This window comes from Plasmodium berghei, assembly GCF_900002375.2.
Source record: "Plasmodium berghei ANKA genome assembly, chromosome: 14".
Taxonomy (NCBI): domain Eukaryota; phylum Apicomplexa; class Aconoidasida; order Haemosporida; family Plasmodiidae; genus Plasmodium; species Plasmodium berghei.
In genome coordinates, this window is record NC_036172.2 from 1,782,159 (window position 1) to 2,358,874 (window position 576,716).

At 22.1% G+C, this 576,716-nt stretch overlaps 164 protein-coding genes and 1 non-coding gene across 166 annotated transcripts in view; 91 read left to right on the plus strand and 74 right to left on the minus strand.

Moving 5' to 3' along the window:
- Positions 1-6,650: 6,650 nt before the first annotated feature.
- Positions 6,651-11,924, plus strand: PBANKA_1446500 (asparagine-rich protein, putative; the record flags this gene model as incomplete). The annotated part of the gene is made up of 1 exon (XM_034567831.1): positions 6,651-11,924. The coding sequence occupies one exon, from the start codon at positions 6,651-6,653 to the stop codon at positions 11,922-11,924; it is 5,274 nt and encodes a 1,757-aa protein (XP_034424289.1).
- A 1,805-nt stretch (positions 11,925-13,729) lies between these two features.
- Positions 13,730-16,822, plus strand: PBANKA_1446600 (WD repeat-containing protein, putative; the record flags this gene model as incomplete). Its single annotated transcript, XM_034567832.1, has 1 exon — positions 13,730-16,822. One exon carries the CDS (start codon positions 13,730-13,732, stop codon positions 16,820-16,822), a length of 3,093 nt encoding a protein of 1,030 aa, XP_034424290.1.
- Positions 16,823-16,891: 69 nt separating this feature from the next.
- PBANKA_1446700 (phenylalanine--tRNA ligase, putative) lies at positions 16,892-18,794 on the minus strand (the record flags this gene model as incomplete). The annotated part of the gene is made up of 2 exons (XM_034567833.1): positions 16,892-16,981; positions 17,058-18,794. 2 exons carry the CDS (start codon positions 18,792-18,794, stop codon positions 16,892-16,894), a joined length of 1,827 nt encoding a protein of 608 aa, XP_034424291.1.
- A 967-nt stretch (positions 18,795-19,761) lies between these two features.
- PBANKA_1446800 (60 kDa chaperonin, putative) lies at positions 19,762-22,397 on the minus strand (the record flags this gene model as incomplete). The annotated part of the gene is made up of 2 exons (XM_034567834.1): positions 19,762-20,868; positions 21,381-22,397. 2 exons carry the CDS (start codon positions 22,395-22,397, stop codon positions 19,762-19,764), a joined length of 2,124 nt encoding a protein of 707 aa, XP_034424292.1.
- Positions 22,398-23,892: 1,495 nt separating this feature from the next.
- On the plus strand, positions 23,893-25,625 carry PBANKA_1446900 (dihydrolipoyl dehydrogenase, mitochondrial, putative; the record flags this gene model as incomplete). Its single annotated transcript, XM_034567835.1, has 2 exons — positions 23,893-23,966; positions 24,149-25,625. The coding sequence occupies 2 exons, from the start codon at positions 23,893-23,895 to the stop codon at positions 25,623-25,625; spliced, it is 1,551 nt and encodes a 516-aa protein (XP_034424293.1).
- Positions 25,626-26,806: 1,181 nt separating this feature from the next.
- Positions 26,807-27,756, plus strand: PBANKA_1447000 (cytochrome b5, putative; the record flags this gene model as incomplete). The annotated part of the gene is made up of 3 exons (XM_034567836.1): positions 26,807-26,960; positions 27,176-27,387; positions 27,667-27,756. 3 exons carry the CDS (start codon positions 26,807-26,809, stop codon positions 27,754-27,756), a joined length of 456 nt encoding a protein of 151 aa, XP_034424294.1.
- A 372-nt stretch (positions 27,757-28,128) lies between these two features.
- PBANKA_1447100 (CWC16 domain-containing protein, putative) lies at positions 28,129-29,022 on the minus strand (the record flags this gene model as incomplete). Its single annotated transcript, XM_034567837.1, has 1 exon — positions 28,129-29,022. The coding sequence occupies one exon, from the start codon at positions 29,020-29,022 to the stop codon at positions 28,129-28,131; it is 894 nt and encodes a 297-aa protein (XP_034424295.1).
- Positions 29,023-30,232: 1,210 nt separating this feature from the next.
- On the minus strand, positions 30,233-32,901 carry PBANKA_1447200 (CG2-related protein, putative; the record flags this gene model as incomplete). The annotated part of the gene is made up of 2 exons (XM_034567838.1): positions 30,233-32,436; positions 32,625-32,901. 2 exons carry the CDS (start codon positions 32,899-32,901, stop codon positions 30,233-30,235), a joined length of 2,481 nt encoding a protein of 826 aa, XP_034424296.1.
- Positions 32,902-33,954: 1,053 nt separating this feature from the next.
- PBANKA_1447300 (conserved Plasmodium protein, unknown function) lies at positions 33,955-34,920 on the plus strand (the record flags this gene model as incomplete). The annotated part of the gene is made up of 1 exon (XM_034567839.1): positions 33,955-34,920. One exon carries the CDS (start codon positions 33,955-33,957, stop codon positions 34,918-34,920), a length of 966 nt encoding a protein of 321 aa, XP_034424297.1.
- A 679-nt stretch (positions 34,921-35,599) lies between these two features.
- PBANKA_1447400 (conserved Plasmodium protein, unknown function) lies at positions 35,600-39,956 on the plus strand (the record flags this gene model as incomplete). Its single annotated transcript, XM_034567842.1, has 17 exons — positions 35,600-35,851; positions 36,011-36,109; positions 36,255-36,361; positions 36,470-36,525; positions 36,650-36,697; positions 36,778-36,833; positions 36,979-37,032; positions 37,126-37,218; positions 37,354-37,408; positions 37,506-37,577; positions 37,677-37,761; positions 37,837-37,924; positions 38,040-38,121; positions 38,232-38,315; positions 38,454-38,558; positions 38,700-38,764; positions 38,850-39,956. The coding sequence occupies 17 exons, from the start codon at positions 35,600-35,602 to the stop codon at positions 39,954-39,956; spliced, it is 2,508 nt and encodes an 835-aa protein (XP_034424298.1).
- Positions 39,957-40,064: 108 nt separating this feature from the next.
- Positions 40,065-40,919, minus strand: PBANKA_1447500 (conserved Plasmodium protein, unknown function; the record flags this gene model as incomplete). Its single annotated transcript, XM_034567843.1, has 3 exons — positions 40,065-40,103; positions 40,339-40,428; positions 40,632-40,919. The coding sequence occupies 3 exons, from the start codon at positions 40,917-40,919 to the stop codon at positions 40,065-40,067; spliced, it is 417 nt and encodes a 138-aa protein (XP_034424299.1).
- A 284-nt stretch (positions 40,920-41,203) lies between these two features.
- Positions 41,204-44,089, minus strand: PBANKA_1447600 (nucleotidyltransferase, putative; the record flags this gene model as incomplete). The annotated part of the gene is made up of 9 exons (XM_034567844.1): positions 41,204-41,250; positions 41,589-41,658; positions 41,893-42,081; positions 42,199-42,274; positions 42,405-42,453; positions 42,546-42,592; positions 42,693-42,782; positions 42,914-43,231; positions 43,506-44,089. 9 exons carry the CDS (start codon positions 44,087-44,089, stop codon positions 41,204-41,206), a joined length of 1,470 nt encoding a protein of 489 aa, XP_034424300.1.
- A 1,257-nt stretch (positions 44,090-45,346) lies between these two features.
- On the minus strand, positions 45,347-47,680 carry PBANKA_1447700 (elongation factor G, putative; the record flags this gene model as incomplete). Its single annotated transcript, XM_034567845.1, has 1 exon — positions 45,347-47,680. One exon carries the CDS (start codon positions 47,678-47,680, stop codon positions 45,347-45,349), a length of 2,334 nt encoding a protein of 777 aa, XP_034424301.1.
- An 849-nt stretch (positions 47,681-48,529) lies between these two features.
- Positions 48,530-48,813, plus strand: PBANKA_1447750 (dolichyl-diphosphooligosaccharide--protein glycosyltransferase subunit OST4, putative; the record flags this gene model as incomplete). Its single annotated transcript, XM_034567846.1, has 2 exons — positions 48,530-48,566; positions 48,755-48,813. 2 exons carry the CDS (start codon positions 48,530-48,532, stop codon positions 48,811-48,813), a joined length of 96 nt encoding a protein of 31 aa, XP_034424302.1.
- A 390-nt stretch (positions 48,814-49,203) lies between these two features.
- PBANKA_1447800 (conserved protein, unknown function) lies at positions 49,204-49,680 on the plus strand (the record flags this gene model as incomplete). The annotated part of the gene is made up of 1 exon (XM_034567847.1): positions 49,204-49,680. One exon carries the CDS (start codon positions 49,204-49,206, stop codon positions 49,678-49,680), a length of 477 nt encoding a protein of 158 aa, XP_034424303.1.
- Positions 49,681-51,004: 1,324 nt separating this feature from the next.
- Positions 51,005-56,256, minus strand: PBANKA_1447900 (conserved Plasmodium protein, unknown function; the record flags this gene model as incomplete). Its single annotated transcript, XM_034567848.1, has 2 exons — positions 51,005-51,531; positions 52,107-56,256. 2 exons carry the CDS (start codon positions 56,254-56,256, stop codon positions 51,005-51,007), a joined length of 4,677 nt encoding a protein of 1,558 aa, XP_034424304.1.
- Positions 56,257-61,919: 5,663 nt separating this feature from the next.
- On the plus strand, positions 61,920-65,528 carry PBANKA_1448000 (pentatricopeptide repeat domain-containing protein, putative; the record flags this gene model as incomplete). The annotated part of the gene is made up of 1 exon (XM_034567849.1): positions 61,920-65,528. One exon carries the CDS (start codon positions 61,920-61,922, stop codon positions 65,526-65,528), a length of 3,609 nt encoding a protein of 1,202 aa, XP_034424305.1.
- Positions 65,529-65,918: 390 nt separating this feature from the next.
- Positions 65,919-67,964, minus strand: PBANKA_1448100 (conserved Plasmodium protein, unknown function; the record flags this gene model as incomplete). Its single annotated transcript, XM_034567850.1, has 4 exons — positions 65,919-66,093; positions 66,188-66,249; positions 66,436-66,821; positions 67,001-67,964. The coding sequence occupies 4 exons, from the start codon at positions 67,962-67,964 to the stop codon at positions 65,919-65,921; spliced, it is 1,587 nt and encodes a 528-aa protein (XP_034424306.1).
- Positions 67,965-70,330: 2,366 nt separating this feature from the next.
- On the plus strand, positions 70,331-84,938 carry PBANKA_1448200 (asparagine/aspartate rich protein, putative; the record flags this gene model as incomplete). Its single annotated transcript, XM_034567851.1, has 3 exons — positions 70,331-84,538; positions 84,644-84,800; positions 84,901-84,938. The coding sequence occupies 3 exons, from the start codon at positions 70,331-70,333 to the stop codon at positions 84,936-84,938; spliced, it is 14,403 nt and encodes a 4,800-aa protein (XP_034424307.1).
- Positions 84,939-85,519: 581 nt separating this feature from the next.
- On the plus strand, positions 85,520-87,097 carry PBANKA_1448300 (homocysteine S-methyltransferase, putative; the record flags this gene model as incomplete). The annotated part of the gene is made up of 1 exon (XM_034567853.1): positions 85,520-87,097. One exon carries the CDS (start codon positions 85,520-85,522, stop codon positions 87,095-87,097), a length of 1,578 nt encoding a protein of 525 aa, XP_034424308.1.
- Positions 87,098-87,407: 310 nt separating this feature from the next.
- Positions 87,408-88,256, minus strand: PBANKA_1448400 (conserved protein, unknown function; the record flags this gene model as incomplete). The annotated part of the gene is made up of 3 exons (XM_034567854.1): positions 87,408-87,914; positions 88,013-88,065; positions 88,181-88,256. 3 exons carry the CDS (start codon positions 88,254-88,256, stop codon positions 87,408-87,410), a joined length of 636 nt encoding a protein of 211 aa, XP_034424309.1.
- A 2,125-nt stretch (positions 88,257-90,381) lies between these two features.
- PBANKA_1448500 (sentrin-specific protease 1, putative) lies at positions 90,382-93,392 on the plus strand (the record flags this gene model as incomplete). Its single annotated transcript, XM_034567855.1, has 3 exons — positions 90,382-93,048; positions 93,134-93,262; positions 93,357-93,392. 3 exons carry the CDS (start codon positions 90,382-90,384, stop codon positions 93,390-93,392), a joined length of 2,832 nt encoding a protein of 943 aa, XP_034424310.1.
- Positions 93,393-94,077: 685 nt separating this feature from the next.
- PBANKA_1448600 (conserved Plasmodium protein, unknown function) lies at positions 94,078-95,538 on the minus strand (the record flags this gene model as incomplete). Its single annotated transcript, XM_034567856.1, has 2 exons — positions 94,078-94,224; positions 94,387-95,538. The coding sequence occupies 2 exons, from the start codon at positions 95,536-95,538 to the stop codon at positions 94,078-94,080; spliced, it is 1,299 nt and encodes a 432-aa protein (XP_034424311.1).
- A 1,144-nt stretch (positions 95,539-96,682) lies between these two features.
- Positions 96,683-106,126, plus strand: PBANKA_1448700 (bromodomain protein, putative; the record flags this gene model as incomplete). Its single annotated transcript, XM_034567857.1, has 1 exon — positions 96,683-106,126. One exon carries the CDS (start codon positions 96,683-96,685, stop codon positions 106,124-106,126), a length of 9,444 nt encoding a protein of 3,147 aa, XP_034424312.1.
- A 981-nt stretch (positions 106,127-107,107) lies between these two features.
- PBANKA_1448800 (helicase, putative) lies at positions 107,108-112,291 on the plus strand (the record flags this gene model as incomplete). The annotated part of the gene is made up of 1 exon (XM_034567858.1): positions 107,108-112,291. One exon carries the CDS (start codon positions 107,108-107,110, stop codon positions 112,289-112,291), a length of 5,184 nt encoding a protein of 1,727 aa, XP_034424313.1.
- Positions 112,292-112,391: 100 nt separating this feature from the next.
- PBANKA_1448900 (DNA polymerase epsilon subunit B, putative) lies at positions 112,392-114,425 on the minus strand (the record flags this gene model as incomplete). Its single annotated transcript, XM_034567859.1, has 2 exons — positions 112,392-113,298; positions 113,461-114,425. The coding sequence occupies 2 exons, from the start codon at positions 114,423-114,425 to the stop codon at positions 112,392-112,394; spliced, it is 1,872 nt and encodes a 623-aa protein (XP_034424314.1).
- Positions 114,426-115,666: 1,241 nt separating this feature from the next.
- PBANKA_1449000 (microgamete surface protein MiGS, putative) lies at positions 115,667-117,978 on the minus strand (the record flags this gene model as incomplete). Its single annotated transcript, XM_034567860.1, has 6 exons — positions 115,667-115,771; positions 115,873-116,018; positions 116,173-116,282; positions 116,370-116,417; positions 116,509-116,677; positions 116,823-117,978. 6 exons carry the CDS (start codon positions 117,976-117,978, stop codon positions 115,667-115,669), a joined length of 1,734 nt encoding a protein of 577 aa, XP_034424315.1.
- Positions 117,979-118,935: 957 nt separating this feature from the next.
- Positions 118,936-119,994, minus strand: PBANKA_1449100 (conserved Plasmodium protein, unknown function; the record flags this gene model as incomplete). The annotated part of the gene is made up of 1 exon (XM_034567861.1): positions 118,936-119,994. One exon carries the CDS (start codon positions 119,992-119,994, stop codon positions 118,936-118,938), a length of 1,059 nt encoding a protein of 352 aa, XP_034424316.1.
- Positions 119,995-121,079: 1,085 nt separating this feature from the next.
- PBANKA_1449200 (protein TOC75, putative) lies at positions 121,080-124,001 on the minus strand (the record flags this gene model as incomplete). The annotated part of the gene is made up of 1 exon (XM_034567862.1): positions 121,080-124,001. The coding sequence occupies one exon, from the start codon at positions 123,999-124,001 to the stop codon at positions 121,080-121,082; it is 2,922 nt and encodes a 973-aa protein (XP_034424317.1).
- Positions 124,002-125,653: 1,652 nt separating this feature from the next.
- On the minus strand, positions 125,654-127,439 carry PBANKA_1449300 (CPW-WPC family protein; the record flags this gene model as incomplete). Its single annotated transcript, XM_034567864.1, has 2 exons — positions 125,654-127,104; positions 127,247-127,439. The coding sequence occupies 2 exons, from the start codon at positions 127,437-127,439 to the stop codon at positions 125,654-125,656; spliced, it is 1,644 nt and encodes a 547-aa protein (XP_034424318.1).
- Positions 127,440-130,030: 2,591 nt separating this feature from the next.
- PBANKA_1449400 (splicing factor 3B subunit 3, putative) lies at positions 130,031-134,363 on the plus strand (the record flags this gene model as incomplete). The annotated part of the gene is made up of 5 exons (XM_034567865.1): positions 130,031-133,207; positions 133,443-133,535; positions 133,694-133,840; positions 133,978-134,079; positions 134,226-134,363. The coding sequence occupies 5 exons, from the start codon at positions 130,031-130,033 to the stop codon at positions 134,361-134,363; spliced, it is 3,657 nt and encodes a 1,218-aa protein (XP_034424319.1).
- A 1,231-nt stretch (positions 134,364-135,594) lies between these two features.
- On the plus strand, positions 135,595-136,341 carry PBANKA_1449500 (conserved Plasmodium protein, unknown function; the record flags this gene model as incomplete). Its single annotated transcript, XM_034567866.1, has 3 exons — positions 135,595-135,631; positions 135,826-136,154; positions 136,264-136,341. 3 exons carry the CDS (start codon positions 135,595-135,597, stop codon positions 136,339-136,341), a joined length of 444 nt encoding a protein of 147 aa, XP_034424320.1.
- Positions 136,342-137,170: 829 nt separating this feature from the next.
- Positions 137,171-138,712, plus strand: PBANKA_1449600 (PIH1 domain-containing protein, putative; the record flags this gene model as incomplete). The annotated part of the gene is made up of 3 exons (XM_034567867.1): positions 137,171-137,633; positions 137,822-138,374; positions 138,469-138,712. The coding sequence occupies 3 exons, from the start codon at positions 137,171-137,173 to the stop codon at positions 138,710-138,712; spliced, it is 1,260 nt and encodes a 419-aa protein (XP_034424321.1).
- Positions 138,713-139,145: 433 nt separating this feature from the next.
- PBANKA_1449700 (conserved protein, unknown function) lies at positions 139,146-139,464 on the minus strand (the record flags this gene model as incomplete). The annotated part of the gene is made up of 2 exons (XM_034567868.1): positions 139,146-139,240; positions 139,353-139,464. The coding sequence occupies 2 exons, from the start codon at positions 139,462-139,464 to the stop codon at positions 139,146-139,148; spliced, it is 207 nt and encodes a 68-aa protein (XP_034424322.1).
- A 1,793-nt stretch (positions 139,465-141,257) lies between these two features.
- Positions 141,258-144,353, minus strand: PBANKA_1449800 (inorganic pyrophosphatase, putative; the record flags this gene model as incomplete). The annotated part of the gene is made up of 2 exons (XM_034567869.1): positions 141,258-141,296; positions 141,426-144,353. 2 exons carry the CDS (start codon positions 144,351-144,353, stop codon positions 141,258-141,260), a joined length of 2,967 nt encoding a protein of 988 aa, XP_034424323.1.
- A 2,903-nt stretch (positions 144,354-147,256) lies between these two features.
- Positions 147,257-151,432, plus strand: PBANKA_1449900 (CCR4-NOT transcription complex subunit 4, putative; the record flags this gene model as incomplete). The annotated part of the gene is made up of 1 exon (XM_034567870.1): positions 147,257-151,432. The coding sequence occupies one exon, from the start codon at positions 147,257-147,259 to the stop codon at positions 151,430-151,432; it is 4,176 nt and encodes a 1,391-aa protein (XP_034424324.1).
- A 680-nt stretch (positions 151,433-152,112) lies between these two features.
- PBANKA_1450000 (tetQ family GTPase, putative) lies at positions 152,113-155,079 on the minus strand (the record flags this gene model as incomplete). Its single annotated transcript, XM_034567871.1, has 1 exon — positions 152,113-155,079. One exon carries the CDS (start codon positions 155,077-155,079, stop codon positions 152,113-152,115), a length of 2,967 nt encoding a protein of 988 aa, XP_034424325.1.
- A 1,268-nt stretch (positions 155,080-156,347) lies between these two features.
- On the plus strand, positions 156,348-158,330 carry PBANKA_1450100 (mRNA methyltransferase, putative; the record flags this gene model as incomplete). The annotated part of the gene is made up of 1 exon (XM_034567872.1): positions 156,348-158,330. One exon carries the CDS (start codon positions 156,348-156,350, stop codon positions 158,328-158,330), a length of 1,983 nt encoding a protein of 660 aa, XP_034424326.1.
- A 1,262-nt stretch (positions 158,331-159,592) lies between these two features.
- On the plus strand, positions 159,593-161,230 carry PBANKA_1450200 (serine hydroxymethyltransferase, putative; the record flags this gene model as incomplete). The annotated part of the gene is made up of 3 exons (XM_034567873.1): positions 159,593-159,595; positions 159,784-159,885; positions 160,007-161,230. 3 exons carry the CDS (start codon positions 159,593-159,595, stop codon positions 161,228-161,230), a joined length of 1,329 nt encoding a protein of 442 aa, XP_034424327.1.
- A 1,604-nt stretch (positions 161,231-162,834) lies between these two features.
- Positions 162,835-164,436, plus strand: PBANKA_1450300 (ATP synthase subunit beta, mitochondrial; the record flags this gene model as incomplete). The annotated part of the gene is made up of 1 exon (XM_034567875.1): positions 162,835-164,436. One exon carries the CDS (start codon positions 162,835-162,837, stop codon positions 164,434-164,436), a length of 1,602 nt encoding a protein of 533 aa, XP_034424328.1.
- Positions 164,437-165,037: 601 nt separating this feature from the next.
- Positions 165,038-172,693, minus strand: PBANKA_1450400 (conserved Plasmodium protein, unknown function; the record flags this gene model as incomplete). Its single annotated transcript, XM_034567876.1, has 14 exons — positions 165,038-165,211; positions 165,346-165,427; positions 165,573-165,732; positions 165,844-166,561; positions 166,699-168,637; positions 168,771-169,017; positions 169,171-169,543; positions 169,794-169,928; positions 170,026-170,115; positions 170,298-170,440; positions 170,606-170,756; positions 170,887-170,994; positions 171,155-171,409; positions 171,650-172,693. 14 exons carry the CDS (start codon positions 172,691-172,693, stop codon positions 165,038-165,040), a joined length of 5,619 nt encoding a protein of 1,872 aa, XP_034424329.1.
- A 975-nt stretch (positions 172,694-173,668) lies between these two features.
- On the minus strand, positions 173,669-176,970 carry PBANKA_1450500 (pre-mRNA-splicing factor SYF1, putative; the record flags this gene model as incomplete). Its single annotated transcript, XM_034567877.1, has 5 exons — positions 173,669-173,801; positions 173,939-174,027; positions 174,206-174,331; positions 174,426-174,500; positions 174,646-176,970. 5 exons carry the CDS (start codon positions 176,968-176,970, stop codon positions 173,669-173,671), a joined length of 2,748 nt encoding a protein of 915 aa, XP_034424330.1.
- A 1,287-nt stretch (positions 176,971-178,257) lies between these two features.
- PBANKA_1450600 (vesicle transport v-SNARE protein VTI1, putative) lies at positions 178,258-179,133 on the plus strand (the record flags this gene model as incomplete). Its single annotated transcript, XM_034567878.1, has 1 exon — positions 178,258-179,133. The coding sequence occupies one exon, from the start codon at positions 178,258-178,260 to the stop codon at positions 179,131-179,133; it is 876 nt and encodes a 291-aa protein (XP_034424331.1).
- A 1,845-nt stretch (positions 179,134-180,978) lies between these two features.
- PBANKA_1450700 (clustered-asparagine-rich protein, putative) lies at positions 180,979-182,172 on the minus strand (the record flags this gene model as incomplete). Its single annotated transcript, XM_034567879.1, has 1 exon — positions 180,979-182,172. One exon carries the CDS (start codon positions 182,170-182,172, stop codon positions 180,979-180,981), a length of 1,194 nt encoding a protein of 397 aa, XP_034424332.1.
- Positions 182,173-184,555: 2,383 nt separating this feature from the next.
- On the minus strand, positions 184,556-187,141 carry PBANKA_1450800 (conserved Plasmodium protein, unknown function; the record flags this gene model as incomplete). The annotated part of the gene is made up of 1 exon (XM_034567880.1): positions 184,556-187,141. One exon carries the CDS (start codon positions 187,139-187,141, stop codon positions 184,556-184,558), a length of 2,586 nt encoding a protein of 861 aa, XP_034424333.1.
- A 1,547-nt stretch (positions 187,142-188,688) lies between these two features.
- Positions 188,689-189,951, plus strand: PBANKA_1450900 (conserved protein, unknown function; the record flags this gene model as incomplete). The annotated part of the gene is made up of 1 exon (XM_034567881.1): positions 188,689-189,951. One exon carries the CDS (start codon positions 188,689-188,691, stop codon positions 189,949-189,951), a length of 1,263 nt encoding a protein of 420 aa, XP_034424334.1.
- A 590-nt stretch (positions 189,952-190,541) lies between these two features.
- PBANKA_1451000 (conserved Plasmodium protein, unknown function) lies at positions 190,542-192,593 on the plus strand (the record flags this gene model as incomplete). Its single annotated transcript, XM_034567882.1, has 3 exons — positions 190,542-190,617; positions 190,849-192,244; positions 192,362-192,593. 3 exons carry the CDS (start codon positions 190,542-190,544, stop codon positions 192,591-192,593), a joined length of 1,704 nt encoding a protein of 567 aa, XP_034424335.1.
- A 603-nt stretch (positions 192,594-193,196) lies between these two features.
- PBANKA_1451100 (conserved Plasmodium protein, unknown function) lies at positions 193,197-194,000 on the minus strand (the record flags this gene model as incomplete). Its single annotated transcript, XM_034567883.1, has 1 exon — positions 193,197-194,000. One exon carries the CDS (start codon positions 193,998-194,000, stop codon positions 193,197-193,199), a length of 804 nt encoding a protein of 267 aa, XP_034424336.1.
- A 1,424-nt stretch (positions 194,001-195,424) lies between these two features.
- PBANKA_1451200 (p25-alpha family protein, putative) lies at positions 195,425-196,124 on the minus strand (the record flags this gene model as incomplete). The annotated part of the gene is made up of 2 exons (XM_034567884.1): positions 195,425-195,801; positions 196,043-196,124. 2 exons carry the CDS (start codon positions 196,122-196,124, stop codon positions 195,425-195,427), a joined length of 459 nt encoding a protein of 152 aa, XP_034424337.1.
- An 873-nt stretch (positions 196,125-196,997) lies between these two features.
- PBANKA_1451250 (conserved Plasmodium protein, unknown function) lies at positions 196,998-197,310 on the plus strand (the record flags this gene model as incomplete). The annotated part of the gene is made up of 2 exons (XM_034567886.1): positions 196,998-197,048; positions 197,185-197,310. The coding sequence occupies 2 exons, from the start codon at positions 196,998-197,000 to the stop codon at positions 197,308-197,310; spliced, it is 177 nt and encodes a 58-aa protein (XP_034424338.1).
- A 449-nt stretch (positions 197,311-197,759) lies between these two features.
- PBANKA_1451300 (S-adenosyl-methyltransferase, putative) lies at positions 197,760-199,208 on the minus strand (the record flags this gene model as incomplete). The annotated part of the gene is made up of 1 exon (XM_034567887.1): positions 197,760-199,208. One exon carries the CDS (start codon positions 199,206-199,208, stop codon positions 197,760-197,762), a length of 1,449 nt encoding a protein of 482 aa, XP_034424339.1.
- Positions 199,209-199,925: 717 nt separating this feature from the next.
- On the plus strand, positions 199,926-201,738 carry PBANKA_1451400 (protein-S-isoprenylcysteine O-methyltransferase, putative; the record flags this gene model as incomplete). The annotated part of the gene is made up of 3 exons (XM_034567888.1): positions 199,926-201,279; positions 201,370-201,526; positions 201,714-201,738. 3 exons carry the CDS (start codon positions 199,926-199,928, stop codon positions 201,736-201,738), a joined length of 1,536 nt encoding a protein of 511 aa, XP_034424340.1.
- A 366-nt stretch (positions 201,739-202,104) lies between these two features.
- Positions 202,105-203,436, minus strand: PBANKA_1451500 (conserved Plasmodium protein, unknown function; the record flags this gene model as incomplete). The annotated part of the gene is made up of 3 exons (XM_034567889.1): positions 202,105-202,302; positions 202,424-202,503; positions 202,605-203,436. 3 exons carry the CDS (start codon positions 203,434-203,436, stop codon positions 202,105-202,107), a joined length of 1,110 nt encoding a protein of 369 aa, XP_034424341.1.
- Positions 203,437-205,327: 1,891 nt separating this feature from the next.
- Positions 205,328-207,343, plus strand: PBANKA_1451600 (SUMO-activating enzyme subunit 2, putative; the record flags this gene model as incomplete). The annotated part of the gene is made up of 2 exons (XM_034567890.1): positions 205,328-207,093; positions 207,205-207,343. The coding sequence occupies 2 exons, from the start codon at positions 205,328-205,330 to the stop codon at positions 207,341-207,343; spliced, it is 1,905 nt and encodes a 634-aa protein (XP_034424342.1).
- A 333-nt stretch (positions 207,344-207,676) lies between these two features.
- PBANKA_1451700 (conserved Plasmodium protein, unknown function) lies at positions 207,677-213,349 on the minus strand (the record flags this gene model as incomplete). The annotated part of the gene is made up of 1 exon (XM_034567891.1): positions 207,677-213,349. The coding sequence occupies one exon, from the start codon at positions 213,347-213,349 to the stop codon at positions 207,677-207,679; it is 5,673 nt and encodes a 1,890-aa protein (XP_034424343.1).
- A 1,354-nt stretch (positions 213,350-214,703) lies between these two features.
- On the plus strand, positions 214,704-219,374 carry PBANKA_1451800 (conserved Plasmodium protein, unknown function; the record flags this gene model as incomplete). The annotated part of the gene is made up of 1 exon (XM_034567892.1): positions 214,704-219,374. One exon carries the CDS (start codon positions 214,704-214,706, stop codon positions 219,372-219,374), a length of 4,671 nt encoding a protein of 1,556 aa, XP_034424344.1.
- A 196-nt stretch (positions 219,375-219,570) lies between these two features.
- PBANKA_1451900 (conserved Plasmodium protein, unknown function) lies at positions 219,571-220,769 on the minus strand (the record flags this gene model as incomplete). The annotated part of the gene is made up of 3 exons (XM_034567893.1): positions 219,571-219,661; positions 219,768-220,003; positions 220,164-220,769. The coding sequence occupies 3 exons, from the start codon at positions 220,767-220,769 to the stop codon at positions 219,571-219,573; spliced, it is 933 nt and encodes a 310-aa protein (XP_034424345.1).
- Positions 220,770-221,777: 1,008 nt separating this feature from the next.
- PBANKA_1452000 (hydrolase, putative) lies at positions 221,778-223,295 on the plus strand (the record flags this gene model as incomplete). The annotated part of the gene is made up of 3 exons (XM_034567894.1): positions 221,778-221,808; positions 222,026-222,405; positions 222,498-223,295. The coding sequence occupies 3 exons, from the start codon at positions 221,778-221,780 to the stop codon at positions 223,293-223,295; spliced, it is 1,209 nt and encodes a 402-aa protein (XP_034424346.1).
- Positions 223,296-224,529: 1,234 nt separating this feature from the next.
- On the minus strand, positions 224,530-229,089 carry PBANKA_1452100 (conserved Plasmodium protein, unknown function; the record flags this gene model as incomplete). The annotated part of the gene is made up of 1 exon (XM_034567895.1): positions 224,530-229,089. The coding sequence occupies one exon, from the start codon at positions 229,087-229,089 to the stop codon at positions 224,530-224,532; it is 4,560 nt and encodes a 1,519-aa protein (XP_034424347.1).
- Positions 229,090-231,790: 2,701 nt separating this feature from the next.
- PBANKA_1452200 (periodic tryptophan protein 1, putative) lies at positions 231,791-233,697 on the plus strand (the record flags this gene model as incomplete). Its single annotated transcript, XM_034567897.1, has 3 exons — positions 231,791-231,951; positions 232,167-233,391; positions 233,578-233,697. 3 exons carry the CDS (start codon positions 231,791-231,793, stop codon positions 233,695-233,697), a joined length of 1,506 nt encoding a protein of 501 aa, XP_034424348.1.
- Positions 233,698-235,198: 1,501 nt separating this feature from the next.
- Positions 235,199-236,151, plus strand: PBANKA_1452300 (conserved protein, unknown function; the record flags this gene model as incomplete). The annotated part of the gene is made up of 2 exons (XM_034567898.1): positions 235,199-235,244; positions 235,565-236,151. The coding sequence occupies 2 exons, from the start codon at positions 235,199-235,201 to the stop codon at positions 236,149-236,151; spliced, it is 633 nt and encodes a 210-aa protein (XP_034424349.1).
- A 1,066-nt stretch (positions 236,152-237,217) lies between these two features.
- On the plus strand, positions 237,218-237,680 carry PBANKA_1452400 (ubiquitin-like modifier HUB1, putative; the record flags this gene model as incomplete). Its single annotated transcript, XM_034567899.1, has 2 exons — positions 237,218-237,323; positions 237,565-237,680. The coding sequence occupies 2 exons, from the start codon at positions 237,218-237,220 to the stop codon at positions 237,678-237,680; spliced, it is 222 nt and encodes a 73-aa protein (XP_034424350.1).
- Positions 237,681-239,585: 1,905 nt separating this feature from the next.
- On the plus strand, positions 239,586-241,754 carry PBANKA_1452500 (conserved Plasmodium protein, unknown function; the record flags this gene model as incomplete). Its single annotated transcript, XM_034567900.1, has 1 exon — positions 239,586-241,754. One exon carries the CDS (start codon positions 239,586-239,588, stop codon positions 241,752-241,754), a length of 2,169 nt encoding a protein of 722 aa, XP_034424351.1.
- Positions 241,755-242,321: 567 nt separating this feature from the next.
- Positions 242,322-243,002, minus strand: PBANKA_1452600 (calcyclin binding protein, putative; the record flags this gene model as incomplete). The annotated part of the gene is made up of 1 exon (XM_034567901.1): positions 242,322-243,002. The coding sequence occupies one exon, from the start codon at positions 243,000-243,002 to the stop codon at positions 242,322-242,324; it is 681 nt and encodes a 226-aa protein (XP_034424352.1).
- Positions 243,003-244,231: 1,229 nt separating this feature from the next.
- PBANKA_1452700 (conserved Plasmodium protein, unknown function) lies at positions 244,232-245,530 on the minus strand (the record flags this gene model as incomplete). The annotated part of the gene is made up of 2 exons (XM_034567902.1): positions 244,232-245,193; positions 245,431-245,530. 2 exons carry the CDS (start codon positions 245,528-245,530, stop codon positions 244,232-244,234), a joined length of 1,062 nt encoding a protein of 353 aa, XP_034424353.1.
- A 1,154-nt stretch (positions 245,531-246,684) lies between these two features.
- On the plus strand, positions 246,685-249,390 carry PBANKA_1452800 (pre-mRNA-splicing factor CWC22, putative; the record flags this gene model as incomplete). Its single annotated transcript, XM_034567903.1, has 1 exon — positions 246,685-249,390. One exon carries the CDS (start codon positions 246,685-246,687, stop codon positions 249,388-249,390), a length of 2,706 nt encoding a protein of 901 aa, XP_034424354.1.
- Positions 249,391-249,735: 345 nt separating this feature from the next.
- PBANKA_1452900 (conserved protein, unknown function) lies at positions 249,736-250,986 on the minus strand (the record flags this gene model as incomplete). Its single annotated transcript, XM_034567904.1, has 5 exons — positions 249,736-249,786; positions 249,915-250,033; positions 250,193-250,363; positions 250,499-250,645; positions 250,716-250,986. 5 exons carry the CDS (start codon positions 250,984-250,986, stop codon positions 249,736-249,738), a joined length of 759 nt encoding a protein of 252 aa, XP_034424355.1.
- Positions 250,987-252,142: 1,156 nt separating this feature from the next.
- On the plus strand, positions 252,143-255,787 carry PBANKA_1453000 (conserved Plasmodium protein, unknown function; the record flags this gene model as incomplete). Its single annotated transcript, XM_034567905.1, has 3 exons — positions 252,143-255,400; positions 255,491-255,561; positions 255,679-255,787. 3 exons carry the CDS (start codon positions 252,143-252,145, stop codon positions 255,785-255,787), a joined length of 3,438 nt encoding a protein of 1,145 aa, XP_034424356.1.
- A 462-nt stretch (positions 255,788-256,249) lies between these two features.
- On the minus strand, positions 256,250-257,770 carry PBANKA_1453100 (sphingomyelin phosphodiesterase, putative; the record flags this gene model as incomplete). Its single annotated transcript, XM_034567906.1, has 1 exon — positions 256,250-257,770. One exon carries the CDS (start codon positions 257,768-257,770, stop codon positions 256,250-256,252), a length of 1,521 nt encoding a protein of 506 aa, XP_034424357.1.
- A 2,482-nt stretch (positions 257,771-260,252) lies between these two features.
- Positions 260,253-262,361, plus strand: PBANKA_1453200.1 (BTB/POZ domain-containing protein, putative; the record flags this gene model as incomplete). Of its 2 annotated transcripts, XM_034567908.1 has the most annotated exons (6): positions 260,253-260,271; positions 260,374-260,472; positions 260,646-260,675; positions 260,798-260,836; positions 260,982-261,569; positions 261,958-262,361. In XM_034567908.1, the coding sequence occupies 6 exons, from the start codon at positions 260,253-260,255 to the stop codon at positions 262,359-262,361; spliced, it is 1,179 nt and encodes a 392-aa protein (XP_034424359.1). The 2 variants fall into 2 exon arrangements, with proteins under 2 accessions (XP_034424359.1, XP_034424358.1); XM_034567909.1 differs by lacking the exon at positions 260,646-260,675.
- A 1,952-nt stretch (positions 262,362-264,313) lies between these two features.
- PBANKA_1453300 (acyl-CoA synthetase, putative) lies at positions 264,314-266,578 on the plus strand (the record flags this gene model as incomplete). The annotated part of the gene is made up of 1 exon (XM_034567910.1): positions 264,314-266,578. The coding sequence occupies one exon, from the start codon at positions 264,314-264,316 to the stop codon at positions 266,576-266,578; it is 2,265 nt and encodes a 754-aa protein (XP_034424360.1).
- Positions 266,579-268,065: 1,487 nt separating this feature from the next.
- On the minus strand, positions 268,066-269,577 carry PBANKA_1453400 (protein kinase 2; the record flags this gene model as incomplete). The annotated part of the gene is made up of 1 exon (XM_034567911.1): positions 268,066-269,577. One exon carries the CDS (start codon positions 269,575-269,577, stop codon positions 268,066-268,068), a length of 1,512 nt encoding a protein of 503 aa, XP_034424361.1.
- A 3,209-nt stretch (positions 269,578-272,786) lies between these two features.
- On the minus strand, positions 272,787-275,132 carry PBANKA_1453500 (HD superfamily phosphohydrolase protein, putative; the record flags this gene model as incomplete). Its single annotated transcript, XM_034567912.1, has 1 exon — positions 272,787-275,132. The coding sequence occupies one exon, from the start codon at positions 275,130-275,132 to the stop codon at positions 272,787-272,789; it is 2,346 nt and encodes a 781-aa protein (XP_034424362.1).
- Positions 275,133-277,076: 1,944 nt separating this feature from the next.
- PBANKA_1453600 (mitochondrial ribosomal protein L23 precursor, putative) lies at positions 277,077-278,052 on the plus strand (the record flags this gene model as incomplete). The annotated part of the gene is made up of 2 exons (XM_034567913.1): positions 277,077-277,715; positions 277,879-278,052. 2 exons carry the CDS (start codon positions 277,077-277,079, stop codon positions 278,050-278,052), a joined length of 813 nt encoding a protein of 270 aa, XP_034424363.1.
- A 5,043-nt stretch (positions 278,053-283,095) lies between these two features.
- Positions 283,096-287,553, plus strand: PBANKA_1453700 (AP2 domain transcription factor, putative; the record flags this gene model as incomplete). Its single annotated transcript, XM_034567914.1, has 1 exon — positions 283,096-287,553. One exon carries the CDS (start codon positions 283,096-283,098, stop codon positions 287,551-287,553), a length of 4,458 nt encoding a protein of 1,485 aa, XP_034424364.1.
- A 1,834-nt stretch (positions 287,554-289,387) lies between these two features.
- On the plus strand, positions 289,388-290,017 carry PBANKA_1453800 (conserved Plasmodium protein, unknown function; the record flags this gene model as incomplete). The annotated part of the gene is made up of 1 exon (XM_034567915.1): positions 289,388-290,017. The coding sequence occupies one exon, from the start codon at positions 289,388-289,390 to the stop codon at positions 290,015-290,017; it is 630 nt and encodes a 209-aa protein (XP_034424365.1).
- An 897-nt stretch (positions 290,018-290,914) lies between these two features.
- Positions 290,915-291,472, minus strand: PBANKA_1453900 (conserved protein, unknown function; the record flags this gene model as incomplete). The annotated part of the gene is made up of 1 exon (XM_034567916.1): positions 290,915-291,472. One exon carries the CDS (start codon positions 291,470-291,472, stop codon positions 290,915-290,917), a length of 558 nt encoding a protein of 185 aa, XP_034424366.1.
- Positions 291,473-292,581: 1,109 nt separating this feature from the next.
- Positions 292,582-295,347, plus strand: PBANKA_1454000 (DNA gyrase subunit B, putative; the record flags this gene model as incomplete). Its single annotated transcript, XM_034567917.1, has 1 exon — positions 292,582-295,347. The coding sequence occupies one exon, from the start codon at positions 292,582-292,584 to the stop codon at positions 295,345-295,347; it is 2,766 nt and encodes a 921-aa protein (XP_034424367.1).
- Positions 295,348-297,989: 2,642 nt separating this feature from the next.
- PBANKA_1454100 (ATP-dependent zinc metalloprotease FTSH 1, putative) lies at positions 297,990-300,578 on the plus strand (the record flags this gene model as incomplete). Its single annotated transcript, XM_034567919.1, has 1 exon — positions 297,990-300,578. The coding sequence occupies one exon, from the start codon at positions 297,990-297,992 to the stop codon at positions 300,576-300,578; it is 2,589 nt and encodes an 862-aa protein (XP_034424368.1).
- A 2,448-nt stretch (positions 300,579-303,026) lies between these two features.
- On the plus strand, positions 303,027-320,222 carry PBANKA_1454200 (conserved Plasmodium protein, unknown function; the record flags this gene model as incomplete). The annotated part of the gene is made up of 1 exon (XM_034567920.1): positions 303,027-320,222. One exon carries the CDS (start codon positions 303,027-303,029, stop codon positions 320,220-320,222), a length of 17,196 nt encoding a protein of 5,731 aa, XP_034424369.1.
- A 1,068-nt stretch (positions 320,223-321,290) lies between these two features.
- On the minus strand, positions 321,291-324,188 carry PBANKA_1454300 (vacuolar protein sorting-associated protein 16, putative; the record flags this gene model as incomplete). The annotated part of the gene is made up of 1 exon (XM_034567921.1): positions 321,291-324,188. The coding sequence occupies one exon, from the start codon at positions 324,186-324,188 to the stop codon at positions 321,291-321,293; it is 2,898 nt and encodes a 965-aa protein (XP_034424370.1).
- A 1,265-nt stretch (positions 324,189-325,453) lies between these two features.
- On the plus strand, positions 325,454-326,995 carry PBANKA_1454400 (3-hydroxyisobutyryl-coenzyme A hydrolase, putative; the record flags this gene model as incomplete). The annotated part of the gene is made up of 1 exon (XM_034567922.1): positions 325,454-326,995. The coding sequence occupies one exon, from the start codon at positions 325,454-325,456 to the stop codon at positions 326,993-326,995; it is 1,542 nt and encodes a 513-aa protein (XP_034424371.1).
- Positions 326,996-327,322: 327 nt separating this feature from the next.
- PBANKA_1454500 (polyadenylation factor subunit 2, putative) lies at positions 327,323-328,942 on the minus strand (the record flags this gene model as incomplete). Its single annotated transcript, XM_034567923.1, has 2 exons — positions 327,323-328,683; positions 328,858-328,942. 2 exons carry the CDS (start codon positions 328,940-328,942, stop codon positions 327,323-327,325), a joined length of 1,446 nt encoding a protein of 481 aa, XP_034424372.1.
- Positions 328,943-330,097: 1,155 nt separating this feature from the next.
- Positions 330,098-337,241, minus strand: PBANKA_1454600 (conserved Plasmodium protein, unknown function; the record flags this gene model as incomplete). Its single annotated transcript, XM_034567924.1, has 3 exons — positions 330,098-336,722; positions 336,940-337,042; positions 337,187-337,241. The coding sequence occupies 3 exons, from the start codon at positions 337,239-337,241 to the stop codon at positions 330,098-330,100; spliced, it is 6,783 nt and encodes a 2,260-aa protein (XP_034424373.1).
- A 1,348-nt stretch (positions 337,242-338,589) lies between these two features.
- Positions 338,590-340,251, minus strand: PBANKA_1454700 (ribosome-binding factor A, putative; the record flags this gene model as incomplete). The annotated part of the gene is made up of 1 exon (XM_034567925.1): positions 338,590-340,251. The coding sequence occupies one exon, from the start codon at positions 340,249-340,251 to the stop codon at positions 338,590-338,592; it is 1,662 nt and encodes a 553-aa protein (XP_034424374.1).
- A 1,684-nt stretch (positions 340,252-341,935) lies between these two features.
- Positions 341,936-347,500, minus strand: PBANKA_1454800 (RNA-binding protein, putative; the record flags this gene model as incomplete). The annotated part of the gene is made up of 1 exon (XM_034567926.1): positions 341,936-347,500. The coding sequence occupies one exon, from the start codon at positions 347,498-347,500 to the stop codon at positions 341,936-341,938; it is 5,565 nt and encodes a 1,854-aa protein (XP_034424375.1).
- Positions 347,501-352,308: 4,808 nt separating this feature from the next.
- Positions 352,309-353,709, minus strand: PBANKA_1454900 (conserved Plasmodium protein, unknown function; the record flags this gene model as incomplete). The annotated part of the gene is made up of 1 exon (XM_034567927.1): positions 352,309-353,709. The coding sequence occupies one exon, from the start codon at positions 353,707-353,709 to the stop codon at positions 352,309-352,311; it is 1,401 nt and encodes a 466-aa protein (XP_034424376.1).
- A 999-nt stretch (positions 353,710-354,708) lies between these two features.
- On the plus strand, positions 354,709-356,196 carry PBANKA_1455000 (mitochondrial carrier protein, putative; the record flags this gene model as incomplete). The annotated part of the gene is made up of 7 exons (XM_034567928.1): positions 354,709-354,721; positions 354,844-355,059; positions 355,202-355,280; positions 355,364-355,563; positions 355,669-355,731; positions 355,850-355,911; positions 356,041-356,196. The coding sequence occupies 7 exons, from the start codon at positions 354,709-354,711 to the stop codon at positions 356,194-356,196; spliced, it is 789 nt and encodes a 262-aa protein (XP_034424377.1).
- A 1,936-nt stretch (positions 356,197-358,132) lies between these two features.
- PBANKA_1455100 (replication factor C subunit 4, putative) lies at positions 358,133-359,375 on the plus strand (the record flags this gene model as incomplete). The annotated part of the gene is made up of 2 exons (XM_034567930.1): positions 358,133-358,297; positions 358,530-359,375. 2 exons carry the CDS (start codon positions 358,133-358,135, stop codon positions 359,373-359,375), a joined length of 1,011 nt encoding a protein of 336 aa, XP_034424378.1.
- A 575-nt stretch (positions 359,376-359,950) lies between these two features.
- PBANKA_1455200 (ATP-dependent RNA helicase DBP9, putative) lies at positions 359,951-362,530 on the minus strand (the record flags this gene model as incomplete). Its single annotated transcript, XM_034567931.1, has 1 exon — positions 359,951-362,530. The coding sequence occupies one exon, from the start codon at positions 362,528-362,530 to the stop codon at positions 359,951-359,953; it is 2,580 nt and encodes an 859-aa protein (XP_034424379.1).
- A 1,658-nt stretch (positions 362,531-364,188) lies between these two features.
- Positions 364,189-365,415, plus strand: PBANKA_1455300 (tetratricopeptide repeat protein, putative; the record flags this gene model as incomplete). Its single annotated transcript, XM_034567932.1, has 1 exon — positions 364,189-365,415. One exon carries the CDS (start codon positions 364,189-364,191, stop codon positions 365,413-365,415), a length of 1,227 nt encoding a protein of 408 aa, XP_034424380.1.
- A 722-nt stretch (positions 365,416-366,137) lies between these two features.
- Positions 366,138-367,688, minus strand: PBANKA_1455400 (sulfhydryl oxidase, putative; the record flags this gene model as incomplete). The annotated part of the gene is made up of 1 exon (XM_034567933.1): positions 366,138-367,688. The coding sequence occupies one exon, from the start codon at positions 367,686-367,688 to the stop codon at positions 366,138-366,140; it is 1,551 nt and encodes a 516-aa protein (XP_034424381.1).
- A 1,539-nt stretch (positions 367,689-369,227) lies between these two features.
- PBANKA_1455500 (conserved Plasmodium protein, unknown function) lies at positions 369,228-369,452 on the plus strand (the record flags this gene model as incomplete). The annotated part of the gene is made up of 1 exon (XM_034567934.1): positions 369,228-369,452. The coding sequence occupies one exon, from the start codon at positions 369,228-369,230 to the stop codon at positions 369,450-369,452; it is 225 nt and encodes a 74-aa protein (XP_034424382.1).
- Positions 369,453-369,697: 245 nt separating this feature from the next.
- On the plus strand, positions 369,698-371,656 carry PBANKA_1455600 (queuine tRNA-ribosyltransferase, putative; the record flags this gene model as incomplete). The annotated part of the gene is made up of 1 exon (XM_034567935.1): positions 369,698-371,656. One exon carries the CDS (start codon positions 369,698-369,700, stop codon positions 371,654-371,656), a length of 1,959 nt encoding a protein of 652 aa, XP_034424383.1.
- A 408-nt stretch (positions 371,657-372,064) lies between these two features.
- PBANKA_1455700 (conserved Plasmodium protein, unknown function) lies at positions 372,065-373,376 on the minus strand (the record flags this gene model as incomplete). The annotated part of the gene is made up of 7 exons (XM_034567936.1): positions 372,065-372,177; positions 372,322-372,370; positions 372,478-372,571; positions 372,687-372,748; positions 372,892-372,917; positions 373,042-373,097; positions 373,222-373,376. 7 exons carry the CDS (start codon positions 373,374-373,376, stop codon positions 372,065-372,067), a joined length of 555 nt encoding a protein of 184 aa, XP_034424384.1.
- An 879-nt stretch (positions 373,377-374,255) lies between these two features.
- Positions 374,256-376,013, plus strand: PBANKA_1455800 (GAS8-like protein, putative; the record flags this gene model as incomplete). The annotated part of the gene is made up of 4 exons (XM_034567937.1): positions 374,256-374,417; positions 374,528-374,866; positions 375,011-375,372; positions 375,527-376,013. The coding sequence occupies 4 exons, from the start codon at positions 374,256-374,258 to the stop codon at positions 376,011-376,013; spliced, it is 1,350 nt and encodes a 449-aa protein (XP_034424385.1).
- An 835-nt stretch (positions 376,014-376,848) lies between these two features.
- Positions 376,849-378,003, plus strand: PBANKA_1455900 (conserved protein, unknown function; the record flags this gene model as incomplete). Its single annotated transcript, XM_034567938.1, has 1 exon — positions 376,849-378,003. One exon carries the CDS (start codon positions 376,849-376,851, stop codon positions 378,001-378,003), a length of 1,155 nt encoding a protein of 384 aa, XP_034424386.1.
- Positions 378,004-378,534: 531 nt separating this feature from the next.
- On the plus strand, positions 378,535-380,298 carry PBANKA_1456000 (protein farnesyltransferase subunit alpha, putative; the record flags this gene model as incomplete). Its single annotated transcript, XM_034567939.1, has 2 exons — positions 378,535-379,992; positions 380,227-380,298. 2 exons carry the CDS (start codon positions 378,535-378,537, stop codon positions 380,296-380,298), a joined length of 1,530 nt encoding a protein of 509 aa, XP_034424387.1.
- A 1,095-nt stretch (positions 380,299-381,393) lies between these two features.
- PBANKA_1456100 (40S ribosomal protein S17, putative) lies at positions 381,394-382,179 on the plus strand (the record flags this gene model as incomplete). Its single annotated transcript, XM_034567941.1, has 2 exons — positions 381,394-381,396; positions 381,769-382,179. 2 exons carry the CDS (start codon positions 381,394-381,396, stop codon positions 382,177-382,179), a joined length of 414 nt encoding a protein of 137 aa, XP_034424388.1.
- Positions 382,180-383,191: 1,012 nt separating this feature from the next.
- On the minus strand, positions 383,192-385,177 carry PBANKA_1456200 (rab specific GDP dissociation inhibitor, putative; the record flags this gene model as incomplete). Its single annotated transcript, XM_034567942.1, has 4 exons — positions 383,192-384,384; positions 384,570-384,662; positions 384,878-384,938; positions 385,160-385,177. 4 exons carry the CDS (start codon positions 385,175-385,177, stop codon positions 383,192-383,194), a joined length of 1,365 nt encoding a protein of 454 aa, XP_034424389.1.
- A 1,353-nt stretch (positions 385,178-386,530) lies between these two features.
- On the minus strand, positions 386,531-387,240 carry PBANKA_1456300 (mitochondrial import inner membrane translocase subunit TIM13, putative; the record flags this gene model as incomplete). Its single annotated transcript, XM_034567943.1, has 3 exons — positions 386,531-386,588; positions 386,771-386,943; positions 387,190-387,240. 3 exons carry the CDS (start codon positions 387,238-387,240, stop codon positions 386,531-386,533), a joined length of 282 nt encoding a protein of 93 aa, XP_034424390.1.
- A 1,663-nt stretch (positions 387,241-388,903) lies between these two features.
- Positions 388,904-389,881, plus strand: PBANKA_1456400 (SNARE protein, putative; the record flags this gene model as incomplete). Its single annotated transcript, XM_034567944.1, has 1 exon — positions 388,904-389,881. One exon carries the CDS (start codon positions 388,904-388,906, stop codon positions 389,879-389,881), a length of 978 nt encoding a protein of 325 aa, XP_034424391.1.
- A 761-nt stretch (positions 389,882-390,642) lies between these two features.
- Positions 390,643-391,410, minus strand: PBANKA_1456500 (zinc finger protein, putative; the record flags this gene model as incomplete). The annotated part of the gene is made up of 1 exon (XM_034567945.1): positions 390,643-391,410. The coding sequence occupies one exon, from the start codon at positions 391,408-391,410 to the stop codon at positions 390,643-390,645; it is 768 nt and encodes a 255-aa protein (XP_034424392.1).
- A 918-nt stretch (positions 391,411-392,328) lies between these two features.
- PBANKA_1456600 (dolichyl-diphosphooligosaccharide--protein glycosyltransferase subunit OST5, putative) lies at positions 392,329-392,580 on the plus strand (the record flags this gene model as incomplete). The annotated part of the gene is made up of 1 exon (XM_034567946.1): positions 392,329-392,580. The coding sequence occupies one exon, from the start codon at positions 392,329-392,331 to the stop codon at positions 392,578-392,580; it is 252 nt and encodes an 83-aa protein (XP_034424393.1).
- A 750-nt stretch (positions 392,581-393,330) lies between these two features.
- Positions 393,331-393,743, minus strand: PBANKA_1456700 (conserved Plasmodium protein, unknown function; the record flags this gene model as incomplete). Its single annotated transcript, XM_034567947.1, has 2 exons — positions 393,331-393,396; positions 393,576-393,743. The coding sequence occupies 2 exons, from the start codon at positions 393,741-393,743 to the stop codon at positions 393,331-393,333; spliced, it is 234 nt and encodes a 77-aa protein (XP_034424394.1).
- A 1,772-nt stretch (positions 393,744-395,515) lies between these two features.
- Positions 395,516-397,257, minus strand: PBANKA_1456800 (vacuolar-sorting protein SNF7, putative; the record flags this gene model as incomplete). The annotated part of the gene is made up of 8 exons (XM_034567948.1): positions 395,516-395,560; positions 395,674-395,732; positions 395,832-395,867; positions 395,950-396,007; positions 396,195-396,303; positions 396,479-396,705; positions 396,985-397,071; positions 397,192-397,257. The coding sequence occupies 8 exons, from the start codon at positions 397,255-397,257 to the stop codon at positions 395,516-395,518; spliced, it is 687 nt and encodes a 228-aa protein (XP_034424395.1).
- A 2,925-nt stretch (positions 397,258-400,182) lies between these two features.
- PBANKA_1456900 (translation initiation factor SUI1, putative) lies at positions 400,183-401,147 on the plus strand (the record flags this gene model as incomplete). The annotated part of the gene is made up of 3 exons (XM_034567949.1): positions 400,183-400,282; positions 400,718-400,818; positions 401,001-401,147. 3 exons carry the CDS (start codon positions 400,183-400,185, stop codon positions 401,145-401,147), a joined length of 348 nt encoding a protein of 115 aa, XP_034424396.1.
- A 1,322-nt stretch (positions 401,148-402,469) lies between these two features.
- Positions 402,470-403,708, plus strand: PBANKA_1457000 (ubiquitin-conjugating enzyme E2, putative; the record flags this gene model as incomplete). The annotated part of the gene is made up of 1 exon (XM_034567950.1): positions 402,470-403,708. The coding sequence occupies one exon, from the start codon at positions 402,470-402,472 to the stop codon at positions 403,706-403,708; it is 1,239 nt and encodes a 412-aa protein (XP_034424397.1).
- A 645-nt stretch (positions 403,709-404,353) lies between these two features.
- On the minus strand, positions 404,354-405,882 carry PBANKA_1457100 (WD repeat-containing protein 82, putative; the record flags this gene model as incomplete). The annotated part of the gene is made up of 4 exons (XM_034567953.1): positions 404,354-404,391; positions 404,519-404,569; positions 404,697-404,768; positions 404,919-405,882. The coding sequence occupies 4 exons, from the start codon at positions 405,880-405,882 to the stop codon at positions 404,354-404,356; spliced, it is 1,125 nt and encodes a 374-aa protein (XP_034424398.1).
- A 1,195-nt stretch (positions 405,883-407,077) lies between these two features.
- On the minus strand, positions 407,078-413,097 carry PBANKA_1457200 (double C2-like domain-containing protein, putative; the record flags this gene model as incomplete). Its single annotated transcript, XM_034567954.1, has 6 exons — positions 407,078-407,328; positions 407,481-407,549; positions 407,699-409,061; positions 409,181-411,403; positions 411,548-412,483; positions 412,717-413,097. 6 exons carry the CDS (start codon positions 413,095-413,097, stop codon positions 407,078-407,080), a joined length of 5,223 nt encoding a protein of 1,740 aa, XP_034424399.1.
- Positions 413,098-414,588: 1,491 nt separating this feature from the next.
- PBANKA_1457300 (glucose inhibited division protein a homologue, putative) lies at positions 414,589-417,767 on the minus strand (the record flags this gene model as incomplete). The annotated part of the gene is made up of 3 exons (XM_034567955.1): positions 414,589-414,763; positions 414,978-417,461; positions 417,613-417,767. The coding sequence occupies 3 exons, from the start codon at positions 417,765-417,767 to the stop codon at positions 414,589-414,591; spliced, it is 2,814 nt and encodes a 937-aa protein (XP_034424400.1).
- A 1,228-nt stretch (positions 417,768-418,995) lies between these two features.
- Positions 418,996-423,160, plus strand: PBANKA_1457400 (N-alpha-acetyltransferase 15, NatA auxiliary subunit, putative; the record flags this gene model as incomplete). Its single annotated transcript, XM_034567956.1, has 5 exons — positions 418,996-422,170; positions 422,299-422,409; positions 422,537-422,722; positions 422,844-423,013; positions 423,116-423,160. 5 exons carry the CDS (start codon positions 418,996-418,998, stop codon positions 423,158-423,160), a joined length of 3,687 nt encoding a protein of 1,228 aa, XP_034424401.1.
- Positions 423,161-423,627: 467 nt separating this feature from the next.
- On the minus strand, positions 423,628-426,417 carry PBANKA_1457500 (RNA polymerase II transcription factor B subunit 2, putative; the record flags this gene model as incomplete). The annotated part of the gene is made up of 1 exon (XM_034567957.1): positions 423,628-426,417. The coding sequence occupies one exon, from the start codon at positions 426,415-426,417 to the stop codon at positions 423,628-423,630; it is 2,790 nt and encodes a 929-aa protein (XP_034424402.1).
- A 1,672-nt stretch (positions 426,418-428,089) lies between these two features.
- On the plus strand, positions 428,090-428,389 carry PBANKA_1457550. The gene has a single exon (XR_002688194.1). It is a non-coding gene; the product is annotated as an ACEA small nucleolar RNA U3 (small nucleolar RNA).
- Positions 428,390-429,953: 1,564 nt separating this feature from the next.
- Positions 429,954-433,596, plus strand: PBANKA_1457600 (RNA-binding protein, putative; the record flags this gene model as incomplete). The annotated part of the gene is made up of 2 exons (XM_034567958.1): positions 429,954-433,376; positions 433,549-433,596. The coding sequence occupies 2 exons, from the start codon at positions 429,954-429,956 to the stop codon at positions 433,594-433,596; spliced, it is 3,471 nt and encodes a 1,156-aa protein (XP_034424403.1).
- Positions 433,597-433,955: 359 nt separating this feature from the next.
- Positions 433,956-436,280, minus strand: PBANKA_1457700 (conserved Plasmodium protein, unknown function; the record flags this gene model as incomplete). Its single annotated transcript, XM_034567959.1, has 1 exon — positions 433,956-436,280. The coding sequence occupies one exon, from the start codon at positions 436,278-436,280 to the stop codon at positions 433,956-433,958; it is 2,325 nt and encodes a 774-aa protein (XP_034424404.1).
- A 1,787-nt stretch (positions 436,281-438,067) lies between these two features.
- PBANKA_1457800 (ADP-ribosylation factor GTPase-activating protein, putative) lies at positions 438,068-438,958 on the minus strand (the record flags this gene model as incomplete). The annotated part of the gene is made up of 1 exon (XM_034567960.1): positions 438,068-438,958. The coding sequence occupies one exon, from the start codon at positions 438,956-438,958 to the stop codon at positions 438,068-438,070; it is 891 nt and encodes a 296-aa protein (XP_034424405.1).
- A 2,015-nt stretch (positions 438,959-440,973) lies between these two features.
- PBANKA_1457900 (conserved protein, unknown function) lies at positions 440,974-441,985 on the plus strand (the record flags this gene model as incomplete). The annotated part of the gene is made up of 3 exons (XM_034567961.1): positions 440,974-441,041; positions 441,284-441,764; positions 441,938-441,985. 3 exons carry the CDS (start codon positions 440,974-440,976, stop codon positions 441,983-441,985), a joined length of 597 nt encoding a protein of 198 aa, XP_034424406.1.
- A 287-nt stretch (positions 441,986-442,272) lies between these two features.
- On the minus strand, positions 442,273-444,405 carry PBANKA_1458000 (translation machinery-associated protein 46, putative; the record flags this gene model as incomplete). The annotated part of the gene is made up of 9 exons (XM_034567962.1): positions 442,273-442,296; positions 442,482-442,534; positions 442,636-442,766; positions 442,870-443,042; positions 443,155-443,231; positions 443,407-443,476; positions 443,589-443,827; positions 444,018-444,142; positions 444,296-444,405. 9 exons carry the CDS (start codon positions 444,403-444,405, stop codon positions 442,273-442,275), a joined length of 1,002 nt encoding a protein of 333 aa, XP_034424407.1.
- Positions 444,406-445,835: 1,430 nt separating this feature from the next.
- On the plus strand, positions 445,836-448,965 carry PBANKA_1458100 (conserved Plasmodium protein, unknown function; the record flags this gene model as incomplete). Its single annotated transcript, XM_034567964.1, has 6 exons — positions 445,836-447,961; positions 448,081-448,133; positions 448,254-448,327; positions 448,504-448,537; positions 448,646-448,703; positions 448,896-448,965. 6 exons carry the CDS (start codon positions 445,836-445,838, stop codon positions 448,963-448,965), a joined length of 2,415 nt encoding a protein of 804 aa, XP_034424408.1.
- Positions 448,957-450,204, minus strand: PBANKA_1458200 (5-formyltetrahydrofolate cyclo-ligase, putative; the record flags this gene model as incomplete). The annotated part of the gene is made up of 1 exon (XM_034567965.1): positions 448,957-450,204. The coding sequence occupies one exon, from the start codon at positions 450,202-450,204 to the stop codon at positions 448,957-448,959; it is 1,248 nt and encodes a 415-aa protein (XP_034424409.1).
- Positions 450,205-452,049: 1,845 nt separating this feature from the next.
- Positions 452,050-455,398, plus strand: PBANKA_1458300 (kinesin-13, putative; the record flags this gene model as incomplete). Its single annotated transcript, XM_034567966.1, has 2 exons — positions 452,050-452,100; positions 452,372-455,398. The coding sequence occupies 2 exons, from the start codon at positions 452,050-452,052 to the stop codon at positions 455,396-455,398; spliced, it is 3,078 nt and encodes a 1,025-aa protein (XP_034424410.1).
- Positions 455,399-456,009: 611 nt separating this feature from the next.
- PBANKA_1458400 (conserved Plasmodium protein, unknown function) lies at positions 456,010-459,852 on the minus strand (the record flags this gene model as incomplete). Its single annotated transcript, XM_034567967.1, has 1 exon — positions 456,010-459,852. The coding sequence occupies one exon, from the start codon at positions 459,850-459,852 to the stop codon at positions 456,010-456,012; it is 3,843 nt and encodes a 1,280-aa protein (XP_034424411.1).
- Positions 459,853-460,396: 544 nt separating this feature from the next.
- On the plus strand, positions 460,397-461,157 carry PBANKA_1458500 (NEDD8-conjugating enzyme UBC12, putative; the record flags this gene model as incomplete). Its single annotated transcript, XM_034567968.1, has 4 exons — positions 460,397-460,451; positions 460,564-460,748; positions 460,833-460,949; positions 461,050-461,157. The coding sequence occupies 4 exons, from the start codon at positions 460,397-460,399 to the stop codon at positions 461,155-461,157; spliced, it is 465 nt and encodes a 154-aa protein (XP_034424412.1).
- A 733-nt stretch (positions 461,158-461,890) lies between these two features.
- On the plus strand, positions 461,891-462,898 carry PBANKA_1458600 (50S ribosomal protein L3, mitochondrial, putative; the record flags this gene model as incomplete). The annotated part of the gene is made up of 1 exon (XM_034567969.1): positions 461,891-462,898. The coding sequence occupies one exon, from the start codon at positions 461,891-461,893 to the stop codon at positions 462,896-462,898; it is 1,008 nt and encodes a 335-aa protein (XP_034424413.1).
- Positions 462,899-463,896: 998 nt separating this feature from the next.
- Positions 463,897-466,891, plus strand: PBANKA_1458700 (conserved Plasmodium protein, unknown function; the record flags this gene model as incomplete). The annotated part of the gene is made up of 11 exons (XM_034567970.1): positions 463,897-463,945; positions 464,218-464,264; positions 464,518-464,598; positions 464,696-464,794; positions 464,902-464,950; positions 465,062-465,120; positions 465,282-465,315; positions 465,414-465,490; positions 465,598-465,651; positions 465,758-465,826; positions 466,004-466,891. 11 exons carry the CDS (start codon positions 463,897-463,899, stop codon positions 466,889-466,891), a joined length of 1,506 nt encoding a protein of 501 aa, XP_034424414.1.
- A 472-nt stretch (positions 466,892-467,363) lies between these two features.
- Positions 467,364-471,608, minus strand: PBANKA_1458800 (kinesin, putative; the record flags this gene model as incomplete). The annotated part of the gene is made up of 1 exon (XM_034567971.1): positions 467,364-471,608. The coding sequence occupies one exon, from the start codon at positions 471,606-471,608 to the stop codon at positions 467,364-467,366; it is 4,245 nt and encodes a 1,414-aa protein (XP_034424415.1).
- A 2,702-nt stretch (positions 471,609-474,310) lies between these two features.
- On the plus strand, positions 474,311-475,854 carry PBANKA_1458900 (epsin-like protein, putative; the record flags this gene model as incomplete). The annotated part of the gene is made up of 3 exons (XM_034567972.1): positions 474,311-474,369; positions 474,536-474,725; positions 474,865-475,854. The coding sequence occupies 3 exons, from the start codon at positions 474,311-474,313 to the stop codon at positions 475,852-475,854; spliced, it is 1,239 nt and encodes a 412-aa protein (XP_034424416.1).
- Positions 475,855-476,647: 793 nt separating this feature from the next.
- On the plus strand, positions 476,648-477,544 carry PBANKA_1459000 (ankyrin-repeat protein, putative; the record flags this gene model as incomplete). The annotated part of the gene is made up of 1 exon (XM_034567973.1): positions 476,648-477,544. One exon carries the CDS (start codon positions 476,648-476,650, stop codon positions 477,542-477,544), a length of 897 nt encoding a protein of 298 aa, XP_034424417.1.
- Positions 477,545-478,163: 619 nt separating this feature from the next.
- PBANKA_1459100 (conserved Plasmodium protein, unknown function) lies at positions 478,164-480,160 on the plus strand (the record flags this gene model as incomplete). The annotated part of the gene is made up of 3 exons (XM_034567975.1): positions 478,164-479,569; positions 479,667-479,753; positions 480,118-480,160. 3 exons carry the CDS (start codon positions 478,164-478,166, stop codon positions 480,158-480,160), a joined length of 1,536 nt encoding a protein of 511 aa, XP_034424418.1.
- A 1,000-nt stretch (positions 480,161-481,160) lies between these two features.
- Positions 481,161-483,275, plus strand: PBANKA_1459200 (delta-aminolevulinic acid synthetase; the record flags this gene model as incomplete). Its single annotated transcript, XM_034567976.1, has 2 exons — positions 481,161-482,938; positions 483,131-483,275. 2 exons carry the CDS (start codon positions 481,161-481,163, stop codon positions 483,273-483,275), a joined length of 1,923 nt encoding a protein of 640 aa, XP_034424419.1.
- A 1,946-nt stretch (positions 483,276-485,221) lies between these two features.
- PBANKA_1459300 (actin I) lies at positions 485,222-486,352 on the plus strand (the record flags this gene model as incomplete). The annotated part of the gene is made up of 1 exon (XM_034567977.1): positions 485,222-486,352. One exon carries the CDS (start codon positions 485,222-485,224, stop codon positions 486,350-486,352), a length of 1,131 nt encoding a protein of 376 aa, XP_034424420.1.
- Positions 486,353-489,018: 2,666 nt separating this feature from the next.
- PBANKA_1459400 (clathrin adaptor domain-containing protein, putative) lies at positions 489,019-492,889 on the plus strand (the record flags this gene model as incomplete). Its single annotated transcript, XM_034567978.1, has 11 exons — positions 489,019-489,237; positions 489,530-489,857; positions 489,986-490,079; positions 490,227-490,305; positions 490,420-490,504; positions 490,627-490,899; positions 490,992-491,659; positions 491,817-491,996; positions 492,163-492,224; positions 492,357-492,555; positions 492,683-492,889. The coding sequence occupies 11 exons, from the start codon at positions 489,019-489,021 to the stop codon at positions 492,887-492,889; spliced, it is 2,394 nt and encodes a 797-aa protein (XP_034424421.1).
- A 2,370-nt stretch (positions 492,890-495,259) lies between these two features.
- Positions 495,260-495,874, plus strand: PBANKA_1459500 (myosin A tail domain interacting protein MTIP, putative; the record flags this gene model as incomplete). The annotated part of the gene is made up of 1 exon (XM_034567979.1): positions 495,260-495,874. The coding sequence occupies one exon, from the start codon at positions 495,260-495,262 to the stop codon at positions 495,872-495,874; it is 615 nt and encodes a 204-aa protein (XP_034424422.1).
- Positions 495,875-496,662: 788 nt separating this feature from the next.
- Positions 496,663-498,249, minus strand: PBANKA_1459600 (methyltransferase, putative; the record flags this gene model as incomplete). The annotated part of the gene is made up of 1 exon (XM_034567980.1): positions 496,663-498,249. The coding sequence occupies one exon, from the start codon at positions 498,247-498,249 to the stop codon at positions 496,663-496,665; it is 1,587 nt and encodes a 528-aa protein (XP_034424423.1).
- A 1,380-nt stretch (positions 498,250-499,629) lies between these two features.
- On the plus strand, positions 499,630-500,985 carry PBANKA_1459700 (pre-mRNA-splicing factor CWC26, putative; the record flags this gene model as incomplete). The annotated part of the gene is made up of 1 exon (XM_034567981.1): positions 499,630-500,985. One exon carries the CDS (start codon positions 499,630-499,632, stop codon positions 500,983-500,985), a length of 1,356 nt encoding a protein of 451 aa, XP_034424424.1.
- Positions 500,986-502,101: 1,116 nt separating this feature from the next.
- Positions 502,102-503,220, plus strand: PBANKA_1459800 (conserved Plasmodium protein, unknown function; the record flags this gene model as incomplete). The annotated part of the gene is made up of 1 exon (XM_034567982.1): positions 502,102-503,220. The coding sequence occupies one exon, from the start codon at positions 502,102-502,104 to the stop codon at positions 503,218-503,220; it is 1,119 nt and encodes a 372-aa protein (XP_034424425.1).
- A 1,296-nt stretch (positions 503,221-504,516) lies between these two features.
- On the plus strand, positions 504,517-505,711 carry PBANKA_1459900 (signal recognition particle receptor subunit beta, putative; the record flags this gene model as incomplete). Its single annotated transcript, XM_034567983.1, has 4 exons — positions 504,517-504,980; positions 505,108-505,239; positions 505,336-505,453; positions 505,640-505,711. The coding sequence occupies 4 exons, from the start codon at positions 504,517-504,519 to the stop codon at positions 505,709-505,711; spliced, it is 786 nt and encodes a 261-aa protein (XP_034424426.1).
- A 938-nt stretch (positions 505,712-506,649) lies between these two features.
- On the minus strand, positions 506,650-508,956 carry PBANKA_1460000 (rac-beta serine/threonine protein kinase, putative; the record flags this gene model as incomplete). Its single annotated transcript, XM_034567984.1, has 2 exons — positions 506,650-507,850; positions 508,004-508,956. The coding sequence occupies 2 exons, from the start codon at positions 508,954-508,956 to the stop codon at positions 506,650-506,652; spliced, it is 2,154 nt and encodes a 717-aa protein (XP_034424427.1).
- Positions 508,957-510,789: 1,833 nt separating this feature from the next.
- PBANKA_1460100 (conserved protein, unknown function) lies at positions 510,790-511,673 on the plus strand (the record flags this gene model as incomplete). The annotated part of the gene is made up of 2 exons (XM_034567986.1): positions 510,790-511,230; positions 511,392-511,673. The coding sequence occupies 2 exons, from the start codon at positions 510,790-510,792 to the stop codon at positions 511,671-511,673; spliced, it is 723 nt and encodes a 240-aa protein (XP_034424428.1).
- A 417-nt stretch (positions 511,674-512,090) lies between these two features.
- On the minus strand, positions 512,091-512,582 carry PBANKA_1460200 (conserved protein, unknown function; the record flags this gene model as incomplete). Its single annotated transcript, XM_034567987.1, has 1 exon — positions 512,091-512,582. One exon carries the CDS (start codon positions 512,580-512,582, stop codon positions 512,091-512,093), a length of 492 nt encoding a protein of 163 aa, XP_034424429.1.
- A 686-nt stretch (positions 512,583-513,268) lies between these two features.
- PBANKA_1460300 (GPI mannosyltransferase 2, putative) lies at positions 513,269-515,075 on the plus strand (the record flags this gene model as incomplete). Its single annotated transcript, XM_034567988.1, has 2 exons — positions 513,269-514,762; positions 514,920-515,075. 2 exons carry the CDS (start codon positions 513,269-513,271, stop codon positions 515,073-515,075), a joined length of 1,650 nt encoding a protein of 549 aa, XP_034424430.1.
- A 535-nt stretch (positions 515,076-515,610) lies between these two features.
- On the minus strand, positions 515,611-516,531 carry PBANKA_1460400 (FK506-binding protein, putative; the record flags this gene model as incomplete). The annotated part of the gene is made up of 1 exon (XM_034567989.1): positions 515,611-516,531. One exon carries the CDS (start codon positions 516,529-516,531, stop codon positions 515,611-515,613), a length of 921 nt encoding a protein of 306 aa, XP_034424431.1.
- A 3,284-nt stretch (positions 516,532-519,815) lies between these two features.
- Positions 519,816-521,948, plus strand: PBANKA_1460500 (serine/threonine protein kinase, putative; the record flags this gene model as incomplete). Its single annotated transcript, XM_034567990.1, has 1 exon — positions 519,816-521,948. The coding sequence occupies one exon, from the start codon at positions 519,816-519,818 to the stop codon at positions 521,946-521,948; it is 2,133 nt and encodes a 710-aa protein (XP_034424432.1).
- A 613-nt stretch (positions 521,949-522,561) lies between these two features.
- On the minus strand, positions 522,562-523,995 carry PBANKA_1460600 (conserved Plasmodium protein, unknown function; the record flags this gene model as incomplete). Its single annotated transcript, XM_034567991.1, has 1 exon — positions 522,562-523,995. The coding sequence occupies one exon, from the start codon at positions 523,993-523,995 to the stop codon at positions 522,562-522,564; it is 1,434 nt and encodes a 477-aa protein (XP_034424433.1).
- A 962-nt stretch (positions 523,996-524,957) lies between these two features.
- PBANKA_1460700 (dipeptidyl aminopeptidase 2) lies at positions 524,958-527,498 on the plus strand (the record flags this gene model as incomplete). Its single annotated transcript, XM_034567992.1, has 8 exons — positions 524,958-525,038; positions 525,160-525,268; positions 525,365-525,536; positions 525,657-525,712; positions 525,889-525,942; positions 526,050-526,239; positions 526,411-526,520; positions 526,603-527,498. 8 exons carry the CDS (start codon positions 524,958-524,960, stop codon positions 527,496-527,498), a joined length of 1,668 nt encoding a protein of 555 aa, XP_034424434.1.
- Positions 527,499-528,522: 1,024 nt separating this feature from the next.
- PBANKA_1460800 (U3 small nucleolar RNA-associated protein 11, putative) lies at positions 528,523-529,167 on the plus strand (the record flags this gene model as incomplete). The annotated part of the gene is made up of 1 exon (XM_034567993.1): positions 528,523-529,167. The coding sequence occupies one exon, from the start codon at positions 528,523-528,525 to the stop codon at positions 529,165-529,167; it is 645 nt and encodes a 214-aa protein (XP_034424435.1).
- A 417-nt stretch (positions 529,168-529,584) lies between these two features.
- Positions 529,585-530,163, plus strand: PBANKA_1460900 (tRNA-splicing endonuclease, putative; the record flags this gene model as incomplete). Its single annotated transcript, XM_034567994.1, has 1 exon — positions 529,585-530,163. One exon carries the CDS (start codon positions 529,585-529,587, stop codon positions 530,161-530,163), a length of 579 nt encoding a protein of 192 aa, XP_034424436.1.
- A 518-nt stretch (positions 530,164-530,681) lies between these two features.
- On the plus strand, positions 530,682-531,836 carry PBANKA_1461000 (methyltransferase, putative; the record flags this gene model as incomplete). Its single annotated transcript, XM_034567995.1, has 1 exon — positions 530,682-531,836. The coding sequence occupies one exon, from the start codon at positions 530,682-530,684 to the stop codon at positions 531,834-531,836; it is 1,155 nt and encodes a 384-aa protein (XP_034424437.1).
- Positions 531,837-532,936: 1,100 nt separating this feature from the next.
- On the plus strand, positions 532,937-534,094 carry PBANKA_1461100 (pre-mRNA-splicing factor RBM22, putative; the record flags this gene model as incomplete). The annotated part of the gene is made up of 1 exon (XM_034567997.1): positions 532,937-534,094. One exon carries the CDS (start codon positions 532,937-532,939, stop codon positions 534,092-534,094), a length of 1,158 nt encoding a protein of 385 aa, XP_034424438.1.
- A 757-nt stretch (positions 534,095-534,851) lies between these two features.
- PBANKA_1461200 (conserved protein, unknown function) lies at positions 534,852-535,265 on the minus strand (the record flags this gene model as incomplete). The annotated part of the gene is made up of 1 exon (XM_034567998.1): positions 534,852-535,265. One exon carries the CDS (start codon positions 535,263-535,265, stop codon positions 534,852-534,854), a length of 414 nt encoding a protein of 137 aa, XP_034424439.1.
- Positions 535,266-536,867: 1,602 nt separating this feature from the next.
- Positions 536,868-537,731, plus strand: PBANKA_1461300 (conserved Plasmodium protein, unknown function; the record flags this gene model as incomplete). Its single annotated transcript, XM_034567999.1, has 1 exon — positions 536,868-537,731. One exon carries the CDS (start codon positions 536,868-536,870, stop codon positions 537,729-537,731), a length of 864 nt encoding a protein of 287 aa, XP_034424440.1.
- A 1,166-nt stretch (positions 537,732-538,897) lies between these two features.
- On the minus strand, positions 538,898-539,752 carry PBANKA_1461400 (bax inhibitor 1, putative; the record flags this gene model as incomplete). The annotated part of the gene is made up of 1 exon (XM_034568000.1): positions 538,898-539,752. The coding sequence occupies one exon, from the start codon at positions 539,750-539,752 to the stop codon at positions 538,898-538,900; it is 855 nt and encodes a 284-aa protein (XP_034424441.1).
- Positions 539,753-542,953: 3,201 nt separating this feature from the next.
- On the plus strand, positions 542,954-545,366 carry PBANKA_1461500 (conserved Plasmodium protein, unknown function; the record flags this gene model as incomplete). Its single annotated transcript, XM_034568001.1, has 3 exons — positions 542,954-544,906; positions 545,120-545,235; positions 545,321-545,366. 3 exons carry the CDS (start codon positions 542,954-542,956, stop codon positions 545,364-545,366), a joined length of 2,115 nt encoding a protein of 704 aa, XP_034424442.1.
- A 3,233-nt stretch (positions 545,367-548,599) lies between these two features.
- On the plus strand, positions 548,600-553,267 carry PBANKA_1461600 (conserved Plasmodium protein, unknown function; the record flags this gene model as incomplete). Its single annotated transcript, XM_034568002.1, has 1 exon — positions 548,600-553,267. One exon carries the CDS (start codon positions 548,600-548,602, stop codon positions 553,265-553,267), a length of 4,668 nt encoding a protein of 1,555 aa, XP_034424443.1.
- Positions 553,268-554,568: 1,301 nt separating this feature from the next.
- PBANKA_1461700 (conserved Plasmodium protein, unknown function) lies at positions 554,569-554,856 on the plus strand (the record flags this gene model as incomplete). The annotated part of the gene is made up of 1 exon (XM_034568003.1): positions 554,569-554,856. One exon carries the CDS (start codon positions 554,569-554,571, stop codon positions 554,854-554,856), a length of 288 nt encoding a protein of 95 aa, XP_034424444.1.
- Positions 554,857-555,302: 446 nt separating this feature from the next.
- PBANKA_1461800 (26S protease regulatory subunit 8, putative) lies at positions 555,303-556,571 on the minus strand (the record flags this gene model as incomplete). Its single annotated transcript, XM_034568004.1, has 1 exon — positions 555,303-556,571. The coding sequence occupies one exon, from the start codon at positions 556,569-556,571 to the stop codon at positions 555,303-555,305; it is 1,269 nt and encodes a 422-aa protein (XP_034424445.1).
- Positions 556,572-558,057: 1,486 nt separating this feature from the next.
- PBANKA_1461900 (conserved Plasmodium protein, unknown function) lies at positions 558,058-560,127 on the minus strand (the record flags this gene model as incomplete). The annotated part of the gene is made up of 1 exon (XM_034568005.1): positions 558,058-560,127. The coding sequence occupies one exon, from the start codon at positions 560,125-560,127 to the stop codon at positions 558,058-558,060; it is 2,070 nt and encodes a 689-aa protein (XP_034424446.1).
- Positions 560,128-561,408: 1,281 nt separating this feature from the next.
- Positions 561,409-562,548, plus strand: PBANKA_1462000 (conserved protein, unknown function; the record flags this gene model as incomplete). The annotated part of the gene is made up of 3 exons (XM_034568006.1): positions 561,409-561,474; positions 561,560-562,387; positions 562,468-562,548. The coding sequence occupies 3 exons, from the start codon at positions 561,409-561,411 to the stop codon at positions 562,546-562,548; spliced, it is 975 nt and encodes a 324-aa protein (XP_034424447.1).
- A 599-nt stretch (positions 562,549-563,147) lies between these two features.
- Positions 563,148-563,603, plus strand: PBANKA_1462100 (conserved Plasmodium protein, unknown function; the record flags this gene model as incomplete). The annotated part of the gene is made up of 1 exon (XM_034568008.1): positions 563,148-563,603. The coding sequence occupies one exon, from the start codon at positions 563,148-563,150 to the stop codon at positions 563,601-563,603; it is 456 nt and encodes a 151-aa protein (XP_034424448.1).
- Positions 563,604-566,280: 2,677 nt separating this feature from the next.
- PBANKA_1462200 (protein phosphatase PPM4) lies at positions 566,281-568,661 on the plus strand (the record flags this gene model as incomplete). Its single annotated transcript, XM_034568009.1, has 2 exons — positions 566,281-568,518; positions 568,635-568,661. 2 exons carry the CDS (start codon positions 566,281-566,283, stop codon positions 568,659-568,661), a joined length of 2,265 nt encoding a protein of 754 aa, XP_034424449.1.
- A 1,065-nt stretch (positions 568,662-569,726) lies between these two features.
- On the minus strand, positions 569,727-570,149 carry PBANKA_1462300 (conserved Plasmodium protein, unknown function; the record flags this gene model as incomplete). The annotated part of the gene is made up of 1 exon (XM_034568010.1): positions 569,727-570,149. The coding sequence occupies one exon, from the start codon at positions 570,147-570,149 to the stop codon at positions 569,727-569,729; it is 423 nt and encodes a 140-aa protein (XP_034424450.1).
- A 349-nt stretch (positions 570,150-570,498) lies between these two features.
- PBANKA_1462400 (protein CutA, putative) lies at positions 570,499-571,919 on the minus strand (the record flags this gene model as incomplete). Its single annotated transcript, XM_034568011.1, has 5 exons — positions 570,499-570,558; positions 570,901-570,933; positions 571,022-571,120; positions 571,344-571,436; positions 571,611-571,919. The coding sequence occupies 5 exons, from the start codon at positions 571,917-571,919 to the stop codon at positions 570,499-570,501; spliced, it is 594 nt and encodes a 197-aa protein (XP_034424451.1).
- A 407-nt stretch (positions 571,920-572,326) lies between these two features.
- On the minus strand, positions 572,327-574,823 carry PBANKA_1462500 (leucine-rich repeat protein; the record flags this gene model as incomplete). Its single annotated transcript, XM_034568012.1, has 3 exons — positions 572,327-572,361; positions 572,533-574,357; positions 574,536-574,823. 3 exons carry the CDS (start codon positions 574,821-574,823, stop codon positions 572,327-572,329), a joined length of 2,148 nt encoding a protein of 715 aa, XP_034424452.1.
- Positions 574,824-576,099: 1,276 nt separating this feature from the next.
- The window catches only part of PBANKA_1462600 (conserved Plasmodium protein, unknown function), a gene marked incomplete at both ends in the record, with an annotated part of 2,214 nt that continues 1,597 nt past the window's right edge, over positions 576,100-576,716 (minus strand). Inside the window, one exon of the mRNA XM_034568013.1 lies at positions 576,100-576,716. This exon is cut by the window's right edge and continues 1,597 nt beyond it. Coding sequence (XP_034424453.1) covers positions 576,100-576,716 — 617 coding nt within the window.

Below are 576,716 nucleotides of genomic sequence, written 5' to 3' on the forward strand. Positions count from 1 at the left end.
AAGAAATGAAAAGAAATACATTACAACATTTTTCTTTGTATCCTTGAAAAGTATAAATTATCCAAATCGAACATATTATAAAAAATAGTAAAATAAGAAAATTTTCATAAATTTAAAAAACAATTATATAAAAAATTATAAACTATTTGCCATTTTTCTATAATCCATATTTCTTCTAACGATATATCAGATAAATATATATTCATTTGATAGTATAATACACATTTATATTAGTTCACACATTATTTTTTCTAATTTTACATAACATATGATTGTTATTAAAGGGTTTCTCGGTTTTTAAATTATTAAACAGCAATAATACGCACAAATATATAATATATTGTATTAACTTCATTTCGTTGATGATATTGTCCCAAGGGTTATATCACCATATATTAAAAATATATACGTATAAAACTAATAGCATAGTGTAATAGACCTTAAACTTTTATATTGTTAATGTTTGTTTTCACTTCTACACACATATTATATACATTTTTACATGTGGGACATTTAGTAAAATATAGATATAGCGTCAATAATTATAACCTTATATTATTAGATAAGAAATATATATTTGATATTATATTTTCCATTTGTGAAAAAATGTAAAAAAGATACAACTCCCTTTATTTCTTAATATTATTTATTCAAATATTTACTATATATAGGTATGTGTATATATATATATATAGGTTGATATTTTTTGATTTACGACATTAATATGGGTAAATTATTTTTAAGCTTAGGATTACATATAATATGAAGTTAATTTTACAACATATTAATAAAAAAAAATATATAAAACTATAATAGAAGAAACTTCAAAAAATAAATATGGGTACCAAAGGTGTGTTAAGTATCTTAAAAAATAAATCGATTTATTCTAAAAGTGGGGTTCGATATGTTTTCCAAAATATTTTCATATATTTTGGTTATAAATATGTACATATAAATTAATAAACATTCCACTATTTATGTTATTATAATAAAACATCATATATATGAAATATGTGGTTTATCCATATGCATATTATTTATATTATTATATTATGTCTTATTTTTACATGTAATTAAATTTATATTCATTAACTATTTTAATAATTAAAAAAAAACATATATAATGTTAACATCGATTTTATATTTGACCTGATATATGAAATATCCTTTTAAAATGTGGATTAATTTGAACAATATAAGCGTTTGGATATGTGTGCATATATATTTATGGGACCAACTGTATATACACATATGTGTATTATACTGTATAAAAGAAAATGATTATTTTTAATGAACTAAAAAACGAAAAAAACGATGAATAATAACAATAATTCTAATAATAAAATAAATAAACTATTTACTTATCTATTTATTTTATTTACTGCCTTTTAATTTTTCCATGTTTTATATGATTCACTAAACATAGATATATCGTGTTGCAAAACTTGTATGTGGTTGACATATCCATTATGTCCAATATATATTGATATATCTTTTTCGTTTTACATAAGTATTATTATATAGATTTTTAAAATAATATATACCATTTTTATCTTATAAAGCCTTTTATTTATTCATAAATTGTATATCTACATGTTTATTTTATAAAAAAAAATAAAAACCGAGAACTTAGTCAATTACACATACATTTTATTGATTTACTAAATTAAGTAATTAAAAAAATCTCAATCCTCCAAAGTATTATATCTATTTTTTTATTTTTACATAATAAATATATATACGTACATTTTTTAAATTTATTTTACCAAGGACATATTTTTTGTTATAAAAAATACATACACACATTATCATTTTATTAGTATTATTATTATATTTATTTTTTTTATTGTCTGCTTGTGTTTTTATTTTATGAAAACTTTCGTTTAATTTAATTATTTAAGATTATGAAGTAAGATATATATATATATATATATATATATATATATATATATATATATATACATACATGTGTATACACACAACTTTTGAATATTGCGTAATGAATAACTTTTAATTTTAATACCATTAATAATAAATGTGTTGTTTTTACTTTTTATATAGTGTGTCATTTACATTTTATAAATAAATAAATATATATATATATACATACTCATATTATTTTGTGATTTTTATTTTCTTTATTAACACGCTTGTTTTGAATGACAACAACGCATATTAAATGTATTATTAAATTGCTTAACGACGCATTCACACTGTTTTATATGTTTAAAATTAAATTTAAAACAACCCTATAACATTATATATTCTATTTTCATATATAATACTTTCCATAAATGTGTATATACTTATTTTCCCTTTCGTTTATATGTATATATATATATATATATATATATACATATATAATATATATGCATTTTATCCCTATCTTTTGAAATGAGCAAAACAAATTTATTATTTAGCATATATTGTTACAATAATTAATAGCAAAAATACGAAACATAAAAGATATAATAATGTAATTCACGACAGGGAAAATATAAGTTCAATAACAATTTTTTAAATATAAAGAAAAATAAAATTTTTTTACCCTTCTTTTTGAAAGTTTAAAATATTTTATATATTTTACTTTGTTTATGTTTCTGTGTATATGAAAATTTCATTATTTGCTACAATTATCATTATTATATCTATGTAGAAAAATAGAAAAAATAATAATAGCAGTGCAAAATATTATTATCATCACTACATATTTATAATACCCCTTTTCTATATGAGATTTTTGGAAATATATAATTCAGGGGGTATTATACTTTAAAATGATTATATGCACATATATTTTCCAATGAGCTTGTTTTAAATGCCATTTTATATAAATATAGATGCATATATAAATCTATTTACGTAATAATATATTTAAATATATACATACATATATTATTATCGATTCCACACATATGAGTAAGTGTACAAATAAATGAAAATTTTAAACTTTATATTTTTTTTAAATTAGCATTTTTGCTATTTTTATACATATATAATAAATAAAACTTTGAACCCTACAAAACAAATATTATAATATAAATCAAAATATATAATATGATAGGATAAAAATATAAAAATACAATCCGGATCAATATTATTATTTTTTTTTTTTTCAATTCTATACCTTCTATGTAAGTTTAATAAAACATTATTATGTTTTTAATTACTTTTTTTTAAGCTATGCAATAAATTCTCTTTATAGACGTTTTATATAAGCAAAAGGTGAAAATTAGAAGCCTTGTATTAATATAGAAAAAAAAGGATCAATTTTATAAATATAATTATACATATGCACATATTATATATAAAATACCCTATGCAGTGTAGAAAATGTGATATGCGTTTAAGTTTATATTTTTAAAAGGAGAGCATTTTTTATACTATAAAACATTTGGAACATTGCCACTATATAAATATATATTTATATTTTTTTAGAGCATATAAATTGAAACACGGGTGGAGTTATACATATTTATTATTATGATATAATTACAAATGCACATATATATACCACCTTGTAAAATTCATATATTTTTTCAAAGCCCCCCTTTTTTGTGGTGCGTGTATTATTTATTTGATATATGTAATAATATACTAAAAATATTATGTTTATTGTGTTCATATAATAATTGCTAGGTTCCATGTACCTACATATTATAATAGTGCTAAATGTTTTTCCACGCACATGTATATATTTGTGGGGGTTATTATTTTCACTTTATAATAAAAATAAATAAAATAAGCTTGGATATTTTGCATCCCATGAATATATACATAATATTTGAGCAAATAATGCTGCAATAATTATTAACTTAAATATATATACTCGAATACGTTATTTTTTTCACATCAGATTCTTCGAATTATGAAAATCAAAACACATGTATGATATGTAGTGTTCACTTTGTATACTTTCATATGTAAATACTATTTATATGTATATTACTTATATAATATTATGAATAAAAGTTATTTTATGGGTTTGTTTTATTAGTTTCATTGGTGGGAGTATTCATTTTTTCTTCACATTTTCGCTCTTTTTTTTTCATTCATATTGAAAGCTAGCATGATATATATATTATATATATATATAATATATATATTTATTATTACATAAGTATAATTTTTTTAATTTTGTTAAATATAAGTTTTAATTCGATTCTTAATTATTTATAATAAAAATTGAGAATTATATATTTTATGTATGCATGATTTATATATTTATAAGTAAATGTTTTTTTTTTTTTATTACATTTACCTTTTTTTAATAGTTTTTATAATCCTATGATTTAAAATTTTCAGTGATAACATAATGTAATTATATGTAATTTTTTATATCATATATCAATGTTAGAAAGGCAATGATAAATTCATTAATAACGAGTTTGTTATTTGATAATAAAATGTAAAATTTCAATTCTTAGATATAATTATATTTATATATATAAAATAGTTTTAATGAAGTTAAAGAGTGTGTAATTTTAAATCATGTAAATGCTATATATATTGATGTGAGATATACACTAATGATATAATAAATAAATATATATTAATTTACATAAATGCTAAATGTGAAATTCTGCAAATCTTTGTAATATGATTGTATATATTATATATATGAACATAGCTTATGAGAGGATACATATATCGATAATTTCATATCTATATTATTTATACGGAATTATGAAAACTTTATGCTTAGAATAATAAGTTTATTGTAATAACACGAGTAAGTAATTTTGTACAATACTCGTTTATTATATTTGCGACGCTATATTATTCTTACTTATATATGTTCTTCCTTTTTTTTTTTTTCATGTTATTTTCTTTTTTTTTGATCTTAATTCTATGAGAATTTTTTGAGATAATATAATTATATGTACAATTGCTAAATACATAGGTGAAGTTTTATTAAGTGTGTGTGTGTTTATATATAATGATATATTATACATATATCAATAAGAACCAATCAAGGACTAAGGATATATACTCCTCATACGTTATATAATACATAAAATAATATATATTATATATATAAGAGTGTATATATGTATATTTAACTAATGTTTGTTTGCATATGTTTTTATTTGATTTATGGAATACTGACTGGTAAAAGTATTGTTTTATATTTATTAATTTTTATTTTTGAATGATTTGTTTTTATATATGCATATTGTGTACACACATATTTGTATATTTTTCATGAGAATGCCATATGAATAATAGTATATAAAATTTTACATCAATTGTGAAATTTTATGAAGTTTAGTATATATAAGATATAAATACAATGTCGATTTTATAATTTGTTTTAATGTTATTATATAATCGTGTTTCTACATTATATTATTATACGTTTTAAAATACCAGTGGTTTTTATTACGTAAAAGAAACAAAATTCAAATACAAATTAGAGAAAGAAAAATAATAAAATACGTATAATAAATATATGCTAACATATATAATAAGTGTATAAATATATATTACATATATTTATATAGAGTGCTAATAAAAGAGAAATATATAAATACGAGAAAAACAAAACAATTGAACTTTTCATTTTTATATTTATTTGCTATATCTGTGAAGTATATTATAAAAAAAACGAAATTAGTATATTTTTAAAGTTCGTTCTTTGTCGAATAATTTGATATTTATTTTTATTTATGATCTATGAATTCTTACGATTTTATTACACGTGATTTAAAACAATTTTTTTAATTGTATATATTTATTAGAATAGAAAAAGTTGCATTTTTTTCTCACATATATATTATACATACAATATATATTATTTGTATTCTTTTTATTGTTAAAGACAAAATATAGAATTCAAAATTATACTTATAAAGGATACACTTGTATTTTCTTTTCATACATGTGATTATATACACATATATATATAAAAAACAGCATTGGTAAAAAAATTGTAAAATTTAAAATCCTGTTAATAAAAAAATATGTGTATATAACACTACTTATATATAAACATCCATATAATTATTAATTATAATAATTACCGTGCCTCGTAGTTATTTTATTTTATTTCTCGGTGATCTACGCATTTATTATATATTTAGCATACACTATTTATTTTTTAATATATAACCAAATATTTTGTTCATATATACTTGTTTTATATACAAATATTTTGTAATATGTAACTATTTTTTTTAATAGAGAATTTATATAAATATAAAAAAATAAATAATCGTATATATATATATATATATATATATATATATATATATCGTTACTATAAAATTATAAAAATCTATTATTTTTTATTGTTATTTAATGTATGTGGTTTAAATTAGAAATTTACATAAGTATATATATATATATATATATATATATATACATATATATATATTTTTATGTTTATATAATATCTATTGTCCTGCATATGCACCTTGTATATATATATATTAACGTGGCTTATACGCGTATATGTTACACAAGTAGTAGAACTATTATACTACAATATTATTTTTTTTTGTTCCATATAGGAATATTACTTTATTAATAGGTTGTGAATTTATTGTACTACTTTCTTTTATTTTCTATTTTACGTTTTTTTTATAGTTTGTTGACACATTTTGTGTTTTTCATTCCTATTTAACACTAATAAAAAAAAAAATAAAAAAATGGAAGGTGTCAATTCAGAAATTAATATGAAGATTGATGATCAAACAACAAAGAGAGGAACTATAATTGATCAAAATGAAAAGAGGGAGTGTAACAACGATAATTGCTTAGATAATAATAACCCAGAAGGTGGAAATGGTGGGGGTTATTTATTTAATTTGCTAGGCCGTTTAAATAATTATAAAAAACCCAAATCTAAATCTATATCAGAAGAAGCATGTATAAATGGTAATTGTGATGTTGATGAAAATGCTAATAATAGCTTAAAAGACGATGAATCGAAAAAAGAAAACCTAAATGCTGGCCAGCCAGAAAAAACAAATATAAAAAAAAATGATGCAACTAAAAAAGGTGAACTAACTCCCAAAGGTGGCACATCTAAAAAAGTTGAACCAGCCCCAAAAGGTACCACATCTAAAAAGGGTGAATCAGCCAAAAAAGGTAATACATCTAAAAAGGGTGAATCAACTCCAAAAGGTGATGCATCTAAAAAGGGTGATATAAATTCCAAAAATGATGTAAGTTGTTCAAAAGGGTTGTCTCCAAAAAATGCACCAAAAAATGGCGAATTAACAAAAAATGGTAATGTTAAAGAAATAAAGAAAAATGAACATAACATAACATGCAATGTCAATGGTGTACCAGCAGTAGCCTCAATGATTACTAATAAAAATATATCAAACGATTTAAAAAAAAGTGAAGATAAAGAAAAATTATATAAGTTGGAACAAAATAAAAGTGATGATATTGATGACAACAATAACAATAATAATAATAAAAAGAATGGAGGTAATAGCATTGATAATATTAATAATGATAATGTAATGAAAATTGGAGAATCAGAATGTAGAGAAAAAATAGAAGAACTAATAAAGGAAATACGAATGAACGATGGGCTTTATGATGAAAAAAATAATGAAATATTTTTGTTGTATACTGAATTATATAAATACTTAATTGATTTAACAGATTATATTAATATTGGAAGTAATAATCTTAAAAAGTATGTAAAGGAGGAAATTGAAAAATTAAAAGAAAACAACGAATTAATATTTCACTTTTTAAAAAATTTCAAAAAAAAAAAAAATAATATTTTACTAAATTTGAATGATTCGAGATTAAATGAAATTAAAATCTCATTTTTTGACAATTTTGAAAAAATATTAAAAGGAATGGAAGAAGAATCGTTAGAACAATATTATAATGATCTTGAGGAAAGTGTAATGAAAAATCGAAATGTAGGTGCGATATTTATAATCCTTTGTAGAAATCAAATAATATATGTTTTAGAAGATTTATATAAAAATGTGTATATACCAGCAGTTGATAATATTGAAGAAATAAATAAAGTAATAAAAAGACTCACCAATATGAATAATTTTACAAGAATTATAATAACTGTAAATGTTTCTAATAATACAAATAGGGATAGTAAAATAAATAACAATGTTGACAGAAACGCCAAAAATATAATTGGTAATGGAATCAATACTAACAGTAATGGTGTAAATAATAATATAATTCATGATGCTGTGGAAAATGAATTATCATTAGTTATTCAAAATGGTATAAACAATAATATGTCTATGGTTGGATGTAATAGTAGTAGTAGTCCGAGAAGTAACAGCAATAATAACTATTTGATGAGCATGAATAGAAATATTCAAAAAGTTTCAGAAAGTATAAATGGAATCGATCAAATGGATGATGATGAATTTGACGAGAGGCAAGAATTTGAAGATGACCATTCAAATTTAGAGAATAAAACACCATTTAGTTCCCTAAGAAATGGAAGTAATAAATTAAATAAATTAAATTTCAATAAAAAAACAAACTATTTCCGTAAAGAAAACAATGATGCACAAGTTTTATTATCAGCATGTACACCTAACGCTTCATCGTCTTTTGTTGAAAAAAAATTAAGGGAAAAAAATGTTAAAAAAAAAATAATGAGTAATGATAGTAATAGTTCTAAGAATAATCACATTCTCTTTAATGATAAAAGTACATCGAAAAGTATATCATATGATCGAAATCATTTGAATAGTAACACTACAGCAACCAATCTTCTTATTAGTAGCAATAGTAATGGCACAACACTTAATTGTAGCAATATGGGTAGTAATAATGGAACTAATAATAGTATAATAAATAACAGCAATTGCATGAATGGTAGTAATGCTAGTAGCAACAATAGCAATAATAAAACAAATAGTAATATGAGTACAAATGCCAGTACAAACTTGGGGAATAGCAATAATATTTGTAGTAATAGTATTTTAGGAGATATTGCTAATGGAGTTATTAATAACAACACAAATATGAATAATAACAATTGTAATAGTGTATCAGATAATGATTATTTTAGTGATATGATGGTATATATTTCGTGGGTTCCTAAAAGTGCTAGATGCCAATACCCATTAGAATTACCCAAAAATTCTGCTGAAAGAAATAAGCTAGCTGAATATATAGAAGCCAAAGAACAGATGCTTTATATTTTGAAATTAATGGGATATGAAGAAATTGATAATATATATTTCCATCCGCCAAAGGGGTCACATATAAAAATAAAGTTTAAAACATTAGCATGTATGAATAAATTTTTAAAAGCTTATAAAAATACTCCAGATAAATGGAAAGAAGATATGTTTAACTTTTTTAATATCCCGCTAAGAAGTAGCATATCAGTTCGTGACCTTAGAATAGAAAGAGCAGTGCCTAGATCTTCTACAGCTGATTTTAAAAAAATTAAAAAAATTAACAAAAATAATCATGATTTGTTTTTGTTTAAAGAAAATTATAATTTGTGCCAAGATAATTCTGTTGAAAAATTAGAAAAAATTAATTTTCAATATGATTCATATACCAAAAATATTATGGGAACAGTAGGCTCTACTGGTAATAGTCGTTGTGATAATAATAGCACATCTACATTGCATTCTTTTATGCAAGGTGGTAACATAAAGAATAATAACTCCGTAATAAACAATATGGGTAATACTAATATTAAAAAGTATAATGGTGGAAAAAAATATTTTCATAAAATTAAAGGATTTAACAATATAAATTCAGATTATGTAAACAATAGTATGATGTCTAATAATAGTACATTTGATGATATGGAGAATAATATTATATTTGCTCATAATAATAACAATGTTGATGATATTGATAATTCTGTTAATATTCCTTGCAATACCAATATGGTTAGCTGCTCAGGAGATGGTACAACTATTATGCAAACTTCTCGCTTATATCCTGTTAATAATAATAGGAATAATATCGGAGCAACTACTGTTATGATACCTAATGGAATTCTAGGAAATAGAAACAATAATAACCAAAATATTAGTAACACTATAAGTAGTAGAATAGGAATACATAATATGAAAGAAAATGGAAAATATTATTTTGAAAATAAAATGTATAACCATATGAACAGAGGTAATATATTTAATGCGAATAGCTTAATGCCTAATAATTTAAATAATGATAATTTTATTAATACTACTAATGATGATGATGGAAATAACGTACATAACAACAGTACTATTGTTAATGGAAATATATGTATAAATGGAAAAAATGAAAATGGAAAATTAAATTATAATATTAATCATAGTGCAACTATGCTTACATCTAGAAACCCATCAAGGAATATGTATATTTTAAAAAATAAAAATATGAATAGAAATGGTATTGGAACAGAAACAGACACAGCAGGAGCTTCACTTTTATCAGCATCGACGTTTGTAAATACAAATACTGGCCATTCAATTAATAAAGATATAATGAATAATAATCAAAGTTTTAATCTAAAAAAACAAACACATTATGCATCATATTCTAATAATACTAATGGCAATATTAATGGTTTAAATGATCATGTATTTTCATATACTACTAATAACAATAGTAACATATCAATAGCTCTAAATAATCGAATATTAAATGATAATTCTAGAAACACAAATAATTATTCTAATAGAGATTTACAAAATGAAGCAGGAAGTTTAACTCATTTTAATACTACTATTATGGATCAAAATTTTGAAAAAGAAAAAAATCAACTTCGAAAGTTTAAAAACTGCTATATAGCTAATAATACGTATACTGATAATACAATGAATAATGTGGATACAAATAATAATAACACTAATAATAATATGGATAATAATAAGGTTATTAATAATAGCAATATCCTTGAAAATAATAATACCAATTCGAGTGCTTCTATAATTAACGGACCCCTAAATAATAATAACAATGGAAGTAGAAGCAGTAGCAATAGCAATATGGATAGAATGATAAATAGTTGTATGCATAGATTAAGTAATGTAAAATCGCATAACAATAATAGTTTTTGTAGTTCCGCTTTCAGTTCAAACATATTAAACAAAAAATACATGCAAAATAATCATATAAATAATAATAATGAAGATATAAAAGAAGATTTTAAAAACTTAATTAATATAGATTTTATAAATGATATAGATATGGATTATGAAGAAAAAAACCATCATAATATAACTAATGAAATCCTTACTAGAAATTCTAATACCCATTTACATCCAAAACAAGGAAATGTAAAAAGATATATGTCACTGACCAATTGTTTGAGCGATGGTTTGTTAGAAAATAGAACCGGAAATTGCACAAGTAATGCTACTATGAAAGGGAGAGATTATAGTATGTATGAAAATTTATCATTTAATAATATTAAGGATTTTGGAAGCATAAAAAATTTTACCAGCATTATCAATGATGTAGAAGATAAACCAAATGATATCAATTTTAATGAAAATGATTTTTCATATCAAAGTTCTAATATTAATAATAATTTAACAAATGTATGTGACGAAGTAAACATTGATGATTCATGTGTAGTTATGCCTGATGGATACAATAATTATTTTTCGAACAATAAATCAAATTTATATGATAATAATAAAAATGCATTTTTTAATTATTATAATTCTATGATGCAATCTGCCAATGGTGGTAATATTCATATAAATCAAAATAATAATATTGGCAATACAATAAGTAATAATATTAATAATGTAATAAATAATAAAATAATTAGTAATAATATTAATAACAATAATATTGGAGATAATAATAATACTAATAACAATGGAGATAATAACAACCCTTTAAGTCTAGTTAATGAAACTACTATAAATGAAAACTTCAATTCTGTTGATTGTGTCGAGAATAATAATCATGGAAATACTAAAATTAATAACATGAACGAAGCTTATTATTAATAATATTACGAATAAAAATACAACATGTGTAATTAATCATGGTACTACTATTACAAGCTATAATAATAATGATAATTCCAATAACCATTTATTATATAGGGGTTATAAATTTTAAAAAAATATAAATATATATGGGATTGACAGTTTATTAATATTATTCTTTTGAAATATACAAAATAATTCGAAATTAAATTAAAAGAGGTGACAAATAAAACCCGATTATAGCATATGGGCCCTATTGATGAAATTACTGATAGCACCAGTTTTTTTTAAAATATATCTTTCACTTAATGTGAATAGAAAATTATCAAAATTTTAAAAAAATTATTATATAATTTTTTTAAAAATAAAAAAATAAATTACACTCCTAGTTTTCCTTTCTGTCTATAATTCACATACACCGTCTGTCCATTCGCAACCTTCGAAATGTGCAGTTATCCGCGTTATCCATATATTCGCATCTTTTGAGTTTATTAATAAAATTGCAGTATCCAAAATTAAAATTATAATAAGCCATCCTTTTTTCTTACCCAAAAAAAAAATTCAGAAAATATGATCACATAAATATGCATATTATGCATTTTTAATTTTTCGTTTACGATTTGAATGGCATATATATATATATATATATATATAGACTCATTAATTTATTGATATTTAATATGCGCATTTATTATTTAAGTTGTCATATATTAGTTGCCATTTTGGCTATCTGTTATTGTATTTAAGTATTAATTATTTTATCGTTTATATATTTTTTTTATCCTTGTTTTCTCAAGATAGTTTTCGACCACTTATTTTGAAATGAAAATAATTATATTATTTGAATGTTTTAATTTAATTAACATAAATATAATATTTACGTGTATATTATTCAATGTACGCAAATGTGTAGAAAGGATGCAACGGGCATAAAACATATATATTCTTTTTTTAATTTTAATTAATATTATTATATATATATATTATTTATGATAATCTCGTATATCTATGCAACTGATTTTTATTATGTGTTATATATATGTACGCTTGTCGATTTTTTTTTTTATACACAATTATGAACAACTATATGTTATTTTTATTAATTTTTAATCGAACGAATATGTGAAAATGTGTTTTATTTTTATTGTGTTAATATTTTTTTATGAAGTTTTTAAAGCAAAGTAATGAGAACCTTTTAAAAGGAATATATATATATTTCTAAAACGAATTAATTAAAATATTTGGAAATTAATTTTTTTGAAACTCCGAAAAACCCAGTAAAGGTAAAGATAGAAGTTTCACTTCAATGGGTTTGGAATTTTTTGAAATATAAATAACATACGAGTCTAAGATAATATAAGAAAAATTATATAATATATAGTACACTTGTTCACTTTTTGAGGTGATCATATGTATGAGTGGGTAATAGAATTGCTCAGATGTAGTTGATGTTATTTCTCTACAAAATGAATGGATTTCATCAATAATCTAAAAAAAATACAATTATTTTTTTTCCATTTTTTCACTTAATTTTCTGTAAATTTGGTACCTATATATAATAATATTACAAAGGAAATATCGGGGTAATTTTTTCTCTTTAAAAAATATATGTAAATTTTTTAAGAGAAAAAAAAATTACATTTTTATTGATATATAGTAATTATTTTATAATTTATTTTGGTTATTTATGTACTATATATAGGATGATGGCTAAATTCTAAGATATACGAATTTAATATTCCACTTTTTCTTAAGTTATATAAAGAAAAGAAATTTATAAAAAAACAAAAAAAAAGTGTTAACCAAGATATATAATTAGCAAAATGATCAATAGTAAATATGAAAATTTGAAAAAATATGATTTGAATTTACTTAAAAATGAAATATTTAAAAAAGAAAAAAATGATTTAAAGAACATTTTATTTTTCCCATCTTTATATTGGTATAATGGAAATTTTTCTCCACCTATTCCTTTAATAAAATATGACGAAAATAGTTATAGTTTTAATGTGAACGATTATATAATATGCTCAATCCATAAACATAGTGTAATTATAAGGAAAATATTCAAAAATGAAATAGTAAAAGTAAGTATGTTTAATGATGAAAAAGTTTTATCATGTTTGTTTTATATTAATATAAGTTATATATTAAAGTTGGTAAATGTTTGCACACGTTTTTTTTCAATATATTCTTTGTTAAATGAGAGAAAAAAACCAAAATGTGATGAAAAATGTGAATCTAAGGAGGAAGGTATAGAAAGGAAAATCAAAAACATGAAAATATTTAAAGAGGATGAAAATATGACATATCTATTATATTTATATAATGAGAAAAATGAAATACATTTATTTGATGTGGACAAAAAATACTCAATTTTAAAAATACGAGAAAATAAAAAAATTAATTGTTTTAATTTTAATTATATATATATAAATAAAAAAAATAGTTTATATAACAAAATGGTAAATGATGTATATGAAAACAACATTAAAACAATTGACATAGATTCTGTAGACGAAAAATTAGTTATGAAAAATAAATATTGTTTTGAATTAGCACAGGAAAAATGTACGCACTATTTAACACATAAAAATAGTGTCTGTAATTGTGATTATAATAATAATAACAATGGATTGAATTTTTTTAAAAAACTTTTTTATGTATTAATATATGGTGATAATGAAGGAAATATTTATTTTTTTTTACCTGAAAAAAAAATTAAACTAAAAAAAAAAATAAGAAAGGAAAATATGGATATTAATTTTCTTGAAACAAATGTAAAAGAATATTTCAATGTAAAAAATAAATATGACTTATTTAATTTGATTAAGAACAATTATTATATTTTTATTGGATATAAAGATTGTATTTATATACTTAATTTTTATATTTATGAAATATATTTTATTATTGATTTAATAAAAGAAGATAAAATATATTCATTTAGCTCAAAATTTAATGAAAAATTTGAAAATTACATATCCTTTTCTACAAAAAAATACGTTAAAATTTTTAATGTTAATAAGAAAGAGGAATTAGATAATGTAATCATAAACCCTGGTGATATCAAATCAGCCAAAAATGTTGATGTGCATGTAAAAAATAACAATATTCTTGATATAGACAATGTGGAAATTAATAAATTGGAATGTGATAACCCATTGAATATTCTCAAAACAGAAGAAAAAGACAAAAAAAAAAAAATAGGATCAAATATAAATAAAGAAGAGAAGGAATTAAAATATCATATTTGTATATCTTTTGATTCAAAAAATAATTTATATATATCAAATGATATAGGAATTATATATGCATATAATTTAAAAGAAAAAAAAGTTGTGAACTCACTGAACATTTTTTGTAAACGTATTTTTTATTTATTTCAATTTATATTAAATAGTAGAGAATATATATATATATATGATTCTGAAAAGTTTTACTTTTTATATGATACAGATGATAATAAAATAATCTATAAAAAATTTACTATAAGTGCTTGGATATATAATATTTTATGTTTTAATAATAATATATTTTTTTCTCTAGGGAATGAAAATATATATAATTTACAAACAACAAATTATGAAGATATATTTATAAAAAATATTTATTATGACAATATAAATATTTGCACATATCTAATTAATCACCCTTTCTTGCCTATTATATCATTTATTAACAAAAAATCACAATTTGGATTTTTCTTTTTTCATAATGATGAAAAAAAAAAAAAAAAAACATGTATTCCTTCTATAAATGAAAATAAAAATGTTTTATCTATATGTTGGTTTCAAAAGAAAAAACAGGTTTTATCATTACCAATGATAGTAGAGGATAATAAATTAACCAATAATTTGATTTTTGATAAAAATAAACAACTTGAAACTAATGAAGGATATATTAGCAGTTATTTACCACTTTATGATGATAATACTGTACATAAAATGTGCAACAATTCAATAACAGATTCTATAAAAATTTCAGAAGAAATAATACAAGGGTCAAAAAAGAAACGAAAAAAAAAAAACAATCCCGAAGTTAATAACTATGATAATTATGATAATCATATTGTTGTGTTAACTTATCAATCATTATATTTATATAATATACTAAATAAACAAATAAAACAATTAAATAACAATTTGTTAAATAATTTATTTGCTTTAAAAGAAAGAAAAAAGTATATTGCATCAACTATACTAAATAGTATGTGCTATGTTTTTATTTTGTGTGATAAAAAATTACTTGTATTTGATGAAAATTTTATTTTTACAAGTTATATAATAAAAATAAATGAAAAAATTAATAAAATGTATATAAGGAATAATATTATATTTATACATTCAAATAACAATGTCTATTTTTCATATGTACATGTAATAATTAATAAATGCTCCATAAAATCCAATAAAACGAGCAATACTCCAAATTTTACAAATTGTGATAATAATAAAGATATATTAGAAAATCGAGAATTATATTTTATCAAATTAAAATTAATAAATAGTTTTAAAATTATTCTTTTTGATTTTTATAATATAGGGGACTATATTTATGTTGCCATTTTTTCAAAGAAAAAGACGATTTTCGTATACAAAATATATATAAGGAATATTTATATGAATAACAACATACACGAAAACAATATTAATAATAGACATAGTGAAATAATATGCAAAGAAAATGACATTATATTAGAACAAAATTCTCAAATCGAAGGCGAATTAATTGCTCAATTTTTTAACTTTTATATTTTTGATCATATAAATAAAATTGGAAGTATTATATCCATGAAATTTTTTTATAATTCTATAAAAAAAAAAATATATCTTGTTTTTGGAGGCCTAGAGCAGTTTCTTTTTTTGTGGAATTTTTTGAAGTATCCTCTTGTTAGGAAACAACCAAAGGATTAGAAATAAAATCGAAAAATAAACAAACAAATATGTGAAAATATATAAATTGCTGTATATCGTCATCTAGAATTATCTAATACTTATGTCGTACATAGATGCAATTTTTTCCTTTATTTGATTGTGTAGTTTCTTTACATAATCTTTAAAAATTTTTTGGTCCTAAAAAAAAAGAGAGATATTGAACAAGAATAATTTCAAAAAATATATATATTTTTACATATATAGGTGTAAATACCTTTACATCGGAAGCTGGGGAATAAATAAATTTGTATGTGTAACTTGTTCTGTTGTATATTTCATTAAAAAATACATCAAGAAGAATAACCTTTTTTAAAAAATTGAAATTTTGTATATTTTTAAGATCCAAAACAGTTTTTGTAAATAGTTGATCATTCCATTCACAATTTGCATAAAATGACAGATCATATTCTTCATCTTTTATATTATATAAATTTATAAAATATAAAAATTCGTCATTTTGTTTTTTTTTATCTATCATTTTATTTGTTTTGAAAAGAATTTGTAATTTATTTTTTAATTCAAAACCTTCCCTTTGAGGGCAATTCAATAAAATATTATTTTCGCTATCTTTAAACAATGCACACGTTTTCTCATTCGTGTTTGAAATATTTTTTAATTTATCTATAACATTTTTTTCGACATTTTTAATATGAATTCCTTTTCCACTATGGCTAATGTAGCAATTATCACAACTGTTCATGTTGTTTATTAAATTGTTTTTTTTTCGGACATCATCATGCATATTTATTTGTTTTTTTTCAGTTGGGTTACTTATATAATTTTGATGGGTATTTGATGTGTATAAATATAGATCTCTAATTCTATTTATGCCATATTTAATCATGGCAATTCGATCTAACCCTAATCCCACAGCTAAATAATCATGCATATCATATTTTTTATTTTTTTTTAAAAGTATTTTTTCCTTTAAAATTCCACATCCCAATATTTCTACCCATTTATTATTATAAAAAATTTCTGCCTGCAATGACGTATCTGTAAAATCAAAAGAATCTACTTTAATCCTCCATGTACTGTTTTTACCAAAAATATATGATAACAATTCACATAAAAAATATATCATTTCCTTTTCCTTACTAATTGCCTCATTTTTTATTTTTATATAAATATCCATTTGATTAAAAAAGGAAAAGTGTAATTTGTCTATGTTATCTTTTCTAAATACGTTTGAAATAATTGCATAGTTATTTTCAAAACTGTTAAAATTATTTGTATTAGGATAAAATAACGAGTTTCCCAAAGCATTTGGTTTAATACTTTGCGTTTTGTTACATTCATTATTTTTACAAATATATGTTGCAATATTATTAAAACTATTATCACAAATTAACTTATTATATTGATCAGTTATTTTTTCTCTTTTCCTCATCCCACCTTTTCCTGTTTCATCATTAATACAATTATTTCCATTATTTATTTTGTTCTGATATTTGCCCCCATGTAGTTTTTTCAAGTTTATAATTTCACCATGATCATTGTTTTTATCTTCATTTAATGTTGAGTATTTTTGGTAATTATTTATTAACTGATGAATGTGTGGAAATAATGATGTAGCTTGAGGAATGTATAAATACGAATCAGAAAAGTAAAAGTTGTTTTTTAAGGATGTTGTTTCATTTGTATTTTTAATCAATATATCATTAAAGCATGTGTTACTATTATATAGGGGGCATTTGTTATAAACTGCATAAAAATTGTTCTTTGTTTTTAAAAACTGTAGTATTTGGTCTGTGACATTGTGTATAGGATGATTTTTTATGTTATAAACATATTTAAATCTGGCATAATTGACTATATCATCTTTAATATAATAATCTTTATTAAGTTTTGATATAATTATGTTATTAATAAATTGAGGTTTCTTTCTATATGCGATAATATATTTTTGAAAAAATGCTAGTATTACAATGGAAACATAAAATAAAAGCATTTCTAAATTGAGTGAAACAAAAAAAACTAAAACAAACCCATTATTATAATCTTAATTTTATAGTACAATTCTTTACAAAATATATATAAATTAGGATTAACTGAAGTATATTATATATTATGTTCATAAAAACCTTAACAGTCAGAATATTTTTACATTTTTTATGAAAAATAATATTTTTTTTTTTTTTACTCAATTTAACTTTACTTGTTCATAAATTTGAAGAGTTAATTTTTCATATTTTTATATTGTTACACAATTGCGCTATTACATACCATGCTATTAGAATTACCGTCCCGTTAGCTTATAACGGTAGTTTAATAATATCAATATGCGTGGAAAATAAGAAACAATGGACATGCACATAGTATATGTAAGCTCGTAAATATTTACAAGCACTATATGTATATTTCCATTTAAGGAAACTGAAAACGATGTAACTATTTTATACAATATTTTTTAAGATTATTTAAATAAAGCATTTATATTTTTATTTAATTTTTTAAAATATTTATCATTGTTCTTATTAATTAGAAAATATAAGCAAAAAATTGTTTAAAAATGTTAAAAAAAAAGACCATTGAAAATATACATATATTTTTCTCCTGAATATTTAAAAATTTATAAGATCATGGAACTTATAAAAAGGCTAAATTAATAAATAAATAAAAAAAATATATTATATAAAGCCAATAAATATACAGCCACAGAAATAAAAGGGACATATATGTATAACCCATAAAATTAATTATTTCAAAAAAAAAAAATGAATTTAATTCATTTATAATAAAGTTGTGTATGCTAAAAATAAAAGTAAATTATTATTGTAACAATTTTTTTAATTTTTTGCTTTGTTGCCAATTTGCATTATATATATACATTCATATATAAATATGTGTATATTTATATTTTTTCAAATATATACTTAACTATAATATATTTATTATATATGTCATTTCGTTGATATTTATTCATCGTAATTATATCCATCATCATCATCATCCATTTCGTCTTCATCTTCTTCATCATCTTCTTCACCGTCTTCGTCATCCTCATCCTCTTCATCATCATCTTCATCATCAAGGTCATCATCCTCATCATCCATGTCATCAAGTTTGGTTCTATAATCTCTTCTTCTATGTCTAGAAAGATAATTTCTAGAATCTATAGATGGATCTAACACTCCTTTATCTTTCTTTTCACTATCTACCATCATGCATTCAGTAGTTAATACCATACTAGCAATGCTGCAACTGTTTTTAATAACACTTAAAATAACATTAGTACTATCAATAATTCCATTATCTACCATATTAACAAATTTATTTGTATTGACATCATAACCAAATCCATATTTATCTTTTGAATTTAAAATAATTTTAACAACATTTTCTCCATTTACTCCAGCATTATCTGCAATTTGCTTTGTAATAACATCTAAACTGCTAACAACTATGTTAGCTCCCATTTTTTGTAGTTCTATTTCTGATTCTAAATTTCCTACTAAATCAAGATATTTTTTTTCTTCTTGATTTCCGACATTTTGAAACTGTTCTTCTATTTTTTTATGTATTTCATTTATAAAGTTCGATTTTATTATTTCTAAATAAGTAACACCACCACCTGGAACATAACCTATGTCGATAGCACTTTTTACAGCATTTGTTGCATCTTCATATTTAAATTTTCTTTCTTTTTGCTCCGTTTCTGTATTACCTCCAATTAATATTTTTGCTATACCTCCTGATAATGCTGCTATACGTTCATTTAATTTTTCTTTATCATATTTCGAAGTTGTTTCTTCAAATTCTTTTTTTAAAACATTAATTCTTTCATCTATTTTATCCTTATATTCTTCTTTGGTAATTAAACTCGTCCTATCTTTTTTTACTATTAAAGTGTTTGCATTTCCTAATAATGACAAATAGTTGTTGTCGAAGCTACTCATGTTATTATGCAAGTTGTTTAAGTCCAATCCGACATCTGCACTTATGTATTTACTGTTTGTAACAATACATAAATCTTTTAGGTAATCTTTTCTTCTATCACCAAATGAGGGCGCTCTTATCGGAACCTGCATAGAAAGAAATCAAGAAAAGAAATGAAAGGTGGTGAAAACTAGAAAGCACATATAGCGGTAACAGGAGCATATTGAAAATGCATGAACAAGTTGACGAAATTTTTATATCAATCCCTTGGTAATCGTTATTTCCAAAATCATTATTATCACTATAATAACTATTTCGATAATATGTCAATTTTATGTTATCTCATAAAAAATGGCTTGTGCGAAGAATATACCGAAGAAAATAATTATATCATTATAAATTATTCTACTTCTTATAATTCTTAGATTTTTTATATCCCTTGTTTATGAGCATGAAATATACATTTATTTGATGCTTTAATAAGAATAAATAAATATTAGGGAAGACACAAAAAATTGCAAAATTTTAGAGAAATTATTTAATAGAAAATTGTACTGCCTTATTTTTTATTTTTTTTATTTTTTTTATTTTAGAGAAATCCGCATATTGTTTATTAATCAAACATATAGAATTACTAAGACATCAAATATGTACTTACCACTTTGATGGCACCCTTTAGTTTGTTTATGATTAAAGTTTGTAAAACTTCGTTACTGAAATCGTCAGCAATAATACATAAAGGTTGTTTATTTTTTGCAAAAATTTCTAATATTGGTAAAATCGATTGTATATTATCAATGTTTTGATCGGTAATTAATGTTGAAACATTACTATATTCAATATAATCTTTATTTTCGTTATATAAAAGATACGGGTTAATTATACCTCTATCAAAATTATAGCCTTCAGTAAATTCTAATTTATCATTAATATCAGCATTATCATCTAATATAATAGCTGCATTTTTTCCTAATTTATCATATGCATTTGCAATAATTTGACCCATGTGTACATCATTATTACTTGCAATCGTTGCTATATTTAATATATCTTTATACGTTTTTATGGGTGTAGAAAGAGATTTTATTTTTTCCATAATCATTTTTGATGCCAATTGTATACCCCTTTGTATTGGTATAGGGTTGTGATTATTGTTTACTTGTTCAATACCTTTTTTTGTTATAGTTGCTGTCATTAAAGCAGTTGAACTAGTACCATCTCCTGCTTTATCATTTGATATGTTTGTACTTTCCTGCATTAATTTTACTCCATTATTTTTTTTTCTATCTTTTAATGAAATGTTTTTTGCTATAGTTACACCATCATTAATTATTAATGGGCTTCCATAATCCTTTTCTAATAAAACATTTCGTCCTCTCGGACCTAAAGTCAGTTTTACAACATCTGATACTGTTAATATACCTTTTAATAATTCATTACGACACTCATTTCCATATATAATATCTTTTCCTTTTATTTTATTTTCCGTCATTTTCATTTTAACATAATTTTCTTTCCTTCTACTTATAATTTTACTATTTATATAATTTAGTCTTTTATTTAAACATTTTACATTTTTTTTTGGGAAATTTCTTCGTTTCTTTATGCAATTACCATCTTTTAGGAGCAGCATAAAAACTATCAAAAAAATTAATATACCTTTTCCTGTTTTCATTTTTATTTAACTTATATTCAAAAAAAAAAGTGAAAGGAAAATCTCCTATTTTTTTTATTATAAGTTTTCACTTTCAATTTTTATCTTGCCCGCTTTCAAGTTACCACAGTAATTTTATACTATAACGATGTACCACATAAGTTTAAGAGGGAGCAAAAAAAAAAATATATATATATATGTATGTATGCATATATATATGGGAAAATATTACACAAATGCTAAAACATACACATTCATATATTCTACAATTTTATTGATGCATAAACAAGTAACTTATATAAATAAATATATTTTTTTGTGAGCAATTTTTAATATTCTTTCATAGGATCGATTTCTTTGAGAAATTATTATGAACTTAAATCAATATGCATTAATCTATGTACCATACATGTAATTATATATATGTATAATATATACATACATAACAAACTATCCTTTATATTTATAAATAACAAATTCAAATATTACTTGCTAAAAAAGGTACATATTTTCATTATTTCGTAGCAAGGTACATATATTATAAATATCTCTTTTTTTTTTTTTTTTTAAATTTAAATTATATATAAAATGATGAAAATTGAAAAATTATTCCATGTATTTTAAAGGCTATACATATGAACTATGTTTTATTACTTAAATTTTTTTTTCTACTTTCATATGAAAATAAGCTTATTTCTCAGTAGGATCGTTTAAATAATATTTTTGGAACGCCGTTAAATAGTACCCGTTTTTTATACTATATACATCACCATATTTTTTCGATGCAAGTTTAGAAAAATACATTTAATAGATAATGTGATATATATAAAATATAAAATATACCACTAGGGTGACAAACAAAAAAGTCTTACTTCATTATATTTATAGATACATAGTTATATATTGTGCTCTTTATCACAGTTTTTTTTTTTTCTGAGTTGAATTAATGCACATAAATTATATACCTTATATGGTCACTCTGTAAAATGTATATATAATATACATTTTCAAATTATTTTTGAATTTTATGTTTTTTTCTTTATTTCTCTTTTTTACTTTTCCTCTGAAATACTTCCTACAATTGAAACACAGATTGTGCTAAATATACATTTTATTTTTTTTTCACATAATTCACTATTTTTTCATTTTTAAATTATCGTATACATATAACTTAAATGGTGCTTATAAGAAATTGTATATATAAATCATAAACCCGTTAAATGCAAGAAATATAAGGCATATTTTTTAAAAACTTCAAACTAATAAATAAAATAACATTTAAAATTTTGCATCCAAAAATAAGGTGTAAAATAGGTATAATTACATACATGAGGATTTTAAATATATTGTTTATATTAATCTAAGGAATCCACATGTTGTATGCAAAATATATTTACACCTCATATTCACACATATATATGTATATCCTGTTCAACTCCTTTAGTATACCATAAAAAAATATACACATGTACATATTTCACTTTTCCATACTTTTATATTTTTCAAAATTTTTAGGATGAATGGGTTTTTTAGCAAAACAAATAAAGTTTTTTTTTACCCCCTGCGCAGGAATTTCTCAACTAATAAGGAGTAAATTAAAAAGATTAAATTATATTTTGTGGATACAGAAATGTGTCGATATAATTATATATACCGATTTATATATTCTCAATTTTATACCAGTTAAGGGGAATGCCAATTGTTTGTCTTTCGTCAAAATTATTATAGGAATTAAAATATTTATCACATTTTATTTTTTTCCATTTATACAGTTATGATGTAATAGTAATTGGAGGGGGGCCAGGGGGATATGTATGCAGTATTCGTTGCGGGCAAAACAAACTTAAAGTTCTAAATGTAAATGATGATAACAAACTAGGGGGAACATGCTTAAATAGAGGTTGTATTCCTTCAAAAGCATTGTTACATATTGCTCATAATTATTATGAATCTAAAAATAAATTTAAAGAATGTGGTATATTAATTGATAATGTGAAATTAGATATTGAGCAAGTACATAAACATAAAAATAAATGTATGGGGAGCTTAGCAGATGGTATATCATTTTTATATAAAAAAAATAACGTCAAACATATAATTGGCCGAGGTAGTATTATTGATAGTAATACAATTTTAGTTAAAACCGAAAATGAGGGTCAAAAAAAATACACAGCTGAACGCATTGTTATAGCAACAGGCTCTAAACCTATTGAAATTCCACTAAAAAAATTAAATGATGATAATATTAATGATGTTGAAACTGTGAAGGATATATTAGAATATGATCATAAACTTATTCAAACATCTGATGATATATTAAATTTCAAAGAAATTCCTAAAACAATGTCAATTATTGGGGGTGGAGTTATAGGGTTAGAAATAGGTTCTGTTTTTTCAAAGTTTGGATCAGATGTAACTGTATATGAATATAATAGTAGATTATGTGGTTTTCTCGATCCAGATGTAAGTAAAGTTTTACAAAAGGTTTTAGAAAAAGTTAAAATTAAATTTATGTTTAATACATCAATTGTTGGTGGTAATTTAAATACAACTAACAATGAAGCCATTTTATACGCACGAGATAACAAAACTAATAAAATCAAAAAAGTAAAATCTGATATTGTTTTAGTTTGTGTTGGAAGAAAAGCGAACCTAGAAAATATAAATTTAGAAAAATTAAATATAGAATTAAATAAAAATAAAAAAATACAAGTTGATGAATATTTTAATGTCAAATCACAACCAACTATTAAAGCTATTGGTGATGCCATTGATGGGTCTATGCTTGCACATAAAGCAGAAGAGGAAGGTTATATAGTAGCTGATATGATATTCAATGAATTAAAAAATAATAAAAAAAAAAAAAATCACATCAATTATGATTTAATACCCAGTGTAATATATACGCATCCTGAAGTTGCCTCAGTTGGATATAATGAACAAAAATGTAAAGAATTAAAATTAAATTATAAAACAGTTTCTTTTCCATTTGCTGCAAATAGTAGATCGAGAACTATCGATGATTATGATGGATTAATAAAATTAATCGTTGAAAAGGATACAAACGTAATCTTAGGTTCTCAAATTATTGGAAATAATGCAAGTGATTTAATACTTCCCCTTTCTATATATGCTTCTCATAAAGGTACATCAAAAAATTTGAGTAAAATTATTTATCCCCATCCCACTTTCTCGGAGGTAATTAAGGAAGTAGCTCTACAATCCTTTGACAAAGCTATACATATGTAAGCATCAGAATGGAAAAAGGTTTTATGTATAGATTATGTTGCGGATATGCAGATAACTGCTATAAATATCATATGGGAATAAATAAAATGACAAAAAAAATTAAAAAACAATGAAAAAGAATATTGTTTAGTTTTTTTTTCCGTTTTTTTTTTCAAGGGATAAAATGAATATATATTTATGACATATTCCTTTTTACGCACCTTTTTTTTATTGTGTTTTTGTTTTTTACGCAAAAATTGCATTTTTTCTCTATATAGTTATTAGCCTTACTCAAAATAAAATAAAAACATGTTACAATTTTATCCAAGTATTTTTATAATAAAACACATTTATGTCTTTTCGGCATTTACGAAAATTTACATATTTTAAAAGTGTGAAAAAAAAATATATAGTATATATGTACATACAGATGTATATATTACGCATAAACCCTGTATAATATTGTTTTAAAATAAATTTAAGCACTATTTATATTATTTATCCACAAAAAAAAAAGTTTATACATTTTAATGAGTAGGAAAATACTAAATTGTATTATATAGTAAAATAAAAAACTAATAAAATAATTAAATTACAAAACGATGTAGTGGTCATAATAAATATAGTGTGGCCTCTAGCCAAGTTAAAAAAAGTTACATTCTGTATTTGTATGCATCATACACATACTTATTTTTTCACAAAGTTAAAAAATATTGATACCTTTTTTCTTAAAGTATATAGTTATTTAGGTGAATTAAAATCAAGCTATGCACCTATTATGTTTTTGAATTGCGTAAAAGTGAAATGTGCCAGGCGAATAAACAATTAAAAACAAAAATCACTAACAAATAAAAAAATATAAAATAAAGGACAAAATATTAACGTTTAATAAAAATACTTTCTCGAACATTGTGGATTAGTTAACATTTTCCAATCTGTAAGCATATTATACTCATATGCTACACTTTTTTATTTTTTTTTACTAAATATAAAGCATTATTTAGTGTGATTTATATTGTTGGAATGCGTTTATAATTTGGTATTTTATGCCATTTTTATTTTTTCAAAGTAAAAGTTCATATCTTATTTTGTAGCTTTTTTATATGCAAAATATATGCACGTGATATAGAGCTTGCACACACTTTCGTGTATATATACTTAAATATATATATTATATATATATAAAGAAATAAAAGATAGATATGAGTTATAAAAAATTAAGAGTAATTGACGATAAATGCTTGGAGAAATTCAAAAAAGAATCAAAATGTTGTATTATAATAAAAGATTTGGTCTACGACGTAACTTCATTTTTCGATCACCCAGGGGGTTATGACGTTTTTAAGGATTATGCAGGTAATATAAACATGCAAAATATTACAAGAATTTTTTTTTTGTATTCCATTTTAATGCTATTATATTTATTATTATTGTATCAATATTAAACGGGTAGGTGCGCATTGACATTATATACACGCATTTACCAAAATTTGTAATATGCTGTCGATTTTAATATGTTTTTACTTATTCTTTATCACCTTACATTTATTTATTAACTTCCCCATAAACAGGAAAAGACACAACTGAGGCGTTTGCTCAAATTGGACATTCTATTAATGCTCAAAAATTAATGAAAACTTATTTAATTGGAATAAAAAAAAATTCCCCATTATATGAACAAAATATAAATACAAAAAGTGTCAATGGAAAGATAGAATATATTGATTATTTTTTGGAAGAAATAAAAGAAAAGGAACCACCCAAAATAGATATTCTTGAAATAGTAAGAATTAAACATAACATATATAAAAAATATGCTTTCTTATTTTATTTTAAAAAATTTATATAAAAGTTGAAAAAAAAAAACTAATAATAAAATAGCTAAAAACAAATAACTTGAAAAAAAAAAATAACCAAATATATACAACTATACTTAGATTTTACATGTACATTCATACGTTTAATACAAAAAAAAATAGCTAGTACACATATTAAAAGTTTAAATATACACAAAATTTTATCATATTTTTAATTTTGTTTTATTTTCCTTTATTCTATATAGAATAAAAAAGAAGAAAACACTAACTATATGCTCGTCGCTGGTATTATAGCTGGGTTTAGCATTGCCTATTATTTTATGTTTCTAAAATAATATAGGAAAAAAGGTTATTTTCTTTTATCCAAAAATATTATAATCCATAAAGTGCGTGTGCACTTCTTTAAATATGGACTAAAAAATAATCATTCATAAAATTTATTTCAAGTATTTATACATCATATAAAAATGTAGTACTTTCAATTAATCGGTGTATTGCAAAAATTTATAAATTGCGTAAAAGAGTATATTAAGCTTTTTGGGAAAAAACTTCCTTGAAATAAATATACGTAGATGGGATAATCCTGTGTAATTAAAAATGTTCATTCACCCCCATACACATATATATATATATATATATATATATTTCGTGTGAAAACAAAAATGTTAGTGGTCTATTTTATCATTTTTGTTTTTTTAGCTCGTCTTTTACTTACATTTCTTCAAATATTTTTTATCAAATATACTACTTTTTTTTTTTATTAAATTATTTTTTGCTAATTTCGTTTTTTCGTTTATCGTTTTCTTATACTTTTCTTTCATATGAAGAAACTTTTTAATTTTTAAATCTTCACATGGATCCTTTAAAATATTTATAAAAATATTTTTCTCAATATTTTCTTTTCGTTTTTGTATTTTTTCATTTTTAATGTCTCTAAGTTGTTTTCTTAGAGTCTGATTACAGTTAAAATCATTTTTAAGCATAACATTTCTTTTATAAGTTTCTTTTATAACATTATTTATGTCTTCATCTAATTGAGTATCATTAATTGGCTTTTCAATAGGTTTATTTCCTTTAGGTAATACTTCATTATTTTCACCATTTTCAAAATATTCTTCCGATTCGTTTTGTTTTTTTTTATTAAGAGCATTTATTTCCAATATCATAAACGGGTTTGTTTTTTTCTTTTTATTTTGTTCGAAATCTACATAGTTAATATTGTTTATACCGCCTTCTGTTAAAATATTTTCATACTCCTCATTTTTTTTTCTTCCGCCTTCAATAATATCATAAGAACATTTTTGTGGATTTGTCTCTATAACAATTTTATTTTGACATTTTTTACAAAAAATAGAAAAGGAATAAAAAGACGTACTTAAGTAATAACCTGCCTTTCTTCTTTCACTGTTAAATCTTTCTCCTTTATAAATATATATATTACAATTTTTACATATTATAGTATATGGTATTTCAAATTTTATAGTGTTATAATCTTTTTTGTTTATTTTCTTAAACTCTTTTTCTTTTTTTTTCTTCAAATCTTCATCTTCAACACTTCCATAGTAGAAGTTATCAGCTCTCGAAGCCTTTAGTGATAGCATGCCGTGGGTACAAAAGAAAAAATAAAAACGCAATAAGAGTAAGCCACATGTATAAAGGAAAAAAATAAAAGAAATAAAAAAAATTATAAATAAAAAGTAAAAAAATAACAATAATTTTATATGCAATATGCATATATTTTATTTGTTATATTAAAAATATTTTTATTTAAAATAAAAAAAAATAATTTTTTTTTGAAAAATGTTTCCCGCAAAAAATTAATAATGTGCATATATGATACAAAGATAAAAAATATTTGCAACACAATTAAATGCTTATAATCTATTTTTGTTATTTCGAATTAATTATAATCAGGACTTTTAAAAAAGGTTATTTGTTTTAATATTATATAAAATTATAAGCAATCAAATATTTTCTATGAAAAAAAAATCATAAACCCCCCAAATTACCAAATAACTTACGCCCATAATATATATATTAATTCGTTATGGGGGTATTAAATAAATGCTGACAATATATTTAATTTGTTATAACATATATAGGGTTATAGGTATAATATAAACTATGACAGGAAATAGACGCTTATCAATATTTGTTTTTTTAATCATTCTTTTTATTATTTTTATTTTTTAAAAATACCTGGAAAAATAAAGTTTTTGCTTTATATATATGTATAAATACATAGCACAGACTTTATGCAGTCTTTGCTACAAAAATGCAAATATAAAATTACTAAAAAATAAGAAAAGTGTGAAAACTTTGATAAAAATAAATTATCGTATAGAATATATTCATTCACCATATTTACACCAAAAAGACGAAAAAAAAATAATAATAAAGAAACACCAATGTTCAAATTGGTGATAATACTTATTCGTATTATATATGCATGTATAAAGATAGGAAGGACAGAACGGAAATGCAAAAAAATATATATATATATCATTAAAAAAGAAAAAGTGTAAAACGTCAATTTATTTTTAAAAGTACTAAATTAAAACAAAAATAAAAAAATAAAAAACGAGGGGGGGGGGGAAAGCAAATATGGATTTCCTTTGAAAATGTAATAATATGGTATGTGAATATTTTTCGAATAAGAATTTAAATAAAAATTACTAAAACAACAGAACAGAAAAATAAACGTGAACCAAATAAATCGAAAAAGGATAGAAAAAAAAGATTGAATAAGCGTAGTAATAGTTATGATAATTTTCGCCTTAGCGCTATTCCTATAAATGGTAATATATTTGCTTATTTATGAGCAAGTGATGAACGATTCTGATTAGATGCAGATTGATTAAATCTATGATTAGACATGATAATGTTAAGTATGTAGTCTCTATACAAATTATCAATTTCGAAATATTTATTAAAATATTTATATTTATAGTATTGAATTGTATAGTGCACTATATAATTACATCGCCATAACGACCTTGAAATTTTTCGGATATGTTTTATAAATTGTTTATTTTCTTTTCTATTATTATATACATAAATAACTATATGTAAAATTTTATTTTTTTTTGTTTTATTTGAAGGAAAATTTGATCTATTTAATTCATTTATAATTGTTGAATATGTTTGATTAACAAATTTAATTTCTTCTTCATCGTTAAATTTAAAATATATACTACCAAGCCGTTTTCTTCTTCTTCTCATCATCCCTTGAAAATTAAATAAATTTTGTTTTAAGAATGCCTCTAAAAATGTTAAAGCTGATAATAAATGTGGTAGACATAAATCTAATATACACAAAGTTTTTAAATTTTCATTTTTTACTAATAATAATAACCATAAAAATGGGCTACTTAAGCTATAATTAAATAACGAAAAATGTTCTAATTTTAAATTATATAATAACGATATTATATTTTTTCGACTTTTTTTTTCTTCCTTTTCAATTATGTTTTTAAATAAATATAATATTTCTATACTTACATTTTTTTTATATTTACTATTTTCAATTAACCACATATACCCTCCTCTTTTTAAATTTTTTATTTTCTTTTTTTCTGTGTGCAAATTTTGTTCATTGAAATTTCGATTAATATTATTATTTTTTTTTTTTTTTTTTTTTTCATCATAAATCATATTTTCGCTAGCTGTATCTTTTAAACATGTACTATTACTTGAAAAATTTTCATTACTTGGTATTGTATAAAAACTGTCAACATTGATAATACTTTTACAAGTGCTATAAACAGTGCTATCACTTTTAGTATATCTTAAAATGTCATGATAATTTTCTAAATTTTTATAATTAGTTTTACTAGAATCTTCATTGTTTTTATCATAATCATTAATATGTTTATCTTTACAAATATTCGAGCTTTTTGTCATGTATTTATTATTTGTGTCTGAGTCATAATTTATATAACTACCATCTGCATAATATACAGGATTATTTATATTATTCATATATATATTGTCTTTATATGCTGGTGTGAAAAATATTTTTTTTTTATTATTTTTTATGTTTTGTTCATAATAGCATATAGCATCTTGCTCATATCTTTTTTGAAAATTAGATAACATTTTATGAGTCTCTATTAAATTATCATCGATATCTTTTAACAATCCATACAATTCTTTATCATTGTGTATTGCATCATTTTTATTTCCACAATTTTTTTCAAAATCTTTGCATGCATAGCTATCTATCAATATATTTTTTTTTTCATCCTTTATATATTTTCTACCAATATTTTGTGTATTCTTCAAATTAGAAAATTCTGTAAATTTTTTTTCTCCTTTACCATATAAGAATACAGATATTGCCATATGATAAAAATAAAAAAAATAATCATAACATGATATATTTAAAGTGTTTAAAACTGGCATTTGTATGGATATAAACATCTCTATCATATCATAACTTTGAATACCTGTTAAATTTAGAACTTTTAAAGCATTTAAACTGGTTATATAATTATTTATATTTATTTTCTGTTTATAATTTTTTATTTTTTCAACACATTTTTTATTACAATTATATACAATACTTATGTGTTCATATAGAAGATGCTGTTTTATTTTATTAGTAACATTTGTTTGAAAATTTTCGTCAATTTTATTATTTATATCATTTTTATTTTCAATAATATTTTTTACTTCGTCATTTTGTCTACTGAGTTCTAAAATACGATTTTGTATATTTTCTAAATTATTTTTAGTCACAAGTTTTAGAGGAAAATTATTTATTAATATTTCTTTTGAAAGGAAATCAAATAATATACTGTAATTGTAATAAATAAACAAAGGACAATTCACATCGTTCAATCCATGAATACATAACTCTTCTAACGTATTTGCATGCGAATTTATTAACACACTTATATCATAAAAATTTGTGTTTCTTAAAAATTCCCCTTTAAAAATAATTTTTTTTAAAAAAGGTTTATCACATTCTATTAGTTGTTTTCTGTTTATTCCAAAGTTGGCATTTCCTTTTGCTATCATAATAAAATGGATAATAAAGTAGTGATAAAATATGAGTATAGGGGATAGACATATATAGAATAAAGTGTGTATGTACATAACAATGTTTAAACATATAAATGAATATTCTCACAAATTTGTTTGAATTTTTAATTCCTTGTTTTTTTTTTTTTTTTAATTTATATTATTCTATATTCCTTACCAAATAGTAGATTGGAATATACCTTTTTCTCATCATTTAATAGGGAAAGAAAAAAAATACTTAATTTGTCAGGATTTACAAACCTTACAAATTTAATGTAGTTGTTTAAGTTAATATAACTATTAAAAGTATACGCTTTATCATCTTTAAAATATTCATAAAAGCATTTGCTCACTAACTTTAGTTTTAGAGCTTCGTTAATTGTTAAATATTTTATAATGTTATAAAAAACGTCGTTTGAAAAATTAACGAGGCATATTTTATTTTCATTATTCATTATATCTCAAATGGGAGAAGAAAAAATAGGTGAAAAATAATTGGGGGGAATACAAAAAAAAAAATTAAAATACCAAAAAAAGAAAAATATGTAAAAAAATATATAAAGTAAAAATACGAAAAAAAATCATAAACGTGTAAAAATGTTAAGACAAATAAAAATATACGATCAAAATAAAAAAAAAAGCAAAAATGTTAACAAATAAAATAATTTCTAAAAAAATATGTGTGTTTTTTTTTTCCATTTTTTGTTTTTTTGTCACAAAAAAGGTGCAAATGTTGGTTATCCTTCATCTGTTTTATTTTCCCACTATTATATGTATATACGCAAATTATGTTTTTTTTTAATTTTACTACATACCATTTAAATACCCCGATATTTTACAGTATATATTTATCATGTTTTTGTTATTCATTTTTTTTCGCTTTTATTTTGTTAATTCTCAAATTTGATTTTTATTATTGTTTTCGAGAATTTATATATTTAAAATTTTCTTACATTTAATTGGACAATTTATAATTTTAAATATAGCCTATACTCATTATTATATGTATATGTATTATATATATAATATTTTTTTTTTTTGCTATTTCGAGTGTTATTACTTCTCAATTTAATCAGTTTGTCCTTTTGACGGAACGTTTTTTTTTTCTTTTTTTTATTTCCATATACTTCATGTATAAATTGTATAATGAAAAAAATGTAGCTTCAATATTACTACACATATAGTTATAGGGTATTATCTTTTTATGTTATGGGTAATTTTTAAAGAGCATTCCATATATGGATGTACATAATTTTTTAATTAAAAACGATAAGCATGCACGCAGGTATTTATATATAAGATTTCGATTTTTTTTTCCCCCAAATTTTATTTCTCATTTCTTTTCCTTTTGTGATATTTCAAAACATCATCCTAATTTTAAAAATAAAATAGATAGATAAATAAATAAACAAATAAATAGATAAACAAATAAATAGATAAACAAATAAATAGATAAACAAATAAATAGATAAACAAATAAATAGATAAACAAATAAATAGATAAACAAATGATAAAGCTGGAGAAAAATATTATGGTGACAATTTGTAGAGACTTAAATTTTGTTAAGAAAAAATCTTGTCCCCTTTTTATTTCTTCCTATTTTTTTCACACAGGAATAGGGGCAGGAAATAATATGAATGTTAATATAAAAAAAAATGAAACAAACCAACAATTAAAATTTAATGACAGCACAAATAATATTAACATACAAATTCCAACTTATAAAAAATACATAATTGATGAAACTTTTTGCTCATATATAACAAAAAGGAAAACGTTTTTAAATATAATGTCTTATGATATAAAAATACGCCAAAGAGATATGTTATATAAAAAAAGTGATGGGTGTAATAATGCATATTTATATTCCACAAAATTAAAAAAGCTAAAATATAGTGATAGAATAAATAACTATTTAAATGTAAATTTGTTTAATAATGGAAATAGTTATAATAAATCTATAAGTAACAATAATGAGAATTATTTGATTTCTAAAAAAAGCCTCTTTGATATATTGTATAAAAAATATAGTTTAGTTTATTTATTTCCAGACACTAAATATATTGAAGAAATGAATAAATATTTAGACGATTTTAATAAAAGAAAAGATAATTATAATATAAAAGATAACATTTTTAATGATGAAAAAAATATTATTTTTTTAAAAAATAAAAAAAAATCTATTCATATATTTTATTGCTATGTATCCCCTTATAAATTTGTCTTATCATCATATTTTAGTAAAAAAATTGCTAAAAATTTAAAGATTAATTATTTTAATGATCAAAATTTTTTTTATATAGATAGTAAATTAAATACGAATGATCAAAATATATTGCTATTTCAAAACCATATGAATAAACTACCATCTCTTTTATTAGTCGATAATTATTGCTATATAAGATATCATATAAAAGGATTATTTACGAATGAATCTTCTTATTACCTTTTTAATGCAATCATGAATATTTAATCACAAAAATTTGTTCAAAAAAAAATAATCACAATGAATATTCCATAAATGGCGTAATTAAGTATAATTTGTTTATATCATAGTTACACTTGTGTGTTTTTTAGCAGAGAAATATAAACAACAAAAAAAATAATATATTAAATAAACTTAGCAAATTAATAAGTTTAATTATTTATTTGCTTAATGCATTTTGTTTCATTTTTTTAATTTCAATATTTCTCTTATTTCACATTTTTATGTTTTTTCCCCAAATTAAGTTGCCCATGAGCAATCACTTATTTTTATTTTCCATTTATTTTTTTTATTTTTTTTGTTTTTTTCCCCGCTTTCTTTTTTCTTTTTTTTTAACCAAATTAGCTTATAAAAAAATATAAAATTTTCGTTGGAATATAAAACTTTAGTAATTTGATTTTTTTTAAATGAGAAAAAAAATATTCTCATATTTGTTCCTTAAACATAATAATATATTGTCACACATTGCGTGTTAAAAGGAGAGGAGTATATACACATTTAGTATATTTAGCACATTTAATTTTCATTTTATGAACAACTATAAATAATCCCACTATTCCTTTTTATGTTGGGGGTTGTTTTAGAAGAATATGCTTTGATTCATCATCATTATTATTAATAATATTTTATATTTTTGGTATTTTTCTCAAAAAAAAAAAGAAATAAAATGTGCTATCTTAGCAAAAGCTTGAGTAAGAGCATCAATTCAAGTGTTCTTCATTTTGAATTTGTAAAATGTAAAAATTTGTCTAATTACACAAAAAAAGGAAAATATTATTTAATAATTTCTTATGACCAGTTAATATTTTATGAAAAGGATTTTTATCAAATACAATTCAAAATATTTTTTTGTGATATTTTTAAAATATACCAATGTGATTCATCAAATTATATTCACATCACCTTAAAGACCCAATCGGTAATAAATCGAATATTTTTTCTGACTAAATTCATATGCATTATATTTATGTTTTTTTTTTCTTTAAACTGTTTATATATGTCATTTACTATTCTTATTTTCACAATAACACAAACATGTATATATTTTTTTTGTGGCTCATATTTATTTTCTTTATAGTCTATCAATGATATAGGGATAAAGGGTATAAATAAAAATATTTTGATAAAGCATTTATGTGTTGGTTATAGCACATATTATATGTTTCGTCTGAATAAGGTTAGAATAAATAAAAATTTACGGGATAAAAAATGTATAATATTGTCCATGTTCTAGATTATCCATATACATGCATAAACATGCATATGTATGTATATATATATATATTTCTTATTTTTTGGCCATTTATTTTGAATACCTTAAGAATATATATATGCCCATTATAATTGAAACTTATGAAGAAAGATGCAAAAGAACAAATAAATTTCAAGAAATAAAAAAGCCGGACATATCTATACAACCATTTATAGGGTTTGTAAAAATATATTTCATTAACCGTTTTTCTATATCATGTTAGAAATAATTGAAAATATTCACACACATATGTACATTATGTTTGTATTTATAATTCATTATTAGATATAAGAAGGTATTTTGTGATGATTACTTTTTTTTTATTCACAAGTCCTTTCAAAGTAATAAAATAAAAATGAACAGAATTTTATTTCGTTCAACCTTATATAATTATCATGTTAATATTATTCACATGCACATATGCATATATTCCGATTTATTTGTTCATTCTTTTTCTTAAATTAGACTTTACTTCTCCATCAAGTGAACGGGCGCTCTACATTGATTATCGAGGTAAGTTCATTATTGTTGTTATTGATACTTTTTTTTAATTGTTTTACCATTTTATTTATTATTTTTTCTTTTGCCATTAGGTATCGAAATATGCGTCCGAATCGACGACCAGAAAACCATGATTGACTTAGATCAGGTTATACAAAAATAAAAAAGAAAAAAAAGAAAAAAAAGAAAAAAAAGAAAAAAAAAAGTGCATAAAACTACTATGTATGATATGTATACCAATTTTCTCAAAAAAGACATTACATAAATTCCATTCAAATTTAAAAATACTTTAGGCCCCTGATAGTAGCTTTTATCAACTAACTCGCAGTTATATTAATATTCTAACGGTAATAATTTCTCTATATAATTACCATATGAGCATGCATGTATATAAGAATGTGGTTGAAAATTTATTTTCTCTTTTTTATTTTGCATTTCAGAGTTCCGAAAAGTCCCATCTTGTTTTGAAGAAAAACTTTTATTACAAAAAGATGAACTTATCTGATGACATAGCCAAATGGTCTGGATATGAGGTATAAATTAATTTGAAAAAAATAATAATTTATGCATTATATGGATAGATATAAGTGTGAACTTTTTTCTATTTAAGCAAATAAAATTACGCCAATTTTCCATCTTTATTTGTATCGTTATTTTTACGCTTTTAGATATTTTTGAAAACTGAAACACATACTATTATATCCATAATATTTAGACGATCATGTAATTATAAAAAAAAAATACCCCAAAATATTATGAACATGCTAACATATGAACGTGTTAATGTATTATTTCCATTTACAAATTAACATAATTTTAGTTATCCCGCCCCTCTTGGATAAAAGACAAGATATTTACATTACCTTTAAAATATCATATCAGAGCCAAAAAGGTAATTACTCATATTTTCACATTTTTTATTTATTTGTCATTTTTTTATTTATTTTTTATATCCTTAAAATTGGAAAAATACATTTATTTTTTATTACAGATTATAATGTACCCGATAAAACTTTATATGATGAGTTGTATATGGTTGCTAATTCGATGACATCAAATGATACTAATAATATTTAGTAAGAATTTATTGTCTAAATACATAAATTGTAACTCAATTTCTTAAATTATTTACATTTATATTTTTTTTGTAGTTATGTAAATTTGATTCAAGCCCAACTAAATTCCCTTATATACAATGCCGAGATTTATCATCACATTGAAACAAAAATAAAAATAAAGGTTGCAAAAAAAAAGACGTAATATACATCGATTTTGTATGTACGCATATTTATATATGTACATAAAAATATGAAAAAATATTTCTTATTTTTATTTTTATTTTTTTATCCATCAGCCAGTGTATTTCGATTATATAAAAATGTTTTTAAAGTATATGCTTGTAACTCTAAAGGAAGGAGATGTCTACATTAGTTCAGGTTTTAAAAAATTTAAACAAGAAAAAACATTAACTCACCTTAAATGTTAATATATTTTATCCACGGTTTAATAATATATATATTTTTATTTACTCATATATTTACTTTAGATATAATGGACTTTTTAGAGGAAGAAATAAAAATAGAAAGAGATTTTAGCTACCTCTTGAATTTAATACTAAGTCAAGTTCCAGGTTAAAATTTGAAAAAATATGGATAAGCATATAAGAAAATATGACTATATATACCCTTTTTATTTTAGTAGTTTAACTTTCTATTTAATATATTTATTAATTTTTTTTTTTCCTTATTTTGTTCCATTTTTATTGTAGGCATTAATTTAATTGATACACACATAAGTGAAAAAAAAAAAATAAACAGAATATTTCACCGTTTATCAGATTATATTATTTATTGTTTGGATACTGGATTTATATGTATGAATATGAATCATCAATATAATGTCTACATATATGTACACATATTTTTATGTGTATATGTATTGAATAGGAGTGTTTCCCTTTTAACTTATAATTTCCATTCGAATTTTTTTTTTTTTTTTACTTTTCATCTTTTAGCACACAAGTACAACATCACCGACTTTATAAATGGTGCATTAAAAATAAACTCGGAGCGAAGAGAAGTATAATAAAGAAATAAAAGAACTATTCATTATTTTAATATCATTTATTAATTATTTTTCTATTTATTTTTTCTGTATTTCACAGGATGTTAACTATATCTTAAATTTTTTTTTGCATTTAAGAGAAACAGATTATGGAAAGGAATATGAAAAGGAATGTTTAAAAATGTTGGAAATAGAAAAAGATGGAGATATGAAAATTAACAAATTATTAAGCAGTAGAAAATATACAGTAAATGATTTTTTTTTATTTTATTTACACCAATCTGGATATATTAATAAATATTATAAATATAAGAGTGATAATGATTATAAAAAAATAGTTTCTTATATATTAAAATATGGGGTTGATTTAAAAATAAAAAAAAGTATATGTAAAAATTTATTAATATTTTCAAATGATTATAAAAATAAATATAATCCTTTAGTTAATTCTATTGTAACTTTTTTATATCAACATTCAGATAGACAAGATTTTTGTTTATTTATTTTGAGTACACTAATAAATATTACAAATAATAATGATGAAATAAAAAATCAATTAATTAAGTTAAATATAAGCAAAGTTGCTAATTTTTTTATTTTGTCTAAAGATTATGAAATTGTACATAAAATTATTCTATTATATATAAATTTAAGTAAAGAAGAATATATGTGTGATGATATGATTAGTAATGGATTATTTATCAATTTTTTAGACATATTATTTGATTTATATTATATAAATTTAAAAATAAAAAAAGAAATATGTATAAACATATTATGTATAATTGGTCAAGTTCTTAATTTTAAAAAATATGGAGTTTTTTTATTAAATAATTATATAGGCTTAATAGAAGTTGCTATATATATATATCAAACAACAGATTTTTTTTTTTTTAATAAAATTAAAATTATATATTTTTTTAAACAAATTGCAAAATATAATTATATTATTAAAAGTCAAATTTGTAATTATATTATCCCATTAGTTATTAAAGAAATATATTTATTTTCAAATAAAGATTTTATTTATTCTGTCTTAAATTTATTAAATACTATTTCTGATTATAAAATAAACTGTTTCTTACTTACCCAAATGAACATTTTCGATTTTATCGATTTCATTAAATCATTGACTATATTAGATTTATATAAAAAGGCTATTGAGATTGAGCGAAAAATAAAAAAGAATCTCGATGTTATGTCGTAGAGTATTATTAATTGACTGATATCAGAGCAAAATGAGCAAAAGGAAAGAAATCTAATTCGGATTCCCAAAAATGTTTCTTAAAAAATTTTATCCCTTTACGTGGCCTTTTTACGCAAACTTTTTTATTGACACAATTATGGGCTGTGGCTAAAAAAAAATAACAAAAATGGATTTTGAAATTTGTGATCATTTAAATGTGATTATTTAAGAGAAAATCAAAGGAGGGTAAAAAGAAATATTATGATAGAATATATATAACAAAAAATAAAGGGTCTCAAAAATATGAAAAGGTTCCTTTTTTCAATTAGAATAAAAATTAAATACATAAATAATTAAAGGAATATTCATAATTATATACACACACACATATATATAGATATACTTTTTTTTCGATTCTTTTATTATGGATATAATTAAATGGATACGATTCCTTTCCATTTAACCATTGAATAAGTTTGAAAAAATGATTTATCTGTTTAAAAGGGAAAATACATATAAAATTATATTAAATGAATATATGAGTAAATTAAGTAAATGATTATGGTTATCTATAAAATGATATAGAAAAACTAATTTGCATTCACTTTTGTTTACATATTAATTTATATATACTACACCATTTATACACATACATATAATATGTATATTTTTTTTAATTCATAAAATTTAGCTTACATCTTTGACTCCACAAATATATTTGAAAAGATTCCACATAAAAAAAATGTAAATAGAAACGAAAGCAAAAGGAATAAAGAACAAATAAAATATTTCCAATTTGGTAAAATATTTTAGCGCGCTTATTTTTTCTTTGCCTTTGTTTTCTATGCCTTTTTTTTCGACGTTTTTTTTTTCAGTGATTTCTTTTTGTAAACTTTTGATTTTAGAAAAATTTAAAGCTTTCAAACTTGTGAAAATATATTTATATCTTTTAAAAAATGGATTAGTATAAACAAATTTAATCATTTTTAATAAGTAAAAGGATAATAAAAAATGAATAATATATAGTAAAAAAAAAAATAAATAATATGATAAGCAACTTAAATAACATCCAAACAAATGATAAAATTGTAAAAGAGTAAGAAAATGTGTATATATAAAATTGGCATATCATATATACATATTAAACTTGTTAAGAAAATAAAACAAATAAATTAGTCAATTATAAAACCACGAAATGAATAGAATAATGGTATATATAACAGATGGGGAAAAAAACAAAAAAAAATCAACAGCAAAAAATATTTATCTTAGGGCGTATAAAAATCTTGAAAAGCTTTTCGTCTTAACAAATGATCTGTATAAAAAAAAATAATAAAATTTTTGTTATGAAATATTAAAAACATTGTAATTGTAACTATAAAAAATTTAAAGCACGATCAACATATGTGTAGTACTATATAATATAGATACGTGACATTTTTTTTAAAAAGTACGTTTTAATAATAAAAATGTATAAGATGATATATCATAACATAAACACTAATATATTGATTAAGAAATATAATGAGAGATACAGTAATTAGATATATATATTTTTTTTTTCGACTTAATGATTTAACTATTACATTGTTTGTTTTATATTATTTTATTTTTGTTTTTCGTTCCGTATTTAGTTAAGCATTATATACATACCTTTAAGATCTATTTTTATATTAGATGTATCATCTTTAGTTTCTTCACATATTGTATTTAAACTACTTCCCTATAAAAAATTGAAAATAAAATGATATGAAAAATGTTTTAAATATTATAAAATAACTACATCATGCCATTTTATTTTTTTGCGATATATATGTAATACTTTCCAAAAATTGGTAAAAAAATGGGAAAATATCATATATTTTGTCATTGTTTGTTATTTTTTATTTTAATATACTCATATAGACTATTACACACATATATTTTTTTTTCTTCTTTTCTTTTCTTTTCAACTTACATTTTTTAGTTGGATATAAGCTGATTGTATTTTTTCAAACATTTTTTTCCATGTATTGATGCTATATGTATTAACAATTTTTTTTGTTATTGGGCAATATATATTTGCAGTCATATCTTTGTTTTCAATTATTTGGTTATTATATACATCAAGAGTTATTCCATTTTTGCAAACATCATTCGAATAAAACTGCATAAATATATAATGTGTGTATATATGTATATATATATATGATAAGGATGTGCGTTTTTATTATGAAAAAGAGGGTATATAAATAATCCCTTTTATTTTACATTATTATTATACCTCAAAAAATCCATATAATAGTTTTGAAATGTCGTCTGTGTTTTTTTGAAACTCTTGAAAATTATTTTTTATGTCCCTGAAGAAGTGTAAAAATAAGTAAAATATAATGATGCCAAATCCAAACGTTTTGTCTTTTCTCCTTTTTTTTTCTTTTTTTCTTTTTTTCTTTTTCTCTTTTTTTTTGTGTTTATTTGCTATATACTTACTCAATTTTTGTGTAAAATGGCATTTCTACTTCATCTTGTAGAAAAAAGTCTTAAAAAAATACAAATATAATATACGTTTAAAAATATATATTCATATATATATATAAGGAATAAGGAAGTGAAACAATTACGTTTTCTTACATTCACTATTAATTTCAAACGGTGTTATGCTAGCTCTTTCTATGGATCTGTTAATAAATCACAAAAATATAATAGTTATACATTTTTTATGTTTTAAAAGTATGTATAAAAAGCAATAATTAAGCAAAGACATATGTTCATGCTTACTTATATGAAGGTAGTAGCGGAGTTTCTAAATTTTGAAAGAAAAAATATGTTAATAAAAATAAAGCATAAGAACTGAACGTACCCTGGGATCTTTAAAAAAAATATATTAGATTATGGTATGTCATCATATATATATATATATATATATATATGAATATACAAGTAAAATATTTGCATACAAATCGAAAAAAGCAATATTTTTTATATATTATAAGCTCTACCTGTTGTTAATATTTTTTTGTTTTGCCCAATATTTTATTATTCTATTTATTATTGGAACCCTTTCATCAATGTTACATAAACATGAAACCAAATGTGTATTGACTATTGCTACCGTATTGTTAATACTAATATCACATATGTTAGTTTGGTCTTTGTATATTTTAGCTATTGGAACTGATGCTTTAATTATATTTACAGTTAAAGATGGGTATATTAAATTAATAGCACTTTTAATAACTTTCAAAATATATAAATATGAATTTTTATCTTCGCAATTTTCTACAACTATACAGCTATCTATATCTGAGTTTTTTATCCTTGAAATTAGGGAAAAAATTTTTAAAATGAGTAATAAAATAATAAAAAAAATGACCAATAAATAATAAAAAAAAATACTTATGCATATACGTTTTTTACAGCTAATTTGTTAATAAAAAAAACAAAAAATGTGCATATTTTTATGAACATGCAAGGTATTTTAGACAAATAGTATTTTTTACTTTTATATATTTTTTATTAGTATGATTCATAAAAACATACACATATATGTAACATGCATGTGCTCCTTTTTGTTAATTTAAAAATTGTTACCATATATTATTTTCACATGATCCAATGAAGTATATTTTCCCCTTCAAATTTGGAAATATTGCATTTTTTAGTAAAAAATATATTTCCTCTTTTTTTTTGTCAATAAAAGAATTCTCTGTTAATTTTTTGTGAATATTGGAAATTTCATTTTTTAAACTATCCATATTTAAAAAATCATTTGCTAAATATATTTTATTATTTTTGTTAATATGCGGTATAGTACAATTATTATATTGTGAAAAGTTTCTATAGGATGTGTAGTAGAATTTATGTACTCTTTTTCTACAGGACATTGCTGCATTTGTTTTCATATAATTTTTATCAGATTTAGTTTGGACTTTGTTAATATAATGTTTTCCTTGCACTTTTTTCATATTATCGTTTATATATGTATCATCAAATTTATATATGCCTTCTTTTTTACATATTCTATTTAATATACTATTGAATAATTTTTCATAGTCTTTTATTTTTAATAAGAGCCAGAATATATATTTTGATGGTTTTTGAACAAAGCCATTTTTTATGTAATATGGAATTTGCGGGGGCATATTAAATTTAATAATAGCATTAATCCCATGCATTTTTTTCAAAAGAACAATATTTTTATTTATTTCATCATTGTTTTATCTTTTTATATTAGTATATATGTTTTGAATAAAGTTAATATATTGTTAAGTCTGCATTATTAATATACTTTTTCTATGTCGTATGTTCTATAAAACACTGAATATTCAAAATGTTTTGATAATAGCTTAAATTGTGAAAATTTATATTTTTTTTTTATTTATTTATTTTGTTGGCTCTCTTCATAAGTATTTCTTTTTTTCAGAACTACTAAGGTAACATATCACTTTTTTATAAAAATTTATTTAAACGTTTGAAAAAATTATGTATATATAACCAGTTGATCAAATTATTTTGAAACGAGGAAAATAAGAAAGTACAATATAGTATAATTTATATATACAATAATATTTTCATTTTGCACAAAACGAAAAAAAATAGCGACAACGGAATAAAGGCAAAAAAAAATAATACTATAAAAACAATAGAATAATAATGAAAAAAAAAAATGGGAAATTATTATACCCTATTGCTTGCTAATTCATATAATTATTTATTCATATATATATTTAAAGGAGATACTAATTAAAATGTTTTCACTATAGCAATTTACTTAAATTGTTCCTTAAAATGCGCAAAATTTAGAGAAAATTATAACTCATTTCATGCCCGAAAGTATATCCATATACATACATATATAGATCAATTTGTTTATATTCTATTGTTATTTTTTTTTTGCTTTATTAAAATATATTTCTTTTAAAAAAATAAAAAAGTGGAAAATGAGTGATGGTAAATTGGTATATACTTAGATTGGGATGAATCATTAAATTAAATAAATAATAACAAAAATTTACATAAAAATTTAATAATATTATAATTAAAAAAAATATATTTTAAAATGTACAGTTTAAAGTGTAAAATTATAAAGTATAAAATTAATTAAAAACTATTAAAAAAATAATTGCATATATGCACAACTAGCTAAATGGCCATGTGGTGTGTAATTGGATGTTGTATTGGCTACTCCCACTATTATTAATAACAAGTATATTGTATGAAAATCGTCTTTGAAATTCATACCCATTAATAGGAGCATATATATGATGCGTTTGAAGTTTAGTGGATTACACACAACATTATAAGGAACAAAAATTCACAAAGAAATTTGGTTAATGAGTTAATATATATATATTCGCGCACACAGACAAATTACGGAAATATAATAGGATAAATTCCTGATAAAATTGATATTTTCATTATTTTCTTTTTTTTCATTTTTTACTCGCTTGCTTCAATATCTCGTCAAGATCGTTTTTGCTCACTTGATCATATCTTGAAAACTCCATGGTATATGTTCCCTGCCCTTGTGTAATTGCCCTGATTTCATTTATATAATTAAACATATGCTTTAACGGTATATCTGCATATACATATATTATATTCATGTTGTTTACTATGTTTGTCACTAGCCCCTTTCTTTTTGTTATACTAGTTAAAATGTTACTTTGATGCTCATAGTTTGAAATAATTTCTACAAGCATAATAGGCTCTAAAAGTACAGGACAAAAATTTTGATAATTTTCTTTTATTAAATTTATAGTAGCTTTTTTAAAGGCTAAATCATTACTATCAACTTCATGAATTTTTCCACTTATTAATCGCATTTTCATATTTATAATTTCTGACTGATTTAAGTAACCTTTTTCTATTTGTTCTTTAAATGCTTTTTCAATAGATTGTATAAAATTTTTAGGTAAATCATTTCCTATAACTTCATTTACAAATTGACAATGTGGTGTGTCGTTATAATTTTCTGATACTGTTTCAAAAATTGCATGTACATGTGCATATAAACCTGCACCACCTTTTTGTTTTTTATATGTATATGAACATTCATATGGTTTTGTTATTGTTTCTTTAAAATTTATTTTAGGATTTTTTAGATTTACATTAATATTAAATTCACGTTTTAATCTTTCTTTATATATTTCTAATTGTAATTCCCCTATACCTTCAAAAATCGTTTCTTTTGTTTGTTCATCCGTTTTTACATAAAACGTTGGATCTTCTTTTGTAAATTTATTTAAAGCTTTAGTCAATTTTGTCATGTCACCTTTTTTTAATATTTCAACTGCAACAGATATAACAGGTTTAGGGACATAAATATTTAATAAATGGAAATTTGTACTAATCCCATTAGTATATGTCGTACCAGTTGCCCCAGTAATTCCATTTATAGCAATTATATCACCTGCATGTGCTTCATTTATTTCTTGTGCAGTATTTGAATGCATTTTCATTATTTTTTTTACAACTTCTTTTTTATGTGTTATCATATTTGTTATCATATCTTTTTTTCGTATTTTCCCTTGATATATACGAAAGTAGCTCATTTGCCCATGCATCGAATCTTCTTGAATTTTGAATAAAAATCCAACCATAGGTTCAGAAGTATCACAAAGAAGTTGTACTTCTCGCTTATTTTTATTTGATTGAATAAAACTATCATTAAGTTCTCTGTTTTCAGCATCTGTATTCATGCTATTATCGACAATATTTGTCTCTGCAGTATTTTGACCATCGTAAACATACCCATAATTCTTAACCTCTCGAGGAGATGGTAAAAAATTACATACATTATCAAGAAGTAATTGTACCCCGACATTACTTTTTGCACTACCTAAACATATCGGTGCAATTTTATTTTGAATAGTGCACTTACGTATAGTTTTATGAATATCATTAATTTTAATGTCATTCACATCATTGTTTAAATATATTTCTGCAAATTCATCATCTGCATCTGCAAGCTTTTCAAAAATACGATTTCTAAGAAGCTCAACCAAATTTATAGGAAAAGACGAATCAATATTCAAAATATCGTGATCACTTGGAATTTCTTCTACATTTATACCACTTTTTCCTTTAAATAAATAACCTTTTTTATTAACAAGATCATAAACTCCTTTCAATTTTTGTTCTATTCCAATTGGTATTTGTAATAAAATTGTATTTAAATTTAATTTTTTTTCAATTGTTTCTAATGTTCTTTCAATATTGGCACCATCTCTATCTAATTTATTTATGAACAATATTCTGGGTATATGATATCTATCCATTTGTCTATTAACAGTTAAGGTTTGACTTTGCACCCCTGATACACCACATATAACCAAAACTGCTGCATCTAAAACTCGTAGCGACCTTTCTACTTCAATAGTAAAATCTACATGCCCAGGGGTATCAATTATGTTTATATCATATTTCTGATTATTTACATTCCATACACAATGTGTTGCTGCTGATTGAATAGTAATTCCTTTCTCTCTTTCTAAATCCATAGAATCCATAGTTGCTCCGATTCCATCAGTGCCTCTAACTTCATGTATACTTTTTATTTTACCTGTATAATATAATATCCTTTCTGTTAATGTTGTTTTACCTGCATCAATATGTGCACTTATTCCGATATTTCGTAAATTATCAATACATATTGAAGAAAAATTACATGAATTCTTCATAAATAATACTGTTCGAGAAGGAACTAATTTCTTTGTCCTATACAAATTTCTTTTCAGAAGAAAAACACAATGCCGAGTCATCATTTTTTATGATCATGTAATGTGAAAAAGCAGCTGCGGGATATACACATATATATGTAAACTTTTAAGATTGTTTGTCTTGTTTTTTCTATAAATCAAATGCAGAACAGCATTTTTGAAGCATAAATATGGAATATGCCAAATTGAAGGGGAAATTAAACTGGTAGGAAAGTTTACTGATTAGCAACATATATACATTATGTGTTATAGTGGAACGAAGTTTGATAATATAAATTATAGAAATAAAAAAATATTATTAATCCATATGTACAGTATCAAAAAATAAAATAAATAATCAAAAGTATATATATCGTTGAATAAATTATAAGAAACTAATAGTGTATAAGAACTTTATAGTTATCCCAAGTTTAATCGTTTCCATATAATCATCATGATGGTGTTTTAATTTTATTTTTTTTAATTATTATCATTTTATCATTTCATTTCGAAGAAATGATAAAGAATGAACATTATTTTTTTTTTCATCAAATATAGTATTAAAGAAAATACACAATATTTAAATATATACATTTATTTAATACTACATTTTTTATATAGCCAAAACAGGTACAGTGCGCGCACAACGAAGTGAGTTGTGAGTATCAGAAAAATAGCATATGAATATTTTTATTCATTTTTTATTCGTTTTTTTATTCGTTTTTTTATTCATTTTTTTATTCATTTTTTTATTCATTTTTTTATTCATTTTTTATTCGTTTTTTTATTCGTTTTTTTATTCATTTTTTTATTCATTTTTTATTCATTTTTTATTCATTTTTTTGATCTATTTAAAACCGCGTAAATTATTTAAAATTATCCAAATTGGCTTGTATCTTTGGGAAGTTCAAGAATATGGATTTTGAACTGTATTTAATCTCAAACATTTTAGGTAATTAATCTTAAATACCTTATGTAATTAGTCAATGTTTGATGCCTCTCTGCGATATAAATTTATTTTATTTGAAATAAAACAGCGAAAATAGAGAAACCAAATGAAATAATAAAATTTCAGAATAACAAATATTTATTTTACTATGCTATGAAATAAATATATTTTCTTCCTTTTTCATTTTTCAGGTATATTTATCTTAATTTTAATATTTATTTTTCATTACTTATTTTATGGATCTGATTAAACTTATGTTATTTTAGTTCCATTTTTTTAACTTTTTTGCAAAATTCATTTAGACTATTATATGATTTTCAGCTAAAATGAATAACACTCAAATATTAACTCAATACAAAGAACCATATATACATATATAGTAACTAAGTCTTTATTATTTTGTTAGTTACGATCATTGTATATTACTATAAGATCTTAATTATAACCCAGTAAAGTTTTTTTTTCCCGTTGTTATGGCTATATCACCTAGCTAATTTTATGATATTTTTTTATTTCATCTTTTTTCATATTTGAATAAGGAAATAGAAAAAAGCGGAATAACAATGCAGAGATAAAACATATATAATTTAAATAAACGAGGACATATTTTGGGTTTTTTTTTTTGTCTATGATAAAAAAAATGAAAGACAGCGAATTTGTTGGGGGAAAGCTAAAATTAAAAGGGATAAAAATAAAAAAAACTGGAAATAAAAAAAGTGATAAAAAAAAACACACACAAAATGAAGACAAATATGATATAAAAAAAAAAGTAGATTATGATCATTCAAATAGAGAAAATTATTATAATAGTAATGATGAAAATGATGGAAATAATGAAAATAATGAAAATAATGAAAATAATGAAAATGATAAAAATAAAAAAGAAAAACATAAACCTGAAATTAATTTCTCAAACGACGACGAAAATATACAAGAATTATTAAAATTAAATTTAACCGAATCGGAAAAAGCTTATCAATTAGTTTTAAAAAAAAGAGAAAAACAAAGAATGGAAAATTTTCTAAAAGAAAGTTACCGCCAAAGGTTGCAAAAGTTTAATAATAATTTAGCCTCGTTAAGTGAGCACTTTGATATCCCAAAGGTTGGTCCGGGCTAAAAGTCCATATTATTTATTACATAAATATGCATGAATTTAAATAACTATTTAAAATGATTAAATTTGTTTGTTTTATAAAATCAATTCTAATATAATTATTCAATTGCAATTACACATCATATACTAGGAATAATATCAATTATTTTGCATGTTAGACTTTTTAGTTATTTTATTTTTTTAAATTAAAACAGATAAAAAAAAATGTCTTTTTGTACATTTCCTATTTTATAAAAATAAAGAATTAATTTTAATATATTATATATATGTGTGTATACACACAATTTTTCTATATCTGAAATCAGTTTGCACCTTAGTATTATAGATTTGAAAAAAATTGAATAAATAGAAATTGTATTATGTATAATTAATTGAAGTGTAAAATAAAATAACAAAGGAAACAACATACTACAAAAAGAAAAAAAGGGAAGCAAAATGAAAACAACATAGTAACAACTCTCTTATTATTATTCTTAAAAACACTCTAAATAATAAAACATGCTCTAGATTTAGTTAAATATGCCTAAAGGTGGAACATAAATCATATGCATTACATATAGTGTAAATTTCATATATTTATGTAATTAATTTATCATATTTTAAATAACAGAAGAAATGCAAATAAAAGTGCCTACGTTTGTGTATTTCTTTATCATAAATTTTGTAACTTTTAAAAAAAGTTTATCTTAATTTATACTTTTCACACTTCAATAGTCTGTTTCCTTTGCTTTGTACATCTATAATTCAGTTGTATATGTAACTACTAATGGTGCTATTCTTTATAAGTATATTCATATTATAAATGATAAATAAACCTCAGCATGGTTAAATAAGTAAATAAATAAATAAGTAAATAAATAAATAAGTAAATAAGTAAATAAGTAAATAAATAAATAAGTAAATAAGTAAATAAGTAAGTAAATAAATAAATAAGTAAATAAGTAAATAAATAAATATATATATAAGTAAATAAATAAATAAATATATAAGTAAATAAATAAGTAAATAAGTAAATAAATAAATATATATATAAGTAAATAAATAAATAAATATATATATATATATATATAGTGTGCCTACATATTGAGACTTATTTTTTCATAAAATTTGTTATTTTTATATTTCCCAAAATTTGTTATTAAAAAAATTATGGTGGTAAAATAGCCACTTTAAATAACCTCATATTAAGTTCTTAAAATCTGATTCATTTTAGTTTTTTATTTTGTTTGCGTTTTCCATATAATTTTGGTTGCCTATAATACTAACCTACCTTTGAAAATATCTCAAAATAGTATTTCCATTTTTAATCAAATTTATAACATTCGTTTTAATCCTCTTCATTTTTACTATCATTATTATGATCATGAATATTATTTTGGTCAACATTTCTACATTCTTCTTGTAATTTATCTTTATTTTTTGAAGTTTTATCATCTATTTCACTTTCATAATAAATTTGTTTATTATTTTTTATGCTTGTATCAGAATTATAGATATTATTTCCATTTAAACTATATTTACCTTCATATTTGTTAATTGCTTCATAAGTGGGTGATTCATTTGTATTATCTTCACATATTATATTTACATTTAAATTATTGTATGAATATATTTTATCATTTTCAATAATATAATCGTTAGTGCCGTCTTTTTTTACATCTGAAAAATTATTATCATTAAAATAACCAATAGGGGATTGTGAATCATTTTTGTTGATTCTATTTTTTTTTTTTTTTACATAATTCCAATTTTTTTGAATCATATAATATCTATGTCGTTCTTCTATATCTTCTTCAGGGTATTTATTACAAATTTCTTCATTTTCTTTCAATACTTCCTTTATTTTATCTAAATCTGAAATTAATTCATAGAAATATAGGAAAGAAATAAAAAAATGCAGAATGTCCTACATATATGTTTATATATATATATATATATGTGTGTATTGTATATACAACTATTTATTATCACATTTAAATAAATCCATATATCAAATAAAATGTGACAAATAATATAACTATATATATTATAAAATAAAAGTTACAGTGTATTTATTTCTAAGTAATATATATTTTTTTTTGCCTATTGTTAATGTCTTATATCATATTTTTGTAATTGGATACTCGATATATTTTACAATTTTATTAACTCTCAAAAATCTAAACTATATGTATACAACTATATCTATTCGAATATAAACTATTTTAAACTATAATAGGAATTCTTTATTTTCTTTTTTTTTGGGTGCGTTAATATAATTTTATTATTTTAACTAGAATAACTTTCATACTCTGACATTTCACTTTCCATATAATCATCTAAAGAGTCAGAACTACATTCACTATTTTTCTCTTTCTCATTATTTCCGATTTCTTTATTTTCATTTTTTACTCCATATTGGCTATAAATAACAATCTTTTTATTATTACCATTTCTATTTTTTTCCATAGTTCTACGCATAGCTCTGGCTAGTTTATCTTTTTTTGGAAGGTTTGTTTTTCTCGCAAACTTATTCAGATATTTATAAGAACTTTGTAAAAGCAACATATGTTGCATTAGATTTATGTTAGAATATAATCCATATATATCTGGCCTTTGCGAACAACATATCAAACAATATGAATATCCACTTTTTAAATTTAAACATAATGATGAATGGTCTACTTTATTACTAATTGTACTCATTCTAATATTTGATCCAAATTCTAACGATATTTTTATTGCATATTCAAAACTGTCTAACGCATACATATAATGATATAATTCATTAACTCTCATAAATCGAACTTTTCCATAATCTAAACCTCGTTCTAATAATAAATCTGTTGTTTTTTTAGGATCCCTATGATGGTGCTCCCTTATTTCTTTTAGAATTAATTTCCTTCCAACATCTCCTAATGGTCTATTAAATCCTGGATGCCATATTTTATTTATATTATATAATATATTATTACATTGACTTAAATTATATATGTTATCTTCTCCATCCTCATCTTCTTCATCATCTTCTTCATCCTCATCATCATCTTCTTCATCTTCATCTTCATATTCTTCATCTTCATATTCTTCATCTTCTTTGTCTCTTTTTTTTATTTCATTATTTTTGTTATTTTCTTTCTTGACTTTATTTTTTACATCGTTCATACGTTCCTTTTTGATATTTTCTTTTATATTTACTTTTATATTTACTTTTTCATTTTCTTTTTCATTTTCCGATTCAGATAGTTTTTCTTTTTTTATGAACATTTTTTCTTTAGAACCCATTTTATTTTCTTCTACTTTTATATTAGTTTTTGATACTTCTGAAAATTGAGTATCATTTTTCTCAGCATTTTTATTACATTCATTTCCATTTTCCAAATTTTTATTTTGTTTCCGCCCTTTATTATTCGATTTTGCTTTAAATCCATATTTATTTTGCTCATTTTTTTTTTTTTTTTTTAAATGAACTTCTTTTAAAAAACCGACATAATCTTTAACACATTGAATACTATGATGTATAGTACAATCACAATCTACAGCTACTTCATAGGATGCTGTATATTTTATGTGTTTTTTACTAAGCTTATAATTATTGCATATATCACTAACTGAATATATACATAGTGGCGTTTTTTTAATTCTATATGATTCTAAATCTAAATTAAAAACAGTTCCTCCTTTTTTTATAGTACCTCCAAAAGATTTTGATTTTTTAATTTTTCCACCTTTTCGATTGTTATTTTTTGTATTTTTGTTTTGTGTTTTTGTGTTTCCAAGATTTTCAGTATCGTAATTTGCATCTATTTCATTATATAGGTTTGATATATTATGATTCTGATTAAAGCTCATATGCATTTCCTTTTTATGTAAATTATTTTCCTTATTCATTAAAAAGTTATTTATTTCTTCAAGTTGCCTATCATCATTTGTTTCTGTACTAATATAACTGTTATTAGCTTGCATAGATTTTCCTGAAATATCATAATCTCTCATTTTATTTGACCCCATAGAATATTTAAACATATTCTTCACATTAGAGGAATTATTTTCCATTACATTTGTCATTCCTTTGTTGCCTGCTACATTTGTCCATATTTTATTTCTATCTAAGTTTGTATTGTGCAATATATCATCATCATCACCATTTATTATATTTCCAATTTTGTTATTTATATTCATTATATCTTGTATTCCGAATGATTTCGAATTATTAACAAATCGATTATTATTCATTATTGGTGCAATTCCGTTGCAATCGTCATAAGGGTTATTATATATTTCATTTCTATATCCTGAAAAATCTTCAAAATTGTCATTTATCATACATTCTATATCCCTTTGATTTCTTTTTTTGTAATATTTATTTTTAATATTCATTTTTGGATCATAGGGAAGAATATTTCCAGCATTAGACTTATTTTGACAATATCCAGAATTCATCTCAGCATTATACATTATTTCATTATTATTTATGTTGCTTCTTTCTTTAAAACCAGCAGTTTTATTTATATTATTTTGTTTTGGTTCGTCGATATTTGGCATACTAATGGGTTTACTTAATTGCTCGTATATAAAATTTGGATATATGTCTGTATTTCTATCTATTATACAGTTTTGTTTATCAAAATTAGAATGTTCAAGTTTTACATTTTCACGATTTTGAGATATTGAATTCATTATTCCTCTACTATTTCCTTGGTATGGTGTTCTAGATGTATTTTTTTTATCGGGAATAGTAGATTTATATAATGTGTTCATTGCACTTTTAGCTAAACTTTTATCCCTCATTAAAAGCTCATAATTATTATTAACTGAAATAGGACCATATTTATGAATATATTGAGTAAGAAGTTCTTTATCTTCATTTGTTAATTCATTTAGGTTATATATAGATTTGCTTTCATCTTGCTCATAATTATTATGATCATTAATAGTTGATATTTTCAAATTATTAATGTAATTTTGATTGGATATAGATGTGTTACATCTAAATGTGCGTATATCAATTTCTTTTTTTATATTAGCCTGTGAACCTTCAATTGATCCTTGAGTTTTATTTATCTGCTCCTTCTTTCTCCTCTTTTCTTTCTTTTCTTTATCTCGAGTATTATTAGTAGAATCATTTCTGTTTGTTTTATTTGAACAAATTGCATCTATATTAGAACCCATTATATTATTTCTATTTTTTTTTTGAATTTTAGAAGTTTTGCAAGAATTATTAATACTATAGCAAGTACACTTTGGATATTTGGAACAACAACCAGGATTATCGATTGATGAATATTTTGTACAATCTTTATTTTTATTTAGTAAATTTAATTCCTTTATATTTTCGTTTTTTTTTATTTTCGAACAACTATTATAAATTTTATCCGATTTTTTCATTTCTGAATTATTTTTTTGTCTAGCAAATTTTTCTTCGTTATTTTTGTTTCTATTCTCAATTTTTTGTGAATACTTATTATCTAAATTATTTATAATATCATCTTTTTTCTTTATATCCTGTATTTTATTTAGATCCACATTTATACACCCGATTTCTTTTTCAACATGCTCATTTCCACTAGCATTGGTTATTTCCCCAACTTTTTCCATAACACCATTACAATTAGTTATTGTATCAGAATTAAACACATTTGTATTATTCAGATGTGAGTTTAATAATACGTGTTCATTACTAGATGCAATATTAATAGGAATGTCATTTTGTACATTATTTTTTAAAAGTTTTATATTTTGTCCATTTGAAAAAATTGAAATTTCTGGATTCATATATTTATTTTCATCGCTTATCTGAGATATAATATTATCTGGAGTATCATCAATAAATTGATTCTTTGAAATTTTATATCTAATCATATTATTTTTTAATATTTCAGATGCTACCATTTGTTTATTCAGTATTTCACTATCTACTATTTCTCCGTTTAAAATTTCACTATTAAGATTTATATCATATTTTATTTCTTCTTCAGTTTGTTCCTTTCCATATATTTGATTCAAATTTTTGGAATTTTCTAAACCTAGTTCATTTATACGAATATTATCACAGTTAATTATTCTAGATTTTTTTAAAACGTCATTTCCATTTATGCATGGATTCACAGATTCTTTATCAGATTCAATGATCCTACTTTCATACTCATTATTATTGTTAATAATATTTTCTGAAGGAACATTATTCATATTAGATAAACACTTATTTTCCATTTCTTTGTTAATATATCTATCTTTGCAAATTGAATTATCATATTTATTATTAGGCAAATTATTTTCGTTCATACATATTCCATTGCAATAATTTTGTGCATCATTCAAACCCATTGATATAAATGTGTTTGGTATAGATTTTTCAGAACCACTACTAGTAGTAGATGCAGATAAATTTGATTGCATTACACTTTCTGTATTCATATTAGAACCCATTTTAGTATTCATAGAGACACTACTATATGGTATAAGATTATCTAAATTATTTACATTTATATTTTCTTGATCAATCTCACTTTTTTTTAAATATTCAAGGTCGCTATGTTTTCCTATTTTACCTAAATGGCTAGTGTTAGAATTTAATACTTTTTCGTTAACAATATTCATATTTACAAATGTTTTAAAAATAATAAAGTGAAATAAATAAAAAATTAAGAAATGTATAAATCTGAATAAATGTAGAATGTATTGGGAAAATATAAAATGAATTGGACAACAAATTAAGAAATTTGAGAAACTGAATTTATGTTATAAAAAAATTAAAAGTGGATAAATATATTTATTTGGAAATGTAGATATATATGTGTGTGTAAATATAAATCAATATATGCATACAATATATACTACTCTAAAAAATTAAATAAATATCAATACACTGCTTTGCATATAATTCTTTAAAAAAATATATAATATTAAATAATAAAAGCTATATAAATGATATATGAATAGGAAACTAAAATTTATGAAAATTTAAAATAGTGTGTAGTGTAATAATAACAACCCTATACACATATATGTAATATAATATATATAGAGTAAGATGTATATATGCACAGAATGATACAATAATAACAGTTTTCCAATAAATGAGCACATAAACTAGTTAATTTATAAACTTGGAATATTATTATTCATATAAATTTACTTATTTCTAAACATAGATATATGAAATAAATGAAAATATATAAAAAAAAAAAATTAAAAAAATATGTATAATGATAAAAAAAATATAAATGAATAGACAAACATACAAGATGATAAAAAAAAAACTAAACGATTACTTGTACGTGCAACACTATTATTAATTTATACTACATATGTTTTAAAAATAAAATAGAACAATACAATATAATTATTTTTATACGTTAAATAAATAAATGTGTATATATTTAAATAAAAGCGTAGAAATATAGAGCGATCAAAATATGAGGAAATAATTAAATATATATTTTTAATTATGCATAAAATATTTTGAGAATATTATAAAACTTCATGTATTGTATGTTTAAAAAACAATTCGAGAACACTCTAATTGCAAATATGAAAAATCAACATATGCATATAAACTAAAGTATGTGTATATATATATATATATATGTATAGAATATTTAAATTACCTATATTATAAAACTAATTAAAATAAATTACAACTATTCATCACTTGCAGAAACAACACTATTTTTTTCGAAAATGTATAAAAATATGTTTATCGCTTTGTTATTCATGTATATATTGTATGTGTGTGCTTGTTATGTTTTTTTACACAATTTATTAAAATAAATAAACATGAAATTTTGTATGAACAATTTAATGGAAAAATATGATGCGCAATTTAGTTGACAAGGATATCGACCGATATACTTCTAGATAAATATAAAAATCAAAGATGTATATAAATAAAGCACATACAACATACAAACACGCAATTGTATGTCCTATATATATATATATATATGTATTTTTTTTTATATCTAAATATTTGCCTATACTATCCAATGAAATAGACAAGACTTAGAATTATTAAGAAAATATATGCAAAAAAAAATAACATAAAATGTATATAAAATGGATAAAAAACATAATAATTAGAGGAAATTGAACAATACAGACGTATATATATATGTGTGTATATGTATATGTATTCCTTTGTGATATAAAATAAACTTAATACATCGTTATGCACTTGTTTTATATGTCTTATGCTTTTATGGGGAAACAATAAATAAATGAATATGTATATAAATTAAATTTGCAATATTTTTAAAGATTTATAGGTATTAAATTAAAAATGTATAATATATTTAAAAAATAAATATTAAAAATATGCTAGCAGCATATGTATTTAAAAATATTAAAAATGAAGAAAAAAATTAAAAACAGTGATAACAATTAAAAACGGAGAAAAATATTAAAAATGGAGAAAAAATAGGACATGTGTTCAAAACTTAAAATGTGTGCAATTATAGAAACACTGTACTTATATATGAATATCTATTTATATAATGTGCATACTAAAGTTTGTGTAAATACGCGTCGATAAATTAGTTAGCTAAAATATTACTATGAAAATGGAATATTATAAAATAGAAAAACACATGTACTATTTACAATCAAAATTTTCCAAGTATGATAATTTTAAAACAAAAATTTAAAATAATTTAAAATAATTTAAAAAACGAAAGTAAAATATATATATAGACATATACATATATTATTATCTATGTTCTTATATATAGTTTAAAAAAATACTTACATTTCATAAGCATGTAAAATGTTTTTTTTGTTTTTTTGTTTTTTCTATATATTTTTATTAACAAAACTATGTAGTTATTTATTCATAAAATATATATGCGTTATTTATAATGACTAAATAAATACATACACATGTATGTATATATATTTTTTATTCTCATATATATCCATTCAAGGGTAAAAATTATTTCATAAGATTAGTTAAAATAATTATGTATAATGAAGATACAATTGTATTTAGAATGTAATGTGTATATATTTTTGCCTAATTACTTTTTACTTTTATAAATTTTATGGATCATATTTTTATGGGGAAATAAATTTTATATATCGATTTAAAAAAAAGTATACATTAAAAATACATTAATAATAAATTAAAATATTTCTTTATCTTTTATTTATTTTAATAATTTTTAATTTTATAATCCTAAGACATTAATTATAATATTCTACATTTGTAGGATAAAAACATTTTAATTTAAAAAATGAAAAATATTATCTAAGCATAAAAATCACAACAATTAAAATAATGTAAAGAAAAATTAATAAATAAAAGGTCTTTATATATGCATATTTTATATTTTAAATATTTATTTTACTTATAATATTATTTTTTTTTTAAATGCATTTTATTATCATATTTACTTTTAAATATAAAGAAAAAAAAAAGCATTCATGCAATAAATGCCGTCTATATGATTATATATAAATATATGTAGAATTTCTACATATAGCATTATATAGGTGTATATATATGCAGTAAATATATCTAAAAAAATAATACTAAAATTAAATTAGCATGAATTATTATAGCTAAAATTCTAATATATATGTCCTTTTTTTTCATTTCCTATGCTATTATTTACTGTACATATATAGAGCAGTGTGGTATCCTTTAAAGAGCGAGGGTGTGCATGCATATAACATCATAATCATAGAATTTATTGACTATATATATATCGTTTTTATAGCACCGTATTCTATTAATATTTTCATTTAAATTATAAGAATACAAAAAAAAACATGCAAAAAAAATAATATATATGCAATATAAATTAAATAGCATTTGTAATAAATAAAAAATATATATATTATTAAGTGCATTTGATAATCTTATTTTTTCATATAGAATGGATACCCTTGTATATGCTTTTAATTTGAGTACTTTTTTGGACTGTATATTCTTTTTCTCATATTATATTAATGATCATATTATTATTTGTATCTTTCATATATACATAGGTCCTTAAGTATAGATTATATAGGGTAACATATAAATCATTAAGATATGATGTGTATGCTGCATTAAATACTTGCATACTATACCCTTCTACAAATAAATTACTTTTTTTTTGTTTACATATAAAGTATTTTATTAAATGGCCAGTATTATAACTTTATTATGAATTTTTCAATTATATTTTTATTTTTTTATATAATATAATATAATATTTAATGCAAAATTGGCTAGAAAAAAAATGCATGATATAGAATAAACTATATGCTTTAAAAATATGATTTCATATTTAAAATTATATTTGTTGAGTTCTATAATTTATGCTTATTATTTTAGTATACCTTATTTGTATCCAAATCTATATATATGCAAATAATAAATTAATTTATATACAAAAAATATAAATATTTTAATTGTTTACTATCATGTAATTACGATATATCCAATATCTGCATATAGTAACTTATTTACAGTTCTGTAATTATTTTTTATATATATTAAACGAAATAAGAGCAAACATAAAAGATATATTCTAAATAGAATATGATATAAAATAGGAGTTATAGAAATAAGAGTATTTGATAAAAAAAATTAAAAAATAAGCGTACACACATATGCATGTGTGTATTTAAGGAAAATTCCGTTTCTTAATTTTTCATGCATATGTGATGATAACGATCCTTAATTAAAATTCAAGTATCATAAATTATTTACAACTTTTTAGAAGATGCGAAAGAGTACACCGAGTTATTAATCATGCTCAAATATTTAAGTAGAAAAAAACAAAAAAGTGAAATATTTAACATATTAACTGATTATCCCATTCGTTGTATTCTCGATTTCTTATATTCTTTTATTATTATATTTATTCCAAATTGTTAAATAATACCTTAATGCAATTATGTTTATCTTTGTGTATATAACAACTATTGTAGTGAAACGTATTATGTAAATAGAATATCCGATAAAAAGGAAACGGGGGAAATATGAATAAATAATAGTTGTTTTTGCATTTTATGGATAGAGTGTTCTAATTTTTTTATTTTTTGGGGTTTTTCATATTCTTTCAAAAGTATACAAATTATAATATACATTTAAACAAAAAAAAATGCAAAAAATGGCATAATGATGGCAACATCATGTAATAATGTGTTATTTACATAATCTTGTTTATATATTCCCCCAATTGTAGCATACATATTTTATTGAAAAGGTTTCACTTAAGTTTTAAAATAAAATGATACATTATATATAAAATAATATTATTAGAAAATTGTATTAAATTTTGTAAATATTCCCTTTAAAACATGCATATAATTGTATACATTATTTTGTGGGTATAATGGGGACGGTATAATCATGATTAACATCTAAGCTTTTTATCATTTTAATACAACGCTTTTCCGTACCCAATATATTATAAATATATATTTGTTTCCATTTAAAAAATAATTAATAATTTATATTTCAGTTAATACACATACATATATATATTTATTCATCTTTAAAAGAATTATCATAAAAAAATAAAACAAATATTTAAAAATATCGAATAAAATAGTGTGTGGCTAATAAAAAAAATATTATGAACATGGAATAAAAATAACAGTATAAATATTCAATTATGTAAAATATTTTATGAACAGTAAGAATTATTTTAAAAACTTATATGTACATACTATAAAATAGCTTCTATAAAAAACAGTATACCGTGAAATATAGGAGCGTGATACCAAAACAAAGAAAATAACAAATAAAATAGTATAAAAAAATAGTGTAAAAAAATAGTATAAAAAATAGTATAAAAAATAGTATAAAAAAATTGTGTAAATAAAATAATTGTAAGCAGTGTAACTGAAAATAAACGAACAAGTAGATATGGTGATAAAGAAATATATTACTTTTTATTAAAACAATATTTCAAAATATTATTTTTTTGAAATATTTTGAGGTAGCATTATATATTATCAATGCTTTGAGAAAAACTGTTATAAAGGAAAATGTGATAAAATGGAACAAAACACAATAAATAAATAAAAATAATATATTATGGCCTGTGAATTTGCTATAAACCTTTTATGAGCAAGTCATTAATTAAAAAACTAGAAAAAGCAAAATAAATAAAACAAATAAAATAAATAAAATAAAACTGGAATTATCCTACAAGTTAAATAAATACAAAACACATTACATATATGTACTTCAATTGTTGGCATTTTTAAAAGTTTTATCCTTTCAAGAATTCAAAAAAAAGCAAAACGAAATGTAGATATCGTAAGATATGAACTACCCAACAAGTTTGATACGTTTTAAAGATCTGAGACTGAATAATATAAAAGGCAAGTTTTTTTACAGTAATACAGTATATTGTAAAACCAATTCGTTTTTATATTACTGTGTTAATAATTTAAGCCAATTAAACAATGCAAAAAAAAATTACTCTAGTCTAGGACAGCTAGTTGATAGAAAAAAAAATGTTATAAATTTAAATGATGATGATAAAATTATCAAAAGCTACAAAAGGGTAAATATAAAGAAAATACTTAAGGGTAATAAAAAATCGGATAAGTTTGAAGATGAGGAAAATGTTAACAAAAAAAACAAATTAGGGGATACGAATATGGAATCCAATTTTGTTAATTTTAATGGGATGGAACTTCAATCAGAATATAATAGAAAAAAGAAGGTTGCTGAAAATAGAGAAGAAAAAATTATTATGAACAATATTGAACAAAAAGATAAAGAGATGAAAAAGAGTCCGGAGGATTATTCAGATAAAATCGATGATAGTGATATGGATGAAATTTATTTAAAAAATTTGCAAAAAAAAAATAAAAGAGATATAGATGATGAGAATATAAAAAATTCTGTTGATGAACTATTTTATTCGAAAGGGAAAAAAAAAAAATTAATGAAAAGACTTATTTTTAATAGTAATTGTGATTATATGGATTTGATTAATAAATATCAAGAATTTAAAGAAGTTGATGATGATAAATTTTATGCTTTGGATAGTAGTGTAAATAATTCTACAAGTTTAGTAAAAGACGAAAATAACGAATTCCCCAATGTTGGAAAATATGAAAATAAAATGAATGATAAATTTGGCTATTTGTATGAAGTAGAAAGGGAAAATATCGATGAAAACAAATATATAAATACAAATTTTAAGTATTTAAAAAATAATACAAACATATCAATTTTTTCTGAAGTAGGAAAAAAAGAAATATTAGATATTTGTAAAAGAAAGAAAAATATGCAAAATGAAATAAATAAAAATAGTCAAGAAAAAAATATTTTCAATAATGATATATTTTTTTGGTTGAAACGAAAAGTCCATAGATCTGTTGATTGGAATATTTCACCTGAGGGAGTGAATAAACAAAATGATATAATAGATGTAACGGAATTGAATTGCCCAGAGAAGAATAATATACCAGAGTCTGAAATAATAGAAGAAGGGGAAAATGAATCGGTTTATGGTAAATTAGACAAAAAAAAATTGATTTTAGAGAAAAATAATGAAAATATTCAAGTAAATGGAGAAAAAAAAACTAAAAGAGCTTATATAGAAAAAAAAATATCCCCATTTAACTTTTTAAAAAAGTTAAATATAAATGTGTTAGATGATGAAAATAAAGATATGAAAAAGGAATTAGAAAATGAAAATAATAAAAACGATGAAAAAATAAAAGAATCACGAGAAAAAAAAAAGGAATTATTTATACAAATGTATTTGAGCAATTTGGAATATAAAAAGAGCAAATCAAGTTTGAGTAATATTTTAGGCGAAGAAAAAGCACCCCTGAATAAGTCAGACAGAAACTCAGATTCAAGTTCAAGTTCATCCCCCAAAATCTTTAGTGAAAAAAATGGCGACTATAATTTGGAGTTTATTCCAAAGTCAACAAACGAGGAAAAGGATGATTCAAGTGTTATTGATGAACTAATTTATCAAGGCAATAATCGAGAAGACATAAATAATGAATCAAAGGATAAAACATATGAAGGTATAATAGATAACAGCAAAAATATTTTCAAAAAATTAAAAGAAAATTATGAATTATTTAAAAAGGAAAATATGTCACCATACATATTAGAGGGGTGTGAAAAATATATAAATTATTATTATGGTATAGAAAAGGAAGAAAAAATAAAAGAGATGAAACATTATTCTGAATTAAATTTTTATGATGTAATAAAAGATAAAAATTTTACTATAGAAAATTATAATATGCTTATAAAAAGTAAAATAATATTTAATAAAGAAGAAGAAGCATTTAATTATTTTAATTTGTTAAAAAAATATGATTTTAAAATAAATGTGGATACATATAATAGCTTAATGTATACATGTATTGTTCAGAAAAATGCTAAATTAAGTAGGTTAATTTATTTGCAAATGATAAAAGATATGTTTATACCTAATAAAAATACATTTTGTATTATGATTAAGTCACACATACTAGATAATGATATAAAAAGTGCTTTTCATTTATATAGAAAAATGGTTAAAGAAGATATCGAAGTAGATTTGCCAATTTATTCAACACTAATAGATGGGTTGATTAAACATAAATTATATAAAAGAGCTGAAAATTTTTATAATTATATTATAAATTATAAAAATGTTGTACCTGATGAAATATTATATACTATCATGATAAAAAATTGTTCATATAATGGAGAAGCTGAAAAGTGTTTAAACATTTATGAAACAATGTTGTCAAATAATTTAAGAATAACAGACATAACTTTAATAGAAATAATTAATTGTTTATCAAAAAGAGTTGATTATTTTCATAAAGTTTTCCATTTTTATAATATTTATTTAGCTAACGATATGAAACTAAATCATCGATTAATGTTATATATGATTATAGCTTGCTCAAATAATGGAAATATAAAAAGATTAAAAGAAATATTAAAGACTATGAATAAATATAAAATAAAAATTACTGATGAAATGTATTGCTATATTATAAGAACCTTTGCTAATAACTGTAAAAGTAGAAACATGCAGATAAGTGAAAAAAATAACAACATAAAGTATGCTTGGGGTATTATATATTATATGATAAATCTTAGAAAAAATAACATAAATGACAAAAATAATGTTTCAGAATCATCAATAGAGAATGATCATGCAAATTCTTCAATAATTAAAAAAAATAATAATATTGTGAATACTAAACTATTGAATAGTATTGTTTTGTTATATATTAATTGTGAATATTATGAATACTCTATAAATATGTTGAAATATTATTCATATTTTCAATGCATCCCAGATTATTATACATTTAATATGCTATTTAAAATGCTTTTTTATAAACAAAAAGATTATGGAAAGGTTATATGTCTATATAATTACATGGTAAATAATACTAATATAAAAATAGACGAATATACATTTGATTTAGTATTAAATTCCGCTATTAAAACAAAATCATCAAAAAATACTTTATTTATTTTACGACATATGTTTACTGCCAAAATTTATCCAACTCCCAAAACGATTAAAAAGCTATTTCATGTTGCTAGGCATATTACAGATATTCAACTTATTATTAATAGTATGATACGTCAACAAAAAAAAGACATATACGAAGAAAACGTTAAAGAAAACCAACTTATTCAATTAAACATAGATGAATATGAATTAAACTTATTTAAAGATGGTAAAACTTTCAAAACAAAATCAGAGATTGATAAAGTAAGGGATCAATTTTTTAAAAGAAAGGAAAGAATTGAAAAGGATAAAAAAATGTCTAAAAATAAAAAATCATCTAATTGGCTGCCTTATGGCCAATATTTGCAAACCAAGAAAAAGGGAGGAAATGCTTATTCCAAGAAAGTTGATAAACCCAAACCACTCCCATTTGATTGACATTATAAAAAACTATAATATAATTGTATGCATACAGTTTTATTACCACACCATAATATGGCTACTCCCATTTTGGCACGTTTTTCACAAATCGTATATTATGACATTCACTATTTATGATCTTATTTTTAGCGTTATTAAAATAAAATAGGTAAGCTAGTTTTAATCAAAAAATATTTAAAAATTATAAAATGTTAAGGATGGAACAAAAAAAATAAAAAGTCAGATATATAAAATGGTAATCATATTATACCCAAAGTGGTAATGAATGAAGACATTTATTTGATGGAGTTTTGTCGATTAATTCATTTAATAACGAACAGTTAAAATGGTTAATGCTTTTTATGTCTATTCATTTATTTATTCATTTATTTATTCATTTATTTTTTTTTAATTAAAGTTAGCGTAATTTAATAAATTATTATCAACTAAATTTATTATATATGAAATCACCATATTTGCTAAAGAAATAAATAAAATTATTTCTATAATTAATTTATCGCTACTATAAAATAAAATATAAAATTTTAAAAGGAATAATATAATGTCCATATAAAGAAGCTTCCTGTATTTAAATATTTGGGTAAAAAAATTCATATATATGTTGAACATAATAAATTATTATTATTTTTTTTCATATTTTAATTGATTAGTCTTACCAAATGAAAAAAATTAGTGTGAAGCTAATATGAGAATATAGGTTGTGTGCTGATAAAAATTTCTGAAAAAAAAAAAAAAAAAATTATGAACGTTCAGGTAATAAAAGTAGGTATAAAAAAGTGTATCAGCTAAATTGTCAGGCAATTGATTAAATAAATTATATATATATATATATATATATGTACGTGGTAGTTTGAAAAACAAATGCAAATATTCTAAATTTATAAACAAAAGAAATAAAGATTACACTTTTCATGATGTTGAGAATGTGATAAAAGGATAAAATGCTTGACATGTCAGCAACCATTTGGACATACTTTGGAGCTAAAGCTTTTTCATAGTCTGTTTTTTCTTTTCTTTTGAATATAAATTTTATATTATTTTTTTCAACAAGTGGAATATTCATACTTTTTGTTTTCATTTCATTTTTTTTTAATTTTTTTTTCGGAATATCTTCAAAGTCTGTGTCATAAATCAATTTTAAAATTTGGAGATCGTTACTCGTATTAGTATTTTCTTTATAAAAAAAAACCCAACTATTATAACATGTGTATTTGTTCAAAAATAAATTCGGCATACTTTCAGTGGGCACTACTGTATTACCCCTTATAAAGATTATGAATTTTAGATATTCTGGAAAAAAAAAGTAGTAAAATGAAATAGGTACAGAATAAGACAAATTTAACTAATTGTAACGCTTAAATCAACGATATTCTTTTATGCATATAGGAAAAAAATAAAATTTAAACATGTATAATCTCTAATATTATAATATTTTTTTTTGAATTGAACATGGATATAGATATTCTTACTTTTTATACATTTGTAAATTATTTTTTTAATATATAATATAAATTTTTTGATATATGATATAATTTTTTGGGATTTTTTGATAAATTTTTTATATGAACGATATAGGGGCTTTCTATATAGTTCTATTAATGTAAAAGATACATTCACAGCGAATTTAAGTATTAATATAAAATATACTAAATAATATATATATATAAATAAAGAAATAAAAAATAAAACTTTACTATGATTATATATCGAAAATAAAAATACTAAATCGCAAAAAGTGTTTAATTGATTAATAATTCCAGCTATAATTAAAAAAATATCAAATTTACGATGAGTAATTGTATAATTGTTATTTTCAAATTGAATATATTTTAGCAATTCTTTATTTAAGTTATGGTTAACATTTTTTAATTCGTCTAATATATAATATTTATCTTCATCATCATTTATATTTTCATTAATTGATGCCTCGTTTTGTTCACTGCCACATATAATAAAATGCTTTTCTTTTGAAAAAAGTTTATCATTTATAAATCTTTTTTTTTCATTGGCTTGATTATTATTGTTACTATTAAAATTGGATATATTTTGGTTGTTATGTTTTTTTTTATAACTAAGATATTTTGCGTATATTCTTTTCTTGACTTCTTTGATATTATATTTTCGAACTAAACTATATTTAATATCATTACTAATTATTAAGTCAATATAAAAAAAAATAAAAATATAAACATATATGATTAGTGATATATCAGTTGTGAATTCGGGTTTATAGGCTATTATGCGGAATACAATAATAGTTATATACACACAAAAAAAAAAAAATATATTAACCAAATATAAAATGGAAAATTGTATATAATGCTTTTTGTTTAAAATAAAAGGAGATGAGCAATTGCTCATCAAACTATCATTCAACCCTAATTCAATTATTTCAGCTTCTGTTAATATTTGCGAAAGTAATGAATTTTTCATTTTTTATACAACGAAAAATGAACAAGTGAAAAAAAAAACAAAAAAAATGTCATAATATATTCGGGAAAAATAAGAACATACATAAATATGTATTTTCTGTATATATAATATAATTTTAAGAAAGCAACATATCTATAAAAAAAACATAGAATTAGGATTAAAATCCAAACAAATATAAACATATGTTAACTTGCTTTTCCTCTCCATATTTTTTAATTTATTCTTAATAACTAGGAGAAATATAATAAACCCTATTAAAATTATTTAATTAAAATAGAAAAAAAAATAATTTATTTATAATTTTATTTTTCATATATATCTAATGTAATAATACCCTTTTATATATATGCATCCTAACTTTCATTTCCGTAAATATTTTCACAATTTTTTGGGAACTTTTGTGATATTAAAAAAATTGTTAATATATTTTTCAAAAAAAATAAAAGTACATGTTATTTAAATGAGCAATCACCGATTTAAAAATTAATATATAATTAGAAATTCGAAATATATATATAAATGTATCTATCAATAGAGTATATAATAAAAAAAATAAAAAAATATATATATATCCCAAATTCCTATATTGATAACACATATTATTCCCATTTTAATTAAAAAAATTAATTATTTTTTCTAAAACACCTTTTAATCCAATTCCCCCAAAAAATATAATAAAATGATGTATAAAACACAAAGTATACAATTGTGTAGCTCTCTACATGTTATATATAAGAACAACCTCGTCATTTGCTAAACAGTATAAGGAACATGTATATGTATTCTTTTCTTTTCTTAACTCCTTAAACGTTCTTAGTATTATATCACTTATTATAATTTGTATTTTAAAATATAATAAAGGGGTGTAAAAATGTAAAAAAACGAGAGTAAATGAAATAAAGGATAGTGGACAAATTGATTTTTAAGCTTAAAATGTTTTATATAAACATTTTTGAAACTGATCTTAAATAAAGCTTATGTAAAAAAGAAAAATTCTAATTTGTTTCTACATACATTTTATTGTGTTTTTTTGTCCATTTAATATATAGAGGATTGAAAAAAAATATAGTTTTACACAAAGTAGTGGGTATGAATATTTATATGAAATTAAGCTAAATTAAATGTATATTAAGAGAAGCTATAAATATGTATGCAAATAAATTATAACACATATATACACGTCTGTACTATATTTGGGATATGATATAAAGGCATTATTATATTATATTTTAGAAATTTTGTTATAAACATCATTTGTATTTTAAAAATAAACAAATGAAAAACATCAACTAAGTGCTACATCCTTTTCCTTACCCTTTTTTTTATTATTTTATAAATATTTGCGTGTGACATTATTTTTCTGTTTTTTTCCAAATTTTTTTTTAAACATATTCAACAGTATTCACTTAAAAAGAAATGACTACGCTAGGACAATAGTATATGACTTAATGTAAAAAAAAAATATAATTTTTTAAATTTGTGTGAATTATATCCATATAATTATCATATATAGAATCTTATATAGGGAGTATATATAATAAGAAAGAAAATTAATCTAATTTATATGTGTACATTTCTATAATTTTCTTCCCCATTGAATAGTAGGGAAATATGCATGTATTAATATATCATATATTTTTATTATATACATATATATTTTTAATATTAATAATAAATTGCAATATTTTTATTTTCATAGTATAAATATATTATTTTTTTATTTTTCAATCAAAATAAAACACAAGGTATATTATATATAGGAATATATTTGTTTCTTTTTTTTTTCTATATCTTAAATATTTATATAAATATATATGTGTAAATTTATATTATTTTTATTTTTTGACAATATATGGAACGTATATGAATATATGCATAAATAAACGCATATTATTTATGTACATTTATAAATATGTGGAAGTATCAAATTTTTTAAATTCATGTTAAGAATTTTTTATTTATTGTTTTTATTTTTATATAATTTAACTATGGTAAATTTTATTTACATTTGTTTATAAATCTATAAAAATAATATTGCATATATTAATGTATATGTACACTATCAGGAGCATATTTGAATAAAGATTTAATTTTGTTGTTACATTATTTTCCATATATATTTTTATTTATGCATGTTAAGATTACTATATTGTCATTTCCTTTGTGCTTTTAGTAAACACTTATCGAGCACATTTCCTTATCCGTATATTCTTCAATATATATTTTGTGTGCTTTTGTAGGTACTTGAAATAAATGAAGCAACCCACACTTCATTTATATGTCTCTTTTCCATAAAATAACCTAATATTATTTCAAAATATATGTCCATTAATATGTTATGTTTACTTTAGAAAAAAAAAAAAAAAATGAATGAATTAATGGAAAAAAAAAAAAATGAAGAAATTCTTCCGATAAGTGCTTATTTTTTAAAAGAATATGGGGATGGAAAAATAAATAAAAAGGATGTTATAAGAAGTTTGAAAAAACGTATATATAATAATAATGAAAATTGTGAAGAAATATATAAAAAATTAAAAGAAATTCATGGAAATAGTGGTGTATGTACTCGACAATGGAAAGAAGGTAGTTTTGCATTTAAATGTTATAATTGTGAAGGGGATCCAACATGTGCTATATGTGCAAAATGTTTTTTTTCATCAAATCATAAAAGTCATATATATAAATTAACACATACTAGTGGTGGTTGTTGTGATTGCGGTGATACGTCATGGAATATGAATGGAGCTTGTTATAATCATAGAGGAATAAATGAAGACAATTTAATTGACAAAAAAAATATTTTAAAAGAAAATGTTAAAAAACAAATAAAACAAGATATAGAAAATTTAGTAGGTATTTTATTTAAAGATATAATATTAAAAGATGGTTTTTTTTTATCACTAGTAAATGCAGATTATGTAGAATATTCTTTTGAATTTTTTAAAGATCAAGGAATAACAAGTTTTTTATTTCGTCAATTAATATGTGAAGTATTTACTGGAGCGAAAATCGACTTTTTAATAAATTTTCACTATTGTTTTCATACAGGAATTCAAAAAGCATTATATTCTTTATACTTATCTTTATTTGTAGATCCACAATTTAAACAAAGATTTGCATTTAAGTTATCTAAACATTATAATATTATTGTAAGGGTTGTTGATGATAAAATATATAATGATTATAGTTTGAATGGATTAAGTGTGCAACTTTTGACTGTTCCGGAAATAGGATATACTTTAGTTATTAATAATTTTTTAAATGATTTAATAAAAATAATTGAATCATTTTGTACATATAGTAATGTTTCAAAATGTGTTATGTTTAAAAATTTATTAAGATCAGAAATCGAAATTATAATGAGAATATGTTTAGATTTAAAATATTTATTATACCATCAAGAAGTTATTAAAATTATTCTTTTTAATAAATATATAATTAAAAAAATTTTAAATCTTTTAACTCTATTACATAGAATGAATTCACAACTTCGTTATACAAAAAGACATATTATATATGAAGATTTATCAAGTTCTTATGCAATAACTATTGAAAATTATTTACTTAAAGTTTTTGAGCCTCTATCTAATTTTTGTAAACGTGAACAAAATTCAAATTATAGAAATTTTTTTCTACTTTATCAACTTACGATTGAAGCAATTTCTTCACTTAATTTATTTCCATTTAGTAATGAAAAAACAATTCCAGAAGGATCACAAAATGTGGATGGATCGGTTTATTCAATTTCTACCAACATATCAACTTCTGGACGGGTAAAAGAAAAAAAAGACATTAAAAAAACTATAGAAAAAAGAAAAACAAAAAGATTAAAACAGTTACGATCTTTACATTCTCCATTAATCAGATTTTTTATGATGATATTAAATTTTGATGTTATTAGAAAATGTATTGATGATTTATATTGGTATAAATATGTATATTTGAGAAAAATAAAAAAACAAAAAGAAAAACCAGAAACATCTTCAATATCTAACACAAAAATAAAAATAATAAAACAATATATAAATGATTTTTATTCTATTGAAAAATATCCAGATGAAGTTATAAATAAAAGAAAATTATTACAAGAAAGATATGAAATTGATGGAAATAAAATTAAAATGAAGCTCTTTAATTATAAGCCTTTCTTAAATTCATATAATCCTATAGAGCATTCTAAAGTTGATAACTATTTGAAAGAACATAAATATTTAGAGGAAACATACTTCAAATGGATCATTAATATGGGGGCCCCTAAGGACTCTGTCACTGCTCCTACTACATCTCCCACTGATCCTACTACATCTGCCACTGCTCATACTACATCTACCACTGCTCCTACTACATCTGCCACTGCTCATACTACATCTACCACTGCTCCTACTACATCTGCCACTGCTCATACTACATCTACCACTGCTCCTACTACATCTGCCACTGCTCATACTACATCTACCACTGCTCCTACTACATCTGCCACTGCTCATACTACATCTACCACTGCTCCTACTACATCTGCCACTGCTCATACTACATCTACCACTGCTCCTACTACATCTGCCACTGCTCATACTACATCTACCACTGCTCCTACTACATCTGCCACTGCTCATACTACATCTACCACTGCTCATACTACATCTATCACTACTTCTATTTCTGGCACTAGGAGTGGGTCGGGAAAGGTACACTATAGGCGAAGTATACAAGAAAAAAAAATAAAGGGAAAGTGCAAAAATTTATTTATCGAAAAAAAAATTAATAATAAAGAAATTGAGTTCAATGAGTTTCTAGAGATAAAATATAAAAAGGAAAATAAAAATATATATTTACACCCATTATATATACAATTATATATGAAAGATTTACTCGATTTTTTAAATTTATTTAATTTGAAACTATTAAAAAATATATTATTTATAAATATAAATGTATTATCATTTATATATGAAATCAAATATGGATACTGGGTTAGGAATGGGCCACAAATGGTTTTTCAATCAAATGAGTATGAATCATCTATATTTTTAAAAAATGATTTAATAGGAATACAATTTGCTTTTATTATGATGAATATTTTGCCTTTATATGAAAATCAAAGAATAAAAGTTAACGAAAATTTAATGAAAATATTTAGGAAAATATATAACGAGCATATAGTCAATTTAGTTGGAAATTCACAAATACTAAAAAAATCAATAAACCCTTGCAAAAATACAATACCTAATGAAGGCAATAATAATAAACCGAAAACTATTTCAACAAACTTTTTATCATTAATTGGTGATATTAGTAACAAAATGAATGAAAAGGATGTAAAAAATTTTAGACAAAATAAAAATTCAGATATCTTAAAACCTGAAATAAATGAAAATTTGTTTGATAAAATAAAATATATACAAGACCCTAATGAAATAACTGAAAATAATAAACAAACTATTATATATGATAAAAATAAAGATGTAAATGAAAATGATGATTTTTTTAGCATTTTTTGTGGAAATGGAGTAACAGATACATCTCTAAATTGGGTTAAGTTCAGAAATAAATTTTTTTCTAATAATAATGAAAATTGTACAAAAACTAAAAATAAAATCGATTTTACACAAATATATCAGTTACTTATTAATTATTGCCGAGAAAAGGGAAATGCTAACAATTCAGAGGAAGGGAATACATCTGATCTACAATCAATGAACCCAAATAATGACAATAAATTTGAAACTGATAATGAAAATTTAAAAAATGAAGAAAAAATAATAAATAACGAAGAAATTCAAATTAATAAAATAAACTATAAAAAATTAGAATGGATTGAATATTTAAAATTATTCATGGAAACTGATATACGAAACCCATTTGTTTTTATATATCAATTAATATTTAAAAATTTTCGTATAAATTTAAATAAAACAAATTTAAATGATATATATATGGAAATCCAAATACATCATTTAAAAATAATATATAAAATATTTAGTGATATATATTTAAATAAATTGAATATTGATTCTCGTAAAATAACATATATATTTTATTTTCAATTTTTTTATGATATAATTATAAGAATATTTAACGAATTATATTATTTTGATTCTAGTAATATTCCAAGAAAAACATCTTATATAAAATATAAAAAAAGAGGAAAATATCATGTAAAAAAAATATTATTACAATTATTAGCTTCAAAAGATTTTCAACATTTTCAATTAGAACATATTTTTCCTAAACAATTTAGACATCATCCATCTTTTTATGAACTTATAAACAAATATGGTTATACTACACATATGGATCGAAGTAATGTAAATTTGATTAAACTAAATAAAAATGCATGGTATCTTTATGATGCTTTTTGGCCTGTTTCAGAATATAAAGATTTTCAATCTGCTAACGAAAAATCAATAAAGGAAGATAATGCTACATATATTGGTCCATCAAGAAGCCAAGATAAAGAATATCTTAATTTTTCTTTTAAAAAATTACAAAATTTATTATATTTTGCTTTCAAAAATAGTTGTTTAGCCCCGATGCTTCTAACTATTTGTGTAACTAACGAAGCTTTCCAAACACGACTTGATCAATTAAAAAATTCACCCCCTATTAAAGAAAATTCTAATAATCAATCAAATACATCAAACAATATGAACTCAGTTTTTGATAATAATACTCAAAGAGTTACACAAAATGATTCTATTATTTCGGCAGAAAATTCTATAGATGTAAATTCTGATCCGACTTCCCGAAATCAACAAAATCAAGATACTGGCCTCAATCGAACTCCTACTGATTTGTCACTACTTAGTGACATAGATGTTTTTAATTTGTTAACTCAAAGCATAAATAACAGTTTAGGTACTGACCAAGCTGGTCAAAATAGCCAAAACAGCCAAAATAGCCAAAACAGCCAAAACAGCCAAAATAACCAAAACAGCCAAAACAGCCAAAATAACCAAAACAGCCAAAACAGCCAAAATAACCAAAACAGCCAAAATAACCAAAATAGCCAAAACAGCCAAAATAACCAAAACAGCCAAAACAGCCAAAATAACCAAAACAGCCAAAACAGCCAAAATAACCAAAACAGCCAAAATAACCAAAATAGCCAAAACAGCCAAAATAACCAAAACAGCCAAAACAGCCAAAATAACCAAAACAGCCAAAACAGCCAAAATAACCAAAACAGCCAAAATAACCAAAATAGCCAAAACAGCCAAAATAACCTAAACCATGCTGAGAATAGCACTAACACATTGGTAACAACCACAAATGTAGAAACAAATCAAGAAAATGGAAATTCTAGAGGTATCGAAGGAAGTAGAGATGGTAACAGTGGGGACAGCAGTGAAAGTAGTTATCAAAATAGAAATGGGCAAGATATACATCAAACAATTAATAATAGTAATACATATATCATTGTAGATCAAAATAGTGATAATGAAACATTATTTGCTGAAATATTAGTAAATAGAAGCCCTAACAATTCTATAAATATGGAAATTGTTAATATTACGGATACACATTCAGGAAATCAAAATACAAGAAGAGGTTCTAGACATTTAACTGCTGGGGGGTTATCAGAATTAATTAGAAACTTAATAAATGAAAATAATATTATTAGTAATGTAATAGATGAAACAATATTGGGAAATAATGGATCTAATATGGATATGCTTGGGCGTGAAAATAATGGTGAAATAGAAATAAATCATAATATTCCTATTCTTTCAAATCGGAATAATAATATAAATAGGGGTGGAATAAGAAGAAATCCAGATGAGAATTTAATATTTGATGGTTATACATCTAGTGAAGAATTGAATGGTATCGATTCAGAAGGTTCTAATATTCTAAGAGTCAATTTAACTGATATAGATGATAATTTAGAAAATTTAAATATAATTTTAAATTCCAACGAAATAATTTCCAATGCTAATAATGCTAATTTAAGTAATACTATTGATATATTAATTAAAGTTATAAAAGTATTAAGTATTTTAATCGATTCTAGTCATCCATTTAAAGAGATAAATGGGTTCTATTATTCCAATTGCAAAGTAGAAAGTGATGATTCGGATTCTACATCTGATTCTATTGCGGAAAGTTCCGATGAAGATTATTATCAAACACCTTTACCAGAAATCGAAGAAAATATACTAAACAAAACTTCAAATTCTAATAAATATATTTTTAATAATGAAAAAAATGTTAATATAAACAAAGAACTCAAATACAAAAATGTAGATAACGATTGTGAGGATAATATTGAAGATGCTGCTGGAAAATGGGGAGGAAACAAAAAAGAAGAAGTTGGCACAAATGATAATGAAAATGAAAATTTTATATTTGACTACATATCTATAGTTGAAAAAAGAAAAAAGGGAAAGAACAAAAAAAAATTAGAAAATAATACACAAAACACATTAAAAAAAAAACAAAAACAACCATATTCAATGGGAGAAAAAACAGTTCAGTTTTTTATCAATAGTATTAATAACATAAATGGAAATGAAGATAAATGTTTTTTAAAAGTACGAAATACAATCGTTTCGCGATTAAAAGAAATATCTTCAGAAAGTTATAATTATAAAAATGTAAATAATAATAATGAATTTATTGAGTTAGCTAAAAAAAAACAACAGGATCTATTAGATAATATGAAAAAACAACAACTAAAATTTAGTCAGTTTTTAGATGATGAGTTTTTCTCGGATGAAGATAATGAATTAGAAACAACAAAAGAAATAACTAATGACAAAAATGAAGATGCAGAAAATGATATATATAAAGAAAATAATACTTTATGTGAATATGAAAAAGCAAAAGAAAAAAACTGTATATGTGTATTATGTAAAGAAGGAATGTCAAAGAATAATTTATTAGCATATATGTGTTTTGCTTCTCATACAAATATTTTAAAAAAAATAATAAAAAAAAATAAAATGTCATTTCCTTGTAAACATCCATCGATATACACTTGTGGTCATTTCATACATACAAATTGTTTGCATAACACAAAGATATTGAAATATAGAAAATTGTTTAGTGTTAAAAATGAACCTACCTTATATGAATTTACATGTCCATTATGTAGATGTATAGCCAACTGTTTTATTGTATATATACCAAAAAGATATACATCTAAAAATGATACATACAGAATCTATGATTGTAATGAAATCGATTTCTTTATTGATAATTCTAATAAAAATTTCTCAGATCTTTTGAAATCAGCATCATTTGCTTTAAAATTATGGAATCAAACAAAAAATGAAAAAAGACAAATAGAAGGAACTATCACACCAGATATACAAATGGTGGATAATACGGGTTATAATCATGATAATGATCTAAATAAAAATTCGATTAATTTGAGAGAAGAAAATAACTATCTAGAAGTAGAAACATATTTAGATATCAATGAAAAAGAAAAAAATAAATCGTTATGTCATCATAATATGCATAAAACATATGATGAATATGATAATAGTTATAGTGATAACTCTGAATCATTTTGTTTTGAAAATGAATCAACTTTTTTAAGTTCATCGTCGAATAAATCTATTGATAGTGATATAGCAGATGAATTTTATTTTAAATATAAAAGTCGCCATAAAATGGAAGAAGAAAAAAAAAAGAAAAAAAAACTTGAAAATTTTACAAAAAATAATGAATATGGAGAAGAAATAGAAACGAATAATAACAACACATCTAATAATAAAAGTGTTGGAAATGATGTTAATCAAACTAGTTGGAATAATTATGTTACTAATTCAGTCTTTAATGAAGAAAATAATAATGATATTTTTAATTTAAATTTTAAAAACTTAATTAATAAAAATTTGATTTTTGATCATTTATTATCCTATGAAAATTATGATAAAAATAAAAATAAAATATTAAGGGAAATATATTTAAATGAAAATAAAATATATGAACAATTATACAATACTAATGATGGTTGTGAAAGCATTTATTGTCATGAATGTAATGATAATTCTAATTCTGAATTTACAAAAAAAAACATTTATGGAAATAATGAAATTGAAAAGGATGAATATGATATTCAGAATTATAGAAACAATTTTAATCATATTGATAATTGTAGAAGAATTAACATTAACACATATAAAAATAGTGATAATGTAAAAGAATTTAAATATAAAGATGGACCAGGAACAGAATTATATCTTTACAAAAATACTTTTAATTATTCTAATAAAGACTTTACTTTTACATACCATAATTCTAACTTTTTTTATAAATATAAAAATGGATTTTTATCATACTACGTTAGCGTTCCGTTAAAATTTATGAAAAATGTTGAATTTGTGATGATACAAAATAAATCATTAAATAACGCTAATAATAAAAAGTGCAAACGATTTTTTTTCACAACATCTGTGAAGGAAATAGAAACAGAAAATAATGAATCTATAGAAGATCCAAAAGACCAAAACGATATAGAAAAAGTAGATGCAATACATCTAGAAAAAAACGATGATGAACATGAAACAAGCAATAATGAAAATGATGAAAAAAATAATAATGATGTAAATAAATCTGAATCAAACTTACTACAGCTAAGTTATAATATAGATAAAAACCTGATGGAATATATACAACATAATTTTAATATAAATAAAGTAAATTGTGATGAAGTTATTAAAAAATATAGAATAGCTCAAAATAAAAAAAATATATCACGAACTAATAATAATAGTAGTGCTATTTCTAACTCAATTAGTAACGGGAAAAAAAAAGGAATTAATGAAATAAATGAGTTTCAAAAAGAAAAAAGGCTTAAAACATATTATGAATCTGAATTTAGAGAAAATATTTTATCTGAATGTAAAATTTTTTCTTATTCAACTCATACAAAAATGGAAAATAAAGAAACTAATGAATATTCTATCAAAACAGAAAACGATATAAATTATAATTTAACAGAAAATAATAAGTATGATATACAAGATGATCATTCAGAAAATGTGGCAATACCTATTGTAAATACTAATGGAGAAATTATGAACAGTTCAGAATATTTTATTTCTGAAAAAAGCAAAAAAGTAGAAGAAGAGTCTAAACGAAATGGTCGAAGAAGAAGCATTCAAGAAATGGAGGAAATGGAAATAATAAAAAGTAATGATAATTTGTGTTTTTGTGAATATGATGAAAATTATGAAAATAAAGATTATGATACGATGGAATTTAAGTACAATTGTGATAAAAATTATTTAAAAACACATGCTATATCAATGAAAAATTGTTTTGCTGTAGATATATATGATGGTATAATTACTACTAATAAAAATTTTTATAAAACATATAAAAATACAATATATAAACAAAATTTTGATTCAATATTTGATATGAAAGCATTAAGACAATCTATTATATTATTAGGAGGAATAACTGAAATATCGTGGAGAATTTTTCATCAAAATAATACAACATTTTCAACTATATTACATCATTCAGAAAATTATAAAAAAATAATCGACTTTGAATATTCTACAAAAATTCAAGATAATGATGAAGATACTGATATAAAAGGAATAAGCGTAAATGATGTATTAAAAATTTATAAAAAACTTGATATATATCCTGAATTTTTATTTAATAATACTAATGTTGGATTTGTTAATAAAAGTGAATTAAGAAATGTAAATAAAGAAGATTTATTATTATTTAATAAAAAAGATAGAAAAAAATATAACAAAAAATTGGGAGGAAATATATTTAAAAATGAAACAAATAATGAATTAAGCTTTATGAAAAATTGTTTAAATCAATTAAAAAAGTGTAAAGACAATGAAAATGAGGAAAAATGCGAAGAAGGCAATAACCACAAAAAATTGATGAAAAAAAAAAGGGGAAAAAGCAGAGTAGATAACAAAAAAAATACAATTAAAACTGATGTGTTAAATATAAAATATTGGAGAAATATTAATACAGCTACAGAAATGAATAAAATATATTGGATTTTATACAACGAAATATTAATTAATATATTTTATAAAAATATTAATTATATATCATGTAATAATTTAATTGAAACTTTAGTGAGGAACTTATTTTTATACAAACATGAATTAAATATAGTTAAAGAAAATAAAATTTCTAACTTATTTAATTTACAATTATGGAAAAATATTCATAACATTTCTTTTTATTATGTATACCCATATAGATTTACCTTTAATAAATATAAAAAGTTTTTTAATAAAATTAAAAAAGCACATTTTTTAAACAAATTATCATTTTTACCATTATCTGCTGATGTTCTCAAATTATTTATGACCTTTTTCTTAAACCAGTTATTATACACACCTGCAGCCATTCAGCACTTTATTTCAATTTCTTTAATTATTATCAGTTTTCAAGTTATGAATGAAATTTTTATAAAAGAAATCTCAAAATCATATGTACAGTTCATATTTTCAAAATTTTCACCTGAACAAGTCAAAAAAAAATTTAATAATATTTTTGAAAAAATATATATAAATGTAGAAAATGAATCATATCCAATAAATAATGATGCATATTTACATGATAAAATTAAATTATTGGATCATTACAAACAATCTGAAGATATACATGAAGAAAATGATAAATCCTCAATTCCTAATTATATGGATACAAATGGCCAATGTAAAAGTATTGCACACGAACAATTTAGAAAGTTAATTTTTGACAATTTTATAAAGAATAAGAAAGAAATGGTTTCTTTTCGAAATGTAGAAAATTTTATCAGTAATGATGTGTCAAAATTTAGTAAAAATGAACAAAGTGCAAATTATAATACCTTTAATAATGACGCATCTTTATATTGTTCAAACGATAAAATAGATAGAAATGGAAATTTAAAGAATAAAGAAGTATCCCAAAAAAATGATGTAAATCAAAGTAGTAGTGGAAGTGGATATAGCGATGGTGATAATATGAATAGGAATGGTGCATATAAAAAATATACAAATTTAATTAACAAAATGGATATATTAACATTATTTAATAATTTGATGAACTTAGTCAACAATATCCGTGAATCAGAAATTGAAGAAATAAAAAATATAATTTTAAAAAATAAGCTAATTTGTGCTAATATAAAAAAAAAAGAATGTTATATTCACATGTGTGAAAATGATGTGTATCTAAATAAAAGTGAAACTATATATAATAATGAAGAAAACAATTATGATGGTTTTTGTTTGTATGAAGAAAAAAAAATACTATATGTTTTATACGAAACAGTGAAAAAAATAATAAACTTAAATAAGTTTAAAACAGATACACAGAAAATTATGCTTTTATTATGTGAAATAAATAGCGAATATATGAAATATGTATATTATAATGGATATATACCAATTAATATATTTCTTAGTACGAATTTTATAAGATATGATGAATTTTTTAATAATTATTATCCATATTTATTTAATAAAAAGACAAATTCAAAATGGGGAAGTTTCCATGTTTTATATAAAGAAAAATTGTTAAAAAAAAATAACAAACAAAATGATCAAACAAATTTAAAAAAAAACAAAAATGTTATGAAAAGAGATTTTAATTATGTAATTAATAATCGTAGCGATGGTGCCCAAGAACAAATTCCAAAAGATCAATCATATTTGGAAAAGGAATTAAAAAATGTTGTTAATAAAGATAATTCAAAAGTTTTGTATTATAAAAATGGAGAAGCAACAAATTCAATAACTGAGTTTCCTATATTACATAAAAAAGATGATAATAAAAAAAATGAAAAACTTTTTGAAAATTCTAAAAATTGTTTTTGCACTAATCATAATGAAATACATCAATTTAAATATAAATTATATAATATACATAACGAAGAAATTAATAATTTTTATTTGATGAATGATAAAGATGAAAATTATTTGTCATTATTATATAAGAATAATCTAGAATACAAACATACTAATATTTGTAATATATTAAAATGGAAATATGAGAAAATTCCTTTTATTAATCATTTATTTTATGTTTATAATATATACCCTATTTTATTTAAATTAAATCAAATCAAAAACATTCATAATAAAAAAGACAAAGATATAGATGTATGTTCAAATGAATTTTTATTATCACAAATAGATGATAAAATATATGAACAGTTAGATAATTATAATAACTTTTCTGATGAAAGTTTTGATAGTAATAAAACGATACGGATTCATGAAGAAGCAGATAATGAAAATGAAGAGGAAAATAATAATGTTTCTGAAAAAACGAAACCAAAAGATGAAAATGAAAATATTGACGAAAATTATACGACATCATCTCTTAATGTCTTAAATGAAATCCTTGATGTCAATGAACTCATAAAAGATTTGAAGAAAAAAAAAAAAAAAAAAAAAAAAATATACAAAAATAAATATGCTAATAATTTTTTTGTCAATTTTTTTAACAAGGCTATGGAAAAAGAAAAAAAGAAAAAAGATGGAATCGAATTAGAAAACAAAACAAGTTTGCAAGAAAGCTGCGCAAATGGAATTGTCGAAAGTAGTGAAAACAAAAATTATAATTACAATGGTGATGAAAATGACCATGTTATAATTACATCAAATTTATTTATTGATCCTTACGATTTAAAAAATGTAGATATTTCTGAACATTTAGACAAAATGGATGAATTAAACATAAATGAAAATAGAGAAGAAGAAAAAGAAGGAGGGGGTGATAAAATAAAAAAAGAAGAAATATCAGAAGAAAACAAACTAAATAAAAATAATGAAATTAAAGAAAATTATTATAATTGTAGTTTAGAAAATACAGCATGTTCAACCTCAACAGACAATAGTTATACTGATGAAAATTTTTTGGACTATAATAATAATGGTGATTCAAGTAGTGGTGCAGAAAAAATGAGATATAAAAAAAAAAATGCAATTAGCAAATTACTTTTTAGCCGATTTGATGATTATACAACAAATAGAAATGATAAACTTAGTAAAAATAAATGCAAAAACGATCATAATATTAACTTTTTAAAATTTAAAGATTCAAATAAAATACAAAGATATAATATGCTATTGCGACGAAATGGTCTTAGTAATACATTTTTTTATAATATTAGGAAACTATATAGTTATGTTTATAATTTATTCGATTTTATACCAATATTTGTTATACAAAATATTTTAATGTATTATCAAAAAAGATACAAAAATATAAACCATTATTATTATTATGATAATGAACAAAACGATGAAATTCATAATTTATTTAATTCATATAATGAAGAAAGTGAATATGAATATACACGTTATTCAAGCAATTATTTTAACACGGATAAATGGAAAAGACAGTATGCAAAATATACAAATTCGAAAAAAAATAATGAATATGAGCGTATATATAATAAAAAAGAGAGTGACTATGATGCAAGTTCTTGTTCCTTTGATAAGAAGTGGGATAAGGACAGTGTTTCACATAATGAATCTAAAATGGGAAGCAATTTTTCATATGATAGGAAAAGTAACGGTGCAAATAATGTTAATGAATATGCCGATCCCCTCGGGACAAATTTCAAAAACTCGTCGTTTGCCAACAAACAAGGTCTCTCAATTTTTAGTCCCAATTTTGTATCCGAAGAAAAATATAAATTCACAAAGAAAGAAAATGGTAGCGAAAGTAGGAACTCCTATTTTGTTAATAAAAAGGTGAAAACTAATCATAGTGATTGTGTGTCAGATGCATATATAAGATGCTCTAGTCAATTTTCTAAAAACAGAAAAGGAGAAACATTTCCCAAAATGAAATTTATAAACGAAGAAAATAATTATAATGATGTAAAAGGAATAAGAGGTAATATAAATCAGTTCTATAATAATATCAAAGATGAAAAAGACACATTAGGAATAAAAAAAATATTTTTCATATTTTATAAATATTTAAAAAAAAATAATTTTATTGATTGTAATTTTGGAGAAAAACCTAAAAAAACAAGAAGAAATAGATGCATAAAATTATATTCAAAATTTTTAAAAAAATATTTAAAATCAGCAAATATATACTTACAATTTGTAGCATATATATTATTTTCTATATATGAATATAACACATTAGCAACCAAATATTTAGATTATATACATTTATATAGTGATATGAGCAAATATAATATATTTTTACATATTCTAAATATAAATAATAATATCGATAAAATATATACATATCAAACAATGCAATTAATATTTCATCCATATTTTTATTGGATGTATCAACTTTATAAATATCTAAAAATAGATGCATCACCAATTGCTCTTCATGATTTTTATGAAAATCTTGAACAATTTATTTCATCAAATTCTATATTTCAGCCTAGTCAAAATTATTTTACCTTAATTAAAAAAAATTTTAAAAGAAAATGTGTTAGTTGTAATAAATCTCCAAAAAAAATACTTATATGTTTATATTGTGGATCAACTATATGCTTACATGAAAGTGATGAAGCTACTGGTCCATTATCTCAAACAATTAGCAAATGCATTTATCACACAACAATTTGTGGTGGGGATCAATGTCTGTATTTGTGTTTGAACACATCTTCGGTAAGTCCGTTTCAACTTAGATGCGTAATCCATTTAATTTATATTATGTATGTACGTGCATATATATATATATATATATATATTCGATTGCTTATTCGTTTGCAGATACTATTTACTAGTGAAAACCGATTTGAGTTCATGGATGGGCCTTATGTGGACAAAAATGGAGATATAGACCCTCATCTTAAAAGAGGAAAGAATTTATATTTATCCCAACATAAATTAAACAAACTATTTGATGTTATTGTTAATTCAACAGCTGGTAAGAATTTCAAAACACATAATTTTCATAAATATTCATACTACATATTTATATGTATCTAACTTGCGACATTTTTTCTTTAATTGTTTTTCCTTTTCAGATGTTGAAATATATAAGCATACTTTAAAGGCAGAGTAAACACCGCCATGTCAATGAAGGCCATATGTGCTACCATGCACTTGCACACACACATATCTTTAACTATTTATTGTATTTATGCGTTATTTATCGTTCATTTATATCATACATTTTCAATGAATAGTAAATATCGTTTTACGAACTGTTATTATATGAGTGAGATATTTTATCGATGTAGCAATTCTTTCATTTTTTTAATTCAATACACATTATGAATGTTAGAACTTTTTTTATTAAAATTATTTTTAACGAAAAAATGAAAATAATAACAATTTAGTAGTAACCTGATAATGCATTAAATAAATTATAAAAAATGTTAAAAATACGAAAAAATATGAACAAATGCGAAAAAATATGAACAAATGCGAAAAATATGAACAAATACGAAAAAATATGAACAAATAAATACACATTTTTCATAAGATATATTTTTATGCCAGTTATATTTGCCATGCTTTAATACAAGGCTCTCTATTTTAGGAAAGTATAAAATTGATGATTTTTAAAAATATTATTCTAATAATTTTTTTTTTCATATATTATTTTAATTTAGCTAATAGTATTAATTAATAAATTCAAAAATGAGCAAGCGGCTGTACATCCTCGATGGGGGAAAAATAAGTGAATTTGAAAGACTGGGGTTACCCCATTTTGATTTCTTATCATGTAAATATAATGATGAAGATAAAAAAAAAGCAATGAAGAGTTTGGAAAACATACATTTAAGTTATTTATTAAGCGGATCAAATATAATAACTACAAATACATACCAGGTTAATTTACATAGTTTGGAAAAAAATAATATAAGTATAGAAAAAGGAGAAGAAATTATAAATACATATATAGATATAGCATATGAAAGTTGTGAAAAATATAAACAAATAAAAAAAAGGAATATATGTTTATATTCTGATTTAGAAACGTATAAATCTCCATATGAATATGTCGAAAATTTTCAAAATATTAGACAAAATTTAAATGTTTGTAATTCTAACGATAAAATTAATGCACATGAATATTTTAATTATTTGGATTTACAAAATGATATATTTGGAAACAAAATTAAAATGACAAAATCGTCAGAAAACTTTATTGCATTTTCTAACGGTTCATATAATTCATCATTTCGAAATTTTACCGAGTATTCTGGAGTTTTTCAAAAAGGTAATATATCAAGAGATGTGGAAAAAAAAGAAAATGAAAACATGGGATTTGTCCAAAATAAAAAACAAAAGAATAAAATTAAAAAATTGTACAACAATAGATTAGGTAAAGAATTTGATATAAAATTAAATCTAATTCATTTAAAAAAAACCTTTAAAGAAGTTAGAAGTTCTATTGAAATGGTTCCTAAATGTAAGAAGTTATATGAAAAATGTGAAACGAATAAAATTGAAAATAACGATTTTAAATATGATTTTTTTCCAACACAAAAATTATTTAATTATGGGATCGAATATTATATAGATGTAACAGATGAAGAAATATTAGCTAATTGTAAATTTAAATTAGAAGCATTTTGCAGAAATAAAAATAAACTAAATTTTTTTTCATTATTAACATGTACAAACATAAGAGAAGTTTTCACTTTTTATAATACCATAAAATATTATGCAACAAGCTTTAATAATAACATAATTATCAATTTTTTTTGTAATAATCCGAAAAATATTGGGTCATCAAATTATTCTTTTTTTGATATAGTATCTTTATTATTATATTTAGATTCATATAACAAATATATTTATGCTATTGGATTAAATTGTGTTAATATTAATTATGTCTACAATTTGTTTTTACCATTTAAAAAATATACATCTACATATAATAATATAAATATTGAATTATATAAAAGTGAAAATCACCAAATTAATTCATTTATTAAAAATATATTAAATGATATCAAAAAAAATAGATATATTTATGATGTTAATTTCTTTTGCTCCCCAAATAAAACCCTAGAAAAAGTTTCATTTGATAATAATACTGTAAATTTCCAAACACATTCTAGGAACATAAAAATGCATGTTTATAATAATATCGAGAAATGGATTAATGTAGGAATAAATGGTTTTGGTGGATGTTGTTATTATACTCCCTATGACATTTCATTGATTAATTATAAATTGTCCAAAATAGCTACATCTTGTGCTCAATGAAAATTGTTTAGATTTCATTTATTTATCTCTTTTTTCCATTTTATTTATATCCATTTATTACAGTAAACGTAGAAAAAAGAAAAATACATTTAGGATCTTTTTTTTTTGGGTTAGAATCAGTTTTACAGATATCCATCTCAAAAAGAGATTTACAATGAAATCAAAACCATAACACTTGTCAAAGTATGACATAAAAATAATACCAAAGAATGTTTAAAAAATAAAAAAAAATTTAAACTAAATATGTTTGTATATTCTGTTAATTTTAAAATAGTATATATTTTTTTTTTTTTTTTGAAAATAGCTAATTTTATATATCTTCATATATTTCTTCTTCATCACTATCTGTTGCATCAGAATCTGAATAGATTGCCTCTTCTTTAGAACACGTCTGTTTTTTTTCTTGTATTTTTTTATAAAATTTTGCATATATGTCATTTTTTTCTATAGTTTGAAATTTGGATATATTTTTGTTATAAACATATTCAATACCTTTAGATATATTTTTTTTAGCTACTTGTTTTTTTATAGTAAAAATTGGTTTGTCAGTATTTATTTCTCCTTTATATTCCATAAGTATATTATCACAATCATAGACATGCCTATATTTATATTTGCAATACCATGCACATAAACATCGATTATAAATTTTTATACAAGTATTATTGCATGTACTACATTCAGGTATATTATAATTTAAACTTTCCTTCATTTTATTTATAATTCTATTTTCTATTCTCCTTAAACCAACACATAATAAGAATCTACCCCCGTTTCTCCAATCCAATGGATATCGTGGAACAAGACTTGACGGAATCTGTTAAATCGAAAATGATAACAAAATCAAATTATACACACACATACATACATGCTTGTGTATTAGTTTGAAAACAATTTTTAACATTTGTTCATTACTTTTGATGTAGGATAAACGGGATCATAAAGTGCTTTTCCATGTTTATGATTGCCTGAAATATGAAAAATATGAAAATGATAAAATTTTCTTCGAAAAGTAAAATAGATGATTTTATATAAATCAATAATTTTTTTTATATTTCTTTTTTTGTGCTTATTTATTTGAACCTCTATATCCAATAGGCCTTCTCCCTGGGGGCGCTTTTGGCAATTTCGCCTTTAAAATGTTTAATTTTTTAGGCATTTTTCAAAATGTGCAATTGTATTTATATATATTCGTATTTTACTACATATTTTTCAATTTTCAAGAGTATAATTTGTTTAATTTCCCACAACATTTAATATCATATTGAAATAATATGTACCTTGATAAGTTATACATATATATGCACATTATGCTGTTATGATTATTTATTTTTTTTGTAACTATCTTTTTACCATTTAGTTAAATATTTCTTATTAGAAAACGATGAATACTTTCATAATTGCTCATATAAAGAGCTTTCCTATTTTATTCTTTTATTTTTTTTTATCTATATTCAACATTCCTCTATATACTTTTGTGTATATATGTATATGCTATATTATTGATGTTCTAACTTGGATTACAATCTATGAATATATTTGTGAAATTGGCAAATATAAATATAATGTATAAATATTCACATGTTTAATAAGGATATGTATTTTTGTTTTTTACATTCATATATAATATATTTTTTTTTATAAATTTTTATTAATAATATATGCGTTGAAAAAAAATGCACTTTCATCACATATTTATATTTATACATAATAAAAAAAATGCATACAGTATTATGCAATTTAGATTAAAAAACGACAAAAAAATACGCAAAAAAATTAAGAATTGTACAAATTAATTAGTAAATTTTAGCAGATATTTCGTAAAGTGATATTTGCAAATGAGAAAAATGACATATTTTTATTTATTTATTTATAATTTTGATATTATTAATATATTTATTTATTTCCTTTTCTTTTTCCTTTTTTTTCGTTTATAATACTGCATTCTTTTTTATACATGTTTTTTCCCTAAAAAGTTATATAATAACGTGTTATATATTGAGTTATTTATTTTGTATTATATATATATATATATATATTAATCTTTAGTTATGCATATATATGTACCAATACGAATCCAATTATTCACCGAACATTAAATGGGTTTATGGTTTGAGGATAATATGCTTATGCATCGTTTTTTTGAAAACAAAAAAATAACTCACTAAATAAAAAGTAACATTTTGTGTCCTTTTTATTTATTTATTTATTTATTTATTTATTTATTTATTTATTTATTTATTTATTTATTTATTTATTTATTTATTTATTTATTTATTTGTCTTTATATATACTTATACAAGAACTGAAGCACTTTTATTTTATTTACAAATCTGTTGAAGTTATTATTTTGTTAAAAAAGTTCAACATATATATATATATATATATATATATATATATATATATATACATTCCTACTCAAATATAAAATATTTTGTGATTATTATATATGTGTGAAATATACTTATATCTATATAATCCTGTTAATAATAATATATGATATATTCATAAAAATTACAATTTTTAGAATATGAATATAATTCAAGCATTTCATACCAACATGTATATACAATATATGCATATTTTATACGTTATTTATTAGTATGTATATTTATATATATAATTTTTTAATATTATATTTTTAAATGTAGTTAATATATTTTATATCTATATCATAGTTCATATATAATTCATATGTCTTTAATTACCATATATACACATAATACTTGTTAATGTTTGTATATTTTCATGTTTAGACATATTCACATAATATATTTTGCATATTATATTTATAAATTTATTTCTTTTATTGGAAAAATATATGCATTCTTATAAAATATGAAAATGAATTTAAAAACTTGCCTTAATAAAAAGATGAACATTTATTTTTAATCCATCACTGTATATATGTTTTATTTTTTTTTTTTTTTTTTATTTCATCTTTATATGTGTAATTAACTATCACATATAATTAAAGCGTTAAATAATATATAGTTTTTTTCTTTTAAATTAATATTTGTTCTATTTATACGCTACATTTTTTATATCCTTTATATTATTATTTGCATATACACACATATATATACACATACATAAGGAATATAAAACAAACTTAAAATTGGGAGGTTTATGCCAAAATTAGAGAATCAAAGGAAAGTCAAATTGGTAAGTTAAAATAATTCTATAATTTAATTATAAAGGTTTTCGTAAATAAAAAAAAGTATAGAAATAAATAGGAATAGAAATGAGCAATTAAAAATTGCCATTAAAATTAATACAAAGAAATGATACACGATAAATCTTATAGACATCATCATAAATCAAATAAGCATGTAAGCAAACATTCAAATAGCGAAAATGGAAAAAAAATAGGAAATTATAATTCTGAAAAAAAAACAAGGGGAAAATATGAAAATAATATTAACATAAATAATCATGATAATAATAAAAATGAAAAAAATAGTGGACTTTTGTGGAATTGTATGAAAAGTTTATACTCATCTGTTTCTTCAGTAGTAAAAAATAAAATATTTACTAATGACATTATAGAAGAAAATAATACAAGACATTATAGAAATTTAGTTTCAGATAAATTTCGAATAATTGATAAAAAATCAAAAAAATATAAAGAAAAAGATTTAAATCGAAATAAATATTCAGGAAGTGTAATAAGTAACGATAAATATTCTTTAGACACTCACCATAAAAATGAATCAATTATTTCATCTAAAATTAAAGAAAATTATAAAAAAAAATATGATAAATATAATGAAAAAAATATAGATAAATATAAAGATCGTTATGAAGAAAATATTTCTCAAAAAAAAAAAAAAAAAAAAGATTTTACATATGATTTTTCAGAAAATGATATTAAAAACTTATTTATGTCAAGTAATGATTTAATAGAATATCCTTATTATCAATCTATTCAAAATGATTTAACAAAAATTGATGAAAATAATACTTTACCATTTCGAAATACTATAAATGATGTAATACATAAAGGTTTAGATGCAGTTGCAAAACATTCTGATTCTAAATCCACAATTACCAATAATAATATTTCCAAGGAACAAAATTTAAGTTCCTATGCGACTAAAAATGTATCTAAAAATTCGCAATTACATAATCTTGATTTACAAAATAAAAATATTTTAAATGAATTAATGGAAAACAAACAAAATGAAAATCATATTTCTAATATAAAAGAAGAAATATTAGATAATTCACCCATAAATAATAAATTTGAAAATAAAAATATTAATAATTTACATAATTATACTATTAATCTTAAAACGAATTTTTCTCATTTATTATTCGAGGAATTGCATAGGCATGAACAAAATGTAAAAATTAACAAAATAGAAAAGGAAATAGAAAATAAAACAAATATATCTTTTAATAAAATTAATTATTCTGAAAAAACAAGCATGATTTCAAGTATACAACATTCTGAGACAAATATTATGCATGAATTTTTGGAAAATTACGGAATGAAAAATAAGGACATAGAATATTCTAAAATTAACAATATTGGGGGAAAGGATGATAAATATAAAGAATCTGAAGAAAATTATGGCAAAAAAATTGGAGAAAAAAATAGCGAAAAAAATGGAGAAAATAACGACGAAAATGACGATGAAGATGAACAAATAAAGATTACCACATTTAGTAAAAAAGAAAAAACAATTAAAGAGGCCAACAAAATGGATGACAAAAAAAGTAATGCTAGTAATAAAAATTATAACCAGCCAAGCTTTTTAGATTCACTTTTTTATTCTAAACAAAATGAAGATGAAGACATAATAATATTACCTAATATAAAATCAAACAATTCTGTAATTGATGAAAAAATAAATCATCAAAAAGAGACACATATCGAAAGGATAATTGATAATAATAGCAAATTTAATAATGATACATGGAGTGAAAAAGATTATAATAAAAATAAATTTCCTTTACCCAATAAAATGAGTAAACCAAATAACAATTTTGGAGAACATCATATTAACAATTATATAAAAAATAACGAATATATAAAAAAAATGAGAAATCAATATAAAGCATTAATAAGAGTAATAGATACATATATAGACGATAATATAAATGGTGAAGGTTTAAACAATTCATTTATTAATAAAAATGATCAAAATACACTAAATAATAATAAAATCGAGGAAAATATAACAGATAATTCCTTTAGTAAATGTAATGAAGCCATAAAAATTGTTGATGATATTAATTTAGAAAATGAAGATAAATATGTAATATTAAAATATGATGAAGATTCACTTATTGAAGCATTGGAAAAATTGCGTATTGATAAACAAAAAGAAATTGAAAAAAAAAATAAAAAAGAAAATAAATATGAAAAAATAGATAAAAATTTATTTTTTAAATGTAAAAAAAAAAATTATTATGATGAAGCTATATCTATATTAAATAAAAAAAGTGATAATAATATTTTAATTGAAAAATTTAATGTTCCCCTTATGTATTCTCAAATCAAATGTCTAATTGATACATGTTGGTTAAATGATGAAATTATTAATTTTTATTTTAGTATGTTACAAGAATATAATGAAACGAGTATAAAAAATGGATTAACACATTTTCCAAAAATGTTTACATTTAGTACATTTTTTTTTCAGTCATTAAATTTCAATGATTCATACAATTATAGTAAAGTATCTAGATGGACTAAAAGAAAAAAAATTAATATTTTGGAATATGATTTAATACTTATACCTTTACATGTTGGTGGAAATCATTGGACATTAGGTGCTATTAGTATAAAGGATAAACACATTAAATTATATGATTCTTTAAATATGCCAAATAAAAAATTTTTTGAATATATGAGACGTTATATTGTTGATGAAGTTAAAGACAAAACACAAATAACTATAGACATATCCCCATGGAAATATGATTCTAACGGATTACCTGAGGTGCATTATTTATTGAAAAGCATTTATTAATCATTTTGAAAATTTTTAATATTCATTTTTTTTTTTTTCCATTTTATTTGAACAGGATGGAATGCCATGTCAGGAAAATGGATATGATTGTGGAGTCTTTACATGCATGTTTGCAAAATGTTTAACTTTTAACAGAGATTTTGATTTTAATCAAAAGGATATAAAAGAAATCCGACTGAAAATGGTATTTACACCAAAATGTTCACTACTTATATGTATGTGTATATTATATATGTATATATTCATTATATATTAATTTGGCCATTTTCTAATTATAGGTTTATGAAATATCTCAGGGGAATCTTGTGTTTTAGTTAACATAAATGAAAAAAACAAATAAATGCATTAATTTGTTTATATAATCCTTGCCTCGAATTGGATTTGATATATTTCCAATTGTTCCTACATTTCTTTGCCCCACCTTCCCCATAACATATATCATTTTATTCGTTTTGTTTTGATTTGATTTATATTTCATTATATATATACCCATTTTTTATGTCTAAATTCGTTTAATCATATAATGTTTTTTCATAAAAAGCATACTATTTTCGTTTTATTTTTATATACAAACTAATTTCGATACTTAGCATATACAATGCTTTAACTCATCTTATTTCTCTTTTTATTTATCAAATAAATATTATTGGCTAGTTACAATACTGTGCCCGCTTTTATTTATTAATTTTTTTTTTTTAACAAGCCATTTTTAGGGCTTAGTTTTCCATATTTAAATAATTAATATTTGGTATTGTGTTAATATAAAATACAAATTAAAATGATAATAATAAATAAGTTTAAAAAATAAATCCAAAATTGAAATTTATGATATTTGGATAATAATTAGTAAAAAAACAAAAGTATATATTTTCAAAATTTTGCATACATATATATATATGTGTGTAACTTTTCGATATATTACATAAAAATATAAACCATATATTTGGACATTATTATGTACAATAAATTAAATTATATATATTTTTAAACAACTATTGATCAAAAGATTAATTTGTTATTATATTGAAGGCAAGAAAAATGAGCTAACTCACTTCCATATTCATATAAAATATCTTCTTTTTTATTTCCAAGTATTTCATGCTCAAATATGCATTTTTTGAGAAGTTTAGTCCTAATGCTTAGCTCCTGGAAATAATAAAAAAATATAAATATTTCAAAAAAAATAATTAATATATTTTATACACCCCAATTCATGTACATATTTTTCATGAAAAAGGAATATAATAGACATAACAAATGAAAGGAATCATAAGTTTTTAATATTTTGATAATATATTATATACAAACCTTTACTTGTTGTATAACCGTTTCGGGAATATAAACAAAATCCTTTATTTGAAAAAGAATATTTTCAAGAGCAAATGGATTTTCAATTTTAAGAACAGCACTATCATTATCATAATGATATGGTAAAATAAAATAAAGTAACGGATAATGATTATGATTAATATCTTTTATAACATTATATGGTATATTTTGTATTGATGTATCTATACCTACAATATTAATAGGTATAGAATTATTTTTAAAAATTCTGGATAAGTCTATCATTAATGATTTAATATATTTATTTAAAAATAATTTACTATTATAAAATAAAACAATTGTTTTAATATTATTGTCTAATATACTTGTAATATTATCAGTTTTTATATCTTTATATAAATGTATATTTTGTTTTATTTGAATAACTTTACATATTTCTCGATGCTTTTTATTTTTTTCTTTTATATATGGTATATATAAACATATTAAAAAATGTGGAAAAAATAGCATAAAAGCAAAACATATATATGGTAAAATTGTTGATATATATTGATATCTATATTCACTTTTTGTTAATCGTCTTTTATCAATTAATAAAGAAGATGGATCAGAATTTTCTTCATATCTTTGTATATTATAATAATAAAGATTATTTATTTTTTTTTTTTCAAGAAAATTTTTTTTTTCATAACTACTTATTTTTTTATCTTTTAATATATCTTCTATATTTATAAATATTTCATTCTTTTCTTGATTTCTATTTAGTTTTATATTACTAATATTTTCTTCATAATAATAAATCTCATAATCGTTTATTATTTTTTCATTTTTTTCTATACCTTTTACAAATTCTTTTAATTCTTCGTAGTTATCTGGTTTGTATATGATTCTATCAAATTCTAAACTATTTTTTTTCTCAAAAATCCGAAAATTTTCAATAGTATTTACAATATCACTATTTGTAGTTACATTATTTGACGTTATATTTTTATTTGTTAAAATTTTTAATAAATTAATTTCATTTTTTCCATTGATTTGGAGTTTTAAATTATTTTTGTCTGTATTATTTGAACAAATATTATGACTACCCCAAAATCCATACCTTTTTTTATGTCTACATTTTATTGTATTTCGGATTATCAACAAATTATTTTTGAATTTTTGAAGGCCCATATTCCTACTATTATTTAGTCTATTTTTCAATATTTCTTGATTTTGTTATTTTTTTATTTTCTTTATATTACATTTTTACAATAAAAAATATTATACTTATCTATATGAAAGCTTGACATGTCTTATTTATTTTATACATGTATATATGGGCATACAAATTATATTTTGTTGGTGTTTTGGAGATTAGTGGAAAAATAATTTCTAATATAATTATTTTCAATAATATAGTTACACATATATAGTACAATATTGTGAATAAGGATACAAGTTTACATATACGGTATATACTTTATAAAAATTTGATTTTTTGTGTAAAATTTATATTTGAAACAAAGGACTTATTTCTATTGTTAATGCTTGAAATTTACACATTTTTTTAAATTTATATAAATACTAATTCGATTATAGTTCAAACTAATATTTTTTTGCAACCCCCAAATGTATATATATACTTTTTTTAAATGTAAGCAAAGTACCTATCTTTTAATCGTATTTTAAAATGAGAAAATATATTTCAAAAGGGATATAATATATTTCATACTTATATAAATATATTGAAAATTAAAAAAATTAAAAATATATGACTACACTTATTTATTATTATAGATAAAATATATATTAATATATTTATAATATCAACAAAAAAATACATAAAAAAAAAAAATAGCCACTTTATGTTACCATGCAAAATTTTGTGCATATTGTTCATAAAATGGCATATATATAGCAACATTATTTTAAGTGAAATATATATATGAACTATTACAAGCAAAACATATAATATTTTTTTAAAATAAAATAATTGGTGATTAATTTTTTACAAAATATACATTTTTACTACTATTTGTTTTATCCATTCCATAATAACTTTGCTTTGCTTTTATTTTTTTTTTTACTTTTTTTGTATAAACATTGTTTCTGTTTAAGTTATACCATCACTATATATTACAAATATAATATATATTCCACTTTTTCTTGTACTTATTTAAGTAAACAATAGTTTACTTTTTTTCAGTTAATATAATTCCCTATAATAAAATGCTGACAAAATAAATGAAAGTATTTTATTCTTCTTCGCAACATTGTGAATATAAAAAAAAATATTAAAAAACAAAAAAAGAGCGAAGAAAAAGAAGGGGATAAAATGGATTTAACTGATTCTTTTCTAAATATAGAAAATAATGATTTAAAAAGAAAAGATAATGCATATATATATTTGAATGAAAAGGGAGGAAATATAACCCTAAATAATATGAACAAGTCAGGTCAGGAATTGACTGAAAAAAAAAAAAAAAACAATACTTTGGGGTTAAATCAGGAAAATTTGTTACTAAAAATATTAAAAAATAATGAATTGATATGGAAAAAGAAAGAAGATAGAAGGAAATTTTTAAGCAAACAAAACTTAATTAACAGCAACGATCATAATAATAAAACAAAACATAATGATATAAATACGCACATGTGTAATGGCTATTTACCTGCATATGTTAAGGAAAACGAAAATGTATTTTATAAAACCTCTTATGAACTTTATAATATGATAAAATATCAAAATATAGACAAATGCTACAAAACAGATAATTTAATAAATTTTTATAATGATCAAAATATACTAAATTATAAAAAAATAAAGAGAAAAAATGAAAATAAAAATAAATATTATATAGACAAAAATAATGTACACTCTAACGATTTAGAATCGAATATTCTAAGTTTCGAGTCAAATAACTTTTCTTCAAATTATTTATTAGAAAGTTTTAATAATAAATTAGTAAATAATTACATTAACATTCATAATACAGATTATATTGAAATTCAAGATATATTTGATGAAAGCAAATTAAATAATGTTAAAAATAAAAATTTATGTTTTTATAAAAATGTAGATTTAAAAAAATTTATAAAAAATGAAAATAATTATATGAATGAATTTATGAATCCACCAAAAAAAAAAAATAACATTTATTCACAACACTTAAAAGAAAATCAAATTCATTCTAAAAATGAAATAAATAATAATCCACACACTGATGAAATAGGAAAAAATATAGACAATATAAGTATATATGAAGAAAATTCTCAAATCGACATAATAAATAATAACATATATCATAATGATGTCCATGATTATATTCCCAATAATTTAAATGATAATTTTATTGACGAAATAAAATCAGATCAAAATAAATTTGAGGAATATAAAAATAATATTAGTGATAATATATTAGATTTTGATTTAGATAAAGAATTTCATTTTAACGACGATAGTTTGGGTGGTAAATATAATAAAAACGAAAATGAAAAAGATAAAATTGAAACATTAGAATGTGAGCTTATATTTTCTGAAAAGGATAGCAGTAAATTTAGTGACAAAAATGACAGTTTGATGGATATTATAAATGACTACAACGAGGAAGAAATAGGGTATGGAAAAAAACAACAAATTGAAATCGCATTTGAAAATGTAAACGACGATGCAAATGAAGTTGTAAATGTAAATGATTTTATAGATATAGAATTCCTTGACAAAAAGGAAAAAATAACTGATCTTAAAAACAGTGATGAAATATCTGAACAAATTAGCGACTTTTTTTTTGATGGTGAAAAAAAAGAAAAATTAAAATTAGAAGATGAATATTGCAAAAATGATGATGATAAATATATATCAAACTATGAATTGAATAAAAGTAATATAAATGATAACATACTTATTATGAATGATGTTGAAGGGGGCAATATAAATGGCGATAAAGATGATGTAGAAAATGTAAATAATGTTTATTCGCAAATAAATGAAGAACACGAAATTATAAAAGATTTTGATTTAAACAAAGAAAAAACCGATTTTTACAATTCCGTTGTTTATTCATTTGGCAATAATTACAATAATAAAGATAATTATACGCATCTAAAGCAAAATAATAATGATCACAATATTTTTAAAAATATATATCAAGAATATTATCATAGTATAAATAATGATAACTTAAAAAGTGAAATTGAACTATTTGGAAATCATATAATAAATAACAGTTATATATTTATGCTCTTAAATTATAAGTACATAAAAAATTATAACTATAATAATTCAATTTATCCATTTAATAGTGATGATTACACAAATTATATTTTTAAAAATAGAAATTTGGATAAAAATATTTTACAAAATGAAAATATAATTCAAGAAATTTTTGGAACAAATGATGATAAATATCCACAAAAAAATAATAAATTAAAAAAAAAAATAAAAAATCGATCAAGTTTAAAGCATATGCAAAATATATATCACAATTCTTTATTTTCTGATCCACATCTTTTGAAAAATATGAAATCGTCTATCCTTAGAAATAAAAACACTAATATAATTCAAAATGAAAATCATATAATAAATCCTTGTGATATAAATAAAAATACTAATTTAGTTAATAAATTAAATGAAAATGTTGTAATTGATACAAATAGACATATAAATAATTCCAATATTATCAAAGATAGTCAAAATATAGATCATAATAATGGAAACAATATTTTAGATTCTGATAAAAATAAAATAATTTCTAATATGATAAAACATAAAGGTAATTATAATCATGAAGAAAATGATGATGAATGTTCTGAGCATTTTAATGAAAAATATTATCATACATATCATTATGTGAATAATAATAAATTATTAAAAAAAAAAAAAAAAAATGAAATGTTTTATATGGATTTTAATACATATCTAGATATTGATCATAATAATATGAATAGACAAAAAGAATCAAAAATATATTTAGGAAATTTTACTAAAATTATGAATGAATTTAAAATGGCTGATATTCAATATAATGAAAATTATATTTTTGATAAACTAAATGAGAAGCTATTACATGAAGTCGAAAAAAATGATTATATTTCATATATGTTAAGAAATATTTTTTTAAAAGAAAAAAAATATTCAGATATTCTTTTAAAATGTTTAATTTATAAACCTGATGAATATCAAAACGTAGGGACAATAAACTTTCATAATAATATTTTAAATGAAAAAGAAGAAACTTATCGAATTATTAATAAAAAAACTTCTAATTTATCTAATATTGATGAAGAAGGTGTTTTAACAACTTTAGAAAAAATGAAAAAAACAAATAAGATTATTAAATTTGATGATAGTTATTTTATTAACAACAAAAAAAATAGATTAGAATGTGCTGAAAATATTTTAAAAAAAACAAAAAATATAATATTTTTCTCACATTTAAAATTAGATAATTATTATAAAAAAAATAATCCTCATGAAATTGAAAATATGATTCTATCATATAATAATGTATATGTCAACAGTCAAATGACAAAGGATTATTATTATAGTTTTGAGTTATCCAATAAAAAAGGTGTAATAGCTTTTTCGAGATTTCATAAGCTCGATTTTAGAACAGGCATACATAAATATTATCATGAATATAAGAAATCTAAAATGATATTAAATGATGATTTTAACAAATTTCACGAATTAGAAAATTTAGAAGAAATTGATGGGGCTGACAAGGATGACGAAGCTGAAGATGCAGTGCCATGGGGGTGGAAAAATATAGAAAAAAACTATTTGGCACAAAAAGATGAAAATTTAATTATTTCGTCATATTGGAATTATATTATTCCTGAAGTTGCTAAAACACACTCCTATTTTAACCACCCAATAAACAAATTTTTTAAATTAGGAAATCGTCAAAATATTAAAAATAGCAAACATCTTAGTATATGTAGTATAGACAAATATGAAAATGCAAATAAATATTTTAATGGAAATAATAAAAACTATTATATTAGAAAAACTTTTAAAAATATTGTAAACATTTTGAATAATGAAAATTTTAATTTTGATTCCCACATTTTAGATGCATGGGCAATTGAAAAAGCATATGATCATTCCATATTTGACGAAGATGATGGAAATGAAAATATAAACATTGATAATAACATAAATGGCAAAACAGATAACCATGCTTTTTTTTTTTATAACAATTCATGCTTACTATTAAATGATGATAGCCCATTAATCATTTTAGAATATGTTGAAAAAGATCCATTTATTATATTAAAATTAGGAATGAATAGTAAAATAAATCACTATTTTACAACAAAAGATGATGAAAGTTTATATTCCCTTGAATATAAAAATAAATTAAAAAAATATATAGAACCATTTGGTGAAATTAATGTTATAAAAGATTATATTAATTATTTTGGTGTTCCTATTAAAATTAAAAAACAAAATCAAAAACTTACATTTATTGAAAATGAAATATTTAAAGCATTATTATTTACAATTCCTGTATATTCTATGCATAAAGAAAATGACGACTATTCCATATTTGACGAACCATCACAAGCAATAAATGAACATCTTGTTGATGTAAATCATTTTCAAAAAAATGACATGTTTAAAAATGTGGAAAATATAAATCATTCTGATAATGTTTTTATTGAAAATCAACAAAATATAAATTCATTTAATTCTGGAGAAAAAAGCATACATAATGAACATATACATACAAACTCGGAAATAAAAAATTATTCAAACATACAAAATGAAAGCACTGCTAAGCATAGCATAAATGAAAAGAATCATCATTCTAATATTCCAAATAGTAATGACAAAGATGATTCTAATATGTTTTATAATACCGATTTTTTACTTATAAGAAATATATCAAATAATGGAAAAAAATATTACATCAAGCCATTTTATGTCGATATAAAAATCTGTAAAAATATAAAAGAAAATAATGGAATCATAAATTGCATAGGAAATAATATAAACAATTCGAACAAACATAATGATCAATATGAAAACCAAATGAATAAATCTGATCAATATAAAACCAATAATTATAATAAAAATGATTTAAATCATTTTGAAGAAATAGAAAATATGGAGAAATATAATTCGAATAATATATATGTAGAAAATATAAACAATCAATACAGAGAAGGAAATGAAAATTATTTAAATATTAATTACACAAATTGTATATTTTATAATGTTGGTTTTCTAGATATGCATGTAAGTACATATAATCCATTTTATAAAAAATATATAGATGAAAAAAGAAATTATATAAGAAGTTGGCTAATCAAATTAATAACAAAACATCAAATAAAAGACAGTAAAAAAATAAAAGAAATATTAAAAACAAAATTAAATACATTTATAAATGATAAAGATATTAATGCAATTGTAAAATCAGTCGATATAAATTTTATTTTAAGTAAAGAATACAGAGATGATAGAAATAACAAAAATTCATATAAATCGAAAAATGTTTGTATATTAGAATGTATTTATCATTTTATACAATTATATAAATATGAAGGAATAAATTTTAAAAATATTTTAGAAAATCAAGAAAAATTAAATAAAATTATTTTTCTTTTAAATATAGAAAAAGAAAGAGCTAATAATAACATTATTAATATTAAAAAAAAAATGAAAATTATTTATGACAAATATTGTTATAAATCAGAAGCTAAGTCTATACAATTTTCTTTAAATAAAGAAGATATATATATTGATATGATAGACAATTATCATTATGTTGGTTCTCATTTTTATGATAAAAATCTTATTAATTATTTTCTATATATTAGATATCTTATATCTTGCTCCCCTTGGAATATATTAAAAGATTATTCAACCAACCTGTCTACTTCGAAATATAGTAACAACAACAATAATAATAATACAAAACAGGAAATAGGTCGAAAAAAAAAAACGATATATAATAAAAAATATGATTCTTTGAATAAAAAGAAAAAGAAAAACAAACTTAAAAATACACAGCAAAAATTAAAAATAAGAAAAAATAAATATCAATTTTATTATGATCAAAAAGACAATGATACTACTTCGAATGCAACTAGCAATGATAATGACCAAATTAATAATATTTATAGTGATGATAATTTTGAAAGGTATGATAAAAAAAATTTGAGAAAAAAAAAAAAAAAAAATTTGAATCAATATAGAAAAAGGGAATTGAAGAATAAACAAGATAGTGATATTTTTGAAATGATTGATGAAGAAAATAAGGAAGAAAAAATATATCATAAAAAAAAAAAAAATAATAAAGTAAATAAGGGAGAAAACAGTTTTAGTGAACTTAGTGATTTTAGCTTTAGTGAAGAAGATAATGATGAAAGTGCCGATGATGATAAACATAGCAATAGTTCAAATGATGAAAAAAGGAAAAAAAATAAAAATAAAAATGATGGCGATAATAAAAAAAAAAACAAAAAGAACTATTCCTATGCTTTTTACCTATTTAATCACATTATATGTAACGAAAAAATACAACAAAAAATTGGAAATAAAAAGAATTCTATAGACAATAGCAATTACAATGATGCATCAATTTGTAAAAATAACGCTTATTTAAAAAAACAAAAATATCAACAAAACTTGAAATATAAAGGAAGAAATTCTGTACAAAATATTTTTTTTCAAAAAAATGAAACAAAAAAAAAAGGATATACAAACTTTGCAAAAGATAATAAAGGATATACTTTTCATGGAAAAGGTAAATATAACTTCAGTTATTTTAATGCTAATAAACGTATGAGCAAAGGGAAAGATGAATTTAAAAATGAGACTCAAATTGAAAACACAAAAAAAAATTCATATAACGAATTATCTGGAATTGAAGAATATGATGAAGAAATAAATAAATACGATCAAGATATAAACAAAAAAGAAAATAAAAAAGAACATGGAAATTACTATTTAATAAATAACACATTTAATTTGGCTAGAAAAGATAAAGGAAAAAAAAAATATATGAAATATTTAGAAAATTATCAAAACCTAAAAAATAAACAAATTCGAGAAACACAAAATTATGTTGACGAATTTAATAATAAAGAAATTACACAAAACATAAATTTTATAAATATTTATAGAGTTATAGAATATTTAAGTGGAAAGGATATTATTAACATTCTTTTAAATGTTGGATTTAGTATGATAAATATTAAAAAAATGAATAGAAATGATCAAATAAATAAATTGAGGAAATATATCGAAAATGGAACTATAACAAATCAAAACAAAATTATATATATTACAATGATTAAAAAAATTATTTTAGAGCAGTTTAAAAATTTACATTTTCCAGTATATTTAAAATATAATAATAATGTTTTATATTTAAATGAGAAAAAAATAACAAGTTTTTTTAATAACGTTGATGAACTAAATAAATTAACTAATAATACTATTACACATTCTGGGGATATAAACATTAAACGAACAAAAAAAGTAGAAAAGAATAGAGTGAAATTAATTAAAGATTTTTTTAAAGAATCAATTAATGATGATTCTGCATGTTCATCAGATATGGGTACATCTTCGGGTTCAGATTCACAATTAGGAGGTGGTTTACATGATAACGAAATTGGAAAAAAAAAAAAAAAAAATGAATTTTTTGATGATGAATCAGAAGAAGAAGAAGAAGAAAAAAAAGAATTAGAAATTATAAGAGAAATGCAAGCAAAAAATAATAATATAGAAGATAATGAAAATAATTATAAATTAATTCATTGCCTAAAATGGACTAGAATATATATTAGAAAACGTGACAACTCTATGAGTATTTATGAATTTACTGAATCTGGAGAAAATTATGGAAATATAGATGCAGATTTACGAGCTGATAATTATGAAAACAACTACAAAGAATGTGAAATAAATCCTAACAAAAATTATAAATTTGAAATAATGAAAAAAAGAAAAGAAATTTTATTAAAAAATTCATTCAAAGGTGTTGAGAAATATATCACCAGTGAAAATAATTATATTGAGAATGTACAAACTTTATATATTTATGGAAAAAAAAATATTGAAACTTTTTTAAAATGGAAACATTTTAGAACCCTGATAAAAAAATATTTTACTCTTATGCAAAATAAAGAATCAGAACAGAGAAATTTAGATGCAGTAGAAATAAATCAATTGAATCCAAAAAAAAATGGAGATGATTCATATACATATAACGATCAAATAACTATTAACGATAATATATTATTTAACAATGGAATTGTTAAAAAAAGAAAATATAAAAAACATAAAAAAAAAAATTTAGAAACCCCTGAAAGTTTTAAAACTATTATTAATATATTCCCAACTGTAGGAGATGACATAAAACATTGGAATACTGATAAAAAATATTCTGAACAAAATAATCTAAAAACAGAGAAAAAAAAATTAAAAGATAAATTTACACATGGTAATGAATATGCTAAAAATAAAGATACAAAAAAAAAAAACATATATGATTTATCTGGGGATAATAATGGAAAAATAATTAATAAAAAATTTATGAATACAAATTATTCTATAAATATCAAAAAAAATAATAAACGATACAGACAAAACACAACATTAAAACGTAAGGATAAAAATATATATAATAATAATGCAAAAAGCAACTTATCAATAAGCAAAAACAGAAAAGGTGGAAAATTACAATCCAATCAAAAGTCATATAATAATGCTACAAATAACGAACACCAAAATAAAAAATGGGAAATCAATAGAGAAGAGTATGATAGACAAATAAAAGACGATGAATATAATATGATTGATTCTGGGAAAAAAAAAAGTAATATTAAATGCTCAGATGTAGAGGATGAAAATGATAGAAAAAAAAAAAAAAGAAAGAAAGACAAATATTATAATGAAGATAAAAAAGGCAAACATATTAGTAATGCTGATGAATATATGAATAAAGCTAATTCAACAACTGAAAAATATATTCGATGTTCTAGTATGGTATCAGAAAATAGTGTAAATTTAAATGCACGCATTGATAAAAATCCTGATGAATCAAGCCGAACAAAATTGAAAAAAGGAAATACGTATAATAATATAAAAGAAATAATCGAAAATTTTAATGAAAAACTATTAACAATTATGAAAGATATATCACAAGTATTAAATTATAAAGCATTTTTAAATCAAGTTAACGAAACATATGCACCTATGTATTATAGTGTTATAAAAAAACCAATGTATATAAATAAAATAATTTTCCGATGTAAAAAAAGAAAATATAATAATCTAAGCTTATTTATTGATGATGTATATTTAATAGTAACGAATTGTAAACTTTATAATACTCCCACTTCAGTTAGTGCATACTTGCGTGAAATTGTTGATAATATGTTTCTTGATATATTTAACAAAATAAAAGGAGATGATAACTTACAAAATTATAATTCCATTTTAATAGACCATTTTTACAAAAATAAACATTTCAACAATACATGGGAAAGTATAAATATGGAACAAAGTGATTTATTTAACAATTCAGAATTAAGTATTAGCAAAACAAATGACTTATCAATTAATAATATACAACAAGAAAATTTATCAAGCAATTTTATACCCTCAATTGATACGAGCAGAAATTACAATAATACTATGGATACAGATTTTAATTTAAATACCATGTTTGCAAATTTTAATAGCAGTAATTTTCACAATATGGAGTCTGATACAAGCATGAACAAATTGAAAGATGAACATGATAACACTAAGGAATAGGAACAATTAATAAAAAAAATAATAATCCATGCACACAATACGACATTGCTACATTAAAATTGCATAAGGATTTCGTTACAACTTATTGTTTACTTTTATATTCTTGGGGGTATGCGGTTTTTATTTTTTCTCTTTTAAAATGCGCATGTACATTGATTTTATAGTTTTGTTGTTTATATACGTGTGTATGTATAATTTATCCGAATATGTGTAGATTTCTATATAGATATCCATATTTATACCAGTTACACACACGCATTTATACATTTAGGTAGTTTTATTTTATAACAACTACCAATATTATATCATAATTATATTTTCCGTTTTTTTGTATATATTTTCGAATAATTTTCATTTTGTGAAATATATATAAACATTTTTAATATGAAAAAAAAATATATTATATTTATGAACGTTCATATATTTTATGGCATTTTATTGAACTTTTTTAAATATTTTATTAACATATTTTGAAAAAAATGGCTGTTCATAAAAAAAAAAACTCAAAAATAATAACAATAAACCACATTTTATAAAAAAGAAAAGTACCAATTTATTACATATAACTAGGATATACAAATTATTGAATGTTCTTACAAAGGAAATGTATAAATATAAATGCAATTAAGCATGTATCACATAATATATATTATTATATCACTATATTACTATTAGAGAAAAATTATGATTTGCTGAAATAAAATAAATACCAAAATAAACTTTGAAAATTAATCTACTAATTTTTTATTTTTTTTATTTTTTAAGTTTTATAACACACGCAGTTTTATTATGAGTTTTGTTGTGTATTTTTAAATGTGCAACTTGGTATCACTTTTGCATATATTTTTTAACACACTTTTTTCGTAATTTATTTATTTTATAAATATTAAGGATTATTTAAACGTGTGGTTTATTTTATTTTCAATTCCTTGGAAGTACCACATATTATATATATAAGTCACATTATTTCGCTAGCCTTGAATGCATTGCAACACAGTTAAAAGAACATATGAATGCTTGTATACGCATCAGAAAACCCAAAAAAATAAAAAATGGAAAGATGGATACTGTGAAATATTAATTAGCTATGGTGTAACGAAAATATATCTATTAAATTCAAATAGGATTTGCGTGGAAAGTTTTATTAGTAACATCACAAATTTTGAAAGCATAGAAGAAGAAATCGAACTATCTAATAATTTAGTACAATTTGTTGATATTTATAATTATGTTGAAAGTGAAATAACAAATGAAATTATAAATGATGATTCTCGGAAAAGAGGAAGTGAATTTTCCAAGGAACATGATAATACACATAGTAAAAAAATAAAAAAAAAACATGAGGCTATCAATTTTAATAAAAATTACCAGATAAAAAGAGAAGAGTTATTAAGACCAAAAGAAATATTAGTTCCATCTAAAAGAATAGATAAATATGCACATACTAATAGGAAATTTGAAGTACCTAGGAAAATAGAGCCAACTAATGACAAAAGTAAAGACTATGAACAAAATGAATTGGACAATATGGACAATGAAATAATAGAAAATATAGGAACACAATTTACTAATATAAATAAAGAAAGCTATATTTCTATGGATAAGAAAAACATGACAAATATAACATATACAACCACTCATTTATTTAATAAAAAAAATACCACCAAATGGTATGATGGGTATATAGTTGATAAAGAGAATGAAATAGAACTATATAATTTTTTAGAAGAAAAATTATTTGTAAAAAAAAAAGAAAATATTATTTATGATGAATACATGTCATTTGGAACCTATATTGTTTATAACGACTTTTTAAATAAACCATCCAGTGGTAGTAACAACATTTTAGAAACCTCTAATTTTATTAAAAAAAATAAATTTAATAAAAATCTTCACAATGTATTAAAATGTGGAATATCCAAAAATAGTAGTATAAATGTGAAAAAACTTGATGAAAAGGAATTCCAACAAAAAATTGAATATTATAAAAACAGTGAACATAATTTAGGGATAGAAAATAGAATTTTCTCAAATCCACGAAAAAGAAATTTTGTTTTTTCTAAAGAAAATAATAATTATGATAACATTATACATGAAGGAAGAAATCAAAATAATTTAGAAAATTTTTCTGAGAAATATAACGAACAAATAAAAGACAGCTCTATAAATAAAAAAAATGGATCTATACATATTACAAATAAAAATGAATGTGAACTACATTTTTATACAAATTATGATTGTGATAAAGATGAAAAGAAAAAAAATACCAAAATTGTTTTTTTTTCTGGAAATAGAGAAAATTGTAATAAATATGAAGAAATAGTTAATATTGGCCAAGTTGTTAGTAAAAATCATTTTTCTCATATTAATGTTTTTAACAACTCTATGAAAATAAAATTAAATGATGGGTTAATTAACTATGATAATAAAGATAGAAATATTGAAAATGATAATAAATTTGAACAGTTAGACAATATAAATCGATTATCATCTTCTTTAGAAAATACAAAACATTCTGATAATCCCAAAAAGGATTATAGCAATACTAATAATGAAAAATATAATGGTAATTATGAGAAAAATACTTATAATTTGCTGTCTAACAATTATAATGAAAATATATATTTAGAAAATGGAAACGACCAAAAAAATAACTCAATTTTAACTAAAAAGGATACATCTCTTCATGTGTTGGAAGCGAAGACAATTCTTGAAACAGACAAAAAGATAACCCACTTAATATCAGAACAAAATTTATATTGTGATATATACAAAATTAATAATATTTTTTCTTTTAGTAATAATAATAATAGTTTTTGTATAAATGACACTGAACATATTAATAGAAACAATTTATTTTTACCTGTTTATATAATTATTCCTAAAAAAAAAGAAGATATAAAAAATAAATTAAACGAATTACCATATTTTAAAATACCTAATTTTTTTGTTAATAAATCAGAATATATTTTGTGCTTTATGAATGCTACACTATTTCAGATATATTATGAGATAACAAATAAATTTATATATATTTACGATAATTTAATATATGCATTAAAAGACGATATGTATAAAAAATCCAACTTAAAATCTGTAAATGAAAACATAAATACAAAAAACAAAGACCTTACCCCCATTTCTAAAATGAATGGAATATCCACTTCTAGTATTACTACTAATAATACAACTAATTTGAATTTTAATGAAGAATATAAAAAAAAAAATTATAAAAATAATACCGAGGACAATTATATACTATTATTGGAAAATGTCGAACTTGTGTACAGTTTACAAGATGGAAATACCAACAAATATGGTAAAGGGACTTTTCTAAATACAAAAAATAAAAAAAACACAGGGATTAAATATTTTTTAAAAAAAAATACGGATAATGCAATATTGATAGAAAAAAATGGAATAACACATGTTAAAAATAATATAAAAAAATATATAAATATCAATCATATAATTATAATAAGAAAAAAATGTGATTATGGAGAAAATAATGTATACACTACTCATAAAGATGCCTTGCTTTTGTTTACTACTAAATGGAATGGGTTTAAAAATAATTATTTGGAAATATTCCCCTTAAATTTTGAAACCTTTGTATATATATGTGAACTATTTGAAAAGGAAAAAAATGTATTAATATCAAAAGAATTTCTTTATTTTTTAAAAAAATATAAATCCATAAATTTCCAGAAATGTCTATTTTTTATTAAAATGTCTGACCATTTAGATAATTTGAAACACCTCTTTTATTTTTACAAAAATATAGAAGAAGAAAATATATATTATAATAAAAAAAATATTCATAAAAATATAAACTATATGAATAATAATGAAAAGTTTATATATTACAATTTTGTTGGGAAACGAATGGGAGTAAAGGATTGCATAGCAAAGTCTTATAATAACTTAATACCGTTAAATAATGTGAATATTGAATATAAAAATGAATTAATACAAAATTTACAAAATAATAAAAAATTAAATAAAAAACAAAAGGAAATAATACAATCTGTAATAAACTGGTTTGAATATAAAAAGGAAAGAGTAAATGATATAGATAATCAAAATAAAAATAAACAAATTGAACAAACAAGCAGCTGTATATTAGTTAATGGGATATTCGGATCTGGGAAAAGTACACTAATATGTAACATAATTATGTGTTTAGATAAAATATTAGGATATGAAGAAAAACTAATAAAAGATGAAAAAAAACAAAAAAAAAAAGAATCAGAAAAAGGACATACATATGATTCAAATTCCGAGTTATATGAAAATACCATGCCAAAATATAAATCACTTTTGACCAAAATAAAAGAGGAGGAAAAATCTAAAAATAGTATAAATGAAAAACAAAAAAAAAAAATAATACTAATGTGCAATACTAATTTTGCTGTTGACAATATACTTTTAAAATTGAAACGTGATTTTGAATTTTATGATTTTTCAAGAATAGGTACCATATCTGAAATAAACCCTTTTTTAATAACAAACTTTATTAGTATAACCTCAAAGGAGGAAACAAATGCAGAAGAAATCAAAAATTATTTGGAAAAATTTGATACAAATACTGTAAAAAGCAACAATTTCAATGATAGTCAAAATGAAGGGAAAAATACAAATCATGCTAAAAATGTATTGAATAAAAATAACATAAAATGGAATAACGATGATAAAATATGTGATATCGAAAAAAGTATAGAAGAAAATGACAATGAGTTCAAACAATATGAAACTTCTAAAGAACCCGAAAGTGATAGAAGTAACCCAAGTATAAACAATTTGATCAAGCCAAATAAAATACATAAAATAACAGACATAAATAAATTAATTGAAGTATTAAAAAAAGAAAAAAAATATATGATTTTAAAAAATAAGTACAAAAATAAAAGAGTTATAGCAGGGACATGTAAAAGTTTATATATTTTTGAAAAATTAAATAAAATTAAAGATAGTATTAATTATTTAATTGCTGATGAATGTACCCAAATAGACGAATTGACACTTTTAAAATTTTTTATAAGATATCCGATAAAAAAAATTATTCTTATAGGGGATATTATGCAATTGGGTTTTGTTATGAAAAGTAAAAGCGATTTATGCCGTAGTTTATTTTCAAGACTTATAGAAAATGAGTTGTTCATTAAATATTTTTTTATAAAACAATTTAGGAATTGTAAAGAAAATAAAGAAATTGTTGGAAATTATGATACCCCAAATTTAATAAATGCACAAACTAATATTAGTGTAAATACCTTAGTTGATCAAATAACCAAACTCACAGAATTAGAATATTCAAATTATAAAAGTGAAATATATGAACAGATGTTTAATTTACACTATGAAAATTGCTATAATAATATTGGAAAATATAAACAAAATAATTTATATATTAATAAATTAATAATAATGAATAAACAATATCGATGTCATCCAGATATAAGCAACATATGCAGTCATCTTTTTTACAATAATTATATTAAGAATGCAAAATGCACAGAACAAAATACTATAATATATGATAAATATAATGCACATTTAAATTTTATACTTATAAGAAAGGAATATAAAGGAATACATCGTAACTCTTACTTTATTAATACATTAGAAGCCAATATTATTTTAAACATTTGTGATAATATGATTTCTAATAAAATAAATCCAGATCAAATAGGAATTATTTCTTTATTTAGATATCAATCTATTTATATTCAAAATAAAATGAAATTGTCAAAAAATTATGATATTTTAAAAAGGATAAAAGTTAGTACAGTAGATTCTTTTCAAGGCATAGAAAAAGAAATTATTTTATTTTCTTGTGTTTTATCTTTTTTCTCAGATGCTCAAAAAAAATATACAGCAAACAAAACAGAACAGGAAAAAAAAGAAACTAATGTACATCATAATAGTCAGTTTTTTTCAGAAAAAAATATATGCACACAAATTCATAAAACACAAGAATGTACAGAACAACTATTATCTGCTGGTGATTTATTTGATTATTTTTGTGAAAATAAAAATCGAATAAATGTTGCATTAAGTCGATCCAGAAATCAATTAATAATTGTTGCTCACCAAGCATTTGTTCAAAAAAATAAAATCTGGAGTTATATAAAATCAAAATCGAAAATACATTATTATGATTGATATAAAGAAATTAATAGATAATGATTATTCATGTCTGTACAACGATCTAGCTAAAATAGAACCAATGTTCTACATCTAAGCTCTATTTTATTTGTCTTAACTATACAGGAACGATGTATCGCTTCGCTTCATGTTGAAGGACGTTATATACAGTAAATGCTTTTTTTTTTGTAAATGACATATCTGAATTTGATATGATCGAATCACTAGTATTTTCTGAAGCATATGATATAAAACTATTACATGTATTATCAGATATACATATAAAAGTTGGTAAAGGGTATATAAATAGAAACGGAGAATATCGTTTTAGTATTCGACTATCATGAGGTATTGGGTATATATGACTTTGACCTATAATAGTTGATGTTAAAATATTTTGAAGATTTTGTTTGTTATCATCTGTTGCATTTATAGAAGCACTCCAAATTAAATCGTTTAATATATCGTGTCTGAAAAATATCATTTTTTTATTAAAATGTCGAATTCGGCATGGATTTGTTGCAAATATGATTCTGTCTTCACAAGGACAAAATGATTCTATATTTTCTTTAAACTTTTTAATATAATATGGAAGAATTGGTAATTTTGGTAAACTATTTTTACATGCACACGGATCATTTTTTCCGGGAATAAAAACTAAATAACAGTTTTGTAAAATTAATTTAAATTTTGATATTAGTAAATATGATAATTTTTCAAACCCTTTTATATATAAATTATTAAAATTTTTATTATAATCGAATTTTAAACTTATAAAATCACCCATTAATATAAACCCAACAGGTAATTCATTATCTGGATATGTAGTTACATAAAGAGAAAACATTTTTTCTAAAATCTCAAAAGTATAAGGATTATCCAAATATATATCATGCATTATTATCCAGTTTTGACTTTTGTCGTTATTTTTTACGATCAGTTCGTATTCTGTCATTCCAATTTGGTCTTTTTCGTTTTCAAAGCTGTAGAATAAATCCCCTTCGTTTTTTTCATCATGATAATTTCTGCAAAGATGTGAAAGGGTGGCATTCAGCATTGATATTACACATTGACATTACACATTGACATTACACATTGACATTACACATTGACATTACACATTGACATTACACATTGACATTACACATTGACAAACGAACGAGTGACGATAAAATGCAAAATATAACCTTGGGGGGTGCATTATTTCGGTAGCATAAAATGTTTTATTTGCTAATTTGATTCGACCTTGAACTAGTATAACATGACCAATACAATATATTCCATGGTTTATAACACATGATTTGTTAATAACTAATTTAACTTCGTTTCGAATACCTTGTATAACTAAATCTCCATCTCTATTTAATCCTAATATTCCAATAATATGCTGGTGATCCGTATTTGTTAGTTTTACAGCATCGACAGATGTGATAATAGTTTTGTCTTTGATATGTATTTCATTAATTGCATCGGACCAAAATAGAATTGATGGATGGCCTTTTGTTTTTTTACTTAATATGTGATATTTTAAATCATAAAATTCAACATCTGCATTTGCATTTATATATTCATTATAATTTTCTATAGATCCTTCTTTTTTTTTTTTAAAAAATCGCATACGTTTTTCATCATAATAAAAATGACTTAAATCTAAAAATGTATTATAAATTTTTATTCCATCCCGATATTTGTCTTTATATAATTTTATTGTTTCTTGGTATTTTTTTTCTTTATAATCTATTATAATATTTTCAATATCTTTAACTGTTAAATTATGATTACCTTCAAAATTTTCTTTATATGTTTTTACTAAATAATACATAAGTTCTGAATCAAATTTTGTTATTTCAACAATTTTATCATTATCTTTACCTTCCTCTATTAGTTTGTCTTCTTCTACATAACTATGTTCATAAATAATATTTAAGCAATCTAAATCTACATTAATATTATGATCATATAAATATGAGTATAAAGATATATGACTTATCGATCCATTAAAAGCCAAAAATACTTGATCAATTATACTTTTTCCCTCATTTTTTATTTTTATAATATGCTCTTCAATATTTGTTAAATATAAATTTATATTTTTTATATCATGGCTTTTTATTACATCCCCAATAATTTTATCTTTTATGAAACTATTCATTTTTCGATTTCCCAAATAGCACAAAAATAGTTTTAACACATAAAGATTATCATATATAAATACAGGGCCTATATATATATATATATCTATAACTATTCATATAATTTTTTTTCTCTATTTTCTTTCCTTTTTTTCATATATACAAGTATTACGATTCAAGTTTCGAATATTCTATATATATGCAAATAATATTGTTAGTATGTGATTTGTATATCGAAAAACACAATTTTTATCATATATCTTAACACGTTTGTCTTTGATATTAAATTTATTTTAAATTGCATTGTTCGTTTTGTGTGCACACTAAAAAGGGTAAGGAAATCGAAATAAATATACTTGCCCGCTTTTTCCTTTTACTGCATATGATTGGATCTCTTTAAATAAACGAAATATAAAATATATAAAAACTCTGTTTATAGCAAAAGCTTGGTAGTTTTAGGGATATATCTTAAATTATATATTATTTTTTCAGTAAAAAAATCCCTTTTCATAATTAAAAAAAAAATTATATTTAAAAATTAATATCCTTAAAAGGAGCATTATTTTGTGAATAATATATAATATACATTTTTTTCAATACATAAATTATTCCGTGTCATATACACATTTATATATCCGTATTTTAGAATGATTTAACATAAATGTTGAAAAAAAAAATTTTGAATGCTTTCTATGAACCTCAGTTTCTCTAATTTCATTTCAGTTTTGTAATTAATATATTGTTAGTGTAAATTAAAAAAAAAACTATGTATTTCATAAATTTATCCCCCAAAAAAATTTATAAATAAAAATGGATATATATAGTGTAATCATGTAAATTATTCAAATACGACATAAATTTATATTTTATGTACACTGGGCTTTATATAATATTTCATTAAATAAAGTTCAGATAAAAATATTAGAATATGCTAAGTAATACTAGTATAATTCGTATATCTTTAACTCCTTTCATTTTAATGATTTGATCTGAAAAATAATTAAGAGAATGCGTGTGTATATTTGAAAATATAACATTATATAACTGTTTTATTAAATTTGAAAAATTCGAGAATAAAATTTTAAAAACCCTAAATTGTTATTTATAAGTATTACCACTCTTATATTTTATATATCCATTACGATATTCTCCATGGGGTTTTATCTATGCACACATTTTCACACACTTAAATATTTTTTTTTTTTGAATTAAAAGTGTTGATTAAATAATTTTAAGTGTAAGGCTTTCAATTTTATTTAATTTATAAAAGGTAAAAAATACTTCCAATAATAGATCCTGAAACAGCAACACCAGAAACTGCTAAAATGGCTGTTTTATTTTTTTCATAAAAACCTTTATATTCATCCTTTCAAAAAAAAAAAAAATAGTAAAATAATAATAAATTACACAGATTTATAATGTATTCGAAATGGATTTTTGTATATATAATTTTATTTCTGTATTTACATATGGTACTACTACTACATCTGGTTCTTTATCTCCATCGAGAGATGCGACAACTTCACTTGGTTCTTTAACTACCTCTTGGACTTTATCAACATGATCTTGTGGTGAAAATGCGTTGTTAGTTTGGCATTTAGATTGGGAAATACCTGAAAATCAAGAATTATATAAGAAGAAATATTTACAAACTTATTAATTTCTATCCAAACATACACAATTTTAATATATTTTATAAATATCACCACCATTTTCACATGTATATATATATATATATATATATATATTTGTGTATGTATGTATAACCTAATTTCTTTTGTTCGTTGTCAAATATTATATATTTGCTTAAGAAAAATGGAATTCCAAGTTTTTCACTGTTTTCAGTATGTTTTACTAAAATTTTGTAATTGTTATCTCTGCAAAAAATATGAACAAAATGTGGGTAAAACGTCATATTTGTTTACTTACTTATTTATTTATTTATTTTGGCTAATCAATATTACCCGTCGTTTATTATATAATCGTGTGGGGGAACTACCACTTTGTTATCACTGAAAAATGGTGAGCAAATATAAATAAAAAAAAATCAAGTATATACATCATTAGTAATATATTCTATAATTTTTTTTTTTTTTTTATTACTTGAAAAAGAATTCTATGGCTGGGAAAGATCCTACTTGCTCATTCCCCATTTGGAATGTCCCAGAATTTTCAACATTTTTACATTTATCATTTAAGTCTTTACATATTTTATTAATTTTTTCTGTAAGTTTAGTTGATATTTCTCGGGGTAGCGATATAAAATAATCATCTAAAAAGAAAAAGTGATAATAAATATATCGTATCCATATATGGGAGGAATATAAAATAAAAAGGAAAACCGAATTTTCCAATATATTTCTATCATTTTCAACAAAGTCATAGATTTATATTCAAATAAGAAATATATAACTTACATGTATCGAGAATAAAATCTTTATTAACATCATATTCTGAATTATCATCAGTTACGTTTAAATTAATTTTGGTTACTTTTACTTTGTATAATTCATTTGTAGATTCAGAATAATTTGTCCAAATTAAATTATCTGAATCATCACCAATGGATAATAATGGATTTCTATATGATGTGTCTAAATCTTCATATTCTTCAGAACCTTTTATTTCTTTTGCAGGTAAAGCGGGTTCTAATGCTGCTTTATCATATCCACCAAATGAAATAAATCCACCCCCATCAATTAAGCATAAACCAAATATATTTTTTTTTGATCCCGAATTTGAAATAAAAGCATTTAAAATGGATGAATATTTCTTATCAGCTTTATAATCATTAGCTAATCCAATAATACCAGATGTATTTTCATTAATATTTAAATTTTCATTTTCTGTTATACATCCAAAATAATTATATGTAATTTTTTTTTCTTTACTAATTAAAAATGAATCATTAAAATAGAACCCTTTAATTTTATCATTATCAACTTTCTTATCAAATGGACATACAGATGCATTTTTATCTACCCCAGGATTGCTCATATTTAAAAAGTTCATTTTATTTACATAATCACAAAATTTACTTTTACAACTTTTTTTTCTCAAAGCATATCCTTTTAATAATTTAAAATATTCATCTAAAATTAAACATTTATTACTTCCTAGAATTTCAGTACATTCTTCATTTGTACAATCAACATATTTTAAATCTGTAGATTTTGATAAATCATATCCTAATACTTCAGTTTCTAAAGATGGCTTATTTTCATCATGGCAATAAAATGCAGTAGATGAATTTGAAATTGTTAAAACTAAATCGATAATTGATTTTTCTGAGCCTAATGCTAAAGGTATACTCCATCTAAAGTTTTTTTCATTTAATTTGAGGCTATAAAATTCATTATTATCATCTTCTTGTACATGTAGAAAAGAACTATTTAATATATTATTTTTATTATCGATACTTCTTAGCGTTTCATTTTTTTCATTTATACAACCAACACATTGATAATGATTCGTTTTCGAATTGCCGTGAAATTGTACTAAATAGCAATTTGTTTTGAATAAATTCAAAAGAAGGAAAACGCAATGGATAATTACTAAATATCTTTGAGACATTTTGTATATTGCTTGTTCAGAAAATTTATGTACGTATGTTGTATATATAAGTCTATGTATCTATAGCTAGCTGCATGTAAATGCGTGTGCTTATATATTGAGCACGAAAAACAACAACAACAACAACAAAAAAAAAAAAGTGAATTGCACTTTTGTTTTAGAAATTCTTTTTAATCATGATATAGTAAATCAATAAAATTGGAAAAGCATAGATGAAAAAATTATAGAATCCAAAAGATATGAAAAAAAATAAAAAAGTTGAAAAATGATTAAAAGAAATAAAAAGTATAATAATAAATATATAAATGAAAATATAAATGAAAATATAAATGAAAATAGACTTATTGAATTATATTTATATAAATATTTTATTTAAATATAAAAAAATATAATAAGCATAATAAATATTTTTTTTCGTCAATATTATAGATGTATTCCTTTTAATTCGCGATCAGAGTATTATTTAATTTTAAAATTAAATAAAAAAAAATTATAAATACCTTGTAATAATACTAGCTAAGAATATCATAAAAAAAAAGACACACTTTAACTAAAGAGAATAGATAAATAAATATTTAATGTGTGTACATATTTCAAATTATCATAATTATTTCGCGAATCATAATGCTAATACGATATAAGGATTTAGACTGTATGCAAAAAGTGTAAACATATTTAAGGCACTATTTTCCTAATTTTTTTTTTTAATATTCGCAATTAGCTAGTTAATATAGATACTTAAATGGCACATTTTAATCATAAAATAACAGAAATAATGCAATAAAATACGATAAAAAATGTTATTTATTAGAAATACATACACACATATAATATATTTACGATGATTTTTTTTCCAATATAAAAAAATATCGCTTAATGAAAATCAAACGTATTACTCATAATATCTCTATTATTAACAAACATGTTTTTTTCATTATTTTTTTTGAACGAAAAAAATTAATAACGACGTGAATTATAATAATTATTAACTCGATATTTATTAGAAAAACCACTCTCATTTTGTTTTCTTGATTTACTAGATTTATCTTTTAATGCCATATTTGCATTAATAAGATTTTTCGTAATTTCCTTTTTAGAGTACTCTGTGGGAATTCCTCCCCTTTCAATAACATCATCTACTATTTTAATTTTTTTTACGGGAGTAGTTAAATTATTATACGAACTTTTATTAAATATAATTTGCTCATATTGAAATGATAAAATATCATAAATAGTTATAGGTATATATATATTATTTTTAACTTCAATTATTTTTTTAATTATATTTTGAATTTCTTTTGAATATATATTAACAAGAGGTGATGTAAACATTGTTTGTATTGTTAGCATATTATTTAAAAATAAATAATAATATCTTAATTCATATTCACTATTATATTTTTCTATTGCTTTTGTTAATAAATTTTCTTTTTCTTGATTTATTTTCTCCGTTATTATTATGTCGTTATTCTTAAATTTGATTTTTTTGGAATCTAAAATATTTTTAATATCATTTTTATTCATATAATTGATTGAATTATTTGGGTAATTAGTTAGATTCGATATTTCTATTAAATTTTTATTTATTTTTTCCAAATTTTTACTTTCTTTACATTTATTATTCAAACATTTTGATATATTTCTATTTTTGTTATATTTGCTACTTTTGCCATTTTTGCTATTTTCATATATAAGACATAGCAAATCTGAACAAATTTCATGAAGAAAATCTATTCTCTTTTCATTATCACTGAAATATATTTTATTATTTATAATATAATTTCTATTTTTACAAAAGTTTGTAAATATTTCATTAAAATCCTTGTTTTCAATTATTTCACATTTATTATCTAACTCATTTATATCTCGGCTTATTTGGTTTAAAATGTCAAAATAGTAGAAGTCATCTATAAATAGCAAAATATCATATTTAACAATTTCATTTCTTTTTCTAGAAAATATTTTGTAATATATGGTAGTTAGTAGTTCGTGTACTATATCCAATGAAGTTATCATTTTGAATATATTTTTATCTGATTTATCTATGTTTTATTTTTTTAATCTTTATATATAACACCAATATTTCGGATTTATATGTACAGTTTTCCCTATTTTTGCATATAAATAAACGGTATGTATGTGTGTATATACAAATATGTATATTATATATATGTATATTTGTTTTACATACAATCTGGGAATATCAAACTAATTGGTATGTAATAAATAAGAAACTATATAAGAATCAATATTTTTCCAAATATTAACTATATTATTTTATTTTAGTTCTTAAGTCACTCCTTATTAAATATAGTCACATATATATATATATATACATGCATAATATATAAAATGGAGTAAAAAATATGATTCCTATATCAAAAGTTTATATATTTGATATAATCCCAGTTATTCCTTGTTAAGAATATTTAATAACAAATTTAATTATTTAAAAAAAATAATATTTCATCTAGGTTTTTTTTATTAGCGTTCCATACATTTGTTAACACAAAATAAGAGCAAAAAAATGAACAAAATAACAAAATATAGAAACATAAAAAAAAAATATTATAAATACATGTGATTTATTTATATATTAAATGAAAAAATTATATAAGTAGTTGTTTCATATTTTTTTATAATTCCGAAATTGTTTAATATATGGTTCATAAATAATATTCATACATAATGGAGTTATTGCTGTCATATTTTTTTTTATAAATATATATTAACATAAAGAAAATTCATTTTAATTTGGAAATTATTTTCTATATTTTGTTCTATGTTAATAGCAATAAAATAGCTAAATAAGTTTAATCATATATTATTACATCATTTTTTTTATATGCTTTTACAATTTTATATTTTTTTATAAAAAGGTGTATAAAGAAATCAATGTCACAAGACAGTGTGTTTAGTAAAAGTTCCAAAAGGTTAAAAAAAAATAAAAAATAAAAATTGATAAAAATGTAGGTACAAATATAGTATAAAAACAAAAGATCAAAAAATAAAACACATTGATTTACATTTTACAGTTAAGATTTCGTTGCTTTTTCTCAATTCCAATTTCGCTTTCTTTTGAAAAGAAGACATTTTAAAGATTATAACAAATATTTAAATTTGGATATATCTTGATTTAATTGCATTACTAAGGAAGGTAACATATTTTTAGAGTTAATTTTAAAATTCATAAAAATATTAATATTCGAGATGATAATGCCAAATCCATATGATGGAATTTGTTTTTTTTTTTGTTTTTTTTTTAAATAATTTAACTTGAGGAAATTTGAAGTAGCTATATTTTTGTTTTGATTATTGGGTATAGATATATTGCGATTTTTTTGTGGTTTGTTAAATAAATTATAATTAAGAAATAAATATAACCTCATATTCGTTAAATTTAAAAAATAATTATTAAATAGTATGGGGAATATTAATTTATAATTTAACGAACAGCCTATTTTATTTAAATGTTCATTTATAGCATCGTTTATATTTACATTATGTATGTTATATTTACTACTTTCGGATAAATCATTCTTATATATTTCTACTTTCTCAATATTTTCTTTAAAATTTTCCAAATTATTGTGTGCATTTTTTTCATTATTCATATTGAATAGCTTGTTAATTATAGCATAGGGAATATCGGTCACTTTTTTTTCAAACCATCTACTATTATTATTGGAAATATTTATTCCTTTATAATTCCATAAATTTTTTGTTAAGGAAAATTCTAAATTTATTAACAATTGTATATCATTTATATTTAGATTAATAAAATTCCAAGGAAAAGGTTTTTCCAACTTTACTTCATCACGTATATTATTTCGAATAATATGCTGTGTGTTCCCCCCTTCTTTTTCTATTTCTTCATCCTGATTGTTTAATTTTTTTCTTTTTAATATATTTTTGAGATTAAGAACATATTTAGATATTGGTATTTTATAATTTTTATTAAAATAAAATGTGTAATTCAAATGTATATTATTTATTTTATTAATGTCATAATATTTTTCTTTATTAATATCTTTAAAATAGGATAATAAATAAGAATAAAAACTTTTAGTATTAACGCGTTTGCTTGTACTATTCCCATTTTTGTCCAAAGATATATTTGAAAAACTTTTTATAGAAAAATTATTGTTTGTATTAAAGTGAAAAATCAAATCGATTTTATTTTTTAAATTAAAAAAAGTGTTTAAAAATTTTGTCTTTTCAAATATATTTGAAGAACACGCATTTAAAGAAAGTGAGCATTTAAATGTAGCCCCATAAATATTATATAATTTATTAAGTAAAACATTATTGGTTTTTCTTTTTATAAAATAATTATATTTAGAAATTAAAAAATTTTGAGTCATTTTACTAATTTTGGAATTGTTTCGGACTTTTGTATCTTCAGAAGGTAGCGAACTTTGGCTAGTTAATGTGCTACTGGATGTTTTCAAAAAGTATAAAAAGTTATGCAATATGTTTTTTTTAATTTTCACTTTTAATTCAAAAATTGTATTATGAATTTTTTTAATATAAAAAATGAAGAATTTATTTGTATGCAAATAATTGTAGATATCTTTTGTTTGTATAAAACCTTTTAAAATGTTTTGTTCTTTGTTGGAGTTATTTCTTTCACTATTTTCTTCATCTTTTTTTTTACATTGACTGTTAATAATATTTGTAAAATCATTTAAGCATGAATTATTAAGTTCTTTTTTGTAGACTTTATTTGTATTAAAACCATAAATTGAATATGATGGAAAATTATTTTTTAGTTTTTCTATTTCTATTGTATCATTAACAAAAATTATATCATAATTATGTTTATTATTTTTGTAATTTAAATTTTGAAAATATTTTATTCTGAACTTGTCAGAAAAATTTAAACTGTGTAAATACGAAAATGTCAAATTTATGCAAAATTCCAACATCGAATTAAAGCTTTTTGATATACTTGGAATAAACATCATGCTTTTATTTTCTACTAAGTCTATTTCTAATATATGCTTATTGATACTTTTGTCAAATGTTAGTCTAACATGTATATATTTGAATAAATTAGATTTTATTAACAAGTCATACATTTTTTCATCCCAAACAAAAATCGAGCTTTCTTTTATATTCATTTTTTTTTCAAACATTTTTTTTACCTGATCACAATATTTTTTTTTTTTTACACTTAGCTCGTATTGTAGTATATCCTTACTTAGGATATTTTCACGTTCAAAAATTATTTCTTTTACATTGTTTACGCTACTATTTTTTATGGTTTTTTCTTTTATATTTGGTAGATTTATGGATAATTCAACATTTGATATTTCCTTTTTTAATAACTCCTCTTTCCCCGTTTTTTCGCTGGTATATTCATCTTCTGTTTGCACACTTTTAGTTTCATTCTTTTTACCCACCTCTTTATAAACATTAACTTTTATACAGTTTTTATCAAGTATCACTTCGTTGACATATATTATTAGTGTTTTTTTATCATTTTCGTTTTTTATTTCATATTTCAAAACAGTGGAGAAAATATGATTAGTTTGAATATAATATTCATTTATAATTTTTATTATTTGATTAATGTCTTTGTGTCTAATAGTGATTAAATTGTTACGTTTCAATAAATTTGATAATTCATTTTGATCGATTATTGTACTATTATTTATTATAACATTATTAATTATTTCATTATTATCACCTGTAAAATTTGTTGCGGAATTTTTAAAGGAATGAAAATCCGAGTTTGTTTTGATAATTTTATCATTCACATTTTTTGTGTCTCGTATATAAACATGTTTAATCCTTTCCCATATTTCTTTTAATTTATTTGTATTTTCAAGGTAGAATAATTTATTTAGGTTTACTTTTTTATATTTACATTCTTGATTTTCATTATGATAATTTCCATATAATTTATTGCATATGTTATTATATCCTATTTTTTTGATTTTATTACATTTTATATTAGCTAAAATATATATAAGAATAATAAGTATTATATATTTATAAAAATGTGAAACATTTTTCATATTTTTCAATTGAAATGCATAAAACGTTCTACAAAATATACAGGATGTTGTAAATGCATGTATTATTATATCAGCATAAGTAAATGCTCATAAGTGTGTATGAATATATATATAAAATGTATTTTTTTTTATATACATATGCAAATATGTTGTGTAAAATGTGTTCCCCAATTTATTGCTACATAATAAAATCATAAAAAACAAAAAAACAAAAAAAATTACATGTCACCAAATTTAATTACATCATTTAAGTACTTCCTTGAATTATCGTCACATTTTCGTATAGCCTAATTATTTTTTTGTTTTCTTTAATTTTTTTTAATAAAAATTTATAGGAGATAAAATAATTTGTAATTCTCCCAAATTTGATAAAAAAATTGTTAATAAATTCCTCCATTAATGTTATATTGTCAAATTTTAATTAAGCATAAAATTGAATCCCTTATGAAGCACTTTTTTCTTTTCTCTTTTGTGATTAACATTTTTTTTGTCACAAAAAAAATACATATCCTGTTAATATAATTAAGAACAATTTTCAATTGCCCTAAATATCCCATAATTTTGTAAGCTCAATTATAAATATTTTTTTTTTATTCACTATGACGATAATTCACCTAGATACATATATGTATATAATATATTTATATATGCACATATAATGTTAATTTTCCATTTTAAGCAAAAGATTGGGATAATAAAGTCGCAACAAGGGAAAAGAAACCCTGCACAAGTATTATAACAAAATTTTGTTCATAACATTTTCAAAAAAAAAAAAAAACGAAAAATAGTAAATATGAAATAATTTGAGGAGACATTATCTAATATACACACCTTTATGTGCAATGATGAAACAACAGCTTAAAATGGAAATAAACGAATTTAATAGTCTAAAAAAATTGTAAAACGATATAAAAACTTAACACTATTTATTTATAAATTTGAACATGTGTATATGAATTTATATCCATTCTCTCAAAAATGAGAAAATAAATTTAGCATACCTCAATTTTTGGATAACGATAAAATAAAATTATATCTAGTTATATTGAATAGTAATATAAATTATAAAACTTAATTACATTATTTTTTAAAAGCCAATTATAAGAGAATATTTGATAAAATTTTTATCACATTTATTTTACAAAATCAAATTACATTTCAATATCCTTTTAAACGTCCAGTTGTATATATAAAATTAGCACATATCTAATACTTTTTCAAATATAAGAAAAATTTATTGGAAATTTACAGTTTATTTATTCCAACCAAATTATTTTCACAATATATAAATGAAAAAATTGAAGGCAATTCGTTTACAATTTCTTCAATTGATCTATATTTATTCACACAAAAGACATATCATATGTTATACTGCAACTTGATTTTCTATATTTCTCTGACTAGTATATAATTTTATTTCCTTAAATTATTTATATACGAATTGTGTACTAAGTTCTATTCTTCATTTATTTTAGTTCGCCATAAAGAATATGTTTATAATTTTGATCAAAATTTTTTTCTTTGCCTACGATTTTCATTTTCAAACTTCTTTGACATCCAATTTGAATATATCTTTGTTTATTTCATTTTTTTTATGTTTCCTTTATATATTCATTGATTGGAATAATAAATAATTTTTTTTTTTTCCTAATTCACAATTTTTGAACTTGTATAAAAGAATAATTAATTTTTCCAAAAGTATATTTGGTTCTTAATTGTTTAATTGTTTCATCAATAGTTTGCTTCAATTTTTCATCGTCTGTCGATTCTTTTAATAATATAAGATCTTTAATTTTTTCATCTGTAATAATAAAATTTTCACTATCAATATTATCAAAATCTTGTATAACAATATTATTTTTACTTTTTGATTTATATTTATCATTATTATTTTGAGTATATTCTATTCCTTTATCTGCATCTAAAATTAAACCTTCATATATAGATCCTGAAGGACCGAAAGGTCCATTATTAATTGATGGAATATTTATCATACTATTACTATTATTTCTTATTCCATGTATTTTTCGATTTTTTTCATATTCTAGTTGTTTATTATATTTATTGTTTGAATATTTCAAATTATCATATGGAAAATTGACTTTACAAACATATCCCCAAGCTTCTTTCATTTCTTTAGTATAATTTTTAAAAGAAGCAATGTTATTACATGGTCCTATATAATTTTTTGGAGCAATACAAATATGTTTTTCTTTTTTTTGATCAATTAAATCCCAATTATCAGGGCATGGGAAATTAAAATTTTGGTTACTATTTTTATTTTTTATGGTTTGAATAAATGGCCAATGAACAAGACAATTTTTAGAAAAATTCGATTTATCTTCTTTACTAAATGTAGATAAAGAAATTTGTTTAGCACATGGACCCTTATATTCTTTAGGAGCAACACAAATAGAATTATCTATTTGTGATACATTCCATCCAGTTGGACATAAAAAAGAATCAAAATTCTGTTCATTGTTTTGATAAATTGGCCATTCAATATTACATTTATTTTTTAATAATATTTTTTCATTTTTATTTAAATTATCTAAATATAAAATATTTTTGCATGGACCCGTATAAGATTCAGGCCCTATACAACTTTTCTTGTCTGGACTTTTTTTCCAATTTAATGGACATAATATATTATAATTTTGTTCATAACAAGGCCAATTAACATTACATATATCTCCCCATATTTTTTTTTCAGATTTAGAAAAATTAGTAAAACTTTTTTCTTTTACACATATATCTTTATAACTTTTAGGAGCATAACAAATATTTTTTTTTTTTAAAATCCAATTTTCTGGACATTCTTTTGTAAAATCTTCTATACATTTTCCTACACAAGGCCATGATACATTACATTTTAATGAAAACTCATATTTATTAATTGCTGTATTATTTTCAAACGACACTTTTTTTTTACATGGTCCAACATAGTCATTTGGACTTAAACAATTTTTTCCATCCCCAAAATTTATCCATCCCTCTGGGCATAATTCTGAATAATTAATATTACATATTTCTTCATCTGGATTTGGTAATTTGAGATTTATTGCTACTTTACCAAGTTCAATTGTTATCTTTTTCTTTAGCACTACAAATTACAATAAAAATAAATAAATATTTGAAGTGAAAAATTGTTTATACCATTTTGTGTAAGTATATAAATAGATAAAAAAGAAGATAAATACATGACAAAAATAAGTTGGCAATATAAATAGCTATTTTAATTTAACCTCCAAGGGGAACCTTTTTCAAAGTTTTTGAAATGGAATTTATTAAGGAATCAGAAAACGAAAAACTGTCATTAAAATTACCCTCAATATTATTTGCATTTAAAATATTAAAATTTTTATTTTTATCATTACTTAAAGAGTGTACAAAAAAAACATATTCCTTATCAAATATAAAGAAAGTCAATAAAAACATGAAATAAAACGATATATGTTGTAAAATCGACATTTCGACAATTATTTAAATATTTCACAAATAGAGACAACAAATTTACTTTTTTATACTTCTCTATATTATGGGTATTTATACAAATATATTTTTTTGATTTATTAATAAAAGAAATGAAAATTTTAACAAAACTTAAAATAAAAGTAAAAATATAGACACAACATATTAAGCATATATATATACATACATATACACACATACACGTGTTTAGAAAACCCGCATATATTGACCACCACTAAACGTTGCAAATACTGTTCGTAAATAAATCAAACGATAAGCAAAAAACATAAAAAAAAATGTGTATATACACTACGCTACAATTGTTTAATAGTACTTATTTAAACATACAAAGAAAATTGTATATTTATTTATGTACGTATTTTTTGTAATGTTTTATGTTGTTTACAAAAAAGTATTACATAAAACGAGAAATTCACAATAAATGCATTCCCCATATATAGACATATTTATAAAGTTAAAAGACAATTTACTGTATGCTTTATTATATGACTTTAAAATTATGACAAACAAATTTATATATATTCACTTTTTCACATTCCTTTAATTACTTAAATGCGAAATATTCATCTCTATATTTATATCAATTTTTTTTTAAATAAAATGTCTATTACTACTATATTATTATATATTTTTTTTTTGTTTAATTAATTTTACTGCTCATAATAAAATTATTAGACCATTTCACGAGAAATGTATGTTTATTCGCAAAATTTTGAGTTTATAGTTGAACAAAATGGAGGTGAAAAAAAAAAAGTATATAATCACCATTTCAATATTTTCAAATTAACAAATATATTTCTCTATTTATCATATTTTTTAATTTTTCAAATAATTTTTTAAAATACATGTGTGCATATATACCTAATATACAAATAGTATATTCATTTTTTTGAAACAATCTCATAGAGTGATAGCTATAGACTGGTAATCATCATTTCTTTATATTTATATCAAACCTTCAATAATGGTATTTTATTGTTTTATTTCATATAAAAGTAAAATCATTTTCTTTTTATCCTATTTCATATTTTTATAAGTTTATTTAGACTTTTTGGGGATAATATTATGAATTATTTTGGGCTATTATTAAAGTATACCTATTAAAATTTTTATCATGTTTTTTTTTTTTCACACCCTTATAAGGTTGCCATTTTGTGATTAAATATATTGCCCATAAATATAAATTAGGGCATTCTAAAATATTGTGAACAAAAAATAAGGCCTTAAGAAAAATTATATAAAAGAAATACAATATATATATAAACAATCTTTTTTTTTTGTAAAAAATTGTATTTACAAAATAAACATATAATATATAAAGAAAACAAATTCAGTATAATAAATTATATATATGTATACGCCCAAATTATGTAAATTCATTTTATTGATTCAGGGCCAAAGCATTATATATAAGTGTAACGGAAACGCATATATATATTAAAGATATTGTTAACATGAAAAGAAAGATATTAAAAAATTATGCCTACATTTTTATACCATCTGTTCAGCAATAAAAAAATAACAATGATAAATATTGGCCTATATTGAAATGTTATGTAAATAAATATTTATTTACATATATGCTAATTTATATAATATAATTTTTTTAATCTAAAAATAAGAAAAAAAGAGGGTACTTTTAACCTTTATTTTAAATAATAATATTTTCCCTCACAATTTTTTAACAAAAGCTATATAATATTATTTTACTTTCAAACTCCAAAAAAACTATTATATGTATGTTTGAAAAGGCAATCAAAAAAAAACGAGAAGAATATATCTACATAGCTTTCTAATAACACTATAATAACAATTTCGAACATATTTTATCATAATCACATCATAATATTTGTCATATATCAATTATTAAAAAAATTGAATTATATAGCATGCATTTTTATTTTCACTAAAAAACACAATATAAATGATAATCAATATAAACAGATTAAAGAAATAGAAATGCATATATTTTTTTAAATAAAACTAGAATAAACCCAAAAAAAAGAATTTACAAAAATAAGTATATTTGTAGCATAAAACAGAAATTCATAAGAAGCAAACAAATAAATATAAATTAAAAAACTTCTAATATATACAGCAAAAATAGAATGAAATGACCTTATATATGGATATATATTTATGAACAACTAGCCATTTATGCAAAGAATACCCATGAAAACAAAAAGTGAAATAAACCGCAGGCTTATATATAAATGATGATAAAAAAAAAGTAGTAATGTAATACTTTTTTTTCGAACTTCAATTGTATAGTTGTTAGAAATATTTTAATTTAATAACAGTTATAGGGGGTGGGCAAAAGCATAGGTATTCCTCTTGTGTAGTATGTCAATACTAAGCTAATAATTGTATATACGCATGTACCTTTACATATATATGTACACATTGACACAACGCGTAGGTTTCATTTTATAAAAAAACAATTAAAATTTGCCACCCTTCCCCATCTGCTAAAAACAGTGTAATTATATTAAAGATTGTATTTATATATTTTAAAAAATAAATATAAGTGAAAAAAAATGCCCATATTATATCATTTAACTTTGCAAAAACCCACAGCAATTACCCGAACTGTATATGGAAATTTTTCTGGACCCAAAGCACATGAAATAGTAGTTGCAAAAGGCCAAGTATTAGAGTTGTTAAGAGCTGATAAACAAGGTAAATTAAATGTTATAACTTCTAAGGATATATTTGGTATAATTAGAAGCTTAGAAATTTTCCGATTAATGGGAAGTAATAAAGATTACATAGCAATTGGTAGTGATTCAGGACGGTTAGTAATATTAAAATATGATGATGAAAAAAATGATTTTATTAGGGTGCATTGTGAAACATATGGTAAAAGTGGAATAAGAAGAATTATACCAGGGGAATATATTGCTATAGATCCTAAAGGAAGGGCCTTAATGTTATGTGCTATAGAAAAACAAAAATTTGTATATATATTAAATAGAGATAATAAAGAAAATTTAACTATTAGTAGTCCTTTAGAAGCTCATAAATCACATTCTATTTGTCATGCTGTAGTTGGATTAAATGTTGGTTTTGAAAATCCAATGTTTGTTTCAATAGAACAAAATTATGAAGCTTTAGATAAACAAGTTCTTAATACAAATGAACAAATAATGGAATATCCAAAAAAAGGATTATGCTTTTGGGAAATGGATCTTGGATTAAATCATGTAATTAAAAAACATACAATACCTATTGATATTACTGCACATTTATTAATACCTTTACCAGGAGGTCAACAAGGCCCTAGTGGGTTAATTGTTTGTTGTGAAAATTATTTAGTATATAAAAAAATAGATCATGATGATATATATTGTTCATATCCAAGACGATTAGAAGTTGGTGAAGAAAAAAATATATCCATTGTTTGTTGGACAATCCATAGAATCAAAACATTTTTTTTTATTTTAATACAATCTGAATATGGTGATCTATATAAAATAGAGGTTAATCATGAGGATGGTATAGTAAAAGAAATAATTTGTAAATATTTTGACACTGTCCCAATAGCTAACTCTATATGTGTATTAAAATCTGGAGCGTTATTTGTAGCAGCGGAATTTGGGAATCATTTTTTTTATCAATTTTCTGGTATTGGTAATGATTCTAATGAGTCTATGTGTACATCTAATCATCCATCAGGAAAAAATGCAATTATAGCATTTAAAACACAAAAATTAAAAAATTTATACTTAGTAGATCAAATATATTCTTTATCCCCAATCGTAGACATGAAAATATTAGATGCAAAAAATTCTAATATTCCACAAATATATGCTTTATGTGGTAGAGGCCCAAGATCATCATTACGAATATTGCAACATGGCTTAAGTATAGAAGAGTTAGCAAATAATGAACTTCCTGGAAAACCTAGATATATATGGACAATTAAAAAAGATAATTCAAGTGAATATGATGGATATATTATAGTAAGTTTTGAAGGAAATACACTAATATTAGAAATTGGTGAAACAGTAGAAGAAGTATATGATAGTCTTCTTTTAACAAATGTAACTACAATACATATTAATTTATTATATGATAATTCTTTTATCCAAGTATATGATACAGGAATACGGCACATCAATGGAAAAATAGTACAAGAATGGGTACCACCAAAAAATAAACAAATTAATGCAGCCACTTCAAACGGTTCGCAAATTGTAATATCTCTTAGTGGTGGGGAATTAATTTATTTTGAAATAGATGAATCACATACTTTAACTGAAATATTTAGAAAAAATATTAATGTTGAAATTTTATGTTTATCAATACAACAAATACAACAAAATAAATTAAGAGCTAGCTTTTTAGCAGTTGGCTGTCTCGATAATGTAGTACGTTTACTTTCAATAGAAAAGGATCAATATTTTAAGCAACTATCTACATATATTTTACCAAATAATTCATCACCTCAAGATATTTGTATATCTGAAATGAAAGAATTGGGAAGCCAAAAAGAGCACACTATTTTATATTTAAACATCGGATTAAATACAGGTGTACTTTTACGAAGTGTAATAGATCCTATATGTGGAACATTGAGTAATCATTATTCTAAATATTTAGGTGCTAAATCTGTTAAAATTTGTCATGTACAAGTTAATAAAAATCCAGCACTTTTAGTATTATCCGAAAAAACGTATCTATGTTATGTATATCAAGGGAAATATATTTATTCCCCATTAAATTATGATGTATTAGAATATGCATCATCTTTTTATTCTGAACAATGTTCAGATGGATATGTAGCTATATCTGGAAACAGTTTAAGAATTTTCCGATTTTATAGACTTGGTGAAGTTTTTAGTCAAAATATTTTACATTTAACATTTACCCCGAGAAAAATTGTCCCATTACCATTCCCTTCATTATTTTATGATAATGACACTTCTTTAGAAATTAAAAGAATCAAAAATATACAAATGTTGGCTGTTATAGAAGCAGACCATAATGCATATGATGAAAATACTCAACAAGAAATCCAAAAGGCATTACGTGATATTAAGCTTGAAGGAAAAGGAGAGGCAGAAGATGAACTAGAAAATGATGAAGAAGAATTGTTATATGATCGTATAGGAACTCCCAAAGCTGGTTTAGGCAAATGGGGATCCTGTATTAAAATTATTAACCCAATAAACTTGCAAGTTATAGATAAAATATCGTTAGAATTGGAAGAAGCAGCATTAAGTGTTTGTGCTTGTGAACTTGAAGCATTACATTGTTTAATAGTTGGAACCACTACTAATATGACATTAAAAAGTAGAAATGTCCCATCAGCATCTTTAAGAGTATATACATATGATATAAATTACAAACTTAATTTGTTACATATTACACCTATTGAAGATCAACCATATTGCTTTTGTCCATTTAATGGAAAAGTTATAGTATCTGTTGGAAATAAATTAAGAATATATGCACTAGGAAAAAAAAAATTATTAAAAAAATGTGAATATAAAGATATTCCAGAAGCAATTGTTTCAATAAAAGTTTCTGGAGACAGAATTTTTGCATCTGACATCAGGGAATCTGTTCTTATCTTTTTTTATGATTCTAATCAAAATGTTATACGACTTATATCTGATGACATTATACCTCGATGGATAACATGTTCAGAAATTTTGGATCATCATACTATTATTGCTGCGGACAAGTTCGATTCTGTTTTCATTTTGAGGGTAAGCTTTCTCGCCTTCTTTGTTCATATAATTTGTTCATTTAATTTGTTCATATAATTTGTTCATTTAATTTGTTCATATAATTTGTTCATTTAATTTGTTCATATAATTTGTTCATTTAATTTGTTCATATAATTTGTTCATTTAATTTGTTCATATAATTTGTTCATATAATTTGTTCATATAATTTGTTCATATAATTTGTTCATATAATTTGTTCATATAATTTGTTAAGGTCCCGGAGGAAGCGAAACAAGAGGAATATGGAATAGCTAACAAATGCTGGTATGGTGGAGAAGTAATCAATAGCTCAACAAAAAATAGAAAGGTAAGTACATGGATCTAAAGATAAAACATAATTTTCCTTACGAACCACTGTATATTATTATGGATGAATTCCATTGGAATATCACAATATAATGCATATCTATATCACTTCATCGCCAATTTTATTATATTCTTTTTATTTCTATTTTTGCTATCCAGATGGAACACATCATGAGTTTTCATATTGGAGAAATTGTCACGTCCTTACAAAAAGTCAAATTATCTCCCGTAAGCAGTGAATGTATAATATATTCCACCATAATGGGAACCATAGGAGCCTTTATTCCATATGATAACAAAGAAGAAGTAAGAAATGGCTAGCTAATAAAAATATTCACATATACATTAATGGATGTAAAAATGTGAACAGTGAAAAACATTCGTATGCCTTTTTAATACAATAATAATTATTGGGATTTTTTTTTTAACTTGTTTTTATTCAGTTGGAACTAACTCAACATTTAGAAATAATTTTAAGGACAGAAAAACATGCTCTTTGTGGAAGAGAGCACATATTTTTTCGTTCCTATTATCACCCAGTTCAGGTAAAAACCGACATAAAAAAAAAGAGATAAAATGAACATTGTTTGGAGTCATCTTTTTTATATGCATTAGCTTTACTCCCATTAAAATATTGTTACCTATTCATATATCCACATATATATATATTGTTTATACCTTTTTTATATAGCATGTTATTGATGGAGATTTATGCGAACAATTTTCGAGCTTGCCATTTGAAGTTCAAAGAAAGATTGGATCCGACTTAGAAAAAACACCAGACGAAATTTTAAGAAAATTAGAAGACATAAGAAATAAAATACTTTAACATATATATTTTGAATTATATTTGCCATTTTAATTAATTTATATTTTTTTTTTTTAAAATAATATTAAATTTTTCTAAAAATTTTGTTTACACTTTTTAAATTCTACTTTTTTTTTTCTTCTGTATTTCTTTTTCATTTTTTTTTCTACAAAATCATTATTTTTTAAAAATTCGAAAAGGCATGCCATAGGCATGTGTGCATTTATGTCTACGCGTTTGTACATGCATTTCTGCACGTATATAACCATATGCATATTTATGTAATGCCATAATTTTTTCCTCTACTCTATTACATTCCCATATAAATAAACAACACTAAAACTTTTTATCGTTTTTTACTTAAAATAAAATATTACAAAATGTTAGACATTTTCCGAAAATATTTCATGATATCAATCTCGCATATTTGTTAGTGTATTACTCAGGAGGAGTATTTATTTAGAAGTTATTTTAATCGACCTTTGCAGATAAAAATAGAAGACAACACATAATATCAAAAAATAATAACATCACTGTTTATATTTCCAATTTTGAAATTCAGCCAATTAAACAACTATGCACACACACACCTTTTTTATAAATCATAATGATCAGGTTAAAAACAATAATTAATTCCTTTATATTTATATCTGATATATATACATAAGCGAAATATAAATTACATTCGATTTTTTTTTTTTAATTTAACGTTTTAATACATAGTATGAGTATATATAATACTAATTAACATACAGTATTTGACAAAAACAAGTGATAAACCAACAAAACAAAATGAATGAAAAAAAAACCTTTATATATGTATTTCTTAATATATAATAATTTTAACAAAATTTGTAAAAGAAAATCTATAAAAAATAAAAATTATTAATATATACATTGTTTTTTTTTTTTATTTCGGTTTTATGCATATTTTTTCCAAAAAAAAAAATATTTATCACCTGCTACTGTAATAAACACTTAAATTTTATCAATATTTCTTTTTACATAACAGTAAAAAAAAGATAAACAAAAATTGATATACTTTTGTTTTAATATCATAAAAAAAAATATATAAATTTATTTTGATAAAACAAAACAAAATATTAATTATAATAAATATATACATTTTTTTAGCGTTAATTTTAAAGCTCAAATACATACTCTTATAATTCATAGAAAATATTTTTCCAATATATTTTTGTTGTTTTTACACCTTTTTCGTTTAAACATATTTTAAAACTTATAAAATATAATGGGTCGATCTTCAAATCGTCGTTCAGGTGGCTTAAGTAAGGATTAAATTACATTTTTACATATTTCATTAAATATTAATGTTTATATAATACCTGATTGTTGTTTGGATATATATATTAAGTTGCTTTAAATTAATTTTTTTAACCCATTTTAGTTCAAACTGTTTATTTCATAGTTTTCTTTTGAAATAAATAAATATATATATATATGTATGTGTGTTTTATTCCAGGTACTAGGTCATCCTTTTTGAAATCATCATCAAATGGATTGGGCAAAGGAAATAACACAAATGCTCAAAATTATTCAGGAGGAAATGTTATGCAGCCACAACAAAAATCAGGAGGGTTTATATCAAATATGATGGGAACAGTAGCTAGTGGAATGGCATCAGGTGTTGGCTTTGGAGTTGCTCAAAGAGCTGTTGACTCAATTTTAGGACCACGACATGTCGAAGTACTTCATCCCAATAATAATTCCCAGTTAAATCAAGCCGGAGCAATGAATATGGAAAGAAATAACGATCTTAAATGTAAAACATTTAGAGATGAACTCAATCAAGTAATGCCAAATAAGACGATAGTTTAGTCGGTTTTGCTTAAATTCGTGTACATTTTCTGCTTATTCATTTTGCTTACTTTACTTTGATTTCCTCTTTTTTTCTACTCAGTGTATGATGTCACATTCAGATATCAGCTTATGTCAGAATTATGCCAATTCCCTAAAGGCATGTCAACAATCCATGTAAACAAGAAATTGTATAACTATTAAAAGGACACACACACCCAAAAAAAAAAAATACAAATGATGAGAAAAAATGTAATTTCTTTGTAATGAAAAATAAATAAAAAGAGATAGAACTATATTTTTATCACTTTATAAAAAAAGTTGCAAATATGAAATATATATATTTTTTTTTCCTACACTATATGAGTACGTTATTTTAAGTTCATTTATTTTGTGTGCATTATTTAACATATGAATTTGCATACATATAATAACAATTACTTTTTTTACTAAAAAATGTTTATGGCCTATTATTTTTAAAATGTTTTAATAAGGTCATATTTATGTATATATATTATCATTTTTTTTAACTATTATAGATTAGCAAAATATTAAAAAATGTATAATTGTATACTTAAGAAAAAATAATGAATTAAAATATCATATTTCTTTATACATTATTATATATCACACATATATATAGTTTGAATATAGACGTACAAAAACTTTAATTTTTTTAAATAATAACACATTTTTGGTAATATATTAATCATATATTTTATATAAGAAAAATATAAAAATAAATAATCATGTGTAACTGTTTGGTTGATAATTCCATTCAAATTATTCTGATATTTTTTTGTGGATTTCACTAATTTCCAAGTTTACCAATTTTATACATTTAAAATTTTTTATAAGGTAGATAGGTAATTAAATAAGCTCACATTATTACTATTAATTTTGTTTATATACTCTTTTATAAATTGGGAATACAAACATAATATTGTTCTTTGTTTCTCCATTGTCGTATATACGTACATGCACGTGTATAGATTTAATAAATAGCTAACATGGAACAAATTTACCAGTATTATTTTCAACAACCAAATAAGAATTTCGAATTTAATTCAGAGAATCTAAATAATTTAATACAAAATAAAAAAACGATTAAAATAACTCCACAAAAAGGTTATGTGATAAAGACATATGATAAAAATGGAGAAAAAGTTTATTTTAATATATGTTCTTCTAATTTAATTTCAGAATTCCATTTTAAAAAAATTCCTGATTTAAACAATGAAGAGGGACTAAGAATACCTTTAAGTATAGGTGAAGAAAAAACAAAAGAAGATAAAAAAGGGAATAAATATAAGACTTATGATATTGTTCTTAACACAAAAATTGTTACACAAAGTAAAACTGATTCTCATTTAAAAAAAATAATAGCTGAATTAGTTCAGGCAGCTATCAAAAATAAATACAAAACAGAAACATATTCAAATTTATATTTTTTTCCTGATCATAAATATAAAGGTAAATTGAAAAAAAAAAAAATATATATATATATATATATATGTCATAAAATCTCTGACAGAAAAAAAATAAATAATTTGATCTCATATAGAGAATAATTTTATTAATATTATTATTTTTATATGCACATTTATTCATATCATAGTTGTTATTCAGAATTTATTATGATACATTTATTTTCGAGACAGGTAATTACCCCGAGGATCAGTTCATAAAAGATGACCAACAACATAAGTTTGAAATTGTAGAAGAAGGTGAAAAGAAAGAAAAAAATATAAACACTAATAATAATTATAATAACAAAAATGAAGATAAAGTAATTAATATAGAAAAAATATTAACTGTAAAAGAACCACAATGGGATATGTGGTTTGTTAATAAAAATGTATTTGAAGAAAAATATAAAAAAATGGATAAATTTTATATACCTTACATACGTATGTTTCCGATAGACAATGCAATTTATTGTTTCGATTTTAAACCTCCATTTTTAAACACTAATGAAAGAAAAAAAAATTATAATACAAATTTTCGATCTTTTTTAAATGATTATAATATTGATTTAGATGATGAATTTTTATCATATGAACAAGTTGATAACACTATTTGTATTATTCAAATTCAACTCCCTTTTTTTATTTTTGCCCATCGTAATATGAACAGTTTAATTAATATTTTTCCTATTAACCAATTTCTGAATATGTACATAAGTGATGAATGTTTGAAAATCCTTTTTAAAAAGTGAGATAAAGAAAAACCATATATAAATCAGAAGTAGACATGTATAACTTTTGTTTGCCCCAATAGCTATATATATCCATTTTTTCTTTTTCAGATCACCACTTTTCCCGACAGAATATAATCCACCATATAAAAGCTTCACTATTCGTTTTCCTTTTTATTATAAATCTTCAAAAGTAATATCACAATATTTGGAAAAATATACCTTGTTAAATGTTATAATACCAGTCACCAAAAATAGTTCATTCTCAATAATATTTAAAGAAATTGTCAGAAGCAAAAATGATGATGTCTTTTCAGATGAAGAAGAGGAATCTAGTTGTGATTCTATATTTTGATTTTTACAAAATATACGATAAAAATTATATTTATTAACTAAAAAATAAATGACTTTTAGCATCTTTTATTCCGTGTTATATGGAATTGTACTCATGTATATACATATTATGTATACATATCATATTTATCTTTTTCGATTTATATATTTTGTTATATCAAACTGACAAACAACTAGTTTATGTTTTGATCAAATATAATCCGTTTTTTCAATACCGGATCGTACTATATATATTTTTCTTCACAAAACAGTCCATATAAATACATAATTATGCACATTTTTTTTCATATTATTATGCAAAAAAATTATAGGTATGTAAATTAGTATGTAAGGTATAGATGGATGGATTGATGGATGGACGGATAGATAAATAAAAAAAAATGATGAGTATTTTTTCCTTTTTTATAGAAGTTGAACATATTATAATATTCCATTTATTTGCTAATTCGTTCATGTTCACTGTCATACATAGGATCACCTTCATCAATTGGCTTGGAGTCCATAGCACGGATTTCAGATGTCGTATTTCCTGTACATGTGTATTTATATGTATATATATATATGTATGTATATTTAAAGTGGCAAATAAAATAAGTTATGAATATTTTTATTCACATTTTAATATATCCACACTTTCTTACCCCAGTTATATTTTCCAGCTCCAGAACGTACACTTGAATCTCCATATGCTGGAGTTTTTCCTGCGCTATGCCTTTCTAGGCGAATATTTTTATCTTTATTTGTATGGACCATTTTTATTTTTTAACGGAAATTTTAGCTTATTTTTATTCTTGAATATGATTATTTTGAGGATGGGCTTATAAATATTTTTAAACAATATATAATACTAATTATTTATATATGTAAATGATTTGTAGTGTTATATGCGTATACAAATTTTGATTGAAAATTGTCTTTGAGGGGAAAAAAATTAAAAAAAAATATTTTTATTATAACTAAAAACGGAATAAAGATGAAGTGAAAAAATAATATATATAAACTTCTTTTTGAATAAAAAAATTTGAAAAAATAAAAAAAAGGTTTATTACAATTTTTGTTTTAAATTTTTAGTAGGTAATTGGATTTTTAATGATTTTTTTTTTTTTTTAAACGAACAAAAAATTAAATAAATATACAGCTAACGTTTAAACTCGATATTAATTTGATGTTTTTTTTTTTTTTTTTAATTGTATATATTTACATAAATATGTAATTATTTGCACTCGAGTCCGTTGCCACAACATTGGGGGAATTATATAATAGCATCATCTTTGATTGCTCGAAAATAAATAAATCGAAATTTATATAATGTTTTAAAAATATTCATAAGTGTAAAAAAAAAAGCATATAATAATTATACTATTGTCTAACCAATATATATTATAAATGTGTGTGTTTTATTTATATAGGAAAATAGCAGAGGAATACTATAAGCCACTTTTCAATTTCAAGCTTCGTTGCTTGGGCATGAAATAATGCATGTAAAAACTAAAAAAAAATTAATTAGTAAAAAATAAAACAAACAATATATATATAATAGTAAACAAATCTTATTCTTAATTTACAGAAAATTTACACATTAATAACATTTAATAAAAAAACAGATTAAATATTTTTCCATCTTTTTATTAGCTATTCATTGTTTCCAATCATCTCCTTCTTTAAAAATATTAAATATTAAAATTTAAATTATCCCATTTGGGCTATTTTTCATCTTATATTTTAAATATCAATTATATTTTTTTTAACCTCTTAAATTAAAAAATATATAATTCACACTAACAGTTTAACCAAATAAACAAATTTCCTTAAAATATTTATATTTCGTTTCCTATTATCTTTGCATTTATTTGATAATTATTATATGATCTTATGACAATATATATCCATATTACACACACGCACAAATATATATATATATATATGGATGTGTATGTATTAGACGGGTTATATAGTTCCCTCTTTTTTTCAAAATTATCACAAATATATATTTGTAGAATTGTTTACTGGAGTTTATTATGAAGTATTTTGCACACATAATTGCGCATTTAGTAAATTATTTTCTCCAACAATTTGTATATATTTTAAATTATTTAGGAAAAATGTTCAATTTCATTTATTTAAAAAATGTTGGCTTTATAGTAATAACTAAATCACTATTTGTAATGTAAAAAATGTGGCTTAAGTTTTGCTGCCTTATTTGCTCATATTAAGAATGTATTGTTGATAAAAATTTAATTAAATATGTGGTAAAGGCATATTTGCCTATAACTTATATTTGTTTTGTTTATCCATAAAAAGTAGCAAACACCAATCAGAAAATACCAAGTAGCAAATGACAAAACAAAGTAGCAAACGACAAAGTAGCAAAATAGAAAACGGCAATCGTGCCTAATACATGCACATATATATATGTCTGTATTTATTACACAAATACATTATTTAAATTTTTTCTTCCATTTTAATTGAAACATATTTAGGCATAATAAGAATACGTAAATAATCAATTTTTTGAAAAAAAAAAAAAAATTTTAATCCATAGCAAATTATTTGTTTGGGCTTGAAGCTATTAGAGGGGTTATCACCTGCAAAAAATATATAAATACATCAAGGGAATATGTAAATTCCTAAAATCAAAGGAACATAATAAATTTTCATGATAACAATATTATGTTTATTATATATACAAATTCAAAATGAATAAAATAATTTACCATGGTTATGGTTGAAATCAGTTTTATAAGAACATGTATAGAAGGACCAGCAGTATCTTTACATGGATCGCCAACCGTGTCTCCTATAACACTAGAAATATGAGCTGGACTATTTTTCCCACCATATATACCAGTTTCTATATATTTCTTTGCATTATCCCAAGCCCCACCAGCATTATTTAGAAATAAAGCCATAAGTATACCCGTAGAAGTTGAAAACATTATAAAAGAAGCCATGACTTGTGCTCCTAATAATTTATTGTTTTGTAAAACTCCTATAAATTTAAATAAAATACCTATTATTATAGGAGCTAAAATACCTAACATTCCAGGTTTAAATGTTTCGTTCAATGCTCTTTTGCTTATTATATATACACATTTATGATAATCTGGTTTTTCTTTGTATGATAAAATTCCTGGATGTTCATTAAATTGCCTTCTAACTTCTTTTAAAACTTCCTCTGCTGTATTTCCAACTGCATCTAAAGACCATCCAGCAAATAAAAAAACAATTGCAGAACCCAGAATACCTCCTATAAATACTTCTGGTAATGCAATGTCTACAGTTGCAAATGTTGTTCCTGATATATCAGACACTTCACTAAGAAATGCTGAAAATAATAAAAAACATGCAAGTGCAGCAGAACCGACACTATATCCCTTTGTATTAGCTTTCGTTACATTTCCAACTACATCTAACTTATCTGTTATTGTCCTTACATATTCAGGTTGTTTAGACATTTGTGCAATTCCTCCTGCATTGTCAGCTATTGGTCCAAAATTTGACATACTTAATATGAAAACAGATGTTGATAACATTCCCATTGTTGCAATAGATGTACCATATAAACCATTTATCACATCACTTCCTTTTTTTATATTACTTTGGATTCCTAAATAATAGGAACATAACAATGATATACATATAATTATAATCGGAAAAAATGTCGATTCAAGCCCAACATATAACCCAGCTATTATATTTGTGGCTGGTCCACTTAAAGATGCATGTGCTATTTTTTTAACTTTTGGATAAGATGAATCTGTATAATATCGTGTAGATATGACAAATAAATATGAACAAATCATTCCAATAATTCCACAAAGTGAAAAATAAATCCATGCATTTCCTTTTGTTATATTATAAGTTCCATCTTCAATATTTGTAACACTACCAATACTACTAAATAAAAATTTACATAATAAAGAAAATCCTAAAATAGAAAAACCACAAGTTATAAAGTATGCCTTTAACATAATTTTTAATGGATCTTCTAAATTTTCTGAAATTATTTCATTAAAATTCAAACTATTTTTTTCAAAATTTTTTTTACCACCCCCTAATAACAGATTATCCTTTGTTGTGTAAACTAAATATGAACCTATTGTTGATACAAATAAATCCATTGAATGTATAAATAAAGGAAATAAAACAAAATAACTACAAACAGAATCCGAGATTATATTATTTTCGCATAATGCACCCCCTAATATCATAGATGCAATAATTTCAGCAGATATCGATTCAAATAAATCAGCACATTGCCCTGCACAGTCACCAACATTATCACCTACTAAATCAGCTATAACTGCTGGATTTCTTGCATCATCTTCTGGAATATTTTTTTCAATTTTTCCTACTAAATCAGCACCTATATCTGCAGCTTTTGTATATATACCACCAGCTAATTGATATATCATTGCGACTAAGGATGCGCCAAAACCATAACCAACAATTATGGTTGGATATTTTGTAAAAGATATAGTTGGGTATAATATATTTACTATTAATAACAATGATGAAATACCAAATATTACTAAGGATATATTTACAATAGCACTTACGGTTCCACTTCTAAAACATGTTACTAAAGTTTTATTATATGAATATGTAGCTGCTTTTGATACTTTCATGTTAGCTCTTATTGAAACATAAATTCCGCTATAAGCCGCTAATGAACTACAAATAGCTCCTAATAAAAATGAGGCGCAAGTTATTAGACCATATGATAATGGAGATATAACAACATAACAAATATTTTGATTGGTATTTAAAATACATGTATCTAAAACAGGATTATTTTGGATATATCCAAATTCCTGTGGAAATTTCATATCATTTCCTCTAATTATATGTAATAATAAAATTAATATTGTAAAAAAAATAGATACCTTAAAAATATAATTATATTGAACAGTAAAAAATCCTTCTGCACCTTCTTTTATTGGTTTTGCTATGCTTTCAATAGAAATCATTTCACAATCATCACCAAGTTTATCAATCATTTTATTGCTATCATCTATATACTCATATTTGGATACATTTTTAGAATCATTATAATTTATATTATTATTTTCACGATTCATTTTTATATAACAATTTTCATATGTTTTATAATATTTTTCATTTTTATTATATGAAAAATTTCCAGGGTAACATTGTAAATACATTCCCTTTGATGGCATTTCAATTAACTTATTTCTTTTAGACATATTTTCAGTATCTTTAATAATTTCATAAGATTTATTTTCGGTATTCATTATTGTACTAAAAATATAAAGAGAAAATAATAAAAAATATAAACTGTAAAGAACTAAGGCAATCAAAAAATTTGTTTTAATATTATTTATTTTTTTGTAACATATATATAGTATTAATAAGAATACAAAAAATATAAATATGTTAATTAATATTCGTTGTCTTTTTGGCTTTTTAATATATAATTTACAAAATCTAAGAAATTTTAACTTTTTATATCCACTAAATTTTCCTGAAAATATTTTTTTTTTTTTTTTTTCATTTTTTTCACCATCTTCCATTGTATTTACATTTTGGTAACTATAATTTTTAAAAAATGTTTTATTGTTTTGGTTACTCATCAAGTTTATTGGTGTTTCGTGATACTTTGAATTACAATTAATTTCCATTTTATGAAAAAAAAAAACAGTTTTATATTCCCTCGATTTTTGTGATTCTCTATAATATTATGAGGGTGCACATGTATATGCATATATGAACTTCTAACAACTTTTAGTCTTTATTTCGTTTCTATGATTAAATTTAAAAAAAAAATAAAACAAGTTGTGAAATCGTAATACTGATTTTCCACTATTTTAAATATATCACTTGTATTTTTTTGTCTAATATAATTTTAGCATGTAATTTTTAATCTAAGAATAATAAATCTTATAACTATTTCTAATTATATATGGACAGAGATATTTAGTACATTTCCAAAAGTATAATTGCCAACGTTTTACTACAAATATGTTTGTTATTTTCCCTTTCACTGTTTAGTGCTATTGGAAATAAGAAAAGAGATAAATTAACAAACTATAGTAAATGTACTACATGAAAATACAAGCATATATCCTCATATATTATAATTGAAAGTTTGGGTAACAATCTTTCAAATAGAAAAATCGAGAACGGACTTATGCAAGCATGTGTGTGTATATATATTTTTATTATATTTTTTGTTTAATTTCGGCTTTCAACAAAGTACACTAAACCAGCTAAATTTTATTGTCTTGCGCATTTAGGGCAACAAAATTATTATGCATAAATATGTGAACATGAAATAAATATGAACTCGAAAAATAAAAATGAGTGAAAAGCTATAATGCGAAACGAGGCATGGAGCATATATTGTGTGCAGGATATATAAATAATAAGCCAATAATGTAACGAACTAAAACAATGCAAAATGATGGGTATAAACGTAAAATATGGAGAATGAACAATACTGCAACAGTTGCATAAATATTTTTAAAGGAATTAAAATATAAAAGAATAATAAAAGATTTTTCGTATAATTATCAAATATATATTTTTTATATGTTAATTTATATTGGAAAAAAAATTATGAAAATATGATTTCCTTAGGTGTTTATAAAAAAATTATGAGGAAAAATTGTTTAATTTTTATTATTATAAAATTTTTTATACGACCTTTTTATTTTAGAATAAACCCAGAATGATTAAATAATTCCAAATATGACATTATGCAAATATTCATTTATTGTCTATTTTTTTTATAAGGGAAAACATGCACATATACAGTAAATACAAGCAATATTGTTATACCCGAACAAGTATAAAAAGATTTAATACTTACTGCATATTCTTAAGTTTATTTCTTATACGACTACAATGATGGCTTATTTTTTTCACCAATTTAACCAAGTATATATATATATATATACATGTGCAGTAATATATTACATAAACAACCTTAGTTGCTTTTTTTTATCGACATATTTTTTTTTCACAGTTTTAAAAAGTTATGTTTTTATAATATGAAAAGTACAAAGTAAATTATATGTTTGGCATAATGCCACAAATTATAGAATAAAATTATAAATAAGGGATATATAATATATTTCCCATTTAAAAAAAAAAAATTCTCTTAATTTTGTTTATTTATTTATTTATTATATGTTCTGTCCAGGAAGGAAAAGTTTTATTTTCATATCAAATTGTAAACTATTTTGTTCCTACATTATTGAGATTATTTATATTCCTTTTCATGCTATATTAAATAAAAATAAGTAGGAAACATTTATATATGCATGCTTACACATATTGTATAGATAATTAAGCATAACATTAATTATCCATATATAGCAGTATATTATATTTTTTCTTAATTCCCTTTTTAGTTTTTTAAACAAAAAAATACAAAGTTCAGTGAAATTCCATTCTTTCTAAAATAAAAAAACATAAATATGAAAAAGGAGTGTACTCATAGCATTATTTTAATAAGTACATATATGCGTACTTTACATATAAGAACCAAATTTGAAGTTCATTACAATAAGTTAACTAATAATGGAAAAAAAACATATACAAATATTTATTTGTTTATTTATACAATCATTTGTGCCAAATTAATTCAATATAATTTTATATTTAATCAGTATTATTTATTTACATATTTAAAGAGAAACAATCTGAAAAAAATTATTGCCTTTTTAATGACATATAATGTACATATATTAATAATGCATTATATATATTAATATATACGTATATAATATATTTCCTTCAAATTGATGATAGAATTAAATTTAGCATCATTTATTATAAAAATTATATTTTTAAAATTGTTAATTTGAAGCTTCATGTTGAAATGTTCTTTTTTTTTTTTTTTTTTAATATGTTATTTATCAATTTATTCGTTACATGGTTCCCAAAAATGACTATTTCGTCATATACGTATAAGCAGATATAATCAGATAAATTCGAATACAATAATGATATGTATTAATCAATCTTATTATGCGCTTATATACTTTCCTCCCCTTTTGTATAGCTATTTATTTATTTATATTTATGGGGTGATCTTCAGTTTCCCTTTTTCCATTATTATTATATGTATATATAGTACTTTCCCTTAGGCGCCTATTTATTGGCAGTCAAAATGAGCAGGGAAATTACTAAACATACAATACTAATAAATAATATCACCATAAATGGGGATGTGATAAATTACAAAAATTGATGAATATGAATATAAGGAAAATTTTCCTTCTCTTAAGTATTCCCATTAATATTGTTTCGTATTGCTTGCCATTTTTGTATTAGCTGATTTTTTTTTTTTTTTTTTTTTTTGATTTTACAAGAATTTGGTGGAACCAAAACTTGTATTTATATCAATATGCGCACATATATAGTGAGTAAAAGATATCAAATGTTTAGTTGGGAATATATACCCTCATCATTTCGTCAGTTAATATAAAAAATCGAAAATAGTTAAATAAATTCGGCCCGTATATACATATATAGTGCCACTAAAAATATAAATACAAATCAGAACATTGTAAATAAAATGAGAAGAGGTGGAAGTGATAAAAGGTTTTTAAGACGAACTTTTAATAGATCCTACTATTATAAGAAAAGTGGGAAAGTAGAAGAATGGAATAGTAATACCAGTAAAAAAATAAAAAATTATAGTAATAATATTAATAATAAAGCGGAAGGAGATGAAATAGATTTTGATGAAGATGAAGTAGAAGAAGATGGAGAGCAAATAAATGCAACTGAAATAAATGAATATCCTTCTGATAGTATTAAAAATACAAAAAGAAATGACACATCAAGCAGTAATAATAAAATAACAAAAAAAAAAAATGTTCCAAACGAAAAAGACACACAAGCAAGTACAGTAGAAAATAATAATAATGTAATATGTCCTTTATGTGTTGAACTACTTGATGAAACGGATCGAAATTTTTTCCCATGTGATTGTGGCTATCAAATATGTTTATGGTGTTTGTATTATATACGAGATCATATGAGTAATAAATGCCCTGCATGTAGAAGAAGTTATGACGAAAAAAATTTTATATATAACAGAGAAACTCATGAAAAATTAATAAAAAAAACTAAAAACCAACATAAAAATAAAGGAGAAAATAATACTAATACTGCTAATAATAGTAACAACAATAATAATAACAATAATGGAACTGGAATATCAAGCTCATCAATATTCGCTAAAAGTGATCTATATAAAAATTCAAATATTTATAACATACATGAATATGATAACTTATTAGAAGTAATTAAAGATATAAGAGTAGTTCAAAGAAATTTAGTTTTTGTTATTGGAATTACAGAAAATTATGCAAAAAAAAATATATTAAAAAAAAATGAACATTTTGGAAAATATGGACAAATATTAAATATAATTATAAATAAATCACAAGCATTTAATCCACAATATAATGGCCCATCATTTAGTGCATATATAACATATAGTAATGAAAAGGAAGCTATTAATGCTATTTATTTTATAGATGGTATGATGTTAGATAATAAAATATTAAAAGCCTCATTTGGGACAACAAAATATTGTTCTTCTTTTTTAAAAAATTATTCATGTGTAAATGAAGATTGTTTTTATTTGCATGAACTTGGTAATGTAATCGATAGTTTTTCTAAAGAAGATATACATGGGCCTAAACATATATATCATGATTTATTATATCATTATTTTAAAAAATCACCAGATAGTAATAAAAAGGGTGATAATGTTGGTGTTGTAAATTTATTGAGTAATACAACAAAAATTGGAAAATTGCCTGAACAGCAAGAAGAAAATAAAAATATTAATGCACCGTTACAAAATTTGGCTAGCTCGACACCTATTAATTACATCACTGCTGTAAATACAGATATAATAGGAAAAAATGATACAGCTATTGAGGTAACAAAGAATAATAAGTTAATTACATCTTATACTGAAAATACAATATCCCCTGAATTAAAAGCTAAAAATTTAGAAAGCTCCAAAGAATTAATTAATAAAAATAATGAAGATTTAAAAAATAATTTGAAATTAAAACAAACAAATGAAAATAACAATGTTGAAGAAAAACAGCGAACAAAATGGAACTCAGAGGGAAAATTTTCAAATGTTATTAAAAATATGAAGGATAATTTTACACAAAATATTGAAGAAGATAAAATACCTGATTCTATATTAAAAATTAATAAAAAAAATAAAAAAATAAAAAGTGAAGATGTCTTGACTGTATATTTACAAAAAGGTGATCAGAAAAACAACACCATTGAAATTTACAATGATGATGATGATAGTAAAGTGGGGGGACAATGGAAAGAAAAAAATTATTTAAGTTCTCTTCAAAGTACTTCAAATTTTGGAGATAATAATAAAAATGAAGTTGGCATTAAAAGTGCTCAGAAAAATATTAGCGAAGACGATCCGTATTATCTTGATGATATATCAGAAAATTATCCTCTTATAATGGATGCCGCAAAAGAAAAAAAAAAAAAAAAAAAAAAAAAAAAAACAGATAAAAAAAAAAACACTGAAAAGGAACAAACAAATCAGGAAGAAGTTTCGATTAAAAAACTAGAGCAAGAAATAGATGCAAATGAAAGCGAATCTAAGAAAAATAAAAAAAAAGGCACAAGTACTACAGCCGAAGTTGGTACCAATGCAGATGATAATAAAATTATATTTAGCTCTATTCCTAATACAATTCCAAATGAAGCTATAGATAATCAAAATTGTGAATCTCCAAAAAAAACGACGGAAATAAAAAAGGATGATGAAAATATTGAAGGAAATGAAAAGGAACAAGAAGAAAAAAAAAAAAGTACAAAAAGTTCCTTCAAAATAGGAAATTTATTTAATGTTTTTTTTGACAAAAATAAAAAAGATGTATCCAAAAAAAAGAACGACAAAAAAAGTACCACAACAATTGAAAACCGAGATAAAAAAACTTCTATAAATACTGAAATAAATAAAAAAACATCTCTTATTGAATTAAATGAAAGTGATATTCAGAGTCATAAAAAAATGGAGGAACAAACTTTAAAAGATGATGTAAAAAAAGATAAAAATATTAATGAAATAGATAAAGTAACAAAGGAAATTGAAAATATGGACGGACAAATTGGAAAACAAGGTAAAAAAAAAGATACACAAAAAGAAGTAAATGAAAGTAAAGAAGATTTGTCAAAAAAAACGAAACAAAATAAAGATAATACCGAAATTATAGAAGAAATAGCAATCGAACTAGGTAATCAAAAAAATAAAGATTTATTCGAAAAAAGGGAAGATGAATTATATGGGGAAAAAGATGATGATACTTTTTATAATCAGGACAGTAAAAATGATAAAGATAAAAAAAAAAAAAATGTAAATAATAGAAAGAACAAAGATAATAATATAGGTGAACAAATAATGCATATTGAAGAAATTATAAAAATAATAAAAAAAAACCCCAAAATGGAATATAAACAAATAGTTGTAGAATATTTTAAAAATATATATAAAGGTAAGGGGGGAAATGAAAAGAACCAAAATATCAATATGGGTAAATTTTGCAACATTATTAATTATTATATTACTGAAAATAAATTACCTGATATATTAAAAGAAATCGACGAAGATATAAATCATAAAAGTGATAATGACAATTTGGTCGGCAGTGCAAATGCAAGCAGCAATGATTATGTTAGTGTATATCCTGAAAATGTGAACAGAAATAATTGTGTTACGATTTTACAATCTAATATAGAATCGCATAATAATGTAGATAAAGAAAATGTAAACAAAAATGAAGATGAAAAAAAAGAGAAAAAAAAAGAAATGGAAAGTGATAAAGTGATAAAAAAAAAAAAAACAAGTAAAAAAAACATTTTTCAAAAAGAAATAGAAGATGAAATTATTGATATTATAAAAGATATAATGATCCATAGATTACAAATGAAAAATAAAAATAGTACCATGAACAATAATAATAAAAATAAAAAAAAAAATAAAAATAAAATAAAAAATGATGAAAAAGGTATGATTGATCAAATGAATTTGTTCAATGAATTTTATGAAGATAATGCACTTTTTAATGATCTCAAAATTTTTGTAAAAGATTTATGTATTGCCAAAAATAAAACTATGCAAAATAATGATATGGGAGATGACATCATTTATTTAATACAAGGCGAAGAAAAATGGAAAAACAAAACAAAAGAAAAAGGATACAACGATTATTTATTATATGCAAATGATGATGACTTTTTTTTGAAACCTTACAAAGGAATAATGGAATATATTTTTAAAAAACAAACAAAAACAGGGAGTAATAATAATTATCCAAATATTCCGGAAGAAATTGCACATACAAATAATAATGAATACACTGCAGATGATCTGTTTAATATATATAAAGAATTAATTCTTTCGAAAAACACAAATTTGCGCACAGCTAACGATATAATATTTGATAAAATGTTTAATGAAGAAATTAATTTAGTACAACAATTATGCAAAGGGGATTATTATAGCCAAAATGTAGAAGATAAAATAGCTAGCTCTAATAAAAAAGGAAATAATAGTCATATATACAAACTAAATAATTATGAAAAACAACCGAAAAACTTGTCCTTAAATTATGCCCCTAATTTATGGGTGAATTATAATAAATCGTTTTATACTAATGAAATGAGCGAAAAGGTTAATTTAAGTGCATAATTCCTACAAAATATGCACACACATTGTATATGCATATATCTATGAGAAATTGTGTATATACACTATCCAAATTGTATATATATACATACATATATATCCATGGAAATTTGTGGGCAATGCAAATGTTCATGGATTTTTCAAAACTCATGAATGTTCATTGAAAATAAATTAAAAACACGCGAACCTAAGCGTATCATAGATAGAACAAAAAAAATTATGCACGGTTCATATAATTTTGTTTATTTTACCATGTTTTTATTATTTTTTCTTTCTTTTTTTTTTTTTTTTTTTTAATTTTTTCCTATTTTTGTTATATTTGCAATTTTAAATTTATTTTTCGAATTAAAAACACTAATAATTTTTTTTAAACATTTTTACGTCGTGCAACATTCGAAGTTATCGTGTTGGATATTATACCCTTAAGACAAAAAAAAAAAATTATATCATAAAAAGGTAAAACTAAAACATATCAAAAGTTGTAACAAAATGAACAATGGATTTAATATTTATTCGGGCATTATGCCAGATTCTCAAATCAGGAAAATGCTTTTGCAAAAAAAACAAAAATAATTTTTGAAAGAATTTGTGTGAAAGCACTTTTCCATTGTATTTCACGTTGAACTAAAAAAATCGCACACATATATATATGTGAAATTGATAATTTATATGAACAGAGAATTTTATATTTTTTTATAACCACAGAAAGTCATGAAAAAATCTGCGTGGCCACTCGAAATGGACCTTAAAACAGAGGCATAATTGCTGGTATGTTTGACAGGAATAAGAGCAATTATTTTCATAATTTTAAAATCATTGTGTTCTTTATTTTTCATGATTTGTATAATAGTTCCATTTTTATGTTGAACTAAATTCTTTACTATAGCCCCAATAAAAGATTCATGAGTTTGTATTTGAATCAATGTTATTGGCTCAGCTATACATATATTTGCTTTTCTAATTATTTGATAATATAAATCATTACATGCATATTTAGCAACTGCTAATGTGCAATCATCAGGTATTTCGAGTTTGATTATTTTAACTTCTGTACTAATAATACTACCATTTGTTCTATATCCATTACTTAAACAATTTTTTAAAGTAGTTATACAACTATTTAAAATATCATCATAAAATTTAGCATTTTTTTTATCTCTTTTTTTTAAATTTTCAATATATGTTTCAACATTTTTATCAATTAATACCGTACTTTGAAATAAATCATCATAATTAAAATTTAATAAATAATCATTCATTTGGTCTGATTCATCTTTTTCACCAAGTATGTTATCGGTATTATCTAAATTCCTATATATTGATAATTCAGATATATCTGAAAATTTGGACTCTGTTTTGGCAACTTCATTAATATTAGAGTCCAAAATAATACTATTATTTATGTTTGTTCGAATCTTAGAATTATTATAATACGTTGCAGAATTATTTTTTATAAAAGAATATTTTGGAGTTTTATTTTTATTCTTATCTTCACAATATGAATAATTAACATTGATACTTGTTTTATTTTTGTATAACAAAGGTTCTGGTAAATCATCACATTTTAAAATATTTTGAATATATTTTGAAACATCTACGAATTCTTTTTCCTTAATACTTAAACCAATTAATATGCTTGAAAATTTAGAATTTATTTTTATTTCTTTTTTAATAGTATCTTCATAATTTCCTAAAATATATTCTTTTTGTACTATTTCAACATCATCAGTTTTAATATCAATTTTGTAATCACTTTTTATTTTATCTAATGTTACTTCAATATTTAATATACCTATAGATCCAATTATTAATTTATTATTTTTATCTGTATATGAAATTATACTATTATCTTCTATGCATATATCATTTAGTATCTTTTTCAATTCTTTTTCTTTTCTATAATCTTTAGGTTCTATTGAACAAGTACAAACTATTATATTTTTACTGATTCTTTTTTTATAACTTTTTAAAAAGTACCATAATCCTTTATTTTTTATTTCGCTACCAAATATTCTGTATACTTCATTGAATTTGGCTAGTTCAGTATTCCCTGTCCATTTATTGTCACAATTGTTCATAACATTATCAGAAATATTTTTTATTACCTCAACTTTATCAAGTTCGTTAATATTTTTGTATTTCTTTTCCTTTTTCGTATAAGAATTATCATCTTTCTTTAGTTTTTCTTTATCCATTGAACTTATCGATTCATTCATTTCATACATAATGTCGCAAACTTGTATATTTCCAAACCCTCTTATCATACCGATATCATTAATATTTAATTCATTAGTCATTATATATCGGTCTGCTTTTATTTTATAAATACTTTTTACTAATTCGTATTTATGATTTCGGATGTTACAGAGCTTTGAATTTTTTAATAAATTTCCTTTAAGAACTTTACAAAATGTATTATACCCATTTTTTTCATTTACTAATTTGAATATAAATAAAATTGTTTTATAAATATTACTTATGTCATATTTTTTATTTAGTATATTATTATTATTTTTTATTTTATTAAATATGGTTTCATTAGAAATATTAAAGTTATTTTTACATTTTTCGTCATCATTCTTTATAGGATGAAGTGTTATGTTTTCATATTTTTTTTCTGACAAATATATATTTTTTTCACTTTTAACATTGTGTGTGATATAATCCAAGAGGATGTGAATTCCATAGGAATTAAGAGCACTTCCTGAAAATATGGGGAATATATATCTCATATTTATATATTTAATCAAACTGTTTTTAAGAATATCATATTTGATAGGAATGTTATTTAAATATTTATATTCAATTTGATTGTCTAAATCGCATAAAAATTCTACGAGCTCTTCTCGTTTTTTTATTATATAATCGATTATTTCATTATTTAAAATGTTCAAAATGTTGTCAGCATCTTGGCTTTTATCCGTTTCGGCTATATCTATACATGGCTCAATGAGAAAAAAATGATTATTTATATTTTCATGGTTACATGTTTTTAAAATATTTGCTAAAGATATATTTTTATAAGCTAATTTTTGGCCATATTTAATTTGGGGATAGTAATATAAATACATAGAGGGCAAGTCTAATATATATTTTAATTTTTTATTTTCATAAATTGGATATGTTATAAGTATGCTTTTTTTACTTAAACCATTTTTTAGACTATTAAAATTATAATCAATATCTATTTCGTTTATATCCATTTTATTTAAAAAAAAATATATTGGAATATTTTCTTTTATATAACGAAATATATTTAATGTTTGAATTTGCAACCCTTCTTTTGCATCAATAACAATAACACATTTGTCCGATACACACAAAGATAAAAAAGTTTCATTACTAAAATCGATATGGCCAGGGGTATCTATTAAATTTACATTTACATTATTCCATTTAAAACATGAATAAGCTGTTTTTATTGTTATCCCTCTTTCTCTTTCCTGTTTAAGAAAATCTAATTGTGTATTTTGATCATTTATATTCCCCTTTACTCTTATCTCGTTCGAATTATATAAAATATCTTCTGAAATTGTTGTTTTTCCTGCATCAATATGTGCAAGAATTCCTAAATTTACTACATCATGGCAAAAAAAACGTTTATTGTACTTTAAATACAAATTATGAACTGTTAATAAATTTTTTAACATAATATGAACATAAAAAAAGCTATTTTGTGCGCAATTTCTTAAGATAACACACATATAAATAGTATAATAAAAAATATATTTGTATGTATAAAGAGATATATATTTATGTTCTGTTCATATTTTTATGTTCCCTTTTTGGAAGTAAAAAAGACTGAAAAGCTAAAACACATGAGCTGTTAATACGAGTAAAAATATGCATTACAAAATTGTGGATTTTTATCATAATTTTTGTTATTTATTTTTTTTCACCTTCGTCTTTCTTCGTTTTTTTTTAATTGTTTTCTTGTATGTTTCCTATTCCTTGTTTTGTGCATTTTCTATATTATAGAAGTTTATATAGAAATACAACTCGTCCATATTAGCATGCATCATTCAATTGCTGTTATTCAAAGTGATTTATAAAAATATTTAACAATATTTTCCATTATTTCTTTTTTTTAAATTTATATATATGTAATTAACTATATTTATTTACTTCCAAATTATGTCATATATATCAATATTCTTAAAGTATAAATTATGTAAAAATTTAATTGAAAAAGTTCTACAATTTTTGCTCATCTTATATAAAGGTGCATTTCCTTGTATTCAGCAGTTACAAAAAAAAATATATATATAATATATGGATATAATTTAGCAAACTAAAAAATTGGTTAACTGTAATATATTCTGTATTATATTTTATTTATTCCATTTTGCATTATCTTATTTTTTATGTTCACACTTTGATTATTCGAATAATATTCCTATTTTGCAAGGAATATGATAATAGTAAATTTTCATTTTTGAAGAGAATAATTGCCTATCACATATGCCAATATATTTATATCAAAATTCATATGTAGATATTTTTTGTAAATGACATAATGAAACATACTGGAAAAGAAATAAAATTTTTTTTTATTAATAATTAACATATCTACATTATTAATAAAAAAATAAAATAAAGATTAATGATAGTAATAAATCGTTAACTTATGAACAACGTTTTGAGAGCACAATAAATGTATGGAGATATTTGAAATAAGTTCAATCGAACAAATAAAAAAGCAAACATACAACAGATAATATTTATTAAAAAAAGAATATATATATATATAGTAACTATTTTTTAAGTACCTCTTAATTTATGTATTAACCTATCAGGGGATATATTGATGATATACAAAATATGCTAATTTTGTATACCTTTCTATAATTCAAATTGAATGGTTCAAAAAACTAATAATCACAAAAATAACGATTCTAATGTTAATATTAATTAAACGATGAATAACAATCAAATAAATTCAAATAACAATAAAAATATGGGGACACAAAATTTTAATCAAAATTTTACAAATAATACTGTAAATAATAAACAACCCAATAATACATCGTATCAGTATGCAAATATAAATTACAAAAAAACAAATAGTCCCCCAATAATGAACTATAATAATAACCCCAATTTTGTAAATACAAATTATTCTAATTATAATAACATTGCACCCCCACCTAGTGGTATTCCACCAAATAACATTCCCATAAACAATAAGAATATTTATTACATTCCTCAAAATCCTACTAATATTCCAAGCCCCCCCAGCCCTCCAAACATACCCAGTTCACCAAATATGGACTATGGAAATAATACAAATTTAAAAAATCCTGTATCTGAAGGAATGAATATCGAAAATGATGATTTGTTAGGACAAGACTATGGTAAAACTACCCATTATAATTCCAATTATATGGGAAACAATACTAATATGTTCGGAACCCATGTTAATAATAAATATCCTGACCAAGTGCCCCCACCAAGTGTACCCCCTCCAAACACAGGGGATATATACCAATATAATAACACAAACAATGCACATAATATACACATGAAAAGTGGGGGTAATTTACCTAATGCCAACAACATAAGCGGAATGTTCAACATGCAAAACAATGGATCTATAATGGGATTTCATGGAGAATATTCTAACAATATAATTAATATGAACTCTGATCAAACTATGATAACAAATAATTCAAACAATTTTATAAGAGATATGAAAAGTTATGATTATCCATTTAATGATAATATAGCTCCACCTCCACTTCCTAATCCAAATCAAATACACCCAGATAACAAATTTTATAATAATAACGATAATAATATAAATATTAAGAATTTAGAAAATATGAATAGTATTAGAAATTCATCAAATACTAACTTAAAAAAAAATGAATATAAAAATAATAGTTGTAATATAAATGTAGATGGTCGAGAAAGACTGCAAAATGATTATAATCAAAATTTTGTAAACACAGGTGAAAGACCTCAAAATTTTATTAGAGATAGTGATGAAAATAAAAGATTTATTAAATATCCTAAATTAAAACAACTATTAGAATTAAAAAATGCAATAATAAAAAAAAGATCAACACCAGCTAGATATATAAAATGTGATTTACGAAATTTTGATTTATCTAGTTTAGATATGAAATTTGATGTTATATTAATTGATCCTCCTTGGAAAGAATATTATGATAGAAAAATACAAAATTTGGATTTGTTAAATAGTATACATATAGATAATTATGATATAAATGATGATATATATAATGATAAAGATAAGTATTGGTCTTTAGAGGATTTATCAAATTTAAAAATAGAGCAAATAGCAGAAGTTCCATCCTTTCTTTTTATATGGTGTGGCGTAACACATTTAGAAGATGCTAGAGTTTTATTAAATAAATGGGGATATCGTAGATGTGAAGATATATGCTGGTTAAAAACTAACATTAATGAAAAAAACAAAAAAATTAAATATCTAAATGAAATAAATAATGAAAACTCATATTTACAGAGAACCACTGAGCATTGTTTAGTAGGAATTAAAGGTGCAGTTAGACGGTCTTATGATGTACATTTAATACATGCAAATTTAGATACAGATGTTATTATTGCAGAAGAAACTGAAGAAAATATATATAATAATAATAAACCAGAAGAGTTATATAAAATTATCGAAAAATTCTGTTTAGGACGAAGGAAAATCGAACTTTTTGGAACAAATACAAATATAAGAAATGGATGGTTAACATTAGGAAAAAATATTAATGGTACATTATTTGAGCAAGAAGAATATACAAGTTGGTTTGAAGGTGACATTGCTTGGCCCGAAGCAACTTCATATATAGGAGGAAAGTATATGGGAACAACTCCAGAAATCGAAAATCTACGTCCAAAATCGCCGCCGAGAAATGTTAACCCTTGATATATTGGGGCCAGTGTTAAGTTCCATCTAACATATTTTTATATTTTTCATTTTATTAATTTTTTGTATCTCTTTTATTAAAAAATTAATACCCTAGAAACAGTGCACTTTTGTTTTTATTGTTTATGTAATTTTTTTGTAGAACCACATATAATATATACATATCGTATTATTAGGTAGTTCAATATACATTATATTCATCTTATCGATCCGATAAAATCATATCTTATTTTTTTTAATTATATATAATTTACAAATTATTCATATGTTAATGCCATTTATATATCTATACATATATATGTATACGTATATATATGTGCATACATACATGCATACACACATACATACTCGTGAATCATAAAATTATATGCACATCCAGTTTTATTCGACATGAATTTATATAAATCGTTAGGTATTTCTATAATTATATTTTTTTTTATATACTAGCATTGATAAGGACAAACACACAATGGACTTTATTAGGCATGTAAATAAATTATGTACACAATGTAATGCTTAGAAAAAAAAAAACTATTATCTACGATCCATATAAATATACCTAACTATTGTTTAACTTTTAATATAAATTCAAAAAGGGGACAGCTAATTTTTCTTATTAATTTTTTTAATATTAGCAAATATATATAATGCACGGTTCGTGTATTTTAATGCTCTCGATATTAGTACGATTTTTAGCAGATAATGCATAAAATACACCCTCTTTTTTTCTTCATTATATTTTTTTGTGATATGTAATAATTTTTTTATAAATGTTATTATAAAACTGAAAGTAAATTTAAAAAAAATAACATTTTTTTTTTATCAGCAAATTATGAAATAAAATGAAAAAAGTACAAAAACACAGAAAATAAATGTGTATAATTATATATATATGAATGCCTACATAGAATATGGTGGAAATTATGACATTGCTTATTTGATATTCATTGGTGCTTTTATATATTGATTTATTTATCGAGAAATATTAATTAAATAGATAAAAACCCAAATAATAAATTAAAAGTACATAAAAAAATATGCACATGTAATACACTTTCATATTTGAGAAAGCTCAAATATAAAATATTTATTTTTTAAGCCAATACTTTATAATAATATATAGTGAAAATTGTGCAAAAATACAAACATTTAAAAAATAAAACAAAAAAAAATAGAAAATATAATGGAAATCTAGTTTATTAACTATACACACATACACAAAGCCAAATATCAATAAATTATAATTTATCCCTTTAATCAAAATGGTAATATTTATAAGAAAAACGAAAAAAATAGAGAGCGAATATATTATGAACATACACTTTTATGCTATGCTTCCTTCAATCGTTTGTGAGCTTTAACTTTTATTTGGGAATATATAAAAAAAAATGCTAATATATATATAATGTGTGCATTTGAATAAAGGGACACACTTTTTACTCTTTTTTTATAGTTTAATAATGAACCCCTTGAAAAGTCTGATAAGGAATTATATTCTATTTTATTAGATGAAGAGAAACGACAAAAAGAGACAATAAATCTTATAGCATCAGAGGTAAGGATATATATTACTTTTTATTTTTATTCCCATAATATTGAAATATATTTATATACACCAAATTTTATTATTCTATCAATCTTTTTTATTCATATTTTTTGTTAATTTTATTCCATAGAATTTAATAAATACATCAATAAAAGAATGCTTAGGACATGTAGTAAGTAATAAATATTCAGAAGGATATCCTAAAAAGAGATATTATGGAGGAAATGACTATATAGATAAGATAGAAGAATTGTGTTGTAAAAGAGCTTTAGAAGCATTTAATTTGAATCCCGACGAATGGGGAGTAAATGTTCAATCTTTATCTGGGTCTGCTGCAAATGTACAAGCATTATATGCTTTAGTAGGAATAAAAGGAAAAATACTTGGAATGCATTTATGCTCTGGTGGGCATTTAACACATGGTTTTTTTGATGAAAAAAAAAAAGTTTCTATTACATCTGATATGTTTGAATCTAGATTATATAAAAGTAATAGTGAAGGTTATATAGATTTAGATGTAGTTAGAGAAATGGCATTGTCTTTTAAACCTAATGTTATAATATGTGGATATTCAAGTTATCCCAGAGATATAGATTATAAAAGATTCCGAGAAATAGCAGATGAAGTTAATGCATATTTATTAGCAGATATTGCACACATATCTAGTTTTGTTGCATGTGGAAATTTAAATAATCCATTTTTATATGCAGATGTAGTTACTACTACTACTCATAAAATATTAAGAGGCCCAAGAAGCGCTATTATATTTTTTAATAAAAAAAGAAATTATGGTATTGAGCAAAAAATTAATAGTTCTGTTTTTCCAAGTTTCCAAGGAGGACCCCATAATAATAAGATAGCTGCTGTTGCATGCCAACTAAAAGAAGTTAAAACCGAATCTTTTAAAAATTATACAAAACAAGTATTAGAAAATAGTAAAGCACTAGCTAAATATTTAATGAATAATAATATTGATTTAGTAACAAATGGAACAGATAATCATATTGTTTTAATAGATCTCAGAAAATATGGAATAACAGGTTCTAAATTACAAGAAGTATGTAATACAATTAATATATCAATTAATAAAAATACAATACCCAGTGATAATGATTGTGTATCCCCAAACGGAGTACGCTTAGGAACCCCTGCTATGACAACACGAGGTGCTAAAGAAAATGATATGGAATTCATAGCAAATACATTATTAAAAGCGATTAAAATAGCAGTTTCTATGCAAGAAAAATATGGAAAAAAATTAGTAGATTTCAAAAAAGGGTTAACTAATAATCCTGAACTTGATGCTCTAAAGAAAGAAGTTGTACAATGGGTAACACAATTCCCATTCCCTTAAAATTTTAATTTTATCTCATAAGTCTTTCAAAAATCTGAACAAACAGCAATTATATAAATACTACTTTCGCCACAATTTTCATCCACCTTATCCACTTACTTTATATTCAATGGTGTATACATACCTTTTTTGTTTTCTTTTTACCCTGCACAAATATATCATTGTTATTATTGCACCTATATTTTTTTTTTCACTTTTGTCATATTATATATTTTTTTTAATTATATATAAACATGACTAAGCATCCTGTTATACATAATCTATATTTTTTTTTCGCCCTGTGTGTGTAATGGGTAAATAATATTAAAGTGAGAATATCATGAAAAAACTGTACCATATTTCACGTGATATTTTATTACAAAAATATGAAAACGTTTATAAGGCTATTATTATATTTATTTTTTTTCGTACAAAGTTATTATAAAAAAATACACAAAAAATATGTGTATAGCATATATCTATACTATTTGTACCCATTTCCAGCATTTACCAAAAAGAAAGAAAGTAAAAGAGTTGCACATTTTTTAAACAAAGAACGAAAAAGAACTTTATTACAAAATTAATAAACTTTATAATCATATTTTTATTACTTTTCTGCTAGCGAAAATGTGTTTTTTTTTTTTTTTTTAATAAACTTTTCAACTAGCGATTTCCTATTAAGTGAAAGAAAAAAACATTTATAATTATTCTAACTGTTTTGTTTTTATTAAATTATTAGAGATTGTTTTATTAAAATAAAGTAAAAAAAAATAAGGAATTTTATCAATATGATTATATGCCAGTTTAATAAACGTCCCAACAAACAATTAACATTTTTTTTATCATGTGTGTATTCATAAAAGTATATATGCATACTAGGCTTCAATTTCTCCTATATGTTTATTACCTTTTTTTTTTATTATAATTTTTTTTGTATAGTCGCACATTATGATAAGGGAAATATATTATATATAATACTGAAAAAAAAAATAATAATAATTCGTCGTATGCTTATAGTTTAATGTTATGATTACACTTAATATGGTTATGAAATAAAATTTTTTTTCAAAATAAATGTAACTCAAGTTAGATATAAAAAGTATGGAAAAAAATAATCGCCGATAAAAAAAAAGAAAATAGCATTTATATATATGGATGTACATAGGTATGTATAATTTTTCCAAATTATAAAAATAAAAGAAAAAAATTGTTTTCATAAATTTATTGTAGGTACCTTAGTACATAGAGAAAGAAACATATATGGGAAAAATAAAAATGCAAATAATATATACATTACTTTAAAAAAAATAGCAAGTGTTTGTATACACAAACACCTATATAAGTGTATGATCCTTTGTATATATGATCATTTAAGCAACGGTATACCTTTTAAGTAAGAATAAAATAAAAGCTCGTAAATGTGCTTGAAAAAATTAACTTATTACACAATTAAAAATTTTACATATTTTCAAATTTGTCAATTAATTGATTACACTTAAGTTTAATAACTTTTCTTTACCATACCACTTTTTTCTTTTATAGATCTATGCCATATCACATCAACTAAAAGAAGGGGAATACTAATCACACATTATTTATTTTTTATTTTTTTTTTTTTTGTCCCAATGAATAAATTTCGATTTTTGAAGAGCTTGTGCTCCAAAAAATTTGCAAATAAAATAAATTCACAAAGCTTAAAAACAAATTGCCGTTTTTTAAGTACAACTGAAAATGCTAATTTAAAAAAAAATATTAATTCATCTAATATAAAGGGAAATGTAAAAGGAAGTGCAAATGTCGGTAAAATATCACAAGTTATCGGTGCTGTTGTAGATGTAGAATTTCAAAATACGCCACCAGCAATTTTAAATGCTTTAGAAGTAGAATTAGATAATAAAAAATTAATACTTGAAGTAGCTCAACATTTAGGTAATAAAGTTGTTAGAACTATTGCTATGGATGCTACTGATGGATTAATAAGAGGACAAGATGTTATTGATTGTGGTATTCCAATTAGTGTTCCAGTAGGCAAAGAAACATTAGGAAGAATTATGAATGTAATTGGAGAACCTATTGATGAATGTGGTGATATTAAAAGTAAAAAATTATTGCCTATACATAGAGATCCGCCATTATTTACTGATCAAAGTACAGAACCCGCTTTACTAATAACCGGAATAAAAGTTGTTGATCTAATTGCACCATATGCAAAAGGTGGAAAAATTGGTTTGTTTGGAGGTGCAGGCGTCGGAAAAACGGTGCTAATTATGGAATTAATTAATAACGTTGCTAAAAAACATGGGGGATATTCTGTTTTTGCAGGAGTAGGTGAAAGAACAAGAGAAGGTAACGATTTATATCATGAAATGTTAACAACTGGTGTTATAAAAAAAAAAAAAATAAAAGATAATGAATATGATTTTAGTGGTTCAAAAGCTGCTTTAGTATATGGTCAAATGAATGAACCCCCAGGGGCCCGTGCAAGAGTTGCATTAACTGGCTTAACTGTTGCGGAATATTTTAGAGATGAAGAAAATCAAGATGTTTTATTATTTGTAGATAATATTTATAGATTCACACAAGCAGGTTCTGAAGTATCTGCTTTATTAGGACGTATACCATCAGCTGTCGGATATCAACCAACTTTAGCTACTGATTTAGGTGCATTACAAGAAAGAATCACAACTACAAAAAATGGTTCTATTACATCTGTACAAGCAGTTTATGTACCTGCTGATGATTTAACAGATCCTGCACCAGCCACAACATTTTCACATCTAGATGCAACAACTGTCTTGTCACGATCTATAGCAGAGTTAGGAATATACCCAGCTGTCGATCCATTGGATTCAACATCCCGTATGTTAACACCTGATATTGTTGGAGTAGAGCAATATGAAATTGCAAGAAGTATTCAACAAATTTTACAAGATTATAAATCATTACAAGATATTATTGCAATTCTTGGTATTGATGAATTATCAGAACAAGATAAATTAACAGTTGCCCGAGCTCGAAAGGTTCAAAGGTTTTTATCACAACCCTTTGCTGTTGCTGAAGTTTTTACAGGTAAGCCAGGAAGATTTGTAGAACTTGATGATACGATAAAAGGTTTTTCTGAACTACTCAAAGGAAATTGTGATGATATTCCTGAAATGGCTTTCTACATGGTTGGAGGGTTAGATGAGGTTAAGTCAAAAGCAATTGAAATGGCTAAACAAATGTAAAACATTTTTAAGAAATATTCGAAAAATAGAAGAAATGTAGGAAACTGAAAAGGAGAATAAGACCTCACACCAAGAACACGGATATGTATATATATGCAAGTTCTTTTACTTTATTTTTTTGCTCAACATTCCTTAATGTCTTATTCATTTTGGAGTTTACAAAATAGTATATATTCCATATCAAAGAAATATATGCTTCATTTTAATCATATATTTTTTCTCGAGAAATAATATATTTTTTTTTTTTTTTTTTTTTTTCACATACATGTATTATATATATGTGTGCTTGTATTTTACTTAAATAATATTACCATTTGACAATTTTTATTGTTATTTTATTTTTTTAATAAAAAGATATAGAATATACTAATTACTGCCATAATAAAAAAATAAAAGTATTATTATCTAGTATATATTATTCATAGTTTTAATATTTTAAAAAAGTTAAAGAAAAATATATGCATACACAAATATGTATGAAAATATGAGTAATAAATATACTATTCTTTATACTTTATTTTTTTTAGATTCATATAACTAGAACTATTTTTCATTTTAATTTTTCTTGACTATTAATGGATACTTTATTTATATGCACATATCAATAGTTACATGTAGGCATGTAATAGCCATTTAGCAAATCCCTATTTTTTTTTATAGATTCCATTAAATGTATTTGAACATTTTTCTTAATATTTTTACACACATCATTATCTTCTACATTTAAAATTTTGTCTTCTAAATAATTTTTCAATAAATCTTTGTCATGTATATCCTAAGCATTGTGTTAAAAGGAAAGATAAAGTCATGAATTGGATAAATCGCTCTAAATAGTAAAAAGTTTATATGATATAATATTCATAAAAAAAAAAATATATAAGAACACTTAGAAGTGTAAATTATAAATACCTTGATCAAAAGTTGTATGGATTCTTTCATATGTGGTGTATTAATTATTTTTTCTTTTAATTTATTTTTATATTTTTGAAATCTGAATAAGTTATAAAATATAAAGTGAACATAATGTACACATATATTAGTTTAAAATATTTTTCATGGTGTATATATATTGTAATATTATTTCTGTCTATATATATATATATATTTTTTTTTTTAATTCAAATTGTTTAACATACTTGTAATAAAAAATAAATTGCTCCCTCTCTTCATTCATCATGCTAAGTATATCATAATTGAGAGAATTACAATTTTTTATTTTTTTAACAATAGTATAAAAATAATTTATAGACAAATTACAAAGACTACTCAAATTATAAAAGTTTAATTTTTCTCGTCCTAAAATAATACAAGTCGAAAAAACACAAAATGTGTATGTGTTAATTATGAGTATGATATTTTCCAATATGCTAGCTATTATGTCTTTTTTTTTTTTTTTTTTTTTTTTACCCAAATAAGTAAACGAATTTATCATGTTTAGCGAATTTGTTGTGATTCGACAATAATAACCTTGAGCATGTATATTTTTTGATATATCAAAATATTTTACATTAAATTTTTCATTTAATTCTAGTTGATTTTTTATGGTGATTTTTAAGGTATCAGTACAAAATGCATTATTATATATTTTTTTAAATTTTCCAGAATTATCATTTTTGTCATTAATATTTGGTTTGATATTTTCTTCTCCACTTTGGGGTGCTAACAAATCATTGTATTTACATAAGTCACCATTTGAAGCTTGAAAGTAATAAAAATAAAAATCACAAGGAAGCTTGTTAAAATAAACAAACGGTTTTTCAAAAACTTTTAATTTTTTATAATGATAAAAAATATCATCACATTTGTTTTCTATATTTTGTATTTTTTCTATTGATTTTTTATCCGTCTCAAATATTTTTTTTTCTTTCATTTCTTCACTCCCTTTTATTCTATTTATGTTCAATTTTTCACATTTCTCTATTTTTTTTTTTTTTTTTTTCAATTTAAGTACATTATAAGGTATTCTACATTTATCTAAAACTATTTTTAAAATCTGTTTGCTTGCCAATTTTCCTATTTCAACACTATTGTAGTATTCATGATTTAATTCCCTGTTTTTGTTAATCCGGTATTTGTTCGAAAATGCGCAAAGATCTCCCCCACTGAATATAAATTTGTCATTTGTCTGAAAGTTTGTAGAAAAAGAAAAAAACAAACGTAACATCAAAGTTTAATTCGAACAAATATGTACATATCTATATATATACACATATGTGTGTGTGTGAAATGCAAAATGGCGAAGAGTGATATCGGCTAAGTTACCTGAAAATTATGATTAAGACATATTTTTTTATTGTAAACTATCGATGATTTTCTAAGAATATAATTAACATGATTATTCATATCAAAATTATGTGAAGATAAAAGTATTTGACATGGTAATATAATCATATTTTTTAAAAAGTTATTTTTTGAATTAATAAATGATTGATCTGTTTTTTTATGTTTACAATAATGGACAATAATATTTTTTAGTTTATTATCTTTATTTTTTTTAATTGCAATAATTTTTCCATAAATTATTCGGATTTTTAAAAGATGAAATAAAAAAAATATTTTATTTAATGCATGTTTTATATTTTTTAATACACAATTTTTATGATAATAATTGTTACTAGGATTTGTATTATTTAAAAATAAATAATTATTTTTTAAATCTTCTTTATTTTTATAATATCCTCGTTCTTTGAAAATATAATCTTTTATATATTCTACTTCATTTTTATCATTGTCTTTTTCTTCATTCTCTTTTTTCATTCCTTTCATATGCTCTCTATAACATTTATTACAATTATATGGGCAAATAATAATTAACTTATATGTCTTTATTTTATTTTTTAAAAAAAAATTAATAATGCTTAAAATATCCAAATTATTACTATATATAACAATATAATTAACACAATTTTTTACTATTTTCATATATTCACTTTTTTCATCAAAATATTTTTCAATCATTGGATCACTAATACTAAATACACCATTAATTGATCGTTTATTTTTTTTATATTTTTTTTCTTTATTTATTTCACTATCTTCTTCCAATTTTTTTGTTTGTTTTCCATTATTTGATATATCTTTAACACAACTACTACTCTCCTCACTAGTATCGAAACAACTTGATGATAGGGTCGAATAGTTTGTGTAATAATGTGTAGAATAATCCTTTTCATTTTTATGTATATTGGAATTTTTTATTGTTATTTCAGAGTTATCCCCTTTATCAAAATTTTTTAATTTTTGAGTTTTACCAATTTCACTGTTTTCATTAATCTGAAATATTTTATTTTTTTGTTCTATGTTTTCATCATATATATCCGAGCTTTCAGAGGTTGCATATTTTTCTTTTTCTTTTTCCAATTCATTATCATTGCCTCTACAACTTTCATATCCTTTTTCATTTTGTTTTTTTCTATATTTTTTCACAGTTTTGTTTATTTCTATTTGTCCATCTTTACTTTTGTTTAAATGCTCACCTTTTTCACAATTTTCATATTTCTCATAATCCTTGGCTTTAACCAAAAAATCGAGTTTTCCATTTTCATCAACCAAGCGATGAGATTGTTCTAAAAAATTAAAGTTTTTTTTCTTCCCTATTTGATAACTATCTATATCAAAGGAATAAGTTGTTATATCCTCCTTGTCAAAACATAAAAATAAATAATCATAATGTATCCATTTTTTTTGAGATAATTCAAGTTTTTTATTTTCTCGATCTATGCTATAAACATTGTCATATATTATTTTTATTCGATCATTAACCATAATATTTTTTAATTTATTATAAATAGTTAATCTATCAAGACTTATATTTGTTATGTTATTATATTTATCAATTACATTTTTACATAAATATTTATTTTTATATCTAATTATTAAAATAATGTTGTTAAAAATATATTCATTATTTTTAAGAATTTTATATAATGTATATAAGCATACATCATTCACCCCCCAAAAAACTAAATTATTGTCTACATTTACACTTTTTTTTGAACACATTTGTTTTGTTATAATTAAGTATTTTTTTTTTTTTTTTTCTTCTCCATATATTTCCATACATTTTTTATTATCACAAATATTTTTTTTTTTAATTATATTTATTTTATTATCTTTTTTTCTCAATATCTTAAAATGTTTATATACGTCTCTAAATTGGTTGTCACTAATTTCAACATGGCATGAACATGCCTTTATTAATCTTCAATATAATTAAAAATAAGGCAAGAAAAATATTGAATTAAAAAAAAAATATATATATAAATATAATGAACCTTCAAATTAATGAAATTGTTAATACTATTTTTAATATACATTTTTTTTTTCTGTCTTACCGTAAAATGTTGTGAATAATATGTTTATCATAATATTTGAAAATTATAATTGATGAAAAAAAAGACATTAGGAAATGTTTTGTATTCTTGTTTTCATTTTGAACTATAATATTTTTAAAATCATAAACTTTATCCTTATAATAAAAATCCAGATTATTCAATATACGTCCTGATGTCACATTGATTATACTATTTCCAGATTTACTCACAAATATGTAATAGTTGTGTGCTTGGTAAAAATTTAGCTCTGTGAAAAATAAATAAATAATAATAAATAGTAAAAAATAATATGTCACACAAATCTGTAACAGTGTAAATCATAATGCGAAACGAAAAGTGTTTTCAACCTTTTAATGCACAATTATAACTACTCTCAAATTTTTGTTTTCATTTTTTTTACCCCAAATATGGGAATCGGATGAATAAATAGTTTTCTCTGTATCCAGTTTATTTTTACAATATTTTTTTAGAGATAAAATTGTATGAATTATTTCATTTTTTTTATCAAAATTACAATTCTTAAGAAAATTCTGAACATCCTCTATTTCACTTACTTTCATATAATCAGTTGAAGGTGCCAAAAACAAAGTATACTTATTTAATATGTATAACGACTCTAAAGTATTTGCTTTTTTTTTCTTTTTTATCATATTAAAATAATTCAAGATAAAAGGGATATACCCTCGTTCATTATTTGTAGCAATTATATAATCTACTTCTTCGAAACATATTTTTTCTATTTTTAGCAAAATCTCTTTTGAATTGCTGTAATACTGCGATTGTGAATAGTGTAAGCAATTGAATGAAATTAAAACGAATAAAATAAAACGGATAAACTAAAACAGATAAACTAAAACAGATAAACTAAAACAGATAAACTAATGGAGCGAAGGTGTGGTAAGAAAGTTCGAATATCTCGAACGTTTTGACCACTGCTACGAACGAAATAAAACTAGTTAACTATTTTTCCTTTCATAAAAAAAAATAATATAATCATAGATACTACTTATTTCTCGAATTTACCTTATCATTTAAAACAAACAAATTTAGGGAATATGCATTTTTATCATTATCACATAAATTAGATAGCCAGTCTATATGCTTATATTTGTATATAAAATAATTTTTGTTTATATTTATCAATTCGTCTAAATATGTCTAATAAAAAAATAAACATAAAATGCAAAATATATGAGAATAAATTTATATTTTAAGATTAAACAAAGGATTAATGAAAAATACAAATTTATATTACCTTGAAAGAAACACAATCAAATATTGTCGATTCAGTAACTAAAATTATTTCATACAAATCCAAAAATAAAAATAACAATATTATTTCATTCTAAGCCAAAATTATATAATAAAAAATAATAATTTTTTTAATATTTTTTTGAAATCAAATTTAGGGAAATTAATGTGAAGATCATAAAGTACAATCATAGAATGGACACATTTTATTGGAACAAAAAGTTGTCATATAGTAATAATAAAATTAAAAAAAAATTTGAGATAAACACATTTTACCGTTTTGAATACATCGGGATAAATATTTTGTAATAAAAGAAATATATCATAATAAGATAAATTTACAACTTTTTTGAATTCTTTTTCTGTTTTTTTAACGCTACTATCATAGTTTAACTTTATAATATTCATTTTTTTTGTATCTAAAAATATAATATACCAAAGAAAATATCAAAATTATAGATACCCATTTTAAGGGGCAAATACTAATGTCTTTATGCACTTATATAATTTGCCTATACAATTATAGAAATATAATAAATGCATAAATAATATAACAACTAATTTTTACTTTCTTCATTTCTTACTATTCTCAGGTAAGACATCCCCAATTATTCCCTCTTTTTTCTTTTTTATATTTTCATATATTTTTTTATATGTCTTATCATTGTTAAAATTGAAATATAGTATCTCTATCTTTTCAAAATTATCATAAAACGTTTTGCTCACTTTAGAAATCTATTACCCAACCAAATTAGGACAAGTGGAAAAAATGGGAAATACTATGATTCGGTTATTATGGCAAATGGATGAATAGATGCACATTATCACTCATTTATTTGTTTTGACTTTTTAACGATTCACATACATCAGAAAAACTTATATGGGCATACAAGTTTATTAGTTTGTTTAGCTGAAAAAAATTGATAGAGTTTCCTTCCCCATTGCTCTTTAAATTCTCGTAATCATACTGCATCTGTTTATTGAAAAAAGGAGAAGCAAATAATGTATGCACATACAATATATGTATATGTACATTTCAAATAAGAGTTTATTTTTTGTGAATCATGTATTAAAATAAATTTATTGGAAATATGTAGATATATGTTTGTACTATCTGAACGGGTTTGACTTACTTTGTTATATATATTTTTTATAGTATTACTTATATTTAAATTTTTATTTTTAAAATATTCGAAATATTGATCTACATCTTTGATTAAATGATCATTTAAATAATCATATATAATTTTATTGTCAATTTCATATTTTTTTTCTAAATCGTCAATAGATTCTATTTTTATGCTTTTTAATATATGTTGTTTGAACTCCACAAATAAATATTTTTTTTTCATTTTGTTTAAAACTTTATCTCCACCTTTATAAGGGACCTAAAAAGGAAAATCATATGACCCAGTGTCAATTCAAGGAATATATAGATATATATACATATGCAACATCTTATCGGTAAAAATATATACACACATATATTGAATCTGTTTCTATTTAGTATGCTTTTCTTAGAGTTGATAAATTAAAATTACAACTATAATAGCAGGTTTGTAGAATAAATAATTTTTATATTTCTCAAGTTTGTCTATATATACAAATTATAAAATATATTAACATACTAGTTGGCTGGATATCGAAGAATATAAATCTTTCTTAATTAGATAGTTGTATTTTTTCAAATTATATAAATTAACAAGAATATTAACATCTATATTTTTTTTTAACCAAACAAATCCGATAATTTTTTCTCTACTATTTAAGATACTAATTAATATATCATTTTCTGTTTTGTTTTCAATTATATCATATACTAAATAATTGTTAGATTTATGTTCAGGATAATAAATATATTTTTTGAAAAGTTCATGCAAATCATATATATCTGAGCTAGTGGTTGAACGAATATATATTTTATTAACAAACATATTTTTATTTATTATGAAAATTTTATTATATTTTAAATTTGAGTTTGATCTGGTTTTTAAATTATCATAGGTTAAACTATCCAAATCAATTAATATTCCCTTTTCTAATATATCCATTTTTTCAATATTATTTTCATTTTTCAAAAAAATTAAAATAAAAGCAATATCTTCAAATTCATTAAATAAATAAAAAAATAAATCATAATAATAATTTGTATTATCTGTTATTATCAAATTTATAATTAATGTATTATTAGTATTTAAATTAGACACAATATTGTATTTTTTTATATACAACGATAAAGAATAATATAAATCATCTAAATCTAATTTATTAGAAAAATAATTATTATTCTCAATTTTAGTATCTGCACAATAAGACTCATTTTCTACATCTTCAAAATTTGGTAACAAATCATAGTCTATTGAGATTATTCCAACAATATTATCCTTTGTTTCGTTTTCATTTTCATTTACAAAAATACTTATACATATTGACGAATATTGAATCATGCTAAATATATTAGAATAATTTAATTCATAAAAAGGGGTATTCAATTTTTCCTTATTTTCTACTAAATTTAAATTAGATTCTTTATTTTCATTATCTTGTCTTGTTTCTATCCTAGTATCAATGTCATTTAAGGAATATAATAAATGCTTACTTATTTCATCTCCCCATTTATCTTTTAATAGCATTAAATGTTTATGCTTATAAAATTTGAACGTATATTCCATTTTATTTATTTTAAATCGCTTTTTTTCTCTATATATTTCTACTTTATATATTACTTATTTATAATAAATATCTACAAATCATAAATTATGAACTATAACAAAATATGGATGCCCACATATGTAATCCTAATACAAGCAAGACATGAAAAAAGGCTTATATAAAATCGTATTTTTTGTATAAACCCTTTTATTTTCACCTTAATATTTATTTTTTATTTTTTTAATTCCTTAAAATTTCTCAATAAAATTCCATGCCACTAACCATAATTGTCCTATTCATGTATATCAAAAAGTTATATCAATTATTATTTTATTATGCATATATAAATTAATTTAAGCGGGGTATAGGCATGTATATATGTACATATTCAGGGAGAAAATAACAAATTTATAATTTTTTATCCTTAATTATTTTTCAATAAGACAGAACATTTATATTTTTTTCTCTTTTTTAATCATAATAAAAAATCGCAATATATTTTCATTACATAATAATTTATATTTTTATCCCTTTAAAGTGGACAAAATTAAAAAATACATTTTCTTATTAATTTATCATTTTAATAGGATTATCTATTCATGTGTTTTTCATAGCATTTTTTTTTGTATTAAATATATAATCAATGTACTTATATTTAAAGGAAAAAAAATTTTAAATATACCAAAAAACAATAATAAATAAATATAGTATATATACTAAATATAAACTTAATTTAAAAGAAATAAAAATAAAGAAAATAAAGAAAATAAATTCTTAAAAACAAAGGGTTACATGCCATATTCTTGATAATACAAGCATACATATATATAAGTTTTTTTTGTTACAAATTATGACACTCAAAAAGATGAAATAGGGGTAATACACCCACATATATAAATACCTTAAAACTGTCATCCAGATTATTTAAACAATGTACTATATTTTATTCAATTACTCTTTCATAATTTTCCAGATAATTGTATGAATTTTTTCAATTACTTTTTTTTTAATTTTTTATTTTCACCTGTTTCATTTTCAATAATTTCCATTAATTTTCTTTTCGTATCTTCTATTTTCCCTTCTTCTGTTTCCTCATGCTTATCCTTAAATGAAGCACTATTTGAATTTCTAAAAAAAAAAAATATAAAATAAATGTCATAATATATGCACTACTCCGGAATCCTATATTTGAAGCTTTATAGCAATAGCTAAAACAGTCATTCATTATTTTTATTTCATTTGTTTTATTTTTTATATAAACTTACGTAAACATACTCCGCACACTTCTTTTAATTCTTATCATATCTCTAAATGTGTGCTCATTTCCATACAATACCTCAAATTCTCTCCAATCCTATACCATAAAAAATAAATTAAATGTGTGTATAATATCTCTTAATTAAAAAAAAATTATTTAAAGTAAAAAAAAAAAAAACTGTACAGCTATTTCCCACATGTACATATGTTCATGTGTTATTATATAGACGGAATATAAAATACATTCAAAAAGTGTGGTATGTAAAAAGTTGAACCTGGAAAAATTGGGGGAATTTCAATGGATTTGTAAACTGAGCAGTGTATACATAAAGTGCTCTTACTCGATCATATTCATTTAACTTGTATTCCATATCAATATACAACAAACAAATTTCTCTAGCCTGTAATAAAATAAGTGTAAAGAAAAAAAAAAATAATTATTATAAATAACAAAAAACACTTCCTCATATATATAGTGTTTGACGATTAAAGTACTTGGTCATCTGTCAGAGTTTGAATAGCCTCTTCAAATGCCTCTCTAGCTTTGTGAATTCCATATGATTTGGATATCTAAAAACGAAAAAAACCCAAATCATGCACAAAATTTATGAAATATGTGCGTGCAAAATTAGGGGAATAGGTAGCTAAAATAAATAATAAAATAAACGAAATAAATATGAACAAGTCATAAAAAAACAAGTAAATATAGCCTTACCTTCGAAATATACACTTTGTAAAATTTAATTTTATCCTGCTCCTCCAAAAATGGAATAGCCTCTTTGTAAATACTTAATGATTTTTTCAAAAATCCATAATTTTCTTCAAACGAAATGTACATTAAAAAAATGTACTTTGAAAATTCTTTAGGGACATATGTTTTATTATCAATTCCATATATGGCTTGTTTAAATAATTCACGTACATACGAAATATTTTTATCTTTATACCTTTCAATATATTTATTAATATAATTAACATAAATTGGGTATAAATATGGATAATGGAAAATCGAAATAGCCTTTTCATATACTTTAAAGCATTCATTAAAATATTTTTGTTCGTATAAATAATTAGCAAATGACAAAACCATTTTAATAGTAATGCTTTTAGAATGATATAATAAATCAAACATGCATAAAGCTGTTTCAACAGTTCCATAATTTATTTCCATGTCTAATACTAAACATACTAATTTTATAGAATTTTTTAAATTAAATTTATTTTGTATATTTTGGAAACCATAAGTTGAATTATCCTTTTTAATTAAGTTTCTATCAGAGTTGTAACTAACTATTTGAAATCCCTTTTTATCAAAATTATTACTTTTATTAAAATCAATGGATAACCTAGCAATCTGTAATGCTTCATTGTAATTTTGTTCTAAAATTTCTAATTCGATCCATGAACAAAATATATTTGCCATTTCATTTAAACTTTTTATATTTTTATCTTCTATAGCTTTTTGAAAAACATTTACCGATTCTTTGTAATTCTTATTGTTATAGTAATAATAAGCATAAGTAATATATACGTCACTTAATTTCCCAATATAATCATTATCTTGAAAAAATTTTAAACATTGATTAAATAAATTTATTTTTTCATTTTCATTATCTATAACGTCTATTTTATTTAACCATGCATATACATTCTTTTTATTATTTTTAAGTTTTATATCTGCAATGTATATTTTTCTTTTGTCCAGCAAATAATTTATTTTATCCATATATAAATCAATAATAAAATCATCAGAAGTACTCATTTCGCTTTCATCTTCATCTGTTTCTTCTTCTTGATCAACCTTATTGGCTAGTTTGATGGAATTTCCATCCTGGCCTCTTATTTTGAGATCTATCAAAATTTTCAATGTTTCTATATAATTATCAAAAAGCACAGAGAAATCATTAATAGAATACGATTCATATATTCCCTCTTCATAAATATCCATAGCTTTATTCCATCTTCCTTCGTAGACAAAATTATTAGCCAATAAAATATATATCGAAGTAATATTTTCATAATTTTTAAAAATATCCAAATTTGTTCTTAAAATTTCCATGACATCATTATTTAACGTTTTCGATGAATTAATTAAATTAAATATTTCTTTATATAAATCATATTTAGTTTTATCTCCTAAATCGAAATTTATATCATCATTATTTAATATATAAAAAAACGTGCTTAAAGCTTGTTTATGCATTTTATATTTAATATAATGATTAAATAAAAATATGATTTGTTCAGGATATATTGTGACATATCTTTTTATATATTCATAGTTAATTAATTTACTATCTATTTTTGATACAAAATTTAATATATAGCTCCATATATCTTCATGTTGATTTAGACATACATTTTGTAAAGATTTGTTAAAAACTTCTCTTATTTTTTTTACATTTCTTTGAATATATAAAAATTGTATATACATAATATATATACTTTTAAAATTATATAAATATAAAAGACAATTTTCAAAAATATTATTTATTTTTTCATATTCTTTTTTATTATTATAATATATATCACTAATCATTTCAATACTATCCTTTATATAATAATACCATATTTTAAAGCTGTAAGGAAAATATTTTAAAATTGTTTCATAAATTTTTAGTAAATAATATTTATGCTCGTCATCTTTATAATTAGTATTGTTGTTATTGTTTTTTAAAGTATCAAATCCACTTTTTTCATTTATCAGTTCTTTAATACAATATTCTACAAGATTGTGTTCGGCTTCCAACAGAGGGTATTCATCTTTTCTTAAATGTATATCATAAAATTTTATATTATATAATTTTTTTACATTTTTTATATTCTTTTCTTTATATGTGTTTATATATAAAAATAAATATTGTGTTGAAATTTTATCCATGTTATTTTTTATATCAAAATCGATATTTTTCAAGTAGCTTTCATTTTCCTCATTTATCAATCCTGCAGTATCCTCACAATTATTTCCATATTTTTCTAAGTTTATATCATCATCATTAAACAACATATCACAATCATATACATTTCCTAATTCGTCCATTCTGAATTTATCAAATTTGATTATATTAACAAATTTTCATCAAAAATATCAAGTATGCATACATATATGTTTGTATCCCTTTTTTTTTATGTGTTTATCTATTTTGTGTTATTCATTTTGATTTTTGTATTGCAGATACATAATAAACTATTTTATATTTCTGTACAAATGTGCATATATCATATAGAGAGATGTACTTATTTTGAAAAATATAGTTCCTTTTTTGAGATGATTTATTTATATATTTTTTTCCTTTATGGCAAATGTATGAATAATTATGGATAAGTAAATTATTGAACAAATGGATAGATAAAATAACAAAATTTTTAAATACTTAATTTAGGTATTTTGTTTAATTTCACCACAAACAGTTTTCTAATTTTAATAAAATTCCTGATTGAGTATTATTGTCATTATACTATTTGAAATATAACAATACTAGCTATATTGTAGTACCTTTAATAATACTCTAAATTCAGTAATAATTTGTTACCTTTGTTTTTCCATTTTAACTCTTATTTTTAAGCATATAGTTCCGTTAAAAATGTTTTTTTTTTTTTTTTTGAGAATTTACAAAACGGCATGAATTGCTATGCATATAATATATACGCCAATTTACACTATAATGCTGTTTTCCTACTATATATAAAAAAAATTATATTCTTTTATTATAATTTCTTTGAATTTTATTTTGTCATTTTTATGGAATGGATTTATGTATGTATATGGATTTTATTTGTGGGAAAATAAAAATACAGTTTTTAATGTATTAAAAAAATTAATATATATGATTAATTTTCCATGATTTAATATTTTTGACAAAATTTGGAATAAAATGCACGCAAAATAAATTGTAAAAAATTATAATTTTAGTTTGTTCGTTTGATTATTTGCTCGTTATTATATTTTTATTTATTTTTTACCTTAAAATTTTCAATTAGTTATTTTATGAATAATATCGAAAGGGAGTTTTATACACAAACATATGGAACATTCACATTGTTTACAAATCAAACAAAATATATAAAAAAGGAAAAGTGAAACAAAAAAATAATTAGTATCCTTTCGAAATAATGTCAAATACCATATATACCTAATAATTTGATACTTATTTTATTTTGTTTTTCAAATTTGGAACTTCAGACATTATCGTCAGATTTTTCAAAACACATATAATATATAAGCTTAGACTATATCAAAAAAATATACACACAGAGTATATATATAAAGGTATTGCATTTATTTCTTTAATTATTGTAATTGTAAAAAAAATAGTTAAATATAAAAATGTCGGATTCATTATATAATGATTACAAAAACAATTGCTATGAATATATGAAAACAGTTAATTACACTGAGAAAATTATAAAAGATAATAATTCAGATCAAAATAAATTGCTAAATATTTATGAAAAAGCAGTAAATAGTGCTGAAAGCATGTTTAAACGCATGCAGCTCGAAGTAGAAACAAATACAATAATCGGTGATCAACAAACTGAATTAAATGAAATAGATACAAAAATAGCAGAATATAAATATAAATTAAAAAAATATAAAGATGAATTTTTAGAAAATAATTTAACAAAAAAAAATATGAATAATAATTTTGATGATGATAGGGAATATCTTCTTACTGACATAGACATAATAGAAAAAGGTGATGTATATATTAATCAATCAAAAATATTATTAGACAATTCTGAATATATTAGTAATGATGTTATGAGACTATTAAATAAACAAAAGGAGTCACTAAAAAAAAATATTTCAAATATTTCTTTTGCTACCGATAAATTAGATATTGCTAAAAATATTATGAAAAGCTTAAAAAATAAAGATATATTTAATAAATATAGATTATACATTATATATATATTTATCTTATTTACATTTTCTTTTATTACAATTGTAAAATATAATCGATATGTATCAAGCACAATGGATACAGTTACACAAAAAAATAATCTTATTCACGACATTAATAATGTTAATATACAAAATGAGGCATATAACCCTGTAAATAATTTACCAAACATAAACGAGACAAATATAATACTAAACAATTTAGAAGATAATAGTCAAAATGAACAAAATGATACAAATAAAATCGAAAAAAATAATGAAAACACAACAAGTGATAATAGTATCATTAACCAAGAATAACCATATAATTTCTCGAAATATATATACACAACTAAAAAATAAAAAATATTTAGCTAGCTGTGTAAATAAAAATTGAACAGCTAAACAAATACACAACTAGTCATATTAACTGTTCATACATAATAATTATAAAGATCTTTTATATTATTTATACAAAAAAATTAATAATAAACTTTATCAAATTTATAATTTGTATTATATGCATTTTTTAATAATTGACGCTATGATTAAAAGAAAGTATTTATATGTAAAAAAACATTTGCAAGCCATTTGCCTAAGTAGTTTATTTTTATTTTCCACCCCCAATATACACTAATGTGTGTGTGTGCGTATTTTATCATATAAATATAACCATTTTACTTATAATTTTTTATAATAATGGGAAACGAAATAAACACGATCAAAATAGCTTCCTTCAAATTATATATATATATATTACTCAGAACCATTGTGGTGTTTTCCCATATTTTATTATATATTTGCCAAATTAAAATATAATCCTATTCATTTTGTATATACTTTTTATTTTTTGTTTTTCACTATAATTTTACCCAATTACATGTATACCCAAATGATCGCCATGTGCGTATATTTATATAAGCATATGCCCATATTTCCGAACTTAGCCATTAAATTAACATTTTTAAGGATATTTACTTAATTAAAACATGTATGATATAAATCTGAAAAATGCGATACAGTTTACTCGTAGTTTTTATAATATGATATACATGACTGAAAACCGTCGTATTATATTTCACATTTGAAATTGATAGAATAATATACGGGTTTATTATTATAACTACGAGAGGTGGTATTACTAAAAAAATGTAGACCGAAAAAAACTTTTCCTCATTTTAAGTATTTATATAAATTTACAAAAATGTTTACATATATATATTAGTATGTGTGGTATTTACATACCTATAAAAAATCGAAATGATAAAAATGATCGATTTTTGTCTTTTTCAATGTTCTTAAATATTCCTCTTTTATTTATAAATGGGTGTATTATGTAAAGTTTATTTGAGTATTATTGTTTTGTTAAATCAAAAAAGTAAAGCATATTATGATAAGGTATATCTATCTTAAAAAATAGAGATAAATACATATTTATACAAGTAAATAGTAAAATGCATGTATATATATGAATAAACATATATAAGTATAAGCATATATATATACGTGGTAAATATTTTTATTTTACAGGTATTATATTTTATTTTATAAGGCACATAATTGTGATACAAATTTATATGAATCTTTTACTAAGTATATTTATATGTATAGAAACTTATTATATGAATATGTGGATTTATGTGTGTGTGTTCATGTATATTTATAAAAATTTATTATGAATGTTTAGTAAATCCTTTTACCAAAAATGTGGGCACATGTATAATTGTGTATATATATATATATATATATATGGATAAATATAATGTAATTATTTTAACATTTTGTAGAATAAAAAAACATAAAACATTTAATTTATAAATATTTTAACACTTTATTAAGTAAAAATAAATGTATTATGAAATATGCATTTTTATAAATGATTTTTTTTTTCTGAACAGGGCATGTGTTTTTCACCACTTTATGAACATTTTCCTTAACAATATTATTATAGTTATAAAACTTTTTTTTTTTAGCTAGTAAATGCATAAAATATGTTACATATTCATATAATAATGTGTTTAAAAACCTGCATAGATAAGGTAAAACATGTAATGATAGCGAGATTGCATAATATGTATATCCATATTCATATGCTAATTATTTTGTATTATAAAAAGTTGTACTAACATTGCTTGATAACAATACCATGTAGTTTAGACTTTTTTTTTAATCCTGTACTTCCTTTGCGTCCTCTCCTTTTTTGAGTTGAACTTTCAAATATTTGTTATTAACAAAATAGCCATTCATAAATTGAATTGCATGGTGTGCACTCATAACATTATCGTAACTAACAAAACCAAATCCTGAATTTCTCCCTGTACTATCTCTTTGAATTTTTGAAGAAATTATATTTCCAAAACAACAAAAATGTTGAAATAAATCTAAATCAGTCCATTCACTAGGAATATGAAAAATAAATAAGTTACTTCCACTGGGCCCATTCTGTTTTGTTTTTTCATTATTATTATGTTGAAAAAGTTTATTTGGATGTATTGGCTTATTCCATTGACTATGTTTTGTTAAATTGTTATAATAAAATGTGTTATTATTTTTATCTTTATATATTTCCCATAAGCTCAATCCTTCTGTATTGTCATTATATTCATCTAATGCACTATCATTACCTTGATGCATATTTACATTATTATTATTATTATGTTGTCTGAACATTGGGCTATTATTACCACTATTATTAATATTACTATTAGCACTTTTGGGGGTTATATTATCATCTCCTAACATATCGTTCATATTTTTGTTATTTTTATAGTTATTGTTAACCATAAAATTATTTTGATTTATCATAGGCATATTATTCATTTGCGTTGTATTCATATTGTTTATATTCATTATATTATTTGTATTTTTATTTCTTACATTTCTGTTCATAAAGCTATTTTGTGAATTGTTATTATAAAAATTAAAGTTATTCATATTGTTATTACCAAAATTTTCGTTGTTAAAATTGTTTTGGAAATTATTATTACTGTTAGACATATTTCCGTTCATATTATTTTTATTAATCATATTGTTATTAAGATTTGGGACGGCAAACTTAGCTTCAATGCTTCTTTCCTCAGAACTTGTGTCAATTAAATTTTTTATATTTTTCAAAACATTTAATGCTTCTTCATGAGTATTAAATGTGATCAAAGCTGTGTTATATATCTTTTTATTATTACCAAAATTATTATTTATCTGTTTTTTGTTTTTATTAAAATAGCATATATCTTTAATCTGACCCGCGTTTCCTAATGCTGATCTTAAATGGGAATCAGTAATATGTGGAGGGATGTTTTGAATATGAAGTTTCGTATTTAGAACCCCATCGATCGTTGCATTTAATATGTCACTACTCATTTTGCTATTATTATTGTTATTATTATTATTTCTATTATTATTAATTTTAATATCTTTGTGTAATAATATATATATTTGCTGCTCTTTGCGATATGTCAGTAATCAATAACCATGTTATGTATTCCTACGCAATGATATACATATATTCTTAGATATATTGCGCTTAAATAAATATAAATATTATATATATATGGGGGGTTTTGCTCACCCTTTTGCAATTAGTAACAATGGAAAGGTGTTATAGATGAAATAAAAATTTAAGTAAAAATCGTAAATATGTATTTTTGATGTATTATATAAATAAAATCAAATTATAAAAATATAAGAATGTATATTCACCATAATATATGAAATAAAATTCTGAATTTTCAGGAATAGAAAAGGAAAAAACAAAAAATATAAAAGGCGAAAAATATTAAAAAGATAATGAAAATGTAGAGAACTTAAAAGAAACAAGATAAATAATAAATCTGATTAAACATAAATAAATATATAAATTATATATATATATATATATATATATATAAATAAATAAATAAGAGAATTATAAATTAAGAACAATCAAAAAAAGTGAAATATCTAAAGAAAATAAATATATATAATTAATATAACATTATTTTTATTAAATATTATTATGTGTATATAAAATAAATATATAAAATTGTGTATTGTTAATATCTTTATAACAAATCATTTTTTAATATAATGTGATATGAAATAAATATAATTTTATATGCATAAAAAAATAGAAAAATACAGAGATAAAAGTATGACGAAAATAATAAATTCCTATATATAAAATAAGCATTAAAACTCGAAATAAAATTACAAAAGTGACGCAATCAAAGAAAAATAATGAAAATCGAATTGTAAAAAAAAACACATATAATAAGTTCCCTTCTTAAATACTTTCAATAAATTGTAGAAAACTATATTTATAGTACACATATCTATAAAACATTAATTTTTTTATAAAAAGGGAAAGAAATGTCAAAAAAAATGTAAATATAAATTTATATATTATAATATCTCTTTTTTACAAAAATATTAAACCTATTTTACATTTAAACCATGTTAATGGAAAAATTGTGAAGCGAAATGCATCAATGAATAAACTCGCCCTTTATCAAACCTTTCATTTTTCGAAAAATTAAATAATAATATGATAATAATAATAATAATAATAATAATAATAATAATAATAATAAAAGAATATATTTCATGTAAATAATAAAATATATATCTATATTTACAACGTTAAGGACCCAAACATATTTTTGAATATAATATATTACCTACAAAATTAAGACATTTTTTAAAAATTTAGATATACTTATTCAAAATTCCTTTAATAAAAAAATATAATAAACTATAAGCAATCAAATATGATTTTGACTCTCACATTTCCATTTTTTGAGCTACACAAGTTATAGCTTCCTCTTTTATTTGCACCTAAATATATTATATATCATACGTTCTTAAATAAAATCGAATATATGCTCATTTAAAACAAACATTGATTAGTTAATCTAACCCGTTTTCAAATTATCCGGGGTAGGGTAAATATTTACATATATGCAAAATTCTACACTATATGCTGACATACATGTAAATGCATATTTATATATTTAAAATAAAGTATAAATTAGGAATTTTTCTAAAATATTTATAATTTGAGCATTGATTCAATAAATATATCACTAGTTTTGGCATCCACACATATATATAATAATTATATATTCTAATTATCTAAGCACATTATAAATTGGGATGGTATAAATTTTTTTTTTTAATATATGTCTTTATCCTTTTTATTATATAATATGATAAGTAATATTTATTCTGTTTGGATTGAAAAATACTCTTAAAGATTTATTTGAAGCCCTCTATATTACACAAATCTGATTAATATTTATTTTTTTATTTATACAAGAAAAAAATGTCTTTTTAAATATTAGCTAAATCTTTATATATGTGTCCTATCCCTTTATGTGTATATGCGCCATTATAGTTTCATATTTTCTTATAAAATTCATGAATTAAGGAAAAATCCTATAACACCCCCCTTCAAATTTTTACAAGTTCCAATAATATGAAGAATTATTATAATTTGATATTACATATATTATAATCGAATTTATTTTTTCGTATTCTCTATTTTATTTTTAATGGTATAAATATGTATAGACAAGTTTAAAAAAAAATATATAATAATATAGAAACATAATGAAGTAGCATACCAAATGATAATGAAAAGAATTAAGCCCAAATAGTCAAAGTAAGGATATCGAAAAATTGGGTTATAAAAAATAGCTCGAAAAAAAAAAAAAATGGCTAGTTAAAAAAAAATAATAATACATATGCAAATAAACAAGTTATATAATTATATATAGTTAATTTGTTTAGACTTAAGAGAATTTTCAGTAGCCATAATAATTCCCTGGATGTTGTTTGTATTATAAAATGACATATCAGAAATATTATCATTAACCTTTTTAATAATATAGGAAATTTGATTATTAATTGCTTCCCTTAAATACCATACTACATAAAACTTTTTGGAAAAGGTAAATATTAAAGTGCTATCATTATTTATTAGACTTTTAATAAATACATAATTTCCAAGGTTATATGTAAATACATCAATATAATGTATTTGGAGAAGTATTTTTTTTTGTTTTGAACGATCAGATTTTTTAATTAATTTTTCAAAAACATTATCGTTACTGTTGTTATTTTCTATTACATTTTCACAAATTATTACATTTTGTTCGCATGTAATTACAGAATATAAACCGTCTTGTGATACAATTAAATCAACAATCTCATTTGAACAAAAAATAGAATTTTTGCAATTTTTTATTGTATTATATTTATTTAATTTACCATCAAAATATTTTATTTCACCATGTGTATTTGATAATGCTATTCTTCCATATTTATCCATACTGGCATGTTCAATACTTGGAGTATTTTTGCTATATTGTAATTGGTTTTGTATACAATTTTTGATTCGTGTATCAACATAGTATAAGCTACTTTTATTATAACCACAATAAATATTTTCTTCTTTTTTTAATAGTTCTATTATAGGTATATATTCAGTATCCCATTTTTGTATTATCTTTTCACTATTCACATCAATCATAAATAAATTATTTTCATTCTTTTCATTTAATACTATTATTTTAGTTCCTTCATTATCGTTAATATGTGCATTCTTTGGTATACATTTCTCATTTCTATATTCAAATAATTTTTGGGGGGAATTATATATTTTCTTTTCCTTTCCATATTCATCAAATTTGTAAATGCTTAAATCGTTAAACACATTATCATAATTCATTTCATTTTGTTCGGTCTGTATTTTGCCCATAATATGATCTCTTTTTTCTCTTCGTTCGGTCCATCTATTTTTATTATTCCATCGTCCTTTTGATGGAATATAATTTTGTCTAAAAACAAACGAATACTTATCATTTGTATTTACATATTTATATTTCATATCAGTATCTGAATCATTATCATCTATATTATCAGAATTTTCAAAATCATATAATATTGAGTAATGCTTTGTTTTATTATTATCGTTATATTCTTTATCATTATCACTGCCTCTACTTCCATTTTGCTCTTTTTCATCCATATCGCTATATTTTCCACATACTTGGGAATTTAAATGTATATCAGCATAATTTTGTTTTATGTGAATTATATCGTTTTTAAAATCGTGCCTATATATCAATATATTTCGAATATATTCTATTAATATTTTATTCGATTCTATAATAACTAGAACCTTTTCATTTAATTTATTTAATTCGTTTCCTTCATTATGATTATTATCACCATTGTTATCTTTGTTTATTTTGTCAGAATTTATGGATAGACATTTTTCGTGATTATTTTTTTGAGAATTTTCATTTTTTTTTATGTTTTTTTTTTTCCCATTTTTCTTTTTTTCATTTTCTTTTTTATCACAATTTGAAAGCTTGGATGTTTCCATTTGTTCAATTTGAAAATTATCATAAGCATTGTCTTCTAAAACTGTTTGTTCTTCCCCCTTTTTCATTCCACAAATATTTGTATTTCCTTTATCATCAATATTAGCACTATTAGAAGTATTTTCGCCACTTTCACTACCCTCTACATAATATTTTTTATAATTTTCCCCATCAGAATATAATGTTTTATATTCAACAAATTTGAGCATGTTACTAATAAAATATTTTTGTATATGGAGACCAATAGATTCACTTCCCAAATAAATATCATTAAAAGTGTTTAGGATATATATTAAAAATATTTTATTCCTTTTATATAATTCTTTAAGGTTTTTTATACTAAATTCTTCGTAGTATTTTTCACATTCCTTATCATATACTAATTCACTCTTTGTTTCATCAGAGACGTTAATGCATTTATTTTCTTCGTGGTTTGTTTCCAATGTCGATAAATCTATATTTATAACATCTTTTTCATTTCCTTGAATATTTGCACATTTTCCATTTTTTATTTTATTTGATCTAACGATCACCAATATATGCTCACATTTTGACGTATTAAAAATTAAAACCCCAAAATAATTTTTTTTGAATATTTTTTTTTCAAATTGAGTATATTTATACAAATTTATTTTCCGAGTTAAAATTATATTTCCATTTAAATAACTAAGCATTATATACTTATAAAAATAGTACATATTTTTCATTTCCGAAAAAACTAACCCATATTCCTCTACTAGTCCATTTTGCAAATATTTAAACTGGCACATTTCTATTTCATGGTATTTAAAATCATGAATATTGTTTTCATTAAATATGTATTTTTTTGAAGAATTATAAATTGATATTTCATTTTTGTTAATACTTAATTTTGCGTCCAAAGCCAGCGGTGTAGACTCCTTCTTTAGTATATACAAGTCAACTTCAATTTCGAGTTTTTTTTTAAACAGTCTATTGAAAATCATTTTGTATGTACGTTCATATAAATACGTATCACCTTAGATAAATAAGTATTTTGTATGTACGCTCATATATATAGCCACTTGTTTTTATCTATTTCGCTATAAGGAGACCAAACACTTTATAAAAAAAAAAATAACAATAAAAAATAATGACAATAAAATAAAATAGTAATAATAAAAAAAAAATAAAATAAAAAAAATGAACTAGCGTTATTCTAAAATATAGATTGGCTAGTTGATAGACATGAACAAAATTATAAGAGAAAGCTTTTATAATGAAATTAAGAAAAGATTAAAAAAAAATGTCACTTTTTTAAAGATTCCCAAAATATAATGAAAAAATAATGTTATTATTACAAAATTTAAAAAAATAATATTTCTTTATTATTTATAGAGCCCAATATACACATGTATAAATATATGCTTAATTCATATAATAATCAAATACAAAAACAAAAGTAAAACTGCATATACAAAATAGCATATATAATTAATTCCTTGTTTAGTGGAATTAATATAGCACACATTATTTTTTAAAAATAATATTTTGTCTACAAATTATAGCAAATATATAATTGTTTGAAAAAAAATAAAAAGTAAAATAATATAATACCAAAGAAATAATTTATGTATAGAATATGTATAAACTATTATTGTACCCCTTTATATGGTGTAAATTGTGGTATAATAATTGTTTTGTTTTTTTTATTATATTTAATATTTATTTAATGAATATTTTCAGTTTAACCATATTGGTCATTTTTATTTTTTAATTTTCATTAGTTATTGTTACACAATGTTGTTTTTGTGAACATTCAAATAAAACAAAATAAAATAACGGGAGAATAAAATTACTATAAATACACAACCCATAAACGCGGTATATATATATTATTAATTCGAACAATAATCTGATTTCAAATTGGTCTATATTATATGCATATATATTATGTCCCTTTTTTTCCATTTTTAAAGAAATAACAAATAAATGCATGCCAAAAAAAAAAAAAAAAATGAACACCTGGCAAAAATAAACGCTCAGGAAAATATGAATATAGGAAATATCAACATATAAAAATAGAGAATAAAAAACAATTGTTTTAAATTTAAATGGACAAGTATATATTAATTTATTTCTCCTTTTTTTCATCCTTACATTTTTTCAAAACAAACAGTACAAAAATGCACCAAGAAAATGTAAAAATATGATAAGCACACAAAGCATATTTAATAGCTATTATTTGTTATATATTTTTTTTAATTATATAAAAATATATTTTATTACAAAATAAATAAAAATAATGAAGAATGTTAAATTTTTTTTTATATAAATCGGCTTAAATTAGGATTGTAAAAATTGTTTTTGAGAAAGAAAGTAATCCCTTAAATAGCCTCAATATATTATGGAGGGAAAATCAATAGAAAAAAAAGAAACAGATAAAAAAAGTATACCAACTTGCATGGCACATAAATATGCATTATTATTTTTTAGCTCGATTTTTTAGTTAAATTTTCTCCGCCCCTTTTATTCATTTGGCCCCTTACAAAATATGGAAATAGAAGTCCTTGATATATACGACTTGGGAGACAACTTAAATGCAGGTAACATAAATGTGAATGAAGAAATAAATAAAATAACAATAGAGTATTTAAGCACATCACAAAGTTATATAGAAAAAAAAAAATTAAAAACTTGTGTAGAATTTTTAGAAGGAATAATAAGCAATTTTGCTTCAAAAGAGCCATTTGAATATATACTATTTATGACAATAAAAATTTATTGTAATTTAAGATTACATAATTATAGATATGTTTCTAATGATTTAAATCTACTTGAAAATTTAGATGGAGAAAATTATAAATTTCAAAAGTATCCATTAAAATATAAAAAAGAAAATGGATCGATGGTTCCATTTTTATTAAGGTTAATAAATTGTTATTATCCTTATACTCTTGGTTTATTTTTTACTTCATTTGATAGATTATATCTTTTATTATTACAATATGAAAAGCTTATGAACAAGATAAGGAATGAAAATGCATGTACAGATAATAAAGTATTACTGGATAAAGCCAATAATAATATATCTTCACCCTTATTTAAACATAATAGACAAATTGGTATAATTTTCCATTATATTACTATAATTAGCTATATATTATGTGACTTGTTATTAAAAAAAAATTATATAGAACAAGCTATAGAATTGTTAAAAGAGAAAATACTTAAATATTTTCCTAATCATATAAATACACTTTCATTGATTGGAAAATTGTTTCTTTTTATTGGAAGTTTTGACTTTGCAGAGTCATATTTTAATATGGTAAAAAATATAGTGAAATATAAACATCTTGAATTTGGAAATAAAGACACATATCCTATACCTTCACTCGTTAATAGCAATATGTATGGACATTCTCAAATGAATTTTAATTTTTTATATTTATATTTAGAGGAATATGAAATTGCTCTTAAAGAGCTGTTAAATATTAATGAATATTTTATAATTCCTATCAATAATAATGATAATAATAATAACAACAGAAGTAGAAATAATGTGGCAAGCGATTATGCTATTTATTATAATAACTTATCAATAACATCCATGTTTAATGGTGATTTAAAAAATTCGATTCAACACTTGGAAAATGTTGTAACTACAAACTATGTAAATGTATTTCCTTCCATCGTTCAAAATTTAAATGATATTTATAAATTTACAAAAACAAAAAGTGAGATAATTAACCATACTAATGATACAATTAAAAAAAACTTGGAGGAGGATCAAGAGATACTTGCTTTACTTCCATAACATTTTTTTAGGGAAATATATATATTAATTGTAAATAAAAATTTGAAAAAAATAATAAAAGTTTTTAAAATCGTAAAACTAATAATAATTTTCCTTAATATTTAAAAATTCTTAATTTTTTATGCATTACAAGCGAAAAATATTGTGGGATTTTTTTTATCGTTTCGGCCATAAAATATTGGAAAAAAAAAAATCATGATATTTATATAAATATAGAAATACAGAAAATATTAAAAAGCATATTCTTTATTTTTATATACAACTTTTGTACATTTGTGAAAATACAATGAAAATATATTAAAAGTATTGTACATGAAGTATACACAAAAACATTTGTATATTATGCATATTCCGCAAATAATAAAAAACACAAATTTGCAGTAAATTTTTTTTTATATAAATTTTATAATATGCATACATAATATTATATATATTTACCTTTAATTTTTGCAATTTTTTCATTTTTTTATTAATTCGTTCTTTTAAAAAAACAAACTTCGAATGTGCTTGCTGGTTAAAAAGCATACATCCTCTATGTTAAAAGCATAGAGAAAATTATTTTTTAAAAAGTTGAAAAAAAAAGGGGAAAAATGAGTTGGCTATCTGTGATTTTTTCTTATTTTATAATAGCATTTTTTATGATCCATTATGCTTTACCAAATGAAGGTAAGTATACACATATATGCAATATTTATAATGCTTTAGTAGTAATTGGTTTAAATGAGTTTGTGGAAATTCTTTGTACTTATTTCATTGGGATATATATACTTATGAATTTATTCTATGGAATTATATGACACTCATTTTGTATTAATGACTACTTGTTTAATAGTGGTTTTATTATATCTCAAAATAATTATATGTAACTTGTTTTTTTTCCCTTTTTTTGTCATTTAGGAATATTCAAATCCCGTATGATAAACCCATTTCAGCATAAGGCCAACAAAAAACGAATTATGAATCATATCGGAGCATTATATTACCTAATAAATGAAATTAAAGCAAACATAGAAGATTTAAGTAATGGGTATAATAATTTTATAAAAGCTGTAAATTCATCAAAAGAAAGAGAGGAACGATTACTCAATATGAATGATTTAAAAACTGGAGAATTTATAAATAAAATGGAAAACCTAAAAAAAATTTATAATAAATTTAAAGACACGAGTGCAGAGAATATAGAAAATAATAAAAATGAATTCTATCAAAGATTGAAAAGTAAAATGAAAGAATTATTTCCAAATTCAATAGCAGAATTAAGAGGAATAAGCAAGTATATAAAATATATAAATGTAAGCACAATGAATTTAAATAAAATGATAACAAGCATATTTTCAAAAACTATGCATTTATGTGATGTATATGAAGAAAATATTAATTACATATATGAGATTGGAAAAGAATATTATAAAAATAAATTAAATAAATTAAGTAACAGTCTTATACATGAATATAATGAATATAATAAAACACTAAATATATTTTCAAATGAAAAATATATAAACAATTTTTCTGATACTTTTTATCTTGAATTATTAAAAAAAAGATTAAATGATCCCAAAGATAAAATTGTAATGATGGATGTATCTTCAATTTTAGAACAACATACATTTTATGAGTTGTCTCATTTTTTTAATATTTTTTTAAAAAATTATAATAAAGGATTTATAATATATGTAATTAGTAGAATAAATGTTAATTATTATAATAATAAAATAATTTTAATTGAATCACAAAAATTATTAAAGCTTATAAAATTTATTAAAAAAAATTATAATCATTTAAAAATTGATTATATAGTTATACACATATTTAATATGTATATATCTGTATTTATAAATTCAAATGAAATATTATATCATGTCAATTATGATTTTTTTTATGATGGACAATTATTAAACGTATATAATACTTATAATTATGGTTACTTTTTTACAAATCAAAAAATTGACTATGAAGAATTTAATAAAAATGGCGATCATATATATGTATTTTATGTTGGAAACAGAATAGTAAATGATAATTTCTTTATACATAATAGACATGATATGATTGAATATAAAAAATTAAGTTCATATAACATTATTAAAAACAATAAATACAACACTGTTTATCCCTTTTTTAATATATATATATTAAAGCTTGAATCAGAATACAGCTTTTTAAATCAGTTTTATACCCAACAGCATAAATATCTTTACAAATTTTCTGTTCATAACACTAATGTTCTATTGACCTACAATTTGTTAAGCAACTTTACCATACCAAATGAGAAATTCACTCCGCATTTTAAGTAATGAAAATTGCATAGCCATGAAAATTATTGCAATTTATTCTCATTACATTTATGTGTGCTGCATATCCTGAACACATTTCTCAATTTTTTACATTTTTTTTATTGCTTTTTCAGAGAAGTGTATATTATCATAATTTTGTATCCCAGTAAAAATTTAGACAACATTTGCTGTGCATTTAGTGATTACATTTTTAACGATGGTATATATATACTAAGGAAAGAAGACGCAAATGTCCTTGAGATTTATACAAGCGATGACAAATTAACATTACTTGTTAATAATCAAACGAAAAATTATTCCATAAATCAGAAAAAAAAAAAAAAAAAAAAAAAATCTGGAAAATAGCTTGCTGAAAATAAAAGATTGTTTGAAGAACTATATAAATAATTATTATAGTGATTATTTTGATTATTTAAATATAATATTTTTTATATCTTCCGATTGAAATACCTTATTTTTTATTGTCAATATATATTCCCCTTATAGGGTCATACTTTTTAACCGTATTTAGTCATTAATGTATTACTATATATTATTAAATACCGCTAATTTTTTTTTTTTTATGTACATACATGTATAATTGCATTCCGAGCTATTTGCATATACGCACACACACACAATTTTTTTATGTTTTAAAATCATTCCTGTAATTTTTTTATTAATTATATGTTTAGTATAATTCCCTTTTTTTTTTGAAAATTGTTTATTAGCACAACTTAATGGATAAAAATAAATCATTGTATAAAAAAGGGATATAATAAATAAGTATACAAAATAAGAATAAGCGAAGTATATGTAGAACAAAATTAATAATAATGATAAAAATTGAGATATGCCAATATATAAAAAAAAAAATGTTTCCAACAATATATATTCTTAATATGTATTTCAGAAATTATAAAATTTTGAATTGAATAAATTTATGCATGTACAGTTTGATGTATTTCCTTATTTGAGCAAATAGACACATACTTTCATAATTCCATGTTTATGCTCATAATGTATATTTTCTTTATCTATTTCTTTCATAAAAAAATAAGTTCTTAAAAAATATCCTTTCTTTATTTCATGGGAATAATAATTGGCACATTTTTGTATATCATAAGGGATTTTATTACCTGATATAGTAATATAATTATCGGTTGATTGAACACTAAAATTTTCTAAGTTTCCAGATATAAAAAATAAAAATATAACTTTTTCATTATCATATAAGATATCAACAGATGGAACAAAACATATTTTAGATGAGTCTTCACTATTTACTTCTTTTATAAAATTACATTTTTTTATTTCATATATACTTTTTTTTTCTGGTGATTTTTCTCTTATACATGAACACAGCGGAGTACTTGGAATTGGGTTTTGTTCATATTTATTAGCATCATTATTATATGCGCACAATGGTGAGTTATAATTACAATCCCATTTAATTTCTTTGCATGTATTTTTTTTTTTACTTTCTATTGGGTTTCCTTCTTTATTTATTAGAATCGACTTACAATTTTTTTCGATATTATTCTTATCACCATTTTTTTTATTATCAATCATATTTTCATTCACAATTTTTTTTTTATTAACATTATATTTTGCTTTTTTATTCAATATAAGATTATCATTGCTTTCAAGACGTTCAAATTTATCATAAATTGAATCTCCAAATGATTTATCCATATCAAGTTTATGCCAGTCTAATTCATAGAATACCTTTTCTGTATTCAAACTTCTTTTAAGCACTTCAATATTTTCCATTATTCCTATCACACATATAAACACACACTTAATCTCATTAAGTAAAGAATGTAATCCACTTCGTTTTACAAACCTCACTAAAATAGTATGTATATATTTATGTCTTATTATACGAATTGAATTTATTTTCACAAAAAATATACTTATTATTCTTAATTATATATTATTCCAGCTAATTTGTCGTTACCCATGAAAAAAAACGTTAAAAAAAACAAAAAAAAAGGCAACATGTAACTATGCATATAACAGTATTTACTATGCCAATTATATGTATACATATATAGAAACGCTTTATAAATCTATGAATATGTTTGTGTGTATTGCTAATCATATTGCAAACATTAAAACAATAAACAATAAAAAAACAAATAAATTGCATGTGCTTTTTACTAAACAATAAAAATTAAAAAAAAATGAATACGATAAAATAAAAAAAACAAATCCTATTGTCTTTTTTTTCTCTCTATTAATAATTTTTATGAGAGCAGAGAGCTATACATAAAGTTTAAAAAGTGTAGTAAAATTTTTTAATAAATATAACCATATAGAAAAAATAATGAGAATTTTTAAATATCCTTGAGAATAATCTCTTATTTCTATATACGTAAAAGAACATAAATAATATGCACACACGCAAAAATATATGCAAAGAAAAGTCATGAATTGCACATATAAATATTTAAATTAATTCTATTACAAAAAAATAACATTGAAAAATTACAAAATTTTCTTAATACTTTATTTGAAAATGTGTATAATTGTCGATTTTATTCTACTATATTTTTTCCTGTTATACAGTGTTTTAACATCACAACTATATGCATATCAAATTAACTTAGACTACTTTGTATCAAACTATAAAATGTAGATTAATTTAAAAAAATAAAAAACATAATAAATCAAAAAATTATAATTTCATATGTATATTTTATATCTTATTGTATAAAATAAGTTACAACTTATATTTTAAGACAATAAAATAGGATATCTTTACTTTTTTAAGCATAGTTTTAATAAGTATTAATTTGAGGTATACTTTATGGACATATTTCTAAACATAATGATATTTCACAATATTTCAATCTCTGTATATTTGTCTTTATTCTATATCATTCGTTAATTTTTTATTATTTTTAAATGTTTATGAAATAAAAATAAAAACTTGAAAAGCTTATAAAACAATTTTACTGGTATGCATAAAAATAAAATAAAATAAAATTGGAATGCCTTTTAATTAAAAACACTAGTATTAAAAAATAGCTTTAAAAGAAATACTAAAAATACAAAAAAACAAAAAAAATAGAAAGCTCAATAACAGATTGTATAAAAGGGATGAAACCCAAACGAAAAAAAAAATATTTTACTCTCTTAAATATATTTTTTCATTTTTTCAAAAATGTTTTTTTAGGGACATGCAAATATTTTTATACATTTTTTTCGACGCTAAGATTAACTCCTCTTATGTTACATTCAGAACGATCAGTGATTTCAGATATGCTTGAAAACTGTGTTTTATTTTTGTCAATAGTTGTTGGCCCCCCTAACTTATGTACACCAGTATATGTCGATTTATCATCATGAAATCTAGTTGCTTCAGCTTTAGTTCCATATAGTATTGGTCCGTTTGAAGCTTCATTACATAACTTTTCAACAAATTGATCATAATCTAACTTGTTTTTCTCAGTTATATATTTAATTGCTTCAACAAATTGGTCATATTTAATTCTTTTAGATCCTTGCGTTTTTACTTTAGCAAAAGTAATATCTGCATCAACTGCTGTTATTTTTTTGTTTAACAACTCTGAAAAAAAAAAAAAATGATTACCATGTGAATATATACCAAGTATATAGATTAATTAAATTTTTTTATATATGTACAAGAATGGTAAAACAAATTATTTTAAAATTGTTAATTTTGTATTTTATCATTAAAGGAAAAAACAAGTTTGATTTCTATATTTATGAGTAATACATTTTAGTATGCTGCATAATAAATCATCAAAATATATATTTTAAAAAATAAAAATTTATATGTATATTACTTGAATCTTTTAAAATTTTAACAAAGGTTCTACTGTCCATATCAGGCATATTTTTTGTGTATATATTAAAAACTGTTTCCATTTTTATAAAATTTGTATAAATATTTTAAAAAGAAAAATTATTATATAAAAAGATTATCAATAAGACATCAGTAAAATTTTAATAAAGACTTGAGCATCATTCAATTATATATGTTACTGTTAAATATTAAAAACAAAAATTAGCATCCATAAAAAGAGAAATATTTTGTTATATAAATGGTGTTGTAAAAAAAAAAATATATATAACCATATATATAAATGTGCGATTGTGAATTTATTTAAAAGCTATAAACTATAACAAATATAAAATATTTAATTTAGACAAAAAAAGGGAAAAAAATACACATATATATATATATTATTACCTATTCATATAAATAAAATGAATAAGCAATAATAAAGCTACTTTTTTTTTATTTCGTTTTTTTATGGCTGATATTATGACATGCTCATGTAGAATTGTGCAATTAAAATATATGCAATAACACATATGCATATAATTATATGGAAAAATGGCTAGAAAATAAATATATTAACACTTTTTTTTTTAGATTAAATTTGTTATAATATATTATGCATATGCATGTAAAATATATTTTTTTATTTTTATTTAATTTATGGTGACAATGACTTTTATAAAACTTAATAAAATGACGTTTCCTAATTTATGAAAGCAACATATATTTTCCCTTTTTATCGGGATTAAAAACCAAGGATAAAAAAAATTATAGTATTTGAAAAATTCAAAAACTTTCACAATTTTTTTGATAAAATAATAAGAAAAGAGTTTTAAATCAACAAAGCTAACTACTGTAAATTTTATACAGTTTCGTTGGCTATTATTCGAGGTATATATACATATATATATGTATGTAGATATACCATAGATTTGTTACTTTGAAAACCTTAAGATATGAATGGTATAAATATAATCTCCAAAATTCCAAGTGTTCCAAAGCTCTTGGTAAGATTTAAATTTCCAATAAAAAGAATAACGAAAAAGAAAACATTTTTTTTTTAATGCTAAATAGTTTAAAAGGTTTTAAATTGCGAAAGTTTAAATATATAATATGATACTCATTATTTGCATTTTTTAACAGGCAATTGTAAGGTATTTTTCGGATCGAAAAAGGAAAATTATGAACGGTACAGAATATATCAGGAGAAAAACTGGATATGGAGGTCGAATAAGAAGAAATCGACAGGCACCAGCTTATAAAAGATAAAATATAATTTATAATTATAACGTTCATAATATTTTTAAATAGACATTTCAGCAGCGGGCCAAAGAAAAGAAAAACAGATTTTTAAAAAACACTATAAACTCGAATCAATTATAAGTGATAAATAGTGAGGATATAACAAATAAGCAGATATAATATTATATGCCCTATATATTTATCAATAGTTCAATACATAGATATGTTATACACATCATTTTAAGGAAGCCGCATATGGATGTAGAATAATATTTTCGAGAGAAATGAGAATTGTGTAACAATATAAAATAATTTGATTAAATAAAATGTTTATATTTATCAATTTTTAAACAATATAATAAAAATTATTAAAAATGTGGAAATAACTATACGAAAGATTTAGAAACGAAGAAATAACATGATTATATATGTATACAAATTTGTGGTACGTCAAGGGAATCCTCTTTACATTTTAGTTATATTTTTTTGAAAACAAACATTTTTGCAGATCGTGATGATTTGTTTAGTTTGATTTCTTGATCAGTAGGTACTATTGGCTGTATATTAATTTGGTTCCATAATTTTGTTTTATTTTTAACAAATAAATCAATGTATTTATTTTCTAAAGAATGATATGAAATAACAATTAAAACTCCTCCTTGTTTTAATATTTTATGAGAAGATAATAATAAATTTTTTAATGATAGCAATTCACTATTAATATAGATTCTAAATGATTGAAATACTCTCGATAAAACTTTATTATTCGATTTATAATTATTTTTACAAGTTGAAAGGATAATATTTTTTAAATCAAATGTGGTTATAATTTCCCCATTCTTTTTTCGCCATTCGATTATTTTTTTTGCAATTTTAAAAGCTTTTTTTTCTTCTCCAAATTTTTGTATAATATATTTTAATTTTTTAAGATTGTATGTATTTAAAATATCATGGATTTTTTTACTATCATAATTTTTATGATAAATATTATTATCATGAGATTCGCTTGTCATATATAGTTCCTTTATTTTGCTGTCTTGTTTTAATTCTTTATTTATATGATCCTTGATATATTCTTTTTCTGTATATTTATTCATATTCATATCAAGAATATCATTATATTTATAACTAAATCCTCTTTTGCTACTTTTAATTTGATGGGTCGATAAACCTAAATCTGCTAAAATAGCACTATAAGTGTTAAATAGTGGTAACGAATAATAATTTAGTAAAAATAAAATATCTTTATAATTTCCATGAATAATTTTAAGTCGATTTTTATTTATATATGATTTTAATTTATATTTATTATAATAAATTGCTTCGATATCTTTATCTATAGAAATCACTTTTAAATTTGTAAATTTTTTTAAAATCTCTAAAGTATGACCCCCCCCTCCTAAAGTTGCATCTATCAAATATTCATCTTCTTTACACAATAAAATGTTTTTATCATAATTAATATTATTATAGAATTTTAATTTATCATTATTTCTATCATACACATTTTCTATTTTTTCATTATTAAATTTTAAATCATTTTCTTTATTCCAAATTAATGTGCTGGTGTTATTTGATGATATGTCATCTTTATTTGTATTTAGATTATTAATTATTTTATCACTTTGACTGGTCAATAATGTAGTATCTAGAATTTGTATTACTTCATTGACCAACACTGGGGTATGATAAATATATGAATCGTCAAATATGTTTGTTTCATTTTTATTTGTTTCTTTTTCTTTTAACGAGAAATCAAAAATATAATTTTCTTTTTTTTTAGTTCTGTTTCTTTTAAGTACATTATTGCATCGAGGCGAATAAACAAAATTCCCCACAAATTGGATATTATTTGAATTGTTTATTTTAAAGCATTTTTTAAAATCGATTAAGATTAAAAAAAGGATAAACAATATTCTATTCATTCAATATGTAATTTCAAGTGCATATTTTTACCAAGGATATATAAAACACAAAGGAAAGTAAAAAATGTGAACTAATCAGTGATACATATAATTGTTTGTTAAGATCAAAAATACAAACAAATATTTTTAAACTCATTTGTTTGTTCATTTACAGAATCAGTAGAAAAAGTGAAATGCGTATTCCACAATGCTGTGCCGTAATAGTGGCAAAAAATGTAGTTTCTTCAGTTTATTTATTTTGGATATTTTCGTAAGGAAAAATATTCTATGTTTACACAGGAAAATAAAATAGTAATTATATATATTAAATAAATTTGAAAAAAATTGATATAGCATTTTTAGTTTGGAACATTTCCCTACATCTCAAAGGATAATACAATTTTAAAGAAAATATTTTTAAAAATTATATTTATACTTAAGTTGAAAATAGTGCTATTTTTTTTTGTATTTTCATAATGACCTTATAACAATTTAGATATATCTAGAAAATTGTAAATATAGATATATACGCATATTTATGAATGTATATAATGTATTAAATTAGTTTCTGAAGAAATAAAGATGTAGATATATTGCTTGGGTTTTCACGAGTTTAATAACTTGAGGAATAATCTAAATTTAGATGAAATATATGCATATAGATTATCAAATTCATCAAATTGTATGCCTTATTTAAAGTGAAAAAAAATAAAAATATAAAATCTCCAAAAATATAAAATGAACGTTACAATATGGTTCTTAACATCCTTGATGATGTATATCTTCTTTTTAAACTATGAGAGTTTGATATATTTAATGAATGGAAACTTATATCAAATATTGTATAAATATAATATATATAAATATGTTGAATACTATTTACATATATTTTTAGAACACGGATTTGTGTGTATATATGTTTTTGTTGCATTTCAGCCTACTAAAAATGTGTATAAAAAACGTAGTAAATATAATTATATATTTGCAAAAATATTATTAATATATTTTTTTTTCTTTCTTTTCCATTCCATTATTAATATAAAAAACAACTTTCCACTTAATGCATTTTATTTAGTTATTATTATTTTTCATTTATCTGAATTTTTTTTGTCTTTTATACATAATAAAAATAATTATAATTATTATAATTTCTTAGTAAATCCAAATTATGGTTATGTGTATTTTTTTATCTTAACATTAATTGAATACTATACTAAGATATTTTTATTTGCTATATTATATTCTTGTGAAAAATGGATAAATAAAAGAGTATTGCATAATCTTTTAATATTTAATTATTTTTTTTTCAAAAATTATATCGAAAATTATGGAATATGCAACTACACTTACCCAGACAAAATCGTCTTAACTAGATGGACAAATTACTCCCAAAAAAATATCGAAATATATTCTACTTTTGGAAAAAATATATTTCTTCACAATAATAATAACAAAATAAATGATATACAATTAACAAAAAACCTCTTAATAAATAAACTTTCTCCATTTGAAAAAGTTCGAAATATAATATTTATGATTAGCCTTTCAAACAAATACAAAATTATAGCTACCAATAAATATGGCACTATATTAAATCCAATATACAGAAAAATAAATAAGAAGAATACAGAAAAAGAAAATTATAAATATGAAATGGAAAAAAAAAATAACATCCATTCCTTGCCTATTAATATTGATGATACTATTTTGGATAGATATCAAAAGTGTCTTTTTACAAATATTCTGAACAAACCAAACAAAAAAATGTATAATTTAACCAACTCTTTTTTTATCAAAATTATTTTAAAATACGGGGATATATTTGAAAAGTACGATATACCAAGACAATACAACAAAAAATATACTAACTATTATTTATTCATTGTTTTATTATCATTACTATTTAGCTTAATGGGATTGATTTTAAGAATATTTGGTTTGTTACATTGCTCTAAAAATTTTTGTTTTTATGTTTTAAATGCAGATTCTTTAATAAATAAATATATCAAAAATAAACATAGTTTGGTAACATGGGGGTTATATAAATATATGCGTCATCCATGTTATACTGGTTGGTTCTACTACTCTTTATGTAAGTTAACAATTGATATATTCCAATAGCTAACTATGTATATGTGCATACATATATATATATATATATATATATATTCCATTTTCACAGTTTTACAACTTTCCTTATTTAACATTTTCGGATTTTTCTTATGCTTTATTGTATCATGGATGTACTTTTACAATACAATAAAACGTGAAGAAAAATTTTTGATCGAGTGCTATGATGAAGAATATCGAAAATATAAAGCGCAAACCCCACATATATAGTAAAGACAAAAAAAATAAATATACATGTATATAAAATTCAAAAAAAAATTACAAAACATATTGTCATATTTTTAACAGATATATATAAACATATATTTTTATATTGTAAACAATGTTTATTATGAAATTCACATTTTTATTTTTTATTATCTCATCATTATTTATGTTTTTACTTTTTTTTTTTAGTATACCATTCATGAAAAATTTGTAAAACCCCGAATAATACCACATTACTATTATGGTGATTATTTAAATTCACAAAAAAAATGTTTACTTAAACCAGGAAACATATACCTATACATAATAATGTGTGTATATTTGAAAAGAGGATTATGTTTTCCACCATATCTTGAAATTTTAATGCGCATCAAGTTTTACATTATTTATTCATCTTAAAAAAAATTATTAATTTATCGTTTTTTTTTTTGGTACTTCGCTTGTGCGATATCGTTTCGTTTCTTTATTTATGGCTATATGAATGCTATATTATTTTTTATTTGCTAAAATGAGCATACACACACTAAAGAAAATTTATAAAATTGTTTTTCTTTCGGATTTTAATAAATATTCTCGTATTTTATGCGAGGATACAACTCTCTCCCGATTTTATTTTACACTCAATACCAGTTTCATTACCATTAGTATCTGTTTTATGTTTTAATGCTATATTATCTCCGTTACTTTTCCAAAGGCATATAGCAGTATGTGTTGCACTAATGTACGAATTAATGTACTTATTCGTATACAACTGTTCATCTAAGAAATACTGTAATTCCTAAAATTTTAATGTGCATTAAAAATTTTAATATATATATATTGAATATTTATGCACACATTATTGGTGGGTATTTTATTTTATTATTGTACTGCCGATTTATTTTTCATTATGAACTTACTGTTAACGCATTCCTGTGGGAATCTTCTGAAAATATGCTTGGATATTCATAGTGATTTAAACAACGTTGCATTTGAAAACCTAAAAAAAAGAGAATAATGAAATGTGAAAATGGTAAGGGTATACAAATTAATACAAGAAGTGCCTACACATGCATATGTTTCTTTTCCATCCCTCCTTACAATCGTGCTCTTTGGTATATGATACATCAATAAATCCGTTTTCACCATATACTTTTAAAGAAAAAATTTTACTTAAATTATTAACTGAAATATTAAAATAGCAATTTAAGGAATCAAATGCTACACTACCAGATAAGCAATTAATTGTAACTTCGTTCGCTTTAATATAATATGATTTTGCAAGAACATTTTTGGGATTTTCAAATAAGAATTCTATTAAAGATATAATTAAAATAGATCTATAAAATAATGCATTTCCTATATCTTCACTTTCAACTAAAAATGGAATAAACGTTGATTCGATTTGTACTGCATGAATATGTCCTAATTCATTCAATGCATTTTTAAGATTATAAAAAACACGTTCATTCATTAAAGGGTTAAATATATTCCAATAAAATTGTTTGTTAATATTTTTATACTCTTTTTTAACATCATATATTATATCTTTATCGGAATTAAAATTATTTAATAAATTTTTAAATTTCTCTAAAGTCTGAGCATTTAATGATGGTACATCAGAACTGAATATATAATAAAATTTTTTTTTGCTTATAACATATTCTAAAACGAGTTCATGAAATTTATTAGTTCCTAATGCTAAAAATAATAAAGAAATATTTTCATCTTTTAGTTCGTCTATATATTTTATAACATTATTCACATTATTTATTTTTGTATTATATAAACCAAATGTGTCTATAATTGTTTTTTTCATTTCTTCATCTTGACAAAACATATACTTTATTTCCCATTGTTTTATTATCAATGGAATCCATCTAAATACCTTTTGATCACAAATTAAGCATATTGGCAATTTGTCTGAAGACATTCTGAATTGAATTGTGTGTACAATTTGTTTGGAAAAAAAAACAGAAAACAAGTCTAAACAATGTTTTAAGGATTTTCTATTACGTATATAAGTAATTATATACGTGTGCATGTATGCAATATTTATATGTTCACTGGCATAAAAACTTTTATTTTAATGGAAGTGAAAATGAAAAAAATCAAATCGAAAAAATGGGAAATACCGATTTTTCAAAATATATTTTAAAACATTTTTTTATAATTAATTAAATTAAAAAAATATCCATAGTGTAAAAAATACTTTAAGAAAAAAATAATATATAGTTTAAAATGGGTAATATAAATATGTGGAATACACATGTATATACATAAAATAGCATACTTTTAATACTTAAATGGGGTGTAAAAAAAGTGTGCACACACATGAGCAAAAAAAAACAAATTAGGTACTAATACAATTATATGTAGTTATAAATATTTCTGTATACAGCTATTTTTTTTCGAATTTTATAAAAATATTCAAACATGTACAGGTAAAACGTGTTTTAAAATACAACTTTTTACAAAAAAAAACTATTTTTAAATAGCTATTTTAAAAAAAACATTCCATGTTAAGAAATTATGCCTATTTATGTAGTTGTAATTTTGAGTACTTCAAAGCACATACATGCAAGTACTACCAGTTAAAATAAGAGGGGTTAAAACAATATATTCTATAATATGGGAAAAGAAAATAATAATAAAAACATTCTTGATATAATTAATTTATAATTATGAATTGAATATATTGTATCGTAAATTTAGTATACCAACCTATTTTTTATATGTCATTTTTTACGCATTGTATTAATTATTTTTATTATGAGCATATAACTCTTGAAGGTGTATGCTTAATAAGATAAACTACTTTTGTAACTATTTTAATCAATCAATGACTATGCATACACATATGCATATAATTTTTTTGTGGGAAATGGAAAAGGAAACTCAATAGAATTTAACATGAATATCCACAATCCGACTAAATTTATATATGACAGTATAATATCGTTACAGAGAATTCTTTCAAGCCCTATAGATAGAAATATAGTTGATATAAATTAGTAAACCTGTAAAATATTATATATACTTGTGATATATTAAAGAAATGTTTAAGCCATTTCGTACTTGAATAATTTAATATTATTTTTTATAAAAACAAATATTATGCTTTCATTATGCTTGCATTTTTATGGGTTTCTTTTTTTATTAAAAAAAAGCACCATATTTAAAATGAATACTTAAATTGTTAAAATATGCATTTTCCCATTTTGTAGTATTAATGAAAGGAAAGTATTATATGGAATATAAAAGCATTTTGTCTATCCCTTAGTATTTATATAAGCGTATAGAAAAGTGAAATAAAATAAGTACTGAATAATTGAAAATAAGAAAAGGCGATAATTCTTTAGGAAATTAGAAATGCGTAATATAATTATTTATATTATACAGTTATTTTGTAGTAAATATATTCATATTTCTCATTGTTACACTTTTAAATATAACGATTAATCTATTAAAATTACATGACATTTTTATTAATGCATACGCAAATAATACATATATCAATGTACATAGTTTTTTAAGAGAAGGAAAAAAAAATTTCGTAGAGTGCCTCATTCTAAAATACACAAAAAATAAAAAATAAAAAATAATAAAATATTAATAAAAATTATATAAAATAAATATATATTAAAAAATAATTTACGAAAGAAATTATGAAGGAAAGCTTATCTTTGAAGATGGCATGAAAATTTAAGGATTACTGCTAAAAATATTTTGTAAATTTATAGCATACATTATATTATCTCTTTTTGTTAATTTTTTTATCACTTTTTTAGCTGTATTATAAGCAATAATTTTTTTTTGACAATATGCACAAAACTATAAGAAAAATTTTTGATACCAAAATATGTGAAAGACTAGAAAGCATGAATATATTACTGGTAGGAGCTGGGGGAATAGGAAGTGAATTTTTAAAAAGTATAATTACTATAGGGTGTAAAAACATAGATATAATAGATATTGATACAATTGATATAACAAATTTAAATAGACAATTTTTATTTAAAAAAAAAGATGTAAAAAAACATAAATCAATAGTGGCAAAAGAAAGAGCATTAAAACATCGAAAAGACTTAAATATTAATGCATATACATTTGATGTGTGTACTATGAAGGGTAGTGATATTTCAAAATATGATTATGTAATAAATGCGTTAGATAATATTAAAGCTCGAAAATATGTTAATAAGTTATGTATAACGGAAAAAAAAGTTTTAATAGAAGCAGGGAGTACAGGATATAATGGACAAGTTTATCCAATATTTTCAAGTGAAACAAAATGTTATAATTGTGAAGAAAAACCAAAAAATAAAACCTATGCAATATGCACTATAAGGCAAACACCATCTTTACCTGAACATTGTGTTGCATGGGGAAAACTTATTTTTGAAACATTTTTTTGTAAAAATGACAATGAAACATTAATTGATATAAAAAAACATATTGAAGAAGAATCAAAGAAAAGAAATATGGATAAAGAAGAGATTATCCGATTTATTTTTAATTATTTATTTCATGATACAATAAATGAATTAATTTCTTTAAAAAAAGATTATGCAATTATGCCCAAACCAATATTGTTTGAAGAAAATTTAAAACAGGAACCTCATAATATTGAAAAGTTAAGCCAGGAAATGCCAAACAGCAATTTGAAAACAAATGATAATAAACTAATTGATAAAATATATGAAAATAATTCTATACAATTATCTTCTCAAAATATATGGAATAAAGAAAAGTGTATAGAAATGTATGTAAGTACTTTTAATAAATTGTATAAATATTTAAATATTAAAAAAACGACAGAAGAATATTTAATATTTGATAAAGATGATGATGATTGTATTAATTTTATAACTTGTTTATCTAATTTAAGAATGATTAACTTTTCAATTAAACAAAAAAGTAAATTTGATATACAATCAATAGCAGGAAATATAATTCCCGCTATTTCATCAACAAATGCAATTGTTGCTGCTTTTCAAGCTGCTCAACTTGTCCATGTTATTGAGCATTTTGAACTTTTAAAAGAAAAGGAAACCGAACAAAATGGAAATAAAAAAAAAGAAATAAGTTTGAGGGACAGTAGAGCTAAACATATATGGATTAAAAATGTTGTTAATGGAAATAAAATATTTTCACGAGGAAATATCGTTAACGCAGAAAATTTAGAAACACCCAATCCAAATTGTTATGTATGTCAACAACCAGTGATAAATATTTATATCAAAAATTTTAATGATATAACATTAAATAGTTTTGTAAAAGAAATATGTATGAATGAATTATCATTTCTATATCCATTTTTAGATAATCAAGATAGAAATATATTTGATTATGATACATTTTTAGAAAATGATGATGATTATATGAAAAGCTTATCGAATTCATTACACGAATGGGATATTAAGCATGATGATATTTTAACTTTAACAGATGCTCAAGATACTAAAAATCAAATAGAAATTCATTTAAAAGAGGATAAATCACTGGAAAGTTTATATTTAATAAGTAGCAAATTAACCAAAAAAAGAAAACCAAAGGTGACAACAATCGAAGAAAGACCCACGAAAAGGTATACATAGAAAATTTACACTATGATTTTGATACATATATATTTTTTAAGTTTTGTAATAACTTTTTCTTATGGTGCTTATGTTAAATTTTTTTTTTATTTTTTTTTTAGTGCAAAAAAAATGAAATTCATTCCAGAGGATGATATTATTATTGTGGAGAAAATGGAAACGAATAACGATAAAAAAGTTGAAGAAATAATAATCGACAACATTGAAAATAATGAAGAATCTGTCGTAGTAATTGATTAAAAGACTGGGCTCATAATGACCTGGTAGGGTTTTCTTTTTTTATTTTGTCATTTTAAATAAATTTATTTTAAAAAAGTTGTTCTTAAAAATCGGATTTAAGGACAAACTCGTTGAGGGGTAAAGTATGAAACTATATAAGACGCTGATAAATCAGCATGTGTTAACATATATTAAAAGTTCTAAAAATAAACAACCTTTCAAATTGGAAAATTTACAAATTTACTTTATAAATTTTATGAACTTTATAAATATTAAAAAAATATAGTCACTAAAATAGCATGAACAAAAATTTAGCTAATTACAGCTAGCCAAATAACATACACACATATTTTATCATGTGTAATGGTGCTTACTTTTCCTTTCAATTAAAATATCTACTTTATATGCAACTACATAAATATCAATATAAATATTAATTAGGGTATTCATGTGACTGTCCAAATGTTGTATAACCAAACCTTGATAAGGTTTAAAGTAATGGTCTATAATATTTAAATTTTTCGAAAAAACTTTTTTCGAATTTTTATGAATAATTAAGGTTTTATTTTTTATTTGAATTAATGGGCAATGTATATTTCTGAATTGGTAAGGTAAAATGCCATTTTTTTTTTTTAACTTTAAATTTTCATTGTTGTCATTTTCCTCAGATTTTTCAGTAAAATCATTTTCCTTATTTGTTTCGTTTAAGAGATGAATCAACTGAATGTTGTTTATGTTAAAATTAAATAACTGAAAAAATTTGTAAAGAAGATTGAGAGGAACGATGCTTTCAATATTTATTTTTTTCATAGCGTAAGCTGAATTATATGTATTTATAAAATATTCATATTCACTTATAACATCACTATTGGGACTAGTTTGGTTGGCCTCCTTTTCAGTACTAGTATCCTGGTTATTATTTACTTGATATATTTGTGTATTTTCAATTTCTGTTTTTTTATTTAAAATAGCTTTATTTAAAAAGTTATTATCATGTTGCAAAATATTTAAATATGGTATAATGAGTTGTGGGGTATTTTTTGAGGTATTAATAAAAGCATGTGATAAATTTTTAGATCCAATAACATTTTTTATAGTATCATCATTAAAATCAGACAACTCAATGTTTTTTAATATATTGTCAAAATTATGGGTATTATTATAATTTTTTGTTTTATTATATATATTATAATTTTTTTGTATTGATTTAAAAAATATAAATATATCATTGTTGGTGTATGGGAAGAATATATTATAAAAAAGTGATAAAAAAAATACACTACAATTTTTATATTGTTTATAATTATTTAAAATATAATTTGTATTCTTTAACAAAGTTTCTAAACATAAATTAACTAAATCTTCTTTATAATATTCTCTATATTTTAAAAATAATAAATTTTCATAATATTGTTTTTTTTCTAATTTTTCACTTAAGCTTTTATTTTTTAAGTTTATTTTTTGGGGGGGTTCCGAGCCAAAATTATCAACAATCTTTTTTATTTCCTCAAAATTGTATATCTTTTTTGTAGAAGATAAAATAGGATTTTCATTTAAATTTGTATATTTTTTTTTTAGAAAGTTATTTTGATTTTCTTCTGTATTATTTCCATATCCAAAGTTATAATCAGTTGTATTTTGTTCAAATTTTTTATTAATTTCAAAATTCTTTTTAGATAGCTCTTTTTTTTTCTTCTCATTTATTACACTATTTGAAACGTCTTGTTGATTATTGCTTAATTTAGGAATAGATAAAAAACTCGTTTTGTTATAAAATTCATTACTTGGATTGGTATAATCATATAACATGGATATAATATATTCTGGACTAATTATATCATTATTTTGATAAATTTTTTCAACAAAATATTTTTTATTTTGTTTTAATTTTCCCATAATGAGTTTTAATTCTTCAACATGTTTTTTTTTTTCTTCATCAGTTAATATTTTGAAATTATTTGTCATATTTTTGTACACACTATTTAATTTATTTCGTAAAAAAAAATCGTCATTTTGGGGGTTTTGAATATTATTATTTACGTTTTCTTTTTCCATTTTGAGATTTTTACTTTCATCAGACTTTACTGCATCTTTAAATAATGGAAAGGAGCCAATTATTTCTTTTGAATTACAATAATTTTTTGAATTATTTTCATCATTTATATAAAAATTAGATTCTATATTGTATAAAGAATAATCAAAAAAATGTAAATCTAAATACGAAAAAAACAATGTTATAATATTTGAAACTTTCATATCATGTATTTGCTTAATTAAAATATTTTTAATAATTATAAATATATGAATAGAAAAATAAGAATAATAAGATAAGGCATATAAACATTCTATTATATTTATTATATAACTATTATCTATGTTTTTGAAAATATTAATAATATTATTTATATCAAATTTATAATCTTTTATATCAAAAAACATGTATGAATTATAGGAACTTTTAAAATAGCTATCTTCTTTTAATTTTTCTAATTTCTTAAAAATAGAATTAGGGTATTTTTTTGTAGAATCGTCAAAAGGTAAATAACTTTTTTTATTATCATTGTTATTTTGATGTATCATAGTTTTGGTAAATCTATCTTTGTTTATGTTTGTTCCCATAAAACGAGTTGAAATATTTTGTCCATTTTTATTTTCATATCCATTTTCATATTCGTTTTCTAATAACTTTTGATTGTTAGATATCACGAAAAGGAGTAATAGTATATAATTTTCATTTCTCAAATTTAACAAATTTAAAATGTGCAAAAATTTGCATGCACATTTAAAAGATATTTCTTTATATTTATAAATAAATAAATAGTTATATATATCGTAGATTAAATCGTCACAAATGTTTGTCTGTTTTTTTGTTTTTAAATAATATTTTGATAAAGCATATAATAAATGTTGTAAAGAAGTAACATTAACAGTGTGTATATATTTATGAGTAATATCTTTTAATTCATTATATAGTTCAATTGGAAATATATTAAGTTTTGATAAACATGATATTGATATACAAAAAGAATTTATATTAATATTTTTAAAAACAATTAATTTATTGACTATAACTTTTATTAATTCATTTTCAGCCTTTGCTATTTCTTCTAAAGATACTAAATCATTCAAATTATAATTAACATTATTTTCAATTTCAAATAAAGTATTTTTTTTTTGAATTAAATTTTTTTTTTTAGAATATTGTAATTTTTCCTTACTTAATATAGGCATAGTTATTTCCCTTTCTTTTTTTTTTTTGTCTATTAAATTATTTAATCCATATAATAAACAAGATAATCCATATTCATTTATTTTATCAATTTTTTTGACAATTTCTTTTATAATTAACTTATAAAAATGTGTGTGCATTTTTCTTATTTTTAATTTACCAATTGAATATATAAGAGCAACTAATGAATGTATACTAGTGTCTTTAATGTCAGTTATAAAACTCGATTTATCCAACAAAAAAAAATTATTATTATATAATTGATATTTTGCTAATATATTTGAAATGATTATATTATTATTTAAAGATATATTTTTTTTTTTATAAATAAATATGTTTAAGATTTTGTTAATTAATAGTAAATCATATTGAAATATATCCTGATTTATTCCACTAGTATTTTTCATGTAACTAACAAAAATATTTATTATATCTTTTTCAGAATATTCATTTAAAAAAAAATAAATAAATTTAGCTAAATAATTACTACATTCTCCAAAATGATTTTTATTCATATATAAAAAAATTGTTAAAAAATCTTTTTTTTTTAAAGATATATTATTATATTTTAATTGATCATCATTTAAAATTATGTTTATTTTGTTTTTAGAATTTTCTATTTCATAAGTATGTTGTAAAGAACATTGAAATTGTTCTAATTTTTCATTTTGCATTTTTTGAAAAGTAGTTAAATAAAAATCGATTTTTTTTTTTTGAAAAATATTATTGTCTTTTGCTTCATTTAAAGTTTGTCTATTTTTATTTATTTGAGGTTTAAGATTTGGCATTTTTTCGATATCTTCTTCTTTTTTCTTAAAATATTGAAATAAATTATTTTCTAAAAAAATGGAATTTAACTCAGTTTGGTAATTATTAAATATTGTTTTATAATTTAAAAAGTTTTTAAAAATATCCATGTTACTTTCACATCCTATAGATTCAATGTTTTTTTTTCTTTCATATTCAGTTTTATAAAAATAAAAATTATTTTCATAAATTTTTTTCCATTTTTGTAAAACAACATCGTCTTTGTATATTTTGTAGAAAATTGCCAAAGCATATGCCAAGTTTATTTCATAATTATGTTCACAATTTTGTTCGATTTCGCTGTTTTTGTCATCATTTCGATAGTTTGAAAAAATGAATTTTATAGATAGATCAGTGGTTAATATTCTGTATATTTTCACATTTGTTTTTTTCCAATTTATTTGTAATTGCTTTTTAAAAAATTCAAAAAAAAGATGTGAATAATTTAAATTTGTAAAAAATGGAATTAAATAAAAATGAAAATTAATAATAATATTATTTAAAAAGTTTAGAAATATTTTTAAATATTTTTCATAATATTTATTTTCACTTATTGGAATAAATTGAAAATACTGAAAAATTAATAATGGGTTATAAAAATAAAAATTTGAAAAATATATATATTTCATATATTTATAAATTTTTTCATCATAATTATTTATACATATTAATAAAAGTTTGTTTAAAATACTTTCTTTTAATAAATATTTATTGGAAATATTTACAAATTCATTAACTTTCACGTTTGTTTTTTCTGTTTTGTAATTATTTCTTATATACTTACATTTAAAATAACTTTTTCTCAATTCTGTTATAAGGCACTTAGGAGGTGTCGCATTTTTTTCATTTTTTTCGTTTTGTCCATTTTTTTCACTTTCTTTTATTTTGTTTAGGTGATCATAAAACTTCAAATTTTTATATTGATCTGATTTTTCATATATTTCTTTATACACACCCAAAGTATTTACCTTTTTGTTGTAAAAAAAATATTTTATTTCATTAAGATGTATTTCATCTTTTCTATTTATGCAATCATTTTTTTTTTTTAATTTTAATTTTGTAAGCTTCAACTTTTTAGGATTTAAATTAAAACTTTTACTATTATGCTCACTTTCCCTTTCGTCTTTTTCGTTGCGATGCTTTTTCTCCAAATTAGACAATTCGATATGTTGATCATTTTGAAAGTTTTGAGAGTTTGTTAAGAAGGAATCATAAGTATAGTCATTAACTTTATAATGTTTATCTTTTATTTTATTTAAAATAGAATCCAGAAATATATTATGATTAGTTATGTTGTTTATAAAATGTATTAAGTCAAAAATGTAAAGAGTATTATCAGCATTGTTATGTTCCATAAAAAATTTATAATCTTTTATATGCTGATATGTTAATATTAATTTATTATTTTCTTTTATTTTTTTAATATTTTGATGATTATTTCTTTCTTTTATTTGTTCGAGTTTATTTACAAATGCTTCCAATACATGTATCTTAAAATTTTCAATATTTTTAAAATAAAAACCTAATTTTAATATAATAAATAAATTATATAAACTTAAATTTGGAATATATTTATTTTTTATTAAATCAAACAAAGTATTATTAGAATCTTGTATATAATTTTGTAGAATTTTTTTAAATGAATTTTTTCTATTTGTTATAAAAAAATATGACTTTTTTTTTTTTTTTAAATTTTCTATATCAATTTTTAGTAATGTTATTATATCTGATTTTAAAAAATTACAATAATAAAAATGTTTTTTTTTTTTTAAATTTGTTCGAAATATTTGAATATTTTCATTATATTTTAAATTTCCAATCAGTCTAATTTTCTTTTGTATTTGGATTTTTCTCATAAAAACAAAATATTTTTGGTTATCATTTTTGTCAACGTTTTTATTTCCATTTATTTCATTATATTTGTATAAACTTTTCTTTAAATTTATGTCCATAAAATTTATTTGTTTTTTTTTCATAAAAAGATTTGGCATAATTGCTCATTTTAATAATTAAAAAATAAATTCCTATTACACTAATTTGGAAGCAATGTCTGTAATATATTTACACATAAATATATATGTGTATAAAAAATAATTTTAATATATATTTATTTTTATTATGCGAAGCATTTAACATTTCATACATAACCAACATCGAATTTAATTGGTAAATATATTGTGAATATATAATACTCTCTAATATTAAAGACAATTAATCATATTTTTTTTTTAGTAATGTGTTTTATATACTATTCATTTATTTTGCATTATTTAATTTTTATTTTATTCTTGTATTATTATAAGACAATAATAGTCAATCATTGCCTTGTATTTGTCAATTCCATTAAATCCATATATAATATATATGTATATTTGTTCCCTATTTTAAAATATATAAAGATATTTTTTTTTCATTTACATTAATACCTACATAATAAATTGCTATAATATTATATACATGTATTATTATCTACATTTTTTTATTGTTTAAAAAAATATTATAGGATTATTATCCATGGAAATATAATTAATTTGTTATGTATATCAAACATTACATTATTCCATTTTACATATAAAAATGAAATATATTTTTTTTTTCCTTATGTATATACACTCATGCTTATATTAATGTTGCTGTTTTGTTACACTATTAATAAATATATATAAAAAGAATATCACAACTTTATATGAAAAAACTTAATTGTATATTTTTTCCAGCATTTTGTGACTTTTTTTTCATATTATATATAGGGCTATACATGCATACATATATTTTGTTTTTTTGTTATTTTTTTGCATATATTTGTTATTTTTTTGCATATATTTGTTATTTTTTTGCATATATTTGTTATTTTTTTGCATATATTTGTTATTTTTTTGCATATATTTTTGACATTTATTTTTTAATTTTACTTTTTAATTTTTCAACTAGTTAGGGGCCCCTTAAATAAACCCAACATTCTACAACTGCAACCGGGATATATTTTTAATTTTTGCATAATTTTTTATAACTAAAAAATAAACAATATTATTTGTACAAAATATTTGCACATACATGGATATATTATATGCTACTTCCTTATGAATATTTTAGTTATATGTTTTTTTTTGAAAATATAAAATAACAATGTATATAAGCATAAAATAGTTAAGTCCATAAATTATCCTAATAAATGAAATACTAATATATATACATATTATATTTTACAACATTAATATATATAAAAACAGAGTTTATTTTATTAAAAAAAAAAAAAAGATTATCAAAGCAGTTCGAATGTTTGTGAGTTTTGAAAATAAGAGAAAAGAATATAAACTGGGAATGTGATAAAGAAAATAGCGAAGAATGAAAGTTACAAAAGTGTTAAACAGTATTTTGTGCTGTAAATTTGAAAAAAAAATTCCTAAAGAATTGATAAAATCTGTTAAAGATATATTAAAGCATAATGATAATAAAAAGAGAGATGAAATAAAAGAACTATTTGAATATATATCAAATATTTTAAACAAAGGTTTTGAAAAAGATGGTATATTAAATGGAGGTATAATTTTTTTAGATAATGAAAAAAAAAAAAAAATTATTTTTAATAATATAAAAAAATTATTTAAAACTTTAATTTTATTCAAAAACCAAAATGAATATACAGAATTACTTTCAGATTTTTTGTTTCATTTATATAAATATATGAGAATATTGAATGTGAAAAAATGTTACAAACTTTTGAAAAAAACGATTTTTGTACTGGATGTTGATAATAAGAAAATACAAAATTCAATCCAAGGGGAAAGTAATGAAAATGCAGAGATAAAAAAGGAGGTAAATACAACTGATTTTATTTTAAAGTTTTTAATAAGTAGTAATATATTAATATATTTAGAGAAACTTAAAAAAGAGAACAAAGAAAATCTATGTTATGATGAACATTATTTTTTTATTAATTTAAAAAATAAAATATTAAATAAGAAATATATACTAACACTTTGTAATAATAATAATGTTTTGATGTGTTTTTTAAAATATCCCCAATTTCCTATATTTATAGACACATTATTTAATTTATTTTTTTTTGTTCGAAATGATTTGGATGTATTTTTTTTAAAAAATATCTTTAAAAGAATATCAGGCATTGTTAATATAAAAAATAATGAAATGCATAAAAAATTTACAGTAAAAAAATATTATAATTTATTATTTTATGCATATTTTTTATATAAAATAAAAATGGTAATATATATGTATTTATACCCATTGAAATGTAAATATATATTAAATGATAAAATAGAAGCACAAACAATTATAGACATATATACAAATATATTAACAGATTATAAAAACATTTTATATTATTGTATAAGTATAATAAATAATAGTAAAAAAAATAAACTTTATAATTTTTGTTTAGCTATTATGTATATAATAAATTTAATATATACAAATCATAATACTATTTTAAGAGTATTTCCTCAAAATAATGAAAACATAACATCATTTAAAAAATATAAAGATATTTTTTTACAATATAAGAAAATATTTCAAAAAATATTCCAAATATACAAGAATGAAGAAAACCCAGAAAATAAAATACGCGCAATTATTTGTAATACTAACATGCTTGGAAAAGAAGATAACATAAATAATTATAATAAAAAAAAAAATGGAATATTAAAACAATGTGCAACGTTAAACATGTGTGCAAACAAAAATATAGAAAAAAAAGAAATATACAAATTTTTATATCAAGAAATTACAGAAACAGATTATTGCTTTACAACATTATTTTCTTATTTTTATATTTTGACAAAAAGAATTATTCAAATTTATGATTTTCCTAATATATTAACTGATGTTATATTTTATAAAAAATTTCTTATAAATAAATTATATGAAAAAGATAAAAAAACTGAAGGAAATTTTGATCAAGAAAATCATTCTAAAATTATTTATAATAACATATTTTTAGACAATATTAAAAATACATTATGTCTTTATATTAATATTGACAAAAATATATTAAATTTTTATTTTTTAAATGAGTTTTATAAATTTTTAATAAATAAATGTGTAAATTATAGGAGCTTATATAATATGCTTGTTTATCATAATAAGAATAAATATAACAAAATTAATATTTTTCTTTTTTTTCAAAAAATTATATTTAGAAATATTTTAAATCATGTATTATTAATAGATGATAATAATAATAATAAAACACAAGAGGAAATGCCACAGATAAATTTTTCGGATAATAAAACTGAACTTTTAAATGATTTGAAAAAAAAAAATAATAACATGATCTTATCACATAATACAAATAATAATATTGGATTGGTATATTTTTTTAAAAAAGAAAATAATAAATTGTCTGGACTTAAAATAAATGAATTTAATGTAAACAGTAAAGATATAAATAATATAGCTTCTTTAAAAACAGAAAATTTATTTGTTATATTAAAAAATATAGATTTTATAAATTTAAGTAATAATAATAGCGCAAACTTTATATTTGATAAAAATATTATTAACATTCTTATATATCAATTAACAAAAGAAGGTTTAACATTATTTAATAATATACACATAACTAATTTGAAAGAAAAAAAAAATGAAGAAACAAAAGAAATGATATATCATCAAATTAATAAATTAAAAAAACAAGTTATAATTATATTTAAAAGTATTTATAATTTTTCAAATTCAATGTTATCCATTTTTAACCTTGCTAAGTCAGGTAAAAAATGTGTACTTTGCATAAATGAAAAAAAACAATATATTTTAACAACATATAATTATTATGATAAAATAAAACATAAAAATAAAAGAGATGATCAAAAAGAATTTGTTTATTTAAACTTTAGACAAAAATGGGGAGGAAAAAGAAAACATTTCAAACTTCTCAAAAATTGTGTAAAATTATATGTAAATCTTATTGAAAATTCATTTAAAAGTAATAAAGAAAAAGAAATTGAAATTTTAAATGAACTTGGTATATCTATTTTGTTTGTATTCGGCTTTCTTATATTTTATATTATGAATAATATGACTATACAAAATGTGCCCAAAACAAAAATATATAAATTAAAAAAAATATATAATAATGTATTTACAGGAATAAATAACATAAATAAAATTATAAACAAAAAAACTGAAGAAAATGGAGATCAATGTTTTATAACTTCACCTGAATTACAAACAATTTTAATAACATTTTCAAAATATTATTATTTTATAAATAAAAAACTAAATACACAAATTGATAAAAATTATTTATCCTTATTTATTAATTATAATTATTTACAAAAAAAAAATGAAAAAAAAAATAAGCAAACTCTACATATTTCAAAAAAAATATTTAAACAATTAAAAAATACAACAATGAATGAAATATTATTTAATACAAATTATTTGAATTCATTTGAATCCGAAATTGAAGAAATAAAAAATGATCAGAATAAAAATAACGATCTACCAATAAGTATAGAAATGAAAAATGGTTTTGAAAATGAAGATGATATTGTTATTTCTAATTCTACACTTTTAAATATATTAACAGAAAAACCAGCTAATGATCAAACAATAAATGCTGAAAACATAGAAAACGAAACGGGTGTTGAAATAAATGAAAAGAATAATAAACTTACTATGGTAAAGAAGAAAGAACATACTGATATATTTTATAACATAAACGCTTTGTTAATATTATTAAAAATAAACACAAAAACGCAAAACCTTGAAGCAGCCATTCAATCTGTATATCTTTTGCTCAAATCGACTATCTTAATATCAAAGCGAATTAGAGTGGTGAGCAAAAGGATTAGCATGCTGGGAAAGATCGAGGAAGATGTAGAATCTGTAGAAAATGAGGAAGTTGTAGAATCTGTAGAAAATGAGAAGGAGTATAGAGTTAAAGTTAAAAGGGTTGGAAATATGTATATAGAAGATATGTTAAATTTAGAAAAAAAAATAAAACACTGTATTATTTGTTTCAAAGTAAATAACAAAATAGACATGGGGGCTGATGATAATGGAAAAGGTTTAATAGAAAAATATGTAATGAAAATATTAATAATATTAATAAAAAATGGTAAAAATAATTCTGATGTTATAAATTTATGCTTAAAATGCTTAGATTTTTATAATAATATTGAAAATAAAATTTTCAAAAAAAAAAAAAATATTGCAATTAATTATTTATATGAATTTGTACAAATAATAATGTTTATAAAAAGAACAAGAAAGTATTACTCAAAATTTTTAATGAATTTTTTTAAAAGTTCATTTATAAAATATATGAATGGTAATGAAATATTTAGTAAGCAATATAGTGGAAAAAAAATATTTCCAATTCTTATGCAAAAATTTACTTCCGATTTTTATATTTATAATTACATAAATAATGAGAAAAAAATAAATGTAATGAATATGAAGGAAAAAGAAAATGTATCAAAAATATTATTTGAAACCATATTTGAAAAAATCGGAAAAAAAAAACAAACCGAAAATGAAAACATAGAAGCTAATTTTGAAAATTATATCAATTATATAGTGAATAAAGAAGAAAATAATAAAAATATTTTAACCCCATTCAATTTATACGAATTAAAAAATATTGTACATAATATTTTCATAGAATTAAATTGTGTGTTAAATCAAAATAATCCATATCTTTTTAATAAAAAACGAAACATAACACTTATATGTTTACTAAAAAAAATATGCCAAATTGTATTTATTAATGACCCTAATATTTTATTATTTAAAGCTCAATTAATTAGTAATTATATTAATGAGATTATCACATTTAAAAATATTTTGGATGAAAAAATGAATACACAACAGATTTCTATTAATATAAATAACTTTTACAAAAAATTAGAAAATCTAATTAAATTCATTCAAATTAAAGATATAAATAATTCCAAAAATATGAAAAATGGTATGAATGCTCCTCACAATTCTACTAAAAATAAACGCCCAATAAATGCTGATATACATAATGTAAAAAAGGTTAAGATCTAGAACGGAAAAGACGCAAAAAAAAAAAAAAATAATAATAAAGAATAGTTTATTTTTTATTACAAAAAATTTGTATATACATATTCATGTTTCTTTTTTATTTTTATGCACAATTGTATGCCTTTATGTTTTTGACGTTTTTTCATTTTTGTAATTTTGACAAAAATATATATTTGTACATATGTGACTTAAAAAAAAACTATGGTAAAATTTTTTGGATAAATGCCAAAATATCTTTATCAAATACAATTGGTAATTCTTTTTCAAATTTTTTAATATGCTTTTCTTTCCTTAAGAAAAAAAGAGGAATATAAAATGGATAAAAAATATATAAATATTAATGTTTAAAATAATGTAACAAAAAAATTATATTATTTCCAAATTTTTTGGTCATACCCATTAATGTCTGATAATAAAAGTTTTACTTTTTCCAATGAGTTTATTTCCATTTCTTTTTGGGAATTTTGTTTATCATTGTTTTGTATGTTTACATGTTTATTGCAAATATGAGTAATGTAATTAATCATTTCTTTTATTTCGATATCACAAGTATCAGTTTTACATTTAACATTTATAATATTAACTTTGTTTTCAATAATCTGTAAAAATTCTTTGAATGCTTTTCGCAAATTCTAAATGAATAAAGCAAACATGAAATATAGATAGTGGAATGGTGAACGAACATTATCAGTGGCAATCCAAATATATGTACATAATTACATGTAAACTTGTTATTTATAATACTATTAAATGTCTACAAATTTCAATAGTAAATCGTTAAATTGAGTTTACATGTATATAAAGGGGATATGATTGAATGGCATTTTCATTTTTTATATTCAGAGTATTAGCAACCTCAGTATTATAGGAAATATAAAAATGAATTTTTTGCAAATTGTTATTTTCTTTTATATATTTAATAAGAAATAAAAAATTTTGCAAAGTTAAAAAATGCAATTTTAATATTTTTATATTATTATTCAAAGAAGAAAAAATTACATTCCTAATTTCTTGATTGCTTAATTGTGTATTTTGTATATTTAAATATTCAATATTATTGCTTTCTATAATTAACAATAGTTTTTTAAATATCATTTTTGTTATTATATTGCCTTTAACATTTAACCCTACAATTTTTTTATTTTGACTAACATTACATATAAGATTGAATAAATTTATTTCGTTTAAATTATTATAAGATATGTCTATTATTCCATTAAAAGATTTATTATTTTTTAAAGCATTACAAAAATTTTCTATTATATTATAATCAATGACTTCATTTTTGTTTTCCGCACATAAATTATTACATTTTAAGTTTAATTTTATTTCACTAAAATTGTTATTTTTTAATTCCTCTGCTAATTTAAGATATTTTATACTTAAAATGTTATGCATATTGCCAAAGTGGTTTTTTCACGCACTTTTAAATAAAATGCATATACCATATTGCATGCAACAATTAGCCATATACTACATACATATATGAACTATATACCTACTGTGAATATATACCCTTGGGGATTTGTTAGTATATATTCAATCATTACATATACTTTTTTTTCCTCTCTAATTTTATTATTTTTATAATAGGCCTTAATATAGAGAGGGGTGTAGTTTTCGTTTTTATAAAATTGTTACTTTTTTTAGAATACATGCATATATATAATATTAATAATAATTTTTTTTGTGTAATCAATTATTCTTACTTATTAAAAGTGTCTAAACTTTTTTGATTGAATACTATTTTTTGTGTTCGCATTCAATTAATTTCCTACTCTTATATTTATACTTTTCATTTTATATATTTTAAAAATGAAAAAAAAAAAAAATGAAAAAATGAAAAAATGAAAAAATAAAAAATATATTTTTTTTACTTTGTTTTACTTTTTTTTACTTTTTTTTTCTTTTTTTTTCTTTTTTTTACTTTTTTATTTTCCATGCTATTTCCACATGCATAGGGCATTTGCAATTTTCGCGACATATACAGTTTGCTTGCATATATATATTATACATTTCAAAAATAAAATTGAAAAATATATATTTGAATTCAATTAACTTTTTAATCTTATATACATTTTTTAACATCTTTTATTACGTTTTTACAATTTTGTGCAATTTTCCCATTTGTGTATCCATTAATATTTTCAGGTTCTATCATTTACCTTTATTTTGTTAATAAATAAATTTTCCATATATTACATATTCTTTTTTTTATTTTTTGTATATCATAAAAAGATATGTACAATTATTTATTTAGCATATTGTTGAATAACCCTTGATTAAAAAACAGCCATATATTGTATTCCTAATAATAGCATATTTTAAAAGAAAAAAAATAATATAGAGAATAAAAATAAAAATACAATTATAATATTTGAAATAATATAATTTTGTTTGTTAAATATGATAACTGGAAACGGTATTATTTTTTTAGGTAAATGATTGATAGTGAAAAATAGACAAAAGTATAGCTTTTTAATTAAATAATTTTAAAAAAATAATTAAATCATTTATAAGGAATAAATTACACATTCACTATGTTATCTCCAAGATTTGCATTTGTGTGTATTCGTTCATTTTGTTTCATTTTGTTTCATTTTGTTTCATTTTGTTTCATTTTGTTTCATTTTGTTTCATTTTTTTATTTACAGGTACTGGCTCATCATCATCAACACCTAAACTATCACACATTTTTAAAAACTACAAAATATTACCAGAAAAAAATAGAAATGATTTTGCAAATTCAGAATTAAAAAAAGAAGATTTTGAGCAAGTAGAAAAATTTGTTGAAGAATTAGCTTCTAAAGATTTAGAAAATATAGATAAATTAAATAATTTATATTTAAAAAAAAAATATCCTGGTTCAAATTTAAAGTGTTATTCATGTTATGATGCCTTAGCCGAAAATTCAAAAAATAAACGAAATAACATTTCAGTTTTACTCAAATCGAATAATTCTTATGTTTTAATTGATGTTGGAAAAACATTTCGAGAAAGTATTTTGCTTAATAATGATAAAATTAATTTCAGCGTAAAAAAAAAAAAAAAAAAAAAAAAAAATATACATAGTATAGCATACTCATGTTTTCACTTTTATTTTAAAATTAAAATTTTGTTTTTTAGGAAATCAACCTTGAAGCAGTGTTAATAACACATAGTCATACAGATGCTATGAATGGAATTGATGATTTAAGGGATTTACAAGAATATGAAAGGGTATCATATGAAGACATCTATTATTACAAATCTAAAAAACCTATAGATGTTTACTTAAATGATGTATCATATTATAGACTAAAAAATGGATTCGAATACCTTGCAAAAGAACGAACTGAAAATCGATTTTATTCAAAAGTTGCAGCTCTCAATTTTTTTATTTTAAAGGATGTAAAATATAATAATCTAATACATGAAAATAACAAATTAGACGAAATTAAAGATGTAAATAATATAAACAATAAAAAATGTATAAATATACACTCATATGATAAAAAAGATGAATATGGTTTTATTTATACTACATTTGAAAAAGATAAAAAAATACGATTTATTCCATTTCAGCATGGAAAAAATTATGTTTGTGTTGGTTATATAGTTGGAAATAATCATAAATTAGTATATATATCTGATTGCAATTATGTTTCTAATTCTGTCATAGAATATATTAAAAAATTCGCCCCAATTGATATACTAGTTATTGATGCTTTATATTATAAATCAAAACATTATTCTCATTTTTCTATGTATGAAAGTATACAATTTTCTTTATTAATAAAACCTAAACAAGTTTATTTTGTTGGAATGTCTTGTGATGTTGAACATAATATAACTAATTTATATCTTCAAAAGTTGTTAAAAAAATATCCAGACATTTCTTTCTCTTTGGCACATGATGGGTTATTTATCCCATGTGATTTTTAGAAGCTCAGGAGGTATAGAAAATTGAAAAAAATCGAGAATCAACATAATAGAATATAACAAATTGAAGAAAATTATTTAAACCAATCATATAGTTTATGTTTACATATGCTCCTATTTTGATTTACAATATCATATGTATTCTTTATATGAAGTTAGCTAATTATGGTATTACCATACATACGAATGTATATACATTTTTCTTAGTAACTATAAAATGTACTTTTTAAACTGTGCACTTAATATTTATTCTATAAATCATGTTTTATTTTTTTTATCATTTCTTTTATTACTTTTTTTATGTTTTCAAACTATATTATTAAATCTTCAACCACCTATTAAAATTTTTTTTAAGGTATTTAATAAAAACGAGTTTTAAGTATTTTAATATTTAAAATATTTATTTGTGCTTATATATTTACCTAAATATAAATCAATTGCAAACATATATACTTTTAATACACAATTATGTTCGTTATTCTATAAAACGGGTGTTTAATCGACAATGTCCAAAATAGTAACATATATTATTGATTGTTAATAATATTTATTAACAAAAGTGATAATTTAGCTAGCTTAAAAAAAAACTCATTGCAATTTTGAAGTTATTTAAATAAATCAATTAGTGATATCTTGTGAATATATATAGGCTAATTCAAACTTTTGAATAGATCCTATTAAATATATTTTTTTCATTTTTTGTCTTTTTATTAAGCGTATTAAAAAGGTTGTAACTAATTTTATGAGTTTTCTTTTAATTTATACTAATATATATTAAGTTGAAAATTTAATTAAAAACTGTTTTTGTCTATACAATAACTACGCCAATAATGAATGTATATAATATATATATATATAATATACATGTACATATATATAAAAATTCAAAACAAAAGCGCAATAAACAAAAAAAGGAAGATTGGATAACTAGTTTTAATGTTATTTAAAAAAAAAAGGAAAATAATTTATAAAAATATGTTTTTTTTCAAATAATTAAAAAGTGTATAATATATATACGTGCATATTGCTTATTTATTTATGTATGTATATTTCCAAAATAATGCAATAAGTCTATCATAAAATATGAACATATCACGTGTATATCATATACATATGAGCAGTTAGATTGAGTTGATATAATGGATTTCTTCATTATAGTTTCGCATTTGTTTTTGCGAATCAATATTTTTCCACACATGTGAAATCAACACAATTACATAAACACAATGGATATATACTATGAAAAATCGTCAGATAAAAATGGCAAATCATTTAAGGAAGAAATTTTCAATGCCATATTAAAATTTTCATTAATTATGTCACACAAAATCTTTTCATTTTGAAAAGTATATTTTGTTAAATTCATTGATATATCATTTAAAGTGTTAGAATTTCTGATATTTTTTACATAATTTATCATATTAGAAAATGTATTATTACTACTTTTTTTGGATGATTGCGAAGTATTATCTTCATTATTAACATTATCTATATCTATATCTATATCTGGATTTGATTTTTTTTTTTTTGTTTCACAATTTAAATATTCATGTTCAGGCGTTAAATTATTATTTACAAAGTTTGAAATATTTTCACTAGAATTATTATTTTTATTTATACAATTTTTATCATCAATATTAAAATTGTTTCTATCACGTTTTCCATATATATAATTTTCTTTATCCAAAGATTTATAAATATTAGATACAAAATCAGTTTGCGAATTTAATTCATTTTCCATATTTGCAATATTTTCATTAGTGCAAATATTATTTATCATTTGAGGAAATTTGCTACAATTATTACTATTACTTATATTGGTAGCGTTACTACCATTTCTTAAATTTCCAGTTATGGGTGTATGCGTGTTATAATCATTGTTATATATTATACTTTTAAAATCTAAATTGTTTTGTGTATTTCCAGATATAAGTTCATTATTATTTTTTGTATAATTTTGTGTATAATTTTGTGTATCTAATATGCCCATAGTATTTAAATTTTTTAACGAAAAAATATTATTTTTGTTATTTTCATTTGTATAAAATGTATTTCTAAATGATTCACTATATTTTGTTGGGACAAATGGTTTCATTTTTTTTACACTTGCTTGATCAGTTTCTGTTTTTAATAATTTATTTTTTGTTTTAAAATATTCTCTTCTTTTCATAATTTTCTGAACATGTTCAGGTATCATTTCATTTAAATCTGACTCATCATTTGTAGAAATTTCTTTCGATGTTTCATTAATTAATTTTAATTTTTGAATTGGAGTTAATTCATTAGTATTGATATTAAATCCTAAAGTTCCTGATTTTTCAATTCCATTGTTTTTCATTTGTGTTTCAAACAATGTTTTTCCTAATGTCATATTACTTAAGTTATTTCCTTTTTCAGTATTTCTTATATTTATTTTATTTTCATGTAATTTATTATTAGCTTTATTTTCCTCGTATTTATCAGTTTCTTCACCATTTTTATTTATATTTTTATTTAATTGATCTATTATTCCTTTCATTTCTTTATTTGATTCTGTTGTATTATCCGGATTGTTCATTTTTTCTAATAATAATTTATTAGCTGCAGATAGAGCTTCATAATTTTTAATGGCATTACTATTTTCATCAATATAATTATTTGTATTTTTTATATTTTCGGGTGCATATTTATTTATATAATTTATATTTTTATCGATACAATTTATGTTTTTATATATTTTATCAAATTTTTCAAAATCTTCTTTATTTTCAAAATCTTTTGAATTTAAATTAATAAAACTGTTATTTTTATTTTTTTGAAAAATATCATGATTTGTCGTATTGCTAGTCATACCTGAAACTCCTTTATCATTATTAATTGAATTATTTTCATATAAATTTGTTTTCATATCCCTTGACAAAGATAATAGAACTTTGTTATTTCCCCTATTTTGAGTGTTATTATTATTCAAACTTGATAGTTTGTTTACATTTATACCATGATTATTATTACTTGAAAAAATGTTATTTGCTCCGAAAACATTTTCCCCATTAACAAATACATTATTATCTTGATTTATACCAAATAAGCTACTGTTTTGATTAATAAATAGAGGTTTTCCATTATTGGGGACGTTTGTATTGCTTGGGTTCGAAAACACAGAATCTGTTTTTTTATTTTCAATATTTACATTTCCTATATTATTATCAAGAGTGAATTTATTTGAAAAATTATTATTGGCCACATTATTTTCATTACATGTTTGTGGTATCATATTTACACTATTAGCATTTTCAACAACACTATTATTAATAGATTCTGTATTTATAACTTTTTCATTTAAGTTATGGGATTTAGAGTTATCATTACTATTTATTTCACTAGGATGCACCGATGTTTCAGTGGGCTTATTTGTATTTGATTCTTTGGTATTATTTGTACTTTGAACAAACTTGCTAGAATTTGAAAATATGGATGGTATTAAATTATTAAAATATGTTGATATAGTTTTCCGAAGGTTTTTTCCTTCTTTATCATCATTAATATTATTTGAGGATAGATCAACAATATTATCTGAATTTTTATTTTGGTCAGAAATTGCAGATACGTTATTATCATTCAAATTAATTTTTGTAAGGTGAGTGTTATTTGTTTGTTCAGATATTTTCTGGTCAGTGCTTGGCTGATTACTAAAATCATTTTCATTTTTCGTAACAACTTCACTAGAATTTATTGGAAAATTGTTCGAATTTTGAATAGCCGTATTTTCTGAATTCATTTTCATGTTTTTTACTTGTGATAATGTATTTTTAAATTTCATTATTTTTACCTGTTCATTATTATTTGGCATGGCATTTGAATTCACATTAGAAAAATTAAGTTTAGAACCCACAGAATTATTTAAGTTATTATTGGGTGAAAATATGTTTTTATTTTCTACTATTTTATTACTAAATATATTATTCTGTACACTATTCTGTGCATTATTATGTACATTATTTTTATCATTGTTAAAAATATTATTTTGTAAAGATTTTTGTGTAAAGTTATTATTATTTCCAATGCTATTATCATATATATTATTCTGTTTTTGAACAGTATTATTAGTAATAATAGAAGTGGGGGGAATAATATTAGCGCCAAAAATTGTTTGATTAATGTTTGATGATGTAAATATATTTTTTTCATTCGAAATAATATTTCCACTATATTTAGATGGATTTATAGTATTATTAAATTGATTATTAGGAACAGTATTATTAGAAACATTTTTAAATGCATTATTCCCTGTGGTTCCAAATATATTACTTTCTAGGGATGGTGTTTTGTTAAATAAACTACTAGTTTTACTAAATATAGATGATGTGTTACTAGGGGAAGTATTATTAAACATATTGTTTTTGGAATTCGAATTTATAAATTTAGCCCCTTCGTTGTGATTGTTAATATTTTCATTGTTATTCGTGATATTTGCATTGTTTGTGATATTCGGCTTTATTATGCTGCCATATGAATTGCCCATATTTCCAGTATTTGATTTACTATTAAAAATATTATTTGCATTGGTCATATTCTTACTTTCGGAACAATCAGCATTATTTATGGTATTTCTCAAATTGCTAAAAATACCTGACTTATTCATGCTGTTATTGAATCCGCTGTTTGAATTATTAAAATTGCCTGACTTGTTCAGGTTAAATTCATTTAATTGGTGTGCACCACCGAAAAGTGAAGCATTATTATTAGCTGGTTGTTGTATTTGTTGAAAGTCTTTCATTTGGGCACCTAAATTCATATCAAATAGTCTGCTACTAGAATTATTAATACTATTATTGGTGTTGTTGAATTTTCCCATATTATTAATATTTATATTTGAAAATTTTCCATTATTATTAACATTATTTAAAATATTCATTCTTGCATTTTGACTCTCAAAATTAAGAGGTAAACTTTCACTTAATATATTCCGTTGCTGAGAAACGGCATTATTATTTATATTATTGCTATTATTTGGATTGCTTTGGTTTTTTGGATTATTTTCTTGAAATAAATTATTAAAAGTATTTAAATTTAGAGAACTCGAATTTTTTATTTCTTTAGTTTCCAAAGCGAGTTTTGTATCCATATTTCCTGAACTTAGCACATTTGGGTTTTTTATTAAATCACCACCAATACGATTATTAATATTATCAGCACTATTATTATTTGTTGGAATAATTCCTGTATATGTAGAATTTTTTTCAGAACATTCAATATTAAAATTATTTTGCTCTAGCCTATGACATTCTCCTAAATTGCTATTATTAGTAGTATTGTAACTCGTTCCATTAAATGCTGAAACCAAATTATTTTTATTTCCTTTTTCTGGACTAATATTATCTTGTTTATTATTTAAGATATCAGAAAAAATGGATTGTGGATTTTTCTCCACTTTTAATTTTTTTTTTTCATTTTTTCGTCTCATAACTTCTTCAAATGTAAGAGGAGTGTCAAATACTTCAGTATCATTAGCCAATATCCCATTTTCATTTTTTGTTTTAAAAGACAAATTTGTGGCATTTTTTGATTGCTGAAAAATATTTCGGTTCGCTTTTGGATGTAATATCTTTTTATTTGTTGAAAATATATCAAATATTTTTTTTCCTGGTTTATTAAATTTCATATCTTCACTTTCAAAAGATCGAACATTTCGAACATCATGAGAAAAACTATTTTCAACTTTTTTAGAAATATCATCAGTTTTTTGGGCTTTTGCTATTTTCATTTTTTCCTTTAACAGCTGAAGCTGTTTCATTTTTGCTTCGTCAAACCCATCCATTTTTCCTGAACATGAAATAAAAATAACAGGAAATGGGGAAGAGTACAAGTATGTTTGGGCGCACAAATATGTACGTAAATAATTATGCGATATATAAATAATTTTGTTTTCTTTATTCTTCTATGTTCATTTATTTTGTCTATTAATATCTTCGTTGTTTCACTTCATTTCTAGATTTTCTAAATATTTTTAAAATCACATTTTTATTTATTTTATAAATGTTTTTATTACCATTTAACAACTGTTTTTAATATACTATCCTTTCTTGATTTTTGTCCGTTTTTCCTTGTATATACAAATTTACTAAAACATTATTTTCGGCATTATATATATGAACATATTTATTTTTTTCAAATAAATAAATCGAAATTAAAATGAAAAAGGATATTATATATGTATGTATTAATATATACTACATATATGCAATTTTACAATACTATTTTAAAAAGAATGTGTATCAAATATTTTTAAATTTAATTATACAATATATATTCATGAGATGGTTATGCATATATTATACATTCTACATGTATATATATATATATATATGTATATATATACATACAGCATGCATAAATGCAAACATTTATTCGATAATATTTTATCAATACATTATGGTATATGCATATAAAATGTGTGAATTTTACAATATTGTGAAAATACAAAAGTTCTCACATATTCATACATATGCATTTAATATTTGCAATCGTTAAATAGATAAGGCGAACTGTGAAAAAAAAATTCTTCACATTCATCACAAATGTTAAAAAAAATTATGAATTCACAAAACTATGAATTCACAAAACTATGAAATCACAAAATTATGAAATCACAAAATTATGAAATCACAAAATTATGAAATCACAAAATTACGAAAAACAATAAATTATATTTAAAAAAATATAAAATATACCCATATATTGTATTATATACTATTTATATGTGCAGAATATACGATAAAAAATATAATATTTTTAAATAAATATATAAACATAAAATTTAGCAAAATAAATAAAATTTAATTGAACAAAAAAGCAGTGCAAGGAAAGCTTTAAAAATACATAGCACACATTCGAATTAAAAACATATAATGAAATTAGTATGCTGGGTTATAATTCGCGATAAAATGAGATGATAATTATATTATATTTTTATATATGGACAAGAAATATATCTAATATATTTTAGTTTGTATATACATGTGTGAGAAAAATATGAAAAGTTGTTTAAGTATTATTATCCAGCTATAGTATAAATAAAATTTAAAATAGCCATAAAAAAAAAATACAGTTTTTTTAATTTTATTTAAGGTAATTTTTTATGAGTGATAAAATAATATATACAAATTAATAAAAAAAAATGTATAATACAACAAGAATGAATATAGGAAAATCATTAAAATAAATTTCCAATTCGTTTTAAAGAATATTAATTTTGTTAAATAATTATTATAATATAAAACATAGTATATACATGCATAAGATTGAATGTTAAACAAAACGGGCTGTTGTATAAAAAGCTGGAAATCAAATAAAACATAAAAATATAATGGCTTTCTATAGTAATACTTTTATTTTAAGAAAATATAAATTTTGTTGCAATAATCCATATCTCATCATGTCATATATAACATGTAAGTATGTATGTTTGTATGCGAGGAATATTGTAAAGGTGCTTTACTAAAATCATACATATTCCATCATTACAAAGAATATATGAATAAATACAAAATTATATATAACTCTCTTCAATATTTAAAAAATATATATAATAAAAGCTATACAAAAAAAAAACATTTTTATTATTATTTTTTGCTGAAAAAATAGTAACAAAATATGTACTTATAGTCTTCATTTATTTAGTATGTATGTATGTAATTTATTTGTTAAAATATATACAAAGAAAAAAATGCTTATTTTGTTCTATAAGTTTTTATTATTAATATATTTATGTTTTAAAAAAATAGCATCCAGTTTATATCATTAAAATCGTACGCTCTTTTATTATGGAAAAATGTAACATATATTATGCGTGTATAACTATTTGTGATGTTTCAAAAAAAATATATTATTTTAAAATATGTACATAATAATAATAATAATAACAACATTTAAAGCAGCATTTATTCCTTTATTTTTCACAAACTAATTAAACTTGAATAATAAAATTAAAGATTTTATATTTTTGTTGTAAAATAAATAATATAGAAAATGATGAATATTATATTTTTCAATTCCAAATAAAAAATCTAGCCAAAAAAATTATATTAAAAAAAAAAAAATAATGTAAAAATTATTCTTATACAATTTTAACATCATTAATAATTTATTTGTTTATACTGCTTACACTGGTTATACTGTTTACATTCCTTTTTATCACAACCTTTAACATAATTGGAGATATATGCAATTATACAATTCGGGTAATAGTTGAGGCAATTGTTATATATCTGTATAAATATGTATGTGCATATATATTTTTACAAATAATAAAATCATATACTAATTTTAAATAGTATTGAATTTACTTTGAACAAAATTAAATGCAATACCATAAATACTTTCCTAAATGCTTATGTCTACAAAACTTAAACATTTTATGGAAAGAAATTATTATTTGAATCATCCATATGGCTAATATGCTTTATCAAAAATTAATAATATAAATTTTTTTATAAAGTTTCAAAATTCGATCTGAAGAAATGGAAATCAAAGAAGGAATAGAAAATATAACGATTGACAGAAAAAAAAAAAAAGATAAAAAAAATAATAAAAAAAATGGTAAACTAAGTGATATGGTAAGTTGTATTGCCTTTTTATCAAAGGATCAAAAATGTTATTCCAAAAAAAAACAAATATACAGGTATATTTTATAAAAATAAAAAAAACAATATATCGTAAGCTTTACTAACAAAATTCATGCTATGTTTCTAGCACATGTATATATAGAGAATATTTTAACTGCTTATATGATTCAATCTTTTAGTTACTTTTTCTATAAAAATCAAATTAAGCGAAAATTGGCGTCTATGTTGTTGCTCCATATTAATACCATTTCTTTCATTTTTTCATTTCCAGTGATGAAGAAAGCAGCGAGGAGTCTGATGTAGATGACATTTCATATAAAAGAAAAAAAAAAAAAAAAAAAAAAAAAAATATGATCGATTCAATATTTCACAATGAAAAAAAAAGTAAAAAAATAATATCAGAAGATTTAATTATATCTAATACTAAAAAATATATATATGAAGATGAACTGAATATTGAAAAAACAGATTCTATTATACTAAATGGAAAAATATATAATGATGTTGGAACATTGGAATTACACCTTTTTAATTATGATCAATATATATTTAATATATATGATGATACTATAATAGATAATTATCCTTTATGTATGGATATTATAAATTCGTCTTATTATAAAAATACAAATTTAGTTGCAATAGGTACGTTAAATAAAGATATAGGTTTATGGGATATTAATTTAATGGACTCTTTAGAACCAGTATGTTATTTGGGAAATCATGATAGTAATTATGAGAATGTTTATTTAAATAATAAAAAAAATAAAAAGAGGCGGAAAATAAAAGTACAAGAAGAATTACCAAATATCGAGACAAAAAATGAAAAAGAAGAGGCGATGGTTTATGATGATGCTACAATAGGAAATAAACCATCTAATTCTAAAAAAAAAAAAAATAATAATAATTTAAAAAATGAACTTGAAGGGCATACAGATAGTGTAACATGTATAAATATTTCGAAAATTATCCCAAATTTGTTAAGTAGCGGTTCAAAGGATCATACTATAAAATTATGGGATTTGAGTAATCTTAAAACTTTGCATACATTTGATTTTCACAAAAAAAAAATAAATAATCTTAGTTTTCATGAAAAAGACACGAATCTACTATTGTCTACTTCCTCTGATAAAACATTAAAAATTTATGATATTAGAAAAAATAAAGTAGGGTTAGATATCGAATTGGATAGCACCCCAGAATCAACAATATGGAGCAAGCCAAATGATTACACAATATATTTAACTGATGTTCATGGATATATAAATAAAATAGATATAAGAAATGCTATAACAACACCAAACATTTTTAATAATAAAAAAAATATCGTTAAATTTAAAGCATTTAACACATCCTGTATATCATTATTAAATCTGAGCTGTAATACAAACTTATCTTTGGCTGGTTCAGAAGATGGAATCATAAAGGTATTTGACTTTTCCAAATTTGACGAAAGTGAACATCCCTCCCTTATTTATACTCGAAACATCAAGAAGGTAGAGATGGAAAAAAAAAAGAAAAAAAAGAAAAAAAAGAAAAAAAAGAAAAAAAAGAAAAAAAAGAAAAAAAAGAAAAAAAAGAAAAAAAAGGAATGTAGTATGAGAGTCTTGCCCTATATACGTTCCATTTTGAGTGATTATTCATTTGGTTGTTTCATTTTCATTTTTTATTTTCATTTTTAGAATCTGTTTTTTATGAAAGATAATACAGATTGGCCACATGTCGTATTTCTAGGATGCGATAATTTATATGATTGGGATTTGAAAGAATGTGAAGAAATAAGTAAACATTTTAAACTATGATAATATATCACAAAGATTTGTAATAGTTTGTCACTTTTATTTGTTATGTATATTTAGAAGAACTATGATATAATGTATATACATATGCAAATATTTATATTTTTTATTTTAATTTTAATTTTTTTTTTTTTAATTTTTTTTTTTTGCCGTTATGTTGGTTGTTTAGTGTAGAAGGCAATACATGCCCCAATTTTTTTTCATTCAATATGGAAAATTATAAAATATAATTGTCTTTCATTTTAAAAAATTGCATAAACATGTTAAATTGTTCATAATTATGAATTCCTTATATCTTATAAAATATACATAGGAAAATTTGTCTCACTTTTTTTTTCATAAAAAATGAAGATAGTTCAAAATGTTTATATATATATATATATATACATACATGTATAGTATTGTTTGGTAAATGTTATACTTTCAATTTATTACAGTCTTTTGAATATATAACTATTGTTTTAAAAAAAATATAAGTTTTTTATTTTTTATAATAATACATAAATAATAGCGTTCTCACGAAAAATGAAAATAAAAACTGAAAATAAAAAAAAAAATAAAAAATAAAAATAAAAATAAAAAATAAAAAATAAAAATAAAAAACATATAGTAAAGATATTGCAATACAGTTTTAACTATATGCTAATATTTAATCTTTGAAAAAGAAACAACAAAATCCTTTTTTTCATAATTTAAAATATATTTTTTATGAGAAAAAGAAATAAAAAAATATTATAATTATAAATCGGCATCATATAATAGAAAAATATATTGTCACGTATAACGATTTTTTTCATAATTTATAAATACCGTATTGTATACATTCGAAATATAGAAAAAAAAAAATATTTCTTTTATCATGTATTTCAAACTATATATGACATGCAACTATATAAAATGAAGTAGAGGCATTATTTATAAACATCATATAAAGCGGCATGTATATGTAATGTATATAACACTATATCAATATTCAAATATTTTTATTCACATTTATTTATATTAACAAAAAGTCAAAAATATAGGGGAAAAATTAAAGGGACATCGTCAAGTGGGAGGATAGCATATTGTATATAAGATAAAGTATGCTATATAATAATATACAGTATAATAAAAAAAATAAAAGGACCGTTAAAAATATATATATATATGACAATGAATATAAAAAATATTGTAATATATTTTATATGCTAATTCAGGTTTATTTTATATTTTTCTTAAAAAATTAAAAATGGAAGTGATTATATAAAAAATAAAATAGCACTTTATATTAAATTTATATGAATCGTTTTATATATAAAATATATTTTGTAACGTTTTTTTTCCGCAATACTTTTTATTAACCAGTTAAATAAAAAAAAGGTTTGACCTTTTTCTTTTTTTTGATTTTTAAAAATATTTTATAAAGTAAAAAAAATTAAGAACAAATTGAGAAATATTTAAAAAAACAAAAAAACAAAAAAACAAAAAAACAAAAAAGTATATAATAAAATCGTAAATAAAAATGGGAGCTAGTATGAGTCATCTTCAATGTTTAACTAGCGTCGCAGGTAGAAATATGAAAAGTCTAGAAATGTGAAAATGTAGAAATGTGAAAATGTAGAAATGTGAAAATGTAGAAATATGAAAAATGTAGAAATATGAAAAATGTGCTATACAAATATATTGCAAAAGTTTGTAACCCATAACTTTGCATTAAAATAAATAAAAGATTAAAATAATTATTGATACATGAATTGATAATCAATCTTTATCTTAGAAAATAAAAAACTCATACATTAAAAGAGGATTGCTCATTTTTTCGTTTATCCATGCTTGCATGCATATATATACATGACATATTTGTTATATTTTGTTATATTTTTGACAGGCTTGTCTAGCATAGTGATGTCCATGTTTCCAAAGTTAATTGCAAATAACCCAAGTTTGTTTAGACCGTTATTAAATATAAGTTGGGGATATTTATTTGGTTCAACAGTATGGTTATGTTTTTTTTCTGAAATCGGATTAGTGAGAAGGATAAATGCTCCTAAAAGAAAAAATCTTCCTGAAAATGCTGAACAAGCCAAAGAACAATTAAAAGAAATAAAAAATAATGAAGGTGATTTTAATAGAAGAAATATTGACTTTAAATATTTTTTTAGTTTATCTACAATATTTTCAAGTATATTATTACTATCTACTGTTAAATTAGCAAATAATAATTTACAATTAAGAATATGCTCAACTATTGTATCTTTATCATGTATATTAAATAATATGTATTTTCAAAATAAAATCCATTCATTAGCTTTAAAAAAAGAAAGTCTATTTAAAGATATGATTGACAGACCTAAAGATACAACCATTTTAGTAAATTTAAAAAAAAATAAAACCGATTTTCATATACATCATGGATTATCACTTTTACTTTTATATTCATCATTTTTCGGCTTGACACCATATATTTTTACATAATATTTTGTGTTCCGGATATATATATTTATATATATTTTTTTACACAAGTGTGTAATTGCATGTATGTTTGAACAGGTATGTGTTCATATATATACATGTACATATACAATGCATGTATATATACCCACTTGAAATGCCAAGTGGGTGGTTTCTATTTTCAATATAAATGAAATAATACCATCTTAATGTATCGTTTTTTTTTATTACGTTTATATTACATTATTGTTTTCTTTTTTTTTTTTGCGGAAGGGGAACAACCCTCATGAAAAATATATAAAAGTATAAAAAGAAAAAAAGAAAAAAGAAACTTTTAAACTAAAGAAAATTAAATATTAAATATTTATAAAATGATTTGTTTCAATACCAATAAATATTTGGAAATTCAATACCCTTTTCTTGTTTCATTTTTTTTAACCTATGTGATATTGAAAAAGGAGAAATAGAACTGAAACACAAGTTCTATGAAATTCAGATAAAACAAGATGGTGCAAATTATTTGAAAAAATTAAATTCCTAAACTGATTAACTTGTTTTTTTTCCAAAAAAAAATATTCAAGATTATGGAAAGATATATTTTTTGAAAAAAATACAAACTTTATAAATGTTTAATATTTTTATCTATATTTTAGCATCATTATAGTTTTGTTAATACATGCATAAGAATAAAAATATTTCAAATGGTTAGAAATATATATATCGTATTATATATTTTATTTATTTTATGATAATCCAACAATTTAATAATCGATTATTTTTATTAAATAATGTTAATTTTGTCGCAAAAAATTATACCTATATATATAACGAAAAAATAAATGATTGCAGTATTGTAAAAAGCTTGACAATTGTACAAAACTCTGATGCACCTTTGTAATATATTTTTTGAAATAAGTTGAAACCCCAAACGAAAATTTCAGTACCACCACATAATATAGCCATATATTTAAACCCGACATGTAAATTTATCCGAAATATTGAGACTGTTAAAATAATTGTAAAAAAAATATCATTGTTTATGCGTAAAAACAAAGACAAATATAATAATAATAATAGATTGGCATAAAAAATGATCGAAATAATACTTAATGATAGATTAGGAAAAAAAATTAGAGTAAAATGCAACCCTGATGATACAATCGGAGATTTAAAAAAACTTGTAGCTGCTCAAACAGGTTACATATGCATTTTATTGATATTATTTTGCCTTAAGTTTGTGATTATATAAATAAGCAAATATGTGATAAATGAATAATATTATGCATTGTACATAATTTTTTCATTACTGCATGTCCATGCAATATATTTTTTGATTCACCATTTTCCGTATTATTATGGAAATGAAATTCCCTGTGTATTTTACATAATACAATATGTCCCTATTTACATAATATATATCCTTTTTTGTTCGAACAGGAACGCGAGCCGATAAAATAAGAATTCAAAAATGGTACACCATTTATAAGGATCACATAACATTACAAGATTATGAAATTAAGGACGGAATGAGTTTGGAGTTATATTACAATTAAAGGAAATTATATTGCCAGTCAGGTGAAAAGGAAAAAAAAGTTACGAGCTGATGGAAAAGTGTTTGGCATTTTTGTTTCGGCAAATTCATTTTTTATATATAATTGTACCTGCGGCACAATAGCTATTTTGTCATTATTTTGCCAATTTTTGTCATTTTTTGTTGTATATCGTTATGCTACTATACTATAATATTATTGAAATTGCAATTATAGAAGATATATTATCTTATGAAGTAAATATAAATAATTCAAATTAAAAATGGCAACTTACAAAACGTGTCATAGAAAAGAAGAGCTATTTTCGTTTCCCTTGTAAAATTATTTAGCCTTTAAACTTTACATATTAAATAATATTATGCATATAAAATAATAATTGGTAAAATAAATTGTTTATAATGCACATTTTTTTTCTTTTTATGAGTACTTTAAATTTCACTTTTACGAGTATATTGGCATTATATTAATTTTTATAGTTTTTCTTCAATACATGATTATATATTATTTTACAAACAAAGCAATTTTACTTATATTTATATACATAAATATAATATATTTGTAGTCATTTTTTATTTTATAAACTTGTTAAAAACCGTGAAAGAATATGTCCTTAATTTGATGTTCTTTATTTTTATTGCGCATATTATTATAATGCAATATTTTTTTTTTCAATGTAATATATAACGCATGTGATCCTTTTTGGTATATATATATTAATTAATTATATGCGTAAAAAGAATAATAAAAAATTATATAATATAGATTTGAAGAATTACATATAATAAATTTTATATATGCTATTTTTTTGTAGTAAAATTTATTAGCATATTGTAAATTAAATACCGTATTATAAATTAATGCAATTTTTTCTGGAATTTTACGAATTTTTAGTACCTAATTTTTTATTTACCCTTTATGCTTATTTAGTTTTCTTATTCATTTCTTATTTTTCCTTTTTTTTTTTTTAATAACCCAATCGCCGCTATATTTATTAAATAATTCTCATTTATGTAGATAATTAAATTGTATACCATAAAAAAGGGGGTATAATAATACATGTTTTATTTTTACATTTTTTATTAACACGTAATTATTGTATAAGTATAAATACGATTGAATTATCTTTAAAATGCAAATTTGGATATAAAGCAATGATATATATGTACTTTTATATGTGCATATTAAGAGTCGTTTTTTTTTAATGTATTGAATGTATTTGTGTAAATCGTAAGGTGTATGTGAATAAGTTTTTAATTATTTGTGAGTATGTTATATACATAGTTGTATAGTAATTATTTGTGCATACATATATACAAGCGTGTATATATTCATGACATTTCGTTATACATATTTTGTAGATATGTATATATGCAGATGATATATACGACTGAAATATGGTTATATAGTATTTCATAAATTTTGAAATCAAATAAAAATAGCGAAAGTACAATTTTAGTTTTATCTATATTTAAATTATCGTCTTATTTATAGTTTATTCATAGTTTTTGACAAAATAACGACTATATATATATAATTTGGATGTAACTGCCTTTAAAATGAATAATACATACCATATTGTGTACATATATAATAATTCAATATAAATGTATATATAAAAACATAGATATGCAATAATATACATATGTATATATTCATATTTTAGATTTTATATATAGACATTAAATCTTTTAAATTTTATAAATATTTGAAAAAAAAAAAAAGGAATTAAGTTTTTCGTAGAAAAGAAGATAATGTATTGATAAATACACAAAATAAATTGGCAATATTAATAAAAACAGTATTAGGTTTTTTTTTTAAATATAATATTTTAGAAAAAAATCAAATAAATATATATGTTTATTAGTAGAAATATCATATTTGTAATTTAAAAAAAAAAAAAAAAAAAAAATGAGTACGGGATTGGGTAGACTATTAGAAATCGGAATATTCGTTGGAAGTTTTGTTTTAATTTGGTATTTAACGGGAGAAAAACTTTTTAAAAGAAAACGAAAAATCGTAAAAGATAATATTTTACTAATATTACGACACTTGTGTTTTGAAATATATAAAGTGCTAAATGAAAGCTCAAAAACAACTAAGCAAGTTTATGATATGATAAAAAGTGACCCCAATGCGGCTATAGATGTGAGCAAATTAGAAGAAGCTATACTTAATCAAGGTTATAAAAAGAAAATAGAAGATGTAGAAAAACAAGTATTAGATAAATTTAATGTAACTGCAGATGATTTTTATGATGAATTAAAAAATTATGATAAAGATGCAGATGTTCAAAAATCGCTTAATTCAATTAAAAAAATGTATAATGAATCATTACTTGGATTTGCTCCTAAATTACCAAGTATAGATGAAAATATATCAAAAGATGTGATAATAAATTTAACTAATTTAATATATAAAGAAAAAAGAAAAATATATAAAGACAAAATAGATTCTATGATTAAAAAAAATGAAGATTTTGATGCAGATGTAACTTTTTCAGATCCTGAATTTTTTGATAAATTGCAAAAATCGACTGAACATGTTGAAGAACAAATTATAAATGAAAATAGTGATATAATTCCTAATTTATTTACATTCAAATATCTTGTTAATTATTATTCGAATGATATTACTTTTGTACAAAAAAAAAAATATTTAGAATCAAAGCATGGTGAAAAAATGATTAAAATTTTAAAAATAAAAAAAAATAAAAAACAGAAAAAGAAAAGTAATAAAGATTCTAGTAGTAGTTTACATACACAAAGTCAAAGGTCATTGCCTGATCATATCAATTCAGATAAGAATGAATATACTATTAATTATGAGGATGAAAAAAAAAGTGAATATTCTAAATCTTTGAATAGCGTTCATGCTTATGATAATATCAATAAAAATATTTTTGATACAAATGTAGAACCCACTAATTTTGCTGATCAAACTAGCGTAGAAATTAAAAAAAACGAACATGATATTAATGCTGAAGCTAGTGAGAAAATATGGGGAAGGACCTTAAATGAAATCAAACCAGATAATGATCAGAGTATTTCATTTAATAGTATCCCTGAACAATATATAAATAATATTGATGATTTTTCTGTGAATAAGGAAATCGATCAAGATCAACAAGATAGTGACATTACCACAAACGACAATGCATTAGAACCCAAAATAATTGAATCTGAGGAAAATCCAGAGCAGAGCGAAAAACCGCACGAAAGCGATACTCCTAGCGAACCCGATGTAGAAGTTGAAGCGCCGGTAGAACCAGCAGAATCAAAAATAGCAGTAGAATCAGAAGCAGAAATAGAATCTGAAGTACCAGCAGAACCAGAAGCAACAATAGATGCCGAAGTAGCTGTAGCAGTAGAAGCGGAAGCAGCAGCAATAGAAGCTGAAGTACCAGCAGAAGAATCAGAAGTAGCTGTAGCAGTAGAAGCAGCAACAATAGATGCCGAAGTAGCTGTAGCAGTAGAAGCAGCAGCAATAGAAGCTGAAGTACCAGCAGAAGAATCAGAAGTAGCTGTAGCAGTAGAAGCAGCAGCAATAGAAGCTGAAGTACCAGTAGAAGAAGTAGAAGCTGAAGTACCGGCAGAAGAAGTAGAAGCTGAAGTACCGGCAGAAGAAGTAGAAGCTGAAGTACCAGTAGAAGAAGTAGAAGCTGAAGTACCAGTAGAAGAAGTAGAAGCTGAAGTACCAGTAGAAGAAGTAGAAGCTGAAGTACCAGTAGAAGAAGTAGAAGCTGAAGTACCAGTAGAAGAAGTAGAAGCTGAAGTACCAGTAGAAGAAGTAGAAGCTGAAGTACCAATAGAACAAGAAGCAGCAATAGAAGCTGAAACTGAAGATGGAAAACAAAATTCAAACGACGCCGAAGTTGCGAGCGTAGAAAATAAGGCCTCTGAAAATAGAGAAGCCAATGATAAATATAGTAATACTATCCAAGAAGTAGAAACCGCAACTAATTCGGAAGCAGGAACAGAAAAAAGTTATGAAACAAAAGGATCCGAAGCCAAAAAAAAAAAAAGAACTTTGGGATTTTTGAAAAATATCCAAAAGAAAAATAAAGCCGAAAAAGAATAAAAAGTAAAAGAATAATTTTATATTAACAATGCATGTTCTTTAATTTTTTTTAAAGTGATCGTTGTATATGTATTCTCTATATGTGATGCATCTTATTTTACTTTGTGTATATACGTATCTGAAAAGAATATCGTAATATACTACAAATAAAAATGCACATAAAATAATGAACAGGTGTGTATATTGTTTTATATTTATATTTATATTTAATTTTTTATAACCTTTTAAAATTGTAAACAAATTAATAATTAAAATTATTTGAAATTTAAATTATTCTACAATATATAGCACAGTTTTATCCTTTATTTTTCATATTCCAAAAAGAGGTGTATAGTATGGGATGTATATTTCACAATAATAAAAAAAATAAAAATAAAATAAAGTATAATAAATAAAGAAAGGCGAAACAGTTTGAAAGGGGAATACAATTTTGATCTTTTGAAAAACAGTAGTAAATTATATACACAATATAAATGTAAATACCTTTTTATTTGGAATAAAAAATTTGCATTTTATATAATTATAATGAAATTTATATCTACATTAAAGTTATTAAAATTATTTATTTTAAAAAGCAGAACCAAAATCATTTTTTTTATCATTGGCTTCGCACCAAGCTTTTGCTATTGTTCGTTTCATGTCACTGTCTCCTTCTTGATATAATTGCTTCATCATATCCATAAGCATAGCAGACGGCTCAGTTTGATCATTTAATTTTGGGGGTCTAATTTTTGACATAGGCGATTCTTTAAAATGAAGATTATCCCATTGTTTATTATCTTGTTTAATTAAATATACCTGAATAAGATCCTTTTTAATTTTGATAGAACATTTATTTGGTATTATTTTATCATGTAATTTTTTAATACAAAATCGATAATTTTTAAAATCAACATTATGTATTTTTATTTCGAAATCTCTTTCGTTAAATTCTGATATTATATTTTCTTTGCTAATATTTTGGATATTTTTAATTGTTAAAAATACAGTTACTTTATTTTTTTCTTGATTCCAAGCAAAAGATGGAACAGAGCTATATGATATGTTATTATCATTTTTTTCTGAATTTGTAATATTTATTTTATTAGGTTTTTGAAATTCATCAAGTTTTAATTTTGCTATTTCAACTGTTATATCTTCTATGACTCGGCTTATTTTCCTTTTTACATTTTCCCGAACTACTTTAGATAAAATTGTTTTTAATTCTTCTATATCTCCGTTCAATTGCTTTAATTGTTCAGATTCCATTTTTATAATATGATAATAAATCAATATGCAAAAATATATTAATATTTCTAGAGAGCAGAATGGGTATTTATTTTGCTCTTATTTTGTATGCTTAATTTTGTGTATTTTTCCTAATATTTTTCCTAATATTTTTCCTGAATATAACTATAAAAGTAGGATGTTATTTTTATTATGCTTAATATATGTTACAAACAGATTGTTAGTAAAGCTTATAAAATAAATTAAAAAAAAAAAAAAAATAATATAAAAATATATTGATCTATATATATGTCATTTAAATATATATGAAAATATAATAATTATATTATGTACAAAATACTGATGTCATGCACATATATTGTTTTCAAGGGTGGGAAAAAGAAAAATTTCAATATGTAAATGTAGTATATGCAAAAAATGTAATTTTTTGTTTTTTTTATATTTTTTCTGATTTTTCTGCTTTTCTGTTTTTTTCCTATATGCTAAACTATACACCATTAAAATTTGTAGAAAATTTAATTATCTTTATTTTGCATTAAAAATATAAAATAATAATGAGAAGCATAACTTTATTAAATTTAGCCAACATTCAGGATATATATGTATGGACTCAAAATGTGCGAATAATATTTGCAAAGTGAATTTGATATCATAGTGGCCCCTATAATATTTATACATTGAATGAATATATATATATATATATAATATATTAATTTTATTTTGAATTAAATGAAAAAAATATTTTTTTTAGATAAAAATATGAATATATATCTTGAATGAAAAACACATATATATGTAATTTTGTTTTTTCAGTGCTTCATTTTCCTTATATTTCAAATGCCACTTACTTGTTCGCATTTGCCATTCTTTCTTTTTCGAATAAATATAATTTTATTGACGTGTTTTCTCCATAAATTTTGCTAAAGAATATATTTTTAATACGCTATTATAAGTAGCTTTCGTCATTTTTTTTCCAATTTTTCCATTTTTTTCTATGGAATATGAATATTAGTATTTGTCCTTACCAAAGGTGAAGTTTTAATGATTCCTGTTTTTATTGAGCTTGTGATTTTGGTAGATTTGTAAAATGACAGGTTTATAAAATGGCAGATTTCTATTGATATGTACTTTATCTTCGCTGCCATTTTCACTTCAGTTTTCTAAAATGTTTGTTTTCCAATCACTGCAAAAGGCCGCTTTATATTATTAACAAAATGGTGGCTAGTTTGTATATTATTTGAGTTTTTTTCTCAGTTTTTTTTTTGGTTGTGTATATAATTATTTTTGAATATGTATTTTTTTTTTTTTTCTGTTTTTAATATGTCTGAATTAATAAAATCAAGAACATGTTTAGGCTTACTTATTTCTATACTTAAAAAAATGATAATATTATTTTTTTTCAAAAATTGTATAATTTCTGCTTTAAAAAGTGAATAAACAAATTTGTCTTTTACACTGCATTTCTCGTTACACACAAAAAAAAAAGTATATGTATCTAATATTTTATAAACAGTATAAAATATGTTTTCATCATTTATTATATTTTTAAGGTATTCTATATCTTGAACTATTATATAATCACTTTTTATTTTATAATTGTTTGTATTTAATTTTAAAAATAACAAACATGGCTCCTTTTCATCTTTTACTAGTTTAATATGGTCTATAAATATTTTGTTTTTTTCAATAAAATCGTAACAAAGATTTTTTATTTGTAAATTTATAATGTAATTGTTATAAAGATAGCTTTTTATATTTAATTGTTTATTTCTATCTATTTCATATTTTGCATTATCAGTATGAATATCTAAGCAGTTAGTATTAATAGAATTGGGGGTGTTAAATTTAACAACATTACGATTTATGCATTTTTCTAACTCTAAAAACGTTTTAATTTGAAAATATAAAATATCACTGTCATTAATTATGTCAAGAATTTTATTTTTTAAATTGTGATATATCAGTTTATTTAAATTGCATATGCGATTATGATTTTTCTCATTTTTCCCATTTTTCATATCTTTGTTGTCTTTTCCTTTTTCGAAATTTTCATCAGGCATCCACAAAATAAGTATCCATTTGCACTGGTTTGAATATTTATTAGTGTTGTATAATATAAAACATAATTCAAATTTTAGCAATTTCTTTAAATTATTTATATCTTCGTCTGTTTTATCACTTTGTTCCGAGTAACCGCTTAGTATAAATTGAACTATTAAAAAATAAAGAGTAGAATAAAAAATAAAACTATGTCGAATTTTTTAAAATTAAATATAATTAAAGGATAGGAAAAAACTGGAAAAAAAGAAGGGGTGTAAATATTCCTACTTATATATATATACACACAGGCACATATATGTATAATGTTAATGTTAATGTTGAAACAATTCGAACATTGAAATTCTACATAAACCAGACAATTTTTTTCACAACATTCTTTAAATATTACATTTATTATTCAAAGAAAATATAAGAGATCTTTTGTTATTTTTTTGACGGTTACATAAGTTAATTTCCTTGTGTGCAGAAGAACTAAAATGTTGTTTCATGTTTTAAAAAAAAAGTGAAAAATTAAAAGAAATAAATTAAAATTACTATTAAATTTGATAAAGTTAATTTTGAATATATATATTTTTCTCATATTTTTGTTTACTCATTTTGCTAGTGTTTTATTTTTAAATAAAAATTGTATAAAATTAATTTACAATAAATTCCAGTAAATAACAACATAACATATTAAAATAAAATAGAATAAAATAAATGAAGCGGTTGGAAAAGAAGAAAGAAAAATCTCCCTGTATACGCATATATATGTGTGTGCATATACATTTTTATAGACTATATGTCACTATTTCCTATAGTATGTATATACATATATGCCGATAAGTTTGAAAAAAAACACAATTAAAGCTAAAGGAAAATTTTCTAATTATACCATTTTAAAAATAAGAACATGATGATCTTTTCCTAACATTTATTAAAAAAAAATGAATGCTCCCTCCCCCACATATCCATATATATATAGTCGTGCTTTACAACATGCTTAATATTGAGTTCAATCTAAGACAATAAATAAGCATATGCATAATGGCGTTATATTTGAATTATTATACATCCTTCTTTTTGTAAATTTAGGATTTTAGTGGGATATTTCTTTTATTTGTGACGCAAATGACAAATTGTATTATTTTTATTTCAAAAAGATAAGAACATTTAAAGGAATAAATATTTTAAACATATAACAATTATTTTATCTTCATAGAAGAATGAAATTATCTTAATTTTTTTTCTTTATATTTGATTTATTCCCTTTATTATTTTTCAATATTTTTTTTTGGCAAATTTTCCTGCTAAATGGCAAGTTAATTTTTTTTTTTTTTACGCGATTGATCAACAATTTGTTTATAACTGGGTAAGAATATTAGTAAAAAAAGTAAAATATATAATTATAAAAAATAATAATTTATTTTTATAAACATATTTTATTTTTATGGTAATAATAATAATTACTTAATGATTGTAATAAATTACCCAAAAACAATGAGCATCACAATGAACAATATTTTTTTATTACCAATTAAAATAAAACACTCCCTTTAAAATAAAGAAATATATAATTATATATATATATGCAAATATTTATATTTGTTTCCGAATAAAGTAAAAATTAAAAGTATATTTAAAATGATAATAAGGAAAGAAAATGAGAAAGAAAAAAAAAGATATTGATGATATTCACAAACGAATAGCTCAAAAGGAAAAAAAAACTTTGAGCAAAAATAAAAACGAAAACGGTAGAAGATATTCAAATGACAAAGAAAGTGACAAAGAAAGTGATACTAAGCTAGACAAAAAGGAAAAACACAAAAACAGCCACAGCATAAGTTCTGTCGAAAGTTATAACAACAATAGCAGTAGCGACACAAATAATAGTCATAAAAATCAATCTCAAAAATCGATCAAATTAAAAAGAAAAAGGAATGTAGGAAATAAATTATCAAGCTCTGAAACAAGTGAAATAAAAAATAAATCTGTAAAGAATCAGATAAATGAAAATGAAAAAAGTTCCAAAACTGAAGAAGAGGAATATCAAAATAATAGACATGAGAAAACAAGTAAAGGCTCAAATGAAAAAAAAAAAAAAAAAAAAAAAGTAAGTGATTCTGAAGAAAATGAAGATAATAATACACATTATAAAAAAAAAAATAAAAATGACCGAAATAAATTAAAGAGAGGACGAAGTAATAGTAGCTACATGAAAAGAATCCAAGAAAAAGAAAGAAAGCATTTTCGAAATAAAAAATATAATAAACCAAGGGATATGAAAAGAACTGTATCAAACAGTTCAAATGAATTTGATAAAAAAAAAAAAAAAGACAAAAAGTATTATCAAAAAAGAGATAAAGTAAAAAGTAAAAAAAGATCGTCATCTATTTCATCATCTTATAAAAAAAATTCAGATTCAGTGAGTGATTCGAGTGGTTATGTCCACAAAATGAAAATAGAAAAGCACATTCCTCAATGGGAACGGGAAAGATATAAACATAAATTTAGACGAAATAGTAGTAGTATTAGTGAACTAACTAAGCGTCGAGAAAAAAATATAAAGTATAAAAAACGAGAAAATGAAAGAAATAGACAAAGTGAAGAAAAAAAATATGATCCATTTGATGAAGATATAAATAAAGATGTCGAAATTAATGAAAATTTAATTGAATATGCAAAAAAAAAAATAGCAAATATTACTACAGAAGATATAGGAAGAACAGGAGGGATATATATTCCACCTTTTAAATTAGAAAGATTACAAAATGAAATAACAAATGAAAAAGGTACCGTATATCAAAAAAATGAATGGATGAAATTAAAAAAAAAAATAAATAATATAGTTAATAAAGTAAATATAGATAATATTGAAGAAATATGTTATGAGTTATTTGAATGTAATTTGATAAGAGGAAAAGGAATATTTAGTCACGCCATATTACATGCACAGTTAAGCTCTCCAGCATTTACAAATGTTTTTACATGTCTTTTATGTATTGTTAATTCAAAATTTCCAAACATTGGCTTATTAACAATACATAGAACTATATTACATTTTAGAAGAGCTTACAAAAGATGTGATAAAATTGCATGTTTTAATAGTGTTAAATTCATAGCACATATGATAAATCAAAGAATACTTAATGAGATAGCAGGATTACAATTATGTTCATTATTATTACAAAATATAACAAATGATTCCATTCAAGTATGTACATATTTTTTAGCTGAAGTAGGTCAACTGTATATGAATATATGTAGAAGTGGATTAGATATTATTTTTGATAGATTAAAAGATATTATACAAGAAGGAAATATAAATGTTAAAACGCAATATGATATTGAAAAATTATGGAATTATAGAAAAGACTATTTTAAAGATTTTCCTACAATTATAGAAGATTTAGATATAATTAGTGACGATGACAAAATAGTTCATGAAATAGATTTATTAGATGAAAATATTAATAACCAAGAAGAATTAAATATTTTTAGAGAAGTTTCATATGAGCAATATGAAAAAGAAAATCAGGAATGGGCTGACATTTCACGGGAACTATTAGATGGAAATGATAATTCAAGAAATAAACAAAAAGACAAAAAAGGAAGTGATAGTGATACAATTAGTGACAATAGCAAAAGTGAAGATTATACTAATAGTAGCACAGATTCTGAAAAAAAAAACACAAGTGATGAATCAAGTAATGTAGAAGAGGATGAAAATAAAGAAGAAATACATGATATGACAGAACAATATTTAATTAATTTAAGAAAAAATATATATTTATCAATTATGTCATCTTTAAGTTTTGAAGAATGTGTACATAAACTATTAAAATTAACAATTAAAAGTGGATATGAAATAGAAATTTGTAATATGCTTATAGATTGTTGTTGCATGGAAAAAACTTTTCAAAAATTTTATGCATTACAAGGTGAAAGATTATGTAAATTAAAAATTATTTATCAAGAAAATTTTGAAAAATGTTTTGAAAATTCATATAATACAGCTCATAGATTAGAAACAGCTAAATTAAGAAATTGCTCAAAATTTTTTGCACATCTTTTATATACAGATGCTATTTCATGGAAAGTATTTACTTTAATCAAATTAACTGAAGAAGATACTACATCTTCTACAAGAATTTTTATTAAAATATTATTACAAGAATTAACAAATAATATGGGAATTAAAACATTTTATTTTAAAATTAACCACCCTGCAATATCCCCATTTTTATCTGGTTTATTTCCATCAAATAATTCTCAAAATATCCGATTTAGTATCAACTTTTTTACAGCCATTGGGTTGGGTGCATTAACTAGTTCAATGAGGAAATTGCTTTCGACCGAGGGGCGTTAAATATTTGTTTAAAACAAAAAATAAATAATTAGCAAATAAATGATGTACATAAATTAGAAAACATATGAGGAAATTGCTAGAAAATTTAAATGGAAAAATAATGCTTATATCAATGCACAATTGTTGTTACATACAAATATCTAAATGTATAAGAAGCCAAGCTTCTTAATTTTAAATGCAAAAAAATAAAACAAATAAAATGCAATTAAACCAACTTTATATGTTTATTATACTAAAAATGAAAATTTATTTATTCCTTCTGCATATAATAAGGGATAATTTTTTTTTTTTAACTTTTTATTTTGAACTCTTTATTTTAATTATTTTTGTATTTGTTGTTTTTAATTAAGATATATTGGATTTGCGCTTCGAAAGAATTAAAGAAAAAATCTTTGTCTGAAAATAAGTAGTTATTCCAAAACAAATGCATAAATACGTATATACATACATGCATATATATATATACGAATGCGGACAAATATGAGATAAACGGGTTTAATCGTTCTTGTTTTTATTTTTCATACTATTAAGGCATATTTATATGTGGCATTTTCTAAGGAAGCATTAATTGCCGAAATTTTTGAAAATAAAACGCCGCTTTTTGTTTCTATCTCGTTTAGTCGATTCATAAATGAGTCAGTTTCTGCAAATTTGAGGAAAACATAGCCAAATAAAAAAATATGCATATACAATGTTGGGTGTAATAACAAAATCGAGTCATAGAAAGTAGACCATTTATAAAAGTTAGCATAAAAAAATTATTGTATGCAAAAGAATATTTATATTTATTTAATTCGATAACCTGATATTTTATGGCTATTTATATAATCCTTTAATTCAATTGTTTGTTTAATTTGAGAGCTATAGCATTTCATAAAATTTATATGAGACAATATAATATTTCTTTTATATTCAAATGCACTATATACATCTAATATACTACTGCTATGAATATAAATGTAAAATTCTTTATCTAAAAAAAATATGGATATAAATGTGTGAATAGTTCTTAACAATGGTATAATTTTTTATACTTATTTTTTAAAATTATACTAAAATAAAAGAATTAAAAATGTTTAATATAACAATAATTATTTTACAATCTTACATTGGTTATAAACATCATTCAGAAAATCTTTTGATATTTGTTCAAGTATTAATTTGATGATACATATATGAACTGAAATACTATTATTATGTTTATGTTTTTTGACAATTTCCATTAGTTCGTTTTTCTTTTTTTCGTCACAAAAATCTAATATAATTATGAAATATTGAAATGTATTGAAAACATTATGGTGTGCATTTAAATGCATATGTTTTACCTATTGAAAGATTTTGCAAAGATGATTTGATTTGATCTAAATTGTTTTTATATTTATCCGAGTTTTCAAAATCATCAAATTGATTTGAACTTTCGGTAAATTCTTCTATTAAATTATTTTTTTTATTATCAAAAGATTTTTCAGAAAGTTTTTTTTTTAACTGATTATTTTTGTCATAGAATGTTATATCACCTATAACCCTTTCAATTCTTAACATTCGATGTTTTAAATTTTCCAAAAGTTTCTTTTTTTCTTTTATACTTAGCTCCATTTCTTCAACCTACAGTATATTATCAATGTTATTTTTTCTGTTTTTCTATTTTTGCTGCTTTTTACTTTTGTTACTTTTCTTGTGATGTTCAGGAAATAACGTTCTAGACAGACATCGAAGTGTAGGAAGACAATGCTAATTGTCGAGAAAAAAAATAAATGTAAATTTGAATTAAATAAGGAGTATGTGCTAATTATATACATATAATTTATGCCTTTGAAACAAATAACAAGTTGTATAGGGTTAAATGAAATAAGACATGATAAATAAATAATAAATAAAATATTGTGCATACAAATATATATATATATTTATCAAATATTTTCCTTCATGTTTTATGGAAATATAAAATGCATGTAAAAAAAATTAATTAAAATGGTGTACATATATTTGGGTAAATACTTTAAAAAATTGTATTTTAAAATTTTATGAATATATAACCACAATGTGGGCTTTATTTTTATTTAAAAAAAATATGTATAATAATTTTCTTATTTAATTTTCTTATTTAATTTTCTAATCTTATAAGAACAAAATCGCGTGATTTATAATGTATATAAAAATATATTCGATCATAATATGATGAGATTTATTAAAAAAAATACACAAAATTTGTAAATACATAAAAAATATTACGATTTAATTGTAATAAAGTTGCTTATAAAATTTGTTTGCTTTTATTTTTAATATCATATAAAGAATTATACATTTGTAATAATTTTTACCATAATTTACACATATTATTTGTATACTTATATATATCCATCTTTGTGTGTGTATTATATTTTTATAAAATTTGTGCGGATTTTATTAAAATGAAAAAGTATTATTGAGACAAAATATCACCTTATTTTTTTCATTTTTTTTTTTTTTACTTTATTTGATATATTTTTAGTAACATATTTGATCATTGAACAAATGAATGTTTATGTATAATTGTGAAGAAATGGAGAAATAAACAAATTTTAAATGTATGCAAAGAGGCATATATATATATGAGATAATATTTGCTCATTTAATTATGCATAATCCTTTCATTTATTTTTATTGACTTTTTTTTCTCATATTTTTGTAATTTTTGTATGTTTATTATTGTCTATTCTTTAACTTCTTACTGTAGTTTATTTTTTATATCTGCATACACAATTCGATAAAAATGGCAAACATTGTAATAAAAAAACAAAAAATAAATTGTCTAAATTATAAAATATGCAGCAATGATGAAAAATACAAACTAAATCAAGAAAAAGGAGTAATATGCATTGATAGTTATAATAGTGGAAAAATATGGTTATACGAGAAAATAAGTAATTTATGTCAAACAGTATTTAAAACAAGAAATGAAAGTGAATATGGAAAAAAAAAAAGAAAAAAAAAAAATGTTTACAATATCCCAAATGCTAATAAAAAAAATATAATTTTAAACAAAAGTTATAGAAACACATTTGATCATATAACACTGTTAAAGTCATTATTAAGTATTTATGAATTTTTTAATAAAGAAAATGTTCAAGATATAATATGCCTTCAACTATGCAATGAATTAATAAAAGAAAATGATAACAAAAATAAATCATACAATATTGTAAAGACAATACAACCAAATAATGAGCATATTTATTCTGAAATAAAAAATTGTCAAAAAAAAAAAAATAATATAATAAACTATAGAATAAATGAAAATAAAAAATTGTCAAAAGATAATATAAATAATATTTTTGTTAATTTAGTTAATGAAAAATATGGATTATTTTTTATATTTAATACAATATTTTTTGCAAATTTGAAAAATTATTATTATTTTGTTGATGTTATCAATGTGTTAAATTATATTGGCCATAGGGCTATACCACACATAGACACATTTCTTGACTCCCTTGGTAAAGAAAAAGAAATTGGAGAAGACAAAGGAGATAAAGAAACTGATTCACAAAACAATGACAAAATGAATTTGATATATGAACAAATTGCTTTATTTGTGGAGTATTTTTATGATGTTTTAATTTATGAAACGGAAAAAAGTGATACTGGAATATTTTCAAACAAATTTGTAAATCAAATAAAAGAAAAAAGTACTAAATTAGTAAAACAAATAAAAAAACAAAATCAATCTAATAATATAGAAGAGATAAAAAAAAAACTAAAAATATTGAAAAATAAAAAATCAGATGAAGAATTTTTATTTTTATCTATGAATGAATGTAACAAACAAATTTATAATGAGTTAAATAAAATTCCTGATTTATTCTATGGAATATCAAAAATAAATGAACACCCAAATAGCGAAATAGGAAATAATAATACTCAAGTTTTAAAAACAGATACAGTCTTGTCATGTAGTGATGAAGAAAGCTGGGCTTCAAATTTAGATGATTCTATCGATTTAAAAAAAAAAAATGCACATATGATATTCTCAAATTCAGAATCATTAAAAGCTAGCCAATTATCTACATCTACTCAAGAAATTGATGAATCTAATGAAAAAAAAAATAACATCGTTATTTCATCCTTTGAACAAGGTGCTGAAAATAGTAGTAAACCAGAACCCAAAAAAAACTCTATAGAAAAACTAATTCTTAGTTTTTATAATCATGCTAAAATGATTATCAGTTCAAATGACTATATTAATAAGAAAGAAAAAAAAAACAAAGCAGATAAAGCAAGCAATGAAAATAGTTTTTATCAGGTTTTTAATATGGAGATCAATATGCATTCTTCTAAAGTGGGAAAAGTAGAAAATGATACCCAAAATTATGCACAAGTAGAAAGTAGTGATATTGTACATAATGAAATAATTAACAATCAAACAAATTTAAAAATTGATCAAACTAATGTTCTATTAAATGAACTAGTGATAAATAAAGAAAACAACAATGTTACCCAACAAATGAACACCAATTTAGATCAAGTGCCCGTATCTCAAAATGAAGAAAAGGATCAAAAAAATAAGAATGATGTATGTGATAATGATATCGATATATGTGGTGAGGAGAGCGATACATGCTTAAAGCAGGGTGAAGATGAATCCGTGGAAATGAGTAACCAAGAAAATGAGGAATGTGAAAACAAACTAAGCGATGAAGAAGAAGAAGATAAACAAATAATAAATTTTTTAAAAAATAAAACAAAACATATAGATAAATATTCATATAGAGAGGCATTAAAAAAAAGTCTAGAATGTAATACAAATTGTAGTGTAGAAAATCACTACGATGAAAAAATAGAATTTATTAAAAAAATAAAAAAATTATCTGATTTAATAAAAAATAAAAAATTTGATAATAAATATAAAAAAATATGGGAGAAAAAAGTAAACAAATTTAAGTGTAATAAATTGCAAAGGGCATATAAAATTTGTTTGTCTATACTATTTTCCATAGTAAAAGATATTAACAAATTAAAAAAAGAATTAAAAGAAATGGGTAATTTTATATTTATCAATTCAGGAATAGAAAAGTATTTAAAAAATGAAACTGATATTATATTAAATTGTAAAAATAGCCAAGATGAATTAAAAGGAAAAAAAGAAAATAATATAATAAATAATTTTTTTTTAAGAAAATATTTTTTTACTGATTCTGAAATAAATAGTTGTAATTATAAAGACAGACAGAAAAAAAAAAAAAAATATATATCATATATACCTTTAAAAAATTATAGAATATTATCATGTAGTTTAAAAGAAATTTTTAACGAAAAATTATTGCGAGAAAAGTTAGAAAATATTTTATATTATATTGAATATGATAAAGATATACCTGATTATTGTAAATTTTTTTTCAAAGAGTTTAAAATAAAAGACAGGTATTTATATAATATACAAACATTATATAATTCTAATTACATACCAAACATTGAATGTATAAACATGATTATAAATAGCCTAAATTATAATTATGAAGAAATATATAAAAAAAAATATTTTTTTAAATATGAATATAATTATACTTATTTATCAGAAATTCCATCAGTATATTGTTGTAATGTACAAATTGTAAAATATTTAGAATTTTTAAAATTAAAAGAAACATGTAATAATATTATAAAGAATAATAAAATCTATGACCAATTTTTAAATCATTTATCTAATTATATACTTGAAGAATCTTATTTTATTATCCCATTTTTTGCATCCTATGGAAAATTTATTATAGTTATAAAAAAAAATAAAAGTGGCAATAATGAAAATGCGTTTATGGATTTGTTAAAATATAAAAATACAATTTCATATGATATATTTATTAACAGTTTTTCTTATCCCAATGATACTAGCTTTCAAGCAATTGTTCATTTTTCTCATGTTTTTATAAACATATTACGAACATTTTTCAAAAAAAGAAATTCTGATGAAAATATTCCAGAAATATTATATTCTCCAATGTCAAACATAGAGAAGCAGAAACTCATATATCATGTAAGTTTATATGTGATAAAAATTGAACAAATATCAAGACATATTTTTCTTTATTTCATTTTTTTTTTTTTTTTTTTTCAACGTCTTTAGGAAATGGAATCTGCAACCAACAGAGGCCACATTATCATGAACATGCTATTTTTGATAGAATCGTTCTTTAAGTAAGTTTAAATGATATTTACACTTTTTTGTTCATATATCGGCCTTATTATTTCTCCCATTTTTTACACATTATATAGCCATCATATTATGTTTGAGTTTCTTTTTAAAATTTTTAGTAATACAAAAAAAGTCAAGCCTCCTGTGATATTTTATGAGGGATTAAGATTTTTATACATTGTTAGGCTTATCGAATTTTATTATCAAAAAATGCAGTATAATACCTAGAAATGAATCTAATTATTATAAAGAATTGGTATTATTATATATGAAGAATGAAAAAGACTTTTTTTTTTTTATAGATTTATATTTGCGCATATTCCCAATTTTATGTAATATGTATTGTTTTTTTCATTAAATTATTAAGTTTTTTTCTTAAAAATATTTTTATTATTATAAAAAGAATATATATTAATTTCAAGTTTAAGTTAAACTGCCAGTTTTAGTAGGTTAACAAATGAATAAAGATTATTCAAAATTATAAAAAAATTATGATTTTTATTCACAATTTTTAAATGCTTAACACGAAAAAAAAAAAAAATATATATATATAATAAAAGGAGCGGAATACGCAAACAATAAATAATTATGCATTAATTCGATGCATAAAAAATTTGATTAGTTATTTTTTCTTTCTAAATGGTGTTCTTCATTTTTCAAAATTTCCAAGGAATAAATCATGTTCAATTTTTATATATTTTTATTTTTGCAATCATGCTCAGATAAATTATAATTATCATTGGGCAATTTAAAAGTAGCATATATAGGAAAATGATCACTTGCATGATGTATATTTATACTCTGATAAGGGATGCAACATAGCATTGTTTTAAATATAGAAATCGGTTTATAATCACGCTGTACAGCTGTTTGTGGCACTATTGTTTTAACATTTGAATCTTTAGAAACTAAAATATAGTCTAAAGTATCAACATATTTATGTTCGAAATCGTCTTCAACATATCTACAATAATCATTAATAGATGAATCATAAGTTGTTTCTAGTGTGTTATTTGTTACTACACAGTTTAAATATTTATTTGATGTTATTTCTTTAAAAAATTTTTCATCTTTTATATATCTTATATTAAAATCACCAACAAAAAATAGGGGTTCATATTTATTTATAAATGTACTTGGAATGCCATGATATACCCATTTAGTTAATTCTTCTATTTGTTTAAGTCGACATTTTTCGTCACTCTTATTATTTCCAGCATGTAAATGTGTTGCTACCACATGTATAACATTATTTTTTATATTAAATTTTAAATATATAGCTCCTTTTGCACTAAACATTTCAGGGAATTTAGAATTTTCAAATATTAATGCATGTTTTTGTAATATTTTATGTTTTGATAAAACTATTATACCTCCGTTTAAAAAATGACGAAACTTTGGTTCTCCTGAAATAGAATCGAATGGTGGTGGATCTTCTTTTCGTTTTTCTTTTTTTCTTTGTTTTTTTTTTTTTTTTTTTTTTTTCATGATATCTTTGCTATCATTAATTGTGTAGCAAGTAGATGATATCATATTATTGCCATTTATTTTATTATTCTCATCTTTACATGTTTCACAATTTTGATTATTAAACTTATTTGTATTATTAATATTATTTTTAATTGATTTATCTGAACATGTGTTATTATTTTTGCCTTCTTCACGTATAGAGACATTCGCATTTTTTTCACTACCATTACAAAATAGACCATTTGAATTTATAGATTTTTGTTTTTTACGATTTTTTATTTCATTTTTATAAATCTGAGAACCAGTATTACTACAACCACATTCTTGATTTTCTTCCCCAATTTTATCATATATATCATTATTACAATAATCATTCGAAATAAATTCTTTTATATCACGTTCGATATTTTTACTAAACAAATCAGTGTTATAATATTCGTCATCATCATTATCATCTTCATAATTAATTTTATTTTTTATTTTTCCTCCTAAAATACTAGTATGATATGGAAATCGTTTTTTGATTTCACCAGTTGTGAACATATTATAAGCCTGCTTGGTAAAAACCTCATTCAGTACAAGAATATCAGCATTATAAATATCATCAAGTTCACAAATATATTTTTCTAGCGTCTTTTGTCTATATCCTATATTTATTTTTGTACTTATAGGGACAGGTATCATTTGAACATTATAAGACATGATAGTGAAATGCTGATCGGGGCGAGTTATTAATTCCATTTTTTTTTAATTTGGCTATTAATTATGTTTGAGGAATATAGAAAATGAACTATATGTTACTTGAATATCCATTTATATAAACATATACACAACTATATTATGCATATTTATATATAGATACAAATATTCATGTACTTTAATATATATGACAAATGTGTGTTAAAAATCATAATCAAACAAACAAACAACCGAACAAACAAGCAAACAAACAACCGAACAAACAACCGAACAAACAACCGAACAAACAACCGAACAAACAACCGAACAAACAAGCAAACAAACAAGCAAACAAATAAACAAATAAATATAAAGTTAAAATTATTCGGGATTTTAACCGATATAAAGCAAATATTTAGCAATTAGCATTCATGTATTAATTTGCTGTTATTATAATATTTAAATTACTTAATAATGTCTTAATGTATTTATTATTTAGTTAAACTGTTTTAATTAATATAAAAATTATTTATAAATCATAGCATAAAATTATTTATTGATTTTAAAATTGTTAACATTTATTTATTTTCATTCATTTGTTTGGTACTTATTTATTAATTTATGATTCAAACTTATAGCATACAATCTATATTTTATTTTTTATTCATATCACACGATTTTTTGTCGGCATTTTGCTTTTGCACTTCCAAACAAATAATAAAAAATTATTATAATTTTTTATAGCAATAATATATATATATATATATTTTTCTAAATAATTTGTTTTATTTGATTATACAGAGATTACTACAATTAGTTATGTACGTATTTAGTGTTTTGTTATATTTTTATAAAAACTTTGAAAAAATATAAATTAATAATACAAAATAGGTAAAATATATTTTATTATTTAAATTGTTTTTACTATTATATTAAAAAAGTATATTAATTTACATTTATAATATAATATCCATAAAAACGGATTATCAAATAATTCCATTTCACATATAACCCCCTTTGTATTTGCAATATATTACCCATAAATTACGCACAATATTTAGTTTAGTGTAATGTTTTAATATTTGTGCATTTGCAAAATATGGAATAATAATTGCAGTTCATTAAAACCGTATTGTAAATAATTCATAATATTAAAGTATAAACTTATTCATTGAGTTTTATTTATGACTTTGTTCATATATATACTATTTTATGTGAGTACACAGATAAGTATTTTGTTATATATAGAAAAAGGAAATATTATTTAAAATGGAAAATTATTAACTATTATTCGATTTATACTAATAAAAAAACGACATGTCAAATTATTGGGCGTAAAAAAAAGTGCCTTTATATACAAATACATAATGGTGTAAATTATGTATGGCAACAAAATGATCATAATATAATAGCCTTAACAATATATTTAAATAATATAAAATTTAATTTTTTTAAAAAAGGAACTATTTTGATTTTCAATTATTTTATTTCCATACTTATGGATGTTATCTTAGTAGTTTATTGTCTTCTTATTTTTTCATTATATTTTAAACAGTAGCGAAATATCTTTAAAAAAGTAATAATAAAATAAAATTATATTAAATGTTTATATGTATTATTATGAATATATAATTTATCATTTGCGCATGGTAAAAATATATAAAGTACACTAATACTATTTCTCGGTTAATTTTTTTTTTTTTTTACCTTTATTACTATTTGCAAATGAAATTTATTCTTTACAATTATATGGAAAAATATATAACTATTTAAGAGTGTTTTAGAACATTTTTAATATATGTATATATATTAATGATTAAAATGAAATATTTATTAATTTACATATTAAATATTCATAGAAACATTTATAGAAAATATTACACTTTTTTCGATTTTTATATATATACAAAATTCAAACATTAAAAAGTTATATAAAATATAAGCCCGTATATATTGATGTTTAAACCTTAAAAGCTACGCTACATTTTGATAAAAAAAAATTATAATGTGTGAAAGTATAAAAAAAAATATATATATATTAAAAATATCAAAATACAAAAGTATATATCTCACTATATTAATCATTATGCTCAACTTTTACATATCTTATTTTTCCTAGACTCTATCTTATTGTTTTTTTTTATATATACAAATGTATAATATAAGCATTCCTACATAAATACATACATTTGTACTTGCATATTTCCCCTCTCTCTTTATATATATATATATATATATCCTAACTATTTTTAATGTGGGGATTTATGAATGTTTATCAAATTATATGACTAATTTAATTCATATACACAATTAAAAATATAATATATAAGCACATGCATGTATATATATCCAAATAAACTAATGAACAAAATTGTGTGAAAATTTATGAACAGTTAATAATAGTAATTAATTCACAAATAAATTAATAGCTATACCTATATGTAGCTATAGAATATCCACATATATATATATGCATGTACATATACACATATAATATAGACCATTGCTCTTTTTTTTTAAATTACGAACAAAATTTATTAAAATTATGGAGAAATTAAACAAAGGTATAATGTCTTTTAGGGAAATTTTAATAACACATAGAACTATTTAATTTAATATATTTTCCATAGCTTCATATTTCCCTATCATATTTTATTTCTATATAGAACATATAATTAGTATAAATGCAGGAGGAAAAATTTACATGACTACTCTTAATTTAATATCTCGATACAAAAATTCGCGTTTATACGAAATAGTACAAGGTATATATTATAAGCACTGGAAAAAGAAACTTTGAAAAATATGTTTTTATATAAATATGTCAATAGTTGCATATATCCACATATTTTTTTATTTATGTTACATATGTGTGTGAACTAATAATATTTTACAAATTTTGTTACATTTGCAATAATGTTATTTTGTCATTTTTTAGAAAAATTGACCAATATGCCTGATTTATCAAGTAAATATAAATAACATGAATGAAATTACCCATCCTATTATATTTATTAGTACCCACTCGTAAACCACATTTTATTGGCATGAAATTGAAAAACACTATTATTTTTTAATTCTAATTTATAGACGATATCAAGAAGAGGGAAATATTTATCGATCGAAACGGTTTGAATATATACATCATATTATATATATATTTTATGTAATATAGTGTGGTGTAATTGGCAACATATATTATAAACCTGTATAGGTTTGAACAATATATATGTGTATATTAATTATTTTATTTCTATATTCATTGATTCTTTAGGTAATCGATTTGAATATATCCTTGACTTTCTAAGAGATGGGGTTTTAATATGCGAAACTGATATCACTGTCCTAACTAGGATTTTAATCGAAGCTATTTATTTTAAATTATTTTCTTTAATGAAAATAATAATAAAAAAAATTAATTTATTATATTCAAATATGAGTAATAGTGTAAATAAAAATATTTTTAAAAGAATTATAAGTAAAATAGAAAAAAATAGAAAAAAGGAAACAAACAAATTGGTAAAATTGCCTGGAATTATTTCTAATTATAATGAGCTAAAATATTTTAATTTAAAAAAAAAAAAAAAAAAAAGTTATATAAGCATTTTAAATAATTCCAATATTATTAACGAAATTAACCAAGTGGATAAAGACATCGAAAAGGTTTTCACCAAACCTGATAAGAATGATTCAACAAATTTTCAAAAAAATGAATCCCCAAATAAGTTAAATTGGCAATCCATCACAAATGAAAAAGAACGAAAGAAAACAAATGCATATAAAGAAAGTCATTATGGTACAAATATAAATTCTGAAAAAAACATGAACAGTCAGGAAAAAATTCCCAACATTTATACAAAAAGTGAGTACAAAATTTAAAAATTTCAAACAAAATAGAAAGAAATGTGCCAAAGGATATGTTGAATAGCAATTTAAAAAATTGTATCAATAAAATGAATAGTCATCTTAGCGATACAAGTTCCTTAGAAAAAAATGAAAAATATATTCATAAAAGTTCGGAATATTATAATGCAAAAACAATTGGTCATAAATATGTTTCCCTTTTAGGGGGAAATGACATAATTTTTTACATTAATGCGATATATATATATATATATATAATTTTTTGTATGCATTTAAAATATGTATCAATGTTTATCTTTTTTTTATTTTGAGTTAAATAAAATAAAGAAAAAATTGATATGTTATTAATTTTTATATCATTTACTTTTGCCCATTTTTTGATACAGAAGCTTGGAGCGATGAAGAACAATTTGGAAACATAAAAAATTCAAAAGATGAAAAGGACACAAATAGTAACCCTAAGAACATAAGTAGATTAAGAAATATAAATGTTATTAACAACAAAATTAGTGAATTGAGTTATAATAATTATATAGGGAATAGTGATTATATAGGATATTGCGATTGCGAAAATGAGGATAATAATTTCCCGAATTATATAAATAGTGTACGTAATAAAAAATCTACATATAATTATAAAAATTATGAATATAATAATATGAAAAACAATGTCAGAAATCCCATTATGGTATATTCAGAAGTTGATGATGTTGAAGAAACCTCCAATTATCCTATCATGCCAAACATAAATTTAGGAGAACAAATTTTTAGTACCACTGTAGATTTTTAATATGAATGCTTGTGCATATATATTCTATATTTTTTTTAAGAAATTAAAATATATTTATATGCACACTTTTTTTTAAATTTTGTTAAAACATAATATGTATATATTTTTTTGCACATTTTTCCTCATTTCACTTTTTTTGATTTGTTAATTGGGATTTTTGCTTTATTTTTAAAGCTCCTTTTTTATTTTTTACTTTTTTTGAAAAAATAATTTATTTTTTTTACATATAGTGAAAGAAAAGTTAATTAATTAGCTTGTTATGGGTATATGGTGTGCATGTATATGTGCATATATCAACGTGTCATATTAATAGTTTATTTTATAAATATAATTAAAAACATTAATAAAATGCCCAATTTACAGAAAATTGTATATCATAATAAATCTTTTATCTTGTTTGATGAATTAAGTGGAGTATACAATTGTACTCATTTATTATTAATTATATTTAAAAAAAAACAGAATATGAAACGTTTTGGAAACTTCACATATATGTGTATGTTTAATAATATATGCTTTAAAAATTGGTGCTAGCGTATTATATAAGTATGAAATTAATTGTATAGATAAAGTATCATGTATTAATACGTCAATCTATAATATAATACCATATTTATGTTTGCAATTATGAATAAAACTCTCTTTATGTTTATAAGTTTCCAATAATAAAATTGAAATGGAAAATATAATAATATTAAAAAAATAAAATGGGAAAATTGTTATAATATTTGTGAAATATAAAATATAAACCCATTTTATTTTTTTTGACAAAATAAATGGTCAAACGAAAAAGAATAATGTGCCATAAAAGGTAACAGTTAATATTTTGTAAAACTAAATAAAATTTTTTTACTTATTAATTTTTTGTGAATATTTTAATTATAATATCGCGGAATCATTTGGAATGATGCACATATAACTATACATATAAATATAAAGTTTCTATTTTTCTATATAAATAAAAAAGGTGCTGGAATTACGCGTTTTAAATAAAACTGCGTGATATAACTACAAATATAATGTAACTACGCATTAATCAAAAATAAATATGCATATATGTATGCCTTACCTACAATGCAATACATTGTAATATACTACATATATATAATAAATATATATTATGAATATATTTGTATTCACACAAACTATATAGTAAAAGTTTTTAAAAATAAAATGTTATAACGTTCGATTTAAAAAAAAAAAAATATATTACCCCAAAATAAACATTAAAAATGTTAAAATAGTATAACAAATATATGCGATTTATCCTAAAATTTGTTATTTAAATAAACAATAAACATTATGGCTAAGCATAAAGATTTCATGTAATAATTTTTTATTCTGAACAATTTAATTGTTTTTTTCGTATATTTATATTTGTTCCTCTAATCACGCATACTATACTATAAATTTTTTCATATGCATTATAAATATTTTTGTTAAGAATTATATCGATTTTTAAATATTTACAAATCGCAAAGTAATGAAAAATATCTGTTATACCGCCCATACTATATTTATTACACAATTGTGCTATATAATGTAAATATATTATTATAATTGGATTATATAAGTTAACTAAATTTGCATATTTTTGGAAACAAATTTGTGTAATAATGTGATAAACATATTTTGTTAACGCAACAATTTTTGGAATACATATATTTAATTTTGTATTTTACTGAAATGTAAAACATTTTGTTAAATATATATATTTATAAGAATTATTTATGCTCACTTTTATGAAAAAATTATCCGTATTTTATTTTCCTCTTCAACACACGCCATTAGCTTCAGTTCACCCATTTTTTACAACATAATTAAACTAATATTTAGAAAAAAAAAAAAGGAAAATAAAAAGTGGATAACCCCCTATAATCCTATGATATACATGTTCATACACACAAATTTAAATAATATATATTTTTTTTTGGTACCAAATTTTTGAAGAAATGGATATAACAACTTTAAGAAAAACCTTGTTAAACTTCTTAGAAAATGAAAATGTTATTGAAATAGATTATAAAGACAATGGAGATTTTAAATATTTTGAAGAAGTCAAAGGCACTGCAAAAAAAAACTCTAGTAACATATATAGATCATGTAATTATGAAATATGTGCAAGTTTAGAGAAAAACAATCAATTCTTTAACATAGACATTAATACAAGATATGAGTTATTTGCATTCTGTTCAAAATATTATTTAAATTGTGAATTTTTAGGAGAACGAAAAAAAGAAATAAGAGGGGATGAAGTCATATTAGGAGAATATGTATTTAAAACTTATAGAGAAGTAAAAAATGAAATTGAAATTTTTGCATCAGCTCTATATCAGTTTGAAAATATTGAGCCCAATACATTTACTGATAATGGAAAATATGATAAATTAAAAATTATGGGAATTTGGTCAAAAAACAGACCTGAATGGTATATGACTGATATAGCATGCGCCGCCATAAATTTTGTAACTGTTCCTATTTATGATACGATAGGTATAAATTCAGTTAAATTAATTATTCAAAAAACCCAAATGAAAGCTTGTTGTGTCGAAGCAGAAAAATTAGAATCATTAATAAATTTAAAACCAGAATTACCAGATTTAAATATATTAATTATATATAATGATAGTAATTTAAAAGATGAAATAATAACAAAAGCAATTAAGACTGGATATAAAATATATTTTTATAAAAAATTAATTGACCAGTATAAAAACAAAAATATTATTCCTCAGGTTATTCATCAATATTCTAATTTAGAAGATGAAAACACGGGGAAAACTACTACTAATAATAAATCACCCACTCCAAATAAAAATATGAAAAGCGATGCTTCTTTTAAATCGATTGATACAAATAATGAAAGTTTAGAAAATATGAGAGAAATGCTTAAAAATAATAAACCCAAACCATCAGATATATGTACAATAATTTTTACATCTGGAACATCAGGAAATCCAAAAGGTGCTATGATAACTCACTATAATTTTATTAGCTTTGCTCAATCGTATTTAATAGATGGTAATAGATTAGGAATAATAAAACATGAAGTAACACTTAGTTATTTGCCACTAGCACATGTATATGAAAGATTAATCGAATTTGCTTTGCCATTGTTTGGGGCTAAAATTGGATATTTTTCTGGAAATATAAAAGAAATATCTAATGATATAAATGAATTAAAACCAACTTTTTTAATTACCGTTCCAAGAATATTACAAAAAATTCATGATAATATTATGGGAAATTTAAAAAATAAAAATATAATATCTCAATTATTGGTAAAAACTGCTTTAAAATGTAAAAGACAAAATTATGCTAAAAGTTCCCAAAAATTTAATCATGGGTTTTGGGATTTAATATTACAACCAATAAGAAATCGACTTGGTGGTCGTTTAAGAATACAAGTAATGGGTTCATCATCTATGGATAAAAATAAATTAATAGATATACAGATGCTTCTCTCTACCCCTATTTCAGAAGGATGGGGAATGACCGAAGTGGGTGTTGGATTTGTGCAGCATAGAAATGATAATATCAAAGGAACTATTGGAGGAATGTTTTCAAACACTATACTAAAAGTTGTTAAAGTAGAAAATATGAAATATGACCCCAAAGAATATCCTAATAGAGGTGAATTATGTGTAAAGGGTAGCAGTGTTATGGCAGGTTATTTTCGAGATGAAGAATTAACAAAAAAATCATTTGATGAAGATGGATTTTTTCTAACTGGTGATATAGTAGAAGTTAATGAAAATAATAGATATATAAAAATTATTGATAGAGCAAAAAATATATTTAAATTAGCACAAGGCGAATATATAGAACCAGAAAAATTAGAAAATATTTATTCAAATAGTATATATATTGAGCATATATTTGTACATGGATATAGTTATGAAAATGAATTAGTTTCTATTATAGTTCCTAGCGAAGTTTTTGTTAGTGATTATGCAAAAAAACATAATATTGATTTGCCTTATGAAGAACTATTAAAAAGTGATACTATTAAAAAATTGATTAGTGATGAGATTATGTCTGCATCTAAAACTTATAAACTTAATGGAATTGAAAAAATACGATTATTTCATTTAACGCACATTCCATTTTCGGTTGAAAACAAACAACTAACACCCACACACAAAATAGTTAGAAATGTTATCTTAGAATCTTACAAGACTGTTATCGATGAATTATATGCCTCCAGAAATAAATAAAACCCTTCTTTTTTCTTGAGTTTATTGTATTTTTTGAACTATTTTTATAAAAAAAATATATTCATTACTTTGCTTAGTATGTTTATTGATTTGTTTTATTGTTTTCTCATTTTTTATCTCATACTTTTGAGAAATCTGCAAAAAGCATATGATGACTGTAAGGAAATTCTAAATATGTGAATTCCAACTTGGAAATATAATAGTAAAGTCCCTTCACCCCCCTCAAAAAAAAAAAAATATAAAACATTTTAATCTAAATAATACAAATACAGGTTCTTGCCTATTATTGGGGGTATAATATTTTTCAATTGTTATAATTTTTATTCATTTTATCTCTATGCTTGTTTTTCTATAAAAAAATTGTATTGTATTTTAGAGTAAAAAATAACTTGTCATTTTCAAGAGCTATAGTGAAAATATGATTGTTTTAAAACCGGAAAATTATGCATGCACATATGTATCGCGTTCTTTGCTTCTTTATTTATACATGTAGATTTTGTAAATATATTTGATATAGTTTGGAAGGAGATATCAATTGTGTTAAAACTGTTTAATGAATAATATTTTAATTTGTGATAAAAATGATAATAAATATAATATACAGGAAAATGAGACTAAAAAAACCTGATTTTTAGATAAAACATTATTCAAATCAAAAAATGCATGCTGAAAAATAGAAAAAGAGAGAGGATACATTGAATTCAACTCAAATTATAAAATTCAATTTAGTAATCCTTTTCCGTGTTCTTCCATTTTATGCTTGCTCATTTTTATTTTTTTATTCGCACCTTTTTGTTATTATTATAGTTATTATTAGATGCTGCACAAAGGTACGATCAACTATGTGTGCACAAAAATATGCTACTATTTATGTTTTATAATGATCATTTAAGTTAATATGTATGCTTTTTAATTAAGTAGCCTTTTTATAATATATAGAAGTGATATATAGCCTATATCGATAACCATCATATACAAAGATGATATCATTTTTAATTGTTTACATAGGAATGCATCAATTTATATAAGTTGAATTAGTTTATTTTTTGAATTAATTAAAAATGCAGAACATACAAATTTTATATCCAAATTTTGGAAAAGTGGATAAGAAAGACATAATTTGTTTTAATTATATGATGCAGTTATGAGAAAAAAAAAGCAAAAAAAATACTAATTATACAAACTGCAAAAATTATTTCCATATATAAATTTATATTCCAACAAATTTTCATTCATATATATGTGCAGACAATAGAAAGTTGAAAAGATTGAAATAAAATTCTCTATTCTCAAAAATATTTCATGAAATATACTATTTAGATTTATTCAAGCTTATAACATCAAATGCAACTGCTCAGCAACTTAACATTTTTCATGCCATATGTTTTTTCCTTATTATCACGATTTTGTCCTATTCGCTTTTTTCCGTTTTCGCAAATTTATCCCATCTTATACTACAATTGAAAACGGATAAAATATATAAGATATTAATTCATTATTTTTTTTTTTAGATTATTATGTGGAGCTGATGATGGGCCATAATTTTGAGAAGTATAGCCACCATGTAAAACTACTGTTTCATATTCATTTGAATTTGTAATATAATGCATATCATATTTTTTTTTATTTAAGGAAATAGAATCAATACTAGGCTTAGCTTTGGTTGTATTTTCTGAATATTTTTCATCAATTTTGAGCATAGTATCATGATATTTTTTATAATCATTAATACAGTTTTTATTATTTTGTATTATATCATTATTATTGTTTCCTTTTTCATTATTTTCAATAGGATAATGTTTACATTTTTTGCACATATCATATTCAGCTGTTTTTTGCATAATCATTTCTTTATTTGCTATTTCATTCATATTAGATGGTATGTGCATATCAGTAAGTTTAGGCAAAAACCATGGATGTCCTAATGCTTGTATGGCTGTACATCTATCATCTGGATTTTTACTGCACATCCATAATATAATTTCTTTTACGTTTTCTGATTTTGTTAACCAATGTTTAGTATTAAAACTAATATGACATCTCATGTTTTTTTTAAAAATTTCTTTTACATTATTACCTCTAAATGGTGGATATCCACAAAGTATATTATACAATATAACACCTAAACTAAAAATATCAACTTTAGTTCCATATGAAGAATATCTTAAAATTTCAGGAGCAACGTAACCTGGTGATCCACATCTCATACTCATTGATGGGCTATTTAAAAAAGATGCTAACCCAAAATCTATTATTTTTAATGAACTTGGATCATTCACATTTTCAAGCATTAAATTTTCCATTTTTAAATCTCTATGTACTACACCATTTGAATGTAATGCTTCTAAAGCAATTAAAACTCTTTTCATCGCCTTTTTTGCTAATTGTTCTGAGTATGGACCATTATTATTTATATATTCAAATAGTTCACCTCCCTTTAAATATTCTAAAACAAGATACACATATCCTTCTTGTTCATATGCTGATATTAATTTTATTATATATTTATGCATAATTTTTCTCAATACTTCTATTTCTGTATAAACATTAGATTCTTTCACTTTTGACTTATCGACTTCTTTTACTACTACTCTATTACCATATAATATATTTGTTCCAATATAAACATTAGAAAAACTTCCTTTTCCTATTTTTTTATTTAAAACATAAACGTTCTTAAATCCTAAAATAGGAAAATCAAGCATATTAAAAAAATGACTCATTTCATTAAATTCTTCCTTACTTCTACATTGAAATTGATATTCTTCATTTGCTGTTATTATATGAATGCATGATCCAATTTCAGTTATGTTATTAATTATTCGACATCCTTTTAATGGCACTGTGAATTCGGGCTCCTCTTGGTGCATATAAGACCAGCATAATAAATATGGGTTCTTCTTTTCATCATATGTTAAAGAAACATAAGTTGCTGCACCTGTTGCTAGAGGAAATTCAACTCTCTTTCCTTTAAATAATTTATGATATTTTTTTTCCATTTTAAATTACAAAATGTATACATATATAGCTTTAAAAGATGCAAATAAAATATAATAAATTTATATAAGTTTTCAAATAAATGGAAACATACACAAAAATGAACCAAATAAAAAACGTCTATAGCAGAATACACTATACTAGTATAAATATTTGAGCACTTCTGTATATCTTTATCCCCATATAAAGACATTTATTCCTGTATATATATTATATTATTAATAAATAAAAAATAATGTAAATTATGCAAATTTAGCACACACAACGGTGAGATTGGTATTAACACACAATCATTCATATATATATGCACATATGAGTTAATAAAAAAACATCACAAATATAAATACATTTTTAAATAGCATAAATTGTGGCAGTATATATATACAAATGTGTACTTTAGAAAATTATATAATTAAATACGAAAACAACAAAAAAAACAATAACAGAACAAAGTTTTGTTTTTAAATGTTAATGAATTAGTAATGAAGATTAAAAATTGACAAAAAAATGAAAAGACAAAAAAGAAAGCATAGATATGTATATATTCCTCTGGGGAGTTTAATATGTAATTCTATCATTGTTCATTTTCACAACAGTCAATTTACATTATATTGGATATTATTCATTTTTTCATATATCTATGCTTGCTGATCTCTCTAAGTTATTAATGATGAATTACAGTTGTGTTATCTCCCAAAACATAATTGACTACACTGTTCTCATATTGGGAATCTACAAGCATTAATGTATACAACTATATATGCAAATGCACATGTCTAAGTATGTATATATGCAGCTTTATGTATGTATTTATTAATCTATGTAATGACAAGAATTATTAATATATATAATATTTATGGAAAAACATGGACAGTTGAATAAACATGCTAAAGTTGTTTATGCAAATTGATATATAAAATCACAAATAAATATACTACTTCGGAAATAAATAGTGAACCTTAAAAAATATAAATTAGTAGGTTGTTGTTTTTTATGCAAAAGCGCAAATAAAGTTATTAATTAAAAAGAAAGAAATATTATAAAAAAAAAGGAAAAATAAATTTAATTAAAATATTATAGGCATTCTTTTTAAAAGTATTAAATAATCGAATATAAAATGTAATAAAATATATAAGCATAAAAAATATAGTATATAATATAATGTGTAAATTAAAAAAAGAAAAAAGGGGTAAATTATGTATTTATTACAAAACTTAATTATATAATTTAAAATTAATAAACAACTAAAGACCCTTAAAAATAAATTTAATTATATATAACTTATAATCTGAAAGAAAAAAAATACGCCAAAAGGGAAAGTAATAATTTTCTAATATTTTTTAAAGCTGGTGCTCATCATAAAAAAAAACACATCTTTTCCAACTTTCACATTAGAAATAAACATTTAATATATATAAACACATATAAGTGAAAAAAAAATATATGTATATTTTTTCATAAATTTTTATTTATAGATTGTTTCCCTCTGATTCAGTTGTTTCCTATGTAATTAAATTTAAAATAATTATAATTAATAAAATTTTTAAGTTACGGGAAAATTTAAAATACCAGTGTACCATTCAAAGTTATTAAACTTTTATAAATATAACTTTTTTTTTTTATTACGATTCTCAGCCGTTGTTTAATATTAATTAGAAGGTGTAAAAAAAAATTGTCCCATTGTAGGAGAAAGTAAAACGCGATAGTTAACTTTTTCACAAAAGGTGAAATAAAAATTTTAACGTTTTAAAAATTCAAGTGCAAAAAAAAAGCGAATATTAATAAATATATTATGTGTTTTCCCCTTTTTTATTATGCAAAATTCTACAAAAAAAAATTTACTCTACTATATTGCACAGGAACCAAAAATTAAAAAATTAATTTATATTGCAAGTAAAATATACACACATAATAGCTAACTCTTTTTTTCTTGCAAGGTGATTTTTTCTGTTTTTTTATTGCATGTTCATAACTTTTCCCCTTTTGTATACCCATTGTACATAATAAAATAAGCTAAATGAACATATAAGAGAATTTTCATTTTTTTTCTTTTTTTTTTTGTGGTGATTTATTTATTATTATAAAAAAAAAAAATACGTCGATATTTATGAACAAATAAAAAAAATAAAAAAAGCCTTACATGTTTTTAAGTATAATACTTATATGGGAAAAAGGTTTTCTATAATATATTATAGCATCCTTTATTCTCTGAAATTATATTTCATTTTTCTTTCTATTTTTTGCTTTTGAGAATTTATGTGTAAAAAAATTAAAATAAAAACCATAAGGTTGTATAAATGATGTGACTCAGTATGGAAAATATAAAAGCATAAAAGGGTTTACTGCAATAGTGTAAAATAAATGAAAAATTGAGTTTGTCTTGTTATTTTATGTGTGTGTGTGTGAGGAGGGGGGGACATTTTTTTATTATTATTCTTTCTCCTTTTCCTTTTTTTCATTATACTGATTAAAATGTGGTTTTATTTTAATATAATTGCCATTTTTCGCTTTAATTTTCCATGGCATTTTTGTTTTTTGTTAATTGGCCAATGCATTGCATAATTAACGATGGGCTTATCATTATAAGATATTTTTCAAGCTCTAATGGCAATTATATTATCTATCAAATATAAATAAGGGATGTGCTAATTTGAGTTATTAATGGTCTCGATAATATAAAATATTGAAGCACACTTTGAAAATTTCATGGATGAAAAAAAAGCAAAAAGCATAATAATAATAATTAATATGAATACCTAGCAAATAGCATATACCACAAAATAATTTACAAAAAATTTATATAAATAACTATAGGAACATGAATATATATATGTAAACTCCCGAAATAAAAATTCGATCTTCCTTTATGATATATTGTAATTCAATGCAAAGTTTTTTTTCCTTGTCACATTATTATGAATGAGAAAATGATACATAATATATTTATAATGTGTAAAAATAATAAATATAAATAAAATACAATAACGGGACAAGTGTTGAAATACAAATCGATACAAAAAAAACTAATAATTGTGTTAAACGTTTACACACGTATACGCTAATATATATCAAAATCTAACATATTTATTAGCAAGTCGGAATTTGTTCCATTATGTTTTCCTTTACTTCTTTTCCTTTCAATAAAGATATATTTAATATGTATTTGGGAATGATTGCTCAATGAGGAATAGCTTTCTATCCGTATTTAACTTCAAATTTCCCCCCTTAGTTCGGGGGAAGAATGGGGAAAAACATCATTGGATAGAAACTTTAAATGGGCTTCTTTAGCTAAGTGAGCCACTTTTTTATTTTTACAATATAACCTAACATTGCATTCTTCAAAATATCGTGGTGACGTTCCTCTATATTCCTTATGTGCAATAAAAGCATCGTCTTCATTATCTGAACTATAGAAATATACATAGTCTAATGGGTCATTTGCTTTCATTCCATAATTTAAGTAATTCCAATCAATGATTATATCACCAGGACTTAATCCGTGAGCATATCTCGAAATTCGATCTTCATTTGCTATATCTTTTAAATGATTAATTAATGTAGGTTCTGAAATATTAATTTCTGAAATATATTTATAAGCATAATCCGAATTTCTATCTTGGATGACTGCATTAATTATATTTAAAGAATCTTTAATATTTTGGTCATTTGGTGTTGTTTTTCCTTTTTTTTTTATATCATTGATTATAGAAAAATCAGTTAATTCAATAAAAGAATTTAATTCATGTAATGATTCAGACCATTTAAATATATTATTTGCTAAACGAAATCCATCACATAACATTAGCTCCATAGCTCGAACTTTTCTATGTGTATATACCTGTTTAAATAATGAGTATCTATTAGAATAAACTGTCCAAACTGGATGAATTTCTTTGATATTATAAGTTATCTGCCCATTTATAACTGCACTTTCCCCAATTATACGATTGCAGTTTAATGAAGGAAGGGTACCATTGGGTGGAGCAATTGTTGCGTCTCTTTGTAAATAATCAAATCTGTCGGCATCTAATCCATTAGTATTATTACATATTATATCAAATGAAGCTTCAATTAAAGAATCTATTGGATCTATACCACAAAAATATTTATTGTGATTTCGTCCCATTATTAATTTTTTGATAATCTTTATGTCACTAACATCTAATACATCATCTTTATCTATTAAATTTTCAATTATATGCTCTGCAATTTTAAGAGACATATAAGCATGATTCCATTTATATTCTGTTTCTTTTTTTTTATAATTCATAAAAAAACTTTCAAAAGTATGACTGAATGGTCCATGACCTAAATCGTGACATAAAGCTGCTATTTGTACACATCGAAACATTCTATTTAACTCACCATAATATGGTGATAAATTGGATCTATTACATAAATGAGTAAAATATTTCCCAGATAAATAACCAACTCCTAAACTATGTTCAAATCTTGTATGTGTAGCTCCAGGATAAACAAACTGACAAGCTCCTAATTGTGACAAATTTCTTAATCTCTGAAAAAATGGGTTATCTATAATATTTTGAAATATCCAATTATCATATTCAATAAATTGATGAATTTTATCACATATAGTTTTAGTTTCTTTCTTTGTCTTATTATTAATAGAATTTGTGTAATTATATTGATTACATTGATTAAATATATTTTTACAAAAAATTCTTTTTTTTTTTACTTTTAATATAAAATTTAAAATTATAATAAATTCACAAAATGAAATACCAATTTCATTTTTTATATATTCAAATTTTTTTTCATCTATTATTAAATTTTTAAGCGTTTTAAAATCATGAATGTTACATGATTCAAACCGTGGCCATAAATTTACTAAATTTAAATACATACACATCATTAATATATCATTTGTTTTTATTAGTTCATAAATTATATTTATTAACTTTACTTTATCTCTATCTGGTGCTTGAATTAATTTAATAGCATCAGTATTAATATGTATATCAAAGTATATAGAATTAGTATTATTTTTCAAATCACTCTGTTCCTTTTTTATTTTTTCATAGTAATTATGCATTTCTTTTGCTTCTATATCGGTATATGATTTGCCTATACACTTACTTTTACTATTATTATTTTCGGCATGTTTATTATGAACATTATTTGTTAGAACACCATTCATAGTCCCATTAATATGTGCCCAATTTGGATCCACACATCCATTATTTTCCTTTTTATGTGTACCATTAATTTGTGTTATTTGATTGGATGTAGTGCCGTTAACAGTTTCATTATTATTTTCGCAATTTGGAGATAAATTTATGTTATATGAAACTCCATGAATGTTATAATAATCTCCGTTTTCATTTATTATTTTTTCAATTGAATCGTCGTTATCATCATTACATGCATTAACAAAAGTAGTAAATTTAAAAAATGAGAAGTGCTTTGCCAAATCATATATAGTTTGTATATTTTTTCTTTCAAATGTCTGTAATATTATGTCCTCTCTGTCCAGAGATACATTTTGAAATATTTTTTTTAGATTTTTAGTTTCATTGATGTTAATATTGCAGCTCATGATTGTTCTACACATTTTACATGTACGGTATATATTTATTTAAATTAATTTTATTTAGTTCCACTTAAAATTATTATTTATATTTCATTATTGAAATAACAATGTCGATATTATAATTATTTTTATAAATTTTATTTATTAACTGCAATGCTAATATTAAACAGAATGAATATTTTTTTTGCATAAACAACATTTATTTTTATAGCGCACAAAAATAGCTAACTACCAAATTTTAATTATAATATTTTTACAAAAAATTAAAACAGGATAAAATATTTCCACTTGGTAAAAAAAATATACACAAAATAAAATTTAAATAAATTATACAAAAAAAAAAAAATAATATAATTCCTACATCACCTGTGGAGGGGAATATTATTGTGTAATTTAGAGTTTTATCTTTTTGTTTTTAATTGGCATTAAAATATAAATAAATAGTTACAAACACATAACAGTTTTTTTTAACATATTGTTTATAATACCAAATAAAAAGAAACTATGATGTAATTTTCGTTAATTTTAAATAGGTGAACGTTCTTTTTGATGGCGAACAATATTTGCAGATTATATCGTTAAAAAGGTATTTGTATATATAAATTAAAATAAACGAATATGTATTATATATAATATTATACATACATTATAAATATATATGAAAAATTGTAAATTCTTTCTATATAATATTATATTTTATCATTGAACAAATATAAATTTGCTAGTGTGTAAAAGGTCAATTTGTAAAATTATAATGACAAAAAAATTTATTCATGCAATTTTCAATTTGAATGATATTTCATTTATATAGCAATGCGTCCACAAATATGTGATGAAAATAATAACAAATGTAAAATACACAATCGCTAAACAGCATTTCACTTGTACAAAATAATGCAAATATAGGATGCTGACTATTTATCATAGAAATGCTATAATACTACAACTATTAATATACACACAAATGTCTGTATATTAAATATATAGTTTTTCATACAAATCGTAATAAGAAGGAATATATATATATAATTATATTAATAAACGTAGTTTAATATATGCATTATATATATTAAAGTTATTTTTTTTAATTATATTTTTTGTTGGTAAGATGGGAATAGTAAAATAACACATGAAAAAGAAAGCCCACAAAATAATACAATGGATGTGGTATTAGCATATACATTATTATGGTTATTTATTTTTGGCGTAGAGAAAAAAGAATATTATATTTTATGTAAAATAGCATAGAGTTATTGAACATAGTGGGTTTATTTTGGTTTATAAATTGTGTTTTTTTATGATTAGTGTTTTAAAAAAAATATAGATAAATAAAACTGTTCATAAATTTTTCCTTTTGATATTTTTTAATTTTGAAACAAATATTTCCATGTGTCATTATCTTTTATATTGCTAAATGAGAAACATATATTTTTAAGCAACACATTTTTTAAGTAAAACAATTTTATTAATTTAAAAAAAAATGAAAATATTCGCCCCAATTAGAGCTATATATATATAAATTAATTATAATATATTTTATAAATGCTAATAAAAGTTTATATCTTCATTAATATATATAAAAAAAGAAATAATCGAATTAGTTAATGAATGTAAAAGTTCATTTGAAGATAAGAGTTACAATATATATAACACTTGTAAGCAAGGAAATAAAAAAAGCAAAAAAAGCAATATAAAAAATATATTCAAAATGGTTAGTAAGGAAAATAATTATAACAAAAATATAATAATAGATACTTTGGAAAAATAAAAGATTCAATTTTCATTTAGTTTTTTTTTCTATGTGTTTTTGATAACGGGGGAATAATATAAGAATGGAAATAATTTGCACATTATAACATAAGTTTACATAATAATATACATATGTAGAATCTTTAGTTGATTGTTTTAGCTGAATTAGCTTTATTTATTTTATCATTTTTTTTATATATTATGTTTCTAAGTTTAATTCACTTTACGCCCCCCAAAACCCCACGAAATGTTTTTTTTCCATGGCAAACTTTTTGTGTGCATAAATCAGGAAGTTTTTTAGAAAAAAATAGGTTAGCTTTAAGAGTACCTATTAATTTAACAAAATTTGAAATTAGAGAATATTTAAGAAAAATATATAATGCAAAAGTAATAAAGGTCAATACATTAATTAAAATACCAGAAAGGCGGAGAAATTTAAGTGATCATCGTTTTAATTATTATAGAAATGGGCCTATATATAAAAAAGCAATTATAACATTAGAGCACGAAGTACCAGATAGTGTTAAAATGATTCAGTCGTGTAAAAATATAGGTAGAAATCCTTATATTACGAAAAAAAATGTTATTTATGGTGTTAGAAGTGATGTAAAAATTACACCAACAAGATCTCAATTGTGGCATATGGGAGAGTGTAGATATTCATGGAGGCTGCCTTTAACAAATTTGTTAGCAGATTATAAAATGAATTTAAATCCTGATTTAAGAATTGATGAAAATTATGTTCAACTCGCACCAGATCCTACGAAACCGTTTATGCATTCTGGTGTTTCATCAGAAACATTTAAACCCGATAATGTGCCTGACCAAACATTTCCTCATGTAATATATTTATAAACTTTTATTTTTGACTATATTAGAGAATAAATATACATTAGTGTGCTGTTTTCCTTCACAAACACACACGCATGCACACTTATACATACGCGTAATAAATGGTTTGTGGAACTGTTGAATAATTATTCCTTTTATTTCTTATTTATAGATTAATTTAACACCTTGGAGAAGGCATGTAAAGAAAATATATGACTCAGGTACTTTAGCACCACCTGAATCATTTCATCACGTTTCTAAACGTGGCGAAACAATTGAATATGGAAATCAAAATAAAGGAGATAGAAAATCTGCCAGAAGCAGTGAATGGAAACCTCCATCATAAGAGTGGAAGAATGAATTATAAAAATCATCCATGCCACAAAAGAAATTCATGTTTATATTTTTTTTTTTCATCAATATACTTTTATATATTTGTTCACATTTATACCACTAAATCCCGTTTTTTTTCACCTTTCGTTTTTGTCGTTATTTTTATATTATTATCTTAATTCCTTCTTCTAGAAGTTAATTTCTTTCGTTTTTTTATGTTATATTATTATTTTTTTTTAACACCTTATTTGATAAATGTATGAAGTAGTATGAAACAATAGATATATATCATTAAGTTGGCTATTTGTTTATATTATTATACCTATGTAATCTCACACTTTCAAACTTTAACTTTAAATATTTTGCATTTTTATAATTTCATTTTATCTGATTTTACAATTTAATGTATCATTATTTTGTAAATTAATGTTAGCTTATGATTTTATAGTTTGATGTTTTATGGTTTATTTAATAATTAACATTTTTTCAATAAAATAGCAATTTTATAGTAGAGGATATACATATATTCTTTGACTTCTATTATCAATGAAATTATAATATGCTTAATTGATATATGACCATACATATACCAGTGCCTTTATAGATAAATTTTTGATAATACCATTTCTTTTGGTGTATATTTCGAAATAGTTATTTCATTAAATAAAAAATGCATCACAAATAAATGCATTATTTTATGTAATTTTTTTTAGAAGCATATGCATTATATACATATGCACACGTTTTTCACTTTTGGGAGATAATGCTCTAAGAAAATATGAAAAAATATATCCTACCGTTATAAATTCTTAATGTTATGCTTCTCATATTTTATATATTTTTTTAAGTTCTCTTATTTATATAATTAATATTAGTTCATGCTTATGCAGTAATTAAAATACCGAGTAAAAAAAAAATGATTGATATATGTTTTTATCCGTAGAATATATGCATATAATAAATATTATATATATTTGATTCATGGAAATTGTTTACACCAAAAATGTGTGCATTTATTTATACATTTATCTTTGCAAGTATAAAATATAAATTCTTAAAAAAGAAATATATATTTATTTGAGGTTTTTTAATTTTATAACATTTTATTTTTATACATATTTTTAAATCAATGAGGTTCTAAAGTCTTTAAAAGTGTATAGAAAAAAGATATAATTATAAAACGTAAAATATAAGAACCTTAAAATGACGATACCGAGAAAAAAAAACTGATCTTTTTTTACCAAAAAAAAATGTTCATAGTAAAAAAATATTTATGTTATAAAAAAATAAGTATTAGAAAATGAAAGGTGTAAAAAAAATAAAAAATATAAATATAAGATCAGATAATATATGAAAAAAAGGTAAAAGTATCTTAAAAAATGTGAAATTTGTGAAAAAACGGTAGTATCCGTGATGAATATATAAGATTTTTATTCTAAAACAATAGATTTTCCTATATATTTTATTTTTTTTTTAAGTTTTATTTTTTTTGTTATTTTATGACACATTACAATAATTGTTTTTTCATAAATAATACCATGAACAGCATATTAATACATATTGTGTATTTTTGTAGCACTAAATAAGAACTTATAAAATTTGAAACATCTTTTTATGTATATTTTTTTTTTGTGCTTTTTTGCTCATATAATATATATAATGTGTGTATGAAATATACATAAATTCCATAATATCTTTTTTTTCGTGCAGTGTATTTCTTTTTATATGTTTAAAAATATTGTATATTTTAATACATCAAGCATATTTGAGATTTTTTTTAAATGATTTCAACCCTTTTGTAGTGCCTTATTTGATAGACACATGCACACATGCAAAGAATATTCACTATGCTCTAAAAAAAAAGAAAATATAAAAAATACAACGAATAAAAATTCAATAAATAAGTGTGAAAATAATATTCTTAAATACAAATTAAATGGCATACAAGATATATAAATAAAATAATGCGATATAATATTTACAAGACTAATGTATGCTAAAAAAATATAAATAATATCCCAAAATTAAAAACTATAATAAAAAATAATCATATAAAAAAGAATACAATAAAAAACAAAAGTGGAAATGGAATACCATATAATTCATATGCATATATATATATATATATATAATATATATATTTACATATTTTTATGATTTCCTCATAATCTTAAATAATTTACATTTATTGTTAATATTTTTTTATATTGGCGATATCCTTGATGAATTAAATATATTATATATATGTATGACACTATTATATTTCATTCCTTTTTCATATTTTATACACAATTTTTAAATATATTCCCATAAAATAGATACATGCTTACATAAGTGTATTTTCATATACATGTGTGTAAGTAAGATATATAAATGAATACATAAGCATGTGTATTTATAAAACGCATAAATATATTGAGTGTACAAATGTATACAAGAAAATAAATGCAATATGAGCACTTAAATATTTACATATATATGTATATTTCGAAATTTTTTTAAAAATATATTATTGTCATTATAGATACTATACATGTTTTTATCCTTCAAATATATTTTTTTTCTCATATTATAAATATTATATGTATATATATATATGTGTTTAGTGCGCATGAAAACAGTTTAATATTATAGAAATGTAAAATACCTTTCTTATGAATTTCATGAAAGTTTTTTATTAATAAAACGCTATAAATTGTTTTTTTTTGTTTGTTATTTCTCTGGTTATTGCATTTATTTTCTTTATGACAATACAATAGCTATGTGTAACATGCTAATTTTTCATATAGAAATTATATAGGTATATGCACACTTATGTAAGCTCTCGTATATATAGATAAAGAAAATAATATATTACATATACATGTGTATATAAATTTATATATGTGTGTATATGATATATTCACATATTAACAAATTATAAGTAAATTTATGCGCAAGTATAACTGAATATAATTTTTTGTAGAACAAATGACAAAATTTATATATTGTAATGAAATAATTTATAAAATCTTGTAATCTATATAATATATTAAATATAGACATTTTTCATATTCTTTAATTGTGCCTATTATTATTTTTTTGATTCACTATAATTTTTAAAATAGTTGAGTTTATTTAATTTTTCGTGTATGCTTCCTATTTTTTTATATATTTTTTAATTTCAGGTTGATATTTAGTATGATAAAATGTCTAAGCCTATATAAAATTAATATGTTTCATTAAAAGAAATATATATGCATATTATTTTTTAATTTGATATTTATAATTATATCATTTTTATTTATTTTTAGTTTTTATAATATATTATATTATGCATATATATATGTTTCAATGAAAAAGGAGATATTGTTTTTTCGTTGCTTTTCATAGCATTCTTACAAATAATGTAAAAAAATATTTAAACTTATAAATTATTATGAATTTACATTTTAAATACAACAATTATAATATATGTATATATTATATAACGAAAATAAATTAAGGGTATACTATGTGTCAATTAAAATGACTAAATAATTTTTTGAATACTATATTTATATTTTTTAATTTATAAATGTTTGAATATTGATAATTTTACAAAAATATTTACATTTTTTCTTATTCATTCATTCAATACCTCAAAATTATACAACTCTCTAAAGACCACTGTCAAAATATCACGTTGTACTAATTAGATATACATATGTATATATATATAATAATACATGAATTTCGTTAATTTAGTCTATATGTCTTTTGTAAAGATTAAAAAGCTAGAACAAAATATGCCTTTTTATGATTATATTATTAAAATGTCTATGAACTAATTACATAACACCGTATTTTTGTATTGAAGATATTAATGGTAAAATAAAAATATTTATTGCTATATTTATACATATGAATAATTATTAAATTGATAATACATGTATGTATATATATATATATATATATATATATATATATATATATATATATATATTTCATGATTTTTATTTTATCAATATTTAATACATAAGACATTATATATTTTTATGTTTGATGTCTGTCTTTTTTCATATATTTCTATATTGTATTTAAAATATGTGTATATTTTAATACTTATAAATATTATTAAATATATGCCACGTAATAATTTTACATATTTAGTTTTCATTTTTTTTTAAATTAATGTAGTTTATTTTTTATTTAATGATTAATACTCTTGTATACCTGTCAAAATGTAAATATACATATTATATGTCTTATAATAAACATTATAAAGACATTTATAAATATATACAAGCATGTTAATGTGTATTTTCTATTATTTTTAATCAAAATGGTAAATTAATCATAAAAATTAATGTATAATTACATTTTTTCTTAAAAAATTTAGAACAACTTTATATACATTTGTCAAATAAAATATTGTAACAAATTTGCCTATGGGTATAGTGCATATTTTTTTTGTATTATATGCATTCTTATGTAGAATTACGTTATTTATCTATGTATTTAGTTGTTCATCGATTCTATGAACATATATTTATAGCTATCTGCATATAGCATTTTGCACTACTGTGTTGTTTTCACATTATTATTAAAAACATAATATATAACACCAAATTAGACATAATATATTTTTCTATTTATTAGAATAAAATAATTTTATAAATTTAGTAATATATTACTAATATAAGAAAAAACATTCCAAATTTATTTCGAGTCCGGAATTATTCAAAAAAATAATAATATAGTTTTTAATGATTAATTAACCTTGTTATTGCTTATATATATACGCATTTATTATTAATGATATTATTAATTATTTGACTCCTAATTTATAATATTTGAATTATAATTTTATAGGCTTATTTATCACAGCGCATTAATATATATACATGTGTTTACTTAAGTGATTTTATTTTACACTTACTGATTTATATTATTATGCTATTATACATTTACTATTCTGACTATATATATTATACAGATATCACACTTTGTTTACATTCTTTATTTTTTCTTATATATATATATATATATAACTCTCTGTATTGTTACATAATATTTTCTTGAAAACTTTAGAGAGATGAACGATGAAATGTGTGCAAAAGGAAATTTGCATGTTGGAAAATTACGAAACATAAAGGATGACTATGGAAATGAAAATAATGGATATAATTCTTATGATCCATTAGATGCAAAAATTCAAACTCGAGAAAATGATGATTTAGAAACAAATGATTCTATATCTAGACAATCCGTAAATGATTATGATTGCTTAGAAAATTCAAATAATGATATATATATAAAACAAGGAAATATTAGAAATAGAGAAAATGCATCAAAAAATGATGAAGAAAACTTTAATTCAGCTATTAATAATTCAAAAATTAAAGTATTTAATATGAATTATAAAAATAATTATAACAAGCAATATGAAGAATCATATATTGCATGTAATAATGCAAAGAATAAAATATTTGATGATGATGCTGACGAATATGATGAAGATAATGATGATGTTAATGATAATAGAAAAATAGATTCCAAAAGAAGTAACATAAATCAACAAAAATCATCTCAAAATATTTCAAATAGTAATGATAGCAAAAATGATATAATTTTAAAATATCAAGAAAATTATGAAGGGATAAATATGAGAAATGGAAGTAAAATTCGAATTATTAATAGGGAAGAGATCAATGAAAATAATTCAAAATATTATGATGAATATTCAGGACAATATGACAATGATATTTCTTATGAAATGAATCAAAAAAGCAATAGTTCACAATATAGAAATAATAACATAGACTTATCAAAAAATGGAAGAAATAAAAAAAAAAAAACTAATGATAATACATATTACTATGGCGAGGTGAATACAGATGTGTATAATATAAAAAAAAGTACAAATATTGATAAATTAACAAAAAAACAATTAATAGCATATATAAAAAATAATTCACGAGAAGACGGTGATGAAATTACTAATAATATGATGCAATTTGATGAAAAAAATGAAATGAATCAAAATTTTATTGAAGCATTACGAGAAAATTGCGCAAACAATGAACATAATTATTCGGATGATTTATATTTATTTAATCAAAATTATTCTTATAAAAATAATGGAAATAATATAATTAATGGTAAAATTATAAATGCGCGAGAAAAAAAAAAAAGAAATCGATTTTCTACATTTTCTTCTACAAATAATAATAACAATAACACTGATTATAATGTATTGAATAGAGTAGATGAAGACGGACAATTTCAAAACGATCATATCCCTAGTGATAATGATGAAGATATGCACACTAATATATATGATAGTAATAAATTTGTAAAAATACATAATAATATAAATCGTGCAGAAGAATTAAATGATATAGACAGTATACATACAGCTAATATAAAAAGCGAAATTATGAGTAAAGATTTAAAAAAAAAAAATAAAATGAGTATTAATAATTCAAATGAGAATATTATAAATGATAAAATAATAGGTAGAATTATAAATAAAAATGGCATAAACACAAATTTTGAAACAAATGAAAATAATGTTGCAGATAACGTAGTCAGTTCTGAATTTGTATATAAAATGAATATGGATGGAAGAAATAATAATGGATATATAAAAGAAAATAATACACGCATAGATGATGAGAGTGGAGAATTGATGCATGATGTAAAAGGCTATGAATCTGGTGATATATGTAATAGTAATAATACAAAATTTCATGAATTAATAAAAAATGATAAAAAAAGAAAAGAATATATATCTGAAATGAAAAATAAAGAAAACATTTTAAATAGTAATAATGAAAATTACTTTAAATTACACTCAAATTTACCAAGTAATTTATTAAGTACTAGTACAAGTAGCAGCTACAGCAATGATAATGTAAAAACAAATACTCAGAATTATAGTATAAATGAATTATCTTCAAATGCATTTACTAATAAATATTATGGTGATGAAACGTTACCAAGTAATTTGAATATAAATGAAGAATTGAATAAAACACACACAAGTTTTAATTCTATGCCATTTGATAAAAAAAAAAGAGGAAAAAGCGAAAGCAAAAAATTTGCTATAAATTCATATAATAACACATTTGAACCAAATTCAAATACCATTAGCTATATGAATATGAAAGAAATTAATAACGATTTAATAAATGTAAAAAGATTAAAGCACATGAACAAGGAAAATAGGATAAACATGGATGATACACTAGACACCAGTATTATGTTTGATGATGAATATCTAACCAATGAAATAGAAAATAAAAAAAATATAAATCTCAATAATACTAATTCTAATATGATTAGAACTAATACTCAGAATTTTAATTCAAACTTAAATCCCAAAAATAAAATTCATGATGATGATATGATATCCCATGATGAAAGCAAATATAATAGACGAATAAATAAAGCAGGGAATAATTCATATATTTTAAGAAAAGATAATACTTGTGATATTAAGAATAATAATATATTGTGGCAAAATGATGATGAAATATGTGCACAAATGGAAATGGGATATAATGAAAAAATAAATAATACTTCCGTGAATAAATATAAAGCTGGAAATATAATGGGTAATAATAAAGATGATGATGAGAAATTCGAACGAAGTATATTATTTAAAAGCAAAAGCTATAGTGAAAAGGATAAACTTGCAAATCTTTATTTAAATAAAAAAACATCTGTTTTCTCTGAATGTAATGATGATGAGTATGATCAAGAAAATACAACAAAGAAGCATAAATTACAAAACCCAAGTTATATTCATAGTAATGATAATAAATTTTTATTAAATAGAACAAAAAGTCTAAATATGGATCTAAATAGATTGACAAAAGATCAAGAAGAATATGATATTAAACAAAATGGAGACGATAATCATATTAATTCATATTCTAGTAGAGAAAATAATAGAGATGATGGTATGATTAATGTTACTGAAGAACATATGTTAAATTCAAACCCTCTTGGATCTGAACCTCCATTAGGTGAAATGCTTAATTTACCAAAAGTAGGAAATAGAAAAAAATACGGTTTAATAAATAAGGTTGAAAAAGAATGTAATGAAAACGATGATCAAGAGATTGGACTGTCAAATGATTTGTCAAATCCAATTCATGGAAATCTTATCAACGGCCTAAATGCCGAGGTGCATAATGATACAAATAACGATCCAGTGGATGATAATATAAATGAAGTGCATAATGCCATGAGCAGTAATAAATCAAGTAATAGTATTTCTAATGAAAGATCCAGCAATATTGTTTCAAGTTCCAAACCCCCAATTGATATAAGTGTGTGCACATTGGCTAATTGCCCAACGCATAACCCTCAAGGTTATACTAAAACTTTATCAAGAAAAGGAGATGCGCAAGGAGATGCACAGGAAGAAAGTGAAGAATTGAAAAGAATACCAGGAGTATATTATGATAAAAATTCACAAAGATGGTTTGGTGAACATAAAATAAATGGTGTTAAATGCGCTCAGAGTTTTGCTGTGAAAAAACATGGATGTGAAGAAGCAAAAAGATTAGCTATTGAATGGAAAAAGGCTAGAATTAGAGGAGAAGCATGGGATAGATTTGTAAATAAAAAGAAAAAGAGTAATAATAATAATAGTTGCATAAACAAAGCAGCAAAAACTAATAGGGAATCAGTAGAAGAATTAAGAATAAAATATTTATCTATGAGCAAAAATATGCCAAAAGTTAGAGGAGTATGGTTTAATTCGACACCACAAAGAATGGGATGGGTAGGACAAGCATATAAAAAATGTAAAAGAATTGAAAGAATTTTTTCAGTTAATAAGTATGGATTTGAAGGGGCACGGAAACTAGCTATTGCATTTAGAAATTCACAAAAACCATCTAATGAAGATAGTGATGAAGATAGTTCATCAAAAGATGATAAAGGAATTTCTAAAAATGAAGATAACATAAATAATTATGATTACAAAAATAATTATTCCAATGATATAAGTGATATAAAACACGATAATAATAATAATAATACCCATAGTAATAACATGGCTGCTATGTCTACTGCTGATACAACTTCAAGTAATCATAATAAAAACGAAGATGACTATGATGATGATAATGTTAATTGCAATGGGGATAATATAAAAAATTCTGGCACAAAAGATACAAGAATAAATTTATGTAGAGATGCTATATTATTTATCTTACATGATTTAGAGACTATATTAGAATTAAACACGCCTATGCTAAATAAAAACGCGAATATATATAAAGTATGCATAAAGCACCATTTAAATTATTTAACATTAATAAAACATGAAGAACAAATTATTCCCTATTTAAACGTTTTTGGGGATTATATACAAAAATGTATTTTACCAACTGATTTACCATATGCTGAACTTTATGTTCTCATTGATTCATTAATTCATAGTGATATATTGCCTTCATTTGATCATAAAGAAAATTTCTCCGAATATTCAGTTGCCGAAGATCCGGGAATCATAACTCCATCAATGTTGTTATGAAGCACATAGGTGTATAGGGCGTATACACGTGATCCGTTTTGTCTATACATATATAGCATATGACATTTTTTACAAGTAAAAATCGATGTTTTGATACAAGGTATATATCCATTAATGTAACAGTGATCAAAATATAATTGAGTCATGGTTATTGACTCGTTATTTTTGACCTAATATTTATTACAACTTACATAGGAGAATTACACATTTTTGTATATTCTAATTTCAGCATTTTGTCGATTATTACAAATATTATACATAGTGATACACAATTCAGACATCACACTAAATATACATACATGCATATATATGTGTCTGAAGAAATATATAAATAAAATGAAAGGAATAAAGCCAAACATGTGTATGCAGAATGCAAAAGCTATAAGCAATTTATGATTATGCTTTGGATATTTTATTTCTTAGCAATAATAAATGTTTTTATTAATTTTATTGTTTTGATACTAGTTTTATATTGTTTTACAGTTTTTAATTATTATTCCAATTTTTTATTTTAAATTTAATTAGCATATACCACAATTATATGGAATGAAAAGGCAATATTACAGTATGCACTTTTTTTCGAAATGATGTTCTCAAAGGAATAAAGATCCTATTATGAAAACGCATATACTATGAATTTATTCGTTTTATTTCACTTATTTTACATTATAATACCTGAACAAATTTCATATTGCTTATTTATTTTGTCAATTAATGAATTGATATATATACTTGTGCATACCACACTTTAGTTTTTAAGCAAATTATATTTATTATTATTAATAATGCTAGTTTATTTCACAATGATTTTATATTATTTTTATGTTAATACCGAAATTGTGAAGGATACCTGTGCTATGTCGCCTTATAGGTATCAACACTATTTTCCATTTATTCTGTGTTACCATAACACATTATTTTTTTATAATAAACATATTTTTTATTACATATATTTTATTATTTTTTTGAAAAAACGAAACAGTATAATAACATAATACTGATCTATTAATAGCTGTCAATTTTTTATTAATATTTCGAGAATTCAAAAGTAGTTATTCATCAGGTTACTCAATGTGAGGTCTATAACGTGAAAACGAAATTATCTTTAAAAATTGAATGGATGTTATTATTATTAATTGATATTATTTTTGTGGTAATGTGAAATATCTTCGAAAAAGGTATAATAATATTAAAAAAAATAAAGCTTAAACATTTCATTACTTAAAATGATCGACATTGTTTGCATTTAAATTGTGAATGAAATATTTATAGCTTCTATTAATTATAAGATTTATATATATGTGAAAATTATTATATGCATTTATATAAACGTATGTAAAATATGTCAATTGAAAATAAACAAATTATATCTTGCTATTATTATTATTTTTTTTTCTAAAATATATTTAAAACGCTTCTTAATTTAAACATTTTTTACTGTATATTTTGTTTGCAATATAGATTAAGAAAATTCCCAAAACATTAATATTATAAAAAATGAGCTGAATATATTTTGTTTATTTTTATTTATTACAAGGTGTGGATTGTTATATATTAAAAAAAAAAATTATTTTAAAATTTTACAAATATTATAATTTTTATAAGATGAAAATATAATAATAAAAATGTCGCAGAAATAGTAATATTTTAAGCGTTGGTATATAATGATGCATGAAAATGACTAAAGAATGAATATATGAGAATGCACAATAATAGTAGAAAAAAAATAATATGCAAGACAATAATTATATATAATACAAAGATATAAAATATGTAAATTTTATATTCATACTATATTCTGAGGTAATTTCCATTGATAATAAATTTGGGGGAAATGGAAACGACGAGCTATTTAAAAATTCCTAAAAAGGAAAATATAAAACCAGTTTTGCATAGAAAAGATATAAACTTAGAAGATGAAAAAACAGAATTCCTTTGTTTCATATGTTTAGAAAAAAATTTAAAAGATTTTGTTTTATATCCATGCTGTTCTTTATGTTCAGCAGCTGTTCATAAAAAATGCTGGTACAAGTTGAGGAAAACACAAAAATTAAGTTCTCTTAGATCAAAATTATTAGGATTAAATAAATTAGATCCAATATTATGCACAATATGCAAAACAGGCGTAGCAAAAATAGAAGAAGAAGAAGGCGATGATTTTAAATGGGCACAAGATTGTAATGACAATAAAGAGTATTTACAAGACGAACTATTAAGAACTATATATTCTATTTTAAATAATGGAATAGATAATAATAATAACAATAATTTTATTTTACATTCCAGATATATATTTTTTTTCAATTTAGTTTTCTTAATTGTTTTGATAACTTTAACCACATCGCTTATTTTATTTTTCAAGGTGTCAGTACCATATGCCTTTCTAATAGCTTTACTTATATTATATGAGGTTATTGTTTTACAAATAGTGATATATTTTTATATTAAAATCAAATATAATTAAAAAAACGTGAAGAATTTGACAACTGCCTCTATAGGCCTGAAAATAAATTTATATATTAATTCATTAATTTTATGGATGTATTGATTTCCAATTTTTATAAAAATAAAAAGTATAATTTATATTTTTATTGTATAAATACCACATGCACCATATCATATTTTTATATTTATGTGCAAGTAAGCATATACAATGTGTATATACAATATGCCTATTATTATAATTTTTCCATTTAATCATATTTATATAGCACTATCACATTATTAGCAATTTGTTACTAATGAATTTAACCATTTCCGCCTTTTTTTTACTTTTGATATTACATTTTGTTTTTTCGGGTTTTATATTTCATGTCTTTATATTTACTTTTTTTCATTTTTTGTTTTTTTATTTGATTTTATTACAAATCTTTTTGGTTTTAAAACTGTAATAATGCCATTGCTAATTAATATTTGTAAATTACTTCAAAAATTCCTTTAAATTTCATAGAAGTTATTTAATTATTTAAGTAGCTTGAAAATAATATAATAATTGTATTACACATTTACGAGCTAATTATGATAAAAACTAAAATCAATAAGTTTCTATAAATAATATTCTAATGTTTAGAAGCAAATATGACAAAAAAACGAAAACAAAAGTGTAAGACTAAATATGTACAGAAGTATATAAATAAATCCGTTGTCATAATTGATATATTTTTTTATTATTTAGAAGGACACACAAAATTGACTTTTATATTCATGCAAATAATCATTACAATTTTTGAATAAATTATTTGATGTAATTCAAAAAGGATCATATTTGTATGTACAACATTACCAAATTTCTGTACTTCTAAAATACTACATATTTATGGATCTGATTCTTGTTTTATTTATGCTTATATTAAGTTTTTAATCAGTTTAGCCTAATCCATTGTTCAGCCAAATTGTGATAAAAATTGTCTTCCCCTATTATTGGGGATACGTTAAACATATAATCATCTATTTGATTAAAAATTTCTATGACTTTATTTGGATTTATATTATTATTACTATTGAAATTCCCCGTTCTTAAATATTGTGGCATACTAACATTAGCATTATATTTTTCATGCTTATTGTTATTTTTTAAATATTTAATTCGATTTATTAAAAAAAATAACTCTTCAAATTGTTGCTTTTGGACATTTAAAACATAGTATATTTTTTTTTTACTCTCTTCCATTATTTTTATTTCATTATTTATTTCATTTAAAAAATGATTATTTTCATTTTCAATTAATTCTATATTTCTCCAATCCTTTGGTTCGAAATTATAATGTATATTAAATGATGGGTAAGAAGAATCCACATTTATAGTATTCTCTGTTAAGGCGACTGAAGGGAAATTTTCATTTCCCTTTTTGAAAGGAGGCATACAATATATGGATATGACAAAAATAAAATTAACACAAAAATATAATAGGATATTCATTGTTGAATTGTTTTTAAAGAAAAAAGAAAGAAAGAATTTTTTGAAAAATATATAAGCTTTATGTCTTTATTATATAATCTACGAATAGGAATATATTAAAAACTTTTGCCATTATATATATGGATAGAGAATATTTCAAAAGGAGATGTGTGTTTGAATCATTGAGGATCCCAAATCAAATTCGCAAAAAAAATGCAAATTTTCTATTTAGTTACAATTGATCGAGGTTACTTTATATATAGTTACTGTGTATATACACAAGACATAAGTTAATAAATACATTTATAAACATTTTTTTAAGAACATTTTAAGGTTAAATGTCAGAATTGTTAAAAATGCTCATTCATCTTTTGCAGTATGCTACTTTCACAAAAAGAGAAAAATAATAGTTTAATATTATATTAAAGAATTTACGAAGACTATAGTACATTACTTTACCTCAAAATTAGTTATTTTTGGAAATGTATAATTTTGAAAAATACCTAAAGTATAATTATACCAATGAATATCTCATGTTATGATGCTTTTTTGTAAAAATTTGTACATTTTCAGAATAATACTATATCATAGACCTAGTACACAAAATGCTTTAAAGCATAAATATTTTAAATTTGTATTTATACTCTTTTATTTATTTAAATAATTTTTTTTATATATCATACATATATGTGCGTTTGCAACTATTTTCATAAGTTTAGTAATATAACTATTTTTTTTACTCTTTAATTGCAATGTATCCCAAATTTATGTATTACAATTTGATTTTTTTTTTAAATGTTACTATGAGCAATGCGAGAACGAAAATAAAAAAATAATAAAAAAAATAATCGATCTAAAATGGTAATCGCTTAGGAATGATAATTTTAATTAATTAAGCATCCCTTTATTATTTCACTTTTTTTGCGTTTTTTACGATTTTTTACGAGATAACATTGCTAGAATAAACAATGTAACCCATCGTTTCCATTTAATTTTCCATCCATATATTTTTCAACATTTAAAAGGGAAAGTCAGAAACAAGGGAATAAAAATGAACATACGAATGGGTACATATACTGAGTGTGAAAGTACGAACGCACGAATGCTTAATAAACATTCAAATGAGTAAAATGAAAGGAGGACTGACAAAATTCCTCTCTCTTGCAATCCTTACTATAATATATTTATTTCGGCGAGCTAGGGGCAAAAAAAATACATATATTAATAATTTGAAAGTGAAAAGTAGGAGTAGTTTGAATTTTTTAAAAACCAAATTAAATGCAGAAGAAGCGTCTGGGTACTTTTCAAAATATGATAGAAATTTATTTCCACACCTCAGAAAAAAAAAACACAAAAAAGAAACAAACTATATGTTTTTAAAAAGTTTGCAGCCAATTAATAATAAAAAGGAGAAATTGAATAAACCCATAAAGAAAAATAATAAGCATAGTTTTCGTTGTAATAATTATGATGCAAAAGATATTGTAATATTAGAAGGGTTAGAAGCTGTTCGAAAAAGACCTGGAATGTATATAGGAAACACCGATTCAAAAGGTTTGCATCAAATATTATTTGAAATTATTGATAATGCAGTAGATGAATATAATAATCATGAATGTAATCAAATTAAAGTTATAATACACAATGATGAAAGTATAACTATTGAGGATAATGGAAGGGGTATACCTTGTGATATCCATGAAAAAACAAAAAAATCTGCTCTTGAAACAGTTTTAACGGTATTGCATTCTGGAGCAAAATTTTTGGATGATGATATAAATATGATACTGGAAGAAGAAAAAGGAAAACAAAAAAAAACGAAAAAAGAAGTCCAAGAAACTGGAAATAGTAATATAAGCAATAATTCTAAGGGAACTGATACTTCTGTGGATGGAACAAATGAAAATTTACAAAAATACAAATATTCATCTGGATTGCATGGTGTAGGATTATCTGTATCTAATGCATTAAGCATTTTTATGAAAGTAAATGTTTTTAGAGATAATAAAATTTATAACATTGAATTAGAAAAGGGAAAAGTAGTAAAAGAATTAAATGTGCAAGATTGTCCAATTAAAAAAAGAGGAACACAAATACATTATAAACCTGATAATACAATTTTTAAAACAAATATAAAACATAATAGCGAATGTATAAAAAATAGACTACATCAGTTAGCTTATTTAAATGATAAATTAACCTTTTATTTTTATGATGAAAGAAATTCAAATAAAGGAAATAGTGATAAAGTTTCAGAAAATGTTGAAAATAATTCTTACACTAAGCTAGATAATTATGAATATGAGATAATAAAACATGAAGGAGGGTTAGATGCATATATGGAAATGTTAACAAAAAATAAAACAAACCTATTCAAGACTAACAACAAAGTTATTAGTATAAATTGTTTTCAAAAAAATATACATGTTGATTTAAAATTAAAATGGGTAACAAATCAATATAATGAAAATATCTTAAGTTTTGTAAATAATGTAAATACAATAGATGGAGGTACACATGTTGATGCAATGAAATATGCAATAAGTAGAAGCATTAATTATAATTCCAAGAAAAATGAGTCGATAAAAAATTTTGTAAACATACCAGGTGAATATATAAGAGAAGGTTTAACAGCTATTTTGTCCATAAAAATGAATAACCCAGAATTTGAAGGGCAGACCAAAACGAAATTAGGTTCTTATTATTTAAAACCGATATTAGAAAGTATAATTTTTGAAAAATTATCAGAAATATTTGATTTTGAACCAAACTTATTAAATACAATATATTTAAAAGCATTGCAGGCGAAAAAAAGTGATGAAGAAGCAAAAGCAGCTCGAGATTTAATACGATCAAAAAATAATCAATATTATTCAACAATATTGCCAGGGAAATTAGTAGATTGCATTTCTGATGATATAAGTAAAAATGAAATATTTATTGTAGAAGGAGATAGTGCGGCAGGTAGTGCTAAACAAGCACGAAACAGAGAAATCCAAGCCATATTGCCGTTAAAAGGAAAAATATTAAATGTTGAAAAAATTAAAAACAATAAAAAAATATTCGAAAATGTTGAATTAAAATCATTAATCACGGCTATAGGGTTAAGTGTCAATTATGATAATAGTAAAACTGGAAAATCTAATACAAATAAACGAAATGATAATAAAGATATAAAAAAAAATAATTTTATTGAAAATTCTTTAAGATATGGGAAAATTATTATTATGACTGATGCAGATGTGGACGGGGAACATATCTGTATCCTCCTTATTACATTTTTATATAGGTTTCAAAAAGAAATTATAGAAAATGGCAACGTTTATGTTGCTTGCCCACCTTTATATAAAGTTACATATAATAAATTTTTTGATAACAATATAAAAGATAGTGTAATAAGCAAATTTAATGTTACTACAAAAGCTTCAAAATATATTATACACACATATTCAGATTCCGAACTTAATGAGTTATTAGCTTTATTAGACATGGATAAATCCCAAACTCTTGAAAATAAAAACACTTTGAAAAAAAGAAAGAAAGAAAATTTTTTCAATGGACAAGGAAAACTTAATATAACTCATGGCGATGAAAATAATACAAATTTTGATCCGCAGAATGATCAAGATAATTCTGAACAAAATCAAACAAATCCCTTTATAAATAACGATGTCCTATTTAGCTCTTCAAAAAAATATGAAATACAACGATTTAAAGGCTTAGGGGAAATGATGGCTGATCAATTATGGAGTACCACAATGGATCCCCAAGTTAGAAAATTAATCAGAGTCACAGTAAGTGATGCGATTAAAGCCAATACTTTGATAAACTCATTGATGGGTGAAGATTCAAAGTCTCGAAAGGATTTTATTATAAAAAATTCACGTTCAAATTGAATATAGTATGTTTGCATGCATTCCTATATATGCACATGTATGAATGTTTTCCAATTTTGTTTCATTTTTTTTGTCACGATTTCTTTGAGAAAAATAAAAAGGTTTAACATTGGGTGATGCAATAATGAATATGAATATTATTGCCTTTTTAACCTAACCTCGCATTTTGACTTTTTTGATCATATTTTTAACACAATTTTTTATATAACTTTTTAACGTCATGTTTGGCATAAATTTTAAAATAACATTTTATTTTAGCTATATTGCATGAACAAGGAATAACGATAACATCATATTTATATGTAACAACGACTGTTCCATTATATGTTAATGCTATATTTCTAGCACTATTAATTATATATATACATATCAGTATAATAGTTGTTACTATCTATTCCTTTCCCTTAATTGTCCTCTTTACCTAAATACAATATTTCTGAAACACTCCCTTTAATAACATTTGACTTACATTTTGCTAGTATTTCTTTAATTATATTTATTTTATGTTTTGTTACACCTATAGCTATTGGATCTACAATTAGAACAAATTTTTCTTTCATATGCTCATTCCTTAATTTCTCTAAAATATTTATATTACAAATTTATGATATATGTAATATTGTGCTAAAATATATACAAAAAAATATCGATACAAATTGTTTGACTTCTTTTGGATTATCTATCACAGTTAGTGGTGATTTAAATGCTAATAGAATAATAGTTATTTTTTCTGTAATTACTATGATTGTTATGCAGTGAATTAATGAATTTACTGTATTGGTTTTATTTATACATTTAATTATTTCATCTTGATGCTCTTTAATATTGTGTAACTTATGTTATCGAAGAAAATGCTCGTATTTTTATCAAAAGTATGTATTTTTCATATTGTATATATGAAATATTTGGTTGTGTGCGTATAATTATATCGATTAAAAATATTCCAAAGTATATATGTACTTATTTATTTATTGGGAAAATTTATAATTACCATTATTTACATATATTTTTGAGCTTATAAAAGTTGACACACATTTGCAATTGCAGTAATGTAATGGACACAATTTTAAATTGTAAAAGAAATACTCATACTTAAAAAAAAATATCAAATGATATCGACATAAATTTATATAAAGAGAAATAATTTTAGAAAAAAAAAAAAAATATATGTGAGTCCCTAAAATATAGTATTATATATATTATATATATGTAACCCTTATATAATATTGTATATAGAAAAAAGGAAATGAACAAAATGCTATTTTCCAAGGTTATAAATTAAAAAGAAATAATAAAATATGAACAAATCAATAATATACCAATAATAATACAATTTCGTCCTCATATTTTCATTTACTTGAGCAAAAGCAGGTTAGTTCTAATGAGGAAATAATAAAAAACTATAGCACACTAAAAAAGGAGAAAATACCGAAAAAAAGTGGAAAAAAATATTTTATTTTTAAATATTAAAATATTTATTCTATATAAATATTTTCCAAACTAATGAATAGTTTAGTATATGAAAATTTTAGTAGAACATACAAAAAACAAGTATTATTTATTTTATAGAACTGAAGGGGCAAATCGAACATATAATAAATAAAAAATATATACCCCATAAAAATTTTTAGGGAAAAATCACTCTCCTAATCGATACATAAGTTTTGTTTTCGATTTTATATTAATATTTAATTTAAATTAATTATACAATGTAAAAAATTGGAAAGTATTTGTTTATATTAATATTTTTTATTAATTTAAGACGAAAGGGCTCATAAAAAAAATATATATTATATATGCATGCGGGTAGGCACATATAAATATAATATTATATACATATATATATTTATATGCATATAATGGATACCCTCAACCTGTGTAAAAAAAAATATAAATATCAAAATAAAATTAAAAAAATGATAATTGAATTATACTATTAAATTCATTAATTTTTTAAGTGACAAAGAAAATTTATTATATGCAAAAAGAAACAGCATATATTTAGTTAAATGTTTGAAAAAAAATATTGAATATGACTTTATAAAGAACATTATTAGTAGATATTACAAAGTATTTACAGCATTTGAGAGATAATATAATAATGCATAAATATGCATTTTTTTAGAGTCAAACAAGCAGAGAATTGTTTTTTATTTTAATTTTATTTTATATATTTGATCTTGTGTTCGTATACTGAATGAATTTTTATGATTGTTTAATTTATACCCTTTGGTATTTGTAATTTTTTTAAGAAATAGTATTATTGCGTTAAATAGCAGCAATATATATGTACCATAGTAGTGTGGAGTAAATATCCCTCACATTTTGATATAAGCACAATGTGTTTTAATAATATTTTGTAGTTACAGAGATTTGTGTCTCCATACATTTTTAATAGTTCGGCACTAAATCATATATATATATATATATATATATATATATATATATATATATATATATATATATATATATATATATTTATGTTTGTATAAGCATAAGGGTTGTTTTATACAACACCAAGGCATATATATATATACGTATACAATACATTATATTTATAGTTATAATATATGCGCTTCATGCATGTATATATGAAATTGTGATTTTCTCATGCAAAAAAACATCGGGTAAATAATAGCCATATGTATAACTATTACAAAAATTTTACAAGTAAAATTATGAATTCTAATCAATATGAAAATGACAATTATGCATCTTCCGAATCAGACAAGCATGGTGAAGAAGATGATTCTGCATTACTTCCAAATGGAGATAGAAAATATATGAATGAGAGCAAGAGTAATCAATATAATATTGAGAATGGGCATTATGGATATTATGATAAATTTTTTGGTAAACGAAGAAACAAAAAATGGAATTATTTTGTCATATTTTTTCTAGGCGTATGCCTAGGATTCGCTATATGGCCATTTCTTATGACAATCATTACATATAAATTAGTTTATAAAGATAATTATAATAATCATAATTTTCCAACAAGTGATAATTTGAATTCTTTAAAACCTTATGTAAATGATAAAAATAGAAAGAATGATAATCCTAATAATAGAGCGCCTCCAAGCGACCACGGTCAAAAAAAGCCATCTCCACATTTTAAACCCGTAAAATTTGATGAAATTGCTGGAATAGATGAATCAAAATTAGAACTTTTAGAAGTTGTTGATTTTATAAAAAATAGAGAACGCTATCAAGAAATGGGTGCACGAATGCCTAAAGGTGTGTTATTAGTTGGACCTCCAGGATCTGGTAAAACTATGCTAGCTCGAGCAGTAGCTACCGAAGCTAATGTTCCATATATATATACATCTGGTCCAGAATTTATAGAAATATATGTAGGTCAAGGAGCAAAAAGAATCAGGCAATTATTTTCACATGCTAGATCAGTTGCACCGTCAATTGTTTTTATCGATGAAATTGATGCAATAGGAGGGAAACGTAGTTCTAGCGCATCTAATGGTGCAGGGCAAAAAGAACATGATCAAACATTAAATCAATTATTAGTTGAAATGGATGGATTTAGTAATACTGTGCATATTATGGTCATAGGGGCAACGAATAGAATTGATACTTTAGATAGTGCTTTACTTAGACCTGGAAGATTTGATAGAATTGTATATGTTCCATTACCAGATGTAAACGGCAGGAAAAAAATACTAGAAATTTACATAAAAAAAATTAAAAGTAATTTAAATGCGAATGATATTGAAAGAATGTCGAGATTGACACCTGGTTTTTCGGGCGCCGATTTAGAAAACCTTGTAAATGAAGCAACTATATTAGCTACGCGAAACAAAAAAAGTTTAGTTACTATAAACGAATTATTTGAAGCACGAGATAAAGTTTCGATGGGGCCTGAAAGAAAATCGTTAAAACAATCAGAACATCAAAGGAGAATAACTGCTTATCATGAAGCTGGGCATGCAATAGTTGCATATTTTCTTCACCCCAAAACAGATCCTATACATAAAGCTACTATTATTTCTAGAGGTAATGCTTTAGGTTATGTAGAGCAAATACCTGTTGATGATAGGCATAATTATTTTAAAAGTCAAATGGAAGCAAAATTAGCAGTATGTATGGGGGGAAGAACAGCAGAAGAAATTGTTTTCGGGAAATCTGAAACAAGTAGTGGAGCATCTAGTGATATTTCAAGAGCTACTGATATAGCTTATAAAATGGTAACCGAGTGGGGAATGTCAGATAAATTAGGTCCATTAAATTATAAAAAAAGAATGGGTGATGGGTATTCTTCTATGAGATTATCAGCTCAAACTATATCAGCTATAGAAACGGAAGTTAAAACTTTAGTAGAAAAGGGAAAAGGCATATCAGAAGAAATTTTAAGAAGACATAGAAAAGAATTAGATAATTTAGCCTTTGCATTATTAGATAAAGAAACATTAACTGGAGACGAAATTAAAAAAATAGTTGATCCTAATAATTCAAGGGATCAATCAAATAGATATCAACTCTTGAATAAAGATTCTAAGAATGATGATACACAAAATGATCACAATAATAGTGGAAAGAAATCTGTACGAAACGATGGGAAAACAAACACATCAAAAAACGAAAAAAATGAACCAAATTCTCATGAAAATAAGCATAAAGATTCTAGAGAAATTGATACCAATGACAAAGATACCACCAATAATATGAAATCTGATGAAGTTAATGATACTAATAAAATGGAGAATTTTATCGAAAGTAAATACATTGATACTAAAGATATAACGACACTTTCTTCTGAAAACGAAATTGGAATTTTAAGTAAACATTTTAAAAATGAAAACAAAAAACTTAAGAAAAAATATTCGAGGGATCCAAACACCAAGAATTGCAATGTGCTAAAAATGGTAAATAGTCACAGGCCATCATATTATTCTAAAAATGAAAACTTTGACTCAGAAAATAGTATTAATAACTCATTGGATGATTATTCTAACAATTTTAGAAATACTAGAGATAGCGAAAACAACTATGATAATAATAACCCTGTAAAAAATACTAGTGAACCTTTTACAAACGATTTTTCTGAAGAAAATAATAATGATAATTTAAGTTCTGTAAAAACAAAAGATATAAATTATAATAATTTTCAGGAAATAGTAGATATATCACTTATTAAAAATGTTTCTGAAATGAAGAAGTTCAATATTTATGAGCATAATTTGAATAAATTATTTTTATTTGACATTTTTAATAATTAAATTTGGAGAATAAATAATATTTAGTATATTCACCACTATATCATATTTAACATTTTGTCTTTTTCTTTTTTATTTTTTTCGGTACTTTGTTGTTTGGAGAAAGTGTAAATACATATTTCTTTAAGCAAAATTAATGCATTTATATAATGCTCAGCAAGCATGCTATATGCATAGAATATATATATGCATAACTATATTTTGTATATCTTAATAGGTGATAATTTTTTTTTTCTTAACGAGGGGATCTTTATATCCATTCCTTTTTGCATAATAGTATTTATTATATACATAAGTATTTTTAATTTCTTTAGCGAATATGGGTATTCGCTATCTACTTCTCTACATTATCATATTGCATATATTTATTTTTATTTATTTACAGCTTTTAATTTTTAAATACTTTTTTCTTTTTATTTTTTCCACAATATAAAAAAGCGATTAATAATAAAATTGCAAGCCAAAAAACGATAAATTTTCTTTATTTTTATGTTTTCAATAAGCTGAAAATTATAATTTTATTTTTGCGAATTTAACAGATATTAGATATCTATGTTGCATATGATGATCTAATATAAAAGTTATATTATGCTTATAAAGGTTTTGGATGCTTACACCTTACAATTTAGTATTTTATCCTATGATTAAAATATGTGAAATAATATAGAAATATTACTAATACTAGTTAATAAGAATATAACATGAACACATTAAAATGATGCATTTCATTTTAAAGAGGATCGGTATTGTCAATAAATATTGTCATATATATAATCAAATCTTAAATTTGAACAATTTTCACTATTTTTTGAGAATATTATAAATATTTGCATTTTTAATGAACCAAATTGGTAGAATATCTCCCTTTGATCATACATTATACATGTGTGTTCATATGCATACAATGGTGAAGCATATGAAATAATATATTATAAACATAGATGTATTCTATGCAAATATACAAATAAGCGTGTATACTTGATAAAAATATATGTACCTTTAACCATTAATGCGCACAGGGAAATCAGCAATAAATTAATCATATTGTCATACATATTTCATTTCTTTTCCTTTTTCATGAATATGGTAAATTTTTTTAATTTAAAGTTATTTATATCTTTATAAGATGAAAAAATGAGTATATTACATTCCCCATTTTATGGTATGCACACACACATATATTGCATAAGCTTAAAATGTGTTAATAGGAAAATAATGAAACATTATTGTAAATAACTGAAAAAATGTTCGTATTAGTCGTAAAATTTATAATTTTTTTTATAATATTTAAAATCGAAAATATACCAAAAATAATCCAATTAAAATCCCCAAAATTTACACATTAATTTATACAAGAATAATTTAATTAATTCTTTAATTAATGCATAATGATTTATCCTTATAAAAAATATATAGGTGAATATTAATAATTAATATGTATGCCAAAAAATAACTTAGGAAAAAAAAAATAAGTGTATTTTCCATTAATAAAAAAATATTGAAGAAAAAAATTTATACAAATCAGAATAACGAAAATTTATTAGAAATGTTTAAAAAAATGTATGGAAATTGTATTCTTTAATTATGCATATAAATAAGGTATAAAATAGCATCGCAAACTAGAAAATAGTTACGTTAAATAATAAGCATATGCTATTTGCATACAAACCATATATATGTGAATTTATTTTGGCAAAGGATATTTGCATAAAAAAATATAAATAAATATATAAATATAAAATATATATTCCTTTATTTTTCGTAATAAACATAAAGGTCTTAAAATGTTAAAATGTGTTTTTTTACTTCGTATGATATAAAATGTATTCCTATGGAATAATATCAAACATAAAAGCATTAATATTTGTTTTAATGTAAAACAAAAAATATGTATATATATAACATTTTACAATTTGTAATGAATTTTTGTTCATGAGGATAACAAAAACAGAAGAAATTCATTATAACATGAATAGTGTTAAAATTTTGTGAATTATGTATTCCCGCAATATATATGTATATTTTTATAATATATTATAGGTATACACAATACATAAAAAATATACACAATTATGCATATGCAAAATTCAAATTTTATGAAAAACACATGTAGCACAATTATATATTATTTATAAACATATTTTTTAAGCACATCAAAAGGATGTATTTTTAAAAACTATTTAATATTTTATATATACATTATTTCAACTTCATTTTTTTTCTGTTCATTTTTAATAAACATATGGTTATATGTAAGTATATGTGTACTGACAATAATGTGTTATACTAAATTTATTAAGATTATTTAGTATAGCCATGTATACATGATATCAACATGTATTTGCATACACATACATGTATACATTCATATATTATTAAAAAAATTTTTTTTGTGTTAAAAATTATTAATAAAAGGAGGGGAAATTAAGCAGGACATTAAATAAATAAAATATGAAAAACTATTTCACGAATAATACAGAGAATAATGAAATAAACAACATTTATAAAAAGTCAAAAGCAGATAATGAAAAAGAAAATGCAGATAATAATAATATAAAAATTAATGATGTTTATAATAAAAAAAATACTGAGAAAATGCAAGAACATAATATAAATGAAATCGATAAGCTTAAAAACGAACTAAAAAGTGTAATAATAGAAAATAGTGAATTAAAAAAGAAATATAATGAAGATACTGAAAAATTAAATTTAATTTCTTTAAAAAATGCATCACTTTTAAAAGAGGTAAATGATGAGAAAAAAAATATTCAAATTGAATATAATACTTATAAAGAAGAATCTGTAAAAGATATAAGAAGACTACAAGAAGAATTGGATAAAAATGTTGTTATATTAAATCGTTTAAAAGATGAAATATTATTTAAAGAAGAAGAATTAAAAAAATTTCAAGTTATAGAAAAACTATATAAAGAAGAATGTGAAATCAATGAAAAAAATGATATAAGAATAAAAACATTAGAACAAATTCTAAGGGAGACAAAGGTGAATGAAAATGATACAAATGATAAAAATATGAACCAATATAATAGTAATACATCAGAAAATGACCAGATAAATGATAATAAAAAATTAACAGATGAAGAAATTCAATTGAATAAAAGAGAATTGGAAAAAAAAAATGAAGAAATAAATATGTTAAATAAAAAGTATGAAAGTTTAAAAAGAATAAACAAAGAAATAGAAAAAAAAATATGCTTTTTAAATGAAGAGCTAGATTATTATAAAAATAATGAAAATTGTTTAGTCATGCAAAACATTTTTAATACGGAAAATAATGTTAGCGATTCTGTATGTAAAAAACACCTTGTCAAAGTATCTATACTTTATAATATATTAAGTAAAATAATTATATATGATCAAACTGATCTGAAAGAAAAAGATAAGATGGTTTATACATTGGAAAAAGAAAACATTCATTTTTTGAAGAAATTTATTGCAGATGAAATGTATTGTCTATATTTAAAAGATTGTATTAGTAAAATAAATTTAACCTATCAAGTTGATCTTCACAAACAAGAGAAAAAGTATATGCTATTAAATTCAGAATACGATGATCTTTATAATAAATTTTTGTTTGAAAAAAATGAAAATTGTTTATTAAATGAAAAATATGATAAAATTATTTTTAACCAAAAAAAAGAAATTCGAAGTTTAAAGAATCATATATCTAATCAAAATAAAGACAAGGAATTGTTAACAAAATATATTGATAATTATATTACTTATATAGAAAATTCGTATCAACAATATTGTATATTAAATAATGAGTATAAAAACCTAGAAGATCTAGTTAATGACCTTAAGGAAAAGAATAAAAATCTAACTTCATTAGTCAATGGTATAAGCATGAATAATAATAACAAAGGTATTAATGGTGATTCTATAAATGATTTAGATTCATTAAATGTTAGTGAAAGCATTGGAGATAACAATATTAGCAAAGATATTAATAATTCTAATGATAGTATGAATAAAAAAAATAAAATTTCTCTGGATGTAGATCATATGAAATTGATAAAAAGTGATATTAAAGATAAAGAAATACGAATAGTAGAACTAGAAAGTAAAAACCTCGAATTGGTAAAAACAATTGACAACTTGAACGAAGAAATATTAAAAAATAAAAAAAATGAATATGCAGAAAATGAATCAATGAAAATTAAAGATCTATGTTTTGATCTTAAAGATATTTGTTCAAAGTTAGAATTGGAAATAAAAGAAAAAAATTATATTATTGAAGAGTTAACAAAACGATTAACCCAATCAGAAAATAAAAATAAAGACAATCAAGTAATATTAGAATTATCTGAATTTAGAATTAAAAATTTTAATGATAACATTAAATATTATCAAGATAAAATAAATGAATTATGTGATAAATTAAAAACAAAAGAGTCAGAAAATGCAATTTTTCAAGATTTTAATAATAGATTAAAAGAAGAAAAAGAAAATCTTTCATATGAAAATATAAGTCTTATTGAAAAAAATAACCAGTTACAAAAAGAAAATGAACTTTTAAAAAAAGAAATAATGTTATTAAAAACTGGAGGAAATAATGTTAACTCAGAATCGGGTAATAATATTCATGGTAATATTATTAATAATGAAAATGGTTATAATAATGATAACAATTCCAACGATGAGTTTGTACCTATGAATAATAGTATATTTTTAATGGATAAATCATACGAAGCAAATAGTCAAGTTACGAATTATGGCATAAATGAAGGAAAACAACAGAATAGTTTAATTAAAAGAACTTTGACATTTGGAAATACAAATAAACAGACTTGGAAAGACAATGGGGATTTAGCTACAAAAATAAATCATTTATCTGAAGAGAATAATTTACTAATTAAAGAAAATGAAGAAATTTTTCATAAATTAGAGCAAGTGTCTAATGAAAATGTAAAAATAAGGAATGAATTACTATATGCTAAAACAGATGCTGAAAAATATTTATTTCATTTAGAACACGAGAAAAAACAAAATGGTAAATATAAATTATTATTAAAACAAAAAAAAAGAAAAGGCAATGAACTTAAAAGAACATTCAATAAAATGATGTTAACAGTAAAAAATTTAGTTGTTAATATTAAAAAAATTGACAGAGAAAATAAAAAAAATGATATTAACAATTCTTTTTTTATTTCTTCGTCATCTGAAAATAATTCTAATGACGAATATTTTTCTGAAAATGATAAAGCAAGTACTAATTTTATGTTCTCATCAGTTGAAAAATCCCGAAAAAGTGCAAATAGCACTACTGTTGATGCTAGGTCTAGTTTTCATAGTAAGTCAACTAATGCATTAGGAATATCAGACAATGGAAATATACCTTTGTCGATATTTAAAAATAGAACCATATCGAACAATAATGAAACAATTACAAAAAGAATCAATAATAATAATAACATTGGTAGCATTGATAAAAAAACGAAAAAAAAAACAGTAAAAGGAGTTTATATAAAAATTCGAATGCATAGGTTTTCCATATGTGATAATTTTAGAATAGACGCAAAAAAATACAAAAAAGCATATAGAGAAATAGATAGCACGCTAAATAATATAAATAAAATTGAGAATAATATGAACCTGAATAAGTTGAATTCTCAACAAAAAATCGACAGCAAAGGGCTAGACACATTTTATTCTATTCCTAATAGTTGTAATTCGAAATTGATAGAATTTGAAAAAGGTGACGAAATAAATGATGCTCAAAATGGTGAAAATATATTTGTAGAAAGAAATAATACTAAAAAAACTCACGAAAAAAATAATCAGCTCTTTTCGACTTTTCAAACTAAAAAAATGATCAATGATTTGAATTATATAAAAAGAAAATATGATTCAAAAATAAAGGAAACACTAAATATGCAAAAAAAATTAATGGATAATGAAAAAGAATTAAATTGTAATATTGCAAAATATGTGAACTTACTAAATGATCACGATTTATTAATAACTGAAATAAAAGAAAGAACAGATAAATTAACAAATATCGAAAAAGATTATAATATTTTATTTGCAAAATATAGTGAAAAACAAGATGAACTTAAAATGCACGAAAAGAAAATGCAAGAAGTTTTTAATGAGTGTAATGAATTAGTAAAATATATGGAAAAGAAAGAAAAAAAAATTAACGAATTTGATGAAGATTTAAAAAAAATGGAAATAAAATATAAAGAAGAAAAAGAAAAAAATGATATACTAACTAAAGATAATATTTCACTAGATAATATAAATTCTAAATATAAAGAAGATATCGACCTTTATAAAAAAAAAATCGAAAGTATGAAAGCTGAATTAAAATTGAGGTTGACAAAAATTGAAGAATTAGAATTAATTCAGAAAAATACAGAAAATGAAATGTTTTACTTGAAATCAGCTACATATAAATATGATGTAAGTCTAAAAGAAGCACATGATGAATTGAATAAAATAAATGAAGAGACATTACGATTGAGAAGGGAATTACGAGAAAACCAAATGAACACAAATACGCTAAAAGAACAAATTTTAAATAGAGATTATTTTTTATATAATGTTAATGAATCCTATAAAAAGAAAGAATATTTTTATAATAATTTAAAACATAAAATTGGAGGATTTTATAAAACGTTTATTGAATTGTGTGAAAATTTTGAAATGGGTGAAATTAAAAAGTTTAATGAATTATATGAAAATTTTGAATTTAATGATGATGAATATAGAAAAAATGTTATAAATTTCCAATTAAAAGATAAAGATAAATTTTCCAATAGTGTTGAAGATATTGTAAAAACAGTTGATAGATTAAGTGAATTTAATGCATATTATGAAGAGGAGAAAAATGATATGTTGAATAAAATTAAAGAATTAGAAAATAAATTAAAAATAAAAATGAATGAATATAATAAATTATATGAACAATATGATAATAATATGAAAAATATAATAATAGACAGAGATGATAGGGTAGCAGATTGTTTAATTCTTTCAGAAGATGTAAAGAAAAAAAATGCAGAAATAAATTTATTGATGAAAGAATTAGATGGTAAAAACTTTGAATATAATGAGGCACAAATGAAATGCAACTTTTTATCAAATGAAGTGCAGGCTTTAGAAAATTCAAAGCTGGATATGAAAGAAAAATTCAATGAAATTGAATTGCAACGAGAAAAAGAAATTGCATTTTTAAAAAAAGAAAATGAATCATTAAAAGATGATATATACAATATTAAAAAAATAATTCAAAATGTAGATGATGAAATTATTAGTTTAAAGGAAACTATTAATAATTTAAAACAAGAAAAATATAATTACGAAAAAGAGATTGATAAATTAAGAGAAATATTAGAAGAAGAAAAAAGATACCATGACATGTTAAAAGATAATGAAGAAAATTTTATAAAAGAAATTAAAGAAGCACACCAATATGCTATAAAAAAAGAAGAAGAAATAAATTCTTTACGACGAGATAGTGAAATGAATCAAAAAAATCATATAGAAGAAATTGAAAAATTAAAGTTAAAAAATAGAGAAATTCAAGATTCAATAAAAAATCATCTTAAAATGGTTTCAGATTTAGAATTGCAAATGTTAGAATACAAAGTTTTATTAGATAAAAATACTAGTATGAAAATGCTAGTTCAAGATTTGGAAAATAAAATTGATGAATTAATAAAAGATAATGAAAAGCTATCTATAGATTTGAAAAAAGAAAAACTAATAAATGAAGAAAAAGAAAAAAATATGTTAGCGCTACAAGAAGATATCAAGATGCTCGAAACGAAGATCAATGAAAATGATTCTATATTATTAAAATTAAATGACGAAAAAGCTCAATTAAATCAAGAAATTTTTATACTTAATGATATCAAGAATAATAAAGACAACATAATAGAAGAGCTAGAAAACAATTTGAGAAAAGCTGTTTTTGGAGACATTAAGATTAACGATTTAGAAAAAACACAATTTGAGCACAAGGTGTTTACAGATGAAGACCTCGGAATTAATATGGCGAATAATATGAATTATGGAAATCCAGGTGATTCAAAAATGTTTATATTTAATAACAATACCAATAATAATGGAACATATTTCAATAATGTCATTGAACTGAAAAAATATAGTCTTTTTTTGAAAGAAGAAAACGACACGATAAAGCAAGAATTGAGAAAAATGAAAGATCAGTCATATATGAATGAAAGGAAAAATACGGAAATGGAAAAAATTCTTGAAAAAAGAAATGATATCATTCGAAAAATGAATGATGAAATAATTTCATATAATGAAAAAATGAAAAATTTAGAAAAAGATACAAGCCAATTGAATTCAGAATTATATGCTGCTAATGAATTATTAGCACTTAGAAGTGATGAATGCAAAGAGTTATCCATAGAATTATATGAACTTACAGATGTAAAAAATAAACTAATTGTACAAAATGAAGTGTTTCAAAAACAAATAAACTTTTATAAACAACAAATCGATGAAAAATCGGAACTTTTAAATAATTTAGACTTGCAAAAGGAGGAAGAAGATAATAAACAATATGAACAAAATCTTTTATTTGATGAATATAATAGAACATTAAATTTTTATTATAAAATATGCTCACACATTGTTTATTATAAGAAATGTGTAGAGAAAGAACTTTCCGATCGAAACAAAATCGATTCTAAAAGCATAAATGAAGAAAGCGTAATAAAAAATGATAGATGTGGAATTAAAGGTAATTTAAATGACGGTGATGATAATAGAAAAAATGCAAATAGCGATGATGACATCGAAATTTTTAAATCAATAAACATTAGTAACTTTAATGATGTGGATAATAATATTATGGAAAATATAAAAATAAATAATACGAACGAAATGTCTAATTATATTAACGAGTTTTTAAATTGTGTAAGATTGTTAATTTTTAAAAAAAGAGTATTTGAATCTAAACTAGAAAGCGCTGAAAGGAAATATAATAGTTTTAAAGAAAAATTAAAAGAAGACAGGGATTTAATTTGGGATTTGAAAAAGAAATTAAGACAAAAAGAAGAACTTAATATGGATAATAAAAATATATTTGAATTTTCAAAAGATAAAAATATAGAAGTGAACGATTTCTCTATGAATTATAAAGATCTAAGCAGTAGTATACATGAATATGTAAATAAAAATGATGTAATGGAAAAAGGGAAAGAACTATTAATATTGAAACATGAAAATGATAAATTAGTAGAAGAAAATAAATTTTTACATGAACAAATAATGAATTATACGAATTTAAAAAATAGTGTTAATGAAATAAATAAAAAAAATGAATTTAATGAAAAGGAGAATGCGACAAATGATTATACATATGTCGCTGAAAATAAATATTTAAAATTCCAAATAGATACAATATCTAACGAATTAAATGTTTATAGAAATAAAAATGACTATTTAAAAAAGAAAACGGCAAATTATGAAGATATTATAACTAATTTACAAAAGGAATTAATTGTCATTATAGATAAGCAAAAAGAATGCGATAAAGAGTATTATAAAATGGAAAAAGAATTAGAAAACAAAAATAAAAATATTGAGCATTTAATAAAAAAAAGAAATGAAGATAAAGAGCATATGGAAAGCGAATATGCTAGATGTTTAAAATTGGAAAAAGAATTTTTGTCCTTAACTGATGATATATTTAAAAAGGATTATAAAATTAAAGAATACATAGAACTAGTGAAAAAGCTAAACGAAGACATAAAAGAACATGTATTAGAAAAAGAAGAAATGAAAAAATATAATGAAAAACTGAAAAAAAAATATAGTATTTTTGAAACTAATGAAAAGACAAATAAAGAAAATGATAATAAAAATGAAAATATTCTTATAAATAAATTAAAAAATCATGATAACATTATATCCGATTTATTAAGGGAAAAGGAGTCACTATTAAATGAATATGACGATCTGAAAACAAATTATGATCAAAAATTAAAAATAGAATCTATGTTAAATAGTGAGGTTGATCAATTAAAGATAGAAAATCAAATGTTGATGGAAAAAAATAACGAATTAATTGACGAAGTGAATAAATTGATAAAACAAAATGAAAAATATAATATAAATTTAGTAGATATGGATAAGGAAAATTTTGATATATATATGAAATATTTAAAAGCGGCCGAAGAGCTAAATAACATTACATCATCTTCTTTAAATGAAGACGTTTCTGCAAAAAAAGCGAAAACTGAAAATGATAATCACGAAAATATTGATAAAAATTATAAAGAAAACATCGAGAAATTTTTCTTGCTAAAAGAAAAAAGCCTAAAGGAAAAAGAACAAATAATAGATGATAAATTAAATCATCTAAAAGAATATGAAAAAGAGTTGGCTATAAGCAAAGACAAATTACGAAATTCTGTCAAACAAATGAAAGAAAGCCAAAATGAATTATATACAATTGAAAAAAGTAACATTGTTATAAACAATTTAAAAAAAGATATAAACATATTAAGCATCGAAAATGATACATTAAAAGTTAAGATTAAAGACATGGAACGATTGAATGATACAATATTTAATGATAATAAAGAATTAGTAAAAGTTATATCGTCTTTAGAAGAGAAATATAACAATGGTATTAATATGTCTAAAAATGAGGAAGGTCGAAACGATAATAATAATTTTATTAATAAAAGTTATGGTGATACTGATAAAAAGGAATTATTGAAGAGTCATGAAAAAATAGAAAATGAAATAAAAATGATTGAAATGGAAAATCATACCAAAAATTTAATTAATGAAAATAGGTTAGGAAAAGAAGAAAATGAGAATCTAAAAATCGAAATATATAAACTTAAAAATCAAATTGATGAATATAGTGAAACTCTAAATAAACGTTTTAAATATAAAGAAAATAATAAAAAAGCCAAAAATTATTTGTACTATTTAAATGATAAAATTAAAGGGCTTATTGAAGTATTTCGGGAAAATAATTTTAATTATGAATTTTTTAAGACTGAATTAAAAAAAATAAAATCAGCTAATTTAATGATTATCAATGACAACTTTGATGATTTAAGTCCTATACAAAAAATGGAAGACAGAAATGATAATCGTTCCCCTTATAGCGAAATCCATACAGATGCGAGAAGTAATCATATGAGTGGAGAAAATCGCAAATTAGAAGAAGATGAAAATATAGATGATAATGCTAGTATTAGTTCAAAAATAATAGTAAATATCTTAGGATCATATTGGAAAAATAGTAATGAAGATGGTATAGTAATAGATAAGGCAAAATTAAATAAAATTTATAAGTATATTATGACATTAAAAGAAAATTATTGTGATAAAGAATTAATTGTACGAAATCAAAAAAATATAATAGAAGAATTAAAAAATGAAATTGATAATTACATAAATCTTAATAAAAAATATGAAGAGGAGAATATAGATTTAAACAACAAAATGAATGAATTGGTACAAGAAAACTCGTCTAATGTTCAAAAATTTTCTAAAATTCATGAAAATTTAATAACAAAACTTGAGGAAGAAGTTCATAAGAATAATAACATGTTAGAGGAATTAAATATATTAAATAACAAAATAAAAGTATATGAAGAAAATCAAGTACAAATCGAAAATGCATTAAAATTCAAAAATTTGAATACAGATAATAGTATATATAAAAAAGACGAACACATAGAAAACTCTAATCTTAAAAAAATAACAATCTTATTAAAAGAATATAATGAGCTTGTGCAAAATAATTCAAATCTTCTGTTAACAAATGGCGACGTTTTATCTGAAAATGATGAATTAAAAAACATTATTAAAAAAATGAATGATGATATTGATATATTAACAAAAGAATTAAATGAAGAAAAAAATAAAAATTGTTCAAGCGAATCAAAAGGAAAGGGATCTGAAATGAACACAAGCAAAAACAATCGTCGCAATAGTAGACATTCTCAAAGTGAGCAAAGAGACTTATTAAATAGCATGCTAACTTCTCATGATCAAAAAATTAGCGTTTTAAAAAAGAAACTGGTTGACAACGGTGATATAAATGATACTATAAAACAATATGAAGAAATAATAATAGCAATTGAAAAAAAAAATAATGAACTAGAAAATGATTGTGAATTTTATAAACAACATAATAGCGAATTGAGTGACAATTACAACCAATTGATAACCGATTACAATTCTTTGAAAGATTTTATCAAAAAGAAAAAAATCGAATTAAATTTTTCAGATATACAAAATAGCAAAAGCGAAATTAGAAATAGTTTTATTCAAGATAACTTAAAAAAGGGACACAGAGAAAGTATACATAGCGAAGTAAATAACTCGAATAATTTTTCAATTTCAGATAAAGATTTATTAACAATTAAAAATCATATAAATTCAATCGAAAAGTTAAACAATGAGTTATTAAATAATAAACAAGTTGAAATTTATATAACTTTAGTTAAAAAAGACATAGATTATTTGCTTAAAAATAAACAAAATGACCAAGTAAACAAAATAAGCACACCGAATGACGAGTTAATAAACCAAATTATCGAAAAAGAAGATGAAATAAAAAACTATCAGGAAATTATTAACAATTTAAAATCTCGTATTGATAACAAAGATGAAATAATTAACAATTTAAAACGCAATTCTGAAGAATTTCGAAAAATGATAAATTTGATGAAAACACAAAATAATAATGATCGTATTGAATTCATTAACAATTTGAGTAATAATAGTAAACTTGAAAATGAAGAAAATAATGAAGATAATAAGGGAGATAATTCTGGATTTTCACAAAAAGATGATATGCTTGTTAAAATAAGAGCAGGATATGAAAATTTACTAAATGAATATACTGTATCAATAAATACACTAGAAGAAACTAAAGAAAAACTAGAAATGCTAAAAAATGAAAAAATAAAGTTAGAAAAATTAAAAGAAGCAGAAATGAATGATAAAGAATATATTATTAAAAAATTAGAATTAATTAATAATCAAATTAAGGAAAAATCTATTGAACAAAATAAATCATTAAATGATGAAATTCAATTAAAAGACAATGTAATACAAAATAAAATCGAATTAATAAATGATTTGCATAAAGAAATTGATATATTAAAAGAAGGAAGAAATAAAAACTTAAAATATATAAATGACTTAGAATTACAAATTGTTAACCTAAATAATGAAATAGACACATTAAAAAATATATTAAATGATTCAAAGGACGAAATGAAATTATTGAGTAATGAATTAGGTAAAAAGGAAAATACGATTCATATTTTAAAAACTGATATAAAGCGAATATCAAACAGTATTAAAGGGGAAAATAACGATTCTCAAAACGAACAACATAAAAACAGTTCGCATAGAAAATCCGTGTCATCATCTCATAAATCCCATAGTAATAGCTTGCTGGCAAAACCAAACGAAACAATAATGGAAAAAGGAAAAATGATAAAGAATTACAGATACAGTGTTATGGAAAAAAACGAACAAAATAATAATGATGAAAAAAATTTAGATGAAGATGAAAACGAGAGACAATATAATAATATTCTAAATCAAAGTCATTTACATTTTGAAAAAATAAATGAACTCAGAATGGAATTGAAAAACTCTTTTGAAAATTATAATAAATTAAAATTTGATAACAAAAAAAAACTCAAAGATTATGAAGATGAGGCAAATAGTTTAAAATCCTATATAAAAAAAATAAAAGATGAAAACGAAAAAAAAGATAAAAAATATGCATTAATAGAGCTAGCAATAAAAGAAATGGATAAAGAAATTATCTCATTAAAAGACGATATAAAACAAAAATGTTTATATATAAACGACCTTAAAATGAATGTTGATAAAAAAAAAAGAGAGATACAACTCATTGTAGATGATATAAATAATATTCAACATATTGTAATGAATTATTTCCAAAATGATAACTCTAATATAGAAGAATTAACAAAAAAAATAAATGCACAAATGAATACTAAGCATTTATTATTTATTAAAGAAATTGTTATAAAATATCATCATATAAATTCTCGAAAAAGTAGAGAATCGAATGTAAGGGAAAATGCTGATGATGAAAATCTCGTGATAAAAGAAAGAGAACTTATGAATTTACAAAATGAATTAAATAATATTATTTCAGAAAAAAAAATGCATAGCGATGCAATAAAAAATATGAAGCACCAATTGGATGAGTTTCACGATCAAAAAAATAATTATATTAACGAATTGAGAATTTTGGAAAAGGAGTTAGACATAAAAAGAGATGAAATGGAAAAGTTCAGCTTCAAATTAGAGGAAATAAATAGAAGAGAAGAGAGTTTAACATATAAAGAAAATGAATTTATACAAATAAAAGAAGAAATAATGAATAGAGAAAGGGATATAATAGATAGAGAACATGAAATTACTGAAAAAGTAAATGAATTATCATATAAAGAAAAAGAATTGGTTGAAAAAGAGCATGAATTGATTAATAAAGAAAGTGATATTTTGAAGAATAATGAAGATTTCATAAATAATAATAATGAATTAGCAAGAAAAAGAGAAGAATTAAATAATGAACAAATTCAAATAGAAGAATTAAAAAATGACCTTATTTTAAGATTTGAGCATTTACACAATGAACAAAAGGATATAAAAATAAAAGAAACGAAACTAAAAACAATTTATAAAAAATTAAAAAACAACAATATTAGTGATCTTTTAGATGTAAGTAATGATGACAATTTATTCAATAGTCGAACAAAAAGTAATATAAATGGAAATAGCAGTGAACATGAGAATAGCAACATTTCGTCGATGCGAAAAATAGCAGAGTTAGACAATTTAGAAAATCAAAGCGAAAACTTAAACTTGGATTCTCTTGAATATACAACCTATTTTAATGAATTTAAAAAAAAAATAAAAAATCTAAAACAAGATTTACAATCTCGTGAAAAGGAATTGGAATTTTTCGAAAAAACACTTGAAATTGAAAAACGCGAAAAGGAAGAGTATAAAAACGAATTAGACAATTTAAAAAATTTGTTACATGCAGAACAATTAAATAACAAAAATTTGGATGACCAACTAGAAAGATATAAAAATGATGATGAGCATATTATCAAGTCGTTAAAAGAATCAGAAGAAGTAATAAATGAAAAAAATACGCTAATATTAGAATTACAGCAAAAGCTGGCTCAAGCCTCATATGAAATTAGTATGATAGAAAATAAGAGTAATAAAAAAGGTAATAACAACAATTATAATGGCGAAAGAAATAGTGAATATGAAAAAAAACTTGAGGAATTAAACAATATAACTAATAGTTATGAAAAAGAAATAAATGAATTAAACAAAGAAAAGGAAAATATTACAAAACAATTTATGGAAAAAATTATGGATGATGAAGAAGGTATAAATAAACTAAAAGAAGAACTCAATGATGCAAATGCATTAATTGTAAATTTAAAAAATAAAAATAATGAACTATATAATGTAAATATAGAAATGGAACAAGCAAATAAAGACATGAGAGATGATATTGATATTTTGTTGGCAAATATAGATAAATTAAACGATGAAAAAAATGCTACTGAAAATGAAAAGGAACAAAAGGAATTAAAATATAATGAATTAAAAATAAATTATGAACACAAAGTAAAGGAATGTAATAAATTTTTTAACATGCTTCCACCAAAAATGAAAAAAAAAATAGAATATGAAAAGAAACACAGGAATAGCAAAGAAGGCAACATTAATATGAGCCAATTTAATAGTAGAATCATAAGCAAAGATCACAAATTATTAGGAAATAGTTCTGAAGAAGAAACGTGTGATATTGATAAAATAGCAAATATTGTGAAAGAAGGGAAAAATGGAAAAAGGACATCAATTAAAATAAATAATATACTAAATGAAAAGGATATGATTATCGAATCATTAAATGAGAAATTGCTATACTATGAAAAAGATAATGCAAAACACCATGAAATTATAAATGACTATAAATCTAAAATTGATGAACTATTATCAAAATTGAATATATTTGAAGGAAATATGCCATTTTTCATCAAAATAAATGAAATAATAAATGAAAACAATTATACACATGAAAATGTTCTAGGTCTTTTGAACAATGCAATTTTATATAGAAAAATTATAACAAAAATATTCATTGAAAATCAATTTTATAAAGAAATTATTCAAATAAAAGAATATATTTTTGATATAATCAGCAAAAATACTTCTAATAAGAAAAAAGAGACATTAAAATTGAGTATGATTAAAAAAAAAGGAATCTCAAAAAAAGGTCATCACAGTGTTAGCCATCCTAATTATACTTTACATATGAGCGACACTATACACAAGTATCAGAATCCAAATGATGAAGAACAATTTACGGATGGGATAGACATAGAACCAGAGACAAATATGATAATAAAAGCTGTAAATGAAGAATTTCACACTTTTGAGAGTATATGCAATGAATTATATAACTTAAATAAAAATGAAGAATGGGATATAATGTATAAAAAGTTAAACGTATTAGAATACAGTTATAATAGTATTATAAATATTATAATAAACGAAATTAAGAAAACCAACAAAATATCAAATATCGAAAAGTCCGAATTAAAGAAAAATATGAAATTATTAAAAAAAAAATATAATTCTTTATCAAATGACTTTTTACAAAATGTTGAAGATGTCGACAAATTAAAACTCATATTAGTGAAAGAGTCCGAACAAAATGAATTGTTAGTAACTGAAAATGAGAAATTAAAAAATCTTTACAAAGAATTAACTGATGAATATAATGAGAAATTAGATCTAATTAAACAAAATGAATATCAAATTAAAAATTTACAAAAACAATTAATTGAAAAAAATGAAAATAAAACAAAAACCGAAGAAATTAATGAATTTCTAAAAACTGACTTAGATTATTTAAATACTTCTTTAGAAAAAGCAAACCAAAGTTTAACCAATTTAAATAGTGAAAATGAAAAAAATAAAATTGCCTTAAAACAATTAACAGAGGAGAATATTTATCTAAAAAAACAAATCGAGGATAAGGAAGGAAATATAGAATATTTAACACAAAAAATCAAATCAAATGATCAGGTAATAAGCGAATTAAAAGAGTTTAATGAAATGTTGATAAAGAAGGTAGAAACTTATGATTCTATAGAACTAAACAGAAAGGAGGGAAATAACCATACTAAGGGTCATATCGAAAATAGCTCGACAACTGAACTGTATGATCATAATCGATTCTATGAAGGCATCGATAAAAATGAACTATTAGTAGTTATCAGTAAATTAGAAAATGATAATAATAATCTCAAAGAAGAATGCGATATGTTAAAAAATGATTTTTATATATTAAGTGAAAAAAATCACGAATTAGAAGAAATCATACAAAAAAATGATTTACCAATAAAATATAATGATGAATTAGACATAAAAGATGATATTATTGAAAAGGAAACTTTAATTAATGAAAAAAATAAATATAAAATAAAATGTATACAAATTATAGATATATGTTTTAACAAAGATTTTACTATAGTAGATATCAGGGAAAAAATAGTAGCAATTTTTGAAAACGACGATGAAGAAATATTAAATATAATAAATTGTCATAGAAGTATGCTATCTAACAATGCGAATGAAGAATTTGTTTATGATAAAGAAAATAATTCAATTAAAAATGCACATCATTCTAGAAGCATTCGAGGAACAAAAAGTGTATGCAGTGTTGTAGATAATAATAAATACAATGAAAGTGAAAGAATGAAAGATATATTGTCTAGCCAAAGAAAAGAGGACGCAGCAAAAGCACATCAAGAAAATATCACACACATAGAAGAAATGAGTAAAAAAAATGAAGAATTAATAAAAAAAAATGAGCAAATATGGAAATTAAACAAATATATAGAAGAATTAAATAAAGAAATTACAAATAAAGATTATATAATTATGAAAAGTCAGCAAGAATCTGCAGACAAAAATGATGTGCTAGAAAAAAATAAGCAATATATAATTTTTTTAAAAGATCAAATAAAATTACTATGTAATAATATTGATGAAAATAATTTATTCGATATAGATAATGTTAATTTATCACCAACACTTCGAAGTTTTATTAAAAGAAAAAGTTATAACAATAGATGCTCATTTGTTGAAGTTTATGATGAAAAAAAATCAAATCATGGACACGAAAATGAAAATTTTGCTTCAAGGCAAAAAAGAAGAGAAACTTTTGACCAAAGTCGAAAAAAAAAATTATCTGAATTTACTTCCCAAGAACAATATAATTTTTATGACGAAAATGAGGTAAAAATTGAAGAAATGAACCTAAAAATGGACGAATTAAATGATAAATTAAAAACAGCGGAACATAAAATCGAGGTATTAAAAAATGAAAACACTGATTTAATGGAAAAATGTGAATTTTTAAAAAAGGAATTAAAAGATGTTCAAGGAGCTAAAAGAAATTTAATGTTATGCGAAAGCAGATTAAATATATTAGAAAAAGAATTGGAAGAAAAACAAAAAAAACTAGACGCACAAAATAAAACAGTAAATGAATGTGTTGATATATATGTGGAAGAAAATTCAGAAAATTTTAATAAAATATTAGAATTAAAACAAGCAAATGAAAAATATAAAATCGAAATTAAAGTCTTAAATGATGAAATTACACAATTAAAGGCTGATGTTAAAAATTATAATAATGACATAAAAAATATTAATTCTACTCTTGAGTTTTATAAATCCACACATGATGAATTAGTAAACGAATTTGGAAAAGAAGAAACGAATAAAATATATTATCAACAAATTTGTGATATGTTAAAAAAGGAAAATGAAAATTTTAAGGAACAAATCGAAATTGAAGAAGAAAATAAAAAAGAATTAATAAATAGTATAAATGAAATAAAGGAACAATTAAATAATGCTATGAAAGAAAACAATGAAATCGCTTTAGACGTGGAGTATTTTCAAATGCAAAATAATTTGCTAAAAGATTTTTGCAACCATTATAAAGAAAGAGAACGCATACTAATAAACAATATTGAAAATGATCTTGATAGTTCTATTAATACAAGTAGTTTAAAAAACATACAAAGCTATAAAGGAGAAAACTTAAAATCATTCGTTATGAAGCTTAATGAAGAAATAAATAATTTACAAAGTGAATTAGAAGGAAAATCAGAAAGCATAATATCCTTAAAATATCAAATAAAAGAATATCATTTAGATAAAATATCAAAAAACAATGAGCATTTACAATATAGTAATATTACTTTTGAAGAAATAATTGATATAAACAATATTACATATGTTCAAAATAATCTATTTATGTATATTAATCTATTTAAAAGTGTTTTGTTTATTATAAGTGAAATACTATTTTTTATTGATCCAACAAATAGTTTGTACTTTGAAATACTAGCTCTTTTAAAATTGAAAAGAAATAAGGATCATAATAAAGATGTCGAAATAGATGCCTCAATCAAATCATTACAATTATCAAAATGCGAATGTGATAATATTTTTAAATATATTCTCAAGTCGAAAAATCTACTAAGGGAGAAATTGCAGCTATTGCAGTTGAAAATTTGTTAAGCTTACCAAATGAAATGCATATAACTTCTGATGGACACTTCTTCCAATTCGTTTATTCTTTTAAATATGTAGGAATAAAAATAATCACATAATTTTTGGGATATGTGGTAAAAATGTTTTTATACACAAAATTTTAAATATTTTTCTATTAATTAGATTTTGTTTATTAGTAAAAAGCACTACTTATATTTGTTTTAATATATATGCGTTTCTATAAACATCTCGATGAGTAGCATATAACTACATAATTATACATATGCTATTTGAGAAGCGTTTTTTTTGTATTTTTATTAATATATGCAAATAATGGCATTAACATATTTGTCATTTTTAATTTTGTGCGTTTTTTTATTTTCTTTTTTTTTAAATATGAATAGCTATAAACATGCTTCTTTTTGCATTATAACATCTATCCCGCCTCAAATATGGTGTATTCGTATTTTTATATTTTTTTTACAATCATTAGCATTTTCTATCTTTTTTAAATATTGTGTTGAATCGTATTAATAATATTATACGCTTACACATGTATATGCGCCTTTAACTCATTTAATATTTAAAATATTTTATTTTTTTGTAAACTGAATTTTCATTGGCTGAGAATGAACGCTGATCTATTTACGCGCTTATCAAAAAAGGATATTGCGTATTTCGTATGTTTTTATTAACTAAAATTTTTATATAAAAAGGAAAGGAAGCAAAGTAACAATCTTGGATGTTTACAAGTATATATAGAACTATTGTTCTCATCGAATTTAGAAAAATCATTCAAATGATTATGACAAATTTAAAAATGGTTTATGATTGTTCCCACGATGTATTATCGTTTTGGGTATTTATTGCAAAAAAAGGAAAAAAGGAAAAAAGAAAAAGGAAGAAAATGAAAAGGACTGCCTTAGAAACGGAAATAGCCAATATCGTTAGGACGGAACAAAATCGTCGCCTAAGGGAAACAATGCAATTTATTCTACATACATGAAATCATAAATTCAAAAGGATGCAAAAAAGTACATGTATATATGCATAATTCGGTCGACAAGATGTATATTTATTAAAAATTGTCCAGTATTATCTCATGCTCGATATTGCATCTGTGATTGTTTGGAACAGTGAGGTGGTTGTCATTTTTTGTGCTTTTATGTCTTCTAACACTTGGTCTGCTTCAGCTTTCATATCATATTTCACAAACCATTTATGTTGAGTATTTAGATCTTTAATTTTTTGGATAAATTTAATGGTCAATGGAACCGAACCAAATTGATACACACATTCTATAAAATAATCCATACCAATTGGTGAAACTCTATAATTTGCAAAGTTGTATAATTCATCAAAATATTTATGTTTGGCTAATGTATATATTTTGCATCTCCAAAATTTCGGTTCTGATATTTTAAACCTTTTAAATAAATGATCTGCATCTAAAAATTCGCCAACTGCTAATGTATATTCTACTGTTTTCATTAACGACAAACCTAATATTTTATGAGGGTATCCTATTACAGACTTTTTATTATATTTAATTTCTAACTCTTTTTGATAATTTAATAAATCAATATTATTCATTATAGATGTGTGAACAAATCCTATATGACTATCCATATTGTCAGTTGTTAAAAACCCTGCTGAATAAGCTAGCCATGTTTTTTTTTGTTCAACATTTTTTTTTGAAAGTGCTAACTGTAATGTGACAAAAGCAGCTTTTGAATGTTGACCATTTTTTTCATAAAATTCTTTAAGTAAATTATATTGTTTTGTTTTGTTACAATATGCATAAAAACAGTTGTATGCATGTATATTTTTATTAAAAATATCTATTAATGTATTAAATTCCCTTTCGCCATTTGCATTGACTTTTTCTTTATTTAAAATATTTGTAATACATAAATAAACAAGTTCAATATCTTTTGAAAGAATAGCTTTTTCCATTGATAAACTATAGTTAGCTAATTTTATTAACATTTCTATTTGCTTTTTTTTATTTTCTTCATATTGAACTATTATGGTAGCGAGTTGGGGTCTTAAACATTTAGCCGCAATGAATGCTATATAGGAATAGTTCATATTTTTTTTATCACCTATTTTATCAATTATAGCTGCACATAGTTGTTCATCAGTTAATTCAATGGATTTTTCTATTTTTTCTTTACACCATTCAATTAGTATATTATCCGTATTAATCCCTGCATATTCACAAATTCGATAAGCTAGGAAATATTCTTTTCTTTTTGCAAGGTATTGAACAAATTTGGGTATGCTCATGTATTCGAGTTCTGCTGCTGTAATGTAAATATCCAATGGTGGTTTTCTAACATTCATACAAATACGTAAATATAAACAATATAAAATAGTTTTTTTGCTAGAATAATTAAATTTCATAAAATTTTTACCAAAAATAGCAGCTTTGAGTAACATATCAATAACATTTTCATCATATTCATGAGTAGAAGCATTTAAACATTCTTCAATAGCAACATCTAGGTTATCATTAAATGCTCTAATTTCATCATCTAAACATATACTTCCATTTTCATATTTTTCATAAGAATAAAAAAGCATTGCTGAAGAAGTACAACTGCCTATACTAAAAATGTTAAATGTCGATTTTCTTATTCTACTTATATATTCTAAATATTCATTACTTATTATTTTAACTCCATATATATCTCCTATAAGGTATAAATGACTTCTATATTGATAAGGAATCCATTGGTTTTTAGGCCCCCCAATAAATAGCATGTGTTGTATATAATTAGAAGGAGTGATTAATGGGGTATATACTGCTAAGCAATCGTCACCACACCATACGATTTGTTTTATATTCTTTTTATTATCTAAAACTGTTTCTTCAATGCATTTATTTAAATTTTTAGTTAAATATATTTTTATAATACCATTTTCTGATAAAAATGCTATAATAGCCCCAGATTTTGATACACACATATTAATATATGGATGAATATAATCTGTATCATAATATTTAAATCGATTTTTATTTAATAATACAAATCCTCCATTAGGTAATGTTATTATCAAATGTATATTTAATTCTTTTATTTCTGGGGATTTATTATTTATTATGTTATTTTGTTTGTCTCGTTTATTTAGATCATATGCCGATATTTTTATTAAAGGTTTTTTCTTTTTTTTTCTCTCACTTTTTTTTAACTTATTTTTTTTTCCATTCTTACCATCAGAATTATTATTGTTAATAGCAGTGGACGGAAATGATTTTTTTTCGTCAATCCAAGATATTCTATAATCATCCTTGCATTCAGTGAGCACATTGTTACTCGATATTGCTATATTTTCATTAGGGTTTCCCTTTTTAAAATCAAAAGGATTTGTAATGTAACTTTTTAAATTTAATTTTATTAAATTATTACTAACTCTATTATCAAAATAGTTATTTTCAAAATTTAAATCGTCATTTAATTGATCCTCATTTACCGAACAGACACAACTTGGCTTTTCTTTTAAATCTATATATGGATATCTAACACAATTGCTGCCACTAAAATAATAATTAACATATACATTTAACCTTTCAGTTATTATAACAATACCCTCATCAATTATTTTTCCATATAATATACCTTCATTTTTAATATTATCGTCTAAAGAAAAAACATATTTTTTTTCACAAAAGCATGAATATACTCGAACTATATTATCATCAAAAAGAAAAATTAAATCATTATCTTTATTCCAACCCATACATATTAACTTTTCATAATTTAACAAACAGCTAGATATTAATCTACCTATATTTGTGTATATTCTTAAATTATCTTCTTTCTTATAAATATCAAATTTATCTTTATTTCGTAAAATGGCGATCAGTCCCAATTTCCCTGAACAAATAGTGCTATCCTTTAGCACGTCTTCGTTCGTCCACAGCATATTACTTACTTTTTTTTTCCCATAGTAGGTATTATCAATATTGTTCCATTCATTTGTATTCATGTTTCAAGTAAAAGGGTAAAACTGTAGGTATAAAAGCGTGTATATGCATATATATTTATTTAATTATTTTTTGATAAATAAATATAACAACTCTCAATAGTGGAACATTTCTGTTTAATTTTTCTTATTTATACTTATATTTATCATTTTTCACAAAAATAAAAAATTATTAAAAGCTGTAGACGCTAATTAATTCGGCATATGACTTTTTTGGAAAGTCTGTGATTTCCTTGAAAGTTAACAGGACTTATACTTATGTATATACCTACACAAATATACGCATTTCCTCCTTAAGCGTGCAGTACTTTGAGTTAAACTGTAAACTGAATATAAATTTATATTATAAATTACATCAAAAAGTGACTTCAAATAAACGAGATATAAATTGTGTGAAGTGTTATATCTTCATTAAAATGCATGATACAAAAAAAAGGAAAAAAAATAAAGAAAAAAAATAATAGGTTAATTTCTCTGAAAATATTATATTTTTTTGACCATAAACATATATTATTAAAAAATACTAAAAAAAAATAGTTTTCATACTATATGCATTCACTATTGAAAAGTATAATATTAGCATTTTTCCCTTGCTAATTTTAATTGATTTTTTCGTTCATTTGAAGATTTAAAATAATTTAATGTGTTAAAGGAATAAAACATATTAAAAAATACATATATTAAAACTGAGAAAAGTATAGTATTTTTTTCATAAAAAAACAACTTTAATAAATATATAAAATATTCTTATAAGGAAAAATTATATTGCATAATTTTTTACCACATATTTTTCGGAATTTTTTTTTGCCCGTTTCTACTTAAATATTATTATGTATATATAAAGTTAATTACTATACTGTAAAAATATATATACACTTTTATTTTATTTAGATTAGTAAGTAAATTATTTTTTATTTCTTCTACAATCATTTATGAGACATTTTTAAAAAATTAGATACATGAATTATTACCTTGGATACGTAAATGGTTGTAAAGGTTATGTAGACTAATATTTATATTCAGTTTTGGATAAAAACAGTATTTATAGTAATTAATTCATAGACAAAATATTCATTTTATCTTTTCATAATAACCGTATTGTATGTACTAAATAACATGGTATGCATATAACATCGTACGTAAATATACAATCACTATCTTAGCCCATGTGCATATATAGAAATACAAATATAGTGAATATATAATTGAAGATATATCATAATCGAATTTGCACAATACATATCAACAAGCATGCTAAATCAAAGAGGATGTTTTCATCTCAGTATTTCAAATTAAAAAAAGATATTTCACATATAAAAAAATTAAAATGGAATGAAATAAAATTTAGAGATAAAAACTATTTGTTTACATGTGCAAACTTTGAAAAGAAAAAAATAAACGTGAAAATTTTGGTGAATTGTGAAAATAAAGCCACAAAAAGTTTCTATAAGTATTCTAATAATAGTAATTTATATACTAATGTACAGGAAATAGAAAATAATCATAAAAACGTATTATCTAAAAAAATGGAAAATACAAATGAAAATATTAATATGAACAAGCGATATATATCTGACGAATGTAATAAAGGCGACCTTTTTAGGAAAACTGAAAAAGATAAAAATAATGAATTAGATAGATATAATGTGGAAAATATGAATGATGGTATAAAATCAAAGAAGAGTAACAGTGATGATATTATAGATCTAACCCTATCTGATGTATGGTCAAAAAAAACATTAATAGTAGAATATAAAAACAACATAATCGAAATATTGTTAAATAGGAAAGAAAAATTAAATGCTATAAATAAAGATATGATTAATGGATTATTAAATATGGTAAAAAGTTTAAGCAATGATGATAGATGTAATTTGATAGTAATAAGAAGCATCAATCAAAATTGTTTTTGTTCGGGTTCAGATGTAAAAGATATAGTTCAGAATAAAGATCAAGGGATAAATCATTTAAAACAACTTTATAAGTATATTAATTTTATTTCAAAAATCAATAAAAATATATTATGCATATGGAATGGATATGCTATGGGTGGGGGATTAGGTATATCTATGTATACACAGTATCGAATCATAAATACAAATGTAATATTTTCCATGCCAGAAAATAAAATAGGTTTTTTCCCTGATGTTGGAAGCTCTTATTTTTTAAAAAAATATTTTTCACGAAATATTGCTTTACACTTAGGATTAACATCATTGCGATTAAATGAAATTGATTTAATTAATTTTAAAGTGTGCACTAACTATATAAAAAATCTAGACCAATTTTTGAATGAATTGTATAATATTAAAAAAGAAGACCCAAATAAATTTAATGAGGAATTTATTAAAATTTTAAATAAATACCCTCCAAAAGTTAATGTTAATGCAAAACCAGTATTAACAGAAGAATTAATTAGTAATATCGACAAATATTATACATCTGCCAACAATTTAGAGGAATTGATAAATAATTTAAAAAAAAATGAAGATAATGATAATTTTTGTAAACAATTATTATTAGATATAAACGCTAATTGCTATTTTAGCTGCCAGCTATGGTTCTCTTATTTTATATATAACTATGAAAAATCTATGGAAGAAGTATTAGATAACGATTTTAAAATGACTCAGTATTTTTTATATCACACTAATACATTTGAAAAGGGGGTAACTGAAATATTAATAAAAAAAAATAAAAACTTTCAGTGGATTAAGGACCATGAAAATAATCCTGTGCAATTGGAAGAAACTATTGAAGATATTTTGATGAATAAAAATCTATTGTCTATTAAAGATGAATTTATATAATAAGGAACCTTGATTCATTTGTAATGAAAAATTTGAAAATATCATGTTTAAATAATTAAACCAAGTTGAATAAATAGAAGAATCCTAAAAGATGAAAAGGTATACAGTACTTTTGCTAGCAATCCCTTAAATATTTTATGAGTGCCAAAAAAAACAAAAAAATTGAGTAGAAAGTACACAAAACAACGAATTAATAGTGCATACAAACATGCATAAATTTTCGATGATAAGAAGAATGTGTGTATAGGAAAGGATGTACAAAGAATAAACATCTTGTATAAGTTTTACAATATTTTAACATAAAAATTAATTATCCACTGAGAAATCTCATTCAGTCTTTTTTAAATTTAACTTAGATCCATGTTTATGCCTTCTCTTACGCCTTTTTTTACTAATTTTTTTGTAAAAATTATCATTTAAAGTATTTTTCCTGTAACTTTCTTCATCTGAATCTTTAATCGATTGATTACTGCTGACATCTAGCATGTTTTCATCATTAACGTATCGAGAATTCGGAAAAGTTCCACCATTATATATACTGGTTAACTGTTTTGCATCTATTTCTTTTGAAATAATAGAATCACAACTAGATGCAGACCAAAATTTTAATAATTTATCATCTCCAAAAGATGTAAGTAAATGTCCAAACGGGTTCCAATCCAATAATGTAATAGAGGATGGCTTATCTATGCCATGCGCAAATGATATTGTTTGTGTACATTTATTGTCATTAGTATTATAAAATTTTATATTTCCTTTATTATCTGAGCTAGCAAAAATATGATTTTGTATTGGGTTCCATGTAATATATGTAGGTTCATAATTTGCCGTAAATCTAGAAGTAGTAGTAGTAGATGCAGTATTAATAATGTTGTCATTTTTATAAGAATGTAATAATTTAAAATTTCTAATATCCCACAATTTAATTAAACTATCTTTACTACAACTTAATAAATAAATTCCGTTATAATTCCATTTTACTTTATTAACATTTGCTTTATGAGCATTTATAGAAATAATAGGTTTAGTAACTCTTATATCCCATAAAGAAATTGTTTGGGTTCTATTTCCACTAGCTACAATATCATTTATTGGATTCCATGATAAACAACTAGTATTGTTAGTATCGATATTTTTACATTTTAAAGATTTTATAACTTTTCGAGTTTTTATGTCCCAAATTATAGGATTGCATGTATCTGAACACCCAGCTAATTTAGTATTACAACATGATAAGCTTATATCTAGCACGCATTTTGTTAAACCTTCAAAAGCATAGTTATCCAATAAATTTAATGCAGAAGATAATATAACTATTTGCCCTAAAGAATTTCCTGCAAACACATTATCGTTTTTAGACCATTCTAAGCAGGAAACGGCACCTCCCCCAATTGGTATTCTTTTCATATCCTCAAAATTAAAGTATACTCCATTCCATATAGCTAATTCACTTAACTGTGTGCCTGTTAATAACCTTTTTCCATCATTAAACCATTTTAAGCTTGCTATTGCTCCTTTACTTTTATTTAAGCATGAAAATGATAAATGTGATAATACGCCATCATATCTATCTATCATATTACTGTAGCAAAATAATGGCCTTATTCTTCGTAAATATATTGGATGATTCACGTATAGCCTTCTTTCGAATTTTCTTTTGTATATGTCGCTCTTTAGAAAGTTGCAAACTGTAACGATAAAATAAGTATACACATGTATGTATGTATGTATGTATGTATGTATGTATGTATGTATGTATGTATGTATGTATGTATATATATGTACGTAATATATGCAGAAAAGCGAGCCAGTATCCAGTTTCTAAGCAAATCATGCATTTTTTACTACTATTTGTTATGTACTTGATGCATTAAAGTCAACTGCGGGTCTATCTATCCCCAACTTGGTAGGATAGTAGCTGCTTGCATATTGCTCATCATTAAACATTATAAATTCAAAGTATTTTAAAAATATATTAATAAAGGTAGGAATTATATAACTATTGTTTTAAGTGTTAAGCACAAAAATATATATTTAAAAAAAATGACCACAGTATTGCTTATGGAAAGTAACTGCGCATATATAAATAATATATGCATTATTTATTCAAATGCATCAATAGCGGTAAGGGTAATAATAATTGATTTATCATATGTTTAATATGAAGCCATAAGAAATAGTTTATAAAATTATTAAAAGAACCCTGCAAATAAATATAAGCTTATACAACTTTTTCGAACAGCATCCATCAGCGTAAACCAATTGGAATACTATCCCTAACAATGCATATGCAAAGGTAACATATATATTTAATATATTATATCTTCAATTTTTTTACACTATTTTCATACATTTTTAATGTATGTTTTTGTCATTTAAAAGCCACATTTTATCATAATTGTAAAAAGCTATTTCAATATTTCAATGAAATTAGAATAATATTATATTTTTGAAATTTTTCCAAAAAATACGAAAACTATTTTCAAATATTATAAGTTTTTACATTATTAAATTAAAAAAAAAAAAATAAATAAATAAAATAAAAAATACATAAAGAAAATACATGAAATTAATTAAAAGTGCGTATATAAGTATTTTTATCTATGGCATGATAAATATGGAATTTATATATAATATAATAATTATATGTATATATAAGTTGTTACAATTTACCAAATAAGAAATATATATATTTTTAGTTGTCTTAAAAATTATCAATAGCTAATACAAATCGGTAAAATAATTGAGAGAAAAAAGGGGGAAATACCACGAACAATAAAATGCTGTTAAATATAATTAATAATATAATTAAAAACATTTAGTATATATACATTCATAGTAATAATAAAATAAACACAAAAGAAAAGAAAATATAAATATAAATATTACCAAGTGGCAAATTAACATATAATATTTTTATTTTCACATTGGCTAAAAATGCATATTTTCATAGAGGCCAATATTCCAAGGTGTGCTAAAAGTTATTACGATTTGTATGTGCTATAAGCGTACCCACTTAGGGTGTATTATATAAGCTTGCATTTATTTTATAATTCCAATTTTTTTGTGTGGTATAGCAAATAGGTGCAAACTGTCGTTTGGTTATATTTTATGTTTTTTTGATATTTCACAATATTCTTTCAATGCATTTTTAAAGAACGTAGAAAAAAATACATAAATCGAATAATTTTCTTTATGTAGAATATGCAATGAATAGTTTATAAAATAATTATTATCTAAATTCAAGTTATTGTTTTCATTTATCACTTTTCTTAAAAATAGCACATCAGAAATTTTGTTCACATTATTTGTATTTACATTAGCGTTAACCCCGTTGTCCATTTGCAAAGGGCTCTCATCACTACTTCTATCATATTCACTACGACTTCCATCACTGTCACTTTTACTTTCATTATCACTATAACTTTTGTCGCTACTCAAGCTGCCACTTTTATTTTCATTATCACTATAACTTGTATCATCGCTCAAGCTGTTCCTTTTATTTTCATTGTCGCTGTCACCTTTGCTTTCAGTTCGTATATCCCTCTTACTTGTATCGTCGCTGTGTCTTCCGTTCATATCATCTATTAAAGTATCGTTCTTCATTTCGTTTTCACCATTTGCCTCCCCATCACCTACATTCATAACTTTTTCATCACTATTATTATCTTCTTCATCTCTGTTCATAACTTTTTCATCACTATTATTATTTTCTTCATCTCTGTTCATAACTTTTTCATCACTATTATTATCTTCTTCATCTCTGTTCATAACTTTTTCATCACTATTATTATCTTCTTCATCTCTGTTCATAACTTTTTCATCACTATTATTATCTTCTTCATCTCTGTTCATAACTTTTTCATCACTATTATTATCTTCTTCATCTCTGTTCATAACTTTTTCATCACTATTAACAGCTTCCTCACTTACCTCATGCTTGTTGGAAGATTTAATATCTTCAATAATGCGATCTAACTCTTCATTTTGACTATAATTGTTATAATTATGATCCACAGTTAAATAGTCATAAGTTTGCTTAACACTTTGCGTATTTTTATTATATTTATCTCTGAAGTTACCCCTTTCTTCTTCATTATAGTTTTCGCTTTCTTCATTTTCCACTGTATTTATTTTAATATAACTTGTATTGTCAAAAGAATTTCGAGAAAATTGATTTTTTTGATTGGATGATAAAATATTGGTTGCCTCTTCGTCCAATTCGATATTAATGTTTAAAAAGAAATAAATAAAACGACTTACAATAATATAAAACAAACTATCATATATAAGATTAATTTTGTTACTGTTATGTATATTATCAAGTATATCTTTGTCTAGCGATTTAATGACGCGAATATATAGTCTAATTACGCAAGCTGGTATTTTTAGTTTATATATAAATGGCATCATGAAGGTTAATTTGATTAAAAATGTTTTAAGTACATTTTTATCCATTAAAACATAAAATGATTTATCATTATATTCGATTAAATAATTTGCTATAGATTTAATCGAATAATTAAACAAATCTAAGTTATTTAAAACGCTATTATTTGAAGTAAGCTCTTTTTGAAGATGACATACCATTATATTAAAAGACACAAAATCTAATATAACATTTTTTATATAGAAATTGTTAATCTTGATTTCTGAATTAATTAATTCATGAGACTTTTCATTAAGCAAATCCGGATAATAATAATATTCTGTTAATAAGTATTTCAATATTTTAAAACATGAGCTTTTTATAGACAGCACTTTTGTTTTTATAGCTAATTCATATATATGGTATAAAATAAAATTATGCATACTTATATTATATAATTCTGTAGGGTCTGTAATTGTATAATTAAAATATGAAGAGTTACTATAGCCAAGTGTGATGTTTTTAAAATTTTTAAAAATAAATCGAAGAATATAATAAGTTATACTATTATAATCTTTATTATTTCTATCATTATTTATATAACTATATTTTCCAATGATGCTTATTAATATCTTATTTAATAAATTTTTTAACACAATAGGATAACTTTTTATATTAGTAAAAAAATTGCATAAAGAGAACATATTTTTTATGAGATTTAAAAAAACTTCCTTTAAAGGTCTTTTCTCATTTTTATATGCGTCATTAATATTTTCATCTGCGGTTATATCAATTTCATTTTCATTTTCTATGAATACACCATTGTCAATAGGGTCGTTCGATTTTATATTATTTGTTGAGATAGCTTTATAATTACTTTCATCTATTGTTTTTTTTTCTATTTTATATATGTCTAAATTATTAATGGTTAAAAATTTGCACAAAAATTCGTAATTTGTAAAATCGGCATTATTCAAAAAAAAATAATTTTTATTGAAAAATATGCTTTCACTTAATATTGGAGAAAAATCTTGAAATTCATATATAATTCGAAAAACTCGAGCTATTACTTTAAACTTTATATAATCTGTTAAATCATATAATATTAATAAATCAAGTAAATATTTTAAAGGCAACAAATGTAAAATCTCCATAATATTTTCATCCTTAATTAAATAATATAATGACAAATAATAAAATAATTCATTTCCATTAAATAAGTTAAAGAAAAAAATTAATCTTTCTGTATTATATTCGCTATTTAAAATGATATTATTTTCCTTCTCCTCGATATTATTTATATTATTTTTATCATTTACATTACCGTTATATATGTTATTATTATATCTGCCATTTAATGTTTTTTTTTTGTTAGTTTGCTTATTATGATAATTTCTGTTATTACTATCACCACTGCTTATATTACTAGACAAGCTATTGTCAATACTTAACGTGTCACTATTGCCATCATATTTATTCGAACCACCGCTGCTTTCATACATTTTATTAATATCTTCAATCTCTCCTAAATAATCATGTTTTCCTTTCCTATTCTTATTAAATTCTTTACTATCATGATTTATTTTTCCTTTTTTTGAGTTTTTATAATTACTACCACTACTTTCGTGATTATGCATTTCAAAAGAATTTTTGTTGTCTAAATTTTTTCGACTATGCTCATTTTGCAGCAAACTGGAAGTATCATTATGTTTGCTATAGCTTCTATTGCTCTCTTTTTTTCTTCTTTCTTTTTTTGTTTTTGCACCAAAAGTATATTGTATCATTTTATTTTTCTCAACGCTATTATTGCTGTTGTCTTCGCTATAACTACTACTAATATCATATTCCATCGTTTTATCAGCATAACTTGAATAATCACTTAATTTGTGTCTGTGCATTTTTTTCCTTTTTTTTTTCGAATGTGTATCAAGAACAAAATTATTATCAATTAGTTTGACGTTAATTTTTTTCTTCCTTCTTTTTAACTGCCCTCGATTTTCAATTTTGTTAAGCTGTTCATTTAAAAGTTTGTTTAATTCTAACTTATCTGAAGTCATATTCATCTCTTCTAAGGATAATATAATAGCATTTTTGATATTATTAAAATTTAAGCAATAATGAAATGTTTTTTTATATTTATTAATATTTTTTTTAAGATTTTCAATAGAATTATATATATCATCTAATTTTTGATTCTTTACACACAAATAATTTATATATTTTTTTTTTTTTTTGCTTTTGCTTACTTTATTATCAAGCACATTATCAATAGTAAATAGAATATTTTCTATAAACTTTATATTTAATTGAAGTTTATCAACAATGTTTTGAAAATAAGAATTTTTATATATATTAATAAAATTGTGAAAATTGAAATTATTAAATTCGTTTAAATTTCTTCGAATTTCATAATTGTATTTTAAATTTTCCACAACATTTAATGGGTTAAAAAAATTCTTTAAATGCACATCATCTTCGGCTTCTTGAAGATAAAATGCATCACTTTGTTGATCAGTTTCTTGTGTATATCCTTCCCCTGACCCATTTTTATATTCATTTTCTTGTATGCAATAATTAAAATTATTGAATATACATTGTTTTTTATTTTCCAAAATAAAGAACGATTTTTTTTGATAAAAATATTTTGCATATTTGACATAAGAATAAGAATGGCCAAATATATATAATATACACCATGTATATACATATATTAATTTTGTTACTTCATTTAAGTATTGCTTAATTTCATTTGCCAATTTATCAATATCATTCCCATAAATTTTTACACTATTATCATCAACAATATGTTTTTTAATATAATTATTATAGCTAGTTGTTATTTCTGCTATGAACTTTAAAAAATAATAATCAAATTGAAATATATTATCAGAATTAAATATACTTATAAAATACGATATCGTGTCTATATTCTCAACATAATTTAAATCTATATTTTTATTTTTTTGGATATTACTTACATCAAATGCATTTTTTAACTTATTGATATTTCTTATTATTTCATAAAATTTTTTTTTTTTTTTTGACTTATTCAAAATTTCATTAAAAATTTTCTTATTGCTAATATCATCAGTTTTATACATACTATTGGTAATGTGTACAATAGTAGTACTATTATTATCTATGTTTGATTTTTTGGAATTTTTTTTTTCCTTTTTAGAATTTTTATCTTTCCCTCGATAAAGTGTATTTTGATAAGAGCCCTCACTATCATCACTTTCGTATCGACTATTGTTATCTCTCATACTATTAGAATCGCTATTATTATTATTATAACCCCGAGGTTTATTATCTTCGTTTTGATGCTTGGAATTATAATATTCCTCTTTAGATCCACTAGAATGACTACCCGATTCTCTTTCCACATCACTATCATACGTGTCTGTGTTATATGACATTGAATTTCTGTTATAATTGTTTCGTAAATAAGCATTGTCATGTTTATTATTTATATTTTTTAAGTTTTTATCGCTACGCTTTTCGTCATAATAATCTTCCGTATTGATTTGTTCTTCATCATCATTACTAGTAGTATCATTTTTATTAAAATCATTTTCACAAAGTTTACGAAGCACTGTTTTGTACTTATTCAAATATTTTGTGATATTAAAATCTTGCATATTAATATCATCAATATCCTTTTTGTTTTCTGTAGTATTCGCATAATTATATTTTGACTTGTCTAAATTAATTATTTTATTACTTTTACCAAAAAATAATTTGTTATTATCACTGTAGTGATATTTATTATCAATATCTGACACAATTGTATCATCTGATATAGCTCTTTTTCTTCTTTCATGATGATTATGATAATGCTTGGAGTTTTTTTTAGTTTCTTCTCCTCCTTTGCCATGGCTTTTACTTACAGTCTTATGTTTATTTACCAAATTTGTATTTTTCTTAGTATTACTAATATTACTGTCATTTGCTCGATCTTGGATATTTTTGCTTTTATTTTCATTGATTATATCATAATCAAAATTCATATTGTTAAAATTAAGCAATTTATAAAAATTTAAATATTTATTTGTTTTTTGTTGCATAATATTATTATTAAAAAACAAACCCGATGTTATAAAAATGTGAAGTATTTCAGATATAGTTATTACACAATGGTTTAAATATCTAATTAATGACTGTGAATTTTTATGGGAAGAAAAAAATTCATTATCTTTATTTTTTTTTTCAATATAATATAAAACATTTTTCTGAAATGTAAATATTAAGTATGGATTATTAAAAAAATAAAATAACGAATTAATTATTTTATCAGAATACATATTATCAATTGCTTCATCATTGTATATTATTTCCACAAAAGAGTTTTTATCAGATTTATTATTAGGGGTTTGATTTGATATAAAAAAGTTATTTAATTTTTTATTTAAATAATCTTCTTGATTATCATTTTCGTTTTTTTTTAATAAATCTTTTTCTCCCATATTATTATCATTATACCCACCATTAGTTTGTCTTTCTCTTTTTTCAATATCATATCGTATATTATTATTTCCAAAAAATAATTGATTAATACTAATATTATTACCCACTTTATCATTATTACCAAATTGAGCATTAACATTGGTTTTATTTGGAGACAAAGAAATATTATCCTGTTCATATTTATTATTAAAATTGTTAACTGCTGTAAATATAAACATACTTGTAGAATTGTCGAATATGTTTCTAATTAGATAATCATTAATATATGTATATTGGAAAAAATTACAAAAAATTTTTATAACTTCATTATCCATTAATTTATACATTTTTAACCTTTTAAATATAAAAAAATAACTTATTATTTTGTTTTTTCTTTCTTCAAACCCTTTAAAAAGAAACGAATACGAATTTTCATTTGATCTATAGCTTAAATCAAAATATATATTTTTTAAAAAATATAATAAGCATAATAAATTTATAAAATATTCAAAAGTTTCATAAAAATCTTCATCATTTATAACAGTATCTGGCATTTCATCTACACTTTCAATGTATGATTTATCATATAAATCTAATATATCAAAACTAAATTCGCATTTTTCTAAATCGTCTAAATTTATATCGTCAAATAAATTTGTGTTTAAAAATGAACTGGGAGTTTTAAAACATGGAAATTCATTTTTTTCAACATTTTCTTTTAGTTTCCCGTTTTTAATATCATCCAAATTTTTACTAAAGTTATCATACTCTTCTATTGTTTTATTTAATTGCACTTCAAGTTTTTCTTGTGATATATCTACTATGTTCACCTCTGTAGTTTCATCTTTAAAGTAGTTCTTTATTTTTTCAATTAAATCATTTTTATTTCTTTTGTCATAAACCACATAAATTTTTCTATCAGATAAAAATAGCAGGAAAATATGGAAATATATATATTACATGAAATTAAAATAAATGTTCTACGATATGCAATATATTTATCATTAGATGAACAAAAATAGACATAAATTAAACAGGCAATGTTGAAGAAAATGATGTAAATTTAACGATATATTTGATTTCCTTTTTTTAATTTATATTATATTTTATTCCATTTATTTTTTTCACATACTTCATCTGGCGAACCATCTCATTAAAAGAATCTTGCGCATTTTCATAATCACTTTCCTCTATAGACTGATAAAATTGATGGAATAACATCAATATATCCTTATCTAAATTAAACAGCGAAAAATAAGCCATTGTATATGTATATATATATGCACACATAAAAATAACACATATAACAATTAGGAAATGCATGGAAAAACAAAAAAAAGTGTCACTGTTTTTATTTTCTTCTTCTTCATTTTCATTACCTCCATATTCTTTTAACTCCCTCTCTAAAATGCCCACAAGTTTTCCCTTTTCCATTTTTATACGTTTCTTTATCCTTTGAACAAGTTTTATCCAACTCTTCGTTCTTTTCTCTGCGTTCAATATATTTTTATTTTATTAAAGTATATTTTTTAGTGTGTTCATGAGGATTTGTGGCGAAAAAAAGTGATGGGTAAATGGTAAAAATATATATTTATGGTTAAGCATAAATATATAACGAGAATAATATATAATATAAAAATGGATATGTATATATCTATTTATGCATGTATTTAGTAATACACATGCAGATTTGCGTCTGCATTATATGCATCAACTTAAAAGTTAGCATATTGAAGATTTTTTGTTTTTTGTTACTTTATTTAAGTTCACATAATCAAAGCATATGCAAATATTAGCATTTAACAATTTCATAAACATATATAAAATAATGAAAAATATTAAAAAATAATAATATAAATAAATATATATATATATAATAAAATGATAAATAATTATGTTTTGTCAATATAAATAATCATTAAGTAGATTGATGGAATTAATTGGCCATATAAAGAATACGAATACAAAAAAAATGCATACATTTTACGGATAAAAAAATATATGCAAATTCATATATAACGAATAATCGTATTTTCAGTGCTTAAATGGTTATTGTTCTTTTTTCAATAATAAAATTTTTTGCTAAATGATAATAAATATTTATGTATGCAATAGTGTGACATTTCTCCCCCATGTTTTGTGAATTTTACCATATATAGTAAGTAGCCATTTCAAAAAATTCATAAAAATATATATATATATCATATTTTAAAAAATGGATATTGTGCAAATGTGTATCATTTATTTTATTATTATTTTTTATTTATTTTTTGCAAGTATGCTAAAATAAGTTTATAAAGGGGAATTTTATGAGAAATATAAAATTACAAAAATACGCAAAACATCTCTTTTGTCTTAAAAAAAAAAAATAATCCTTAAGGATGTATTATGAGTAAAAGTTTGCTTCTTAAATTTTGAATAGATATTGACTTCTTCAATTAAAAATAATATTTTCACGTTACAGACAAAAAAAGTAAATAAAAAATATTATGTATACATATAATTATATAACAAAAATATAAACTATAAAATAGCGAATGATATTGTAATAAAATAAATGTCGAATGAACGCCAACATGAAACAAAATTGGATAATATAAAAAGGTAAATAAATTGGGAGGCACAGTATGATCAAATATAATCATACTTGCTTTATCCCAGGAATACCATTCTTCAAATAAACACAAAAAAATGCAAAAAAAGTGATAATAATAATAATGGTGATAACGAAAATACTGCGCATCATCCATATTTATACATACGAATATGTGCGTATATGAGTTTAAAAACCTGATATATCTTGGTTATAAAAGTCGATCATTTTTTTATTCATTTCCATATTATTTGTTATATACTGAGGATAGTTATATTTTGCATATAATTTATAATATTGTATATTTTTAATATTTTTTTCTTGTTGATCCTTTAAAGGAACAAACTTAAGAGGAGGTGTATAACCTAGTTGAAGCTTCCGAGCTAATAATTTTCTTAAAATAAAAGCAACTTTATCTAATTTTTCTTGTATCATTTCATGAGTAACATCTTTGTTTAATAATGAATAAACGATTTTACAAAGGGATCTATTTGATTTCATTTCAAGATGATGTATAGAAATGTGTAACCCTTTTAACAAATAAAATTTAAAATATGAATTATTACAATTTAATAATTGTTCTAAATGAGTATGTAAAAGTTTTTCTACTCTGATTTTTCGTCTGTTAACATGATATTTTATTGGGTCTAATATATGACGAGCTACGTTTGGTATTTTTTCTTTAATAATTTTTGAATTTTCTAATTTTTCTTTTCTTATTTTCATACGTATTCGTGAGACAATTTCATCATACTTATTTTGTTCGCATATTTTTTGAATTTTATGGCCAAACATCCCATCATCTTCATAATATGGTTTAATATTTTCTTTAAAAAGAAATTCATTTTCTTGGCCTATTCCATTTAAATATCCTTCTTTTTGTTGTTTTTTTGCTTCTTTTTCTTCATCTTTACTTAGTTTTAAAGAATTTATGATTGATTTTGCCTCTTTAACAGGATTAAGTATATTGCTCATTTTGAACCACCTTATTTTTCTATCTACATCACATTTTTTAAGATACAACTTATTCACATATTCATATTCATCATGTGTTAAATCTTGATACAAACTTTTCCCTTTTAAACTTTCATAATCAAAAATATAATTATCTTTTTTATTATTTTCAATTTCAAAATTATAGTTTTCTTCCTCAACTTTGGAAATATCTGAGTTCTCTGCTTTTTCATTTTTTCCCAACACATTATTATCACATCTATTAAAGTGAAAATCATCATTTATTTCGTTATCATTTCCACAATCTTCTCTCCTTTTTAATTTTCCCAATTTTTTGCTCATATAGTTGTTATCATATTTGGGATTTTTTACATTATCGTTATTCCTCGACTCGGCAAACGAAGACCCATTTTTGTATGGCTCATTTATTTCTTCAACTTTATTAATCTTCATATTATTATGCAACGCTTTTTGTAACATCAAATTGTCTAGGTTCTTTGAATAATCATTTTCTTTATATGTCAAAATTTTTAATGATGGATTGAATATTTTATTAATTTCTTTTAATTGATCTTCTTCAATTGAATTTTTGCCGCCTTGTTTAAGTAAATATTTTTCAGTTTGTTCATTTATTTCGCTATTTTCAGGTATACTGTTTTTTATTCCTACAATATCAGAAATATCTTCTTCAATTTTAAAATTTTCTATATCTTTTAAAAAATTATCATTATCCTCGTTTAAATATTCCTTTTTCAAATTATTAATCGACCAATACAAATGTTTAGTTTCCAAATCATCATATTTTTCATTTTTTGTTCTTTTTCGAAATGTGCTAAAAAAAAAATCTTTTCTTTTTGTAAGATTTAAAACTAACCTTTCGACTTCCAAAAGTCTCATTTTAGCATAATACAATCACAAGAAGAAAATGATAATAACATTTTCTTTCTACTAATTAATATAAAATCAAATTGACTAGAAATATAGGAATGTATATTCATAAATATATGACATAGCTATATGTATAAGTGACATTTTCATATATACCCACATACAGATATGTATCTATTGCATATTTTATGTTAAAACTACGTAAGCAAAAACGTAAGATATTTTTCAAATTTCTACAGACGTTTTATATCGCCAGCTTTTGGTACTACGTAAATGATATGTATTTTTTTCTTATTTAATTATTCTTAATAAGTATATGAATTTATAGAAATACTGACACATATCATATATTTATGTAAATTAGTACGATTACCTTTATGTGCTTAGCATTTATATATAAGGTATATATATTCGCTAATATACAAAAAATTTCGATATTATTAATACGCTTGATATAAAAAATTGTACTAAACTAGGTTTATAAAATATTATTTTAGTGGCAAAAGAAAATATAATGCAACCATTCATTAAAAATAAATACATTTTTATGCGTCAACGGATACAAATGTATAAGTTCATATATGCGTAGAAATGAAATGGGCATTAAACTTTTAGTAACTTATGAATTTTATATTTATATATTTTTTTCTTAATTTATAAATAATAATTTCATAAAGATAAAAATGTAAATTATAGTAAATAAATCAATCATATATACATACACATATATAATACTATGGTTATATTAAGAACACTCTGGTATGGCATCTATGAGGTATGTTGTAATTATCCATAAAAAATGAAGAAATAGCAGAGGAAACATCCATATAGTTTTCATTTATCAATTATTTTCATATATGCTTAAAATTTAAGTACATTATTTTATTAAAAATCCAAAATTTGTATAGAAAATATTTCGATTAACTATCTATTAAAATTTAAGGGTTTAAATTTTCTTAGAACTGTGTTTTTATATATTAAAAAAATGTATCAAATTAAATTACCAATAGCTTTTTATATTTTTTTACACTATATGCATAAATACGCATATTGTATAAAAAATAAATAATAAAATAGCTTACAAAAGGTTAAGCAAAAATTTGTTCATTTGTCTATCAACCACAAACACTAATATGTAAATTCGTAATAACGTAAACATTATAAAGGGTATAATCATAGCTAATATAGTAATAGTAATAAAATAATAATAAATGATTGCATAAATAACTACACAGAGGATATGCTACACCCCTATAAAATACAAATAAGCATGTGTGTACATCTGTATGTATATCACTACTGACATTTTTAGTTAGAATATTTGAAATAGAACTATTCAAACATATATCATATGGGGTAATAATGTTATTATTAGAGTTTGATAAAATTTGTACACACAATTACATAAAAGTTTGACACTGAAAAGCATCCAAAGCATCAAGAAAAATACATAAGCTAAATTTTAAAGATGATACCCGATATTTGTGAATCATGTATATACATTTACACATATCCGGCATTTAAAACATGAAGCATTACATATATCTAATATATGCATATATATCAATTATCAAAGGGAATAGAAAAAAGTCATGCACATTTTGCATCGACAAAATACATATTTTTACTACCATAAAAAATTCTCTATTTCAAAAAATAAATTATCAATTTATGGCACCCTTTTATAGTTTAATCATTTTGCATTACTGCAGGTTTCACCTAGCTTTATTTTTCTTAGGTTCCATAATACTTTAATATGGCTTTCGAGATCTTTCTCAATTGCGTCAATTTCTTTATATTTCATATTTTTCATATATGAATTATTATTTAACATTTCCACTTTTTGGTTATTAAAAATACTTTTAAATTTATTAATATCAATGTCTGTAAAATTAATTTGTTCTTGTTGTTTATAATGTATTGTATCGTTAGTTATTTTATGCATGTCTTCCGTTTTTTCATTATTTATATTATTGAATAATATATCATTATTTTGCGTTTTAAAATCATAATTAACATTATCAAAATTATTTGATGATGAGTTTTCCACACCGTTACTAAAGCTGTAATTCTCTTCACATGTACGTTGGCTGTAATTATCAATACTAGGACTGTTATTCTTGATAGAATTAAAATTTTTATATATATCATATATGGTATTAGTTCTATAAAGTACATCGTTACATATATTTTTATATCCAGTTTGTCCCTGATTTAATATATCACCATCATTATTGCCACTGTCACAATTACTATTGCTATTATTACTATTATTGCATTCTTTCCAAAAAAATTGATTTATTCCCTTTTCGTCATTGCAATTTTGGTCATCTTCGAAAGTATGAAAAAAAAAATTAGTGTGGTTAAATAATTTATCCTGCTCGATTTCCTTAAAGTTTTTTATATTTTTATTATTATTGATATAGATAAAACGTCTATTATTTTTTGTCAAACTATTATGGTCATTATTAGAACACATATAGGTCATATTATAAGAATTTTCATCAGCAAAATATTCTATATTATCAGCTTTATGTATACCGTTTCTATAACTACATCCACTATTGTTACTACTAGTACTATTACTATTGATAGTACTTGTAAAATTCATTTCATCGGACCCTATTGTACCATGATTTATTTCAATTGCATTATCAATAATTGATTTTATGTCTAAAGTTGTTGAAGAATCCATTAACTTATTATTTTCATGAATATATTTCTGAAACATATTATTATTATCTGTAGATGAATTATATTCTGTTAAATTATTATCATTTTTCAAATATATATTGCTGCTACTTAAATCTGTAACATTTTTACCTTCTATAGTTTTATTATAATTATTATTTTCCTTTAATAGTAACGATCTATTATTAAATAAATGGGAATTTAACAAAGTATCCAAGTTATTATTAATAGTAGAATTTGTTGTTTTGGTTCTTTCATTTATTATAGTATTATTTAATTTATTTTGATCATTTGTAATATGATTTATAAATTTTAAAAACATATTATCATTAAAATTATGATTATTTTTCTCTTCCATATTTGCTATATTCATAGGAAATATGCTATTATTCTGATTTATATTTTTCTTTTTTAAATAATCATTTAATATATTTTCGTCTTCAAAAGACATAAAATCATAGAGATTATTTTGTTTTATCAAATTATCTGATTTTCCATTATTTTTGTTCATATTATAATAATTTGATAATTCTTTTATTTGGTAATTCGAGCAGTTATCAATGTTCCCATTTTTATTACAGTAATTGTTAATCCCTATTTTTTCGAATTTTATATTTTTATTAGAATTGTTACACAATAAATTATTTCCTTCTTCATTTCTTTCGTTTAATTGGTCAGTTTTCTTTAGATTTTCAAGAATTTTAGAACTGAAATGTGGATCTATGATATTCCCAGTATAGTTGTCACTTATATTATTACATAAATTATTGATATCTTTTTCCCTGTATTTTTTCAAGTTATTTGTTTGATTAAATTGCTGTAATTGTGATTTTCTTTGTGTTTCATAATGAAATTTAGCAAAACATCCATTTTCTTTTTCCATGGTGTCCATATGCAGAAGACAGTTATTATTCCCAGGATTTATAATGTTGTTGGAACTATTATTTACAGTTATATTATTCGTATCATGTTGAGATACATTATTTACAATATTTGCATTTGTTTTCATATTAGAATCCTTTATTTGAGTGCTAAAACCAAAGTGAATGTGATTTGAAATGAAGTTATTTTGTATAGTACCTAGATTAGATGCGTTATTCGTTGAAGTAGAGGAATTTTTATTAGATGCATGAGAATTGGAACATATTTTGTTCAATTTATTTTGAGTATTTTCATTATTGTTTAAATTAAAAGGTCGTGATACATTGTTAGAATTAAAAGATAGATTATCTGGTATTAAGAATTGCCCTGTTTTTTTAAATTGAATTTTTAGTTTTTTATAATTAATATTAATTGATCTTTGTACTAATTGGAAAGTAGAATTTAAATTTGATAACTCAACAAATGCATATCCATTTTGTCTATCGATATTAACTACAAACCCATTATCTAGTTGATTATTAATTGCATCTCTTAGCTGTATATTTGTTATCTCGTCACTTAAATTCGACACATATACGCTTCTACCATAAGAATTGTCAGGGCGGGTAGTTATATCAAATCTTGGTCCAACATTCGCTTTTTCGTTGTTATTTTTATTATTCTTACCCATTTTGTTATTATTTTCATTACCATTATTATTAATGTCATTTTTCCCCTTATTTAATAACTTTTTTTCATTTTGTATTCTTGCCTTTTTTAAACAATCCATAATTGATATACCAATATGATATTTTAAACAAAATCGGCATTTCATTGGGCAATCATTTCCTCGATGAGAAATATTATGACAATTAGGGCAAACAAAAGAATTATTAGGGCATAAAGGCATTGGATGATCCAGTGAATCACAACTTAAGCATAGCCTTCCTTGCATAAATGCTTGTAACATTTGAGAATTGTTTAATATTACTGGTCTTTCTACACACATATTATTATTTCCAATTTTCCTTAAATTTAGAGAATTGTAATTGTCTTTTGCATTTTTTTCATTGTTATAACGATTATAATTTATATTAGTTTCTTTATGCTGGTTTAATGGATTATTTTGAGAAAATCGGGTTGAGACATTTTCATTCATTTCAATACTCTGATTTGTGGTATTTAATGTGTTATTACTCATGTTTATATTTAAACCAGAATTATTTGCAATACTATTATCCACATATTTATTTATATCATATGTTTTAATTAGGGGCAGCTTCATGCCATTATGTAATTGTGTTATATTACCATCGTTAATTGAGGTACTGGTATAGGTGCTACTTGTCATTGAATGGTTTTCTCTTTCGTCATTTAATCCGAATTTATTTTGTAATATATTCTGGTTAATTTGGTTCATTCCTGTTTTTTTTTCCATTTCTGCATCAAATATAAGAATTTGTGTATGAGATAAGAATGCGCTCATATTATTATTACTATCTATTATATTATTATTTTGTATTTTTTTTTTTTTTTTTTTTAAATTACCTGTATTTTCAATTATTCTATCCACATCATTGTTTGGAATCTTTTTCGAAAAATAAATAGATTCAGTTGTTTTCTCATTAAATGTATCATTAAAAGCATTGTATATATTGTTTTTTAATAAATTAACAGTATTGTTTAGATTTGCTATATCATTACTTTTATTTTCGTCTATAACATTTGTCACTTTGTTATCGTTATCACATATTATAATCCGCTCATTTTTTTCGCCATATTTTATATCTCTATCTTGGAATAAAATCGAATTGGGTTCAATGCATGCGCAGTTATTTTTCTCAAAAATTTCATTACAATGATCTGATATATTTCCATGATTATTGCTGGTAGTAGAAGCAGGAACATCAGTAGAATATTTGTCAGAAATAATTAAATTTATTAAATTATTTCCACTTTTCTTGGATCCTGAATTTCCAATAGCAGATTTATTTGAAGGGATAACAGAAATATTATTTGCTTCGATATTATGTTTTAATGTCTTATTATTAGTATTGCTTGTATTTCCATGCAAATATTTTCCATTTGGGGTATCATTCTTTTGATCAGTTTTATCTTCCCCATTGTTATTTGGATTGTTTTTCATATTTTGGTTTCCATTTTTTTTATTTTTTTTATTTCCATTTTTGTTCTTGTTACTTTTGTTATTTCCTTTATTTTTTGAATTATTGGCATTCTTATTTTTATTTTTATTATCTCCTTTATCATCATTATCCTCAGATCCGTGATCATTTTTACCATTTTCTTCCATACGTTTTCTATTATCGCAATTACCAATACCATCATTATTGGTACTATTATTTTCATTGATATTGTTATCAGTATTTTTTTCGCAATTTTTATTGTTGCATATATTATCATCTGAACTATTCAGGCAATTATGGTTGAAACCACGCGAATTATTATTATTACTCTGTTCGATATTTTTATAAATGTTATTTCCAGTTGAGCACGTGTTAATATTGGTACCATTGGTTTCATTATTTCGATGGCTGTTTTCTATAATATTATCATTTTTGTAGTAATCCGTATAACGATAATTGTGCATTAAATTATTTTCCGACATTTTTATGCATTCATTATTATTTCCTTTTGTACAACAAACTTTGTGCTTATCGTTATATCCATATAGTTGCTTATTTTTATCTAAGTTATTTGAGTATTTCATAATATTATTTAAACCTTTTAAATCTAATTTATTATTTATACTATGTACATAATTAAAATTATTTATAGACGAGTCAAAACTTTTGAAATCTTCTTCGTTATACATCTTACAGCTTGAACTTTCAATAATCGAATTATTTAATAAATTCATATTTTTATCCTCTCTTCTTTTGTTAATATTTTTATGATCACCTTTTTCATTATTGTGCAAGACTACATTGGAATTATGTTCGTTAGCCACATCGCGTGCACACTTTTGACTAAATTGGAGATTATTATTATCATCAAAAATTTGTGCGATTTTTTCATGTGCATTATTATAATAATTACAATTTCCATTAGTATCAAGGCGTTTATTGTTACATTCTATTCCTTCATTTAATGTTTCTCTTTTTACACTATTTACTGAATTATTTCTTTTCTTTTTGTCAGTCATTCCATTAATATTGTCATAGTTGCTAATCTTATTTTTACTGGAATTTTTCGAATTTATGTTTATACCGTTTTTATTATTAGAAAAGTTATTATTATTTGTATTATTTATTTTATTTTCCTTTATATCGTTTAAGCTGTTTATATTATCTTTGGTATTATTGCTATTAATAACAACTTTGCCATTTTTTCCTAACTCATTGTTTCGCTTATTTGGTTTCTTATCAATAATATTGGTGTCATTTTGCCGATATGTGTTGCCCATGTTATTATTATTAACCACACTAGAAGAAGTAGTAATTTTTTTTATATTTATCCCATTTAATGTGTCATTCATCAATACATCATTTTTATTATTCTCGTTAGAATTAAATGTATCAGTGCTCGTTTTGTAATCTCCTAAATTTTTATTGTCTATAGTTGCTGTAGGTTCGAGACTCAGGCCATTGCTTTGAAAGTAAGTTAGCTCTTCTTCAAGCATCGTTCTATTATTTAGGTAAAAAAAACTATGATCGTGGTAATTATTAGCTACAGTCATTTTATGCATTATTTTTAATGTCTACTTATTTTCCTATTATATATATGCATATAATAGTGCTATTTTTCAGAAAATAAATATATATAAATGTGAATATGCACACAAACATATATGCATATACATATATAATTTCGAAAGTTAATTCGTATTTTTTAAACTGAAAAATTGAACTCGCTATATAGAAAAAGTAAAATAAAAATTAATACAAAATAAAAATATGAAAAAAAAGAGAAAAAATAATAATAAAGTAAAAATAATCGTATAAACACCAGTATATTAACTTAATTTATGGCTGTAGACAAATTATTACATTATATAAGTGTTATACATAGCACACAGATCATATGTATATGAACATGTATATATATATACATAAATATATTTTCTATATAGTTATAATATATGTTCTTAAAAATTTGTGGTTTCCTTTTTTAATTACATAATCCATAATTCTATGTATTACATATTTTTATTTCTCTTTTCTAGGAATATATAATCTTCTTGTTTTATTTAGTTCATTATCTTTATATTTTTTAGACCATATAGAAAATATATTTATTACACATAAATTTTATGAACAACATATAATAAACAACACAAAAATTATATATAACTTCAATTATCTTACGTGCAATGAATATTAAAAATAAAAGGTAATAAAATTACATAATCAGTTTTTTTAAAAGTGTATATATATGCATGCTAATAAAATATATATATATATACGTATGAAATATATTTCTGTATTCTTTTTTATGTAGAACTAAAATTATATGTACAAAATAAAATTTCGAATGTTCAAAAAAAGGGAAAAAAGCTATACTGTCCCAATTGAAAGCAAGTTCATATATAGTTTAACTTTTGCACATAAAATAGTTGTAAATATATATGTACAAGCATTATCAATCACATTCGATAATGCCTATAGTAAATATAAAGAACAAAACTTACATGAATGATCATAAATTCGTATTATAATATAATAATAACAATATTATTATTTTTTTCGATTTTTGTATTCTTATGTTAAAAATATAAGAGTTTGCACATATACACAATCATACACACGCATATACAAGAAAATATTAAAAACATAATATATAATAAAAGAAAATAAAGAGTCTTTTTAAAGTTAATTCTAATATGATTAAAGCACAATGATAAAATATAAAATGTATATACTGCATTAAAAACTAATAGTTACGATAAGAAGAGTATCAATTAAATCCCTCCATCTATATATATATATATATATGCTTGACACAAATAAAAAAAAAAATATATTCATATAATAGTTCAAATATGATGTTAGGAAAAATATATATATTAATAGTAAGTATTGTATATGTGTTTAGAAAAAAAAATGCTTGCGATAGCTCTCTTTTCAAATAAAAAAATTATACATTTTTCTTAAGTAAAAATGCAACTGTAAATATACATATATATATGAATACTACATTTAAAAAATATATAGGCACAATAATATATGATATAGATTATTGGATAAACATAATTCCTTCTATAGTAGAAGCATATTACATAATTAGTACATACTAATATACAAAGTAAATAAAATAAGACGATTTCAACTTTAAATTAAACTAATTTTATATATACATATATCAAAATGTGAAAAAATATAATAAAAAATTTTTTATTAAAATATCAAATGCTTTAAATAAAATAAACTATAAATATATATATATGAGTAGGCCATACTACTATAATTTTTGGTATTTTGAATAAATCTTAAGCAGTAGATTTATTCTAACCGTATTTTGAAAAAAAATATATATAGTATAAAATACTGAAAAACTCAAAAAAATAGACAAAAAAAAATAAACGATGTATGCATGCTCTAAGATTCACTATTATTTTTTAATGAATAAAAAAGTGATGTAAAATAATATATATCAATAATTAGGAAAATATATATAAAATAAGGTCTACTCAAAAAATGAGTATACATATATGCGCAAAATGTGTATACGCCATATATAGAAAAAAATATAATATTATTCGATCATATGCATAAATTGTTTTATATATATCCAAAAATAAAGGTTATTAAAAAAAATTCCTCTAATATTCACGAAATTATAAATAACTATAAATGGCAATACACTAAAATATATATATATATAAAGAAAATTTCAACTACACGAAAAAAAATATACTTGTATATATACTTATTTATGCATATTATAGAGATGTTTATTTTAAAATAATTATAAATAGAGACATTGCAATAATTATAAAAGTATTTTTTGCAAATCGAATGTAATACACGAAATGTTTATAAACTTAATCATGTAATTGGTTTATACTTATGTATTTATATATTTTCCCGCGATATAATTATATATTTATTTTATACACACACATGCATAATATATATAGATATGTATTTTTATTTGCTCATGAAACAAAAAATTCAAATGTACACTACAATAAAACTAAAATAAAACACATTCTATACAATTTACAAATGGAAATATTAATAATAAAAATTGTGAACATGAAATAATTATTTATAATTATGCATAATATACCGTGTTCTACATAAAGCCATAGGGTATTTTATTTATTTCAAGTATATACATATATACTTAAAAGTAAACATATGCATATATTTTCTTTCACACAAAGTATTATGCATTCATGTAAAAATAAACACACACATACACTCACAATATATTATAAATAGAAATACCGTGTAATGCATACGATATAATTTATTTAAAATGAAAATATGATCAGTTGCATTACGTTATAAAAGTGAATCTAGGTAAAAAAATAAAAATATTAATATAGGAAAATAAGTGCATACAAATATATAACGAAGTATTGCAAGAATATATTACATATATATTATATTTTGAGTGTTACATTAAAGAATACTGCAATATATGAAACGAGATAATTGTATGTTACACATATAAATAAGTATATATATGTTCTATATCCCTCATTCAAAACATTGGGTTTCTTATGCAACTATGTAATACATTTTTAAATAAAATAAAAATAATATGATCTATAAAATAAGGTAATGTTTGACAAAAAATATAAATTATGAACATAAAATTTTCTTCCTTTAGATTAAATGTATGCGCAATTAAAAATATGAAAGCGAAAAAAAGTATATATATGCTGATATTAAATAATATTTCAGTGGTTATAAATGTGTTAAACAAATTACTTATAAGGTCAATAAATATGATATTCCTAATATAAATTGCATTTAATGATATATATAATCCAATAATATGAGTTAGGCAAAAATATGGAAATATATAAAAGAAATGGAAATTACATCACGATATATATAATAAAATAATAATAAAAGCATAAATGGCAATTATGTAAAGTATATTCTTCTTTTTCTTCTTCTTTTTTTTGAGGTGTAAGGGTTATGGAAAATGTATGTAAAATAATAGTTTTTTCCTTATTTATGGGATAATAAAATTAGGGTGTTGTAAGTGTAACTTATTTAAAAGAAAATGTAAATACAATAATAATGTAATATCAATAAAATAAAGATAAAAAATTGTAAGTTAAAAAATATTTTAATAAAAAAAAATAAAAATAGTATTTGATGTATTTTGTAATATTTTTTTTCATGTGAAAATAACATCAGTTGAAGATTAATAATATATTATATAGTTATGTGGATAAATAAAAAATACTATGAAAATAAAAAATATATAAAAATATCTATTAAGCATATCTATATTTTTAGAGCTATTAAATTAAATTAAATTTTTATGATCAAGAGTAGAGTTAAGAATAAATCATAACTGTTATTACTAGGAAATAAATGTACCAGAAAAAGTACACCTCGTTGGAAATGTGTTTTACTCAACGGTAGCTTGATATTCCCCTTTTTTCCTAAGTATTTTGAAAATAAAAATGTATATTATAGGAAATACATAGGAAAACATATATAATATGTTAATAATAATGCAAAAAATATTAAAAAAAAAATATAAATAAAAAATAAAATGACGTTAATATCAGCATACAAAGGTGTACATTTTTTGGCGCTTTTTTAATATTCTATACATGCATAAAATGAATGTCTTATTTATAATAAAAAAAATTAATCATTTAATATGAACATTTTTTTCTTTAATATTTTATTTGAAACTAGTAAATATCACAATTGACCTAAAAAATTAAATATTTATTGTGATATTTTTTTTTGTCAAACGAAAAAATAATATATTATTTATTTTTGTTCTACATAATTATACCGCTATATATATAATATATAACAATGTATGCCTTCATATTGCATATATATTAAAAATAACGTCCTAATTTCTGAGTTAAAAATATAGCAGTGAACAAATTATAATTTAAAGTTTTTTTTTATATTTACAATGAGCTAAAATATGAAGAATACTGATAAATTAAGGAATAAAACAAGTAAAAAAAAAAAAAAAAAAAATATTAAGATGTAAAATTATTATTTAGCATACACATTATAAACATTGAAATATATGATAATACAAAAAAATAAAACATTTTATATTTTTAGGAATTTGTTTTTACTTAAGTTATTAATAAATATAACAAAAAAAGTAATAATATTCTTCATTTGTTTATGTGCATATTCATATGATACACAAAACAGCAAAAATAAGGTTAAAGCCTTTATCCTGTTTCAATGACAGGTTATATTCTTATCAAGGCTAAAATTAAAACTTTTAAAATGACATAAAAAAATTAATACAAAAAAATACATGGTATATAAAATATGCAAAAAATGGCTAAAGATTATAAACTTCAAAATCCGTACACCAAAAAAGAAATTATGCATGAAATATAGATGGTGTTGCTAATGGTTCATTAAAAAATAAATCAAAGGAGTTTTCATCCTTTAAAGGTGTATTTTCACTCAAAAACATATTAAATTCTGTGGTCATTTTTTTGCGTGAAGATTTGTCATCTTGTATGTCATATGTTTTCAAATCTTTTTGATTATCATTATCTATATTATTTTTTCCTAAAGGTGTTTTATTATTGATATTATTAATGCATTCTTTAAAATATTCATTTATATACATTTCGTTGTTTTTATCAGTTTTATTATATCCTATATTGTCATTAATTGTATCGAGGCCATTATTATATGTATATATTTCAGTTTCGCTCTTTTGATTTATTTCATTTTGGGTAGCATCATTTATATTTTCAAATTTTGTTAACCCAAATACCAAGTTATTTTTGTATTTTAAAGTAATGCCATCACTACTTTTGAATACATCATTTACCCCCTTTTTGGTGATATTATATATATTATTTGTTTTTTGTGTATTCTTTTTATTTTCTTCAAATGTATCATTATTTTTTTTTGGATTGATTTGTTTGGTTATGTTATCATTCCCATCTATGTCCATTTCTTTAGTTATTTTATTGTCATTTTCACATAGTTTTATTTCCATATTTTTGTTTAATACATTATTCTTATATAATTGATCCTTAGAAAAATCACTATATTCCTTTTCACAACTATTATTATTGTTACACTTTAATTTTACTTCCCTTTCTGTTCTCAGTTTTACATTCTTCTTATAATTCAGTAATATTTTACTATTTTTTTTTGATTTGCTAAGTGTTTGATGTTTTAGACGCTTATTCAAATTATATATTTTTTTTTCATTTATTTCTTTCCATGTTCCTTTTGGTTGCGCATTACTTTTTCCATTTAATTTGGTTTGTTTTTGATAGAATAAGAAATCGTTATTTTGTTGAATTTCATGTTTAATTTTCAATTCCAAAAGTTTTATAGAATCGATATAACTACCATTAACCATGTAATCATTGGTTTTATCATTATTATAATCATTGCTTGTTCCCAATCTTCTTGTCTTTTGTATAATATATAAGCTATTATCATTTAAAGGGTTATATAAAATTTTATTTGAAGCTTCATTGTATTTATTAAAAATATACATATTTTCCTGTGAATCCAATTCATTTTCTTGATTAATTAAGTAATTGCTCAGTTTCTTTATTTTATCTTCTTTGTTAGTATTTATATTTTCAAAATTATTGGGGATATTATTTATAGTATTTATACTGTTTCTTATCCTCTTTCTTTTATTTATTGTTTTCACAACATTTCCATTGTTTATTTTTTTCAATACACTTTCATATTTCTTAGCAATTTTTTTAATTGCCGAAATTCCCTTTTCAAGTTGTTTTTCCATTATTTATTTTTTTATAAACAAAAAATATATTTTTTAATGGAAATAAATTGTTTTTGATAAGGGATTTTCCTAATCAAATAATTATATAATTACTTTTTTTTTTAAATATTTTTTGTGAAATATTGTTTATATAAAGCAAATAGCTATTATAAACATTACATGCATATCAACATGTGTTTTTTTTATGAGGATAAATATTTTTCGAATGATTCCTCATAAAATATTATTTTATCGATTTATATGTGTTTAATCATGATACACAATTTTATAACGTTCATTTTATTGCTATATCATGTATCATTTTTGATAAATTGCTAGCGTTTTATGAAAAATACCTATTTGTAATTTGTTTAGGAACAAATAAATTATAATTTTTCTCAAGATGTATTTATTTTTTTAAAATACTAATAACCAGGAAAAATACGGTATGTAAAAAAGAAAAATTGTAACATAAATAAGCTTTCCTTTTTATTATTTTAGCTTTGCTTTTTTATTTGTATTTATTTTTTCGAGCTGTTCTTTTTTGTTTCTTTCTTGGACAGATCAATTTTCCTACGTAATTTCTCTTAAAACAACTCCTACAAAAAAATAATATAGTAAGCTACGATATAAATGCCTTTACTTATAGTTAAAAAGTATCATCATATTTATGTGAGTATTCATAAAAATTGAGTCTTTTTCCGTTATTATATCAATAGCAGCATTTTAAATGCCATTGTTAAAATTAATAGTGGACGCAGAAAAAAAAAATAACAAAAGGTAATGTAATAACCATATAAAAAAAGCATGGAAAAAACTATATATTTGTAAAATTATAAATCCATATATATACTACAATAACAGCAATTTAAAATTCGTAATTATTATAACTATTATATATTTCACGACACATAACAAAATATTTTTGTATTCATGTCTTTTCTCCACTAAAATTGTGTAATACACCATTTTGATATTTATGTATACATATATATAACTTAATTTTTTTTTCATTATCAGATGGAGCATTTAAGTAAGATAAAAAGGGCAAAATAGTTTTATATAAAACATATAATTATTTAACTCTTTATTATCTCTCTAATGTGTAATATATTGTTTTTATTATTTTTTATGTATATATATATATATATATAGAAAACTTAATAACTGGGGCCTTGGCGGGTGTCGTTGTTGATGCGATATTATATCCCATTGATAACATAAAAACAAACATACAAGCAAAAAATCAATTATATTCAATTTTTGAGGCAAAAAAGTTATATAATGGGATTATTCCAACCCTTATAGGCACTATACCAGCTAGTGCTTTTTTTTACTGTTTTTATGAAATGTCAAAAAAATACATATCAGGTAATAAAGAAAAAAAGAATAGTGTATATTAAATTCGCAATTTTCGAAAATAAAACATACCATTGATACGAAACCAAATGTGCATGCGTACACATTTTTATATATATTTACACACATACCCATTTGCCTGAATTATTTATAGAAAACAATCCTAATATTAGCAAAAGTGCTTTATATATAGCTTCAACCAGTATAGCCGAACTTACAGCATGTATAGTGAGGTATATGAATAAAAATATTAAAAAATAGATAAATAACGAATTACAACAATTAAGAAATTTATTATATATATATTCTTTAATAGGCTACCGTTTGAAATAATAAAGCAAAAAATGCAAGTGTCCAGTGAAGCATCTGTGAAAAATATAATAAATGGTGTACTAAAAATGCAAGGAGCTCAATCATTTTTATTTAGGAGTTATTTAGTTATAATAATAAGAGAAATTCCATTTGATTGTATTCAATATTTCATATGGGAGACACTTAAAGAGAAGGGGCAAAAATGTAATAAAAAAATAAAGCTTGATATAAAAGATGAAATTATAAACAATTTACAATAATTAAAAATAAACATTACAAAAAAAAACATAAATTATTTTATTTTTAAAGATTTCAGAGAGTTTTATGAAAAACATCCAGTTATAATGTCGTCTCTTTCTGGAGGAATTGCAGGTAAGAAAATAAAACATAAAATATATGGGTTTGTGTGCAAATATGTAATTTTCCATGAAAATATAATTTTTATTATGTGTAGAATATCAAACATACACTTACATTTTGTTCTCTATAGGAGCTACAGCTGGATTCCTAACAACTCCTATTGACGTTATAAAATCCAAGCATATAATATATGTATGAAAAAAAATAGAATTAAACTATTTAAATATATTTATTTATGCTCACTAAATCATTTCTTTTTATTATAAATGTTTTCTATTTGTTTAAAATACAAATCGATCAAAATTATAATAAAATTTTCAGGGTCGATCATATATTGAGACAATTATGGAAATATCAAAAGAAGGATACTTGTCATTTTATAAAGGATGCTTATTTAGAACATGTTATTTATTTTTTGGAGGGTTTATATTTTTTGGAGCTTTAAGATTATTTTCATTCAAAAAGGATAAATCTTGAGGAACACATTCTCAGTTAATTTGAAGATGAAATATTTGAAAAATAATATATGTGCACATACACACATGTAAAATGCATGTGTGCATATGCGTTTGTTATATAAAGGTTATATATTTGTTTTATAATTAGTATATATATGTTACGATTTTAAAATTAAAAAATTTTTATATAAAAATAATTAACTTATCCCATAAATTTTTATATTATAAAACTGATGATTTTATGATTAGGCTCCAATATACATATACATTATTATATTTAAATTGCTATTGGGCTTTCATGCTTTACTAAACCTATTTTTTATAATTTTTTATTTTTAAACTGTTTATTTGAATGCACATATTTTGGCTACTTTTTAATTTATTTAATTTTTTATTAGTGAAATTCAATTTAATGTTTTATATAAAAACATAATAATGTCTTAGTCTTAAATTCAATATATTTAAATAAAAAATATATATATGTGTATATTTATAGGGAGTCGGTGTTCGATATGTATGCTGCTGGGTATTTATACATCATGAAAACTGTGTTGATATTCTTTAAAGCAAAGAGAATAATTCTTATATTTAATCACCCTTAAAATATATTACACCATATAAGAGCATACATACATATTTTAAATTTATACATTAAACTTCGCTCATTCATAAATATTTTATTCTTACTATTAGCGAATATAGATATGAGTTTCAGATTTTATCTTTGTGTGTATATACTTATAATATGTAAACTTAAAAAATTGTCCAATATAGGAATAAAAAACGCTGAAAATTGCATCAAATTATTATTTTTGTTCGATTTATATAATTTAAGGTTCAACATATATATTGAGGATAGAATTTAGTTAAATGTATTATTTAAAGTTTAGTGTTATGTATGAAAAAAAATAAGCACAAATGATGGTGGTAAAATTTAGTTCAAAATAAATACAAAGAACAAATACCTAATGTGAGTGTAATTCTACAATAATATTACATATATATACACATTTTCGGTTTAATTTATATATAGCTTATATATATAAGCGGTAGCACTGTTTAATAAGTTTCAATATTAAAATGGATGAAGGCATAAAATAAAATCAGAAAAATGGCTATAATTTTATAGTATTAAATGGATTCTTTTATTATTTTTTCATTTTGGGTGGGATATTATGGCTTTTCTGCCATTTTAGTCGAATTTTATACTTTGATTTCTTTAAATGGCTCAATGGAAAGATGGTTAAACAATTTGAAAATGTATATTTTATGATATATTTTCCATAACGTAAGATTAACTGGTTTATAAATTTTATAAGAAACGTAAATTACATAAACACGCCAATGATATTCTTATAGAATAAATTATAAAGTAGACATTCAAATATGCAAAATAAAAAAAAAGTATAAATGAAATAAAAAAATAAATAATAAAATAATGAGAATAAAGTGAGAATAAATTTAATAACATACTGTATAAAAAAATGCACCTAATGGAATCAAATATGTTTAATATTGTTTTATTTATTTTTATTTTTTTTATTTGACTGAAAAATAATAGGAGATACTCTTTTATTTTGTTAAGCCCATCATAAAGAATGATGTGTTCCCATTGTATAAGAGCAAAGTTAAGCTTTAATTTGCGAAATTAATGAAAAAAAAAATTATTTGATATTCCTATTTTTTTTCGCTTCTCTCTTTTTTTAAAAAAAAATTAAGAACGTTTTTTTTTTTACTTGATAGGAAAAAATAAATGCAATATGTGAGGAGTTAGAGTTATTAATTTTATAGTTTTGTTTTTTCGTGTTTTAATTTTTAGAAATTAAAAAAAAATACACAGATATTTATGCATATTGTGTGAAAGTAGCATACTTTTCCCCAAACAAAAAATATATATGACAATAGATTATTGCATACATATATGCTTGCACACACATATATAAATTTATAGAATAATGGAAGAAGACTCATTTAAAAATAGATTATTAAAAAGGAACATTGATATATGGATAGAAAAATACCGCCCTGAGTATTTAGAGGATGTAGTAGGAAATCCTTTTGTCATAAATACATTAAAGAGTATTATAGTATCGGGGAATATGCCTAATTTGCTTTTAGCTGTAAAAATTATATTTTCATTGTTAATGAATCTATTTTGTTTTGTTGGATTGAATAACATATGTTTTTTTTCTTCTGAAAAAGTGACTATAAAATATGCTTAGATTTTTTATAAACATTTGTTGATATATTTTACTTTTCCAATTACATTTTTGATATATTTTTCTTACATCTAATGAATATGTTAAAAAAATGATTTATACATTTGCCATGCTTTTTCTGATATTTTGTTAGGGGGCTCCTGGTACAGGGAAAACCACTAGCATTTTGTGTCTAGCTAGCGAAATGTTAGGGAGTCAAGCAAAGAAAGCGGTTCTTGAATTAAATGCATCAGATGATAGAGGAATCAATGTAATACGTGATAGAATAAAAAGTTTTGCTAAAGAGGTTATAAGTTTACCACCTGGAAGACATAAAATAATAATATTAGATGAAGTAGATTCCATGACAACAGCAGCTCAACAATCTTTAAGAAGAATAATGGAATTATATTCAGATACAACAAGATTTGCGTTAGCATGTAATCAATCAGAAAAAATAATAGATGCACTTCAAAGTAGATGTGCTATTATCAGATATTTTAAATTAACAGACGATCAAGTTTTAAAAAGAATTTTAAAAATATGTGAATACGAAAACATTAAATATACAGATGATGGTTTAGAAACGATAACATTCATAGCTGATGGAGATTTAAGAAAAGCAGTTAATTGCTTGCAATCAACTTATGCTGGTTTAGAAGTCGTAAATAAAGAAAATGTTCTAAATATTTGTGATATTCCATCACCAGAAAGAATTGAAAATCTATTAAAGCATTGTATTAGTAGTGAATGGAGAAAAGCTCATGATATTGCTTATGATATGATAAAAGAAGGACATACACCATTTGATGTTGCGTTAACATCGTCAAATGTTTTAAGAAGATATGACCTCGGATCTGAAGCTATTCAAATTGAATTTTTAAAAATCGGAGCAATGGCATGCAATACAATGGCAAGTGGCTTATCAAGTGTAATACAAATGGATAAGTTGATAGCTGATTGGTGTATAGCTGCAAAAACGCTTAGGGGGAAATGCTGATAAATAATATGAAGAAGAGATAAAACGGCATTTGAATTTTCTAAAACCATTTGAAATAATTGCATATACCAGCACTTATAAGTGTGATGCTTACATACACATTTGTGTGTAATATACTTTTTTGTTGCTTTAATTCATATAAACTTAACTATGCCAATATATTTTTTTCTCCCATAATTTTATGGAATAACTGAAGCAACTATGTCGTGCTAATTGACTTAACGTATATTATCCTTACCTTGACCTATCTTTTCCTTTCACTTTGTTCCCTCATTTTATATTCTTACGTTGAGCATGTTTAAATGCTCAGCGGTCATTACATTGTTTTATGTGTGTTATAAAAATACGCACAAATATTATTAACAAAATAAATACCATTCGGTATTCTTTTAGTTCGAAAAAAGCGTTAATGAAAAATATGGGAGATATTCCCCCCCAAAAAAAATGAATATATATATATAACAAAAAATTCACGGGAAAATTCGCGTGCAAAAAATATATATACTAAAATTTTCAAAATGTATACGAATATGATTTATACAAAACAAAATGCATGCTTTCATTTGTGGAAGCCATTATTTTGTTTTTGTGAATTTATTTTTTTTGGAAAATTTATTATTTTTAAAACCTTTTTTATTACGATTCGAATATTTACCGTTAAAACGATTTTGGCGCGCATCGTTGTCAAGTGTACTTTTTTTTTTGTTGTTTATATATTTCATATACATATAATTTCTTAGTCGCTTACCAAACAAAGCAGGCAACTTAGTAGGGTCTGTAACTTCTTCATTGGGTTCTTTCTTTAATTGGTCTTCATAACCTTTTTGAGTTATGGCAAAACCCCTTTTTCTCTTTTCAATGTGTTGCATACCTCGGTTATTATTTTTGCTTCTTTTGTCAAAACTTTCATTTTTTTTGATTGTATTGCTAGGGGTCATTTTTTTTAAGAATATACTTTCATTCCTATCTTTAATAAATTTTTGTGAAATAATTTGCTTATTAAAACGTTTTATAATTTTGTTAATTTTTCTTTTTTCACTTGCATGTGAATTAAAAAATTCTTTTAATTCATTGGATTTTAATGAATGATATAGTATTTCTTTTTGAATAAATAAATTTATTTTTTTTTGTGTGCATTTATTCAAAGTTGATTCAACTCTATACCTATAAGTTTCAATACTATTAAAATTCATATTTTTTTTTTTCATATAACATATATTATCATTCTCAATTTCTTTAACAATACTTTTTTCAATTTCTTTATTTTCATCTACAAATGATATACTTATACCTTTCGTATTTAATCTGCAAGTTCTTCCTATTCTATGTAAAAAGGTTTCTTTATCTAATGGCATGTTAAAATTAATAACACAACTTACATTGCGAAAATCTAAACCTCTGTTGTATAAAAAGTCTTTCTCTTCTTTTTCATTGTCGTCACTAATTTGGTCCAAATCCATTTCCTCTTTGACGGATTCTTCATCAGATAACTCATCCTCTATTTCTTCATTGTTGATATCTTCTTTGTTTGGTTCATTTTCAGATAGTTCGCTCTTGATTTCTTCATCAGATAACTCATCCTCGATTTCTTCATTGTTGATATCTTCTTTGTTTGGTTCATTTTCAGATTGTTCGCTCTTGATTTCTTCATCAGATAACTCATCCTCGATTTCTTCATTGTTGATATCTTCTTTGGTTGGTTCATTTTCAGATAGTTCGCTCTTGAGTTTCTCATCGGTTAGTTCTTCCATGGTTGGTTCATCTTCAGATAAATCGACATTTACTGATTCCTTGGGGGAAGTGCGAACCGTGTTTCTTTCAAACTGCGGACATATTAAGAAATAAAATTTTGAACTGTTGAATGACAAAATAATATTTTGCTTGATCAAAATAGGATGATTTGGATTAAGTATAGAAGATGTGATGTTTAGATATGTTAAAAATATTTTTATTTTATACGCATCTGCTGTCGATGCCGTAAATATTATTGATTTAAATTTGACCGTTTTATTTTTTATCAATAAATATAGATAAATGTACTTTGTTAATTCCTCGTCATAAAGATAATAAAAGGATTTTCCAACAAATTTAAAATTTGTTGCATCGACGTCATCATTTCCCTGATATATTACACCTTCATTATTTACAGTCTTATTGTTTCGACTTTTTTTAGAACTTTCTACAATTTGACTATCAATAGGATGCTTCTTACTTTTCTTTTCAGTTGTTTTTTTATCCTCTTCAGTAGTTAAATAAATTGGCTTATGCAAAAATAGATTAGTTTTTTCTATAATATTTTTTTTTAAAGTAGCTGAAGCCATAATAATTTGATATTTTTTTGAAAAATTTTTTGGTAAATAATTGCGTGTTAGTGTATACATTGGCTTTTGGAATTCTTTTGTATGAATTACATCTGCCTCATCAATAATTAATATTTTTAAATTGGATAATATATTTTGGTTATTTTTATTTTTGTGTTCTAATATATAGTTACATAAATGTTTAGGAGTACTTACAAGTATAGTAGGATGCTCATAAAAAATATTATTTACATTATGGTTAATTGTTACTATTCCTTTTAAATATGAGCATAATTTATCACCCACATTATATATTTGTAAGCATAGTTCTTCTGTTGGGGCTATAATTATACATTTATAAAAAAATTTTAAATGTTCTTTTTCGTCGATGTTGAACTTTATCAATCGCTGAATTGCTGGAATCAAATAGGCCATTGTTTTCCCAGACCCTGTTTTTGCATTTAAAATTGTGTCATTACCTTTTAATATACTTGGAATTGAAACTTTTTGAATTTTTGTCGGATGCTTGAATTTAAATATATAAAGCAATGCTTTCCTTAGTCTCACATCTAACAAAATATTGTCGAACCCCTCAAAATTGTTACTTACATCAAAGAATATTTCTTCCGTATTATTTTTGACTTTCATCTTGCTTGGGGCTTTGTCATCGTCTTCATTTATTTCTCCTTCGTCATCATCCTCGCCTTCTGCTTCTTCATCTGCTTCATCTTCTGCTTCTCCTGCTTCTTCTTCTTTTTCTACTTCTTCTGCTACTTCTTCTGTATATACCTCTTCTTTTATTTCTTCTGGCGCTCCTTCCTCGACTTCATTCTGGGGCCCATCCTCCTGATCCATTTGATTTACCACTATTGCACTACGAAAGTTTAGAAGATTCGTTTTTCTTAGATTTATTCAACCTTTTTAATATATATGGTGATTTTATATTTATATATATTTTATTATCTTTCTTTTTTGCTTTGTTGGTTTTTTTATTTCCTTACAAATCAGTTTGGTGAGACAATCTTATATTTTCAATGGCACTGTATTCATTCAATTTAGGATATAGGAATATCCTGTTTTACTATACTTTATATATTATTATTTTTTAAAATTTATGTGTGGGGTTGCTTTATATTTTTGCAAATTTTATTTCTTCATTATTTTTGGCAACCGAATTATTTGTTATTCCTTTTTTCTTGTTTTTGTTTTTTTTCAGCAAATATTTTTTTGTCTCAATTGCCCAAAAGGTAAAACAACATAATGAAAACAGTGAATTAAAAAAAATTGAAAAATGATTAAAAAAAATTAATCAAAAAGATGATTATTAAAATAAACGAATTTACGACTAATCATATAGAAAGGTGAACCAATGAATATAAAATTAGCTAATTGGGGAACTAATAAATAAAAATATGAATAAATATATGAATAAAATAATATATAGGAGAGATTAATCAGAAAAAAATATAAATAATAAAATAAATTAAAAAACAATCAAGTGGTGATAGGGCAACGGAATGCTCGAAAAATATATAGTAATATTTTACATATATTTCAGAATATGCATATAGGTAAAATTGCAATATTATATGGGAACGATTTAAAGTATATTCCATTTTTATTAATACAATATATCACGAATAATAAATTAAAAAAATGTACATAAAAAATAGTGTTGCATTTAATTTAATTTATTCATACTATCATATGTATAATTATATAAATGAATGAATATATATATTTATGTATTCATGGTCAATTCAATTGAAAAAAAATATATATTATTTTCCTCATCAAATATATAAATATTTTATTTTACAATATCTTTTAGTCTTTAATTTTGTGGGCTAATTTGATATATATATTTTTTTTTCTTGCAGCATTTTTTTTACATTTTTGAAAATATGTTGTTCTTCATTTATTTGTAGGTTTCGCTTGTTTCTCCATTTTTAGAACGTTGCTTTATTTGACCATTTACTAATTTTTTTTCATATGTGAAATATTCTAATTATTTATATACATAAATTCTCCTAATGGGATAAAAAAATGTTTAAGACAATTAAAAGGAGAGCTATATCATTTTATTATATAGTCATATAATATATTTTTCTTTTTCATCATATATGTATTGACAAGTATATTGATGGATAATATAAAAGTACTATGTTATGCTTTATTACTATTTTTGGTAATAGCAAAATTATTAATATACTTAATATTTGAGAAAAATAAATACCGAAATAAAGAAGTAAAAATAAATCGCGCAGAAGAAAACAACGAAAACGAAGAAAAAATTTATTGTGACAACGAAAAATGTTATTTTGTTAAAACTGGAACTAAAGACGTAGCAAAAAAAAAGGTACATTAACTATAAGGACTATAACGAAAAAACAAAGCTAGTCATTATAATTTAATGCATTACAATAGTGAAAACTAAAAGTTATGATAAAGTAGTATTTGAAAAAAAATTGTGAAACATATAATAAATAGAATAACGGATAATTATATGCAATATGGATGTCGATGAAAATTCCTATAATACACAGGAAAAAGATAAATTACCGAACAAACAGAAAGAATGTTTCGAAAGAGAAAATGATGAAATTGACAAACTAAACAACGAACGAATTGAAAAACGAGAGTTCGATGACGAAAGTGCAAGTAATGGCCATGAAAGAATAAATTTAAAAAATGAAGATTATAATGAAGATATTAAAATGAATGAAAATTTTAACAGAAATACCATTGAAACTATTTCTGATTTAGACAATATAAATTCGAATGATGATAAAAATAAAAAAAATGAATTTTATGAAAATACTAATTTAGTTGAGGAAAAAAAGAGTACCATCATAGAAGAGATACACGAAAATCATACAACAAAAAAGGATAATAAAATTATGAGTGATAAAGAAGATAATGTAAATAGTGCCAATAGGGAAAATGAAGATTATAACTCAAATGATGGTACCAATAATACAAGGAACTACTATAGTGACAACTACATAAATAATGACGAAAAAAATTCAAGTGAATCTGAAGAGACTTCTGAAGATGAATATTATTCAGGAGAAGAAAGCCTTAATGAAGATTCATCAGAAGAATATTCTGATTCAGATAATGAAAAAAGTTCATATATTCCAAGTGATGAAGAGGAATTTGAAGAGGATGAAGAAGAAAGTGACAAAACAACAAACCATGAATTGAGCAACAAAAATGTCGAAGAAATAAAAGAAATAGGAAATGGATATTTTAAAAAATGTGATTATAAAAATGCAATATATTATTACAGTAAAGCTTTAAAACAATGTAAAGATAAAAATATTAAAAGTATATTGTACTCAAATAGAGCAGCCTGTAATGTTTTATTACAAAATTGGAACTTGGTCATAGATGATTGTACTAAATCTATAAATTGTGATGAAAATTATGTCAAATCATATATACGACGAAGCAACGCGTATGAACATTTAGGAAAATACAATGACGCTTCTAACGATTTAAATAAAGCTATATCTATTGATTCATCATTACTAAATACATATGAAGCTAAACAAAAAAAATTAAAAATTTTAGCAGAACAACAATTGAGTAAAGAGAAAGAAGAAATGGTTGGAAAGCTAAAAGATTTTGGAAATATGCTATTAGGAAAAGTAGGATTGTCTTTAGACAATTTTGAAGTGCAAAAAAATCCAAACAATGATGGATCTTTCAACATACAGTTTAAACAAAATAAGTGAAAGGCGCAAGGTGGTGCGATGATATGACAGTTTCCTTTTGGTAACTTATCACCTTACTCTTTTTTTTCGAGCCTTTTTTTGATTTTGCTTTTCTTTTTTTAAGGTTACTTTTATTATTATTATTTTTTTAAATTATATAATATTCTATAAGCATATGAGCCTTTTCGCTGCGGCCATATGCTTGCATTTAACTATGACTTAAAACAAAATGTAAAAAACTTATATATACATACATAATTTAAATAATAGGGATAAAAAAAGTTAATTAAAACTATTAAAAATAAAACAAATATATTATTCCGTAAGGGAAACAAAAAACACCAAACGTGTGAGTTTATATGAATGTATATATAAGCATTAATGGGGGTACTTATTTAATAAAAATAAAAAATAATAATAATAAATAATAATAAATAATAATAAAAAATAATAATAATAAATAAATAATAAAAAAAAACGTAATCATCTTTAGCTTCATAAATAAACTAACAAAAACTATATGCAAGTTAAAGATGTGTTTTAAAAAAAGTGAAATCGTAGGATAAAATATGGAATGCCTTGAAAAATTATAATAAAACAAAGGATAAAAGAAAGTTTGTACAGCATCTGCATATTTAATTCCATGTCTCTCATATTCACAATTTTTTGAATATATACAGTCACTATTACATACCATATATAAGAAAATTTCCAATTTGTATCATCGATGTTAGGAAAAAACTCTATGAATATATGCTGACCAAATATCTTAGTATGTACATAATATTAAAAGCATCAACTGCATCAAAATCTTTACTAGAATATGGAACATCATTTAGCATTTCATTTATTCTATTTGGTGTGATTTTTGTAAATCCTATATTATTTCTACAATAGTTACATTGCTTTTCTGAGGGGAAAGCAATATCTTTGTGCAAAAATTGAATTTGTTTTGATTTGCTTAAAATGTTTAAACGTATATCTGAAATAATATGATCATATGTAGTCCTTAATGTAACGGAATTATGAATTCTCCATAAAAATATAACAAATGATTCTGCTGAATTAATATTGCAAAAACCATAATAACAAAATTTTTGAGCTTTAATAAAATGACTAACACAATTTCTACAATTTAAATAATTTTTTGTATAATTAGTAATACTTTCAAGATAATAATTATATCGTTCTTTGTCATGTAATAAGCAGTATATAGATATTTTATGATACAACAACCAATATGCGCATAAAACTGAGTTGTCATCACATATTTTGAATCTTTGCACATTATCTAAATCAATATTATACCCATCAATAAGGAAGACAGATTTTTCTTCATTATCTTTTTCTGTGTTTACTAGCTTAATCCATTCTTCATGGGGTATAGGATATTTAAAAGATTGTAATTTTTCCCTAATGGCTATTAATGATGGGGCTATATCTGGGTATATATGCTCTACAATTTGGAGCATATTAATATATGGTTGTATAATTTCTTTATTAATGTCAACACTTAGTGAAACATTTTTTTTTAATGTAAATAGTAATCCTTTTATTATATCATGCTTTATATATTCTTTATTATTAATATTATTATTCCATTTTTCTAATAGCCGTATTTTTTGTTTTTCTTCTTCAGTTTCACCACGATTATTTCCAAAAATATTATTATAAATTTCGATGAATGGAAAGTTATTATATATATTGTCATCAATTACAGGAGGCAATATATCATAGTAACATGATTTTATATCTATGTTATTAAAACTAACATTATTACATAAATGTGTTTGTAATAAAATTTGGAATTCTTCTAATTTATTTACTCTTTCAACATCATTATAAGCAATTAGCATATTTCCTGTATATGTTTCATTGCCGATGTTTGTATTAGGTGACAAATATTTGTATTCATTGGAATCATTTATTTTGTCATATATTGGATATAATAATCGAAACGTAGGAAAATATTTTATTTGAAAGAATCGACAATATGGATAAAATATAGTACATGAGCAGTCGAATACAAACATAGATACATTTTTTTCGAAATTTAAAATATCTTTTTCAAGTTTATTCCATGTATCCATATATTTATTGCATGCTGGGCAATAATAATTTTTTATATTTATAAATAATATATCTCCATGTTTAATATTATTTAGCTTATCCCAAAAGTTTTTTAACACTACTTCACCCTTTTTGCAAATATCTGAATGTTCCGAACCCCATGTATTTAGCACCAAATTTGGCACTATGAATAGGATGCTAAAAATATATCCATATATTTTCATTATTTTTCTTTAATATTTTATTAAACAGATAAATCGTTGATTTAGCTTTTTCGTTTTTTTCTTTATGTATATCTCCTATGTGTTTATTATTATGGATTTTAATACCAAATCACTTATTTTTTGCATTAATAACACATATTACATTTGCTTATATGCTCAATCCCCTGGATTCGTATTTATTTTGTTCACTTTATTATTATTCATTTAATTGGCGAGTCGGTACATTAAAATAATTGTTTTTTTTGTTTTTTATATCTTTTTGATTATACTTACGCAAAAATAAATTGCCACTATTTGTGTATATATAGGAAAAATTATTTTATAATTGTTGATGTTTTTATATATTGACGTTGTAAATTGTATTTATTCTGTTTATTATATTTCCCCTTATTACGATTTGTGTCTATTGTTTTCTCTCTTCTGCTTTTTTTATTTTTTTTTCTCAATATCATATGGACGATTAAAGGCATTTAAATCATGCATGCACACAAAAAATATTAAAAATTACAAAATTATAAAATCACTAATTCACTATACCGATAATCATAAAACAAAACAATATAAATTACCTCAATTAAAAGGCTTTTAAAATTAATATATAAATTTATAGCAATTGTGTATGCATAATCAAATGTATAATAGCATAACTAAACACCAAAAAGAGGGGAATATGCACGTACTTATATATGCATTAACATAATAAATATCGTTTCATTTACAAAAAGGGGAACATAAATAAATTTATATATGTCAAACGTTGATAATTTTATTCGAATATATTACAGCAATCTGACTTTGCATGTATGTTATATATATTAGTAGTCAAAAACTTTATTAATATACAGCGAGACCAAACAAAATAAATGCTCACGCAAATCTATATACAATGATATTTAGAGAATTTCATATGCATATTTTTGGCCCTGAAAAATATTACGTAAATTATTTAATATAAACTCGTATAAATGTATAATTTGAAATATGCTCCAAAATGCCATATATACAACAAATCACCCGCTCACAAATCATAAATGTAACGCAAACAAATCGTAAAAAATTAAAAAAGTAATAAAAAAAGGGAAAACATATAAATATAATATATAAAAATATAAATATAAATATAAATAAAGATAAAATGAATAAAAATAAAATAACGAATTAACAAAATTGATAATATTGTGTGAATTAAAAAAATGCATATATAATATTCATATGCATATGGACTAGTATTAGCGTTTTCATATTTTCTTGAAGGGCTATATGCAATATAAATTTATTCCTAATAAAATTAAAAATTTCACCACGTTTTTTGTGAAGTGGGAAATTGAATAGCAAAATAAAAATAATACGATATTTTTTTATTTAATAAGTTTAACTAATATTTTTTCTCGTTTTGTTTTTCTTATTTTCTTGTTTTTTTGTGCCTCGCATTTCCCCTGAGCACAATTTAGCATAACTACGATTGATTAAAAAATACATATACATTACGCATATATATATATATATATAAATATTCATTACCCTCATTTTGTTAAAATAATGGTAAATAAATTCGATACGGTAAATAGAAAAGAAGAAGACATAATAAAAAAACTAAATTACAAAAATATCAATGATGTAAGAATACATGAATTAAATAGCGTTAAGAGCAATAGACGAATTTACCTCAAAAAGGGAAGTATGTTTTTTCTAAGTTCAAAAGAAGAAGCATTAAAAAGTTTAAATGACGTTAGTATCGGTAACAATTGTAGTAATAACATGTGAAAACTCATAAGGTACGTAGAAAAGCGTTTTACCTCTTATATTTCAGTTTCCATTATTTTTTATCTTTGTTTGCTATTTTTTTATTTTATTCCATATAAAAAAAGAGATAAATGAATAACGAAATTAATTTCCTAACCTTTGTGTATGTATATAATTATTAAATAACATGCACACAGTGGGATATGTGTATGAATATGTTTAAAGGGTAATTTGTGAGATAAGTAAAACATACTTGTGTTTTGTATATGAAAAAAATAAAATGCCATTTTGTGTTGTTGTGTAAACTCCTTAACCTTTTTTTATTTGTTATAAAAAGTGAGATTAAAATTGTAAGCAATGAAAGCATATCAAAGAAAATACAAAATTTATCTATATGTACAAAAAAATACAACAGAGAGGAATCATCAAATATATGTAAAAGAAGGGGCATATTAGAAATAAACAAAAATAGCAGAGGTGATAAATGTAATATCAACGCGTTCATAAATAGTATAATTGATATAAAACATGGGAAATTTTTATCAAAATGTGATCATAAGATAATAAAAACGCATAAGAATAAGTACAGTAGCAGTAATGATAATTATGTTTGGAAAAATAGGAAAAAAAAGTATACGTTATTTAGAATAAAAACGAGCTACTATGATGGTGACAGTAATAGAAGTATGACTCATTGTTTTGACTACCCATGTTTTGATTTTACAGTTTTGAAAGAAAATACCCAAGATAGTAATAATGGCGATGAAAACAAAAGTAGGTTAGGGATAATAAAAACTCCACATGGTGAAATAGAAACCCCAAACTTTTTATTTTGTGCTACTAAAGCATGTATGAAATCGACTCCAATAAATTTTATAAAAAATTCAAAAACACAAATAATTTTGTCAAACACATTTCATTTGTTAATTCAGCCCAAACCGCATATCATTTTTCAACTTGGCGGTTTGCATAAGTTTATGAATTGGGAAGGCCCAGTTTTAACCGACTCAGGAGGATACCAACTTTTTAGTATGACATATGGATCTGTTTCAGATGAAATAAAAAGAAAAGCTAATATAAGAAATTTCGATAGTGTAAATAATAATATGAACAATATGAAGGATAATGAGACAAGTAAATATACCCATTTAGATGATATATCCAATATAGGAAAAATAAAAAACATATCAGAAACAGATAAAAAAAAAAATATTAAAATAAAAAATGGAATATCTACTATTCCAAAAAATGCGAATAGTAATGTAATTATAAAAATTAATGAAAATGGTGCATTATATAAATCTTATTTTGATGGCTCAATTGATATATTATCCCCAGAAAGTTCTATTCAAGCACAATATCTATTAGGCACAGATTTTTCAGTTGTTCTAGATGAATGCACCCCTTATAATGTTGATAAAGAATACACAGAAAAATCTATGCATAGATCCCATAGATGGTATATTAGATGTTTATTAGAATTTTATAGAGCTAATAATATGGAAAATTATCATAGTTATTTAAACATTATATATAATAAAAAATATAAAACCAATAAAATTTGGGAAAAACAAGAAAAAAAAAAACAAGCATTATATGGAATAATACAAGGAGGAATATATACAGATTTACGAAAAAAAAGTTGTGAGGTAGTTTGTAATTTACCCTTTTTCGGATTGTGTATAGGAGGATGTTTAGGTAATAACAAAGAAATGATGTATAGTGTGATTAAACAAACAATGAATTTTATAAGAGAAAATCGAAGAAACAATAATAGCAAAGGAAAGGGTAAAAACAAGCCTATACATTTATTAGGAATTGGGCAAATTAAAGATATTTTTTATGGAGTAAAACAAGGAATTGACACATTCGATTGTGTGATACCAACCAGATTAGCAAGGCATGGTTATTTTTTATGTAAAATAAAAACTATTAATGAAGTTGAAAAAAAACTTGACAGAAAAATTAAAAAGGAATATCTCAAAATAAAACTAAATATATTCAAACTTGATAATAACCCTTTGGAGGAAGACTGTAACTGCTATACTTGTAAAAATCATACAAGAGCATATTTACATCATCTTTTTAAAATTAATGATAATTTATTAGGGACATTATTAACTGTGCATAATGTTTATTATATGAATCACTTAATGCAAGATATCCGACAAGGTATTATTCACAATAATTTGAATAAGGTACAGGAGAGATGGATACAGCTATGATTCACGTCCCAAACAAAATTCAAGTAATGCAAGTATGCCTGAAACAAGTGACACTTGTGTCATTCCACATAATTTTCATTATTTTCTTTTTTTATTTATGTTCATATATACATTATCATGTTGTATTATTGTCATGCGTGAGCACTATATGCTTTATGCCATCATGTGGTACTTTTTAATTAACATTTAAACAACTTTATTTGTTTATAGTTAAAATACGAACAATATATTTAATTCATAAAAAATATAAATAATCAAAATGAAAGAAACATAATTATTCAATATGTATATATGATTATGCAAATCAATATAACAGGTTACGAATAACTAAAATATACTTAATAAGTTTAAAAAAAACACATTATACATATAATAAAATTAAAAAAAAATTAAAGAATATAATTTTTTTTATACGTCCTCATCAGTTACATTGCCTTTTGTTGTTTTACCCTTGCCAAAGAATTTCTTTTTAATTTTCCATTTTTTATTATTATTTTTTTTGGAATCATTGAAACCGGGGTCTAAAAATTAATAGAAAAATAGTGTAGAAAATAAATATAATAAAATATTTATAATGAAAAATAGACAAGTGTGTATAAAAAGTACACAAATATATATATGAACACACATATAAGTATGTTGATAAACTCAAGGCGTGGCATTACTTAATTTATCTAAAAGTGTGTCTTGTTCCTTTTCTCCATCGAATATATTCTGTAAATTAAATAAAAGTTAAATATTTATATTTTTTAATGAAAGTTTTATCCATTTTGCAAAATATAATATATTTTGATAAATATTTTATTATTTTTAAGAATTACTTGTGTGGCTTTCCAACATAATCCCATATTAATCCATGTTAATATAGAATATATTATTATTAAAATGAAATCACTATAATCATATATAAATAAACTAAAAAAATATGGCAAAGAAAGAGAATGGTGCATATATAATGTTATATAGTGGAAAAAACTTAAAATACATAAAAAATTATAGTTAGCCACATATAAGTATGCGGATATATTACCCTTCGAAAATGATATAGACGGAGAATATACTAGTCACAATTAGCATCCAATTATAAAACCTCTGAAAATTCGAAAAAATTATATAAACATATATACGCAATGAGTTATATAGTATAGAGTGAAAATAATGTGTAGTTATAAATGTCTACATTATTAAATACGTATTTTTTTATATTATTGTTTTTGTCATATTATTTTTATTACCAACAATGAGGGTATATACGATTTTCCTAAAGTTTAAAAAAAATTAATAAAAATATTAGCTTCTATGAGTATTGCCATTTGAAGTGATGTGATTATTTATGAATATTTATGCATGCATGTTGGGTATACAATAAGTGGTTTTCTACTTACGTATAAAGACACATATCGGGAATACACAGGAGTACATATTGGTAAATAATAGCCACCTAGAAATAAAGAAAATTATAAATAAATATATATAAGAGAAAAAGTACGTACATTGAATAAATATCTATATATAAAATATTGTATCAAATAAAAGGGATATTTATATTAAATATATGAATATACCCATATGGAGATAAGGAATATGAATAGAAACTATATATAAACAATATTAAAATAAAAATATTGTAAACTACTAAATAGTATATATATTTTCTACAAAACGCTCTGGTAGCGTCATCTGGTTTATATTGTTCAAGCCTATTAAGAAAATTTTCCATTTTCCTCTTTTCCTTATTTTTCAATTTCACTTATATATATATATATATATATTTTTTTCTATACAATAAAAAAGTATAATTCTTCTAAAAAGTTATATTATTATATAATACCCAATTCTAATTGCTTCGTACCCTTTTGAAACAATAAAAATGTAATTACATTATTTAAAAGGAGAATACAATATTATTGAAAAAAAAAATTAATAATATGAAATTAAATATATTATATTAACAAATTTTAAAAAATAAAAGTATCATTTAATATTTATTTTTCTTTCTTTTCTATAAATAGAATTAAGATATAAAAAAATTTATAACACGTTATATATAGGAAATAATATTACTGCTCAAGTGTTTAAAAAAATTTATATACTGTACGTGGCTAGCCCTGTAGTGTTATGCATATGTCTATAAACATCCATAAAATAATGAAAAGGCTTTTATAGATTCATAAATGTGCTTATAAATTTAAAATATGTAAAAAAATTGAAATATTCTTATTGCATTTCTTTTATTTATCAAGTTTTAGAGTACCTAATAAAAATATAGCATTATCTCTTTTTATGTGTATATCCCATTTATGGTATGCTATATTTCTCCTTTAAAACACTATTAAAAGTAGAAAAAAAAGGAGAATTAAAAAAAGTATATTTTTTATAATATTAATTCTTCGGATTACACTATATATATATATTGTATAATTTTAGTAGTTAAAAAAAATAACATGTAATATATAGGAATCAGTTCATATTATGTGTATTCAAATTATAGGCATAACGAAATATGCATAGTATTTATTATAAATATATATAACACGAAATATAGGATATTGAAAATTTGGCTAGAAATATAGCCAAAGATTAAACTCAAAATTATTTAATGATTAAAAATAAGCTAAAAAATAAAAAGAAATCCCGAGTTAAAAACAATGATAACACATTAAAGAAGTTATCAGTTGAGGAATTGGGGAATTTAGTAAAGACAAAAAAGGAGGAATTAAATAGGACAATTCAAAAGAAGAATTTATTAGAAAAAAAACTAGTTAGCGATAATAAAAAACAATAGAAAAGATATAAAAAATTGAAAAAATAAAAAATATATTAACTACCAAAACTGTTTTTTTTAAATATTTTAATTTTTTTTTGTTAAAGGACGAAAAAAATGATGAGTTAGAAACTTTCAGTAAAGAGTACACTGAATTAAAAAATAAAATAGAATTGATCAGTAAAGGGTGTGAAGAATATGATGAAAAGGTAAATCTGGAAAAGAAAACGATAAAAATCAAGTCAGTTTTTTATAACTTTCAAAATTCGGACCAACTAAAGAAATTGGAAAACGAAAAAGAAAATCTTAAGGTATTAATTGATGAAAAGCATGAAGAGGCAATGAATAATTTATTAAATTACATAGAAGACGAACGAATTAATCTAGATTATGTAAAAAATAAAAACTTTAACGAAATAAATGAGTTAAAGACATCCTTTGATATGGTAAATAGCTCATATTATATGCAACCAAAATGTTTATATGTATATACACATAGTTCACTAATATATTGATGCACATCTGTGTATGCAAGATTGGTAAACGTATTATACAATTATATACATGTTAACTAATGAAAAATATTTTAGAAAATAAAGACAATCGAAGAAATATTTAAAAAGCATTTAGAAGAATATGATAACGACCAAAAATATGAAATGGAAGAAATTATAGATAATTATACTATTATGGAAAAAAATGAAATAATTTATTTAAAAAATTTATATAATGATCACATTAAAGATATTAGTGAAATATATATGAACATGATTAATGATTATAAAAAATATTATTTTAATCAAATTAGAGAAAACATAACCAAAATAAAACTATTAAAAAAACAAATAAACGAGTTGGAAGCAAATGATAAAGAGGCTAAAAGTGATATAAATATCTATAGCACAGAAAACTTATCTATGCTTGAAAATATAAAAACATTGGAAATAAACAGGTACTAAATGATATAAACTATGTCGATTTTATGAATAAAATTTGGATATATTCGATAGATGAATGAATAAATATATACCATGCGTATATATTCAATAGCTGCTTCGTCATATTTGGATTCCCTATATACATGCAAATAAATATCACTTTTTCAGGGAAAATCTAAACAAAGCCTTAAAGTTTTATTCAAAAGATTTCGTGATGTATAAAAACTTAGAATTGATTTATAATGAGAACAATGTATATATTAAAAATTTGAAAGTGTTTTCTCACAGTTTCAAGGAAAAAATATTGCAAGTTGAAAATGCTTTTATAGATTTATCGAAAAATGAAAATGACGGTTTTGATGATTATTTTGAAAATATTAAAAATAAAAATATGTGTTTGAAAAATAAAATAAAAAGTCTTAATTTGAATTTGGAGTCTCTAGATAAAGAGTTAAACTTATATATAAAAGAAAAAGGCATAAAACAGGAAGATGTTATAACAGTTAGAAAGGGAATAGACTTTTGTATGCGCACATATAATAAAGAGTTTGATAACTTGTTATATGCTCAAAGAAAAATAAAAAAGAAAATGAAAGACAGTGAAAATATTTATGAAAAAAAACTAAAAGATATTAATATAAAAAAGGAAAATTAAATGTACAACAAAATCAAAGATTCACCAGTAAAAACCAACATGTATATATAGAGATAGATCTGCGTGTTATTCTGAAATGTGTACTTTTGCAAAAAACATAAATATATTGTGCTTATTATTATTATTTAATTTTTAATTCGTACAAAACATAATACCACTAGTCTTATTGATATGGAAATATGAACCAATACGTTATATACCCTTACATTTGTGTACATATCAAGTTATATGCAGGCCTGCACAAGTGGTAGGTATATAAATTTGCACATTACCAAATTGGGAGTCAATGAAAAATTATACCTCGGTAATAATTGGGCAAAAATAAAATGAATAAATAAATATATAATAATAATATTATTATTTTTATGTATTCATTTATTGTTAGTTATTTTATTTACCCATTTATTTATTAGTTATTTTTTTAAGTTATAAGGTTCATATGTAAAGAATATTTTATATTCTAAATAGCTTATTATTTTACTACATTTCCCCCTTCCATTCCGCAAATATTACATTATTTATACCTTCAATTTTTATTAATTAATTGCATACAATTTTTTATTAATTAAAAGGTATAATGCTTTGAATAACAAATAAAATAAAACTACAAAGTGTAAAATACGCACAAGCATTTAAGTGTACTTTCTTTGTATATTGAAGCTAATAAAATTTGCGATTATTTTTGTAAAATATATTTTTATTATTTTAATTTTTTGAAAAAATAAATATAATTAAATTTTCCCTAAAACGGCGTTGCTTGCTTTCCTTTTGCGTTATTACTTCATCACCTTTTTTTTTATTGGTTAATTTTTCTTTTGTTTGTTTTTTCCTTTAAATGAGCAAACCTAAGATATTAATAAGCCAAATAAAAAATGTCACTGATATTAAACGATGGAATTTAAAAGGAATTGAATCATGCAAAAAAAAAATATTTGGGTACGCTCAGGGTTTACCGGGTGAAAAAAACTGGATTAAACCTTTAGTTGGCAAAAGTATGCAGAACTATTATTTTCCCTCGAAATATTTACACATGGATTTTAACATGAAAGAATATTTAAGATTGCAAACAGTTCGTTTTCAAAAAAAAGAAATTGATGATAGTTTAATAAATTTACAAAAGTGTATAAATTTAATTATTGAAAATAAAGACAAAATAGATAACTTTTTATCAAATATTTCAAAAGAAATGCTTATCGAAAATCAAAGCTTAAAAGATTTTTATTTCTTATATTCAACAATATTCCCTAGTAATAAATTTAAACATACTTTAACACGTGATGATATAAATGATTTAAAACTAGAAAATGAAAACTTCTCGTGGTTTGATAATATAGATTATTATAATGATTCAATCAAAATTCAATTGGAAAATATTAATAATTTGGATAATAATGCTAATTTTTGCAGCGTCGAAGATATAAATATTTCGAATGAAAGCAAAGACAAGGACAATAAAAAAACAGATTTATCAAATCATGAAAATAAAAATGAAATAAATATAGACGTTAATAAAGAAATGTGGATGAACAAAAGAATTTATAAAAATATAATATTTACAAAAACAAAGGGTAATTTAAAATTTAAAAAAATAATTTTAAGAGATCAACATGAGAAAAAAAAAACTGATAACGAAAATGAATGTGAGGAAAAAATATATTATTTAGATTATGATGTTAATATAGGTCTAGAAAATAAAAAGGAAAAAAGTAAAAAAGAAATAGAAGAACAAGAACAATCTAAAAATCATTTACACAATTTATTAAATGAGAATGAAAGTTTAAGAAAAACTTTCTCAATAAGAAATCGATTCATTGATCCTTTATATTTAAGAAGACGATATTCATTTATTGATAAATTAACCAAAAAGAAAATAAAAAAAGAAAAGTATAAAACATATAGAAAGCATTTTATACAACATGCTGATGAGAAAAAAATATGGCCAGATAATAAGGGATTGCTAAACAAAGTTTATCCTAATCCATTTTCTTGAAATATTTCTTTCAAAAAAAATGTATGTAATTTAATAAGCCCTATAAATGTTATGCTTTGGGTTATATTTAACAAAACTAATTTTTTTTTTTGTTTTTTTTTCCTTAATCAGCGATGCATCCCAACATCATATGCATAATTTTTTTATTTATTTACTCCCCGATTCAATATGCTTATAATTTTTTTTTGTTTCGAATTATTGTATATTTTTTACTTTTTATATTTCATATTTTTCATTCCACTCGTTTTTTTGGGTATTTTATTATTCTATTAATTCCCCTTTTAAACTATAAATATTTTTTTTTTTTAAAAAACGACCTTAATATGTTTGATCAAATTATTATTATAACAAGGGAAATTTCTCGTTTTGATGGGGAATATTTATTATAGTGAAATAATAAAGGAAGTATAATCATATATGCTTTTGTGTATATATAAAAACTAAATAGATATATGCGCATATATCAAGCAAAACTAATGTATACCGACAATAAGCATTATACATATTTACAATAAAAGGTGTAAGTAGAGAATGGAAAAACTAAATACATACGCTAAAAAGTTTAATATTAATTATAGGGAAAGCTTGGATGGCCTAAACGCCTCTCTTTTGAATAATCCTGTGTTCAAATCAATGGGAGGTAAAAAATTTGATATTGATATGAATGATATAGAAGAGGAAATACAAAAACATACAATAAATTTGGAACATATGTGTAACGAAAATTGGTCAAAGAACACATCAAAGATAAATATATTAAATATACATTATAGCGATCATCAGAAATTACTTTATTCTTTATTAGCTTTTTTAATAGATAATAAAATTTATTCCTTCAAAGGCTATATAATATCGTCATTTGTAATAAAAATAAATACTTCATATTATAGCGCTTGGATATATAGAAGGAAATGTTTGAAAAAGTTAAATTTAAATTATTTGAATGAATTAGAATTCACGCGATTTATAATTAGTGAAAATATAAAAAGCTTTCAAAGTTGGTATCATAGAAGATGGCTAATTGAATATATTTATAAATATAATTTGAAAAAAAAAGGAAAAAATCATGACCAAAAAGAGAAAAACAATGTTACACAAATTGGGAAACATGGGGACGATGAAATAGAGAAAAATATATATCGTAATGTACACAAAAATACGTGTAGTGACGATGATTTATTTGATGATGAACAAAATTTCTTAAGTAGTGATGAAGAAATTTGTAGCATTCATTCATCAAATGAGAGCTACCATGAAAATGCATTTATAAGCAATTTCGAAGATAGTGATCTTGATATTGAGAAAGAAGACGTTTTACATGAAAATTTAAAAGACATAATTGAAAATAGTACCTTTTTTAAAAACTCTTTACATAAAAACGAAGAAATTAAAATTAATATTGATGAATTTTTATACAAAGAATTATTATACACCAATTGCCACATATTTCTTGATACAAAAAATTATAATTCTTGGGCACATAAAACTTGGCTAATAAATAAGTTTTCAATGCTTACAAAAAATAAATATATTTATGATAAGTATAATATATTATTACATGAATATAATTATATAAATTATTTTTTAAAATGCGATATTTATAATAATTCTGTATGGGTATATAGACATTTTATTTTTACCAAATTAAAACATATAAAAAATATAAATAAATTGGAAAAAGAAATTATATTTTGCTTAAATTATGGTCAACAATTTTACGACAATGAAGCATTATTTAGCTACTTTATCAACATACTTTTAAAATACATAAAATTATGCCAAAGGATAAGAAAATTATCGCCCATTGTATCAAAAACAAATGAAGAAATAACATCTTTAGAGGAAACTAGTACATATGATATTTTTAAAATACCCATTGTTAATTTTGTTAAAAATAATTTAACAAAATTAGCAACAAAGTCAAAATTTGTCTTGTTATTTCTAGCTCAACTTTATGCTTACAATGGATCTCACTATGAAGAGGCGCAAGTATACGAAAAAAATAAAACATAAAAAAATAATAAATAACAATAAAATGCCATAATGTGTTTTTTCTCTAATTTATTTATATAACTTATTATACTTAAAAATAAAAGCATTTTCAATGCATGCTCACGTATTTATGATAAAATTCGTTGATCACTCAAATCGGACAATGTAATGTATAAATAAATACACATACAACCTATACATATAAATTGTTTTATATTTTTTTCTTTTTAGTGCTATAAATATCTCGAAAAAAACGATAATTTCAATGATTTTATATGGAGCAGTAAAATTGAAGGAATTTAAGAATGATAAAAAGTTTATACAAATTTCCTAATTATACAACATCCACATATCCCCCTGTGGTTTTACAATACTAGAAAAAATAAATCGGATAAAAAGGAAAAGACTTAATTTTTGAACATTTTGAAAATATCCTTGGTTTTCATACATGCTGGTGTATATTATTCATATTAAAAATGTATATACATATTTGATTACCACTTTCTCTTATGTGTTCATACATATTACAAATCCAAATAGGATATATAAAAGAAAAAAATAGATAAAAAATTAAAATATATTCGTATATATATTATAAACGTATTAAAGAAAAAAAAATGTATTTTTTTATATTATTTTATGCAATATACAAAATATATATATTCTACATTTAAATTTTGAGGCCAAAAAATTTTCAAAGTTTGGAGATTCATGGCTAATATTTAGGTGTAAGGGGAATTTTTTTATTGTGATTGTTTTTAAGTTATTTTATTATATAGATTTTAAAATATAATAAAATAAACAAATAAGATGCTTAAATTTTGAAAATGCACTAAATAATTATATATTTATATATAATATCGTATGGTAACATTTTGCAGTATTAAAAACTGTTTTTATTAGGTATATTTGCTATAAATATGCAAATAAGAAACAGGTATTTCAAAGGGGTTTAAAAAAATATAAATTGTAAATATATGTATATAATAATATGTAGCATATTAAAAGTATAAATAAATAATAAATGGTATTAATTTTTATTTATAATACCAGTGCCTTAATTTTTTTGAGTACATTGATTAAGGAATACATATACCTAATATAAGCATATATATAATTATTAATATCAACAAAATAAGCAATAATTATACATATATTTTAAGCATATACTCACATTACAATATTGATTTATTTTTCTTATTTCCATGTTGCAAAAATATTTTTTTTTAAATAAAAAAAAAATTGTTTACAAATATTTATAACATGTTTAAGATAAAAATAATGTTACTAAAAAGTTAAATTAAAAAAAGAAAAGAAAAATAAATTAGCATTTTAACATTTTATATATATTAAATATAGAATAAATTGAAAGCAAAGAATTGATTATCTCTTGGAAAAATGGTAATAATTAAATAATATATATGTTAAAAAAAAATATATTATGAAAATCGTGATAATAATTCTAATGATACAAAAAAAATATGTATATGTAATTTACTCATATATATGCATATTTATATTGTATTATATGGGGCCTTACCACATCCAAAATTGCATATGAAAAAAAAGAACAATTGAATTATATGTGGGATAAATACTGAATTATATATACACGCGTCGTTTTAACCATTTCCTTCATTATGTGTTATTTTCAAATTATTTATATTTATTTTTTTCGGCTCTACTTAATATTGGATATACCCCTATATATATTTATATGTATATACAAACATACAATACATTTTTGCATTATTTGCTTCTATACGTTTACAGGGAAGAGTTCGTACTAAGACTATCAAAAGAGCCGCTAGGCAAATCGTCGAGAAATACTATGCTAAACTTACTCTCGACTTTCAAATAAATAAGAAAATAACAGAGGAAGTTGCAATAATACCATCAAAAAGAATGAAAAACAAAGTTGCTGGTTTCGTTACACATTTAATGAAAAGAATTCAGAAAGGACCCGTTAGAGGTATTAGTTTAAAACTTCAAGAAGAAGAAAGAGAAAGACGTTTGGATTTTGTACCTGAAAAATCTCAAATCGATGTTAATGTAATATATGTAGAACCTGACACTGTAAAAATGATTAAATCTTTGGGAATTAATATAAGCAACATGAAAATCCACAACCCAATGATTAATACAAATCACCAAAAACAAAACAGAATGAACACCCAATATTAAAATAGTGTATAAAATATATAAATTGTGTAATATATGCATTTTTATATATATGAATGTTGAAGTGCCAAAAAAAAAAATTTTAATATATCAATAGTTTTAGAAGAAAGTTATATTCAAATTGAGATTTTTCGAAAAATAAAAAGGATTTACATAATAAAAATATACTATATAGAGAGAATAAACAAAATAGCACATTATGCTCGTAATTATTTTTTATATCCTGCTTATATGACTGAATATTGTGTGCATATATAAACAAGATATTTAAAAATTTTTTATTAACATCTTATTTATGAATAAAATATTTTTATTCATGATTAACTTTTTTTGCAAATGCATTTGAACTTTTAAATTAAAAATCATTTATTTTAAAATTGTGGTAAAAAAATTATAAGATATTTTTATAGCAATAACAACAGTAGAAATGTGTAACCCACATGAAAACAAATAAAATGGGCATTGCCGTAATAAAATAATATTGCACAAAAGTTAAACATTTATATGAAAATTTTTGTTTATAATTCTTATACTATTCTATTGTAATAGAATAAATTACCCTTTTTATTATTATTTCATTTTTTAAATATTTTTTGTTTATTTGTTGAAATATATATTGTAAAATCAAAAAAAAACGAAACTTAAAACATATAAATATATGTATGTATGAATATATATATATATATATATATAGGAAGTCCAACAAAGGTATATATATGCATTAACTATGCATATTTAATGGAAAATATTGCTATTTTTTATTACAAAAATTCAAATGAAAAATATGTATATTAAATAAATGGTATGTATGAAAAATAATGCATAAAATGCGTTCATTTTAAGTGAATTGATCATCGCATAATAAATAAGCATCCATATATATGCATAGTAACGAAAGGATGGATATATAAATTCAATACAACTCATTATGAAGGTAAAATTGAATAAATTAATAATAACGATAATAATTATTTTGTTTGTTCTTTTTTGATATTTTCGCTAAACGGTGCCCAAATCATAGCTCGTTATCACTCTTATTCAAGTCATCAAAATTTAATTTATGTCCCCATAAATTTTCCCATATTTGTAATAGATCATTTGTTGCTGTTTCAAAATGTGATGTTGCATCATAGGAGGATGTAACAAATATATTATCCTTTGGTTTGGGATTAGTGGATACATATAAGTCTGATATTTTAATAAATTTTTCGTCAATTGGTCCTAACAATTCCAATGCTTTTTCAATTTCTTTTGTTGGGTTACTAGTTTCAACAGTAGCTGAAACAATGGCAATATATTTACCTTTATATGAAACACCATGTTGAAATGAAACTAAGTTAACATATATATCACTCTTTCTATTTAATTGATTTTGTGGTATAATAATTTGGCAACTATTAATATCATTTGTTTCTGGTATTGGATTACTTAATATACATATGCATCTAATAACTTGCCCAATCTTTTGAATTTTATTTTCTAAATGCATAACATAACTTGGATCACAAATGACCTTATCACAATATGCAACTTCTCCATCACTGGATTTTATACCACATACTTGATTATTATCATTATATATAAAATCAGTCACATTCTTATTAAGCATAAATGTGCCTCCATTTATTGCACACATTCGTGAAAACCCTTCTGGTATTCCACCAAGTCCATATAATGGATATATAAATGGTGATTTACCAAAAGCTGAAATAGAATGCATGTATAGTTTTATTCTTTCTAATGTTATATATGCTGGTTGTTTTAAATAATCATCATTTAAATATAATGCAACAGCGTGCCCTAAGAAATCAATAGTTAACTGGCACAAATTAAAATACTTATATATATCCATCATAGTCAATCTATATGGGTCTAAATTATCCCAAGTATTTCTATCATTAGCATTCCATTCACTAACATACTGGTAAAAATTTTTACATCGATTTTTTTCCATTAAGGACAATAATGGTGATACTAATGCTTCCATATCTGTTGATGGAACTTTATGTATAAATTTTTCCGAAAACAATAAACTTTTTTTTTGATGTTGATATACATAAGATCCTTCAACAACTAGCCATTCTAAATAATTTGTTACTCTTGTTTTTTTTAAAATTTTTACCAAATTTCCTCCAACTAAAATAAATTTGGGAATAAGATCAACATTCCAATGTCTGTTTTCTCCATATTTGCTTGGAATTTTTTCATCTATAATCAAAGGAAAGAAAACGAAATTAGTTTAGTTGTATACAAATTGGTGATACATTACAATTTTTATAACAATATCAAGAATAAAAGTATGTGTGTATGTATATATAGTAATTTCATATTTGTTATTTTTTCATCAATTCCCCCTTTATCTACACATATGCATTATGTTATTTTTTTGTTACTTGGCTTAAAGGTGTTATATAAGTTGGTTAAATTAAGAGAAGCAGTTTCACCACCATAATATGGGTTTCTATCGAGCACTAGAATTTTTTTACCTATATAATAAAAAAATAATATATATATTCCATGATATGGTAGGAAAATATATATAAACACATGTTTACAATTGTGACGTAGAAATAACTCAATGCATTGCACAATATAAGCGGTAGGAATTTCTAGAGATATATATTCCTAAACATTTTCCCCTTTTTTGTCTATGTTCCTCTTTTCCCTTTCCATATTTTCAATATATATATATAGGTGTTACCATAATGTGACAAAAGCCCACTTAGAATACATTCCTTAAGTCCTGTTCCCAAGATTATTACCTAAATATAAGGGTAATGATAAATTATTAGTATGCATATATATAACAGTATATACTTTTTCTTAATATTAGGTCTGAACTATATGTATATATCCAAGAATATATAATAATAGGGTAATTTTAATGAGCAAATACACGTTCTGAGGTATATGGAAAAATGTTTCACAAACTATGCTATTAATGTATACTATATAATATTTTTTTTCTTTTTAAAGTTATTACATCATAATGCTCATTCATCTTATTCTGGTAATAATGCAACGTAACAAATTTTATAAATGTTTAGATTATTTCCTTTGATTTGTTTGATTCTATTATTCAATATTATTTTTGTATATTCTAGTAATATACCGAGTTTAATAAATTCTCCAAATTATTTGCTCATAGAAGAGGAAAAGTAATTTGAAAATAATACTTCTTATTATAAATTTATAATTAAAAAAATAAATAAAATATAATTAAAATAAAATAATAATAATATAATCCGAATAAAATTATATTTATATACAAAAGTATAAATAACGGTATATTTGCTAACAAAATGCAATAATTAAAAACACATTATACTATTTCATATATATGCTTAAATATTATATATTATATATAATACATATTAAATACTATATATGCAAGCTACCATTGTTATGTTATAATTAAATATATTATATTTATTAGTTGACATAATATTTAATTGTACGATATAAATAAGACTAAAGATTATCACACTAAAAAAATAAAAAAACGCACATTATAACTCCTACACATGCATAAAAATTATTTTTTTATTTTTTGTGAAGAAACTCAGTTATAAAATTATATGTTTTCTTCTAATTCCTACGCTTCCTTTGATTTTTAGTACTATAATACTTTTCTAATTCTGGTAAAACTACCATATTTCTTTATATAAATTATGCATATATATTATTTTGTTTTCATTGACATATTTCTTATAATATATAAAAAAATAATGAAATTAATAAAAAGTATTTCGAATCAAATTAAATTATAAATTGGTATTATACGCATATGCTTATTTTTTTTATATCCCCCAAAATTTTTAAGGGGCTTTACAAAATGCTTAATATAACATTACTTGTGGATATTATATATATATTATACCCATATAATGGCTATAATGTATTTACGGTATATTGGGATAGAATAATACTGTGTTGGATCAGACCAGTGGTTATATATATGCATACACACAACACTGTTCATTTAAATATGTTCAATGTTAATTCTTTTCAATATGAAATTGAAATATATTTTTTTCTCAATTTCCCCATTTATAAAATAGATAAATTTTACTTTAAAAGATACCCAATTTTAAACATTTTATTTCATAGACAAAAATATATATGCATATATATAATATAGTAGTAATTTGAAATTCTAATACAATGCCAAAAAAAGTGAATGTACATCCTTTAAAAAATAAAAAATTGCAAGGTTAAAATTATATTAAACAAATATAATGAGGTATTTTCTGGAATATTTTATGTTATGAATAAGTAAAACAAAAATTAAATGTGTAAAATAAAAAATCGAAAAATTAAACGAAAAATGATAAAACAAGCTTCAAAAAAGGGATTATAAATTTAAATAATCTGAACTTGATTTTAAAAGTTTTGTCATTTGTTGTAATCGCCTAAGTAAAAGAAATTATTATATATTTTTATTTTTTGGCGTATGTAAGTTAATGTATATAAATATCCCCATGTAAACACAAGCCAAGAAAAAAAACTGCAAATCATATTTATGTAATACAAAAAAATAATTTTTTTGCATGCTTATTTTATATTTTTTTTTTGTCTTTTTCATTTCACTTACTCGTTTAAAAACGCATTGGTGTAAAAGTAGCTATTTGCGCAATCCCATATACACTTCTGTTCATTCGAGGTTAATTTATTTCCTATTTTTGAAACACATTTATTAAAACAAATATCCATGACTTTAACATTTTCCTTTTGTCTTTGTACTATTTCTTGTAAACCTAATAAAAGCTATTGTGGAAAATAAAAATATAAAGCATTATTTGTGTGTAATAGCTGTATGCCACTAAGCATGCTTATATAATATACTGAAAAATGTAGGCTATTCGTAATTGCATTTTTATCATTCCTTCTCCTAAGAAATGGAATTAAAAATACAAAGGTACGATGGCTATAATAATACTTTTATATATTATTTGATCTAATTAGGCCAATTAGTACTTATATATTCATACATATATTAATTTTGTTACGTACAGCTGCTTTCTGCTTATCATCGAGATTATCCCCTGTTAAGGATGAGTCCATCTTTTGTTGTTTTTGATATAATTTCACTTGTTTACATATATTTTATATTCTTTTGAAAATAATTGTGTATATTCTAGCTTATTTATCAATGATATATCATTATAGAATATTTTACACTATCTTATAGGTTAAAACAATGTTGTAAATTAACAAACTTGCATATATAAATATGTTCCTTATATTTCTTTATTTTTATTATAGTAAAAATAATAACGATAATACAAATATTAACAAATTTTATGGAACTTTAAACTTTTATTTCAAAATAAGTAAACTGTTTTTTTTGTACTTAAATAATGGTATTTTATTTTCAAAAAAATTACATCATTACAGGTATATATATTTTTTTTCATTCTTTATTTGGCAAACATTAAAGTTTTGAGAGTTTGTTTCTCTTAATATATTTTATATTAATTTATGTTCAATTATACTAACAACATATATAATATATATATTAGTGCTATATATAAAATTAACTATTGATATTTAAGCAAAAAAAAATTTTCTTTACCCTCTTTTTAAAAAATTCATTGCATATAAAATACCAAAATGAATAAATGACAAAATATCAACTTATTAAGCGAAAGTAAAATATATATAACCATAATGTTGGGAAAATACCTTTCATATATTCATAAGAACATCATTTTATTTATACCTTAAGGAGAAACTATCAAAACCAGAAATATTCATTATATGTATCATTTGAGGAAACAAAAAGACTGTTATATATATCCATAACTATATTTTTTGTATATTTTAAACCTTATAGTAGTAAATATTTTTTAAATATCATGATGTGATAACATATAAAATTGTGTATAATATAGTATATGCGACTAATAGAAATACATTCAAAAAAAAATACTCAAAAATATAAATTATGATTATAATAGAGGAGAATTTGCTAAATGAAATGAAAATAGCTATATTTCCATTACACATAAGTCCGCATATATATATTATATGATTAAAAGGCGTATCTTAATTAAAAGGGTTACCACGGGAAACAGTTTTATTCATCTCTTTAAGAAAAAATTGACATAGCAAATGAAAAGAAAGAAAAAGCATAGTAGCTGAACGAAGAAAAAATAAAGTAAAATAAATAAAAAGAAGTTTTACATGAAAATCTTGTAAAAAATTAATATATTTCTTCGGCGAAATTAAAAAAAATAATAATAATAAATTACTCACGTTTTTTTTAAGATCGCACAATATATTTCCTAACATAAATTTGGTAATGATAATAAACACATGCATACATAGTTATATTTTTCTTACATATTTCTAAAAAATAGGAAAAAATATATTAGGATATTTCATTAGAATTACAATAAAAGAAACTATTTATATGAATACTTTTGTGTAATAGTGTTTATTAAAAAAAATATGATATGAAAGATATCATAATGTGAAAGGAGTTTTTTTTTACTCCAATTTATTTTTTATTTAAATATAAAAAAAGAAAGAACGGACGAAAGGAAAAAACAAGGATAGTTTACACCCCACTATAAGCAAAAAAAAACGATATTTCTGCCTTTATAGTATGAGTATAAAGAATATATAAGAGGCAAAGGAATAATCAATACAGCAATTTCCCTAAAAAAATTAATAAGTATAATTAAATAAGAATCGGAGGGAAAAATTAAAGAGTGTGAACAATATGGATGTGATATATAGAAATATAACAAACAAATATTTTGATTACAGACGAGAAATAAAAAGAAAAAGAAATCGATTTAAATTATCGGCATATGAAGAACTAAATGATAATGATTCAGGTAGAGAAAATCTGCTAAAAAATGAAGACATTGAAATGCAAGAAGAAAGTATGCTACCTCCATACTGGATCGAAACAACAGAAGAATGTACAGAAGATATAAATAACATAAAAACAAAGTTATTAGAATTACAAAAATTACAAAAAAATAAACTTTTTAATGTTTTAAATAATGATGAAAAATTATCAGAAGAAATATCACAAATGTCAACTGATATAACTATGCTAATAAAAAAATGTGAGCAAAAAATTCACACAATACCTAACGATGATAATAATAATGTAAATAATAAAGATTATATTATTGAGAAGCTCAAAAAAAATGCAAAAACTAGTTTAATTTCTCAATTACAATATATTTCAAAAACTTTTCAAAAAAAACAAAATAATTATATAAAGGAATATAAAAAATTGACAAATAATTTTGATCAAGTTGAGCAATATCAAAATGATACATCCCATAAAATTTATAAGAAACAAAATTCAGACATATTCATACAGGGTGAAATAAACGAAGAATATAACATGCATGAACAGCAAAGCCTATACGAACAGCCAAACCAAGTCAACTTACTAAACATTAACAAAAGAAATAGTGATTTACAAAAAATCACTAATACAGTAATTGATTTACATAATATTTTTAAAGAATTATCAATTATGCTAGTTGATCAAGGGTCCTTATTAGATCAAATTGATTATAACATAGATATGTCTTTAGATAAAAGTGAAAAAGGTTTAAATCAGTTAAAAAAATTAGAAAAACAAGAAAATGGCAAAATAGCAGCACGATGTGTTTCATTTTTGACAACTCTCATTTTTATTCTCTTGATATTAATAATTTTGAAACATTTGTATTGATACTTTGTATTCATATATATGTTTCGATGTTGATGTATTTTATTTTTATTGATTTTTTTTTCTCTTCGCGATTTTTCTATCAATTTTTTAATATATTTTATTTTTTTCGTTATACATGTTTGTTTCACATTACTTCATGGGTTAGCGCATGGAATAGCAATTTTGGAAACCGAGAGAAGCATGCCTATATGCACATATAACATACATAAATGCTCCTTACATGTATTTGTCACCTTTGTTTAAATTTATTTATCTCATATATTATCCAGTGTATATAATGCTCAATTTAGTGATCAAAAATACAATTTTAAATTCGACCGATTTTAAGCATGTATATATATGTTTACTATTTTTGTATAAATGATATTATTATAGTCTTGAAATACGGTATTTCATCTTATATTTCAACAAAACAAACATTCGTAAATTCACATTTCAACCGCACACACATATATATTTTGCATGATTATACGGTTAAATACAATATGCTTCGTTTTTTCAAACCATTCCTTAATAAATATATTTAATTTTTTTAAAGCACTAAAAAATATTATTTATATTAGATTTAGTTTTATTTATATAATTTTTTATGGGAAAATGAAAAAAAAATTTCTAATGACTATTTTCAATATAATATTTTTTGGAAAATAAAGAGACAGTGATATACAAAAAAAAGTAAGCACATACACATGCTATAGCATGCTTAAAGTGAAATAAAAAGTGCTAGTTATGCAACTGAGCACATACAAAAAAATGGTGATTCAAACAAATGAAGTGGGTAAACCAAATTTTTTGAAATCATTGATATCGTCGTTGTTATCTAATTCATTGTTTTGTTCTTGTTTTTTTTTTTGTTTTTCCAATTTTTTAATACGTTTTTTTTCTTTTCTTTTATGCATTTTTTTTTCTTCTAATTCTTGTAACTCTTTTAGTCCTTTTTTAGCTTCTTCATATAGATCTTTTTCAATATTTTCATGAGATTTATTATTTTTTTGGTTTTTAAGTAAAATTAATTTTTTTTTAACATCGCCTAATGTAACATTTTTTACTTTCATACTATATCCTAACATCCTATTATGATTTTTCCCATTAATATGATCTAAATATGTTTGCGAATCTTTCAAAGTACAATCACATATTTTACAATAATATCCTCCCTGCTCGTCTTTAGTTGTTTTTTGAGTAACAATTTGAACTTTTCCTAAATTTTTTTCTAATGACAAATTTTCTGTTCTTTCTTCTAATAATTTTCTTTCGGATGGATCAGGAGGGACAATCTTATTTTTTTTTTTTAAATCTGGAAACAGTTTTAATATTAATTCGTCTTCTTCATTTTGGTGTTGTTCATTTGAATCTTTTCCCTTTAAAGATTTTTCGTCTAGTAATTTTTGATAATATTCTTTATCCCAAATTTTTCGCCCATAATTATCGACATTTGATTTTCCTTTGTTCTCATTTTCATAAAATTTGTCTTTTATTTTGTTGTAATCGCTATTATTATAAGGATTGCTTCTTTTTTTATTATTCATTGTTTTGTTTGTTTTTTTTGAAAAAATTGTGAAATTTTACAATATATCGTTTTTAACAACTCTATGTAGTAACAATTAATTATAAAGAAATTGCAACTAAAATATATTGAAAAATATTCATTATATTTTTTAAAAAGTTATATAATTTTTATAAAACATTACAACGGAGAAAAGAAAAAAAATATAGTATGTGATTATATAACTCGACTACATTATGGATATAATTGTGTTAAATATTATATTTCATCAATTTTTTTTAATATTAATATAAATTTCGAATTTTAAAGAAAATTATATTATAAGTTCCTAACATTATAAATATATTTTATAGAATTATATTTATGAAATTATGAGTAATGCACAAAACTTTTATATAAAAATTATTTATTTTATTCTATGTATTTTTTGATGCCCTTATAATTTCCATGGAATCGATTTTTTTTCTTTTTTTTTCCACTTTATATACCTGAAAGAAAAATATAAAATATGAATTCTGTAATTGATAACAAGAAAAACTAAGATTAATAAAATAGTGATAGAACAAAGATATACCATAATAAAACAATTACACGTATCGTAAAAATATTGCATTCTAAGTATTTTATTGCGTAAAACTATTTCAATTGAATATAATTTAAGGATCCTAATATTTTTAATCATTTTGCACAGAAACATTTAACATACATCAAAATTAAGTTTTCAAAAATTATACAAATTATATATAATATAGAATTAAAATAAAAGAAAAAAAACGATACAATCAGAGAAAAAATAAAAAAAAAGTACGGAAATAAAGTGATAATAATTCATTTTCTTCAAAGGACTAAAAATGTGATTTAAAAAAGAAGAGAAGTTACTGAATGAAAGACCGTTTTATTATTTTTTTGGAAGTATACATATACCATTAAACACAATAAAATGGCTACTGCAATCCGCACAAATCTACATTTAGAACCTTATAACTACTTATTAGACATAAAATATATTCCTTATGCAATTTTTTTATTTTCAATATTTTCTTTTGTAAGTATTATTGTTTTGCTTGATTATATGCATCAAACAAAAAAAATTAAAAATCACAAAGTGGGTATATTGCTGTGTTTCGTAACCTCGGTTAATTTAGGTCTTTCGATTTTTTTTTTATTAATATACTTTAATATATGTTTGTGATACTCCCTCAAAACAGAGTGTGCCTTTTTATTTTTTGCAATATTTATAACGCAACATACTTTAAATACAATAATTATAAGAGTCAAATTTATGTACAATTTTTTGTGTGTTTTAATATGCATAACTTTCATTAAAATTGGAAATTGACTTTTTTAAGAAAATGAACTATCGAAATTGGCGAATTTATAAAATATAGAATATTAATGTACCTTTAATTAGTATTTAAATGGTATAGCAGACAAAGACATAAAAATAAAAAATATCAATGAATGCAATTTAAAATGTAAAACAAAATGTTATTTATAGGTACATTTTTATCCTTTTATTTATAATAAAGTATTGACCAGAAAATTAAACACATAAAAATCAATATTTCACTTTATTACTTATTTAGACTTGTAATATGGAATATCGTATCCAATTATACCTTAAGTATATATCACCATAAAAAATATTATATAAAGATATTTTTATAATAATTCTTGTATCAGCCTAAATAGCATACTTGTATGCGACTATGTAAACATTTTCGTTTTTGTGAGTATAAAATATGATTTATTCTATGTTTATAAAAAGGAAAATTTTCAAATATAACGAGAAAAAAATATCTAAATAATAAAATTAAAAACTGAAATAAAATAAATATAAAAATAATAAAATATGAATTTAATTAACTTAGAAATGTAGGAATTTAAATTGCTATATGCATAAATAAATTAAAACATGTCGTGATTATAATGCTTCAGTAAATTAATAGCAACAAAACATCTTCTTAATGTCGCTTATTTTTCTTGTGTAATATATTGATGTTCCATCCTGGCGAATTATATAAAGAAATAAAAGATATAACACGAATGTAATATAAGTTAGTGGCATATATACACTTTCCCTGTATTAATAATAACATTATATATTTGAGAGAATACATAAATAACTCATATATATGCAACAATATATAGTGGGCGGTGTATATTAAATTTATATTTTTTTCATACCGGCAAGTATTCGATTCGATATATTAATCTATCCCTTTTCGACGGTTTTGTGTTTATAATCGATTCGTCAAAAGAGCTTGAGGATTTATATATTATATTTGGAGAGTTTAAAAGATTATCGATATTATCCCTGGTAATATATGTTTCTTCACAATTTTTATTTCCCATTTTGTATATTTATATATATATATATATATGTCAAATTATATTTTTATTTGTTGGTTTTAATATATCATCGTAACTTTTGTTTGGTAATATATCATTTATTTTAAACAAAATGAAAAAGTTTGATAAAAAGAAATTATATAACAAAAATAATATATTAAAAGTTTGGGTATAAAAAATATTAATATAATCTAAGAAATATATATTGTCTAATTTAATCATATCAAATAATTTATTGGTATATGTGTATATTTATTTTTTTCAAATATCTTATATAAATTCATCAGAAATCTAGCTTTTTTTTGTTAAATTATGTATTTGGAAAAACAAAATATATTTCTATAATAAAAAAATACATAATTTTCTGAACAGTCATATTTTTTTGTGAAACATGCGAACATTATTATTTTTTTTTGTAGGTAGCTTTTAAATAACTTTAAGTCTTTTTCGCTATTTATGTGGTTAATATGTATATTTGTAGACATTTGCATGCAATTAAATTTATTATTTCGACAAGTTGCTTTATAGTTGTCATACCATTTTAAAGAATTTTCTATAATATCGAGCACCAATTCTCTCTTATTTTTTTTTCTGAAGTACGATGCTTGAATAGGCATTAGATATATGCATATATATATTAAATATTTTAAGCTAATTATAGCATGCTTATCATTAAAATGCCTTAAATACTATCATAACTACATTAAAATATAACATTATTTTACATTTTCTAAAATTCGCACAATATGGTTATATTTTTTGTATTTTCATTTTCTCTTCCATGTGAATATAATATATTTTTTTTATTTAAGCGCATTGCCAAAATGTGTATAAAAAAATTACAATTTGAAAAGTGATAACAGCTGGCTATTTTTTTTAGAAAAAAATTTAATAGTAAAAAAAAATAAAATAAATAAATAAACGCTTGAATTGTATTATTATGAAAGGTTTTTTATATTTATACATATGTGCGTAAATCTACATGTATATAATGTTGTAAGTTTACTAAACATTATTAATAAATTATATGTGTAAAATAAACGGAAAATGAAAGGAAAAAAATATAAAACAAATAAATAAAAGTGTATATATGATCTCCAAAAATGGAGAAAAATAAAATAATGTGATGTAATTCATGTCTTATAAATACGTTATTAATAAATTATAAAATGCTCACTTCTTAAAAATATATATAATCATATTGAAAAAAGGTAAATATTTCAAAATAAAATCGATTTCATCCTAACACAAATTATTATTTATAGAAAGACTTTAATAGTTAGGATTAACAATTTTATAAAATACCACAATAATAATTCTTATATAAAGATTACTGGTTAACCTTTAATATGTTGTATGGTGATAACTGTCAAACTATGAGAACTATAAAATTAAATATATAAAAAAATATTCAAATAATAAAAAAATAAAGATATATTTTCGACACAATTATATTTCAATTGTGCTTATAAATACTTGTTATGATATGTTATATTATGTTCGTTCATTCTTTCCTTTTTTCGTTTTCCTTTTATTAAAATTATTATGCGTTTTTATTTTATATAACATATTTCGACTATTAAGTTGCAGCTTGCACATAAATGCAGCATATTTATATTGGCACATGCATATATGTATACGAATGGCAATAGAGATATATTATAATTCTATAATAATATAGCCTTTTTATAATTAAAACATCTAAATGTTTTGTACGAATTAAAAATGTATAAATTCATTATAGTTGTGTTTCGTTTTTCGTCTAATACCAATATTTATGTCATTTCTCCAATTAGTTCTTTTAATTCTTCATCATCAGACTAAAAATGGAAATATAAAATAAATAACATATATTTTCCCAAGTATAAGTTTGCTTATAAAATATATTTATAATTGCGCACAACACAAAAATGTGTGTTCTAATAAATTATACCTCTTCATTAACTTTAGTAACTTGCTTTACATTATTACTTATAGAAACGTTTTCTTTATCTGAAAAAAAGTGAATGAAAAAAATGATTAGCAAACAAATCAACAACTCAATTTCGTAATAAAAAAAAACAAAAGACATTAAAAATGTTTTATTTATACCAATTACTACTTCAGAAATATTATTAACTGGCGTATCTGCAAAAAAAAAATATATACATGTTGTTTATTGTTGGTATACATTTTAATTGATTAGAGTAAACTGATAAATATAATTTACTAATTTTTTCTTGGATTGATTGCTCTTTTAGCAAATTAAGTTCTTTGTCGATTTCATCCTAAAGAAAAAGAAATGAAACATTATACTTGTAGATTTTTATGCTTATTTATTTTTTTTGAACGTTTATGAGAAAACCCCAAATTCTGAATTATGCTCATTCATAATTTATAAAAATAAATTCATATAGTAATAATTATAATAATGATAATATAAAAATTTATTTATAATATTGCGAAAAAGCTTACATCATCTACATTATTTAATGGATTAAAACACAAGGCTTGATTTATTTCTTCTTGTATATCCTTATGTTCCTGTAGAGTATCTATAATTTTCTCTACTTTTTGTGTGTTTCTATAATTAAAAGGGAAAAAAATAGTTTTTATGTGTTTTACAGTAAGATGGTAGGGAATTATTTTATATAATATAAATGGTAAGGCATTTATAAATATTAAATATAGAAGGCATCATTATCAATAGTATAATAGAATATGACTTTTATCAATATGTATATATATATTTTATGTACATTTCATTATTAAATTTTTTGTGGGTATTAGCAGCATAAGATAATGCATTAACAGCAATTTTGTGTAAGTGCATATTTTCTAGATTTATCATATTGTCTTCAAGCGTTAATCTATTATTTAGAATGTTTTCTATTTCCTGTTCATATAATTTTTTTCGCTTTAATAATATTTTCGCATTATTCATCTGATTTTGCTGGACTTTTTGTTTTACTTCCATATCAAGTTGCTTTAATTGTGGTATAAGGGGAAAAGACAAAGGAAATACATTAAATTTTATATATATTTCACATTATGTTTGATTAACTCAACAAAATGAAATGCAAATTAAGATATGATCAAAGGATATATGTATCTATGCTTCCACACATATTTTATATCTCATATATATATACATGTGTGTGCGCTTTGACTAATCGGTTATGTATGTAACTGTTCTATAAGAACGCATGCATAATAGAGTGACTATTACATATATGCATATCTTTTAGTGTCTTTCAAGGTTTACCTTAATTTTCTTTTCAACCTGAACCTGCTTCTTTTCCAAAGCATCAATTGCTTCTCTGTTTTTTAAAATAGCTTTGTATATTTCATCCTGAAATGGAAAAAGTCAATAGCAATAAAAAAATTTAATTATAATCGGCAAAAAAAAAATATATATAATGTTTATATGTGATTATATACATGTACGTTGATGTAAATACAACTATCTTACATTGTTTTTTTTATTATTATCAATATATTCAGAACTATTTTTCTTTTTGCTAAACCAAAATTTCATTTTAAAAATATATATAAATATTTTTAATTGCAATAAAAAATGCTTTTCAATTTACAATGTAACAGGAAAATTTCCATAAAAGAGAAAACGTAAAAAGTGAAAAAAAAAATAAACGCAAACGAAAAGGACGATAAAAAATTATAAACATAAGTCTTCAGTTGTTAAGGGCTGTTAAAAAATTCACACTTGATCTGTATATATTCCAAACCGAAACTTGTTGCTTTATTCTTTTTCAATTATAAATATGTATTTTATAACTTCGTAATTAAAAAAAATATATTGCACATGCATATATATATATATATGATTACAATATGTTTAAAATTTTTTTTATTATTTATATAACTTTTATGATACATTTTTTTACAAAATATGTATAAAAAAAAATAAATATAACATATATACAATATATATGGTAATACATATTATGAAAAATTGTTTTTTTTTTGAGTATTTTATTAATTTTTTTAACAATGTAATTTCTTTTTTTCAATGAAGTATCCCTCATTGTTTTATGTTTCTTTTGTCACAAAAATTTTAATTTGTTATATTAATGATTTCTTTTTCATTATTTACTAAGATTGGATATGGATATATGTAATTTCCAAAAAAAATAATTATTGCAACATACCATATTGTAATCTTAATGAGTTCCAATTTTTATATACGCATTTATTTTTTTATACAAACTTATGATTAGTTACGATTTTTGCACAAAAGACAGCCTTATAATAACATATTTATATATGTTTTTTTAACATTATAAGATTAATTCATATATATTGAAAATGCAATGATTGAAGCTTTGTAATAACAATAAGCTAGCTAATTAATTTATTTTATAAATCTCTATGCCGTTACATGAGATAGACATATTCTTATGTTAATATTTACCCTTTTTTATGCCACTATAATATATATTATTATATTTATTCTTGTTCACATATTACATATCACAAAATGACCAAGAATAAATCATCAATTATAAAATAACAGTAAATGGAGATGTTAAGACTATATTATTAATTCAAACTGACATTGGCTCATTATGTAATAATTTTAAAAAATAAAACAAATATATACATGGTTCTATGTGTCCATAAAAATATATCTCAGTATTACAAGCTATATGATTTTAGTGTTTAAATTTATATTCATGAATAATAAAATTATTATTGAGGAGCAATTATATCTTCATATATATGATATTTTGTTGGTATCGCTATGAACATGGTTTTCTAAAATAGCATATCAATATTTTTCTATAAATCAATTTCCAAAAATTATTACATTATAATAATCAATTATTAAATGCTTTTCTTATTACCATTAGATATTTTTATTTAACAAACATATATGACTCAATATAAACTCATCACATGTACATTTTCATACGTGCTTCGATTTTTATTATGTTTATGCATGTATATAATAGTGTGCTATATTAAGCATATGCTACATATACATCTTTATAAGCATATAAATAAGTCATTTTCCTCTATATGCGTAAATATGGGAGCGTGCTTACGAAAAAAATAAAAGTTTGTGACGAAATCCGAAACCTAGAGTTGATATATGAATTTCTATATTATTGATAAATATTTCTTTATATATTGTAGGAATAAACTAGAATAATAAAAAAATATATATGTATGCACAAAAATATATATTCTTGTTATTTTAACTATATAATATATATTTTTTTTAGCCTTACAAATACTTTTTAATATAATAAACGGAATAGTATACTTTTATAAATTAATAAACCCCTAAAAGAGGAGATAAGTTACACCCTCATTTTCAAAAACACATATAAAATACGATTGAAAATGCTATCATAATTCCTATGAAAAAAAATATAAATAAAAAAGTAGAATTCCCTTAAGCATGTAATTCACCCCAAGCTGTATCATTTTATATTAATTATAGGAATATGCATCATATACTTAAAACTATGAATTCCCATTTGGATATATTATAATATCAAAAATATAAATAATATAATGCGTGATGTTTGACCAAGAGGACCACACATTGAGTGAAATTTTTATAAAATACATTACACATAAGCCTATATATACAATTAATATATGTTTGCGTATATAATTGTGCAAATTTTTGCATAAAAAATTTAAGAATAAATTTTAAAAATATTAAACAATTATGGATAAATAATATAACAATTAAAAAATAGTTCAAATTATTCTTCTAATTATCCTATTTTTACACAATATATTTTATATACGTATTTACAATATATTTGCAAATTATTTTATAATTATAATATTGCATATTTAATAAGTAAACATATATATGCTATTACATATGTTTATGAATAATTTTTTATGCAGATATTTGTGAACATAGGCTTTTTAAATATTTATGAAATAAATTATTTTCAAATTTCATAGATAATATTAAAAGCGAAATTTTGTGTAATTAATTTTTTTTTATCGGCAATCGGAGCATGCAAAATTATATGTACATATAAATAAAAATTACCATTAATAAAAAAAAAGAAATAAAAAAAATTAAATATTTATATTTAAAAAATATATTTTATTAAAAAAAAATTAAAATATATGAATTTTTAAAACATAAACATAAATGATATTATATATAATTAAAATAATTTATTCCCTTAATGTTATAATTTATAAATATATTGATAATAAAATTTCATTTTATTTTGGTATGTTTTTTTTTTATTTTAACAAATTTATTTCATTTCAAAATTAATTTTATATATTATTTATATATTTTTATTTTATTTGCTTTATTTTGTTCACAAAATTTATAAAAAATATATTTAAGCATATATATTAAAAAAGCAAAGAAACGCGCCTTCACGTTTTAGATTTATAAAACAATTTGAGAGTTCTTAAATTTTTTTTTTCACTTATTTATAATTCGTCTTAAAGCTTGATGAACCTCGCTATACAGAATCTTGGTATTAATGACCCCTTTACAAATGAAAATATTGTCGATAAGGGGAATGGTAAATCTAACGCGACCAATTTAATACGTAAGTTTAATTTTTTGCAAATTTTATATCATATAATTTTATGTTTATGCTGTTTTTTTAATAATGCGTGACTTGTTTTTGTGTGCATAATGGCATGCACAAAAAATAAGCACGTCAATAATTATATGCATATAATTTTATTTGGCATTATGCACGTATAGTTTTTTTTTATGAACATTGACATGACTTCTTCGCAGTTGTAAAGATGCGACATTAAATAAGCACTATATGTATATACATGTTTTTCTTGTGCACGGGCTCAAATATGCATACTATTTGTGTTAAATATGATTTGAACGCCTGCAAATTATAATTGTATTGCTTAACATGTAATAGTTGGCATATTGGCTTGTTTAACCATATACATAAGCATACATATTATGACCTAATTTTCTATACTTCCAAATTTACTTATTAATATTTTAATTTTCACAGATATTAGAAATCAACAAAGAAATGGTAGAAAAAGTGTTACTACAGTACAAGGATTAGGCAAATCGTATGATTTGAAAAAAATGGTCAGAGCCTTGAAAAAGGTAAACAATGCTTTATTCATTAATTTGTTTTATTTTGTGTAATAATCATATAGTGGATTTTTTATTATTGTGCCACTAAGCATTTTGCATAAATATATGTAATATGTATTATTTGTACACACAACCCTTTTTATTATTTTTCGTTCAATGTATATGATTTTTGTCTGATTTAATTTTATTAGGAATTTAATTGTAATGGAACAATTATAGAAGATATTGAGCATGGTTCAATTATTCAACTTCAGGGCGATAAACGAAGTAATGTTAAAGACTTTTTAATACGAGAAGGAATTTGCTCAGTGGATCATATACGTATACATGGTGCTTGAGTTTATATTTTCATTTTTATATATAAAAATAAATAATATATATAATGCATGGTATATACATAAATATATATTTAAAAGCAGTCCAATGTTTTTTCAATAAAAAAAATTAGTAAAATAAATTTTCTTGTACAATTATGCATATTGTTTACACATATGGCATTATTTTGAATGGATAAACACGTATTAAAAAAATATGAAATGCTAAATTATTTAGAAATGATAAAATCAGAAAAATATATAGAAGAAAAAGACGTGCTTAAGAAGAAAACTAGTGGATTATTATGATAAAAATGTATTTGTATTATATTTTTTTTAATAACAAAAATAAAAAAAACCAAGTATAGGCCTTTTAATATATTAATGTAGTGAATTATAAGTGTACATAATACATGGCTACTGTTCATGTTATAAATAAATATATATAATTATATGTATGATGTGCTATTTTTTTTTTAATATTCATAAAGATCACATGCATATTTAATTTTATATGTATATTATTGTACCAAAAATCAAATAATTTTAAAAACTTATACAAAAATGCAGTAATACCATGTTAAAAAAATGATTGTTATAAGTAACCTTCTAAATTAATTAGAGAAACGTCTAATGAACTGAGAGATTTCGTATTCACCGCTCATTAATGTATATATATGTGTGTGTTTATACACTTTTCAATTATTTTGTTTCAATCTTAGAGTAAAAGGTATTAAAAATATTGTTCATTCGTTTGTTCTTTACTGTTAACTATATGCGAACAATAATGGCGTTGTGATAAGTTTGTATATTATACTTTATAATGTTCTAATAAATGTTATTTTATAAAGAAAAAATCCTGAAACGCACATGTGCACCCAAAAACCTAAGATGATAATAATTTTTTGAAATAATTTTTTTAAAACGAAAAGAGGAAACAATGAATTGTTATTGCGAAGGTAAAAATATACTCTCCTATTATTGCTTATTTTATTTGTTTTGTCCATTTATTATTCATTACATTATTTTTTTTTTGCACTTAAACGTCTGAAAAAAATTGTTATTTAAATACACACACCGAAAAAATAACTAAATTTAATGTGTAATTAAAAGAAATATTCATAATCTATAATTGTTTAAAACATAAAATAATAATATTTTTTATTTATTAATGTTGTAAATATAAATAGAGTTATTTATTATGTTAATAATAAATTTACGATATAATGCATTTTTTTTTTTGAAAATTTAAAAAACAATGTAAAGGTGAAGTTAATAAATTTTACAGAGTTAAAATATAACTTTGAGCGAAAAGGAAATATTTTTTTATATTTAGACAAAAAAAAATGTGGTATGATAATGAGCGAATTCCAGAGGAAGAGGGAGTGAGCAAGTTGTTAATAGGGAAAACATTTGCTTATTTCCCAAAATATGTAACAGAAAATAACGATAAAAAGGAGGCAAATACATCATATAAATTGGAAGAAAGTAGTAGAAGTGGAAATAGTAGTCATCATAGTAGTAACAATTTTATTTTGAACATAAATAGGGAAAGTATTGGTAGTCGAAAAGATACTAATAATAATGGTATTTATGGAAAAGGTTTAAAAGACTTGAAAAGTAATGATTTTATAGAAAATATTGATAATATAATATTTGAAAATAAAGAATATTCATTAATACCTCAAAGACTTGGTAGAACAATAATTCCATTAAATCCTAAATTATTAGCACAATCAACTTTTGATAATGAAAATATAGATGAATACTTAAGTGAAATACATAAAGACGTACATAAATATTCGATTTTAACTGAATATTCATTTTTGTTAAATGAAATTCCACGAGGTTTTTATTGCATACCTCAATCAGATGATTTATTTACTTGGGATGCATTTATATTACTGTATAGCACTATATATAAAAATGGTAAATTCCGAATTCAGATAAAATTAAGTGAAAATCATCCCCATAATGCACCAGAAGTATATTTCTTAACCCCCATATATCATCCACTAGTTAATCCTAAAAATGGAAAATTAAATTTGGGACCTGAATTAAACAATTGGTCAGCAACTAAACATTATATATCTCTCATTTTTTTATATATAAAAAATATTTTTTATTTAACAGATGTATATAATAATGATATAATTCAAAATGAAGAAGCATATTATTTATTAAATAATGATAAAGAAACATTTCATAAAAATGTTGAAAAGTGTGTACAGGAATCTAACGATCTTCTTTATAATAAAATTGATAATTTTATGTTTAATTTTACTACTAATATAGACAATAAGAAAATATTAAATAAGTTAGAATATATCAAGCAAGATCAATTATGTGTAAAAAAAGCAGAAGCCTTTATACACTGGTTTGTAAATGATTTTTATGATAGTTCTACAACAGATGGATATGACAGCGGAAATCCTTCTATTCGATATGCTAGTAGTCAGGAAAGTGTAGATAAAAGTAGTATTTCTAATATTTCCATTGATAAAGAAAGTAGTAATGACAATGACCCAAGTATCGAAAGTAATAATGGTAGTGACACTTTTAAAAAAATTTCAAAATTTGAATAAAAATTAAATAATCATGATAAAAATAAGTATGCTTATAACATGATGTGGCACTAATAAATACTAACTTTATATGGTAAGCAAAAAATACACACAAAATAAAGCCGGATAAATAAACTAATGAAAAGGCTCCAATATGATAACCCTAATATAATAAATTAAAAGGGATAATAAAAACAACTGTTAATAAAAATAATAGAAGACAAGGCATATATAATGCATATTTTTTTGGTTGTGTTTTCACTAATAAATTATAATAGTCATTAAAAAAAAATAAAACCGAATAGTTTTTGTGAAAAATTTAAATGCATATAAATATGCGTGTGAAATTATTTTTAAAAAATATAAACTCATTATGAATAATTAAAATGTTGAATAAATATATGATCTACAAAACAGTAGCCATTTGTTCTGCATCGATTGGTGATATATCATCATTTAAATTTATGCAGGGTTTGCAAATGAATATGTGTAGGTTTACATATTTACAATGTCCCATTTTTAGATTCCCACATATAAAGGAGAGAATTCACATGCATATATATGTTGAATGTTTGGTGTGGGTGTATTTTTCTGATAGGGAGATACATTTTTTCGTTGAAAAATACTGAAAAAAAGCGCTATAGAAAGCATAGGAAGGGAAAACATTTATATGGATGGTTGCCATAGTGCGACATTTAAGCAGCCTAAAGGGGAAAGAAGAGAAAAAAAAAAATTATTATAACAATAGCAATAGAAGAATCATTTAAATTTGATAAATACATAAATTAGAAAAAATGTTTTTTAAAAATGTAAAAAATTTCATTTTCTCACTTGAAGCCAATATTGCACACTTTGGATTGAAACTAACGTTTTCAGGAGGCCCTTCAAAAAACGAAAAAAAAATGATAATGAAGTAAGCATAAGCAATGGGCATATTTAGCATGTGAAACAAATTTGAGAACCATAGAATAGAATAAAAATTCGAATAAATATAAAATCGTAAGTTTACCTGCATGACCATATAAAGATGTCATATATTCTCCGTTTTCTTTCCAAATGTGAATTCCATTGTCTTTCCATCCTGAAACATAAAGACAAAAAATAAAGATAATAAGCAGGTTAGTATATTCGCTTTTATTTCCATATGTTAATTTATATGAAATAAGAAAATAGAAAGTTTTTGATACTCTTAAGCATATATATAGTGGGCAATTACGCGTATTTTACTCACCACACATTATGTATTTTCCATCCGGAGTAATTGTAGGTACAAACAAAGAGTAAGGCCGATTTTGAAAAGTATTGTTATTATATAAATTTTGAATATTTATAGATTGATTGGGTATAGTATTATTATTTGTGTCTTCCTCTATGAAATCGTTATTTGTTTTCCCAGGATTATAAAGTACATTCTGTTTATTTTTTGGAATAACATCACTATATTTATATGAACATATAAATTTTCCAGTAATCGAATCAATTTTAAAATGGTTACTTTTACTTGTAGAAACTATAATTGCTTTATTATTTGGAGTAAATAACAGATTAGTTATAAATTCATCATGTTGTATTTTATTTTTTAAACTAACAACATTATATTCACCACGGTTATACATTAGCAGATCATAAAAATGAATTTCCTTTTTTCCATAAGAAGCAATAAATATAAGACCTTCATTATCAAAGCAAGAAACTGGTTTTTTGAAATTTGATTTATATATTATTAATGGAGAATCACAATTAAAATAATATAATTTGACATGGCAATCATCAGAATTAACTAACATTAATTTTTTATTTTGGTTTATAGATATTCCATTTAATTCACATATATTACCTATTTGTGGTAATGATTTTACATATTTATTTTCTTTTATATCCCAAAATCGTAAAAATTGTTTATGTTCAGAATTGTTAGATTTAGTAGAACATACAATTATTTCATTTGCATTATCTAAAAATCGAACCACATCTACACCACAATTTTTACTTTGTAATGTTTTATATGAACTTCCTTCAACCAAACTATAAATCGTAATAGAATCATTTTTATTTGATGTTAATAATAGCTCGCCATCATAACTCCATGATATGTTTCTAGTAATTGCATGTTTATATTTGAATGCTCTTAACACTTCAAACTTTTTTATAACATCATCATTTAATTTTATTTTCTTATAAACTATAGAATTCATCTTTTTGTATATTATCCGTCTAGATTTTATTTGTATGCATTTCGTTTATTTTTTTTTCATTCGTTCACCTTTTTTTGATTTATAATAAAGACCATTTTCAAGTTCGAAAAAGGTAGTATATATTTTAGTGCATTATTATATGTATAATTTTCTTGCTATTCAAAAGGACAAACTTTTTCTTTTTTAAGCTGGCTTGTGAACTTAAAATGACAACTTTTTATTTTCTATCAGCAAAATATATTCAATATTATTATTGTTTAACGAATAATCAATATGAAGATATTATGCTCACTGCTTATCTATAATTATTAAATTAATAATTTGTATTGAATACACACGCGCTTGTATTTATGACAATACTATTAAGCCATATAACTTAAAGGTGGTACTTTATTTTTCCAAGTATACACATATATATTGAGCTTAAAAAGCGGTATAATATACAATAAATTATTAAAATTATGTATAAAAAATATGTTGAATGAACAATGTTGTGAAAATTAATGATTAAAAATTATCCTGAAATGACATACAAAAACCAAAGATTAGTGAAGTAAAAGGAAATATATCAGGGAAAATCAAATGATATTGAACAAAACATGGAATTTAAAATTATTTCTTTTATTGTGCAATATATTTATAAAAATGGAAATAATAAAAAAGAAAGCATATATATATATATGCATATGATATATTAATCAACTTCCCTTAAAAGAGAAATAAAGCTGTGAAATGAAAAGTAATATTTTCAATAACTTATCTTAGTGAAAATAAAAATAAAGTTATTTAGATAAAATAGAGTAAGAATAAATAAATGATTAATAATGGATACTTAAAAATTTGCAAATGATATTTTATGGAGAATATATATAAAAAGCGTCAGTGAATTTTTGTAGAATAAAAAAATATAAAATAATAAAATGCCTATATATTAAAAACTTTTATTCTTCATTATTATAATCATTTAATTATATCCACATATATTATTAACATAATATATGCATATGAACAAAATATTTTAAAATTTAATAGAATGAAAATAAGAAAAAAAAGTACATAAAATCAACGATTTCCCTTCAAATGCCACAAAAAAATCCATATATGTATATATATATTTATATATGCATGCATATGAATTAATATACGTTGTAGGATTTGTATCCCACGAAACATCCTAAATCTGATTTGTCACCTTTTATGGCTTTTTCACTAAAACTATTTTTTTTTTTTTTTTAGTTTCTTCAATAAATCCTTTAAATAAATCATAGTCTTTTATTTCTTTATATGTTATGCTTTTCCGATCCTTTCCATAATGAGGCTTATCATTATAATATGTTTTTTGATTGTCATTATGAGATGTGTTTTTATCATATAAATATCTCGCTATATTTGCTTGATTTATGTTATCATTTATATCTGAATTTTCTATATCATTGGGCTTATTGTCTAAATGAGAAAAAATAAGAATAATGTTGAAAATATATCTTCTATATATTTATGCAAAATGATTATATATGTATATATGCGTGCAGAGTTATAATATTGGTAGCTTATATTATTATAATGTCATTTGTATAAATATTCATTTTTTCCCATACCATTATATATTTTTCTGGTGGTGTGAACTTTGATTGTGTTTCTTTTTGTTTCTTTTATATATCCCAAACCTGAGAAAATAATGAAAAAAAAAAATTATTTTTATCTAATTATCGGTTATACGTTGTGTTATTGAAATTTGGAATGTGTATTGCGCACAAATTATAAGCTAGCACTTTGGTAACGTCGTATCTTCTTTTTATTTTGCTATTTGATTTACCTGAATTGTTTCTGTAAATTTTGTTCAAATCTAAATTTTCGTCAAAACTTGTTAAATTAATATATCCTTTTCCATGTTGATTTCCATTTTTATCATGCATCTTTGAGTCAAAACTATCGTTAGATTCATCGGATCCCTCATTTTTAATTTGATTTTCTAGGCCTATATAACTTTTTGGATTTTCTTGATCTATTTCTTTTGTTTTTTCACCATAATTTATTTCTTTCGCTAAGTCTGTTTCATCATTCTTTATTTCGGGGATTATTTCTTTTTTGTTTTTATTATGCAACTTTTTTTGTTTATCCCCTTTGGTTATTTTGATTTTTTCCTTATTATCCTCATCTCTATGTTTTTTTTTTTTTTTTTTCACTTTATCATTTTCCTTCTCTCTTGCCTTTTCTCTTTCTCTTTCCTTTTCTTTCGATTTGTTCTGTTTCTCTTTGTTTTCATTTATATTAGCTTCTTCCATCATTTGTTTATAACTTTCCTCCTGTTGTTTTTTTCTTTCTTTTTCCTTTTTTTCCCATTCACTTACTTTAAGCATAAATGAAACTTTTCTTTCCAACTTATCATTTTCTAATAATTCTTTTTTTAATTTTCTATTTTCTTCTATAAGTTTTTGATTTTCATCTTCATTTTCTACAACTTTTTGTAATCTAAGTTCTTCTTTTTCGAGTTTTAATTTTTCCATATCTTCTTGTAGCCTTTTTCTTTCTTTTTCAAGATATGCATTTGATATCATTAATTTTTCATATTCTAGATCTTTGTCTTTTTTTCTAGATTTACTTTTTTTCTTCTTTTTTGTTTCATCTTTATCCTTTGTTTTTATCTTATCATTGTCAAGAGTTTGATCGAGATTTTTTTCTTTGCTTTTCATTGAAACTTCATTAACTATTTTACTTAACATGCTATTTTTATCACCAATTAATGATTTCTCATTATTTTTATTTTCTTCAGATTTATTTCTTTTAGCATCTTTGTCTATTTTTTCATTTTTTTTTCTATTTTTTATTTCCAACATTATATTGATTATATCTACAGATTTTTGTAATTTTTTTTTCCTTCTGTCCCCGTTTCTTGAGGAATTTTCATTTTCTTCATTTTGGTTTTCTTTATTTAGACCTATCTCACTTGCATTTTCTTCATTTTTATAAAAATTGTCAAATGAACTTTTGTTTGTATTTGAATTTTGTTCATTTTCATAATAAGGGTCGTCTTTTAACGTTTCTTCAAAATTTGTTAAAATCCCATCATTATGATTTTGTATATTATTCATGTCTTCAACTTCTCCTGATTGTGTATCAGCGTTATTATTGTTGTGATCTTTTTTTTTCAAATTTTTGAGTTTTGTCTTTCTTTGAGCCTTTAAATTAAAAGATATATAAAAGTAATATGTGCAAAGAGAATAATGGAAAAATATAAATACAAATTTGATCACGCTAAAATAAAAAAATAAAATAAACATATTAATAGAAGGCTTACCTTTTCTTTAGTAATTTCAATTTTACGCATTTCACGTTGTGTAATTTTAACGCAAGTAATAATATATATATATACAGAGATAAATCCTCCAGGAAGACTATATAAACATACAGCTAAAGAAAGACATAAAGTTTTATCTCTTGATTCTAAAATTGCTAATGTGCTTATAAGTTTATCAGTAATAAATTTTGATTTACAAGTATTGAAATGATATGGAAAACCTAGTAACCTATGACTTTGTGGGACTTTATGATATAAGGCTTTTTTCCAATCATCAATTTTAACTTTAGCTAATCTTTCATCATCTTTTCTTGATGTATTTAATTGATGTAACAATTCTAAACCTACTTGTAAAAATAATTCTAAAGTTTCATCTTTATTCCATCTAGTGGATAAATTTCTAGAAGCTCGATAAATATTTATATTTTGTTCTATATTTGTTCTAAGGTCTTTAGCTAATCTATCAAGTTCCATATCTTCAATTTTATGTGAAAATGCTTTAATAGTAAAACATGGCTGTATATTATATTGTATAGAAGAAAAAGGAAACCAATAATCAAATTTCCAATAATCATACCATATATTTAAAGGGTCTGAATCTTGTAAATTAACATAAATATTTGTATTATTAAATATAAGATCAATGGTTTTGTATGGTAATGATGGACCATTTGGTGGAGTATCGCTGCTTCTATTTTGAAATAATTCTCTAATATATCTTTTAGTCTGTTCTTTAATTGTATCTGAGTCTTTTTGTATACTGTTTCTATGTAAAAAATCATCTCTTAGATGTAATTTATGTTTAGATTCATTTAACTGTATTTTTAAACTTTTTAATTTATTAATATCTAAAATTCTTTTTTTTAGTGTATACACATTTCCTGTAGTTGTTTCCCAAAATTTGATAACCCCATAATTTTTATGTTCATTAAATTCGAGTGTAGCTACCCATGCATGTTTTTGGTTATCCAATAATGTACCAAAACAAACAAAGGAAATAACTGGAATTCCGAGAAAAAGACTACATAACAAAAGACTGTGATCTAATGCATTACCCCCCTTTAATTGTAAGGTAAAATCAGGAGTAAATACTAAATTTTCTTTTTTATGTATAAATGGTATACATCGAACATAATGAAATATCGCTCTTTCAGACTCATAGAAATATGGAGATTTAACATTTGTTATAAGAGTTGGTAGAAAATGGTTCTCTTTTCTTTGATTTAACAATTCATAATTAAAAAATCTTTTTGCTTTTGATATATCTGTACAACTTTCGGGGATTCCTTTAATTGCTTTTAACACTTGAAAATATAAGTTTTTTAATTTATCATATTTTTGTGCTAATTTTAAAGGAAAATTATTAGTAGTATTAAAAACAGGAGGAGAACATATCTTAGTATCTTTATTGTTATTATTATTATTATTATTATTATTATTATTATTATTATTAGTAGTAGTAGTAGTAGTTCCTTCATTGCTTAATAAATCTGGATATGTCCATATACTAAAGTTTAAATTTGACAATCTTTGATCATCATGTAAAAAATGTAATTTTTTACAGCCTTTATATACTACAGTTTCATAATTTATTTTTATATTTGTTTCTAAATCTGTGTGTTCTAATTTGGTTTTTTTCCTTCTTGCATTTTTTTCATTATAAAAAATTTCATACGGTGTTACAGATATACCTCCTATATAAATTATATCATCTGTTTTACCCCATACATCTATATATATACATCCCTTTTTACTAAAGTTTTCATAATCCATTTCGTTTTTATTATTAAATCTCAATGGTATAGCAATGTGACTATCATAATTTGGAGTCAAACTTTTTTTTACAATTTTTGTTCTTCTACTTGTTTCATCAAATGATATTTCAACATAACTGTCTAATTCTTTCACATTATCAACAGTAACTATTTGATCTATATTTAATATGTGTGCAATCAAATAGAAATATTTATTATCTATATGATATATATCACCTATTTGTCTATACCTTGGTATTCTTCCAACAATTACTTTTCCTTCTAATTTACCAAATTTCCATTCTTTCAATTTTTTATCCCAACCTTCACATTTTGCCTCTTCTATTATCCAGGAACTTGCTTCTAAGTCATGCATTATATGAGGATAATCAACAATTCCTTTCAATGGAATTTGACATACACCTATTTCTCTTGCATCTTTTGGGGCTGACATATCTTCTACTTTAACCTAAATAAAGGATAAATAATTGAGAGTAAGAAATAATATAAATTATTACACAAGTTTTATTTAACAAATCATTATGTAGTTTTTTTCAATTAATTCATGTAATATATGAAAAAATAAATTCAAATTAAAATTTTTAAAACTTACACTAAGGTAGGATACATCTAAATCACGTAATGTCCCTCTAAAATAAATTTCTCCCAAATTTTCCCACATAGGATAACGAACATGTTTTTGGCACATAGAAACAATAGTAAATCCATCATTTCCTTTTGGTGTATGAATTAATTTCATAGTTACTCTAGGGTTTGGTAATTTAACATTTTCTAAATTTTGATAAGAAATATCTTCATTTTCTTCTATATTATTTAATAAACTTAGATTTCTAAAGAATAACTTTTCTAAATTTTTCGAAACCCTTTCGCTTTTATTTTTTCCAACTGTAGTACCACTATTAACATTATTTCTAGAAGGGTCATTGGATTCATTTGACAAAACTGTATTGAATGAAAATTTTTCATCCATATTCTCACCTAATCTGTTTTTCTTATGTTTTTTATTATTTTTATTTAATTTTTTTCGAGTTTTGCACATTTTAGGAAATATACTACATTGAGATTTGTTTATTTGCCTTTTTTCGATTGCATCAGGATTTTCTAAATAGTTTAAACTTTTTTCTTGTATATATGTATGTGATAATAAATCACTAAATGACCAATTTAAAAAAGATAATTCAAAATCATATAACTCTTGAAAATATAATTGAAAAAATAATTGGCATCGTTTAACTCTAGAATTTTTTATAAATTTATATAAAGTCGTTTCATTATATACTTGTCCTATTGCAAAAGATAATAATGGTTCTTCATATATACCTTCCAATTTATTCAATGTAAATTTTTTATATTCCCATACTTTTATTCTTAATTTTTCATTTTCTAAATCAAGATAAGATCCTCTATATTCAAAAACCTTTTTAAATTTTATTTCTTTTTTTTGTTCTGCTCTTACATTGCAAACTACTTGAGTACGTAGACAATTTTTTGACTTCCCTTTGGTATATATTTTCATTTTAGAACCTCTCTGAAAAAAAAAGCGAAAAGAAGAAAAAATAAATTAGTATTTGAATAATATGTGTATAAATAAAAAATATAACCACAAAATAATATAACTAACAAAAATGAAACAAATTTACTGCATTATAGTGGAGATAAATATAACCAAACTAAATTATGACCATATGAATATAAATTCGACAGTACATAGACATTCTATGTTTCCACATAATTTTTCTAATACAATATACACATTTTCACCTGTATTCTACATTCTTCTCTATCCCCTCCAAAATCAAAATCAACAAAAGCATTAAAATCATTGTTCATATAATTTTGTATTTGTATATCCCATAAAATAACTTTCCACCTTCTTGGATGACCCCAATGTTTTTTTAAATCTTCTGTATCTCCTCTTTCTTCTTGTGGTGTTTTTAAAATTTTTATAAATTCTTCATAAGTATATTGGGGTGCTCCTAACATATCATCAAAGAATGTCTTATCATTTGTTTCGTCTAAAGATTGCTCTGGCGGAATCTGGTCATTATGATCTTTATTTTCATTTTCATCGCCATTTTTATTTGCTTCCTTTTCTGACGTATTATTTAAATTAACAATATTTTTAAACTTGTTCAAAATCATTTTTTTTTTTTATTTTTTTTAGAAATATTAATTTCATAACAAAAAGCAGACGGATATCCTAGTAAACTATATTTTTCATCTGCAACTGTCTCTTTACAAAAAAATTCATTGTTTATAAAAAAAATTAAATAAATATTTACACATTTAAACAAATTTCTTCGAAATTTACGTAATGAAAAAAAAGTGGCAACTGAGCATGTGTCTTTTGTTTTTCTCAAAATAAGTATATTATTAATTTCAAATAATTATAGTTCTTAAATAAGCATGCAAATAAAAAACATGTCACTACAGTATAGTGTCCTCATATTTTTTTTGTATTCTTTTGTATCCATAAGATTATATTCACATACAACAATACAACTGAGCAATACTTTTTTTTTTAAATGGAAATCGAAAAATTATGAAACAAATATAAGAAAATCCTTTTATTATTTTTTTTTCTCCATACTCATAAAGGCATGTATAATATAATTATATACATTCATGATACATGCGTAATGTTTATTATAATTTATATAATAAACTTCTGTCTATTAATTTGTTGAAAATATTAAAAAAAGTGGTATTTTCCTCGCTTTTAATTTTTTAAAATACCCATAAGCATATAAAAATAATTTTATGCGCATATACACACAAATACAATTTAAATTATATATGTAAATTAAACCAGGTTTTTAGTTATAAAAAAACGCATACTCATATATATATGCATTTAGTTAATCAAAATGAAATGGAAAATAAATATATTTTAATGGAAAACAAATTAATAGCGGAAAATATAACACTAACAAAAAATATGACTAAATTACGTTCATTAAAAAAAATGTGTATATATATATATATATATATATATATATATATATATAATAATATATAATTTTTTTTGTTCTTTTCTCTTTTTCATACTATGAAATTTTCAATGAAAGAAATACTTCCATTGGATAAGTGTTTATAAGAACAAAAAAATATATATCTGAAATAATATATTATATATATGTACGCATATATATTCCCGGGTAGGATTTTTTTTCCGATGAATTGACTACAAAAATATGCACATTTGTTTATGGAATAAACTTATTACAAATATTGTGGTATATTTAATATCATATATGGAATATATATTTTTAATGTTTAAAAAAATAATTTTTTTTTTACACAAATTAGCGTAATGGCGTATTACTAAATAAAACAAGCATCAAATAATATACATACATGTGCGCATTCCAGTAATCAAGTAAAAAAAAAATAGATAAACATGGAGAATAAATATAGTATGGAATACATATCGAATAAGACATAAACATATGTAAACAATAAGATATTTAATGTTTGAGGTAAATAATAACGGAAATTTTACATATGCAGACATTAGGAAAGCATAAGCATTAATATAAAATATTATTTTTTGAAGTAATAACCAGTTAATGGAATAAATATTTTTAGCTTAAAAAATCATGAAAGAGGGCAAAAGCATATATATATACCCTATTAGTTGCCTTGTTTTTCATGATTTTTTTCTTTTTTTTCTTTTTTTATGTAATGATACAAATAGTATATGCCACTCATCGTTACACCTTCGATTTTATTGGCCTCATTCAAATTGGATGGTCTGAATTTGGTGAGTTTTTCAATTTCTTCGTTGGACAAATAAGGGAAATTATTCCTAAGGATGACGAAAAGGAACAAGATATATTAATTCTTGGCTAGCTACATATAAATATTCATGTATTTTTATGCACAACATGAGTTCGCGGAATACTTTCGTATCATGTATTATATTTTTCGTAGTGAAAATGAGGGCAACAATTAAAAAAAAGTATATAATTAAAAATAAATAAAAATATAATAAGAATTGTTTGTAAAAAATATATCTTTACCTATCATATTTTATGGTCTTTGGAATTGCTAAATTAAAATTGTTCTTGATTTTGTTTATCTCGTTTATCTGCTTCTTTAAATAAGAGGAATATTTAACTTCAGCACATGCTGTTTCTAATACTGAGTTGTTTATTAAAATTTCATTAAAATTTAAATTGTATATTATATCATAATTATCTATATATGTGTCTAAATTATTTTGCTTATTCAATATTATATTTTTTAATCTTCCGTCGTTTTCTACTTCTTTCAATTTATTTTGCAAAACATTTAACGAGCATTCTATCCCACTTTTTAATATGTTATAAACAGTATTTACACCATTTTTTCCTTTACTCTTAGTATTTAACTCTATGTTTATATTAGTAGTATTATAGTTTGACGTCAAGGGATAAGTGTCATTATTATTATTATTCATATCCACATATCTATCACTTATTTTGCTAGTTTCGATAGTTTCATTTTTTTTTTTATCTTCATTACTATTCAAAAATAATTTTTTTTTATGTTTAATATTGTAGTTGGTTATGTTAGTAATTGGTAGAATTCCATCAGAAATATGAGACAGATCATTTATAACATTCTCACTATCATCATTATTTTTGATAGAATTATTTTCAATACCATTAGCTTGATCTCTTTTTTTCGTTCCTTCTTCTATAAGCTTTTGATTTTCCGAATTATTTAAAGTTGATTTCTTAAAAACAGATATAATTTTATTAACTGAGTAATATTTATGATTTAATATATATAGTCTTTCCTTTGAAGCTATACCTAATTTTGCTACCTTTGGTGTTAATCTAATATCAGCATTATCAGGTCGTAAATATAATCTATATTCAGCTCGAGAGGTAAACATTCTATATGGTTCTGTAATTCCTTTATTTATAAGATCGTGTATTAAAACTCCTATATAACTATCATTTCGTGTTAATACAAAATTATTTATGGATGATATATTTATATTTTTTTTTTTTAACGAATTTAATGCTGCATTAATTCCCGCAACTATTCCTTGACAAGCTGCTTCTTCATATCCGGTTGTTCCACATATTTGACCAGATAAAAATAATCCATTAATTATTTTTGTTTCTAATGTATAATTTAAACATTTGGGATTAACATAAAAGTATTCAACATCATAAGCAGGAAAAAGTATTTTTGCATTCTCCAAACCTTTTATTGAATTTATAATTTCTTGTTGCCTATTTAATGGATAGGCTGAACTTAACCCATTTGGATATATTAATATATTGTTAAAACCTTCTGGTTCTAACCATATTATGTGTTTTTTTTTTTCTGAAAATTTTGTAACTTTTTTAGCTATCGATGGGCAATATCTTGGTCCATTGCCAAGTTTATCATAACAATCAAAATCTGGTAATTCATTTAAATATTTTATGACGAGTTCATGGGTTTTTATATTTGTATAAGTTTTATAGCACGGTAATGTTTTATTATTATTTATTTTATTACTATTTAAAAAGGAAAAATAAAAAGGATGTTTTTTTTCTGTTCCTTCTTTTTCTAAAATATCAAAATTTATGCTGTTTTTGCATAATCTTGGAGGTGTACCGGTTTTCATTCTTTTTATTTCAAAATTGTTTTCTTTAAGTTGGGTTGCAATATTTTTCGTAGATTCTTCAATCAAGTTATAAAAGATAGAATTTGGTTCCATCTCATTTTTATTATCATTATTATTTCCAATGCAATTATGTATGTCATTTATTTTTTGCATCTTATTCTTGTTGGTTTCTTTCTTTATTTTACTTGAATTAATAGTCCCTGCATCTGTCAATTGATTATCCTTCCCCTTGCCTAGGATCCTTTTAATTCGACCCCCTTTGTATTTATCTTTTCCTATATGGCATATCCCTCCTAAAAATGTACCAGTAGTTAAAATAACATTATCAGCATAAAATTCACACGAACATTTATTTTTAATTCCGTATACATATTTGCATTTTTTTTTTTCCTCCATATTTGTACTATCATTTCGTGTCATTGAATTTTCAATTAATAATGAATGGGCAGTATTTTCAAGGATATATAAATTAGGCATATTAAACATATATTCTTTCATATAATAATTATACAAATCTCTATCTGCTTGTGCTCTGTGCCCTCTAACAGCTAATCCTTTTTTTAAATTTAATATTTTAAAATGAATTCCACTTTTATCTATTACTTTTCCCATTAATCCTCCTAATGCATCTATTTCTTTTACAAGTATTCCTTTCCCTATTCCTCCAATAGATGGGTTGCATGACATTTCTCCTATGCTTTCTTTGCATTGAGTTATTAATAATGTTTTGGCTCCTAATTTTGCACTTATATAGCTAGCTTCGCAGCCGCCATGTCCCCCACCTATAACTATAACATCATATTTTTTTTCATGTTCATTACAAAAGCATTTTCCAATAAAGAGCTTTTGATTCGAATCCAATTTGTTGGAATTTTTCTTGAAATTCTTATAAGTTTTTCTATACAAATTGGCAAGGAAAATAAAGAAAAAATACATTATTTAAAATGAATGAATGCACATGAGGATATAATATCATTTTATGAAAGCATATATATGCTGGTTAATTTGCTCATATTCCATTTTTCATTTATTTCACTTTTATTTCTTACCTATATAAACGTGGTGTCAAAAATAGCGATTTCCTCTCTAATATGTAAGAATAATTCGGTATTACAAAAAAAATAATGAATATTAAGACATAAAAAAAAAAATTTTTTTTTTTGGGGGAATTGTAACTAAAGTGGATACGCATTTCCTCAACCATAGAAGAGTTGCTATATGAAGCATAGGGTTGTACTTATATTCATGGATCTATGCATTTATATGTGCATTGATATATGTATATACATATAGTGGTAATTCGATTGCATGGTGAATATTATATAGCATTAAGCAAGTTTTGATAGGATTATTTGATGGATTTCGCCATTTTTTATAATTTTTTTCCAATTTTCAAATAAAAAATTGTTTCAAACTTTTTAAAAATTTCACTTATATAAACTTTTAATGTATATCTTAAAAAAAGTGGGGGAGAAAAAAAAAAAAATTAAATAATATTTTATTACTTATCTCAAAATTTATTTTTTGCAACAAACCCAATGTAATTTATTGGATGTATATATATGTGCATATACATCATAATATGTGTATATCTCTTAATTAAAAAAATGGTGATAATTAAAACCATGTATAAAAGGTTAATTTTTGATACACAAAAAAAATAAAAATAATATATATAGGCACAACGCTGTAAATATGCTCCTATAAATCAAGGGTGTTTTACATTGATAATTTTTTCCTTTTTATTTTTCTTGTTAAAAGCAATGTAATAATGGATTTGTTTTATACCGAAAATAGTAAACATACCAACATTCAAAAAAAATATTATCCAACCATATGTTTAAAAATAATAGGAGGAATACGTGTATATATATGTAATATATGAGATTAATTCGTATTATTATTATTAATATACCCATTTCTATATATATATGTGCATTCATTTTGGGGCTAGCTTTTAAAGTAGCGTGGTTTTCCGTAGAAATTTTAATATACTTTCGAATAACTTATTTTTCTTTGCTAAAATATATTTTTAAATATTTTTTGTTCTGAAAACGAGCATAATCTCTATTTAATGCATGTATTATTTATTCATATATTTAACAAATGCATTTATTTATTACTTATTTGGATTATTGAAAGGGTCGTGTTTTTCATTATCTTCGAATTAACTATATAATGTATTCATAAAAATCTTCACGTATCACTTTATGTATATATATATATATATACATATTTTTTGGTTTTTTTTTTTAATTTCATTTTGATTAACTGCATGCAGTCTTTATAGAACATATTTTGAAGTCGTTTATATGAGCATATAACTACGTAATTGTAAGGAAAATATATTGGGAAAAATAAACAACTTGGAAACCCCATTTATTCAAAAAATTAACAATTTTTATGATATTTATATCCAAATTAATAAAAAAATGAAGAAAGATGGAGGTGATAATAAAACATTGCCAAATAAGGAAATGAACAATTTCCGAATGATAACTCAGATGATAGAATTAAAAAAATATAAAAAGGCACTTAAAACATGCGAACAAATACTTAAAAAATATCCTAAAAATGGTGAAACATTATCAGTAAAAGGGTATTTGCTGAACCTAATAGATGAGAATAACAAAGATGAAGCATTTAAATATGCAAAAGAAGGTATAAAAAATAATTTATCGAGTAGTTTTTGTTGGTATTTATATGGATGTTTATATAAAAATTATAAAAATTATGAGGAAGCATTGAAATGTTATATGAAATCAATTCAGTTAAATAGGAATGACCATAAAGCAATAAAAGAGGCATCCATTATTTTATTACATTTAAAAAAATATGAACAATTTAAAGATTTGCGTATAGATACTTATAAAGAAAGTGCAAAAGGTCCAAAAGATAAAGCTCTTATTATATTTTCATACCATTTGTTAAAACAGTATGAAAAGTGTCATTATCTTATTAAACAAGTAGAAGAAGATTTATCTAAAATAGATGTAGGAAATGGTAATCTCGATAAAATGAATAATAGTAATATCATAACGGAAAACGAAAAACATCAGCTATTAGTTTATATGTCAGAAATACTATTAGAAGGGAAAATGTACAAAGAGTGTATACAATTTTTAAACAAACATAAACAACTTGAAAATGACAAATTATGGTATAATCAAATGCTAGGTTTAATATACTTATATGAAAATGATATGTCGCAAGCCAATAAATATTTTAAGGAAGCCTTTTCAGTAAATTCAGAAAATTTAAATATACTTTTGTTAATCTTGTTTACTGAAAAAGAAATATATATTGATGGAGAAAAAAGCACTGACAATAATAAAAGTGGAAATGTGTCATTATCCAATTTGTTTTATCTTGACTATAAAGATGAACATAAAATGAACGAAGAAGTTAAAATAAACAAAAATACAAAGGTACTGTTACATGAATCGATTTTATATATATATGGATCTAATAGAAATTTAAAACTATTATCATATATTAATAAAAACATATTAAATGATTATGTGTGTCATAATCTTGGAATGAAAAAGTATGACATATACACAGTGTCTGAATTAAAAAATAATACAAATATAAATCCAATAAACCCTGAAAACTTTAAAAAGGGAATCGACGAAAATAGCATAGATAAATTTATAGAATTGTTAACAGAAGATATAGAGAAAGAATGCCAAAATATAAATAATATTGCGACGGAAAATTATAATATTATTCAATGGTCAAACAAAATAGGATTTGATTTATTTTATTATCCCAAAAAAAAAGTAGAAAAATCTATGGATATTTTATATTTTTATAAAATAAAAAATTTAAATGATAAAGAAGAGAAATGCTTTGAAACATATTTTACCAATTTACAAAATAAATATGAAAATTCAAATTTATTAAAAATATTCCCTTTATATTTTTATAATGAAATAAAATTCTCTTACTATATAGAAAAGTTATTCCGAAATTTATGTTTTCAAAAATGTTTTACCATATTTAATTATTTAAAACCAATTCTTACGTATAAAAATGTTAAAATATTGCTTTTTCTATTGCATAAATATATAAAGAATTATGATAAGACCAATAAATTGTGTGAGTTTGATAGTGATTATATTTTAAGAGATAAAAACTCAAATTCTTATGTCATAAATAATTTTGAGAAAAATGATTTCGAAAAAAGAGAAGATTCTATTAATAATGAAACTCTCAATATACATTCAGACAAAAATAATAATAATAATTTTCAAAACTGTTTAGATAAAAATAAAACATCGGAAGAAGGAAGCTGTTGTAATGGCATATCAGAAATAAATAATAATAAATATGATGAAGTAGAAAGTGAGGCAAATTCTGTGTTTAATGAAAAAAATAAAATGAAGGATGTAATTGGATCATCTTCTTCACTAGGAATGTATGTAGAAGGAATGAAAAATGAAAACATAGATAATAAAAATAAAATAGACAAAGGAACCACAACCCAGCTTAAAGATAAAAAACTAAAAGAAGAAATAAAACCAAAATTGAATAAAAAAACTTTAACTAAAGAAGAAAGAGACGAGCATTTTATGCTTTGTATTTATTCATTTATAAGTCAATTATATGATTATATTAATTCTGCAAAAGACTCTTTATATTTTATAGATAAATGTATAAATAGTATTAAATATAAAATTAATGAAGAGTTCAAATATGAATTAATTTTTATTAAAGGATTAATTTATAAAAGAAATGGAAACTACCTAATGGCATATAAATATTTAGATATATGTAGAAATCATAATATTGGTGATAGATTTATAAATTCGAAAACAGTTAAAACGGGCTTAAAATGTGGACTTATAAAATATTCAAGAAAAATAGCTACAATTTTTACTAACCCGTTAGATAACAATTTTTTAAAAAATATAACTGACACTCAATGTTTTTGGATTGAGTATGCATTAGCCTTAAGCTATTTTAACAGACATATGAATATACATCTAAATAAATCTATTAGTAAGGAAGGAGAAAATATTTATCAATTTAAAACAGATTCATCAAATGATGTATCTAACGATATATCTGGATTAAATTTGGGTCAAGTTATTTCAGATGAAAATGGAAGTGAACAAATTACACTAAACTTAAAAGTTATAGCAGATAATGATCTTCTTGCACGAAATGAATATAATGATTATAACAAATCACTATTTTTTTTGCATCTAGGACATAAACAATTTATTGATATACATGAAGATTATTTATGCTTCTATTATTATGTGTTAAGAAAAGTTTTGTACAGATCATATAGACACTTGCTATATATGTCTAGTCATATTTTTTCTAGCCGATTTTACAGAAGGTTTGGAAAATTATTAATTAGAATTTGTTTACATATGAACGATATTGGAATCAAACCTAAAATTGATCAGAGCAAAAATAATAAAAAAAAAAATAAGCCTACTACTATACCGCACCCTACTGAAGATAAAGAAATTTATGAGCATATGAAAAAAGAGCCCTTAGAAAACGCGATGATATATATGAATACATTTTTATCACAACCTAATGCAGATATTTCTGTATATGCTTTGAATTATGAGATTGAAAGGAGAAGAGGTAAAATCACGAAATATGAAAACACAAAAACGAAACAATATTAATATACATTGGAAACATATTCCTTTATTAATACGTATACTATCCTGTCTTGAATTCCCTAATTTATTTTTTGTTCACCCTTACAGGAAATGACTATATCAAACTTATCAACATAATTCATGAGATAAAAAAATTATTCCCTCATCATAATTATTATTACAAACTAGGACCGTTAATATCCCATTATTTGTATGCAGGTATTATTTTACACTTTATAAATATTTTTGAATGATACGAGAATATGCAACTTTCGAATGTATTTTATTATAATTTTGTTTTTTTTCTATATGTATATTATTGTTAATTAATTATTCCATTTATTAGTATCCAAGGACAAGGTTGATGATGAAAAAATGAAAGAAATTACAAACAAATTGAATAATATTTTGGGATTAAATTATGATACATATAATGAGGAAATTCTAAGGAAAGAGAGAGCAAACTATATCAATAATTTTATGAAATTTTTTAATGAAAAAAAAAAAGGAGATTTAAGATATTTACAGTCAGGTAATTTTTAATTATGTCTAAAAATGCAAAATTATCAAAATGAGCACCTTTTAATATCATTTCTCGAGTTTTATTTCCCTATATTACATGCATATGGATTCCCACTTTTAATTTTTTGTAGCTTTCGAAATTTACACACATTGTAATGAAAAAATAAGCAACGACATTTTATTAAATGAATATATGGACCCAAGAAAAAACAAATTAGGAAGGTGCTTCAAATTTTTTACATTTTTAATTAATCACAAAAAAACACATTCAGAGTTATCAGAAGCAACAAATCGATTTAAGGTAATACAGAAACATTCATATATATATACTCATAATATATTCATGCATATACAGGTAATTATCATCCGATTTATATGAATTTTCATGTTGCTTTTAATTTAGGAAATGTGTAAAGAGACATACCCTTTGGCAACCGCATTTCAGTAGCCCCTCAAAAACAAAATAATATAATGATATAATAAATTCACCCATTTTGAAAAGGCCCAAATATAACAATTAGTATCATCTATATAATGAGGATAATTTTTTCAAAAATCATAGATCGAAAGAAAAAATTATATACATATGCTTTAATATAAACCCAACTTGATTTGATAAAATAAATCAAGACCATTAAATAAAAGAATTATTCATACGACTGATATCCCATATATGCAAAGTACTAGTTGGAACATGATTACTTTTAATAAATTTTGAATATGTTTATTCGCCAATTCGAATAAATTTATATATATAAATTAATTATTTCTTATATTTTTTAAAGCGTTTTACTTATATTTAATAAACTAAAAATATGTACATATAATAACAATATATGTATTTAGGATATTATATAACAAAAAAATGACGGAAGTATCAGAAAGCCATGGTTTCAGGAATCACTTATTATAGTTTCATATTGCCTGACGTTTTTTCATCAACTTACCACGAATTTCCTTTATCTTATCAATAATTTCATTTTTAGACTCATATATACAACATAAATATTTTTCTGCTTTCATCCATGTATCAAATTCAGTGGAATTAGTGTTTTTTGGCCATGGGGTATAATGTAATAAATAATTTTTGCTATTAGCCCAAATAACAATTTGTTGATATAAATGTGGTAAATATTCTTTTTCGAAATTTTTAAAAACAATAGAATCTTCTAATATTAATCGATGTCTTTCAGCTTCCCATAATTTAAGCTGAGTAATAACATTAATTGGTATTATACTTTTTAATTTTGTTTTTCCAGGATGTGAATAAGATTCTAAAAATTTAATAATTTGATCAGCGGTAATATCTGAGTTATATGCATTTAGTACGCTTCTTCTTGTTAATATACCAACAACCATATTTGGTGTTCTTGCTTGTAATTCACATAAATGGCTTAAAATATTTATTTTTAAAATTGACGAAGTATACAAATAAACTTTAAAATTACTTTGAATGATTAACCCGATTTCTAAATTATCATTTTCATTTAACCTTTTTTCTGAATGTATATTGTGATTAGTTATGTCTTGCGAAATAAAATTTTTTGTTTCAATTTTTTTCAATTTTTTTTTCTCGTCCTCATCTATTAGTGGCTCATTTTTCACACGGGCCGTATTTTGTAATAATAAATATTTATGAAAATATATTTCACTTAATTTTGCTTTTTTTTTTATATTTTCATCATCATTATTATTATAACCAGATTCTTCACAAAATTTTTCTACAGATAGATGATTTAATATAGATATATAATTTTCAACATTTAAATTATTTATTGTTAATAATAATGCATATGGTGTTATAAATATATAACTATCATGTGTTTTTAAAAATAACCCTATATGTATACCAAAATCTACAAATTCTTTTTGAGCTTTTGTTAAGTTTTCTAAAAATATTGGTTGACCAATATTACATTGGGTTAGTGATAAAATTAATAATAATGTTTCTTTTACATATATCTCGGATTTTTGAGAATTTTTATTTGGATCTGTTATATAATCGTGTGTATCTTTTATGTTTATATTTACACCATCTGCATTATTCATATCTTCATTGTTAGTATCCCATTCCCCTCCGTTCATATTATTATTATTATTATTATTATTATTCATATTATCATTATTGTTAAAATCATTTATAAGAGTATTTGTGATGGAACTATTTTCTAAAGCTTCATTTCCATCACTAGAAATCACATTTTCTGAATTGTTTTTTTTTTTATATTTAGCTGAATTTTGCTTAGCTATATTTGTTACATTTCCATCATCGATTATCAGCAAATATTCAATAACTAGAGATATTATTCTACTTCGTATATCTTTTAAAAACCATGAAAATGCTTCCCTACTCATATTTATCGTTTTATTATTACTATTATTATTAGCAATATTAGCACTATTATTTATATCATCAAGTATAAATTTCTTTTTTTTCAAAACTTCTATCAAACTACCACATGGTGCACATGTTAACAAATCTTCTTTTTTAATATTTGATGAAGAAAAAAAAAAATCATTATTTTCTTCTTCCATATTATTATTTTCTCTACTTTGAAGACTTTTATAATATAAATTATTTTGTTTATATGCATATACGCCTTTTTTTTTTTTTCTTCCTCGTCTTCCGTCTATTTTTTTATTCGGATCGTATAAATTTACATTTTCTTTATTACCCATTCTTGTGTTTAAATATTTACCACTATTACTATTTTCAATGTCATTATAATTCTGTGAATATTTATTTCGGATTTCTTTATCTTGTGGGTATAGTGAATTGTCATATTGCTCATTTGTTTCATCTTCATCATATTCTGAATTATTTCCCATGTTTTCATATTCTCCATAATTTTTATATTTCCTTCTTTGTGAAAATGATTCGTTTCCATAATTTTCATCATCATACATTTCATCACCATAAGGTTGATATTCTTCATCACTACCTTCATTATTTTTTTTGCTTTTTTTAGTTTGAATACCATAATAGTTTCCTTTTTCCATTTTTACACTTTTCAAACTGTTATTATAAGAATACTCTCCTCCATAAGAATGAATATTATTTACATCGAGAGAGGTACCCACCTCCGTTTTAATAGGTGATTCTATACCACCATGAATGCTGCTACATTGTGGGTATGTACTAGCATAACTACCACTATAACTATGGCTATATTTATAACTATTCAAATTTGGTGAAGCAATAAAATGTAAGAGAGTATTCCATCGTGTATTAGCATAACATAGAATACCTTCTTTTGTAGGAAATAATTTTTTTTCATATAATTCATTTTCTTTACTTAGTTGTAGTTTTATATTATTATTAAATATACAAATATTATTTTTATCATTCTGATATATTTTATTTAATAATGTTAATCTGAATCGATCATTTATTTTATATTGGTTATAGTTATCTTTTTTTGTTTCACTTTCAACTAATATTTTAACATCAACTAAATTTTTTATACTTTCACTTAATTTTTTCAAAAAGTTTGGATTTATCCACAATCTCATAGCTCTTTCTGAAACTACTTGTTGAATAAACAATAGCCTAGATATTATAATTTGCTCTAATTCATTTAGTGAGCTAAATATCGTTTCATGTGCTAGTGAATCATCAAACAAATATTCCCATACTTTTTCATCCATCTCCTTCATGTAATCATATATTTCCATATTCTCAATATTCTTTCGTGCCTTCACCATCTTTCTCTATGTTTAAAAATATAAAAAAAAAGTAAAAGGGATTCAGAAAAGAAAATGGGGGAAAGAGTTTCCCCTTAAAGTTACACTTTGCGTCTTCTATATCCTTGTAACTTCACTAATGTGTATTATTATTTAATAATATATGTTATTCTTTTACAACAATAACTTATGCTGTATTTTGGAAGTTTAAAATGTGTTAAGAGAAAAAAAAGACGATATTCATACAATTAATTATATGGCTATATGGGCTCAGATAAGTTCATATAGTGTGCGGATTATGCTTTTATTATCATTATATGCATTTTATACATATTAATTTTCGCTGAATGCATGAAAAACGTTTTTTTTGTATATATCTCCATATGTTTTGTTTTCATTAATTTTTTTTCTTTTTCTCATTACATATTTTTATCATAACAAATTTCAATTCTTACAATCCATTTTTCATAAGAAATTATGAGGGAATGGATTTTATTTTTTTGTTTAATTCGGAATATAAGCATATAAGTAATAAGAAAAATAGGCGTATTTATGTTTTCCCAAAATAATTAAATGTGCAAATGATATATAAATTTATATACATACACCAAGCAGCGACAAAATCAATATTCTAAAAAAATAAAAATATTATTATAGCATAGTGCAAAAATATTTTGTACAACGTACTTTCAAGAGAAAATATGGATTATACATATAAGCTCGGTTGTTATAAATTAAATAAATTAATATTTAAAATGAGACAAAAAATTGTTTTCCACTTTCTTTTTATAAATAATTTGAATTTGTTAATAATTTACAAAAAAATATATAAATATTTATGTTTATTGAAAATGAGTGTTTATTCATTATATTTACTTTCCTCGTAAAAATATTTTGTTGATCTTGATAATATACCTTTTTTAAATATGCCATAATTTACAATTTTCGAAAAGATGTATTCTCCGCTGAGTAGCAAAGATGAGTTTTGTGTATCATTTTTTCTTTATAATAAATATATAAAAAATATAAGTATATCCTATAATTTTATTAAAATATAAATTGCTAATAAATACAACTTTTCTAATTTCCATTTAAAAAAAAATAATAAAAGGAATATGATATAATATGCTATTCTCTATATTGCATTATTAAAGTTTATTGAAGAACAAATCCATATAATATAATTTGCGCATTTCCCACCTTAATCTTTTTATTTTTATTATGTTTATAAAACGAAATAGAACTTTTTATTCATTCATTTTATTAATTAAATAATAAACAACAAAACATAACTACTATCTATAAATAAAAAAAATAAGTAGCTATTTCTATATAAATGGTAAAAAAATATAGTTATTTTGCATAAAAATAATATTATACATAAATATGTATGCTTTTAGCTATTATTAATTTGTATATCCAAACTCAATGTGGATCATTTTGCAATTTTTAGTAAAATAATCATATTGTAAAAAGGATTATTATTTTGGTTATTTGAAAAAAAAAAATATAAATTATTTAAAAAAATGCGGGGCAATATGCATACGAAATTTTTAAATTGAAACACAAATGAAGTACATGTAAGGGGGCCTATTATTGTTTACATTTCTTTTTATAGAGTGCTCAGTGGTACATTATCGGTATTGAAATTTTTACATAATAAGAGAAAAATTAGAATATATTTTGTCGACGAATACTTAGTCAAGATCATTGCTATAGTATTTGTGATGTTTTATTGTTATAAAATAACGGATATTACAAAAGTGATGATGAAATGACGCTACTCACAAATGAATTTTAATTTCGATATTTTTTCATTATCTTTTGATATTGTTAAAGTATCCGAAAAAAAGATGATAACTTTATAACAATTTTAAGATCTTCTTATTTTTGTTATTAAATTTTTAGAGTATGTCGTCCGCTGAACTTCCGACTTTATTATATATGTATATATATATTTTATTTTGGGGGTGTTTTAAAATATTATATTGATATATAAAATAAATAAATAATTTGCTCATAATATTAAAATATTTTTTTCTACTGTTTATACAAGTATAATTTAAAAAACAAAATAATATAATATTAAATTTATTATTTACTATTAAAAGAAAAAAGGGACTAGTTTTTTTTATGCAATTTTTTATTGTTATTATGCATTTTTATTTTAAAAAATAAATATGTAGTGATGGTATAAAAATTAAAGGTGAAGAAATATGAAAGAAAATTAATAAGCTTATAAGATTTTGTTATATTTATTTCCCCAAAATATGTTAATTAAATAAAATATTGTATAAAAAATATATTTTTTTTTAATTTATTATATTTCATGTATAAGAATAACCATGAGTAAAATTTTTATATTTCTCATATTTTTATAGAAATAATGGGAAAGGATATATTTTATTGTTTGTTATTCTTTTAAAACAAATTTAAATATCAAATTTTTTGCATAAATAAAAATATAATGTTATGAATTTCTTTTATTAGTGTATATTTTTTAATGTTTATATGAAAATTCTTTCAATTTAAAAAAAAAATGTAATTTCCATATTAATAATTATAGAATAGGAATGTATTTTTGGTATCCAGTTGCATGTCCTTTTGGTTTTTAATTTTGTAATGACTTAAGTTGTTTGTTTTTCTAGTGTGATAATAAATATGATCTCGTATTCCTTAGAAAATATGTGTCACTATGCGAAAAGGAATTCAAAAAATCGAAAAAAATATAAATAATCATATTAACATATCTATTGTATAGATAGCAATAGGGCGGCTGTTTAATTTCCTTCTAAATAATATTAACATAACCAAAAATAAGGTGAAAAATAAAAAAAAATTCAATTTTCCTTTTGCTCTCTTTAATATTATAAGAAATGGAAAATTTGAAGTTTTTACCCTTATTATATTAGATAAATGGAAAAAATATTAATGTGACATGTGATATTATATACGCATGTGCTAGCTATTATTTATATAGTAAGCCTGTGAATGGCATGTGTGGGGTTGTATATTTATTTTTTTGAAAAAAAACTTAAGTATGCAATTTTTATAAAGAAAATACACAACAAAATAAATTCGAATATTTATAAAATTTGATATATGGAAAAGTAATATCGTTCACCATTTTTTCAACAAAAATTTGTTTATAGAAAATAATTATAATACTATATATTTTTTTTGTGAAAGTTTTCATAAGGATGATGAATCGTGCTATATAATTTTTTAATTTTTTTTTTCCATTTATTGTGCAATTTAGTTTCTTTGGCTTTATAATTTGTTACAACATTGTTTGTTTTTTCTTTATAATGAGGGAAAATATAAAATTGCTGTTTACAATATGATTGATCAAAGGAATAGTATATATAATTTTAATATATAAGAAAGTAGTATGTAGTATATTATAGCGATATAGCAAATAACAATTGAAAGGTGAATGCAACAATATAGTGCTTTCTTAGTATCATCTGTATGTATACAAATATATATACTTATATGGTAAAAGTAAATACTCAAATGAAATAAAATAATAGGCAGAGCTATATATATATATATATATGAGAATAGTTCATCTTTTTGTATTTATATCTATGCTTTTATTTGAATGCAAGAAACAAAAAATAAAGTCATACAAGATTGGGAAAAGTGTAAAAAGTTATAATTGTCTAAGCTTTAGTAAAAATGATGATGTTTTATCAAAGAAAAATGTGGTGGGTGATCATAAATTAACAAAAATAGAAAATATTTTTAATAAAAAAGGAAGATATTCCTTTAGTCCGATTAAAAGGAATAGTATTAAAGATATCAAAAGAAAAATAAGATATAGCAATAAAAATATAAAATTAAAAAACAATAAATTTTTTCGAAAAAAAGAAATCCATAAATCATTAATTGATAATATAAATAAAGAAGTCTTATCTGAAAATATAGCATCATTAGGTGGAAATAATTTAAATGAAAATGAAAACAATCAAAATATATTACCATTACCTTTGACAAATGTCGAAGAACAAGGATATAATTGTTTGCTGTTATGCAAAGGTTTACCTTTTCATGTAAATGATGATGAAATAATAAAATTTTTTAGCCCATATAAAATAATGAATAAATATATTATATATATTAAAGACAAAAATGGGAATTTTTTTGGAGATATATTAGTAAGATTTCAGAATAAAGAGCAAAAACAGTTAGCTCTAAAAAATAAAAATTTTAAATTTTTATTACATAGGTACATACAAATATATAATGTAAATGAAGAACATTATGAAGAATATTATAATATTGGATATAAAAATCCACCGTCTTATAAAAATTATGTTCCGATAAAGAATGTAATAGTACCGAACTATTTAGATAAATATAATAATATTGAAGATGAGTTTGCAACAACTTTATCCAACAACAATATGTTGAATACAAATAATATGAATGATAGTAGTTATGAATATAATGATGAAGATACAATGTGGATTAAAGAGCATATCAATAAAAAGGGAATATTATTAGAAAACTTATATACTGGTAAAAAACTTATAGGGAAAATAACATCTGTTCATCCTTATGGTGTTTTTATCGACTGTGATGTTTATGTAAAAATTTCAAAAAATAAATTTATAAAAATATTAGCACTTTTGCATAAAAATAAATTAACTATAAATATAGGATTACCATCTGATTCGTTAGAGGAACAAGAACAAAAAGAATTAATTTTAGAAAAAAATATGAACATAATTGTATATGTTGATAAAATTATAAAAAAAAAATATGATATTCATGATGCAAAAGAAAATAATCTAATTTTTTTTAACCTCACTTTGGATTCTTCTATAACTGAAGAAAAAATTAAATGGTTTCAAAAAAATAAGTTGAAAAAAGATATGCTGTTAAAGAATAATACAAAAAATGAAATCACGCCGTTTGATCAGGTTTCAAGAAGTAATTTCAAAGAAACGAGTCTTTTACACAAAAATAATAAGCCTATGAACAGATCAAATAGGCTTTTTTTTATAAATAATATATATGATAAATATGATTATTTTATCAATCTAAAGAATAGAAATAAAAGAAAGACAGAAAAAGATGTCATACATAATAGCGAAAATGAAGAAGTATCACAAGATACCAAAAATTTTAAACAAACAAATGATAAACGCAATAAAAAAGGTGGGAAAAAAATAAAAATGAAGAAAAATAAATTACCTGGCAATGAAATATTTGATGATGAAAAAGACGAATTTAATGATATTTTCAACTTTCAAAATGATGAAATAGATATATCAGAAGAACAAAATGAAAATTCGAAAATAGAATTATCTGAGCAAGATGAAAATAACATGATTGAATCTGTAAATACTAAAATTAAAAAAAAAGGAATAAATAATTATAATGAAGAAATGGATGAGATCTTAAAAAGTATATTTTCGAATAATAAAAATGATGGAGATATTAAAATAAAAGGAAAAAATAAATTAAATAAAAATTATGACGAAAAAAAAAAAGAAAATTCCCAGAAAATAAACCATATCAAAAATGAAGATGAAGTAAGGGAAAATGTAAAAATCTCAAATTTAGAAAAAATAAACGAACGAGCACAATGGACTAATGATATAAGAAAAGAGGAATCTATATTTTATTCAAAAATGTTTGGATTAAAAACAGATATTAACGATTTTTATTCCCCAAATGATTTAAACCATGATCAGAGTGAAAATAAAATGAAGAACCCTGACGATGCCGAAAGCTACTCTAATATAGTGGAAAATAAGAAAGATGATTATGCTAAGTATAATGAAAATGAAGAAAATAAAATAGTATCGAATAAAAATGAGAAAAATAATGAAGATTGTATAAAAAACGAAACTAGTGATATATGTATCAATAAAGACATACATATTAACACCAAGTTAAATAAAAAAAATGATAATTTTCTAAACATACTCGAAAATAATAATGATGAAATACTAGACTTTTCAAATTTATCAAAATTGTCTATAGAAGAATTAAAAAATAATATATATAAAAAAAGTTATTTATTACCAATAGACGTATCAAAAGATAGTTTAAGAAATAGATTAATAGAAATATGCGTATGTGAAAAGAAAAAAATAAAATTTGATAATTTTCCATATATTAGATATTATTTATTTGATTTTTATCTATCCACTGAAGAGATTAAATTAATAATTTTATGTAATAAAAAATTTTTAAATAAAAAAAATATTAATAAAATATTTTTAGATACCTTAAAAATTAATGAATTAAAATATTTATTACACCAATCAATGGAAAATTTTCGATTATGGGAGCCAAAGGATTCTGTAAAAAAAAAAATACTAAATTTAAATAAAGACTTATTGTTAAAGCAAGATTTGACAAATATAGAAGATATACAACATGATAATTTAATCATTTTATGGAATGATTTTAAAAATTACATGTTAAATTGTGTTTATGTTCCTGATGATGGAAATTACAACATCCTTGAATTAGAAAATGCGGATTTTCAAGATTCAGAAAATCCATTCGATAAATATCATACTAATAATAATAACACAAATCCAAATAAATATATAAATATATATATTAGTCGAATGAGAAGAATCGAAACAGAAGGTTTTCTTCTAAATAATGATATACCCTTTTGTGGAACTTTAGAAAAAGAAAAAAATATTGATGAAAATAAAAATAAATACAATAATTTAGACCCATTTAAAAATGCATTCATGGCATTAGAAAAACAATTGCAAAGTGAAGAAGATTATGATTTACCTGATAAAATAGATTTTAAAGAAGCAATGAAAATTTTAAATGATAAATCACATCTAAAAAAATTAAAACGATCTTTTAATAATGAAAGTGAAAAAGACGATCAAAATTATATCCAAAAAATTATTCAGCACATCCTTAAAAATAAACAATATTTTGATTATTATATAGATGAAGATCTTCTGAAAAAAATGCCTTATGATGAATTAATTGTAAGTGCGAAAACTGTAAATAAAATTAATGAAATTGTCACAAAAAAGAAATACCCAACTAATGACGATTGCACTTTAGAAAAATCATACTTCAAAAGTGTAAACATATATTTATACCAATCCAAGAAAAATATGCACACACATTATATATATTCTTTTCTTTTTTATTTAGATAATGCTGGATAAATTGCCTGCTAATATTCTAGAAGATTTATTATAAAATAAAATTTAATTTCTCTCTAAGAGGTTAAAAACAATACAAGGGAATATCCTTCATATACACGAACAATCTGTATATATTATTTGCATATTTTTTTTAAATTGCGTTATTAAATTCATTTTAACAAATATATTGCATATTTTTACAAAAAATTATGTTTCATGCTAAAAAAAAATAAAAAGTAGATTAAAAAATGCAAAACATTGTTTATTTCATGTGTAAATTTTTTCATTTTATAATCATAGTGAATAGACTTAAATTTGTGCAATTTTTGAATTATGCATATGCATACATATGCATATTCATATTTCGGGGCGATTTATTTCTACAATATTATCATTATGTAATACATGGATTATCTAATAGGTTCTTTTATTGCTCATCATATAGAAAGTGGTATAATATATGTTCCTAAAGCATTTCACAATATAACTTATTAAAACCTTTTGGTTGTCATCCTTATTATCGATCATGTCACTAGTTATTAATTCTTTATATAAGATATTTTCTAAAGATACAAAAGTCTTACTTAATGTTCTAGTTTTACTTGTTGAAAATTCAGAAATCGTTCGATGCATATCTAAAATAACCTTGTTGTCAGTTGCAGAATATTTGTCTTTAAAAGCTTGTGCCCATTTTATTGATATAAGTAATAATTCGTCAAATATATTTTTTATTTCTGATTGTATTTTATATGTTGTTAAATCTTTATAAATCTTTTCACCATAATATATTTTTAGAGCCGGCTTAATAAATGGGATTAATGCCACCATAATGTTAAAATAATATTTTTTCATATATATACTTTGTTTAGTTTTGATAAATTGCATAAGATTAGAAACAAGTATAGGGTTCATGTTTTTAATATAATCAAATGATAACATTAAAACTACATCTACTGGTTTTAAGTTGTTGTCTCTTTTTTTATTTTTTATTATTGTTCTAAATTTACCACATATTCTTTGATTTGATAACATAAATTCATATGTATTTAAAATGTACATGTTAGGTAATATGACTGAAGAGTTTTCTACATATGCTTCAGAATAGTTATATGGTACCGATTTTATATCTAAATGCGATTCCCTATTCTTAATTTTTGAATTAAATACAACATACGAAACAGCCTGCTCATAATTTTTTATCATATTTGTATTATTTAAAGCTAAATTTTTTAGTAATACTTCGTTCGTTAATTTATTAATATTTTTTATTATGCATTGTTTAGAACTATTTAATAACTCTTCTGTTACCGATATTATTTTATCATTGCTATTGCTCATTTTAAAAAAATTTTTGATAGGGCTTTTTTCCACTCTTGTATTTTTATTATAAAATATGTTTCTTTGCTGTGCTGTATATATATCTATATAAGATGCTAATATTTTATTGGTTATGGTACTATGTGCTGTTGGTTGTCTTTCCTCATCATATTTTCTATGCAAAATAGGAATACTATTAGCATGGGCTACTCTTTTACTTCTATTTTGTGCATCGCCTTTATTTCCACGATCAATATTTCTTATGGGTGACTTATTTTGACGATTACTTCTATTATCACCATATCTGCTACTGTTTCTATCACTATCTTCATAATCTCTTTGGCTATTTAATATACTAGAGTTATCATTTTCTATATGTTGTATGTTTCTCGGCTTTATATTTCCTCCAAAGCTTGAGCTATAATTATTATTTGAGCTTGTGTAGTCTATAGGATTAGAATAAATAGTTTGTTGATCAATATTATCATTGCCGCCATTTAGTCCATACCTCATTACATATGATGAATTGATACTTTTGTTCTGACTATTATATCCATATGAATTGGTATAAGTATCATCATATTCGTTAGGGTTAATATACATATTTGAATTTCTATTATTACCATTATTATTATTTCTATCATTATATTCATTGTTTGGTGATTGTCTCATTCCACTATCACGTCTTTGATTAGATGAATTAATAGGATTTTCTGTACTTTCATATTTCGTATATTGAATATCATCGGTTACAAAGGAATTTAAATCATTATCTAAGCCAGTATTACGTTTATTAGTTGTATTGGAATAAGTCTCTGTTTCCCTTGAAAAATCTTCTGAACTAAGTCCTAATTTGTTCCTAAAATCATCAAAAGATCTATCTAAATAATTAGGGCTGTTTTGGGGGGAGTATTGATCACCATAATTTTCACTTGAGTGATTTTCATTTGGATCTCGAAAATTACTACTATATAAATTGGATTTATTGCTATACATTGGAATCTGGGTATTCGAATCATACATGTAATTATTGTTTCCTCTATAGTTGTTAGAAGGCTCATGATAATTAAATTTTTCACTTTTACTATTGTCGTCGTCATAATCTTCATCATTTGCCATATTGTTACCATCATTTTTTGCATTTTCTTTCATATTCATACGACCATATTGTTTATCATCGTTTCTATTTGCGTATGATGTACTTGGTTTCTGATCATCAAATGCAACATTTTGTCTTCTATTTGGTGCATTATCTCTATCTTCATAATTTGAATCGTTTGAATTATTAATACTTTCATATCTTCTTATAAGATCTTTTACATTTCTTTTTTGTTCATCTCCACCTTTTCCATTTCCAAATTTCCAAAATATCATAAAAATTACAGCATGATAATAAATAAAAAATAATAGGTTTCTTGTCATTGTGCCCTAAATAGGGAGATATATAAATAATAAAATTGTATATTTTTTTTATTTAAAAAATATAATGCATATATTGATATATGTATTTTACCATATAATAATATTTAAAAAAATATACATGCAATTTAAATTTAAAATATTAAGGTGTCTATTAGCAGCTTGATATAATTTAAATTGTTAAACTCGAAAAGATGCATTCTTAAAATGTTGTGATTTTTTTTGTAGATTTGTTCGAAATAATTATATATATATATATATATATATATATTTATTTATATACATTTTTTTTTATTTATATTATTATATTTATAACATTTACAATGTTTTTTATATCTTTTTGTTTTTTAGCTATTTTTTTTTATTGTGCCAATATAATGAAAATTGCGTGAGTATTATAAAACTATACACAACCACTATTTTTATTAGCAACATAATTTCGTGAATTATAGAATAATGTTATTTTTGCAATTTTTAAGTATCGTGTTAGGTTTTCTTTTAAAACCTTAATTCAACATCAATTTATAAGGCATGTTTCTTTGTTTTCTTTTGTTTTCTTTTGTTTTCTTTTGTTTTCTTTTGTTTTCTTTTGTTTTCTTTTGTTTTCTTTTGTCAAATATGAGCATTTTACTAGAGCAATTGTCTATGTATAATATATTAGCTATGTAAGTAAAAATTAAATGTATACATAAAAAATTTTATTTTAAAAAAAATATTTTCTAGCGATATTTTTTTTTTAATGAAAATTTATGACTTTTTTTTTTTATTATCACTAATTCCCAAATTAGCTAGACATCTTTTAAATGCATTAGTTTTTTTTTTTTTTTAAATTGGGATAGATACAAAAGCTATTTTTTTAAATTTAATTATATAATATATTTAATTAAAGGAATTAATAGAGTATTCAATTTTTGTAAATAATTCATGTGTCTTATTATACTCATAAAGCGGGAAAATAATAGTTATAACCATTTGCATTAACATTGTTCATGTTAAAAAAAATACAAAAAATATAACTGAACATAATATATAAACATTTGAAAAACGTGAGAGGGTATAGGACTAATAATGGAAATAAATGTATTATTATATACTTATTTTTGATGCTGTAATTATAATAGTGTTTATTGAATACGTTACATCAAATTATGAGTTATGTAATAATAAAATACAGGGAAAAAATAAAATTTTAATAGCATAAAAAATATTATTTTTTGGAATATCATAAAATTTTGCAATATATGTTGCAAAAGTATAAAAAAATACATATAAATATAGAGTAACATTTATATCGAAAAAATGGAGCAAATGAACGCGTAAATAAATGGCTAGAAGTAATGAAAAATGCAATAATATATAGATATGATACCTTTGCGTGTTTATTTAATCTCATTGTATATATAAGTGCATATAAAAGCTTAACTGTTTCAAATTTGTTTACTTTTAGCATTATTATGTTTAATAGTTTAGGATTTTCATATAAAATGAGATTATAATTAAATTGTAATAAAGTCCCATAAAATTTAGATTCATTGTGCGTGCGTAGATAAATCAAAGCATTTTCGTATTATGCATGGAATATATGATTTATTCTTAAATATGAAATAAAGGATATAAAATGTGTTCATCGTTTTATTGGTTTTACTTCAATTAAAGATTATTTATGGAATTACATTTTCTTAAAATTTTGTGAAGTATTTCGATTCTAATTTTAAGGGGAATTTACTTCTTATATTTTCATTCCGAGGTTTTATTACTATGATTATTAGCAATTTTAATGTGTTATTATTTTATGCTTCATTTGTACCATTTCCACTAATATTTGAGGTGTTTGGCGCTGCTTTGGACTCGTTGTTATTGCTCATATTATCGTTATTTGAAAAAAATAGACTACTATTTGTTCTAGAAACAGTTGATGATATACTAGAAATCCATCCACTTGCATTTTGTGTAGCATCCTTAATTTTGCTTTGGCCTTTTTCCCACCATGGATTTTCACTTACATTTTCTGCAATCTGTTTGGTTTTTTCGGTAATCCAACTACCACTATTAATTAGTGTGTCTTTTGTCGTTTCTATAATATCATTTTTATTTAAATTATTAATTGTATTAGTAGTCATAGTTTGGGCTTTATTGATTAAACTTGAAAATGTTGCACTAACATTTTCCAAAATTTCAGTTGTATTTATAGAATTTACAAAATTTTGGTCATGATTTATATTTGAATTATAATTTTTATTATCACTATAATTTACATTTTCATTTATTCCATAATTAATAATATGTTTTCCTTCATCTAATGGTAATGGTAATGGTGGGTTAGAGTTATTAACAATCGATCTAATAATTTGTCTGTAATGATCAGATGCTTTTGTTCGATATTTTCTTTCAGGAATAAAATCGTTAACTCCATAATTTTCTAAATATGTTTGAAATTTTTTATTTCCACCTTTATCCATATATTTGAGTTGCTCATCTGTAAATATATCCATTTTTATACTTCTTACTACACTTATATGTACCCCCAAACTTCTATGAACCCCTGAACAGTTAATGCATAAAAATATTCCATGATTCACAGATACCCAATCAGGATTTGGGGTTCCACAATCAAAACATTTATTATTACTTTCATCGTCTTTTTTTAATTTGTTAATAACTTCTATTGCTGCTGAATTCATCTTATTCAAAAGTGAATTAAAGATATATAAAACTGTAAAGTTATAGGGTTTATATAATATATATGTGTACAAAAAAATATTAAAATTGGTATGTATATTTTTGTAAAGATATTAATTATATAAAAATATCTTTATCAAATCCATACGGGCTAATAATATAATTATATATATTAAATAAATCAGTGACGATGCGTGACTCTTAAAATGGAATTTTTCCCAAAACGAAAAGACTAATATGGGAATAATGATAAGAAACGTGTGAATATTATATGCACAATTGTATATATAATATAAAGAAAGATTTAATAGTTAAATATATATAATGAAAAAATATATCGTTTACATAAAAATAAAATTCTTAAAAAAAATATATATAAAAGGAGAAAAAAAAATAAATAAATTTATATTTTAAACGGAAAATACTAAAAAAAATGAAAAAAAAATTATTTTATTCGAAAGCGCATTTTTTGTTCAAGATACGTTTTTTTTTATTTTATTACATATATATTTATATTTTTTTTATCATAAAATAAACAAATAACGAATTATAAAAGTGTAAATATCTTTAATTAATTAACAAAAACATATTTATCTTTTTATTATAGATAAGGAATATTTATGTTTTGAATTATACATATCATATGCCCATGGTATTGTATATAACAATATATATACTTGTATACATTTTTTTACTTTTTTAATAGCTATTTGATTATACATACAAATATTTATATATAGACATTTTTCATAACACAATTATATTATATATACATATGTATTACATGCTAATCGTTTATTTATTCGCTTAAATATTATAAAACAAAATTATAAAAATTAATTAATCATAAAGTTTTTTAAATATATCAAATAATTCAACATGGGGGATTTATAAAATATAGAAAGTGTAATCCCTTTTTTCCAAAAAAGTTATAATAAATAAATGAGATAATAATAATTGATGTTACAATAACTAATGAATTTTCTGTTTAATGAATAAAAAAAGTAGCATGCATTTATTTTAAAATTGAAAAAATTGTCTTTTTTATTGAGCCTTTATATTATTTTAACGCAGAGAAAACATATATTATAAACGTGTTAAAAAAAATATCGTTCTATTTATAAGAGCATTTCACTTAAAGTTACAAATGAAAAACTAAATTGTATGAATGTGTTATATTCAATTAATTACTTAACAAGATGTGAATAGTCAATTAAATGTTATCTTTTAAATGCATATACATGTACAAATCGAAGCTATCAACATTTGTAAAGTATAAGGATTTTATACATACCATAAAAAATGGAAAAGAAATATATTTTTCTTGTATAATTGTTTTGTTTTTTTTTAAACATTTTATACAATTTTCCCTTTAATTTTTTACAGAGAACATATTTATATCTTTTAAAAGTCTTTTTTATTTAGTGCATCTTTGATTCACTAGTTTGCACTATTGTATACATACATATGTGAATAATAGAATAAATATCAATACATGTGAAATATATATTTAAATTTTTTATTTTATGCATGCATAAATTTTTTAATGGTAATGTAACCATAGTTATATATAAAAAAAATATATACAAATGAATGGGAATATTTTATACATTTTAGCAAAATAGTAAAGTATTTATTTGTATTATAATAATAAAATTCCTCCATATGTTTAAATATATACACACCTTCTTAATATATTATGTTTTGATTTATGTATATTGTGCAGTGCGCTATTAGTATATCTATTGTTTTCCACATCACCTAATCATTTGGTTAGCTATAATTATATCAAATACTATATGTTCTATCCCTTTATTTTTTTTAATATTCCAAAAAAAAAATAATAACAATAAATAACGGAGTGTATAAACACCAAAGCATTGCACATATATATATATTATATATATATTCATAGAAAGAAATAATTTTTTTTTTTTTTTTTTTTTTGTTATCTGATCGACCACTGTGTGGTTATGTATTATAATTTCTTTGTTATATATTTTTAATTTTTGAATTTATGCCGAAGCAAAGAGGTTTTCGCCCACAAGGATTAATAGCCCCAATACAGAGAGTCAAATATACTGGGTAAAAAAAATATTAAATACTGGAAATAAAAATAACAATAAAACGTATCATCATTTTATATTTCTTTACTGCTTAATATGACAATACACGAATATATACATATATATATTACTGCATATTGTATATGTGGGCATTAAATGGTTTAGTTGTAGGATTCATTTTATTTAGTTCCTTATTTCTTATTCTATTATTGCATGCTTATTTGTAATAATTATATATATGTAAGTTTTTTTTTTGATTAGGCCAACAATATTAGACAAAATAAACAGAGAAAGTAGACCAACGTGGAGCGATTTGAAAAACAGAATTAAAAACCAAGGAGGAAGTAGTGTATTAGAAGAATATGAAAATGCCAAATATTTAGAGGAGTTAAATAAAAATAGAGAAGCAAAAATAAAAGAGCAGGAAAAAAGATATATAAAAAAATTAAAAAAAAAATATAAAAGTAAACATAAGAAAAAAGGGAGCAAGGATAGTAGTTCCAGTTATGGTAGCAGCTATAGTAGCAGTTCTTCTGAAAGAGATACAAAAAAAAGAAAAAAAAAAAACAAAAAAAATAAAAAAAAAAAAAAAATAAATAAAGAATCTACTAGCAGTAGTGATGATACATATTCAAGTAGTGCGTCATCAGATCATGTGAAAAAAAAAAGTAAAAAAAGAAACCCTTCATCAGATGATAGTGATAATGATAATAATAGAAAAAATAAGAAGAGAAAGAAAGATGTAAGTTATATCATATTAACCCTATTTTATTCACATGCTTATAATATATGTTTTATATTAACCTACTGGTACCACTCATAATGTACACTATGTATTATTTAAGAATACCTATAAAAATGTTCATGCATGTATCAAAATTTTGTATAGTAAATATTTATTTTTATATTTTTTAGGATAATGTAAACCCTTATAAGTTATCAAGTTTCTTTAAAATGAAATGATAGTAAAAGCAAAATTAATATAGAGAGTTTTTTTTTACATTAATTTTAAAAAATAATAATAAAACATAAATATATTAAAAAAAATGATAAAATAAAATTACATATATATGATTTTAATAAAATTTTTTAAAAATGTTTTTAATTAAATTAAAATATGACAATTTCATATATATATATATATATATATATTATGTTGTCCATCAAATTATTCATAATTTATATTTGTAATCACAATTTTTTATGCCAATTTTAAGAGACTTTGTATTTTTTTTCAAAATTTCTTTTAACTAATCTAATTCATCCAAATCATCCTGTTAAAAAAAAAAATATACATATATTTATGGGTATAATGATTATCCATTTCTTTTATCGAAGTAATTATTATTATTCACACTTATGGAATACTACTAATATACTTTATATGCCAAGTTTTTTATAAAGACAAAACAAATATAAAAACATGAGGATACCACATTTTTTAAGTATTTATATTTACCAGGTCATCAATAAAAAGTTCGGTATTAATTGGAACATCATCTTCTCTTTTACCTAATAGTGAGTGTGGGAAAAGTATAATTTAAATAAGGACGATATAAATATATGTATGTATATATAAATAAACAATTGAAGGCAATGTATATAGTTCTTACTATTTCCATTGATATCCCCATTGATACCATTTTTTTTCTCTGGTGTATCTTCTTTATTATCATCATCATCATCATAAAATAAGTCATCATATTCATTGGTATTTGCAGCATTATCATCATCGATAAATAATCTGAAGTAATAAAACAGGAAATGATTATTAGTATATATATAAAAAGGAATGTACATGGAGATATACAGACATGTACGTAATATTTATTTAAAGATGTGATTACGTTGGATCGTAGGTAAATAATTCCTTTCCTGATAGTATATTGGTTTTTCCTTTTTTCTCAGTTTTATCTTTTTGGTCATCTTTTTTAATATTTTGCTTTTCATTTCTTTCTAATAACCATTTTTTGAATGACTCAAGTGTGACGGGTGTTCCGTTATTTATGAATTGAGTTCTCTAAAAAATTAAAAAGTGTATAGATATTTTTTTAAATATAAAAAGTTATACATATGACTATGTTTCTAGGTTTTATATATATTTTTATTTTTTAAACAATATTAAAACTAACCTCCTCCTCGATAATATCTTCCAATGGTTTTTCATCCTTTTCATTACTAACAGGTTCCGATTTTTTTAATACATACCCTATAACAACATATAACAAAAGTAGTAAATGAATGTAGACATGATACATTTTAAAAATAAATGGCAATAAAATAATAGTAAATATAAATTAAATAAATCGATAACATATATGTTTTCAAATATATTGTTAATATGACAAAAAATATTATACACATTTTTTTTATTTATTTTTTACCTTGAGGTAAGCAATGCTTATATTTACAATTATCTCCTCCATTTGGACATACCCAAAACCATCCATATTGCTAAAAAAAAATATATGAACAATATTGTAAATTATTATTAATATTTTATAATTTTTTATAATTTTTATATGAATATGTTAATTTTTAATGAGGGTGCTAATTTTAATTATACCTTATTTTCAACTGCAGATAAAAAATATTTACAAATAATATCTGTTTTGTTTACATTTTTATGTCGAATATTTATAACTTCTGTTAATTTATTTATATCCCATTGGTCTATTGTATCATTTTCTTTATCATTTTTATTATCTCGAACGTCTGTATATATATCGATTTTTTGTGACTCTTTGGATTTTTTGGGGTCATAAGCAGCAGCATTTTCATTTATTTTTTTGACTTTCTCGGTTTCTGTAAAATAAAGAAAAAGTATTAAAAATTATAAAAGCCCAGTAAAATAATATAATAATAGAATGAACAATTTATAGGGTAATAAAAATGTGAAGAAACAATAAAACTTGAGGGAGAATTATGTTGTATTATATATTTTCATATACGCATAGGCACTTATACACACAAGTATTTGTTTATTTATATATACTTTGATATATCGAGTTTAATAATAATTTCTGTTGATTTAATTTTTCTTTTTCCTTTTCCTCTTTTTTTTTATCTTCTGTTTTTTTTTTTGTTTGAAAAACTTGCTGCTGAACTCCCTTTATGTACCTATAGAATAATCCAGTATATGTTAAAAAATTAACGATGTGGGGGGCCGTAATATATATATGCTCTTTAGACATAATAGATAAAGAAACCAATATTTCTGAATATATATGTTCATGCATTTTTTTTAAATAAATGGATAATATTTTTAATTACCTTTGGACACTTTTGCTTTTATTTTTGTTCTTGAGTCCAAATGTTTTATCCTCAACAATTTTTTGTTTTTCTTTTTCGATTTTTTTGGTATTTTCCTTTTTTGGGGGCATTTTTTAATACTTAAAAAAATAAGAAATTTGATAGGCTATAATATTTATTTTATATATATGTGCATATGCACATATGGTCATATGTAATATGATACATACAATAGCTCCACAAAAAAAACCTTATATTATTATATAACTTTTAATAATGTGTTCTTTGTTTTTTCCCCCCTTTCTTAAATATGCTCTTCATAATATATTTGTTCTATATCTGCTTGAACAATATATGGGGAAGTAAATGATTGACGGCTTCTTTGAATATATTTCATATAATAATGAAAAAAAATTACAATATTGTAATTTTATTAAATTATTAAATTTTAAAGAAAAAAAAATATTTTTAATATTCTACAAAATTAAAAAATGTATATAATATATAACGAACAAAGGAAAGAAATAATATATATGTACAAATAATAGCAAAAAAATCACAATAATATATAACTCAATGGACACAATAATGTAAATAAAAATAAATTATGAAATAAGGTTTATTCTTTAAATCAATTTCTCCTAAATATATAAAGCCAAAAAATAGCAAATAAAAAATTTACCATTTGCAAAAGTATAATCAATGTAAGGAGAAGAATTATAGCATCTATTAATTTTTTTTTTTTTATATTGCCTTATATATATATGTAAAATAATGGATACATTTATGATTGCATATTTGGGAGCCCCAAAATATCGGAGTAAGATTTTTTTTTTTTGCTGTATATAAAAAAAATGTTACATTTGGAAAAGAATGGGTGGAGAGTATAAACCTTGAAAATATTATTTATTTTTTTTATTATTTCAATTGGTTATCTTAATATGTTTTTCACTTTTATATTGTAGGAAAATAAAATGGCTATAATATTCGTAATTTACTATGTTGGGTTTCAAATCTATTATAATTAACACACGACAAATACTACCATCTATATATAATATAATATGGTATAAAAAAAAAAAATTATATATGTTTAATGCTCTATACAATATATATAGTTTTTTATAAAAAACTGCGCAGAATATCTTCAAACTGGAAATACGATAAGTATATGCATAGGCACATATTTATGCATATATTCGACATATAAATGTGTTTTTTTTTTTTATGATATTTTCATCCTACTTCACAACATGTAAAAGTAACGAGATAAAATTTAATACAAAAAAACTATAACATAATTTTAAAATAAAAATAGTTTAGCTAACGTGTAATTATATAATAATTTATGATAAATGTGATAAATATATACATTTTTCTGTCCTTACAAAAATGAAGAAATAAATAAAATAATTATTCGTTCATGTAATACGTATAAGCGTAGTGGAAAATATGCGTGAATATATATTCACAGCCATATATATAATTATGAATAGAAAAGAGAACAAACATTTCTATCCTTTTGAAAATAAAGCAACTACATTTTTAATACCAGACAAATATGAGTAGCTTTTATCAACCATTATGTAAGAGGGCTGTAAAATTTAAATGGGATTTTTATATTTATAGAAATGTTCATATTTATAATAAGTTGGAATATGAACAATTTTTGTTAAAAGGATGGAAGAATTTGCATGTAAGGGGCATGCATAATGGTGTTTGTGGTAGGAAAAAAAATAATATATCCATAAATGTAAAAGGTTGTAAAAATAGTCATATTAATGGATATACAATAAAATGCAAACATGTTTCACGTAGTAATATTAATATTAATGAAGATGAAGAAGAAAAAAAAATAATATTTGGGAATAAAAATGTGAATGGGAATACACTCCTTAAATATATAGAAAACGATAAAAGATTATTGCTATATACATTGTGTAAAATTTTTCGAAAAAAAAAAAATGAACAAATAAAATATAACAGCCTTTTTAATAATTTCCATCAAGATATTATGGAAGCAATAATTGAAAAAGAAAGTAAATTATCTTTTTCTGAAAAATTAGTTTATTTAAGTTGTGTGAATAATAAAGAATATGCTGAAAAAATAAATTTAACAAAAGACAATAACCATAAATATATAAAATGTATAAATGATAAAAATTTATACAACTATTTTTGTACAATATTGAAACAAAAAAAAAATAATAACTTATCGAATGAAGAAATTACAGAAGATATACAATCATTTTTGGGAAAAAAAATAAACAAAAATATTTTAAATAGTATATCAAATTATCTTTTTAATTTATCATATTTAAATAGTAAGAATATAATAGAAACAAATAGTTTGTATTATTTTTCTTTATATATTTTAAAATATATAAAAAATAAAATAAAAAAAAGAATGTCTATAATTCAATTAGCTAGCTACGCTGAATTATTAACATCCATAATGTGTACTAATAAATTAAAAATGGAAAAAGAAAAAATTAATTTATCATATCAAGCAAATATAGAATCTTTCAATACATTGATGATGATGAATAAAAATGAATATTCATTTGAATCTTCGAATTTTTCAAAAACATGTCGTAATCATATACTCACAAATCAAAATTGCAATATAACAACTTCTTCATATAATTTAACTAAAACAAATTTATCATATATTGATAATCATTTTATTCATTATTTTAATTCATACAATTTTGTTCGAGAACAAGAAGATGCAGATTTTGTAAAGGAACAAAAATGCGTTAAAAAACAAAATGAAAATATCCAAATTAATAATTATAAAAAGAAAGAATGTGCAGAAAGATTAGACTTATTAAATATGAATAACCAAGAAAATGAAATCGAAGGGAATAAAAATGATCAATACGATGAAAAACGATTACAAGATATGACTTTCGAAATAAAATACATGATATATATTATGAATCAAATAATAATTTGTGCATTAAAAAAATGCTTACACAATTTTAAGAAAGGAATAAAAAATAAAAAATTTAAAGAATGTGGTCAAAATATTTTATACGTAATAACTAATTATATGTTTAACTCTTTACAATATAACATTTTTTGTATATCTCTTTTCCAAACGCTTGAAGGTGTTTTATTACAATCTTATAGTAATTCTATAAACAATATTAAAAATAAGAATCGTTATATAAGTCGGAACGAAAATGAAAACACAACTAAAATGACTAAGAATTTTTTTGATCTAGTACCTATAACAAGCAAAGTTTATTTGATACATTTATATTCTCTAAATTATAATATAAATAATATGAATAAATGTGAAAATTCAATTATATTTAAAAATTGTTTAAATGAATTATTTCTTGATGATTGTAAGTCATTAAGAAAACGAGAAAAAGTATTACTATATATAAGTATTTCAAAAATTTTTTTATCTAAAAAAAAATATATAGAAAAATTAAATAATATATTATCTAATGAACTAATAAATTTTACATATAGAGATTTATATATCATAGTATATGCCTTGAGTTGTTCTAAATATAATGATCCATCTTTTATTGAGACATTGTTAAGAAATATTTATAAATTAAAACATAAATATTCAAATAGCAAGCTACTAACAATTATTTCGATTTTTCACTCATTTAATGTGAATACCTCTGTTTTTAATATGCTATTATCTTATTACAATCGAAATGAGTAATTATTGGAAAATTTTATAATACATTTCTTATTTTATGCCTACTTGCGTGTGTATACATATATTGATACTTTTTATTATTTATATCATTTCAACTATATTTTATTTTTATTTGTAGATCTGTTTCCCATAAAGTAGAGGAAATACCATCTGAGAATAACTCTCCAAAATGTAAAATTCATTTTTTTTATTATGGGCATATATACATGCTAGCACGTTTTTTATGCATATTATACCCAATTTAAATATACCAAGTTATCATAATTAATTTTATTTGTTTTTTATAAGTAGCTATTCGAAAACTAGAAGAAGATTTGGAAAATAAGGAACGAATTTTAATGGAATTATCAGCTCATATTAAACAGGTAAATAAATTTTAAAAAATAATATTTCCTTTGTTTGGGCTCCTTTATATTAATTTTTTTTTTTTTGAAATATAAATATTTATACACTACGAATTAGTTTGTATTTTTATTAATTTAAATTACCCGGATTATACACAACGCTTATAATTATATATTTTTTATTTCCTCATTTGTAGGATAATAATGATAATTTTACGTTCACAGAGTCAGGTAATTTTAATATTTTTTTAAATTAAGCTTTTCATAATACATGCCTAATTTTATTAAATATTCTTAAGTCATGATATATTTTTTTTGCATTTTTTAACTTTTTTTTAGATATGCTTGAATTTCATTCAAGTAACAATACACAAATAAATGGAGAATCTGATAAAGAGTATATAAAGAAAAATAGCATATAATAAATAACATATGTTTTGTCTATTTCTTCAAACTGTGAATTATTAAAATGTGTGTAGACACACATATATGTATGCTTACTCATTTGTTATACAAAAAAATATTGCTAATATTAATTTTTGTTAATTTTATTTGGTTATTTTTTTGTGCATTTATTTCTCCTATATAGGCTCCAAGGAGAGTATGCTAAGTTAAATTCACATTCAAAAAAAAAAAAAAAATTCAAATCCTCAAAATAAAAATTTATAAATATTTTTTTCATTTATTATATAATCCAATATAATATCTGTTGGTTCATTAAAATCTACGTCGTATAAAAATACCTCAAATGATACACTAACTTTTATATGATCAATTATTTTATTTTTTTTAATGAACATATTTTGAATATTTTTTTCAGTTTCATTATTATTGTTTTCTTTTAAATTTTTTGTCTCACTTACATTGTAAGAATTAGCTGTATTACTTATTTGATCTATAAATTGATTTTTTTTTTCATTATTTATTTTTGCTCTTTTATATAGACTTGTAAATGTTCTATCATAATATCCTTTCCCACTACCAACTCTACACCCATATTTGTTATATGCGATTAATGGAATAAAAAAAATAGTTTTATTTTCTTGAAATTCCAAATCAAATATTTTATCTGTTATTAAATTTAAAGAATTCAAATTAAATTTTATAGATTTTTGTTCCATATATGTATTTTTATATATATAAAGGTATGGAACAAAAATGTTAAAATGATGTTTTATTATTATATTATTTTTAAAACAAAATGGAAAAAAAACTAATTTATTTTCTTTTGTTGTTATAGGTATATATAAATTAAAATAAAAATAATCATATAATATGTCTATAATAAATAAAATGTCGATTTCTTTTTTTGTAGGTAAATATATACATATATTAAAATTTGTTTTGGTATAATCCTTTTCGCATTTTTCACTGTTTTTATTACTAAAATTGTATGAATAAAATTGCAATTTTTCGTCAAATTTATTTATATTATATTTTTTTAACGATTTTATAACATCCACATTTTCCATCTTCTTATAATTATATGTATACTTGTACATTTTGTTAAAATTAAAATTATTTTGACAATTTTCTTGATAAGTATTAGCGATTTTTTCGTCTAAAATATTCTCATTTATAATTCTTTTATTGACGCCCATTGAGCATAGGAACAAATACAATTGTCTTATCAACTTTGTATATAAATAATCTTTATACCCAAATAAATCCTTTTCATTTGTTATATCATGTTGGTAATTTTCAGCATTATTTTGTTCAGAAATATCGAAGCCTTTATTTCTTTCTTCATTTGATAAAGTTTTTAGAAATATTTCTCGAACTTTTTTCGCATTATTTCGTACATTTTGTTTGACCTGTTTATTATTATATTCATGTTCATAATTTTTTAAATGGTCATTCAAGTAATCTTTTAAATTTATAAGGACAATATTATTCATTAATCTAGTTCTTATTTTTGTTAATAATATATCTAATAATATTTGGGGTTGTGCAAATGAATGTGCTTATATCTGTCTATGAAAAATTAGAGAGAAATAAAAGAGGGTGTATATGCATAATTATGGATCCATATATAGGATAAAAATAAAAGCTTGTATTTTTAAAAATAATAATATTGCACACAAACACATGCGCTTATATATATTCTGCACCAATTCTTTTTCTGTGATTTGAAGAAAATGATAAAAAACACATTTTTTTGCTTTATTCATTCCGTGTGCAAATTTGTATAAACATTATATGATAATTTTCTCTGATCATTTATAAAATAATATTTTTATTCATTGTGCGAAAATGATATTATGTTAAAATTTAAATGAATATGATTCCACGACAAAAGTGGTATCTATATATGCACTTTTCTTTTACACTGTCTATGTTGACAATACATTTCAAGTAAAAAAAAAATGTTTTATATCCCCAAGAGAATAAATCATTTATCGATAAAATTGAAATATTTTTTTATAAACTCATTTTTTTACTTTTTTTTTTTTTATTGAAGCACAAAAGTGATACATATAAGAATGTGTAATTTTGTGTGACACTTTAAAAAAAATTAAATTATTCGCAAAAGAAATACCCTAATTTATAAGAGCATTTTAAGGACATTTGATTATATTTATTAATTTTGTTTATTTTTCACTTAAATAAAGTATTAAACGTGGTTAAAGAAAATATAGGCAATTAAATTATATATTTTAAGAACTCGTATTAATTTTAAAAGGGATTAAAAGTGTATAACGAATTTTCCATTTTTATTAACATTTTTATGTGCGCTACTTTTATTAATGTAACAGGAAATAAAAAGCGAAAAAAAATGAAAAAAAAAGTGTGAAAAGCACAAATAAGAAAAAAAAATGAAAACAGAAACCACCAAATGTTTTAACCTTTAAAGAAATCAAACAATTTTTTGAGAACATTTGGTATTTGTAAATTAATATTTTTCTATTTTATTTTTATTTTTTTTTATAAATTATTTAATTTTAAAAAATGCAAGCATAAAAATACATTAAATGAATTTCAATTTTTTTTATATATAAAGTGTAAATGTGTGTAATATTTGCGTAACTTATAATCTTTTGCATAATACTTTCATAATATTTTCATAAAATATATATGTTTGCATATTCTTACATAAAATTTCATATCTCTAATAAAGTATACGTAAATTTTAGTTAAATTATAATTATATTATTATTACATATAGTTTGTATAATGTTTAAGTAAATTTACAAATATGTATGTACATAAATATGATAATACTAAGTACATACACATAAATATGTATACATATAAACTTATACATGCATATAATATATTACGTACATGCATAGATAGTATATATATGGTTAGTATAGTAAATAGGGGAAAAGGAATGAACGTATAAAATATTTAGCAGGTAAAGTTGTAGTTAAAATTCATTTTATTAAACTGAAATAATCATTATAATAATAGGGTTTAAAAAATAAGAAAAAAAAGGACACAAAAAAAAAAGAGCGAAAGATAGTGCAACATAATATGTAATTTCTTTCTTTTATTTATTTTTTTATGTAAATTGTGAAACTCGTGTGTGAACATTTTTAATGGTACATAAATTCGTAATGTATATACTCCCTTCGAATATAAAAAATAAAATAAAATAAAACGAAGAGAAAATCACAAAAAGATATCAAAATAAAGTTGTAAACATAAATGCTTCAATCTTATTGGGGCAAATGCATCATAAAAAGTAATTTTATTTTTATTTTTTCGTTTCTTTTATCATTATAATAATCCTACATAGCATGCTTAAGAAGACAATGCATCAGAAAAGACAGTCCATTGCTAAGAATAAAGTAACAAACAAAATTATCAATTTATATATTGTATAGTTTTGCCTCCTTATTGATTTATCATGTTATTTTATTATGGAATAAATATAGTTACGCGCATTGAGAAGTGGACATAATTGTGTTTGTAACATGTGGTATTTTTTATTTACATATAATAATGGTTTTCATTTTTTTCTAAAATTTGCACACATATATATGTATAGTTGTATACCTAATAAGACGTGTAGAAAAATAAAAAAAGCACATTTATCATTATATATTTTTTCCAATACAGAATGAAATATATCCGCAGAAAAGCATGAATGTAGGTCAAAAATTAAAGAGCAAACATAAAGGCTCAAATGGTAAAATAAAAGTAGTAGTGCGGAAAAGACCTATAAATGAAAATGAAAAAAGAAAAAAAGATAGTGATATTGTAACAGTAAAAGATAATCATACAATATGTATTGATGAACCCAGATATAAAGTCGATATGACAAAATATATTGAAAGGCATGAATTTATAGTAGATAAAGTATTTGATGAAACAGTAGACAATTTAACTGTATATCAGTATAGTATAAAACCATTAATAATTGATATATTTGAAAATAATTGTGTATGCTCTTGTTTTGCTTATGGGCAAACAGGTAGCGGGAAAACATACACTATGTTAGGGTCCCAGCCATATGGGCAAAGTAATTGTCCTGGCATTTTTCAATATGCTTCAGAAGATATATTTAATTTTTTAAATACATATAATAATGATAATAGTAAAGGTATATTTATTTCATTTTATGAAATATATTGTGGTAAATTATATGATTTATTACAAAAACGAAAAATGGTAGCAGCTTTAGAAAATGGAAAAAAAGAAGTTATAGTTAAAGATTTAAAAATTTTAAGAGTCATAAATAAAGATGAATTAATACAAAAAATGATAGAAGGTGTTATGTTAAGAAAAATTGGTGTTAATTCACAAAATGATGAATCATCAAGATCACATGCTATATTAAATATAGATTTAAAAGATATAAATAAAAATATATCTTTAGGAAAAATTGCATTTATAGATTTAGCGGGTAGTGAAAGAGGTGCTGATACAATTGCTCAAAATAAACAAACACAAACAGATGGAGCAAATATTAATAGATCATTATTAGCATTAAAAGAGTGTATTCGAGCTATGGATTCAGATAAAAATCATATACCTTTTAGAGATTCAGAATTAACTAAAGTATTAAGAGATATATTTGTTGGAAAATCAAAAAGCATTATGATTGCTAATATATCACCAACTATTAGTTCTTGTGAGCAAACCTTAAATACTTTAAGATATTCATCTCGAGTTAAAAACTTTAAAACAAAGCCTATGCCAAATGATGGTGAAGATACGACAAATGATCCCAATAACTCAATTCATACCATGTCTTATTACAAAAGTTCAGAGCTTAACTATTCTAGCACCGAAAATTTGACTATGAAATCAAATAGTTTATTGTCTACCAAACCAGAAACAAAATCTATCGAATTCAGGGACAAAAATAATGAAAAAAGTAATAAAAATATGCAAAAAAGTGTCTGCGATAAAAATGATAACAAAAATGTAAAACATAGTAACAAAAATCGTATAAATACAATAAAAAAACATAATACCATTTCTCGTAAAAATTATACTTTTTCAGATACATCGGATTTTTCGTCACTTGATGATATGAATTATAATCTTAACAATTCTGAAAAGGCCCTATTCACAAATAGTAAAAGTTTAAATCAACAAAAATTAAAAAGCAGAAATAGTTGTGATACTATTAATAACAAATTGAAGAAAAATGATGTGCAGGTTTTACGACATAGTGTAGGAAGTAAACTTACAAATTTTTCTCATGAAAAAAATAAATCTAAAGAAATTGAATTTTCAAAAAATCCAATTAATCAATCTAAAAATATCCTATTTAATGGAAATACAGTAAATAAAGTGGGCAGTATAAGTAGTATTGGAAACACAAATATGGTGGGGTGTGAAATAAACAGAATAGATAATACAAGCAGAATACCAAATGCCAGTATAGACAACCCTCATAATAATAATGAATCTTTAATCCATGAAAATGGAAGCATCAATATAACTAAAAAGGTAAAAGAAGTTTCTATAGATAATGAGAATATGTTTTTTGATGCTGTTTCACATCCAAATGATAATAAAGTTAACATATACAATAACAATAAAAATTACAAATTCGGATATAGTAATAGTAACAGTATTATTAATGAAAATACAAATATAAATAATAATATCAATGATAGTTCTATATCTATTGGAATAAAAAAAAGATTTATAAAGGGAACAAGCCTTTTAACTAATGACAGTTCTGATAATAATTATGTTTTTCAAAATAATGAATTAAATGCTGGATCTTCGTCTTTTAGTAACTGGGAAAATACTATAAATTGTGAAAATAATAATAATAATATGATCGATTTTAATATAAGAAACGTCAGTATGGCGGATATAAACATGGATGGAATAAAATATAACGCAAATAATAATTTAAATATATGTAATAATGCAGAAAATATGGAAACTATTCAAAATATCAAAATTAATAGCAATGGAATAAGAAGCATAGAATTGAATAAAAATTCAAGCTATCAAGTAATAGATGAAACAAATACAGGCAATAACTTAATAAATGATGAATATTTAAAACAATTTCAAAAAAATGGTAGTAATAATATTCTTGGTAATTGTATTAGTTCATTAAATATTGCTGATCTTTATGAAGATACACAAAATATACTTAACAATGTCTTACTGTCAAAATATAAAGCAAATAAAGATGATGTAATAAAAAAATATATTAATGAAGATATTAGTAATATGAATTTAGAACAATTAGATAAATATGTTCAATTAATTTATGAAAAAAAAAAAACAATTTTAAATAAGCTACTTTTTTTATTTAAAAAAAATGTAGATATACAAACAAATAATGAAATTAGCGATTTGAAAAAGGATCTCGTTATGTGTCATATATGCAGTAATAATCCGGATGATCAATTCCATTTTTATGCATATAGTAGATTAGAAAAAGATATTATTAATTTAATCATGTTAAGACAATTATGGTGTGAATCAGAAAATCTGAGACAATTGCACCAGTATTTAATGACTGAATATCAAAATAAATCAGCTAATTCAATCTTATTCAATCTCCAACCTTCTAATGCAAATAAAATTTTTTTGGAAAATTCACAAAACATTGGCGTAGATCTTAACATGAACAAAACTTTAAATATTAAAAACAAAGTAGCGAAGTAGCGGTAAATCAGTGGCAAAAGCTACGAAATGATAGTAACATTTTTGAAGTGATACCACCAGACCGTTTTGGAGTGACTGTGTGCACAATATCGAGTATTATAAAAATTGGTTTTACTCGGAATATTTTTTTTTATTCTTTTATTAATGTGTCTACTCTTCGATTTTTTCACTACTCTCATTTCGCTGTATAACCTTACGATATCCTTTAAATTTTTTTTGTTAAATATATCTTAAAACAATTTTATTGCATTATTGCGATACTTATATTCCTTTTTAAAAAAGAATTTTATATAAAAATTATTTAAAAACGTTCAGAAATAATAAAAGGGGAATATCCCTAAAATTATAGTTTTCATTATACTAAAAATAAGGATAAAATAAAATAATATTTAGCTAGCTAATTCTGTAGCTATTTTTTTTTTTACAAAGGAAAATATCGAGCAAAATGGAAAACGTTTTTTCATTGTTATTTTGAAAATGTGTATTTTATTTGTTATACAAATTTTATATTTTTTGACGAATGAAAGGTAAAACAAAAAAAATAAAAAACGAATAAAAAAGTAAATAAATAAAAATACAAACGAGCCATTTACAATATTGATATAAACATGCTATATAATAACTATATCAACATAATATGGATAATGTGGAAGCTCTTTTATGATTTTTCGTTTAATGCCCAACGAAACTATTATGTTATATATTTCATTATGTAGATTGGATGTTGTATTTATGGGTGTTTGTGAGAAAGGAAATGTTCCAATAAAATGAAGATCAAAATAATTTTTCAAATATAACATGTTTATATATTCATTACTTTTATGAATATATTTATAATTCAAAATTTTAAGCATATCAATGGAATACTTATTAACGTCCATTATTTTTAAAATACAGTTTTCGTTTTTATTTTTTGGTAAGTTTCTGTTAACATCATTTGTATTATTATGTGTGTCATAAAATGGAGTATTGTTTATATAGCAATTTGAATTATTTTCTAATTTATTAAAAAGTTCTACCCCTTGATATTTTTTTATTAATTTTCTGTATAATAAATTATTATCCAGAATGTTGTTGTACTTAATAAAAGAATATATGCATTTTTTTTTTTTTTTATTTCTATATTTTCTAAAATATTTATGAAGTATATTGCTACTACTGCAATTTAAGAAATTTTTCACATTTTTAAAAACTGTAATATAATTGTACAGTTTACTAACAGCGTAAATAAAGTAAGTTAAATCCTTTGAATCTTTAATTTTGTTTTCCAATAATTTGCATTTTATTTCTTCAGTGTATTTTTTTAAAAGATTAGAATTGGATGATATTGTGGAGAAAGTGTGTATTTTGGGAATTATGCTTGTTTTTTTTTTCTGACTACAATAAATATAATTATGAACATGTAATATTAAATAGGATATTAATTTCAATTGTGTCTTATTTTCCACAGTTAAGTTGTTTATATCAAATATATTTATTTGTTGAAAGAAATAATTTATGTGGTTTTCTTTTAGAAATCTATCAATTAAATTATAATAACAAATATAAAAAGTAATATTTATTAAAGATTGTATAGATTTAATATTTTTATAATTTTCAAAAATTATATTACTAAATCGTTCATCAAAATAGTCTAATTTTAGTAAAGCAATTATTATGTTACTTAAAATTTGATCTTCTATAATATTAATATTTTTTTTTTTTTCTAAATTTATTTTGTAATACATTTTATTTAATAAATATTTAACCAATTCTTCGTCTCGTATTTTAAAAGAAGAATAGGAATGCAAAATATTTACTATATGAATAAATTCTAATGGGAATATATTTTTTTTAATTAAAAATCCCACATTTGAAAAAATATCATATCGCAAAATTTTTAAATTTTGTATTGCTCCTAATGTATTACTCACAATTTGTGAAAAACCATTGTAATTATTAATAAGTCTACAAATATAATCATGACTTATTTTATTTATTTGTAATTCTTCCTTTATTTTTTTTAAATATAAATTAATAAAATCAGAGAGATATGTACTGAAAATATAATTAGCGATGAACAAATTATTTATATTTGTTTTATTATTACTATATACTAAATGTGTGTTATTGATATAATTATTTAATTTATTTATATAAGGTAAATAATAATTTATATATTTATTGTTATTTATAAGTTTATTCAAAAAATTATATAATAAAACTTTATTAAAACATTTACTATATTCATTTATGTTATAATTGCTAATAATATGTTTAAGAATTTTATAATTTGAATTTAATATATTAACGATATATTTTATGTTTTTCTCTACATTATTAATATTATATGGAGGTGGATAATTAGGTCCTATTTTTTTATTAGGTATTTCTATTATATGTTGTTGTCTTAAATTGGGGTCATAATTTTTGTCAGAGTTAAAGATAAAAGAATCATTAGCAGTTTCTATTTTTTTGTTTATTTTTAGCAAATCAATCAATATGGAATAATTCAAACTTATGCTCTCTAATTTTTCATTAAAATTTTTTTTTTTTTTTTTTATATCAATCGTGTTGTAGTTATTTTGTGATTTAAAATAAATAGTATCAAAAAAAGATATTTTTGTGTTATCTATTTTTTCTTGAATAAAATGTGTAAAAAATTTAGTATCGATAAATAATTTTATTATTAATATAAAACCAGTTTCAAATATTGTTGTAAAACATTTTATTATTTTTTTGTATTCATTATTAGTATAATTAAATTTAACAAAAAATTTTGAAACATTGTTTAAAAACATTGCATATTCTTGTATATTGAGAGATGTGTTTTCATTTTGTCTTTTTAAATTGAAAATGTTTTTACTAGTAATATCCTTTTGAGTTTCTTTTATTTTTTCAGAATCTTCATTAGCATCAATTGTATTATACCCATTTACTACTAATCTAAGACTTTGATAAATTGAAAAATCAAATAATATATTTTTAAGAAAAGACAATGTTTGATTGTTATTTTTTAAATTTAATTTTAACAAGGAAGAATATAATCCTATAAAGTCCAAGGTCGTGAGTGATTTATAAGAATTTTTATTTTCAAAATAATTTTTTTGTAAATATTCATAAAATGTGGTGTATATAAATTCATTAATAAATGTTATATTTTCTCTATTGTGCCCAACATCAGTATTATCACTATTTAAATATATACAATAATTTGTTAAAGAATGAAAAAAAAGTATTATTGATTTAGTAGAAGGTTTTATTTTATTAATATATTGCTCTATTAGTTCTTTGTTGCTTTCATTTTGGCCCTTTTTAATATTTTCAATTTTTTGTAAAATATTTTCAAGTCTTTTAATTAATATTAATAAAAACAAATGATTATAATAATTTAATTTAATGTGTGTGTAAAAAATAAAAGCAATGTCTACTACATTCATGCTATTTAATACATGCTCACAAAGTCTGTCCAAAAAAAATAAAAATTCATTTTTCTGTTTTACTTCTTCTTTGAAATATATATAAAATTTATACAAAGATAATAACATATTTTTGTTCATTAGTTTGTTATTAAACATATACAAACAATTTATTTGAGTATTTATATTATTCTCTAGTTCATTTAAATATACATGTTTTATATATTTATTATTAACATTGCTATAAATAATTATTTTATATTTTTCTGTTTTTTTCTTGTTCACATTTTCAAGTATATTACTCAATTTATAATTTTCTAAAATATTGAGATTTCTTTTAATATTACTATTATTCTCATTTTGTTTTATTTCATGTTTTAAATAATATTCATAATCAGGAAAATCAATGAGGGTTTGGATCGATTGAAAAATAAGTTTATCTTCATCGAGGTAGCCATTTGTGGGATTATTAAGATATGTTTTATTTAAACTATTATCATCATTTATATTTGAATTTTTATTATTTTGATAGCCATCTTTTATTTTCCCTTGATAAAAATTTAATATATTATTACAAGTTTCTACATTACTATTAATTATTTCTTTTGAATAATCAGAGTTGTTCCAAAAAAGGTACATAAAATATCTATTAAGAACTTTATCATTTTTTATAAATTTTTTTAGTATAAATAAGTAGTTTAATTTCGTTAATATCTGGATGTGTATACTATTTATGGGTGATATTTGATTAATAAAATGGTCAGCACACTCTTTCTTAAACTCTATAAACAAAAATAAATATGTTATATTTGATTTATGAATATTTTTAAATGTGCTTATTCTTGTTTTTTGTAAAAGTTCTTTGTCTTTGTAAAGCTTAAAATTATCACTACAAAAAAAATCAACCTTTAATATGCTATTATCATATTCCCATATCTTAAAATTATTTATATTTTTATAATTTATTTTTGTTGTTATATATTTTTTCCAGGTATTTATTTTTCTATTATTTTGATAAAACATGGATAGTAATAATTCATTTTTCCGATTTTTCATATTCTTTTTAAAAATAATTTGTCAACATTATTTTAAACAAAAAATGTTTTTAACAGTATTCTAAATTGGGAAATTAATAAATTATCTTCAAGCAAAATAGTAAATACAAGCATTTCATATTTACATAAAATATTCATATATATATTTGTGCTTATATAGGTAATTGCATTTATACATAATTTTTTTTTTTTTTTTTTTTTTCTTTCACATTCTCATGTTTCATAATGTTGTGTAATATATATATATATAAATATATATATTGCAATTTTTTAAATGGATGATTGAAATATTACCACCCACTTTTTTTGATATTTGGTGATTAACTTTTATCACAAATTAACAGTTTTAACGATTTTGTTTCCAAATAAAAGTAATTATATAAAAAAATAAAAAAAATATATATTTATACTTTCAGACTAAAAGTGTAAACCTATTTACCTAGCATACTACTATATGCATATGGCATGAAAAAATAGCAACGCCATATTTTTAATAAACATTTATTTTATTATTTAAAAAAAAAATATATTATTTTCTATGTAGAATGAGTAATGAAAGTGAAAAGAAGTTAAAGCCATTTGAGCTTATACTTCAAAAAGGTATACTTGTTTAATTAAGCACCTATCAAAATCTGCTGCGTATAAGTATAATTTATTTTTTATTTTTTTTTATGAAATATGCAATTTTTTATTTGCTTTTTTATTTTGAAAGAGTTAATGGATTTAGACGAAATTAATGGCGTTGAATTATTTCAAGTTAACCATGAAGACTTGAAAGAAATTGGAGTATCCATAACATCACAAGATGGATTTTTTAGAAATAAAACTATTAAGTTTATCATAAAATTTAAGGATACATATCCCATTACACCACCCAAAATTTCATGCCTCACCAAGGTTAAAATAAAAAAATGTGCACACAAAAATATAATAATTATTAGCTATTATTGTTTTGGTTTCATTTTTTTTTTTTTTTCTCAGATTTTTCATCCAAATATTGATGAAAATGGAAATGTATGCTTAAATGTTTTAAAACTCGATTGGAACCCAATCATAAATTTGCAAATGCTAATATTGGGATTAGTCCTTTTATTAAATGTATTATCTCATAAAATTTGTATATAAAAATTATTATCATTATAATATATTCTTTTAGCATATTATATTTTTGATTTTTTAATTTGTCCACTTTTTTTAGGAGCCTTCAACTAATGACCCTTTTAATGTAGACGCTGCAAATGTTTTAAAAAATGATAAACAAAAATTTATCGAAATAAATAATGCTTTATTTTACGAAACAAATTAATTTTTATTTTTTTGTATTTCTTATCAATGCATCCAAAAATATATACATATTTATTTGAAATTATATATGCACACATACTATATGATTATTGCATGATTGACTAAATTTTATAATACGTTTTTTTTTATCCTATATATAAAGGATATTTTTTGATATTCATATTTATTTTTTTTAAATTAATCATCATATCCGTTTAAACACTTTCGTTGTTTTTTCATTCTTGTATTTTTTTAAAAATTTGTGCAACATCAAAACATGTTTAGGAATTGTAAATATTCTTAAATTTCCTGTAAGCAAAATAAAAACTATCATTAGTATGGGACAACAAATAAAATATAAAAAGTGTCATTTTAAATGAAAATATATATTTTCATAATTATAAATAAAAAAAATAAGAAATATAATCAGTAATTATTTATAAGAATACGACACTTGTGAAATGGGAATCATATACATACTTGTGAAATTGGCATATCTTTTGAAAATGAAAAAATAGTGATAACATAGCAAAAAAAATTGTTTACTACCCATTATACGATGGTATAATAATTATATAATTGTAGAATTTTTTTTTGCGTTTTTCTCAAATAACATATTTATAGATATATGAACAATGGGGAGGTGTTAGCTTATTTTTTTAATTCCTCATGTTATTATCTCATTTTTTTTTTTTTATTTTAAACAAAATTTTTTTTTGTAAAAACGAATAAAAGGTTTTGGCTAGCTTATCAGAATGAATAATATTTTAATTAAAAATAGGAAAAATCCTATTTTTTGGGGTGTTTTAAAAATACGAGAAAGAAGAACATTTTATGCTTCGAAATGGATAAGAAGATTGCAAATATTAAATGAGAAATATAACTATAAAATTGAAAAAGAAGAAGAAATTGAATATGAAGAAAAAAAAAACGATGATAAAATAGAAAAAATATACCCTTTATGGAATAGTAGAAGAACTGGTTTATTAGGATATAAAGTTGGGTGTATGAGTATATGGGATATATGGGGAGTTAAACATGCAGTTACTGTTGTTAAAATAGATAATTGTTATGTTTTAAATCAAAAAAATATAACTAAAAATGGTTATGAAGCATTAGAAGTTGGTATTGGTAATATGAATGTTATAAAACAAAGTAAAAATAATATAGGAAATTATATTAAAAGACGACTTGGATTTATTCATAAAATAAGGGAATTTAAATGTACCAGTGATTGTTTTTTACCTGTGCAACATAAATTTTCTGCTCGCCATTTTTCTCCTGGACAAAATTTATTTATTAGTTCGAGCATAAAAAATAAAGGATTTTGTGGGGCCATGAAAAAATGGAATTTTAGTGGAAAAAATAAATCGCATGGAACAGAAAGTAAAGCACATCGAAGTTTAGGTAGTGTATCAATGGGAAAAACAATTAATATAGTTTTTAGAAATAAAAAAATGAATACACATATAGGAGAAAAAAGTTTAGTAAAATGTAGTAATAACAAACTATTCAGAATTAACAGTCTTAAAAATTTATTATTTATTAAAGGATCTATTGGAGGTTATAAAAATAAAGTTATTAAAATATCCGATGCAAAAGGAAGAGCATTTAACAAATTTAAAAATAAAATATATTTATATTATCCAACTTTTATTTATAAAAAAAATAAAAAATACAAAAATGTTATAGATATGCCACATAGTATTGAAGATCCATTTCTATACAATGAAATACCATTATATGAGCCTGAAAATAAGTAGATACTTTGGAGTAGATTTTCCTTTTTACCGTATTTTGTTGCTAAATTTTATTATTCTACTATATTATATTTTATTTTTTACTATATGGATTATATACTATCCTCAAAAATACACTATGTAAGGATGGTATAATTTTCCGCGGTTTAGGGTTGTGTTTTTACCAAATATGCTGCATTCTTTTTTTCATTTTTTTGTAAATTTTTAACATTTCAATTTTTGATCTTTTAAAATATATATATTTTTAATTTTACTATTTTGTCATATTATCATTCACAAAAAAAAAACAGCAACTTGAAGTTGCTTAAAATAAGATAAATTTTAATATACACAAATATATGCATATAAAGTATTAAGGCTTATTTTAAGGTGTATATTTTCTCATTTATACAAATAAAACAATCGAAAATATGCACATATTTTAACATAAATATATATTGATCTAATAAAATTTTTATGAACTTGGAGCATAAATAAGAAAAATAGAAATACACATATGGGATATCATATTTGAATGTAAATCATAAATAATAAGAAATGTAGATATATAAAATATACATAATAAGTCTTTAAATAAATTAGGATTAAAAATTAGGCTAATGCTATATATTTATAATTTTGATATATTTTTTTTAATGGTATATTATTATTTTTTTTTCCATCTTTTCCTTTGTTTTATTTTTTGGAAAATTTAAAAATGCAATTTTTTTTTCACATATTTTTAAGATAAAATTAAAATTTGTATTACCATAACAAGAATAGTTTTTTAAATATATAGCACACAAAATTGTAGTAAATTTATGATTTAAAACTTATTTGAAATATATATTTTTTTCAATTAGATAAAATTAATTATATGGCGGCTGTATAGTTTTACACTCTCTTATTTTATTTTTTTACCTTTTACAAATAATCTACAAGAATAATAAAAAACTAGTGCTAAAACTCATGCAATCTACAAGACCAAATTTTATTTTTTCATAAATATTATTATAAATCTCATGAAAGAAAATCAATTGAAAAGTTTAGTATTTAATAATGAAATCAAAAGTAAATTTATATAATCTATTTGATATTAGAAATATGAAATAACCAAAAAAAAAGAAAAATATATCATTTAAAAGAGTTATATATATTGTTACTATGAATATTATCATCATATATGCATACACATATTCCTATACGATTATAGAGAAATTGTGCAGGAAGTTAAACATTTCAATTGTATATATGTGTTTTTAACAAAGTGGATATATTTGACGATTTTAAACATTGGAATTTAAATATATCAAAAATTTTTTAATATTTTCTTTTTTTTGAAGGTAATAAAAGGGAAAAAGGGACCAAAGATGATGACAATAGTGATGAAGTAAATTATTAAATATATTTGATTAGATATAAAATGTCTGATTTATATACATAAGAAAAGTTTAATGATTATCACAATTCATTATTACATTTTTAATATGTATATATGTTTGTATACATGAAAGCATGTGTGCACACATTTATGAGGCTTTTATATTTTTTTTGATTGCCTAACTATACCCTATTTTCACATTTTTACAATTTATATAATATATAGTTTATATTATATTAATTTATTTTGTCTCTTTTGATAGAGCCAGAATTACATTGACGAGCTTCAAAAATATAAGCAGAGCTTTTATATAATCAAAAAAACCATAAGTCTTTTAAAAAATGTAAATTAAAGAAAAAAAACGAATAAACAAATTTACATATTGATTTTTGTTATGGCCCTATACAATATTCATCTTTTTTTTCTTCTTTTTTAACCAGTATTATAATAACAAAATTAATAAGACTGAAAGTTTAAGAGTATCCGAAAAAAAAAAACTTTTTTATTTGAAAAAGAAATCTGTAATATTGGAGGATAAGGTTTGTTTCATAAAAATATGAGAAAATAAAAACAAAATAAATATCCATTATAATAACCAAATAAATACCTTAAAATTTATGATATGTTAATTGCTTTTTCTATTTAGTGTACTTTTTATTCTGAACATGTAGGAGAGTTAAACAAAATATATATAGGTAATATTAAAATTGTCAGATGGTTAGAATAGTTATACATTATATTTTGCATATTTTACCTATATATGTTCATATGCACATTTTTTTTATTGACTCTTTTATTTTTAATAGATCAAATAAATAATAAAAATAAAAAGATACAAAATCTACAATATGAATTAGAACAAATGGTAAAGATAGTTGTAAATGTAAATCATAGTTTTAATTATGGATATTTTAATTTCATTTTTTTTATGAACGTTCAGAATTTTTTTTTCTCATATGTAAAATGCATGTATAATGACATATTTATATAGCCAAATCATTATTGTAATTTCCCTTTTTTTGTTAGAATAAGGATGAAGTCGAAAGTGAAACGAGTAACAGTAAGCTTAAATTTGTTTCCAATTATTATTTAACACTTACATATATGTTAAGATAATTATTATTTTATTTTTTATATAATGTTTTTTTACATTTGAAGACATTTTAAAATTAAGAGAGGATCAAATTGAAAGATTGTCTCAGCAACTTGACTCAATAAATAACTTGTATCATAAGGTTATAAAATAATAATAAATTATATACTATTAAGTTTTATATGCTCATATTTATATATACACAAATGTATATGATATAACTTTTTTTTAACTTTTTTTATATTATAGCAAGTTGATGTTAACAAAAACCTTATTTCTGAAATTGAAGATCTTAATAAAAATGTAAGTATAAAAAATTGTATATACTAATTAATTTTATTAGACAGTATATAAACATATATTTGAATATTTTTTTTTAATAATTACTAAATTGCTTAACTCTTTTTAGATACACTATCTTAATAACAAAATTCAGGACGAAAAAAATAATCGGAATATTTTAAGGAAACGGTTTAAAGTAAGTTTTGAAATGAAAGAAATCATTTTTTTGTAATGATATATAATAAGACTAATCTAATTGAGAGCGCTGACGAAAATATTAATAACATTATATGCATATACATAGTTATGATAAATTAAATATAAGACATACATAATATATATCGTTATCTTTTTATTTATCTCAATTTTGCAGTATTACAAAAAGTATAATAAAAATAAAAAAGGATTCAAATTTAATCCAAATATATTTAATGAAGAGGAATATAAAAAAGAAAAAATAAACCAAAACGAAGATATATGTTTTTCGATTTTGTGTTTTCTTAAAACAGAATTAGATTTGATTGATGATAAAAAAAAAATATATATTAAAGAAAAGGAGTCAAAAAATAATAATTTCTTTAAAAAAATAATTAATTCAAATTATAAAAGAAAAAAAAAAGAAAGCATTTTTGAAACAATATATAAAAAGCAATTTTTTTCCCTTTATGAAAATAGATTTATTGAAGATGATATAAAATTTGAAAAAAAAAATATTTTTTCTATGTTTTTAAAACATGCAAAAAAAAGTGATAAAAATAATGGAGATAGTAATATAAATGATAATAATAAAAAAAATTATGAAATTAAAAAACGTAGCAATAATATTGTTAATAAAAATAAAAAAAATACAAATGATAAAGGAGAAAATATAAAAAAATCCAATAATATCCCTGAAGGTGCTGAAAATAATAATAGCAAATGGAATTATTTAACACTTAACAATATATATTTTTATAACAATCCAACTGATAATTTTGATGATAAAAATAAAGAAAATATAAAACAAAATGGAAATGAAAATAAATTTTATAAAAGTTATTCTTTAAATGATAATCAAGAAAATGTTGAACCATATAATTTGAAAACTACTACACACACTAAACAGGGAGGTAACAATAAACGTAATAATCGCACAAATAACAAAAGAAATACTTTAAATTTAAATAATTTGGATAATTATAAGGACAATGATAGTATAGAAGAGGTCAAATTTGAGAAAAAAAACAATGAGGTTGAAGAAATATATTCCGATAACTTTTAATAAAAAATATATTTCAAATATGCATAATAAATTCCTTCATTTTTACACAAATTATTAGAAACTTGCCTCCAAATAATAATTTCAACATAGTTCGTCAAATAAATTGTATAAATTATAGATAAATACATGATTAAAATATAAAAAATATGTCTTTTCCTTCTGATTGGGAATATCAATTAAACATTTAATATAGTTATCAAAAATTTTGAAAATAGAAAATTACAAATAATAAATTTAAATTATGTACACATATAGAATTGTAGTTTGTCATTACTTTAAATAAATATATAGTTTGGTAAAACTTATGAACGAACAATTACAAATGATCATATTTTTGAATAACAGAATGAGGAAATACACACAAATATGAAAAGTGTGCATATAATAAAATGAATAATTGCTATATAGAATATATATTCATTATTATATGATGATTTATATTTTATATATATATAGTATATGTTTAAATTGTTCATGCTGAGAGTTTATATTTTTTGTATTCTAGATTCAAAAAGTATAACATTTTGTTTTTATAATTTATTAATTCTTTTAAATGTGCATATTCTGATTCATTTAAAAGATACATTTTTTTATTATTAATTTGAAAATTTCTGATATTATAAGATTCTAAATTTTTTTCTAAAAACTTTTTATTATATAATAATTCATTGTTAATTATTTCGGGAATATTAATTTCAATTGGTTCGTTAGTAGAAAATTGATCATTTCCCAAATTAAAAAAATTTTTAATCATATTAAATAAATTTTTAAAGAATACATTAGCATTTCTTTTTGTTTCTAAATAGGATATATCTGTATTACTTATATAAGGATTTCCTAATACATTATTATTTTTATTTAAGATATTTTTTTTAATTTTTTTTTTTCTATAACGAACATTATTATTGCTTCTATTATTATTGTAGCTCGAAGCGTCATTTGATGATTCACTGCTTATTATATTACTTTTACGATTACAAAAAATTGAAGATGATTCATTTACATTTTTCTGTTTGTGTCTATTTATTTTGTCGATTCCTTTTTTTTTAGAACAAATATCAACATTTATATTATTATTTATTTTTTGAATTTCATCATTTATTTTAGATTCTAATTGTTTCAATACATCATCATCTAATAATTCATCAGGTACTTTTAAATTTGTTGCAATATTATTTTCATCCGATTTATTATCTCTATCAATTATATATTCGTATAATTTTTTAAAATCATCATTTTCCAAAAGTTTTTCAAATTCGACAAAATATTCTTCATTTTTAGAAACATGAATACTTTGTTTAGTTGGGCCTTTTTTAGAATCTATTTTTGGATATGTTTTTGGTGGCTCGAAATGTACAGAATTTTTTTTCTCAGAACTGAAAAGAGTTAATAGTGATTCTGATTTATAATTTCGGTTTAATTCGTTTCCATTTTGTTCGATATTTTTTTGTTTATCAATTTCATTAGTAATAGATATATTAGATGCATTTTCTATTGTTGAAAATTTTACATTTTTTTCTGTTTCTATTTTTGACGCATCTACAGATTTAGATGGATCCAAATGTTGTAAATCTGTTACAGAAAGATGAAACTTTGATTTATATGTCTGACTGTTTATCAAAATTTTTTCAGTATTATTATTATTGGGATATTCTTGTATTCCTTCAAAATCTTTACTTTGATAATAGTTTTCATTCATATTTTTTACACATTTGATATTTTGATGATTGCAATTATTATTAAAAAATTCTGTTTGCATTTTATTTATAATATAATTACTATTCAAATTTTTTAACGTTCCACTATTTTGAAACATAGTAGCAGAATGAATAAAATTATAAATCGTATTATTTTTTTCAATAACTTGTCTATCTAAATTTTCTTTTAAATCAAAATTTGTGAATACAGTACTTTTATCTGTAGTAAAGTCATTTATAAATTTGGTATAATTATTATTTATGTAATTAAATATATTTTGAATATTTTTTATGCTTAATATATTTCTAGCGAAATATAAATGTTTCATATTTTTATCACAATATCCATTAAGATTTTTCCATTTTTGTCCATTTAATGCCACAGATAATATATTTTTGTCTCCATTTGCATTTTGTAAGCATATTTTATTATCTTGATTTATTTCCTCTATTTCTGATATTTTATTTTTTTTTTTTTTCATATCACTACGTTTTTTATCTCCTTTTATATTTATTTCTTTTGAATATTTTTGAATATTTTTATTTTTTACAATTTCTCCAGGATTGTTATTATTACTATGACAATTTGTCAGTCCATGGATTTCATGATCTGATTTTTCATCTTTTTCTGGATTATTTTTTTCATCTATTTGGTTAAGTTCATTTAATAAAAAAATGTTATTATTATCTTTCATTGTATTTACAATATCTATCATTTCATCAAGTGTCATTTCATCTGGTTTCATCACATCTTTTAAAATTTTTAAATTAAACTTAATAATATTACATATATCATTTTTCATTTTTACTAAAATATCTCCTATTAAAGGATCATCATCTTCTTCATGATTTTCATCATTTTTTATAAGTTTAGATAAATTTGTATTACAATTGATTTTGTTCAAATTTTGATGTGTTAATTTTTCTGTACCTTCTTCATTATTTTTCTCTTTTTCAGAGTTGTGAATTTTCTCCTCGATTTTATTTGTGTCTATTTTATTTGGAATAAAATTTGTAAATTTCTTTTTTTCTTCTTCAGTAAGTAGTTTTAAATCATCAAAAGTTTTTAAAATGCATTCATTTATTTCGTTATTAGATGTATTTTTATTTAGTTGTTCTTTTATTATATTTATTTTATTTTTATATGATTCTATAAAAAAGTCTAGATATTTTACTTTTCCTGTACTTTTAAAACCACAAATATAACTAAAAATACATAAACTATATGAAAAAAATAATATATCTTTTGTTATATGTTTTTTGTTAAAATTAACAAATATATCAAAATTTTTATCTTCCCCTTTATTATCATCATTTTTATTTTCTTTATTATTATCCAACTTTCCTGGTTCAGATTTTATTTCCAATTTTTCTTCTCTTATCACTGGTTTCGCTTTTACCATTTTAGCTCTTTGTGCGAATTTAATTGTAGAAGCTGTTTCATTTAAATATTTTAATTGCGATGAAATTGTACATATAAGTATACTTTTACAATTATTTCCTAAACTATCTGAAAGTACTCTGGTTAATTTTGAATCTCTATATGGTATATACATATTATTGCTTGTTCCATCACATTTAACTTTTTTTGTTGTATTAGATATGCGTTTAGGTAGATGTGCCTCCTTATTATTATCTTCTTTTTTTGCATCTAGATCTTCTATTTCATTAGGTTCTTTTTGTTCTGATATTTCGTTATTTTCTCGAATTTTTTCTTTGTTATTTTTGTCTATTTTTTCTTTAATTTGCATTACAGCCAAAGCATTAATAACTTTACTGAGGACACTTAAGCTTTTATTTATCATAGTTGTTTCAATTTGTATAGATCCTGTAGCTTTTGTTTGTTTTAATCTTTCACTACCTGCTAAATCAACAAGGCATAATTTCCCACATCTAATACTATTTGTTTCATATATATATCTATTAATTTTTATTATAAAAATTAAATGGGATCTAGATGATGCTTTGTTCATATGAGTAAAAGCTATTTTACGATTTTTTACTCCCTCTTCTAAATATTGTAAAGCATTAATCACATTTTCAATCTCAACTTCTTTTAAATTTTTTATCACAAATTCATTTTTATTTGGATCAATCATGTTAACTGACAAATTTTTTTCACCACTAATAAGATCATATATAACTTCATTATATATTTCTATTATAGATAATGTAACTATAAATTCTTTTCTATTATGTTTATTACTTAAAGACTCATCTGTTTTTAATTCATTTATCATTTTTTTTTTTTTTTCATGGTAATCTATATACATAAATATGTAATTAATACAATGTAATATTAATCCAATATCTTCTTGCTCATTAACAATACAATTAGTTAGCTCATTATATGATATTTTTATTTTATGAATATTATTATCTTTATCATCTTTAAAGTTTGTGTTTTTTATTACATCATTATTTTTATCATCTGCATATAACTTAAATAAATTGTGAAGATATTCTAATTTTCCTAACATTGTATGTGTTTTTCCACTATTTGTTTGCCCATAAGCTAATATACTACAGTTTATACCTTGAAATATATTTTTTATATTATTTATTATATAATCGTTAAAAATCATATTATTATTATTATTTATATCATATACTCTATCATATGTGTATTCAAAATTTACACCACTTTTTGTACCCATTTGATATGTATCAATTACTAATTTTGTATTTGCAACTTTTTTTATAATATCTATATTTTCGTCATTTATATTATTTTCATTTTTTATTTTATCATCATTATTTATCATATTTTTTATTCTGCATATAACGTTTATATATTCTTCCACATTTCCTGTTAGTTCAGCATCTTCAAAATACTTTTCTATATTTTTTTTTATATCTATATTATTTTTCTTTTTTTCTTCGATATTTTTACTAATATACCATTCATATAATTTTGCATTTTCCCCTTTTATTTTTTCTCCTATAGTTTCCTTATTTAAATCTGTCTGCTTCGATCCCCCATCACACCCTTCATCTCCCTTTTGAGTTTTGTTTACCATTCTTTTTTATTATATTTCTATATTCTAATTATATTCAAGAATCATTATATATATACATATATATGCATAAAAAAACTTATAAAAGTGTATAAATTATTAAATAGCCCCTTGAAAATATGTGTGCGTTTTTTTAACCCTTATAATTATTTATTATTATTTTCGGTAATATTTGCCATAATTTATTGGAATAGTATATTACAGCATTTTTATTTAATAAAAGGAGGAATAAAAACATACTTTAATAAAAATATGTGAAAATATTATTATTTTATGTCACTTTTGTTTATTATTTCAGACAAAACATTAGTATGTGCATATGCGCATTATATATATTATGCATATACATACTGAAACCTCTCGAGCGTGGACATAGATATATTGCTGTCTTATTGGAGTGAATAAATATTTATATTCATTTATTTGGAAATTTCATTTTGATGTTTTATTTTTTTTTTCATTTTGCTTTGTAACTTTTTTCCCGTATTTTTTTTTTTTCAATTTTTTTTTGGTAAAAGACAGTGGACACCCTCTGATGAAAACAATAGCCTATACTATTTTCATTAAGCGCGCAAAAAAAATTTACAAAAAAAATGAGTAATTATGATATATTATTTTTAATTCTAATAAAGAGATTTATTTCAAACATTTTGAAACTTATATGGATATATAAAGAAAAAACCTAAGAATAGTATATATTAAATAGCTTGTAAATAATTTATATGCAAGTTTCTACATTTCGGGTATGTGTATTTCTTTTACTCTTTTAAGTTGTTTTTTCATTTTTATAGATTTAATTGAGATAGACATAATAATTGTGGTTGAAAATTTTAAGAATACATATATAACACCGCTTTATTTATATCAATAAACGAATATATTATTATTTAAACTGTTTGTTTGTTTAAAAGAACTTCGGTTTATATATATTGCACACACATATAATTTTTTTTAAATATACCATATATATATTTCTTTTTTATATTTAAAATATAAAAGAGAAGACTAAAAAGGTGTTAATTATATATTCGATCGTTTTAAGGTTTATAGGTAAATTTTATTTTTTAATTTAAGAAAAAAAGTTAAATATTTAAAAAATGCCAAATAAAGGTATATTTCATATGGATATACTACTATACTAAAAAGTAAATTTAACAAAAATTTAAGGAACAAATAAAAGAATGCTACTTAATGAACAAATTCAAACAATATTATTAATATGTTTAATGGTAAAAAAAATTCAACGAAATAATCAAAATGCGAAAAAAAACATGATAAATTAAAAAAATTCAACAAAACGTATGAAAACTATATATTATTTTATTTTTGCTTTTTGTTTTTTTGATAGTATACAGAAAATATTACGTCTCAAAAAAATATATGAAAAATATTATACGGGGGGGGGGAAATAAAACAGAATAAAACACTATTATCAAATAAACAAAATAAGCTAATAATACAAAATGAATATTAAATTATGTCCTTAATATTTTGTTATTCAAATCAAAATATAAATGAAAGCAGAATATACATATAATAATACATTTATATAAATATATTATATTGCTATATATATAATAATAGAATGTAGGTAATTTTTGCAATATAATGAATATTACTTTAATTATTGCAAAAAGAGTTATTCATATGTATATATCCATATTTTATAAATACTTATATATTTTGATCTTAAATTAAAATTATTTATAATATTAATAAAATGATGAATTAATGTTTTAGTAAAATGTAGATTTATTTTTCATGTTTATATTATATATACATTTTCATCATAAAAATATACTTACTATTTGATTCATTTCGTTATATTTTAATCTTTACATTTTTCCTTTAAAAGAGAGTATAACATTATATTATATTATACACATACTTTCTGTTAATTTTCGCGCTCGGTATTTGTTCATATATTATTATCGCATAAATGCGCCATATATATATATAATATATGATACTAGTAATACTTTCAATATAATTTAAATATGCAAAGAAATTGCAAAATGGGAATAAACTAAATAAATATCCCATAAAAAAAAATATATATAATTGTATATATTTGTAAAATTTTTTGATTAAATTCACAATTATTGCTATAGTTTTTAGTCTGGACACATTTATAGTCAATTTTTTCTTTTCTCCCTTTTTTTGCCTTTTGACCTATAAACAGTTGTAAACTTATTTAGTAAATTCACTAAATTAACTATAATAAATCACATTTTTAACTACTTTTTGTGTGTATTATATACATATTTGTGATACATATATATATCAGTATATGTGCATTATTTTGATTTTATCTCCAATTTAATTTATTGTTTTCCGCTTTGTAACGTATGATTGTTAAATAAATATTTTAATAGCATGTTTAATTTCATTATTGTTTTTTTTTTAATTTTTAATATTATATAATTATCACAAATATTATTGTTATTTTTTTATATCAAATATTTTTACATTTTTATTCATATATAATTACCCTTTATTTTTTGGTTGTATATATATATATATAATATACTTTTTATTTAATGAAGTCTTTATCTGTATAATTCCTATTAAAAGGTAGCCAAAAAAATGACAAAAATAACGCACCCATAGATATATATATATATATTGCTTTAAAAGATCTTTTATATGCCCATATTTACAAATGTACAAATTTGATGTTATATTGTTTGATTTATTTTTTATAGATGCTATTATTTAAAAAGGTGAATTCAAAAGTATCAAGTATAAACAATTATTTACAAAAGTAAGAAATTATCAATGCACATACACATATTATGTATATGAATAAAAAGAGGGAAAAGCTAAATAATTATTACAAATATATTTCGAGGATTTTTGCTTATTCTGTGATATTCATTAACATTTTCTTGACTCTGAACATATCATTCGAATTTGTTTACTATTTTCAGATATTTAGAATCAAACCAATTTGAAAAAAACTTAAAAGAAGCTTTAAATAATAAAAACTATGGTGTATCGAATAGTCTTTTATATGATTTATCTATATCAACATATGATGCTACATACTACAAAAGAGTAATAAGTGAAGTTTTCAAGGCAATACAAGAAAAGCCATCAAAATGGCGACGAATATACAAGGTTAGTCTTAAAACTATAAACTAAAAATGCAAATCATGTATAAATGATGATATACTGGCATGAATATAACAATTTAATTAGTAAATTTGTATTAATTTTTGCATTTATTATTTGTCTATTTTTTTTTTATATTTTGTAGGGATTACGACTTTGTGAGTATGTAATGAAAAATGGATGTGAATATTTTATTAGTGATGTGAAAGAAAAAGAAGAATTGATAAAAAAGCTAGCTCATTTTACATATTTAGAAAATTTAAGAGATAAAGGAATAGGGATAAGAGAAATATCAAATAATATATTAGCTCTATTACGAGATAATACATATTTAAGAAATGAAAGAATTGAAGCAGCAAAATATGCAAATTTATGCACAAATATAGAATCAAAAGTAGTGGAAAAAAAAAGGTTTTTTTTAAATAAAAAAAAAAAAGGAAAAAATCAAGATGAAAACAATAAAAAAGGTTATTTTAAATCAGGAAATAATAATAAATATGGTCCACAAAAGGAATCGTTAGATCAAATCAAATATGAAAAATATGATTTTAAAAGATATGTAAATGATGACGATTATTATACTAATCATCACACAGAGCCTTCACAATATAGAACTAGAAATTATAACAAAAGTTCGATAAATTATTCATCAAAATCAAGTGTTGATAATAATACAGAAAATAGTATTTATAGCAGTAATGAGAGTAGTAATAGTAATAGTACCAGTAGCAGTAGCGAAAGTAGCAGTGATAATAGTAGTGATAATGAACCATCGAATTGTAAATCACGTCGAAATATATCAAAAAAAAAAGGTAAAAAAACAAACAATTTTTATTCTAAAAGATCAAAAGATATTAAAAGTTCTTCAAGATCAAAATCTCAAAGTTTATCTTCAAGATCTCATTCAAAACAATCATATAATAATTCATCATCTGAAGATTCGAGTACTTCTTCAGATTCAACATCTAAGTCAGGATCATCATCATCATCTTCTTCTTCTTCTTCTTCTAATGATTCGTCTAAAAATTTTTCAGATTTAGACGATTCAAGTTATTCACGACGCAAACCACGTCAAATAGATAAAGGTGATAAATCACGGAGTTGGAAAAGGGAAGTATCGAATAGAATTCGATAATGCATGTCATATCATATATATGTATGTGCACAATTTTGATTTTTATCCAATTAATATAACCACTCCAATTCTTACTATCATTAGCATTGTTATTGCTTTATTATTATTTAAAGGAACAGAGCTTTATGCAATAATTTATTTTGAGGGTATAAACACACAATTATATAAATTTAAACTCGATTTAAAAGTTTTTTTTTTAAAACAATACATACAACATTATGATATATTAAATTAATGTTGCAGTCTATTTGGATTTATCTCATTATATGTAATAATTACAAATTCACGGGTTTTTCATTTTGCCATTATTCATTTATTTTATTTTTTTTTATTATTCTTTTTTTCTCTACTTTAATGAAATATACAAACATTTGTAATCGTATCGTAGTTATACAACACAAATTATCACAACTCTTTTAATTTTTGTTAAAATGCAACATCACTCTACAATTTTACCCATATTTATAAAATACAAATATATGCTCAATATTATGAGTATTTTTTTGCAATTATAATTTGATTATATATTATTTATTTTAATTCGTATAATATGGATAATATATATTATATGAATGCATGCTATATATATGTAGTATATAATTTTTTTTTTTTTTTTTTTTTTAATATATATTACACTTAAATTTTTATAATGTATTTTTAAGTATTTATGTTCACAGTGTTAATGTCATAAAAATATAAAATTTTCAAAAGTTTCGAAATTAATTTTATTTTTATTTTATGAAAAAATTGAGGTAGCATTATATTTGCTTTCTATAACTAACCAAAAACAAAAATGAGCGAGTTTTTACTAGTAAAGAATTTGTTCATTTGCGCCCATGAAAAAAATGTAGAAGAACTGAAAAAGGCTATGAATGGATTAATTGCGAAAGAATGTGAAGATAAAGAAAATAAAAATCAAACAAATAAAAAATATTATATTATCAAAGATTATACGGATGCTAATAAAAATAATGTTCTTCATTTTGCTGTATATGGAAATAATATTGAAAATGTAAAGTTTATAATTCAAAACACAGATTTAATAAATAGTATAAATAGTGATAACCAGAACGGGTTAATTATAAGTATACTAAATAAAAATACAGAAATATCAAAATATCTGTTAGAAAATAATATAGACTATAACCAAAAAGATAAATATAATGCTAGTCCATTATTATATAGTTTAATAACCCAAAATTATGAAATCTTTAATATACTTATTGAAAAAAATGATATTGATATAAATGTTAGCAGTTATGATAAAGGAAATTTAATTAGTATATGCATATTTGAAAAAAATATTAAGATATTTAAAAAATTACTTCAAAAAAATATTTCACCAAATGTTGAAAAAAGTCTATATCCTCACCCGCTCGTTTTTCTTCTATATACTAATGATAATGATTTATTATTCTTGTATTTAACATATACATTATATTATTATACAAAAGATGATAAATTATTTGAAATTAATAAAATAAATTTTGACACAACAACAGATAAAATTATTGTAGATCTTCAAAACAAAGAATTAATACAATCTATCTTAAATAATCCAAATTATGATTTTACTCAATTTAAAAACATTTTAGCTGTTACAGATGAAAACAACACATCATTACTTTGTCTTTGTGAACATTCTGGAAATTCAATTGGTAAACAAATATTGAGTTATTACTCTCCATAATAACTATGCTCATATATATATATATATATATATATATATAAATCTATAGTTGGGCGAAAATATGACATATTTATATCAATTATATACATATTCAAGGTATTGAAAAGAAAAAGACAGAAAATTTTTATTTACTCGCTAATTTTTTATTTTTGTATAAAATGAGCAATAAACTAAATTAATTTCTCAAAAAAAATATTCCATATTCCAGTGTCCTATTATTTGTCATTTTGTTCGTTTTACTTGTATTATTTTTCTTTTTTACCCTTTACGCAAACTTTTTCCTACTTTTTTATAAATTTTTTTGTCTATAAAATAAAGACATTTTAAATGCTTTAAAAAGTTATAAATAAATAAATATTACACATTTTATACATTGATGTATGAATAAAACTATTCAAGAAATGGCCCATAATTTACACATATACATTGAAAAATATATTGCATTGTTTTCAAAAAACTAGCGAAAAACGTGAAAAAAAAAACAGCTAAAAAATGAAGTAAAAAAAAAAAAAAAATTGTTGTGATTAGGCATGTTTTTTATTAATCTGAGTATGAAGGATTATATATTTTTTCTCTTTTTATCAATATATAAATTTAGGAAAGTTGGAAAAAATGAAAAATGTATGCAAAATATTTTCAACAAATATGTTGCACATTTTGCTTATATTATGTACGTAAATTATACTGGGGATATCGAATATGCCCCTTTTTCATTGTCTGGTTAATTTTTCTTTTTTCCATTTCGAATAATAATTATCACATTATTTTAGTTGATGCTAGACTAAAAATATTGCCATATGACAAAGAAATCGATGGGATTGCCATTGAGATACCTTATATATTTATAAAAAATAAAGTTCAAGCAAAAGGAATATACCTTAATGTAGATTTTGAAAATTTAGATTTAGTAAAAGCTACCATAAATAAGTATCAAAATGAGGATAACTTATACTGTAATTTGAATAAGGATAAAACGGAAAAAGAAATAAAAAAAGAAGAAAAACAGAGATGCAATGATGAACATGCCAATGTAGTAATTACAGATAATTGTCTTGTTTTTGTAAATATAAAATACAAAGACAGTTTAATAAATGTTCAAGATTTTATGGAGTATATGTATTTAAAAACAAGCGCCATAGGTTTAATATTTGTGTGTGATAATTTTTTATATGAAAATGAAATATATAAGCCACATGGTGAACTAAATATTACTATATTGGGGGAAAATATATTAACATATTTAATATCTTATGATTTATTAAGTGAATATGATAGGAGAAATTTTAATAAATATATATTTGAATTATATTGGGGAATAGAAAATAAAACTGATATTGTTCACATAATTTATAATTTAGATTTTGGTAAATATTTTAGTTATAGTTTTTTTATATATATGAAAAATTTCCTTTTAGAATTAAAAAATTATATAACATATGAAATAAAATTTAGTGTGCACACAAATTTTATTATCGATCCACGTTTTTGTTTTATTCGAGATTCTTCATATTGTATTAGCGAGCCTGACTATATAAATTCTAATATGGTAAGAGAGGTTGTAGAACAACAAGTAAGAAGTTTATGTATTTATAAATTAACTGCATGGAAAAATGAAAAATTACAACATTTCCCAATAGCAGATAATAATAATAGTAGTGATAGAACATTTAGCGAGAAATTCATTCATTATATAAATGCGTTATTCGATTTGGGATTTGAAAAAAAAATATGTTCTAGTGGATCAATTGATTTAACAAAAAAATGCTCTGATAAAATATTATCTCATATAAATGTTTCAGTAAAAGAAGTGAATGATTGCTTCCTAAAAAATTTTCATACTTATATGAAAAATATGATAAAAAGTAAATTTTATGTATATACAATAGTAATTAATAATAAAGTATTTAAAATTAAATTAAATAAGGATATGAGTATAAGATTAATATGTTCCGCATTTAAGTTGATGCCTCCTCGTTGTATTAAATATCTTAAGGGTGATAAATCATTGTCTTATTTAGAAATGCGGTAATACTGAAAAAAAAATGAGAAAAATATATAAAGTTGGGATACATTGATATATGTAATGTTTGTTATTAATTTAATTCTCATTTTTATTATGTAGGGAAAAAAAGAAAGAACAATATATCTCCTTATATTTCCTTATTGTTGTAGTTCTAGTACACATTATGGGAACACTACTAAATTATGTGTAATCTTTGAGAGGGAATATATCATTTACTTTATTTTAATATTTGGCCAAATAGGCTATTCATTTTATATTTGTACATATATATAGACACAAATATCGGGGAAAAGAGCAAACATATTCATTTTAAGCAAATTGATTTATCTCAATACCATGCTCACAACGTATTTCCCTTATCATTCTGTCTATATATATATATATATATTTATTTATTTATTTATATTTACGAGATATATTTTATGCCCCAATGTTGTGAATTAGCTAAATATGCGATGATAAATCTTACAAAAAAAAAATAATAATAATTTATACATAGTATACTTTCTTTATTTGAAAAAGTTTGTCATTTTTTTCGACTTTTTCGCAGAGTACCACGGTATATTGATGCGAAGAAAAAAAAAACAAAATAAGAAAAATATCAGTAATGTATCCAGTATAAGCTCAAGAAATAAAAAAAAATATATAACAAAAAAGGCATAACATTATTAGATATTTGAATAATGGCAATGAAAAATTATTAAAGCATGCCACACCAATACATGCTAAACACAAGTGGCAATTTTGTAGAGTCATAATATGTATAAAAATAAAATATATTTTTGTTTTTAGACGAAAAATAAAATTAAAACTGTAAAAATGCTACAATTTTTTACAAATATAATATATATTTTTTATAAATAATCATAAACTTTATTCGATTTGTTTCCGACAACATCGTCTGTATTCTTATCACTATATTGTTTAGTAGTAGAGATATTATTTTTACATTTTCAGTAAATTAACTTTTATTTCATTAATTTTTTATGTATTTCCTTTTTTTTTTAATAGCATGTTTTTAATTATTTTTTAAATAAAATAATAACAAAATAAGGCAACAGTAAAAAAATATATAAAATAATATAACAGTGGCAATAGGGCATATTTTTTTCACAATTTTTTTTTATTTTAATTAGTTGCAAATTTCAGTAACAAAAAACAACTGACTGATGTTTTCTTTTTTGTTCTTTCAATTGGGCTGTTCATTATATTATATTATATTATATTATATTTTATTTATATGGTAGTGTAAAAGGGATTATATTTCCTCAGTATGCACACATATATATAATATAAATGATTGTATATGTGTAATATATATGGGAAGATAAAAATCAAGATCAATACAAGGACGAAGAAGCATAAAATGGTAACATAAATATATCACATTAATTCAGTCTGTTATTTTTCTTACACTTTTTCAAAAAAAAAAAAAAGAAAAACAAAAGATTGTTTAATTAAATTATTTTGTTGTTTTGTATAGTTAATTTATGTTTAAACAGTTTTTATTATTTACATAAATAAGGGTATATAGAGAGAGTTGTAAGAAAATATATAAATTATAATTTGACCATATATACATACATATAAACAATGAGAAAGAAAAAAGCATTAAAGGTGAGTCTGGACGAAATAAAGAAATATTGTCCTTTTGTAAAAAATATTAAAATATTTTACGAAAACCATGAAAAAAAAAATAATGTTGTTTTATCAGTTATGTCTAATTTATGTCCCATAGGAAAAGCCATTAATGAAAAACATTTAATTGTAATAGATAATAAATCCAAAATAAATATCTTTAAAATTTTGAGGGGTTATAATTTATGTAGTAGAAAAAGTGTGGAAGAATGCATAAAAAAAAATAATGTAATAATTGAAGGGAAGTGTAAACATTTGGAAAATGAAAATAATGACATATATTTATATGAACATGAAATAAAAAATAATAACAGTTGTAATGAAAATACCATTATGGAGCTATTAAAATCGCCATATAATATATTTCAAAATGAATGTAATAATGATTTAAAAGAGCTTATAAACAAATTGTTTATAGATAAAAGATATAGAATATTTACTATACTAAATAAATTAAGGAAAATTTATCCTAATGTTTATATTGAAAATAATAAATTATTACTTTCGTCTTTTTATGAATTTTATCAAAAGTTTGGTTATAAATCATGTATAGGTGCTTCACCATATAATATAAAAAATGTCCTAGAATATTCCAATATAAAATTAGATTATAGTATGAGCAAAATGAAGGAAACATTTCATGGGAATAATACTAATAAATTAATAATAACAAATGAAAATACAAATAATAATGTGAATAAAATAAAAGATATATACAATATTAATTTAAATGGTTTTAGAAAGGGGAGTATTACTAATGATAAGACAGTTATTTGGTGTTCTAATGATTATTTATCATTATCTAATAATGAGCAAGTTATAGATGTAGGAATAGAAACTCTTAAAAAAATTGGAAACAGTAGCGGAGGTACTAGAAATATTTCAGGAAGTTTATTAAATCATACACATTTAGAATATATATTAGCTCAGTGGTTTAAAAAAGAAAGCGCTTTATTATTTACATCAGGGTATATAGCAAATGTGGGGGCATTAGGAACTTTAGGTAAATTACTTAATTTAGTTTTTGTATCAGATCAAATGAATCATGCATCAATAATTAATGGAATTCAAGAATCTAGATGTGAGAAATATATATTCAAACATAATGATATGGCCGATTTAGAAAATGTATTAAAAAATTTAAGAATGAAAAAAGAATACAAAGATAGGAAAATTATGATAGTGTTTGAATCTATTTATAGTATGTCTGGAAATATTTCTGATATCAAACAAATAATTCAACTAGCTAAAAAATATAACGCTCTCACATATATAGATGAAGTTCATGCTGTTGGTTTATATGGAAAAACAGGTTCTGGATATTCAGAAGAATTAAATTTATGTGATAAAATAGATATAATTAATGGTACATTGTCAAAAGCAATAGGATCATTAGGGGGATTTATTTGTGCTAATAAATATTATATAGATGTTATTAGATCTTATTCACCGCATTTTATTTTCACAACTTCTCTAACGCCTGTTAATATTACCACATCAGCTGAAGCGATATATATAATTCAAAATGACATAGAATTAAGAAATAAATTCAGAAATGTTGTTAATAAAACTAAAGAAAAATTAAAAGAACGAGGAATATTGATCATAGATAACAATTCGCATATTGTCGTTACTTTAATTAATTGTCCACAAAAATGTAAACAAATATGTGATGAACTTTTAACAATGTATAACATATACCTACAGCCAATTAATTACCCAACTGTTCCAAAGTAATCATATAAAATAATAAAAAAAAGAATACCCACATGTTTATGTGCAATTAATAATTCCTCTAAAAGTTTAACACCCGCCCATTCATCCATAGTGATTCGTTTTTCATACATTAGGGCGTATTTATATTATATGCATATATATTATATATATACACACTTGCATATGTCATTATTTTTTTTCCTTTTTAGGGGATCTGAAAGAATTAGAATTACACCATCACCATATCATACTGACGATCAAATTTCAAAATTAGCAGATAGTTTATATACATTATTTAAAAAGTATGAGGTTAATATGTTCAACAAAAAAAACAAAATCGAAATGAAGCTTTAACCAGAGGAAAGCACTAAGCACATGAATATAATTTTTCCTTTCTTTTTTTATACATCCAAATTTGTTTATTACTTTTATTCGCGCCTGAATTTTGTGAAATATCATACAGAATGGAGGTAAACATTTATATATACAATTGACGGTATTTCAGTAACTATGTTTTTAAAATGCTAATGGTTTATAATAAAAAAAACAAACACGATGTCTATTTTATTAATGTAACTGTCATCTTTAACATTTGTTTAAGATATTATACTTCACTTTTCAAGCAAAAGAGATATATAAAACATATCCATTAAATATATAAAAAAATATATATATAATATTTATTTTTATCATAAATTTTTTTCCTTTCTAAAGTTATTATATATGCATATTATAAGTGCTCATAAGATAATAACTTCAATATAAAGTATAGTTTTTACATATAAACCTAATGAGAGTATATAAATAGGGATATGATAAAATAAGAATTTAGAAATTATGAAAATACAAATAATTTTCAGAAAATTATTTCACATTTGGCTAGATGTTAAAAAAAAATGTTAATATAAAATGCGGTGATAAACATAGAATAGTCTATTGACAATTTGGCTATACTCGTAATTCACTATATATCAAAATTAATTGTGTGTAAAATAAAATAAATATATTTGTAAGGATATAGATATATATTGGTTTTTCTATATGACTTGTCAAGGAGTCTATGCATTTTCTTGTTTATATGTTTTTTATTGAAGAAAAAAAAAACAGGAGTTAGCCAAAATGCTAATAAAGTGAATTTTATTTATGTCCGATTGAAAGACCTAAGCAATTACAACTGTAACACATTACAAAAAACATTGAATAGTTAAAAGTGTATATACTACAAATGAAAGAATGCAGATCTTAATTTTAGCAATCCATAATATACTATATATATTATACATGGATATGGTATATGCAAAAATAAGAAAATGTTAATATTCAGAAACACACTAATTTATTTATTATCATTATATTTTTATTTTTTAGTGGGCAATACAATAAAATTGTGAAAAATATATGAGCACGCACACATGCACTATTAATTATATAAAATAGCATAAATTAAAAATAATAAAAAAAAAAGTAATACATTGCTCAATAGTAGTTGTTACTCCTTCCACAACAAAATAAGAAAAATATTAACTTTCAAAAAACACAATTTTTCATGTTATAAGAAAAAATATACACATTAATATACTTTGTTTATTTAAAAAAATTTTAATATAAAAAAACATAATTTTATATATTCCCAAAATTACATCCCTAGTTATAATTTAACACAAGTTCATTTTTATTATTTTTTTATCGTGCCCTTTTTTCAAACATATGTATAAGGCAAATTTGAACCTTTTTTTTTCTTTATACTTATTTTAATTATCTATCATCTATCTTTTTTTTCTACTGCATATATATCTTTCACTAATTGCATTTATATATACACATTTATTACACTATAGTTGACACAAATAAGATATACGACAATAGATATATACACATAATGTGCCTTTTTTTTGGTAAATTGTTTTATTAATGTTATGCACGCAGTTATATGCACTATTTAATTTAATTTAATTTTTATTTATTTAATTTATTATTTTTATATTCATTTATTATTTTAATACTTATTTATTATATATATATATTTATTTATTTATATTTATTTTTTTTTATATTCATTTATTTCCTGACTGAATTTTAATATTTATATGTATACAGAATTTAATTATTACACATAAATTTTAATTATTTCGTAAAAATTATTGAAAATTTTTTTTTATAATATTGTGATAACACACATTTGGAATAAATACATACACACGTTATTATAATACAAATTATTAAGGTACTTTTCATCGTGCATATTTAATATAAATTTTTACACACATATATATACTCATATACTTAAAAAAAAAATTAAAATGGGTGACGAAGAAGTTCAAGCTTTAGTTATTGATAATGGATCAGGTAATGTAAAAGCAGGTGTTGCAGGTGATGATGCACCTCGTTCAGTTTTCCCTAGTATAGTTGGAAGGCCAAAAAATCCAGGAATTATGGTAGGGATGGAAGAAAAGGATGCATTTGTTGGCGATGAAGCTCAAACAAAGAGAGGTATATTAACTTTAAAATACCCAATAGAACATGGTATTGTAACAAATTGGGATGATATGGAAAAAATATGGCACCATACATTTTATAATGAACTGAGAGCTGCTCCAGAAGAACATCCAGTTTTATTAACAGAAGCCCCATTAAATCCAAAAGGAAATCGTGAAAGAATGACACAAATTATGTTTGAATCATTTAATGTTCCAGCAATGTATGTAGCAATTCAAGCTGTATTATCTTTATATTCATCAGGCCGTACAACAGGTATTGTTTTGGATAGTGGTGATGGTGTTTCCCATACTGTTCCAATTTATGAAGGATATGCATTACCCCATGCAATAATGAGATTAGATTTGGCTGGAAGGGACTTAACTGAATATTTAATGAAAATTCTTCATGAAAGAGGATATGGATTTTCGACATCTGCAGAAAAAGAAATTGTAAGGGATATTAAAGAAAAGTTATGTTATATTGCTTTAAATTTTGACGAAGAAATGAAAACATCTGAACAAAGTAGTGATATTGAAAAGTCATATGAATTACCTGATGGAAACATTATAACAGTAGGTAATGAAAGATTTAGATGCCCAGAAGCATTATTTCAACCATCCTTTTTAGGAAAAGAAGCAGCAGGAATTCATACAACAACATTTAATTCAATTAAAAAATGTGATGTAGATATTCGTAAAGATCTTTATGGAAACATTGTTTTATCTGGAGGTACAACTATGTATGAAGGTATTGGTGAAAGGTTAACACGAGATATTACAACCTTAGCTCCATCAACCATGAAGATTAAAGTTGTTGCTCCCCCTGAAAGGAAATATTCTGTTTGGATCGGAGGATCTATTTTATCATCTTTGTCAACATTTCAACAAATGTGGATCACAAAAGAAGAATATGATGAATCTGGACCAAGTATTGTCCACAGAAAATGCTTCTAAATTAATTTGAAGTTATAATTGTCATGTGTGCAATGCAATGGGACGCATAAAGAACGAGCATTGCATAATAGGGGAAATATCAATAGCTTAATGAATTAAAGCCCTGAACTAATACATTTTTTTGCATATGAATATTTATGTATAGTTGTATATACATGTGTATATACAAATTTATAGATGCTTGTGAACAATTGTTTTATTTCATAGACATAAATTTTAACAGTTCAAAAAATGTTTCAAAAAACAAGCACCTTTTTAATATAATGGGTGGTGCAAATGGTATATTTTATATTACAAGAAAGCAAATAGTGAAAAATATAATAATAATAATAATAATGATAATAATAATAATAGTAATAATAACAATAATAATAGTAATAATAACAATAATAATAGTAATAATAACAATAATAATATATATACAATATTTTGAACTGTTTTTTTTTCACAGCATATATATTTTATTCAAAGTAAATGTGCTTACAAATTCACGTGTATAATTATTAGCCTATTTTTTTATACAGTAATATTAAAAAATAGTAACATGCTCGCATATTTACGTCTATACTATAAATCTTTTTTATTATTTCATTATTATATATTATTAAATTGTAAAAAATAATATATATATAATATTATATATAAATATCTAGTACGAAAAACCCAATCACATTCTATTTTTAAACCCATAGATATAACAATATGTAGCATTTATATAGTGCATACATTATAAAAACATGCATTATGTAATATACACATACTACTTTAAGGAAACATAATAACTCTAAAATAGTGGGCACAATGCCAATTAATTATTGTTTGCTATTCGAAGGGAAATGGTTTGCATTTTATGCGCAAAAAAAGTTAAGTATAAAGGTGCGAATAAATTGTTTATTCAATACATAAATGGGCTATTACAATTTTTTTGTTCCGACATTTTAAAATATCGAAATAAAAATTGTATTTATTGAGAAATGATATATCTATATGTGTGTATGATAAAGCATTCTTTATTAGTATTAAATAATTTATCCACCTATTGTAATTAAATAGTTTTTTGAAAAAATGTGAAAATTAATATTTTAAGGATACACCCACATAATGAAAATAATTATGGGGAAGTGTTTGTTTTAATTTTATAACATGTAGTATTTTACATTTTTATTTTTGTTAATATTTATGTATATAAGACATACCTTTTTATGAAAAACAATGATTTTAGAGCATTTTTCATTTATTTGGTTTATTTTTGATATATTTATATATTACAATTTTACATCCTAAGGGTATTATACTTTATAAATATAACATGTCTATGTTTTATTTAAAAATACGATTCCTATATGTATACTTATGAACATCGAATTAATAAAATTGTCAAAGCCTTTTATATGAAATATTAGTCTAATATATATAAAAAAAAAGAGAAAAATAAAAAATTATATTATACCTTCCATCTTTTCGCTATTTTTTTTTTTATTATTTCATAAAAAAGAGACAATAATGAAAAACAATAAGGCTCTTATTTTACAGTTATAAATTTATTATTTCATTGTTTAAGAATTTTTTTTTGATATTCATTAAAATAAATAATCGTTTTGAAACCTTACTATATACTTATATGTGCATATTTGCGTACATATTATATACCGGTTTGATGATACCCTATGATTAATGAATATATTTTACCTCTATATATAAGTATATGTTATTGAAAATGATGTTATTTAGTAAAAAAAACAGTGTGTGTATTATCGGTAGGCTTCTTTCTTTGTATATACCCACATCACTAAAGTGGCCTATGGGTATATATATAGCTTTTAAACACCTTCACAAAAAAATGCTTATTTATTTAAGTTTTGAATTTGTTTTTGTTTTCTTTATATAAAAAAAATAATTTAATTTAGAAAAGGAAAAAAGGAGAAAAACTATTTCCCACACGAATTATGATATATTTATACCCAATTTTTTTGTAATAAAATAAAATTATAAAACTTTTATAAGTTAAAAATGATTGCTTAGCAATAGTAGAAAAGGAAATATATATTTGTATATAAGAATTATAGATATATAGGCGTAAGGAGAAATAATATTCGGAAATTATCAACTATATAATGTTTATTTGCTCATTTATTTGTTATTTTTCCTTATATAATATACTTACACATTAACATGTTATATATATATATATATATATATATATATATGTGATAGAATTTCCAAAAGTAAATTAATGGAAAATATAACAAATATGTTGTAATCATCGATATATATAATATTAAAAATTTTGTTAAAAAAATAATGTTTATGAGTATATATTGACATCAAAAAAATATTATCCACATTTTTATAGTTTTTCACAATTTTGTAAATATCCAAAAAAGTGCAATATTGTACTTATTTATAAAAAAAAAAAATATTATTTAGATTACTATAAAAAATTATGTTATAATTGTAGAAAAAAAATAATAATAAAATAAACAAAAAAGGAAAGAAGATTAATAATAATAAATAAAATAAAAATAAAAATAAAACAAATGATTGATTGATTGATTGAACAACCAAACGATTAAATAATGAAATGAATAAAGTAACAGGAGAGAAAAACATAAAAAAAATAGTGAAATATATATAGAGTATAATATTTTTATTATGTATATCATATAATGGGGGTATGCAAAAAAAAACAGCAAAATGCTGGATCGAATGAAGATCAATTATTATTTAAAACCTGTACTGAATCAACTGAATATCTTCATCTATATTTTAAAGAATTAAAGAACCACTTAATTAAGTTTAAACAAATTGAAGAATTATACAATTTTTGTTATTTAAATTTAGGAGACATAACATGTCCTATAAATTCAAGAATAACTTCACTCAAGGTAAGTAAACGAATGAATTTTATTCAAAGTATTTTCCATTGATTAGTAATATACATGTACATATATATATATTGAAGAAATTGATAAAAAAGGGAAAAATCGAGGAAAAAAATAAAAAATAAAACCGTCGAAAAAGGCGCTAGTGAATATCTAATTTTTTTTTCTCACTTTCTTTCAATTAGAAAATAATAGGTGTAATTACATCATCCCCGTTTTTCAATATTATTATTACATTTCCATTTATTTATTTATTTATTTATTTTTTTTTTTTTTTTTTCTGCTTTTTTCGCAGGCAGTCAATTTATCTCTAGTTATAGAACCTAAAAATATTCAGCATCTGATTAATAGTGAAATAGTTGAATATGCATATAAACTTTTAAAAAGAAATAAAGAAGGTGCAAATACAAAAAAATCGTTATCATATTTTGGTAAGGGATCATATGAAGATATATATGCTTTAGTATTAGAAGCAAATTATTTATTTAAAACCATTAAACTTATAAAAATAATAAAAAATTCAAAAGAATATAAATTTATTGATAATATATTTAAAAAAATCCGAGATAATAAAATCGATTTGTTGGATCAGGATAATTTTTGTAATACAGAATTATTAAATGGTTAGCAATTCCATCTTATTTTGACTTATCTTTTTTTATTATTTTCAAGTTTTGTATTATCACAGGCTTTATAATAATGCTATTTTAAAATACACTGAAATAAATGTCTTTCATTTTTTATTTTGTAGATATAAAAAAATTAAAAAACAAATTATTAGATGCTTTAGATCAAGAATTTATAGATAACATAAAAATAAGTGATTTACATTCTGAATACATAAGGTAAAATTATTATGAAATATATATAAATAGTTTTAATTTGATAAGACACTTCCCTATATTTATTTATACACGATGAGTATGGCCTATACTCAAGTATTCAATTTTCAAGTTTAAAAAAGTTATAAATTTTTATTTTTTTTTTATTAGATTAATTAGCAACGCTAAAGATAATGCTATTAACTTTTTGTACAACGGATTGTATAGTATTTATTGCAAGACTGTTGATGTATGTGAAAAAAAATATATTCATGTATATAGTAAAAGTAAAAGGCTATTTTATACTTTTACACATACATACAATATAATCATATTTATACTTATGTGTCTATTCATTTATTAGGAAATTGAAGATGAAAATTTAAATATACGACTTGAATCATACTTTTCTAGTATAAACATTAAATCAAATAAAAATATAAATTTTGGTAATATACTTAAATTTATAAAAATAAATAGAGATTAATATTTTTAAACAAATCAAGAAATTTTTATAATATAAAAAATAAAAATACGATTGAAAATACAAATAATTTTTATTCTTTTACAGATTGGGATGACAAAAAAGTGAAACATCAGCTTAAAGGAAATTTAGATGGATCGAATAATTATAATTTATCAAACTCAATATTAAACCAAACAAATTTGAATACAAGTAATGATAATCTATTAGATAGCAAAAATAACAATGTTATAGAACAAAATATAACAAAAAGTAATATGCCTGAAAAAAATGATTCCAAAAAAAAAAATAGAGAGACAAATAAAGCGGTTTCCTTTAATATAACAAATAATAATATAGACGATTTTCATGAAAATAAAGGTAATTTTTTATTCATTATTTAACTGAAACACGTATATGTGTATTAATACATAAGCATGTTTGTATATGTAAATATATTTCACCATTTTTAGATACAATTAATAAAGAAGGGGGGGGAGAAGCGCCTGCCAATAATATGTTTAATTATGCAGAAAATAAAATAATGAAGACTTTGAATGAATCACAAAACGAGTTTGATATAAACAGTATAGATGAGTGGAGTAAATTGAAAGAATTTAAAGATAGAGGAAACAACGGGAATGAAAATGTATGGAACTGTGTTATAAAAAAAAGTAATTTTTATGAAACTAAAGAAGATTATGTAAATTATAATAAATTTTTCCAAGAAAAAGAAAATGGGTTGAAAGAACATACATTTGGAGATTTATTAGGAATGAATAATTATATCGATTCAAAAAATGGAAATAAAAATAATGAACATTATGGATTAAATAAAAAAAATAATTATGAGGAACATAATAATTTAATTAATGACAAATTTACAAAAAACATTTCTTCTAATAATACTATAATAAAAACTCATAATAATAATAATTTGGATAATGACTCACATGTTAAAAGTAAGGAAAATATAATAAATTATGATCCTAAAAAAAAACAAAATATATCAACATCATCAAACAATAATAGCAACATAAGTTATTTTAACAAATATTTCACACAATATGATAATATATTCAATGTACAAGAAGCCATTTTAAGAAATAAATCTCTGTTGTATTCGGATGACAATTTAGAGGTATAGCTACAAACTTAAATTATTTATTCAATATTTAATGTATGTTCACAAGTTAGTTAAATTGATAACCCTCTATTTATTCCTTTATCTCCATACCTGCACATACACACACACATATCAAGTATCATATTTTCAAATATTTGTTTCCACCTTGTAGATATTCATGGATCAAAACTATTACGATGTAAAGGGGCTTATAAAATTTTTTTTCAAAAACAAACGTCAAATCAACTTTTATGATTTGGATATGCAAATATCCAATAAAATATTATTTCCTTTGAAATTTAAATTTGCTCCACATGAAAAATTATTATCGGCACACTCTACGAAATGCTATGTTAGTATATTTATTTTTTCGAAAGAGTAAATTATTTGTGTATATATATTTATATGAATGTTATGTGTGTGATTAATTTTTTAGTAAGCTGTTTGTGGGAAGCTAATATTGCACACGTATTTTTATTTTTTTTTTATTCTTTATTTTTCATTTTATGCTTAATCAGGAAATGGCTGTGAAATGTTCGAGGGTATACAACGGATTTCCATTAATTAAAATATCATACAGGTAAAACATATTTACATTTCTTTGCTTTATATAATGTTAATTGAATAAACTGCTAACAACATGTGTGTGTGTATATATAATAATTTGTTCATGCATTATTAAATCTTTTTAATTGATTAATATTTTTTGTAGAATGCAAGATATGTTAAGAAAGAACATCGAAATCAGATTGCCCATAGCAATAAATAAATTTATGAAAAAAACCAAAATAACACGAGAAATTTTTGACAAATTTTGGAACAATGAAAATTTTAATACAAATAAAGAAGAGAAAATAATTACTAAAGATGATAATATTAATAATAATACGTTAATAGAAAGAGCATGTTTAGTAAGACATAAATATTGTTAAAATTAATTTTATCATTTTTTTTATAATTAAACTGAGATTATTTCTATACATGTTGCGTGGATATATGCTTTATATCAACACTTAATTTATTTTTTGCATTTTTTAGGGGGAAGCACTAAATCTATGTTATATAGAAGATAAAATTTGTTTATGTGGGTGCTATTCTGACAATTCTAGTGCCATGGAAAATTATTTTGTACTTGTAGGAGTTGAAGTGATGAAAAGAAAAATAAAAATTATTTGTAAATCAAATAATTCTACCTTATCTTCAGCTATATTATTTTTAATTATATTAATGCTTAAGAATCATTGATATGTGATTAAAGTTTATACATGAAACAACAACAAATTTCTCAATATCCCACCATACCAATTTTCCACTTTTTTTAAGTATATTATCAAGTTTGCATAATTAACTTTCCATTTTTTTTTTGTTTATTTAATTTTAAATTGTAAACAAATGGAAAATAAAAGGATATCCCATTTTGTGTCATATGGCAAATTCTTTAAAAATATTTTGCACACATTTATACGTTATTTTTTCGGTGTGTTTCTTTGTTTTTTTTTATGTTGTTTTTAATACCTTTTTTACATATATCAACAAATTGATTTATATAACCTTGAATGTGTTTTCCAAACATGCATTTGCATATTATTTATTTGGAATATATTTTGTATTTATTCCATTCCTTTTAATAAGCAGATACATATACACCTTCTGATTTACCATAGCAATTTTTTTATTTTAATCATTTCATTTATGAATTCGTAATTATATATTTGTATGTATGGCTATATGTGATTTTGTTTACTTTAGAAAATGATAAATTTTTTATATTTCTTAGAAATATTATATTCATTTAAATGATTGTTATATATATTGGACGGTATTGTATATACATGAAACGTTACTATGATATACAAATTATATATTAAAAATAAACTTATTTCACACAAAAAAATGATTAGTTGTTATAAAAAAAATAAATCTTTAATGTAGAGAAGAAAAATAATCGAATTTATTCATAATCTTATATAAATAGCAAAATAGAATAAATCAATGAGAAAAAATACCAATATAGTGTGTATTTTGATATACCTTAAATTGTGTTAATATTTTATAGATATAATATGCCTAATATGTGAATAGTAGTAATATTTTATAAAAAAATATTTCTTATATATATAAACATTTTCTTTTTTTTTAATTATGCATAAAAAAGAGATTGATTTAATAGTAGTATAATAATTCTGTATATCATATACAGCATCTATCTATACTCATTTTTCTTTGTAATAATGTGTTAATTTGGAAATTTAAGAAATATATCGATAAAATAGGGGTGTACACAAATAATACTGTATTTATTGCTTATAATTAAGGTGTATGTACATGTGGACAAAGGACAACTATATATATGATATATTTGTGTATATATATATTACTCAATTTTATTTTAATTCTTAGTAATTAAGTAATTTTCCATTAATTTTTCCCGTTATTATTGTATATTTTGTGATATTATACTTATATAGTATCCTCTTAATTTTTTAGGATTTTCCTCTACCTCATTTTTTATGCATTTTTGTGCGAAAACAAAATTATATTAAGTATATACAAGGTTAAGATATAATTTTCTTTTTAGTACCATAATAAAAAAAATAAAAAACGGTAATAATATTTGGCTAGTAAACATTATGAACATACATAAAAAATATGATTTTTTTTTTTTTTTTTATTTGAATATTATTATTAGCTATAATAACATCATAAATTATTGTCTATATATAACTCATAAATTAACAGTATATACATTTAAAAATTACCATTATATTAGAAAGAAAAAAGAAGGTATTCATATTATTCTACATTAAGAAATATGAAAAATAATACTATATGTAGTATTATATTTAGCTTTTTTCTTATTACTATATATGTGTAGAAATGTTAAATTTAAATTGTCATGTAATTATATCATTTTTTAGTAACTAAAAAAATAATAATATATGAATTCGTTTCGCTTTTTTTTTATTATTAGATTTCCATATTTGCTTAAAGAAAACAGCTCACTATTTTTGCACACACATTTTTAGGTGCTACATTTTGAATAAATTATGAACACACAATAATATTTATTAAAAAAAAATTACAATTATACACACGCAATAAATATTGTGTGCTTATTTTATTTTTTTTTCTTAAAATAAAAAATTTATAGCTATATAAAACAACATTGGAGACTTTCTATATATATAATAACCTCTCCCATACCTTAAAAAAAAAAAAAAATTATGTACATATATACACAATTATAAATATGTGAAAAAATAAACGTATACACAATTTCACTTTTTTCAAATTAAAATGTCTTCTTAAATAAGGTTCTTAATTTAATTTATTTTATTTTTATTTTTATTTATGAAATTAAAAAAATAGTTTGTTTTTAATTATTTATAAATTATGTAAAATTAAAGTGTATACATTTCTATTATTAAAGGGCGTTGTTTTAAGAACTAATATTTTATATTTAACGATAGTTGTTAAACGTTATTTTGTTTTTGTTTTTTTTTTGTTTTTTTATTTTTTTATTTTTTTTTTGCTTTTTTTTGTTCCTTTTTTGGTACTTTTATATTTTATTTGTTTTTTACCTTTCTTTTAATTTAAAAAATATATATCGCAAAAATGGAACAACAATGCCATATGTGTTATTTCGAATTACCTGACGCTAAAACAACAATAGGTCCATATGATAATGAATTAAATTATTTTATGTGGGGACCCGGTTTTGAATGGAAACCAGAACCAGTAGTAAAACAAATATCAGGAGAAGATACTTATGATGAAACTGAAGAATCAGAAGAATCCGAACATGGTTTTGATGAATTAGATGAAAAAGTTAATAAAGATGATAGAAAAATATATTTTGATGAAAAATCCAGCAGTGGAAAAATAAGCATAGAAAATGCTTCTTACAATGCTAGAAGATTAGGGTTAGCTCCATCAAGTAAGGATGAAGAAAAAATTAGAGATTTATATGGAGATAATTTAACATATGACCAATATTTAGAATATTTGTCTATGACAATTCATGATAAAGATAATGCCGAACAATTAGTTAAAATGTTTGCATATTTCGATACCAATACAACTGGTTTCTTAACCAAAAACCAAATGAAAAATATTTTAGTCACATGGGGAGATGCTTTAACTGAAGATGAAGCAATGAATGCACTTAATGCATTTTCAAATGACGACAAAATCGATTATAAATTATTTTGCGAGGATATATTGCAATAAATTTTATAATCTATATTTTTACAATTTATGCAATTGTGATTTAATATGTGTATACACACATATATATATATATATATATTTCGTGATTCCCGCATTTTAATTATGTTTTCTATGATTTATTTCATTATCATTTTTTTTCCATAAAAATATTCCTATTTGTAATATTGTTATATTTTATGGAATGCTTCAATCTGTTTTTTTTCACTATAAATATTTGAGAACGTAGTTGTATGCATGCTATTCTATATAAGGAATAATAATGTATGCACAATTTATATGCACAAATGTGGATTTGTGGATATTTTATTAAACGATTTTAATTGTTATTTTGATCCCATTGGCATGTTTATTCTGGTATAATAATGTACTAACTCATTAAAGGTAGTATGTTTTTTTTAAATTATGGCATAAATATATATTAGCCATTTATTCATATTAAAAAAAGGTGAGTATTCACAAAATATAATAAAAAAGAATGCATAATATATGCACATATTTGATTTAATTCTTAATTTTATAAAACAGTCAAATATAGGTAAAAGTATATGAATTAAAAAGAATGATAGGATATATATATACATTATTATGCTCATAAATTAATTAATGTGTATATATGGGGTAATAAAACAAATAGAGTAAAATATGAATTAACAAAAATAGGATATTAAAAACAGTAATAATAAAGTATTATAGTTTGTGTGTAAATTAAATATATGTTTTATAGACAAAGGAATTGTTCAATTAAGTTTATCTGTTACATGCATTTCAAATTATTTATTTTGCTAATTTTAAAAATCAACTTGTAATAAAAACCAGTAAAAATCGGAAAATTGATATAAGGATAAATTAACAGGGTGATCTGGGGAAGCGCGACCTTGTCCAACAATTTTAACATTTTTTTTAGATTGATGAAATGATGTGTTAATAATGTTTATATAATTTTGATAGGAAAGTAATTTTGTGGTGAATATAATAAGTATTAATCCATTTGGGGTGACATAATTTTGTGTTAAGTTAATTAAATCGATATACTTTTTTGTCCCAGACTCAATAAACTTAGATTTTGGGATAAGATTAGGAGGATCCAAAATGATTATATCAAAAAGCTTGTTACAATTTTTTAAGAATGTTATAGCATCTAAACATATGAATTCGATATTACTTTGTTCACTATTTTCCATAGGAGCGTGTGCAATATTATTTATAATAGCGGATTGTTTAGCTAGCTGAACAAAATGTTTATCTTTTTCTACACATGTGACATGCATTGCTTTTCCATTTTTAAGACATTGAATACCGAAGGAACCAACATAAGAAAATAAATCAAGAACATTTTTTTGACAAGCATAATTAGATATAATATTTCTTAAATGTTGTCTATTAAAAAACCATCCAGTATTCGGAGAATTAATAAGATCTATTATAAAAAAACATCCATTTTCATTTAATATGACGTGTTCAGAAAATTTTCCATAAACAACTTTTTTATATATTTCTAATTTTTCATTTAATCGTTCTTTATTATCATTTCTAAATATAATAGCTTTTGGATTTAATAATTCAATAATTGCATCATTAATATTACAAGCCATCATTTCGCATCCTAGTGTTAAATGTTGTATACTAATTATATCATCATACCTGTCGATTATAAGTCCAGGAATATGATCCCCTTCACTATTAATAAGTCTATAACAATTGCTACTATTTAATTGAGGATATGAAAATTGAGAAATAAGAGGGTTTGTATGGATATTATCTTCTTTGTTGATTTGAAAGATTTGATTTGGTGAATTATTATTTATTGGCAAGCTTTGGTCCGATAAAAATGTTTGATCAAATTTTTTTTTTAAAGCTGCTTCACCATTTATTATTTTTGATCTCCATAATAAACTTTGTTTTATTCGTTCAATAAAAAAATGAATATTAATAGTAAACAAATGATTGGTACTTATTATTCTTGCAGTAATTAAAGCATAAGGATTAAATGTTGCAACCCCGAATGATTCATTTTTATTATTTTTTATATTAACCAAAGTTAATGATGTTTGTTTTATTTCCTCGATATTTTTTACTTGGTTACTATAAATAAAAGGAAAATTTTTTTTCAATTTTTTATCATAAAGGACATTTTCTTCATCATCTTTCAAATATAAACATGGTCTTGAATTTACATTATCTATATATGGCTCATAATGATATTTATATAGTTCTTCTTTAAATTTTGTATTTTTTTCATATTTTAATTTTGAATGCGAATGGCGACAATTTTGATAATTTAAGGAACCAATGTATCGGTACATAACATGTTGTAATAATTTATACGCCCTATGTTCACATTCTTTATTTATTACACTTATTACTTTTTCTCTCATTTTTTATTTATTATACATGTTCCTTTTTCTCACATTCTTTATCTTTATTTTTTATCACACCCTTTGAAAGTAATTAAACATATTTCCATTTGTGAATTTGCATATAACCACATATATATTAGTTTGTGTATGTACTTATATTTTAGTTGGTATTTTTATTAGGTAAAAAAAAAAATTAAATTTCATAAAATAAAACCATATTTGTATAAGATATAAATCAGTTGAATAAATATATTCTCATTTGTCTTCAAGTTATGTTTTAATATTTTTGTTTACAAAAAGTATGGAATTATAAATTAACTTTCTAATTATAAATATATATATATTAGTAATGATAATATATTAATAGTTGATCTATAGATATATCAATCGTTTTCTGTCTTTGTGTTAAATTATAAAGGTAACGAATGCTGGATAAAATATATATAATTTTTTAAAAAAACATTAATACAATTATAAAACAAGCATATTAGCACATTTGCTTTTCCTCTTCTTATACGACTTATGTTTACCCAATTTAGTTATTTTTGCAATTTTTGAAAATTTTGTTGGATGGAATTTGTGTTTTATTATATTCTGTGTATACGTATATACATTTTGAATTTATTATTTATGTGAATATTGTTATGAAATAAATGCTTACAAATTCGAAAAACGGTTGGTGATAAAAAAAATGAAAAAAACAAAAGTGATGAGAAGTATTATATATATATGTAAACTATACTTAGAGGAGTTGAGATTATATGATAAAATGGAAAATTGTGAAATATTTTTTCAAAAAAAATAAAGTAAATAAATAAACATAACAAAAATGTGCATTATATGTACATATATGCATTTATAAAATAAAAAACTGAATGGAGAAAATTTATCAAACTTTAAAGAGCAAAATAAAATATATTTATAGTGTTTGTTAAGAATGAAACTGACAAAAAATAGAAAAATAAAATAAATAATTAAGCATATATATTTTTTAGTATTTAAAAAAATTGATAAAGCATAAAATTGAAGGATTAGTGATACAAACATAGAGAAATGTTTTTTTCATGTATATTTTTTTCCCTTAAAAAAATGTAAATTTTCACAATCTTTTGTCAAAGTAAAGAAATTACAATTTATATTGGAAACAAAATATATTATATGCATACATATATTTATATGTATTGATTAAAGTTCATCGGGAAATATGTATACCTTTTATATAGCCGTCTTAGAATGAAATATAACCCAACTAATACAATAGGCATGTCGCTTAAATAAAGTGGGATAGAATTGCATATAGTGTAAACTGATATATTATAAATTATTGTAATATACATATATTTATATCTGTGTATTATTATAACTATGCATGTGGATATATAAGAGTAATTTAACAAAATGGAGGAATACTTACGGAATAAATATTTAAAAAATGATGTAGAAAAAAAGAAGAAAAAAAATAAAAAAGGAAAAATAAAAATCCATGATAGTGATGATGAAAATGAAAGATTTAATAAAAATAATATAAAAAATAATAATTCAGAAGAATATAATTTGATTGAATCAGATTCAAGTTCAGATATACCTATAACTATTATGCAAAATGACGGCATGGATATATTAGATTTATCTCGTGAAAAAAAAAAAAAAATTTTACAAGTTTTAAACAATGATATATTAGTAGATAGTTCTTTTAATGATGTTGATAAAAATCCCGAAAAAAAAAAGAAAAAAAAAAAAGAAAAGGGTTTAAAAAATTTAATAAAGAAAGCGCATATTACTAAACAAGTGAAACAAAGTCAGCATAACGATATTGATGAGCAAAATTATAATCATAAATTTAATAATACTGAGGTGAAGCATATCTCAAAACCTTCATTAAATAGTAACAAAAATTCCAAACAAATTAATCGAACTAGCTCAGAAGAAACATACCGAAGACAAAAATGTAATAATCATCGGGGTAGCAGTTCTGACATTTCACTTCCAAGAAGAAAAGGAAAAGAACAAGATAGCAGTTCTGACATTTCACTTCCAAGAAGAAAAGGAAAAGAACAAGATAGCAGTTCTGACATTTCACTTCCAAGAAAGGAAGCGAGCAGGTCCACTAGTATGGATAGTCAACCAGGAGGAAAGGGTTCGAATATTATTGAATACTCATCTGGCTTATCAAATAAAAAAAACAATGAAGAGGAAAATGAAGTAGTAAAAAATTTTGATAAAAATACTAATACAATTTATAGAGACAAAGCTGGTAAAATAATTTCAAGAGAAGAATGGATTAAAAATATTAAAAATGAAAAATCAAGATATCGACATGGGATAGATGAAATAAAAGAAAACAACAAAAATGAAAGAAATAAAAGAAATCGGAAAAGTAAAAAGTATAATAATGATCAAAATATAAAATTAGAATGGGGAACTGGGTTAGTACAAAAAGAAATGCGAGAAAAAATAATAAAAGAAAATAAAAAATTAGTAAATAAAAAGAATATAATAAATTATGATTATGATAGTGATTACGATCAAAAATTAAAACAAGATATAAGAAAAGAAGATCCAATGAATAAATATTTAGTACAATCAAATCAAGAAAACCAAAAAGCAAAATGTAGATATCAATCTCCATACAATAGATTTAATATTTTGGCAGGATATAGATGGGATGGTGTAATAAGAGGAAATGGTTTTGAGCAAAAAAGATATGAAATTTTAAAAGAAAAAGAGTTGAAAGATCGATTAGCATATATATAAGTTTAGGTCATAACAAAAGTATACCAAAAAACAAAAGCAAGAAGTCATATATATTCTACTATGTTATTGTTAATATTCCCATATAATTTTTTTTTCATTTTTCCCCATTTTTACGTTCCTTTTTTATAAAAAAATATAAAACGAAGAAAAAATGAATTTCATCATTATATAGTATAGCATGAAAAAAAAATTCCTAATAAAATGGTGAAATAATGCTGTAGGAATATGCCTATATTTTTTGTAGTGATAATGCATTCACAATATCTATCTCCCTACATTGAAATATAAATGTTAATTTTGTATTTTATTTATTTTTTTTAATCGTCATTTTATATTTTCACATTTTAATTTATTTAATTTATATTTAATTTAACTTTTTTTTGTAAACAAAATTTAGAATATTCGTTCAATTATTTAATTGTAGCAATGCAAATTTAAGTTATAAGAGAGTAATGTGTTTACTTTTACCGCTACATTTATGTTTTTTTTTTATGACCCTGCAATATTTTTTGGCAAATTATTTAGCTTGAAATATATATTTTTTTTTTTGAAATATTCTATCAAATTTTGCATTATTCATTAAGATAATATATGTTTTTTTTTCAATATATATATGTGATAATATTTATGGGGTAGGTAGTCGTTGGCTTTATATTATCTTTGCATAAATGGCCATTTCATTTTTATTTGTTTAGTTTTTATGAAACATAAAAATAAGCTTACTATATGAATGTTCTCAGCATGCGCATACATAGGCATGTTATATTGCTGTGCATGTAAGGTACAAATTTTGCATTCCTTGTTCATATTTGTTTTATTGTATCCATTTGTGTATTTCTCATTCCATACAAAGTATTGCAATTTTTCAAAGCATTATATATGAGAGTTTTCATGTATGTTTGTGATAAAACTAGTAAACAAATTAATTAATCAAGATATATACATAAGTATCATTTCTATATAAGTATGCATACATAATTTTTACTTTGATATGAACATATGGAATATTAAATCAATAAAAAAAAAAACTCCTTATCATGATAATGTAAAAGAGGTGATCACTAATAATAGCATAGTTGAGAAAAATTCACACACACACAAAAAAAATACACCACAATGAATAGTATATATAAAAAATTAATATGCATTAATCGACATAGAATAAAGAACAATTTTTTTTTAATAAGTTATGATAAGATAAAAGCAAGCGAATTTAAAATACAAAAAAGATATTTTTTTTTTTTTAAAAATGATAAAAACGATATCATTAAAAATGAAATTGACGAAATATTAAAACAAGAAGATTATTCGATACTTACAAAACATAAAAAAGTGACACCTTCAAGCCAAAATACTGTAGAAAGCAAATATGGAAATAATAATAAAAGTAAAGGGAAAATAAAAAGATTATTTATATTTATAGCATTTCAAAGTATACCGATAATAGGATTAATGTATTTATTTAAATATATTGAAGAAGAAAAATTAGCAGAATTAAACTATTCATTTGAAACATCTGATGATGTTATAAATGAGACGATAAAATTGATAGAAGTTAACCCCAAATGTTATTGTCTATATTCTAATAATAATGAAATTAATACCTTTTTCATTGATCCATTATATCCAGAAAGTTCAGAAATAAATTATGAGCAAGGAATAAATAGTAAGGAGGGTAATACTACTACTCTTATAAAGAGTGACAAAAAGGAATCCGGAGAAATACCACTACCAAAGGACAGTTTTCAGGATAGCGAAATTACTGAAATATCCAAATCATCACAACATGAAACAGAAGAAAATAAAGGAAGTATTGAAAGCCTCATAGAATCGTTAAACACGTCGATTATTCAAAAGACTATGAGAGTAAAATCATCAACTGAACTACCTTTAAATTATTTATATTTTTGTATAGCCAAAAATAGTGATATACATAATTTTTTAAAAAATAAAAATAATAATATAAGTATATTATATACTGATGATAAAAAAAATGTATATGCTACCTTAACAGGCAATGCAACAATAATAGAAAATGAAAATATCAAAAATATCATATGGACAAATAAATGGGCCTATCTTATACCAGGCGATTACAAAGATAATTATATATTAATTAAATTTACTCCATCTCTAATTTCAATTAAAACAATTGGTTTAAAAAATACTCATTGGAAAAGTAATATAGTTAAACGGGGGTTGATTGATGACAAAATATCATGGATTAAAGTATAACCTACTTATTTTTCTATACATATAAGATGATTATATATATATTTATAAACGTAGTATTATTTTTTATGTGTATACATAGTATCAAAATCTTGAGTAATATATGCTACATGTATTATTATTTATTATTCATTTTGAATAGTTCTCATTTGAGGGTTTATGTTTTCAACAATTTCTTTTGCTCACAAAAATGGTGTAATGACAATGAACAAAAATAATTTTTTAAGAACAAATTTATTTTTTTAAGTTATTACACTATTTTGCTATATATAAATAAATATATATTTTAAAGACTAAAAATTATAATCGTCTTTCTTTCATTTTGCTTATTTATTATTATACCTCATAAGAAATTGTGGGGAAAAAATAAAATAAAAATTATTGGGTTTTAAGCACATGGTTATTGAGACATTGAGGAATAAAATATTATATGATACAGTTCTTATTTTTATATTTTATTATATATACACTTTACACGGGTAAAATATGTGTATATAACAATTTTGTAGTATGCCTTTTGCTTTGTTGTCATCTTAGTTCTTTGTATTATTTTTTATTTATTTTAATGTGTTTTATTTAATTATTTTAATAAGTCATTTTAGATAGTCTGTAACTATATTTTCAAGGAACAATACGTAAAAAATAAAAATAAAGATATATAATATAAATGAATGTGGGAAACTATAAGATAATGAACTCACTATCATTTTGTTTTATTTTATTTACTCATTTTTATTTTATTTTTTGTATTATTTTTTAAAGGCACTATTTTCATACATATTGCGTAAATTTAATAATATTGGTATTACTGATATTATTTCATTGGCAAAGTAATATATATAATTATTATATGTATTTATTTTTTATTTTATTGTTTATTTTTTGTAAATAATTGTATACATCCATATAAGCACTATGTGATCAGTTGGATGTGGATAGTATAATATATTTAATTTAATGAGCAGTTAAACAATATAAAAAAAATTAAGAACAAGGAAAAAACAAAAACAGCAAGTTGTTAAAATAATACATCGATAAGGAATACACATATACACAAGTACAAGCTAGGAAGATATAATTTTTAACAAACGTATTGAAAAAAAAACTTATATTTATGATATGGAAAAGGTGAGAATAATTTAAATGTAGCATGTATAAAAATATAAAATAGTTTAAGAACGGAAAAATTGCCTTTATATAATAATAAAGTTAGTACTAACAAAATTACTAAAGGTATAACTAGCCTTCTGTATCATAATACAAAATCCAAACATATAGATTTTTTTTAATAGACATAAAATGGAAAACGCAGTTAAAATTTTAAATGAAGTTATTGGAAAAATAAAAGATTATAACAAAAAATATGGAATAAATTTGGACGAATTTCACAACGTATTGTTTGTAACGAGTATACTATTGGCATTGTTATTTATTTTTTATATATTTTTTATTTTATTTGCTATATTTTTTAAAAAATCAAAATCAAATAAACTTGTATTATTATTAGGGCCATGCGAAAGTGGTAAAACTACTTTCCTTTTTAAATTAAAAACAGATAAAATGTGTAGAACTGTCCCATCAATGAAAGAAAATGTTGCTTTTATATTTTTAAAAAATATTAAAAAGTCCAAATTTATACAATTTGTTGATTTTCCTGGCCATCCTAAGTTAGCCTTTGGTATTAAAAAGTATCTCAACATTACAAATGTAATTGTTTATTTACTTGACAGTTCAGATAGACAGTCTCTCAAATATGTCGCAGAGTAATAATATATTAAATTGTGTGCATATTGTAGCGATAAAAAAAATATACACGAATTTTGTTAAAGCAATGTAAAATAATTTTTACAAAAATGATACTTCATTATAATTTATTTTTTTTTATTACAGAAATATGTTAGAATTGTTTATGAATAAGGCAATTGTCAAAAGACAAATTCCTATCATTATTTTTTGTAATAAAACAGATTTATGTAATTCGCGTCCAAAGAAAGTCATTAAAGATGATTTAGAAAGAGAAATGTAAAACATTAAAAAAAATATAATAAATTAACTAGTTTTCTACTTTATACCATTTTTATTATTCATTTCCCTATGCATGAAATTTTTACTTTTTAGCGAAATTTTGAAGATGTCTAAATACAACTCTCTTGAAGATGATATTAATGACGAAACGGAATGCTTTCTTGGTGTCAATTCAGAATTCTTTAGATTTGAAAGGGCTCCAATACCCGTGGTAAGACGAAAATATAATAAAATATAATAAAATGAAATAATAAACAATACCTTAAAAGCATGTCCTATAACATATAATCCCATTGGATGATATATGAGCACGCGTGTTACACTTCTCTATATGTGTAATAATGTAAATATTTATTCATTTATCAATTAATATTTTATCATACTTTACATTTTACAGGAAATATGCAGCGCTTCAATAAAAAATAATAACGTGGATGAGGTCATTGAGCTTATTGGAAAATATTATTAATTTTTATTTCATTAAATTATTATATTTATTCATTCATATACTCGTTTTTTATTAATATATTTATTAATTTATTCTATGTTTATATTTTTTTTCACCAACACTATATAAATGCGTTATTTTTTTATTTTTGTTACTTTATTTTTTGAAAACACAATAACATATATGTTGCTTTTTCTTTTTCAATTTTTTTTTAATAATTTAGACTTTCAATTTATATGTTTGAAATAAAACAATATATTAATATAATTTAAAAAAACTAAGAACAATCTTTTTAATATTATAATACTATCTATTTGAAAATTGTTTTAATTTTTTACGATCTATATATTACATATTTTACAATTGTTTTGTAAAATACCTAATTACAATACACATGAATATTCATATTTGTAAACACTAAAAACATATAAAAGGTCATATATATCATTTAATTATTGTGAATAATTTTAAAAATATAAATAAGATAAAATAAAAGCTAAAGAAGTAAGATTAAAAGAACCATATAAAGTTGTATTTTTTATTGTGAACAAAAATAGTGTGAAAAGAATATATAAAACATATTTCAAACATTAAAAATATTAAATCAAGTAAATAATCATATTAACTTTATGGAATTTTAACCGAAACGTAGAAATGTGTGACCATCTATACACACACACATATATATATATATATATAATATATCCAAAATATGGAATGAACTAAAAAATTGGTGCATGATAAATTAATAAAAAGAATACTCGAATATGTAAAAGTATACCAAAAAAAAATAATTGTGTAAATCGCATGACTATTCACACTATTTACAAAAAAAAAATTATGTTTTTTGTTTTATAATTTTAGACAGAAAATATGGCTAGCTACTAGCTATTTTGCATATTAATTATTTTATTTCTAGCTATTTCATATTAATTATTTTATTTCTAACTATTTTCATATTAATTCTCGTTAAAGTTGTAGCTAAAATCCCTAAATAGTGTGTTATGGGAATTAAGATCAAAAGAATGTGTGTCAAACTTGTCTGAGTGCCTGAGAGACATGCACAAAAATTCTTCATCAAAATTTTGTAAATCTGTTTTGTTAAATAAAGCTGGTTTAAATGGGGGTGACAATTTTTTAGAGCTAACATCATCCCAATTAATTTTTTTAAAGAAAGGGTGTTTTTTTATTTCTTCTGCATCCGTTATACCCGATCCTAACCTTTTTTGCGGATTTTTTTGTAATAGTTTTTTTAATAAATCAACAACTTCTGGTGATAGTCTATTAGAAATTTTTATTTTTTTATATTTAATATTTTCAAATAAGAGGTCTCTAGATTTTCCATTAAATGGTAATTGTCCAGTTACCATTTCATATAGCATTACACCCAAGCTCCACCAATCTGCAGATTTTCCATGCCCAGTTTGGTGTATAATTTCAGGGGATAAATATTCCGGGGTTCCACATAATGATTTTGCTGAGTTATTATCACTAATACATTCCTTTGATAATCCAAAATCAGTTAATCTTATATGACCATTTTTATCCAATAGAACATTTTCGGGCTTTAAATCTCTATATATAATGTTTAATTTATGTAAATATTGTAAAGCTATAATAATTTCAGAAATATAAAATCTTGCTATGTTTTCTGTGAATTTTGTTAATTTTGATAAATGAAAAAATAATTCTCCACCCGGGCAATATTCTAATATAAAATATAATTTTTTTGAAGTTTGAAAAGAATAATACATTTTAACTATAAATGGATGGGAAACACATTTTAATATATTTTTTTCAACTTTTGTATGCTCAAATTGATTTTGTGAAATTATATTATCTTTTTTTAATATTTTCATAGCATACAATTTATTGCTTTGTGTATGTTTAACTAATAATACTTTTCCATATGAGCCTTTTCCAATAACTTTTAAAAAATTAAAATTGTCTGGTTTTATTCTTCTTTTTTTCTTATTTGATAATGGAATAAATTTTCTCAATCTTTTTTTTTTTGATTTTTCATACATATCATGGATATATAAATTATCACAATTTAAACGTTGAAAATTATTTTTATTATTATTATTCATATTTAAGTTATAATCTTCCAAATAATCTTCGTAGCACATATCATTTTTTAGTTTCCGAATGAAATCATTTCTGTTTGAAAGAAAAAAAAAAGGAATAGTGGAATTTTATCAAAATCAACAAGAGCATTTATGAAGTTATTTCATTTGATTTTCGTTGTCATTGAATAAACATATATACATATATTAGTAGAAAAATATATTTAAAGGTAGACATATGACTAACCTATATTGTGTAAGCATCTCTTCTTGTGGATCGATTTGTGATACATTTCGTTGTTTAGACGGAGCAGTTTTAGATTGTATATTATTTAAAACTTGCTTTTCTTCAACAAATTGGTTATTATTTTTGATATGGGTGTCATTTTCTTTATCTGAAATGGATTTGTTATATATGAACATATTGTTGCTAAATAAATCTTTAACAACATTTATTGGATTGTCTTTTTTAATTTGCATTTTACATATTGCGTGTTTTCTGTTAAAATTTGTTAACGAATTCTTATTAAATTTATTTTTTAAAATACTTATCTCTTTATTTGGTGAGGGTATCGCACTTTTTTCATTATTTTTGCTGTTTATATTATTGCTATAATTTTTAGTTGACATCATGGGCTTCGTGCTTTTATTGTTTTTTAGTTTTAAAAAATTAATTTTAAAAATTCCTTTTTTTTTATTATCCTCATCGTCAATTTTTAGCAACTTGGTTCTTTCAACATTATTATTATTTTTAATAAAACAGAAAGATTTTCTATTTTTTTTAATTTCTTTAAAATTTCCATTAGCTATTAATTTGTTTAGCTTATTTACTGTTTTAGCCACGTTTATATTATTACTATTATCATTATTATTACTATTATTAATATTATTATTATTTTTTTTTTTATTAGCTGTAACATTAGTTGTAAACTTATTCCACAGACTGTTACTTTTCTTTAACCCCTTTTCAAATTGAAATGGAATGTCTTTTGCACTTTCGTGAGAGTTTGTTTTATTATAGTCTTTAGAATTTTCAATATTATTTTTTTTATTTTTTTTTCGAGCTTTTGAAATTATGAAATTAAAATAGCTTTTCAGATTTTTTCTTTGTATAAGTATTTCATCAGATCCGTCTGAAATCGGATTAGTTTTTTGTTTATATTTTTCTGAAAAATATTTAAAAATTTTAAGCCGAGTCATTGTAATTATCTTTAAAAATCATTTTATTGGGTTGTATGAAAGTTAATCACATACTTAATTGTGTGTATATATGTATGTATAGGAGCTTATTTTTTTCTATATATGTTAATATATATGTAGACAATACTATGAAATTTGTAAATTGTACAAAATTAAATAAATTAAAAAATTATTCATTAATTAGTTTAAGGATGTTGTTGGCTGATCTATTTTTTTTTTTTTTCATATATATTTAAAAAAAAATGCAAGAGAAAAAAAGAGTTTTTCGAGAATGGATATAAAAAATAGTAAACTAATTTAACTTTAAAATAAAAAGAGTTGTGTAAATGATTTATAAAAATTGTTATGAACAATTTTTGTGAAATAATATTGCGATTTTTGTTTTTATATGACTTATATATCTTTATGCAAATATTTTAAGACCAAAAAATAATTAAATATACTAAATATGTCTTTATATAACTTTTTAAAAGATCCTTGTAAATGTTAAAAAAATATATTAACATAAATAGCCAACTGCTAATTATGTTTAATTATAAAATTTATTTTCACATTTTATTTTACTCGATAATAGCATGTAAATTGGTGTCAAGTTGGTTGCCCATATAGTGTTGTTTTTTTTTATTTTATAATTATATATATGTGTAATTATATTATTGCATGATATTTATACATTTTTTCCGTCTTATATTGAGATATATTTACAAGCATAAAAATTGCAACATATAGATCTTTAATTTATCACAATTGATATTAGACAAAAAATTGTCAATTAATTTTCGAAAAAAAAAAAATATATCAAAACAAGATAAAGTTTATTTAAAATAGCGTAAAGATATATATAAATAATTTTACAGCCATGAAATTTTTTTTACATTTTTCACATATGGTTATTTATGTGTGCATTTTGTACAACCATTATGTATATAATTTAAAAATAAGAGAGTTTTACTTTTTTTGTATAAATAAGTTTGAAAATTTGTGCTTATTTTTTCAAAATCGAAAATATATTATAAACAATTAATATTAAGAAGTGCATGATTTTAAAAAACTGCCAAGTCTCAAAAAAAATAATAAAAAATAAAGGGAAAAATACAGGGGAAAATATTGCCAGCTATTAAATCCAAATATTCTTAAAACTTTAGCTACTGACAAAATAAAAATGTGTATATTTCAACTATTCTGTAATTTTATATACTTACATATGAAATATGGTGGTAATATATTGAGGAGAAAATAACAAAAAAAATATAAATAATAATTTCAAATATCTACATATTAAATGTGTTTTATTTTTTACAACTTAACAGTTCTGTCTCATTTATTTATAAAACATATTGGAAATTATTCAACAAAAAAAAAAATAATAGAATTCCTATTTATCCATACATGAAAATTATAACTATAGATATAAAGGTATACATATATTATAGTATTTTTATTTTTCATTATTGCATTTTCTAAGAAATTTGCATGGTAGGGTTATCATCTCAAAATATAAATTATTTCAAGAGTTTCATTTTAAGAATGAGAAACTACTAAACTCGTGTTATTTATTTTGTTTGCGGTTGATTATTATTGCATATTTTCTTTGTTTAATTTATTCAATAATGTTTTATTTTTATTTTTATTTTTATTTTTATTTTTTTAATGTATGAACAAATTAGTCAGAAACGGGAATAATTTTTGAATATTGTGATTGGGAAATTGCAATTAAATTTGTTAAAAATATATTTTTTTTTTTTTGGAATTTATTCATATTTAGTTCAAAAAAAAAAATATTATTCTATATTTTAACATTTCAGTAAGCAAACAAATGCAAAAATGGAAAAAATGGAAAATGAAACAGTATATCATAATTTTTATTTAATTAAAGACTTAAAACCATTTTTAAATAATATTTCTTTACAATGTTTAATTTTAAAATACATAGATGATCCCCCTGATCATATAAATAATGTAATAAAATATCATTACCATGTAGCAGACAAAAGTGGATCTGTTATTTTATGTATTCCTCAAAATTTTATACAAGAAGAATTAGCAAAAAACAATATCGATATATTAAATGATAATATTGAAGATTCAGTAGAATTATATGAGAATAGAGAGTTTGATACATTTGAAAATACAAATACATTAATTGACCAAATCCAATATAATCACAATATAAATAAAAAACCTAATAATTTAAAAATGATGAAATATTTCTTTCGAGTTGGTGATATTCTCAAAATTACTGGAGCTGTAACTACTTGGTCGATGGGGAAAATGGTATTTCAAAAATTATATGCAAATTAATGAAAAAATTGAAATTCTATTTTCTTACCTTTTTTTTTTTATAATAGTGTTTATATACTACTAAATAAATATGTACAATTCTATACTAAATAACTTGGCAATTTTTTTAAAATCATATTTGTCTTATTTTTTAGGTTATAATGCCAAATACAAGATCAAAGAAAAACAACGCTCAAGAAATTCGAGGATCAATTGAAAGGATTGGATTTTTTGTTATGAATATAAATGAAGAACCTAATATAAGTAATATAATAACTTCAATAACTGAGAAAAAATATAATGATAATATCCAATCAAATAATATAATTCGTAACCATGTTATAAATAAAACTTTATATAACTTAAACAATTTAAAAGAAAATAAATCTAGTAAGTATGACATATTTCCCTTATTTAATAATGATAATATGCTATGAATTTTTTATACTAGTTTAAGTAAGTATAAGATTTGATAGAATTGATAAAAATGAAAAATTATTTTTTTTTCGTATTTTTTAAAAGTAGTTAACATATTTGCTGGGTAGTTAAAATGTGTTCCAGACTTTGTGATGTATATATGTATTTTTTTTAAGTCAATTTTTTATTCAAAAAAAAAATGAATAAACTATACATTGTGAATATATTACAAAATAAAAGTTTTTGTCATAATAAGACGAACAATTTTTAGGGGAATAATAGAGTTATGATAATATAGCATAATTAATTTTTTTTTTTTGAATATAAATAAGAGTTATGGGTTATTATTTTTAACATATTGGTATGATAATACTTAAAATGGAGTTAAAAAAAAAAAAAAATATGATAATTATGTGTAAGAATATTATTTTCTCAAATTATAAATCTAAAAAGAGTTTGCTTTTCATTGGATCTGTTACTAAAGAATAATCATAATAATAAAGATATTGTTCATCATTATTTAAGCTTGTAGTATATCCTATGGGGGCTTCACATTCGTTACATAATATTCGATATTGTATTTCTATTCCATTTTGCCTTTTAATTAGTATTTTTTTATTTTGTGTTTTATGAAATTTTTTATTAATAAATTTGAGTGTTGGGAAAATTATAGAATTGTCGACTTTTCTTATAGGCAATTTATTTATATTTATTTCACTTATTAAACAATTATTTCCACATAAAAAACAAAAATAAACTATAAATTCTGTTTCAAGTTTATTAATTGAACTATCTTTTGATGTATAATTTAATATTTTAAATTTTTTTTGTTTTGAATTATCATTTTGTGCCTCTTGATCGTTCTGAGCTTTTCTCTTAATATCAAGTAGGCTTATTTCATTTTTTTCTTCATTATCATTTTTTTCCATTTTATAAAACTTCAAAAGGAATTATTTCAGTTGCTTTACTTTTTCATTTTCATCATTTGCTTCGTTATTGTTTTATTTATTTTATTATTTATTTTTTTTTTTTACAATTTCTCATTAATCCAACTTTTGCACAATGATTGTTTTTCAAAATTTTAAAAGTTGAATTATTTTTATAATGTAATAATTTTATCCAAGTTTAATAATTTATGCTATGATATTTTAATCAATTTTTTATCATAACAAATAAATGGGCCTTCACATATATACATGTAGTATATGTATGTGCATTGATATAATGCTTTATATGAGTATTATATTTTTATATATTAGGCATAAAATTTGATTAATGGATTTATTTTAGACGATTTAAAAGACATTATAAATATAAAATAAAATATTTATAGGGAATTTAGTAAACTATAAGATGGCAACTTTATTTAAGGATGAAAAAAAAGAAAAAATAAAAAAAATATTATATTTATTTTGCTTTCGGATTTGTGATGGTATTATATAAATTATTAAATATTGGGACTAAATGCTTTTTGGGGGAATAAAATATTATAAAGTTGTAGCATTATATATATATATTTTTTTTTTATTTGTTTGTTTTATTGTGGTGCCTGATATTGCTATATATATAAATACAATAATTTGACACCAGGTTTTTATATTCGCTTTTGAACGAAATGCATAAACAGACAATAAATAGTTTGAGGGTAAAAAAAAAAATTTCGAAAAATGGGAGAAATATAATAAAAGATATATTATTAATTACAATCATAGGGATAATAGTAAAAATATTTTGTATACTATATACAATAATATGTGGTAGACTTATAAATAATTATAAGTTTAGTTTGGATTTATTATGTTTTGGAAATGAGGGAAGTTTGTGGGAATATATTAAATATTTTTCTTATTGGGACGGAGAATATTTTTTAAAATTATCACTAAATGAAACAGAATATATATATGAACATAATCATGCCTTTTTTCCAGCATTACCCATAATTTTAAGAATTATACAAAAATTATTAAAAGAATTGTTTCCAAATATTACTAACTCTTGTTCAATTTATATTTTTTTAGCTATAATTACAAATTCGCTTTTTTTCATTATTGGTACTATTGGTATTTATTTATTCCCACTAATTTATTTTCAAAATGTGAAAATAAAAGAGAGAGAGCAAGATGACAATATAAAAAAAACGGAAAAAAAAATTGATGAAAATTCATTATATAATACATTAAATAATGATACTTGTTATTATTTATACCATATAAATAGTTGGGAAGAATGCAAACGTTTTAGTTTTTTTTTGTCTTTATTATATATGTTAAGTATTGGGAATATCCACACAATTTCTTTTTATAATGAAAGTATTTTTAGCTGCTTTTCAATATGGGGATTTAATTTTTTAAAATTATCATTAAATAATTACAAGTTCAATTTTATTTTTGAAATATTAGCAGTAATGTTTTTTTTTATAGCTTCTTGTTTTAGATCAAATGGCATATTGTTTTTAATTCCACTTTTTTTTTATAATTTCTATTCATGTAAATTTGTTAGACATTGTGTTAAGTCATGGAAAATAAATGTAGAAGGCTGCCATAATAATAATAATAAAGAATTTGTATGCAATAAAAATATAATATTTTCTTATTTTTGCACACAAAGAAGAATTGTATGCTTTTTAATATTTTGGTTAAAAGCATTATGTGAAGCATTAATTATAATATTCCCACTTTTGATTTTTCAGTTTTATTCATATCATTTATATTGTATAGAACATGGTGATTTGTGGACAAATCAAAATAATTTTTTTTATTTTTTTTTAATAAATTTTTTTAAAAATCCAATCTCATATTTTAATATATGGAGTTATGATAATATACAAAAAATAAACAGACCATGGTGCGAAAAAGCTATACCTTTTTCGTATAGTTATATACAGAAAAAATATTGGAATGTCAAATTTTTAAAAATTTTATTCGACCCAGATTTTAAGATATTTTATTCAGCACCTATATATTTTATATCATATCATAGTATAATTAAATTTTTTAAAAATAATAAATTTTACCCTTTCAAAGCATTAATCTTATATAGCCCACTATTTATGGCTATAACACATTTGTTTTTTTTAACAACTTATATATTATTATTTGCTCATAATGAGGTTAGTGTTGTGTTACTTCATAAGAGTTGACTTAGCTATCATGCATAAGACACATAATAAAATATATCAACACATTAGTTTAATATTTGCATGATATTTTTTATATAATTTCTGTATTATTATTTTTTATTTATGTTTTTTTTTCACCTTTTTGCAGATCATACTGCGATTAATTTTAGGCTGTCCCGTTTTCTACTTACATTATGCATATTTATTAAAATATTTTAAGAAATGGAATTTTCTTTTATTCATTAATTTGTTATATTTTTTTGTGGGTCCACCATTATTTGGAACATATATAGCTTGGACGTAGATTATATTAAAAGTTTGGAAACATATTAAATTATTAGGGGAATGGTACTATAAAATAAGCATTTATTGCAAGCATTCGCACGTATCTATTTATATATTTTTTTTTCACGTTTAATAATTATAAAAAAGTATAAATGAATGTATACACAAAACTATATACCATTAAGAAATTCAAGGAGATGAAACAACGATAAAAATTACAAGATTGAAAAATCACATTCATTCAAAGGGCGTGATATACACGTGCGTGTATGGATATGCACATGTATATATAATATGGGTGCAGATTGTATCCCTTATATAATCAAATAAATTTTTATTTCACTGTTTTTTATTTAACTTTTTTTATTTTAACTAGTTTATTTTAGCTAGATTTTATTTAGCTAGTTTTAAAATTAAGATTGATTCTTAGGATAATTTGCTTATAAATAAAACATGTTATTTTTTGGATTTCAGGTTTGAAAAAGATGTAAAATTATCATTTTTTTATTATACTTCAATGGATGCACTAATAAAATATGAATGCTTTAAAAAAGTTAAATGGGATTTGTTTTTTTTTCTTCATATAAGCTACCTTTATCAAACATTCCCCCGAATGTAATTTGGTCTTTTTTTCTCGCTTCTTTTAATTTAGCTATACATAGCTCATAACTATTTCTAATATCTAAGTTTTTTGGATTTAATGATGCAGCTTTATATAAATTTATTTTAGCTTCTTCTAAAAATCCAAAATTCATATTTGCAACTCCTAATTTGTATAAACCTTTAACATTATTTTTGTCCAATTTAAGAACTTTCGATGCATGCTCAATAGCATTTGGGTAATCTTTATTTTTGTTGTAACAAGTAGATAAATTTAAATTACATATAATTTGAATGTTTTTTTTTTTTTCTAATAATTCATCTTCCCATTCATCTGTGTGCATGAAATAGTCAAGAGCTTCTTTATATTTTGCAATGGCTTCATTTATTTCATTTTTTTTAAAAAATTCATTTCCTTCATCTTTTAATTCAAATGCTGCTTGTATTTTCTCCTCATCTGTATAATCATAAATATTTTTTTTAGCTTCTTTAAAACTTAATAATTCAATTTCAAAAATTAAAACACTATTCCCTGGAATTGTTTCCCCACACCCTTCTTTTCCATATCCATATTTACTATCCAAACGAACAAGACATTTTTCATTTTTTTTCATCGAAGCTACACATATATCCCATCCTTTAATAACTTCACCATTTCCTAAATGAAATTTAAATGGAACATCTCTTTGGCGAGATGAATCAAAAATTGAACCATCACTTTCTAACTTTCCTATATAATGTACTGTAACTTCATTTCCTTTTTTTGGTACATTTTCTTCTCCTTCGTTTCCTTTTCGTAATATTGTTTTAATTACACCTCCATCATCTGTTAAATGAATTTTTTCAATATTTTCAATATTTTCAATATTTTCCATTTTTAATATGCTTTATAAATTATATGGCATATGGATGATATATGAGATATGTGTTTATCACATATATATTTATAGTATCATGCAACTGTTTCAAAAATTTTGATAATATATATAACGAAAATAGCATAAATATACTTTTGTAATATTTTAAGCTAAAATAATTTTGGGAGTGGAATCATGAAAAATGTTAAAAAAATTGAAAATGTTAATAAAAATAACTCTTTAGAATATTAGAGGCCTTTATATATATAAAATATTTTTGTAAAAAAAAAAAAATAATATATGCAAAAATGTGAATTTTGTATATTATTAAATAAGAGAAGAAAATTATCGAGGATTATAGAATTGTTTATCAGCGAATGGAACACATACATTAATTTATTATATAATATACCTATTTATTGTATACCTATTTATTGATAAAAAGCGAAGCTATATGCCTAAAGAGTGATGTTATTATAAGTGTAAATCGAATAAATAATGTTATAGGACGTAATATAGAGAAAGTATAAAATTATAAAAAAAAAAATAACTTATTTTATTATATTACATTATTTTGAGGGAATGTATTTATGTACAAAAAATTGTTGAAATATTTGAAATAGTTTGTCGAAAAACTATGCATGTATAACATTTGGTTTTGTAGGATTTTAATTGAATTTTATTTTCTTTTAAAATGAATATTTACATTACTACTACTCGATTATTATTTCATTTGAAAAATAAAATAATGAAGAAAATTGTATTTAAATTGCCCAAAATAAACCCTGAAGGGTAATGGCACTTTTATTTGGGTGTATAAGTGTAAAAATATATGTAAACATATTGTACGGATTCTTATAAATCATATAACATGCATTTAAGCGTTAAATATATTTTAAATAAAATTGATGGAAATTATTTATCTACATTTAAGGAAATATTATTTTTATATTTACAAATCATATGGTTTTATTTATTATTATTTTTTGTGGCACTATTGTAAGGGTATGAAATTATAAAGCCATAAGTTATGGGATAAATGTGTTTGCTTATTGTATCATTGATACTATTGTGTTGCATTACTGTTTTTAAATTATATTTTTCTTTAATATAATAAGTACAAAATAGTATAAATAGCATTCCTTGCATGCTCATAAATATATTTTAAAACATGCACAATTTAGATAATATTGCATGAAAAATTATGACTTGGTCATAAAAAATAAGACACTAACAACGTTTGTAGTTAAATAAATTAGAATAAAAAAATGCAATAAAACAAGCATTAATATATTGATACATAAAACATTGTGTTATATGAAATTTGCTTTAAAAAACATACATTCGAACAGACTATTTTTAATCTTAAATGTTTATGTTGCTAATAAAAGGGATACATATATTTATAATATAAACAAGATAAATGGGTTATTAAATGATTTAAGAACTTTTATTGTATATTGATTAAAAGGAACAAATGTATATAGGTATGTACATAATATGTATTAACTGATTAGTGGCATTAAAAGGGAAAAACTTAACCCTTTCCCAATATGCGCAAACAAATTTGTTTTGTTTTGTCTTGTTCTGTTTTATTTTTTGAAGTTAACTCATCATAAATTATTGAGTATGACTTAAAGAAATTACAATAAATGTGTATATGATCATATTAAAAGTTGCACATATTTAAGCCTTTTTTTAATTATGTAGCAAATTATTGAGAAAACAAAGACAAACACGCACATATATGTGCATATATTAAAAATGATAAAAAAAGGAATAAACTTATTTTTACATTTTCCTTCTACCTTTAAAGTTTTCCCTTAATAAAAAAATTAGCATATATGCTATGAACATGTATAAAACAAAAAAAAAATATATGACACATTATTTATATAATTAATTCATATATTAACAATATATAATCAACATGTTAATATGAAATAACATGCATAACAAAAAAACAAAAATTGTATAGTATATATTATGCATATTAAGATATTAAAAAATTGTAAAATATTATAATACACTTCGCACACAAAATATATTAAGAATATATGGTTTATTTATTTTGCTCTAATTTTTTATCTTTTTTTATCGTAATTTTATTTTTATAGTAAAATTAATAAAAATGAAGAAAATATAATTTTGTAGTTTTCATTCCATTTTTTAATATTATATACATATATATGCTTTATATGTTCAAAAGATGCATGTATGTTTTAGTTTAAAATATATGCACAAAATAGTAAAATGATATTTACGCGTTTGTTTAATTCTTATTACTCCTTATCTCATTTGTTTTATTTTGTCGCTTTAAAATGCATTTTTGATTTCATATTGTAATATATATGTAGAGTGCAATGTGTGTGTGTTTTTTATAATTTTAATGCTTTTTAAATTATCGCCTTTTATGTAAAATTAATAAATTAAGAAAATAAATTAAAATTTAAAGGTGTATAAACAAATTATTATATATATGATATATTTTTGTAAATGTACATACACAAAAAGTAGTATATTCATAAAAGTGCATATTATATATACTCTATAATATATGCACAAATGATATGTCATTATTTTTTTTAATATTTTTGTTAAAGAAAAATATTTGCCTTATACATGTAAATATGGACATGCAAATATGTTTCCTAATATTTATCAATCATATGAAAATTAGTTTTAATAGCTATGCTTCAACATAGCGATGTAAATGATTATGCATGCCATTATATGTATATACATGTTTTAAGCAACTGTTTTAAAAAAAAATAAAATTCATTTTAATGTCTTCTGCTTTTCAATTACCCCAATATATATGGGTTATATGCATACTTAATGATATAAAAAATTTGTATTTCCCCGTTGTTTATGTTTTATATGTATATTTATTGTACATGTAAGTGTGTGTTTTTTTTTTAATATATTAGAAAATTTTTGTGATGATTATGTTGGTATTGTAATATCAAAAAGAATATTGAATGTCTATTTGTCCGAATATGAAAATTGCATATATTAATATATTTGTGCATAATTTATTTTTGGTATTTTTGTACATTTTTATTCTATACTAATTTAGTCTGTGTTATTAAACGTGCAGAAACAGTTTAATATTAAAAAAAATATTTTTTTCATTTATAATAATCATTTACATGATTTGAAGGATAAATGATATATACCTTTGTATGGTAGTATACATACATTTATTAAATTTGAATTTACTGGTTTATAATAGATATATTCTCTGAAATAAAGGAATGCTTTAAAAAAAAAAAGTGTTTTTTCAAATTTATTGAAAAAAAATGTTAAAATTAAAGAGTATTTGTACAACACTTATAGGGGGGAAAATATATAATATCAATGGAAAGACAATTAAGGAAGATAATTTAATATCTGAAGGGGCATATTCATTTGTATATTTGGCAAATGATTTAAATACAAACAAAATATATACAATAAAAAAAACAATATGTCAAAATAAAGAAAAATTAGAAATGGCAAAAAAAGAAATAAATATATTAAAAAGTTTACCGCCTCATAAAAATATAGTACAATATTATGGATCAACCATAATAAATGAAAACAATTATAAGATAGTTATTATGTTAATGGAATATTGTGAAAGAGGTAATTTATTAAATATATTTGAAAAGAATAAAGATAAAATAAAGGAATTTCATATTATCAAAATATTAAAAGATATAATAAGTGGTTTGAATTTTTTACACACACAAGAAATACCAATAATACACAGAGATATAAAATTAGAAAATATTTTATGTGATAAAAACAATGTATATAAAATATGTGATTTTTGTTCACATACAGTATCAAACTCATTTTTTCCTAATGATTTAAAAAAAAATGAATTAAATTTATTAAAATATGAGATTGAGCGCGATACAACAATATATTATAGACCACCCGAATTGATAGATTTATATTCAAATGGAGAAATTTCTACTAAAGTAGATATGTGGATGGTAGGGTGTGTATTATATTTATTGTTATTTGGTTTCCATCCATTTCAAGGGACAGTTTCAACAAAAATTATCAGAAGAAATGATGAAAATGTAGATATAAATCCAAGTAATAACAGTTTTTTGTCTATTTTAAATGGAAGTTTTGTAATTCCGCATGTAACAAAATATTCAAAAAGAATTATATCAATATTATTAATGACATTGGATAAAAATCCACAAATTCGAATTTCTTCTTCTACACTTTTGTTAATATTGGAAAATTATGGAGATTTGAAATCTTGGTTTATGCATATACCCTTAGATATTAAAAAGCTAGTTAATAAAATTTTTGAAAAAATAAACGAACTTAATATTAATAATAAAAATGATGAACTTATTGAAGTTTCAAGTGATAAAACAATAAATATTAAAATTAAATCCCACCGATATGAACAAAATTTAAATACAAATTATTATAATGGTATTACACATACTAGTAATACTAGTGGTGGTTTTTTGAAATATTTTACTCCTGTAATATTTAAGAAAAAAACATCTGATGTAATTTTATTAGAAAATAAAAAAAATAACACTAATAAAATCGAATCCCATACAAAACAACCAGAAGAAAAGGCTAAGGAGAAGAGCCATATTCCTACTACAGTTGTTGATACTTCAAATTTAGACAAAAATAAAAATGAAAAGGATAATGTTAAGTTATTAAGTATCGAAAGTATTACAAAAGATGATTCTATAATGATAGATACAAATATAAATGATAATCCAAAAGAAAATCCTAATTTAGAAAAAGACCAATCATTTATTAGAAATGTAGATAATATAAAAAATGTTGATAAAGATATAAATTTATTCGATTTGAATGAAACATTAAATACTAATCCTAATGATAATAGTAAAAATGGAGAAAATACTACTATTAATAGCGACGGAGAAGTAAACTATGATAATTTTAATTTTGCATTTAATTATGATAATTTAATTGATGAAAAAAATGTTGATTTATTTGAGATTGAATGCAATGCAAACTTAGCACATTTACATAAAAATAATATGAACATGGGTTTTTTTGATTCTTCTTTTTCATTGGATAAAGAAAATAATAATATTGTTAATAAACTAAGTCAAAATTTTAATAATGAACAAATTTTAAAAGAGTCTTTATTTAACAATGACTATTCGTTAAATAATGTTTCAGATTATTTTGATAAAAATAATTCAAACTATAATAATAATAATGGATTTAATAATATGGGCTATTTTGATAATAAGAAAAATGACTCACCAAATTTCTTTCATTTTGATATTTCAAATAAAAAAACAGAAATAAAATATTCTTACGGCACTAATGATTTTGTTTCTGAAAATCCCCAAAACAAAAACTTTATAGCATCAGATAAAAATGATAAATTTTCTGAACTCCTTGATGAGTTTCAAAAGATATCGATAAAATAAAATTAAATCTTTCTAAAAGTGATGAGGCGTTTGGTATACAGTTCAATCATAAATTATGCTATTTGGCTAGCTAGGTGTGCGCAAAAAAAAAAGTACAAAATAAACCTGTACCGTTAATGTTAGTAGTGCAATTTTGGGGGGGAATTAAATTATCAAAAATAAATTAATAAAAAAGGGGTAGGTAATATATTAATTTTTTTGGAGCTAAAAGAGCAAAATTATAATTAGAAATGGATCTATAAAAAAATGGTGCACCACGTTGTATACTGATGAATGTATTGTAATCCTGATGTTTATTAAAGTTCCCGACAATTTCCATGTCTTATATAAGGTTTCAAAATACGCTGAAAATTGGGTTGGTTAGCCACGTTTTATTTTCTGTTTTATTTTCTGTTTTATTTTTACTGTTTTATTTTTACTGTTTAATTTTTACTGTTTTATTTTTACTGTTTTATTTTTACTGTTTTATTTTTACTGTTTAATTTTTACTGTTTTATTTTTACTGTTTTATTTTTACTGTTTTATTTTTACTGTTTTATTTTTACTGTTTTATTTTTACTATTTTATTTTTACTATTTCATTTATTAGTTTTATCAGCATTGTTACCACCTTTTCAAGGATCCTCTTGAATATGCGAAAGGAAAGTGTTGCAAAGGTGTGTAATTTCTTTGTGTTTATATTCCGTTTTTATGCATGGTATAATTTGAATGGGTATATTTTTTTGGAGGAGGAATTTTTTTATTTGATAATTTTTATGTTTTTCCCTGGTAAGAACAACCTTGATTTGTTTATTCATGCATTTGGAATTTTGTGTATCGATTTCATGAACGTTGTTTCGAATTTCATTTTCATAATTATTACTTGTGGTATTCCCCAAATTTGCTTCCAAGTTTGCATTTGTTTTTTTTACTTTTTTTTTTACGTTTTTTTCAATTTTTATTTCCATTTTTTTTGTTATTTTACGGTGCAATTTGACCAACATGTTTAGTAACAACTCCAATTTCGAATTCATTGGATAATATACATTTATAAAATTTAATTTTTTCAAAAGGAGATAACAATTTTTGCCCATACATACAACATAATTAAAATTATTTCCAAAGTTTTGATAAAAAGATAAGACAGCACTATTGCTCATTAAGCAAACTATGGAATTTTTTTTAATTTTAATTTTTTTTAATTTTTGTTTACTATAATTTATACTTTTAGTATCATAGCAATTTATTCTCATAACATTAATATTTTTTATATTATAATTTTGTTTTTTTTCTATATTCCAACTTTTAATGTTTTCAAAATTTGACATACTAATAGCCGACGAAAGCCAAATAACATTAATGAGACTATTCTTTTGTTTAAGATCGGAAAGCTTTATTTGTTTTTGAAAATAATGTAAGGATAATTCTCGTTTTAGAGTGTCTGCATTTGATATACTTGGGGTAAAAGTAATATTAAAATTTTTCAAGCTTTTATTAATTTTGTTAAATTCATAATTATTTATATCATATTTTTTTTTATTTTCTAAAGACATATTTTTATATATATTATAAAAATCGTTTTTTTTTAATTTATTATTAAGCATATAATTAGTTGACAATCCTATAGAAATTATTGGGATGTTAACAAGTTTATTTATTGTATTTATATTATTTTTGTCTTTGTTTTTTATGGATATACAATTTTTAGTATCATCACTTTGCATTATATTTTTTTTTAAATAATATATTAGTAATATAATTACAAGTCTGTATATTTTAGCCGCTTCAGGTGATGTTATTAAAAAGTGAAGATTATTTATTCTTTTTTTTTTTGCATTTACACAATTGGACATATAGAAATTAGTATTATTTATATTTTTATTAAAAAGATAATGATGTGATATTTCTTTGGTTTTATAATTTTTCACTGGAATTTTTATTTTGTTATTGTTTCCATTTTGTTTATGTAATGAGGGTATAAAAAATAAAAACATAATTTCTGATTTTATTTTTAAACATAGACTAAAAATCGGGAAAATAATCAGGATATATAAAAGACCCTTTTTCATAATATTTATACCCAAATCAGGAAATAAAAAAAAAATTATTTATGTAGAAACCTGATAATTATAATAAACATTCTCAACAAATGGGCAACTGTATTATAAATATATGTTTGTATGGAAGTTTATTTTTTGCATAAAGATATATATTTTTTTTTCAAATGAATTTTTGTGGGTACAATGTGGGTGTTTAGTTTTAGTTGGTGTATTTTTATGCCAATATAAAGTACAATATTAAAAAAAAAATAATAAATTTGAAGAATACTATGGCTTACTTACTGTAGAATATCTACACAAGTGTGGCCCATTTTAGTTTGCTACTATTTAATGAGCAAGGAATACAACAAATATTTTATGTTAGTACTTTTGGTTGTAGAGTGAAAAGGTGTAAAAATTCAATTTTGTGAAAATAAGGAAAATGAAAAATATATATTTTTTTTATAAAAACTATTTTTTAAGATATAAATCATAAATAAAATATTTTATACTATATGAAAAGAATTTTGTTTGTGTATATACAATTGATTATGATAAATGATACTTTAATATTTTAAGTTATACTATATTTTCCCTATAAATAAAACTAAAAAAAAAAAACATGTATATAAAGTTTACATAAATATGAATTTCCTACAAAAAATATTTAAGTGTAATAATGAGCATAATATAATATGCACAATATTTTATACATAATTAAATTAGAAAGAGAAAATATATTGTATATTTATAAATTAAAATGTCTAAGTTATTAAAATATAACTTACATTTTTTTTCATTTATTTAATTCCAAAAAAATAATTGCATAGATATATATATAAAATATTTATTTGTTTATATCCGAATATTGTATTGATATTTTGTAGTATTTAACATCCATTTTGCCTGAGCAGTGGCATTATATTTATTTTAATTCATGTATCCTAATTTTACAATTCTATATTCTTCTTTTTTGGGTTATTCAATATAATATGAAATATTTTTTATTTTATTTCCTCATTATATTTTTGATTGGGTTTGTAAAAGGGGATCTCCCTATTCATGCTCTTATGGTATACCACCTTTGCGCTTTAAAAAAATAAAATAGAAAAAAATAGAAAAAAAAATCAATGTCTAACCATTACTAGACTGTTGTAATGAGATATACATTTATTTATGCATTTATTTTTAAAGAGTGATGTTGTAGGAATTTGGGAAATAAAAGAGAGCGAACAAATTAACGATACTTCGGAACATTGTGGGGGTAGTGTTCCCAATAAAAATTCGGAAAACTTAAGACCTGGTTAATAAAAAAAAATGAAATAAAAGATAATTTTTAGGGTTTCTTTTGATCATATGTGTCTATAAAATTTGATTTATTTTTTACATCTATTATCAGAGTTAAATAATTACGAAAAATATTTGCAAACAAATTATGGTGAATTAAAAAATTTTAAAATTAACTTAACTATTGAAAAAATTAAGTTATTTAATGATTCCAGCTCTCGTCGTATTTGGACTTATCTTGCCGTTAGAGCAGTGGGTGATAATAATTCGGTTATAGGAAACTGGTAAGTCAGATAAAAAGAAAATAATTTTTTATTTCAGAATATAGTTGTTTCCATTTGTATATTTTTCATTATTTTATTTTATTTTATTTTATTTTGTTTATTATTATTTTTTTTTTTAAGGACAATGGTCTATGATGAAGGATTTGAAATTCGGTTGATGGGGAAGAGATACTTTGGTATGTACCAATTAAATATGATTTAAGAAATTAAAATTTTTAATTTTAAAATCGAAGAAAAAGTAGTTTGAGCATTTAAATATGTGTCTATATATAATCGTATACGTTTACATATATTTACACACTAAAAAATATATATGCTAGAATTATAATGCATCCATTTTTTTTACTAACAGGATTTTTTAAGTATGACAAAAAAGTTAGTGAGGAATGTCCAAGTATTGTAGAAAGTAAGAAATAAGTATTTGTTAATTTTAATATTAATGTGAAAATAATTTGTGCATTATTTTACGAACTGTTCTCATATTTTGACACTCTATTTTTATGTTATTGCCAGATATAAACAAAATGAATACAGAGTGCTATAAAACAGATCCAACAAAAATAAGATTAGGATGGATATTTTATGAAAGAAAACAAAAAAATCATAAAGAAAAAATATATCAATGGGGTTGTTTTTATGCTGAAAAAATTACAAAAATGCCTATTTCTTCCTTTGCTATACATAATAATATTGTCAATAATAAGTATAAAAATGCATACTATACAATTTTTTTCATAAAAATTTATTTTTCATCATAATTGTACATGCATTTTCTAAAATGACAACATGCCGACTCGTTTTGTTTAGCATATTCTTCGTCCCCTACATATTTATGTATGATTGTAATGATATTTTTATATTTTCATATTTTTAGAGATCATATAGATACAGGGGCAAACTTTTTTGTGGTGATGCAAAGAAATAATTATAATAAAATCCGAATGAATCATCCAGAACTATTTGGATCGACAAAGATAAGCTACAGTTAGACATTTTTTTTTCATTTTTTTTCATTTTTTTTTCATTTTTTTTTCATTTTTTTTCATTTGTTTTCCTTGTGAAGCAGTTGACCGACACAAAGGAAAGGAAAATCGAATATATGGATGCAAAAAAAGAGAATCCAAAAAAATGGAAATGGATTTAGTTTTACCAAAAGAGTTCAGTTGGGGTGATCCATATAATAATAAAAATTTTGATGAAATAGTAGAAGATCAAAAAGAATGTGGAAGTTGCTATTTAATATCTAGTATATATATATTAGAAAAAAGGTTTGAAATATTATTATCAAAAAAATACAAAAAAAATATTAAAATGAATAAATTATCTCAGGAATGTATTATAAATTTGTCACAGTACAATCAGGCATGTGATGGGGGGTTTCCATTCCTTGTTGGAAAAGATATTTATGAAAATGGAATTTGTGCAACTATGAAATATGGATCTTTAGATAGTATTTCATCTAAAATAGAAACACTTTCTAGAAATAAAAAAAATAATAATAATAATAATCAAATATATTATGCTTCTGATTATAATTATATAAGTGGATGTTATGAATGTTCAAATGAGTTTGACATGATGAAAGAAATATTAAATAATGGGCCTATTATAGCTGCAATTTATGCAACTTCATTATTGTTAAAATTATACAAACTTAATGATCATAATTTTATATTTACAAATATTACGGATGAAAATAAAATATGTGATATTCCAAATAAAGGGTTTAATGGTTGGCAACAAACAAATCATGCTGTTGTTATAGTTGGATGGGGTGAACATATTAATAAAAATAATGAACTAATAAAATATTGGATAATTAGAAATACTTGGGGAAATCAATGGGGGTATAAAGGATATTTAAAATATCAGAGAGGAATAAACTTAAATGGTATAGAATCACAAGCAGTATATATCGATCCTGATTTTACTAGAGGAGGTGGCAAAGAGTTATTTGTTTAATTTATATAAAGGTTTAGATTTTTTTAGAAATATTTTCTTTAAAAAAAAATAGTAAATTTTTCGAAAATTCATATTAAGTTGTATTTTTATATATTTTTTTTTGATAAATAGGTATTTGCGCCCTTTTTCATAAAACATATAAGTTCTATAAATATGTTTGCTAGTATATTATAGTGATATAGGCATATATATTATATATTTATTTTTCTTACAATATAATATTAAAATTAAATAAAATTTAAATAGGATATTTAAAATTAATAAATTAATTGTCATACATATTTCATAGATGTTATTTTGTTTTATATTATTTGGAGTTAAAAAAAAAAAATTACCCTTTTTTGTGTTATCAAATGAATAATTAAAGGGGAAATTGCTGCATTTTTTTTTCCATATATATATGCATATTTTGTATAAATAATTTTCTTCGGGCCAATGAAAAAACATGGCATTGCATTATAATATTCAGTATATGCTTTCAAAAAATGTATAAAATAAATATTGCAAATGGTATTTTATTTTTTTATTAATTTTTTGAAACTTAAAATAGGATATTTATTTTTAGCTAAAAAAGGTAGGAGGAAATTATAATTATTTTTATTTTAAAAAAATAAATATACATAATAAATATAAAATAAATATACAAGTGCGTATAGAGTAAACGCTAAGGGAGGTGGTATGCTTACTGATATTTGAAGGATGGTTTATGAATAAATAAAAATAGTTTGATATTGTGAGCAAATATACATATAAATTAATAAAAGGGAAACTGCTTTACAAAAGACTATTCTTTTCTCTGTTTCAAAGCTAACAAGGAATAGTATATGCCACATCCAAATCATATCTACATATAGTATATCTGCATATAGCACATTTTAATTAGGGCAGATAACAATACAAGGGTGGTTATCTTTTTTTAATTTTTTTACCAAAATTGAAAATTAAAAAGTATGATTATATGGAAATTATTATATGATCTTATGTTAAAAGAATAGATATATTTTTAATTTCAAATTAGGAAAAAATGTCGAGTTTAAAGAATATTATTCCTAAAAGGAGCTACCGAGAAAGAGGTCAATCAAAGAATAGACTACACTTAGGTGAGTTGGAAAAAAAAGTAGATTATTCAAAAAGAAGAGCGATTTATAAAAAAAAACAAAAAATCGAAAATGTGTTAAAAGAAAAAATAATGAATAAAAATCCCGATGAATTTAATACGGGAATGGTTCATTCAAGAATTAATGAAAAAGAAAATGTTTTAGTCAAAGAAAAGATAGCCATACCAGAAAATGTAAAATTAAAAAACATAAGAAATAAATTAAAAACAGAAGAAAATTATAGTTATTCTTTTTTAAAAAAAATAAATAAAAAAATAAATAATTATCAAATGAATATTCCATTAAGATATGTATTTAACAATACTCATGAATTTTATAATGACAATGATGAAAAATATGATTTAAAAACGGAAAATAATAAATTAAAAAAAAAAGGACAAGAATTTGAAAAAAAATTTAAATCCTTATTAAACGCAAAGAAAAATGTACTTGAAAAAATCAGGAAAATTGAAAACTCATTTGTAAATACATACAAAGATATCGATGGTTATAAAATATATCATAAGAAGGGTGGAGTTCCCTATCGATTTGTTGCCCCACGGTTACGTTAGTAGGAAAAAGCATATTTTTATAATTGTATTTATTTTTATAATTTGTTTATTTTTATAATGTGCTTATTTTTATTCACATGACTTTTAGTTTAAGAAATGGAAAAGAATGCACTTTTCTATTTTTACTTTTATCTTTTTTTGTGACAATTTTTTTTGAATTAGCATTTTTATGAAATCACTATTTATGTTATTTGGCTAGTTCGCCACTTTGCTTTGTTTTGTTTTACTTTTCTTTCTTATTTTCCTATTACACAAATTTTTTAAAAAAGAAACAGAAGCCTCAAATGACAAACACATTTATAATACATCACAAAAGTGATGAAAATAAAATTATTTGATAAACTGTAAATATGCATAAAACCATGTTTATATTGCATAGTCATATATTTAAGGTATTTTTTTATTTGTATAATAATAATGAAGGTTATATACGAATTTAAAAATGAAAATTATGAATTATTTTTTAGCGAACAAAATATTGACAAAAATATTATTGAGATGATTGATCAAAACTGTAATAAATGTAAGCATTACGAGCTGGAGTTTAGCAAAGAAATAAACGTAGATTTGTTGAATTTCCAACAATATAATCTTTTGAATACAAAAAAAAAAAAAAAAAATAAAAATAAAGAGGAAAATGATGCAGAAAAGGAAAGCGAAATAAATGGTAGCATTGCAAACAAACTTTCCGATAAAAATAACTATAAAGAATTTCTTTTAAAATGTAAACAGTATTTTGAGGAAAATGGGTATATAGTTAAGAATGGGGATTTATATGGAGGTGAATATTTATTATATTTAACAGATAAAAAATATACACATTCAATGTACATTGTTTATTTCATAAAAGAAAATGATATTTTAAGGGATTTGATTAAAATATTAAGAATTTCACATAGTATAAAAAAAAACGTTATCCTAATTTTGGAAAGAAAGACTGATAGTTTTAACCTTCATAACAATATTGTTTATGTAAAACTTTATTCATATAAATAAACTATCAAATAAGCATATGAATTTTTTGCATATACAATATTATATGTTATATTGATTTATTTTTGTAGTGAAATGAAAGAAAAAATTTAAATTATTTATTGTTGGTATCCGTCTTATGTTTTTATTCGTTTTATTTATTATTATTTCTATTATTATTTTCTTCTTATTATTGTTGTTTTTATTTATAATACGGTCCCTTAGGAGCATAATTTGTTTATTACGAACTATATTTTTTTATTATTTATTTAAACATATTTTATGGTTATATTTGAAGTGACAGTTGCGTCGAAAATATTATTGCCAGTAATAAATTTAATAAAATATTTTATTTTTTAAAATGGTTAGCGCTAATATTATGAGAGAAAAAATTATATGAATAAAAAGATATAATAGCTATATATAGCCAAGTTTTTGTAGAAATACCTGAACAATGCAGAATATTATATAAATTTTCACATGAATTTGTCATATATATATATTTATTTTTTTTATTTCATCACTTTCTCGTCTTATGTAATATGAGGCCTTTCTTCGATTCTGATATTGTCGTAAACTTTACTCTATCTGAAGAAGTAATACAAAGAGAAAAAAAAATTATAGAAAATAATAAAAGAGCTATACACGAATTTCAGAAAGAAAAATTATTACAAGAAGGAAAAAAAAATTGGGATAAATTTTATAATCATTATAAAACAAATTTTTTTAAAGATAGAAAATGGATTAAAGTTGAGTTTGATCATATTTTTAAAGATGGAGATTTATTAAATGACTCTAAGAATTATGAAAAGGAGCAAAAAGAAAAAAGGAAAATAATTTTAGAAATGGGATGTGGTGTAGGAAATACATTAATTCCACTTTTACTAGAGTATTGTAATTGTGATTTTATTGGAATAGACTTTTCTAAAAATGCGATAAATTTATTGAATGAAAAATGGAAAAAAATTGTTCATATAAATGAGACGTTAAAAAATGACCAAATGAATAGCCATAAAGATGCAGTGATAAGTAGTGATTGTTTATCTAAGGAAAAAATGAATGAACAGAATTTAAATGACTTATTATCTCTTAGCGACATTTCAAATACCGAAAACCATAAAATCGAAAATATTAATGATGCTGTTAGGAATAATATTTCTACTGAAAATGGTTACATTATGGAATATGAAGATCAAGGAGAAGGGGAAAATTATTCATGTATCTACGATTTAAAAGAGTATAAAAAATTAGGGAACTTAATAAAAACATTAGTAGTGGATATAACATCAGATAGCGAAGTATCGACTGATTTAAATGAATTGGGGTTTGTTGATGTTGTTTTACTTATATATGTTTTATCATCTGTTTCACCAGAAAAAATGATAAATGTAATTTTAAATTCATATAAATATTTAAAAAGTGGTGGTTATGTTTTATTAAGGGATTATGGATTGTATGATTTAACACAAGTCCGATTTGCTAATAAGAAAGAAAAAAAAATTTCTGATAATTTTTATGTTCGCGGGGATAAAACATTTGTTTATTTTTTCACAACAGAAGAACTTCGTAACTTGTTTTGTCAAAATGATATGTTTGAAGAAATTCAAAATAAATATATTACTAGAATTGTTAAAAATCGAAAAAGAAATTTAGAAATGAAAAGAATATGGGTGCAATCAATTTTTAGAAAAAAATAATTAAAGAGAAACAAAAAGAGTTTTTTTCTCTTATATTTTGTATACCATTTATTTATCATAAAATTAAATTTGCATACAAATACACAGCCTATGTTATATATAATTGAATATAAATTATGTTTTATATAACTTTAAAATTACCAGAATATCGAGTAAACATAAATAATACATTCATAATGACTATTATAAATGTTAAGACATGTATATATCATAGTTACATGTTTGAATTAAAGAGTCCATATATATAAATATAATTATTAGTATAAGTATAGTAATACAGGATAATATTTTAGATTATTTTTGTATGTTGTAAAAAATAAAGAGTAAAATTTTTGTTTATTAATATTTAGCTATAGATCAAATATGAATAAAAAATATTTAATATAATTATAATAAAAAAAAACATTTTTGAAATGGTTTAATATTTTTATATTTATTTAATTTTTTAATTTATATTTTCCTTTGCCTTAATTTGAATTAATTAAAATGGTATTTTGTTTTATTCATCATTTTTCAATTTTGTATGATATATATATATTATATATGTATTTGACTTTGATATACGGAGTTTTGCTTTTTTGTTTGTTTTTTTTTTTTTTTTATACAAATAAAATTAAAGATTAAATTAAAAGTAATACAATTTTATTTATGTAAAAGGAATAAAGAAAGTGAAAAAAATAAAAAAAATAAAAGTACATATTTTCGAATAAATTGGAAAAGTTAATATATTTTTGTTCATCCCATTTTTACTCATTCAAATATTTCTCCAGCTTTAAGGGGATGAAATGAAAAAAAAAAAAGGAAAATTCAAATGAATGCATTATAATTTATTTGATATATATATATATATATATAAATATTTTTTATTTTATGGCTTAACTATTCCTCATATTTATAATTATGTATATATAGATATATATGAATATAATGTCGAGAGAATATAAAAATATTTTACTTTGAAATTATAATATATGATTTAAACGAAACATTTCATTATTTAAATTTTTTTTTATAATTTTAAATATTCATTATAAGTATACATATATGAATGTATCTATTTTCAAATAGCATGCCTTATCATATAATTTTCGAACGAAACGATGGATAGATATGGACACAATATAAGAGGGGATGTAAAAAAACAAGGTTATGAAAATTCTGATTTACCAATATTGTGTGAAACTTGTTTAGGAGAAAATCCATATGTTAGAATAATAAGGGAAGAAAATGGAAAAGAATGTAAAATTTGTAAAAATGCATTTACTTTATTTCGATGGAAACCAGGTCATAATGCAAGATATAAACAAACAATAATATGTAATAAGTGTGCAAAAGTAAAAAATGTATGTCAAACCTGTTTATTTGATTTAGAATATAATTTACCTGTACAAGTCAGGGATAAATTCCTTGAAACAAGTATTACCTTGCCAGAAAATGAAACAAATCGGAATTTTTTTTTAGAACAGCTAGAAAACAATATATCTACAGGTACGTACGATAAAATTAATCATGGAAATATGGATTTATCAAAATTAAAAAGAAGGGATCCATATTTTAAAAGAAATATGGCAAGAGTATGCAGTTTTTGGAGAAAAAATGCATGTAATCGAGGAGACGAATGCCCATATTTACATAAGGAAATTCATTTGAATAAATCGCTAGCTAGCCAAAATATAAAAAGTAGGTATACAGGTGAAAATGATGTATTAGCAGAAACTATATTAAACAGATATAAAAATGATAATATTGATGAAAAAAATATGGCTAATAAAATATGTATACAAGGTATTAGTAATTCAACACGGGTTGAAAATATTAAAGAATGTTTTAAAAAATTTGGGGAAATAAAATCATTTAAAATGATACCAAAAGATTCAAAAATTTTTATTTCATATGCTACTTTAACAGCTGCAAAAAATGCAGCTGAAAAATATAAAGATGGCCTCGAATTAAATGGATCTAATTTAACAGTAACGATACAAGACAATCCTAATAATAATGTTTGGCCATCTCCAGCCTTTGGGAAATATAATACATACCTTTCCCAGTTTAATAACAATAATAATAACAAATTTACAAAAAATAATAATAATTTTAGGTTTCATAATCCTCCTCCCTCACATTCTCAAGGGAACACAATGAATAATATGATGCCCCCTATATATTTTCCTTATAATAATTATAATTTGAATTCAATGCCTCCAAATGCAATTCCATATGCCTCTATGCTTCCTTCTGAGGCAGAGCAAAGAAAGTAAATCCGAAAATAATGTTTTCTACTTGTTTGAAACATGTGCTTTTTCCATTTAAAAATTTTTATATAATATTTTTCCTTTTTTTTTTTGTTAAAATAACACAATTTGTTTCTTCAAAAAATTTCTTACTGGAAATTTTTTAAACAACTCCGAGCTCTTTCATGGTCGGTTTATTGAAATTAGTTAAAATGTGAATATTTATAGGGTATGGGTCCATAATACTATTTGCACAATTTGGCGGTTTTCTCGCCTTGTATTTTTTAAAAAATTTACAATAGAGTACCCATTAATATGTTTTTTTTTTCGACTTTAAATAAATTGTAATATAATGGTTAATCTAGTTGATAATAATTAAATTTGATATAGAATATTTCAAAGATGATTTAAAAAAAATGGTTATATGTTATTTTTTTAGTTACCTATAAATACTTTATGTTTTTTCGTGATTTTAAAAATATTATGTTGGTATAGCAGAAAAAAAACGAAGTTAAAACGTTAATTGGTCATTAAAAACATAATAATAAAGGATATAATTCATTTGAGGATTTTTTTTGTGGGGTTGTGGCCTTTTCTAAAAAAGCTAAAGCTACAAAAATAATTATACACATGATTTTGCTAATTCCCAAAATTCAGAAAACGAATGAACAGAAAATCGGGGAATAATAAAAAAAAATTAAAACAATAAAAACGAAAAAAATGTAAAAAATTGGAAAAAAATAATACAGTGCTATATCCTTCTATTTTATATCCCTTAAATAGTCTACATTTGTGAACGCTTCTTTTTCAACTGATCCAAATAGATAACATACTGATTTATAATACCAGTAAACCTCCATAAGATTAGCCATATACAAAAATTTGACAATCCAATCCACCAATTTCTTTCATGTCTCCATTTGTATATTTTTAAATAATCTGGGGATATTCCTGATATTACATCATTATGATTATATACATATTTTACTCCATATTTTAGTTTATACGATTCAGTAATAAATAACATAAGATTTATAATTAATATTAAAGATACTATTCTTATTGGTGTGTCTCCAATCTGTTTTCTGCAAAATGCAAAGCTGAAATTTACTAAAAATTTTATTTTAAGTAAACATGATATAAGAAGAGTAATTCCTAGTGGCGTTACGATTAAGTAGATTAACTTAACAAGGCTCATTTTGTTCACTAATATATTAAAATATATCAGAGAAAAAATGCCCTGAAGGAAATAATTTATTGGAATGCTTATATATAGAAAATATAATTTGAAAGGTAATGTATAAATTGTAAAGACTACATTCTCTTTTCTCTTTTCTCTTTTTTTCCAATTTTTTAAATACAATATTTAAAAATTATTAATTTTTTTGCTTTTTATCCAATAAATAAAATACTCTTATATTTATTATATTCTTCTATACCAATTGTGTATTTTTTATTTCTATGCAATGACCCAAATAAAAAATTCTCTATATATCGCACAAAAAAAATTATTTTTTATCTTGGCATATTTTGCGATATACATACTATAGATACTTGTGTATTATTATTATTCTCATTTATTTTATTATATTTTGTTTTTAATTTGTATTTGATTTTTTTTTTTTTTTTTAATTTAATATTCATTTTTTAATTGCAATACATTATGCTAAGAACATAATGCGTTTTTAAATTATATAATTTGATGAACGGTTGCGGTTACATACATATAAATAATAATGTTTTCCTATATAGAACAATTTAACCTCTTCATAGTCGAAAATTTTCACTTTTTTTTCATATGTATTTTTAAATCCATTATTATATATACCCAATTAAATGTTGGCATATTGGTTTGTCTTATATATATATTTTTATTATTGCGATGAAATATATTGGAGCATTTTTTTATTCTTTATAAATATTTTAATAATTATAATTTTAAAACGTAGTAATAATGAGTGTCGTGTGGAATTAAATAGGAGGGAGAATACAAATGCAAATACCAATATAAATACTATTTTTTTAATATTTATTTATTTTTAAGTAGTTTTTCATAATCTGTATGTGTAGAATATGCGAGTGTACATAATAGTAAAATATGAGATACAAATAAGTTTAAAAGGTTTATGGAATATTTTGATAAATATATTTAAAAATACAGGAATTTATTTAAATTTTTGATAAAGCTTGTTTTGTGAGCATATTGCATCATATTATTTTTTTTTTACGATTTAGTAAATAGCTAATTAAAATACCGATTTTATATGACATTGCAATATAAAAAACAATTTTTAGAGTTTTTTATTAACATTTTCTTAAAAAAAAAAATGGTCATGTAAAAAAATATACTTTTTATTTGGTACAAGCTTGTGTGTGGCCATATATAATTGTAATATTACTAGCTTCCACTAATATATTTATGGATATTTTTTTGTGTGTATTATTTTTTTTTATATAAAATAAAATATTTGCGTATTTTTAAAGTTAACTAATATTAAAAGTTTTTTTGGGGGGAAAACTCAGGAAAATATATCTATATCATCATCTATAAAATATATTATTTTGATGTTGTTTTATATTGTTTTATCTTATTTTATTGTATCTTATCTTATTTGTTTGACTTGTTTTGATTTATTCAATTTATTTGCTCCTTTTTAATTTCCTTATTTTGTTGATTTCACCAAATGGCCCTAGAAATTGGCAATTCAATGACGTTTTTTTTAAATTTTCAAATTGTTAAAAATTGAGAATATTTTATCATTTTTATAAACACACACACATATACACTCTTTTTTGAAAAATGCAAAAATTATCCGCGTTTTATACATACTCTAAGGAAATGTCTACATCCATTTTTAATATTAAAAAAAAAGAAGAAATTAACCCTCCAAAAGCTAAACTAAGTTGGAAAGATAAATTATATTGGGAATATGAAAACATAAAAACCAAAACAGGGGAATATTTAACCAATAAAAAAAATTCTTGGAAAATTAAATTTAATGATATAAGTTCGTGCACTTATTTCAAATTTGACAATACGGAACATGCGCATTGTCCATGGTATAAGAAATTATACTATGCATTAAAAAATTATTTTTACAAATTGTTAAATTTAAACGATTTGAATAAAAGATGGGAAAATGAGGGAGATGAAAAAGAAGATGAAATAGACAAAAATGAAAAAAATAAAGAAAGCAATGATGCCCACATAATTAAGAAGAAAATTTCTAGAGAATTTACAAGTTATGAAAATGTCAATTTTAACACAAAAAAACAAACAAATTTTGATGTTGTATCAAATAAGTATCCCCAAAAAGGGAAAAAAAGGAAAGAAAATGTGCACTATATTTCAGAAAGAAGTCAATCTGAATTAGTTAAGAGAAGTACATCTATGAGTAGTGATTGTAATATTGTGCAAATGAGAAGCAGTGGGATGATATTTAATAATTCAAATACAAAAGATGAAAAACATAATATGAATAAAACATCCGATTTAATAAACGATGTAAATGAACATCATTTTAGTAACATAAATGAAACAGAACAAATGAATATCAAAAAAAGTACTTCAAATGAGGGCACAACAAAATTAGCTAACATTGCAAATCCCCCAAAATTTAATATTAAAAATACTTGGGAAAAAATAAGTGGATACATTTCATAGATCCATCGAAAAAATTCAAAAAATATTATGTTGTGGAATAGAATTTGTAGAAATTTATTTTTTATTTTCTTTTTTCTTTGTGCAATTCGTCCATTTTATTGTTATTACATATAGGGAATTTTCCCCTGAATCCGTGTAATCCGTTTCAATTTTTTGGATGGCACATTTGTTTGGTTTAACTTTTATTTCGTTACAATATTTTCCTTGTTTTTGTTTTTTTTCCATTTATTTTATCATAATTTTGTTTTCAAATTAAATATTTAACGTTTGTAAAAATTCAGTCTCAAAAATGCTAACAGTTTATTTAATACCACATGTTTACCACGATCATATGCACAAACGTGGATTCTAGCAATGTTGTATTAAAATGAATTTTGTTAATTTGATTTTAGAATAAACGTTCTTGTTTTCATAAATATGAGATACTTCATATTTGACACAAAATATGAAGAGAATGTATAATAATATGTTCAACTGTCTATGTATATACTTAAAAATAGTAGTACTGATTTTGTTTATTCTACTCTTAGCACATAAAAATATATCTCCAATTGTTCATAGGAGAGTTTTATATATATTGTATGAGAGTTTGATCATAATTAATTAAAGAATATTTAAAAAAAAATAATTTTGAGAAAGGTTTATTCATAATAATATATATAATACATAAAAAGGAAAATGGATATATGTGATATTTATGGGATCACAACACAATTGTATTATTTGATTTGCGTTTATAATATATATGCAATAAATAAAAAAAGGCTATGAATTAATAAAAATCATATAAAAAAATTACATTTTTTTTGGGGGTCGTCATATATATACATTTTTGTTTGGGATAATGCATCATACTTATCAAAATAAGAATTCAATATTTTTGCATTGTATTAATATAGCTTTTAATATGAAATGATTTTATTTTAATATATTAAAAATAAAAATTTTAATTTTATTTAAAATTTACAAAAAATAATAGGAAATGAAAAATATTAGATATAACATTATATATAAACGTGATTACAAATTAAAGGGAAAAATATGCTTTGAAAATTAATATAATAAAGGAAACATATCTACATACATATAATTTCCAGTGTTCGTCAAATCGATTGGCTGGGTTTCTTTTTTTGGTGATCCCTCTATATATCTATTTTATTACTACATTATTTTGCGTTTGAAAAAATTGATGCTATAGAAAGAAATAAATCAACAATGTCCATATATAAAGATAAGGTAGCAAAAATATAATCATCAACTGTAAATTCGAATTTTTTATGTTTTCCTCCAATAATAAGTTGTGTGTCGACAATAATCGATACGGATAATATAAATGCATTAATACCAGCAAAGACTAAATTGAATATTCTGTTTCTAATAAAAATACCAATAATTCCCAAAAATAATAGTATTAAGAATGATATAAAAACATATACATACCATCCTGTAAAATCCCATTTTGTTTGAAATGCAAATATAGTAAGCCCTATAACTACAACTGACGTCGTTCCCAACGAGTAAAAAAATACTTCTGAATTTATGACAGCACTAGTCAATACAACAAGCATTGTTATTCCTATCGTTATTGCTAATAATAAAAAATAGTTTTGTGGATATTTTCGTGCTACATTGGGGAAACAAATTAACGAAAACATTATAGGTACACTGAATGCTATTCCTAATACGAGAAATAATACATAATTGTCTATTAAAAAGGAATTGAATGGCTTATATAAAACAGCTAATGTTGAAAATCCAAAAGTTATAAGAAGCTGCAATGATAATATTGAATAAACTTTTTTAATAAATCCATGTCTTATTTTTGTTGATGTATATTCGTTAAGAGAATGTTCATCATATAATCCGCCATTAGGTGGTGTAGCTTGAGTTTTAGAATTATAATAGTTTTTATTTCCTTGTTCTTTCTCACTGTTATAATCATAGGACCCTTGATTATATACAGCTCCATAAGTTGTGCCCGCAACATTGCCAGTATTGTTATTTCCGTTTGAATTATACATTTTTTACTATTTGCGATGAATGTTGTTCAGAATATTATATTACTCGTGTATGCATGTATATATATATATGCTCCCAAACTGTACAATTAAAAATAGCGTTTTATTCCTACAAAATAAATTAAAAAAATACAATGAGTTATGATGTTTTTTAACTTAAATGCTTGTGATTTGCTCTTAAAGCAATATATATATATATATATATATATATATATACGCATAATGCTAGAATGCACACGCTTGTTGCTTTTATATATGCCCACAGTTTTATAATTTGAATGAATAATTTTTTACAAACAATTTAATTATAACGCGTTAAAAAAAATAGTTATATATGCTCTCTCTTTAGTATGTATATAAATTTTGCTTATGTAACGTACCTATGTAAATAATAGTTTGGTCTGATATTGTTGGTGTGTTTTGTTAATTTTACAGATTATATTTTTTTTGAGGATTGCCAAAAATTTATATTATATATTTTTTATAGTTTTTTTATGAAAAAATTATGAATGTTCATAAAAAAGTAAAATAAAAAAAAAAAATAATAATAAAAATAAAATAAAATAACGCAATAAAATATATATTTTGCTATTAAATAGAATAATAATTAATATAAGTATATTTGTAGAATTAATGTAATAATTAATATATTAAAAATTAAAAAAAAAAATATGGAAAACGAAAATAGCAAAGAAAAAAAAAAGAAAAAGGAAATTCATACTTTATATAGCATTAAAAATTCTTTATAGGGAATTGTAATATATTTTATTTTGTTTATATATATATATATATATATATATAATTAATTTATATATATTGTTTATTTATTTTTGCACCATATGCTTATTAATGTATATACAAATATATTTCTCTTATGAAAAAATAAAGTCGAATTTTTGACTTATTTTTTTAGTAATAAATGACGATTTTTATATTGATTTATTATGTTTTGCTGATTTTTACTTTCCATTCGATTTATAATTATTTAATTTATTATATAATTCGTATAAGAAAGTATGGCATTATATAAAAATGAATAAATACTACATACATAATTATTGTTCATACAAATAAATGTAAGTTAACGAATTGCGTAAATGTATATACGTGTTTATATATAATGATAAATTTGGTAAATTTACAAGTAAAAATTGAAAATTTGTGTTTTCCAATTTTTAATAGCTAGTTTCATAGATACCACATTTATGTGCATACGCATTTGCACATTATATGCATTTATGAAAGTTATATGTCGATTTAATTTTAAGAGGGAAGCCATCAAAATAACCATTAAAAATAATATAGTAAAAAATGAATTAATTTTATTAACCTTTTAAAGTAAAACATTATTTTTTTAAATTAAATTTATTTTACGAGAGCGATATTTTATAAACTTTCAAAAAACACACCGAAATTTTGTATATACATGTATATTAAAATGCAATTATGTAATTTTTAAATAAAATGAGAGAATGTGAAACTATAATGGAAGGAATATGAACAAAAAGGATATAAAAAAATAAAGTTTATATAATGTCTATATTCGATTAAAAATACAATATGTGTATGCCTATATAATACTATAAGCAAACATATATGAAATTATGTATGCTTTATAACTATAAAAATAATAGAATTAATAAAAATTATGATCACCCACCTTTGAAAAGTCAATAATATCGCCAAAATATTGTTTTAATTATTCATTGCAATCAATTTCATATATGATAATTTTCTACTAGTATAAATATGTATCCATTATACAATGTTAACTTTAATTTATTTACATATTCTATGAAAAGTAAAAGGAAATATTATAGGTATAAAGAAATAGGGAATGAAATTATAAAATCACTTTTTTTTTTAAACCTCTTTAAACGGATATAAAGGTTTTGAGTTTCCCTTGTAAAATTGTATATGTTATGCTAAATTAATACAGTCATAATGTATATATATGTGTGTATGTATTTATACATTTGCATATTTAGGGTTGAGGAAATATGATATTGAATTGGAGTTTTGGGTGTGGTAGTTCTCAAAGAAATAATTTAATTTTAGGACGCTTTTTTATGATTGAAACAAATTAATTAGTAATTTTATAATATGTCTAGTTTTTATTTACCATTTGATTTCTTTTTGGATATTATGATAAAATTTTGTAATAATTTCAATTGAGATACTTCCTAAATAATATATTTCATTATTTTTTGTGGTATTTTTTCTGAAATTATAAATAGAATAAATGATATATAGGTTTTTTCCTGAATGCTTATTCGGATAAGCAATTGTTTAATTTATATGTATTGTTTTTTAATACTATTCTAATACTAAATTATATTATGAGCACCTCATAAAATTTTGACATTATTGTAAAGAAATGGAATTAAAAAAAAAATATTAAAAGGAAAAAAATGAAATACTTAAAAATTGTTACACATTATTCAGTAAAACAATGTAATTATCTATATTGTTTTTTTTATAGGGAGAAAAGGTGTTGTACATGGATTTATGATTTGTATATAAAAAAATGTGGGTATACACATAATGTATTATATATATAACATGCACAAAAAATAATTAAAAATATTATCTTAATAAAGTTTTGAAAAAAAAATATAAGATATGTTTTTGCAAATTCTCAAATTATGAAATAGCTGTCCCTATTTTTATTATTGAAAAAATATAGCAATAGCAATGGAACCTAATTGAAGAATTTAGGAAATTGGTATAACTTGGCAAATATAGTAATAATTTTGATTATTTTTTTAAAGTCACATTGGTATTATTTAATATGTGTGTAAAAATAATGTAAAGATAAAACTACAGTGATTTAATTTAAATTTAAATAAAATTGGTAAACAAAAAAAGCGTTTTACTACTTGTCATAGGGAAGAATATGCAGCAAGAAATTCCATTTAAAAATAAAATATAATTAAAAGCTTTATGTTGTTTCTATTTTTTTTTTCCGATATAGGCAATTTATTATTTATTCTTATTAAACATAATATTAGTTCGTTCATTATAGAAGGTACAATAAACATATGCATATAATTATACATTTGTTGCGTTCAGATATATATATAGACGTATATACAGATTTATATACATATGTGGGCAAAATATATTGTGTGTATTAAATTACCACATATATTTTTTAATGTTTAAGGTGTGTGGTATTTATTTTGTTTAGGAATAAAAAAAAATATGAACTCTCGAAGTTATTGCGTATTTTTTTATACTATATCATTATTTGTGTATATATTTATTATATATTCTCTGAACAAATATGAAAGACATAAATTACCAATAAAACGGTTAGAGCATATATCAGCCTATATTCAAAATGTGCATAAAAATGGATCATATAAAAAAAATATAATAGAAAATGAGAATAGCTTACATAATTCTAATTTAATTATTAAGATATATATTGTTTGTGGTTGTAAAGGGAAAATAAGTTCTAATGTTTTGGGGTCAAAGTTGAAAGAATATATGGACAAAAAAATAATATCGGATATAAAAAAAAAAGGGGATGATAGGCCGAATTATTTTATTAAAGAAAATGATTTATTTGACATAAAATTAGACTTAATTGATTTTGATAAAATACAAAATTATGAACATAGCAAATATTCAAGTATTTGCAAAAATAGTGACGATAATTTTATTAAGAATACATATTATATATATATAGACGAGAATGATGAAAAAGCTAGTGAATCACATTTTATATTATCAACAAGTAATATCATCGAAATATTACATAAAAAAATTGAAATAAATAAAGAAGCAAATATTTATTATGAGAAATTTGTAAAAGAAGCATGGAATGTAATAACAAATTTTATTTTTTTAAAATCACGTAGCAGGTTGCTAAATTTTGTGCCTGAGATAGATTTGAATTTTTATTTGGCTAGCAGTTTGTACAATAAAGAAAACTACAAAAAGGGAGAGAATACAGAATATAGCCACAAAAAAAATAGAAATGAAACTGAGGTGAATAAAAGTGATGATATTTCTCTGAATAGGGATAACAACACTTGTATTGCCACTTGGGATTTTTATACAGATTTTTATTATCCGTATATGCAAGATTTTGTGGAAAAGTTGCTAAATATATTCCAAATAAATATATATCAGCAAATAATAAGTAATATAAATATATATAAAATATCTGAAAAAAAAAATGGAAAATATATTAAGGATAGTGAAATAAATAAAATAACTAATAAAACGAGATTAATTATCCTAGACAAAGTTACAAAGTTTACTAATACATTTGATGATGTAATTTTTAGTAATATTTTAAAAAGACCAACATATGAAATACCTAAAAATATTAATCTCATAACTATATTTCCTAATGAGCACGATATATACTTTTATAATCATTTTGAAAACAAAATCGAAACAGCAGCTTCATTTATTGAGTGGGGCATTATATATATTAACAACTCAATGATTAGTGGTTTAAAAAGACAACAAGTGAAAACAAATAAACAAATTGTGAATGTATCAAGCCAAGCTAATTTGATTAGTTCAATTTATATTTCTCATTTGAGAAAATTTTTAGGATTATGCTCAAACTTTTCGGATTATATATATAATATTTTTAATCCAAATGAATACGACATAAAGAATTTAAATACTATATCTGAAGAAGATAATAATTTGATTATTTATTCGATAAAAGGAAAAGATGATTTTGATTTTTTACTTTATTATAACATACCTTTAAAAAGCCGTATATCAGATTATGAAACCTTAGGGTTAATGAGAGAGGCTTTTACACACTATATAAATGAAACTATAAAAAATATGAACAAATTTATATCCATATCAAATATAAGTATATACATAAAAATACCAAATAGTAGTGTATATGTGTTTAATAATATTTTAAATAATTTAGAGTGTAGTATATATTATATGCAGGGGAAAAGATGTGAATACATATCTGACATAAATGAGACAATTATACAAAAGTTTCATTCTTATATGAAACAAGACGAATTGGAAAATAAGTTTACTTTCATTGATAAAAGCGAAGATAGCAATAATAAGAATAATAACATGAATATATCTTCCAATAAAATGGGAGTATATTATAAGATTGGTATCACTCTTGCTCGAGCAGCATACCAGGACTCATTACAAGTATGAAAAAAAAAAACGAAAATAAACAGCTATGCACATATATAAAATTGTACATATATTTTTTTCAAGTTTGTGTGCATTTGTAATGGCTGTTTTTTTTTTTTTATTAAAAATAAATTTATAACAATTTGGCTATAGCTCTTTTATCATGAAATATATTTAATAAAATAATATATTCATATACTTATGCATTTTATGTTTTTCATTTCAAAGCTTTTAAAAGACGATTCAATATCTATTTATGAGATTATGTCTAAGGATTTTTTATTGGCCTCTATTTTACCAATACTCATCCCATGCATATTCCCAACCATCTTTTCCTTCTTCAGGTTAAAACGTGTTTTAAATATGTTTTTTTTTTTTTTTTTTTTTATTTATTATTATTTTTTTTTTGGTTTTCAATTTTTGGTATAGAGAATTTTTCAAAGGAATAAACAAAAGGACAGTAAAGGCAGATTAAGGGATAAAATTTTAACTAACCTTTACATTTTAGTATAGGAATATATTAGCATATATATGTGTGCAAAAATGTAATTTATGATTAATTTATATTTCAAGCTTGGAAAAAATGTTATTGTGCATAAAAATGAAAACAGCTGTAAGCTTATAAACTTAAATATTGATATAACTATATATATTTTTTTACACATTCAAATAACTACAAATGGGAGATATTTAATATTGTTTTCCATTCTTCATAATATATATGTATATGTATGTATGCATGTAATTGAATGTATTATTCGTTTTTTTCTTGAGCAATTTAATGGGATATCCCCCAAAAAAATGTTAAAATAATAATGTTAAACATAAAATATATTTTGATTATATTTATCTTATTAATAAAAGTGTTTTGGGTTATTATATATATTGCTTACATGACAAAAAAAGGATAAAAAAAATGAGAAATTAAATATGCAAAGTTAAATGATAGGGAAATGCTTATGTATATGGAATTAAGGGTAAACAACTGATGTTGTAAAAAGTATATTATATGCATATGCACTTTTTCCACTTTTTTATAAACTATTAACTGTGATTTAAATTTGTTGAGGAAAACAGGCTTACAATGAAATGTGAAAAAAGTGGTAAAATAATAATTACAAAAAAAATATATATACACAGCATTCAAAAAAAAAAAATTGTTGGCGAAAAAAAATATACAAACACATGAAAATGTGCAACTTATAGTGTAATTAAAAAAAAAATATATATGATTTATTAAAGTTGACTACAATTGGCATTTTTAAGATAAACAGAATGTATGGATATATAAATATGCCACCGTTTTGTGCATTGATATAAAATTAAAAATATATTAATATATATTGGCCATATTTTTTGGCATTTTCTATGTTTAAAAAAAAGTAAAAAGTGCTAAATATATAATTGATAATTCTTAGAATTGTTATTATATAAATATATATTTAGGAAAAAGCAGTTTTTGCATGCTTATATATATGTGTGTATCGTGAGCTTACTGATATAAAACGGCAATTTCGTTTATTATTGGTAATATAGTTTATGCATATTAATATTAGCAATATTGTTGTATATATTATTTTTGTTGCCCATATATAGAAACCGTTTATACGTTAATATTGTCTATTTGCTGGTGTGGCTTAAAAATATATAATATATTTTTATTTCATTCAAAGTTTAGCTTATATATACAATTTTGTTTTTTATTTTTATTTATTTTTTTTTTATTTTGTCAATTTGGTGTTAGAATAAGGAATATACATATTTGCACATATTTTATGTGCATATTTGAATTATTTAAAAATTAAGACTAATTTTTGTTAAGCTTTATTTTTCAAAAGATTATTTATTTGTTAAAAGTGTACCAATTTTGCCGGTATAGATATTTTTATATACACATGTTTTATTAATATTGTGTTTTTATTTACAGTAAGTACTATAAGTAAAAAGATATGGATACAAAATAAATACATTCAGCAATAAAAAATTTTGTATAACAAAGTATTTCGAAAAGGATATATATTATAATTAAGAAAACATATGAAAAAAAATCAAAGTGTTTTCACATTAAGTGTGCATATTAAACACCTGAAAAAAATGTTGGTTGTATTTTCATGCATATATGTTAATCATAAAATAGTATTCATGTTATATTAATAGGAAATATTATAACGAACCAGTATATATATGGCATATAATTTTTATGAGATATAAACATTAATTTAGTTTATATATTATGGTTATATGAAAAAATATAATAATTGAAAGGAAAAAAAATGTGATGCTAAAAAAAGTGATATGAATAATTATACGAATTTTTATTCGTTGATAGAAAAATGTTCCCCTTCCCCCCAAAAAAAAAATATATTGTATTCCTAATTAATTTTCATTTCCCCTTATATATATATATATATATATATTTATGAAAATAGTTAAAGGAATTTTTTAAAGAAAATATAATTTTTCATATTATGCATGGATTTATTTTTGTTATGTTTATAAATATTTTTCCAATAATATATTACATTTTTTATAATTTTTTATGCGCAGAATAATAATATATATGGCTCATTATTTTTGTAACAAATTTTTCTTTTTTTTCTTTACATTTTCTAAGTATTATAATAAATAAATATAATATATATATATATATTTTTTTTTTTGTTCTTTTTTAAAAAAATTGTCCATTAATAAATGAATATATATGCTGAAATATGTCAAAAAATATAATACATATAAATATTATTTAGTGCTAATATCACATATGTAATGTAATATATATAATTATATGTATGTATATAATATTATAATGTAATAATATATACGTATATAATATATATGTAATACAATATTATATATACGGGCACTTTTGCTTAATAAATAGTACGTTAATTTTATTACCATATATTTTATATATATATATAATATATATTAATATACATAAATTTTTGCTTTTTTTTTTACATTTTTTTTGAAATAAAATTGGGAAAATATGCATATATAATATATATATTTAACAGATAAAAAATCGCTTTGACATGCCCTTTTTTGTATATTATATATAATTTGTATTTTGTTTATATAGAATGTATTATCATGATATATATGTACATGATACACATATAAAATATATATAACATTTTTTTTCCATGCTGAAAATTATATGATATATAAAATATTTTTATCATATAAAGAACAGGTTAAATAAAAAAAAAATGGATAAAAATTACTAAAAATATGAAATAATTTATATATAATTATATCTATTTAATAATATTAACAAGAAAAATTCAAATAAAAAATAAAAAATGTATATAAAGCATACATATAGCATACAATAATAAAAGTATTACCATTTAATATTAATGAAAAATAAAAATTTGTGCATATATTGAAGGTATGCATATATGTGTGCATACATGCACATATAATTATATATTAAGTTGTATATAAAAAAAAGTATATATTATATGTATACAACACATATACATATACATGCAATTTGTTAATAAATTTGCATGTATATGTCAAGTAGTATTTTTTGTTTTTATGTAATAATAAGAGAATAAAATATAAGGGATAAAAATAGTAACAGAAAATAATTATAGCAATTGACGAAAAATTAAGCGAATTGTGAAAATTAAACACAAATGAATATTTGTATACATATATAGTACAGATAGATGTGTTTTTATTTTGATCTTTCGCAAAATGAAGGCTCAACAAAAAAGAAATATAAAAAATATAAATACAAATAATAAAGATGATAAAAATATAATAAATTTTGAAAAAAAAACGCATTCAAATAGTTCTGAAAATAACGATACACGTCATAATAAACCTTCTAGAATAGGAGGAAGTAATGAATTATTAAATAAAAAAAATTTTGAAAAAGATTATAAAATAGATGAAAATATGAAAAGTAAATCGGGAAGTGAAATTAATACTAAATCAAAAATGAATAATATGAAAAATACCGAAAAAAAACAAAATTCAAGAAACATTACTGATTCAAATATACGAGATAATATAAAAATAAATAAGAATGAAAAAGAGAATATTGATAAATCTAATAGTAATGATTTGAAAAAAAATAAAAAAGTATTAAATAATAAAATAAAAAATCTTAGGCATAGTTATAGCAATAATAGTAGTAATATAACTAAAAAAAGTGATAATTTAAATAAAAAAGACAAAGATACAATCTCAATAGGTTCCGATAATGACATGAACGAATACTCAGAGGCAATCACAACAGGGAATAACTTAAAAAGAAGTAATAGTTTAATAAAAAATGTGAAAAAAAAAAATAATAATTTTTCAAATAGTTTGAATAATAAAAATTTATCAAAAGATGGATTAGATGACATTGTTAGTGAAGAAGATAGTGATGAAGATTTTAAAAATTTGAAAAATAAAAATAATAAAAATATGAATGGTAAAAATACGAATGATAAAAATGTAAATGATAGTGATGATAATAATTCAAATGAATCTATGTCATATAATTTGAAAAAAAAAAATAGATTAAGTAGTTATGATAGTGAAACATTGAAAAAGCAATCTAAAAAAAATAAAGATTTATCTGAAAGTTCTAATAAAAAAGAAGGAATTAAAAAGGGTCTTTTAAATAATAAAAAAAATGCAAAAGGAAAAAATGAAAACGATTATTCAACTTCTGAAGATGATACAAATAAAAAAAATAAAAATAAGAAAAGTGGAAATATGAAAAATAAAGGGAAAACGATTATAGAAAATGAAAATGAAGAAGAAGAAGAAGAAGAAGAAGAAGATGATGAAGAGGAGGAAGAAGAGGATGAGGGATATAAACGAAATAGATTAAGGAAATCTAACAGTATAAAAAATATAAAAAATGGAATAAGTCGAAATAGTAAATTTATAAAAAAAAAAAATAATATAAAACCAAATAAAGAAAAATGTGTGCCTAATAATAAATCTGGAAAAAGCCAAATAAAAAATGTAAAAAATGAGGAAGAATATTCATATTTTGATGAATATATATATTCTAATAAAGAAAGAAAAGCAATTTTAGAAGAAAAAGAAAGAAAAAGACAAATAAAAGAAGGATATATAAAAAAAATGAAATTAAATAAATATGCAGATGATGAATCAATAGAATTTATTAATAATCCTAATTATATTATGATATTATTATTTTTAACTATATATAAAAATATTATAAAAATTGAATGGAATTTTAAAGATATTGATGAAATGTTTCAAAATAAAGAAAATACTGAATTTGGAAGAAATTTGATTTTGAAATTATTTTTTTTTTTGGGTAGATATTTTAATTCTAAATCAGTTTTTATGTATAAATATATATCGAGAATATTTCAAGATAAACAAAATGCTTTAGTGAAAGTTGTTAATTTTAATGAATTATTTCCAATATTAAATGAAAATCAAAATTATAAAAATAGTTCAGGAGGTAATTCAAAAAAGAGAAAAGATAAAAGAGGAAAAAAAAATAAAAATTTGATCAAAACAGATGAAATATTTGACGAACTTGCAGAAAATGAGGATCATATTGATGAGGCCAACGAATTTGATGAAGATGTCCTTACACATGAAGAGGAATTTGAAGAATCAGAAAATGATGTAGAAAATGATAAAACTTTCTCAGAAATCGAAAAAGATAATAATGTTGTTAAAGATGAAAACCAACTTAATAAGAAAGAAGATGATGTAAATTGCAAAGGTTTATTCAATTTAGAACAAAATATAAAGAATGAACTTTCGAATAATGTTGAATCGAAAGCTGAAATAGTAACAGAACATATGATAAAGGACGAAGAAAAATGTGGAGAAGAAAAAGACGAAATTAAGGATGAAACAGGATTAAGCAAAAAGTTATTTTTAGAATGGAGTGATTTAAATACAATATCAAAATTAAGAATAATTAGAATGCTATTAAATTTAGTTCTTTGTGAAAGTAACAATTTAAAAAAAATGGTATTATCTGAAAATATCGATTTTAATAATGGGTATTTAGGAAAAATTAATACTGATAAATATTGGTTTATTTTTAATGATACAATTGATATTGAATTTAAATTATATGTTGAAAAAGAAGAACAAGGTATTTTTGAATTTGTATGTGATAATGATGATGTTTTATATACATTAGGGTATAATATGTTAAAACATGCAAATACAAAACCAATGGGGGATATAATAATAGAAAAATATAATAAAATTTGTCGAGAAAAAAGAAATCGAAATCGAATATTGAAACAACAAAAGAAATTATATGATGATTTAAATAATGAACAATTATTATATGCTTCTAAAAAAAGACAACATAAACAAGTAGAGCATTTTAGTTTTGATAATGATAAAATGCGAAAAAAAAAAAATGAAAATATGATTTCAAATCCTTATTCTTTACAAAAAAATTCATATCAAAAAAATGATAGATCTCACAGATTAGCGACTAGAAATGCACAAAAAGAAAATATAGAAGATTTTGAAAATTGGAAAAATGGAGAAAATACAAATATTAGTAATGTTTTAGAAATGGGTGAAAATGATATGAATGATGAAAAATTTGTAGAATTAAATAATATGATTGATAATAATGATAATAATAATCAGAATGGAAACATGAATAATATTAACAATCCGAATGTAGATGTAGTTGTAAAAGTGCCATTAAAAAGAGGAAGAAAAAAAAAATCGGAAAAAAAAAAACGTGGTAGAAAAAAAAAAATAGTAATTGAAGAAGGTATGGATCCAAATAATCCTTTAAAAAATGAAATAAAAAAAATAATAAAAGTAAAAAGAGCTCCATATACAAAAAGAGCTATCAAACCAGTTGTTTCAATAAAATATGGAACCCGTAGTAATTCTTTAACAAAATATGAAACTGAACAAATGCAATTTAGTATGTTTGATATGAATAATCATCATGCTTTACAAAATGATGAATTTTATAAAAATAATAATATAAATAATAGTAAATTTTTTAATCCTAACATTCATTTAAATAATTTTTATAATCCGAATATATCAGGTCCATATAACATGCATAATAACATAATTAATATGCGAAATCAAAAAACAAATACTCCAAATAATTATAACTTTCCTTATATATACAATCCTCCTATATATAATCAATATTATATGTATAACGGATCGATGTATATGTATAATGCTGGAATGAATAGTAATTCAATTAATAATCCGAATGGTTTAAAAGATGAAAAGAATGAAAGCGGATATACAAATGATACAACAATTGGAATAAATATTCGAAATGGAATTATGCCAACGGGATTGAATAGTGGAATGAATGGAATTGGAAATAGTAATAAAAATGGGAAAGTTAATAACATTAATGAAAATACAAATGATCTGGGTAATATTACAAATTCCGGTATGAAAATAAATGGACTGATTCAAAATGGAAGTGAATTGAGTGGTATCCAAAATATGGGAAATATGAATAGAGGAAATAATGATAATAATAGTAATAATATAGATTCAAATAATAATAATAATAATAATAATAATAAAAATAATGAAAATGAAAATAATATAAATTATAACGATTCAATTAATAAATATAATTCTTTTATGCCAAACAGAAATAATAATCCAGTAAATAATATAAATGATCATCATATATATAACACTATGTACAATTTAAAATTGCCATATGTAAATAATGATATAATGAATTATAATTACAATTTGGCTAATTACCAAAATTTTAATTATGATAAAATGAATAAGAATATGTTTAAAAGATATCCTAATTTTATTCCAAATAATTTCCCTCAATATAATAATATGAATATGTATCCAGGATTTAATTCGTATACCATGAATTACCAATCAGGGCAAGGATCTCAGATTTTGAAAAACAATTTTACTAATGAAACGAGTGAGTTTGTAGAAATGAATGAAAATAATTTAAATACTACTACTACTAATAATAATAATAGTAATAATGATAGTGGTAATAATGATAATAATAATAATGATATAGTAAATGGATTAGAAAATATTTCTAAAATAAATGAGAGTAGTAATTTAAATAGAATTGGAAATACGACTAATTCTGTAAATGTCGGAACAATACCCGATATTAATAATAAAGAAAACGATTTAAAAAATGTTAGTAATGAACTTATGAACAATGATGATAAATTATGTGGTGATTTACAAACTATTTTGAATAGAAATGAAAGTTCCAATAAATGTGATTATGCATTAAATAAAAATAAACTAAATAATGAAAATGGTAAAATAGGAGATCAAAACATTATTATTAGTAACGATCTAGTAAACAATGAAATCGGTTTGTCAATGGAAAACGGTTCCAAAAATGTTGATGGAAATGAAATTTAGAATTATTAGCATTGTTTGAGGATATAAAGATGGCTAAAGTGAAAAAAAAAATTATGCAAATGTTATTGTATATATAGGATATCTATATATACAATTGTTTTCCCCTTTTTTCTTTTTTTGGTTTATATTAAATATGGCTATACATATTATATGGATAGACTAGAAGATATATATAATTGTGGGAATAAAAGCGGTAAATTAGCTTACTGCCAAAGATGTGTATATTATTATATACATTATTATTATTATTATATATATATACATCTGTACGTGTAAATATGTTTTGTTTTCTTCCCTTCACACCATTAAAATTATATTTATATATTTGCAATTTCAAAGAGCATACATATTTGTTAACTATATTTGACACTTATTTATGTGGATGAATATATATTCTTTCACTTTTAATTTTTTATGTTTAGCAGAATTGGATTAGTTTATATTTTCTGTATATATATGATAACGTAATGGGTAGTATTTTTTATTTTTTTATTATGCATTTTTTTATTTTCCATTATCTTTTCCCTTTTTATGGTTAATTTTTTATTTTTTTGAAAATAAAAATTCTTTATATTGTTAAATATGCATTATATAAAAAATATGGTTTATATGCTATGTTAATTTTATTATTTTTCCTTTTTTTTTTTTATGAACATTTAACGAAATATACACTAGTACATATATGTATATATCAATTAATTTGACAAAGTGTAATTGTACTATAACATCAAACGATGATAAGACTTTTCACACAGTATGCTCCATAGATGTTATATTTTTTTGATACGTATGTTTTTTGTTTACATAAATATATAAATAAACGAGAATATATGAAAAAAAAAAATTTTTAAATTGAATATTTTGAAAGAAAATATGTTCAGATTAAATATGGGAAACTTGAATTTTAGGGTTTGATTGTGTGTATAATTGTAATTATAAAAATTTATCGAATTATTTAATTTATAAATAGATGGATTATTTGTATGTTCATTTTTTTTTTACTATTTTAATGAGAGCACATATAAGTTGATATGCTCATTTTGATTTAAATTGTTTGAATTTTATCCAACAATAATGGACGATTTTGAAATTGAAAAAAAAAAAAAAAGTTTATAAAAAAAAAGTAGAAGATATAATTAATATGATATATTATTGGTATAGTGCTATGCGAATTTACTAATATTTCCATTTGAAGAAAATTATTATTTTAGAGAAATAAATGTGAGCAAGTGATGTTGTTGATATATTGAACCAACCATATTTTAAAAACAAAGCATGGGATATAAAAAAAAGTAAATATTATGAAAGTTGAAATGGCTAAACATTTTAGAATTTTTTTGAGAATTGTAAATAATCAAGAAATGAAAATTATAGATAAAAATATTCTTGATGAATTAAGAAATTGGGGAAGAGAAAAAACTCTAGGAAACATCAAAATATTAGAAGAATATATAAAATATAAAAATGTGCTAAATGACTATTCAAATATTTTACAAGAAAAAAAAGAAAATGAAAATGAGCAAATTGAGAAGGTTGCCAACTATGTTGGATTAACTACAAACTATTCGAAAAAAAAAATAAATAAATAAATAAAAAAAGGGAATTTTTTAAATGTATAGCTTTATATGCTTAATAGTGTGTATATGTCATTAATGTGAACTCAATATTTATAAAAATGAAGGAAGAATATATACAAATGTTGTAAGCTTTATCATTTGCTTTTTTGTTTATTTTATACAATTTTTGTATGTTTCAAAAATTTTCACTCTATGCATTATGGAAATTGCAAGGATTGCATAATTTACATGAGTGATAATCGTTCATTAAAATTAAAAAGATGTCGTTTTTTTTTTTTTTTTTGTTAAACTAAAAAATATATATTTTTTCAAAAAAAAAAAATGTAAGTATGAATGGGACGGAAATGAAGTGGTAATATATGCCCACGTTGGTTACGCATTATGCAATAGTGTATATTCAGATTTTCGAAAAATGTTGATAAAAATATGTGCATTAATGTTAGTGTGTTCAAATTTAATTATTTCCATAACTTTCTTAAGGTAAAATTTTTCTCTGCATCTTGTTTCATAACTTTAGCAACAGCCATTTCAAAGTCCTCCTGAGTAACATGAACTCGTCTTTCTCTTAATGCAAACATACCTGCTTCAGTACAAACAGCTTTAACTTCTGCTCCTGAGCAATTATTCATATCTGTAGCGATTTTAACCATATCAATACCTCTCATTAAATTCATTTTTCTGCTATGAATTTTAAGAATTTCAATACGTGCTTCTACATTTGGATTTGGGAATTCGATTTTCCTATCGATCCGTCCGGGTCTTAATAATGCATCATCTAATATATCAATTCTGTTAGTGCACATAATAACTTTAATATTCTGTGTCGACTCAAATCCATCTAATTGATTTAATAATTCCATCATTGTTCTTTGAACTTCTGAATCTCCATGTTCACCTTCTATTCTTTGACTTCCTATAGAATCAATTTCATCCATAAAAATAATAGATGGTGCATGCTCTCTGGCCATAACAAACAATTCTCTAACCATTCGAGATCCTTCTCCAATATATTTCTGAACAAGTTCAGAACCCGAAACTCTAATAAATGTGCAATCTGTATGATGTGCTACGGCACGTGCTAATAAAGTTTTTCCAGTACCTGGGGGTCCATACAATAATACTCCTTTAGGTTGGGATATACCTAATGATTCAAATATTTCTGGATGTTTAACTGGTAATTCAATAACTTCTTTAACTTCTTTAACTTGCTGATCTAACCCTCCAACCATTTCATATGTTGAGTCAGGTACTTTTTCAACTTTCATTAATGAAACAAGGGGATCAACTTTACTTGGTAATATTTTATGTAACTTATATGAATCATTATATAAAGCTACTCTTGTATTTGGTGTACATTTAGTTATATCTATATGGCTAGCTATATCTACTACATATTTACCTTCTGGGTTGATTTTAACAAGCACTTTATTTTTTCCCATTGGTTTAGCTATTTCACCAACATATGATGCAGCTTCTAATAAATATTGGATTTCATCTCTTAATTCTCTAACTCTTGTATTTAATTCATTTCTTTGAGCTTCTAACCGTTTTTTATTTTGTAATTTTTTATTTATAATTGATTCATATTCTTCTATTTTCATTTCATAATATGTTTTGATGCCTGATTGCATTTCCTCGTCATTTTTATTTCCATGAATTTTATCATTTTCATTTTTTTTTCCTTCTCCTAAGTCACTTGATCTCATTTGCATATCAACTGCTGCCATATTTTACTTTTGTTATGTCCCCACAAAATATAAAATAAATGAAATAATTCTTGTATATATAATGATTTATTTGCTTGACGTGTGCATACAATAAGAATGAGTGAACTTATATATAAGTTACACTTATTAACTTCTGTGTTTTTTTTCACTAACCCTTTAAATTTTGTGTATATATTTGTGTTTACGAATTCGAGCACATATCACTATATGTATGAATAGAAATATTATATACTATCAAAAGTTTTAAAAAAAAATGCAAGAAAATTACAAAAAATAAAAAAAAGTAAAAAAATTGTAATAAAAAGGGGCAAGGAAAAAAACACAATGATAATATAAAAAAATAATAGTGTAACAGTATTATTATTTATCGCTTTAATAGAAGAAAAAAAAAAAATTAGAAATATTACATTCAGCTATATAAAATATATGAATTGTACATTATTGAATATTTTTTTCTTATACTATTGTATGCCTATTATATATAATATAATTTATATATTCACGTGGCAAATATATTTTTTTTCCATATTTATTTGCATTTTTTTCTTTTATACCATATACTTATTCCCTTTTTTTTATTATTTTTTTTTCTCTTCTTTTCCCTTTTTGGTTATTATTTGTTTATTTGTACACCGTTATACTACAAAACTAATTGTTTGTTTGTTTGTTTTATCATTGTTAATAGTTGAATAATTTTGTGAACATTTATGGTTAGCTAATAATTATAAAAGTATGTTACCTTTTCACATTTTGGCGCGCATATTTTTACACAAATAATACATAATATGTATACATATATAATATGTTTTATATCTTTTCACGTTTCACTAAATAATTTCCTGTATAGCAAAAAGGCTTGTTTATAATATAATTATATATTTTGCAAAGAAAGGTATCTTTATAATAGCTACAAAAATAACAATATGAATCCTACTTTAATATATAATAATTATTTGACGTCGCATTAGTACACCTAAGGTATGTTATTTTTATTACACTATTTCAAGTTCACAATATAAAAATTGATTTTTTATATTTCTATTCCAAAATAGCTGTATATATAGCCATACCAAATATAAAAATGACATAATTATTTACCTTTATAATGATGTGCTATTTTCCTCAATATGCCTTCACATATGCATTAGTAAGATTTGTTTTATTATTTTTTAAATCGAATTTAAATGATGTAAAAGTCAAATTAAGGGAAAAACTCATAAAAAATAGGGGGAAAAAACATGATATGTTCATAAAAAAGCATACTATTTTATGTACTAAATAAAAAAAATTATTGTGTGCATGTAAAATAAGGAAAATAGTTTATTAAAAATTGTAAATATAATGCACATGTATATATATCTGTAAATATACAGAATTAAAACAAATATTAGTGTAAATCATGAAATAATAAAATGTAGGATTTTACAAAAAAAAGGTGTATATATATAATATATACATGCCCAAATTTGTTCTTTAAATTTTTTTACTAATTTGACCTGCATAGTACAGAAATTGTGTAGGAAGCTATAATTTGTCTATTGAAAAAGTAATTTGGGCTAGTCAACTTTTTCTCGTTAATTATATTTAATATGTCTGAATAAATATGTGCAATATGCATATTGTTCCGTTTTAATGATTCTTTCATTATAGTATTTGAATTAACAGTATCCAAAGTTGTGATCATCTGGAATATTTTTTTAATATATTTTAATTTAATATAATAAAAAAAATCATTTTGAGGGGTAACTTTGTTTATGTGATAAAAACTTTCATAATCGGTTAATAAAGAATTATAAATATTGTTTTCTGTAGGTTGAATGTTATTTAAATAATAAAATAATTTGATAATAAAATCCCAATATATATATATAAATGTTAAAAGTTGTGATTTATGTAAAGGGATAATAAAAGTGTTATGTTCTTTTAATGATATTATTTTTCTGTTATTATAAAAAAAGTTAAAATAATCAATTAATTTATAAATATTAACTAGAGTTAGCGAAAAATGAGTAAGCACAATTTTATTTTCTTCATTTTTTTTACATAATGTTAAAATGTTGTATAAATAGCCAGTAATTGAATAAATTAAATTAGAAATAGTCTGGTTCATATTTTCCAAATGGCTCGAAATATGTTTTATATCATCTAGCTCTGTATTAAGAATATTATTATTTTGAATAACATTACAATTTGGGCTTGCACTTGCACAATTTTTGGTGTGGTTATTTTTCAAAAGTATTACATATTTAGCTAGTAAAAATAATTGTAGATTTAAAAATTTACTAAAGGTTATATAACACGGAAAAAAAAAAGGAACATTCTTTACATATGCCAAAAAAAACATGGGAACGATTTGAATTAAAGAATGTTTATTTTCAGTGTATAAAATATATTTATTTTTTTTTTTATTATTTAATAAATAATGGAATATATATTTTTGTATATTTTTGATAAAGGTTATGAAAAAATGTTCCATCTTTTTATGATCATCTATAGAACAATAATTCCAATATTTTGACAATTTTTGAAAAATGATAGAAATTTGATATATATCAAATGTATTAATTCTTTTAAAAACTTCTTTCTCAATACATTTAAATAAATAATTATTATTTGAATATTTAAATTTGTGAAGGGAATCTATAATTAAGCATAAATCGATGTTATTAAATTGGGGTAGCATATTGACTATTTTATTATAAATATAGCTATTATAAAAAAAAAAAGAAAATGAGGAAGGTACAGAGAAATTAACATTACTATATTGTAGATCAACTTTAGACAGTATGTTGATTAAAATACAAAAATTTCGAGGAACTAATATATCAAATATTTTATAATCTAAATTATTTAATAAAAGAATATCATCATTTTGTTTATTCCTTGTACAATTATTATATTGTAAGGGCATTAAACTATGTGTTATATTTTCGTTATTCCCTTTTTTATGTATATCTATAGGATTGGTTTGTTTAATTACTATATTTTTATCATAATATTGAGGAAATAAAATAAATTTTAACAAAGGAATATAATTTATATTGTTATATTTTGATGAAAAAACTTGCAATATACTAATCCAATTATTTAAGTTATCATGTGTATATATATTTTTTTTTATTATATTATAAATGATATATTCATTTATTTCTTTTAAAATAAAATTATATTCTTTTTTTTTTTTATAAGTATGAACAATATTGGGTATTAAGGTAAAATGAAGTTGTTTATTTTTTAATAATGGATGAATAATATTTTTATACATATGATTTAAATGATATGAACTAATTGTGACAATTTTCGTATATCGAATAATATTATTTAATAAATTATTTTCACTTTTTGATTTGTTATACTTTTTAAAATCAATTATTATTTCTTCTAAACTATGTTTAATCAATTGATTGTTTATGTTTTTTTTTTCTGATATTTTTCCTTCAGTAATTAACTTTATTATTTGCCTATTCATTTTAAAGATGTAAATATGGCTATCTATATATGGATATATGCATATGTCTATGTTCATATGGTTGTGCGTGAGTTTGTTTTTATGCATTTCTTCTCAGTACTAGTTATAAATAGGATTAAACAGAATTGTTTCAATTTATTAGTTATCACCATTTTTTTATTGTTAATATTTTCCACATATTTATGTATTATAATTTTTATTCTTTATTTATGCTATATTTTTCGAAGCAAGCCATTTGTTGCAGTATCATGTTAGAAGTGTGGGAACATATCGAGCTGCACATTTGTATGTGTATTTTTTTTATATTATTATTTTTTTTTTTTTTTTTCTTATATATACATATTTTTCTCTTTTCAATATTTTGGGTATGCTTTTTCTTGCCGATGGTTATTAATCAGTGTGATAAAAAAAGTAAACAATAAACATAGATTTAATTGTATCACGATTTAATTAGAGCTATTGGAATTTTATAATTTTAGAGATACTTAGCGTTATATTGTCAATCTACCAAAATACATGTAACACAAAAAGAATGACAAATATAAATATTTTTTGCATATTTGTTATTTACAAAGCTAAGGTAATATTTCATACTATACATCTCAATTGGAGTAATACGTTAGTTTATTAATATTACGATTTAGAACATGTTAAAAATGTATTCATGCTTACAAATATATATATAGAGAGAAAATTCTTTATTTTGTATAAAAATATAGTATGTTATTTTTTGGAAAACTATTATGATAATGTTTCGGGAAATATTTATTTCTGTATATGTATGAATACCATATAATATTGCAGAGTATTTTTTTTTTCGATTTTTTTTATAATTTTTTTTTTTTTTAAAACCTAACAAATGGGAAAGGATATTTTCATTTATCAAAAGATATAAATTTGGGTAGATGGTTATTTATTTTTTTGTTTGTTTATTTTATTTTTATAATTAAAAAAATATATTAATTTTTATAAACAACATGTTTTAATGGAGGACTGTTCATTTTAAATAATGGCATAAATGGAAATATATATTATTAAATGTATTTTATTTTTAAAAATTTTGCCATCTTAAGTTTTTAATATTACCTTTTATTGTTATAATTTTTACATTTTTATGTTATATTTTTTTATATATCATCTTTTTCCATATATAGTAAAATATAGAAATGTAAATAAATGTTATTTATTTTTAATAATAAAGGCTATTGTTTCCTGAAAAAACATATAAAAAATTGTTAAAAGAAAAGAGAGAACATATTTGTATATTCTTTACATTTTTTATTTTATTTTATTTTATTTTATTTTATTTTTTTTAAAATAAAGCTCTTGTACAAGTTTTTGTTAATATCAATATTGTGTTGTATAACCATGGAATATAAAAAAACAAAAAGACCAAACCAATACGTTTTTGAAGGAAGCAAACACAACTCAAAAGTATGTGCATATTCTACAATGTCACTTAAGTTTGTTATGTATATTGTACATATTGAATATATATATTTATTTTATTTTTTTTCAGAGACAAAAGATAAATGTAAATGCACAATGTAAAGGTATTTTGATGTCAGCATTGAGTAATAGAAGAACGAATGCTGGAATTAAAGAGTTGTTGAATTTTATAAATTTGAATTTCCCTGTTAATACAAATGATGTGATTAAGGAACTTAAAGTAAATGATGAAGAAAATAAAATTAGTGCAGTTGAAAAAGAATTAAAAGATGAAATATCCAAAGCAAATTCTGAACATAATAGATTTGTACCACTTCGAAATATAATTAAAAATTTTACATTTATAAAATTTAACAATGATAATGATTTAAATCCTTCAGATATTATTAAAAAAACATTTGTGTTAGCTACTAATAAAAAAGAAAAATATTTTTTTAGAAATATTTGTAAAATTATACCATTAGATACTATATGCAAACCACACATTTCACCATTCATAAAAACTGTTCTACCACTAATGAGAAAACATTTTATTGATGGAAAATGTATGGACAAAATGTTTACAGTCAACTATTTGTTAAAGATAATGAATGTTTCGGACGAAAAAAATGATGAAAAAAATGATGAAAAAAATGATGAAAAAAATGATGAAAAAAATGATGAAAAAAATGATGAAAAAAATGATGAAAAAAATGATGAAAAAAATGATGAAAAAAATGATGAAAAAAATAAAGATAGTTCTGGAAATAAAAAGTCGTGGGCCTTAATATATAAATGTTGTAATACGAAAACATTAACTAAGAAAGATGTTTTAAAAATATTAGATAATTGTATAGGAAATAATTATTCTGTTAATTTATCAAAACCAGACATGGCAATAATAGTATATGTTACAGAGGTAAATTATTTTTTTTTAATTTTATTCACTATATTTTTTTATGTATATGATATATTTATAATTTTTTTTTTTTTTTTCAGATTATGTGTGGTATAAGTATAGTCAAGGACTATGCAAGTACAAGAAAATTTAATATCGGATCTTTTAATGATGATTCTTAATTTGTTTATATAAGATTTTGATTGAGTTATAAATAATTATAATGTTTATTATTTCAGATATAAGAAGGGACAATGTATATTCTGTGGTGATATATTAATAAAAGAATTATGATTGATAAATTAAAAAATGAATAAAATAAATAATAGGTAATGGGCTAATATTAATAATGAAAATATGCATACATATTAAAATTAAAGATAAACTTTATAGAATATTATTTTTTTAAATCATTCGCATATTGCTTTTATATGTATTTTCCCAAGTGTTTTTTATTGGATAGCATAAACATCTTTTAAATTATAGATTTGTTTCATATGGATTTAAAAAGTTTGCATTTTCTTTTATTATATTTTTACATAAATTCTACTTATTTAGTTTATTTTTTTTAATTAAAGTTGCTCATTTTTAATTAACAATACATGTGTAAATGTAAGCATGAGTATAAAAAAAATAATATTTTCTCTTTAAAAATAAAAAGCATTAATAAAAAATCGTTTCCTTAAATCATTAGTGAAATGTACTTATTTTGTAAATTTGGGCGTCTAATGGGATGCGAAAAAAAAAATAAGATAAAAAAAAAATAAAGAAAATAGCTTTGATGAAAATATATAAAATGGATAACGAACAAATAGAACTCCGAAAATTGTTAAAAAAATTAAAAAAAAAAAAAATTGGATTACCTTTTAAATATGAAAATAATGGTATATTTGACATAAAAAGTGATGAAAAGGAATTTGATGATTATATTAACGATATAGATAGTGATAATAATATTAAAAAATATAAAGACGTATATAATAATTTTGAAAATAATATAAATGATTATTTTAGTGAATATACTGAAAGAATAATATGTTCATCTATAAATCGTAATTTTAAAATACATAATAAAAAAACTGAAGAAATATTCAGTACACCGTTTGATACAATATATCAAGAATTTAACTATGGAACATTAAGGACTCAAAAATTAAGAGATTATGAGAATCGAGAAAAATATTTCACTTCCCCTTTATCTGAAATAGAGAGCGAGTATATCATAATAAAATATTAATTTGTTAACTATGTAATGCATATAAAGTTTTTTTTGTGTATATTTTTCTATTATTTAAGATAAATTTATAACTGTTTTATTTTCTTAGTTCCTCGGATTTTTCAGTTAGCTCTGATAAAAATAACAAAGATGAAGATGTGTATTTGAAAGACATAACAAAATGTGGAAATTAAAAATTATAAATTTGTACAAAAATTAATAGAATAGGAAAATGTATTTATCATTAACTTTTCATAAATAATACATTAAAAAATTCAATGTATAAAACACATTTTTATATGTATGTATATGGAGGGTATAACACCTGTATACTTTTAGTCATTAGTAATTCGTTATTTATTTTAACAATGCGAGTAAAAAATTGTATTCAATATTGAAGTTATTTTAATTTTATGACTTTATTTTATTTGCTTTTAAAACATTCCATGTTAATAAAAACCTGAAATGGCTAGCTATTTCTTTACTTTGTTTATTATTTTTTAATAAAAAAATAGACAGTTTTTAGCTATATTTTTTTTATATGCTAATTTTTTCATTTTTTTTCTTGCAATTCATATAAATTTATATTAATTTCATATGAAATAAGTTATGAATAAAAAATTGTTCATTTTTCGAATAGGTAATTTAAGACATTTAATATGACAACAATGTATTTCTAATTCGGCCATTTGTTAAATGCATTTACTTAACTATTCATTGTTCGAAGTTGGGGATAATAAAATATATAACACAATGTTCTATGTTGTTATTTTTTGATTAATCTTTTAACAATAAATATTATTTTTTCCAATAACATATATTCGCCACGATATAAATTATAATTTATGGCTTATTGCATACTAACATATTTTTTTAGCTTTCCTATTATTATATATATTTTTTATATTTATTTGGTTTATTCTTAAAGAGCATTATAATACAAATACTAGAAGAAAAAAGTAGATAACATATATTTTAAGCATAAATCATATTCATCCTCAATGTGCTGATTTTGTATTTAAAACTATTATACAATAAAGATTAAGGGGTTTCTATATTCGAATAATTTATTTTTGCACACTTGAATTGTATATTGTAAGATCGAAAGGATACATCCGTAAATACCATTGATATGGCGAATAATCAAATAAAGTATATGCAAATGGATACAAAATGAATATTATACATACATGCAAATAAGATAAATAGTGCTAAGATATATTATTGTGAAGGCATTGTATTGGTATTCACAAATATTGGGCATGATAAAACTAAAGAAATGTAAATTAAAGAAAATAAAATAAAATGATAAAATAAAATTATGGATAAAATATTACATATACGTCAATTATATAAGTATAATATATATGGATGCATTTAAAAAATGTGTAATAAAAAATGTTGTTTATTATTATTATTATTTATTTTTTTTTTTTTTTTATTTTTGAAAATGGTAATTAGTATTCCAAATGTTTTTGAAGAATATTGAGATAAGGGCGTGTATGAGGATGGCAAAAAATAATTCGTTCGAAATGATTTAATTTGGAATGTCGTTTTTTTTTATATTTTTTTATACGCTATTATTTTTTTTTCGCCATTTAATTAGAGTTTTGATATATACAATATATGCATGTATTTTTAAAAATATAGATAATTTCCAAAATGTATATGATGAATGATAAAATTTATTTATTATATATTGATAATAAAATAATATATTTTTTATACAGTAATTTAAATGTAAATATAAATTAATATTGTTTGGATGAAAAATATATAGAGATATAATTTGTATATGTTTTTATACGCGTAATATACTTTATTTATAAGAAAAAAATTTTATAAAATGATATAAATTATTAGCTTTCTACATGGATACACAATAACTTAGTAAAATAATATAGAAAATTATAAATAATTTTAAAAGTATTTTTTTATATAGCTTCTTTATTTGGTTTGTTAATTTAATAATATTTTTTTAAAATATACAGGATTTTATCATTTATACCACATCATTATAATATATAAAAAGAAAGGGATTTTATATATACGGGGAGTTTTATAAATAATTCAGCATGCTTTATAAAATTAATAAAATCATATGTACATATAATATATACGCATTTCAATTATAAATTATACACCCCTTTTAAAATACTGTTTGTGAGTACTTAAAAAAAATGATTTTATTTATAATATATATAAGTTTTTTTATTCTTATAATATAAATGGGATAATAGCAAAAATATATTTTAATTAGTTTTTTTATTTCTCATTATATTTTGTTTATCCATGATTTATTTCTTTACTCTTATATACAATATCATAAAATTATTCAATATTGTTTGCATTTTATATTCATAGTTATTCTTTTATATTTTTTCAATTTAAAAAAAAATATAAAAGTAAATACTTGTTTTTGTAATGGCATCTACCTATATTTGATTGAATGTCGATCCTCGTCATGTATACATTTTAAATGTATGGATGTAAATTGTGAGGTTATTGAATAAATATAAAGTAGATATTTATTTATAAATAAATATAAATATATATTATATACGTGAATAATTTATAGTGCCGGATTTATATGTGTGTAATTTATACTCACGCTTATGATACTTCGTTTGAATATCTGTATCTATATGTGTTATATTTTTGTGAGTATTTGTAAAATAATGCAAAAAAAAAATATAAAATGTTAAATAATATAAATAATAAAGCGAAGGATGAAAACAAACTGAATTCAATGTCAAATTGTGTAGATAGGGAGAATGCAGAAATTGTGGGAATAAATGTAAAAAATAATTATATGACAATAAATAATTATTATGGAGAAACAAAAAATGGTTTTAGTGTCAATAATAAAGAAAATGAAAATAATTATTGGAATGGAGAGTACATAAATAAAGTTAATGATAATCCTGTTAAAAAAATTGATTATGGAAGTTATAATAATATGCCAAACAAATCACCTAAAAGTGAAAATTGGAAAAATATTGAGGAACATAATAACGATTTTAATAAAAATAAAAGAAATCACCCAATTTATAATAATACAAATAATAATAATATTGAAATAAATGAATCTATAAAAAAGCAAAAAAAATTAAATGATATAGCATATTATTCAAGTGAAAATGTGCAATATAATAATATAATTAAAACAACTACTAATCAAGAACTTGGTGAAATAAATCAATGGAGTAATATGAATTCATATGTAGAAAATGAAACATATCAGCTATATGCTCAAAATAATAATAATAATATGTATGAATATCAAACAATGAATGGTATAGTTGGTATGGATTTAAATAATAATGTAACTATTTCTTCAAAATATGCGGATATTTCATTTCCTATGAAATATGAAGATGCTCCAAATGAATGGTATATAACAAGTGATAATAGTGATTGGGTTGTAAATAAACAATGCAATTGGTTATATAATTTTAAAGACAAATTATATTTTAATATAAAAAGTCAAGAAATTTATTTTGAGGAAAATGGTGATTTTTTTTTAGTTGATAATTCGATAGATAAAGGAGAAAAAGAAAATAACGGATATAGTGAGTATATATATGAAGATAATAAAAATATGTGTGAATATAATGAAAATAAATATTTTGAAACAAATATAAAAAAAAGTTATAATGAAGAAATCCCCAAAAGTGAAGGTAATAATAAAAGTAGTAAACATAATAATTGTTCAACTAATGGAAATATTCAAAAACAATATTCAAATGAAAATATGATAATTATGAATGATAATGTTAGTAGAAATAATATGGTTAGTGCAATAATATTATCTTCAAATAATATTAATAATAATGGTAATATTGATAATGCTTATGATAATGATAATATTGATAATGTTTATAATAATGAAGAAACAGTTGAAGAATTTAGTATGATTTTAGAAGATGATTTAGTATGTGGAACTTGTAGTAAAATAGGCAGTCATAATCGAAATGAAAATGAGGATTTTTATATAACAAAAGATATATTAGATTTAAATAATGTATCTGAAAATGATAGTTTATGTTTTTTTAGTGCAATTTTTGATGGGCATGGTGGATCGAATTGTGCTCGATATGTTATGTCCCATTTAAAAACAAATTTAATTGCTAAATTTCGGCAATCCTTTTTAATTACTTGTAAAAAACATTATAAAGAGAAAAATACAAAGATAAATGAATTAAGTGTAGCTATTAAGGCATTATATGATAGTTGCATAAAAGGGTTTGAAATGACAGATAAAAATTACTTAGAATTATCCAAAAAATATGATTATAAAGATGGTGCAACATCTTGTGTTGTTTTAATTTATGGACCCGATGAAGATGGGTCGTTAAAAGTTTTATGTGCTAATTGTGGTGATTCATGTGCATTCATATGTCATGATAGAAAGCCAATAAAGTTATCATTACAACATAAACCTGATTTACAAGAAGAAAGAATACGTATTTTAAGATGTGGAGGTATTATAGCAAATATTAACGGAATAAATAGGATAATTACAAAACATAAAGATAAAAATTCAAATAATCGAGAAAAGACATTTTTAGCTTTATCTACATCTAGATCTTTTGGAGACATTCCTTATAAAATTCCCAAAAAAATAGTTTTATGTAAACCATTTATTAGTGTTTATACCATTGATTTTGATTTAGATTCTTTTCTAGTTCTAGCTACTGATGGTATATTAAATGTATTAACTGATGTTGAAATAATTGATATCATTTGGAAAAATATTCATCAAACTCCTGAATATGCAGCGGAAGAAGTTGTTAAAGAAGCCACAAAACGCGGGTCAACAGATGACAAAACATGTACCGTTATTTTTTTTAATTGGAGAAAGGATATTTTTAATAAAAATACAAAAAATGTGAATTTTGATGGAGAAATACCTCAAGATTATTCAAATCCAGAGGTAAGAAAATATTTTATGATCTTGAGTAGAACAAACTTTTTCTAATGCTCACACATTCATGCATATATATTCCATTTTTTTAATATTATACGTTTTATTTTATTTTATTTTCATAGGACATCAACATGTTTTCCGAAATATAACATTCTAAGGTATCACAATCTCATTCCGACTCCCTTAGAATAATGACTTATTAGCTAATTTTTTTTAGCTATTTTTTTTTTTTTTTAATTTTGCAAATTTAATGCCCAGATGGATATAAGTTTGTGATTTTAAAATGTAAAAAAAAACATAAGGTTTTTCTGGGTGAATTATTATTATGACATATCACATATGTGTCTTAAAATGTGTTGACATATCATTTAATCCTGTGAAGAGAGAAAAAAAAACAAATGATTTATTTTAGAAATATATAACAATTTATATTCTGCAAAGGTACGAGATAGTTGATTTGTTTTTATTTTTTTCAAGACATTCACACAAATTATTATAAATAAATTTACTTATTAATTATATATTAACTATGTTCACACACCTATCAACCTAATTATTAATTAATTAATTAATTAATTTTTTTTATGTTTATGATATATTTGCATGAGCAAATCTTTAAACAAATATTCATTTCATTTTTTCATGAATGAAAAGTTGTAATTATAAATTATATGAAATGAGAAAAATATATGGAATTAATATATAAAAATACTAAAACAAATGTCTGATGCATTTCTTTGTTTTTCAGAAATAAATAAACTTTGTAGAATTTACTATTATTATATCTTGTTTCGTATAACTTTAATTCATGTTTTTTTTTATCCCTCATAACTTTATAAATACGTCATGCTTATAAATTCGAGCAAATATATATATTTCCTTGTATTAATAAAGTATAATATTTTTATAAAATTGGGAGTAAATATGTGTGTGGAAATATAAAAAGATAATTTTATTTTTTCTCATTTTGTTAGCACGTTTTAAACATAATATATAAAGCTTTTAAATTTGGTGTAATTATGTTAATTCCTCGAAATAGAATAATTTATTCCGAATTATAAGTATATATCCATTTATGCGAGCATGCTTGAATTGGGTTGTCTGTCTGTCTGCCGGTCGGTTTGTATATTTGAATATATTTTTTTTAAATGGGATAGAATAAAAAAAAGGAAATTAAAACGAGGGGAATATGCTTATAACTTCAATCTTTGAAATTATTTATCTTGGACTTCTTTAAATTTCTGTATTTGTAGAGCTATATAATTTTTTAATAATTGTTTATGAAATGTAATTAATGCTCCTCCTTGTATATAAGAATAATTTTTTATGTCCTTAATTAAATTTCCAATATCTTGATCGTCTTTTGTTTGAGGTTCATCAAATATATAACTATCTTTTATTTTTATTAATTTTTGATATAACTCATTATTAGTATCTTTAAATCCTAATATTATTTCGTTTTGTCGATGCTCAAAATAAAGAAAAGATGATTTAGGGTCTGGATTTAATATCAAATTATTATGTATCTCTCCACAAATATATTCTCTATTTAGAGATCTATAAAAATTGATCAGTGACTGCTTACTACTTAAATCAAAAGCAGAAAAATTTAAAACTGTGTTTTTTACCCTTTTCATATTGCTGTTATTTTATTATTTTTTTTTTATTTAAAATTTGCTTATATTTATTAGTTTGGTAAAGAATATTTTATGTAGCTATCCACATATACGCCTTTTAATATGTCTTTCGATATAATTCGATTGGATACATTTATATATGCATATATGTTTTACACCCATAAAAAAACTCTGTTCTTTTAATTTACAAAAATCCAACAAAGAAATTTTTACACATTTAAATATCTCAAAAACTTATAACAATTAAAAGTACGCAAAATTTACATTTTAAATAAATTAAAAAAAAATACGTCAAAAATATATGTTTTATCTGTTTTTTTTTTATTCTATTTTTGTCAATATATTTTGCTTATTTTTTTCCGTCAATTTCATCAGGTTTAACCGAGTCCGATATCCAATTTAGATAATCCTAAGGAAAATGTTTTATATTTTTGTATGGAAAATTGAAAATGTAACTGTTTTTTTAAATGTCTGTATATATATATGGGCATGTATACATAAATTGTTATACATCCAAAACATATACATATAAAATTTTTTAATTATATACAATTTTTTTTTTAAATTGATTTGAATAAACAAAATATAATTTGTTATAAAACTCGTTACTGCAATCGAATTGTAATGGTACATTTACATGATGCATGTATTTATTAGGGGGTATGTAAATATATCATAATATATATATGTGTACTTTTTAAAATTTAAAAATTTGTTATCAAATATTTTGTGTATAAATGCAAACTCTTACATTGCTTCCTTGGTGAATTGGAACAGATATTACCTTAAAAATAAAAAAATATAAAATTGGGAATAATAAAATAGACATTTTATAATTTTTATTATTTTTCTTCATAATGTAGAATATGTACCTCTGGCACCTCATAGGGATGATTTGATTTTACAGTTTTCACAATTTGGCCGAATAAATGTTTTTTTGTTTTAATCATCATTAAGAATTCGTTATCTTTCTGTCATTGGAGATTGAATTTTTAAGAAGCATTATAGGAAGATGTAAATAAAAAGATATTTATAAAAAAATAAGTTAGGAATAAAATTATACGTATTTTTCGAAAAATGTGTAAGAAAAAAATAATTGCAACTTTAAAGTCCAAGGAGATAAAAAATGAAGTCTCTTTTAATTGTTGTACTTTTTTATTTCATTTTAGTTTTATTTTGTGCATTTTTTGATACCGCTATTTCTCCCTTCCAATGATATAGACTAAGTACTCCGGGAATTATATTTATGCAGCTAGCTAATTTTTCATTTAACAATATATTAGATATCTATAATAAAAATATATGCATAAAATTATGAATGTTAATGCAAAATGTGAAATTACAATGGTTATTTGTTTTAAATTCGTCTTAACGTACATACGAAAACTTGTATATTATGATAATGTGTGCAGTGACATAAGTTATGAATTTTTAGTGTACTAGTTTCTTATATATATGTACCGATTCTGCAATTTCCTTGCTTGGGGTTGTTACATACACTGCTATAAAAGGGTTTTTATTGTCCCACATTTTATTTATGGAATTATTTGTTGAAAATGTTTTATATTTTTTTTTGAAAATATAAATGTTGTTTGGGGAATTATGTTTAAAAATGTTATTTATAAAAAAGGAATAAAAAAGTAGCTTATTAGACCTTTCCTTAGTTAAAACAGATTGCAAAAAAAACATTATATAAAATATATATATTGTGGCACGCATTAATGTATTTATAGGATCTCTGGTATAATGCAAACGGCATGCATAATACATATATATACCCAAATAAGTGATATACCAAGAAAATTGAATAATAATTAGAAATATTGCAAACAAATTTTTAGTTATGAAATATTAATGATTGATAAATCCTTCTATATATGAGAACACGGGATGATAAAACCATTTTTACATGTCAACAATCTTGTCATTAAGATTTGTAAAATTGCAGCATTAATATATTTTTTTAGAAATAATACCACAAAAAAAATTTAATTATATAAGTTGAAATATAAGTGTGAATTATTTTCTCCGATATATGTGATTTTTTATAAGATAAATTAACATACTTATTGAAAAATGCGTGCATATATATATTACAGAATTGTTGGCAATTTTATGTAATATCTGTGTATATATAGGTTAACAAATTTTGATAAAAATGATAAATCTTTTTTCTGTCATTCCCCTTCTTTATAATTCCACCATGTTGACTCTAAAAAGATAGAGAAAAAAAGAGAAAGTGAATAGATATATGTAATATAATACTTATAATTGAAGTAATATTTATGAAAAATGAATAAAATAATGGGATTTTATTAACTAATGTTAATGTTTCCGTTAAAAATATTTATGCATATGTATAGATATTTTATTTTTTTTGAACCTATGTTTTCTTCATCTATGTTATCATCAGTGTCATTTAATTGAATAGTAGCTGGTGGTATTCCTCGAACAATTAAAGGTAAATGTTTAAAAAGACAAGATGTGTTATTTATAAATTGATATTTTTTATTTGATATTAAAGTTGTAAGTGTTTGATATATATTATCATTTAATCTTTGAAAAGACGAGATATCTAAAAATTCTAGAGGGCAGTAAGATCTGTTTAATGGTTTCATAAGAAAAGATATTCCTTCATTGTTTATAGAAGAACCTGATAAATCCAAGAACTTTAATCCTTTAAAACAATTTATAGAAAAATTATGATTAAAATTACAAAAGGTGTTATTTTTATCATATATTAAAATTCTTCTATTTTTTTGAATAAAATAATTTTTAGTTGTTTCAGTGGCTCTGTTAAAGCTTGTATTTCCAATACACGAAAAAAATATGTTTTCATCTTTATGTCTATTTGATATTAGTATTTTTACATCATTTTCATTGTTGAGTACTGAAGTATCTTTATTGCATTCATTTTTGGGGATATCAATTTTATCTATTTTGAGTCTAGATAATTGATTTTGGTGATTTTTATTACTTTCTTTTTCATTAAATATTTTGGTATTATTTTTAAATTCGTTTTCTATATAAGTGTCATTTCTTTCTGAATCGTAGATGGTTATATCAGAATATAATTCGGTAGAATGTAATTTATATATATTTTTATTTTTTTCTCGATTTTGTTTATTTGTATATTCATCTATTTGGTGAAATTTTGTTGACAATGGCAATTTTAAAATAGGGCTAAATAATTTTTTATTATTTGTGTAACTTAATTTGATGTTTTTTTTTATGAGTCTAGATTGTGCTAACAAAGCATCTGAAATATAATGACAAGATATATTTGTTAATTTATTAAAAGAAAAGGATATATCATATATATTTAAATTTGTTGATAATGTATTATAAATAAAGAGTTTAATATTTTCATCTGTTAAAATATTTTTAGATAAATTAATAATATTTAATGTTTCATTATTTTGTAATGCTTCATTTAATATATCTAAATTTGATATAAAATTATTTGATAAATTGATTTCTTTAATTTTATTATTTTTATTATTTTTAAGAAAAAAACAGAATTGTTCAAATGCTTCATCATTTATGTTATTATTAGTGTAAGATAGTATTTTTAGATTTGGGGCATTATGTAAATATTTTATTAATGTTAAAAATAGTCCATTGCCATAATTATTATATTGTGAAGTTTTACAACTATTATTACATATATCTGATATATGTAATTCTGTTAGATTTGTCTGAGTTTTAAATAATATTTCAATATTTTTACACAATAATGATGAATTTAGTATATTTTCAGATATATCTAGCATTTCAACATCTGTACAACTTTTAAAAAGAGAAAACGTGTTTAAACTGTCTATTCCTATATTTTTAAGTTTTAGTTTATATTTAATTGAAAATTGAGTAACAGCATTAGTTACAGTGTTATGTTCAAGTATTTGACTCAAGCGTAAAAGAAAATTAGATCCTAAAAAATTATACGACAAATCAAGATCATATATTTTATTGTTATTTGATATATAATTTTTTTTAAGATTATTTGTAGAATGGCTAGCTAAAATAATTATTTCATTTTTTATTAATTTATTATTTGAAAAATTGTCAATTTCACAATTTGAGATGGATGAAAACAGTTTTTCAATTATATTGATTCCACCTTCTGGTCCTATAGAATTATTAGATAGATTTAATTCAGTGAGAAATGGAAGGTACTGGAAACATTGAGAAAGTTTATTTGCTCCATCCTTTTGTGTGTGAAAAAAGGGAAAGAATGATTATGTAATATATAACGGGAAGGCTGTAAATGCATGAATACATCAAACAAATAATAAAGTAACGGAAAATAAAATAATATATTATAAAATGAAATCGATAAAAATACATTAACAGTCAGGTGAATATATTTAAAAACAATTTTCTCACATTTGTTAAATTATTATTTGATAAATTTAAAGAAACAATATTTTTACTCCTTAATATACAAGGAATAAGGATAGACAACCCCCAATCATTAATATTTAAACTAGCAAGTTCGATTTTTTTAATTTCATTATATCTTTCTCTGTTATTATATTGATCATTTTTGTCTGTCCTTTGCGTATTCATAGAGGAAACAAAATCTGCTATATCATCTTCATTTAATATTGGATTTGATGAATACAATATATTTTCCTTTAATTTTATTTTGGGTGGCGATTGATGTTGAGCCATGTTAAATGGTAATAAAGATATTTTCTTTTTTCCTTTTTCTTTTTTTGTGCTTACCCGTTACAAATTTTTTTTTTATTATATATGCACATATATTTTTTCTTAAATGTTTATGTATTTGTATGACAAATTAATATACTTGTTGTTTTATTAAATATTTGCCACGCTGTTCTATCAATATATCATCCCATATTTTTTCCTTTTTTTTGAAATATTTTTAGTAAATTGTTATGTTTTATTACTTTTTTAAAAATTATTTATTATGTTTGTCAGCACATATGTGTATATATATATGATATTTTGAATGTTCTTGTGAACATGGGTTATATTTTTTACCTTAATGCTATATTTTTAAAACGGAATAAAAATGCAATAAAATAAGCAGAATGCGTATGCTAATATATGTATATATATTTTTCTATATAATAATAAAAAAAGGAAAAATAATATAAAAATCCAAATAAAATAATATCTATAACCATTACATATTCGATAATTTAAACAGTTTCTTTATTTTGAAATAGTTGGTTGGGATATTTTTTTTTTTTTTTTCAAGACAATTTTTTAATTTTAATATATATCATGATATTTTTATTTGAATTTTATATAAATGTTTTTTTAGCCCCTTTACGCATAGATATGTAGATAATTTTATCTTAAAAAATTTAATTATTTAACGAATGAAAAAAAACGAAGATAAGTATTTTATAGTTGGAGTTAGACATATTGAGTGCTCGGTTATGCATTTTTCTAATAATGTTTTAGTTTTTTTAGTGTATTTTGATAAAAATTAAAACTGAAAAATTTATTAAATATGAGTTTTTGTGGCACAAGCCATTTTAAAGAAAAAGATCATCCATGTAAATGAAAGTTGTAAATATAACGAGATATGTATACATGTATTGCATGTATGTATAGGTATAGAGTTCACAAATTAGAGAAAAGTAAATGCTATATATAGAAAATAAATATATTATAACATACGTGTGCATATATATATTTTTTGGCATACGTTTGTAGAGATAAAGTTGTGACTATTCTAAGTCAAACATATTATGATTGCTGTTTTTATATATATTTTTTTTAAATGGTTAAGTTATTCGGATGAAATAAAAAATCCAATTTGTAAATTAAAGTAGGGGTTAAGTTGGCGGGAAAAAATAGCTAGCCAACTACTTAAAAAAAATTGACTAATTGACATATCTAAATATGTAAACTTTCCCCTTAAAAAGATAATAATATAAAAATGGGAAATAATAAAAATATATAATAGCATTGATCATTTCTCAAAGTTTAAAATAGTATCTCCAATGTTATAATTTTTTGCAACCGCTTTGTAAAAATTCGAAACAGTATTATTAATGTTTGAAAATGATATATTTGAATTGTATTGTTTAGACAATGTTGAAAATACAATATCTTGTTTATCATTGTAATAATTAGTTTTTGAAGCAACTAAATTTGAAAAATTATTATTTTTATTATTTAAACATACATAATTGTTTTCATTTTTAATAAAAGGGCTTAATCTAGTATAGTTTCTATCTGATTGTAAAGACGTTAGGCAATTGATTTGGCAATTATTTGCATGATATGGTATAACATTACAATTAATATTATTATATGTATTAATATTTTCGATATCTAAATTAGTATTTATATTATTCATACTATTTATATTGTTATTTATATCAGTATGATTATTTGCATTAATACTATTATTAATATTATCTGTTGTTTCAATTTCATTTATTATTTTATTATTTATGCTTTTATTACTTCTTGATTTTTTATCATTCGTTTCATTTATATTATTATTATTGCTATCATTTGTACTAGTGTTAGAATTTTCTGAACAATTTGTATTTCCATTGTTTGATGATGTATTGTTATTAC